Source organism: Psittacula echo, assembly GCF_963264785.1.
Source record: "Psittacula echo genome assembly, chromosome: 1".
NCBI classification, from domain to species: Eukaryota; Metazoa; Chordata; class Aves; order Psittaciformes; family Psittacidae; genus Psittacula; species Psittacula echo.
The window spans coordinates 121,159,051-121,735,766 of record NC_137735.1 but is presented as its reverse complement, the minus strand read 5'-3'; the positions used below and the strand labels follow the sequence as shown (position 1 = coordinate 121,735,766).

The 576,716-nt window shown below is 37.8% G+C and overlaps 3 protein-coding genes across 12 annotated transcripts; 2 read left to right on the top strand and 1 right to left on the bottom strand.

The window, feature by feature from the left end:
- Window positions 1-108,763: 108,763 nt before the first annotated feature.
- Window positions 108,764-127,826, bottom strand: CCDC59 (coiled-coil domain containing 59). Of its 5 annotated transcripts, XR_013958738.1 has the most exons (7): window positions 127,568-127,826; window positions 126,173-126,398; window positions 123,675-123,774; window positions 120,917-120,998; window positions 120,634-120,713; window positions 119,239-119,370; window positions 108,764-116,046 (listed from the first exon to the last, which is right to left on the bottom strand). XR_013958738.1 is itself a non-coding variant. In XM_080637581.1 (6 exons), the coding sequence occupies exons 1-5, from the start codon at window positions 127,689-127,691 to the stop codon at window positions 120,667-120,669; spliced, it is 579 nt and encodes a 192-aa protein (XP_080493707.1). In that variant the 5' UTR covers window positions 127,692-127,826; the 3' UTR covers window positions 118,481-119,370; window positions 120,634-120,666. The 5 variants fall into 5 exon arrangements, 4 of the variants coding, with proteins under 4 accessions (XP_080493707.1, XP_080493708.1, XP_080493706.1 ...); XM_080637581.1 differs by lacking the exon at window positions 108,764-116,046 and having other exon boundaries at window positions 118,481-119,370; XM_080637582.1 differs by lacking the exons at window positions 108,764-116,046; window positions 120,634-120,713 and having other exon boundaries at window positions 118,481-119,370.
- On the top strand, window positions 127,811-186,283 carry METTL25 (methyltransferase like 25; the record flags this gene model as incomplete). Of its 6 annotated transcripts, XM_080637527.1 has the most annotated exons (12): window positions 127,811-128,045; window positions 132,747-132,911; window positions 137,760-137,860; window positions 143,416-144,045; window positions 146,887-147,031; window positions 164,264-164,358; window positions 166,850-166,879; window positions 167,956-168,029; window positions 170,443-170,536; window positions 183,792-183,866; window positions 184,484-184,555; window positions 186,112-186,283. In XM_080637527.1, the coding sequence occupies 12 exons, from the start codon at window positions 127,811-127,813 to the stop codon at window positions 186,208-186,210; spliced, it is 1,815 nt and encodes a 604-aa protein (XP_080493653.1). In that variant the 3' UTR covers window positions 186,211-186,283. The 6 variants fall into 6 exon arrangements, 5 of the variants coding, with proteins under 5 accessions (XP_080493653.1, XP_080493654.1, XP_080493655.1 ...); XR_013958736.1 differs by lacking the exon at window positions 186,112-186,283 and having other exon boundaries at window positions 170,490-170,536; window positions 184,484-184,507; XM_080637528.1 differs by lacking the exon at window positions 183,792-183,866.
- A 67,241-nt stretch (window positions 186,284-253,524) lies between these two features.
- TMTC2 (transmembrane O-mannosyltransferase targeting cadherins 2) lies at window positions 253,525-509,822 on the top strand (the record flags this gene model as incomplete). The annotated part of the gene is made up of 12 exons (XM_080638943.1): window positions 253,525-253,607; window positions 360,931-361,501; window positions 405,194-406,022; window positions 426,454-426,568; window positions 439,058-439,143; window positions 439,998-440,182; window positions 441,845-441,923; window positions 452,524-452,645; window positions 467,176-467,257; window positions 479,502-479,616; window positions 486,670-486,733; window positions 509,643-509,822. 12 exons carry the CDS (start codon window positions 253,525-253,527, stop codon window positions 509,820-509,822), a joined length of 2,511 nt encoding a protein of 836 aa, XP_080495069.1.
- Between the last annotated feature and the right edge of the window lie 66,894 nt (window positions 509,823-576,716).

The following is a 576,716-nucleotide window of genomic DNA, read 5'->3' as shown; positions in this document are numbered from 1 at the left end:
CTCAGTGCGAAGAGCAAATTCATTTATTTCTTTAGAGTAGGCAACTATCATTCCTCTCCTAAACACTGATTTCAGGACTGATCTCTGTTCTAAGATGTTTCACAACTATGTTGCTGAGAAGGGTTTTCAATTACATTTAAATCAAAACCAAAACAAAGACCTGAAGGGTGATGCAATTGCAATTGAAATCACTGAGGCTTATCCCTTCACAATCACACAGTATCACAGTATGTTAGAGATTGGAAGGGACCTCAAAAGATCATCTAGTCCAATCCCCCTGCCACAGGAATGTGTCCAGGCGGGTTTTGAATGTCTCCAGAGAAGGAGACTCCACAACCTCCCTGGGCAGGCTGTTCCAGTGTTCTGTCACCCTCACTGAGAAGAAGTTTCTTCTCAAGTTTAAGTGGAACCTCTTGTGTTCCAGTTTATACCCATTACCCCTTGTCTTATCATTGTTTGCCACTGAGAAGAGCCTGGCTCCATCCTCATGACACTCCCCCTTTATATATTTATATACACTAATAAGGTCACCCCTCAGTCTCCTCTTCTCCAAACTATAGAGACCCAGCTCCCTCAGCCTTTCCTCATAAGGGAGATGCTCCACTCCCTTAATCATCTTAGTTGCCCTGCGCTGGACTCTCTCCAGCAGGTCCCTGTCCTTCTTGAACTGAGGGGCCCAGAACTGGACACAATATTCCAGATGCGGTCTCACCAGGGCAGAGTAGAGAGGAAGGAGGACCTCTCTCGACCTACTGACCACCCCCCTTCTAATACACCCCAGGATGCCATTGGCCTTCTTGGCCACAAGGGCACAGTGTTGGCTCATGGTCATCCTGCTGTCCACTAGGACCCCCAGGTCCCTCTCCCCTACACTACTCTCTAACAGGTCCTTTTATACTAACTTTACTTTCAGTCATGAAGAGAGATATGAGCCACGTCTTTAGCCTGTTCCTGAAGGAATACTCTGCTTTTACATATCTCATGGAATAAAGCTCTTTTAAGTTTCAACCTGAATTTGAAAGTAAAGTGCAGAAGCCAATTTCCAGCCTGTAATGCCTAGAGAGGTTAGTTGGTCCAGACTGCATCATCTCAATTCTAAGGCTGCTCACAAGAAGGCAAATTCTGGCTTTTTCCCACAAGGCTTCTACCAGGACACATTTACAGCTACTTCTTATGGTGCAGATTATTTTCTGCCTTTTTATCACTTACGTATGTTTCACATTGCTTGAAATGGAAAAATGAGTTTGCTATTCAATGAATACATCTGTATCCTCCAATACGGTATCTGGTGTCTGCACTGATACAGAGTTTTTCCTGATCCATACCAAAGGATAATTAGCTAGTCCTAAGACTGTTCCTTCCAAGAATGACTGGATAAGGACCAATATTTTATATAGTGTATTTCTGTGTTTGGTGGCTGAATGGAAAGCACAAGTTCTGCCGCTATACACATCTGAAACTTACTGGTTAAGAAGCCAAGACAGATTTTTTTAAAAGTGTGTAGGTATTTGGCAAATAAGGTATTATTTTGATTTGCCTACCTTCTTCTTTAGGTAGTAAAAGATCAAAGCACACAAAATGGAGCATTCGAAATTGTAGAACTTTTTCCACTTTTTGCTCACAGACTAGTTTTGAAGGGGGTTTAGAGATGGCCTTTAAAGGTATTGGAGACACTACTTGTAGTTGAAGACACTAAGTGTAGAAAAAGCAAAAGGCTTACTTTCTTTGATATTCTTCTGGAAGAGATCTTCAGTACTTCTACACGAAAGTTATTTTTGTATTATGTAATTTATTGAAGAGAGAGGTGGAACGACAGATCTCAATCATAGATTCTGAAATACTTATCTGCCTACTAACTTGTAGGGATACTTGCATGCTTTGCTTCCTTTCATAACATGAAGAATCCAGTGCCTGTACCAGTTCTACAGTTTTGCAAAATATTTTCTATGGGAGTGGATGCATAATTGCCTTTCTGCTTATTTTTTTTATGAAGCAAACAAAACCCCAATGTAATCTCCCTCACATAACCAGTATTTCCACTTATTTAATTTACTTCTGTTGTTTCTCTTTCTAAGCACATAAGGAGCAGACTGTGCAAACAATGAAGGTAGAACCTTTCCATTTTTAATAAATAGAATATTTTGGAGATAAACTGGAGGCACTGGAGGCACCAGTGGATAACAGGTCCTGGAAGTAAATGATTGAGTGGTATATTCTTACAAGGTATCTGTGGTCTTGCAGGTAAAACAGCTCAGAGAAATAAGGAGATTATACAGCTTCCTTTTATAGTGATTATGAACAAGAAATGTCTTCTTCCTGGTTCTTTCTGAATTTTCTGCAACTTGCCAGGACAGTGAAGAAGGATCTGAAAAAATATATCTTCGTTAGGATCTTTTTTGTACAGAAAATGGGGCTGTCTTTCACCATATATGTTCAGTTTTCTGTGAGGTTTACCCAGTGCTGTCTGAGAGTGAGATGCATGAAGTTTCTGTCTTCATTATCACTGAAGGAGGAGAAGCAGAAATCCTGTCCTTGCAGTGTCATTCAAATACACAAGAGATAAAGGTTTAGCAGATTTTAGATTAAAAATGTCAAAGGTAATTGGTGAAACTAAAGTATATTATATATATATATATAATAATATTATATCTGTTTCCAAATCCTGTGAAAATTCTGATTTATACTAGCTCAAAAGTTTGCTGCATGTGGAGACAGGTAACAGCAACGGATGGACCCAAAACTGGAAGTGTCCACAGCCACCATAGAGACAGGGCAATGCCCACAGTGAAAAGGTCTTACATGAAAAAGAACTTAATTTTGTGGGGTTGTTTTTTGCATTTTTTTATTTGGTGACATTTCATTGCATATTTAGTAAACTTTTTTATTGTAAAAAGAAAAGCTAACTAAACATTATGTTTTATTTCAAAACAATCACATTCTTATATTGAACATAATTCCATAATTTAGACTTGTATACAGAATAGTTTGTTTATAACTTCTTTAAACATTTTGTTTTTATTCAGGGTGCCACGGCCACTGGTATTTCTTTTCATGCAGTTGATCCCCTCTTACCTTCCACCCATTTCAGACATTCACATTTCAGTGTAGAGATGTCCTTCCTCCTAAGGGACCACACAATGGCATTAAGGAGAGATTCATTTCATCTAGCTAAAGATATCAACCAAGTCAACTTTTATATTTGAGTAATTTTTCTATGTTTCTAGAAGTACCTATGCTCAATAAGAACTTCTAAATCACTATCACACCTGCTTTAGATACCAAGGTGAGGTGGATCACACTTGGCAAGTGCTTTCAGTTTTGTTTTGAGTTTGTTTATTTATTGTAAATAGCTGAAGTACAGTTAAATAAGTGGAATAAATAATAAATAAAAAGTGAAATGTAAAGTGTATGCTAAATGTGATGAAAACGTAGTTTAAATGAGAAGGAGAAAAATAGATATTGAATAGCTACTTATTTAGCACCTAAACCACTAGGATTAAATTTGGTTGGGTATTATCTTTTCTTTAATTACAAAATATCTGTCCATCGTGTCTCCATTATTTTATTTTTACTCCGGCCTCCTGGAACTGCTCCTAGATTAAATTAATGACTGATTTTTAATTTCTTATTGTTTTTATTCAGAACAGTTGTATTGAACTGATACTTTTGCCTATCTTAATTCTTGTAAGAGGTGTCTTGTTTGTCTTGCAAATTAAAAGTCCTCCACCAATGTAATGAGTAATCCAAGTAATCATTTAAGCACGAGTAACTACAAGCACTACAGGACATTATTAGCATCAAAATGTGGCCTGTGTTTAATGCTTTGACATAGTTTGAGGCCTTAAAGAAAATACTGCAACATGCAAAATGTCAGTAAAGTATTTAACTATACTCACTTAAAAAGATATTTAAACATATCTGCTTAGTTTTACTAATTTTTAGTAGAGATGGACTTAAAAAGCTTCTATGTGCTTTGCAAATGTAACCAGATATGACCTTTTTATTAGGAAATAAAACAAGAAAAAATATTATGAAAGATACAAGCTTTCCTAGTTTTAGGAAAACTACATCCTAGTTTTAGGCTGACATAAAATCATAGAATCATAGAATAGTTAGGGTTGGAAAGGACCTTAAGATCATCTAGTTCCAACCCCCCTGCCATGGGCAGGGACACCTCTCACTAAACCATGTCAGCCAAGGGTCTGTCCAACCTGGCCTGGAACACCGCCAAGGATGGAGCATTCACAAATTCCTTGGGCAACCCATTCCAGTGCCTCACCACCCTCACAATAAAGTGAGACATATAGTTCAACAGCATATATTTCATACCCTAAATGATTTGAGAATTTCATGCATTAAATGATTTGAAAGTATTTCTTTTAAAAAAATCTCAGTGTGGAAAGATAAGTTTAGACATAGGTTTCTATCTGTTTGAACAAATATCTTGGTAAGAATTCAATGAATTTTATCTGTTTAAGAAAAAAAATCAGAAAAGATTTCTTTTTTTTCATTTTACATATAGAAAAAGGCATCTATGTTTTGACTGTGAGGTAGTTTTCATACTAATAGGATCTACCTGTTTACTTTCCATGTAAGATGGAAGACAAATTACTTAGAAAAATAAAACCAGAATATATGCCCATGTTTTTCAAAGTGGTGCAGTTTTATTATCGTGCATTGAGGACTGAATGATAACTTTAGAGTCTCTAAATTTAATAGGTTTGTAGAAATAAAAAGAAACTAAAAAAGGTTAAGTGCCACAGACCCTTGTTTGTGGAACTCATAAGCCATTATTAAACTTCTAATAACATTTACACAAGTTCTGTTCCTTTTATTCTCTGAGGACTTGGTACAATATTTATTACTAATTGTTTGTTGATAAGCATGGAGAAAATAGTTTTGTATGTGTTTGCAATCTGTTGGATGTGGGGATGGATGAAGTGTTGACAATGTATAATAACATATGGGATAACATATTTAAGAAACAGTAATTGAAACTGGGAGAGAGGAGTGAGAATATCTGAGAGCAACAGCTCTGCTGTTGAAGGTCAGGGCAGAAGGAGAGGAGGTGCTCCAGGTGCCAAAGCAGAGATTCCCCTGCACCCCCATGGTGCAGATCATGGTGAGGCAGGCTGTGCACCTTGTCCTGGGTTCAGCAGTAGCAGTCAGTTTTTCTCCTTCCTAGTAGCTGTTGCAGCACTGTGGTTTTGACTTTCGGCCTGGGAACAAAGCTGATAACACCGATGTTTACCCTGACCAAGGACTTTGTGAGTCTCATGCTCTGCCAGGGAGGAGGAGGGGCTGGGAGGAAGCAGGGACAGGACACCTGACCCAAACTAGCCAAAGAGGTATTCCATACCATAGCACGTCATGCCCAGGGGTGTAACTGGGAGCTACCCGGAAGGGCACGGCCTCTTTTCTGTCGGGCTATTTTCTGGCGGGCTGTATCGTATTCTCTTCCCTTGTTATTTCTCTTATCATTATTATTATTGGTGGCAGCAGTAGTGATTTGTGTTATACCTTAGTTACTGGACTGTTCTTATCTCAACCCGTGGGAGTTGCATTCTTTCGATTCTCCTCGCCATCCCTCTGGGGGAGGGGGTTGGGAAGTAGACTGCGTGGTTCTAATTTACGGCCTGGGCTTAAACCACGACAGTTCTTTTTATGGGGGTGGTGTAGCTGCTGTGCTCGGAGCTGGGGTAGCTGCACTGTCTGTTGCAGTCGAAGTTTGAGTAGTGGCTGTACTTGTCGCTGGGGGTGGTGTAGCTGCTGTGCTCGGAGCTGGAGTACCTGCGCTGTCTGTTGCTTCGCCCTCAGATCCAGGGACATTTTTTCCCTTTTGAAGGTGCTGGATAGTGTTGAACAAGGCCCGGTAAGCATAGGCCAAGCCCCAGCATGTTGACATGATTTGTCCCTCTCTGGTATGACCAGGATGACAACACACCTCATTCAAGTGTTTTACTAATTCTTCTGGATTTTGCTCTTGTTCGGTGGTGACCACACTGGGAACATAAACCAGATCAGTTTCATGATCAATTTTTCTATTGTATTACAAGTCATTACCATAAAATACAATGAGACAATAGCCTTAGCCCAAGCCCCACACTTGAAAAACACTAACACAGCAAATACTGGCTCTAAGTAAGCTACGGCATATTGAGACTGTGAGATCAAAACCAACAACTTTGAGAGCCAATAAATCAGCATTGTGATGAGTGACTATTAATCCAAAACACTGAATGCTTATCACAAATACGATTAGACACACTCCGGTCAGATCTGTCGTTATCTCAACCCTTCGTGCCCCATGTTGGGCGCCAAAATAGAACTGTCGTGGTTTAAGCCCAAGCTGTAAATCAGAACCACGCAGTCTACTGCCCCCCCCACCCCCCAGAGGGATGGGGAGGAGAATCGAAAGAATGCAACTCCCACGGGTTGAGATAAAAACAGTCCAGTGACTAAGGTATAACACAAATCACTACTGCTGCCACCAATAATAATAATGATAAGAGAAATAACAAGGGAAGAGAATACGATACCGCCCGCCAGAAAATAGCCCGACAGAAAAGAGGCCGTGCCCTTCCGGGTAGCTCCCAGTTACATCCCCGGGCATGACGTGCTGTGGTATGGAATACCTCTTTGGCTAGTTTGGGTCAGGTGTCCTGTCCCTGCTTCCTCCCGGCTTCTCCTCCTCCCTGGCAGAGCATGAGACTCACAAAGTCCTTGATCAGCCTAAACATCGGTGTTATCAGCTCTGTTCCCAGGCCAAAATTCAAAACCACAGTGCTGCAACAGCTACTAGGAAGGAGAAAAACTGACTGCTACTGCTGAACCCAGGACACACCTGCAGCCCATGGAGGACCCCACAAAGGAGCAGGGAGATGCCTGAAGGAGGCTGTGGCCCCATGGGAAGCCTGTGCTGGAGCAGGCTCCTGGCAGGACCTATGAAGAGACGAGCCTGCGCTGGAGCAGGTTTGCTGAAGGGTGCCCTCACAGGGGACCCAGACTGGAGCAGTCTGTGCCTGAAGGGCTGCACCCCATGGAAGGGACCCATGCTGGAGCAATGTGTGAAGAACTGCAGCCTGTGGGAAAGGTTCACATGGAGGGACCCCATAATGGATTAGCAGAAGAATGGGAGGAATCCTTACCTGAGGAGGAAGGAGCGGCAGAAACTGCATGTGATAGACTGACCATAATCCCCATTTCCCATCCACCTGTGCCACTGTCAGTGAAGAGGTAGAGAAATCACAAGTAAAGTTAAGCTCAAAAGAAGAGAAGGTTGGGGGGAGGTGTTTTAAACATTTGGTTTCATTTCTCATTATCCTACTCCAGTTTGATTGTAATAAATTAGACTAATTTCCCCAAGTCAAATCTGTTTTGCTCATGATGGTAATGAGTAAGTGATCTCTCTTTGTCCTTATCTTGACCCGTAAGACTTTTGTTGTATTTTTTCTTCTCTTTTGAACTGAGGAGGGGAGTGATAGAGTGGCTTTGGTGAGTACCTGCTGTCCAGCCAAGAGCAACCCACTGCATAGTGTTTTACTATATATAGCTATAAATCAGTGCTGTAAGAAGCAGCAAGCCAAGGACATCAACCCAACTTACAAAAGACAGCTATGCTAAACTGAATTAAGTTTAGGGTCAGGAATCATGGAATAGAATAAGGCAAACCAAGCTACTAGACCCTTCTGTTTCAGTTAATCTGTGAGGATAATGAGATATCACTGAATGCTAAATAAATAATATATGGAAATTTGGGGTTGGAAAGATAGCTCTTATGCTTTTTATAGCTTTGACAGAGACATCCAACAATTCCATGACCCATATGTTTACTACCACAGAAGACCTTCAGTAGCCCCTCAATCTCAAATTAAAGGTAAAAAGAGTTCTTTTTTAAAATTTGGTGTCACAATGAATCCTTTTCCAGTGCAATCATTGCTCATTGCTGAAAATAATTTTCCTGCACTCATTCTTACCATTCTTAGTTATTTCCTGAGTCTTAAAAAATCTGTTTTAAATTTAGCCTCATGAAGAACCATTTCAGAGCAATCACTGGATGTTGTTGAATATAATTTTCCTGCAGTCAGTCTAATTTGTGACCCTTCATAGCTATTCCTCAGTCCTTTCCAACAAATCCAGTCCCACTACTTTTTGTTCCACTACTCATAACTCAAAAAGTATTAGAAACACATTAGACTTCAAGCAATTTGCATTGCAAAATACATAAATTGTGGGGAAATAGATTTCTGAAGTACGTATTTCACAGAGGTTTAAAAGCTAAGTAATAATGTAAACGTCATGAAAAAAAGAAGCAATTGTTACTATATTTTGCAGTTTGTGTTAAGGTCTTTGTCTTCCTTCTTACTCCTACACTGATCTATAGTTACACAGTAGAACATTGCTAATCAGAACTTTGCTCATCCCTGTACACTGCAGATTGCAAACACACAGAGAAATGTTCTCTTCACGCTTTTCAGAAAAGCTATGGCAATGCATAAAAATTTAGTAATTTGGTGCAGGCAAAAATACGCTAAAAATATTTATATTCAAATTCTATTCACCAGGGGTTTATTGTTTCTTAATAGATAGCTATTTTTAAATTTTGATTTCTCTACACAAATATGCATCCTCCTATGTGTACCATCCTGCAGATAGAGCTGGTAGTCATGCACGCAGTTAAAATTAGTTGTCAGTTCTCACATTCCCTATGGCTTCAGGTCTCACACTTTCTCTAGTCATTGTATCTAACAACAGTCATAACAACAATCATAATAAGTTCAGCGATCCCATCAGCATATTGTTTCTCACAGATGACCTGTATTAGGGTTAAAATAACATTTTCAGTAATATTTCTGGTGAGGATTATCCTCACTGAACAGATCATACTGTCACAATAGAATATTTCAAGGCCTTCCAGCAGAATTTTAATAGGATTTTATTTTGGTGAAAAGAAAGTCTAGGAATCAAAGCAACACCTTTAAGCATCTAAAAAAACTCCCATAAAACTTATCAAATGAAGGTCAATAATTTAAAAGAAAAAGATTGAACTAAGGCTACTGGAAGCACTGCTTTTTTATTTTATAGTAGCTAGTCAAGCACCTGAGGTTGAAACTCAGGATTCATTCATTCTAAGGGACGGCCAAATAATAGAAATCAAAGTTGTATTTTCTCTTGAATTATGTGATTTTTCCATTACTTTGTGCCCCAGAGGCCAACTATCAGGGTTGTGGGTATTTTTCATATTCTCAGGCTTAGAGCCAGTCAGGGTGTTCTCCAGAAAGGTGAATAAAACCATTAAAAAGAAAAAAAAAAAGAAAAAAAGAAATGTTAAATATAAGGTGCATGCTAAATGGGCCATGAGAACGTAGGTCAAATAAGGAGGAGAAAAATAGATACTGAATAGCTACTAACTTTGCAAATGATGCAAGCAGCCATCCAAATCAAAATTATACAGCCTAGTAAAGACTGCATTATCCCATGTGTGTGCAAAAGAAGAGTCAGTTAATGATAGGAATTAATAAAATAATATTTTTCTAGTATTTGTCTGCCTACCATTTCCATCTGAAATGTATTCTTTTCAAATAAGGTCCTGCATGTAATATATATTTGAGAAAAATGAATAAAAATAGAGGTCTTCCCTCCTGAAGTGTCCCTTGCCTGTAAAATTTTGACCTCCCCTAGTGTGTATTAGGTTTATTCCAGTTGTTAACTGGTGACAGTCTGCCAGTCCTTGGCATGAAGCCCTGGGTTCTGAAGGCTATTGACTAAGAAGAAGCAAGCAGGGCAGTGCTGGGAGCAGAGGTGGGCGTCCACTGCCATGGGCACTGATCCTGTTCCCCCGTGAGGGTTCAGTGCAGGGTCTGGGGACACCCTCTGCTTGAGGGGCCGCCAGATCTTGGAGGAGAGACCTGAATCCTTCGGAGCCATTGACTGCAGTACAGGGCTGTTTTAATTACCCCATTGAGCATCTTCCACCTCCCTTAACCATGCTGAATGACCCAAATGGAAGCTTCATCATCCTAATGCTCCTGATAGTACTTAAGAATCAGAGACCTAAATTCAGGACAAATTGAATTTCATCCCATTTGCCAGCTGCTACATGCATTTTCCAAAGGCTCAAGTTTAAGCACAGCTCCTCAAAAAATTACTTCAGTTGGAAAAAATGGGGACCAAGTTGTTTTCTTTTGTTTTCTAGTTGCTCTTTTGTGCTGTGGCCTGTACTTAATCCTCTGTGACATGTGGCCCAGTTTATTCACTGCTAATGAGAGTGATACATGGCTGTGGATATGACTATGATACCTGAATTTCCAGAGTGGAGACTTAAAAGAAAACTATGCTCCATTTCACTATTGCTGCTCACTCCCCTGCAGCATTTAATTTCTATGTTTGCACTTACTGAGAAGCTCAGTTCTGAAAGTTTTCTCTCTTCAATGCAGCATTGCCAGAGTGTAAAATGGTGGCTGCATTGTCAATGTTTATGTATATGCACGTATGCACGCAAATACATTTTTATTATATTCATTATTATATTCAGAGTAAGTGGTTGGAGGTTAAAGGAGAGGAGGTGTGTGACTGTTATTCCCATATCTATTATAAAAATCAGCTGAAATAAATTCTTTCTGTGCACTGTTTCTGAGAGAAACTGATATAGCATTCCTCTAACCCTGCTTGTTACTATGCATCCTCAGGAATTATTACTAGCGCTGCTTACGTTTAAGAATCTGGACATAAATATTCATCAAAATCAAATAAAATATGGGGTATTTTAGATTATGTGGGTTTTAGCAATGAAAGCACTGGGAGCTGTCAGTTTTGACATGTTTGCTGTGAGGGTAAATGTAAAATATAATACATTTACCTATTTTACATGTAAGCATTTATTTTTTAATGTTGAGAGAATGGGTTACAATTATAAAACATAAGTCACAGCAGGAATATGGATTAAATTATTCTTATATTAAATGTCACAGTAGTAAAGCCAACAAAACATAATGCTTTTTTGTCAGGTTTCGTTCAACAAAGCTAAGGAAGGTTGCACAATAAAATTTGTTGTTGTAATTATTATGAGGGACAAGTTGCAATGTAGCATCTCTCATGGCCTCAGCTTGGGACTTAGAATTCCCTCTGCACCACATTAGCTACATTAAATCATACACTGGCAATGGCATGCAGACCTTCGTGTTTCTATTACAGCAATGCCTTTGACCAAGATAAGAAAGGCTAGTTACACTTGGGAACTGTTTAGATAGAAAAACAAGGAATAATTCTTGCTCCAAAGATCTTCCAATCTTCTCTCCCAGTTCAGAAGGGAGTTAATTTATGCAACTTCCATTAAAGCAAGTATTAGCCATCTGAAATAAAGCACTAAAAAGGATAATTAGTACTAATGAAAGTCAGTACTAGCGCAATGAAAGAAAATGAGAATCATCCAGGATTGCAGGTTTCTTTAAGACAAAGAAGTGTTTATAAACATTCCAAGAATGGTAGGTAGGAATCATTCCTTGGGGTCCTGATAGTGGCTGCTCTGAGTGACTTGAATGTTTCTGAAACGCATTTAATTTGCTTAGTTTTTAAAGATGCAACAGTAAAATTGTAAAATTAGCCCTTTGTGCTGTCCTATACTACATAACACATCTTTATTTTAGATTACTGCAGTCTTTTAAACATTGACTGTTCAAATAACTGCAGATTTTTCTCAGATTGGTGTCTTCTCATTTTCCCATTCACAGCCACTTATGCCAACTTGCAGTGAACCTGTCATGACAACAGGAATGCATAATGGAATTTTACACTGGAAAAGATGTTTTATCTTGTACATCAGAAAAAACCAGAAAGATATTTGGAAATCCTCTTTTTTAAATTTGGTCTCTTATCAAGGATTCAGTAGCCAACACAGAATGAAGCCATGACACATACTCAGTCACTTATCCTTTATGGCCAAGTAAAGGGTCGCTGAGTTATTTTTTCTATTCCTAAGGTGTTTTAGTAGAGATAAGGTTGAGCAATATATAACAACTTGAATAAGAGCTGAGAAGAATTTAAATGTGCCCAGGACAACCAGAGACTGTGGCATCCCCTAGACATGTCTCTAAGTGATGATATAGAATCATAGAATCATAGAATCATAGAATAGTTAGGATTGGAAAGGACCTTAAGATCATCTAGTTCCAACCCCCCTGCCATGGGCAGGGACACCCCACGCTAAACCATATCACCCAAGGCCTCATCCAACCTGGCCTTGAACACCGCCAGGGATGGAGCATTCACAACCTCCCTGGGCAACCCATTCCAGTGCCTCACCACCCTTACAGTAAAGAATTTCTTCCTTAGATCCAATCTAAACTTCCCCTGTTTAAGTTTGAACCCGTGACCCCTTGTCCTGTCACTACAGTCCCTGATGAAGAGTCCATCCCCAGCATCCTTGTAGGCCCCCTTCAGATACTGGAAGGCTGCTATGAGGTCTCCACGCAGCCTTCTCTTCTCCAGGCTGAACAGACCCAACTTTCTCAGCCTGCCTCCATACGGGAGGTGCTCCAGTCCCCTGATCATCCTCGTGGCCCTCCTCTGGACTTGTTCCAACAGTTCCATGTCCTTTTTATGTTGAGGACACCAGAACTGCACACAATACTCCAAGTGAGGTCTCACGAGAGCAGAGCAGAGGGGCAGGATCACCTCCTTCGACCTGCTGGTCACACTCCTTTTGATGCAGCCCAGGATATGGTTGGCTTTCTGGGCTGCAAGTGCACACTGAAGCAGGCTCATGTTCATTTTCTCATTGACCAACACCCCCAAGTCCTTCTCTGCAGGGCTGCTCTGAATCTCTTCTCTGCCCAACCTGCAGCCGTGCCTTGGATTGCTCTGACCCAGGTGTAGGACTTTGCACTTGTCATGGTTAGACTTCATAAGGTTGGCATCAGCCCACCTCACAAGCGTGTCCAGGTCCCTCTGGATGGCATCCCTTCCCTCCGGCGTATCAACCGAACCACACAGCTTGGTGTCATCGGCAAACTTGCTGAGGGCACACTCAATCCCACTGTCCATGTCGCCAACAAAGATGTTGAACAAGACCGGTCCCAACACCGATCCCTGAGGGACACCACTCGTTACCGGTCTCTAGCCGGACATTGAGCCATTGACCACAGCTCTTTGTGTGCGATAGTATCATGGCTCTCCTCTGCACCTGCTGGCACCACGCATGCCAGCACCTCAAAGCTCTGCTATTTGCTCACCAGAAATCTCCCTACATAAATGTACTATAAATCTGATAGTTTAGGTGTTGGTTTTGCAGGTTTATTTTTAGGTTGGGGGCTGAGTTTTTTTGCTTTGTTTTATTTTCAAAGTTTTTCTGTTTTTAGGAAAGGTTACCTTTGCAGTTGACAACACGTGTTGAACAAGAGATTTTCTAGGAAACACTTACATGAACAAGGGTTTAAATAATATAAAATTACATGTCTGTGTGTTACTGAAAATTAAGTTATTTAAAGGATTTACAAAGCCTAGTAGCTATAATACTCTACTGCTTTTTCAGGCCCTGAAAAGCTATGGTGACAACTGAATTTAAACTATTCCACTGCATGTGGAGACAATAGCTGTGAAGATAATACTTCAAGAAAGATCAAAAATATTTTGGAATGATAATAAAAACATATTCCTTTTCAGAGACATGTATACAGTGTTAAAATTACTCTAAGCAAAATGTATTCTCAGTGGTGTGAAGCCACACTACCAATATTTCAAGCTAAAATGTGTTTTTAACATACAACTAATGTTTTAAGACAAAGATACATTAGGTTTTAAAATGATGTTGCATTCCTTTCTTAATTAAGCAAGTTTATTGAGGTTGGTAAGAGAAGCTGAGTTAACATTCAGGCTAGTACTACATGATTAATGGTGCTTCCATGTCTTTCTGAAGTTTTGTAATACACTTGATGCAGTAATCATATAGGTAGCTGGAACATTGTAAATTATGTACTTAGCAATTTGTGGAACAACATAAGTAAGAATTGTGTCTGTGAATGCTTTAGAAGTCTTCATGGAGTAGAAGTTGTTTTCCGATTGGATAACAGTTCTACAAGAATATAAAATATTTCACAGTACTAAAGTGTTCTATAACTCAAAATTTTATCCTTGTTAAAATGCATATTTAGAGATAAAGCTGCACCCTTTTGGCAGTGGTTGTTGTGAGCAGACAGGGTTCAAATCCCTTCTTTGACTGATACAGAGAATCCTGGAGATGTCAGTGGCCTGATGACTGATCTGGGCATGTCTCCACTGTAAACCAGAGGGAAGTAACAACACACCAACCAAGCTGGCAAATACACGTGGTGATAATACAGCACCTGGCAAAGGCTGAATCATAGAATCTCAGAATTGACTTGGCTGGGAAAGATCTTTTAGATCATCAAATACAACCATTGCCCTAGGACTAGGACTGCTAAGTCCACCACTAAACCAGGTCACTGAGGGCCTTGTCTACATGGTTTTTGAACACTTCCAGGGACAGTGATTCCACCTGATAATCCTGTTCCAATACCTGATCACCCTTCTAGTGAAGAACTTTTTCCTAATATCCAACCTAAACCTCCCCTGGCACAGCTTGAGGGCATTACCTCTTGTCCTATCACTTGTTACTTTGGAAAAGACATTAGCCACTTCCTCTTTCCATCCTCTTTTCAGGTAATTGTAGAAAGTGATAAGGTCCAAAAGTGCTAACCCCAGCCCTTCACCTTGCTTGGCTGAAGCAACAGTGAGAAATCCCATTCATCATTTTTTGGAGATCCTACTGATAGGCAAACCATATCAGCAAGTTACTTATTTTGGTTGTTTTATTAATCAGTCTTCAGAAAAAAAGACGGAAATTAGAAAGGATGAAGATTGTGCCTATTGAGAAGGCATACACACAAAGATTATCTCCTGGAGAGAGGTGTTTTAAAGGAAAGAGGATCCAAAAGAAGGTGCATGACTTACTGACACAGTGGAGACAATGAGTTAAAAAAAGGACAGCTTTTGTATAGGAACAGTCTGCTCAGGCAACAGTGGACTCATCTCTGCGCTGAAAGAAGATATAGAGTAAAACTGTGACTTGCAGTAACCCTACAGACAGTTTACCAGGCAGCTCATTAACATAAGGTATGTCTGAGTGCTATTGCAAATGCCTCTTGCATAGTTATTAAAGAGAGAGTTATATCACGTTCCTGCAGTAAGGCCTCTACTAAAGCAAAAGGGCAAAAGGATTGCACTCTTTCTGTGCTCCATACAAGGCACCCCTGACATCTTTATTTCCTTTCAATACTTTGAAAAGTTTAGTGATAACTTTATTAATTGAATGCATTCCCCAGCTGGTTTTGCTCCTCCAAGTAATTGGGGTGACTTGGCAACTCTATGTAAGCAATGTCTTTGCAGCCTTGAGATTTTGTAGGCTTCTTCTGAACCTTTTTTATGGCCGTTTTCTGCTCTACTACAGATGCAATCTTTAATGTCAGCACAGTTAGGAGGAAGATGGCACCCGCATCCCTGCCCCTGCTTTCCTACTCCCTCCCACTGTCACAGTAGGTAATGGTACTTATATCATAACAGAGGGTCCACCCCTTACCTGCATCTCTAGGAAAAAATGACAAAACCTTCCAATGCTCTTAAATTCTGCTTTGGAAGGGGATGTAGCTCACCCCAGACTGGAACTGAAAAGGGATGATATAAACAAATTTGTGATATGCTTTTATGATATACTGTGCATATCTTAAGTCCTCGGTCTTTGCCCTCATCTCTAAGACAAATCCCATCTTTTCTGCTTTGCTCACTCAGCTTTTCTTCAGTTCAGCAATTTGCACATTAGTTGACATGAAGAAATGAACATTTTTACTGCTTGGTTTGAATTTAAGTAATGAAATGAGCAGAGAAGAGAAATTGCCTATATGCTCTCTGAAAGCCAGTACACATACAGTACAGCTGCCTGTTCAAACTAAACTTCTACTTGCATGGTCTTTTTAAACCAAAAATTATATAAAAGTGTTCATTTTTTAGATATAGTCTAGTCATCCACCAGTTATGTTTACTACTTGGATTACTTTAATTTTAAATAGCTGGGTCCTGTTCTGTACCAGTCTGTATGAATAAATAACAATTGTATTTTTATTTTTTTTTTTTTAGAGAAAATGCATATCATATTTTAAAGATGTGGTCTCACTTCATGCAAATTACAGTTGCAAATACTGTATTTTTCAAATAAATGAAAAGAATACACATTGAACATAAATTCCTGTTATGATCTGAGACATAAGATGGATTTATTTCTATTCATAAGTTAGGAATCCTACTTCATGATGCATAAAGGTTTTTTTTTTTCCAGACATACCCAGCTTCTGTTTCCACAACTTCCCAGTTTGTGCACTAACATGCACTAGTAGATTAGCTACAGTGGTATTCAGCAAAGGAATCTAAATGGAAGAACAAAGAAGAACATTATTTCAGGAGCAAACCAAATATAATACCTGTTAAAGAGTTATGCTATTTACTGAAGCTCTGCAGGCATCATAATGCATTTCTCTGTCTGTTAGAAAGCTGGTGTGAAATAAGGCTATAACCAGCTTGTTTCTCTGATCATTTCAGAAGACTGAATTATACAAAAAAACTACCACTATGACTTGAAAAGTAATTACTGAAGATCATATAGCTTGCATCCTTGCACGTAAACCCACTGATTTACCAGTAAATTATAACCAAGTGAGATCAGTTCTTTTGGTAGAAAAAAAACAAGCTTGGTGGGGAGAACACCAAACACTGTGGAGGAGTTAAGACTGATATTTTACTCAGTATGTAAACCATGAAAAGTGAAAAATGTCATTTATATAAGGTCAATTTATATAAGCACAGTGAGTTAGCAATGCTTACATAAATGTACACAAATTAGATAGTTTTCTTAGGCCTTTGTTTCCCTCTACAATTTATTCTGCAATTAAACCTTTAGGATTAAACTTGTTTTAAGCATGAGGATTTAAAAATCATTAACCAAATGAACACCTCAAGTATCTCCCCAACCATGACTTTCCTAAAACTCTACAGTTTTTACCATCAGTAATACTTTTAATAAAGATTTGGCAATCCTCATGTCCTTGCATCCACCAATATAATAGATCCTACACATTATAAATGAGGAAGGCAGTGCAAAAACTACAAACTACAACAAAAACAAACCACAGGGGCTTAGAATCTAAGAATCTGAATTATTATTTCACTTTGCCATTGCATTCAAAGTAATCATAATAACTATTCCTAAATGGAATAATAAATACATTAATGAGAATAGTACAATGTTAAATAGACTCTATGTATAATTTGTTGTCAACAGATTCAAAGCAAAATGTCAAGTGATTGTTTCTTTGTAAGCAAAATATTTTATGCATCAAGTAACGACATAAAAGTATAGCTTAAATACTAGAAGTTGCAATATTTATGTAAAAGCCAATTTTAAAAGTAAAATATTTGAATAGGTTTGAAAGCAACACGCGTGAACTTGGCTTCAACATTTCTTTCCTGATTATGCAAACATATTGTTTATTTTGCTTTGGTAGCTACTAAAGTCAGTTTTCAGAGGATTTAATTTACAGTCTGCTGTTTGTAAATTTTTTCTTCCAATAATATGAACTGATTTAGCGTAAAATTATGGTTTATCTTTCATTGTAAAATTATTATTTAAAGAAAGACTCTTGAAATAATTTAAAATCTATTTAAAATATTTATGATGTGGACACAACTCTTTTCAGGCTTTCTAGATAATCACGCCCTTATTTGAGTTTGCTGCAGGCTCCTTAATGCTGCATCTGGCACATATGTTGAGAAGAAAACAATTTTGAAACTGTTTGCTTATCTAGGATGATGAAGTAATTAAAAACAACACAACATACCTGCTACATTATAAAAGGTATTAAAGCCTTCTTTACATTTCTGAGAGTACACAGCTTACCTGTTTTTTGAAATGTCAACATTCTGCCCTATAGCAGAAGGTGTTTCAAAAGAAGCAGCACTTCAGAAAAAAAAAAAATTGTATTTTTATTATTCAGCATGAAAAATAAGAAAATAGATAATACTAATCTCATTCAAATATAAAGAGCAATTCATAAATATGGAGTCAAATACCTCTTCAGGAATTTGTGTTAAGTAAGCATAAAGCATTAGAAATTCTAAGCTTCCTCAGTAAGATGAGAAATTTCCTAGCCTGTGTGGCTATTGCCAGATAAGATGTACATCCAAGACTTCAAGACAAAGGGATTTCTGCCACTGAATTTTCACTGAAACCCAAAATACTATTGCCTTCGCAGTCTGCGACATTATATCATTATATAGGTTAATGTAGCACAAGGGTGACAGCAATTGTTGCCAGTTTCAGCAGCAAAGATACTCAAGGTTCACAGGATAGTGACCAGCCCACTGATAGCAGGGATGTCAGAATTTCCTAACAAAGATTTCTTCTGGAAAAGCCATGTTTTAGTGTATCACAGGATTGATAATTAGAAGTGGTAAGTGGAAATGTAATTTCAATGTTCAGAAGAAACTGAAATTAGAGAAAGGTAAAATTAAAATAGCATCTACCTAGCCATTAGAGCAGGAAATGCATTCCAAATGGTTTTAACATTAATTTAAATTATACTTTTGGGAAACAACCACTTAAAAAACTGCAAAAATTGTTGTTGCACTTTGCCAGATATTAAGAAGGAAGCAGTCTTAACAAAAATACAAACCCAATGAAATAGAATCATAGAATGTTTTGGGTTTGAAAGGCCCGTAAGATCACCTAGTTCCAACCCCTCTGCCATGGACAGGGATGCCTCCCCCCAGACCATGTTGTCCAAGGCTTGCAGGCTGGGTGCTTCTGCTCAGCAGGAATGCCCTTGCATGCTGCAGCAATCTGCACAATACAGTGTGTGACAAAATCTGGACAGAGGACTCCATTCATTAAAAAGTACTATAGAAACTAAGACTTGCAAGGATGACATGGTAGCACATGCAAACATTAATGTCTATCCAATTAAATTTAAATAAGCATACATCAAAACAATAAATATTCATTCCTCTCAGAAAACTAGAGTGAAAATATAAAAAAATGTCTCTCCAAAATAAAAAGATGCAAGATGTAAGACAGTATCATGAAAAAAATTCTTTTGGTCAATGGGCAAAATAGATCATAATGGATGTTAGCTATTGTTCTTGGACCAAAATAAATTGTTAATTAGGATTCTGTTTCTCCTCTTATATTTTTATTTCCTCACATTTTGTGTCAGTATTCCACATGAAAGTGATCTCTGCTTAGCTTTAGGCAAGGTGATACATAGTATTAAACGTCTGGTATGTCCTTTGGCACAGCCCCTAGCAAAATGTGGTGTGGAACTGTGTTGTCTTAGAAGTAGTTTCACACATGTAAAATTCAATTCTACTTTCTTCATTATTCCTTCAGGCTTGTGACTTCTAATTTCATTAATTATGATGCATTCCTTAGGTCATCTCTTCCATCCAGCACTCTGGAGACAGAGAAGATTGACACCATCCATTCCTCACCCTCCCTTTCCCACATATTTTGTTAAAAATGAATGGCTATGCAGCATGTGCCAACCATGACATGGTAAGATGCTTGCAGAGGGCCATAAGAGATCTCTTGCTTTTGTTTTTCTGCTTGTTCAGACTTGTCTGAGCTGCAATCTATTCCTAAATATTTTGGAATAATTTTAAAGTCCCATGTAATATTCCTGATTCTCAGCTGTTTTAGGCAAACCTTGAAACTCTTGGGGGATTTGCACAATGGTCAGATGTGCTCTATTCAGAATGTGTGGTTTTAAGATAATGAATATTCATACCTGGGCTTCCTTCCACTTTAGTGAAACAACAGAGAATTAAACTGGCAAGGTTTCCAGTTTCTGATGCTCCAGAGTGCTTGATAGTTTTCCATGTATTGGCAGTACCCATTAAAAAACAAACGAACAAACAAAAGCATAACGATTGAGGTGCTGATCTTTTGGTCAGTTGTAGTGAAGCCATAGCTTGGATATGCCGGATGGTTGCCTTCCCATATCTAAGTAGCTAGCATTTGATAACTGCTTCAAAGTCTGAAAAGTTATTTCAGGGTTGTTGATCAGGACTCACAAAAGTTGTTTCTGGGAAAAAGAAAAAAAACCCAAAAACCTACCCCCTCCCAAAAAAGAACCAAACAAACAAGCAAAAACAAACAAACAACCCCCTCCCCAAACACCAAACAACAACAACAACACCACCACAACCTAAAACAAAACAAAAAAACAACAAGGAAAAGATGCATTTCTAAGGTTGGAATTTATTTTGTACCTGTCAGCTTTGACAGTCTATGGTTAAAACAGAATGCAAAAGGAGAAAATGAATTCCCAACCCTTAAAATGACACTTGAGACAGAGCAGAAATAAGAAAGTCTGCATAGAGGTTGATAAGCTTCTTAAATCCTGCAGGGTTTCTTGTACATCGCTGTCTTTTTAAAAGGTTCATTTAAGCAAGTAATTTAGGGTTGTGAGCTTTTACTTTTTACCTCTCTAGATATACAGTCTAATGAGTTTAAACAGTACCGCAGTGCTTCATGACTTTAGCCACACCAGCTTAATACCCTCAACTCATAGACACACACAATTCATCCAATATTGTCTGTGTTAAAAAAAAGTGCTCAGAAAGAGTGAGAGGAATTCTGTTCCTATTAACCTCTCTTCATCTTCTCATTGACCTTTATGCTATTTTTTTTCTTTCTCCTTACTTCAAGTCATGTATGTTGGGAAATGTTTTGTTAATTTGCTCTGTATAGTAATTGGCACATAGGGGATTTGCTGCTAAATCTGGAATTGGCTGTTTAAGACTGTACTTACACGGTCCTGGCTAAGAGTCAAATTACACTGATGGCACTATCACAAGGTAGGCTGGAGGCTAAGCATGCTCCCTGTCTGGCCCTCGGGACTGTATGTAGACAAGGAAGGAAAGGGAAATGTTTGGTTCAGTGTCCTCCAAGGCATATTTATCTGCTACATGACCACACCTCTAGCCACCATATCTGTCTTATCACTAATGATGTCAGGCAGATGAGAGACGTCAGTTTTCCCTGTAGGAGCCCAGTGCCCTGAGGACAGTTGCAGGAAGAGCAACCAACATCTAAGCGACCTGAATGCAAGCTGAATTCAGGAGGTTTTTCATAACTGTGGAAGTGCCTCAGCTTTGCTCTCAGTATTTGCCAAGAATAGTTGCACCTGAGGGTACATTGCCTATTGCCAGTGTCAACATTACTATTGGTCGCAAATCAGATTCCCTTCTTAGGTGCTGGACAATCACCACTGCCTACGCCAATTCAAAACAAGCTGTAGGACTAGCTCAAACCTGCACTCATGCATCCCCACATGGGTGGATGATGACACTTATTATCAGCAAGGAAATAAGTGAAGGTAGTTGAGTGCACCCAGTATTGGGTGTCTAGGGCACAAGATATCAGCGAAATATTTGGTTTATTACATTATTACATTGAGGTAGGAGGACAGAGTCCTCCTGGACTGTAAGCATGGGCGTTTCCTACTTCTCTTTACTTAGATGACTCCTCCTGACATCACAATCCCCACTTCCCTCCTTCCTGAAGACCTCTTACTATGCAGTCAGTAGTCATGATAGAGATAAATGGTATCATATGGCACAGAGGTTCTGAATGTAACCATCGAATATCTCTAGGAAAGGTTCCCTCTTTAACCACAGCAAAAGGTCTAAGTGAGGCAGACAAGTCTATTTGCTCAATTTCTTATGAGCTGTGAGAAAACTCCAAATTCTTGCACTTATAAAAAAACACATTACTTGGTGTCTAAACCAATGGTCACCTAGATAAAACACAGTGGTAGCTAGAACTTAGAGCCTGCAAGCACTTATTTGTATCTTCTGAAAGTCACATCATACAAAATTGAATTTGAATCAGTCCAAGATTCAAAGATCAATACCAATTTATTATAATATGTGATGGTTTATTAACAACTAATTGATCTTCCTGATACCTTGTATGCTCTGAATTGGGCTTTACTTATCTGAGAATAGGACTCATTAACTGCCTTATTGTGTGAGCAGAATGTAATTTTCTGAGACTTTTCCAACTGCCCTACTTTCTGTTTTTTTCTGTATCTGGTTGATACAGAAAGTAAAATACATGCTAATGAAACACTGCTTTGGTATTTTTTATGGTGAACTAATATTTAAAAGTGTATCAATAATTTTATCATATTTGAAGGAGTAACACTTTGTTCCTCAAACATTTCAAAATTTTCTTATAGCTCATCTCATGGAAGATCTATCACCTGTCAAAAAAGAAGAGTCATTCTTGATTTAGTAGTGAGGCAGCATTAAATTTATACACAGAATAAGTCCATGAAGTGAGTATTATTGGCCCAGGCTCTATACAATCTGAATCCAAACATCTGGTAAAACTACTTTTACAAGAAAAAGGTTCAAATACTTTCCATGCCAGCTGGCAAAAGTATCAACCCATGACAATAAATGTAAAATCTTAGAAACCGTCATTCTGAAAAGTCATCGATTAATGCCATGTTCTCTTTTGATGCAGCAAAAATACATCCTTTTGATCCACTGCGTAAACATCATTATTACAGACTTTGAGTAGTTTATTCTTTGTCAGAAAAGATGTTTCAGGAGATGCTCACGATCCTCTAGAGGATGTCAAAACTATAAGCAAATCTAGGCTGCTAAAATAATATTGACTTTGAATGCGTACATCAGAAAAGTCCCCCCAGGCTATGTCCAGTCCAGTCCATTGTACCAGAAATTTTAACGTAGCTTTGTGCTGGGACAAGAAGCAGAAAAGAACAGCAGTCCTAGAGAGGACCTGAGCCATAAGATCTGCTGTCTTCTGCTCTCACCAGCATGCATCTGGGCGTTTAGCCTCATAACATGCTATAATATGCTGCTTTCCCATCATTACTCTGATAGCGTATCAGCCCACAGAGCAGCCCTTAGAAAAGGCCACATTTCCATTAATTAATTACACTTACAAAGATATACAAGAATTCTGGAAACTTATTATTAGTTCTACAGTACAAAGTATTTTGCCTTTGGGTAAAGAGCCATGCATGGACATGAGACTGACATCAAGGTTTTGATGCTATCAGTCACTTGATAGCTACTGACTTGGAAAAAGCAAGCTGGCAGAAAAAGACAAGACCCATATGGAGCTTAGCTTCTCTGTGTTACACATAAATCCCAGGGATTAGTGAGAGAGAGCTAGTCTTTCTGCCTAAGAACATTGGTGTTTTATATATACATATATATATATATAAAACAAAACATGTGTATACATGTTACCGTTCTGTGTTTCAAAGGGGGATGCTAATATTTAAGTAAATACTGGAAGGTATAAAGGCACTATATGTATGTTATATTTTATAAATAAAGTCACTATTACCATTTTGTTGGAAACCTGAGGAAATATTTTTCAATATTGTCCTTTTCCCTTTTACAAGATAAGCCCTTCAAGGCCACAATTTCTAAGTGGAATTACTTGCAGGGACACGTAGCTTGCTTTAAAAATATAATACAACATTTAAACTCATATTTTCCATGGGAGGAATAAACTGTCTTTCATGCACAATGAGAGACAACTCTGTAAAATTGCACTATAAATTTATTTAGACTAATGCAAAGATCTGTGAATATGATCAAACAGGAATTTGACCTCTCCATAGAAACATGTTTGCAATTTACAGAAGCTAAAAGCAATTAATGAAGAAAAAAAAAAAAACAAAAACAAAAAACCACCAAAGTGACTTATCTAAAATATATGCAAAGATTTAAAATATTCTAAAAAAATGGCACATGCAAAAGAGCTGAAAGCAACCAGGACTGATATTTATTGCCAAATTATATGAAAGTGCACAGATGTTCAATTATCAGCTATAAAATCCTATCCTGCTAAGCCTGAGAATGATTCTATAGTACTCACAGGTTTTTTAGGTCCTGACCTCTATAGCTATGACTGAATGCAACAGGATTCAGAAGCATTTAGGCATTCTGAAAAACCTTTCAAATTCTGTTTACAGAAAGAAAGAAGCATTTAATCCAACAGCAATAGATGAAAGTTGCATGTGTATTTTTATCAACAGAATTGAGTAAGGATTTCTTGACAAGTCATGGACTCACTTATGCTGCATAATCTCAATTAGTCTTAAAATTAATTTCCCTATATCATTAATTTTGTTTTCATGTGAAACTGAGATAAATTATTTCAATATGTAAAACCTACACACAGAATAATGCATGGAATAAAAATGCCTTTAGAAGCTGGAAGACAATATCTTAAAAATGAACAATACACACAAGATAGCCTGAGTCTTACATGACACTGTTATCTCAAGAAGATATGTATTTCCTCAATGATAGTTTCTTCAGAGCTGTCTGAGCTGTCTGATTAAGCTCTGAAGCTTGGAGCTTAAGACCCAGAGTTTGGATAGATAAGCCTAGCTGTCATTCAGACAGTGTTTCATTCCTACTGAGACTCTACACAACTTCCCAAACCTTCATTCAGTTCCTTCTTTCCTGTGTTCCAAAGGTGAGGCCAGCAGGTGAAAGGGACTCCCAACTCAGGGCAAGTGGTAAGTCACCCCGAGCCACCTGCTCTCTGTGCATCCTCCTCTTGAGCACTTATCACAAAGGCTACTTCAATCAGCTTCACAGCCAGTGAAAAGGAAAAAAATTGTATTTGCAAAAGCCACTGTGTTGTTGTCTCAGGAGTGTTAATAAGAGACATGCTACAGTTTTAGACAGATTTCCTGCTGATGCACACAGACTGACATTTTTTGTACCTTCTGTAAATGCTCACTCTTGGGACTTGTATGCGTTTCTGTGAAAGAGCAGTACAGGTGGCTCTATCAACTACTTTAACACTGCACTCTTGTCAGGAATTTAAACTTTCTGACTTGGTAGCATCAGAGCATAGTAATGGGAAGGTGATAAGATAGGGATGCTTCCTCAGCGTCTGCTCTTTTGATGCATAAGCCCATCAGCTCTTGGCAGGCATGCTCTAGCGCTGTCTGCAGCTCACTTACTGCCTTTGCTATGATCTTTGCTGGAGTTCCTGCAGATACCCATATGGCTTGGGCTGCTGCCGTATGTTACTCCTTTGTGTAGCTGTTGGATGATGGAGTGGGGAAATGTTCAGCTGTATTTAGCAGTGTCAGTTCTTACATGCCTTTGTTTTTGGCCGACTACCTGCTTAGCCTGGTGTACTCTTGGCTTCCTCCACATGTCACAGGATGATCCAGCCCTGTCTACCCTTTTTTTGGCTGTTTTTCTTAACAAATGTGTTCCAACACAGGGCTTCATAGAAAATTATTTTAGCTAGCATGTTGAATTTCAGTACTTTCAATTATTTTGGGGAATACAAAAATGTCACTGAAGGAAATGGAAAATAGTATTTAACAGAAAATTTCGTCACAGAAGAGAGAATGAAAAATAAGTGTATATCCCTGACAAATGCATGTGTTGTTAATTATTTGTCAAAGCAATGCACCTGAGGTAAGAAGATGAACAAACTGAGCGTACCTAGCATTGTAAATTTAGATACACTGAATACTGCTTTGGAAGCACATAAATAACACTTCATGCTACCCAGAAGGTTTAATATCTTGCCAATTTTTTGATTAATATAAAACTGTTGCATTTATTAATCATGAGGTTTGAACAAGTTCCACATCAAATTCAAGTAGCTGAAAGCCAAGAGCCATCGTAAGGCAAATTAGCATGAGTAAATTATGACTACTATATAGTGAGAGTTAGAATGAAAAAAACCTCACTGATATTTTAACAGCAGTAGGTTTCCCAGATAGTTCAGAATGACCCTACAGTACATCTAAAACTAGTAAATGATCTACCATATGGTTTTAGGTTAAATAACAAATCCCTGGAATCAGTTGTCTGTCAGATGCTCACCCTGCAACACACTTTCCCAGATGTCACCTTGGATCCTGGAAAACTTTCCCTGAAGAGATTTTTTTCCTAAAGAGGCTGACAAAATTTTAATGAAATTTTTTCTTTCTGACTATTTTTTTCTGGTAAAAAAGCCTCATCAGAAAATTCCTCTTTATTTCTATTTATAGTAGACATATAATTCAGAACACAAAGGCAAAAGCAATATGCAGAAGGTATCATAAGAAAAATACAACTTCTGCATATTTTTTCTTGGGAAGTCTATATTCATCTGAGAGAAGATAGAAGTATTCTAGCATGCTGAAGTTTTAATGTTCTGTTCAATATAATCATATTTAAATATATACATGTGTGTACATGAAATTAAAAATTTCTTAATTTATTTTCTTCTCTAAAGTTTGCTTCAAACTGTCATTCTTTGTGTCTGAGAATGACAGTTGCAGGAAGACTTCAAGACACCATATTGCCAGCAACTTTTTTTTAATAATTATTATTCTTTTATTTATTTAGAGATTATATGGTGCTATGTATATGCCCCTGAGACTGAAGGCAATAGCTGGAGTTCACAAGCAATTTTACAGTCGAAATATTTAGAAAAAGTGCAGGAACATGGCAACTCCTTTCTCATTTTGCATTTACATCTGAATAGCATTTCTACACTATAAAATAAACTACATATTAATCAACTATTATCAGAATATCTTGGCTGTGGGATTTTATTCTGTGTCCTATTGTAAAGATTAAATATTCATAGTATAAATATAGACATTCTATTTTCTTTCAAACATTCTCATCAAACATTTCTACATACAGTATAGTCTTAAGCTACTGAGAGATAAGGTAATTTGTCCCTATGGTGAAATGATAGCATTTTAATGTATGTCAGCCTCTAGGCTTAAACGGAATAAAACCAACAGCTTAGAATATCAGAGAATAAGAGAAACAACCCATAAACAAGAAATATACCTAAGAACTTATTTCCCAGAAATGGGAGAGAACAGTAAAAAAATACTACCTCTGGGTAGTTTAAAATCACTAGAAGAATGTGGACAAAAGAAAAAACAACACTCACGCACACACACAAAAGAACCCAACAAACCAGCCAAAGCTGGTTTTACCATTCTGTGCTTCAAAATAAACAACTCATTTTATGATAAGTTTCTTCAATATTGCTGTTTGCTTCACAACATGCAGCTGTTTAATGAGTGATAGCTTCCATAATGTTCCTTACTGTAATATAGTAATCTGACTGCAACAAAATGCTATGGAGAAGAAAAATAATGTCACAGAAAGATGAAAAACATGCATGTTTTGTGATGGAAGAATATTAAAAAAACACAAACAAACAAATCAGCAAAGAAATTTGCATATAGAAGATACCAATATGTGTCATGCTGTCCTTTTTCTTTCTTTGTTTTAATTACCCTGTCTAAATAAAAATTAATAAATCTATGTGTGTTTAAAATGATCTTAGAAAATGTATTAACTGCTGTGATTGTTAATTTCTTTAAATCCATTAGCACAAATGCAAAGTGAGGTCCTAACATATGTAACTTGGTATATTTCCATTGACTTTTCATTGTTGTTCTGTGAACAAACTGAACAATGACTTGTGATGAATTCTCAGGAAATGAGTTATTGAATGTGCATTCATGGTAAATTGTGAAATTATTTCATGTCTTCCCACCAAGCCCATATATACTTAAGTGTATCGTAGTATTATGAAAGTGTACATGACTTGCAGCTAGTTGGAAGGAATTGAGATATCTAAGCAAAGTGAACCTTCCTTTTGTGTGAATTTTCTTTCTGCTTGTAACACACAAAAGCACATATTCAATAAATGTGAATGTGAATGAGAAATTGGATTTTCTTCTTTTTATTCTGCTCATTCTTCCAGAAGGTTTTTGTTTTTTGTTTTTGTTTTTGTTTTTTTGAGATAAAAAACCACATTCAAACTCATACTTTGTAAAATAAAAGACAACTTCTGCAATAGTGGCAAATGTGCATGAGTGTGTAGACAGTAAGGCACAGATAATAAGTATCAAAAAGCAGATAGGGTGCGTATTGTTCCTTCTTTGTTCTTTTCTCAGGATAGCATTTATTAAACTTACATTTTCATCTTAAATGTTCTGTTCTGCCAGAGAATGACTTAAAAAAATTGGTTTATATGACTACTTGGCTATATTTTACCATAATTAAACAATCCGTCAACCAGATTTCAAGCTTCTCTCAGAAATTTGTTAGCAATATTTAATTGTTTGAACAATGCAAAATTTTCTTTGAAAAGAAAACAGAACAGAAATGGGAAAAGACTTAAGAATTGAGTAGAGTCCAGGTTTTTAAATTTTCTGCATTTTTTACCTGTGATTTTTTGTATCTGATAACAAAGATGCAACATTACTATGGAGACCAAATATCTTTGCAATTAATCTGCTTTTCTCAGAAATTTAGTCTTCATCCATTTTACCCACTGAACAGTGAAACTGAGAAGTGAAGATAGTGCAGTCTGGATCAAAGGAATAATGGGGAAAAAAATTATTCTGTCTTTCCTGAGGTATCCCTTGAAGTGTGCATGCTCATTGTAAAGCAAGATAAATTGGCAAAAAAGGGGAAAGTAAAAAACTAGCCTTAGGCAGCCTTATGATTTATATAGGTTTTATATATGGTTATGTTTTGTTCTGCTCAATGAAAGATAAAAAGAGTACAAAGCACATTTCAGTTGGTTGTTCTTTGTGTGATTGTTCCCCACCACCATTACCCACTCAAGGGAAAAGAGCAAAGGTTGGACTTTTGGAAGTATAATTCAGGATAAGAGACTCTGAAAGCTAATCTGAAGAGAAATTTGGACAGAATTATTTTAAAGAGTGCTCAATAGTACTTTTTCTATAAGCAGTTATGGCACAAAGGAATGAGAAAGAATCTTTCTCATTGTACCCAGGTACGTCACAGCCTCTTTGATCATTGTTATGCCAGGGCTCAAAAATCATAGGAAAAAATTAAAGCTGACAGTTACACAGTTTAACATACAGTCTTTATTTGACCAGGGTGGGGATTGAATACATTGAAACTGGACTTTTTTTTTTCTGAGAATGAATGAATGAATGAAACTAACGTTTCATTAGTACAGCAAATGAAAGAGCTGCAAAGAAATCTCTTTCCATTTTCCCAAATACAAGATTGAAGACCTTGACTTGCTTGTGCATGCCTCTAATTTTATTTTATTTTTTTCAGCTAAAATTATCCATTTGAAAATATCGAGCTAAAATTTAACTTATTTTCCTGATGTTTATTTTACAACTACTTAATGAGGCATTTTACCCCCAAAACTTTCAAACTGCTCCTTCGAAAGGGGATGTCTTGGCAAGCCTCTGTAAAATGAACAATGCAAGCTAGTACACACTCTGGTCAGGGAAAAGCCGTAATGGTATAATAGTGAGTGTAACTGATTCTGTTTGGGTACCAATGGAAACTACTATTAATTCTACTGCTGACTAGATCAAAAGACACAGGAAGCCTTTTCCCTTCATGTTTTCTTTTTGACTTCTGACTGTCTCACTCTTGAAAGCCAGCAGTCCTGCAGGGCTGGATCCCATGAGAACTTTTGCCTACAAGTCTGTTTTTCCAGCAACCGGGAACTGTTCAACGACAACAAGAATATAATCCAAGTCAGTATCATCCTGAACGGGAGTTGAGTTGACCAAATCAGTCCCAAGCAAAGTAAGCTTCAAGCAGGAACACTAAGCTTACTATAGCCTAGTGGTTACTATTATTTAAAACAGAACTACAAAACAGGTACTACTAAAATTCAGAATAACAGCATGAAGGAAAAAACATTTCTCTATATCACATCTTAACTTGCAACACAACTGTTAGGGTCACCTTAGAAACTCAGGCTGATAGAAAGTGAGAAATAAACTCCTTTGTGATAAAACTGAGACACAAAATTCTGGACAGAAAGAAGGCAACCAGTCTGTAATGCTACAGTCCACTTGCCCCAGGAGTAATACCAGTCCTTTCCTTCCAGGTACATTTTTAGAACATGTGCAAGTGTTAATCCATCTCCAAAGCTGATTCAGTTCCACTTGTTGAGCATGTGTGTCCTAGATGGATTTGATCAGCAGAGTTAAGTGGCACAGAAGAAAACAAGAAGAGACAGAAGGGATTACTGACAGGTTGGGATTTTTTTTTTTGAGGAGGAATTTATATAAGGTGAGATTCATGGTGACCTTATATCAGCCTTCCAATATCTGAGGGGGACCTACAGGAGTGCTGGAGAGCAACTCTTCATCAGGGACTGCAGAGATAGGACAAGATTCAAACTAAAACAGGGGAAGTTCAAGTTAGATATAAGGAAGAAGTTCTTTACTGTGAGGGTGGTAAGGCTCCAAAACAGGTTGCCCAAAGAAGTAGCATTGTTTAAGGGCAGGTTGGACAGAGCCTTGAGCAACATGGTTGAGTGTGAGGCATCCCTGCCTATGCCACTGGGGTTGGAACTAGATGATCTTAAGGTCCTTTCCAACCCAAACCATTTTATGATTCTATGATTGTATGTTCCTGAAGAAAAGCAATTTTTTATTTTCTAAAGAAAATCAAAAGAATAATTTATCCATGCACCTTCTTAAAAGAGAACTGGAGATCTGTACATCATGAGGAATAGGGCAGAATAGAACAGAGTGGAATAGAAAGGAATGTTTGGCCATTTCTCCTCCTGTACTAAGAACCTAAAAAAGGACTACATCAGCAGATTATCTTGCTGCTTCTCTGATGTTTGAGGATTGAAATCTCTTAGAGAAATTGAAAGGCTCGTAAGCTGTCTTCTTTAAGCTGTAACTAGGAAGAACGTAAGTCAAGAAATATTTTTTAAAAAAGGATTTAGTTGCTGACTAGCTTAGAAAAGTATAAAACTTGATAGTGGTTTGGGCTGATAAAGAGAAAATATAAGTAGAATATATATCCTCAGATTATATTTATCTATCTGTTTATCCTTTCAACCATCCATCTATTCATCCATACATATATATACACACATACATTTATATATAAAAATATGCACATAAACATACATATATATATGCACCTATGTGTCCTCAGTTGAAAAAAAAAGCTGTTGAGAGGCTGTGTCGAGAAGGAGCTGTTCAAACATTAATTTTATCTGAAATTCCTGTGATGTACCAACTTTGAAGTGAAAATCCCTTTACTTTTTACTAAAGAAAAATGAGTCTGAGCTAATTTGCACAGCTCAGATTAAACACCCTCCCTCTCCTCTCACCATGTCTGCTTCTGTATGGAAGGGATGCTGAAACAAGGACTGGATGGTTTTTGTCTCTGTGAGATGATCTGTAATGCCATCTTAAGCTATACCAAGACTTTTTAATTATGTGGATGTCCCAGATCTCTGCACTTTCAGGTCACAACAAATTTCACCTACCTGGCTTGTAATGAGTCTGGTAATATATTGAGGTGCCTCCCGGTTTGCAGACCCATGCCTGTGATGGCTTTTTTGTTTTGCTTTGAATAAAATATTGCTATCTCTGAACTGTAATGCCACTCGGATATGTCAGCCAGGATGAAATTGAGAAAATTAACATCTTTATATGACCATAAGCTAACAAACTAATAAATGTTGACTAAAAGAATGGCACCAGCACCTCATCATGATGTTAATACTCAGGAAAGTATAAAAAAATCAAAGTAAGGATGCTGCTATTAGTGGATGAACCTAGCTTTAAAAAACCCAGAATAAACAGAAAATCAACCAGGAACAGACATAGATATCTTGGTCTGATCTCCTTGTGACTTCTGTGATTGGTGCTGAGAGGCTTGACACACTGAAAGTAACACAGTAAGTACATAGAGAGGCCCAAGACCACTGTTGCATGTGCAGGATACCCGTGCTCCATGGTCGTTGGCAGCCATGCTGTCAGTGTGGATTTTCTTTCCAGATTCCCTTTTTAGTTCAGAAACTCCTTCTTTCCATGATCATTTCTTTTTGGCTTTCTCTTCTTGTCAGCACCTTGATTCCCCTGTTTTCCAAATCTTAATAGTCTGTGTTCAGAAGCACTATGGGCAATCAGTGTCCTAGCTGGTATTTCTGGCTTATATCTCTTTACATTGAAGGATTCAGGACATCCTACATGCTGTAAGTAAAGAGAGTCAATGCAAGAAGTATTCTGGTAGTGTCTAATGAATCGTTTCCTCCTAGCAAAATCAACTAAAGAATACTGCTAGTGAGTATCAGCTTTGTAGCTGGCTGTTTGTCAGCTTTATAATTGGGATGTTCAATGACATACCTAGATGCAGACCATTAACATCACAAACTTAGTCACCTCCAGAATTAGGTAGCAGTATATTTATGAAGATTTTCCTGAATTCTAGAAATAATTTTCTAGGGTTTGACTGTGGTGGGAATAATCAGCAGTATAGTGTGACAATTTAAATAGGAATAACAGAATCAGACTCTGGAAAAATGTAACAAACCATTGTATTTTTCAGCAGCATCATATTTTTGTATTTATATAAAGATTATTTACTTACCAAATCATATTTAAAAGTATGTTGTTATCCTTTCACATGCTCCTGAGCTAATCACAGTTGGGTGCAGTCTGAAACCTTGATTCAGGTTGACATCCTAAAACTTCAGTGAGCCATCTTATAAACTAAGACTTTATATCTACTAAATGACAAAAGCAGGCCTTTGTATGTATAACAAACATCTAAGTAGGCTGTTCTTCAGTTACTGTCAATACATATTGGTGAGCATATACAGAATAAGTTTGAACATGGAGTTGTCTTACAACTGTCTTTAATTCTGTATCTATATTTAAAATCATCATTGGTTCTTCATACAGTTGTTTAATATTCACTTACATTATGCATGAATCCCAGCTCTGCATTGCATAAGACCTTTTTTTTTTTTTTGTGTAGTAAGCTCCCATTTGACATGTAAAAGCTGCATTGCATATGGGTGATTTCATATTACAGTGGTTTAAGCAGTATTACTTGCTTCACGTACCAGATGTACATCTAATTTGTCTTGTAAACATAGAAGAGATAAAATCAAATGCAACTAATATCCAACACTTCTGTGCCCCTCCAGAGGATGGTCCCTGCAGAGACCTACCCTGGAATTTAAGGGCTTGTTGCTTAAGTATTTAATGCTGCTCTTTTGTGTTAATAAGCAAATGTGCATGCAAAATCACAGTAGTTAGGGTCCCTCTGCATCTAGTAGCATGTGCATTGGGAAAGACAGTTCTTGAGATCTACTAATTAACACAGAAGCCCTATATCATTACTTCTGGTTCCTATTCTTGTCTCTATTAGTGGCATGCTTTGTATGTAACCTTAGAGAATCTGTCTCTGTATCTTCTTTCTGTTTTACCTGTGTAAAACTACATGAAAATGTTCATTATTTCACTTTGTGGCACCAGAACATTCATATCCTTCTGAATCTCCATCTCTAATTAGGGAAAGTGCAAAGAGCCCTAATGCTTTCTAAATAACATGAAAATAACAAACCATTGCAGGGAGATGGCAATTGTAATGAATACTTCTTTTAATGATTGAGTCATCAGACAATGTACTCACCCTGTGATTAACTTCTTGACGATCACCTGAAAAAGAAATATTAACTTCCTCACCTTGGTTCATCAGAAGTATGATTATTTTTTCTTTTGTTCCTATTGAGTCCCTATTGAGTCATAGGCAATACCTTCAGATGCACAGATATATATATATAAATTAATATGGGGTTAATGCTGAGCCTCATTTGACCAAAGTATACGAAATGCCTTTTCCGGCCCATGTCCTCAACTTGTTTTCTGCACAATATTCTAATAATTATGGAAGATCTGACAGTTGTACCAAAGCACAGGAAATATTCCTGGTAATAGCATATAATTTATGGAAGTGTGTGTCGTTCATTTTGTATGTTTGCTTTCTGTTTCTAATTGGCAATATTGCCACTTAGGTACTCTAGATTTGCCATCCAGTGTGTCATGCATCAGCTGAGTGGGCTAGCAGAGCTTCTGTGGGATGTTTCAGACTGTCTTGAAACATCAGCACAACAGCAATTATCTTCTCTACACCCAAAAATATACCTTCTTTCTTTTTTACTTCCCCAAAACATTGCAATAGATCTCTTAAGTGTGCATAAGAATTTGAAAAGCCATCTTAAGTATATGGAAGTAACATTTTATAGCAGAGACAGGAATGGGGAATAGGTATCCTATTCCTGGGCTATTTTCTTAATTATTATACTCTCTTGGGCAATTAGCTGAAGGTACAGATTTGATATATCTGTTCTGAAAACTCAAACAGCTCATTACAGGTACAGGTACTTACTCTTGAACTGGATTGGATCCTAGCTCTATGTGCAAACCACAGCTATATTTCATTTTTTTCAATTGCAAACTTTGCAGATGCAAGTATTTTCTTTCCAAAAAAATCAGATTTCATTCTATTTAAATTTGTTTGCAAACTATGAAAATATTTAAGGCTATATTGTCAATCACTTTTTTAATAGGCTTATAGATTTCCTCTTTTCATAATAGTGAAATTAGCATATCAATGACCAATGACTCTTCATCATTCCCTTAATGACCTAGATTCTTAATTATGTTATTTTTTAAAGCCTTATTAATGAAATTTCTCTCCCTTTCCACACTGAGATATCTAAACTGGATTTTTTTTATATTATATTTGTACAGGATGTTAATATATAATTGAAAACAATGTTTTCAAGGTATTTATAGGGGAATGTGTGGGGAAGAGAGCAAGATTTGTATTTAAATATGTGATGAGCCCCTTCCTGGTTTTACTGACATGTTCTGAAGACTGGCATCCAGAGATGGAAAAGATGGAAATAGAACTAAAAAAAAAAAGGTAGTTTAAGGTCACCTTATCAGAATTAACCTTCAAATAGCTCAATTATATGTACAAAAATTATGTGTACATATAAAGATGTTTCAACATTAAATAAAGGGTCAAAACATCTAGGCATAATAAAGATATTCTGCTATTTAAAAAGATATAAATAACTTTTCAGAAGCATAAAGCAAAATATTTATGCATTATGATTTTAAGAGAAAAGGAGAATGCCAATGTATTATTCAGGTTGATTAGCAGAGATACAATCAATCTGGCAAATCAGTAGGAGACCTAGGAAAAAGTCTGTTCTATTTATAGCAAGGCCTCCAGAACAAGCTCTGCTTTTTTGTATGAAGCAGCAAAATTACAACTGCAGAACAAGCACTTTGTGGATCTATGGCATTCGGCAGGAGGTAGAAACTGGTTCAAGGCCAAAGAAATAACACCAAAGGTGCTGTTGTCGAGAGAAAAGAGAAAAAGCAAAAGATAGTGATATACTGAAATTGTAAAACCGTGGGTATCTTCTGAAACCTAATTTTAACCAAAGTATAGAGAGGACATTGTGATGAAAATAGAGTTAAAATGAACAGGCATGGGACAGGTTTTTGGGCAAAGCAACAGTCAGCCAAACAGGCATGCAGAATCTCTCCAGCAGCAAGCAAACAAATTTTTCCTGGGCAAGGAGTCATAGTATTTCCCACCAGCAGTGAATTGCTAATATTCTGAGTACAGATGAGGGATGCTGGTCTATAAAATTCTGTTTTCCAGGTGTTATTCTGCTTGAAATAGCATGCTAATGAAATGGGTGGCTGTTGGCTGAGCTGAAAGCAAGTCTGAAACTGTAGAGGTCACAGCCTATATACATACAGAAAAGATTATTCCCGATTCCACGAAACCTCAGAGGTTAAAAGTGGGGTAGAAAGTAGCATGAAATAAGTAGATGAAGAGGGTGCTACCCCAGTTTATAATGTTCTGATATGAAATTTTTTCACTTCAAAACCACATATATCTACCCTTCATCCTTCCCAAATGTGGTTAACAGATTTATTAATCAAAATGTAATTGGTTGGGGGAATCTGGAAATGCAGCTCAGATATGAGTGCACATATTGTTGTTGCCACAGCTCTTTTAGGGGTGGATCCCAAATACAAAGTGAATAAATTAAAATTGCAAGGGGAAAATATGCTCTGTTAGGCACAACTAGGAACAACTTCTTTTTCTGGATTTCTTTCTCATTTCCTGAAAAACAATTAGAATTCTTAGTAACATGGTTTCATATTTGGGTTCCCTAAAAAACAAAAATAGAATTCCTAAATTCCAGTGAACTAAAACCAGAAACAGTTAATTTTTGTCTGTAAGCCCAGAAAAACGTACGGATGATCATATGATGTCTGCTCTCATCAGCCAGATGAAATATGCACAGAATTTTGCAAATCTAGCTATCTCAAGCTGTTTCAACCTATCTGGCTTTATTTTATTTTATCCTTAGATAGCAAATTTGCATGGTGCTCGTGCTACAAACAATCAGAACTCTAACTCTGCTAGGAAATTCTAATCCTGACAAATCAGTTTCCATTACTCATACTTTTGTGAGAGTTTAATCTTTCATATACAAAAATGCAGAGACAAATTTACGTTGTACTAATATCAGAAAGGTAAATGACTTTCAAGTTTCATCATCAATAGTTAAGATAGAAAGTAGATCCCTGATTTGCTTCCCTCCAAGAGCTAGCCTTGGCTCCTCAGGTCACAATTTAAAACTCTGGATCACATGAAGAATTTTACTGGTGCTACCTAAGCCTCAAAAGGGAGCTAACATGTATTACTCCTCAGGTTTCAAGGAGGAATTGAATATCTCAAGCATGTATATCCTCTTTAAAGCTACACAGTGCTTTGCCTTAATGGCAGAAAATTGCATTTTTCCTTATTCTTTTTACTTTTTTTTTTTTTTAGATTAATGAATGCTTTTATTTCTTGTATACTTACTGTATTTGAACAGATGGGAAGTAAGTTCCCCAAGCTGAGAAATTTACTGCTCTTCCAATGCATGTGAACGTTACTAGTGTATGAATTACATGGATGCATGTTAGGTGATTCTGACTCTCAGCTGAGCACACACTGTGCAGCTTAGACGTATAACCCTATGCATCTTAGACATGTATTAGTCTGTTATAATCTTGGAACACAATGGAATGAAATCTGCATTCAAGAAATTAATTTTTGACAGGATTTGTAGCTCTGGTTTAAAAATATCCCTTAGGGTATGAGCTTCATTTAAAGATGACTTTGAAGTATTGACTTAGAAGAACTAAATACATGTCTAAATATATTAATTTGCTTTAAAGACTTGCTGAATTTATTTGTTTAAATAGTAAAAGACCTGATCATCTGTGAAGAAGTTATAAATTGCAAGTGTGGTGTGCAAGGAATGATAAAAGATGCTGTGAGGAAGATATGAAGTTGATTGTGCACTAGTGCAACAAAAAAGGTTACATGATCAATGAGATCATGTAATTTTGCAAGTCATTGATAGTAAATTCTGAATTTGTCACTGCATGAAGAACCACACTGCAGATTCAGTGTGAGTGATGTAGTCAGCTAACCTGATGATCGCGTGACTTGTTTTATGTGGGCTATGATTTGCTTCTGTGTCATCTAATGAGGCAGAGAACATAAAGCGGGCTCCACCATCATTGTCTATTCTAGGGCAATATTTGCAGCCTTCTGAACTAAACTGTGTAGGTTGTCTTTTGTGTCCTTCACGTACAGCACATTTCTGCCTTAGAGATTCTCATGATTTGCTTTTAAGATATGCCTAGCTAATTCTAACTTCAGAAAAAAATTAGAGGAAAAGGTATTATTTTGCTGAAAATTTATAATTTTTAAACACCCTGCTTTAACTATATAGTGCTTTCTGGTCTACCTATATTTTTGCATATCTTCAGTTTTTAATTTAAAGTAATTGCACTGAAGTTCATAGATTCTGGTTTTTTAGGTTGTACATTTTTGATGATCAACTGAAACTGCTGTTTTGACAATTCAGGCATTATTTTTCTTCGGCTTTTAGGGCAATTCACGTTACCAGTGAAGAAAGTGAATGGTCCAGTGCCATGTATCCTTTTGCCTTCTACCATAATACCTGGACTGAAAACTGTTTTGTTTTTTTGTAATTAATTATTAGTGCTGTTTGTGCAATTCTGAAAGAAAATATTCTCTGCCAGCATGACATGAGGTCTTGTTGCTTTTTAAAAGAACAAATACATACAATTTCCCCTTAAAGATTTCTTAAAGATTTCTTTTTAAATTCCTTCTTCAAGGAACTTCTTCAAGGAACAATTTCATTTAGAAAATATGAATCTAAAAATTGTTTTTAAATCAGGTGTTGCATGTGTTGTGTGAGTCTCTGCTTTTTATGATGCTGAAATCAAGGGCAATGCAAGCAGATGTAAAAGAATAAATTTTCACTCACATGCTTTTCTGTTACTACAGACTTGTGCAGTTTGACCTAAATCTTAATGTGAAGCCTTTTCAAAGCTGATTATTTCTGTTGGTAGACCTTAAACTTCAAGAGATTCCAAAGTGAATTGTGGTATGGAATGCCAAAGACTTCATTAAAATCTAAAAATTGAATATTAAAAGGTGGCTTTTTTAATCTGTCAGCCTTTGTGGTATCTCTGCTTATATTGAAAATCTGGTGAATGTGGGACCTTTTCATGTCAAAATCCCAAGCTTCTTTAGCCAGTTTCCTTTTTTTTGCTGGTTAACGCGGGCCTATGGTAAACCGGTTATCACCAAAAGAAATAAAATACCTCACTAACTATTGGAGTAATTTAAATCACTTAGTTCATAATGGCATCTTTTAGAGCACTTTTATTAGTCCCCTATTTTGTTAAAAAGATTAAATATTTTAGTGATAAGTTCATCACCACAAATTTCCCACTGGCTTAGATTTACCAACACATTTCCTTGGCTTCAGTTTATTTCTACATGTGTCATTTTATTGTGGTGTGAGAAAATGTTCTATGTAATTGTGAATGTTTAATGTCCATTATAGCTTAGTAGCTTCTTTAATGCTAATCTACAAATGGTTCTTGGAAATATTTTATTATACTTTTCCCTCTTTTTTTATCACTATAGTGAGGGTCTTTTTCTTTGTTTATTCTTTATAGACACTGTTATTGGTGTGAACCCACTACTTAGAAATGGGAATTGATGCAGTATTTCACTACCATTCCTTTTCTCACTTTCTTCATTACTGTTCTTTCCTACTGTTAACAATTTATTTAATTTTGTTTCCTTCCAAATTTGCCTTTGCATTTCTTTCATTTTTTTGTTTTCATATACTTTTGTTTCTTGAATGACACAGTGCATTAGGTCTGATGATCAGCCACTCTTATTTTAGCATCTGTGATACTATTGTGCCAAAAAGATTGTGTCGGTTTAATATTGGTCTTTTATGTTGAAACAAAGTTTATGCATTCTCCAATTTGACTAAAAATTGTTACTGTAAGTTCATATATATGCTAGCTTGTTGCTATCAATTTTCTTGATTTTTCTGGTGTTTGGCTTGCTTTTTTTTTCATAATTGATCTTCAGTTTAAACACATACAATTTATGCTAATCCAGATTTCATGTCTTCTGTACCCTGGGGAAAGAATGTGTATGACCTTCATAGACATATGTGGTCATTTCTTCTTTTTTTCAAGATGTTTTGAGGATTTTCGAATTATCTGAGGTATCTTTATGCAGGAATACCGGCTTAGCAGTTGTGCCATGATAAGAAACAGAAACTAGTGCTTCTTTCTCTACTGTGCTGGGTGAGAAAAGATCACTAAAATTGTGCATTCCTAAGCATATGCCAAACAGCAAAATACCGTTATATGAGGTTCATACATAATTATGAGTTTGATTGTAGAAGTCTCTTAGTTTGTAGATGTACATTACTAGAAATCTTGTTTGGAATTTTTGGCTGTTGTTTGTGTCATAGTCTATGGTTGTGTCTACACTGCTGAGAGCAACATGTGGTTGTGGGACTTCTATTGTCTTCAAACAAGGAAGATGGTGGGAATTGCCTAGGTATAGTAGCAGAGTGACAAGCACTGGCTCTGTCAGCTCGCTTAAAAGCAGAGCAGAAATGACAATGCAGAGGTAGGACTCTTCAGTGGCTGAAATAGTGTGATATTTCTATATCAGGCTACAGTCCACAGTAAGCAACAGCTTTTACCCTGATTTAGAAGCTTTCTTCTCCATGAGTTTTAATACTATATTTCAATTATTTTAATTTTTAATTGTTTTAAAGAGTTCTCAAATTCTGATGTTCCTTTATTCCAAGAGCTTCAAAGCTGCATGCATTCAGCATTTTTCCTTCACAACTTGTTACTATCACAGAAATGCATCTGCATTTGCACTTATTCTTTTCCTCCACCCCCTTCCTTTCTATCTACCAGAAATTCAAGCTCTGGTAGGGTCCCCAAGGCTTTCTTTCATGAAATAGTAATGGACTGCAGAAACAGAAGGGCTAAAGAGAAAAAAAAATGTTTATTATTATTTAGTATATCACTTTTCTTCTCAAAAAGCTCAAAAAACAATATAAAGTGTTTGCAATAGAAATGACCAAACAGTTGCCAAGGTAACAGCTAAAGTAGTCAACGTCCTGCACAGAAGAAAAGAACCAAGCAAAAAAATCTTTAAATTAGGAAACAACAAAGAGGGGTTTCTGGTAATGCTCTAGCCATTCAAGATGCTCACATTTTCTCTCTGAATTTTACCAGTGCTCCACAAAAATGTGCAATTATGATCAGGGAATTGACTGAGTGAAGTGCAGTAGAGGCAGTGTACATTCCCAGTGAAATTTATGAGTGTAAAGAATGAAGGACTGTATGTGTTTTTTAATCTAAAAAATTATGAATCTGTCATAAGTGTGTTTTGCCTAATTTGAATAATCTCTGACTAGTCAGGCAGTTAAAAGTAAATAATTTCAGAGGGTATTCCTCACATGGAATCTCATACATCCAGTGTTTACAAAATGCCATTCTCCTAGGAGATTTGAACCTATTCATTTTGAAAAAGCTGTTAGTGAAGTAGAGAAGATTATGATTATTTATTCAAGATACAATGCCTTGTTATTACTTACATTACTGTTTCATTTAGGAGCTGTTTTCGTAGATCACAACTTTGCTGTTTTGGAAGGACCATCACCACGGGAGCAACAGGATCCCAAGACCCTACTCTCTTTCTGCCTCTTTTTTTCAGCAGTGTGTATTTATATAGCCATACTTAAATCATAGGTGACAATATGAAGATCTATTTTGCAGCAGAAACTCAAGTTGAAGGTTGTTTATTGTTAAAATGTGCTTGAAAAATAAGTGCTTCTTTTGTATGCCTTGTTATATAAGCCCATTAGAGGCTACTTCTATTCATTGCTCTCAAAATCATAGGTTATCAGAACTTTCAATAATCCATATTATACTATTCTGAAATTTACTTTTTTTAGTTTATATGGTATGGCAACAGAATTGCAAGCACCAGAACCACACCTTTAGTTCTTTACTAGTAGGTTAGTTCTGCAAACCTGGTAAAAAATCTGTTGCTACGTAACATACATATTTGTTCTGGATGCACATGTAAATTTGAACTGATTCAAAGCCTAAAATATTGAGATTTCAGTTCCAGCATAGATTATGCACCAGTACTGAAGTTATGTGATTGATTGTTTCAAAGCCAATATAAATAAACCAATATATAGAGAAAAATAATACTACCTCCTTCAGCTGGTGTGTGACAAGCAGTTCAATATAAAAACTAAAGTGAGAATGGGTATATGTGAATTCATCCCAAACTATGGTGACACATATGCTCCTGGTTTAAAAAACGAAAGTATTTTTCTGAAGAATGCATTTAAATGAACTACACTTACAAGATGCCTGATAATACTGTTAAATGTGAACGGATCATTTGTTTCCTCCTCAAGAAGGAGACAGGTAACTGCGGATTCCCCCACTGAACACTCAGGAAGTTAGGGACACTAACTTTGATCCTGATCTGCAAACAAAGGATTGTCAGCTGGACAGTCAATGTTCCATTGTTTTAAAGTTTGTTGCAAGTAGAAATGCCTCAAAGTTAACCAAAGGAAAATATTTTATATACAGACAGAAAAATGGTCTGTGGCTAGTTTATAGTTGTACTTTAGCATTTCAATCTAGTCATTTGTCCTGGTTTAGCAGTAGCAGTCATTTTTTCTACTGGTGCAGTGCTGTGTTTTGACTTTTGGCCTGGGAATAATACTGATAAAGCCGATGTTTTCAGTTACTGGTCAGAATGTTTACCCTGAGCAAGGACTTTGTGAGTCTCATGCTCTGCCAGGGAGGAGGAGAAGCCGGGAGGAAGCAGGGACAGGACACATGACCCAAACTAGCCAAAGAGGTATTCCATACCATAGCACGTCATGCCCAGGAGGTAGAACTGAGAGTCCCCGGAAGGGCTGGATCATGGCAGGGTGGGGGTGAGGTACCGGTTGGTGAGCGGTTGTATTCTCTTGCTTGTTATTTCCTTTATCATTATTACTATTAGTGGTAGCAGTAGTGATTTGTGTTATACCTTAGTTATTAAACTGTTCTTATCTCAACCCGTGGGAGTTGCATTCTTTTGATTCTCCTCCCCGTCCCTCCAGAAGCGGAGGGAAGAAAGGTGGGGGGGGAAGTGGACTGCGTGGTTCTGATTTACGGCCTGGGCTTAAACAACAGTTCATTTTGGCGCCCAACGTGGGGCACGAAGGGTTGAGATAACGGCAGAACTGACTGAGGCACAATGCTGATTTATTGGCTCTCAAAGTTGTTCTTTTTGATATCACAGTTTCAGTATGCTGTAGCTTACTTAGAGCCGGTATTTGCTGTGTTAGTGTTTATCAAGTGTGGGCCTTGGGCTAAGGTTCTTGTTTCACTGTACTTTATGGTAATGGCTTGTAATACGGGGGGGCTCCGGCAGCAGGGTGGGATGGACGTGGCCGTGGACTTGTACCTGCCCGTCCCGCTGCTCTTCACCGTCCTGACCCTCGCCCTCGCGGCCGTCTTTGTGAGGCTGCGGGGAGCTGAGGGGGAGCGGCTCCGGGAGCCAGCGGCGGCCGAGGCGGCCCGGGAGAGCGGCCCCGGGGACCAAGCGGTGGCGGGAGCAGGGCCGGAGGCCGGGAAGGAGGCGGCTGCCGAGGAGGGGAAGGAGGCGGCGGAGGAGCCGAGCCCCACGGCCGAGCCCAGCCCCACGGAGGCCGAGAGCATTCCTCAGCAGCCGCCCACCGAGCCCCGTGAGCCTGAGCCGCAGGAGGATGCAGGAGACCCCGCAGCACTTTCCAGCAAGGCAGAGGAGGAAGATCTGGACTCAGAAAAAGAGAAGCTGGTGGTGAGAGACCCGGCAAGCATAGCAGCATCATTTGAGAGTTCTGAAGGTTTTGAATGGCTTTTGGGTACCCTTGGGACCTGCCTGCTGATTGTGATGGGGATCACCATGTTGGCACACACACAGAGGGTGTTTTACCCACAACCATTTTGTCTAATCCCGAGAGTTAAGCAGAGTCAGGTTTGGGTCTTGTCTGGGTTTAGACAATACAGGGGGACTGAGGTTTTCCCCAAGGCTGGACAGTCATGAGTGTCACGGTGTGTGGGACAGTATGGGGGAGTATCTAATCCACTGGGCCCCTCCAGTGCTTTGGAAGCATCGGAGATGGAAGGCAGCTGTGTGGAGTCCTCAACGACAAGTTGCAGAGACTACTGCAGGGGAGGGTGAATTATTTTGAGCCTGATGGGCCCATGACACTTCAGGCCATCAGGGCAGAGATGCAACATAGAGATGGACTCATGATCGAGGGGTGGACTTAGCAATGGGCCTCTCCTGCTCTGAAAGACTGTTACAAGAGATGGAGCCCAACATCAGGGACCGGATGGACTCAGCAGCTTTATAGGAATTGATCCATGCACTAAGATAACAGTGCACTGAGATGAGAGTGAGGGTATATTGAAAATGTGGGATCTGAGCATGACGTGAATGGTATGGAATAAGGGGTGGATACTGTCCTGGTTTAGCAGTAGCAGTCATTTTTTCTACTGGTGCAGTGCTGTGTTTTGACTTTTGGCCTGGGAATAATACTGATAAAGCCGATGTTTTCAGTTACTGGTCAGAATGTTTACCCTGAGCAAGGACTTTGTGAGTCTCATGCTCTGCCAGGGAGGAGGAGAAGCCGGGAAGAAGCAGGGACAGGACACCTGACCCAAACTAGCCAAAGAGGTATTCCATACCACAGCACGTCATGCCCAGGAGGTAGAACTGAGAGTCCCCGGAAGGGCTGGATCATGGCAGGGTGGGGGTGAGGTACCGGTTGGTGAGCGGTTGTATTCTCTTGCTTGTTATTTCCTTTATCATTATTACTATTAGTGGTAGCAGTAGTGATTTGTGTTATACCTTAGTTATTAAACTGTTCTTATCTCAACCCGTGGGAGCTGCATTCTTTTGATTCTCCTCCCCGTCCCTCCAGAAGCGGAGGGAAGAAAGGTGGGGGGGAAGTAGACTGCGTGGTTCTGATTTACGGCCTGGGCTTAAACCACGACATCATTAAAAATACTTGCTTTTGGAGTGAATTGTTATTTTTACTGACAGAATTAATATACCCAACCTTACAACTGAGAATTTCTCCAAGGCAATTTTACTGTACCTTGAATAAATAATATTTTGAGGTAATCTAGTTACTTAAAACTACCTAACTCAAGCAAAGCTAGTAAAATTAAAATACAATCACTTCTTCATAGCATTCAAAACATACTATGTTATCACAGAGGTATAGAAAAAGGCAAAGGGGAAAACAGACAGGCAGACAAATCCATTCACATAATCATCATTATTCACTGTGTTTAATCAACTTACAGTAGACATATTAAAAAGATCTTATTTCCCTAATTCAACTAACTTTCCATTTTCTTTTTAACAAGAATAGCCAGGGTTTCATTTCTTTTCAGAGCCAGTTTCCTCTTCTGGCTGACAACTGTAGCTGTTATAACCAATCTCCTCTTTCCCTTTTTAAAGTCCAAATCTGTCACCTTTGCCTTTGGCACTAATTGGGAACAGGAACGAGTGTTGCATTGGCCTGTATCTGCCAGGACAATAAATCAGACATGATGTGAACATGCAAATAGATAATTATCTGCTATGTATCATCATCTCTTGACAGACCTGACAACAGTGAAACGTTCTGGGATAGGGCCTCTAACCTCTTCACCTTTAGTAAACTCCAAGACCGATTCAATCACTTGAGAAGTTATACCAAACTTGAACAAAACAGTCAAACACAAATAAATCCCAATTATTCTTAACTTCTAGCCTGAAAATACTTATATGAAAGACAGCATAATAATTGTGCATTAACTTTTGATTCGATACCAGAATTGTTCCCATTTTGTGGATCATGGGTGTCTTAATACAGCTTGTTTTACATGGAGAAGGAAAGAGGTTCTGTTAGCCAAAGGAATGACTGAAATCAAACATGCATGTGGATGTTAAAAACAATGCCAGAATGGGCAGCAGTAAAAACTAATGGGTAAGAACGGCTTTTAATGGTGTGTTTTCTCCCTTTGTATAAATGTGCCAACTGTTTCTCCTAATCTGACAACTCGCCATTTGATGAAGTGACTGAAACTGTTCATTAAGTCTTACTTTATAGCAGCAAGCATAGTTATTTTTAACTATGAAGGTATGTGAGGTTTAAACACATATTTGGTTTAGTTGGAGAATACCAAGCACCTCAGACTAAATGTTTGCTAGAAACAAAAGTAAACAGTGCTGTCCCACTCCAGGTCAAATTTTTCATGGTACTTTCTTTGCTTATCAAAGACAAACAGTTTCCTTGCAACTGCTGCTTCCTGCTGTAAATTATCTAAGTTCCTGTTCAATCATTTGCATTCAGTAGAACTGTGATTTAAGTGCATATTCAGTTAAAACTTGTAATTAGTATAATAGGGACCAAAAAATCTGGTCTAAAAAGAGACTAAAACAAATCAGTGAAATGAGAACCTGCAGAGTTCAGCAATATATAGATGACAACCCAACAGCACGATTACTGAAGAAGGACCAGAAAAGGTACAAATTACATAATTCTGAACACACGTATCCCTTCTGAATCTAAGCATATTTCATACATCTCACATGGCCCAGGAAGTTATAGGTAAGAGCTGGCAGTTATAATGAATTTAAACTGGTAAAGCAACATTGCAGTTGAGATGGTTTATTATGGTCCGTAACAGCTAAGTTCTGCCTGAAACATGTTTCTATAAGATAGGCCCTTCCTTTTTAAGCTGGATCCTCTGATATGCTTTCTGCCTGGGGTGGGTGGTTTGTAAACACAGGACTGAAAGCGAGAAGTCAGAAACCTGACAGAGAAGTCCTCAAATGCGGTGTTGTGTGTGACAGTAACAATAGGAAGCGTTTAACATATAAGTCACATTCCCACTTGTTCAAAATCTAGTGAGTGGAATGTATAGAGGGGTATGTCAAAATCAACAATCCAATTTTGAGGCAAATATGAAAAGCTGAATATGTGAAAACATGCTGTCAACTGAAGTAAGTAATGGAAAGATTGGCACAAATTTGTTGTATGTTAAATCACATAGATCCTCTTTGCATTACAGCAAGCAATATTAGGCAACTGTAGAACAGACATACAAGCTTTGGGATTCTATCTATCATTCAACATATTTGTTTGAAACAGAATTGTTCTTTTTTTTTTTTTTTTTCCCCCTTATCTTGAGAAGCATTGGAAAAGGAGCTCTCTGCACGTTTCCTTTCATCAGTTTCAGATATGAAATTTGCCATTCCTGGTCTGTCATTTGGAAAAGTATCTGAGTGGTTAGCTGCTCTGTAAGTTTTACCATAAGACTTGGGTAAAACAATCGCAACATTTTCAATTCTCTTCCACTGAAAGAAAATGAACTAATGAGCAGTCTGTCAATGGCTTAATTACATTTACTTAGTTGCCTTTCCTTGTAAACATTTCCCAGGGGCACTAATAAATTTAAGTAAAACTTATTTGTTAAAAAAATTTTCTAAATGCAACATTGAATAATAATTACCAAGGAAGTATTTGGAAATACGTTTTGAGCAGAAAATGAGTAAAGTTCATTTAAATTCAGATTTTAATCACAGTTGTTAGAAGCTGAGGCCAATATGATGACAGTAGGATTTAGGAAGTGTACAGAATAGTGCAGCAGCAGCAGAAACTACTCATAAGTAATAAAGACTTGGCTTAGAGCGGCCTATAAGAATTAATTTCAATGCGCAGCTTAAGCCATTCCACTTATGTGCCCATCACACTGAAGTTTCCTCAGGTCCAGAAAGGACTTTCCAGCAATGTCAGACTTGCTGTACATGCAGTGTAAAATCCTCTGCACCTTTGCAAAAGTTTACACAATGGTCCCAGTAGTCCCCAAGGAAATAAGGTGATCCTGACCTGTATTTCTATTCCTACTTCCCCTTGATTTCTCAGCTTTGAGGTCACCCTTTCTGCTGTGCATTATTATGTTGAAGCAAGTCATTTATCAGCATAAATAAAGCAGAAAATAGTATTGGTCCAAGCAAGGATGATGTGCCAGTATTATCATGTTGTATAAACTGAATTTCATTATCACCTAGAACCATCAGAACTTCAAAAAAATTCTTGTTTTAAGGTTCCTCTGAAATTTAATTTCAATACAAATGTGGGCACAATCTCAGCAGTTTATATATTTGTTTTTTTAACAATGGACTGCATTTGTTACCCAGAAAATGAAATCCTGATTTAATATTTTGAGGGGTGTGAACTTTGCTGCTACAATTGTTGCTTCCCCTACTGTGAAATTTTTGTAGCAATTTATTCTGTTTTAGAAGAAACACAAGGTCATAAACTGCAGTTTCACTGCAACAAATTTGTTAAATGAAACTAATAGGAAAGAAGTACAATTAGCTAAAAGCTTTAAATCAAATTTCAAAACTTGGCAGGCTTCCCATTACCAAAAACCAAGTGCTGAACTGAGAAGAATTCATTACAAAATTTGACAAGGACCTCAAGATGATTGCTAGCACACAGCCAATAAATGATTTGGTATCAATTCCACAGTCACTCAAAGGAAAAAAGTATACTTACTACACATCACTGAAATTAAAATATAAGACATTGCTTTTTTGTAGCTGTGATGTTTTACTCTCTAATGCTCTAATAACTCACTTCTTGAGCAACTTCATGGGAATGCAGTGGCAACTGCTTTTGGTATCATTCTCTACTTTCTTTTGCTGGCTGTCTGTGTCTAAAGGATAGTTATATACAGCTTTGGTTTTATATATGTCTGGGTGTGTATACAGATAAGTATATAGTTATATGTGTTTATATATAAGGAGTATTTTTAAGTAAAAATTCTTCATAAAAATTTGATTAAAGTGTTCTAAACTAATTAAAACAAAAGAAACTGACATTTTCAAAGATGCAAGAGCTAAGGATGGAGAGATTTCTCCAAGTCCTCAGTGAAATAAATTAATGTGGCAGCTAGTGTGGGCTGGGCTTGGTTGACAGTAGCGTTAGCATGTGAGTTTTGGTTAATCCTGTCAGGTATCGAGCAGCCAAGTTAAAAGAGCAGAGAAGAAGCATGAAGGCAAACCATCAGCTGATGGCTGTAAGCCTATGAGCACATTGAAAAACTGGTGCTCGAGGCAGGCTGCAAGCGCCCGTGGTTGTGACAGCCCATGGCTGGGCACTGAATGAAGATTCATAACTGGGTATTTACTGTCTCAGCCCATCATGGACTGTGTCTGGTGTTACTTGTGAAAGCTGAGGGAAATGGAGGAGCCCAGAGCAGGTGCAATGGAAAACACAGAAGGGAAGGGAAGCCAGCTGCAAGAGGAGATAAAGAAGAAAACGTCAAAAAAAACCCACAAACTACTGAAAGTTGATTTGGAAGCAGAGGTGATTGTGCAGTAATACGGAAATGAAGGATGAAAGCCTTGAATTTATTACATGTGATAGAGAGGGAGTCAAAGAGCAAACTAGGTTTCAGTGTTGGGAGAGGAGGGGCAGGTCGTGCCAGAGGAGGATCCAACAGACACGTCCCCTATTTAAAAGTAATCAGCATGTGGTCCCTTGGCTAGTGATGATTACAGTGAGAAAAAAAAATATATTCTGAGGGAGAAAGATAGGACTTTAGAAATGGAACAGAAAAGGGAAAACATTGAGGAGCAGGCTGATTTTACAAATAAGACAAATGTGCTTGAGCTGTTGACAAATACATAGCAAACAGAAGATTGATGTCCTTCCTCCCAGCCATATCAATGAACATGATACACAGGTGAGGTGGCTGGAGTGATAAAAGACAAATCAAGGAAAGATGTTGGAAAGGCAGCTGGAAGTGTAATGCTTTATGAATTTAAATTGAGCATGTCTGAGAATGCAACATCACCAGAAAAGCCTGAAGAAAGAAGGAAATGAAAATAAACAGTACTAGATATCAGGGTCTTGATTGCACTAATAGGCTCTGCAGCCTTTCCTGTCTTCCATCCCGTTCCTCCTACATCCTCCCCTCCCTCCTGGAAGGTTTGGCTGCCTGTGCTCATGGTCTGCTTTGCTATATAGTGCAGTCACAGTCAGGCTGCAGGAAAAACAGGGTTTAGGAAGCTGTGTCAGGGCTTTTCTCCCATTTGTTCAGGGACTGGATAAGTAGACCATGGTTCTGTGTCCCTGCCTGTCAGGGCAGCTGGAGAGGGATGCTCCACAGCGGATGACAAGCTGGGTGCCAAGGGTGATGGCAAGGCAATGCCCTCAACAGGACTTGTACTAGCTCTTCCAGGCAGTCTGCTCTTCTCCTACACAGCAGTGCAACCTCCCAATTGCCCTACAACACAGGCAGCCACTAAAACCCTCACAAAAATGTTAGTGTTGTCTTCAGTCCCCCAGACCACAGGGCTAAGAGTGAAAAGGATGCAAAATGAAGCATGTTTCCTATGCAAAAACACTTAAATGAGACACTTTAAATGAAATTCAATGGGTTTTTTTCAGGTTGGATTTCACCTTGGCCAAAAAAGCACCAAATTTTCAATTTTGAAATCATGGCTGTTTAGCATATTGTTATACATGTAATCGAATACATACAGTGCCATTCACACTGGAACTCACAAAAGGGAACCAGAGCAGCAGCATTTGTTTCTGCTTCAATGCCAGCACACTAAGGACTCAGTTGATAGAATTAGAAAGCAATCTACCCTTAAATTAAGGTACTGTTTTACTAGGTTTTTAAAATGGTTTGTGGGCCATTACAATGCTAAAAATGCAAAAAAGGTAGAATAAATTCCACTGGCCATAAAGGTGGCTTGTATGTTAAGATCTTAAATGAAGTTAACAAACCAAACACCTCGGTGAGCTACTGGGAGCCTATGACAACAGCTCTCAGCCCTAGGGCTCAGCTGTCTGCAATCTAAGGCCTGGTCTGGAACAACACGGCTCTGATTTGGCTCTGTCCTACTAAGAAAGTTCCTGTGAAGGTAAAAGAAAGTATATGAGCTAAACCATGCAATATAAAGAAATGAAAACAAAGAGGGTGTTGGAAACAGAGACTGAAGACAGCAACAAGACAGCATGGAAGTGCAGTCCAAGGACTGGAGAGCAACCGTAGATAACCCTTTCCTTCTGACTGACAATAGTCTGGCCAGGGAAGGCTCTACTGCTCCTTCAGTGAAGTGAGAGTGAACATATCAATGCTTAGCCTAGTAGCTCATTAGGCTTTGTTTCCCTATTGTGTGCAGTAGATAATAAATAATTGCTTACTCTTAATTTGTGTATTTCCTGCTTCTCCCTACGCAAGATAAAAGTCCACTGAAAGTGACCCAGAGAGAAGGTTACATATTAATTGGTGTTTCAATAGGTGCTATATTCTAACAACAAGAATCAAGTATTGGATCTATGTTATCAGTGACTCAACTAGGAGACCAACATTGACTGGGATATGCTGAAAGAGATACAGAAACAGGAAATACAACTGTAACAAGAGACTTTAATTGCCACAGACAGACTAGACAAATGTCACATCCGGATGCAAAGCAGAGGGTTTTTAGATACTATCAGTGGCACAATATCTCCTGCAAGAAATAGAGATACAGCTGATTAAGGAGCCCACAATGGGAAATGCACAGGTTCTGTTTCAAAGTTCTCGAGACAATTAGGAACTAGGAATTGGAAATACCTATTATAATAATAAAGGCCAACAGTCCATTGAACTGGAGTGTTGAGCTTCAAAAAAGGAAACTGGTAAAAATGAGAGAAATTGTTAAAAAGAAAGTTGCCAAAAGGAGCAATTCAAGCAGTTAAATATTTACAAACAGTGAGAAGAAAATGCCTTACTATAAACACAGCAACTGCACATATGCTTATTAATGTCTTGAATAAGGTGAAAGCTGATGGCATATCCAAATGAGGAAAATATTTAAAAAAAAATTAAAAAAAGTTTTTTAAATTCTGGCAAAGTAGATTTAAAAATACAATAAGAAGAACAAATGAGGAATGAAGAATAAAAGAATCAAAATTTATATTAAACCCTTCTTCAAGCCCAGCCGGAGAATAAAACCTTCCAGAAAGTTCGAATGGCAAACTGGTAATCAGGATGTATAAAAGGAAGGCAGAAGGAAGACAAAGCCATTCAAGGGAACTGAAATAGAGAAGTACTGATCAGTGTTCACTGCTGAAGAAAGTGGAAGGTTCCTGTGACCTGACCCTTTCTTTTGTGAGGAAGGGGTAAATCAACATGTCTGTAATTTAACTGGCTCTCGATGTGGCTGTGAAAACTGTACCACAAGGAACACTAAGAAATCTTCAGATCAAACAATATTCACCCAAAAGTTTTAAGAGTGCTCAAGGAGAAAAGCTGAATTACTAACAGTGTACTTGGTGAATCAGAGGTCCTGTGTAACTCCTAACTGAAACATTTCTTCATATATGAGGAATAAAGGGTGGCAAACCTAATGCCATTTTTAAACACCTTTGGGGAAAAGTCACACTATAGTCCTTCAGTTCTGCTTCTGCTTTCCTTTGTCTTTTTTGTTTTTCAGCTACCTCTTTTCCCAACAGTGTCATAGGAACAGTATACAGAAGTACCAATGTAGTATTGAAGAATATTCTTGTGGGATGTTACTACAAAGAACAGTTTTCAACCATGTCCTAAAATAAAGAATTATCTTTAATTCTACTTCAGTTATTTACAGAAGAATTTGCAAGCTCAAAATGAGAATGTTAAAATGCAGTATAAAGTTCACCAATTTTAGATAGAGATTAACAGTTAAATGTCAGCCATTGAAATTAGGAACTTCATTTCTTCCTTAATTAGTTCAGAATTATGTACACATATCAATATTTTGAGTAATTTTAGAAGAAATATTTTTAAAGTGAAATATCTTGCATTCCACAAATAGTTTGATTTCAATGTACTGGAATAGTAACTACAATTTTCTAGAGTAAAGCACTAAACACACATCATCAGCTTAGTCCACATGATGGAATGACAGCAATAAGAAAGTTCTTTTACTTATATTATACAAGTGGTTGTATAGTTTCCCACTGTTCCTAATAATTTACTTCAGTTCCCCTTCTCTCTTTTTGTAAAAATGCTATCCTATTGTCCTGGATTCAGCAGCAGCAGTCATTTTTCTCCTTCTTAGTAGCTGGTGCAGTGCTGTGTTTTTGACTCTCAGCCTGAGAGCAACACTGATAACACCGATGTTTTTAGTTGATGCTCAGTAATGTTTACTCTGACCAAGGACTTTGTGAGTCTCATGCTCTGCCAGGGAGGAGGGGAAGCCAGGAGGAAGCAGGGACAGAACACCTGACCCAAACTAGCCAAAGAGGTATTCCATGCCACAGCATGTCATGCCCACTATATAAACTGTGGGCAGTTATCTGGAAGGGCTACCAGGTCGGGCTGGGTATTGGTCGGCGGGTGGTGAGCAGTTGTATTCTCTTCCCTTGTTATTTCTCTTATCATTATTATTATTGGAGATAGCAGTAGTGGTTTGTGTTATACCTTAGTTACTGGACTGTTTTTATCTCAACCCGTGGGAGTTACATTCTTTCAATTCTTCTCCCCATCCCTCTGGGAGCAGGGGGAGGAAGGGGGGGGGGGAGTTTTGGGTTGGTTCTGGGTTGTTCTTGTTCTGTGTGGTTTCCGGTTGCTGGCTGGGCTTAAACTATGACACCTCTTCTCTTTTAAATATTAGATATTTCTTGTGAAATACCTCATCGTGCTTCAAAAGTCACAGACTACAGAAGATACAGAGTTTGTGTTGTATATCCTAATGCTCCTACAGCAGCCTTCTCCCTGTTTAATGTCATGATATCAAACCACTGTGCAGCAGCCATCAAAGCCAATGCCCACTGACATCAGTGGGAATTGAATTCACCCCATAGGAGCTGTTTCTACTCTCACTGGCTTCTAAACTGAAAAGTCCTCCACTGGCTGAAGCTAGACTTGTGAGCACACAAGTCTCCAGGTCAGCAAAGGTCTTACTATGGGCTGGGCTGAAGGAGGGTTAGGTCCATGATTAGGGTTCCCTGTGTCTCAGGGAGTATATGGACTGTGGGACTTCTTGATTTTGGAAAATAGAATGCAGAAGAGGTAGTCAGTCTGATAGGAAATTTGACAAATAAGAGGAAAGGGAAAATCTGTTCATCCTTTATATTCAATGAAGGCATGTTGCCTAAAAAACCCTTGAAAAACAGAGGGTAATCTCTAAAAGAAAATTTTTTTAAAGATCCAGTGCAATTGTTCTCAGGCAGATTTTCATCATACCATTCTGTGTTACAGAAGAGAGCTAATGTTTCATTTCTGCTCTAAGGCAGTATCACTGGCTTCCTCTCTTTCATTTCTTTCCAGCCCTTGCTGGGAAGACACTGCACTGAGCACAAAGAGGCATTGCCTTGCTGAAGACAGCAGGCTTTGCCGTTGCTGCTGAACTGTGTGCTTGCAGAGATCCCACATTAGTTCTACCACTGCTTACCCCAGATTGGTGATGCCACTTCTCCACATGCAGCTGGTCTTCTCTTACAGTGTTACAGGGACAGCAGAAGGCAGAGGAAAAGAAGAAAGGAGAAAATATTGAAAGGCAGCTGAAGAGGTGTTAAAAAAAGACTTCAATGTCAGATTGTACTAATCCAAATATCTGTGAAAGCAGTTCTAATGTAGTGTGGGCTTAGGCATTCATTATTTGTTTTGCTGGATGGGTCTCACTGAATACAGTTTAATTTTATACGACGTCTTTCAGATCTCTAAATGGTTTCTAGAAATAAATAGGAGGGAAAAAGCAAAAAAACCCATAAGCATAGAAAAGGAAGAATTTGGGTGGGTGAGTAGGCAGGCAAAGAGGAGATAAATTTTTCAGATGAAATTTGAAAATTGAGTCAATGAGACGGATACAGAGAAATGCATTCTGCAGTGTATTTGTATTGCACAGAAGAGATATTTATACATAAAAAGAGGTTTTGCAATGTGACAGTTATCATGCTTTCTAGGCAGTCCCTTGCCTGACTGTGTTCACATGGGAAACTAGACCCCTGGGAAGCCGAAAAAAAAAAGGGCTGTGTGAAGTGGCAGAAAATTTCGCAGTATAATCTGTTCTGCATCATCTCTGCTTCACTTGTACTATTGTGTAACCTATATCATCACACACCACAGATACTTGTTTATGCTTAGATCATAATTATTTTTGATTACATAATTCCTTTTCCATTGGTTGACCACAAGTTGTTATATCACAAAACCAAGTAGAAAGGTTGTAGAGAAATTCTTGTCTGAAACGATACTAATATTACTCCAGTAATAACCATATATTCAATGCCATACGCTGGCAAAGATTACATGCTAATATTATCCATTTCCAATCACTTCATGCACAGCCACTCATTTATTCAGGAACTACTCGACAATTTTAAGCTCTTTTATGCTGTGTGTTTTACATCTGGGTAGCTGTGGCTGAATCCTGTATTCAGTTGCTTGAAAATGAGGCCAAGACTTTCTTTAGATTTATGCTCACTCTTATTTGAAGGCCTATCAAGTACTGTTAAAAAAAAACAAACCCTGGCTTTAAAGCTTCAGTTCTGAGCATACTCTATTGAACAAATATAGCATGATACATATATAATATAGTTTTACTGCGTAAGAAACCTCATGTATGTCTGAACTCTGATAAAGCCATAAAATGGAGGCAAGACATGGTGGTAGGCTGGAGCTGCCATACATACTCTCCTTGAATGTGAAACTGGCATAAGGCCTATTCCTTTGTGCAGGACAGTTGTAAAATCATTTTTTTGCTCTGCTACACCATGACAACCTGACCACCGGCTGGGAGGCAGGTGAGGGCAAACAGCAGTATCTCATATGGATGGAGGGAGAGGGAGATGGGCGCTGTGCTTTGAATTTAGAAGATCTTGGTGCAGAACATGGTGCACGCATACGAACATGGTGAAGCAGCCAGTGTGGGTATCTCACATGCAGAGCTGAGACCAAGCAGGCTTGTATTTAACTATGTTCTAAATATATACAGATTTATCTGATATTCAGGATTTCACTCTGAAGAGTCTTGCAATATTTTACACTGTCAACTCTTCATTAATACTTTTCTATTAAGTCTTGTGCATTTAACTTAGAGATAATCTTCTACAGTCAGAAGTGGGGCTGCAGCTCACCCAGACATGCAGGAGCAACTTCAAACCTTATTTTCCGTATTGATGTGCTGACTCCACATTCTGTGCAGATTAGCCAACAGAATATTTACTTAGGTCCCAGGTGGGGTTTGCATTTCATGCTGAGCTCTGTACTGTAGCAGCATTTCTGTACCTGGACCAGCTAGTTTTCATCTAGCATAGAAAAAATTACCTTGTAATTATTTTTTATTGTTATTTACAATGGAACATCCTTCATGATCATTCCTCTTAGTTTTTATTTCCTAGCTTTCAAGGCAGTTTGCAAAGGAAATGTAGTGTTGTCACTTCTACTTTATCTATAAAGAAACTGAGACCAAGAGCAAATGCCTGTAGTCATATGGCAAGCCACTAACTGAACCAGAAATTGCACCCAGAAATCATGCTTGCGGTCCAGATCCTGATCTTCTGAACCATGCTGCTAACCACACATAGATTAAGAACTGTACGTTTCCACAAAAATTAAAGGTTAAATAGTCAACAGTAGCACTAAATTTACATCCTAAATTTCACCTACCAATAAAATAAATGTATGGCATGCCCAAGCTGTAACTCACAAATTAATATTCTCTTTTAGTATACCAAAAAGGAAGGCAACAGATAAAAATAAGCAAACCTTTACCTTTATTGCAGAGAGGTTTAAAAAAATCTGAAGCACGAACACCGTTTCACACATAACTGATTATAAAATTCTGTAAATAGAATCTGTATTACAGAAAAAAATATACAGCATTTTATCACAATGAAAAACATATATCCTGAAAATGTATATGCCTCTGGTCCAACTTAGCCTTCAGGATAACATGCCTGAGGTACTATTGAAATCAGTGTTTGCTTGTAGCTCAAGAAAATAATATGTATTTGGAAAAAGAAGCAAATCTGTCTTACAGGATCTCAGTTCAAGTTTCAGTGTTTTTCCTACAGAAACTCACACACCTCAAGGCATTGCAAGGAGTTGCTTTTTCAGTAATACTTTTGATATAAAAAAATCGTAAGAATTTGAATACTGTTTCAATTTCACAGAAATTATTTAAGAGTAATTGTCATCTAAACACTGCATTTACATTGGAAGGAACCAACATTATAAAGCAGTATTATTCACTTGGGTTTTTTTCAAAAATATTTGTTGACTTTTAATGATTTTAAATGGAAAATAAAACCACTGAAATGTGCAGTTGTTTTGGTTTGGTTTGGGGTTTTTTTAATCAATATATGAAACCAGCCAGGATAGGCTATCCAGCATGTTATCCAGCTTTGGAGTAACAACTTTAGAGGAAGCAGCTGTCAACACACTGGATCATTTCTCCATACAGCACTTGTTTACACCTGCTCTTGTGGGGCGAAAAATGAAAAGTATTTCTTTCCCTTGCGGGAATATATGCATCTTGCCAAACAACCTTCAGTGAACAGAATACATGTAAATGTACAGAGAAACAGTTCCCATGATGAGCTATTATGATGAATCAAAAGAAACCGCAGAGGCAGTACAATGGCAATTGAAGGTTTTTCTGTGGTGTCTCATATATTTGCACTTCAGAACAGAAACTAAAATACATGAAGTGACGCACAGAAGTGCAGTGAAGTGTTTAAAATATGCACTGACGTTTTAAGAATATGCCTACAGAATATTAAATAATGGCCGGAGTTCATACTGCTGCTGACTAGAACCAACTTCTGTTCTGCTTTAGAAGTGATGAATGTCGTGAAGGTTTGCGGCCACCGAAGCACACACAGTAGTGTAAAGATGACTCCTGCAGAGTGCTATGCAATATTTTAAAACATGCCAGAAGTTCAGTTTTGGAAAATGGTGTCTAATTTTTAATAGCAGCCTTTCTTATCACCTAGAAAACCATATGCTGCAAAGAGGACAGGAATGCTGCTGGCAGATGAGTATCTGAAACTTCAAATCCTCTTGTGCTAAAGATGAGATCTTGATATTTAATCCCACCTTTCAAAAGAGAGGTGTTGATTGCTCCTTCCCAATTTCATTGTCATTCATCAATACAGTTGTGGAAGGAGGACTGTATTTGTGTTTGATTGCCACTGTCCGTTGCATCTCTTCATCAAACAGTCATCCCTTACAGTACTTTCAGAGTACTCTGATCTGTATGTTGGTAACAGAATGTTTCCTCAAGCAAGTATTTCCAGTCATACCAGCTGCTTTTAACTTATTTAGCTTCTCTTTTGTCGTATTGCACATCTTAATATATCCTTATTGCTATATTTCCCATGTCATCTACAATTAACTGTGAGTGCAAACAGAGAAATTGGAAACTTCAGAAGTAGGTAGATTTTCCTACCTTCTTTTCTATTCCTTACCATCTTTGCTTGCACCCTTTTCCTTCTTCCGTTTCTGAAGTTCATCTTTGTTTCATTTTCATTTCAGTCTTTCTCTGCTTTCCATTGTTTTGTTTACTTCTTTCTTATATCTCTTGCATCACTCTTTTTTTATCTCCCTTGTCTACTTTGCCTCCCCTGGTATTTTCATCCCACACTGTGGCTCTTTGGCCACAATATAATTTTCTCTTTCTATGGTGAAATCAACCTGTTCTAAGTAAGAGGGAACCTGGCTAGGAATATGCCTCATGATAGAGACCCACTTTTCTCCCCATTCTGTGCTAATTAAGATTTTGTTTGTCTTCCTCCCCATAACTGTCTTCTACCTACTCAATCATTGAGTTTCCATTTCCTTTAGGCCTTTTCCCTTTTATTAATTTCTTTTACTTTAACTGAAGTACTGTAGTAATATAGTTCCCTGCTTTATGTAGGTTTCTTCTTATAACTATTCTTCCTTCCCTCTCTTCTGTTATTCTGGATTTGCCATGAGTAGGATCTGCAAATGTCTGGGTGGGGTCATTACAAGCAGGTCCTGAAGCAGCTGGACTGACGACATTCACTTTGGCTGATGATCCGTCAGTTGCAGCCAGTGCCAGCCTTGGCCAGTACCTCATTTTAGCACTGAAAAGCTGGCAGGTAACTGAGCTACCGTAAGTGGCACTGAAAAAAAAACGCTGAATACGTATTTATGGTTTCAAATCTGTAAGGATTTTCCTGTAGTTAAAATATTTAGAGAGGCCAGAAAGGACTAGTAGATGATTTGTGGAAATCTGGTCTGTGCTTAAGGCTTATAGACCTTCCAGAAATGCCACTAAAGAAGGAAAAGAACATATTCTGGCTTCTACAACATGGATAAATACCCTTCTCTCATTTACCCTATATTGACCCTAATGCTTATGTTTGGTTACACTGTAGAAAGGCATCTGATACGGTTTTTGAAGACAAGACATAAGGATTTACCACTTCCCCAGTAGTTTGCTTCAGAGATTAATGATAGCTAATAGTTGCTCCGATGATTTAAGGTCAATTCAGTTTTCATGCCCTAGCTTTTCTGATATTTTCACCGGCTAGATGAAAGAGACTTAATATTTATCTTTTCATTTAGATATTTTTTCACTATATTCAAGTATACAGATGGCAGAAGGTCTTTCTGATCTGAAAAAAAACCCCAAATGTCTCATTAATCGCTTTTACCATCACATCACAATGAAAGCTGATTTTCAGTTGCCTGTCCAGCATAAATAACTCATGAATTATTTCCAGTCACTGAGTTCCAGAACACATATAATTTAGGATATTTTTTTAACTGACAAATAAAAAGTTAATTATAATAGTGGATACACAAAATCTTTTCAGTTTCTGAAGATCAGTAGAATTTTGTAGTAATGGTAAAGATGATAAGTAGTGAAATAAATGCACTTCTGGAAACAAGTATGCAGTTTGTTTGCTATGATCATGAGTCAAAGAGAAAAAGAGTATGATCTAAAGCACAGACTAAAACTATTAAAATTCTGGGTTTTTTTTTCCCAGCATCAGCTGATGCTCATAGCAGTTTTTTAAAAGCATTGGTTCTATATTCCAGTGTTTACAGAAATACATACCTAAAAATGAATAAAATTACATTTGAAAAAAGGGTATGTCACACCTGAGTGGCCAAAATTAGTAATTTGTAGCCATTTGATGCATTACACATGATTTTAGGCTAACCCTACAGGTAGTTCAGAACATATTATTTATAATTCTTAGATATGGAGAGGGTTATGAAGCTACTTTGAGAAATAAGAGTAAAGCCAGTTTAAAATTTATCTTTTAACTAAGACCTGTAGAATTCTAGGCACTTAAAAAATTCACAGTTAACACTGAGATCATTGAATACACAGTTTTATCTGACCAGAATTACCTGGCAATGAATGAAGAAAAAAGGCCTTAGAAGTCTCAGACTAGGTGGTCAAAATTACTGTGTGCATTTCCATCTGAAAATAGAAAATCAAACTTCCACCAGCTAACTCACTCGTGCATTATGTAGATTAACTGTTATTGTCATTTACTGTTGTGAATAACCAAAAGTGTTCACTAAATAGAAAAAGGCTACATGTTTAACAGTATCAATAAAACAAGACATCCGTTATTAGATACCAACACCCAGCTAGTTCTCCGAAAGCAAAGAGCATAGTATGACTTCATGTACTTTATTTCTAACAAATTCCGCAGGGATTCAGTACCATACCTATGAAAGATTAATTTCATAACCTGATCTTGTAATATAGATTTAAAATGGTAATGGGGTTGATTTTATTTAAAGGCAACTGCTATGTTAATAAGGCTATATGGACTGATTTTTACATCAACTAATAAATTTATTTTTGGAGCATATGGATATCACACAAAGCCTATTGTTTGCATCTGTGTAGCTGTGTTTTCATCAGTTTAATCAGATAGGTTCAATAACACCCTATATAGATACTAATAGAAGCTGTAGTCAGCTTGAAAAATAGTGCTCATCTGAAACCATATACACGTATATGTAGTGATATGTCAAAATTATACATGTATAAGCAAAATCTTTTTGAGGAAAACAACTAAGTTAAAGTAAAAACAGAACGATTTTTTTTTTAGCTCAATCCTACTGCCAAGAGCAACAATTAAGTGTAAATTTATAAGTATACACCTTTTGCAGAGGGATATTAAATGATAAATATTTAAATTATTTTTAGATGGTAATAACTTTTAAATAGCTCAAAACCCTATAGATTAAAATAGCGTTACTACCGATCTATCATAGACTTCTGAAGATCAGCTTGTAAAGATCTTTAACTCGTTTCATGGATATGTTTTGAGTAATCCAATGCAAATGGTTTGACAAAAATCAAAGTTCCACCTGAGTTTTGTTGGTCCACGTAGGGAAGGCTGTCTTGTAGCTACAGCTCATATGGCCTGTATCACATCTGTAACAGTTTCTGAGTATCTAAATGAAATTATCATGAACAAATTCCAGTTTAAGTAATTAGGTTTGGCCCATAACAGAAGTCAAGAGTGTGGCTCAAACTGAGGCCTCTGAAACCAGCGGAAGACTCTTTAAGAGTTCAGCCCATGTTATGCATTTACAGCTAGTATTAATAATTTAGTAACTCGTTATAAATTATGTATAAGTGTCCTCTTACTACAGAGTGTAATCTTTATGAATATCATAAATTTCATATATATTTTTGAATATTTGAGATTGGGCATTTAGCAAAATGTTGAAGTAAACAATAAAATGGCTATTGCCTGGCAGCATGCTCCGTGAGTACAGATTGCATTCCCAACGAGAGCGCCAGGGAATGTATTTCATTGCAATCCCATGACAGGGTGACTGCTGAAAAAGTCTGCATGTATTACATGCTCTGATGCTAGCAGTGCAGGGATGTCCCTGATCCGGATGTGTTCTGAAAACAAATGTTCCCAAATGGAACCAAGGGCCAAAGGTGTTTCCCTGTGACACAGTGCCACCGCCCGATCCTGCACATCACATCTGTGGTGAAAGCAGCAGTGATTTCACATGAGGATTTTTCTTTGAATATTTGACTATGATTGCTTAAGAGACAGAAGCAGTACATATTTTTAGTGTGGTTATCGAGATTTTAATTTCAAAATGGTTGTAAACTGAGCCAGTCATATTTCCTGGCAGCAAAGTTCTTCCCCTTGGGCTGTTTTAGCAGGACTGCAGCCAGGAGGTAAAGGGGAGCAGTCCTTCCTTTTTATTTGGCACTTTCGACACCCATGTGGACTGCTGCATATGGTTTGGGGCTCCCAGTACAAAAAAGAGACTGGCAGACTGCAGCAAATCCAGTGAAGGGCAGCCAGGGTGGTGAGGGGCTGGAGCACACAAAGTATGAGAGGCTGAGATGGCTGGGTGTCTTCAGCCTTAACAAAAGAAAGGTAAAGGGAAACCTTACTGCTGTCTTCCATTGCTTAATGGTAGAGCATAGAGAAGGCAGAATCAAATTCTTCTCAAAGGTAACACTGGTTGGATAGCAGGCAAAACACACAAGCTGCAATCTGTGGAATTCTTTTAAATGTAAGGAAAATATTTTACTATGAGAGTGAACAGACATTGGAAGAGGTTGCTGAGGGAGGTTGAGGAGGTTTACTCCTTGGAAATACTCAGTTTTGGCTGGACAAAGCACTGAGCAAGCTGATATGACTGGAGGTGCTTTGAGGAGAAGTCTGAAGAAGGCGACCTACCCTGATTCCTTACAGAATAAATAATGATTTCAAAAGAATACAAGTACATTCATGGGCTGCATCAAAAGAAGTCTGGCTACCTGGTCAAGGGAGGTGATTCCTTCTGTCTACTCCACTCTCATGAGATTCCACCTGGACTACTGCATTCAGCTCTGGGGCCCCCAACACAAGAAAGACACGGATCTGCTCAAGTGGGTCCAGAGGAGGGTCATGAAAATGATCAGAGGGCTGGAACACCTGCTATAAGAGGACAGGCTGAGAGGGTCAAGATAGTTCAGACTGGAGAAGGGAATGCTCTGGAGAAACCTTAGAGGAGCTTCCATTGCCCAAAGGGGGGCCTGCAAGAAATCTGGAGAGGGATATTTACAAGAGCTTGTGGAGCCAGGAAAAGGTGGAATGGCTTTAAACTGGCAGAAGGTAGATTTAGATCAGATATTAGGAAGAAATTCTTTACTGTGAGGGTGGTGAGACACTGGAACAGATTGTTCATAGAAGCTGAGGCTGCCCCATGCCCGCAAGGCATGCTCAAGGACAGGTTGGACAGGGCTTTGAGAAACCTGGTCTAGTGGAAGGTGTCCCTGCCTGTGGCAGGGGCTTGGAAGTAGGCGATTTTAAGGTTTCTTCCAACCCAAAGCATTCTATGATTCAAAGTAGTTGTTTCAAATACAGAGAAACAGTCTCAAAATTAAATACAATATCCACATATATGAACAAAAGGAATAAAACAGAAATAAAAGTTATGCCAATCATATGCCATAGGTAAAATATCTATTTTATTGCTTCATTCCTACTGAAAATAATATCACAGTTTGTCTAACATTTTATAGTATTAGCTCAATAGAATATAGAAAATAATATCAACATATAAATTACTAGTACCTAAAAAATATCTGGATTTCTGCTTTGAAGATTTTCTACAAAACTGAAAATTAGGGCAGTCTGTAAACTCCATGGCTAATTTAAAGTATTAGAATCTAAACCAAATTCTGCTTAATCGTCTTAAAATGTAGAACAAATAAGCATATTCTGAACATCTGTCATGTCATATCTGAGCCAGATGTATTATAAACTTGCAGTTGTTGAGGAATTTTTCCTCCACTAGTTATAAGATACAATACTGTGCTGACTGAATGTCTCAAATTTATATATATACGTGCGTATACATATATAAATGAACATTTACACTGCCAGAGACTAGAAAAGTTCTGAGCTGGAAAACAAATTACTTATGAGCTGTCAGTATGTCATATAGGGCTTGGAGCCACATGCAGGGGGAAAGTTTCTTACAAGAGACATAAGTTGTCTGCAATTTATTGGAGGTTCTGCAATTATGTGTATTTACTAAAAACATCATTCAGTGGATATCAATCAAGCAAAATCAGTGAGAAATTTGTTAGTGAGACACAGCTGTGTCTATTGATTTTCAGTTTTGCTCCTGGAAAGGTGGATAAGCACTCATACAGACTGCCCACTCCCCATCAGCAAGTCCAAGGGTGGAACCCCATTTTGCCCTGTGTAGCAACATATCAGAGGTTTCACTGTCAAAGCTGAAGCAGATTAATGCCAGTTTTCATTTATGCTCTTAGCCCCTGACTGTTTTGCATGTTAGCGTGAGCCCTTCCTGAATCAAGAGCCCCTGAGCTATTATAGGACAGCACTGAGAGGCTATCCAGTGATGAACAAGTCTCTCACATCTAGTCTGGCAGCTCATATTGTAACACCTTCCTAAATTATGACGTCCTTTATTGTGGGATTTGCAAGAGGAACATCAGGAAGGAAAATTACACTGCATCTCCAACCTAATAGGCTGTCTAACAGAATGAGTCCCAGTTACCACATTCAAAGGATGGAAGTAGAGAGTGGGAGTAAAATTAGTTTCTTTTCAGTCTTGTTATTTAAAGTTATTTTTCTTGTAATGCTTTCTGTTAAATATATAGACTGGACAAAGATATAGCTAATAGTTGAATGCAGAGATATCACTAGTTCAATCTGTGCTAAAAGGAAGCCTGTGTATACAAGTAGGAACATACCAGTAGCTGAAGCTCAAGAAATACTCAGATGTTTAAATGTCTAGAAAGAAATTACAGAAAACAAGTTGTGTAAAACAGAAACCATGAGGAGTAGATAAAAAGTGGCCTTTTTAGACCTTTCATTAGATTTACCATGTCTGTGATTTGTCCTGGAAAAGAAATGTCTTTTTTCTTTACCTTCAGTTTGCTGAAGGAGTATTATAAACTGTCATAAAGATTTCCAAAACCATCTTCTTAAGCTTTGTAATGGGGTAAATATGCCACATCCTTAGGGAAACAATGCTAGGATTAAATCCTCTACAAAATTACTCAGCTGCCTGACTTTATTACAGACATTTGCAAAAGAGTACAGCTGGACTTGCTGAAGGGACTTCAGACTGATAGTAGTGTTCTTTAATAGAATAAACATCCCTTAAATGGAAATGTGCACACAAATAAGTAAAAAATGAGTTCTGTGTCTTCCCTACTGTAATGCCGTGGTATGGTGAGTGCATCACTGATTATTATGACCTGATACAGACAAAAGAGAGAGTAGTGATCCATAAAACTGTAAAATGAAGATAGACATCAGTAGCAGGCTCAATACCAATGCTCAGCACGCTGAGACAGGACCTCCATCTTGCGGGCAAAGCTGTCCCAATAAGCTATCTGGGAAATGTGCGTGTTGTCAACATTTTTTTCCTGTTTAAAACTAAAGGCAATGAGAGCCAGCAGATGGATGTTTGTATAGCTGAAAATGTAAAACTAACACATGTGAAATTGGAAAATTGCATTTCTGTTTAGTAAAAGACAGGCTTGTACTGGCACAGCAGAATGTGGAAAAAACCAAAGCAGTTGTATGAGGCATACACTGTCCCAGGAAGCTAATTTAATCTTAATATGAGCCATAGACATCTGTCAAGCCAGTAACATTGGAAACAGATGCAAGCTCTATAAAAACCCACTGTAGGATGAACAGCTGATTTACGGGACATTGCTTCAAACACACAAAACGAAAAACAAAAGGTAACCAGATAAATGAAACTAATGGATTAGTAACAGGGAAAACTCTTACTTCCTGACAGCTGAGAGAAGCACAGGCTTGAGGCAAACAAGATAGATAAAATGGAAAATAAAATTCTGTGGGACGCAAGGCATTTCATTAACAAGGAGTAACACGAGCATTTCTCCTCCAGTGAAAATATTAAAGCAAGCCGCAGAGAAAAGTGTGTTTTTTAAAATGGGTGCTATGGTGAGATTCTGAATGGGTCTGTAAAACTTTCATTAAACAAAACACATACAATGTCCTTTAGCTACTTTCACATAGTCAGTTGAAAGAGCAGACAAAATATTGAATATAATAGGGTGGCTCAGGAACCAAATCCAAGGATTGTATTAAAAAATCACTGATTTGGAGCTCCACATGTCTAATTCAATAAATTTCCATCACATGCTGATTATGTCTACTTCCATGCATTCATACAAGCTGAGATTTTCCTGTTTTACAGTCTTTTAGAGAAAATGGAGTATTTGGCTCCATGCTTTAAAGGGACCATGAGATTTCTTTCAGTTGTTTTACAGTTTACTTCTAAATACATTATGGAGCAGACATACAAGCAAGTCCAGACACCAGGACATACTATTTGTTTAAAAAATAATGTTCAATTTCTACAAATTTGCTTCAAAAGCTAAGTCTGAAGCAAAAATTCGTATAACTCTGCTCAGTACTTAAAACTGCAAATTTAAGGGACATGCAAGTTGTATAATACACCCTCGTTTGTTTTCACCCTGACATTATGTTAACTCTTCATTCTTGTACAAGTTCCCCATTTTTTTACCTTGAGGTTGCCTGCTACTTTTTCAGTCATAAGCTTGTACACATAAAATCTTGTCTGTTGATTGCAGTTACTTCAGTAAAGCTAATAACAGGTTTTGTTTTAATCCATTACTAAATGTATCTGGCATTTGTAACTTTTGAGTGTTTTATTCTCTGCTTTAAATAATTTTCAAGATAGGGTTCCATGTGCAATAGTTATATTCATCAGCAGAAATCCATGTTAGCTGTTTAGGTAGCCATTATAGTACTACTGTAAAACAATAATTCTGTGGGTTGCAGGAGAATGTAATATAAAGGCAATAATGCCTTGCTTCTATCCCTGACTGCTCTTTAAAGATCTTATGATTGCATATTTACTTGGACATCTGCACTTGGATGTCACCCTATAGCATTACTCCCTAAAAAACAAAGGAGCTTTGGCAGACAAAATTGTCAATAGTTTTCTACATTGCTGTTTATAAAATGATAGCTAAAATAAAAGCAAAACTTTTCTCAGTAGATCTGAACTCTATACTGCAGTCTGCATCCCCTCTAAGGGTGCTTTCTGGGGGGTCTGCAGCTCAAAATTTTTGAAAGGCAAAACAAAAAATTATGCAACATACCACAGGGGAATACTCTTCTTTAAAAGTAAATTAGAATTGAAAGAATATCTTTATAATTAATAGGTTAAAGAATATGACAGATGTGTTGTAATTATGCAGAAGTTAACATTAGAAAACCCCAAATCTCAAAAGTAAAATTACTGTTAAGTAAGCAGTTGTTACTAACTCTGATATAGGTTAACATCATGATAGAGAAAATGCTTATAAACTGCATTATTTTTTAAAATTCATTTAATCTATTTCATAACTATCCACAACCAATATAAATAATTGATGAAAGATATTATATGTTGCCATTACATGGAAGATTTATGGAGCTCGGATGCTTTATCAAGCATTATTCATTCAATGCTTTATCAAACAATTTCTTCCTTGCATAAATTCTGTCTTTAGATTTACATTTTGTCTAGAAATATATTCATTGACAACTTGCAATAGCTTGTAACAGAATAGAGAACAGAAAGAATAAAGGGTGGTACCCAGGGCCAGAACCAGAGGTAATGGGCACAAACTAAAACATAGGAAGTTCCTTTTGAACAGCAGGAAACACTTTTTTACTGTGAGTGTGACAGGAGCACTGACACAGGCTGCCCAGTTTAGTCCTTGGAGACACTAAAAAGGCATCTGAACATGGTCCTGGACAACTGATTCTAGGTGGTTTGAGCAGGGAGGTTGAATCAGATGCCTCAACCACTCAGCAAATCTATGATTCTGTGAAATTACAGACAAGATAGCAATTCCTTGGATGCATTAAAAAAAAAAAAAAGAGAAAGAAAAAGAAAGTACCTAATGATTTTTTGTAATACTGTAAGTATTGTCTTTTGTAATTCAATTCCAGTCATTATAATTAAAAAATATAAATAAATTAAAAAGTAATGAAAAATAATAACAGTAATGGAGAAATTCTAGATGCAGTGGTCAGAAAGATTCTACTATTTAATCCTGAAAAAAAAGATATAAGAAAAAAATAATAAAAGGGCTGGTATTTATACTTTCATATACTACAGCACCAGAGTGCTCAGATTCTCAGGCAGCAATTTGTATCCTATAAAGGACATTGTTCCCTTAAATATAAATTCATGTGTAGGACATCTCGTACAACTATTGTCACTTTAAGTGAACTAAACAACATAAGGAGAATTAGATAACTACAAAAACCATGATCAATATTGCCATAATTAGAGGCGTGTTAAATTAAGAAAGAACAGTTAGATACTATACAAATATAGGTTGCTCTATAAGTGGTAAATGCTCCATCCCTGGCAGTGTTCAAATCAGGTTGGGCAGAGCCTTGGGCAACATGGTCTAGGGTGAAGCATCCCTGCCCATGGCAGGGGGGCTGAAACTAGATGATCTTAAGATCTTTTCCAACACTAACCATTCCTTGATTCTATGATTATATATATAGTATGCAGGTATGTATGTATTTTTATGTGTAAAATATATGTGTAAAATGCATACACAAGAGCAGATATATATATACTCCTGTATTATGGCTGTGTAAAGGAACTTTCCAGGGATCCTAGAAAATCTGAGAACCTTCGAATAAGAGCGTATTCGGGATAAAGAATAAAATAAAATTATCTTGAACCAGATAAAACCATGGGTAAAATACAATATATTCAAAGAATGTTAATATGCATCTGAAAAAAAGCATACTCTGATGGATAGTCCACAGATGACCAGATTATCTTAGAAAACAGAATGTGCAAGGTGAACAAATCATATAAGAAAATACATATTCATGGACAGTCTTCAGGATGTGTTAAGAAATTAAAGAGAAAATTTCAATGGGAAAACCTAGTTAATGTTTTATCATAGAATAATAGAATAGTTAGAGAGGGAATGGACCTTAAGATCATCTAGTTCCTACTCCCCTGCCGTGGGCAGGGACACCCCACACTAAACCCTGCCACCCAAGGCCTCGTCCAACCTGGCCTTGAACACTGCCAGGGATGAAGCATTCACAGCTTCCCTGGGAAACCCATTCCAGTGCCTCACCACCCTCTCAGTAAGGAACTTCTTCCTTATATACAACCTAAACTTTCCCTGTTTGAGTTTTAACCCATTACCCCTTGCCCTATCACTACAGTCCCTAATGAAGAGTCCCTCCCCAGAACCCTTAGAGGCCCCCTTCAGATACTGGAAGGCTGCTATGAGGTCTCCACGCAGCCTTCTCTTCTCCAGGCTCAACAGCCCCAACTTTCTCAGCCTATCTTCATACGGGAGGTGCTTCAGTCCCCGATCCTCCTCGTGGCCCTCCTCTGGACTTGTTCCAACAGTTCCATGTCCTTTTTATGTTGAGGACACCAGAACTGCACACAATACTCCAAGTGAGGTCTCAGGAGAGCAGAGTAGAGGGGCAGGATCACCTCCTGCCATTGGTCAGAATCACATAACTTCACCACCTGGGGAATTATCTGTGTAGTTCACACATCAACAGGTGAAGCTGTTTCTAGATTGGGTACAAGACAGCAACAAACCCAGATAAGTTGAGAGATGCTTCTTTTCTTTAGGTCACACTGATATCCTATACTATACTGCTGTTTATGTAAGTGTTGCCTTATGAGCATCAAAAGGAATTGTACCTTAGTATTTAGTCTAAAGTGGTGTCTAGATAAAACACCACTTTAGATCAAATTGTTCTAGTTACCTGCCCTTGCACTGTTAAATCAGAATAAAACACAGGAAGCAATAAGGATAACCCTGGTACTTTAGTCCTATGACATGTTTCCAAAGCCTCTGATGTTCTTGTGTTCATATTACAGCTGGTATACCAGAATATACCCATACTACCTGACTGCTGATTAATGTCAATCTTTATTACAGTTTAAAGATAGGCAGGGTACCCAAATACTCTGCTGAGAGTTAAATGCCACCTTAAGATTCCGTTTCATAATTATATTTCTTTAAGAAACCATGAAAAACATGTTTTTGATATGGGATATTCTACAGAAGAATAAACACGTACCATTTCCTCTTCAGAGTGAAGATGGAGCTGGGCTTGATTAAGACTTGGATGAAAGAGTATGCGGAATTCTCCATGAAATCATTGCAAGAGTACTTAGCAGACAAGAAAACTGAAAATCAAGTGAGTGGAATAGGCATGGTATACAAGGAAACATCCAGCAGCTGAAGTGAAAGGAAAACTCCACTGGAGAGGGTATCCATTACCACTATCCACTAGAAAATATCTTGTCATTCAAATAAGTAGAAGTAGAAAAATTATGAGATTAATTTTCTTATTCCACTAGCCTTTACAAATAGGGTAGGCATATTAAGCTGACTAGCTTTAAACAGACATCCTGAAAAAAAAAAAAATTAAACATGCATCAAATAAATTAGACTCTAATTCTTGTCTATTATTAATCAGATAGAAAATTTTAATTTATGTTAAAATTACATTAAAAATTGCATTTAAAATAAATGTAAATTTACTTTAAAATCAGAATAAATGAAATTTCATTTACAAATCAACTGAATGGTATATTCTATGCCTACATCTGACTGATATGATAATTTCACTTGGAAGTTAACAGAATAAAAGAAAATTTCCTTATTATCTACTGTACATATATAGCTTTCTTGAGATAAACATTTGGAACTGTTTGATAAAGGTATTTCTTCATTTAAAGTGTGCCTGTATGTTTTGACCTTTATCTGATTGATGCTTTAATCTTGAATTACAACATAAAAGGCAAAATTCTCTCAGCTCAATATCATGGACACAATTTTTATTTCTTTATTCATTTCCACATGCCAGAGTATGACTGAATATCACTGTTAAGATCCACTTCTGTTCTCAAAGAGAAAAGTTGTGCCTTTGGCTAAAAAGTTGTATATCGAATAATAAAATATTGGTAACTGACTATTTTTTTCCTTTCAAATTTTATTTTTAATATAAGTTTTATAATCTGCTTTGTGCAATCAGGTTTAAACCAGTGAGACTGAATTTGTGTACAGTTCAACTTTGTCACCCTTCCCAGTGCTCTGTAGGGACTCAGGTCTAGCAGCTCCTTAATGTAAAATGGATAGGTAGTCTTGAGAGCCAAACCCACAACTCTCTCCTGTTTGGGTTGAAGGAGCCATGCTCTTTCTCCTCTTCTGGCTTAATGAAGTTTTCTTTCCTTTAACATGAGACTTTCCACAGAAGCCTGAAACATCCTTACCCTGCCTCTTCCTTCACCTGGTAGTTACGGCATGTCATCAGAAATGGAAAAATATAGATTTAGATTCCTGAAGCTTAGAGGTTATAAAATACAAACTTACTATTAGTGCATGTTGCCACAGCCTCTAGAGCACAGTAATTATAGACAAGGAGTAAAAAGATGAACCCGTTTGCTTGTCTCTCCCACAGGAGTATTAAGTATGTATTAAGTATGTATTAAGAATTAAGAATTAAGTATTAAGAAATTAAGTACGCTACTTAATTTGCAGTACTGCAGTTTTGCTCTGACTCCCAGGCCTTATTAACCAGATTAACAGAGCCAGAGAAAAGCTGTGGAAGGGCTCTGGAGGTGTAAATGCAGCCATAATGTGGCAGGGAAGGGTAGGGAGGTGGAGGGGGTGGTGGTGGAAAGAGCACAGAAGACCACTACAAGAAGTGCCCCCTTTCCACCCACCAAAAACCAGCAATCTCCTGCAGTGTGCCCAGTGGGAACTGGGGAGGGAAGGAAAGGGAGAAAAGCAAGCTCAGCAGCCTCCTCCCCCCTTCTCCATTAATATCAGGATATTTTTGTGCCCACAGCTGTGTTACTATACTTGCGCTTTCTTGTGTTGAGTCTAAGGAGAGTCACATCTCCTGGGACATGGGGAATTTGTCATGTACAAATAGCAGGGGCATCAAAACCTAAAGTAAAGATTTCGAGAACCCCAAATTTTTGGCTACTCAGTTTTGAAACAGGAATGTGAATAAGATGTTATATATCTAATTTTTGGTAAACGTCCTCAGACTAGACCTCAGTTCTGAACATTACTCCTTTATACAAATATATCTTTGTAGTTAAAGAGAAAGGACATCTTCAATGTCCTTTATGCCTTCCAGAGTATTCTCCACTCACTCAGGAAGTCCATACTATGTTTTAAGCACTACATCAGTAAAGATGTAGTAAATAGCAGTATTTGCAGCATTAAGCAAAAAAACCATCTGTGAAAAAGCATATCAGTATATCCTAGTTTTCAGTACCACGAGGCACATGCCATTTTAAGTTGTGGATTCTCAGTCTGTTGTCCTAAATGTGCCATCATACTGGTTACAGATCATATATCAGTAGTTTAAGAATATAGTTTATTATGGTGAGAAGTAAATTAATAATTATTGTATGTATAATTCAATATTTTAAGCTTCATCCGCATGTGCACAAGTTATATGCTCGTCAAGTATGGAGCGCTCACACATGCTGATACTATTTGCTAAATTGAGGAACTACATAATTGTTTTCTTTCAACAAGCACCTGTGTGTACCTGCCACCAGGCTCCCTTCATAAATCTTTCTTGGACTATTTATAGCTTACCAGCTTTTAAATTATGCCATACTTTTAACAGTACTTTTCATACAGTTGTCAAGACTGTAGGTACTCAGAGAAATGAGTAATCTTTAAGAAAATTCCCCACAAAGCTTAACCATTCAAACCACTGGTTAGAAGATTTGAGATATGCAGAAAAAAAAAGCAGAAAAATAGAGTGGAATAAGAATTATACCCCATAGAAATTAATATAAATACAAAAAATTCAGATTATGCTCATGGATATATACTCATACATGTGTATATATAGATAGGTATGTATATATGTATGTACATGCATATGTTGTCACTTTCTGTGAGTTATATAGTTACTATTCATGCAAAAACAGCTAAATTAATGGTTTTGGTCATCATTGAACTGTTAGTATTGAGCATTCTTACATTTAACCATACAGAACCCATTTAACAGCAAAAAATGTGTGGAAGAGGGTGAAAACCATTACTACATTGAAACAACCACCCTGTGAAAGGAATATGTTGTTTTCTGTATGAGAACATCCTTTGTCTTCCTTTGAACCAACCTTCAGTTCATGCTTGACCCATTTTTGACAGAATTTCACATCACAGGAAATTTAAAATGGTTACAGCCCTTAAAGGTATTTTAACTGCAAATTCTGTATCACAAGACATTTCTACACTACTGTAAAAATAACGGAGAAAGTATGTAAACAACAAAAAGACTAAAGCTTGTCATTTATATCAAGACTTTTGCCTTATACAATTTGGCATCTTGTATTTTGAAGAACATTAAGGTTCTGTCAGAGCAAGCACTAGGTTTGCAACAGCTAGGACCACTTTTATCTTATACATGTAGACATGTGAAGATCAATTCATTACACTTAGATGCTGATGAGAGCTTAAAAATATCTCATTATGCATTTGTCAAGTTCAGTCTTTTGTTATCTTATAGAGAATGCTAAATTCAAGATGTTTCATGTCAAAGCTGTGTACTTCTGAATGTATCCCATTGTCTGCTTTACACAAATATTTTGCCAAGTGCAAGCAACCTGTCAAACAAAGAGCATTACACAGGAATAAGTAAGCCTTTCATTTTCTGCTTAGTCGTACTGCTTTTGTATCCTGCTTACCTGCATTCAGTTCAGCCCCCTTCCCTTTCAAGTAACTCTCTAAAGCAAATTGGTTCAATTCCAGGTTTTCTGTTAAGAATATTTTAAAATGAGGTAACACTACTTTTAACTGATTATTAAAACAAGAGCAGGCACTGGAGCATTTTATCATCTGTCTTCTATTTACAAATCTTTCAACTTCCGTTACCTCTTTCTGAAATACAAATAGAAAATGTAGACTCTTGATACTAATAAATATTTCACATCACTAGTAGCTTAATGTTAACAAAGCCTTTCTTTCTTTCTTTTTAAATGGATTACTAAACTAAAGTAAAAATGCCTTTGAAATGGGAATATAATATTGCTTCTTATTAGTTAAATAATTTTTGAAATATCATGACATGACTCAAGAATTAATCCTGTTCATTTCTGTGGAGGTTTAATGTGAGAAGTTGAAGTGTTTAATCCTTGTGAACCATACTGAGCAATTATCCAAAGCTTTGTTTGTACTCTGTGCATATCATAAGAATAGAACTCATATAGACATATAAACATGGAGCAAGTTCTGATTTTGCCTAGTAATTGTTCATTAAACTAACAAGAAACATTTAAGTAGCCCATCTCCTCCACCCCCTATCTTGAAAGTAAAGAAAAAATTGCTGCATTATAAATTATTTGAAGCCATGCTTGTAGTATTTGCTTCCCAAAATGAGGTGTGAATTGACAAGATTTGATTTCAAATGAGTCATTAATCAATCAGGCTTCCTTATAGCTGCCAGTAATATGAAATATGTTTTAACATGTAAGTAAACAAGGTTAGAGAAACACGTTGAGGTAAAGACTGAGATCAGAATAGTTGTGACTTAATAAGGTATTACTCTGCAAGTTTTCAGTCTGGAGGGAAAAAGAGTGAGACCCGGTTTTGTAAATATACTTTGCTATAGTTGCTCAAAGTGTATTTCGGTTTCATGAAGATGTTTTGGGGATCTTATTTTAAAATATGAATTCTACCTCTTGCAAAAGCCATTGTTTAGTCTAGGATTGTAAATTATAACTGTCTTTAACAAACTGCTCATGAGGAGTTTTCCTAAGTCATGTCAGTAGGCATTTTGGCAGACATGCTGGTGACAGCTGAGCACAGACTTCAGGTCAGATACAATCTAAAACTGAAGCTGCTATACAAATTTCTTAGCCTGTCCTGGGCTGTTGCCATTTGATGCATGTGCTCGTTTGCCAGTCTATCAGTACATCTGCCTAAAAAGCAAAGTCCTGGAAGAAAAAAGCCCTCATCCCTGAGCTTCCTAATGTAAAGTCTAAGGCCTTTTTATTTTTGTCTGGTGATTAAAAGAAGATTATACTTAAAAGGGTGAGACTAACAGTATCACCTTTGTTTATAATTTTTAAAATACGTATCGTTAGGAAAAAAAGCAAGAGCTATCTAGTCACTTAAAACAAATGTTGGCACTATTTTTGTGTCCATCCTGTGACTGATACTGCAGATGCAGGACAAAATGCAAAATATATACTGTCTATACATTAATTTCATAACTTTCTGAGTAAGCATTGAACTTTGGATGAGATTTGTTCCCATCTAACTTTATTGGACTCCTAAATTCCTTTCAACATGCTAGATGGTAATGATAGCCATCTGAAAGTTTAATTATAATTGAAAAAAGAAAAAAAGAAAGAAAAAAATGTTTTCTAGTCTCCTACACAGTAAAAGGAGAGGATAGGCTTTTCTGAAGGACAGTTGATCCTTTCCTAAGATATGTAAGGCACATTGCCCCATGGAGGTGTTTTTCTGCTTAACTGCAACATTTTTTAACTTTTTCAAACTACTGAAAATCTAATTGAAATCAGTTTGGGCTTGATGAAGCATGAACATCCTACAATATGTTTTGAAATTCTGTTTAATAATCATATACATCTTACTTGTATTAAATGCAATAAAATTTCAAATCATCTTGAGAGATCCATTGGTGGTGGCTTTGAAGCTATATAACAGAAACTTATCCTTGAAAAGTTTGCATTTTGCTGTATGCAACATTTTCATACAACATGAAGTTTCATCAGAGTAATGAAGAAGGTCCAATGGAAAATGCATTTAGCTAATCATAATTCAGGAATTTAATTGCCTATGGGCACATGCAGTCAAAGGGGAAGAGTCAGTAATGCAAATAGTCTTCTGATGACAAAATGACCGAACTAATGTTAAAAGACGGAAAATTTACCTTCTTACAGGTCAAGAGTAGGTTTTAGAAATATAGAAATTGAGGCATTAGTAGCTTTAAAATAATATTTATGACATAAGCCGTGTCCCTGCAGTCATTTAAACAGCAAAGCAGAAGAGTCAGGCAGTGAGGACACTTTCAGAGCTATTTCACCTGGAGAAGAGGCAATTTTTTTCCCCTAAACTATATACTGTAATTTCTTTTTCAGTGCAGTGCTTAATTGCAGCATGCCTGTCTGTATTTTCTTGTATCCGTAGAAGTTTGGCTAATCAGTGTACCCAGGGGGTACAAACACATAACACAAAGCTCTTTTTTTTTTTCAGTCAATCATTGTGTCATTCTGTAAGTCATTCAGTGTATTTAGTACAATTCTCATTTAAGTGTGGAAAGATGTAGATTTTTATAACATTAGGACTGAATGAGACTTGGCAAAGAGAATTGCAAAACCTAGCATGAATACAATAATTTATAATTAAGGAAAGATAATCAAAGCTTGTTTAACCTATTGTCACTGCTGCTAAGTAGGTAATTCAACAAAAATTGTTTTCTTGCTATTTAAGGGGGAGAAATTTTGGTTAAGGTAATAGATTAAATTATTAAAGCAATTATTAAAGCAATATAAGAAGGAAACTCATTTTAGTTTGTAAAGCTCTTACTGCATCTTCCAATCTATTCTGTTTCAGTTCTCAGAAAATTAAGGTGAGGTCTCATTGGTTTTTTATTTAGACTTCCGACTCACTAGTCATTACGCTGATAATTCTGCCTGGTCCCATTGGTCAGTTTGTGTAAAGACATAACTGGGTGCAGTGCATCACAGAACTAAAACATGAGACTGAAGAGAAGGAAAAATAACCTGCAGCCTGAGGGACTCCCAGAAACACGATTGCAGATGAACCACACTCTGAAAAGAAAATTAAAATAAAAATTAGAGAAGGTGTGATGAATCTGGTTTGTCCTTAGGTGTACAATAAAGAGGACAAGGTAACATTTTTTTTTCAGCTACAGCAGGTACCACATTTCTGAAAGCATGTGTAGCAATAACAACATGTCAGATTCCAATCACTCTTCTTTTGACGCAGGGAAACTGGTGTGCTTGGAATGAAGAAATAGGTTGATCCTTTATATAGGAATTTAAGATTCTAAGGTGACCCGTGCACAAGGTCATTGAGCTGGTTTGTTTTTAAATAAACTTATTTTAATCAATGCAATCCTCCTCTTAGACAAGTTAAGCAATTATATTCTAAGCACATAATTTTGGCTGTTCAGCTGGATAGTCAAAACAAAGCGATGTGAATCTCCCTCATATCTTTTTGATTTTAGGTTGTAGTAATTTTTTTAAAAAAACAGCTTCACAATAGGGTAAACTAGATGGTTTTTAAAGTGATTTTAATTATACAAAAAACAATTTTGTATGCAAATTTTTGTAAATAGTGGCCCTGCTATGGTAGCAGGTTACTCATACTAGTGAACTAGGTAGGGCTTTGATGCAGGTGTGAGTACTGGCCTGTTACCACCCATGTGGCTCTGTCCAGGTTGCTGCCAACCCAGCTGCCAACCCTGCTGCCAATCCTGAGCAACACCTGGACATGGTTTGGGTGGTGGCTCAGATTAGTGGGTAGGGTGAAGGAAGCTAACCCATTTCAGGGCAAAATCACAAATTTAACCATATTCATAAAAGTAGTGCCACACAACTTGTCCAGAGTGATGGAGTTATGACCTCTTTTTTTCACTAGTGCAGAACCGAGGTATTCCTGTCTCTTCCCACCTTTCCCCCTCTTCAGGTAATACCAAAGCAATTCCTAAGGTTCGTCTTTGTCTAAATATAATGGTGTTATACCATTTAACTACTGCAACTTTATGTTTACTTTTGTATATTTAATGTAGTTACATTAATAGAGCTTTATGCATTAGTATAGTGGTTCAGACCAGACAATAAACTGTAACAAGATAGTGATTTTAATATAAGAGAAATTGTAACTGTGATGAAAGCAAAGAGCACTGTATTTCTTTGTGTATATCATTTCGGTTAAAGCAATGCAAGACACTGTGTATATTACATTGAAAAACAACGAGGAGGCAGAGTGGTAAGTCTTGGAAGAGATGTAGAATGATATAAGCACAATAGTTCACAAATAGATGATGCTATTTACTCCCCTTGGGCAGTAAATCTCTATCTACCCGCATGCGTTTTTGTAACAATAACTCCTACATTTTTTAATTCTATTTACTTTTCAGCACCAGACATTGTGGTTTTATCAGACTGGAAATACTCGTCCTTCACATTCCATCAGAAGCTCACAAAATAAATTGTCGATAAACATTCTACTTCCTTAGTAGCTGTATGGTACAACCAGTATTACTATCCTGACAATAAAATTAATACGCAATTTCATTGAATTTAGATATACCTGAAGGCTCATCTTTGGCATGTTTTTAGCTGAATATATATCTTGCTGCATAAATGTTGTGAAGGCTAAGATGCAAAAATTTAAGAAGAAGTCTTCAAAAGAAAATGACTTTGTACCTATGTAGAAAACTTCTTGGAAAATTCAAAGGAAAAAAGAGGCTTATAAAAGGTGGAAGCAGGGACAGGTGGCCTGGGAAGAATACAGAGATGTTGTCCGGGAAGCTAGGGACCAGGTTAGGAAAGCTAAGGCCCAGTTAGAATTAAACTTGGCTAGGGATGTTAAGGGTAACAGGAAGGGATTCTATAGGTACGTAACAAATAAAAGACAAATTAGGGACAACGTAGGCCCCCTCCGGAAGCTATTGGGAGAACTGGCTACCCAGGATTTGGAGAAGGCTGAGGTTCTTCATGACTTCTTTGCCTTGGTCTTCACTGCAAAGGCTCTGACTGCACCACCCAAGTCTTGGAAGGCGAACGCAGGGACTGTGAGAATGAAGACCCTAGGCCCACTGTAGGAGAGGATCTGGTTCAAGACCATCTTAAAAACCTGAATGTGCACAACTCCATGGGACCTGATGAAATCCATCCGTGGGTCCTCAAGGAGCTGGCGAATGAAGTTGCTAAGCCACTGGCCATCATATTTGAAAAATCATGGCAGTCAGGTGAAGTTCCTGATGACTGGAAAAAGGGAAATATAACCCCCATTTTCAAGAAGGGGAAAATGGATGACCCGGGGAATTACAGACCAGTCAGTCTCACCTCTGTGCCTGGCAAACTCTTGGAGCAGACTCTCCTGGAGGGCATGCTAAGGCACATGAAAAACAAGGAGGGGCTTGGTGACAGCCAGCATGGCTTCACTAAGGGGAAATCCTGCCTGACCAATTTGGTGGCCTTCCGTGACAGGGCTACGCATCTGATTGACAGAAGAAGAGCGGCTGATGTCATCTACCTGGACTGGTGCGAAGTGTTCAACACTGTCCCACACGACATCCTTGTCTCTAAATTGGAGAGACATCAATTTGATGGGTGGACCAGTCAGTGGATAAAGAACTGGTTGGATGGCCGCACACCAAGAGTTGTGGTCAATGGCTCAATGTCCGGCTCGAGACCAGTAATGAGTGGTGTCCCTCAGGGATCGGTGTTGGGACCAGTCTTGTTCAACATCTTTGTCGGTGACATGGACAGTGGGATTGAGTGCGCCCTCAGCAAGTTTGCCAATGACACCAAGCTGTGTGGTTCGGTTGATACGCCGGAGGGAAGGGATGCCATCCAGAGGGACCTCGACACACTTGTGAGGTGGGCTGATGCCAGCCTTATGAAGTTTAACCATGAAAAGTGCAAGGTCCTACACCTGGGTCGGAGCAATCCAAGGCACAACTACAGGTTGGGCAGAGAAGAGATTCAGAGCAGCCCTGCAGAGAAGGACTTGGGGGTGTTGGTCGATGAAAAAATGAACATGAGCCAGCAGTGTGTGCTCGCAGCCCAGAAAGCCAACCGTATCCTGGGCTGCATCAAAAGGAGTGTGACCAGCAGGTCGAAGGAGGTGATCCTGTCCCTCTACTTTGCTCTCCTGAGACCTCACTTGGAGTATTGTGTGCAGTTCTGGTGTCCTCAACATAAAAAGGACATGGAACTGTTGGAGCAAGTCCAGAGGAGGGCCACGAGGATGATCAGGGGACTGGAGCACCTCCCGTATGGAGACAGGCTGAGAAAGTTGGGGCTGTTCAGCCTGGAGAAGAGAAGGCTGCGTGGAGACCTCATAGCAGCCTTCCAGTATCTAAAGGGGGGCTATAAGGATGCTGTGTAGGGGCTCTTCATTAGGGACTGTAGTGATAGGACAAGGGCTAACGGGTTAAAGCTTAAACAGGGAAAGTTTAGATTGGATATAAGGAAGAAATTCTTTACTGAGAGGTTGGTGAGGCACTGGAATGGGTTGCCTAGGGAAGTTGTGAATGCTTCATCCCTGGCAGTGTTCAAGGCCAGGTTGGACGAAGCCTTGGGTGGCATGGTTTAGTGTGGGGTGTCCCTGCCCATGGCAGCGGGGTTGGAACTAGATGATCTTAAGGTCCTTTCCAACCCTAACTATTCTACGATTCTATGGTTCTATGAACATCCTGGATTCAGCAGCAGCAGTCAGTTTTTCTCCTTCTTAGTAGCTGGTGCAGTGCTGTGGTTTTGACTTTCGGCCTGGGAATAATACTGATAGAGCCGATGTTTTCAGTTGCTGGTCAGAATGTTTAGCCTGACCAAGGACTTTGTAAGTCTCATGCTCTGCCAGGGAGGAGGAGAAGGCGGGAGGAAGCAGGGACAGGGCACCTGACCCAAACGAGCCAAAGAGGTATTCCATACCACAGCACATCATGCCAGGGGATGTAACTGGGAGTTACCTGGAAGGGCACGTCCTCTTTTCTGTCGGGCTCATTTCGGGCAGGTGGTATCGTATTCTCTTCCCTTGTTATTTCTCTTATCATTATTATTATTGGTGGCAGCAGTAGTGATTTGTGTTATACCTTAGTTACTGGACTGTTTTTATCTCAACTCGTGGGAGTTACATTCTTTCGATTCTCCTCCCCATCCCTCGGGGGGCGGGGGGGGGGAGTGGAAACTGAGTGGCTGACTTGCCAACTGGCTTAAACCACGACAATGAAAATAAAACTATACTCGTAAAATACTTAACTATCTATATCTGATGGAACCTGAAAACAGCTTTCCATTATATTACATATATTTTCCAATTTATCTTGTATAGCAGAATTCCAGGAATTATTAATGTAAGGAACAAATAAATTTTCTGGGGAAAACCCTATGAACTCAGGGTCTTCACATGTCATACAATCCATTAGGAGGCCATAAGGGGCCAGCATGGAGAGCAGCTGATGGTAAGACTAGTATGACAGAGCTTTTATTTTTCTGGTCTTCATAGGAAGGGTTGATTGTTTTCAAAGACAACTTTCCCATCCCATGGCAGATATCTGTGGGTCCCTTGGCTGACACAATGTACAGTTTAGGGTAGGCTCCTAGCAGCTTCATTGTCAGTGCTGTGTAGTCCCACTTTATAACTTCAGTCTGTTAGTGGGATTTCTAAGCTTCGAAAATGGGGGACATCTAGATACTGCAGTAATTCATTTGAGTTTTCCTTTAAGAGATACTACATATATTCGATATATGTAGATATTAAAAACTAATAGTCTACAATTTCATTTACATGTGTGTCCTGTACATATGCATGCATACATGCCCTATGCATGTATAAGGTATGCATGCATATAAGCTTGGCATGCCTTCAAACTTAAGAAGGAGTGGTGATGTAAATCACAGGAAGGATGCAAGCTCAGGAGCATATACAGAGATGTACATTTATAGTTCCTTGTACTAATGACAGTAAATTTATCCTCCAAACATGCTAAGTTAAAAGATTATTTTAAACCTTTTATTAATACAAGGTTTCTTTTCATGTCAATAGCATACACATTAGTATATACTTCAGAAAGAAATATTCAATTTATCTTCCAGTGTGCATGAAATATGTCTCTTCATCAAGAAATTAAGGCCTTGCTTGTGCTTGTACATACAACCATCTATTTGCTAGACTTACTGTTTTGCTTTACGATATGTAAAAATAGAAATAAAGACTTCAAAACTGCGCAATTTGGAAACACCTTACAACAGGAAATTAATTGGTTTAATTTTGTTAAATTAATGTAATTAATTTCGATTAACTACAGTATGATCATGAAATTGGACCATTTTAAAAGATGTAGAATCCATTATCTTCAACATACCAATAGGATTTCCCTCCGTCTTTAAGTCTTTTACATGGGAAAAGACTGGGGTACTAAAAAGGTAATTTCATTCATCAGGTCCTCAGGTTTTTTCACTTCTCAGTGGCACTATGAAACTTCACATTTCCTTAATGTCCTAACACCTCTACTATAAAGTTACCCAGGGTCTACCTGGAAATCCTGGAATAGCAGAAAACACTAAAATGCTCTGTCAATTTTTGCACTAATGAAAAGAAGTTTGCTGACTCCTCAAGTATTTAATAATATCTTCCCATGAAGGATTCCTTCTTCAGAATAATATTTCCTTTATTTTACTGAACATGTTTACAATGAAAAAAAGCTAAAATCATGTCAAATTGTATAATCCTTACGTATGCCATGTATAATGAGAAAATGAACATGAGCTGGCAGTGTGGCCTCGCAGCCCAGAAAGCCAACCATATCCTGGGCTGCATCAAAAGGAGCGTGACCAGCAGGTCGAAGGAGGTGATCCTACCCCTCTACACTGCTCTCATGAGACCTCACTTGGAGTATTGTGTGCAGTTCTGGTGTCCTCAACATAAAAAGGACATGGAACTGTTAGAACAAGTCCAGAGGAGGGCCACGAGGATGATCAGGGGACTGGAGCACCTCCCGTATGGAGACAGGCTGAGAAAGTTGGGTCTGTTCAGCCTGGAGAAGAGAAGGCTGCGTGGAGACCTCATAGCAGCCTTCCAGTATCTGAAGGGGGCCTACAAGGATGCTGGGGAGGGACTCTTCATCAGGGACTGTAGTGACAGGACAAGGGGTCACGGGTTCAAACTTAAACAGGGGAAGTTTAGATTGGATATAAGGAAGAAATTCTTCACTGAGAGGTTGGTGAGGCACTGGAATGGGTTGCCTAGGGAAGTTGTGAATGCTTCATCCCTGGCAGTGTTCAAGGCCAGGTTGGATGAGGCCTTGGGTGACATGGTTTAGTGTGAGATGTCCCTGCCCATGGCAGGGGGGTTGGAACTAGATGATCTTAAGGTCCTTTCCCACCTTAACTATTTTATGATTCTATATACTTGTTTTGATAAAAATGAGTAACAATATTGTTTCAGAAGTTGAATAAGAACGTATTAATGAGACTGCCACCAATGCAGCTTCATATTACTCTGTCAACTGTGTCATAACTTACTGAAGTGTTGTAGGGTTAATACAAAGAAAGAGTGGCTGGAACTGGTTAATTATCATAAGGTTGTATCTGCTCATGACTTCTAGATAGCTGCATTACCCTTCCAGATAATATTCTTTTGTTGTATTAATCAGGTCCTGGCTATTTCACCAGTGTTAATTAAAGCTCAATCTTTACCTGAAATTTTCAATGACTACTGAACTTACACGTAAATTACTTCAGATCTTTAGAGAAAGAAACTTAAGTAATTTTCATCAGTGTTCAATTCATCTGTGTTGCAATGTCCCCTTCATCTGTTCCTGCAGGAAAGGTAAGGCAATTTCATCATGCATAGGACTCAAAATACATTGAAACTAAATAACAGAATCTGCTCAGTATCTCAGAAGCTGCTCATTATGGTTTTCATTTTTTCACACTTCCTGGAATTGTTTAATCATACAGCATTAAAACAAACACCCATAATTTTTATTGTAACATCAGAAAAATTTGTCAGGGGGAAGATTTCATATTTTTTATTATATTGTCATGAGTTGTGGAAAAGTTTTATTCTGTGTGTAGACAAGTATAGCCAGATAAGAATTCATGTGATCCATGAACTGCAGTCTAAAGCTTACCAAAAATTGATGGCTTCGCTTGAAAATGAATATGAAGTAAATCCACAGATGCATCAGCACACACATATCTATCCACACCACAGACAAATACACTCAGTGAGGTGTCCATCTTCTGGTTTGCTCCCCGTGAGTAGGCATGGCTTCTGAGGCACTGGAGATCCCAGCAGCCCTCCAGGAGGCATGTCACAGACAAACGTGCTTGGTCAAGGATGGCTCAACGCAGCACAGGGTTGAAAGGAATGAGCCTGCCATCATTACAGCCATAAGATATAGCCTATGATCTGTGCAAAAATATGAATCCATGTAAAATAAAGCATGCTATCCGATGGGTGACATAAGTAATTGAGCTACTGTTAAGATGTCAAAAAAGCATCATACTTTTAGTCAGAAAAATTATTCTGGCTCTTATGTTTAGACAAGAATGTTTAATCATTAACTGTGTTTCTGTGTAGTCATCTATTACTGATGTAAAAAATTACTGCCTGCAGAAGCTGAACAATTCCTCCTTTTATTTGACACCTTTGAATTGCTTATTTTTTCTGCTTAAGAAGTTAAGAACAAATTCATCAGCATCTGTATATGCATTCTGTATTAATTACTCACTGGTAGTACTTCAGAAGCTTCTTCTGTTCATAGTGATACACTGAACAGATTGAATGCCGTGTTTTATGTTAGGCAGTTCTATTCTAAAAGCATCTTCATGATCTTCTGTAAGTTCAAGTGATTCCTGAATTTATGAAGTTTATAAGTTTGGAGCACTTTCAGAACTCTTAATCCACATATTTATCTACATATTCATTTCAAATGTTGTGAGGATCCAGATGCAGTTCTTGAAATCTTGATTTCTGGGCTCTGCAATGTTTGAAGAAAAATTTCTGTTGCCTCCACTGACTAGAAAAATTCTGACTTGTCAGAATTTGCAAAATATATCAGAGCACAGGGAATAAAAAGATTATTTTTATAAACAATTAGTTTTAAATCTTTGAATGTACCTTATGCTGGTGTTTGAATGAATACGCTTTCTTCCAGCTTCACTGTTTGGTATAGCATATGACCTGCAATACATTATTTATACATGTCAGTATATAATATATGTACAAACTCCTTTACATTTCTAATTTAAAACATTCAGTCACATGCAGATATAAAAAAATTCGTGATTGTTCCCAAAAGCTATTATGTCTTGTTTGGACAAAAACACACAAAAGCTTTTCAATGGCATTCTTCTATCTTTTTATTTTTGGATTGAAATTGGTTGTACAACATTGTTTTATATTTATCCTTATTCCTATCTCATATAATTTCAAAATACATTCCTTTGTGGTTAGGAATAGCATTGCAGTCATCATTTAAGAGCCAACAATGTAGATTTCCATGTCACAACATTCTTTCTTAATGGGTTTCAGAAGAAATACAATACAATAAATTAATTATGAGACATTACTTTTGGGAGTAGAACCCAAAGTTTCCTAGATAACTCCATTAGCTGGAGCCAGCAATGTGTCTTTGTTAGTATTCAATCAATGCAGACTTCCTTTCATTCTGTTTCCTCTTTTCAATCAGTATAATTGATAACCACTACAGTTTGTAGTTTGATATGCTCCTTCTTTGTTGTGCATTTTGCAGCATCCCTATGGTTCTTTTAAAGTCCAGAAGCAATTAAAAGCAGAAATAACTAAAAGTATGGGTAGTTCTTTGAATATTCACAAAAGTTTTCTTAGCATTTCAGACACAGTAGTCTGAAAAATCTCTCTTATCTGTGGTTCTTTCTTCTCCCTTGTTCTTTGTGGAGCAAATGATGTGCAGCTTTAGAGTCTCACCTGCACTTGCTCATCTAAGAGGGCTAAACTGCTTCATGGCGTTTGCTGTTGTGTTTCTGTAGCTTTCATCTGTAGAAAGTGCCTTGAACCACACATAGATGGATTTCTCTATGTGTCTTTTTACCTAGCAAGAGCTGAAGTTTAATTTATCAGCCACCAAATATTACCTTACTCTTCAATGCTTAAATTTCAGCTACCTTTTTCCTACTTGAACAAGAGAAAATTCTGCCTTTTCCAATCTACCAATAGCAATGTCTCACATTGGTGGAGTTTACTGTGGTTCTATATAACATATCTACAAGAAAGAGCATTTATTTCATTAAAAAGCACAAAACAAAACAATTAAGACAAATTATTCTCAAGGTTCACCAGATCCTAAGACTTCCTTAAAATTGTCAGATGATTATCAGGTGACAGTGTATTTCTGTCTTTCTTACAATAGAAAGAACATAGATATGCAATTTGGTCTGGAAACTTAACTTTTAAATAGCTGAAATTACATGCTGTCCTCTCTCCTTCTTTGAACAGAAGGTTCAAAAGTATAAATCCAAAGTGTACTGAAGCAATTGCAGCTTGTGTACTAAGCTTGTGTAATAATCTCTGTACTACGTGTACTAATGCAGTTGCAGCTGTGAAAAGTACCTATGCAGCAGGAGATTAGAAGGGAAAAAAAACCCAGGCCATCACTCCATAAGGTTCAGCACAGGCTCAGGAATCCATCTAAATGAGAAGTCTTGCAATACAACAGATTAAAATGACATTGGATCAACTAATATTTTATAGTTATGGATTGGGTAGACTTGATGTAGACTTCTGAGCTGTCAAAATAGGTTTAACCAAAGAACAAGGGTTTGGATGTCTGTTTCTCAGGGTTCAGTGCTGTTTTATTAGCTCTGCAAACTGCATTTTGAACCATCTTAGTTTTGAACAGGTTTTATTATATGTAATCTCTTTCTTTTTAACCAGAGGTTGACCCTTAGTAATTAACAGTAATTTTCTCCTAACTAGCACATCAGCTTCATTAACTCAGCTGGAATTAGTACAATCTCTTGGTTACTTAAGCTGGACCTTATCCTCCTAACATAAAGTAAAATCAGTTTCATTAACTGGGTTTGTTATATACCAAAAAGAGAAGACAAACTTTCCTTCATTTTACAATTATGCAAGCATAACAGAACCTCTTAAAAAGATATTAATACTGAATATTTATCACACAAAAGTGCAATACCATAGGTAATGGAAAACAGAAAAGGTGAGTTGAGTTCCAGTTTCCAGCAAGGTCTGCAAGCGAAAATGCATGAGGACTGAAGAAGATATAACAAAAGTACCCATTGCAAGTAATATATGGATTACATTTAAAAATTGGAATTAGAAATTAAAAATGTTTTAAGTGAGAGTTACTAGTTCAGCTTTCTTCAAAAGCAGTGTGTAAGGAGTAATGGTGCACATGGTTAAGACAAGTATCAGAACAAGCCATCTGGTGACTAGGTGAAAGGAAGAAGACACGCATGTCTTAGCCACTATTGTGAGCGTCAGTCTTTGTGGTTCAGGCCTATTCACTTCAAGTCACATTTGCTTTTTGGTAGATATTATATCAACCCAAAATTTACGTTTGTCTTTGCATTCTATATTTGTTCAACTACTGTATTTCTCACTGTCTTTCTTGATATTTTTCAAAGGATTCTAATTATATCCATATATCTCTAGTTTATTTCCTCTTTTTTTCACTGAAGTTGTTTCATCTCTTGCCAAAATAGTGCTTACATTGTACTCTATTTTGGTAGCTATTTCATGGAGACAGTTCTGATTCTTTCAAATAGTTCTGAAATGAATCCTCTGATCCTCCTGTCAGCTGGTGTATATGACCGTATTTCCACTGACTTTGACGGGTTATAGCAATTTTTGGCAACTGACAGCAGCAGCTTTTCTATATTGAAAAATACTGTTGATTTATAAGAGAATCACAGAGCTTACAAATTGAGTTATCCCTCTGAAACTAATACATTACTCATAAAAATAGTGTTGCAATTGTAAATCCTTTTTATCTACTTAAAAACAAGTAAGGACAAATAAAATGGCTAATTATAAGGCATAGTTTTCATCTGCTTTTAATGGTACAAAAAGTACTTTCAAAGTAAATGTAAATAACTTTTTAGAATACATTGTTTTATTTAACTTTTAACAATAGAATGTGATTAGAATTTTTGTCTAGCATGTTTAATAGTCGGATTTTGCCTAATCTGCTGCAATATATAATGATCAGATGCACTGATAATAGCAGCTTGCTGTAAATAAGATGAGCATCAGGCCTGAAAAATATCAGTCTATGAATTTTTTATTCTGACATCTTCCGTAAACCAGCATATGAAACATCACAAGTTAATTTGTTCATCAAATAAGATGGCTGTACTTAACTGTAGCTGATCCTTTTAATTTTTAAGGAAATTTTTGATAGCCATGTTAATTACACCAAATAAAACCAACAACAAAAAACAAAAATTAGAAAAACGTGGCTGGAAAATGGTATCTACTTTAAAAACAAAATGCAGAATTTCAGTAATATACTATGTCTAACTATGTATATAAACTTTGTCATACTAAACTATACAGGTTTGAGCACATATTGAGTTTGTGTGGCAAGGTGTTGACAGCAGTGAGTTATAGGGGTGGCTTTTGTGAGAAGCTGCAAGAAGCTTCCCTTCATCTGAGAGAGCCAATGGCAGCCATCTCCGTCTGGACCCACTGCTGGCCAAGGCTGAGCCCATCAGTGAGGGTGGTAGTGCATCTGGGATAACATAGTTAAGAAGGGGAAGAAACTGCTGCACAGCAGTAGCTGGGAGAGAGGAATGAGAAAATGTGAAAGAAACAACCCTGTAAACACCAAGAATGTGAGAGTCCTCCCCTGAGGAGGAACGAATAGCAAAGTCAACGTGTGATAGGCTGTAACTCCCATTCCCTGTTGCCCTGTGCTGGAGGGGTGGGGGGAAGGTTCTCCAAGAGCCATATAAATTCAGTCTCCTAACAAACCGTTCTGTTCCCAAGACATGGTTTTGATGCCTTCTCAAATGGCCAACTTGCATCTCAAACACCAATAATGTGATAGTGCCTCAAAGACAGACAGCAACCAGCTTACTCATAATGCCACTCACTCTGCTCACATACAGGTAGCTCTGTGTTTAGAGCTGTATGTGTCGCAAATTTTGTCCTCCTTTGCATCCTCTTCTTCCCCCCTTAATCAGAGGAACACAACATTCCTCCCTTAATCAGAGAAATGTCCCACTCTTAATCAGAGGAACACAAGCCAAGTTTTGGCACAAACGTAGACTGAAAAAAAATCAAAAGGCAGTTGAGATACCATTTATGTTAACTATCACTAGTTAAAATAGCATCTACCATAAATACATCTCATATCCTATACAGAATCAAAGAGTTATTTTAAGCAAAATCCTTAGTTAAATTGGAATTGAGTTTTACAATGACAGGTAATATATTATGGAATTTAACAAACCCGTAGTGAAAGTCCATACTTAAAGCCTGAACATTTAGGTTTAATTATGAGGTAGATAGGCTCTATTCTCTCTAGTTATGAGACATTTGCTGAAGAAAAGAGTAATCTAGGTCTTCCTCCTTTTCTTCTAATGGAAGCATTGTAAAGCAAGCTACATAAGAAAAATTGAGCTTCCTGCATATAAACAAAAAAATCTTTGTGGGTAATGATCTAAACCACAATAAATAAAAATATTTCATTGCATTTTTAGTATAAAAATTCTCACTACACACATTTGGCTTGACAGCCTCTTTTAACATACGTGATTTGATATTGTTAGCAAAGATACAAAGGCTAGGTATGGCCAACAGACAAATATTTTCTCTTTCAGCTGTTAAATAAATAGGTCTGTCTTTCCTTTGTGTCTCTTTTTAAGATAATTAAAATGGTAGGAGCCATTTATCCAGCTCCAATGTTTGTAGTTATGTGCATTATTGCTAATTAATAACATTAAGTGTCTGAGCAGTAGAATTGCTCCTCTAGTGCAAAGTAAACAGAACTCTAAAATCACTAAATCAGGGAATTGAACACATCCAGGCAGAATGAAAATAACAAGTAGAAGCAGTTGTTATTCTGTTGTGAAGATTATTTTTTTTTTTTCTGAAAAACAGATTTTTGAGTACTGGGAGCGCAAATTTGCAGGACTATGTTCCAATGTAATGGTCCCAGTGGTTTACTTAATGTGCTACATTAGTAGGAAGAGAGGAGTATGAGCTATCTTCAGGGAGGTGGAACTCAGTAGAATAGTCTCAGGTGGATCAGAGATAAACTACCAAAATCAGGGCCTTAGGACTAAATCAGATGTTGAAACACAAGGCATCAGTGAGACCTGTACTTACCAATCAAAACAAGAAGGAGCCACATCTGTTAGCTGTAGGTAATGATTATAGAAATAGATATTTTAGGGAAAAAATTGACAAGTGTTAAGTGCTGCAGAAAACCAACCCATTAAAAAGAATATAATTCGTTATTGAAGAGCTAATTTAAATTTTAGTTTTCACTCTAGAATTAAAGAATTATAACAAAACAGTCATCTTCAACCTCACACTTACCATTTAGCATATTTAGATTTATACAAATGTATCTTTGCAATTTCCTCAGCTTACATATTCAGAGGTGCACAGTTAATTTTATGTCTTCTGAGTACAGAAAAATAAAACCCCAAGGTTCTTATGACAACTAGGTCTCCTTCCTTCAAGCTACTTCCAAAAAAGTTCTGTGTTAAATGTTGGCATTGTCAACAACAGAGTTCTCAGCAAAAGGCACTGAGTATTCCTGGCGTTTTCACTATTAAATTTCGTGGATATTATCTCAAAGAAATTGATTGTGATTGCTTTGTCAGATCACGGATTTCAAAGAGCTGGTGATAAAAAATCATAGTACAACAAATATTCGAACAAGTTTAATGTACTTGCTTTGTGAAGTTTCAATTAGAACATTGCTTTCAATATTAAGTGGGCGTCCTGAGTTACGTTGCAGTTCAGATGCACAGACAAAAATTGCTTATTTGAAAACCTAGCTAAAATAACCTGAATTCTTTCTTGCTTTTTTACCTTTTTCTCTAAAATACTTTATTATCTCTTCCTCAAGTTCCCCAGCTAGGATATTTTACCAACTATTATCAGAGCTGTACACTTCAAGTGGCTCATCAGCTTCTCTTTTCAAAGTCGTCAGTATAACTTTTAAGAGAAAACCTGTGTATTTTAAGAACCAGCTAGTTCTAAAAGATAAAAAGCTTTAAAACCCATGCCAGACGTAATTATTGAAATGCCAGCTCCTTCCACAGAATGTACACTTAGCAGCAACGTAACCAAACCTGTCTCTCAAGAACATGTTGATTTTTGATTTCTGATTTCTGGAGCAATATATTCTCAAGTTAGGGCATAAGTACCACCTTTTATTTATTGTTAATTGTATATTTATCTATCAGAACCAGTTTCCCACAAAGAATATACAGTTTAGATTGTATCTATCACTTAGCAGGCATATTTCTTGTCTTTCATAAAGAACTGTTGAAACACACAAAAAACTTTCTGTGGCTTTCCCTGTGGACCAATGTCTATCACACAGCAACATCTGCTAAGGAATATGCTGCAAAGATATCATCATATTTTTCCTCTCCTCCTGGAAATAAATTTTTCTACTTCTGGGAGATGCATCCAACATCTTCGCAGTCACTGTAACACCCATAGTAAACATTTGAAAGCGTCACATTGCAAACAGGCAATTGGCAGGTATTTCATACAATACTAATATAATAGAAATGGAGATAGTATTGAATATAAATTCTCTATTATTTATGTGTACAGAATTTAGCAGGAACAACCTTAGAGAAGAATTCTTCGAAGCTCTATTCCTGCTAAATGCAACATTAAAAGAACAAGTTATTAATAACTTGGAAGAAAGTCTTTGGTATCTAGAAAATGTCATCACCTTGTAAAATATAGCAAAAAAAAAAAAAAAAAAAAGACTAAAAAGCAAAAGAGTGGAATTAAATTAATTTGGCTCCTTGTCGGTTTTTTTGCCTATTTAGCAGCCCTCAACACATTTGCAGTAGTGAAAGCTACACTTTCATCTTCCTTAAAGATAGCTTGTATCCCATTCCTTGAACATTCAGTATAGAATTACTCCTGGGAACTCAGTCCCTTTCTCCTGTTAACCAGTTGTGTAATCCCAGTGTCCTCAACGGAGTTCTTTTGTGGTAGGCACACATTTATGAGAGCAAATGCTTACAACCAAGACCGATTTGTTCGTAACTGGTTTTTGTACTTCAAACAAACACTTCTCTCCACATACTGAGAATTTGCTGTAGACAGGAAAAGAACCATTAGGTTGGGTTTGGCATTTATAGTGGGTATTTCAGAATTTTGAAACTTGTTGTCATCTACAGAATTATTTGAGTCATTAAATGAGCTTGCATTCAACATAGGAGACCTAATTATTTTACTGCAATATCTAATACCTGAATTAATACACTAATGTGTATATGCATTGTTTTCAGCACTTGTGAGCATCGAAGGAAGACACAAGCCATGAGCTAGAATATTCTTATATAAATCCATATTTTGCATTGTCATTTAACACCTTTACACCTCATAAAATGGGGAGTAATTAAAAATAGCTGTTAACAAAGCACTATAACCAAAATTGTTATATATTTTATAATTCCTGAATATATATTATATGTTTAAGCTTCTATCTTTAAAAGAAAATTAAGCTCAGCCTTATCTTACCATAGCCAGGTTATCCCTCACTAGATGTTTAAAGAACAATTAATAGTCCAAGAACCAGCTGTCTAAAGACCAGAGTTCAGTCTGTGAATTAGGGAGCCAGTTCTGCTCTGCTATGACACACATATGATCACAACTCCTATATGTTGGCTGGTAATAAAATGTTAATGACCAAGAGAATGAACTTAACCAAAGCACATCAAAACTGAAAATGTCCAGTGTACTTACATCACAGGTTCTGAAAAAAATATAGTTTGTGAGGTCTACTGAGTTTAACTGGAGTTTAACTGGAAAGCACAAAATGTTGAAGAGAGGGAAGAAAAATTATATGAGTCATTGACTTAATGCCTGATTTCAATTTTATGAAAGATACTAAAACAAATTATGAATGCAAGAAAAAATAATACCAGGAGAAAAATAAACCAACATGCAGCACAGGATATGCAGAATTAGGTTATGCCACATTAATCTGTGAGATAACTTATTTGAAAACAAAGGAAATGCAGTGAATCCCTTCTGTCTGAAGGAAACCACAGAAAAGACTTCATGTTACTTTTTAAATGTGAAATGTACATTTTATTGTAAAAGTCATGCATTAATTAAGAAAGTACCTGAAGAAGTGACTGCAAAGAGTGCTTAAAGGAGAATTTTCTTGGTAGATTGAATGTTAAGAAGATATAGCACTTTAAATTTGCAAGTACCACTGAGTATGATGTCCTTAGTTCCTAAATTTAGATTAAGGGAGAAACTTTTGAATTAAAGAAGGTGCACTGTGCTTTGCAGTATGAGATACAAAATCTTGCTTGACAGAGTTCTTAAAACACAGCAAGACATAAACTTTGCAACATGAACATCTTGTATGTGCTACCCACTAAATTTGAAAAACTAGCAATAAAAAGATAGAAAATTCGTCAAACTAAGCATGTAACCCTAATATAACAGCATATACCTTGAAAAAGAGGCAAACTGAAATACAAGTATGGAGCAAATACTGATAGAGCTATAGCAAACCAATTTGCAATGAGAGACACAGGCAAAATCTGGCAGCATAGAAAAGCAAAATGAATTTTAAAAATCCATTACTATTTGTAATTATCAGTTCTAAACGAGAAAGAGTAGAAAAAATCCTTTACATTCATTTTTGAAGGAAGAAACCACTCTTTCCTCTCCAGAATGACTGGAACAAGAAATGGATATTTTTCTACACTGTTCTACCATGGTTACAGTCAAATTGAAAAGTAATGAATGCAAGTTAAAAAAAAAAAAGATCTAAAACCTTGTCATTTTACCTTTTCCACCTCCACTAATAGCAGTAACCCTGCATAAAGGTTGAATAAAGCTTAATAATTTAGGACTGTCTACAGCATAGGAACATTCTGCTTATATGCATCTTTACTCCAGCCATATTCCCTTTCCCATGCTCTGATAGATGAAGCAATTAGTGTGTTTCAGTATTGGCTTTGAACTATCAAAATAGAACTGACTTGAAAGAGAGGTCTTTCTGTCAATGGTTCACTTTTGTCCCTGGCCAGAATCAAGAAGTAGCCGTAGTAGACCTTCTCTTCATGCATACAAAAGCACTTAACCTGCTATTAAACAGAGCTACACCACCTTCAGGAAGCCCCTGGAAGGAATTTTGCCTCTAGCAGTATTTCTTCAAAAATTACTATGAGCTTCCCTTGCCTGTATGGCAAGCTTGTCAGTGACAGCATGTCTTGCTGTCCCGCTTAAGGAAGTTATTGCGCTAACATATATATCTGCATGATAAAATGTGTACTAAAAATTACAGGGCTGTGCTAAACAAGTTGTAAAACAAGACAAATACAAAAAACTAAACACACAAATTGATCAGTCATTTTTTCATTATTTTCCTGGACTTTCACTCATTTTTTGAATAACATTAGTGTTTAAACTGTAATAATCAAGAACTCATCACTAAAAGTCTAAAACCCCATGACCAGAGAATATTAAACATGAAAAAACTTCAGCAAACTCTTAACTATGCAAGTGTAAAGAACCAAGATTTAAAAAATAGGTCCTAATAACTGTAAAAAAAACCCCACCAGCAGCAACACTCAACAATGAAAAACCAAAGCAAAATATCCTTTTGAGTGCTAAATATTTCCAAAGAACCACTCAAAATACAAGTGGGAAGAAACAGTGTCAGTATGGAAAAGGAGTTCACAGCCAAGGTAGATAGGATAAAATCACATTAGATGATCATACAGAAACTGACAGGGCTACTCACAACGAGAAGACTGCAGTGTGGTCCCTCAGCTGATTAAGGAATGCTTTGCATACATTCTACTTTATGTAGAAGCTATTACATTTCATTGCAGCATATGGCAGAGTACAACATATGGAAATCCAGTTAGGAGAAAAAATGTTAAAGAGGGATAGTACGTGTATGGTGGCATTGTGAATACATGCATATATCTGTATATAAGGGATCATTTTGAGTTGCTTGCTGTCCACACAAACCAGTACACTAGCAAGTTGACTCTGTTCTTATAGCTGACGGATTTTTTTGGACATCTGCCAAGTCCCAGTTTCTTGGGGCACTCAGCTCAGGCCTTTGATTATCACTGCTCTGAAGATGCTGCTATAAAGTTGCTTGATTGGGATATTTTGTTTTCCTTCCCTCTTCTCCCATCTTTTCTCTCTGCTGTCTCCCTCTTACTCTCCAATGGGAGAAGCTGTCTTTCCTATACTAGTCTCTTACCCAGTCCTTACCCTCACACTCACATGCGCGCTAAAGATTTGAGGCATTTTGAGCATATATATATCAGTGAATGCTTAATACATGTAATAATACCATGTTTCACTTTAAAGAATTTCAGTTTTAAAGTGAACTGGTTAGATATTTTGCAGGTCTTCCCTGCTCAGTGACTGTCCAAATGAAATTGGAGTTTATTTTAAAGTTACATCTGCAAATACTGAAGTCTCCACAGCCAAAACCCGCTGATGATTGAATACCTGTGGATATGGATTTTATTGATGAAAATGGCAGCATTTTAATTTATAACATTAAGAATGTTTACTAAGATATGTGATATAAAATGTATTTGGGTCCAGTTTTTGCAGCTGTCCTTACCAAAATGGAGCTATTGCATACAGCTACAAAACTCCAATTAGCAGACCCCTGTGTAAGGTAAAAGTTCTTTTCTCTGCAGCAGCATTCTCTGTTGAGTGCAGTGTAACACATAAATATATTATTCATATTATGATAGTGTTGAATAGCCAAAAGTCCATCCACAGCCAATAGCACTTCAGTTCCTCCTGACGGGTGGACTTCACATGAAGGGCGAAATATGGGAAAATGGCATAACATAACATGCAAGCAAAGTGTCAGTAGTGTCAAATGAAACGTATTTTCTTAATTCTCATATTTCTCCAATTCTTTAAATACAGTTTTAACAAGAAAACAAAGAAAAATAGGAATAATTAGAAAGTAAGAAAAAAAAAAGTTGAAAAAGAACAAGTTTGATAACTTCAACATGGAAAAATTTAACATAAAATAATCACAGTATCACAGTATCACAGTATGTTAGAGATTGGAAGGGACCTCAAAAGATCATCTAGTCAAATCCCCCTGCCAGAGCAGAATCAGATTATATATATCCTAATAAACCAAGAAAATGTGCTACTGGACTTATTTTGGCACTGAAAAATATTTTGGCACTGAAAAATATGTCCCTGGTTCATTAAAACATACAAAGGTTTGAGCAACAGAAATCATCCCATGATGTATGATAAAACAGAGAAACTTAAGTAATAGAGGATAGAACAGAGGGGAGAAATTGAGGGAATGAGGCAGAGGAGACAGGGAAGGAACAGGGAAGCGGATGGAAGCAGTAAAGAAAGGATAGGAGGAACTTACAAGAGCAAGGGAGGCAAACAGATAGCCAAGTAGGGATTATTGATCCTGATAAATACTTCTTTTAGATTTGACTTCTTTGGTAGCAAAACATCTACATGGGACAAATCTTGACCAGATTCTTTAGTCATAAAACTATCCATAGCTTGCACATATTTTTCCTATGTAAGAATTACAGGAACAAGATTTTAAAACCTATTTTGACAGCCCAACCTATTCATTTCATTTTGGAGGTAAGCCAATTCTGAAGATTGAGCACTATATGTAGGGATTATCTCACCCATGTTGACAAACAGCCAGCACTGTTGGTAAGAAACCACTTAATGATTGCAAAATATTTTTAAGATGGGAAAGGAGAGTAACCCTAAAACTGAAACTAGCAATTCCTTTTCTATATTGGCAGCACACAAATGCCTTGGTTTGAATTTTGGCCATGACATTTGTGGCTCAAAAGGAGAAATTTTTGTTGCTAGGTCCATACTAAAGAAATGAGGGGGAAAAATGTCCAGCATTTATCAGTTATTTCTGTACACATCTGGTTTTCCACAAGCATTCTAAGAGCTCTTTTTCAGGATCAGGGGAAAATATGTACACACAGCAGACACCAGTATGACTGCCACACATATATATAGGAAAGCTCTTTTTGAGTAGATGAAGCAATTGCACAGTTAGCAAGGACTTTACCATATCTAAAATTGTGAAATAAGAACTCAGGTTCTGTGATGGCTTCTTACTGCCCTCTCTTCAGAATTCTCATCTTTCATCTATTTCGGCTTACAAATTAGTTAGATCACAAGTAATCCAGTTGTGTAAAAAAAAAAAATAAGATCATGGTGTATGGGTAATTGGGGAATGGGAAGAAATGAGACAGTTACAGCCCAAGAGAACATTTATTTGCCCTCAAATCTCTGATGGGTTTCATTGGAGTCGAGGTAGCTTCCAAAGAGTGATTGCTCCTGGCTTTCTGAAGCTGGTGTATCAGCTTTGCCTGGCTGGATTCTGGCCAACCATCTGTCAACAGAGCTTGCCTTGCTTAGCCTAGCAAAACAAAAGCTGAGAGGGAATACAGTGACTCTGTATATAAACACTTTGGGGATAAACAAGGGCGACGAATAAGAACTGTTTAATCTAAGGGACAATGCTGACATAAAACCAAATAGAAACAAACTGGACATGAATAAATTCTGGTTAGAATTTAGAAGGACTCTCACAGAAGTACAGTTCCACTAGAGCATTCCTGCAGCTGTAATAGGAGTTAAAACAAATTCAGGATTTTCAAACTTGAAGTTTACTCCATTTACAAAGAGAAATTTACTATATTGTTTCCAAAGACAAAGGAAAATGCAGGCACTTCCTTCTAGTCTGTTCCCTCAATAAAATTGGTTATAACTGCAAGCTTAACAAAATAATGATGCCTCTGTACCAAAATATTCACCACTGATCACTACTTCCATTCATATTGCCACAAAACAGTTGGCTTTTCAAAGCCAAATGAATGTTAGTTTCATAAGACCATTGATTGGATGCACTTCTGAACATACACCTTCAAACTTTGCACAATCTATTTGTTTTAGCACAAATTCTGGGGAGCAGCTGAAGCAAAATAAAATTACTTTGGTGTAAAGTATGAGTTGTGTCAGGAAAGTGGCATTACAGTTCTCTTTGCACAATTGGTGATGCTGTCACAGGTAACTAAATACCACCTTTAATCAGATCCTGTGGGATTTTAGAGGAACTTCTATGACATATGACAAAGAAATATATGCAACATGATCCAAAATACTGACTATGAGGGACTGGAGGGAATATGTACATTCCATTAACTTTTTAGGTAAATCCTAACTCAACTACACGAAAACTTGATCTAACTCAGTAGGTAAATCCATGCTTGGATAAATCTGTAATTAAGACAACTCCAGTACTATTGTCACAGAAGTTGGTTTCAGCAAGGCTGCTGGCAGGTTCACATTGCAGAGCTGACTGAATGCATCTGTTAGTTTTGTGCTGTAACAGTAGTGTTGCTGTGGTAAAGTTTGCTGCTGATTCTCAGATTTGTCAGGCACCATTTGCCCTTAGTGAAGTGCAATTAGTGATGAACGTCTGAAACAGTTCAAAGATTTGGGGTGCTTTGATATATCCAAAGAAGATACATTTGTGCCCAGAGAGGGGCTGAGGAAGCCAGATGTACATAATTAACTTATTTGAGATAAGTTTGTGTGATTAGTCATATAGAAATCTTTTCCATGCATTAGCTGCATACGAGAAACTCTTTCATATCTTTTTTTATTTTTCAGTATGGAGGTATGAAAGAACTGAAGACTTGGAGCTTTCATGAAATTGAAAACTAAATTGTTCTTCATTTGTTTAAACACTGTCTGATACCAGTCCTTTGCAATCTCTTGTTCTGATCCTGAAAAGACATTTATGTAGAAAAACCTTTCAACTGACTAGATTTCTTCTCTTATTTTACTTACTGTGACAGTCATATAGTAAATTTACGTTTCATGTACGCAGAATACTATTCTTGAAGGAGACAGCAACCACCAGTTAGATACTGATGCAGAGAGCACTGAAAGTAGTAAAAAAAATGATAGCCAGCATTTCCTGGGCCAACCTTACCTCTTAACAGAAAACTGTAATGGCCCTTCAGAATTTAGGTTTAAGCCAGTATTAGATATACACTAGAAAAGTCTTCACCTGCTGTACTACTAGTAACTACTTTTTCAGCTAGTGGCGAAAAGTTACATTGCCAACACCATTTAGAACTGCTAGAATAAAAAAGATGAATTAAAGTTTGACCAAAATACTTTCAGATATGAGTAACTCAATCCAGCATGAGTATTTCTTATCACATTTAAAACATTTGCTGTTGATCTTCATTGCTGAGTTATGAAAATGCTCTAATTAAGCATGGTGGACCGCATAGGAGCTAAGGTTTCCCATTTGGAAATGAAAGGGGAATCACTTTTTGCTGTGTTAATTCACATGCAGCTATTGGAACTCATTATTAAAAGTTAAAATACCAGGTAGAAAACGGGTGCTTAATGGAGCTAAAGGTGCTGTGTGGAGTCAGTTGAAAACATCTGACATTTCAAAGTGACTGATGAAAAGGTCAAAATAATCTTTAGCACTGTCATGTGAATCCCACTTTTACCTATCTGTGAATCTCACAAAAACGCTCTTATTTTCCTGTGGTGGTGAGATGCTGCTGACAGTCGAACCTTTGCAGAACATGCTCATTGTTAATGAATACTAATTTTTTTGCTTGTACAGTTATTATGGAATAGAAAAAAAATGCAGACACTGCATAAAGTGGGGTAAATGTCTTTACCCTTTTTTTCCCAGAAATTCTGTATTATAAAATAATCCAGACATGGCAGTGAGAACATGTGACTCTCACTAAGGATGTTGATCAACACCACTCTCAGGGACCTGGGGGGACTGGGGCTCCCTCACCCTGCCCATGGCTCAGAACCTCATGTCAGACCCTTGGAACTCCACCTACCCTGCCTACAGCCCAGAGCTCCACATCATGTCCCCAGAGACATCAGCCCTTGCCCCAGAGACACCACAGCAGGGCCAGTCCTCCATCTCGCAACAGCCCTGCCCTGCCGTGGATCCTATCAAGCTGGGCCAACCCACAGGCCCATGTTCCAGCCTGGCCTCAAGCCCATCATCACTCCCATAGTCTTGCTCAGCCATCCCAGGGCCATGTCTGCCCTTGTCCTGATGTCCTGGCTGGACCTTGGACCCAGCCCATCACCATGATACTGTCTTATGCTATGGGACCTCGACTGGACCTGGCCATGATCTCTGGATCTGCTCCCTCACTTAGCTGTGCAGCTGAGCCCTGGCTTTGAGCTCCGGCTTTGAGCCGGATGTGCCAGGATGGCACAGGGACTCTTGGGGTTCTTGCTTCCCGTCCATGCTCTGGCTGCTCCCTGACAGCCATGTCCCCTCCCTAGCCAAAGCTATGTAAGAAAATCCACAAAATTTGCTGCTTGGCAGATTTTTTCAACAGAAGACATTTTACATGGTCATTAAATAGTTAAGATAGTTTTCATTCTACATTCAGTTTAAACCGTATGTACAAGCTATATACACACAGGAAACTGGAAGGGACAAATGCTGTTGCTCAGCAACAAGAAACTGGCAAAAGCTCAAATACTCCACATTTTCAGCAGACAATGGCTCTCGGAGCTCAGCAATCAATAGCATTTGATGCAAAAGAAATGCCCGGTTTATCACACTTGCTGTCTAATAACACCTCAAGTGTATTTGTGGCTGACATACATAAAAACCTATCTGAACTCCAGCTGTTTGAATAATGTATTGTAAATTTCACCCTTTTTTATTTGAAAGGCAGTTACAACATATGAGTTTGTTATTTGTAGGTATTCAGTGAATAATTTATGGAAACAAATGTCACCCTATAGGTTATTCAAGAGATTCAGTTTAACTATTCACATGCCAGGCTATTCAAAGATGATGCAAGTCCATCATAAAATGAAAATCTGAATTACGTTTCCTTCTTTGTTCAACAGCCTCTTCCTTCGAAGTTCTTTATATATCACCTTGGTTTTATGTATACACAAATAAGCCCCACATTCTATTTCTTCTGTTACAAATGTCCTTTTCCTCTCTCTCCATTTCCGTTCAGGCTTTTCCCTTCAACTTGTCTCTTGGTGCTTCCACTATTTCTTCTCTCCCCTTAGGGACAAGTGGTATCTGCTTAGAAACCGAATTTGTATTATCCCACCTCCATATAAAGCAAGCTGCTCCTTTGAGGCAGCAAGTTTCTCACTTGGTACCTGACAGAGGCTGGCATGGCCCCACAAGCTGCTGCAGAGGTGGAGCTAGGAGCTGCTGGTCCTCAGGGAGGAGAGAAGGTAGCAGCACCAGCAGACAGGAGCCATGGAGCTTGGGAAGGTTCTGCTGCCAGTGCCAGGGTACAGCACAGAAACACATCTTAGAGAATCTGAATTTCCTGGTGTTGAAGTACTATGGTGATGAGAATTTCTTTACAAATGAGGTTTATTGCCTTTCATTTTACTAATAAAAACTAAAGCATCATTTGCTTAATGCTTGTCATTCAGATAACACCAGAGTCAATCATGGGAGAGAGAGCGAGCCATCAACTAGAAATCACACTATCAGTGTCTTTCACCAGGAGGACCCAGTGTCTGGCACTACCTATTTTCTCCGTGGAACACAGAAGGATCCAAACAATTAACTGAGACCAGATGCCTAAATTTAAGAAAGTGAATGCCAGATAAGATTGATCCCCTCCAATTTTCAAAATTGCACTGACAGTCCGTAGGGTTTAATTGGTTTTTTCCTTGCTATCAGGATTGCAGGTATGGAAAAAACATTAGGCAGGGAGTTAAGAATTATTTTAGGCATCCTCCTGGAAATTTATAGTGTTGGAGAAAAAGCTTTTATTAAATGTTGCAGTGGTTAAATGTAGGTTCCACATCCAACGTGAAATATGCTGAGATTGACAATATATGTTTAAATGTATTGGTATATGTTTAATTTAATTTCACCCAAGAATAGTGAAAAAAGTAATGTCAATGAAAGAAGAAACACAGGAGAGTAAATTGGCCTTGTGGGGATTATATTTTACCATTGTGTGTAGAATGGTCCTAAGAAACATGTTAATATTTAAAAGCCCCTTTGTTCCTTTTATCTCTAAAATGTAACATTTCCAAGCCATTCAACTTTTGGTTATTAAAGTATCAAGATTGGTGATATTATTATCCTACTAAAAAAAAAATATGTGGTCTTAAATCAAGCACATTTTGGTTTGTGGATATACAGACTGCCTAAGACAAAATAATATCTTTTAGCTTTTCCTACCTTCATTTGTCCGGAAAGTGCAAATTACATGAAGGATATAATCTAAATTAGTGCTTCTCATGTCTTCATTCTTCCTAAGGCTAAACAAAAGTCTCATTTATTTGCTTTTATAATGAAAAAAAAAAAATCATATGCAAGACTCAGTGAACTTTTTGCTTCCTTTCACTGAAACAAAATTATATCTGTCTTGAAAAAACATTGTTTCCCACATGTCTTGAGATTTTACCTATATCACTGAAGGTATAACCTCAAAGAGGGCAGATCACAAAAAGCAGCTATAAAAAAACCAACCCTTTGAGGTTATTTTTATTTGTTTTCTGGATTGTGTGCCTTTATGGGCTTTTTAAGTCATATTTGCTAGTTTTTATCTGCTTCTATAAAGATGGGAAGCTTAAAGAGGAAGATACACAGAAAAAAACTTACAGCTGAAACTCTCACTGAACTACACAAACGCAGGAGATGACTCTAGAAAAACAGCACGATTAAACCAGGAGATTTGGCAAAAGTATGATTTAGGGAAAGCACTCAAACATGTCCTTCAAGTAATCCTGGCTTTAGGTTTCAATGACACAGTTAAAGTTGAACATGATTTGAATCAGGATGAATTACTGAATAAAGTCAAAGTGAAGTCAAAAAAGAAACTTACAAAGCAAAATCCTGGCTTCTCTTAGAGCAACACAAAATTCTTACTGATACTGAGTTTTCTTCTGCAATTGATATATTTTTATTAATTTCTAAATAACACATTCTACTTACAAAGTTTTAACAGAATGGTGGTTTTTTTCCCTGCACTGTTGTTACTGTATTTTATCTGCTAATATTACCATTTATATTTTCATATGGAATACTATGCATTGCATGAGAATACCTTTTAATGGATTTTTAGTTTATGGAAGTTATTTTGAAGATTTAGAAATTGCAATGATATATTTTATTGTATTATCTATTTTTATCTACTTTGTTTTTATGGCACTCATTAATTTAGTACCTGAGCAAGTCACAAGTTACAGGCTTTTTCTAACAGTATCTGTGAACAACAGTTCATACCATCACTTAATGGTGAAAAACTAAAGCAGAAAAAGAAAAAAAAAGGATCAGATTCAATAAAATATTTAGGTACATCCAACAAATGTTAAATACTATAGTACAAATTCTTTGATGTCTAAAAAAAAAATCCAAAACAAAAAACTTTGACTAAAGCACTTTGCTTACTGAGTTGATGGAACACACAATCAGCAGATAGCTCCCTGGACTTTTCAGAAGGCAGAAGGCAAAGAACCTAGCAGAGCAATCAAAACAGAGATGTGCCCTGTGGCTAGAGTCCTCCTCTCAGAAATGCTTTTGCCATGTATTCAAATTCTTTTTAATAAAAAGTACAACCACTCATAGGAGTAGAGGGTAAAAATCTTTGATTACTTATTCACATGGAAGCACCCAAACCATCATGGTACATCATGGTCATGCTGTCTATTCATCATTAAGAGAAGAATAAGTTAATTGCTGTAGAGTGCATGGGTTCAACTGAAAAACTGGAGGGTATTTTCACACAGTCTCTAAACAAGGAATTACATGGCTTGCACAGAATGTATCTTGGTTTAGATTTGAATCACTTTAAGAGGAAGTGGAGAATTAACCCAAGATGTTAGCTATATACCCAGTGCTCTCACAGCTAATTTTCTATATAGGAAGGGGTATGACATGTTGATATGTCATAAAAGGTGGGGTTCACCATGACTGATTTTTAAGTACTACTAACTGTATTGATTTGTAAGGTAGTGAAAACATGTAATATTGAATTTGTCAAAAGAGATGGTTGAAAGTACTGTCACTATCAACTTCAGAAAGCCACTGCTTATGCCTGGACTCCTATTCCTTCTCTTTCTTCTTCTATTTAATTTTTTGAGTTTCAGATATCTACTTAAGTCATAGTTTTTATAATAATTATAAGGAATCCCTGAAGAAATCCCAGATCCTTCAACATTATTAAAATAGCAATCATAATAAACTAGATTTTGCTGGTAGTCTTGGTGAGTATTCTGAGGGTTGGTGTCTGCTTTTTGTTAAAGGAACCAGAACTGGGATGTCCAATATTTGCTTACAAAGTTTCCTGTGACCAGCAAAAGAGAATAATTACTTGTCAGATCAACAAGAAAAGATAAGCCAGAGTTATAATTCAGGTTGATGCCCAATTATTTCACGTAAAAGTACCTCTGATTTGACTGCTTCTCTGATGATACAAGATATTTGCTTAATAAAGTTGGTCTAGATGATCACCAGAGTAAACTGCTCATGTACCCTAAAAGACAGGATTTTTTTCAGAAGACAGTTACAGATATAACTAAGATCATAGCTATAAACTGGCTAAACCAATTGACCCAGATGATTTTGATGAGCTAATCCCACAAGACAGCTCTTTTAAACCAAACACATGCTCTATTTTGTTCAGGTGTTTCTTGCTGTAGGAGACAGTGCACTAACCTTGTGGAAATAGCAGCTGAAGAATGGTTTAGTCCTAGAATAACTGTCAGTTAACCTTTAGAAAGAGATTCATTTCTAGTGGTGGAAACTTCCTAGGGTTTGTGGAACAATAATTTCTCATCACTTAAATCAAATTCTTTTCCAAATGCTTTCAGTGATAAATTCTGACTAACTTTGGTGGGATTATGATTTCTAATATTCTTCTGTAGGATATTGATTAACAAGCACTTGTACGCTCCAGCTATGCACATAAATATTCAGTTACTCTTCAAAAAACTTCATATTTTTCCATCCTTATCTCCAAAGTATTTACAAGTAATTATCTGTGTTAAAGAACATTAACAACTCCAAGAGTTATAGAAAAACTATGGGAGTCATCATCAGCTTCTTTAATTCAATTTTTCACAACTTTAGTTTCCATGACAACAAAGGAGGCAATTCCGCAAATCCAGCAGCTCATTACTTGAGACAGTTTGCTGTTTTCTCTGGAGAAGTGAGAAACTTCTTTTGAAGTCTCTTGTGAGAAATTCATAATTCAATGAATGAAATCTGAAGCAAAAATAATTAAAGTGAGGCCCCTCTTTGGAAACAGGGTGTATTTTGTAAGGAACACTTACTGAGCCTTATATTGGTTCTTTCTCCACTCTCAACAAACTGACTTGTTTTACTAGTCTTTCTTCTGCTGGTGACAAAATCTGACATAATTGGAACTCTCACTAAGAAAGAAATACTTGTAAGGTCAGGAAGAAAATGTTTTAAAACACAGGATCCAGAAGAACTATGCAGTTCCTGAGTCAGTGACTGAATTTACTGTCAATCTCAGCCATGTGTGTCCTGTTATTATGTTAGGAAATACAAGCTTTTAAAAATATAACTTTTTATTACTAAGCAAGATCCTGAGTTCTGCTATGAATTTTTTTAAGGAGTTGTTTATTCTTATGTGGTACATTTGAAGACTCCACATAAAAGCAAGCATTTTCCTGAAGAACTCCCAAATCTGGTTTGTTATGAAAATGCAGACAGTAAAATAAGGTTTCTTTGTCAATGATCTGGTTCTATCACTGGAAAAATATCCTTTTAGGAAGGATATTATTGCTGTGAAGAATATGGCATGTCTTCCATATTTTTCACTAGTTCCACATGCAGGCAACTAAGAGAAAATAAAACCCATCATTAACATTTGAATCATGAAATGTAAGCAGAAAATCCTCTAAGATGAAGCTTTTCTTGCTATTATCACCATTTAAAATGAAATACCATAATACATGAATATTCAATTTCAGGATTTGGTTCCAAACAAATTCTTCCATGGGTTTTAAAATGTCACACTAGCAGTGACCCAGATTTAATCAGATCTTGTAGGAAATTGTTATTTTCTTCACAGTCTTCATATATCATTACTGAAGAGTCCTTTTTATGGCTTGGAGATAGCCTTATTATGACAACTTTGGAAATGTGGAAAGCCTGATACCTCTGTTGAGCAGTAAATGTATTGCTTTCAATGTTGCCTGCATTTTCTTGTTTGGAATAAACCAGATTAGCTGCACAGAAGTTCAGGTCTGTTAAATCTGAATTTACCTACAGTTTGTGTTTCCTGATATTGTATGATATTCTTGGATCCTGGAAGTTTTAGCTAGATGCCAGAAAAAAAGAAAAACTTTGTCAAAAGAGAGGAAGTGTCAAGTATCATGTAGTGACACGGTGAGGTCTTTCAACAAAAAACACCCAGAACATTTAGTAAAGAAAAATGGCCCATGCAAATGGTAGAGGGGTTTCAAGCAAGGCAGAGGCAGAAGGATGTATGAGGGAACCAACTCTTCCTCTTCTTCAGCAATAAAAACACATAATCATAGAATGAAGTAGGTTGGAAAAGACCTTTTAAGGTCAAGTCCAACCTTTCCCCCAGGACTCCAAAGTCCATCACCAAACCATGTCACTAAGGGCTTCCGCTATACTTTTTTTGAACACTTCCAGGGACGATGATTCCACCACTTCCCTGGGAAGCCAAAGTTTCCCTGCAAGTGATTTCAAACTTCTCAGATTATTTTCTGATGTGATGAGCACATTCAGCTCTTCTTCCTTAGACTCTGTTCCCTATCGTTCTCATGTGACTTCCCATAAATAAAACCTTCAACACTCTTTGAGGGTGGGAGGGAGTGGACTGGTGGGATGGTATAACAAAATATCAGTGGTTCAACATTAATTGACTGCATTTTCCTTTGAGGTCATAAAAATCTGTGTGTTCTCTATCTCAGAGACAGCTAGGTCTTAACACACTGTGTTGGTGTTACATCTTCATACACTAGCAAGAAGAAATAAAATATGTTCATCTGGAGCTTGAAAGTTACTGACACATCAAATTAAGAGCTATGGTCCACCAGATCTATCAGGTCTTGTGATCAGATCTTTGAACTCTATCATTTCAAGAAATGAAAGACTGGAATGGGGGCAAAAAAGGTTAACAAAGAAACAGAAGGGAGAAAACTTGACACACTGAAAACACATGGTGAAAATCCAATTGCCTTCAATAGAACAAAATTTTACTCCAAGAATCAATTAAATACAACGAAGTTAATAAGCTGACTCAATTATGACTAATCATCACACTTAAGCATATGCCTATTTTTTAAATATTAAAGTGTCTGGATAATTTTACTACTGATACTATGTCTTTGTGACAGAAATTTAATTTTCTTTTAGCAAATAAATTTTTAAAAATATCCTATGTTTTCTCATTAGAATGGTTCTAGTGAGTTTAAAAGCAATTGAATTATTTTTTGTTACCTTATTTTCCAGGAGATATCATGATTGTTATGCTATGTTAGCATATAATGTGATAAAAAAGATGCTAACTCCATAGGGCACTCTATCTGGCATGAATTTTAACCTTGTTTGAAACCTACTGAGTAATGGCCTCATTTGACATTGAGATCTGCCACTCCCCACTTCTCTCTTGATCCATGTAACTACTTACAGATTTCACTTTGTTCCACATTGGAATAGAAGATTAATTACTTTATGGATCCAGGGTAAAATCAGAGAGTGGAAAGTATGTAACAATGCTGACTATGTCACATCTTCACATTTTAAATACGTACACACACATTTCCTTTATAGTGTTTCTCTCTCTCTGCAGGTCGAAACTGCAGAGATGTTGAAGACTGTAGACCGTGTAATGCTACAGATAATCCTAACAGATAATCCTAAACCACCCATATTGACTTTATGAAAGTACGCTGGGAGAAAAACAAAATCATTGTGACCTACTACTTACAAATCATTGGGTAGATCAGAATATATATATATATCAGTTGAATATAAATATATAGTATCAGCTTCAATTGCACCATGAGTGGATGAAGATGTGTGTAACATGCAGGCTGAACTGTGTTTCATAAAGCATTTGATAAACAGCGGTGAATAACTGATATAACAGAAAACAGGAGAATCCCTTATTATTTGCCCCTCTTTCTACTACTGCCCACTAATGGCCTGATTCTGCTGGATGCTGTTCAAAGACAAAAAGACTATCTACATCACACAGGAGAGAGCTGGGCCAAGCCAGCATCATTCCTACCTATTAGGTTTGCCTCTTAATACTAGCAGGTGGGTACTATCTTTCAGGGGGGAATTTACAGAAAGGAGCAGACTTGGTGACTACCTTAACCTCTCCACTATTCAAACTCAGATGACCCTTTGAGCTTCATATGACAGACACTACACTGCCATATTGGGTTGATCCTCCTCACCGTGCCTCACTCTAGGGCTGCATGAATTGCCACTTTACTTCCTCAGGTATGGCTGTAACCTACAGATTCTAACCACAAATAAGCATAATTGAGTGGGTGTCAAAGAAATTGTGATCCCTAGAATTCAAATTCAATGGTCTACAAGGATTGTATTTTCAAGAGTCATCTGAAACAAAACTTGACATTTAAAAAACTTTTGCTATTATAAAATGTTCCCTGTTGCACATACACTGTTGTTGTTAGAATACTGCTAGAGCTCTAGCAAACAAAATAATCCTTCAACTATAGTTTTCCTCATGAATTTTTCCATGGTATGTAAGTAATTGTACTGAGGAGTTTGTCAATCAAACCATGTAAACAAGCTCTTGGTTATGAGTTCACTTGGAAAACATCTATTTACTCTTAAAACTCCTGAGAAAAATCAAATTTGTAAGTTGCCACAGTTTATGTATACTATACATTTTTTCTCAGGAAAAGAATAGTCAGGAAAAAAAATCTTCATAAATGCATAACGGCACTTTTTCTTGTAATTTTCTGTATTGGCTTAGTTCATTGTGAATCTACAAGATAGAAGTTTCAGAAATCAGAAACAAGGTATCTAGCTATTTTACAACCTTATACTGTAATAACCTTATATTATTTTGCTAGAACTGAGATATCCCTGAATAGGCTGTCACGGTTTAGACCCAGACGGTAACTCAGTACCACACAGCCGTTCACTCACACACTGTCTTTCCCCCTCCCCAGGGCGGGATGGGGAGGAGAATTGAAAGAATGTAAACCACATAGGTTGACATAAGAACAGTTTAATAACTAAAAATAAAATACAATATAGTGATAATAGAAATAATATCAACAACAATAACAACAATATTAATATTAAACAACAAGAGAAGAAATGAAAGCTGAGGAAACACAGGTGATGCACAATATAATTGCTCACCACATGCCGACCAACACCCACCCCAACCCAAGCAGCAATACAGGCCTTCCAAGTATCTCCCCCCAGTTTATATACTGGATATGACATGCTGTGGTATGGAATACCCCTTTGGCTAGTCTGGATCAGGTGTCCTGTCTCTGCTTCCTCCCAGCTTCACATGCCTTTCCTCACTGACAGAGCATGAGACTGAAAAGCCCTTGATCAGAGTAAGCATTACTTAGCAACAAGTAAAACACTGGTGTGTTATCAGCATTGTTCTCAGGCTAAAGCCAAAACACAGCACTGCACCAGCTACTAGGAAGAAAAAATAACTGCTACAGCTGAAACCAGGACAGAAGTGTATGCCAGGGTAGTACTGTATCTTTTGAAGTATTACAAGCTTACCACTCCCAGCATGAATTTTGCACATCACAAGTACAATCAAGTTGTGATCACTGGAACTAAGCTACAAAAATTTGTAATTCTGTGATGTAACTCATCATCTGTCAGGATGAAGAATAAGACCTAATATTACTGTGCTGAATGAAATGATTTCCAAAATAATTATGTAAGTATTTTAGAATAATCTTGGTACAGAAGGCAACATTGGTTTTAAAATTTTCAGTGGAAAGGCCTCTTTTCTTCCAGCTACATACTATACATTTGGAGCTCTCCAGGGTAACATAGTGGGTTTTAGAAAACAGTACAAATTGCTCTTTAAAATATTCTTGTACTTCAGGATTGTTAGGTGTTACAAGCATAACAGCTATTACTATCTTTATGAGGAGTATCACTGCCTCTTTTACGATGCTGATTTGTTTTCAGTAATACTAAATGAGCTGAATTTATGCACATAAGTTAGTACTTCTACACTTTCAATTTTATTACATATATACATCACAGAGTTTTGCGGATAAATAAAAAAAATCCTCTTTATGTTCAGGAGAGTAGAAAAAGAGAAGGATAATGAAATGAATATCAATAAGAAATTGTAGAAAATCAATAGAGGAAATTAAAGGATAAAAAGGAAGCTCTATAGCTGGCAGTGAGGAAAATAAAGCTAATTTAAGGTCTACTTAGGACAAAAGGAATCCTAACAATGCTATTATAGGAAAAAGCTGATTTAAAAAATCATAAACAAATCTAATTTTAATAAATATATTTTCCACTACCTGGGGAAAATGCCAAATGAGATAAGCATTGCACATTTACTGTTTGAAAGATGATTACAAAGCAGACTATTAGATAGGTAAAAAGCTTCTAGATGACTGCACTCAGAGGATCATGGGATGCTACCTGGAGCCGGTGACAAGTGGAGTACCACAAGGATCTGTCCAGGGATCTGTGATGTCTAACATCTTTATAGTGACCTGGACAGCAAAGGGCAGATACCAATCAGGCTGCCATGAAAGTGCTGTGAGAAGGTAAAGAGACAGCAAAGATGAAAGTCTCAGCCAGGGTAGGATTGTTCAGACAGCACCATTAGTAGCTCAAAGATACAAGAGAGAAAACAGCAGCATGGAAAGGTTCAAAGTCCTAATGGGAAAAGAAAAAAAAAAAAAGAAAACGAGTAGGGAGGATCACCTAGCTGTGAAGCACTATGTCATCAACCCAGTGCCATCAGGGTTGATGTGGTGGCAGACAGCAACTTGAAGTCTGGATGATGTGTGGTGGCATCCAACCCTTCCCACTCCTGACTGATGCCAGCTTCTCAGCAAAGATCCATCATGCCAGAGGTGGTGAGCACACTGCTGCTTAGACTAACAGCTCATTAACTCTTAGACGTCAACTAATAAATTTTTGCTTTGATACTTTAAAGGTGCATATACTCTGACTGCAGAGTGTCTTTGTGCCTGGCTGAAGATGTCTGAGTGAACCAACCCAAGTAAGAGCCATAACAAAACTGCAGCAGCACAGCAGTCACTTCGGTTAACCTTGGGTCTCTGACTTGTCTCAACAATGGGTCAATAACTGCCAAGACTCCACTCTACTAACTGGAATTCCTCTGGAAACCTTTTCCAAGCATTTTCCAGGAAGAAGGAGCACAGAGCAGGCATTTGGAGACATAATTGCAAAGTCTGACCTTGTGACACTTGTCCCTCCATTAAATAAAGTTGAGGCTATCTGTCAAGCCTCTAGAGGACTTGTTCAACTTTGCTTTTTCCCCCCGAACATTTCCACAGAGAGGAGCTTATACGAAGTTGCTTTGAGATACATCAACAGAGGAACAGTCAATGGCAGATGTCACTACCGTCACAGCTGGGAGACAGAGGTCTGAAAATTTGTCCAAGGCTCAGGAAAGGAGATTAGGCAGAGATTAGCAAATCCCAGCACCTCACAGCACTCCATTAAAAATCACTTTATATATATCTGAAATGGACATCAATAGACAGCTTCTGAGCCACCATCCCCAGTTCTGTCTGCAAGGTCACCAGCCCTGTTGAAGCAACTCTTCCAGCTGAACCAGTGCAGGGAGATGCAAGCACACCCTCTGTGCCATTTCAGGTTTGTCCTCTGTAGCAGAGGCTCACCTGTCCAGAACCATTTGAGCTGCCTGTCACACTGCCACAGCTGGCAGCACATGTTGGAGAAAGCTGTAGAGAGAAGCAGCAGGGAAGCTGTGGAGTTGTAGTTAGCTTCTGCTACTCCTCTCAGTTTTTGTTACAGGTAGGGTTGTTTGTTGGTACTATTAGCTAGGCTAATCAAGTTCAGATGAGAAATTGAGGGGTTGTGGATAAGCCCCTTATTTAGCATGGGATAAGTATATAACGTGTGGAAAAAAACGTGTTGTGCAGCCTACAGTGGCTTGTGGAACAGTTGGCCTTGCTCAGCTTTCGTGCCCCTATTAAGAGAAAAATGTTGATAAACTGGCATTTAGACCTCAGAAGAGCCAAAAAATTACTGAATAGACTCTATACTGCAAGATTTCAGGGTTTCCTTCTATGTAGATTAGGAAGCATAAATACATATGTAACATATATAACGAACAGTATTGTTCATGTAACCAGCATAGCTAGAGCAGGATATGGCCAAGAGTGTAACTGAACAGCATAAAATTAAATATGAGATACATCTGAGCAGTTCAAAAAAGTTTTCCATAGATTCTCTAATGCCAGAAATAATTTCACATTATCATCAGTAGGTTTTAAGGAAGGTGTGCACAACTTCCAATAATGATCAAGTCCTACAGACTTTGTTAAGCAAGTCTACCTAGTTTTGATCTTAATGTCCCTCTTTTTATGTTTATTAATCTATAAATAACTGTGTCCTCATGAAATTCAGCTCCATGCCTCCACCCAGTGGGCTTTTCTTCACCAAGAACAAAAAGAGCCCCTGAAAGGTGCTTGTACATATGCAGTACCAGGGAAGCACAGGTGCTCAAATTATTTCTTTCCATCCTTTCTGTGGAGTGGCTCAGCTGAAAAGTAGACAGGTATTTGATATCACCTTCTGAAGCTAGATAACCACAAGCATGAGATCTTCAAAAAATGCTTTTAAATCATCTTCATAATATGTTTGCTGTTGCTATAGAAACAGCCATTGAGAAACATCCAAATCCAGTTGGCACCAGGGAAAACTTAAATTTCAGAGTGTTTGGTTGTGGGATTTTTGTCTCTTTTTTTTTGTTGTTGTTTGTTTTCTTGCTTGCTTGTTTACTATAAAAACCTGAAAGGAGCTTCAAGTTTTAAAATAAGTACAAACCAGATCATAGAATCATAGAATAGTTAGGATTGGAAAGGACCTTAAGATCATCTAGTTCCAACCTGCCTGCCATGGGCAGGGACACCTCACAACACTGGCTTTTGGTAATAAATAACCCTTTGCTTTGCAGTACTTATTTCCCACACTTAAAGTAGGGAAAATTATTTTCTACTTTTTTTTCCCCAAGCTGAGATTATTTAGCTACTTGCGTTGGCTTCCCTGTTTTAAACTCAAGGAAATAGCCTCAATGTATACCCTAAAAATCTTATAATAAAATAAGTTCTGTAAATGCAAACTTCTCTGTTAAATTACATGAGAGAGTTATTTCACTAAACATATGCACTGGTTTTGTAAAACACTAGTTTGTATGAACCTGTATGATGATTATTTTTATTGAGAAACAGACAGCTGTTACCAGTTCTCCCAACTTTTTGTGCCTTTCATCCCTTTCTTTTCTGTTGGTCCCTGAGCTTTAATGTTATGGGTCACTTTCCATTGAAAAAAATATAAGCTTATGAGGAAGTGGACTCTTAATGTGCCAAAGAAGAAAACACAGTTTAGGGAAACACTTTTGTCCCAACCCAGGAAGAATAAGATCTCTTTCTCCATGCTGGTTAGAGAAGTAAAAAATACACTTCTCTGATCTCTCATCACTTTAATGACCTTTCTCACATCTAATACCAAAACCGTTCCAGAATAAATCTCTCCTTTCACACACAACAGCCCTGCTACCGTCTGCAAAGAACTGTTTACGATTTAATACTACCGCAGAACTGAAACTAAAAGATAATGAAATTAAAGGACAATGAAAAGCTTTTCTGTGTGTAATCAATCCACAACTGTTAACAGATGCAAAAGTCTGCGGTCTTCAGTACAAATTAGGTTTTGGTGGAGTAGAAATAATGCCCCTGAACAGATAACAATTCAAATAGCAAATCATCATCGCTGATATTTTTTTTCATAGCACACATCAAAGAATCATTTCTGTATAAAGTTTACAATATTTAGACAACACCTCTTTGAGAGACACCCAATGAAAATGGACTGACAGAGATGCTTCTAGCTGTTCCTCATTTGTTTTGGGAGAGGGAGTTGTTGTTGTTTTGTGGTGGTGTGGGTTGTTTTACAGCTACCTAAGGACCAGGGTAGCTTAATTTCACACTTGCCAAATAACATTCTGAGGAAATAAGAGACTGTGACAGTCTGACCTACACATCAAATTTTCAGGTAAAGCTTACTTCTGATTACGTTTTTTCCTGGTTTTGCTGCTCATTACAAGTTTTTCCTTAAATAGTAAATATTCAATCTTTACCATACCCATGTTTTTGTTTGTCAAATCTAAAGCAGGTGATGACTTATCATGAAAGAGTTACTAATATACCAAAGTATCTTCAGAAAGTTAAAAATATTAGAAAATTAAGGGTGCTACTGTTAAAGTTGTGGCTATACGTTACTTTTGCAAAACACCTCTACCTTTCAGAACCAAGGAAGTCGGCAAACAACCTGCCTATCACCATGTAACTGCTCATTTGCTTTTATGGAGCAGTCAGGTGTGGTGTAAAACTCTGTACTCTTCCAGACAGAGTTACAAACCCATAAGACAAAGGTTCAAACTTTAAAAAACCCAACCAAACACCACAAGAGGTCAGAGGATGGATGAGGCAGCCTTTTCCTTTCCTTTTTTCAGCTTATCTTACTTTGTCTGATGAACTTTGTTCAAGCCCCACTGATTCAAGATGAAGCCCATTCCTAAGTGCTGCTCTGAGCAGGGACGGGAAGCAAGGGCATGGGTTGGAAAAGCTGTCTTTCCCCGTTTATGGAGCTGAAACTTTGACAACTTGCTCAACTATTAAGTATGATGCAGAAATGGAAAGTGTTCCTGTGTGTTGTAACTGTGTTTTGTCCTCTTTGTACACTCCCATAGAAAATATTTGTTAAATACAAAGTGTCATTTTTTGCATGATTTATTGCTCTTAGTGCGAAAGCAATTTATCAGTGTACCTCCACTGCCTTCAGAGCAGTATTCTGTAAAAAGGGATCGAGGAGCAACAGTTCACGTACTTGCAGATTCAGAAAGTGAAATTATCACAAAATGATGTATCTAATTGGCTTTAAAATAACACTGACAACAGCAATCACTGCCACCTGGACAACAGGACATAGTTTCAACATTAAAAATGGCCATCCTAATTACTTACCTGAAAATCAGTCAACTGTTTAGAGATATGTTTATGTGCGTATGGATGGGTATGTAATTTATATCCCCTTTCCTTTGTTTTAATCTTGAGCACAGTGAATATGAAATACTGTTTTGTATTTTCAAATCTGCAATGCAATCCAACATGTTGGTACCTATACAGCAATTATAAAAAACAAACTTTGAATACATTGATATTTTAATGTGTATTGATTTATCAACCACTAAGTGAATTTTAATACATACCAGATTATTTAAAAAGGAACACTGTTCACCTCATTAAACCCAAATCCCATTTTCAACCTAAGGTATCAGTTTTATTTATACTATTTCTAAGGGGAAAAAAAATCCTAAAATAAAATAAGTCGCAGGGAAAAAACCCCATAAATATCAGTAGAAATTATGATACTGCATGAGTTAATGCTTTTTATACCTATAATTTCCACAGACAGAGCGTTATTCGGAGAAATCAAAACAGCATTAAAAAAAACTTTCACTGCATTGTCTTTGGAGAATGAAATGTATGTGCTGTATTCAAAAGCAGAGACTATAGCATATATCTCTGAGATGAGAGATTATATTATAGCATCTATCTCTGAGATGACTAAAACACACATTAATGATTGCAGTGGAATATAAAATATCACATATTACAGCTTTATATATGAGAGGAGACATCCTATCTCCAGCAGATAAATGCTAAAGTACGTAAAGATCGTAAGTGCAGAATGTGGATTTTTTCAGCTAACATCAGAAAATAAGATACAAACTGAAAAAGGACACCAAAGCAAAAGGAACTGCACTTACAAGAAAATAAGCTTGACCTTAATTTATTAACAGGTAGGGTTGTGAAATATTTGGTGTTAGTGGACTTTCTGTATCCAGTAATGTCGTCTGATGAAGTTTGATGACCTAACATTTTCACATAACTTTAAAATATCTAGTAATGTGGATGCAGACTTGAATAGCGTGTTGCCAACAGTCAGGGATGCTGAGCAAGCTAGTTTTGTGCCATGTATGTAAACAGAAGCAAAATTTCTCGAAGCTTCAAATGCTCAGTATCTGTACAGATCAGCTGTAAAGCTTCCTGCCATAATTCCAATGAGTCTGGGCCAGATCAGACATACTGTGTGTGCGCTGAATGCAGAGCTTGTATGTGCACAGTAAATCCTAAATGCTCTAAATGCTGAGACCAGACGCATTTCCTACCAGTGAGACAGCCATCTGTGGAGGGCAGCTACTTCCATTCCTCCCTGGAAAATCCTCAACAAAAATACAGTAGTCCTATCATCCGGGAGCAAACCCAAAACTGGAGTAGGTAGGAAACATAAATTATATCAGCCTGAAGACTGTTTTAATTATAAGCGCTCAGTATATGTGGCTCTTGGGGAAAGAAGTTTAAATAGCACCAGCCTGACTAGTTGGGAGTATACTTCTACATCCAAAACTACAACCAGCTCTTGAAACTAAGAACAAATTTAAAAATTTATTGCTAAGTATTCAACTTAGGATTCTATTCTAAAGCAAGTCTATCTATTTATTTTGTCTAGCTTAATGCGACAATAAAAGAAATTGAACATAAACATTAAACAGCGATTGAATGAAACATCAAGGCCTTACCATAATTTAGCATTCTCTTGCTACTGTACATGTTTCATTACCTGGGTCTCCTTAATGACATCTAAGACACAATGTGTTAACTGATTTGAGTTGGCCATTTACCTAAAACATACTACCCCTTACAGTGCAGTTTTAACTTTTTAAAACATTAAATAGCTTCCCAAATTATTAGTGACGGCTACTTCATTTTGAAGTAGCCGTCACTAATTCTGCTGGTAGCTACAGAACCACTGCTCTTATTGGTCCATTCACAAAGCTGCTGTGTAACTTGACCTACAACATGCTGATTGCTCTGTCTATAGCTCTGTCATGAACTTTGCTGTTTTCTGTGTAGTTTTTAATTAATAGCAATTTGGATAATTATTTTCAAGTCTGGATTTATATATTTTCCCAAAACAGAGACATGACAGAGCTGTAGACAAAAGCTAGAGCAATCAGCGTGCTGTAGGTCAAGTTACACAGCAGCTTTGTGAATAGACCAACTACTTTACTGAGAGTTCAAACTGAACTACTTTACTTGTTTTTTTATTTTACATATCCCATAAAGGTTTTCTTCAGAGGGAAGTCAGCAAGCTTGCTGCATGGCTTTCAATTCATTAACTACTCCCCTCAGCAACTTCCAGGACGTATGCATGAGTTAATGAAATTATACGGCAAATTGATATTTCAGAGATTTGTCCTGTCCTCACAATTTTCTTATGCTCATACTTCTTCTGTTCATTAATACATTTCAAATTGCTTCTAAACTCTTTGATTAATGACTTAAAACATTACTTTATGAAAGCAGAAATAGACACTGAGAATAACATCAATTTTTTTACTTAATGTTCTTTTCCTAATTCTTAGCACAGGCATAATTTATCAGACTGTAAAGATTAAAAAGAAAAATCCAAGTCCACGTTGCCAAAACCTTAGTATCTTAACAGTGAAAGGGTTTTTTGTTCTTTTTTTTTCCTATCAGTAGCAAAAAAAAAAAAAAAAAAAAAAAAAAAAAAAAAAAAAAAAAAAATCTTTCTAGATGGGTATGGGGTGAGAAAGTCCCTGTTCTGTCAAAACCAGCTTACTGAGATGATCCATTGAAATTACTATTATGATTTCCCAAGAAGTTACCCTGCAAAAGGAGCAAGGGAAGCTTCACGTTCTCTTCCTCAGAACTGAAAAGAGAAAATTAATGTTTGTACCTGATGCTTTCTTCCCCCCTTTATTTCTGATTCACAGTTTCACTAGTCTATAGTGAAAGAAAATGAAAATAATAATAAAAAAAAATGTCTGAAGTTGCCTGCATTCACTGATCATCCAACTTGGAGAACAGAATTTCAAACTGTGCAGCCCTATCTATCACTTCCACTTCATCTTATTCAGAAGATGTACTGGAAAGAAGACATAACTACTTGAGATCTGCAGGCTTTCAGAGAATAGAAAACAAGCTGCTAGAGAGGTTGAGTGTGTGAAAACAGCCAATGAACTCAATTGTATGCTGTTGCCTGCTATAGCCCATCAACTAGAAGTCTGCAGGGCACCAGAGACTGGCCCTGACTTCCCTCCGACCATTATCCCAACAGAGAATGAACTTTGATAGAACCGGACGAGTTCTACAGTAAAGGAACGATCAGCATCAGCAGGCAATGATCCAACACTGCACACAGCCTCTCCTGCCCTGAAAGACTGTTATAAGAGATGGAGCCCAACATCAGGGACTGAATGGACTCAGTAGCTTTATAGGAATTGGTCCGTGCACTAAGATAACAGTGCACTGAGATGAGAGCGAGGGTATACGGAAAATGTGGGATCTGAGCATGACGTGAATGGTATGGAATAAGGGGTGGATACTGTCCTGGGTTCAGCAGCAGCACTCACTTTTTCTCCTTCTTAGTAGCTGGTGCAGTGCTGTGGTTTTGACTTTCGGCCTGGGAATAATACTGATAGAGCCGATGTTTTCAGTTGCTGGTCAGAATGTTTACCCTGACCAAGGACTTTGTGAGACTCATGCTCTGCCAGGGAGGAGGAGAAGCCGGGAGGAAGCAGGCACAGGACACCTGACCAAACTAGCCAAAGGGGTATTCCATACCACAGCACATCATGCCCAGGGATGTAACTGGGAGTTACCCGGAAGGGCACGTCCTCTTTTCTGTCGGGCTCTTTTCCGGCGGGCGGTATCGTATTCTCTTCCCTTGTTATTTCTCTTATCATTATTATTATTGGTGGCAGCAGTAGTGATTTGTGTTATACCTTAGTTACTGGACTGTTCTTATCTCAACCCGTGGGAGTTACATTCTTTCGATTCTCCTCCCTATCCCTTGGGGGGGGGGGGGGGGGGGGGGGGAAGTAGAAATTGCGTGGTTTTAATTTACGGCCTGGGCTTAAACCACGACACTAAGGAAAAAACCAAACCACCAAAAATACCATGAACAGTGTCCTGGGTTCAGCAGTAGCAGTCATTTTTCTTCTTAGTAGCTGGCACAACGCTGTGTTTTTGACTTTCAGCCTGGGAACAATGCTGATAACACCGATGTTTTTAGTTGCTGCCCAGTAATGTTTCCTCCAACCAACGACTTTTTTCAGTCTCATGCTCTGCCAGCGAGGAGGGGCACAAGAAGCAGGGAGGAAGCAGAGACAGGACACCTGACCCAAACTAGCCAAAGGGGTATTCCATACCACAGCACGTCATGCCCAGCATATAAACTGGGGGGTTACTTGGAAGGCCTAGATCGCTGCTTGGGTCAGACTGGGTATTGGTCGGCAGGTGGTGAGCAATTGTACTGTGCATCACTTATGTTTATTGTCTTGTTTCCTTTCCCCTTTTAGTTTTATATTCTCTCCCCTTGTTTTTCCCCTTATCATTATTATTATTGGTGACAGTAGTAGTAGTTTTGTATTATACCTTAGTTACTGGACTGTTCTTAACCCATGGTATTTACATTCGTTTGATTCTCCTCCCCATACCTCAGGAACAGCGCGGGAAGTAGTGGGGAAGTGAGTTAGCAGCTGCATGGTTCTGAGTTACCGGCTGGTCCTAAACCACAAAAAAAAGAAACAGGATTTAGGCTCCTCTTTTTCACATTTCAAAATCACTACATATTCATAGCAAGGTTTAATAAAAAAACAATACAAATTTAATATCCCATTGGACTAACTTCTCACACGTTTAAAATCAAAACACACAGTTGAAAGCAGGTTTGCTTTTACAGGCAGCCTCCATGAACTCATATTTGCTATTGGACTATTTTCCTAGTTGTCACATCAAAAAAAGCAATCAGGGCTTTATTCCCTTCCTTAAAAGATCCCTTCCCTTCATTCTTCACACTTTTCTCCATAAACACATGATGGGTCAACTGTTACAGTGCTACTCGGCAAATGAAAGCAAAGTTTCCATTTTCTTGGCTGCCTGTATGACCTTGAGCCAGTGCATTACCACTGCTGTGTTGCTTCCTTCCAGTGGTACCAAATTAATTTAAGTGGCTTGACAGTGCAGAATTGTAGGCTCATGAAGCAGCTGAGACACTGGACTGCACTGACTTCTCATGACTACTGTGCTGTGCTGCTACACCATAGTAATCAGCAAAGGACAGTATGAGGAAATACCCCATTTCAACATCTTCCTTTTAGAACTGGTACATAAAGAATTAACTTCCAGTGGAAAAAATGTCTCTCATATGAATGTCTGTGAGAAGCAAGGCTTAGCCACAACCCCTTTTTATCTCCAAATTAAATAAACCTATGAAAGAGGGAAAGTGATGGGAAAAAATGACAGAAACTTCTCCTCCTTGAAACCAGCAACGCTGGGCCAAGATCAGGTACTTCAGTGCTTTTTTTATTATGCACTCTGGCTGATCAGGTTATCTGAAGCACTGGAGAAGGAGGCATTTTCAGTGCTTCTTCGGAAAACTGTTTCATGTTAACCATCACCAAGAACATGGAATAAAAAGACTAAATATGTATCACCAAGCACAAAGTATATGTTAAGTCTAGGAGAATGACTAATAATAGCCCTCTGAGTATAATTTATGTTCTTTGCTTTCATATGCCACACCCTATACAACAGCACACAAAACATACTCTGAGCCTTGGCAATTCATGAGGTATCAATTACGTTGCATTTATCATTTTACTCCTCTCAAGTAAGGATAATTTTAGTAATCACAATTGCAGGAAGTGTTAGAGCTAGAAAACAAATGCTTTACAGTATGCAAATTCATATTCAAACAGCCCTAGGCTCTAATGATTTGGAATTCAGGATATTACTTAGCTAACAGAATTTAAATTTAGAAATACAGACCATTTATTTTCAAGGTCCAAATATCTCTCTCTTTCAGCACAGAATACCTATTTTCAGGACGAATATCCTCCAGTGTTGGACTGATGAGAGAAAACAAACCAACAGCAGAAGTCACAAAGAAGTAAAGATATCATTTATTAAAAGTAATTTAATAAAGTGTCCACGGGTAACTCAAAACCTGCAATTAAGATGTATGCAAAGGTTTATGCATTTTGTTGTATTTTCTGAAGAAGAAACTCCACTTGTAAGTTTAGATTTGGCTGTCCTCTTTTTGTTTTCTTACTCAATATTTTATAAGCTTCCATTTTCTTCTGCTTGTACAAACGCTGGGCTGCTTCTCTTTGTTGTTTCATTTTTTCTGCTTCCTAAAATTAAAGAAATAAATAAGATTAGGAAATAATTACACACATTACATAATTCATGTAGCTATGAAGCTATCTATAAACAAGATTTATTTTTGTAAAGATATTGGCAATTAGGTATTGTACTGACACTAGAAACACCATTAATCTTAAAGGGTTAATCAGGATGCTCTTCCAGCACATACTGCAATCAACACGCTATATTGCCTAAAGCTTAATGAGAAAAGCCAAGTTTTCCTCAGTAGAACATCCTACAATGATGTTTGTTGCTAAAATGCATTCTACCTCCTTTCTGTGAAATGAGCTCCTTGGCTTTTCTCCTTAAAGGACAAAGTGGAAAAATTTCCTACCTTCTCCTCTGGAGTGCAAGAAATAAAAAAAAAAAAAAAAAAAAAAAAGCCACCCACTGAGCCCCATGTAAATGTCTTGCCAATCCAGATGTGCTAGGATACTGGACACATCTGCATGGGACTGGCAGCTAGGCTATGGGGCATATCTGGAGCTAGAAGTTGAGCAGGTCTGTGATACTACAACAGCATCACAAGAAGCATTATCTAGGGCAACCTGATCAAGACCAAACTTAGCAACCTGTCCTCTTCAAAGCAAAACAGGTCTTTATTGAGAGAGAGAAGGTGGGGCAGGAGATAACAAAATTTTCAACTGTACAAACTTTCCATGTTGAGGGGACAGCACATATGCAAACAAAACACTTAATGGAGGCACTTAGACTACATGAATAATCACCATGGTAATATGTTCAGGTTTTTATCAAACAGCTTATGCCCCCTTCTATAGTGTTCTAATTTTAGCAAGTAATTTGGGCCAACATTTACAACAAGCAACTTAACTAGCTTCCTTCACATATATCATGCCCTCTAGCAAAATATGCAAGACCTCACAAATCAAACTGAAGGGCTGGATGCTTCATATCATCTAGATGACTTCTCCTCATAAAGCTTATTCTTTGAAATGCAATAGCTGCTGATCACAAAGGCATATGTTTCTGCAGAATGCCCAAATAGATGATAATTTATCAATTATCCAAATAAATGATAATTTATCAATTTATAAATTATGTTTTTGTTTTCCATGGCATAGTAGCTTCTGTGATGTACAAAAATTAGTAAGAATGCCCTACGACATAGAACATAAAATTAACTAGAAATAACCCAAGAAAATATTTCTAAATAGAAATCTAAGAGGCTACAGGTCAAAAAACAAAACAACAAAATTGCACAGATAACATCTCTCCATTCAGCACACTTCAGTTATTTTCCTGTAACGATGATTAATATAATAGATTCCTTTTTTTTTTTAAATCAGAGTAGCACCAACTGTAACTTGCCTGTAATTCACTTCCCATCTAATAATTTTACTGCTGTTCAGCATATTATTGTAAACAACATCCATTTAAGCTACCAATCAAATGCTTACTCAAAGCAAGAACATTCATCTTCCTTAGGTGGTTGTTACTTACATTCTGATCTCTACTAAATCCTAGCTTTTTTATATAGTGTGGAGGCTAAAAGTTGTACCTTTAAGCTTATTTCTTTTCCCAAAATACGTTAACAGCAAATCCAGAGTTTGCTAACGTATGTGAGGGTAAAGTATGTGATCATCACACAGGATTCCCCATAAGCGATTACTGTTACTGTGGCACTTGGCTACTGTTTGTTTTGCCTAAATATCTTGAAAAGACAAAAAATGCTAACACCTCTCCTCACATAACTCTTAAGTGCTGCTCAAAGAAAATTCCCTGCAGTCTTACTGGGTTTTTATTTATTCCCATTTCCTCTAAATAACCCGGTCATAAAAATTAATTTGTTTTAGCATGATCTGCATCTGATATTCAAAACAGCAACTCTCAGCTGAACAACCACATAACTCACCCAGAATCATGGACCAGTTGGCACAGAATTACTCTAGTTTTCAATCAGCTAAACTGGAGAAATAATATGTTTTATCCAGCTATATATTTCTATAGCATTTAAACAGCAGTTACTGAAATTTCGTTGGTTAGCAGTGAGTTACACAACTTCTACGATGTTAACGACGTGTGCCATTTTACAGTGCAACAAACAACATACTGGCAAAGAACAAAACTATTTAAATAAGGATGCCTCAAATGAGTAACTCAACAGACTAGTCAACAATGTTAAGATACGCCCTATAAAAATAAGTCTCACTAAATTGGAACGAGGGGACAAATAAGATTTTGGCCATGGACACCACTAAATTTAATAGTTTTGCTGTTGGTCAAAGAACATAAAAAGGTAAAATGAAGCCTGCATTATGGTAACACCTTAAGAAATAGGATGGACATTTCGTTTTTCATCACAAGATGATGGTCTTGTTATTACTTCCCCTTCTACAATATTTAAGCAGTCTAGTATAATTCACTGGGCTATGCAGATGAAGCTCTAGGTTTTTTCTTGATGTACCGACATAACAAAATCCTGCTAAAGGCAATTGCAAGACAAAAATAGTAGGAACAAAAACAATGGCAACTTTGAAGACCTGCATGCCTGACTATTACTGTCAAGTTGAAAAAGACTAAAAGAATACCAGTATCTGTGTTCCTCTCCTATGGCCCTATTTGGGTCCAGATGGACCCAAAATGGTAGAAATGGTAATCTAGTCTTTGTTTACAATCAAGAAATATATCTGTTTAAGATTTACCTCTTTCTTTCTAGCACGCTCAGCCTTTATTTTCTCATACTCTTCTTTTGCCTTCTGATTAGATGTTTTCTTCTTACATTTCCCTTCAGTCGTAACTGACCTGTAAGAAAAAAAGTCATGTACTTCAGGTATGGACTATCACCAAGTACACATAACCATGTATCCCATAGCCCCTACAGAATCAGAGCACACTCTTCCATGATTTTGTACATATTTGGGGAAGTTTATTAGAAATACAGGCTTCAGAAGGCCCATCCTTCCACACTGATGGGATACCTATTTGCACCACTCTTACATGATTACACGTCATGTAACGAGCAGCTCACATGAAAAGACAGCAAACTAAACTTCTTCAATGCCAAGTATACCAAAGACTGTATACACACAACTTTTAAGGACCCATATCCCTTATCTGCTGCATCTTCACATGGATGATGCTTCATGAAGTTTAAAGAGAGTCTAAAAATTTTCTTCCTCTATCATACAAGCTCTTCAGAGCTAGAAAAACTGAATGCACTAGCTTAGAACATATTATATCTTTATAGTTCTGACATATGGATGCACCTGCAGAAATATGAGGACAGCCAGTTGTTAGCAAACTGTCTGCCAGAGAAATCAGGCTAACATGGCAAGGAGAAAATGCCTCCTTGCAATGCTTTCCTAAAGTTTCTTCTTGAAGGAGATGGCATTATTATTGTCCTTAATGTTCTGAAATTAGGAACTAAAATTACATTCCCTCCAAATTTCAGTATTAAAAAACTGCCCAGGTACCTTTCACCAAAGAAAACAGTTCAAGAAAACCTGTTTTGTTTGTCTGGCATTTACTGACACACTACTTTGAGTGGATTTTTCTTGTTATTTAGTCCCAAATTATTTTTTCTTCTGATTCACAACACAGCCATTACATAAACAGTGTGGTAGCAAAGACATTTCACACTTGAAAAGTACATGCCTTGTTAGATATTAAAGCACTGCTCACAAAGTAAGTTTTTTATGACTCTATTACACTCAAAAATCTGAGAAGTCCCCATTGTCATCTAGGAGATTTCAGACAGACAATCAAAAAGGGAAAAGAAGGTGTTTGTTCATACTTTCGTTTAGAAATACCACTCTTTTGGAGAAAAATGGAAAAAAAAAAAAAAATCATCTTTGCCTTAGTCTCATCTCCATCTTGTGGCAATACTGTGTAATGACACTTCATCGTCTCAAGTACCAATCCACTTAAAGTAACAGTATGTGCTAAAAATAGAATTATCTAACCAAAGTCTTACTTTATATTCTCATTGAACACTGAAGTCTATCTAAGTCTCTACGCATCACACCACCTCAACGATTAGCAGTCACATTCATGCAGAAATATTAATTCTGGTTTACAACCACAATGATCATAGTTTAAGCAAAATTAATCCCCCTCTGGTCTAAAGAAAAACATCAGGCCTGTTTCAGACACCCCCACGAATTAACTGCCTGTTCCAGACAAAAACTCTACCTTTCTCTCCCTGGTGAGCTTAGATCTGACTGCCTTTACCCACCCCTGATTGTTCTTCTCAGGAAAGTTTAGATATAGATACACCTTGGAATTCAAAGACTTAGGACACTCCTTGTACTGAGGATGAAAAAGCATTACCTCAGTCACAGTACTTGAATGTTGTTTTAAAACACTGCCAAGACAATGTCAGACCTGAGTGACTACACTTTTCATTTTACTGACATACCTAACCAACATTTCAGGGGGAATTACTGCCACACAGGGAAAAAAAGGTTTAAGTTATCTGACATCTGTTAGATCACAAGTGAGAAGCTCCATTTGACTTTTCTCAATTATTGTAAGTAAATTAAAAACCAAACAATTAACCCCAACAAAACTCCTCACCAATGGCAAGCTATAATGACACTTCTGTTGTTTAAAATTATTACTTTGATAAACAACACTTTATTGCCTTAAGATTTTACTAAATCCTCCTTTTTTTTTTTTTTTAAAGTTCATAGTTATATTCCCCAAAAATTAGCCATACCATGAAAGGGTAACTGCACAAAATCTTGCTCATTCTAGCAGAAAAACAGTGCAATATAAAGAAGACAACTTATCAAACTGGGAACAACCTTTCTGGAAAGTGACATTAATTTTAAAATACTCAGAATCAATTCAAAGGAAAATTCTGCAAATTCAAAAGCACACTACCTGAAAAGCAGGCTCTCATCTCTGTATATATGGTAAGAAATTAGTCAAACATTTACTGCTCTTAGGCTGAACCCTGTCTTTAAAGTATAGTGGTAACTTTCTGTGGACTAAACATCATCCATATTGCTTTCCGATTCTGATGCAAACACAACAAAGCTGTAGGTTCATATTTCTAACAAATAAGAAAAACATTTAAGACCTAATGGCATTTTAAGCAAACCACTATACTGAAGTTCATGTAAAGTGTGAGATATAAAATATTTCTTTAACAATGGAAACAACTACTTGTTTTTAGAGACATATTTAAAAAACTTACTCTACTGCTTCATTAAGTTTTTCTTCTGCTAAAACTGAATTATCTGTAGCCCTGCGCCGCCGTTTCTTGAGCATTTCTTCCTCAGCTAGGTAAAGATGCTTCAAGTGCTCTGGATAAGTATCAGTAAATTGATTATCCTGTTGTGAATGAACCTTCTTTCCCTTTCTCAATAATTTCCTGTATTGTCTTTCGATCTTTTGTTTTCTCCGAAATGCAAATCCTCGTCCTAAAAACATAAGAAAAAGAGAGTGAAATACGGCTGCACTAAAGTAGTATCAAACCATTCAACTATTGTCAGGACCATTTCAACCCATTTACTTTACAAAACGAGAGAAACACACTACTTGTGCTAATTTTAATAAGGACCAGTCAAAAATTCAAGGAAAAAACACAGTTACAAATCTGTCTCCTACTGCAGCATTGCAGTTTGCACAAATTTACTGAAACTTACTGCCTAAAACCCTGGAGAGAACATGACATGGTAAGCATACTTCTTAATGCACACTCAACATGATATACCTTCAGCAATGCTTTTTGAACCTAGTGAAAAGGTGCATTAACATTTCACTTCCCTCTTCTTACAGCTTCACAAGCAATATCAACATAGAGTCCTAAAGATAATCTCAAGAAGGCACTTGACAATAGCAACACCAGATCCTTCAGTAGTCTGCAGCTGCAATGCCACAGGAAAAAAAAAACAGCCTCTAATTCATTGTATTACATTGAATTACATCATATTTTTCCATACCAACAGTATTTTTATTGCTGCTACTTTCTTTCTACACCTGTCCAGGAAGAGCTCTTCTACACTTCAAAAGTATGCTACATCATAGAATGATTTAGCCTGAAAGGAAACATCAGACAATGGTGGTTTCAGACTCAATCATTGTATAATGGCATTGAAGTCAGACATGTTCTTTTCCTAATACGTTAATATCTTATTTTTATTGCATCAGTCTTAAGAGTCACTGACTTTTATAATACTCATTTTAAAAAGTTTCCGAAGGCAGCAAGTTCAGATCAGTCCAGTCACTTCTTTTCCTTTGATTCTTTCTCCAACGTTGACATTTCAGAAAAGTGCTGCAAAAACCAATGCTCTGTTTCCTATTCGGTTTTTACACTTGCATAAGTACCGTTCAATAATCTGAACCTTTTTCCACATATGCTTCTATCTGAAATACGCAGCTCACACAGGACGTCTCCGCCAGCCTTGCAGCCACCGGTCCCCATCCGGTCCACCAGGGCCGAGCCAGCTCGGAGGCACGACAGGAGGCCTAGGGTTGAGACCAGCGGGTCCGGCAGAAGGAGGCTCCCTCGGCGCCGTCTCTTCCACCGTGACACCACCTCAGACCCGCCGGGGACCAGTCGCGGCTGCTCCCCCATCCCCAGACTCACCCTCCTGGACACTTCCCACGACATTGCGCATCAGGTCGGGCCTCCACAGCCGCTTGCTGCGGGGTCCTCGGGCAGCGGCACCAGCACTTTCAGCCGCTGGCGCCTCTCTCCGCGCCGCCTCCATCGCTCTCCGAGCGTCGCGCAACGAGATGGCGTCACCAATGTGCGCCGCCGCCGAAGCCACTCGGTACTCGATTCACCTGCCTGCGTAGCGGCAGCCCCGGCGAGCCGAGCGCAGACCCCATGTCACGGCCGGCCCTCGCGCTGCCGCCCCAGCTGCCACCGGCGGCGGCGGAGACCACGCTTGCGCGCGTGTCGCGGTTCCTGGCGCGCGCGCTGCCGCTGTGCCGCGCCCACACGGTGGAGTTCTACACGCGTGGGCTGTGGGACCGGCTGGTAGCGCCGCGCCCCGACGCCGTGCTCGAGGCGCTGCGGCGCCCCCTGGCGGAGGCCTCCGGCGCCGCGGCGGCGCGGTGGGGTGAGTCGGAGAGGGGCGGGGAGGGGCTGGGGCTTGGGATCGCGGGCCCAGAGGGAGGGGCACGTTCGGGGGCGCGACCCGGTGCCGGTCACGACGCCGTTGGCCGGGGAGGTGCCGCCATCCCCGGAGCTGTGGAGGCGGCAGAGCGGCCTGCTGCGGCGCGTGTGCTGCTGAGGCCGCCAGCGTAGCCCTCGTTGGCGGTGCCGCCATACCCGCCTCACGGTGACATGCCTCATGCCCCGCCTTGCCATCTCGTTCAGACCTCCTGTCGTGTTAAAAGCTATTTTCCCCGCTTGAATAAACACCACCCTGCCGAGCTGCTCTGTTTTTTTCTACCTTCCGCCTTCTTGCAGCCACCCCCTTGCTGATCCATTACTCTACCGTGTGCCGAAGCTGCTTCTGCCCTCTGGTGCCAGCGCTGTCGCCAGCACTGCTAAGTTGTCGTTCCCTTTTCCAGGGTAAAGGGCTGTATTTGGAACAGAGAAGGTATAGCTATGTTGGGAGGAGCTGCTCTTAGGAGCTGTCGGTAGTGACAGTTGTGCTGGTAGTCTCGTTTTATAAATTTCATCTTTTTCGTTCAGAAATGAAAACTCCTGTCAGGCCCTTTTGCTGTGACCAATTTCTGAAGAACAGAAATAAAATGAACCCCCACAAAAAGTCCCCCACATGAGTGCAAAGATGTAACAGTTAAAAGTCCTTCAACTGTTGAGGCTCTGGAAATGTGGAGGACAGCTGGAAAAGGCTTAAACACTGCTTATCTGTAATATTGAGTGTCTGGCAGAGGAAGAGAGAAAGCAGTTTTATTTCTGACAAGACCGATTTAAGAAGCACTTCATATTTTTAGTAATTTTCAAATCAGTCCAGAGGAAGCCAGCTATGAAACTGTGTGACTGAATTTACTGCAGTTCAAGCAGCAGGGAAACATACCACTAGTACACTTTCAGGCAGGGCACAGAAATGAAGATAAAGCATCTGAAAGGAATGGTATTTGGGGGGACTGAGCCCAGGCAAAGAGATCTATTTCAGAACTAAGGTAGTAAAATCTCTGACAAAGCACTTAGCTGAGAAAAACCTGTATCATGCCAAAGCTTATAGAGCACAGAGATAGCTCTCATGTAGCATTCGCTGTGAAATGCTGTGTTAAATGACATGTGAGACAGGAAAGCACGTTGAGTGCGAGAAAAAGGGTCCACAGAAAGCAACATGTGGAGCTGTGCACTTTTTGGCACAGAAGGCAGGCTAAGATAATGATTTGGATTTGGAAAGAGATTGAAGAACTGTGAATTGCTACATCACTTGCAATGTTTCTCTCTTGTATCTAAAGACCTTCAAAATATTAACTGTAAGACTCATTTTTAAAGGGTTGAGTTATCTGGAAAAAAAAAAAAAGAAAAACCCCAAAACAGTTTATTTGTGCATGAAAAAGATACTAGAGTATGAATTAACTTTGAGAGCCAGATGGAAACAAGACAGTGTTTCAGTCAGCAAGCAAAAGTGTTGGGAGGCAATGAGGAAAAACTACTAATGTTTTTGACAGGGAATGTCAGAGCTAGAATTGATTCAGAGCAGCGGGACATAAAATTAAATGTAAATAGAGGCTGGTTGCAAAACTAATTACTAGATGAAGTCATTAAAAAATAAAACACTGAAGGAAAATTACCCTGATTTTACCTGTTTCTGTGGGAAAGCACATTAAATTGTTCAGACACTGAAGTAGTGGCCGGTAGAGCAGGAAGACAACTGGGAAGGCAGAGCATTGTTCTGCAGATTTTTAAAATTGGAAAATCATTAAATGATTTTAAGATCAGTTAATGATCTGTATTCAAAATGCATGTTGCAGAATCTCATACAGAAATTACTGGAACAAAAGACACGATTTATATATCTTTAAAATGAAGTGTGTGTTTTAGAAAGGCATGAAACTTTCATGTTGTGACCAATATATAACATTTCTTTGTTGGTTTCTTCAGGAATTACTTCTGATTATTGAAAAAAAAAAAAAAAGAGACAGAATTGCTCTTTTTCCTAGCCTCAAAACTATTATGTGTTGTTTCACATTCAAAAGGTTTGAGACAATCTCCAAGTTCCCTTGGTATTATGACAAAATTGGAAGCACTGTAAATGAATGGGCATGTGCTTGCTGATTTGGGAATTTATGCCTGAGTTGTTTGCCTGCATGGTATCTGTCCACCCAGTCATATGGTGAAAGTACATCAGTATTCAGTGAATATAACCACAAACACCTATATGTGAAAACGAACGCTTGTTAGCCGTATGAAAAATAGGATTGATAAATTTACTATCGTTATTTGAGTGCCTCAGTACAACTTAATAACATCAGAGATCAGAAGCCAAGCATTAGAGATCTTGAAGCCCAACATAAAGAGAGTGACACTTCCTTATATTTCTCTTAAATATCAACTGTATGTGTGGTTGTTCTTCAAAATTATCAGATACATAAATGTTTGTTATTTATGTTTACCTTGAAATGGGTACTAAAAGGTTCTCGTAACATGCTATCATTCGTAGAACTACCTTTTTTTGGAGTGTGGCTATGAGCATAGATTTATTTTGCATTCCCAAATGGCACTGTGGTGGTGTACTCCAAACAGCTTACTCAAAATATGTGGTAAATGACATTTTGATTTCACATGGTAAACACTTTGCTTCCTAAGAGTTTGAGAAGTTTCACATTTATACATTTGCAATCCCCAAACTATTATGACAAGTTTTCTAGAATCTGTTCTATTACAGATCCCAAATTAAATTATAGGGAAACATAAGCTACATTTGACAGAATTGATGTGAAAATGTGAAGTTGTCAATTCGTGCTCGCACATCTCTGCAAACTAAAAGGTAACATTATTGCAGATTGGCACAAAACTGTTACTCTGATCGATATTTTATGTTACTATAGGGATTTTGACAAATATATGCTGAATTGTAGTTTTAGAAGCTAGCAAGCAAGAAATTACAATTCTGTTATACAGTATTACATGCAAGAAGATAGTCATGCTACAGAACGTTGTGTGTTCTTTAAACTAGTTTTAAAGAATATTTTCAGATACTCAGTAGATGATATTTCATTGTAATGACCATATAAAGGGTGGAACCCATGGAAAAATCTCAGATCCATTTTTAGGTAGAGAAAACACATGCCTACTCCCCCAAATCCAGACAATTCCGTACAATGTCCAAAAGCATTTTCTTATCCTATTACATTGGTTTCTTTCATTATTTGCTTAAATTGAAGGTATTGTCAGGAAGGAAATTTGCTTTTTTTCAGTCATTTCAAATGCACACATCTAATTTCTTCTTTTTCTGTAACGTATCTTACAGAGACATAGGAAAGCAAAATTACCCCTTCTCCCTGAAATCTGCAGTCTTTGTTCTGGTTTAGCATTCCTCTTTATTTATGTTCTCTAGTATCATGTTACACCTTTATCCTTCATGAAGGTTCACTAATTCAAAGTTACCAGATGTTCAGAAGTTCAGATAAATTGTTTATACAGAAAAGTTGCTTTCTTTTTGTATTTTGTAGTAGAAGTAAAGTAAGAAGCGCCATGCAGACACTGAAATAATATTGATTCTGGTCATAGCTTAGTATTCTTTTTTAGGCTCAAAGTTTGTTTGCCTGTCTCATGCCTTTATCATGTAATACAATGAAAACCTATATGTTGACACTGTTGGGACTGTTTTTAGTAAGTTCTAATAATATGCATGACCTTTAATTGTGGTCATGCAAGAAAATTAAGAGCATTAGAGGTGAGGTCAATCAAAACAGTTGTATCTGTTGTCATGCAGGTGGGTAGGCCAAATATAGGAAAAAAATATAGGCCAAAAAATAGGAAAGCTGCCTCCTGCTAGGTATGTACTTGCTCAACATCTACTCATGAGACAAAAGGCAAGCCAGGAGACATTTTCTAAGTCTTTGTAACAGTTTGTTTGCTGGACTGGTTAATTTTTATATCTTTGAAAAGAATTACAGATATTCAAAAATTATTCGCAAAGGCATGTGGAATTCACAAATAGTTTTAGCCACAGTAGATAGGAATTAGACAATAGGAAACAAACTCAGAATTAACAAACGATTTATACCAATATGTTTCACTTAAAAATAAATGTACATTTCAGATACTAAGAACTAAGTAATACTAAACTGAAGCATTTAATGATGAGTTAAACAAAATATGCATTGGAATCTAACTTTTGCTCACACCTGATCGGTAATAAAAATCAATTTATTTAACTCTCCCAGCAGAATCACCAGTTACAAAGCAGCTTGGAAAATGTGTAGTGATTATAAATCAAAATATTTAATATATTGAACAACTGCATTTCTTAAGCAATCTACTAGCATATATTGGCAGTTGGGGATGAAGAGGAAATGTATTATGAGCAAGTCTGTAAACAAAAGAGAAGCGATCATGTTGACTGAATTCTCTTTTTGATTATACTAAAGTTGCTCTGTTAAAAACAATAGATTTTTTCACATTTACACTGATTCAGCTAAGAACAAGATTTGATCTTGGTTCTGAAAGGAGAATATAGCTGAAGAAAACCTGAGTTTTCCCACTTATGGAAGCAAAGTAAATGGTTATTTCTGGCTGATACCAAGTATTTATTGCTTGTAGTTTTTTGTCAGCACTGTTACAAAAGATGTTACGCAATGTTCACTGACCTATTTCCTTGTCTGTACAGATGATGACACACTTTCCAATGTGTTTTGTGAAAACTCAGAGAAGCTTATCAATGTACATTTGTTTGCCCTGGCTGCTAAGTATTGTTCTTTGTCCAGCCTTGGAGTGTGTACCCCATTAGAAGACATACTTGAAGCACTGAGAGGAGACAATCAAGCAACAACAGGTATATTTACATCTGTGCTTACATTTTTACCTGTTCACTATAGGACCTGCTGAGTTTTGGGTTTGGGTGGTTTCTTGTTTTTGGTTGGTTGGTGTTTTTTTTTTTTGTCTTCCCTACATGCTTAACTTTTCATTTGTTCCTAATAAGTTTATTCATTGCCTTTGCTTAGAAAGTAGATTCTCATGCTAAAATTTGAGCAGAAGGGTCACAGCATTCAGTACCTATAGACCCTTCCTGAGGTTCAGTTTTAAAGGAGATGAGATAGACAGGCAGACACACCGTTATTTGAGATACCTTGTTCATTCCTTTTGTTTATCTTCTGCCTGAGCAGCAGGAATCATGATTACTATTCCTGTGTTTTTTGAAATTCTCACCGTAAAATCTGGCAAGTGGGTTTTCTTTTGTTTTATGTTAAATGTGTGTTCTGGTGTTTAGCTGAATGTGGCCCAATAAGTGTTTGATGACTCAAAAAAAAAAAGTTACTCATTCTGTATGTTTTGGACTGATACCAATTATATGTCAGAAAACTGGAGTAATTTAATTTTCTTTAGTGAAAGAAATTGAATTAAAACACTCTCAAGTTGGCATCAAGATAGATACTGGAAGGCTTACTCCTGATTATATTTTTTGTATATGATAAATTGGCATTTTTACTTACTTGGGCTGCTGTCACTTTCACTGAAAATGTGTTCTTCAGGGAGTCTTTGGTCTTTGTTGATCTGTCACTGTCTTTCAGTTTTCTCATTAGTTTTTCAGAGGTGGACTGGGCAGCTTTCTGACTTCTAGTGTGTTTTATCCCTATAATGCATTAAAACACTGACATTTCTTATCCTAAGTGATAACACCATTATATATACTGGGCATCTCTCCCATTTTCTTCAGCACTTTTTTCTTTCCAGTTTTGCCATTTTCTATGGTTGGCTCCCTAGTTTTTCATTTCTTCATAAATACTAAAATGCCAGTTTCAGTGGTAATTTTAATGGTTTGTTGTGGATTGATCTTACTTTCTGGCTTCTTTCCTTCTGCAATTTCTTCATCTGAAGCACTTTTTTCTTGTTTGCCAACTGTGTGCTGCTTTTCTTCTGCTTGCTTTTTAGCTCTTCATTTTCAATATGCTCTCATTCCCTGCATTCTGCTTAATCTTCCGTAATTCTCTAGTTTACCTTGTTATATTCATACCTGAGTTCATACCTGGGTTATCTTTCTTAGACAAAACTAGAAATATTCTTTCATCTTGTTGTCATGCAGAACTGAGCATCAGGAATAAGGCAGTTGCTCAATATTTTCTTCTGTGTGTTGCAGGAGTGCTGCTCAGTTGGGTAACTGGGGCCTGGGTTTGTGGTGCAGTCATTCTAAGTTCTAATTCATAGAAAAAATAAAATGTCTTCCAAATGTATACAATGGTATTATAATTCAAAACCTTTGTGTTGACTTGGCAGTAAGTATCAGTTAAATTAACTTGATTGAAGTTCCTGGTAAGCATTTGGCAGAAGCAAAATACCAAATTATGGATTCATAACATGCAAATCTCCAAATGAAAGTTGTGATCTTTTAACTTTAAGCTATTTTAGATATTTGGGATTTAATTCTGTATTTCAGAAAATACATTAATTTCCTGAAAGGTGGGGGGGGGAAGTGGACTTCGTGGTTCTGATTTACGGCCTGGGCTTAAACCACGACACATACCAAAGCTTGCAAGTCAAGAGAGGTTAAGTCTGAGAAAATGACTGTCAACTTTACGATGGCCTTGCTCATATTCTGAAAAGTATACAGCAGGATAATTCCATTTATGCTTCAGATGTTTTTAATACATTTTCTTGTTCTAAGACAAACATGCTTATGGGCCTATTCCCACAGTTTGTGTACTTGCATAGTTCTCTAACTTCCTCACCATCTTAATGCAGACATAGTGCTGTCCTCCCTTGGAATAATTGGTAAGCACAAACATCTTAAGCATATTGTGGACACATCTACTCAGAATGGAGTTGTGAGTCTAAAGGACTTTCTCCATTGCTTCTTAGTAAAGGACACTGTTGTTCTTACTGCACCATCGGTTTGCTTGCACTGAGTGCATGGGGTCCAAAAGAGCCTGGCCCAAGGGAAAGAGGCCAGCCAGGAGCATTTCTCTTGTTACAGGATTCATATCTGATACAAGAAGTTAGGGTTGCTAGAGTATTGGTTTAAAAGTGCTCTCTACCTTTGCAATGTGTTTATGGCCAAAGTAGTAGTCATGCAATGACTGTTAATGAATCTGTATTTAAATTGCATGTGCTGGAATATCACTCTGCCTCAGTGGTTTTTTTTTTTTAGTATATGGTTATCTCAGTCCCTCACTCTGGCTTGTGGAATTAAGTCATAGTGAGCTTCCGTATAGGTGGTGTTGTCTGGTGTGGACTCGGAATTTCTGTTTTTCTCTGCTGTATCTGAATTTACACAGGTAGCTGGGGTATAAAACCGCGGTGCTCTGCCATAGGAGATCTTAGGAAGATCTGCCTTAGGCCTGTATAAAAGATAGTCTCTCCTCAGTTTGTTCAGCTTCACAACTAGTGACGTAGTTGTAAATGGCATTACAGAGTTGAAGCAGTTTTTCAAATGGAAAACAGCTACCAGTGCTAGGGGTTCATAGTGGGAATAAGCAAATTTCAGTATGAACATTAGTGACATTACGCTTTCTGTTCCTTTCTTGTATCCGGGGTATTTCTCTGAAGGATTCCAACCCCACTTTCTTTTTTCATCGCAAAAAGAGATGGATCTCTACTTTTCTTACGGGTTTTGAAGTTAGTGTTTGTTCTGCTTGCATTAGTTGTACACATAATAAGGAAATCTGCATGCATGATTATTTGTTCCAAGAAAGTAATTTTATAAGAGCAGAATGAATTTACACAGTTTGTTTAAAAGCAGTATACGTATTTTTTTCAAATTTGCAGTTGGCAGTATAAAACTGTCACCACATTCTGTTTTCTATTAGATTGTAATATGTCTGGTTTTAAAAATAATGTAAAAAAAAACTATCAGAATTTTGCCGAAAATGCACCAACAATAAAATTGATTGAAAATCCATAATTTTCTTCAAACAGTATAATTTTCCTTGAGCTAAAATATAAACAGAGTGTTTGTTCTGCAAAAGTAGGAGAAGAAGTCTAAAAATGGCTAAGAAACTTCAGTAGCTAAACTGATAAAACCTTTGTATTTGTAGATATAAGCAAACTATGAATTTTCTGCCTGGAACCTCAGCTTTTTTAAGCCAGTTTTTGTTTCTGGATTTCTTACATGTTTGAAATACTTAATTTGGCTTAGATGCTCTCTGAAATGGTACTTCACACAGCGTTGCCCAATTCAGTCTTTTGAGTTCATGCTATAGCAAAGAGGAAAGGTGCAATATGTGATGATAGTTCAAAGTGACAGTGCTGCTTCGAACAACAAACAACTTTTATTTCTGTCAAGAACTTAAATATCTGTTTCTTCCTGTTCCCATTCTGCTGCTCCTGATGATGATCCAGACACAAAAATGTTCAAGTATCAACAAAAAAGAGACCTTTTTTTCTTTCTTTTAAATTTTTCCATGTCTTTTTTCCTTTCATTTCAAATGCTTACAAATTAAGAGTTTTTTAGGACACTGATCTTCACAGTTTTAATGTTAAGCAGAATCTTCAGTGAAATTACACTTGTTTCTGCTGTATATTTTGTTTAAAAGTATTAGTCTATTTTTCCTTTGTCAGTTCATAGAGTCTATATTAGATTTTAAGTATTGTCATAACAGTTTATTATAAAATAACAGATGTTTAAGAAATAGAGAGCTCCTATGGGCTTTGGGAAAAAAATAGAGAAAAGGCTAGGTTTCTCATGAGCTCAGTTCAATTACCCACTCTCTTTTAAAGAAATAACACTCCTGGCTCTGTTCCCAGCATGATCTGATCAAGGATTGAACATAGTTTTTGCCTAATGATCAGTTTCTGGACAGATGAACACATACTGTGCGAAAAGCTAGAATGGGAAAGTATATTAATCTGCCTAGTCATGTAGAAAAGTCTTGTTTTCTAGGAGCATGCTCATCAGTAATGGTTCAGTTTCTTCTGCCATCACTCAGACTTACAAAAATTTCCATCAATTTAACTGGAGCCAAATGTACTATAGCGTTGGGCCGCTGTGAGAAATGTGTGCGTTTCTCCCAAGGGAGTGACTTCTGAGATCCATCTTTGCTTGTAGAGATGTAGAAATTAGCAAGTGGGTGTTTGGTATTCTTCATGAGCAATAAATCTCTGGTAGAGAGTGACTCCAGCTGATTAACACATCCTCCAGCAACACTGAAATTAATGATTTTCTACCATAAAGGTATAACAGTTCTACAACCAATCCATAGGGTAAATAAAATAGAAGTGCATCTCCCTTTGAATTTCCCAAGCATCATTCAGCTTTCACTGAAGATGTCTCCTACTTGATATTGTGAGCAAATCTGCAGAATTAACAAGCCATACCATGTGATTATCAATTTTCCCTGCCCTTATATTTCATTTATGTAAAGGTAGGTGTGATGAACAACACAGAAATAAACATTTTTTTAATGAACAAGAAGTAATAGTACAGTTTTATAGAGGTAGCTATTGTCTAATATCTGGTCAGATGCTTGATATGCTGCGTCTTTTAAAAACTACACTAATAGTACTGAGTTTTAGAGTGTGTAAATCAGAAGTTTAGCCTTGTAACAATTTAGTGAGTTTTTAATTAAAAAATGCTATCCTTAAAATAGGAAAATACTATAGCATATTTTTAGGCTGGTATTTTTTCTAATTGATCACAAATCTTTATTAGTATGGGTTATGTTAATATGTATTTATTAATCTGATACAGGTATCAAAACTGATGAGTTTATGAATAATAAGAAATCACATGAAGTGCAGGTGATGTCAGAGCTGGTAGTCAACATAGCAAATTATTGTGATATAAAGCAGGTAAGAAAGCATTTCTTACTGTATGTTACCGTGTACCTTCCGAATTGTTCTCCTTACTGTGTTTGAAATCATCATTTTGATATTCTTTCGCTGCTGTTCTTATTTTGCCTGTAAATAATGGAGGCTAAAGAAGAGCCTTAGGGCCAAGGTGAAGGATAGTTCTGTTTACAAAAATTGTTTCTAAGGAGCTGCCTTTCAGTGAGTCATAATCATTTTATGGCACATGAAAAAAAAATAAAGAAATTTTAATCATCCTCTATCTGTTGAACAGCTAAAAATCGTACTTCTTTTTGCTATGAATGGGTACTGCCTTGTTTATCAGTATTATACTGCTGGCAATTTGCCATAAGCATCAGTAGGAGAGCAAAACATTTTTCTCGTTCTGTAAAACACACAGGAGTACCACAGAGAGACCAAAGGAGAAAAACTTGAGCAATTTTGAGAGCTCACCGTGTTCTGGCACAGAGAGTTTAATTGTTTTCCTATTGTTTATTGCTGTTCATCTTTACTTAACATGGATTGAAATCTATCACTGATGAATTTAGTTATGACTTTTTTAGATTGGAGATGAGATTAAACAGAGATTTATGTAGCAGAGTATGCATGACGTACATTTGGTAGAACATAGGTGAGATCTGGACACCCAACACCATTATCACCCAGCAATTACTCTATGAATTGGCTGTTTCTTACATCAGATGGCAAGTTCATCCTTAGATGGTGAAGAATTGCAGGTTTCCTTTCTCAAATTTGATTATAGCTAACTTACCCTTTTTTGGTTCTTAGGGGGTTTTTTTACATGTAATTATGACACCACAGTGTGTAGATCACTGTTGCATTAAAACCTTGTAGATGTTTGCTTATGGATCTGTTGACGATATACAAGCAGCACAACAATACTTGGCTTTTTGAGTACTGTATTTCACATTCCATTAGACAAAAGAACAATACCATTTCCTCAGTTTACATAGATGTAATTTTCCCATAAGCTCTTTCAATATTAAACTTTCTATTCGATTCCATGTCTTAGAACTTTGTTGAGGTAAGGTGAAATTTTTAATAATTTATTTAAGATGAGTTGGTTTAATAATTTTAATCTCTATAATGCTAGGAGCTGGTTAATGTAGCTTCACTCTCTCTTTAAGCTGTGGATGGCTCTGGGCATTGCATTTCATTCCTTTTTATACCCGAGCTGTACTTGCTTTCTGTGCAAGGAGGTGTAGGCATAAATGGAAACTAATTTCCTCAAGCCTAATGTTCATTCCCACAGAGATTTGTGGAGAACAAGCTGTATTTGTTTAAAACCGAAGATTAATAAAATATCCACCCAGATTTTATGCTGAGCATATTCCCTCTGAAACTTCTTTTTTCTGAAGTAAATGTGTCTGAGTATAGTTTAAAATTAGTATATTGGATGTGGGCAAGGAAGGAGAGGCAGCTCCAGTTGGGCAGGCCAAGTCTGTATTCATAGAATCATGGAATCATAGAGTACCAGGTTGTAAGGGACCTCAAGATTCATCTGATCCACCCTTTCTAGGCAAAGCATGACCTAGATGATCCAGCACCCTGTCCAGCCAGATCTTAAAAGTATCCAGTGTTGGGGAATCCACTTTCCTGGAGAGATTATTCTAATGGCTGAGTGTTCTCTTTGTGAAAAATTCTCCTCTTGTGTCCGGTTGGAATCTCCCCAGGAGTAACTTGTGCCCATTACCCCTTGTCTTTTCCATGTGTCTCCTTGTAAAAAGGGAGTCCCCATTTTCTTTGTAGCCATTCTTTAAATACTGGAACATGGTGTTAAGGTCTCTCCCAGGCCTTCTTTATGCTTAACAAACCCTATTACCATGGCCTCTCTACATCTTGTTCCCTATATTGTGCCTGGTGTTTGGAAAGTGCTAGTTGGCCTGCCTCATAGCTGCACCAGGGAGATTGCTAGAAATCAATGGTGTGGTCAGTCATATTGCCAGAGTACATGGCCATGCTCTGTTCGTTTCAACGGTAGAGGTTAACTGCAGTGTCCCAAGTTGCTGCTGCTGCTACTGCTGCTGTAGACTGAAGGGCAGGCCCCAAAACTTGACTTCATCTCTGAGTTGCTGAAGCTGAACTTTGATTAGGAAGTTATTTGGCTCGGACTAAGTTTAATTTAGGTAATGGAAATGATGCAGTACACTTGATATGTTTGGGTTAGGCCTGTGGATACAGAGATAAAACTCTGAATCCTGACCATCTGTTTTGTGAGGAATGACTGACGAAGGCAAAGTTTTAGGTGCTCTTCTCCTTACAACTGGGATTACAAAGTAAATAGCTGCAATTAAAGCCAAATATTACTGCATGAGATGCAATCAGTTTGTGAGCATCTGCAACTGCTTACAGCAATGCAAGGCTATCTGTCTGTCAGCTCTTTCAAAAGCCAGTGATGATAAGTGCGGGTGCCTCAACAGCCATAACGTGGGTGTGCTCTGTGAAGAACAGAGCTACAGTAGCAGCAGATTTGTAAAAGTAATTTATTCTATCTCTAGCATTTTTTTTTGCCTTGCATGCCTTCTGCTTCAGGCAAGCATTAGTTGTTCAAGTGTTGAAGACTTTCACATACTGAAAAAACTGTAGGAGAGTGTCGTTAGCTTATAATGCAATATTAAATGTCTGCATTCGCTGGAAAGTGGTGTTTCATATAGTATTTTCATTTAGATTTTAAATAGTTCCTGTGAGATTCAGAAATGAAAGGAAAAGAAAACCTGCGTTCAGAGATAAAAAAGTAGAGTCACCTTAATGACCTAACAAGTCCCAATGTAGCTAGTTACTAATAAAATCTCAATCCAATCATTATTAAGAATCTGTCAATATGCCACAATTTCATCCAGTGATTATGAACTTTTATGAGATGGCTTGGAGTGTCTTTATACAAAGGATTATTTACTGTTTTGTTTGGTTTTTTTTGTTTTAAAGTTAACATTTGATGAAAAATATTATTGCAATATATCACTGAATATGAAATGCTGACTGCTCTATATTAACTTTTTTCCATCTTAGTCATACACTGTAACAAAATTTATTTGTGCAAAGTTACAAATCCCTAATATATGAAAAGAGCTTTCCAGTTACATTAAAAAAAAAAAAAAAAAGAAGAAAGAAAAGCCTGCTCAGTTATTAAAAAGCAACTCCTTTTGTTTTGGTTACCTTTCAACTTAAAAAAATACAGGAATTGTAAAGTTTTAGGAGAGTTTTTTTCCTTATTGATTTTTTTCTTATCCTTCTCACAAAACAAAATATATGCAGCATTTAATTAAAAAATCTAGAGCTATGAAAGCACAACACATGTTTTACAACACCACGTATCCTTAGGGTGTTTCTTTCAGATATTACAGATCACTGACAGCTTGAAAAATGCCCTCCATTTCACCTTCATACCCATGATATATAATGGGTGGTAGAGGATATTGCTCTCTTGTGGTATTTTATAACATAGTATAATAAATAGTAAAATGAGAATGAAAGCAAAAAATTTATTGCTACTGTAATCACCTCTAGGTTATTGGTTTGAGTTAAAACATTAAAGGAAACTAGCTATAGGGTTTTTTCAAATGTTTACTGCCCCGTTTAAGTATCTTTCCTATCATGCAAGTGGAACTTTTATAAAGAAGTTCTTGATTAAACTATGAAAAGAAACCTGTGATGGTTCCTCTTTGCTTCAATGCACATTTATTTTCTTTAATGTATTTGTGAAAGTTTCCCTTGGAAATTGCAGCATGTGCAACAGAGTTGCAATGTGTAATGTTAAGTATGATATAGTTCTGCATTCAGCATCCATTAAATTTGTCATTTGGTGCTGGGAAATGTTGGAATGCTCCTGGAAACGGAGTTCTTGATTGCTCTGTGCCAGAAACTTTGTTTAAGCGTAGCACCCAACTCACCGTGGACAAGACCTTTGGCGTTCATTATATCATGGAAATTTCATTTTAAAAGCTTGTGCTTGGCAGATAAGCAGTGGGTTGCTGATTACCTTTCCTTATGTAATCAAGGGAAGGTAAAGCTGGGATTAATTCAATGCGGTCTATTTGTTTAGCACAAGATCCCTGCCTGCTTATTTTTAGTCAAACTTTCCTTTCGCTTTAAAACCATTCTCCCAGTGCTAATTTAACAATGTATTACTGTTTCCTTTTTACTCGGAACAACTGAAAAAACCTTACCCGAAGAGCAGTTTGTCTTTACAGCCACCAGAGGTCACACATAGGAGTTAGGAATAATTCACTAGCTGAATTGTGTCCAAGTGCTGCCTTTCACAGAAATATTTCAAAACCTTGTATTCTCCAGTGTTTTACATAGTTTTTAGTGACATTGCTTCAGATCTTTCTTTCTGATTTCATGGACATATAAATCTTTAAGTTTCTTAGAAAAAAGAATAAATCATTTCAGTAAGAGTATTGCTGCACAGTGTATTCTTACCTGTGCAGCTATGCAGCTGAGTTTAAGATGAATCCATGTAGTGTTTGTTGTTATTTAGACTTAAATATTAGTGTAAGCTTTCATATGAATGTGTGATAGACCAAGAACAAGGCATAGATGTTCTTGAATCAAACACTTTCAGGAACATTTACAAAGAAGTCATTATATCTGGTCAATATAATTTTTGGGAGATGCCTGAACAGAAGTGAACATTATCACTTTCTTTCCTTAGAGAAAAATCGCTGCCCATTCTTGTAAAATATTTTGTTATATATTTTTTACAAATTAAACCACACGTGATATAAAGCTGTTCTTAAGGGTCTCAGGTTAGTCTTATTTGTTTTCCTTCCTTGTTGTATCAATCACTGAACTAGCACGTGCTATCAGCTATGAGACAAACTAAACTGGCAGCTAGTTATCCCCTCTATTCCCTCCTTCCTCCAGAACAAGCAGTAGAAAGCACATGTGACATATGAGCCCCTTTGTTTTATTACAAAAGCATTCTCATGTTAACCAAAACTGTATGAATCATTTTCACAGAAAACGATTAGCAGTAAAAAGAAGCATTCTGACATTAAAGAGGATGTCAGTATCACCTGTCTTTAGGTCACATCTGAAGTGATTAAGTTAGGCACTGAATCTGAAGATGCTTATTTCCATACACCGAGTGGTAGTGTGCTGCTTAGTATGGGAGTTAGGAGCCTGAAGCTAAACACTGTGACCATTTTCTTTGCTAACTCTATAGCCTGACCCACTTTAACAAGGGCAGGTGGTGTTGTTGGTGGTTTATGGTTATTTTCTTTTGCAGAACGAAGTTCTGTGTCAAAAAATGTACAAAAGAGTCAAGGACATGTGCATTGCTTAGGCATTGCAGTGTCTGTTTTATGGAGCAAATCAGTTAAGTTCTGTATTTTAAAGTCAGAAGGTGGACCAACAAAGCAAAATAATTAAGTATACTAGGAGGGATGATTCTAATAAGGTAGCTATTAAATCTATGTTTAAATTCTTAGGGGATTATTTTGCATTTGATTGAAGTGTGTCTTGTTGCTCATTAATACATCAAATTTTGGTTTTGTTTTCATTTTTATTCCCTCCTTCTCCCTACCGTTGTCTAGGTGATTGACATAGGTTCTGGAAAAGGCTACCTGAGCTCATTTTTGTCCATGCAATATAACTTAAAAGTTTATGGAATTGACTCCTCAAACATCAACACTAACGGTGCTCATGAGAGGAACAGAAAATTGAAGAAACACTGGAGAGCATATTTGAGTCGAGGAAAAGCAAACCTGAAAAGCCAGAGGTTGGAAAAGGCAAATGACAAGCCAGTGGAAAGTGAAATTAAATGTAAAGCAATCAGTGAAAAGCCCTTAAATAATGACAGCAGTCTTCAAAGTCAGGACCAAATGGCTATCCAAGATTTAGTTCCTTCCTGTGGTTTCACAGGAATAGCTACATGTGAAATGAACAAACAAACTGAAGCTGATGTGGTGGCTTGGACACAATCTGATGAGAACAAACTTTCTGAAGAGGTTCTTGCTATTCTAAATATTCTGCCTGCTGGTGCTGTAGAAGTTTCTTCATCTCAATGTAACTGTGGGGAACTCTGTGAAGAGGAAAAGGCACGAAGAAAAATGGCATCTCTCAAGGCTAATGTGAACAAGTCAAGTGAATCAAACCTGTATTTTCCATTGACTTCTTGCGTCACTGCAGAAACAGAACTCAGTGATATCATCACAGATCTGGAGGTTGTTTTACTAATATTTAATTAGATTGTCTATTGTCTTTATATTGCCATTTTCATATCTACAGAATGTTTTCTGTGTACATGGAATACTATTAGTGGTGTAAATTAATATTCTGCCCCAGTAATGTTTTTCAGCCAGTTAGTGAAGTATGTCTAGCACATAGAGTTTTTTTAATATATGTTGGGATTATTTTGAATACATAAAGCAGCCTTTAGAATTTGTGGGGTGATAATCAGCTGTCAAAGTTAACAGTGTATGTATATTAGCACATTCATGTTTTTTACAATTGTGGTTATAGATAGCATCTAATTATTATGAAAAATACTCTATTTACAAGGTAGATGGATATATGAAACACTGAAATATCCCTGAATTTTATATTAAGTTTTATATTTTTGTCATTTCAGTTAAACTTTGAAGGCATAGGAGCATTTATTGTGTATAGTACTCAACATAAAGAGTTTGAAAAGAGCTCTGTTTGCAAATAATGTTTTTATTTTTTGACTTTTCAAAATCACTGTAAATATATTTAGTAATCTACTAGCTGGCAGGGATTGTGGCTACACAAACAAGCATAAAGCTCCGCTGCTCAAAGACAGTGACACAAATCTAGAAGCTGTATGGCTGTTTAGTTCCTGTGCCTGAGCTAACACATATTGATGGGGTAGATACAATCAGTCTTTTATGGAAAGATAAAAACCTGTCTGTATTCAGTGGTAACTGAACAATCATATTCAGGGGTGTAATTAATCTCTGTTTCAAGACTATAGGTTCAGGCTGATGGCCCTGTAACTGGAGCTAAGAAGTCCTATTGATTATCTAAGAACGTGCAGAGCAAGTTCTTGTCTGTCTGCAAAAGCCACCCTGAGCAGTAGGGTTTGTTGGTGAAACATATGCATTTACACTTGCACAGTTGCATTTTGTATACTCTTAGTATGTAATTTGTCTAAGGTAGAAGATATCACTGCCTTTATTAAAAAAAACAATACTGTCAGAAAAAGCAAAAGCTTCATTGTGTTAAAAAATAGTAATATCCAAACCACATTATGTGTGACGAAGGTGTGTAGTTAAAACCCTTTATAATGTGCAGTAATTTTCATGTTTTAAAATATTTTCACAAGTTTTAGAAATGAATTTTTTTAGAAATAATTTTACAAATATTTTCAATTTTTTATTAGAACCATAAATTGATGGGTTTTTTTTCTCAAGTTTTCCTAAGCTAAGGACAAATGAGGAATGGGTAAAATTAGTAATTACTGATGCATGCCATAAGTTCTGAAATAAATCTGCAGATGAAATATGGGTATAGGAATGCATGTTTGTATATAGCCCAGGACTAATATTAAGATATCAAATTTTGCTACATATAAGCCAACGATCCAGAAAGTACTTGCAGTTATATCCAGGCAACCTCACTGAAGTCAGTAATGGTCTCAAAGTGTACCTGACTCAGTCAGGCTGACCTCGGATTGTTCTGAAGTTCTGAGCACTGTTTCCTCTATCTTGCATGCAGTAGTCATCTTCCACTAACTTACTCCTGGAAACTTTTTTCTCTCTTTAACTTCCTTTTTTTCTCTCTAAACTTTTCTGGTCTGGGATTTAAATGCTGCCCTTGCAAGTGCACATCTTCCCTTAGCTTCCAGACTTTAGCGTTGAAAGATTTGTGGAATGGTGAGCTGAAGCTGAGGGAAAAAAATCTTTAAAAACTAAAATGGACTGAAACTGAACTTTTGCCGCCTAAAAATGTTGTACAAAGTGAGGACAAGCACAGAGAAGCAGAACAAAAGGTGTGAAGGGGGACAAGAAGAATTGAAAAAAAAAAAGGAAAAGGGAGGTTTACTGTTTCACATGTGCACCTTCTGTATGATACAGATGGGTGAATAAATAAGATACAGAGCAGGAAAAATCAATGTGCATATAAATTCAGAATTATTATAGACAGGTATCCCAGTTGAATTTCTCTGGGCTAACTTCCTGTTGATAACCTTCTTAATAAATAAGGCTGAAATTCAAAGCAATGCCATGTTGTTTTGATTAGATTCCAACAGATTCCAACTAATAATGCCAAAAGGGAAGTATCTTGATAAGAAGGGTGAGAAGAGGGATAATTTGGAAGGAGAAATAAAGGGAAAAGGGAAATTGAGAAAAAAAGGAAAGCAGGCAATAGAATACAGAGCATCTGAAGCTTAAGTTCTGTGTGTTATAAAAGAAAATGCTCATTTGTTGTTGAATAGTAGTAGGCATACTGCAAAACTGAGGCAGAACTACAGTTTTGGAAATAAACAAAGCTGCTTTTCACATGTCTATATTTAGGAAGCGGTTTTTATTTCAGCAGCTTAAAGTAGCAGAAATGCCATAGATAGGTGCAGCCAGATTTATAGCAGTAAATCCCAAGTAAAAGGAAATAGCAGTAATATTAGTAACAATGACAGAAAAGCTAGGAAGGACAAAAGAAATGGCCCGTGTCCAGTCAACTCATAGATGTTCCCTTCCATGCAAGTAAACCAGCTGCTATTTATCGTCTTGAATTTCTGCCTCCTCATGACTGGTGAAGGTAGAGTGTGTAGATGGGTTCCTTACTTGAACAAAGCAATGAGCAGTCTTTCTCTCCACAGAGGCAATGCACCATGTTTTCTTAGCAATGAAGAGCTTTTATTATGCATTGAAAAATTCTAGAACAGAACAGCAGGAGTCCCCATGGAGTTGAGTATTTAAACCTTACAGCTTAATAACCATTTGCAATATAATTGGGTTTTGAAATTTGTTGTTATTATTCGTGCTCTTTCAGTTGAAGAGGGAGATGCTTTATTGTTGCTTTGGTTTTTTTGTTTTTCTTCTTAGGACTGTATGATGGTGGGTCTACATACATGTGGTGATCTTGCTGCAAATACACTACGAATTTTCACTGCCAAGCCTGAAATCAAAGCAGTTTGCAGTGTAGGCTGCTGCTACCATCTGTTGTCAGAACAGTTTGAAAACCAAGAAGGTAATTCTTGAGCTTAACTTGTGGCTGCCAGTTTGTATGTTGAGAGTATTATAACTTCTAATTAATAACCTCCTTGTGTTTGTTCCTTTCCAGTGGCTTATTTAGTACTGGTTTTAATTACATTATGTGGGTCATTCACTCCCGGATGCTCTGTAGCTTTTCTGTTATGCCAATATTCCTAATAGTCTTACTGAAATTAGGGACATTAATGTGGAATGGTTTTTATGTGGTTATGAATACAGCTGGTTTTAGTCTATTACTTAACTTGTAAAATGTGGAGGCTTTTTTTAGTCCAGTATGTTTTCATCCATTTGAAATGTTTTGTACCAGATTTTGCCGTTGGCTGTCTGCATGCAACATCCATTTATGTTGAGTTGTACCTATACAACTATGAGCAGAATTAATGCTGCTCTTTAACAGTTAGCTGCTCAGGCAGCTAAGGCACAGCTCCAGTCTGACCACAACACATGCTAATCTTGCTTGCTTTAATGATCTTTTTATGTTGTTTTTATCTGGCTTCGCAACAATTTTAAGAGTTTTTGCAGTGTATTAGCTTCAGTTACTTCACAGTGCTTCTCATCCCAAAAACAAAGAAAAAGAAAATACAGTCGAAATTTCTAAGTTACAGAAATGTAATTAGTAAAAAATTTACAATTCCTTTTAGATAAGAGTTTTTAAAAATTATTAACTTTTCAGGTACTTGTCATTAAGTATGTGTGTCTGAAATATTTGGCTGTTTCTTATTAATGCAAAGAAGACACAACTTCCTGTCTGTAGCTGTAGGATTACTTTTTCCAGACCAGTGCATAAGGCTTTACTAAACTTGTTACTCAGACAATACCGAAGGATCAGGTGTGATAACCTATTCTAAGTTCAAACAAACAGATGTACATGCGTGGTGGTAAGAGATACTGCAGTTTCATAGCAGCATGGAAATGAAGACAAATTGTGTGTGGGAATTTCTAGCTATTTGATTTTTCTCAACTTGAATGATAAAGTCATTCTCTATGAAGAACCTTTAGACAGAAAAAAAAAATGTAGTATTCCTTTTTTTAGGTGGAGAACACATAAGTAGTTCCAGTGATACTAAAAAAATTGGTTGATTTTTTTTTTTACTATTGCTATGAAGGTGCATATTCTAAAATCTATAATGCTGTTGTATTCTACTGAAAAATCATCTACTATATGTTTTTTTTCATGAATGTATGGTGGAGGGGTAAGAGCACAAGGACCGACAGTATCTTAAAAGCTAATACTTCTTGAAAGAGAAAATGGGAAAGAATTTAGACTAGAGCTTGTATCTATGATTACTATGCATGGATTTCAAATTGACAAAGCATTGTAGAGGATGCTAGAGGACTCTGTAACTAATCAGATGGTATAGATCCAACAACTCACTTGTAAAAGAAGTAAACTAATTCATCTTGTAGCTGTCTGAGGTAAGTGGATTTTGGTACTGCTTCCAAAATAGACCAAACGATAGAATCAGGATTGAATAATTTAACTTGGAAGTGGCTTCTGGAGGTCAGCAGGTCCAGATCACAGTGCAAGACAGTGCCAGCTTAAATCAGGTTGTTCAGGGCCTTGTCCAGACATGTTTTGAATACCTCCAAGGACAGTGGTTCAGCAGCCCATTACAATGTTTGCCATCACCATGAAGTTTTTTTCCTCATATCTATTCACAAGTTTCAGCTCTCATGCACTATCTATTGTATTTTCATTGTGCACCTTCAAGAATAGTCAGCCTTAATCTTTTCTGTTCCCTTCCCTTTAGGTAGTTGAAGACAGCAGTTAGATATCTCCTTGACCTTCTTTACAAACTTGTAGTCCTCTTGCCGCCACTGAACTCCAGTATGTCAGTATGGTTTGTTGAAGAGCCCAAAGAAGCACTCTAGATATGCCCACAAGTGCTAAAAAGGGGAAATAGTCACATCCCTTAACCTGCAGGCTTCATCGTTAAGCTTCAGAGTCCTGTCGATTTTCTACTCATGAGTAGAAGATGTCATATCTTTCCAATCTGTCTATAAAGATCCTAAGATAACCTTGCTGAAAGCCTCAGTAAAATCAAGGCTCTCCCTTAGTTCGTAGAGAGAGGTACTGCATCACAGAAGGCAATAAAGTTTGTCAGTGCTTGATAGATTCCTGACAGTTATTCTTCTTGTTCATTATGGGCCTGGGCATGGTTTCCAGGAACATTTATTCCATAAGCTGATTGAGAACTGAGGTTAAACTGAAGATGGGTGTGATGTTTGCCTTTTTGCTGTCACCAGGAACTGCCCCTGATGGATGTGACTTTTCAAAGATGATAGAGCAAGGCCTTTGTGTGACACCAGTCAGTTGCCTCAACTTCCTGAAATGCGTCCCATCTGGTCACATGCACTTGTATTTTGAGTTTCCTTTTGTTGTCCCTGAGACAATATAATCTCTACTGTAGGTAGTCCTTCACTTGTCCAGGCTCTGACACTAAGCTCAGGGAAGCTACTGGCTAAGCTAGACAAAAACCAGAGATTGAAGAGACATGTAGAAGACCTACATGGAGAGAGTAGTTTCAGTATTAGGAAGCAGACTTAGAGCTAGATCTCTGCGGTAATGGATAAAAGTTCTTCCTAAGAAGCTGAGAGAACTGGGGAGAATTTGCTGCAACACAGGAAATCACTTATTTGTTTGAAATCAGTCCAAGCAAGGCAAGCAAGGGTTTGCCTGCAAGAACACAGTGGGAAGTTCTCTTATAAAGCATTTTATACTTATTTTATCTTGACTTTACAGCTTTGAGACTTTCGATTTTTTTAAAAATGTTTTTTTTAAAAATGCCATTGCTCTATTTTATATTTATATTAATTTTTTTGCCATGTTTAAAAGCTTCTTATTTTCTTGAGGTTTGTTCCCATAAGGACAAGGTTGAAGCAAGTCCACCTCAAAACTCCCCCAGAGTAGCACATTTTCCATCTTTGCTGCTTCTTTAATGTAAAAGTAGCTGGTTGTTCTCATAAGTCTAATTGAAGCAGATGTGCCAGCTCACAAGCTGCTGTGGACTGATGGCTGCCATAACTTGAGATGGCTGGGCTGTATGTTGTTTGGCAGTTAAGTTTTTTATAGTACTAAGATTAGTCTTGTTTGAGGCCAGTGAAAAATTGCTTTTTCACTTCATATAACTGGAATTAACTGATATTCGTGAGAAGAAATTTTACCTGTTTTGATGCCTAATGTAATCTTTATAAGTCTGAGGTGGTGAATTGACAAAATATCAACAAAATATTATTATGCTATTTTTAGCAGGCTATTCAATCACCTTGGCTGTCACAAGTTTTGGGTTTCTTGCTTCGGTGGAGTTGTCTACGGGGAATAATGCCTTAAATTTCTTATATATTCTGAAAATAGTAAGGATATTGCAAGACTGCCTGATTCAGTTTACCATGGGACCCACTGTGAATATGCTGGGAGCATTTCTAATGAAAGTAGTTCCCAGTAGTCAAAGCCTGGAATATTGCAATCGTTATACAGTGTCCTTCTATGTGTCTCTAAATAAGCTAAATTAATGAAGAAATTTTTGTAATGAGACTACATTTCAAATTATGCTGGGAATAATTTTAAACTCTTAAGATCATGAAGGCCTTTGTTTTGATTTATGAGTAACTACAACAGCTAAGAGGTGCTGTGTAATGTCAAATTCCGATTCAATATTAAAAAGCTGAAGCCAGTGACTTTTAACACCTGTCTTTAAATTTCACTGCTGTTACAAGCTGTATCAAATACTAAATTTCAGTTAATAAGGACTATTATGACAGCTCTTGGAAAATTCTAAGTAGTTTTTCTTTGGCTTTCTCTAAGGAGAATTGGCTGTTTTTACAGAGATTCTTCTATGGATAAAATGCACTTGGCCATTAATATAATTGATTCCTTTGGGTTTTTCTTCACTGTTACAGCATCGGATAGTCAGTTACATCAGCGTAGTAATGATTTTACTATTTGACACTTTTTACATAAACCTATTTACATAGTGAACCATTATGGCATTTTTTTCTGGAAACAATCCATTTGCTAGTGAATTTTAAGTTAAAACAAACTCCATGCCTCTGTTCAGGAGCTATTGTTAGGATTTTTGGGAGCTGTTTTATCTTACATTTAGGTAATACATTTCTGGGGCAGTGTACCAGCTGGACTATAATTATTCCTTAACAGACAGTAACTGCAGATTTAAGATATTTTCAAAAAAGACTTGACTTTCCTTAGAAAGGAATTGATTTTTTTCAGTATTCTAATTCTCTTCCTTCTATCCTCCAAATCACTAAACACATCAGTACCAGTATAGAAACCAATGAAATTTTTCAATATTGTATCCTCTGTTTTGAGGAAAAAACACATGAGCATTACTATTGCTAAGGAGCTACTTATTTATAAGTATTTCATAATTTGAAATAAGACATCAGTGTAGTTGTATAGGTAGCTTCAATGATAGCTGTCTGATAGAAACCTTTTTTGAGGTTAGCTTGAGTACTGCAAATCACGAACTCCAGCTTTTGTAAGGATTTCCAGGATCAGGTCACTGTCCTGGGAAGAAGAAGGTACATGCTGGGCAACAAAGGTCTAGAGCCGTCCTGGAAGCTGTGGAGAGTACCTTCTCAATAAGGCACTCTGCAACAAGTCAGCAAACTTTTCACAGAAGCGTAAAAGCCTTGGTCTCTCAAGTTACATAAATATAAACTTTTACTACATTTGTTAAGCTCTAACTTTTAAAAGCTAGTGAACATAATTAGGAGAACCAGAAAAGATGCACAGGGTTGGCAAAATTCACATATAGAATTTTAGCAGATTTGTGGAAACTGAAAAGGCCTTGAATAAGGTGCATTCAGCAGACAAAAACTTCAAAACTAAATTTCCTGAAGGATTCCTTACACAAACACAATGGCTGCATATCACTCAGTTCCACTGAAATATGGAAAGATTTGTCACTGTTTTAGAAACATTAGAGGACAGATGATTTATGTGTTGCCTAGGTGTATTTTCAAAGATATTCCACAGCCAATGTCTTAGAATAGCTATCAGTGATACCATGGCAACACAGCAAAACACTTTGAAGCAAAAGATCAAAATGCTTGATTTCCTTTCCAAGGCATCTGTAGATACTGCTGCACAGGGCACATTTCACGAATTTGTGACAGAGCTAACAAGTCACTAAAACCCAGATGGTCTCTATCAAAATTTATCCTGAAAAAAATATGAAAATATTAACTAGGTAAGTTTTACAGATGTTAAATAACAGCATTACCTATTTATGTTATTATTTTTCATTAATAAATGTAGAAAAAATATATCAAAACTGGAAACTATCTTCCGTTTATAGTTTTGCATGGGTATACACAGTAAGACATTATAATTGAGAAAGCCAAGGTTTCTAGTATCATAGAATGGTTTGGATTAGAAGGGACCTTAAAGATCTAGTTCAAACCCCCACCTGCAATGAGCAGGGACACCTTCTACTAGACCAGGTTGCTCAAAGGCCCATCCAACTTGATAGTCTTGAACACTTCCAGGGATGGGGCAGCCAAAACTTCTCTGGGCAACCTGTGCCAGTGCCTCGCTACCCTCATAGTGAAGATATTTTTTCACAATATCTAGTCTAAATCTACTCTCTGTCAGTTTAAGGCCATTTCCCCTTGACCTGTACCTACATGACTTTGTAAAAAAGTCACTCTCCAGCTTTCTTGTAGGCCCCCTTTAGGTACTGGTGTTTTCTGTGTTTTGTTTGTTTGGGGTTTTTTTACTTAATTCTAAATGACTGGGGTTTTTTCCTTTTCTTAGTGCCAGGTTGATGTTTTTATTGAACTGTCAGGTCTCAGTTCAGAGCCATTCATTGTATATTTAAAGTTAATATTTTTCCCAAAGTGAATAACTTTCAGCAACACTGAATTTTATATACCATTTCATGTCTAATTTTTACTAGAAATTGCTCTGGTTTTTCATTACCCTTAAGATCATCATAAAACTTTGTCGTGCTCTTCATTAACTGTCTCTGATTATTTGTGAATTTGATCAAGAACCTGTTCCAGCAGAAGTCTCTTTAGGCCTCTTCTGGTGATCTCTGTCCTCTGTGAACAAATGATACTTTATTCCTATCCATTGTTTCTGTCACTTACCCATAGGAATATTTTATCTTGTTCTGTGTTTTGGTAGTTTCTCTAATGGTCTTGTTGAATGTCATTTGAAAACCTACTCTATCTTTCTTGTATAAGTGTTACTTGAAGCCTTAAAAGAAAAACTTGCAATATGTTTATGAGATATGACTTTTTAAGAAAATCACATTGACTCCTTCCAAATATATTATAGTTCCTCAAATACCCAGTGACTCTATTCTTTAAAATACTTGCTGTCTATAAAAATATGAAGTTTCCAGTTTGGAAACTCCCTGTTTTCCCTTGAGCTCTTCATAAGAATTAAAATTACATTACCTGTTTTCAGATCTCTAGAATCAAAGAGTCTTAATCAAGAAGTTGCATACTGCAATTTGACAATTTCAACTTGGTTTTTGTTTTTGCATTAATGCTTTATGGTCTTAGCAATTTTTTGCTGTTTACAACTTATATTTTTTTATAACTTCTAGGCATCCTTTAGATATTATCCTTTTAGATATTTCATCTGATGAGTCCCTTCTCTGAAGCAGAACTGTGGCTTAAGAACTGTATTTAGCTTTTCTTCCATGCCCTGTTTCCTTGAGCAATTCTTTATAGTTTTATCAAAATTGTAGTCCTATAACTACTATAATTTTCTATTTATAAGAAATTCTGTAGACAGAGATATGCAAAAGGTTGAAGAGTTTTGAGATTAAAATTAAAGAAAAATTGAAGTCCATACAAATTATTTTCAAAGAACATACAGAATTATGTTTTACTTTTATAACCACTGAAAGAAAAATGTTTTTGCTTCCCTGTGCCAATTACACCGCTGACGTAAGACAGTTATTTGTTAATAACCTTTTTTCTTCTGTCACTGTGCAGAATGCAGTTAAATAGCTTGTGCTGTCTCAAGGAAAACCAGAATAATACTCTAACAGTTTCATACTCTGAAATGGAGTCAGAATATTTACAGCATAATAAAAATTACATAGCTGAGAAGGGAAAAAACTTCACATTCTTTATAATGATTGTTACTGAGATCTAGTGCAAAAAGACTAATTCTACTGAGAAGATAAGAATTACTAAAGCTATAAATCCTTGGTAAACAAGATTAATCTCCTGTTGGGATGGTAGTATTTATAAAACTGTTGAGGCACGTTGTCAGTTTATATTTTCTGCTGGTCTGAATAGGGTAATTCCTTTCCTAACTTCTGTAAGAATAATCTGTGCATAGTGATAGCCTTTGTATGTCAAGAACAAAGAGTTTATGGTATGTTAACTAATGCCTGTTTGTCCAGCACTTATTAAGAGCTCTGACAAGAATTCTCTGGGAACAAAATATGAAAGTGATGAACTACACATGTTCAATATACCATTTATTTCAGTAACATCTGCAGGAATGTAAAAATAGTCTTCTGAAAAAATAACATACCAAATAATTGTCTATTTACCTCTTTTCAAAACGAAAAAAAAATTTCTTTTAGGGCTTTTTATGTTTTGCATTTTATACCAAACTTAGCAAATAAACGCATTTGTCTATTTGAGAAGGGAGAGAAGCAGAAAAGATCTTTCAAACTGAAATAAGACAGGAAAAGCATTCTTTTAAAAGCAAAGGCCATTTTCAAATACAGAACTTCAGAAAACTTTCTTCTATCTTGAAATATAGTTTCTGTGAAGTCATTTAAGGTATCTTCCACAGTTTTAGTGACAATGATTGCTTTTTATAAGTATCAGGATATTTCCTTTTTATACATCTTTGTAGCATAATGTCAATGTAAATATACAATTGTGCATGTTCTAACCCTTCAGTCTACAGCATATAAGTAGGCTACATAATTTGTGGTATTTGAATGACTTCAGCAGGGTTCCTTTTAACCATAATATTCCCCACAGACTATTGCAATTTCAAGGCCTTTGTGAGAAAAATCTAATGTACAATGTGACCTTTGAGTGTTAATACAATGTGGATGTTACAGGGTTTGTCATGCAGAAGACTTCTGATGTATTATTAATAACAATAGTATAAACACTCCTACAGTTCTCGCATAGGCCTATCTCATGTTTGTTACAGAAGACCTATTTCCACTAAGATAATACATAAATTTGCCACTAATGACAACTGAGATGGGGAGAATTAGAAGTAGGAGGTATAAAATACAGTTCCGTTAGTGTTACTGGTTACATTAAAAGATATATAAAGATAACTACATATTGTGCCTGTGCATATATTATACTTCTTTCTCCTACTTTGCAAAGGGGATTTTTCTGATTTAGCATACAAATTCTTTTACTTTTTTAAATTTGTGTCACACCTTGCTAACTGAGTGCTATGAGAGGTGTTCGGTAGTATGAGAAGGTTGTAATTGGCTTCAGTAGGAGTTTCCTCCAAGTGAAAGAGGTAGGCAAGTCTAGTATATAAACCAGCCTTAGTCAGTGTTGAGAGTCATCTTCTTTTTGTTTGGAGTTTATTAAAAGCAACTGCAGAAAATTTCATTGTCCAGTCTAAGAAAATAAATTTTTATACATAAGAAAACTGAGAAAATTGTTGGAACACAGTAGAAAGAGTTTATATAAAAATACTCTTCCTTTAGCTTGCACATTCATAGGGCAGTTTATGGATTTTTGTATCCCATGATTCCATTTTATTTTTACACTAAAGAGAGCTTATACATTTGCCATGTTTACTGATAAAGATTAGATTTTTTTCCAGATAATTTAACTTAATAATTAGCGGTCATTTTCCTTTCCAATTAATACAGTTATAATTAGAAAAAAAAAAAATAACATTTTTAATATTATAGTTACAATTTTGAGTACCAGAATATAATATTCTTTTTACTAGTAAATATTTTGGTTTGTGCATATGGAAAATGACTACTGTCTCTTGAATGATCATATCAGTGGAAATAGCATAGCGTTTGAGATATATATATATATATATATGTGTGTCCAAATCAAGGGCCGTGTTTATTTCTTATTCATTGGGTGTTTGTGTTGGAGTGTCATGTTTCTGTTGTTGATTTTTAATATGACTAGTGCTAAGTTCCTAGAATTAAGTAACAGGTCTGGAAAGCAATATTTTAATACAATTTTAGCAAAGAATTTATTTTCATTTCCTGTCACAGCTACTTACCTCAACTTTTATGTCAGTTGCTGGGTTTTTCAGTAGAACTAGAATGAACTCTCTTTTCTTCTGGGAGACCAGGCTTCTTCTTCACTGAGCTACTTCTGAGCCTGAGCTTCTTGTCTCCCTCTTCACTCTGCTTCTCTGATTTGTCTAGGTTGTTGTAGGTCCTTCAAGGCCTTCCAAGTGGTAATCAGTCTAGAAGAATGGGGGTCCCTGCCTTCCTTACTGTGACCCTATTGAAATGCCAGTATTGACATAAAACTGTCATAAACCATTTCTTCATCTTTCACTTGCTGTTTCCCTTCAAAGTTTTCTTTTAGCTTTCAGTAATTTTTCTATTATTAATCATATGTTATTATGCTCAAAGTAACAGATACAAAATCTTTTTCCTTAGTCTTATGAATAGCAGCTGAAGGAACTTGAGTTGTTTAGTTTGGAGAAGAGAAGGCTCAGGGTGGAGCTTATCACTCTCTACAACTACCTGAAGGGAGGATGTAGTGAACTGGGGGTCAGTCTCTTCTCCTAGGTAACAGGTGATAGGACAAGAGGAAATTGCCTCAATCTGTGCCAGGGGAGGCTTAGATTGGATATTAGGAAAAAAATCTTCACCAAAAGGGTTGACAAGCGTTGGAACAGGTTGCCCAGGGAAGTGATAGAATCACCATCCCTGGAAGCATTTGAAAGAGGTGTAGGTGTGGTGCTTAGGGCCATGGCTTAATGCAGACTTGGCAGTGCTAATGGCTCATCTTGATTGTAAAGGTCTTTTCCAACCTAAATGATTCTATGATGAAACTGAGATCAAAAAATTGAAGAGAAGAAAGGAAATTAATTTACATTGCCATTTACAGTTCTCAAATGTGCCCTGCTGCTTCCTTCCCCCACCTCCCCCTTTTTTTTTTTTAATCAGTTTTACACTTCTAGAAATGTTTGCTATCTTCCTTGGAAGAAGGAAGACAGTAATTAGACAGAAGATTCTCCCAAGGATTTTTAGATCATAGCTTTTTATATGAGTTTAAGATGCAGTTTGGGCATTTACTCTTTAAGATACGTTGTCTAACAACTTCAAATGCAGAAATAGGGATGGTGGGATAGAGAATAATAAGGAACAAAGGGAAAGGAAATAATTTAGTCCTGTGTATTAAAGCTTTTTCTTTTACCTGACCATCAATATGTCAGGAACTACGCAAGCAAGGATATTAATCCTGTGGTTGTTATCTCTCAGATATTGCTCTTTGAATTAAATAGCTGAAGAGAAGATCTTAGTGCCAGCCTTGAGGATTCAGCCATACGTGTTATAGGTGCCATGTCATGTTACCTTTATCTGCTTGTCTTTGATGAGAATCCCAAGGCATTGTTGGCCAAGAAGTGTATGATTAATATAGAGATTTTTCAATGTGGTTGGCAGTCCTTGCACGATTACCTCACAGTGACAGCTGTGTCTGATCTCCAGTCAGTTGTGCTTTTTCTGTCCAGTTGGCACTCGTTTTATTTTTGGCTTGAGTATTCTCTAGCTTCCCAGGAGTAGTTCAAAATGGAGCCTTCCATAGTCCTGCATTTATTTTCATCTTTGTTTTTCAATTTTCATTCATGATCACAGAAAGAAGTCATAGATCCTCAAGTACACTAGGTGTGAAGTACAAATATGCGACTGAATTTAACTAATAAGTGTCTGAACCCCAGGTTTCTCATGCTTTGATACTGAGAAAATGAAAAAAAAAGCGAATAAAACCTTTGAAAAGCAGCTCCATGAATCAGTGGAAATTGCCATTATAAATATCTAAATCATACACTGAAGTAGAAAGGCAAGTTGGGGAATTGTAATTCATAACTGTAGGGGAATTTGGAAACTGGAGGTACAGGATGAATCAGCTGAAATAGATGGCAATATCAAATTAATAACAAATGGATAGAAGATGTGACTTTTAATGTAATTAAAAAAAAATAGGAATTTGAAGTTCTCTAAGGAGTACTTCTACATTAACTGATTAGATTGCTGCATGCAATATTTTACATTACTGATCACACTTCACAAATAAATGTAGATGTAGGGTGTTTTTATCCAATGCAGCTTTTAAGTGGTAAAAGACAAAGACGTAATTAAGCATTTAGAACTGACAAGATTATACTGCAGTAACTCAGTGGATGATATTATTAAGAACTACTCATATACACCATTTTGAAACATATTTCAAATTCTTAATATTAACATTTCAATAATATTTCAAATCATTAATACATTTCTGTATTAAATGGCAGAAACTGATAGATAAATTTCAATACAGAAACTGATTTCAGTCTTCATGGTAATTTTTAAAGGAAATTTGAGATTCTGTCACTAAAAACTACCATTACAGTGGTTTCATACAGCACTAGCTGGGGGTGTACTATCAACATAACTGTACTAAATTAGAATAAACTCTCTTTCTCTTGAAGTTATGTTCTCATGCTGATAAAAAATCAAGAGACTGGTGTTTCACAACATTTCAATAATAATTGCACAAGTAAAGATAAAATTTAGGACTGAAGTGAGCAATTGTTTTTTTTCTAAGGAGAATATGATTTCTTAAACAAAATACAGTGAGTGGGAACTTCAGCCTGTGCACTAAAAGGATATTTCTGCCTTCTCTTTGCCAGATGCTGTTTACAATCAGATGAACTTCATTACTAGAAAATAAATATCTTCTGTTCTCATTATGAATATTCTCGAAAAATCTTAAAAATCTTAGAATAGAAAGATAAAGTGCATTTCAAGAAAATCAGAATCCTCTACTTTATAGTACTTTGCCATTTTCATAACTTACTTGTATTACTGTGTTTTTAGAGAGAAGATGAAAAATTTCCAAACAGACATTATAATCACCTATGCCATACCACAAAGAGTGATTTTATGGTTTGTTGTTTCTTTGTTGGTTGTTTTTTTTTTTTTTTTTTAATAAATTGTCCATTAACCATTGGGATAGGCAGTATTTTGTGACAAAATTGGGATTGTTTCTGTTTAAAAAATAGTGTTCAATACATTATCTCAATAAAAATATCTCTTCTAGAAGATGAAGCAGTAAACACAGTAATTTAGTTGTTATATTGGGAACTGCAGTTCAGAATAGTTGGGAATGGCAAGAAATTAAAAAGATGAGAAGTGTAAATGCAAATACATTTTTATGAAATGTTACCGAAGAAAGGTAAAAAGGAAACTGAAAGACCACATGGTATCCTAGTTACGTTTATTTCTCTTGTAACAATGAAGTGTTTTGGTCCTGATATTTCATAGAAACTATATAGTGCCATAAAGCTGTGCAAAGTAAATTATAAATATTAAAACTCCAGAAGTTGTAGTTTCTTGCTTTGAGATGAACTATGGAAGGCCAAATATTAAAGATAGTGGAGAAGCTTGTCCTGTTCTCTTGAAATTCCTTGGAAACCTCTGTGCATATACAGAAGGATTAGCTAGTAAAATCATCTGACTTCTACTGACAGATATTTTTCCTGTAACTACCAAAAAATGAAACAAATAGAAAACATTCACTCTTCTGTATTTTGGAAAACCAGTGTCCTAGATACACAAATGGTTTAGTTAGTTAAACAACTCTTTTAAAAAAATGTGTTTGAAATAATGCTGAGCCAGTAAGAGTCTTACTGGATCGGTGAATAGGATGGTAGCAACTATAAGGCTCACCTAAAGCTTTTCTCTGCATCTAGGCAGAATTAAATAACTGAAGTTGTAGTTGAACTCACTATCAATATATACTTATTGTGATTTATACTTTTATTGTTACTCAGGGTAATGTTTTCAGTGTATCAGATGTCCATATGTATTGCCTTTTTTTTTTTTTTTCATTTTGAAGTTGAATAGAAAGAAAGAATATCCTTTACAAAGTTCAAAATAGTACAGGTGCTCCAGATAGTATATGCCGCTAGTATTGCAATATTATAAAATTTACACAAAATGGAAGTTCAGTTCCTCTACAAAACTTAAGAGAAATTTACTGATGGTCTTATAAAAAGTTCCAAATAATTAGGGGACAGGAAATAACATAAGACTTCCAGCACCAAGTTAAGAAATAAGACTTCCTTCTGACAAAATATTAAAACACAGTAGTAGTATTGGGTTCCCAGGAGAAGTGGGAAGGTAATCTGACATACTTTTTAGAAAATTTTATCTTGTTCAGTCGAGGATGAAGTATGAGACTTTGCCTTTATTTAAATTTAAAATGTTTTACAAATATAGACCTGAGGCTTTGTATTCCTCTTTGCTAGACAGCACTGAGGGAAAAAAAATCTTTGAATATTTTTCTGTTGTGGCTGGCATCTGGATGTATTTGCACTTGTTTCCCAAAGTGTTAATCTCCTCCACAGGATTTCAAGTTATGTAATAAACCAAAGACAGCTTCTCCATACAGTATATGGTATGAAGGAATGTGAGAAATTAGCTGCTGAAGGGTTAGTCGTGAGACATCTGTGTGATCACAGGAAGAGTAAGTAAATCCATTGAAGGATTGCTTAATGTGAATATTTAAAGGATTTTACCACCTATGTTTTAAGGTCCATAAAGTTCCTTTGTTTTTCAAAAGAGATAAAAAAAAAATGATAATGGAAAAAGCTGGTGAAAATTTTGAAAATAATCTATTAAAATCCCTTTCTAGGAGAGGAGATTTTATGCCTACCAGAAAAATGTTCTTTACTATTAAAAAAAGAATGGTAAGGACAGGATTAGTTTGGCTAAATATATAATATATATATTTGAACAACTCTTCCATGAAACTGTGAATGTTAGTAAGCTCAGTCAGAGGGCAATAATAGGACTTTTTTTCCTTGGTTAATGACTGGAATTGTTCTTTTCTGTTTTATTCAGCTTTATACATTTTGGTGTTATCTACACTTTGTTTATCCTGCTGTGTGTAACTGGGTGATTTTGATGAGAATGTTTTCTGACTTCTGCCAGATGTCTCCAATTTATCAGGACAGTGAGCAATAACAGCGAAGTATCTTCAAGCTACCTTAATCAGTGTTTTACTGTGTAGGTTTCCAAAGAACCATCCTATTCCACAAAGCTGAACTAGGATACAAGTTTGCATGTTGTTCATGATGCTGCTTTAACTCTAACATGTTTTCTGTGTTCTCTTCCTCTGTAAGTGATTTACTGTGAAATTATAGTTTGGTTTATAGATTTCGTTCTAGAACATAACTTTTTTTTTTTTGCAATTGTTTATTTTGTTGTAATATAAAAAATAGAAAATACACTGTTTTGTTAAACTGAAACCTGGTGCTCAAAAAAAGGTTGGTGGGTTTTTTTCCTTTTTTGAAAATAAAAATATGTTTTTCTTAGCTCTGGTGGCAATTCTGTATCATATAATCTGCCTGAGTCTGTAGAGTTGAAAATTTTACTCCTGCCACTGAGACATATTTCTGAAGAAAGGGGTGCAGAGTTTCAGCGGTGCCTGTGAAGGTGATCTACCCTGGCCCAAGCACATTGGTCTTGACTGAGCATTGGAATAGGTTGCCTAGATTGATTGTGAAGTCAGTTTCCTTCCCTGGAGATATTCAAGAGCTGTCTGCACACGATCCTGAGCAATGTGCTGTAGGTGACCCTGCTTGACCAGGGAGGTTGGAGTACATGACCTCTGCTGGTCTCTTCCAATCTCAACCATTCTGTGATTCTGTAATACTTGCAACAATTCATTTTACTAAATGTGAGATTTAGTCTTTTTTAAGAGGTTAGTTTAGAGAGAAAGTTATAGCTATTTAACTAATAGGTTCTAGGATTATACCCCAGCATAGCTTCAGTTCAGTTCATCAAATGATTACTTAGATTCCTCAATTTCTTAACTTTTAATTGAATGAATTCTGTCTGATTGGTTACTCTATATTGAATTATTAATGTGATTGCTTCATGCATTGTTGAATGTTAGAGCTCAAACTGAGCTTGAGCTGTTTGCTGTGAAATCTTCCATAAAATACCCATACTTAAAATGTTGCTTGAATGTTTTGGGAGATTTATACAGATTGGAACAGCTGCTGTCTTATCAGATAGGTGCACAATATGGTAATTAGCAAGCTATATAACATTAATTATATCTGAAAATAGTTGCAGGCATTAAAAGAATTTCCTGGGTTTTAAAATGTAGCTGATAAACTTTATGATTTTATAGCAATATATTCATCCTACAATTTTATTTTTTTTTTAATCAACAGTGTGCTTAAGAGTGGCCTGGATGTGGAAAACTAAATGGAACTCAAGGCAATACTGTGTATATGTGGTCAATTTTAGATATACACAAAAATTTCTAAGTTAGAGCATTAGTTTCCCTCTCTTTTTCTCCTATTTTACAGCTTCAGTAAATTAAATGAAGATGGTGCTTTGCCTGATTATCTTTTTCAAAGGTATCATAAATTCTTCAGAATCATGCATGAGTACAGTGCACTAATACTGAGATTGTAGCTCAGTGGGTGGCAACTTTAACTTTCATGAATGATTAGTTTGCCTAGAGGATAGGGTGTAAATTAAAAGGGTTTACTTGAAAAGATAATGATTTCATCTTTCTAGCTCAGTTTGCAAATTTTTTTTGAAATATTTTAGTGTATGTATTAGAAAGATTTATTAGTGTGAATCATACAATTGGAGCCATGGCAGTAATTGTTGTCTTTGCAAAAAAAATATATATTTGATAAGTGCTTCTTACAATCGCTGCAGTAGAAATACTCAGTTTTATTCCAGGTACTCAGTAATGAGACTTGAAATTAATAAATATTCTATAGCTTGTCATTAGGCACTTACAAAATAGAATTAAAATCCTATTTTTAAATCATGGTTCTCAAACCAGTGTTCATCCCCTAAGAGCCTCTGGTATTTCTCAGGGCAAAAAGGAGAACAAAGTGTGAGGTTGCCTGCAGAAGATTACCTTGTCACTCTCTAGAGATCAGGAAAGACTTGGGGACTACCACTAGAAAACAAAGGGCTTTTGCTGTGAGGAGGAGGGTTGTATCCTTTATAGCTTCCTATTTCCCTTTTTGTTTGCTTAACTTTCATGAAATGAATTCTACTTACACGTACGTTTCTCAGACTGGTGGTAAATCTGAAGAGTCGTATTTCTGCTGTCCTCTTTTTAACCTCTTTTTGTATGATTTATCTTCAAATATTCACTGGTCATCTTTCTATGCTAAAAGCCAGGATCCCAGCCAATTTGGGATTTTTAGTTGGTTTGTTGGGTTTTTTTAAAAAGTTGTAATTCTTATTTAGTATTCTAAAAAATCAGCTGACAAATGTGCTAATGAAAATTCAATACGTTGTAGATTTTGTCTACATTTAAAAGTGGGTATTATGAACATCTATAAAGTAATCCCTGTACTTTAGTTTTTCCACATTTGCATTAGCGTTAAACATGAAGAATTGTGTTGTTATTCAAAATATAAATGTTACTGAAACACACTGAGCACAGACTGTGATGCAAATGCCTCTCAGTGTTTTGAAGAAACAGCAAGAGCCTTTGCAGCTGCTCTTTTCTGGAAAACAAACAGTCTGCCTCACAACAGAAAGGGCTTTCAGAACTGAAATAAACAAGTACTGAAATAAACAAGTTTCTGTGTGATGTTTGGAAGATGTTTATGATAGAAGAAGAATCCAATGAGAGGGATACTGAAGTCCTGCTACATTAAATGACTGCCAAGCTTACATTTTGTGACTCATGGCATGGCATAGGTGCAATGAGTATTTGCAAACTCTTCTCTTGTCCCCTGGAATGTTTGGGGTTTTTTTCTAGATTTTTGCAAAAGCAAATAGTTTTTGAAAATCTGATGTTTTCAGGAATTCAGCAAGCTAAAAACATCTGGTGCACGGAAAATATGTTTTCTATAGCATGACCATGGGTTTTGGTACTATACTAGAACAGTTAAGTGTTTCTGCTACCATTAACTACTGTTCATTTTGCTCAATACTTTGTGTTCTGTAAGAGAAAAGTAGCCCATGAAAGCTGTGCCTTTTGGGTTTTTTCCATTTTGCAGAATGCCCCAATGAAGTGTGGGGATTTCCCATGTGTCAGTACTTGAAGGACAAAGGCTGGTGCTGTGGTCGCAATGCTAGAATGTCAGCATGCTTGGTATGGTTTCTCTTCTTTTCTTTTTCCTACTGAGAGCTTTGTACAGATGTTACAGGATTCATTGTTTTTGGCTTCTAATCCTAAAGCCATGAGTTTAATCCAAGACTCTACAGAATAACATCATTAATGTTGTAAGCATGGTGAATTAGATCTAAAAAAAAATAGTATTGACCTTCCAGCTTTATATATTTTATACTTGCTGAAGGTATGAAAAAAAGGAGAATTGACAGAAATGTTTTTTAAGAGTGGACAGAAGGGCCAGACCTTTGTTGAAACCTGAACAGGGTAACCCCTCAGGGTAAGAGTTCCTGGCCAAGGACTTAGGGGGAACAAGGTAGTTGTAGAAGGATTGCAATCAGTAACTCCCCCAACACCTTCATGATTCATAATATTGAATGTTCTGACTGTATAAAACCCGGACAAATTTGCCTATTCCAAAAACTAGAAGAGCTCTAAAATCCATGCGGCTTAAGAGACTGGAAACATCTTTTTAATATTGCACCAAGAGACAAAGTGCTTTTAAAGACATAACCTCATCAAACAGTATGGTAAACTGTTGTCTAATTTGAAAAAACAGATAAGTACTGAACATTTCAACCACTGTTTCATTTAGAAGAACACTATTCCTTTCTGCTATTAATTTTTAATTTCTGGTATCAAGATGAATCACATTAGGTCCTGGCTAGCCTCTGCTGCTAGCTCTGTGCCTCTGTTACAGAGAGCAGTGTAGAATAAAGACGATTTAGGCTAATGCATAAGGTTATGTAAACTTGAACTAACATGATAGTTAAATGCTATCAGGAAAAAGGATAGGAGGACAGTTGTTTAGTATTCATAAGGCTTAAATGTGTTACTCTTGGCAAGGTACAAGAAAAGAAATTGTTCATTTTAGAGATGTTACTGTAAAACTAATCATGAAAAGTACTTTGTAAAAGGGATTTACATTTTCTCTTTTTGTTGTCAGTGTCATACAATACCAATTCTTCCTCAGCTGACACATTAGCTATTTCCTTTCCCATTCCATTTATTTTGGAAACAAGTTTGGGCTGGTTTTCAACAATGGTAGGAAGATAAATTTTTTAAGAAAATGACCCCCAAGAGACAGTACCGATCGTGACATATATTTCTATTTTAGATTTCACAGAAATTTGGCAGTTTAAAACTTTTTTGTTTAAACATTCACAAAAGGCAAAGAGTTCTCGTGTGTCACTAGATACTTTTCCTATTATTATATTTGTAATTCTCTATGCATTTTTCATTAGGATTTCACTAGGATTTTCCTTGTCTTCTAGGAGGTACAAGGGAGACAGTGCAGTGCAGCTAGGCACTCATCTTCCTAGCAGTAATGGCTGGCTAGGAGAAAATGAGTCTGCTGTGCAATGATCATTATTGCTGATGCTCATTATTACATGTCATTCAAACTGGTTAAAGTGCCAAAGGCCAAAGGTTCTGGATGACAGTTTCAGTTTCAGACCCCTGCAGTACATATTAGAACCCACATCCATTTTCTAAGCAGCAGCAGATATATGCTGGCATGAAAGTTACAGCTTATACAGCAAAAGTTAGACCTGAGAGTCAGCCAAAGCCATGAACAGAGGAACTGCAACTATTTGGACCATGTTGAAGAACTGTCTGAAATACAAGATCAGTCCTAAAGCTAGAAAAAGTGGGTGATTCAGACACAGACTTATTTAGTGTAGTGGAGTTTGGGGACTAAAGGTGGCAATGACCTGTAAATTGTGAGTCAAATTTGGTTTACTATCTAATATGTTGTAGTGTCAGATAATTTACTGAATTTTTGTCCTCGTTTCTACTATGATCGTTAATACTCGATTGAATTTTTTATGAACACAGTGTCTTTTCAAGTGTGGAAAAGTCTTCCATGCTTTTAATTCTTTGTCATTCTTTGTCACTATGGATCATAAAAATCAAGTACTTTCACACCTCCATTAGAATTTATGGTACGAAGAACCTAGTGAAAGATAGTTCACAGTATTTTAAACAGCAGTCTCTCTGAAGTTTTCATTTTCTCTACATATGGGAGTTCAGAACTTATCTGAATACCATGACTAAAAGTATTTAAAGATTTTGTACATTGAACTAATATTTACTTTAAAATAGCTGAATATACAAAGTGAATTATTTGTATGTTGGTATGAACAGACTCAAGAAAAATGCATTTCTTTTTAGCAGTTCCACAGAAAGTAATCCTCTGAAACTCTTTTACAATACTAAGAAAAACAAACAAATTTTGCATGCATCTATTTCCATAGTTATTTGTCATTGTTTCTCCTATAAATAAACCAAAACAACAGGAGTGAGCTGATTATGAGTCCCTAAAGGTATTAACACGTTAAAGTGTGCAAGCTCGTGTTATGTCACACCATTAATCTTTTAAAATGTCATCTCCTCTGACTTTTACATGATGTGTTTATAAAATGTTCTGATAAAGAATAAACATATCAGCAATTTAATTCCTTTACTCTTAAAGGCTTTGGAGCGAGTTGCAGTTGGCCAAATGGTAAGTAATATTGTTTATTTTAGCCATTCTAAGATAAAATGTGTTTTTCCTCCTGGAACGCTCTTAATCCCTGGCCTTTTATTGAACTTCTGCATTTCTGGAATATAAAAGACTAGCATATACTACATCGAATCCTGATAGATAGCATGTGTCATTGTGAAATCGCATCTCAATTGCTGTGATTGTACTTAGTGAATCTGTTTTCTTTTGGCAAATAAGAGTTTAGAGAAAAAGCACAGCTTAAAACTTAAGGCATTAAACTACCCTTCCTACCTTCTTTCACTCTCTTTCAGCTCAGACATAAATTCACTATAAATGTCCTTCTGATATCCCTGGTTTGGATCACTCTGTCCCAGTGTTTTATCAACTAATGTAAAAATAGAAATTGTTATGACAAAAGCTTGAACCCATTAGAAACATCATCATTCTCATTTTTAATCCTTGTATGTTTTTTCCCAGTGAATACCTTGAATTATTGTTGTGCAAGTTATCCTTTTGGGGGTGGTGGACACCAGCAGTGCAGATATTTAAAAGCCAGGGCTGAGAGACCTCTTCTTTCCATATGTAAGCCCACTGACCCTAGTAAATGCACTTCACTGTGAATTTTTAATGGGCAAGCATTAACTGGTTTTATACAAATAGATCTCTCATACACAAAGATATTTAGTTTCCAGTGTAATCTCTTTTTTATGAGCATTGTACTTTCTGCATGGTTCAGACTACAGTGTATGGTGGTTCATCTAGGAGTTTACTCCTTTTGTCTTTAAAACAGCTTAGGTAAATTGTTATTTTCATTTTGCATAGTAGAATTTCGATCATGATCAGTACCTTTTCCCTCTGCCAACCTTTGAACTTTTACTTCAGAGTTTCAGGTTTTTTCTTGCATTCATGTTTTTGTTAGAATCTGACCCAAAACATAGTTTTAACTGGATGCAAGAACATTAGTAAATTATCCTCTTCAACCTTTTATGACTGATTATAAAGAATACAAGCCAGGGAAGTCAATACTGTTTTGTTACTGTGATCTTAATTTCAGTGCCAGTTTTAAATCCTCGCTGTGGTAAAATTTTTTGCAGCTGCCTACAGAATCATTGTTTTATCGAGCTGTTCTTCAGGTTATTATAGAAGAAATTTATGGTGTCACTAAAAGGTAAGAAGCTCTAAATTAACAGAATACGAACCAAAGATCTGATTCTTTTTTACCTCTATTATGTAGAGAAAGTATTTATTAGAAAGCTGAAGAGTGTAAGAACCAGTCTTAGAAGACTGTATATACATTGTGTTAGTAATATGCAGAATTGTTTCGTTCATCCTAAATCCGTAGCACAAATGTATTGCCCTTCTTTTAGCCATCTCTGAATTAGGTCCTCTTTCGTAATGGACATGTGAGTAAAAATTCACCAGAGAACTGACAGTAAATTCACTAAAAAGTCAATACAATCCTGGGCTACCCTTTTATGCAGAGGTTTTGGCAACTTTAATAATTCAGAAGACAAAAATGCATTTCCCTTAGTCCTGAGAAAAACTGCTTAAAGCTCAGTGGCCATCGTGGCTGTAGAGGGCTACTTACACTGTCTACACTGGCTAGTACTGTGCCCTTATAGGATGGGATTTGGAGAGCTGCTGCTGAGGGCCTGTCGTCTGAACTATACTCTTTTTCTGGAGTTGTAGTTAGATTAGATTTTATCTAATTCTGTGGAATGTATGCCCATTAGTACTTGGAGGACATTCAGAAGCACACCTTCCAGTTTAATTTAAATTGAAAATAACCTATTTTTCGGGCTTTGATCCTATTCCACAGTATGAATAAGGCATTAGAGGTGGGGAAAACCAGAAAATTCATTTCAGAATTATATTCCTGATCTGAAATAAGTGCTAATGCAGATACCCCCAAATCTTTTACTAAATGTAGAGCCAGACAGCTTACCTTTCAGAAGGTCAAGGTCCTGAAAGAAGAAATGCTTGTTAATTTTAAAATTATGTAAAATATCATACATAAAATCATGGCTACTAAACTGCAGTGAAAAGAAGTGTGAGGTAGATCATAATATGTTTCATTTGTTAAAGGAAGTATAACTTGGAAGAAGTAATTAAAATTATACTTTTGAAATAAAAGCAGTGACTACCTTGGGAAGACTCTCCCAGCTTTATTACTGAGCATAATGTTATATGGTGTAGAATATCCCTATGGTCCATTCAGGTCAGCTGTCCCGGCCATGTCCCCCCACATTTCTTGTGCACCCCCAGCCTACTTCCTGGGGGCAGAGGGAAAACCAGAGAAGTGTTTGATGCTGTGCAATCACTATTTGGCAGTAGCTGAAATATCGGTGTGTTACCAGTGCTGTTTTAGTCACAAATCCAACAGCACTATATGGGCTGTTGTGAAGTTAGCTCCATCCCAGACAGACCCAGTCAGCTTCTTTCTACCTAATCACAGTAGCTTGTGATTAGGAGGCATAAGCATATTCATAAACATAAATATAATGCATAAACAACATAATCATGAATTGATTTTCAGACTGCATCAGCCCAAATGTTTAGGTGCATCTGGATATTAAATATGACCACAGAAATTATTCTCAATGAGTGAGAGTCATTGCCAGCTAAGCAGCATTAGAAATACCGCTGAATGAAGTCTTTCTGTAGGCCTCTTTAAATAAGGAGAAAGGCAGTTTACTAAGAATAAAGAGGACAAAAAAGTTTTGAACTAAGATTTTTCTACTCAGTTTTTCACTGGGGGGAGGGGAGTGTATTTATTCCTAAGTAATTAGGTAGCTGAAAATTCTGTAGCTGAAAATTTAACTCCTGCACTGCATAGCTGGAAGAGGAATTACATTAGGACACAGACAAGAAAGAGAATTCAGACTAACAAAAACTTTGTGTGTTGTTTCTCAAAAATATTTTAAAAACAAAGAACAAATGTAAGTGTCCTGTTAGGATAAGGTCTTCCTTATTTATTTATTTATTTATTTATTAGTTTTCGTGCATTTTTTTAGTGTGCTTTCTGAAACAACCCTTATTTTTGGCTTCTTTCAAAAGCAGGCCATTGAGTTGTAAACAGGATAAAATTTTGGCATCATTTACCAAAATAATAATTGCAAGGGTAAGAACACAAGGTAACAAGCAGAAGTGAAATTATTCTCCAATTTAGCATTTGGTCTTTCCAGTGGATAATGGTAAATAAATGTCAGCATCATGATAGTAAATTACGAAAGTATTATAGTAGTATGAAAGGAAATACATGTCAGCAAAAATAAGAATTTTGTAATTCATGTAGGGAAATAAAAATATGAGGTGGGAAATTAAATGCAACTTTCAACTAGCTAATAATAACTATACTATAGCTATACTACAATTGCACAGTTGCTGTATTTAGAAATTTCTTCAAGTACTAGATAGCTTGTTTTGCTTTAAGTAGTAGGGATAAAAGAAAAATTGTTACTACCTTGGCAGTAGTAGCCATCCAACTGACTTATTTCTCCTGAATTAAAAATTAAGTTAAAAATGTGTCTGTATCTGTTATTGGATGTATAAAAGCCTGCATTTCAATGCTGTATTTGCAGTGATCGACATGTTGGAAAAACTTTCTCTAAATCATCTTCCTTCATAGATTATGTCAGAAAGTCTCTGAAAAAGCTGGAACTTGATGATTCAAAGGTGAGTCACTAAACGGAGACTGCATAAAATTCTTATATTCATATAAGTCAGCACCACAATGCAGTGTTTAAGCTGCTGAGTTGATTTCGTTTATATATTACTGTATAAATATAAAGTATTCTTTTTTTTATTAATAGTAATATAGCCAATCCATACTTATATATTAAAAAGAAACATATCAAAGTTGGGTATTTTTAATGTTGGGTTTGTTGGTTTTTTTAATAGACTGTCATGTACAAATTTTTTAAAAGATTTTGTTTTCAAATTGATATATTCTAATGTCGTTATATACAACCAATCCTTTTTTATACATGGTGCTCATGATCGGATTTTTTTTAAGCCTTTCTGGTATTTCTGAAGTTAATCCTACAAGTCTCCTTTGAGGCAAAAAAAATTAATACATGCTCTATTTTATACCTGCTGTCATTTAGAGGTAAATATACTTTTCAGATGCCAAGTGAAGGAGACATGAAGAACTTCTTGCCTGTGCTATTACTATACATCCTGATAAAAGTAATTCTTATACCCTTTTAAATCCAGCTGAAATACTATTCTGTACAAGCATATTGCTTTTGTGTCTGTACTTAAGTTTAAACTGAACGTGATCCAAAAAAAGATGAATAATGAATCACATAGTAAACACTTCGACCCCTTTTTATTTTCATTTTTTCTGCAGCAATATTTTCTTGAACCCTTTGGACACTTTGAAACTGAAAAAAGGAATGTTATAGCAAGATAGGCAATTCCATCCATGCAGTATGTTTCTCTTACAATTTAGTTCCCTAAGTATTTCCAATTTACTTTACCCTTTAGACAGTCTCCTTAAGTAGATCTCCTTTGAAGATCCTTGAAGACCCAATACTATTTTTTCCTTAGATTAATAGATGTTAAGGATAAATACCAAGATTTTTAAAAGCTTTCCTAGATAAAGAAGTACAAATCTGAGATTTAAACTTATATTTTAAATATTTTGTTATGTTCTTCTGTGTCTTAGTACTACAACTACTAAATTGGCCAACAGATGGCAACATCACATCAGGCATGGAATATGACTGTGTGAAGATCACAACATTGTGACAACAAGTTGTGCAATAGAGACACTAGAGAGTATTAGATTATTAACAAATTTAGTACAAGTCAAAGAAAAAATAGTAGTGGCAAGTATGTAAATTATTTAAGGTAAATGTTGTTGTCATCTTTGGTAAAGCGATGCTTAAAGTCTGTAGTCAAAAATGCCAGATCACTTAAAATTTTCCAGGCACATCAAACCGTGAACTAGGGGGAAAATGCAAAACCAAATAAGTAAGTAAATGCAAATGACATCATGCTTACAACGTTTAGAAAAATACTTATGCCTGATGTTTACTGGCTTTTAAAAAGATTATATTTAATTCTGCTTGCAAATTGAGTTACCTCTTTCCTTTTCTGTATAAACAGGACTAACATCATGCATTTACTCCAGCTGACAGTAAAATGGTGTCTTCCTCAGTATGCATACGATCGCCCAAAAGCTATAGTCGACTGTGCAATGATCAGTTTACTCAATCATTGATTAAACTCTGCTGGTAGAGAGCTATAAATTCTTTTCTTTAAAGCCAGTAAGCATTGAAACTTTGCCTCAACATGTCTGATTTTAGACATGCTGCCTTTTGCTAGAAAGGGTCTGGACAAATGCAAATTGCCCTTAGAGAAAGACGTCTGTCAACACTACTTCAAGCTGCACATGTTTGTGTGCTTGCTAAAGACCTGATTCAAGTAAATCCTCATTTTTACTTATATTTCTCCTCATTTTTGTGTACATCTGGCTGCATACTGAAGGCTGAATTTTATGCTGATGTAAACAATATTATTTTTTATTTCCCAGCTATGCTGAAATCTGCAGCAGCACAAAACCAGTGCTATTTTGATACTATTGAGAGGAAAGTTGTTACTGCTCCCTCAACAGTGGTTCTGACACTGCAGTTTTCATTTTCCAGCACTATATCTACACAATATTGGAGAATGCGTTAAATTCCTCTCTTCAGAAAAAAAATACTTACATGGCTAAAAATGTGATGAAGCCTAAACATTTGCTCTCATCGACAACAAAAATCAAAGACGAATTCATGCAGAATTTGTTTTCTAGCTCTGTTGTTAAAAATTAACAAAAAAGCAGCTGCACTGCATAGACCAAATGTCTACTTTGTCTCCAGCAATGGCCAAAAACCAATGCCTTGGGAAGAATATAAGACAAGAGTAAGTGTATATGAAGGATACTTCCAGAATTTTTTGTATTACACTATGTAATACAAGCAGAGAACAATGAGGAAATATTATTTGCATTTGAGTCTCTGTTTTACATGTTGAAAAATCATTTTCTAAAAACCAGAAGTCAGAAAACTGTGTCTCAGGTCTTTTACTATGCTTGTCAGAAAATTGAAGTGAGTTTAATCTCTGCATGATAATAAATGTACTGGGAAGTAGAGGGGCAACAGCACTAAGTTTCTAGGAGTCACTGCCAGGGTTGGTTTGGTAGCTTGGCGTGTATGGTAAAGTCATGGGCGTTTTTGATCACTGTGGCTGAATCTAGACTGTTGAGACATAAACATCCTTCCAAACTCATGGTTCATGAACATCACAGCTTCTTCCTTTTTATACACTAATGCCTCTGTTCTGATCAAGAGGTAGCCCTGGTGCAATCCAGTCATTTTCCAGTAAAGATATGTTCTTTAATCCTGCTGATTCTTCATATGAACAAGCTTCTCCACCTCTCTCACTTGTGAAATAGATGTGAAGATCTTTCTTTGCTTATTTGAAGTAAGACCCAGACCCTTTATGAAAAGGTTATCAATCGCAAGTGAGTTAGAGTGAGATAAAATAGTAAAATAGTTTTTCTACAAAAAAAACCCTAGCATTTTTCAGTCACCTAGAGCCATTCATTATTACAACTTACTGTTTAGGGACTGACGTTTCTCATTACTTTAGCCAAAATAATTTCCTCTATTGTGTTTGTTTTCAGTGTGGAAGAGTCTGTCAAGTCCAGATGAAACACTAAGATACAAATGAACTATTTTTTCTGCTTTTTGGTGCAGGGCCATCCCTCTCACATATCTCTCCACCTCAGTAGTAAAGCTGAGACATACACCATGACTACTGAATGTCTGACAAAATACTCACAGTTTGTGAGGGCAGAGAGAGGTCTTTTAGTATGAGCTTGATGCTTCACAGGTGTAGCTATATTGCTTCTAGCTTCAGAACAAATGGAATTTCTCTGTGGGCCATGAATTCCTGAACAGGGCTTCAGTAATTGGTCTGGATACACACTGAGACAGTATTTTATTCCTGGTTGTTTATTTTGTCATAGTTCATTCTGTTGCTATACACTCCATGTTGTCCGGGAAGAATGTTCAGTGTCACATCGATATGGGAGAATCTATAAGTAAAATTTCTTTTCCTTTTCATTTACTGTTTCACCTGATTTAACATGAATGTGGGACTTTCACATCCCTGCGCCTTCTCCTAGGGGAGCTGGCCACTCTTACACTTGCGTTGATTTTTTCAATCAGCAAGAGCAATTGCTCCTTCCTCTTCAGCAGAACATGTTTCAGGTGTTTGGCTTAAGTGCTACAAATGGTATTGCCACAGCAAAAAGTGCTTGTATGAGTATTTATGTATTTCTAAAGCATTTGAAGGGGGAAAAAAAAAAACCCGACAAAAAAACCCCAAAACTTTCTTAAGTTTCTTGTACTTGGGTAGATTAGCAAAAGGTCTTTTACAGGGCCTGGTTTTAAGGTGATTAAGCTGCTTACAAGGCTAAGGCATGGTTGTATGTCTGGGAGACTTAGTGATCTATGACCCAACTAGGATCCATTTCTGCTAGTAAGTGAGCCTCAGTGGGTGGAGCTGTTTAACAAAGAGAAGCTGGCCAGGATTCATGCAAAGTGCAATCTGGAAGTAAGGAGAGAATTCTATTTAATGCCATGTCTGATTGCAGGAAGATAAACAGGGGTGGAAACACTCCTGACACATCCACAAAGAAAAGTTATTAGGCACTTTGATTTCATCTCCTGCTATATTTGTACTATAGTTACTGCTATGGGATACTACCATATAAGATGGTTACTTTGTCTTGGTCAAAATGCTTCACAAATCACTTAGCCCTTTGAGATGTAGACAAATGCTAAAGAGATACAATAGTAATTTCAGAGGTAGGGTCACCTTAGCTTTCACACACAAAAAGAAGTTTATGTGCCTGTCAGCAAGTGGTTTTTTGCAGATTTACTTGGTTTTGCTCAACCAAGCTTCCAAGTCTGCTGTGACTGGTGTATTTTAGTTTTGAACAGTGTGGTGTCTGCACATAACTTGAAGTTGCTGGGGCTTTTCCCCAGGAAAAAATCAATGATTTGTCACGTGCCCCATCTAACAACCTGAGATAAGACCTGCAACAAGAAACAGATGCTCAGTTTCCACCATCCCTGTTTGCTCTAACCCTGACCAGACTTCTTACAAATATGCTGCCCATGTGTTTTTTCCTGATCTGTGCTTCAGGTAGAGCATCCCAAAAAGGCACAGCTGTCAGGTCTCAACTGGCTGTTTGGTGAAGGGCACTTTCCATGAGGCATTCTACCGATCACAGTAGTATTTACATTAATAGCATTAATAGCATAGTAGGAGAAACTCACATCCTGTAAAAAACTCATTTATCGTCTTAAGTAATTTAAACAGCTTTGATATTTGATACCTTATGCGTATCAATGTTAGACTCAAAATATTTCAAATCGTTGATGTAGCTATGTAGCTATGTAGCTAAATTTTTATGTCATATCATCCTGTATATTCTGGAAAGAATTTAGAACTATATTTAGTTGAATAAGCTTGTCAGTGCTTTCTTTCTCTGCAATAACCAAAACTTCTAGGTTTGTTTATAAATAAAAATTAATTTTATATAATTTTGTCTGACTTTTATAAGAATCTCTGAAAATATTGCATATCATTAGTTTATAAAGAAATCCTTTTCCTATATTAGTTATACTTGCATTTTAAGATAATTAAATAAATCCACAGATATCTAATATGCGTTGGGCTTACTAGTTCAGCTATACTAAAACTCCTAAATTGCTTCCTTTCACTACATTGACTTCGTGATTTTGCAAACTCCAGGCTATTTAGTTTTGAGTGATAAAACTGGTAAATAATACTGAAATCAGAACTTGTATGAAAATGTAGTTTCTTTTTCACTAATTATTTTGGTTTTTTGTTGGTTTTTTTTTTTTTTTTTTTTTTTTTTTGACATTTTTTTTCCCCTTAAGTCTTGGGAAACTTTTTATATACTTAGTGTAAATAGTTGCTATATGTTTCATTGCTGGGCCAAAGCCAATTGTATAAGGTTCAACACATCTCAGTGCCAGGTCCTGCACTTGGGTCACAACAACCCCATGGAGTGCTCCAGGCTTGGGGAAGAGTGGCTGGAAAGCTGCCTGGTGGAAAAGGACCTGGGGGTGTTGGTTGACAGCTGAACATGAGCCAGCTTGTGCCCCAGGTGACCAAGACGGCCAAGAGCATCCTGGCTTGTATCAGAAATAGTATGGCCACCAAGACTAGCAAAGTGCCTGTCCCTTTGTACTCAGCACTGGTGTGGTCTCACCTGGAATCCTGTGTTCAGTGCTGGGCCCCTCACTACAAGAAAGACATTGAGGTGCTGGAGCAGGTCCAGAGAAGGCAACAAAGCTGATGAAGGGTCTGGAACACAAGTCTTATGAGGAATGGCTGAGGGAACTGGGGGTGTTTAGTCTGGAGTAAAAGAGGCTCAGGGGGGACCTTACCGCTCTCTACAACTACCTGAAAGGAGGTTTCAGTGAGGTGGGGATTGGTCTCTTCTCCCAGGTGACAAGTGACAGGACAAGAGGAAACGGCCTCAAGTTGCACAAGGGGAGGTTTAGATTCGATAACTGGGAAATATTTCTTCACCAAAAGGATTGTTAAGCGCTGGAACAGGCTGCCCAGGGAAGTGGTGGAATCACCATCCATGGAGGTATTTAAAAAACATGTAGATGTGGCACTTCAGGACATGGTTTAGTGGTGGACTTGGTAGTGTTAGGTTAATGGTTGGTCTGGATGATCTTAAAGGTCTTTTGCAAGCTAAACAATTCTATGATTCTGTGATGCTATGTAGCAGTAGTGGGTTTTTTTTAAAACAGTGATACTTTTTAAGAAAATGCAAAAGCATTGATATGTGGCTTTTTGCTTTTATTTTGATGATCCAAATGCCTACAAATAGCAGTAGCATACATGTAAAGCCTGAAAACTATGTAGCTGAGTGGAATGATCTCAGTGCTGTAACTGTCAAGTGAAAAAACAGTCACAGGTCCAAGGTTTTTATGACAAAATAAATTATTCTGTTGATTTTTTTTTCTTATAAAACAAGGATCTGTTAATTTTAAAAATAACTGTGTTTACACTTGAAGCATATTAAAGATTTCAGTGATTTATTACTGGTTTAGAATTGCAGTTTTAGTGCATGTTTCCTTTTTATAGTTGCTCAGATGGCAGAGTGAAAATGTATTAAAGAGATGTCTTCTCTTATTTTAAGATTAGGCAGTTATTCGTGTTAGCGAAATCTTATTTAAGATATTTGGCTTATTATATTTAATGTATTCAGCAATTTATGCTGTGCTTGCTTTCATTTATTTATATGATATTAGTGCTTTTTCTAAAATCAATAGAAAAATAGTTCAAGTTTGCTTTATTCAGATTCCTATAATGTTAGGTGGAAACACTAGCTAAAGCTCTGCAAAGCCAAGAATTTGAAGAGAGTACGTTCAAAGACTACGGCTAGGAGACTCAGATGTCCTGATTCCGTAAATGCTTTGTGAAAATGCATAAGTGGTAAATTATTGCAGATAATTTCACAGTCAGTGGCTGGGAAAATATTTGGAAACACCTCCCGAGTCTCTTGGAATCTATCCCTAAGATCATTTTTTCCCCCTCTTCAGACCAAACCAGAAGCCATCTGACAAGCCTTTACAAACTTTGTAGTCTGTCTGAGGACCATGCAAGTGAAGGCCTGTCCCCCATCTTGGCTCTTAGTCCTACCTGTGTCATGACCTGTCCTGCCTTTAGTCCCTAATCATGTTCTACTCATGTAATGGTGAGTAGGCTTTAAGGCTATTCCTTTCTCTTTCCACATACATGCTTCTCATATGATACCATTTTCAATTTATCACATATATTTCCTAGTTTGGTCCTACACCAGCTGTGCTTCAGATGTTCAAATATTCTTCTGATTCATTGAACACAACTATGTCAAAATATGTTAAACAGAATGTTCTGCATGTTTTTTGTAATTTTAACCCGTATAATTAAGAAACACTGCTCTGTACACATCATTGGCAAGCAATGTTGTAATTAAATGAGCAGGTGAGCCTGGGACAAGATAAAGGCTGTCCTTATGTAGCTTGTCAGGATAAGTTGCATTACAGTTTTTCAAAAGCTGCACTTTTTTAAAATTAGGTGTTTGGGCAGTTCCATCCTTCCTAGAAAATGTTTAGTAAGGCTTCCATGGCCATGTGAGAACATTCTGAACTAATAGGCTGATCTTTACTTCATTCCTTACAGGCATGTTTAAGTTTTTGCAGGCAAAAGTAGTTTTCCATATGGATTTCTGCTTTACTGACCTTGCAAGATTTTGACCTAAAGAGTTTGGTATTAGTTAAACCTATCCTAAAGGATTAGTTGAGTGAAGAATTTCTAAGCTTACTTTTCAGCACTGATACGAACTCTTTAACCAAATGAATTTATTTTACTTCCTAAATTCAAGTGGCTGAATATGTTGTTCATTTCTCATCTGAAAATTGAGTCTTAACTACAGAACTACTACTGGCAAATTCGTAATTTAAGTTTTAGTGTGATGTACTATTTGCGATACCAATAGGCTTAACCAGTTTTGTTGTCAAATAGATTCCTTGGAAGAATGCTTAGTGCCTCCACAATATTTTCTGAGAACTTTGTGGGGTTTGTGATGGTCTTTTTTTTTTAATTTCTGTCAGCTACATTGCATTGAAAGAAGCTGCTTTCTTAGAAGTGAAATATTATTAAAGTTGTTGCTATATTATTATATTAGTTGTTGCTAAATATTAGTTTGATATATATTTATTATATATTTATTATAATATATTTATTACATATTTATTATGATATAATTATATTAGTTGTTGCTAAATATTATTAAAACTGTTGCTACTGTGAAAAGAGTGTGACTGAGGAACTGTCAGTAATGGAATTGTATAATACATTAAGACGTGAACTAACCTGAATATATACAACTATACAGGAAACTAAAAAGGAAAATTTTTGCAGAAACTGGAAAAGAGAGGACTTTCAATCTAAGAGTTCTTGCAATCTTAATGTCTGCCCCACACCAAATTCAGTGTTGATATCTTTAAATGACAGTGAATACCTCAAACTGGCTGACCTTTGCTAAGATTACTTCTAATTTTGATGTTTTTTATTGTGTACAGCCATAGGACAAACATGGAGTCAAAGCCAAAATAATACTCTCCACTTTCCCATGCATTCTAACATGGCAATTAACTGAGTCTAAACAGTCAAAAAATGAAGGCGCTAAATGAATTTACATACTCAATGCATTTTACAGTTGTTGAAGAGCTGACTTTCTCTACTGTTTTCTTGGACAGAAGGAACTTAAGCTCACAGATTTCGTAGTTCATTAGTTTGCTTAATACTGAATGAAAGCTCAGGTAACACTTGTATTCAGCTTATAAAATGTATGTGCATAATGCTGTTTTCAAGTATAATTGTTTTTTGAACAGACAAAATACTATCCCAGTTGTGGTAGCATAACATTTTAGTCTGACAAGGAATCTTAAGAGACGTGACTTTTATTTCAATTAGATATAAATAATATAGATTGCATTCATTTGAAATGCATTTTAGACAAAGTTTTAAATAAAATTGTTTCTCAGTAATTTCGTTATCTGTTTTACATTATTTTACACTATTTTACATTACATTATGCTATTTTTAACTATCTTTGTCATGGGAAAATTGAAAAAAGTTGCTGTATGGTATGCTTTCCCAATGTTTCAAGCTGATTTAAGATACTGCTTTGCTAAAAGTGTTGCCTGACTGGTTTCTTATACTCTTGCTAGTGTTCATGATAATGCTGGTACAAGAAGAGAGAGGAAATGGAAATGTGCAGTCAATGCAGGGGAAAGCAGTCTCTCTGAGGCAGCAAAGATGAATTGCATCTGTTTAAACAGACTGGAACAGCATCCTTTTTAGGCTGTCTTCCCTCTGTAGGGCATGTGCAGTGTCAGACAGTAAACCAGACTTTCATTCAGTCAAAATACTCAGTCTAGGGAGATGCACAACTCTGAAAGAATACTCTCTGGAAAAACGTTAAGTGTGGTATCACTATTTGTCACATACCTTGTGTATGAATATTTTCTTTTTAGCCCATGCTCAATCATGGGCTTAATGGTTGTGGGATTGCAGTCTAACCTGTGTATGCTCAGGCATGTGGTACCTACCATGCTCCCAGGGCTCTGTTCACAGTCTCCTAGTGGTCAGAAAAGATGGATCTGGCCTATGGTATAGTTTTAGTGCCACCACCAGTATATGGTATAGTTGTAGCTAGGTCAGTGGAGACCTTGCTGCTCACTAATTCTTTTGCATGGCCAACTTCAGTGTCTAAATGGGGCTTGCTTTGCATGTGTAAGTACAATTCTGTTCCTGAAAGTACAAACAATAATTTACTCCTACTTTGCCTTGAAAAGACAGCTGAAGATTATGTTGGGAACCTTTTCAAAGCTGAAACCAGGTGACAAGCTGTTGCAGTTTCAGACAAAGCCAGTGTTATCTGGGGTTTAGTGTTCTTCCAGTAAACTGACCATATAATATAGCTAGCTACCAGTTACCCTTTTCATACTTTTTTTCTGTCAATGCTTTTTGGTGGGTGCTTTCTCTCTTTTCCTGTTGGGCTGTTTCACTGAATTGGTTCACTCACCAAACTTTTAACTGAGGCATAGTTTGTAATAGTACCCAATCTATCTGTACCTAATCTAATAGTACCTAATCAATACACATCAGAATGTGTAGTAAGCAAGGTTGGAGTGGAAAAGCATTTGGGCTTAGTAGTTCAGTATGGCAACATCCAGGAGACATTTTTGACACAGCTTTTTATCTGGCAAATGTTTCACAGCTTGTTTTCTTTTAATTTGAATGCTTCATGTTAAAAAATGGAGAACATAAAGGAAACAAAAGCAGAAAGGTTTCATGGTAGCATTTTTACAATACAGAACTTTTTATTTTAATCCCAAATAGCCTGTAATTTCAAAAATCCATTATACTAAACCCATTTTAGTTCTCAGTTGAAATTAAAAGCTTATAGAGCAGAGGTTAAGTAAACTATTTTGTTTATCTCATGACTGATATGTTTTAGTTTGTTTGACTTTTTAGAGGAGGAGAGAAAAACAAATTAGATATTTACAGAGATTTGCTGAAAATGAAATACCAACAAGACCAAAGAAATCCTATTAGTCCACGTTAGTACTGTCAGAGCAGCTACTCAGCTTCACCTTCGTAGCTGGGAAAAAGTGCTTCATAAATGTAAAAAATATGGCTGAAAGACTACAAAAGTTTTTGTAACCATCCCCCTGTTTTAAGGCAGAGTTAGAATTTTGTGTCATTCCTGAAAAATATTGGTCAAACCTTAAAGTTTCATGTGATGGAGACTGACAACCTCAGTCCTTAATTAACCTCAAAGAGAGAAATTTTCTTCAAGTTTTTGGCTGAATTTTTTTTGCTGCAATGCGAGTCCATTAGGTCTTACCCTATTCACCGTAGACACAGTGAACAAACTGTTCCATGACTCTTGGTGATAGCCTTGTAAAAACTATTATTATGCCCACTTTCAATTTTCTCTTATTTAGCCAGATCAGTTCCAGTTCTCTCAGCCTTTCTTCATGGGTCATGTTTTCTAGATCTCTGATCTCTTTTCTCTCTGAGGGCTTTTTCAGTGTTTCTTTGAAATCTGATGCCCAAAAATGGATGCACTATTCCAGCTAGAGCTTTGCCACTGCCAAGCAGAGTTGAAGGATTACTTCCCGCACTTTACAGGCTGCTCTCTCATACGTGTTGCAGAATGGTGATTGGGGCTTTTTTCAGGAGCTCAGCTGTGACTTTCACTCAGCTTGTGAACTGCTGTATCTCCCAGACTGTCATTTGCTGTTCCTCATCCTGAACAGCTGATTATTTCTGCCTGAGTGTAGTCCCTTATGCTTTTCTGTACAGCGTTTCAAACTTCACTTCCAATCAGTGCTCAAATTTCTGAAAATTGTTTTAAGTTCCAGCAGTGCCTTCCTGTTGCATATTTGCAGATTTAGTTAATGTGGGTTTTGTTCATTTTTCTGAGTTCTTGATGGAAACACTGCATTTTGTAATGGACCTCCAGTCAGTAGGTCTTTTTAATTGTTCAAAGACTCATTAATAACTACTCTCTGGTTATGGTCATTCAAACAGATTTCATTCACATTATATTAATCCAAAACTTTTTTCTTAAATTTGCTAATGAAATGATGTGAAATGGTGTCCAAAATATCACTAAAATAAAAAAAAAAAAGTTGGGTTTTTGTTGTGTTGAATCCTTTAACCTTCCTTACAAGCAAAGGAGACTGACTTATGATTTACTCTGGACAAATTCATGTTGACTATAACTCATCTGCTTATCTTTCAGTGCTTTTAAATTCTTTATTTTTCAGGTTTTTTCAGTGTATTGAATTTGAGCTTACTGCTCTATAATAGAAGGCATACATCTGCTAGCCACCTGACATACCATCTTTGAGAACTTCTCAGTGACAATAAGTCATAAATAGTTTGAAGTGCCTTCATTCCCTTCTTTGTTGTCCTAGGATAAAGTTCATAATACATACCTGATTTGAAAACTTTTAATTCATAGAAATGTTCTCTATTTTTTTTTCTTATTTTATGCTGAGATTTTACTTCTTTGCAGCTGAATTAGCCACATGCTTTCAGATGACTCTTCTAATAAATGTGTGCAAAAATATATTAAATACTTCAGCTTCCCTAGTCTTTTGTTATAGAACCATAGAATCATTGAGAGTGGAAAAGACTTTTCAGATCACCATGTCCAACTGTAAATTTAAGAGTGCCAAGTTCATCATTAAACCATGTCCTTCAGTGCCACATATACATGTCTGTCATACCATTACTTTTCTGATGAGTTTTGGACTAGCTCTTTCCATAGCTGCGAGTAGCCACACTGCAAACTCCCAGTACTGAAGAAAAGCATCAGGCTCTTTCACTTCTGCTCTTTCCAGCAGCCTCCATCACCAGTAAGGCAGTAAACCTACTTCCCCTTCCTCTGACAGGTTACTAACTGTCTTGTTTAGCATCCAGGACTGTGGAGAGCAGAAGAGTAGATATCATGACTTTTAAAAACTGAAAGATGTTGTGATCTGGTTGCCCTGTAGAGAACAGGCTTCATGCCGGGCAGTTATGCTCATAGCTCTAGGTACCTCTGTGGTGCGCTCGCCACTAAGGGCTGAACTAAGGGAAGGGGTATTTGGGTTAGTCAAGTTCTTGAGCTGTCACATTCAGCTCCAAATTGTAGCATTTACAGTCATAGTGGCAGTGCTGGCAGTGTTGCAACAGGTGATTTGGAAAGAAAGAAAGGGAACTTGTAGTAATTCAAAGTAAATAGACGAAGTTTTATTTTAAAGATGGGTAACTTGAGGCATGTAGAAACAAAGTAATATTTCCAGATTCTGATAGTAGGTTTACTAATGTGAAATACCATCCAGGAGTCCTGACTGACACATGTTACTCTCACACCCAGAATCCGCTCAGCTATTTAAATAAATCTCTTCGGGATGGGGATGCAGAGGGGGTAAGATATATGGGAAAGGACATGAGAATCTTATCTCCACTTTACTGTATAATACTGATTTAAGAATGGCTAGAGCTTTCTGAATAATGAATGTATCTCAGTATTTCATGTCAGTGCAAAATGCTGTCTGAATAACAGTTGTTGTAAATGAGAACTGAGGAATTCCTATTGGAAAATTATTATAAGCCTTAGGGAAAGTGCTAATTTGAAAAACAAAACACAGATTTCATTTTGTAGTGAGACTTTCAATTAGGAAAAAATATTCAATTTTAAAGTTCTCTTGAGAAAGTAACCAGAATAACTCTGATATCTTTTTTTTGTTCTGTTTTGTTTTGTTTCAATCACTTGCAGCTCCCAGACAGCTGTATAATGGATTACTATGAAAAATACAAGCACAGAATGAATGAGCTCGAAGCATTTAATATGGTAAAAGTTATAGGATTAATACTATTACCTTGTATATTTGTGCTAGTCTAGAACAAAGCCCTGTTAAGTTTTATGTGGAGGTGGACTGTCTTACGCTGTGGTATGCAATCTTAAAAACAAAGCAGCTCCCTCTTCCAAACTCTGGAGCATATCCTAGTCCAAAACTATATTAGGTGTCAGTAAAATAATAAAGTGAACACATGGAAGATTCTTTCAAGAGGGACTATTACCCTGAAAAATGAAATGTCAGTTTCCTTTTAAACCTAGACTGGTCTCCATGCAGTTATTTCATAAAAAATCTTTTTATTAAAATTCATTATTTCCCTCTTTAAAATTGTTCTGCTTCATATAATGTCATTTTCTTGCTGGACAATGTCTCAAAACCAGCTAAATAACATAGTTTCCTGGCTTTACAGCATTCCATATATTTTTGATCTTTAATATAATCTGTTTTGAAGATGCCCATCCTAAAGGGAAAATTGGCAGGGTGGCATTTGTACAACAGAACCACTAGAAAATGATTGACCTTCCTGGAATTGTTCTGTGGAAGTGTAGCCATTTGGAAGTATGTTGTCTCTCATTCCCAAAATCATTATGGTATCTAATCTTTTTTTCAGTTGAAAGTTTTTCTGGCTCCCTGCATAGAAGTTTTGATACTTCTGGATCGTCTTTGCTACCTCAAGGAGCAGGTATTTTTGCATTATATTTTATGGTATCTAGAGGCTACATCAGTGAAATGAGACTATTTCAGCCAATTTATTACTCTGCAGACCAAAAGTCTCTGTTGCAGAATTATTATTCTCATCATATTTGCAAAAGTATAAGCATTCATTCCATTATGTATAAACATATGCCCAGCAGATGTTTTTATTTTCAGCAAAGCAGCAACATTAAAGTTTATGTTCTTTTAATTGTATGGTAATTACTAGTCAATAGACAGTAAAAAAGAAATTAATTAAATATGCAACAAATCTCATTTTATACAACATATTGAGATATTTAATAATTAAAAAGAATATTGGAAATGCTAAACAAACATTATACTGCAAATGCTAAAGCTTACAATTTAGAACATATAATTCAAGATATTTTGAATTAGGTCCAAAATATTTATGATTTCCATTTATTGTTTCTTAATTAAGATCAATGATGAAAGAGGGTGCACTTTTTCCAACTGTATGGGTCAACTGAGGTACATTTGACTAATGTACAGCCTGGATATATTTTACAAGTGTAGACCTGGGACATAATAAGGAAATGCTACTGCATTTACTCCGTAATGATTTATATTACAGTGTTTCTTCTAATACTAATTCTGAGTTTGGCCCGATTAACTCACAGGCAGCAGTCATACTTTCTGTGTGCCAGAAACATTTTCTGGACAAATAATAATTTGCTAGGAGGAAATGGTAGCATCTTCCAGCTTCTGCTCTGGGCCATGGTCAAAATACAATTTAAAAATAAAGTTTAAACCCATTCATATGAATAGCTCTGTTTTTCCACCATAAAACTTTGATTTTAACAGCTCCATTTTATCATAAGTAAAAACTCACTGTATTTTCTGCTACAGTGCACTTGGAATAACTGCATTGTGGTAAATATATGCTTTTATTCTAACTAGTATTTTGCAGAGAGAAAATTTGAAATATTTAAATAATGATGTATTTTCCCAACCAGTTCTAAATCACATAGAGATCTGCATGATTCTTAGATGGGAAATCAGACTTGCTGCATTTAGCGCTAATTTACCTTTTCTAAACGTAATATACATATTGATTTAATCTTGGACTGGTTGATTCACAAAATGTGTTTAGGAAGAAAATATAGAAATGATAAAAGCCATATGCAACAGGAAGACTGGATCCAGCTGGCCTGATTCATTTGAAAAGTCAGTTAATTTGCTTCAGTAGTAGAATGTGCTGCATAAAATGAGTATGACTTGGTCCTTAATTTTTTTTTGCCGTAGTTCAACCAAAAAAGAACTTAATTGGTGAAGGAGGTGGTAAGCTAACATTTGATAGTGCCAGAAATAATTTAGTGACTTGAAAATGTAGCCTGGTTTGGGTGTTCTTTTTTCACAACAAACTTCCTGTGATTTTCTTGTTAGATAAGTGCTTTTCCTGTTTCGCATCAAGGATTTATTTTTTCTTTTAATTTTTGTATTTCAAAATGTGGAGCTAATGCCATGCCTTAGCTTTTAAATCAAACACATTTTCATGTACTTCAACCATATATCATTTTACAGGAAAACATTGCCTGGTCTGGACTTGTGAAGTTATTTGATCCCGTGAAATCCCCCAGATGCTGTGCAGTTATTGCTCTGAAGAAACAGTCATGTTTTTAAGTGGAAGCAAAGTGCAGACAGTTTGAAATCTCTGAACTGATACTGCTCTTTCCTCATTTTATTCTGTTATTTTTAACTGATTCCTCAAGAAAAATGCTTTTCAGCTGCAAAAGGAAAAAGTGCAATGCCTCTTTGAATCATGAGAAATAAATATCTCCTTTATAAATACCTTTCCTTCCTTATGTCAGTTATTAAAGTGTTGCACATCTAGCTTTATTATAAAATTTATGACCCGTATTATGTGATTATTATTTTAAAGTATTTTTTTATGTTTCTTCTTTTTAAAGCATTATATTAAATATCAATACCCTTTCTCATGCTATTTCTAATCACAAGATCATACCTTCCTAATTTTTACCATGGGTTGGCACCAGAAATCTCAGAGTAGCCTCACCTTTCTCTTTTCTGAATTCAGATGGTGCATAGTAAAAACAGAAAAATAACTTGCACTGTAAACAAGAGATTCATACACTAAATAAGATCTTTGTACTTCCCTGTTCTCCACATCTTCAGGACCACCTTCTGATAGAGTGAACTAGAAGAGCCTAGACAGTAACTACCTGCAAAGAGCAGTTTTGTATTGACCTGTTTTTCCTTCAGGGATGTTACTGGCATGCACTTCTTTGCCTGTCACTCTGGAAGAAAAAAATGTGTGTGCTGTAAACCAGTGGGAGATTTCACAGTACTTAAGAATCAGCTGCCCTGCTGGGGTTCACTCTGTAGTCCTTGGGTTGTATCAGAAAGCTGTTATCTAGCCAAAATGTGTTGGGTAGAAATACTTTGGTACTTGAGTGAATTGAAACTTGCTAGGCAGTTTCTCATTCACTGTACTGCATTCATGTGTGGGAAATTTATTTGTTGATGCATTTATCTCAGCGGGTAACCTAATTAAACTTGCAGATTTTCCATCAATTAAAAAAGAGAAAAGTTTCTATTCTAAGTCCTAGTGCTTTTATTAGAATTTTCCAGCATACATAAAACATAATTAACTACCAGCGCTCATTAAGAAAGATAACAAATAAATAATAAAATACAACATTAAAAAGAAAAGGGGAGAATGCAACTTTGGTGGGCAGAAGATGAGAATAACAGAAAATATTTTTATGTTAGCTGTATAGTGACAGTAATAGTCATGGGAATCAAACTGAAATTCAGATGTGAGAAGGAACAAATCTTATTCTGTTTCAGTCTGCAAAATGTGAGAGCTTGTGAACATGGCCACTCAAGAACAGAGAAGTAAGGTATTTTCTAACAGGTGACATCTTTCTTGATGTATTCACTCTTAAGAAATACTGGGGTTTTTTGGTGGTGGAAGTTCACTGCTGTCTATTTTAGGACTTACAGTCCTTAGCTCCATGGATCCACTATGAGCTTCTCCCATTTGTTCGGTCCCAGTACATTCAATCCTTAAAGCTACTGAACACCTGCAATACCCAAGGAAATTAACAGAAATTGCAGGTTCTTACAGCATCTTTGGAGAAGAGGTAAGAAAAAAAAATGAGGCCTTCTATATATGCCACTTCTGTTATACAGGCAGTACTAGGGAAGCTAACAGGCTGGTAGATTCTTTTCCCAGGACAGGAATCAAAAGAAATAAAACCCTTTAATAACCTCTAAGTATCTGTAAGGAAAGAAACTCACTAATATCTGATTAGAAGAGGCAATCTAAAGTACATGATGTTAAAAAGAAAAAAGATTAACAAAAAATCTTGAAAAAAATAGATGTTATTATATTATGTTCTGCTAAGACATGATGAGTAATTATTAGTGAAGTGTTAGAGTGTTGTCATCCAAATCTCATGTGCTGTTGAAAAAACTTACTTGGTGATGAACTGGCCTTTTTGTGTGTTATGAATTGTTTATTCTGCTTTTTCAGACCAAATACTAAAACTTGGGCATATATGATGTCCAAACAAAGATAGCACAGTTTCTCACTGAAAACAAGTGCTTAAAAGCACTCTTTTATGGCCAAAAAATCTTAATTTCAGGGAGCCCCACCTGTTTTAATTTGACCACAGTTGAAATTGAATAGGGTATACAGACTGCTGCTATTTTCTTGTGATATTTTGATGTGTGTGATGCTATCTAAATTCAAAGTTAAATTCTTATTACTATTTTAAAAGGACATTTGAAAGAGTTTAGAATACCAAGCATATCTCTAGGATTAGTCAAAGTACTTTACCACTGATTCAAAAAAGTCTGAATAAATTTGCATGCCCCCCCAGCAACTTCTCAGGCTCTTTCAGTACCTTTAACACACTTTGTAGTCTATGCAGGCAAAGACAGAGGCATTGTGTTTCTTAGAATAATAACTATCAAGAGGTTTATATGACGAGTTTGCATTCAGCAAAGTCAGTTGCTGTCTGTTCTCAAAGCTATTTCGAAGCTTTGGATGCCTGAATTCCTATGAGCTGCTGTTTACGTAATTGAAGAATCCCTGGCAGTAATCACAATGAATAAAATTATTTTTCTTCATGGTTATTGCCAGAAGTTCTTCCATAACGTAAACCATATCCTAAATATGATTAAGTCTTTTGATAGAAAAGAATCTCCATTTTCTGTCAGTGTGACAAAGAGCTGTCTATCTTAATATGCTCCCTGAGGAATAGTGGATATACCTGCTTTCACTCAGGTGTTTGCCTGATTCTGTGTGTGGCACACCTATGAAGTCTGTAGAACATTTAGCACATTGTATTTATTTTTCTTAGGGCTGAAACCTGTTCTTGGGGGAAGGAACAAGAGTATACGTAAGGTATGTGTGCAAGCTTAACACCCAGGAGTTTGTTGTAGCCTTAAGATCTCCAAGCATGCTTTTATGACAATGAAATTTAATTCTGCAGTTCTGATCCATGCCTGAGAACATCACAACACCAAGAAAAACCCACCCAAACCCAAGAAACCCCCTCCCCAAAAAAGTGCTGCTTTAGTTTCAAGTTTTTTTCTGATTAAATACTAAGTAATTTTTATTACAAATTATCTTCTTCACTGACGTTCTTCATTAATTTACTGTTAACAACTGTCTGCTTCGAGTTAAAATGTGTCATGATGGAGTTAATCTTAAGACTCAAAATCTGTATATTTTATGATGAAATTAAATCTGCACAGGGAAACCAGGCTAAATGTATTGGCCTTGGTGGCAGCTATGTGTCTTTTTGATGATGGAGGTATTCTTTTCTATCAGTACTTATTGGTTCAGATTTACTTTTTTCCTAAAAATCATCCTAAGCTGTCATTATATTGCCAGATACCACTGATACTAAGAGCAAATGGTAAAACAGGACCAGCACCAAGAAAGTCTTCCCTGCTTATGTGTGAAATAGCCAACTTATTATGGTGCTTCAGACTTTATTTTCTCTGGGAAGTAATTGAATACCCAGTCTTTGTTAGCATCTTTAAATCTCTTTATCCCATGCATCTTATCATTCTTCTGATATATGTCCTTCTTGTTGCTGATATATATGCTAGTGCTCTGAAAGGAAAGGAATCCATGCTAGGTTGTGAGCCATGAGGAATTTTCAGTGTCCATGATCAAATCAGAACTGAAGTATGGTTGCCCAGACATCCAAATTGGCCAGCTAACCCTTAGAACTGTGACTTTAGCTTCATTAGTTTCTGAGATCCATTCAAATTTTGCAATTTCCAAACTACAAAGCCATACTTGCCATACTTCCTGCCAGATGGGAACATGGCTTAAATCTCTGGGATCCAGCTTCAGTTCCCTCCCCATGTGAAATAACCAACTCAGTTTGGTGGCTCTGTATTCTGTATCTCCAGGCAACTGCTGAGTAAGTCGGTTTCTTTGAATTTGCTTAGTGGTTGTTATCTTTGTCAATGTTGTATTTAAGTGTACTCTAAGAAAAGGACTAAAATCCTTCTGAGATTTAGGATCCCTCAAAGAAGTTGCACTGCAGTTATGCGTCTTGTTGCTTTCTTCCTTAAAGCCTTGAAATTAATTCCTGATGATCACACAGATTAATAAGCACCAGACAGTCTGATAGGCATAGGTTATAAAAAACACTATGACCATTATCTTCTCTTCAAGAGTCCTTTTCAAATCAAGAGCTCTGAGGCATATCCTTCACAGAAATTCCAGTGCACATTATCATTAACCTCAAACATCCAAGGAAACCTGTGGCATTTCACGACACAGACTCAAGTTTATGCAGAGACTCAAATCACAGAATCACAGAATCCCAAGGGTTGGAAGGGACCTCAAAAGATCATCTAGTCCAACCCCCTGGCAAGGGCAGGGTAACCTAGAGTACCTCACACAGGAACTTGTCCAGCCGGGCCTTGAATATCTCCAACGTAGGAGACTCCACAACCCCCCTGGGCAACCTGTTCCAGTGCTCCGTCACTCTCACAGTAAAGAAGTTTTTCCTGATGTTCACATGGAACCTCTTATGCTCCAGTTTACATCCATTACCCCTTGTCCTATCACTGGACATCACTGAGAAAAGCCTAGCTCCATCATCCTGACACTCACCCTTTACATATTTGTAAACATTGATGAGGTCACCCCCCAGTCTCCTCTTCTTCAAGCTAAAGAGACCCAGCTCCCTCAGCCTCTCCTCATAAGGGAGATGTTCCACTCCCTTAATCATCTTTGTGGCTCTGTGCTGAACTCTTTCAAGCAATTTCCTGTCCTTGAACTGAGGGGCCCAGAACTGGACACAATATTCCAGATGCGGCCTCACCAAGGCAGAGTAGAGGGGGAGGAGAACCTCTCTTGACCTACTAACCACAGCCTTTCTAATGCACCCTAGGATGCCATTGGCCTTCTTGGCCACAAGGGCACAGTGCTGGCTCATGGTCATCCTCAGATCCACCAGGACCCCTAGGTCCCTTTCCCCTTCACTACTTTCCAGCAGGTCATTCCCCAACCTATACTGGAACCTGGGGTTGTTCCTCCCCAGATGCAGGACTCTACACTTTCCCTTGTTATATTTCATCAAGTTTCTCCCCGCCCAACTCTCCAGCCTATCCAGGTCTTGCTGAATCCTCGTTTATTATCACCAAGCCCTTTTTATCCCCTTCTTCGGTACTTTCCCAGCCTGCACATACATACAACATTCAATCTCACTGGCCCCTGTGAAACTCTCCAGGTAAATAGTCCAATCACAATGTTGCAGACCCTCTCACAAACCCCACATCCTCTGGCCTCCAACCGAGATTCCCGCCACAGCTACATCCTGGCCCATCCTCCCAAAGCTTGCTTGTTTACCTTCCCTGTCCTTCAACATTCCAACTCATCGCTCCAGGGCTTGTCAAGCACCAAGGCCTCAGAGCTCATTCCCAAACTCTTTTTCATGCAAATCTTATCACCTTCACTCCCCACAGAAACCCACCAACTTAATGATTTCCCTCAAACTGTTAGAACATACTGTCGTACACTAATCTTCACAGTATATGCCTGCATCCTGTTCAAGGCTGTCTGCAGTGTCTGCATCAAACTGGAGGGTTTTGTCCTGTGGTTTATGTTTCACAGGTAGACCTTTCTCATGATATAGTTTTGTTACTCATCAAAACAGGAAATTAATTCAGTGAATTGCTGTAAGTGGGAACTACCTCTAGAATCATTTTTTGAATTTACAATAATTGTAAATTATTTTATGCAAGCGGAATCCTACAATATACCATCATTTCCTCAGAACTGAAGGAAATCAGAAAATGGTTTCTAGATTATCAATGCAATTTAGAAGAGATTGAAATTGCACTGTATAAGTGTGTTCTTGGGTAGGAAAGCACAGTATATGTACAGGTTACATCATGAGGCACACTGTTGACCAGAATTAGTTAAACTCACAAACAAATAACATATAGGTAAGATTATATGGACAAAATATCTTAAAGATTTGCAGTTACCATAAAGTATATTGCTATTCTTTATGAACTGTAGAGAGACATGCAATTATCTTATTCAGAGGAAATACAAGAGAGCATGACCTTTCATCAAGTAAACAGGAGATTCAGATTTTAAACTCTCCTAACATCTAGGAACTAGCTGCAAAAGTGAAAAAAAAAAAATTTAGGCAACAATCTGATGTACTGTTCACCCCAGGAAATCAAGCTATTTTCTGCACAACATTAATTTTACACCTGTTGTATAATCCATAGTTTTGGTCTATGGTTGCTTTATTATTTTTTGTTAATAGTTTATCATTACAATTATTTTTTGTTAATAGTTTATCATTACAATATCTCTTTTTAGTCTTTTGCAATTACAGTCACAGTAAGCAAAGCTTTCTCTTTCCTCTTGTATTTAACACATGCTAACGATACATTCATTTAACATCTGTTTAAGAAGAACAATGACTGTCCAAAGCAGATTATTACTTCTAAATTTAGCTACAGTTTATCTGTAGATTGAAAAATTCTGCATGTGAAAACTTTTTAACTTTTCATTACAAAATTCTCAGTTTTATGTAGTCTGTCTTTGCATCTGGACTAATATGAACTTACTCATGCAGATAAAGATGTTGTCAGAGCATCTGGTATTGGGTTTCACATGGAATTTATCAAGAAAATCAAGATGCAGTAAATCTACTGAGCCCACAAATCAGATTGTTAGACTGAAGCTCAGATTGCCTTAACACACTGTCAACTCTTTCATGAATCACTGATGAAAAGAACAAAGCTGTTTGCTTACTGAATAACCCAGTAATGTCTGGCACTAAAAGAGAAAATTCTAAACAAGACAGAGCAGTGATCACCTCTCCTGATTACATAAACCTTCAGAAACAATAATTAAAATGTACAGTTGTAAATCTGTGTTGTTTATTACACCTCCTATTATTAAGAGTAATGAGTAAAGACGGACAGCAGAATCAGCCATGTTGTTTCTCAACTATAAATCCTAAATTCACTTGTTAGTCTTAGAAAGGCTGAAGCAATCAAGAGGACACACAGATGTTAAAAAGGGTAGACTGAACTGTATATTACTTAGATAAATGTGCCATTTGCTAGCCTATTTATACTCTAAGGCATGAATATCAATTCAAAGAACCCAACTCACAAAACACTCTATGGACAGCATATAAATCAAGTTTTATCAATTTTAAGTCGTTCAGTGTTTATTTATTGGCAGACTACTGTTAGCTAGCAAGGGCTATAGGGGTGATTTCAGCTATGCTAATTTTTATGATTAAAAATTTTAAGTAAAAGCAAAAAAAAATATAAATCCTTACTTTCCCAGAAATTTTAGTTTTAATTTGAGAATATGAATAATGGTAGAGAGTCATGTAGTGAAAATGCATATCAGTAAGAATTCTCCTAGACATAATCTTAAGTAAAAATATCTGGCCAACAAGAGCTTTAGAGTATTTCTCATTTGGTTTCTCTTTTTTTTTTTTTTAATGTCACACTTCTTTTTAAAGCCACACTTATGTGGTGATGTTGAAATTTATTTATTTATTTTTTAAGTAAACAGAATTCATTTGGTTTATTTAGAAAAATAAGGTATTCAAAGAAAAAAACTTTGAGAAGCGTCACTTTGTTCCTGTCCTTATCCTCAAACAGTACTGCAGAAGTGAGAGAAAATGTAACAAGTGTATCTAAGAAGTGATTTTTTGGCTAACCATTCCATTTGCAGTAGTGAATTACATTGATCAAGTTTAATGTCATCTATCTAAATGCCAGTTATTAAAATCATGAGTTATGGAGAAAAGATAATTTCCTAAACCAGACATTTAAATAGCATTGAAACTGAAATAATCACTTTTCTGAAGACGTTCGTGTCCTTTGAATAACTGTGATTTGTCTATATTAAAAAAGAATATAGAAAAGAAGGACAATTCCAAACATTCAGCATTATACAAAAAGTCCATAGATAAAACATTAACATTAAGATGAAACAATCCGTTACATACACTTACACAGTGAAGACCTGGGTTGTCGTCACTTGAGTCAGTGGCAAATTTATGTTGATTTCCATGGGAGCAGGCTTGAGTACAAAAGCATCTACTGAAGACAAGCAGAGTGGATGATCAAATATCTTTTGTACAAAGACAGTTCCAAATTTACATTTGTGAAGGCAAAGAGATTGTGTACACTTTCTTTGTTGTACATATTGGAGTTGAACAGTATAGAAATTATTGTGGGTACTGGTTCAAAATTGAAACCTTCCTGATGTATAGTAAAGGAAGGTTCAAATGGACTTTTCTTATTTTTTTTTTTTTTTATTTCAGATAATGTGTTTTTAATGCATTTAAACTCTCAGGATTTTCTTTTCTCCACTTATTGGTCCTTTAACAATAAAAGCACTGATTACAGTAATACAGAGTTAAATAGCACTTACGGTTCCTAAGAATAACTCAAGTGTCACAGCTTGTACTTTTCACAGAAGCCAATGGGAAAAATCACATGAGGTCTGTTTTTATGAATAAAAAAAAGTAAGATTTAGTCTTAATTCTTCAAAAAGCAACATTTGTTACAGTACTTGGACAGAACCTCTTCATAGCAAGATTTCACTGTAAACCTATATTTCCCATCTTCTTCTGTGCAGAGGCTTTATAGAACGTTGTAAAACAAAGAACTGTATTCATATAAATGACATTGTTTCCTCAATTAGCCACCTCCATCAGCACTTTGCAGGCAGCACATCCTTTAGTCATGAACTATGTGGTAAAGACAGTAATGTTAATTAATAGCTCTTTCTGCATAGCGTATGAATTCAATACAGAACCTATAAATGTAGGCTGTGAGACATAAATTCCATTCAAGATGTATTTTCAGAATCCATTTCTATGGAAAACATTCTTTTAAATGTGATTTTATTGAAAAAAATTTCCAGCAGAGCTTGAAAATTTGGTAACTGAAGGTAGGATCTCAGAAAGAATGGAAATATTTCAGGTTTTCAGTGGGAATAACTATTTTTTAATTTCCTTTTTGTTATGATTTAGCATTTAGCTTTAAGACAACATAAATTAATTAAGCTTAAAATGTATCAGAATTATTCATTCACTTCTAGTGTAATATTGAAATATTGCAGTTTCATATGTTGCTAATTTATGTTTTCCTTGGCAAACCATACCTAAGTTTCTGGAAGAGCAAATCTAGGAACATTCATGGTTTTTTGCACTACTGTTTTACAATTTTATTGAATGAAATAGGAGTGTTGTGGTGTGGTATGTTAAATAATGCAGTGTTTCTCTATTAAAACAGCTGCCAAAACAAATCTGAATACATGCAAAAGAAGATTACAGTTCACAGTAAGCACTTAGTTTCTTTACCAGTTTGTCATCAGAAGTTAATGTCAGCTTAATTCACTGCTTTTTAATCAGTTATGCTTTGAGACCAGCTTTAAGTTCTCATTCTCCAGCTCAGGAAAGGAAAGACAGCTCTGCTTTGCACTATGTAAAACTGCAATATTGTTACCTTAGGTCCCAAAGGCCACATAAGCCTTATAGTAGCATATTACCCCAAATCAATTCTATGCTTTGCAGTGTCACCAGTTGACTGGTGGAGTGGTGCCCTGATATAAGTATTTCTGCTTAGTCCAGGGGAAGAGCAGGTATATCCTCTAAGCATCAAGCCTGAGTTTTTGAGACAAGAACATGGTCTAGGGGAATAAAGAAGGAAGAGATTTATTACTTCTGTTCTCCCATCCACTGCCTGTGTTATTCCTTCAAGCACTTTAGGCTAAGATTTTTCTCTTATATTCCAAGGGTAGCAAAGAACAACTTGCACAATGCTTGTGGCTGATGAGCAAGCAGATCAAGCGGCTCCTGTAGAGCTGTTTCATGTAATTAGTGTCTGGGACACACTGCCACAAAAGGCTGAGTAATTCCAGTTGTGGAAGTCAGCCTGATTGGTCCCTGATGTGTCCACTCATTGCAGTGAGTAGCCTTATTAATGCAGTGTCGTGGTCAGCCACTTAGGGAACTGTCCTCTTCTACAGTGAACTAATCCAAGCTATGCCTGTCCTCAGTTCATGTTGTGGATGGTTTAATTTTTGTATGCCTCAGCTTCAGGGAAGTTTTGGCATGCAGTTGTTAAGTTCCTTAAGATTGAGGACCTCACATACTCATCAGCTGATGTTTGGGATTTTTGCCTGTATATATTTTCTCTATTTTGTGTTTATGCACACAAGTGATTGGGTCCAGCTGGTGAGAAAACAGTTAAATCATTGTAGACAGAAACACAAATACACCATAATCAAAAAAGCTAGAAATCAAAAGGCTCCTTGTCTTACTCAAATACCTTCAATTAGAACACTTGTCTGGTCTGAATATCAGTTCTCTTTTGCATCACGAAAACTAAAACAAAGTATTATATCAGAAAAAAAAAATCTGTACTTGGAACAAGTGACTGAATGCACGTGCTTTGGTATTGCTTTGCTATTTGAAAATATGGGTCTAAGAACCCTTATTCCAGTTCTCATTAATTCTCCTCTTCTTGCTTCCTTCATATTTCTATTATTTACTTTCTTCTCATGCCTTTATAGAAGGCTGGAGAGAGATATGAGCACTGCTGTGTATTAGCAGTGACAGCCAGAGCTCAGTGTGCAAAATACAATGATGTTGTTTTCTTTCCCAAGAAAATCATTGCAGGGCTTACTTTCTCTTCTAGAAGAAGTGGCACTGCTTTGCAATAAGGTGTGATGTTGTCGTGGTTTAAGCCCGGCTGGTAACTCGGAACCACGCAGCTGCTCACTCACTCCCTACCTTGTTCCCCCTGGCTCCCAGAGGGATGGGGAGGAGAATTGAAAGAATGTAACTCCCACAGGTTGAGATAAGAACAGCCCAGTAACTAAGGTATAACACAAATCACTACTGCTACCACCAATAATAATAACAATAAGGGAAATAACAAGGGAAGAGAATATAAAACTAAAAAAGGTGAGGAAAAAACCCACCAATAAACAGAAGTGATGCATAATACAATTGCTCACCACATGCCGGCCGACACCCAGCCCGACCCGAGCAGCAATCTGGGCCTTCTGGATAACTCCCCCCAGTTTATATACTGGGCATGACGTGCTGTGGTATGGAATACCCCTTTGGCTAATTTGGGTCAGGTGTCCTGTCTCTGCTTCCTCCCTGCTTCCTGTGCCCCTCCTCACTGGCAGAGCATGAGAGGCTGAAAAGTCCTTGATTGGGATAAGCGCTACTTAGCAACAACTAAAACATCAGTGTGTTACCAGCATTGTTCTCAGAATAAAGCTGCAAACACAGCACTGCACCAGCTACTAAGAAGGAGAAAAAAATAACTGTTACAGCTGAACCCAGGACAGATGTATTATTCCAGGTTTTTCTGAGTGTTGTCTTATTGAACTAGAGTGCTTCCCTTGAACAGTGAATTCACAGGCTTGACACTGAACATTGCAATACATATTATTATTCCCAGGTTGCCTAGAGGACATCATTAGAAAGAACCAGAAAATAAGTAAACCTAATTTCTGTTAAGAAAGGTGAGCATTGCTATATGTGATAAATCGTGTAAACATCCCCCTTTGTTGCAGCAAAGCACCTTGGATGCACGCTCTGCATTATCAGTATATTTGCATTCTGACAGTCCTCTTCAAACCGAAAAGTTCTTTAAAATGCTTTTCAAAAATTGACCTTTACTCTTGAAACTATCTTGAAGTCTCCTCAGGGAAACTATCCTTTTTGTATTAAAAATGTAAATTTTTTCTTTAATATTTAATTTCAATGGGCTTTCACCTGTTCTTTTTGGTTTATTTTATTCAATTGTGTCATAATGGACTTTTGGAGAGAAGTACCATTTTCCAGTTGAAGTAAAAGTTTGCAGCATGTATTTTCAAGTAATCTAAATAAGCTTTCACATTGAGAAGAAATCTGAAATTTGTTTTGTAATATGTTTAGAATGTCTGTGCCTATTACAGTTTTAGATTTACAAAGTTCCAATGCCAATATATGTAATCACTTCCTTCAGTTTGTAATGCACTGAGCAACAGGAATCCCAGTGATCCACTCTCCCAAAGATTGAGGCGAATTATTCTAGACAGGCAGTTTTATGTAAGACACAACTGATCAATGAAAACCTGAAATCCCTAATGTTTGTTATGAAAATTAGCTACAGCCCTATTAATATTTTAAAATTCTTTCCATTCTTTTAGTGTCTAATCAATGTATCTTCTGTTTAAAGTGATCTTGGAAGTGTTTACATTCAGTTCCTGAAAAATTCTCTGTCTGTCTGTGGTCTTAAAAAGCCAGGGTTTTTACCTCTGCAATTTGTTGCTAAGAGGATGCCCTAAAATGCACATAGGTAATAAATTACTATCCATAACAAAACAAGCATGCTTCAGCAAAAACTATCAGAACAATACTACAAAGTGTTCTTTGCAAAAAGGATGTTTTTCATTGAGTGCTTATGTGCTACATAGAAGAACAGAAAAACATTGTGACAGATTAATAGATTAATTCTTTTTACTTGATTTATGTGAATTCTGCTCCTAGGTGTAAAATACCTGAACTAGTTAATTCTAATTTAAACCTTATTCGAAAAGCTAAAAAGCAGCCTGCAAGATGCCTATGTGATTCTGTGTCATTGCTTACTGCTGAATTCTGCCTGACATGAATTGTACCAGCAGATCGTATTTATCTCTCATATTTGTTGTCATGAAATATACATTAATTTCTTCAGAGAATAACTGTTGGCCTGCAGATGGTTCACAAATGGCATGGAATGATTATTTACATTTTCCACTGCTTTGTTTTCTGACTGGATAATTTCTGCAGCAAAGTAAGATCTGTTTCTGCAGGCATTGGTTCATCTGCTTAGCCTCACTACTCTAGTCCTGTTTAGGTCGTGAGGCACTTCATTGTAGTAAAAATAAGTGGGGAATATCTTAGAGGATTGTGAGCTAGAACATCAAGAATGGCAAATGGGGTGGGGGGGATTAATGATGCAGTATGAATTATGAACTATATTTCTGGCAACAGAGCATCTGATCAAAATTAGCAGTTGTAACTACTCATGTAATGAAGATCATTTACAAAAGTATTTATGTGACATGTATACAAAGTAGGCACAAACAAAGCCAAAGAAATATGTCTTAAAAATTAAATTGATAGTTTCACCCCAGACTTCTCTGCAGGACAAATTTAGTATGTGCAATATACACATCTAATATTTATATTCATATCATGATCAAATTAGTATGCCACGAACCAAGAACAGAGAGGCTAGGAAGGAAATTTAGACATTTGATGCCAGAAAGAACATTTCATGATGTGCAGACTGAACATTCAAAGCAAGCACACAAAAAAACAGCCAAATACATAGTGAATTGGACATACCACAGGATGTTTTGGAAACACAGCAACAGCAACAATGGAAACTTTTGAAACTTTGTTTAGCTAGAACAGAAAACAAAGGCAAGACCAATTGAATTAATTAATGAAAAAAACATGTTGGGCATTTAGAATGTAGCAAATGTAAACCAAAATAATTGAACAGAATGGAAAGGAGAATTGTTTCCAGTTAGTCTATCTATTTTTACACATTGAATGCTCAACACACACAAAGCTTTATAGATAATTATCTCTAATGGGAAAACTCTAAGCCAACTCAGTGGGCATTAAAAATGTGAGGCAACATGTTCGACTCAAATCTGCTTGCATATAACTATTTGATTTACAATAATTATTGTGTTTGTACTGTCATAGTGTATACATGCAACTTCCATGCACCAGGAAAGTTACCTTTAGTGATGTATGAAGCATTGTGTGTTAGCAAGTTGTAGACAAGAATATTTGTAGTAATATTTTATAACCACTTCTACCAAGGATGCAGGAAGGACACATAATGGTTTCACAGTTTTGACAAGGTTTTTAGTAATTTTTTGGGAAACAGAGATAAGTGGTTGAATTCCTCAGTTCAGGTTCTTCTTGCAGTCAACTAACTACTTAAGGGAGATTTTTCTGCACATTATAAAAGGTGTTTGTTTCATGTAGCCCTTCCATACTCTTCTTCAAGAACATGTTAGATCTTTCTTGAAACACTTTCATATTATTCTTTGTTAGTATGACGATTCATCACCAGCTGAATAATCAGCATTTCTACCTGTATTCCTACCAGTCCAGGATTTCTTGTACAGATTATGCAAAAGTGAGAAGTGAATTGATGAAGACACAATTCTTCTCTGTGTGACCTATAAACAAAGCCCCTTTTTCCTCCAGTGGAAAATATATGGAATTTTCCTGATCTTAACACCTTTTATATGGCACGTAGCAATGACACCAGTACCTTTTCTATTACAAAAAAGTATCAGTAATCTAGCCTAGTTCTCAAACATTTTTTCCAGGAACTTAAATTAAATATTTTATATGTATATACAAATGCTACTTTTATTGTAGTAATAAGCAGAAAAAAAAGTAGAAATTAACCCAATGGCACAGTATCTTTTTGACCATATAAAACAAATTTTAAATGTCAGATTATCAAGCCTTCAAGGCATCAACTTCTAAAGCCACCACCCCACATTAACTAAGGAATGTTACAGTTACCTTAAAAATTAAATCCTTACATCTGCCAAGAAAAGAAGCTTAGATTCTGTCTGCTGGGTTTCCCTGCTTAGAGACTTCACATCTGTGCCTATGTATGCATAATCATGGGTGGTATTATTACATATTTTTAAAATCCTACCTGGACTTTAAAAGTCCTAATGGAAAAGAAAACTATGAATTCAAAGTATTGAATTAGAAGTTGCTCTTTGTCTACTGGAATTTGTTCAGCTATGGTCTCAGGTTCCATTGAATCCTTTGTTAACCTCGTGACTTACTCTAGTTCAAAGCACTATCTACACAGTAGCTTCCCAAAAATGGAAGTGCTTGACAGAGGCTTATTGTACAAGCTCAGCATGGATTGTTTTCCCTTCAAGAAAACTTCAGTTATGTTATACCACACTAATTGCAGAATGGTGACGATGTCACCTTGCCAGGTTTCTGGCAATTTTCCCGTCTTCTAAGCTTTCAGACCTCAGAAATCCATTTAGTTCCCCACAGAATATAAATTTTAGCATTTGCACATGGATTTAGTTCACAACTGAAAGTTTCCTGCTCAAAATCCACCTATTCTCTCCCTGAAATCCAGACAGAATACCTATAAAGGTTCAGAGAAAATATGCAAAGCTCTACTCTGAGAGTGAAGAAGGGAGATGTTAAAAGACCATCTGACAAGGGATGGAAAGAATATTTTTAGTGTGATAAGTGCAGTAGATCACTGGTATCACAGATAATCAGCTTTTTCTATCCTATCCTCCCAGGCCTCCCTTGTCTCTCCATACAATCTGGCTCCACAGGCACAGGGTTCCATACCTCCCATCCTGTATTTTGTAAGATTGTCTTCCAGGCCTGTCCATAGTAAAACACAGTATACAGCCTTTCACTGAACACAGTAATAAGCACAAAGCCAGTCAGAAGATGAGTATTGATATGGGATGAGTTCAGCATCTTCTCTGCATGCTGCTTGCCACTTGACCTCAACGCATGAGTCTGACACTTCTTCATCCTCATTCTCCACAGGATACACTGCCTACGTATCTAAGAGCACTTAAGCTTCACTGCCGAAGGATGCTTTTATGCAAAAGTGATGGCACAGGTGGTAGGTTGGCACAGAGCCAACACAACTCTGGGAAAGCTTGGTATCCAATCTAATAGGTGACCTTCATTCACTAGATAAAAATGAGCTAAATGATCTCTTGAGAGTCTTTCCAAAACCATATTTTTATGTCTCTATCCCAGTGTATCATCTTCCATGACTTTCCTTCTCAAAGCTGGAAACGGCAATTTCCACAATGTCACATTTCAATTCTTCCCAATCCTTTAGTCAACCACTGAGGATTTTAGCAAATTATGAAATAACATTAGCACTGGAGTTCATAGTGACATAAAAAATATGTTCATAGGTGTTTCATACTGTCCTAGGTTCAGCTGTAACAGTTATTTTTCTCCTTCTTAGTAGCAGGTGCAGTGCTGAAGAAGCCCTACCATTACAATAAACTGTCAGAAAGTGAGAAGCAATATATCCTGTTTACTGAAGTTGTGGCCGCCCCATCCCTGGCAGTGTACAAGGCCAGGTTTAATGGGCTTTTGAGGAACCTGGTCTTAATGGAAGGTGTCCCTGCCCATGGCAGGTGGGTTGGAACTAGATGGTCTCTAAGGTCTCTTAGACTGGCTCAAGCCAGTCTATGATTCTATGACTCTGTGATTCTGTGATTCTATGTCAGGTTTCCGAAGTAAAATACACTTTGGTTAACCTGCAGCCTTCTCCCCATCTACAACAGTGACTTCATAGATTAAAACTACAATATAAATTAAAGGCACACTTCATAAAAAGTAAATTGGTAATTATTAGAAAAAGCATTTTAATTATTTGGGTTTGAAAGTCCATTTAAATATATTCTGATATTCATCAAGTGTATATTTAAATTGGCATTCAGACCTAAAGCTATTATGATGATGCAGTTCTGAACTCTGGAATACATAGGCAGGGAAACCACTGACAGACTAATGAGAAACATAGAACAAAATGCAAAAATTTTTAAAACATTTAAATTTAGTATCAAGAAGCCCTATATCATTGTATGGACAAAAATAAACTGTTATATGTCTTCATCTTTGACCATGGTTCCTTTGTGAAACTCACCTAAACTAGTGGGGAGTTACACACTCTAGATAACCATGCAAAAGCCACAGGGAATGCACTGTGTTCTGCTGAAGCTCACATTACACTGTGCTATTAGCTTACAAGTCAGACACTGAGGTCATGGTCTGACTACACATTAAAGTCAATTTTAGAGCCTATAGTGCAAGGTCAAAAATCCTGCAGTGTAAAGACAGCATTAACACCATGTTGTGTGCTCTTAACTTTACAAAACAATGTTTGTGTGACCATACCTGATCTGCACCAAAAATACATTACTGGGTGATCTGGAAATGCATTGATCAAGTGTTAATGACTGGGATATTACAGCCTAAATTAGATATTTGTCAAGCACTTTGATACTTATGATTCCTAACTGATGCAGGATTCCAGGAGGGAAGCAAATGGAAAATCAATTATTGAATCATAAATAAAAAGATTTTTAAATATCTGAAATCCTAGATGTGGAACTTTGAGCAGAACTTGACTGTCTTCACAAACATCAGGGTAAAGGCAGAAGCTACCACAGAAATGGAGGAATGCTCTTCTTTATGTTACGTGGAATAAAAGAGGAGTGTTCTCAATCACAGGGAAAAGACAAGTTACAAAGCTTTCTGACTTACAGAGGGCTGAAACACCTCAAGTCTTGTACACTAAGTTTCTGTATAACAAATCAGGTTTGAAATATGAATTAGAAGAATAGGATATCCCGTTTCAACTCTTCTTCGAAGAAGTGATTTTGACAGAAGATGCAGAAGAAGACGAATTACTGCAATAAGGAAGAAGGAAAGCATGTGGAGATGAAAATCAACATACATGAAACAGTTCCATGCGTTGCACTAAACAACACTGCCTGACCTTCAGAAGAAAATGCAGAAACTGTAAGTAATTACATCACTTTCTAAGAGCTTACCTCTGCCAGGAGAGTCTGAAGGGAGAATGAAGAAACAGGGATTTTTGGACACCATTGCAACAGAAGATGAATTAACCACAAGTCCAAAGGCAAATGAAACATCTATTTGTTTTAAGTTGGACACAAATGCACAAGCCTGTGTGCTGCCAGAAAACATGATATTATCACTGAAAGAAAAGCCACAGTTAGGTAAATGGTTAGATTTAGCGTATAATAGGAGTGATTTTTCCCCTATTGAGAAAAGAAGAAAACTAAGTGCACGGGTAAAAATAACTTGGAAACTTCACAATTTTAGTGAAAAAAAAAAAAAGTTTTTCGTTTTTTTAAATTATCTTCTCCAGAAGATGTGTTGTTGAGAGAAACAAGATATTGAGGGAGAGTTTAAGGATTCTTCCCAGGAGGTAACATATTTCTCAAAGGAGTACATGCCAGGCCTGACAGAACCGACAGTTCACACCTCCAGCAAAGTTCTGCTTACTGTTAGCAATTCACACAAGACATCCTAGCCAGCAGAAATAAACATGTGAGCAAGACCAGAAGTTTTGTATTGTTCCAGGCAGCACCACAGATATAGATCTAAAACCTCCCAGTTTAAATTGAGCGTAAGGAACAGAAGCAAGGAAGGAACAAAGTACAACACACGGCAGCCCTTTGCAAGGTCTTGTGAGGCACCATCACTCACCTGTAACTCCAGGCGCATGTGGAGAGCAGAGGGGGAGTCTGTGCCCACTCAGCCACTCAAAGCCACAACCTGAGGGTACAGCTATGCCATACTACTACCCAACGGCCAGATGGAAATGTGATCTCTAGAGCACCAGAGATTAAAAGTGGTTTGAGGTGGCTAAGAGGCACATCTAAGTAAGGACTGAGAAAAACTATAAAAGACCTCGGCCTAAGGTGCTATGACATTAAGGGCAAAAACCTTTGTATTGCTCATAGATGATTAACAGAAGATCATTCGTTCATGTGTGTGAAAGGCAAAAAAAGGCAACAGCTGTTGTCACGGAACGTGCCCTCATGGTATGTCAAACTATTCCTGTTTATTGTTCAATAGAAAAAAGGAGAGCTCAAGCCTGTGGAGAAGATTTGCAAAGCCTGTAGGCACAGGGCTAACTTCCTTTCTCCTCCAAAAGAAATGGCATGATGGATACTTGCCTATTAGGAATGGTCCATCGCTCTGACTCAGGTTCCTGAGGGCATCAGGGTCCTCAGGGTCCTGACTCCTGAAGGCATCAGGGTCCACAGGGTCCTGACCCCCTCCTCAACACTGCTCCACCCCTGACCACAGCTCAGGACCCCATGCCAGCCCCTGGGGCCATCAGTGACAGCACAGCAGTGTTGGTCTCCAGCTCCTCACAGCCCTGCCCAGCCGCTGGCCCAGCTGAGTCGGACCCATTTGCAGCCCATGTCTCAGCCTCAGCCCCTTCCCAGGGAGGTTCCCCCCAGCCATCTGGCCCCAGATGACCTGCTCTTGGCTGGGGTGGTGGGATGGGACCTGGCCAGGCCCTGCCCTGCTGCCCCTGGAAGCCCTGGACCCCTACCACATGCAGGTACCCTGAGCAGTATCTGAAACCATGAGAGCTGACTGTCCAACACTGCTCAGAGCTGTTTCAGTGAGAGTTTAGCTTGAACCTGTGTCCTCTTACCACAATTTATGAATACCAGTCTTAATTCCAGTTGCACTCTGCTGGTAGCTTAGAGATGGATTGAACAATAATTTTACATTTTCTACTGCTTTAACATGATTTTCAGTTGTTGATTTTCAGTTTAAATTCAGCTGAGGAAGAAGAGAGGAGAGGAATTAAAACTTCAAGAAGCTATTTTAAAGCCAGAGCCATAACCTCTGGGCATGAAGATTTTTTTTATGGCTTGCTGCTCAGCTCATAATGGGGCAGGAATGAAAGAATGCTTTTCCAGACTTCTCCAGTGCAAAATCAGAAAAGGACTTGCTGGATAATGGATCTCTGTGAGAAACTGAGCTGCCTGAGCTGGTACCAGAGCAGCTGAACTTGGAGTTCCCTTCCCCCAAAAGCAATCCTGTTGGTGTCACACCTGAATTTTAGGGTCTGAAATTTTGACTTGTGAATTTAGGAGGCCTGGGTGCCTAAGCAGTATCTGAGAAAATTAAGGGATGCCAGAATTGTACACCCATATGCACAGTGAGCCATCTACAGCTCACCAGTGCACAGACAGGATTTACTTTCCTTATTCATTTTTCTATGAATAAAGAAATATTCATCCTTGAATTCCCCAAATAGATCTACAGTATTTCTTGCAGCAGATTAGCAAGGACTAGTTTCAAAATGCAAGTAACAGATGATAGAGTCACATAGCAATTTAGTCTGGAAGGGACCTTGGGAGGCCAGCTAACTGGGCTAACTCCAAAGTTAGACAAAAGCTAAGATGAAGAAGATGCATCAGTCTCCACTTATAAAGGGAGACAATCAAGCCCTCCTTTCTCCTTGCCATATTCTGAAAGGGTTTACTGCTTCATCTGTGTGCTATATGGAGCGCAGGCATTTCAGATGTGCGCTGACCAGGCCCAGAGCTCAGGACTAGGGCTCTGAATCCCATCCTTCTAGTCCTAATTTATAGTATCAGGCACAGGCAGCCCTGCTCAACCCTGCCAACATGAAATACACGTGCACGTGCCAAGAATAAGACCTACAGATAAGGATGGAAAGTCTGTGTTGAAAACAAGAGTGCCTACAGAGCTTAAGCAAGTCCAAGGTCTGTTAGCAGCTGTGCAGAGATTTACAGGATTATATTTTTGTATATTGGCACTTACATGTGACCTAAATTTCATTTGAAACACTGCCTTTTTTTGGTGCCTGTGGTGCTGCATTATTACTGAATGTAAGAGCAGAGCCCTGCATCTGTGCAGGTTTGTCTCTGCAGGTCGTTAGCAACACTTGAACGCTGCCCTTGCCCTTCCAAATTCTCTTTTCGAAATATAATTTACAGAATATCTTTCTGCCCTAGTATATGTTGAAGCACTTCTGTGAATTACTACAAATACAGGCTGTGGTTTTTCTCATAATTGTCAAATTCCTTGAGGATGATTTTCTCTATTTCTCTTCATTATTTTATCATTGCAAAAAATTATGTCAGTCTTTATTGGAAAACCACTAGTTAAAATCTTCTAAATTGCTTCTGAGGAACTATCTACTGCTTTCTACACCTCTAGCACCTGATTTGTGTGCCCAGAACACATGCTTCATTAACCCCTTTCACAGCTAAATGTCTGCTGTTCCAAATGTAATGCAAATCACTTTTTAATGGTCACATTGACTAGATAGGAAATGCTTTTGTTGGAGCCATGACTTGTAGTTAATTAAGCCAATTAGCACGTGATATAAGCACTTCTGGAAAGATAAAGCCTAAGAATAGCCCTCAAGAGATGGTGGAAGTCTTTTATGCAAATAGAAATGTTACAGAAGGGACGTGGAATAAACCAAGAGGAAGTTTAAAAATAATTCCTAAATGCATTCAATACTTTTCTTAGTTCACAGTAGTTTCAGCTGAACCTCTGCGGGAAATCTCTTTGTGGTGGGGAGAATCTCCTTACTATGTCTTTGTGTAGGGAGATAAAACCGGACTTTTTACTCAGCAGAGAAGATTGGCAATAACATTTCTGCTGAGGTCCTGCTTATATCATGAAGTTATCTGATTTATCAAGTGCACATTTGACTTCCTTCAAAGAGATTTTTGACTGCTTAACACCAAAAAAGAGAGCAACACATTCCTTCTCAGCTGGGTTTCATGTTTTGCTGTGAGGGTGAGGACTGTCCTTTCAGCAAAGTAAAAACCAAATTGATTTCTGAGCCTTTAAGATGGAAATCTATCACACTCCTTCTAACACTGTTTCTCAAAGACATGAATAACACCACGGCATTTTACAATTTAACCATGTAAGTAGGGATGGCCCATGTACATGAAGTCTCAGGAAGAAGTTGTTTCAATATTTCAGAAATTCTACTAAATTGGCTCCAAACGTGGTTTAAAGCAGTTACTGACTGAGATGTGTAAGTTATGATGCATTTGTTTCAGTGCATGTTATACCTGGCATTCATTTGCTCAATGCTTTTGGGAAAACTGTCATTGCTCAATGTACAGTAACAAATCCTTTACAGTCTTAATACATTTTGAGCCTTAGTTTTTGCCACTTGCTTCTCCTGTTATATTCTGGAATGAAATGTTATTCTCAAACAAAAAAAACCCATCTCATTTTCTCAGATAAAGTATACTAAACTGTTCAAGTGCTATTGGTACTTTCATTTTCTTTTTCCTTCTAATTAAATTAATAAGAGAAAAGTGTCAAATCAGCTGGGAGGATTTTGAACAAAGGAAATGAGATTTTATGTCTACATTGCACTCATGCTTACACTGGAAATTTTCTAACCTCTGTTGCAAACTTCAGCTAGAAAATTGCTGCCTATGCATTATTCAACCCTGCAATTTTGTTGCAACTTTCCTCTTTTTGCATATTTGTACCCTCTCTCCCTCTCAACCTGAACACACAAATTACAGTGTAGCTTAATTATTCATAAGCTTGCAATTGGCTTTATGAAACTGGAGATGACAGAGCTACAGGATTTCATTACAAATACAAATGCTTATCTGTGTGACAGATATCTTTTGCAACAGGAAACCTTGAACAATCCTAGCCCTTCAGTCTTCATCTCAAAAGGAAATAGACTCTGCTGTGGTTCTTTCATGTGTGCAAAGATGCCTTTCAAGGAGATTTTTTTTTTGGTTCATGTATCACACCATGCCCCACAGTTGCTCCGCAGTTGTTTCTCTATTTCTTTACATAAGGATGCCTGAATGGCCATAATCTCTTGAACCATAATCTTGTAGTACTCAGTAGCAATGGCTAAAAGTGTTGCTGATCCTTACCGTTATTTTGGATTTAAGAAAGAGGTCTTTCTATTTTTCCAGCAGTAAATAAAGGGGGTTTTTTATCAGAATATGTCTTAATCACAGGGTGATCTGAGTCTTCTTGAAAAGACTCATGAGTATTAAACCACTGAGACTTCTATATGTTCATTATGCAACAGTTAATTTTCTTTCCTCATAGAATAATCCTTCCTCTTATCATTCAGCTCTGCAAAGTGCTAAATATCCTTGGTTTGTATTGGCTTGACTGAAAATGGAAGTGACTCACTGCATTACAGAATTGCGACCAATATTCAGTAATTCACAGCTGGTCTCAAACCTGGCCTATACACACAGTTAAATTGGATTTAACTTTAATACAAGTTAAACTCAGTAGCTGACAAGGTTCCATCCATCAGTGTGATTTACTGAAGTTCTAATGTACTTTCTATCACCAAGTCATCTACTAGATAAAGTCTTTTCATTTTTAGAAAGTCTACAAAATGCTGAGCTGAACCTCTATCACTCACAAAAGAATCACACAGGGCAAGTGAATTTGGAGTTTCTTCTCACGGTGCAATACTGTTTGCAAACCAGGGTGCTAAAAAGTATTGTACCTATAGCTGTTCTGTTAGCTATTGACAATGTTACTGTACTGGCAAAGATGTTTGAGAATACTAATGCACTGCATGAAATGACATTAAGGAAAAAAAACCCTTTATTTTAATATCAGCTTCAATTAGAAACAGATTTATATGATTAAGGAGCAAGACAGTCTGGAAGAAAATATTTCAACCTGCTGAGTGGGAAATTAAAATCAGCACAATGTAAACATCACCAGCAAAATAGCTCAAAACTACTCACTTTTTATATTAACACTATTGCATATCCACACTTGAATTTTTGCAGCGACCTATGCCAGCTATTGCTATAGTGCAGCAGCTGCACATCCAGATGAGATATGCTGTAGGATTTGTGTAGGAGCAGCGTGTAGATGCGGACCATCCCTACGGAATTGGTGCTGCTGGTTTCCTTTCTGCCCTTCTCCGGCCCTGCATTGCTGCAAGAGGCTGGGCAAGAAGGGGCTTATGCAGGTGACAAAGGTCATCAGCCAAGCAGAAGAGGTTCAAGGATTATGTGTGTAATGATGAGTGTTTGCCCTGGGAGCTGGATGCTCTGTCAGCTCAGCACACCCAGCACCTGCTGTTTTGTAGAGTTTGCAAACTAAATTGGATGGCTTTTCTGCACACAAGATCTTCCATAAACAAATGTGTGTCATTTAATCATTGGCTCTCTTTCCCTATTGACTGGCTTTAGAATCTAAAGGTTGAATTAAACAAATGTTTTATTCCACTGTGGCTTACACCACTATGATATCTTTACTTCCAGATGTCCGTGTTTTCTAAGGCTTCCTATTTCCCATTAATCTTTCTTTTACAGGCTTTCCAGAAGGGGAGGTTTGAGTCAATCTGAAATGTGGACATAGTGGAATAACTGGAGCCATTTGACTGTTCATAGCTTGTAGTTATGTCTAGCAAATAATCTGTATTTTGTATGTAGCAACACTTAAGGACCAGAAAAAGATGCAATGCTCCACTCAAGCCTACCTATCTTGTCTTTTGGACTATTTTCATACTGACTGAGAAGTCTGAATGTGACAATTTCTCAGATTAGGATGTAAGAATATGACAGATTAAATTTTTTATGGTGTTTGTCAGCACATTGACAACAGCCCTCATCCCAGAAAAGGACTGCTTCAGGTACCAGTTAAAGATTAATGCTCAATAAAGAATTCTCCTTCCAAAGAAACTGGATAGACTATTGGATATGCTGACTGCAGAATCACATATAATAACAAGAAAGACCATAATAACAGAAGGCCCAGTTTGGTTCATAAAAGTCAAACAAAAGAGTCACAGGAAGACTGCTTTTTATCTTATGGACAACCACTTGCAGTAAATTTCAAATAACTCGTGGAAGCCTTTTGGTGCAATGCAGACTACGTTTCATTCTACACAAGGAAGTGATAAAAAGTGTTTCATTTTTTTAAACCTCTGCCTTCTACCATCAGTATCTTATAACTCTGTACATTTCAGTTTCCATGAATCTTGAATTTGTAAGTTCTCTTTCACTTCTGAGCCAGGAAGATTACCAGCTGAGTGACTGACCTTTAATTACTGACTCACTTCACGTTAGCAATTGAACTGCTGAAAGCCAATAGACAAATTAGAGCTTCTGTTGAATTGCTGGGTGACTTACCTGTAAAGAGTTCTATATAGGGGAGGAACCTGAGACATACAGTTCACTCAGGACCAGTTTAACTTCCATTATGAAACTTGGGTGTTGCACAAATATGGAATTCTTTGCTTTCTATTATAGCCCAGAGAAGAAAAATTGGGAAGTGGTAAGTTGGAGGAAAAGAATTATCAAAATTACTTATGCTGTTACATGCCAACAGTGCAGAGAAACAAAGTGACCAGAGGGTAAGAGAGTGTGTTTAAGATACTTAGCAAGATGCGGTTCTGCTTTTCCAGACAGGTAGCTATACAGAACTCATCAGAAGACGAGATGTTCAGGTATGTTTATGCACACTTATGTTTGGGATGGACATTATTTAGCTGATTAAACTTTCTAAGAGTCTTAGCCAGGAACCAGATGCCCCAAAAGATACTGTGGTCAGATCAGAGGTGGTTGTTTTCCTAGTCTTTATTAGAGGTGTACTGAACACGCCTCACAGCATGAAGTGTTAAACCAGCCTTCCTAGGTATTGTTAACTAATTGGTTTAGATTAGATTAATACCTTGAGGAACTTTCAATTTAGATAAACTTTTACTTTAACTGAAAGTACTAATTTAAATCTGTGGGACCTGTCACCAAAGGGTAGGTGTTAATTTAAAATGGTGAATTAAGTGCACAATGTAAGAAGAACCAAAACAAGGAGTGGGAAGCTGAAATAATAGACTTCATAAAGGTTTCAAGTGATTGTTAAAGGAAGGATATTTCAAGTAAATCATAGAATCATAGAATAGTTAGGGTTGGAAAGGACCTTGAGATCATCTAGTTCCAATCCCCCTGCCATGGGCAGGGACACCCCACACTAAATCAGTGTGACTTTCTTATGTGATAAGCCCTGCCTCCTCATCTAACACAGCTGGGCTAACTGGAATAAAGAAATGCCATGTAGAAGAAGAATTTTAACTCAGAAGATGGGTTTTTGTATGTACTGACAAACCCAGATGCTGTCTAGTTTTTGCTTTTTGTTGGGTTTTTTGTTTAAAAGGAGTGAAGGCTGCAAAAGGGATTCACAGACTAAACTTTTATTTCTGTTTTCTGGCAAGGTAGAAGGGTTTGGCTGTGGGCTGAGGGACACTGCTTCCATTTCTGTTCCTGCAGAATCATATGATACACATTATAATTTTTTGAGGCCAGACTTTGGACTGTGAAATCATATCTGGAGAAGATCACAAGGGAAAGCTGCTCTTTTTGTATACATGTGTATATCCCAAACAAAGGAGTGTAAATGTCTTTCTAAGGCTCTACCACTGGTATACAGATGTTACGAATCATGTTTATGTTCATGAATATTCATTGCCTAAACAGTAGCAGGCATGAGAAAGTCTGAATGGGAAGCTTAACAGAAACAATCTTGCAACCTTTTTTTTTCCAATTGTTATTTTAAAAGTTATTTTATTTTAAAAGTGACTAAAAATTCTCATTAAGAAAATATCTTTGTTGAGTTCAACTATGGACGCTTGTATTATGGTTTTCTCTGTACTATTGGGGATTTTTTCCTGATTTAAGTGTAGACTTGTAGACTATTAATCAAAAATAACTGCAGTTACTTCTGCACTAACTTGTGCAGTGTTTCATGGAAAGCCTTGAAGAACTTTAACTTGTATTCTGAAAGACAGAGGCAATATCATACATAATTTTGCTTAGTATTCTCCTTAAACTATCTATCTTTTAGTAGTTATACTGTGCATTTGTAGTAGGTTTGACTAAAACAAGCTTTTTTTGATCAGCTTTTGTTTTCAGTTGTTGCTCAGGAAGTATCCAAATGTGAGCAGTTTCTCCCCAATTATACCTCTGTACCAGTGCAACATGCTTTTTTGCCCCCTGTACCTCTCACAGTGTAATATATCCCGCACATGCCCAACCTGTAAGCAGAAAGAAGTGCTGCAAAGCCGCTCCTTTCTTTCACTAAAGCCTCCTCAAAGGTTCTTTAAATGAAATATTCCCTTATCTCTCCCTTCTTGTGAACATTTTAGGAAATCAAACTAACCAACCAAACTCACTAGCAAACTCTGGGTATGTTACATATCTCAGAATTTTGTCTTTATGTGCTCTTCACTGGGTTGCTCAGTTGTGCCATAGTACACATAGTGTGAGCAGGCTATGCCATAGCATGCACAGGGCCAGGGCTCCTGGGCCAGTCTTTCTCATGAACCATTGTCATGGTTTAAGCCCAGTCAGTCACGCAGCTCGCTCGCTCACTCCCACCCCTTCCTCCCCCCTGCTCCCAAAGGGGTGGAGAGAAGAATAGAAAGAATGTAACTCCCACAGGTTGAGATAAGACCAGTCCGGTAACTAAGGTATAACACAAATCACTACTGCTACCACCAATAATAATAATGATAACGGAATTAACAAAGGAAGAGAATACAACCGCTCACCACCCACTGACCCATACCCAGCCTGACCGAGCAGTGAATTATCCCTTCCAGGTAACTGCCCCCAGTTTATATAGTGGGCATGACGTGCTATGGTATGGAATACCTCTTTGATCAGTTTGGGTCAGGTGTCCTGTCTTTGCTTCCTCCCAGCTTCCCCTCCTCCCTAGCATAGCATAAGACTCAGAAAGTCCTTGGTCAGAGTAAACATTACTGAGCAACAACTAAAAACATCGGTGTTATCAGAGCTGTTCCCAGGCTGAAAGTCAAAACCACAGCACTGCACCAGCTACTAAGAAGGAGAAAAAATGACTGCTACTGCTGAACTCAGGACAGCCATGGTGCAGCCTGGAATCGTGTGGGATGCAGCTTTGTCCCATACATCATTTATTAGCCCTTTAGAGACGCTGCACATTTGAAATTTCCTTTAGGAGTCTTGAGGTGCCCTTGTAATCCCTGAGGATTATTTTATACTGAATGAAACAGGACTGGAGTTAAAGCACAGACGAAAGACTAATCTGCAAAGAGTTGTGGAAACACTCAAGTACCTCCAGGTTTTAACCAGACTGTGAGTTTCAGGATTTAGAAATGTTCTTGGGTTTTTTCTGCTTCTTTTCCTGGCTCCCTTGATTTTCTGTTTTGTCACTTAGAAAGGGGAAAGGAACAGGTAGAAGAAGAAAACTGGCAAAGGTCAAAGCTGGGAATTTAAAGGCAACATCAATTATTCACAATATTTTGATCTGAACCAAATTTTATTGAATTCTTTTTATTCCTGGGGCTCTACCAAGACCAAATGACATTGTCCAGGCCTTGCATGACATAAAATGTGCCTAGAAGAGATATAACATGTGAAAAGATATTTTTAATCTTGAATCTATCAAAGTGTCCTAGACAAATGTCACAGTCCCAGCTACTGAATCTGGCTCGACATTTGGTGGTGTCATACCTTCTGGGAATGAACGTAAATAACTTCAATGGCTGGACAAGAAAAAAGAAAGGTAGCCTGGGAAAACTCTTTTGTTCCAGGAAGAGGGTGAAAATAGTAGCACTGTTTACACTGACTAGGGTACTCTCATCTTCTAATACAGCTGTCATTTCAGGTTTAAAGAAAAACAGTCTGAAAGTTGCAACAGGACATATATGAGAGCAAGACATAGATCTGGTAATTGTCAACTTACTTGATGTCAGACTTTGTATTAGTCCTTGTGTCCCAATTTTGTGCTGATGTAGTTTTCTTTCCATGGAAATATTGCAAAGTGAGAGTGAGGGTTGTTGTATGGAGGATATGTGGGTTGCTGTTAAGGTGTTGACAGTATTTTGCACAGAAAAAATACTTTCTAGCATGCTTCTATATCCTATTGCATACTAAGTCTTGACATTTATAATTTAGAAAATACTAATAAATGATTTTTTTTCCACAATATTAAATGACATGTATTATACTTCAATTAATATGCACAGTGTTTATCCTGGTAAACAGTAGATGCAGCCAAACATCTGCAGTTACAATAGCATTTCAGTTGAAATTATATACTGCTGTTATACATCTGTGAAAGAGACACACACCCTTTGATATACACTGTTTTTTCTAGACTCAAGCAACTTATTGTGCAGCTGGTTATCTGAGACTAGTCCAAGCTAGTATTGCATAAAAAATATTCTCTGTTTCCACAGTGAAACACACAAGTTGAGGTGTTCTGCTTTTGCTGAGCCTCCTACGACTGTAGCACTGCACAAGCAGCAGAGGTCACCATGCACCAAGCTCCACCAGCCCCCAACGCTTCAGACAGGAACAGGGCTGGGCATTGATTCCTGTAACATTGGCTCGAATTGATTCAAAAGTCAAGGAGTTCTAGACAGCAAATGGCCACATATGGTGGGAGAGACATTATACGTGCTGTAGCAAGAAGTGACTTCAGGAAAAAAAATACAAACATGAAAGCGATTGTAAGTAATAATAGTTTCAAGATGTTTGCCATTAATTTGAAACTTTATTGAAAACTACACTGCTTAACTAATCATCCTGTACTAGTCCCTGTACTTTGTACAGTGCCTCTGAAAGAAATTGTAAAATTACTGATCCATGCCCTTTAAAACTCATTAATAATAAAGTGAAATCCAAATGTGTCCATTTTAGCTCTAAAATAAAATTCAAAATCCATGATGAGCACAATTATAAATAATATATTAACTAGCATGATGCTAAATACAGTTGTCCAGCTGGTGAAGAAGAGGATTATCTATGTTTACTAGCACATATGCTCACAAAGTTTAAAATGTATGACTTCTCCTATTGTATCTTGCCTTCTGAACAGTGAACAACTTCCTGCTGATACCACAGTCTGTTCAGCTGTGTTTGGATATTTCCATGGATAGTCCGTAGAAGAAATGTTCTCATGAGAAGGACAACAGTAACTATTGCACTTTAATACATATACAAATTACAGGCCAAATTCATGCCTTCATACCTTTATTGTAAATTGTGCTTTGATGCTGTCACTTCCATGACAATGTCAGAAGCATGTAAGTTTATTTATAAAATAAATAGGATGGCATCTTGAAGTGCTCTGAAGTCAATAGAAGCTATATTGACTTAGCAGAACTGCAGTTTCAAACCTTATTCTTTTCATGGACAAAGCATTTGTGTTAAACTTTTATTACTCTCCTTTCAGAGTCATTATTGCAATATCAGAACATTTTTTGTGGTACCATGTAAATGGAACGAAACACATACTCAACAATTTCGAGTAACTCTGAGCCCAGTTTGATCATAGAAAGATTTTTTTTTTCCCCCTAAAATTAGGTAAAATGAGTTTGGCAATTTTAAGAAACAGTGAGTAGAAAAGGAAGGTTAGATCATTGTAGCTGTGCTTTATTTCCTTACCTTATATAATAATTCCTGATTTTGATATTTTGCCAGTTGTCAAGATATAATGTCCAATATACTGTTTTCATTATGTTTTGTTTATGGGGGGGGAACTCAATAATTTAAATGCAATAGCTATGAAAATGTTGTTAATACTAAGTTGTCTGGATGCATTTTGTACGTAATCTTTTCTAATTCTTTTGACAGAAGAGGGTTCTCCATTTGTTTTATAAACAAACATAAGATAAAAGAAGATCAGCCTTTAAACTGAAGTCGAGGTGTGACTTCATCTCATAAAGATGAGGAACTTGCAAAGTACAGCTGAAATTCTGTCCTTAGGTTACGCTGTGTTATGACACTGGCGCAGGAGCACAGCAGTCAGGCTGAAGAAGAGGGAGTGGCCAAGGGCGTGTTAGTGAGGAACCCTGAGGGAGTAGTTACAGAGAACAGAGATTAACTTTGAGATTTGTCGTCATGGGTTATTTATAAAAGTTATTTTAAAAAATGGTTTGTGAGTGAAGCATTTTAACAAAAACAGTGACCGCTTTGTATTTATTTTGTGGCTGAGATCAGAAGGATGCAAACCCAAATGGTAGGTAATAGTTTGGTTACACCGTCTCTGAACTCCTGTTTCCATTGTTTTTTGTTTAGACATTGCAGTATCCGCAGGTTGCACACCACTGAGATATTCCTTTAAATGAAGGTAAAGCTGGGATCAGTGCAAAGTCTGTTAACAATCAATTTAGACTTGTAGAAATTAGCTAGTGAGATCTCCCTTCTAGAAAAAAAGGGGGGAAACATATCTGTTTTTCCACTGAAAAACTTTGATTGGTTACCTACTGCATACACATAGGGTCTCCACATGGAGGTCTTCTGTAAGTGTTAGATTGCCCTACAGGGTCGACAGGAGGAGACATGGTTCCTAGATGGGGATTAAAGAAAGATAGGACAGGATTGGATGGGGTTTAGGGAAATGGCAAGCATCCATTCTAGCCCCAATTGCTTTAGGGTTCTGGTATTATTATTTCTGCTCTGCCTCTTTGGGCTTTTATTAGGGTCAGTCAGAGCCAGAGGAAATCCCATACAGCACAGGTACAGAAGAGCAACATTGCCAATAAGCCAGAAGTCTTGCCTGAGGCCAAGCAAGCAGGAATAGACAAAGTCAGCTGCTTAAGAATGTGAACAAATTAATAGTGCAAGTGCCCTTTTTGGACTGAGGAAAACCTGGGCCCCCCAGCGGGAGATCATGGATCTCTACAAAGAGGTGCTCATCAAGTCGTCTTCTTCTAGAAGAGGTCCTCATCAAGTCTCTTTTGAGGACTATAGTGAGGAAAGGGATGATGTGGTCCAGCTGTTGTAAAACATAATTAAGAAAAAATAATGGTAATGAATTGAATGCGACAAATGCAGTGGAATGCCATGGCAATTAAATTGCTCTTTTTGATAAAATTACTATTTTAAAATATTATAGAACTGATTTCTAAATCAGTCTAAAGAATTTAATGGAGAAATATGCCCATTCTGCTAAAAGTGTATGCTAATTCTGTACTGCCTGTAGCAGGACTTTTCTATAAATAAATAGGTTAATTCACATCTTAAATGATCCTTGATCCTTATGACAGTTCTTGTAGCTGCTTAAAATTTACTATAGTTTCATCTTTTCTCCCCAAACTAGACAACACTAATGCATTCTGCATTCATTTACTATACATTCCCTCTAGCCCACATATACATTATAATATTTGCAGGCAGAACATTCTATTTAACTCGCAATCTAAAGTCTCACAGCTCGCCAAGAAAATGAAAGTTTTTTGAGTAGGAGAGATTAAAAAGAAGAAGAAATCCCAGCACTGTAAATTGTAAAACTTTACACCTTACAGCTGCCAGCTGTAATCCACAAGGAGACAGTGTTCTTAGGCTCCTAGGAACATAGACTGGGCTATTTTTTAGCAAATACTCTTCATGTTCCTTCAGAAAAGAATGAAAGGGGAGGCAGAAGTCACAGACCCCAAGAGAACCCCTTATGTACAGGGTACATAACAACGATGAGGAGTTATTTTGTCCTTGAGTGTGGAAGGATTGTGGCAATTTGATAAGTTCTGTTAAGGTTACATTTTGCTTGTTATTACAGTTGAAAAACAACAGCTGAATGTTACACAGGATAAGTCAGACTAAGCCTGAGAGGATTTTCACAATGTAGCATTTACATAAGATAAGGACATGGTGATTTCTAGTTCTTTTTAACTGAAATACCTTCATCTTATTATCATATTATCTTTATCTTAAACTAGCTTTCTCTGGGAGATTAAATGTATTTGTTTTAAAGATATAACAAGGCTATTTTAATACCAAATTTCTTAATAATTTTAATAAGTTAGCATCAGACAGAAACTGCACTACAGTTAAGATTCTAAATTTACAGATAGCTTGCAGAAGTGAAGCAATATATTCAGCACTGAGGAATGCTGGGCAGCACATCACCATAAGACTTTCAGGAAGGGAAACCATGTTGTCTTCTGAGTAAATGGGGGGCCCAACAGCTGCCTCTTTTTACTTCTAACAAAAAAAGAAACAATTGAAAACTACATTGGGCAAGTCCAAGCAAACCTGAATTTAAGGAGTGTGGAAAGGGGAAGGAAAGAATAGAGAAACACAAGACAAATTGTGACTCTGTGTTTTTCTTTGTCATGTGTTCATCTAGCTTTATCTTTCTGATGAAAAAAAAAGGGAGAAAAGGAGCATAAAAAGTACTGAGGAATCAGTTGAAGGTCAAATCTGAAGAGGAAATAGGCTCAAGATCAGAGCTCTGAGGAAAAACTGGAAGAGGAGAGAGAAAAAAAGTACCTTTTGAGCAAGTGTGGGTAAAAGCATGTTCCTTGCTACTGGCTATCACTTCTAAGGAAGTATCTGGATGCATCGTAAGTTTATTTTCCTAGTGAAAATATCCCAGAGAAGACTCCATATGATCTAGATATCTAAGAGAAGCAGAATAACAGTTTGAACCTAGTTTTGTAACCCTTACAGTTTATTAGACCTTAAGGAAAAAAAAAACCCCTGTACTCTTGACAATGCTATATATGTGCATTAGAGAGGAAAGGGTTTTACTTATGTGTTCACTTGTTTAAAAACAGTGGCTATTTATTCAACTATTTCCTGATTGTTTCTTTTAATTGCACCCTTGTTGTCAATGGATTTTGATTTTGTTGGAGATTTCTTCCATGTCCATTTCTATGGGACATAGGTCATCTCGCCAGTCCTATATAGATAAATAGAATCACAAAGATAATAATTTATGTTTGCTGTGTTTGTGCTAAGTTTGCATGTATTACAGAGCTCCTCTGTTTCACACTTACTCTCTTTTTGATTGGTACTATAAGTCTCTTTTGCAAAATGAAATAGAAAACAAATCCTTTGCACTATGGAAGAACTCCATGAAGTCCCTGGACTTAGCATGCTTTCAGATTCATATAGATAGGTTTAGAGCTAGGCAAGTCTGTGAGTAGAATTAGAAGAGAGATACATCCTTAAACCACACTTTAAAAATTACAATCTCTTCATCTGTGGTTTTCAACATGACTGTCACTTTATGATGTTTTCTCCTAGTTACAAAAGGAAGGCAATGGTCATATGGAAATCTACTCTTACTCTGTGGTTCTTTAGGTCTGAAGCAAGCCACAGGAAAATGGAAGTAGCAAATATGAGAGAAATTGGAAGTTAGGCTTGTGTTAAGCTGCAGTTACTTGGTTTGACCGACAGATAAGCACATGAAATGTAAGATCTGAAGGCGACTTGACTAGAGAGTTCTGGAGTTTCCTTTTTGGCCTGAAATCCTATGAACCCAAGTCACCCGCAGTGCTTTGGAGACAGGTCATTAAAGAGAACAAACCTCTTCACTGGGCGCAGAAGGTGCGTTTTCCCTTTCAGCAGGCCATATGGTGTGGCTGACAAAAGGTGACTCTACCATCAGGAAGCTTAGTTAATCGTAGGGTCAGCATTTGGTAAAAAAATGTTTTCCTTGTAGATAGGGAACAAACCTGCCAGCAATGTTCTAATGCTGGAATGCAATACTTTCCAGAAGTCAGATTTTTATACTAATTTCCCATCAGTATCACTCTAAGAGAATGTACATTGCATTTTGTGTGCACCCTAAAAAGCATGAGCCAAAGTATCATTTGAATCCCATGTCAAAGCCAGCTACTCAGTGAGGAGGTATCTTCTGGCAATAGTAAAAAGAAATCTGAGAGAGACCCAGATTTCAAAAGACTTCAGGACAGTTATGCTTTTCACATTTTAACCTTTTCTGACACAACAGAACCACCCTCCTTGCCATCACATTTCATCATTGAGTTTCTATGGCAGAAAAACTGCATATAGAAGAGCTCTTACTCTCTAGCTGAAATCATGGGTAAAGGGGCTTAAGTTGGAATCTCTTAGTCTATAAGTATTTTTCTACATAGATATTGAGGAAAGCTCCAGAGAATGCATTCACATTAAAATTATTTTGATAAGGAGCTATAAGTGTTTTATAGAAAGCATTTTTAACAAGTTAACTAGATTTGTGAGGGTTTGGGAAAATATGTTTTTCTTAAAGTTTGCCAGGCTAGTGCAGCAAAAGCTGTTGAACATGTTGCTTTAATAAGTGACTACTCCTATTCAGCTCAGTAAAGAAGAAAGTAATTGTTTTTTTCTTTTTATCTTTAGTCTCTCAAATGCAAAATTCTATCCAAGTTTAAAAGATTAATTAATTTATAATAATTATTATTGTTCTTGCTTGTGACTGTTATTTACACTGGCTATATAGAGAACTTATACATTATTGAGGTTTATAGTGTGGAAAACTGCTGACAGTTGAGACACCTACAGTACTTCAAGTGAAGAGCTAGAAGAAAAGAGGTGTGACATATAAGCATGGTCAAAGGAAAGGAGACTGAGACACTTTCTGATTTATGCAGTTGGTAAGTAGAAGGCTCTGCGGAGACCTTAGAGCAGCCTTCCAGTCCTAAAGGGGGCCTACAAGAAATCTGGAAGGGACATTTTACAAGGGCATGCAGTAACAGAACAAGGGGCAATGGCTTTAAACTGAAAGAGGGTAGATTTAGATTGAGTATCAGGAAAAAAAACATACCTAGGGGGAGTAGTGTGGCACTGGCACAGGTTGCCCAGAGAAGCTGTGGCCGCCCTATCCCTGGCAGTGTTAAAGGCCAGGTTGGAGAGGGCTTGGAGGAACCTGGTCTAGTGGAAGGTGTCCCTGCCCATGCTTGATCCCACCAACTGGTACCATATAGCCACATTTTAGAAGTGATCCTGCTATCAGTTGTTCTTGTTTTCAATAAGAGGATATAAAAAATGCTATATATAAATTCTGGAGGAGTTCAGTGTGAAATGCCAAAAAGACAGATGACTGTGGAAAGAATAGCCTCACGGCTGTTAGAATTTCCAGTATTAGAATATCTCTTATTCGATTCAAATGAAGCACGCTGTCATGCTAATTTCTTTCAGGTTTTCATTGCTAAGATTCCTTCATTCAGTTTTTTGGGGTCATGTGCTTTCTCTTTTTTCTACAATTTTTATTAGTCACAAGATAAACAATATCTTACTTAGGATGTGCAAATGGTCCTGGTTTGTTCATTTTACCCACTTTTGCAAACTGAGCATAGGTAGCTTAGGAGTTGTCAGTATATCTTCTTTGAAAATTTTCTTCTTTCTTCAATTTCTTTTCCTCCTGCTCTCAACACTGTACTGATCTAGCACTGTCAGCTTTATAACCATTTTGAGCATTGATGCTTCTTCTTCCTTTCTATCTCATCATGTATCATTTCAAATGCTTTGGGAGTGCTCAGTAAAGCTGTACAATATCCTTTTTTTGAAGACTTATTGCATTCAGGTTCTCGAGCTGCACACATTTTCTGCGGATGCTTGAGTGCTTTATTACATCTCCCTCTCTTCCTTTTTCCTCCTTTGGTTCATCTGTGGCCAGAACTCTCTTATTTGATGCACTTTTGTTGGGCCTCATTACACTGATATTTGTATTTTCATGGATATTTTCCTTTGGTGTTGACTGTGAGGTGAGTAGGTTTCTAATTAAGGCAAATCAAAGTGTTTGTTCACTCTTTCACAGATGTTCTTTGGAGAGAGATAAAGGGGACACATCTTGAAAATTAAATTTATATTGTTCATGAAAAGGCTTAAGCTGCAGACTACTCATCTGAGTAAAACTTCTGGCCAATGCAAAAAGCCAGCTGGAAGAGAGAGCCAAGATCAGCCCATGCAAGTGGGAAGATGGAAGGGGTTAGTCAGGCCCTTCCACAGCCAAGAGCTTTAGTAGGAGATTTTTGCACCCACTGTCATCACTCTTCCCTCTCCAGACCTCTTCCAGCTAACCCGCCTTTTTCCTTGGGCTCTTTCCAGCCACTGCCACTTTTTTCTGGAGCGGCAGAAGCGAGCAAGCCTTAGCTCTGTTTGCCCCTTCTGGTTGTCCTTACTCTGTCTTGGCCCATGTGCACCATCACCTCTGTGGAGCACTGCCACCTCCCACAGCTCACCTTTGCTACCGGCTGCCCCTTTCTGCAGTTTCCCTTTCCTCCTATTCTGTTTACCCTGTGCTTCATTTTCACCAGAGATTTTCTTTTCATTGACACAAACTCTTCTTTATGTTTCCCCTGAAAAAATAAAGGATTCACTGTGGAATAAAAATGAATACCTGAATGCAGGTACATGAGAGAGAGAGGAGAAAAAGACAAAGAACAAGAAAAGACAGAACAAGGCACGATAGAACCAAAAATACCCCCTAAATCCCTTTTCTGACTTCACTAAGCTAGTGTGCAAAAGGCAGGAAGCACTAAAATAATTCAAACTGGGAAGCAATAGGAGAAAAACCGCAATATGAGGGGAAAATGCAGCACTTCATTGTCACAGACTGGTGTATAGTACTACATGGAGGACCGAATCAGGAATTTGTGTTGAGCGAACATAAATTTAAAGGAATATTATTAAGGGCATATGAATATGGGGAAAGGGAACATTATTCACTTGGAAGAATAATGCCTTTAATCTTTTGCCATTAGACTCTGACCTACTCTGTAAGACATTATGGAAAAATTATTTGCCTGAGAATATTTGTAGAGGAAGAGTTTCAATAGTATGTTTGAAACAATGTAAATATATCTTTCGAAAGAAAGTGAAGAAATGTGCAGGTGATTTAGATCCACTGCTTGTACTTTATAGATAATTGTATTGATACTCGATTGCAAGTGACATGCCTGGTAATTTTGTTATGTTAAACTGTAAGTGCTTCATAAATTTGGGGAGTGAATCATGGTAATGTCATTCTTCCAAAATCATAGACTGGGAGACTTCTTAAAAATCTGAAAAAGTTGCATTTTTGAGGATCTGCATCAAGTACTAAAAATCTTAATTTAATTAAATTAATGAATTATTAAATTAAAAATCAGTTGTATCATACATTGCAGCAAATTAGTTCAGTAAGAAATTAGTATTTAGAGGTGAACACTGTTATTTTTACATGTGGAAATTGAAGCTCTTCAATTTTAAATCTGCTTAAATTCAAGTGGGCAGTTCACAACATTGTTCCATATAACAGACTGGACAGTCAGGCTGTTCGTGGAGAAAGTCTCAGTGTGTAAAAGCCCTGGACAGAAAGGTCCAAATCTTGGGTCATGTTGACCATTGTGTGCTGTTCTATTTGCAGACAGTTGCCCCAACAGTGCTAACTACTGGTCTTGATAAGGTTATGCAACCGGTCCTGTCTGTACTTCTCTCCCTTGGATCATATCTGAGTGAGAGGTCTCCTGACTTTCACACAGACATTGATAGCCTTTATGAGACAGAGCTGTCACCGAGGAAGGGAACCAAACTGACACAGGCTGAGTTATGGTTCTGAAACAAAGAGGTTTTGTTGCTTCAGGATACTTATATGTGATAAAAGCCCCTTAACAGTCATGCATTTCTAGTGACAGCAGCATCAGAATAAAGAAAGAAATAACATGTAATGGAAATCTCAGGTCGTATACTGATCTACCTCACATCTGTAAAGGAATAGGCTTCTATGAAATGCAGGTGGCCCACAGAGAGGTGCATATAAAATGCCTAAATCAAAATACAAGCTTCAGATAATGGCTGAAGTAGGTCTCCAGAGGATCTCCTTTGCTATAACCAGCTCTGAATGTAACAGCCTGTAAAAGGGAAGAGAGAAACACTGATCAATTTTACAATGCCTGTTGTGAGCTGAGCATCACCAGTGGATGAGACTGATGAGGACCTACTGTTTTAGGAGAATCCAGCACTAAACAATGCTAGTAATGGCACAAATGAATCTTATAAAACACATTTTACTATTAAAGGCCCTGACACAAAGGTGAAGTAATTCCAGCTGTCCTGCTGGACCACATGAAAGTGATATGTGATAGCTAACTAAGATATTCATACCAGGTGCAGGTGACAGATGCAACCAGCATGATGACAGATCGAGAGCTCTTGTAAATCTCATCAGGAGGGTCCATTTATTAAGGGCTTCAGCACCTCCAGCTGTTTCATGTCAGCAGATCTGACTGAGTTGATACGTTAATAGACCTCATAAAGTTTCTATGATTATCTTAGTCTTTATTCTAAATTTTTGGTTGTCAGGTTGATGAGCTACAGGAAAGATAGTTAAAAAGTTCCTTGACATAGACCTGATTTCCACCCCCATTTTGGTTTCTTTTTGGCTGTATTCAGACATTTCCTGAGGCAAGCCTTTTCCAGCTGAGAAGCAGAACACAGCACAGGTATTTTGAATAATGGTAGGGAAGGAAAGTATATGTGGAACTGCATTTAGGACTGTGTCCCCCTTTCCGCATGCAGTAGCGATCCTGGGGAGCAAGGGGCCAAACTTAGATAAGCTGCATGAATCATCTTTTTCTGAACATGCAGAGTAGTCTGAGGCATTAATTCACATCTCCCCCAGTGAATTTATACTACAGTCTGTGGAAGCCGTGGTCTGCATTAGTTGCTAAGTGTGACTCTCATGTCTCTTTCTTTTAGTCTCTAGGAAACAAGTTTCCTCCAACTTGGGCCTGACCTAGGTCCGCTGCTGCGTCATTGCAGTCATCTTAAGATATTAAAAATTAATGATAATCCTAGCAAAATTTAGTAAAGCAACTGAACTAGTATAAAGTGCACAGCTGGGCTGAAAAAGTAGTTTCTCAAATGATATTCATGTTATTGTTATACCCATTATCTGATTACTGCATGTGACATTATTTACATATAATGAAATAAATGTGCTTTGTTCTCAGTGTTCAAGCCTGTTCTGTGTTCTCAGTTAAGTCTTAGTTATGGGAGTAACCATCAAGTGACAAGGGCTGACACTGCTCTGGACAATGCAGGCTGATCTGACATGGATGGCACGATACTGTGATACTTGGTACTGTTACTATAGTACCAGCCATGGCTGGGTTATGCCAGCCACAGACCACCAGATTTCCCTAGGCACAGGCCTGACGTGGTATCTCTCTAGGACAACAGAAAGCATCTTTAAGGTCCTGGTATGAATGCCATGGCAAAGAAGCAGGAAATGGGTCTCCAGAGGCAGTTGGGACAGCCCCATTGGTACCCCTTACAATCAGTCCTTCAGCTACCCTAAAGTAGCTCTACAGAGTGTTGAAAAATGAAGGCTGGAAAACTAGGTTGCATCTCTTATGAATATAAATTAGTTTTCTTATTTACTTGGAGTTTTTGAACAAAGAAGAGTAACAGTGAGCATGTTGGTTTATATACATAAGGCTTTAATATGGAAAAATAATTAAAGAAAGCAACTGAGATGCAGAAAAGCAATCCATTATTATTAAATTCCATTATGCTAATTTTATTCTAACCTCCTCTGAGTCTGGTGGTTCTTGACTAAGGATGTATTTGGGAGCTGGTGCTGCTTTGCTTTCAGGTCTACTACAGCATTTGAGCTACTTAATTTAAAGTTAACTTGCCTACTTCAACACTATTTTGCAGCCTCAACTGTGATGCCAATGTAGATGTATACATCTCAGGTATCCAACATTCATGGTCAGTTGTGGTTTGTCAAGAAACTGTTGTAAGAGAATCCACAGTGAAAGAACTGTCTTAAAAATTTCTTCTTTCATTTCTGTTTTTCCTTTCACAAACGGCACCCTTGTATTTTCAGTCTGCATAGCCTCAGGCAATTCACGCAATACAGAATAGTTTTCTATTGAGAAAAGAAATACAGTGAGAGGTATTGGAAAACTCTTCAACCTCAGAGAGCATCCGAAAGTCAGTGCTTCGCAAATGCATTGCTAAACTCTCCATTACCCAGGTACTGCAAAGCCATAGTTACACCTCTGTAGGGAAACTACCTTATTCACTGAACACTTGTCCAGGCTATTCAGGAAGGACACAGGCTTAGAATCATATCTGTGCTCAAATCTCAGAACTTGAGAATGTATTTAAGAGTATTAAGACCCATTACCTGCATGTTTTATCGCCTTATTAATAGCTGTAGCCCTGCTTCTGCTCCAGCTTAAAGTCTTTTTGCTGTTGGGGTACTTTTGCCCTCCTTACTTGTTTAGTGACTTGAACATTTTTGGCTGAGGGAAGGGGAGGGCAGGTGTGCAACTGCACTGCTAAGTACTGTCTTTGTGCGTCTACTGACCTTGGCCAGTTAGGGGCATGATCACCAGGGAAACAGCTGTGTAGTGAAGGCTTAATAGGCTTACTGATAAGGGGTGTTGATGCTGCCATCAAAACTAGCTCAAAACCAGCTTGGGAAAAAAAACCCAGTGTGACTACCTGCGACCACTGTAGACACTGTGTGGACTAATGGAGTGCTATTGCAGCCAGTTTCAATCACTAGAGGGAGGGCAGATAATTGTGCATAGCTCTCTTCCAGATGACTTGCAATACTTTGCTGTTCCTGTACCTGTCAGGTATGCCTTAGCCTTGATAAAGCTCTTTTAAGACAGGGGGTTTTATTTCTTATAATTAGACTCTAGAGCACACCATGAGATTGCAGATGATAATCCTGTTTCTTTTCCATTTGTCTTTTTCTCCTTGTCCCCAGTTCCCAAAGCCCTCTGATTAGCATCTTGGATGTATTCCTTTATATACCTTAGATTGGACATTACTGGCTTTAGGCTGTGTTTCTCACTTGCAGCCTTATGCACGCCAATAACACCTTATGCATTATATAATGAAATATAATAATAATTGATTGACAACTGTGTAGGTTAGCTTCATATAAATGCTTAATCTGGTAATAAAATACTTCTGACTAATTCATTATCCCTACCCCTGATATCCTCCATGAGTTTTAGTAGGGACTTCTACTTTGGTCCCTGACCTGTTAGAGCATTGTCCTTCTCCAGCTGCAGCAAACAGGGATTTTCTTCCTCTGTCACCACCTGCAGCCATTCTCTGTCAGGGCTACTAGCTCTGCGAGAATCTCACTAGAAGAACCAGTGACACTCTTCTCTTACTAGCCAGGATTGTCAATACCAGGAATTACCAGGAATACCTGGTAAGGGTTTTAATTTATTGTAGATTTTTTAAAGTATGTTTTTAGAATGACTTCTGACCAAACTGCTTTAGGGCTCCTTCTCTCAGAAGTTCTACTTCATCTTTCACTGACCTTGCTAGTGCCAGGTTTGAATGGCTGCAGGCAAGGCAGAAGTGATGTGCTGAAGGAGCTGCTTACACACTTTGGGTCTGTAATGCAGCCCTCAGCACTGATAGCAGTTCTGTGCTCTGCCCTCAGCACTAGTAACACTTGAACTTGCAGATGTTCATCCCCAGGCTCCAGGGCAGACTCTCGTACGTGTCCAGCAGCTTTGTTCCCTCACAGACCTATCCCAACTGGCTTCTTCCATGTCTCTTAGTCCATAGGATGGTTGCTCTGGTGGGACAGTGGTGCATAGAGGCTAGCATCTTTTGTGAGAAGCTGACAGCATAACTAAGGACAAAGTCCTTGCAAGGAGCTACCTAAAACTGACAGGAAGAGTCCTTACTGAGTACACAACTGCCCTAAAATGTCAGTTCCCATCATTGCTTCATGCTAATGCTGGAAGGGTCTTTTTTCTCCACCCTCCATTACAGAGCCCAAGAGCCCAACACCCTGATTGAACAGACTGTCTTTCACTGTCCAGATGTTCGCCCACTCCTGGGCAGGGACATAGGAAAATGTTTCGTATAGCAGGAACTTTAGCTGTTCCTGGACATTCCTTAAAGCTTGTAATGAGGCTTAGACTCATCAAAACACACCCAGCTTTCACACCATGGGAGCTAAAGTGAGGGCATAAAATGCCAGAGCAGTTTTACTGTGAACGAGGAGGGTACATGTCGTGGTTTAAGCCCAGGCTGTAAATCAGAACCATGAAGTCCACTCCCCCCCCCCCACCTTTCTTCCCTCCGCTCCTGGAGGGACGGGGAGGAGAATCAAAAGAATGCAGCTCCCACGGGTTGAGATAAGAACAGTTTAATAACTAAGGTATAACACAAATCACTACTGCTACCACTAATAGTAATAATGATAAACTACTGCTACCACCAATAATAATAATGATAAAGGAAATAACAAGGAAGAGAATACAACCGCTCACCAACCGGTACCTCACCCCCACCCTGCCATGATCCAGCCCTTCCGGGAACCCTCAGTTCTACATCCTGGGCATGACGTGCTATGGTATGGAATACCTCTTTGGCTAGTTTGGGTCAGGTGTCCTGTCCCTGCTTCCTCCCGGCTTCTCCTCCTCCCTGGCAGAACATGAGACTCTCAAAGTCCTTGGCCAGGATAAACATTCTGACCAGCAACTGAAAACATCGGCTTTATCAATATTTTCCCAGGCCGAAAGTCAAAACCACAGCACTGCACCAGCTATTAAGAAGAAGAAAAACTGACTGCTGCTGCTGAACCCAGGACAGTACACCAATCATGGTCTGGAAAAGCAGGTCCTGTAATCATTCTGGCACTATAAGAACTACAAAGTCTGGTGAAGTCCCACTTTGGCTGCACACTCTTGAGAGACAGAAGTATGATAGAGGCCATAAGCAGGCAGCAGTACACCAATGAGACAGCTTAGCTGTCTCTTCCTTATGGACAAAGCTCTATATTTCTTTAGTTCTCTGCCTTCCATCAATACCCACCAACACCTTCATCAAACGAGGTACTAAAATCTATAGCTCTTTCACTGTGGCCCAAGTCCATGTCCCGTCTTACCAGAACTGATCACTCTCCTTTTCTTGTTGAGTCAAAATGTGCAGGCATCAGGAGAGAAACTAAACGTTTCTTTTATATGCTGCTTCCTGCATGCATGTGTTTGGAATAGGGATAGTTCAGAATAGTTCACAGGTCTGTTCCAGAGGAAGGACTTCAAGGGAATTGGATAAACAGACTATACTCAATAAAAACTAGAAGGTTCAAAGAGTCTACAAATGTAGACCTGTGTTATTTATTTTCTTCTCAGAGTATGCTAGGTCCCCTGTTAGGCCTGCTCTGGACTTATGTCTGTGCCTCAGACAGGGGACCATGAGGAAGGACAGAAAATAACAGGTTCTGCAGTGAGGGAGAGCTCTGAGAGCTTTCGCCATGACATTTAGGCCCTCTCTGTGATGGAGATGCCAGGTTGGTGTACTGTGTATTTCACTGAGGATGACCACATGTTCCTGTCACAAGAGGTTAATGATCAACTAAAACTGTGAAATCTTTGTATCTTTACAACCACATTTTTCTGTCCTTCCTACAGTGCCTGCAACACCTCCTTCATGTGTTGGCAGGGTGCTCCTCAGCTGTCATCTTGTCTCCCTAGATTCTCACCATCCTGCACCTACAGACTGTGAGCGAGCAGCCATACATATTGCACTGCTGCAAGCATGTCTGAACTGGGGGGGCCACCCCACAGTGATGGGATAACTGTGGAAGTATCCATTGCTTGAAAATCTCAAGCTGAAGCCCTAGATCTTGAAGATTAAATTTTAGAGGGTGTACAGCCCTCATTCCTGAATTTTCGTTCCTGCCCTGGAGGACACAGTGGCCTAAAGACACTTACAAAGTCTTGTTTTGCTTCCAAACAAATCCTAGTGCTTTTAAGCACACTTTTTATTTGTCATATTTCTTTAAAGAGTAAGACGAAAGGCGCTGTCTTTATGTTCCCTGTATATCTTTCAGCATTTTGCCTAGCCCAGGCAGGAATGCTAGTATTTATATTCTCTATATTTCACAGTGTAATCTGTGGCCAGAGGGTCTATGTATTATTGTTATTTTTGGTATAGCTTTCAGGGCCTGCACATTGCCAACAGCTTTTTTTTTTTTTTGTAAGGAGACAGTAAAAACTTTGCATTTGACAACGTCTGTGTCTCTTGACTCAGTGCACTTTTGGAAAGCCCTCTCCTCCGGTATTCACACTATATCATCCTCCACCACAAGACAATTTAAAATAAGATATTCCCAGTCCTGCCAGTGTTCTCTAAACAAAGCCTGTGAGCTGAGACTGAGCTCAGTACATATGCATGATGTGTATTGGCACAGATATGCCAACGGCAGGGAGTGGTTAGAGTAATTTGGGATATCCTAGGACACTTTGGGGAAAGCTGTGGATCTCTCCCTGTCCTCCAGCTGGTCTCCTTTCAGGGGTCTTTCTTCCTTCTCTATTCATTCCAATAATATACCTTCACCCTCAGACCATCAACCTTAACAGACCCCAAATAAAACACTGAAGCAAAATACCCAGATGGCAAAATTTCCTATTCCTGCTGCTGCCACAGAGAAATGGGATGGGGAGGCAAAAGCAGATATTGATTCTTCATAAAGTGGTGGTTTGAGCTGCATCTGACTTTAGAACAGCTAATGCATGCACTCTAGCAAAGGTACAATAGGCATTCTGATGTAGTAGGGAGCTTTTTTGTTTATACCCAAAGCTATGTCTGAACCTGATAAGGGCAAATGTGACGTTCTTGCATCTTTAGAATGGATAAAATCTGTATTTACTGAAGGCATGAATCAGTTCATGTGAATAACATCTATGTGAGAATACACACCTTGGAGAAAATAACTAATCAGACATTGTTTTAAACATCACCTACATGAATAACAGAGGAACCTGAAATTCTTATTTGAAGGTGCCCAAGTAATATAATTTAAATGACATTTAAATATCACTAATACTCTTTGAATCCTATACAATATTTTAAAAGCATTCAGGTGCTTAGCTCCCTCTAACAACATAGACTATGAGACACACAAATATCTTTGTGATTTGTACATAAGGTCTCAGATTTATATTAGCTCTGAAAATAGAGCTTTGGCTTGTGGTTTAGTTGCTGTAAACTTTTATTAACAGGCTGTCTGTCTTTACCAAAAATTTGTCCACCAGTTGTTACCCTTTTTATGTTGAAGCATTGTGAATAGTTTTGTTTGTCCCCAGTGTAACTAATCTCACAGATGGATTATTAGGCTTGCAGAATCTGTTTACATTTACAAATGTTTTCTCTCATAGCTGAAACATTTTTTGAGGAAAGAAGAAAGTTTCTGCTAAATACTCACTTTCTTTATACCAGATGTAGTTCTACTTGTTAGAAGGCCATATGCCGTGGCCAGGCTGGCATGAATGAGTGTGTGGCTGCACATGCAGTACACAATGTACTTTTTTTTGGTAATTTTCTTAATCCCTCACAGTATCTGATCCCTTTATACCCACAAACTTTTAAGCTGGAAGAGAAATTCTGTGAAGGCTGGAACTTTCAAAACAAAAATGTAGTGCTTGAAATGAAATGGTATGATCTCATCCATCCCTAATTTTAAATGTCTTTTCTATGCCTAGTAGGCAGCTTTACTTTCATAAAATCTGAGTCCTTGTCAGCCTTGAAAATACTACTTATTGACTTTAAGTCACTTGTATTTACTTTAAGCAATTGCCTATTGTGTATGAACATACACAGTAACTTTCCAAACAAAATGGCAAGTGTTTTTATGTTCATCAAGAGATCTGATTTCAATGTCAAGCTATTCTCCAACTGTGCACAAGTGAAGGAAAAGTTTTTCAGTGTACTATGTCAGTGTACTATGTACAGTTTTGCACTCCTGTACATCTGACATTAGAACAACGCCCACTGGGCTTAATCCAACAGAGAGCAGCTTTTGTGATTATTGATCCCAGATAATTCAAGGGCCCCCCAGGCTCTACTCAAAAAGTCTACTTTTGATTCTGATGGGAGAAAAGTGCTTCCTTCTATGGCAGCAGATTGCCAAATTATGCATCCTATGTTGGGTGGTTTTTTCCTGACTGGCACTGCATAATAGCTGTGGCAAAGATTTTACTCTGTACCTCTAAAGCCAGTTTGGCATGAAAGACTGGTAAGTGGATGACTCAAAACCAAATGTAGTATTTCATAAAAGTACATATGCAGGAAGAGCTGCTGAGTGTTTTCCCCTTTTGCACAGTAAATAAGCTAACTAGCTAAATGCATTGTTAGGTATCTGTAAAAGGGCCTTTGTTTTCCCATAAATAACCCCTGCAAGTTTTGAAAATGAAATCAGCCATCACAAGCAGGCTTTTGGAAATGTCACAGGAGCTGAATGCAGTCAGCATGCTCAAGAAATCATTTGTCATGATTCAATCAATGGGCTAGAGAACAAATCTAAAAGGAAGACTGCAGTAGAATAAAACAGCTTCAGGTTCCATGCATAAAATCAATCCAAACCATGATTAGTCCAGCAACATTTACATACTTATAGTACCCTGGATAGTAAAAAAAAATAATAATTACTGAAGTAGGAAGAATATTATATTTATCAAAAGAAGTAAAACATAGCTGCAGTCAGATATGTAGGCAGTAATAGGAAATTAACAGGACTGCCTCTGTAGATACCTTCCACTGCTGTGGATCTAAAGCTGGAATAGGTCCCTGATTCATTGAAGTACTTAACCATGTGTTTCATTCCCAGTGAGTTCAAAGAGACTTAATCTTGTTCTTAAACTAAGCATCTGCTTAAATATTTAGCTGAATGAGGTCCTACTGCCTTGATCCCATTTTTATTGGAAACATCCACTGACTTCCATGACTGCAGAATTAGACTCTTAAATAGGTCTTGCAGAACTGTGGATTTGGGCCTTAGTTGTTCACCTATTTTGCTCCAAGCATCCTTCCTCAGTAGGAGATGTCCTGTCCATCAGCAATACACATTTATACAGCCTTGGCATAGTTAATGGATCAAGGAATATCCTTACTAGAAATCTTCTCAGATGATTAGGATGATAAAGACTGAATCAGCAGTGTTCTTGAGCATGACACTACAAGCTGGATAATAAATTGAGGTTGGTGTTGTTCTGGGAATGCTCTGAATAAATATCATGGTTCCCAGTTACTCCCAATCCATTTTCCCAAGCACCAGCTACAGCTACCAGGAGATGATTAGGTTGAAAAAGGTCACAAGGCTCATGGTCTGAAAGGTTCAGACCAAAGGCCATGCTGCAGGGGTGAGTGAGGTGGAAGCAGTTGTGAAAGTATCACATACAGCATGCGAGATTTGACAGGTCTCTGAGTAGCCCCATTAAAGTCAATGAGAATGAAACACACGCTTTGCTCTGCAAAGATGGGATTACTCATGCGCCTAAAATTAAACATGTGGTTAAGTGCTTTGCTGAATCAGGGCCAGAGAGATGGAAAATGAGTACTGCCAGTACTGATTCTCCCCATACTCCTTTCCACACAGCTGCCTGCTGACGCCTGCTGACTTTTTTGTAAATAAGTACCGTAGCTATAGTACTTTATTAATTACTAAACCAAACTGGGCCATATCCAAAGTCCTGGCCTCACTGGGATCCAACTTAGACAAAACTTCCATTAACACCAACTTAAGATTTGACTTGATGATCATAAAAATGGGATTCTGTAGCGTAAGAATACAGTGGTCCTAAAGCTATGCATGGAGATGAGATTTCCTATGGCAGAACCAAATTGGTGGGAAACTATAACCAGCAGGCCAGTCTAAAGGAAAGGTAACTCTACTGGGCAATACACAGTAGAAAGCTTCTTCCACACTCTTCTTTTGTGTGCACTTAATCAGTTAGCTTGTCACATCTTTCAGCAGGAATTTGCTTTCATTTTACCATTAATAACTCTCACAGTATCTGAGAAAATGACACGTTTGTGCACAGCAGATTTATTATTAACACATTTGTTCATTTAAAAGGTCTGGTAATAATTATTAATTTGATTCATTATATAAAAGTTTTGTGGTCACATTGTATTTTTTCTTTGATTTTAAAACCAAAAATGCAAGCTAGATTGTGGAATCTGTGATTGAAATAGGGAAAATGTCATGTGTGTGTGTGTGTGTATTCAACATAAAAGACTGCTCATATGACAAGCATCTGGAATTTATATTACATAAATTTGGTAAATCACCATATTCTTGCATTTCCTCACCACTTTCAGAATGATGTTACAAGAGTTACATTCAACCTTTTTTAGAATAAGCTGTATTTCTTCTGTTCATGTAAACATCCCACAAGAAAACAATTAAGATAAAGTATATCATATAAGAACATATGTGACACTACAGATATTACAGCTTAATAAACTGTGATTTATTTTTATCTAAATTATAAAGCTATAGATTTTCTGATAAACACCTGTGATAGGGCTTTGATGTACACTTTATGACCTTTGGAAATGTTTGCATTTGATCTTTCTTACTGAAATAAGCAGTGCAAAATGGACAAGATCTAGACTTTTAGAAAGTATTGTCTTCTCTTTTCACACTGCAACAAAGTTTAAAAGAAATTAACACTTTCTGTTTGTCCTATTAAATCAATATTAGAGTTAAGGCTGAGGGATTCTGAGAATTTTTGCACAAGTCTTTTAGCTTATCTGTTTCTCCACTCGTCAGTCTATCAAGCAGTGTATTACTAATAACTGCCTTTGAACCAATGCAGTAAAGTGGACTTTGAATTTTAAAAAGCTTGAAGATATTTAATGAAAAGTGTTTTGTAAGTTCAAATTATTATATCTGACATATACTAAATATATCATAGACAAAAAGAATAGTAATAATAATAATATACAATGCGCAAGAATCCTTGGAAAGCATGTCTTTCATTACTGCCAGTAGATCTGGTGTACAAAAGGAGATACTCCAACTATTTGCTTATTAATAGGGAAAGTGAGTTACCAGGCTGGACACTTATCAGTAAAGTTTTGCTAGATATGGACTAATCCCAGGACATGCAGAACTGGACACATACTTCTGCATGCTCCAGAGGTCCATAAAGTGATAGTTCAATGTTCAACTTCTTCTTTCTTGGCTCTTACCTAATTAAATGTCATGGAAAGAGCAACACTAGACAGTTGGTCTGGATTGGTTTTTGTCAATCCTAACCTATTAAGTACACAGATATTAGGTTTGTGGTGTTTTAGGTGTAAAGGGGATGTGCACATGCCATACACATCAGAAAAGCATTACTGGCTCTTCCCTAAAAAATGAGAGCCCAGCTCTTACAATGTCCACATCTCACAGGGTCCCCTTTTAAGTTGCCATTGCACCCATACTTACACTTACCCAGATGAAATCTGAACATAGAGAGAAACAGATCAGCGTCTTACCTCTAACTGATAGCTGAACAACTTGGTGGTTAAAACACAGAAGGGCTGCTGTCTATCAGACCTCCCTGTGGAAGAGCAGACCTGGGAACTGGTGTTTGCTTTTTTTGGCTGCCAGAAAATCACCTCAATCTGAGCTCAAGTAAAATGCATTTGAAAAAATTAACACACTTTTTTTGCTGCTGAGGGAATCAAGACTGTTCAGGTTGCTCAATCCAGGAGAGATGGCAGAAGCTTTTTTGTGAATATGTGTGACTAAACTAATATTAAAGTGACTATAACTTTCACATGACCAGCTCATTCTGGAAGAGAGAGGGTTTTGGATGAATCATCTAAAAGGCTTGGAAGGAGATAAAAAGGGGAACAATGCTGCACTGTGCGGAGCAGCAAGGGATGCCCAAGCATATCTCAGTGGAAGCACCCACCTCTGACAGTTTACATCTGGCACTGGAGTGTGTAATTTTTCTCTGCCTGCATCACCATCATCTTTTCCACCACATCCTCTAACCATTTTAAAGTTCTGGTGTGAGGATCTGAGAACAATTCTTGCAGTCCTGTGCAATGACATCTCAAACTGGGTAGAACAGGAACAGTGTGCAGTGGGACATGAGGAGTCACAGTAGGTGAAAACCTACTGTACAGGGGGCAGGAGTGAGAAGCCTATATGATTTACGCATCCCGACAAGGAAGACTGGAAGCTGGAGTATCCCTGTTTGTTGGTTCTTTGAGTGGTTTCAAAAAGATAAGGTCCCTCCATCTAGTGTAGCTGAAGAAGCCATTTAGCCCGCAAGTCAGACAAGATACATCAGGAACAAGTTTCACTGGACTAGACTGAGACTACGGGTATTCTCTGAACTATGCCAGAAAGCAACTACAAGTCATATGGCTCTGCTTGGGAAAACTGCCCTTGGAACAGAGATTACTTTTGGCCTGAAAAATTAATTTCTGACAGTTTATATTCCTATTGCACAGAGACAACCTAGTCTGTACCTGTGGCACCCTCAGCCTACACAGTAGCAGGTGCTGAGCTGAGGGGTCCCAAAGCTGGATTCAAGTAATAGAAATAAAGATAGCTTCATGGCTGGTCATTTTAGCTTCCTGGTGAAGGGAGAGCAGTACAAGAGCAGGAAGCATGAGGTAAGAACCATGAACAAAGCCTGGAGGGATGAATTGTTATGGTTTGGGATCATATGAGAAGACTTGAAAGAGTGTCAGCAAATTCTGGGTGTGGTAAAAAAGTGCATCCTAGCAGAAGGTCTCAAAACAGGCAACAAAACAATAGCAAGAGTTCATGTGGTCTAGACCAGTGTCCAAATATAGGAAACCACAATGTTTGCTTGCTTGAGCAGAAGTTGGCAGAGAGGAAGAAGTGCTTGGGAGTGGAAACTCATTGTGACAGCCAAGCGATATCCAGGAGGGACCCAGACGCTTCCTGACATAGCACCAGGAACTGTGTGGGTGACCCTGGCGCTGTGTGCTCAAGGATGGATCAGGAAAGATGCCAGCAGTGAAAGCAACATCCCTGGGGGAGTGCATGAGAGGGGTGAAAAGCAGAGTGGCAGGAGGGAAAGACAGACCTAGACACAAACATCCATTCTGCAGCTCCCATACACAAAATGGTCTGTAAGATCAATTGAGGACTGAAAACAGTTTGTCCTGCAAATGACCTTGTGGAGGAGAGCAGCTGGCTAAGGGCTTTCTGACAGTTAAGGAAAAACAGGAGTCCTTGGGATTATGGCAGAAAGTATTGGAGTCTGTAGAGGCTCACCCCTGGAGCACCTTCACTCAGTGATGAAAAGGAAAATCTGAGGGTCTCACTGGACATGAGTCATAACACAGTACCTGAGGAAAGAGCAACCCTTCCTAAGCTGTCCACAGACTGGAGCAGCCTAACAGCTACACAGGGCTGAATGGAAGGAGACATCGAATCCCAGAATCCTAGAAACATAGAATCAACTAGGTTGGAGAAGACTTTTAAGATCATCATGTCCAGCCATTACCCCAGGACTGCCAAGGTCACCTTTAAACCATATCACTAAGGGCCTCATTTACGTGGTTTTTGAGCACTTCCAGGGATTGTTATACCACCACCGCCCTGGGCAGCCTGTTCCAATGCCTGACCACTCTTCGGGTGAAGAAATTTTTCCCAGTATCCAATCTAAACCTCCTCTGGTGCAGCTTGAGGCTGTTACTTCTTGTCCTATCGCTTGTTACTTGGGAGAAGAGACCAACCCCCACATGACTCCATCCTCCTTTCAGGCAGTTGTAGAGAACAATAAGGTCTCACCTGAGCCTTCTTTTCTCCAGACTAAACATCTCAGTTCCCTCAGTCATTCCTCATTTTCCAGACCCTTCACCAGCTTCATTGCCCTTCTCTGGACCTGCTCCAACACCTCAATGTCTTTCTTGTAGTGAGGGTCCCAGAACTGAACACAGTATTCAAGGTGCAGCTTCACCAGTGCTGAGTACAGGGGAACAATCACTTCCCTGGCTCTGTTGGCTACACTATTTCAGATACAAGCCAGATGCTCTTGGCCGCCTTAGCCTCCTGGGCACAAGCTGGCTCATGTTCAGCCAGCTGAGAACCAACCCTCCTAGGTCATTTTCTGCCGAGCAGGTTTCCAGGTACTCTTCCCCAAGCCTGTAGTGTTGCATGGGGATGTTGTGCCTCATACGCAGGACCCGTCACTTTGCTTTGTTCAACCTCATACCAGTGGCCTCAGCCCATCGATCCAGCCTGTCCAGGTCCCTCTGCAGAGCCTCCCTATCCTTCAGCAGATCAATGCTCCTGCTAAACTTGGTGTCATCTGCAAACTGACTGAGGGTGCACTCAATCCCCTCGTTCAGATCATCAGTAAAGATACTAACAACACTGACCCCAATACTGATCCCTGGGGGACATCACTGGTGACCAGTTGCCAACTAGATGTGACACCATTTACCACCACTCTTTGGGCTTGGCTATCCAGCCAGTTTCCAACCCAGTGAAATATCTTCCTGTCCAGGCCATGAGCAGCCAATTTGTCCAGGAGAACACTGTGAGAGACAGTATCAAATGCTTCACTTAAGTCCAAATAGACAATGTCCACAGCCTTTTCCTCATCAACCAGGCAGGTCACCTTATAGCAGAAGGAGATCAGGTTGGTCAAGGACCTGCCCTTCATGAACACATGCTGACTGAGCCTGATCCTTCCATTTTCCCACACGTGCTTTATGACCTCACTTAGGATCATCTGCTCCATGACCTTCCCTGGCACTGGGGTCAGGCTGAAAGGCCTGCAGTTTACGGGGTCCTCCTTCCTGCCCTTTTTGTAAAGGCCAACCTCCAATCCTCTAGGACCTGCCCACTAGACCAGGACTGCTGGAGAGGATGGAGAGTGGCTTAGCAAGCTCCTCTGCCAGCAACTTCAGCACTCTTGGGTGTAACCCATCTGGCTGCATAGACTTGTATATGTGTAAGCGGAGCAGGAGGTCGCTAACCATTTCTTCCAGAATTATGGGGACTTCAATCAGCTCCCCATCTCTGCCATCCAACTCAGGGGACTGAGTACCCTGAAGACAGCTGGTATGACTATTGAAGGCTGGGGCAAAGGCAGGATTAAGTACCTCAGCCTTTTCCTCATCCTCAGTCACTAGGTTTCCCCTAGTATCCAATAGAGGATGGAGGTTCTGCTTGGCTCTCCTTTTAATGGTAATATATTTGAAAAAGTACTTTTTATTTTCTTTTATGGCAGTGGCCAGATTTAGTTCCATCTGTGCCTTCACCTTTCTAACTTTCTCTCTACATAACCTAACAACATCCTCGTACATTTCGTGGGGTGACAGTCCCTTCCACAGGTGATAAATTCTCTATTTCTTCTGCCTTCCAGCAATATTTCCCTGTTCAGCCAGGCTGGTTTCTTCCCCACTGGTTTGATTTTCAGCACGTGGGGACTGCCTGCTCCTGTGCTTTAAGGATTTAATTCTTGAAGAGTGTCCAGCCTTTCTGGACCCCTCTGTCCTTCAGTAATGCTTCCCAAGGAATTCTGCCAACCAGCATCTTAAACAGCTCAAAGTCAACCCTCTGGAAGTCTAAGGTGGAGGTTTTGCTGACCTTTTTCCTGAATTCTCTAAGGATTGAAAATTCAATCATTTTGTGATCGCTTTGCCCAAAATGGCCTCCAATCATCACAATACTCACCAGTCCTTCTCTGTCCGCAAACAGCAAATCTAGCCAGGCATGTCTCCTAGTTGACTCACTAACCAGCTGAGTTAGAAAGTTATCTTCCCCACCTTCCAAGAACCTCCTGGATTGTGTTTTTCTCTGCTGTGTTGTACATCCAGCAGACATCTGGTAGGTTGAAGTTCCCCACGAGGACAAGGACAAATGGTTGTGAAACTTCTCCCAGTTGTTTGAAGAACACTTCATCTGTAGCTTCCCTAAGTGGAACAGAAGATAAACTTATAGCGCATTTGAGTGCTGTATATTTTTTTTTTTTTGTAAAAACTGACATATTGCAGAATTGAGGAAAACATGAAGTATGTAACCTTGTTGTACAAGCCTTAGGTGATACCACTGTTCCTAGTATATGCAGTATATGCAGTTAATCTAATGGTATAACTTCTAGTCATCTTCTCTGCGTGGGCGGAGTGGCTGGAAGGCTGCGGTGTGGGACCTGTCAGAACATCCCTACAGAAAAGCAGTGCCTTTTTTTGATTGCCGCTAGCAACTTAGCCTTTCCTGAAACCATGTGCAGCAGAAGCATTTGGTATTTTGCCAAACCAAAAAGGAGCGGGTGTTATACCCAAACTGCTTGGAAGAAACTAACTCTCTTTGTGTTCCACGCATACCTCTACAGTGTACCCAGAGTGCCATGGAGGCAAAAGCAAAATCTGTATGCGAGTCAGAAAGGAGACTGACACTGAAAAGTAGTGGAAGCTGGCTGGATTTCACTGTAAAAACAGGGTGGAAATAGAGACAAGCACTAGTACCCAGTCTTGTGCCAGCCAGCAGTTATAAGGAAGGAGTGACAACCAAGAGGCAGCATTTTTCTAATAGTTTTGTCATATTGTGTCTAAGAACCGCTGCTTTACCATCATCCCTAATCAGCAATCAGACATCTGAAAGTGAAGTGGCAGTTGTGAAAACGATCCTGAGAGCCCGTAGATGACAGTCAACACGGGAGCTCTCAGTAATGGCCTCTTCTCTAGGGGTAGGACACAGTGGAGAGGTCACTGAGTCTGGAGAAGACATGTAAAGTGCCCCTACTAGCACTGTGAAATTTGAGCAATGGAGAGTACTGCTGATCAATATTTTATACTTAAATGTGATGAAGTGTAGAAGTGTGATTAATGGGGCAATTAAAGTCCCTTGCTTCCAGCAGAGACCTGGACCTGCATATTGGGGTTTTGTTTAGCTAGCTTAAAGGTATCCCTTAATTTCATTTTGAGCTTTTATCTCAATTTTACAGATGTATGGTGAAAAATTATGTCACATTGTCAGCAAAAACTATAAGTTTATGATTCTTTAATCACCCATATTGAGCATGTATGCATTTAAGTATGTGCTGAATTTTAATTATGTGTGAAGACCATTGTTATTCAGAGAAGTGTTTAGGCGTGTGCTTGTATGTTTTGCTGAACTGAAGCTTGAGAGCAATAAGAAGGCATCTGGCACTTACCTAAGAGCAATCAAGGGTGAGTCATAGTAGTGAAACCGAAGCTGTGACCACAGAGACTTATTACATAGAGCTGTCTCCCAACCCTGTACTTTAATAATCAGGGAAGGGAAAGATCTGCTTATCCCAGTCTTCAGACTCCTGAAGTGTCTTTTATGCACGTAGAAACCACATTATTTTTCCAGGTCCTTTCATTTCTTGTCAATCGAGGATGATGAATATGAGAACGGGTTTTTTGATTGTGCTTTCCATCAGACATATAATTCCTAGTATGCAATGGTGACTGTTGGACAAATTCCTGCTGTAAAACAAATTGAAAGGCTCTCACTGATTCTAAGGAAAGCTGCTTCAGGCCCTGGGTGAATCACTGCTTGGGCAGCTCGGAACTCAGCACTTCTTGTCTTGATTCTGTAATGCAGCAGCAGATCAAGGTCTCCTTGCCAGTGACTGACAAATGCTTAGATTGGAGAATCACTTCTCAACTCTAAAGTCTGCACACAGCAGGCTGCTGCCTCTTTATAGTGGTTTCTTTCTTTCTAGAGGTTGCAGTTATCAAAGTGAGCTACCCTGGCTACCCCCAGGCCGGCAGAACTGTCTCTAACATCACCTGGCACAGCCTCTGGGATGGACTTTTCTCTGGCAAGCACTGTACCTGGATGCAAGGCACCACTACTCCGCTTTCTTAAGCCATGATGCTAACAATGGAAGAATTTAACCCCCTGTCAACTGAGCGTAAGAAATAAGCCCCCAACTGATTATCAGCTATTTTACCTGCAATGCCAAGGATTGTTAACTCTTACTACAAATGATTAAAAAACATAATGGAAAATTGATTTTTTTTTTCCTGCTTTATAAGGGGAAAATCAATGCAGATTAAGAACAGGATAAACAGTGCAAGGAAAGAAATATGACTGCAAATTCTACTGGACCCAAAAGTAGAAACAAAAGTATATATTCTAAACTGCAGGAACACACAGTTTCTAAAGCCTCCTAAGTCTCTGCACTGGTAAAATAATCTCAAACTTCAAAAGAGATTGAAAATAGATGGGGTGTCTCTAAGTGAAAAGAGACAGTTATCCTCTGCACCTGCTAACAAACACGGTCCCTTTTTGTTATGAAATGTCTCTAACTTAAGACTGAAAATAAACTCCTTCATCAATTCATCACAAATTCTTCAAAGGCATTTTGGAAGTCTCTCTAAAGCACTGGCTTTATTGTGGCTTTATTTAGGATTTGAGGTGAGAGAATGCTGCAATCAGAAAGAAATAGAGACGGACAGACAGGAAATTATTACCTTTCAATCCCTGTGATTTAGAAAGAATAACATGCTTCTTTCTTGATCTGTTGTATTATATATTTAGAGAATAAGATTTGACAATGTGGCACTGAACTGTAAATCTCTACTGAATTGATATTATTCTGCATTGTATACCAGGGACTTCCAGACCTGCGACTTTTGTGCCCTTCCTAGAATGCCATCCTCCCACTACTTTTGGATTAATCACTCTATGCTCCACTATGTACCTTTCCAGCAGAAGTGATTAATGCAAAGGGTAGGCAGCCATGCCCTCACCTCTGTATAGCCACTTCTCTTCATTTTGAATAAAGGTTAGTTTTGACAGCAATACTAAGTTGTTATATACATATATAATTTTTCTATTTTTTTCTAATATTCTAATTTTATTATTTTTAAGTGCCTCAAGCTCTTTCAAACAAACCTAAGTAATCTTTTCTCCTTTCTGAAGGTGTGCAGCCATATATATTTATTCCTCATGTAAAGGAAAAAAAGGTTGTTGGTGCAGTGCAGTGGTCTGAGCGTTTAAGATCTTCTAAAAGTACAGCAGCAAGTAACTACTTTTTCTGGTGGTGGTGAGTGCGTATCTGTTAGGGGATGAACAGCTGAGCTTGCTGTTCAGCTTCTCAGACACTTCACCCCTTCACCTCATAAGGAAAGTAGGCTGGGGAAAATGCTAGGCACTAGTTGTGGCAAAGATCTTCCTGTCTCCATTTTGAAAATGGGATTAAGAAAACATGATTTCTAATGGCAAATTAGGGATGTTTGACATCTGTTTCTGTAATTCTGAGCTCCCTAAATGATCTCAAAACCATTCAGAAGCACCAGGTTCTGTGACAGTAACACCAGAAGTGCCCCAAGAGGAATATAACTGGGAAACTGGGTATAATGGGTACTGGCCTCATCCACAGATGCCTGCAGCTGGAGGACCCTGAGCTCAGCATCTCAGGATGCTGAGCACTTCAGCCCAGTGCTCCCTTTTTTTTCCATCATATCCTTGTTATGTGCATGTTTTTGTATACCCATTGCCAAACTTTGAACATTAGAAAACTTATAAACTCAAACAAAACCATTTGGCTTAAAAAGCTGCAATAAAAGGGATCACTGGAGAATATGAATCAGATAAATGTGTCACTGTGACAAGAGTTTATTTTTTCTACTGAAAAATAATTTATTATTCCATATGTTTTGCCACTGAAGGTTTGCTTTTAGAATGCATGTTATAAAGAGTATCAGAAATGTTCTCTGAAGCTGAGTTCAAATATATGCAAAAATGAGGCATTTCTCTTTTTTTGTGTAAACAGTGTTACAGCCATTTCCCATAGCGTGTATGGCAAAGATGGAAAAGATACATTTACAGACATCCTATGTGAGATGCTCAGCCAACCTAATTGCTGTCTCTGTACCAAAGCAATGCTGACTTCAGTGAACTAATGGTTTGACCCCTTGTTCACAAAATCAGGCTCATGACTAAGTTCCCTTTGGCTGATAAAGCTCTTGGGTTGCTATCAACATTTTTTGGAGTCTTGTTTGGTAGCTCTTTTGCCTGGCTGGTGCTGCTCTGTGTAGCCCTGGGGCAGTGCTTATCTGGCAGTATTCATGACTAACTTTTGTCAGGCCTTTTTCAAAGTTGAAGGGAAATTTTTGTTTAAGAAGGGTTGGAATTGCAAATAAAGAAACTTTTTCTTATCTGATTTCAGCTGTGACCAAGGGGGAAAAAAAAAATGTACTTTGTGGGTTGTTTGTGGGTTATTTGTACACATAGATGATTGTGTCACAGGAACATTTCGGCCAACTACTGTCTGCTGCTGCTAATGAAAACTGTCCAAATCGGTCCAAATTAGGCAAGTCAGTCTCTCAGAGCAAGCCAGATGAAGAATGAAGAATTTGCAGTCAGTTATATGTTCAAAATGGGTGGCTTTCTCCAAAGCTGCAACATACAACAGTAGAGTGTTGAGGGTGAGTCCAGGAAAAGGGGGTAACTCTGAGGTAATGGAAAAGGCAGTTTCCTGGAAACAGTTGGAATATGCCCTACACTTTCAACAGATCCATATGTTGTGGGTACTGGGAATGGGGTGGAGAGCCCAAAATCACTCAGGGGTATATATTTCAGCAATGGACTGATGAGGAATAGTAGGCCAGAACAGGGGTATTAGAGCCTTTAATAACACGAGATAACAAAGCAGACATGGGAACCCATCCCTTGCAAATGGCACTTTGCATGTGCATGTGATTAATAGCTGTGGTGAAGGGTTAGTGAATAAGTCTTATGCCAAATGGATATCAATGGGATTAGACCATGCGTTTGGCAGATATAGGAAGGGTATTCATTGTTGTACACAGAATAAAGGAGAATGCACAGCAACTCCCCAAACCCCCGGTAGAGCACTGGCACATGGACAAGAATCTGGCTGTAACCCTGTACAACAAGGACCACGCATGTACACATGTGCACACAATTACATGGCATGAACGTAACAAGAGAAAATTGAATATAAAATATTACAGAAAGCCAATAATTCTGGTTTATATCTTTCTTTCTCCTTGAGGCAGAAAAGAACCTGGCTATTTTAAAATCTGGGATCTATTTACATAGCCAAATGTAATGCTCTTTCTTGTGCAAAATAGGGTAGGAAGGAATTTTAAATGTCAACATTCCCTAGACCTGTTTATCTCTTTTCATGCCTCCCTCTGTATTAAGTATTGAGGAATAGACCTAAGATGATAGAAACTGTGACAGTTCTGCTGAAGCTATGACGAGCTATACCAGCTGCAAAGATGATCCAAAATCTTGGACAATGTACCTAGGCTAGAAAATATGGTTTTAACCACATGGTAGCTAGCATATGGGAAAATCCTTTTGCTGACAGAGCAGGCTGCATCTTTCACTTGTTAGCAGATTCAGGAAACCAAATGAAAGCTTCAACACAGAAAGTATTTTCCATGAGATGTATTCACTAGGATACCTTTGTTTTCCAAAAATTCCTAATGGAAATGGAAAGCACAACATGCTTTTTACCAGCTTTATCTATAAATTATAATGAAAAACAATCTCATGATGCAAAATTCTCCTAAAGGTTACTAGAGACTGATTAAAATTCAGGTTTGCTGTTACTAGTGCACAAGGACTAAATGGGCCAGCTTGGTGATGGCAAGGTTTATGGTACCTAGAGTTAGGCATATTTTCCCAAGCAAACAAAGTAAGCAAACACTACTAGGGAAAAAAATAAGGAAAGATTAAATAAATTCCAACGCTGCTACTTGGCAAAACACACAGAGTTGTCTGCCCTGTGCCAGTGTACATGCAAGAAAAAAGTGCCTGACTAGGGTCTCCAAAGAATTTTATTTTTGGTGTATACACTGGAGATTATAACCTTCACTTCATTGCATCCTATGGTATCAATGTAAATGGGATACAGCATCTGTTTGTAACATCCTGTAGCAAACCAGTTGACTCAGTGATGCCAGAAAGTATACAGTTCTGTATCTATCTGTGTGACACAGCAGGGGAGAAATCTGGGTCACCTGCATATCCCAAGTCACTTTTATGCAGTCAGATAAAAGCTGTGAATGCTCCACTGAACTGATTAAACTTCTGCTACAAATCTTGTGTACAAAAAACCCACTCAAACAGTTCATGTTTTGTATTTTTCTGTATTTGCAAATAAAAGAAGCAATTGCCTTAGCTCTAAATCAAAATAGTAATGTCTTTAAGCCATTCAAAATTAAGCTTAATGTGACTTTATTGCTGACATGTGTTAATTATATTTTAAAGTATGGAGACAGTGGCCATCTGAGATTTTCAGTCACAATTTCATGTATACAGAGAAGATATTTCTCAAACTAAGCAAGCAGAGGCAAAGAAACAATTTAGTTCCTGCTAATTTGGTTGCTCTTTCCACTTTATTGTTCATTAAGAACCTAGAACTCCTTGACTATCCTCTCTGGACTTGCCTACATTGCAGTACAAAAAGTCATTTAGTTCCAAAATTATAATAAAAAATTGAACTGACTCTGTTTAGTGGGATTCAAGGGTTTACTCCTTATAATAATTTTCCCTTGTTTATTTAACTCTTGAGAATTGTGTTTGTGCTGGTGCTAGATATGTTTTGGTAATGTTGACATGTTCTCTCTAAAATAAGAGTAATCGTAGTTTTCCTGGCTTTACTTCATGCTTGTGCAGCAGGAAGCCAAGATTATACTGAAGTAAAGAAGTAAATTAGGTTATTCTGTACAAAATCTGCAGGGAATGAGGTGGAAATTACACTCGCATCTTTGGCTGGTTTTGCTCTGCCATGGGACAAAGGTCTGATGCTGCTGCCATAGAGACGTATCATTTTTTTTGTCCAATTTTCACAGCCTATATCCCAGGTTGTACACTTGAAGGACAAATGAAGTAGAAGTAGACAGAGCTAGACTAAAAACCTGTCTTTTAACATCTGCATCAGAGAGGAAATGTCAGTGCCCTGAAAAGCAGAGGACTGACAGACAGCATGATGACTCGTTTCTTTCTATGGGAAGGAGATGACAAGAAACAGATTTTCAGCTGTTGATGAAGCTTTTCCATCTACTGGACAATGCTTCTGCCAAGAAATGATGAGAGGCAGGATATGATATACCACTCATACTCCCTATCCTCCACCTGCACAAAATCCAGGCTTCTTAGTTATGTTGCAGGCATCCATCTGTCAAGAAGGACTTTTCTCAGAATTAGCATTTTAGGCCAAATTAATCCCTGGGATAATTCCATTGTATTTTGTCTAAGGAAATATCAATTACTGTTAAAGGAAGGATGATCTCATGATGATAGCAAGTGAATGACTGGGAATCATGGCTGGGATCTCAGATAGATTTCTCTTCTGCTATAGAGTTCCTATATGACCTGCATAAACCAACACAAATGGCAGTTGACTTGATTTCCACTTGTGTAAAATGAGGTTAATTTTAATTTACAGAGCCATCTTTTAAGAATGTGTATTTCTTTGAGCTGTTTTGATAAAAGAAACTATATAAAAAAAACTTGTATATTGCTATTTTTGTGAAGTAGGAGAAAACAAGCAGTAAAGAGGCTCATGTTCTGGGAGATGACAAGTTGACATATCTGCAATTAGTAAGTTTACACTGTCAACTTATTCTGAACAAGAAGGATTAAAAACTCTTTTTGATCTTACTTTGAGCTATCTCAAAGGTCAAGGAAGATAAATATGTAAAGCAGACTAGGATTAGTTTAGAATGGAGTGACATAAAGAAAATAATCCTTGAAACTTTAGAAGAGACTAAAATGTACCTTTTGCTGTTCCACTGCTCTTTTACTTCAAGCAGTAATGAGCATACCACCAGAAATCAGTAAATGAGTCAACAGTATCCTGAAGCAAATTAATTAGCAATTGGTACAGTATGGAAAACTGGAGCACCCTTCCAGGATTTCAGATGCATCGTTTCCTGCTGCACATGAGTGAAGAGAACACAGTCACTTTAGTAGGCATTCCTAAATGGGAATGCTCAGGCATCTGAAGATGGAATTGAGAGGAGAGAGCAAGTCTACTGTGGACACAGCTGGAGTACTGGGTAAGAAAAAAAATCCCAGTTTTCCCATTTAATATCTGGAGGGTTTTTTTTAATCACAGGGGAGCAGAACTTTATCTGAACATTTTCTTCTTGACTATAACAGGACATTGAACCAATAACTTTGCAAAAAATGGTGGAAATATATGTTAGCTCTTAGTCAGGAATTTAGCTGCAAGGAGCTACCCCCTTTTCCTTACAATTTTTATCAGTGAACATACTTTGGAGGCAGATGACTATATAAATTACTTTGTTTTCATAAAAACAATCACCTGGGAGGCAGCTTCCTTAGCCCTCATTACAAATGCCTTATATTTTAAAGCTCTTTACCAGAGCTGTCCAGGTTCACAATCTGCCTTTTCCTTCCTGATTTGGAGCAGTCATCTGATTCCTGATTGCACGTACACTATGTCCTAATTGCCAGTGTAGGAGCAATTACTCTTGCATACAGTGAATAAATGAATATTGTATTTAAACAGAAAAATTTGGATGGGAAAGCATTCTGTCAGACTGCCTGATGTTGGTGCAGTAACTTCAGAGTTATGACACTGCAGCTCAAATCCATTCTCCAGATTAGGCAAAGGTATTCTGTGTCTTCTGAGTCCTTGGTTCAGGCTTCAGTTGAAAAAGAATCATCTATGTGTTGTTTTGCACACTCCTGTCTCAGGAGAGGCAAGAAAAGGCTTGTTTTGGCAATTATGACATAGCTTCAGGATATGTTAAAGCTTTAAGTGACACAACAGTGTCTTTTTTGGGTGGTTTTTTTTTTGAGTGGTCTTTTTTTGGGTGAAAACGTCAAGTGACAATCTAGATGCATAGGGACTTTTAACTCTGTAGAATCAGGTACTTTGAAACTTCAGGTTGTCTGATGTTAACTGAACACAAAAACTGCACTGACATCTTCCTCTAAGGCATAGAAGAATTTTGAGAAGAATGAGATGTTGAAGTCCCTCCACGGATTTAGGTTCTAGTCCTAAATTTTTCCAAAAAACGTGTTATCATTTTTAATCACAGCCACTTGGTGCAATCACCTTCCTTGAGATATGCTCACCTGTGAGTTGCACAGATACTCTTGCTCTTATGTTTCTTCTTCCTAAAGAGAGTCTGCGTAATTGCATAATTAGATAAGGTCAAGCTAAAACGTACTTTTTCTTTCTTTTCCTCCTTCCGTCTCTCTCTCCAGCTCTGCAACAATACTCTAGCTCCACTGACTGATCTAAACTAGGAACTGGTGCCTCTTGGAAATGTACTTCCTTAGGAAATGTGTTCAGCTAAAATCTCTTCCAAGTACTGAGCCAAGCCCTGTTTGTGCTTGGTTTTTCTGCATGTGTTTAGTTTTTACTGACCTATTTTATGCAGATTTCCATAAGATTTCACTGTTTCACAGTTGCACCTTATTTTTACTTCATTTGTCATTGCTGATGTTATTATAGCACTAGCAAAAGAAAAACAAAGAGCAATTTCTTAGAGAAAGCAGAAATACTGATCTCTTTGAGTATTAATATGATCTTGCTAGCATGATAGGAAAACTACAGCTTGGATGTTTGTCCGCAAAATCAAACAACTTTACGAATCAGTAATTCTGAACGAGCCACTTGGCCAAAACATTCTTTTCTTCCCACTTTCTCCACTTCTGATAAAGTGAGGTCACTGGTTCATGTTCAACTAACTTGATTTCCTTGTTAGATAACACCAGCTTATCCTTGACTGCTCACAACAGCAACAGCATGGGTGTGTTGAAATGCACCAAAGTTTACATTTCTGAGGCTCATCTACATCTTCGGTTGTTCAAAATTATGCACATTGTGTTACGACATTTATTTGATGGTTTCTGAGCATAAGTACTGGCAAAAAAAAAAAAAAAAAATCCCATTTGATTATTCCTATGGCAACATTTAATACCCAGTTACCTCATTTCAATAAAAAATTCCAGCAGCTTTCAGAGGGTCAGCTTTTCTCTTCTCAGATGCTTTGAGGAAGTTGGCACAAATATTTTCTACAAGCTCCAGAAAATGAACCCAGTGTATAGAAATTGAAGTGTCTAATCTAATCTGTTGAGGGATCTGCACCACATGCATTACCCTGACATTTAAGGTCTCATAGTCAGTGACCGGTTAACCAAATCTGTCACTGTGACAGACATGTATTTCTATGTGCTGTGCCACAACTTAATCTTTCAGATGCCGTTTAGGTGAAGTATATTGTAGCACAGTGACTCGGAGTCTATAATGTCTTTAATGAAGAAATTTCCAGATTGGTATTAAAACAGATTGCTTTTGATTGCCATATTTGCAATATAGTATGGGAATCTGTCTACTAAGCTATACACAGCAGATCAGCTGTTATGACTGCATTACGCTAGTTAACGTTACAATTACTGTTATTATTATGTGTTGTTACAACCCTCCACCTCTTCCCTTTTCCCTGATACCAGAGTCTGTGACAATGACTTTCTGGCAGCGAAGGTTATTTTGGAACTGTCTGCTTAGTGACACATCTGAACTTCTAAATTATCTTTTTTGATACCTTGTGATTACGATATATCACATTGTAAATCTATGACTTAGAATGTTATCTGATATCTCTGGATGAAATAGTGAGGTATAATGCTGTTCATAACTCCAGTGTATTTATTACTTTTAATTAGCTGAGGAAGAGAAGGAATTCCTCTACCATGCTTTGATTTTTTTACCCTCTTGTTTTCTCCTGAGGTGCTGTTTGCTTGACAAGGACAATCATTTTTATGTTAAACCTGTCTCCAGCTTTCTGTGTCAGCTCTTTTCACTTGCTGCTCCAGCTTGGCCTGGCATGTGGTGTCTCATATCTGACAGGTGGGGTGGTACATGCACACATTGCCATCTATAGCTTTCTACAAAGCAGGTTTTCTCCATCAGAGAAAGCTCTCAATGTTGGGTTAACACTTAACCTTTGGTTATATACAGAGAAATGTTTCTGTAAGATGCAGACTTTGTGGACTCTTCTGAGTGATTCTAAATCCACTTGGACAGGCTGGTGGAGCACTAATGCTACTTCCAGCCACTCTGTAGCACTGGGGATGTCCAGTGGATTAGGTGCTCTCCACATTTCATCCTTCCCTTTTTTGGCATTCGGTTTTACTAACCAGCATCAGGCTTTGTTAAACTGGTGGATTTGTTTTGCTTCTAAAAGCTTTTCTGCCAGCCTTCATCTCCCCTAGCCAGTAATCCTGCCCCTTTGAAGAAGAAACCCATATGCTTTTTATGGAGAAGATGGCACTTCTGCCACCGTGACTCAGCAGTAATTACACTGCTTTTTATGCAGAGTTTATTAGGATGTTCCAAGGAAGGAGCTGTGCAAATCTAGTGCTGTAAGCTCAGCAATCCCTCCGCAGCAAGAAGGACTAAGTCATGATGATTGGGATCTTGGCAGTAGGTCCAGAAACTCATTGAGAATTGGTGTTCAAAAGTGAGTTCTTCTGACAAAGCCTACCAGCCCTCTGAAATCTAGGTTACTGTGTTCTGCGCTTCAGGCTGGAAATTTTAATGCCAGATCAATGTGGTCTGCTAATGGAATCAATAAGGCCCCTCAAAGCTTTAATATTCTGAACAAAACACACCCTCCCCCCATGTCAGCAATTACTGCCACTGATGGTGATAACACCCTTCCTGAATCTAAGTAAAAGCAGCTGAGACATTTGTGACACTTGGGGCAGACTTCACAGGAGCACTTTAAGCATTGCTTGAAAGAGGTCTTAATGCACTTAAGATATTTTGAGGTTGCAAACAACAGCATTAAATAATCACATAGGGGAGAAAGAAAGCTTGTTAAAAGCTCCTCAATTTATCAGACACAGCTTGATGCACAGACTCCCATTCTTCTGGGACAGCATGGTGTGCCACTTGATGGAAATCATGAGGAAACAGTTATATAAAAGGCTGGCTAGCAGTAAATGGAGAAAACATTTATAAAACTCTCTTAAAAAAGGAAACAATCAGCTTGATGGACCCAAACCCTTTCCATAACTTCATGCCTTGGTATCCCATGAATTACTGAAGATGCCTTCAGTCCCTTATTTCCCATAGCTGAGTTGCTTGTCCCACTTACATCACCAGGCTTAGGCTGTGTCCCTCCCACCCTGTTGTGGGGCTGCCCTGAGGGAGCCCCAGTCTGCAGCGCTCCTTGCCGTAAGGTGTGTTTGTTTTCAGCCACTCCCCTGCAAAGCTTCTGTGGTTTTGCTTGACTGGAAGCTGAGCTAAGAGCTCCCCACTGATGTCCACACAGACAGTGAGAGAAGTGCCAGGCTCAGGAGAAGGGAGAGCATGGGGCTTTGGCATCCCGGACCCAGTAACCGGCCCTTTCTTTCCTACTAATGAGTTTCCATCTGGCATAATGCTGGGAAGCAGAGGAAAATGATGAAAAGGGGGGAAAACAGTAACAGGAAAAGAAGGAAAATAAAGATGGTAAAGGGAAGAAGAAGAAGAGGGAACAGACAAAAGAGGAAGAGGAAAAGGAAGAAAAACAAAAGTGAAAAGGAAGAAAAACTGCGAAAAAAAAAAGAGAAAGAAATTGAAAGAAAACCGACAGAAAGCAGACAGAAAGAAGTGAGGTTAAAAAAAAAAAAAAAAAGGAAAGAGGAAAACGGAGAGAGGGAAGAAAAGAAAGAAAAAAACCCTTGAAAAACAGGCCTGTGCCAAGCTAGCGGCAGCAGCGGGGCAAGCCCGATGCAGCGCACGGACCAGCCTGTGCCAGCGCCCCAGCCGGTACCGCTACCGTGCCAGCGTGAGTGACAGCGCGGGAGCGGGTACGGGCCCACCGCTTCACGGGGCGCGGGGCGGGGCGGCAGGCGGGCCGGGCCGGAGGGGCGGGCACGGGGCGGTCCTGCACGCAGGCGCGGTGGGAGCCCCGGGCGCCCCACGCGGGCGCTCCTAGAGCCTTGGCGGCGGCGCCTGGCTCGGTAGTGAAGGGGGCGCGGGCCGAGGCAGGAGGGAGCCGGAGCAGCAGTAGTGTCGAGGCGCCGAGGGAGAAGGGCGGCAGCTGCCGCTGCGCTCTGCTGACCCCAGCCGCGCTTAGCCCAGCCGCGTTGCGCTCTGTCCCCTGCCCGCCCCGCTGCCATGGGGTAGGGGGCGGTGGAGGCGCGGGGGGACGCCGTCAGGCTAAGGCCGCCGGTGGAGCGGCTCCCCGCTGTGCTGGGGGAGCGAGGGGCAGCCGCGGCGGGGCTGGCGCGGAAGGCCGGGCAGGGGGGCTGCCCCGGTGCAAGCGCGGCGGCGGCGGCGGCAGGCGGAGAGATGATCGCGGAGTTGTTGAGCAGCGCCCTGGGGCTCGCCCTGTACCTCAACACCCTGGGCGCCGACTTCTGCTACGATGACAGGTAGGGCGGGGAGCGGCGGGGCCGGACGGGGGGATGGGTACTGCCCACCTGCCGGGAGCGGGGAGGCAGCCGCCCCACTCGGGGCACCGAAGGCGACGCCGGAGGGTCCCGGCTGTTCCTCCGTTTCGGGTGGCCGCGGCGGCGCCGGGGCTGTGACAGCTCCTTCGCGGGTTCGGTTTCCTCCAGCCCTTCCTTCCCAGTGAGACGGGACCGGCCGCTTTAATTTAGCGTGTCCCGGGCTGCTTTCACATGGGCGGTGGCACCGGGGCGCTCGGCCGCCTCCCGGCACCCGCCCCGCCGGGACCGAGCCCCGAGCGGGAAGTTGCTGTTCGCTGTCGGGCTCCTCCGGACGGCCGCGGGGACCGGAGCTCCTCCGCCGGTGAGCAGGGGAGCAGCCGGACTGGGCTGGGGTGGGCTCCCTACCTGCTCCTTTCCTGGATGTACCTGCCTTCAGCAGCAGTCGGGGAAGAGTCCGATCTGTGCCTTTTCCGGTGACTTAATCTTATCACAATTAAAACAGATGCATAATTAAAATGTATTAGGGAGAGCAGCGCGCCTGGCTAAACTTATTAACCGTCCTGGAGTGACTCATGCTCCATTGGAATTAACCCATCCAAAAGTGAGCACGGATTGACTTTGACAGCTTTTTACCAGCCTCCCTTCTCCTTGGGCTTCACCGGCTGCCGAAACAACCCGGCTCGGATCCTTTCCGGTGGCGGCAATCGGCCGTCCCGCCGCTTGCGGGGCGGGGGGGGGATGGCGAGGGGGAGTGCTTGAGTCCCTCTGCATGTGAGCTGTGACGGGGGCCCACCTTCGCCGCTCCTGTCTGCGGTACCGGCTAACTCCCCGAGCGGCTGTCAAACGGGGTTGGTGCTTTGGAGCCTCGCTTGTGAGAGATGGAACGCGAGGAAGCACGGGGAAGGGAGGGAGGGAGGGAGTTTGGGGGGTTGTCAGGGGTGCGTCTGAGCGGAAAAATGTTGCTGGATGAGCTGAACTTCCCGGCGCGCTGGTGGGATGCGAAAGGGTCATTTATGCCTTTGATTAGGCATTTGCCTTGGGAAATAACCTGCCTGTCCTGGAGTCAATTAGTTACTAAACTTGGAATTTTCCTTCCTTAAGTTGTATTACGGTGCACCTGCCGTGTTTAAGGGTCTGTCACAGCTTTCAGAATGCCGTCACCCTCCAGGCCCCCTTTGTTTTCGAGGGTTGCTACTATTAAACCTATTACGCTGGAAGTAAATGCCAAGTGTTAGTCGTGCTCTAGATCTCCGGCTGAGAACAGTGTCGGCTGCAGAATGTGGCGATTCAGGCTTCAGGTCATTTACATGCGCTCGAAGACTTGTGAAGCAGTTAAGTGTTTTGAGGTTTTTGTGAGTCTTCCAATTATCTACAATGATTTTTCTTAAACCTATTTTGGCATTTCAAAGCTTCATTCACAAACAGTAAAAGAAAAAATATCTTCCATTATCCTGAAATGCGGGTTCTGAGCGGGATCAATAGCCGGTAGTGAATATTTTGACACACTGACACTATTTTAAATGCTTCTTGTAGTTAGGAACTGCAGGAGTTGTGGAATATTTACATAACCCTAAGTAGCCTATGCTGCAATATTTAGGCAAAACTGGGTTGTTTAAGGACGTGCTTATAAGCCTGTGCTGCAGGCCAGTTCGAACTACTTGGTGTTATTGGTGTGAAGGTCAAGGTTAATCTTGATCTCACCTGAGTGTGCTCCAGTGCAGGTAAAACCCAGTGATATCTGAGTGTCATCTCGGGAAGAGTGGAAAAGAACCATGCACTGTATTTGCTAATACTTATACCAGACTATAAGAGGTGTTCTAAAATACTGCTTTATGTGTTTACCTCCTAACTAAATAAAGTACTTATCATCGCAGCTCAGATTTAGGCATTCACTGGTGTTCTCTGAAAGCCAGTTAATGGCACTTCTGTACGCAGGGTCATCTAATTAGGATGTTTTTCAACTACAGCACTGGAAGGGGCAAAGCAGAAATAGCTGTTGCATGCTAGTAATTGTTGAACTAGAAAGGGTTATCTATTCAAAGAAGCAGACTCTCAGACCCAAAGTGTTCTTTCAGCTGTAATCACAGAATCTCACTGCCCTGCAGGAGCTGGCTTGAAACATAGCACTAGAAAAGGAGATTGACGCTGGAACTGTAGGACACAGCCCTCCATGTAGGAGATGGATCATGGTACTAACTTTTAAGTGAATCAAGATTGTGCATTTAAGCTAGGAACCTGCAATGTTTTGTTTCAGGAGGGCAGCACATTGCCATAGCTTTTCCTGCTTCCTTTGCCATTATATTGAAATTACATCAGACTGTTCTTTTTTTAATATAGTGATCAAGCTTACTATATAAAGGGTGTCTGTAATTGCTTTCTGTATTTTTTTTTTTTTTTTTTTTATGTAGGTTGGGTAAGATTAAGTGGCATCGTAAAAACTTCTTATAACAAAATCAATTTCCCAATGGTAAAACTTAATATTTTAGCAGCAGCACGGCACCAGACCAAGGACTGTATGGACAGTGATATAACAAACTTGCTTGTAGCCATGGCTTTATGACTCTATATCAAAGGATTCAATATTTTATTTCCCACCCTTCACTCAATTAAACTGAAATTGAATGAATTTAAAGCCTGCGGAAATTGAATAAGAAAATGTATACATTCTTACTTTTCATCATTAGTCTGTCTTGCTTGTTTCAGGCTAGACAGACACGTGGCATGCACATAATCAGTGCAAACGTGATCTTTTTGATCAATTGACTTATTGATTACTTTGAATAAAAGTGACAGCCTCTAAACCCAAGAGCCAGTGTAAAGAAGAGATGCTGCTTTATTATGTTGGTTTTCTTTTTCTCTAGACCTAGAAACCACAAGTTTTTGCCACTCTATTCCCTGCTACTGTAATTCTCAGACAGCTGTAGTATTTCCTTGATACATGTGAGGATTATTAGGTGGAAATTTCCCCCCCCAACTCATATCCTCCTTGTTCATCTAGGAACAATTAATATATTTATTCCCTATTTTTGCTTATTTGTTTTATTTGAAGCTGGATGGAGTAATCCAAAAGAAGAAATGAATGTGGAAAGGGGATGGGGAGGAATATTTAGATGTTGCTTTAATGTTGCAGAGAGCTCACAAGACTTGTTAATAAAGGTTTATTTATTGCTGAGTAAAATCATCTTGGAACTGATTACAGGGTGTAGGGAGAAGTAGAGTTTGCATTCCTGTGAATGTATTGAAGATTTTCCTTGTTGCACTGCATTAAATACAGCTTTTTCCCAGATTAAGGGGGGCTAATCTCTGCACACGCATTTTGTGTTTATGCTAATACCTACCAGCATTACAAGAGGGAAACCCATTGCTTCAATTAGGCTTACACATCTGCGTAATTATTTTTCCCTGCCACTTAATATCCCCCCCAAAAGTAGGCAATTTGACCTGTGGGTGCCATGCACTGAAGTTGTAGTCCTTTGTGTGACCTGTGCTAAATAAGATGGGTCACTGCCAGTTTGTAGCTGGAGTGTGGAAGATTTAGTGCTCTGTGTATCTGAGGTCATATGTTGCTACAGAGAATATGTCAAAAGCAACTAATCCATTGAGGTGTTCCTTTCTTTTCTCAAATGTCAGAAGCAAGGCATATTTTAAGGAGAGAATTGGTAGGAATCTTTAACCTTGAATGATGTATTTTCTCTGTGGCACATTGATGAAATTGGTGCTCTGGAAGATATAAACGTATTTGTCTAATCTCTGTAAGGACTGTTCTGTGAGATTTGCTAGCACTGTTCAACTTTCTCTAGCTTGTGCTGCATTTTATTTAGCAGGCCTGAATGGGGCAGCCTTGCTGATTGTAGAAAATCTCCAGCAGACTTGTTTCTAAGTTACAGGGTAATATTGCAAGCTGTGTTGAAGAAATCCTAATAAATGCCTTCACCCTGTAGTGTCAGACTTGCATCATTTAAAACCAGGCTGAGCCCATATGCATTCGACAGTACCTCTGTTGGGTCTGCCACATGAGATTTAATCTAGCAAGTGACCCAGATACGTGCACTAGAAGAACAAGTATAAGTACACTGGGGAAAATTACTTGCCATCTGTCTCCTTGTTGTGTGCATATATTTGATTATTAATTTATATCTGCAATTTTTTTTATGGCCGCTTTTTGTCATGTAGTTTCAATTCTTCAGCTCCAAGTACACCTCTCCAGTAGTTTTCAGTAGCTTCAGTTTGCAGTTGTCTGCAGTCATTTGAGTTACGGTAGCAAGGCTGGTGGTTGGAAAAAGTGGAGAGATGGGGACTTGTACGCTTTCTCTGTGGTGTCTTCCCTTTGTCACTCCTGTTTTTCCACTGAAAATAGTTTCTTCTGCATGCTAATTTCAAACTACCATAAGGATAATTTGTTTGTGAATCAGGGACTTTAACATGTTGATAAAGAACAGCATAACCCAGAGAAGATGCCTGAGTAACAGGGGCCATATAGTTTTCAGGTACTGTATTGTAGTATCAACAAAGTGAACCAATAACTGGTTATCTAATGGGGTGAACCTGGCATGGCAATGTTCTATTAATATGATACCAGTTCTGTTTTTAAATAATCTATAAATATATGTGGCTTTTGTTTCTGAAAGCGTTGCTGCATAAAATATTGTGCTGAAGGAAAGACTGTGATCAAAATGTGAAATCTTAGTTTCATCAGGATAGTGGTTTTGTTTCTTTTTTTTTTTTCTCAGTGGAGATGCTGTAGTATAGAATTTTTTGGAAGCAAAAGAGAAATTATGTCCCTGTAGGCTTTATTTTAAGATTCTTGTGCATATATAGCATTAAACCATGTCACTTCTGGTAACTGGTTCTGGGAATAAATTCATGACTGTTAGCAGACGGAGAGGCTCCCTGAGTCACCGACAGGATGCGCCTCATCTGCAGGAAGTTCATCCAGCATACAATGGAGTTACAAATTCATATGATCCACTTTCTTCAGCATCTCCCATATGTATTCCAGCTGCACTTCTGAATTCTCTCCGTTTGCCAGAGTGAAAGTTGCTCAAAAGGCTCAGAATTCTCTCATCTCAATTTAACCATCTGATAGCTGCAAGAGTGATGAATTAGGGCTCCTTTGCCTCTCTCATCTGGAAGTTTGCCCTTCCCTCGTTGTTGGCTTCTGGGATTTTTTTTTCTTTCTTTTTTTCTTTTCTTTTTTTTTTTTTTTTCTTTCTTTTAAAGTGGGAGATTGTTCTGTGAGCAGGTTGTTTAAATCGGGGTGGCAGTAGGATTTCATTTTACTTCTTCTAGATCAGGTTCTTGAGCTGTATTCCTGTAGTCTCAGGATAGTCTTCTAGACTTGAGATATTTGTGTTATTGCTTGCACAGGTGGTCCCTCTCCAGTAAGAGGGAGAAGGGTGTAAATCCTGTAATTTCTTTCCCAGTTTCACTCTCTGCAGAACTCCATACTAAACCATTTTTCCATGAAGGCTAGCCCATTGCTGGATAAAACTGAAAGAGCCAGAGGAAATTGGTTTTTGGAATTGCACCCTAAATATTCCTTAACGTGTTGACTCTACTGTTACTTCAGGACAGTTGAAATATCTTGCGGGCCTATGAATGTCTCGTAACAGTCATCTTCAAAGGCAGTGGTGTGCGCTTTGGCTCTGTCTTTGGAGGATGCTTCAGTCTAGCACAAGGTTGCTGCTCTTTGAATATGACAGCTCATTGTGAAACAAAGAAGCGTGCTGTATCACCAGAGCAGCAGATGAGGATCAAGTAATCTGTCAATCTCTCTTTCACTTCAAGGAAAAAGAAAATCAGTAAATCAAACCAAGTCAAGCTGATGAAACTTGGCCACCAAACCTCCATAAGCAGGGATGGCTAGTTGATATGCTCTGATGCTTTGCCACCCCTAGCTGTTCCTGGCTTTGTTAAGCTTCAAAAGGGTGAAAAAATAAAAGTGGCTTTCTCAAATAGTAGGAATACTTGAATACTTGCGTTCCTTACTATGAATTTCTGTGGTAGCCTTTTTTTTTCTGGCTTCATGAGAATTTTTGAGAATAGTGAAAGGTTTCAGTTGGAGGTAAATAATGTTTATTTGCTGTCTTCCTATCCCTTCTTTCCTTTGTCTCTTAATTCTTTTTAATTGCTGTTTTAAGAGAAAATTATACTTTCAGTGTAAGCCATTTTGTCTTTTATATCTTAATTCTTTTGATATTTTCTTTGAAGTGGTGTATTCAAATAGCTCATATCCATGCTTCAAAACCTGTTAAAATCAGGATAGCCTCTCAAAACACACATAGATGTCTATGCTATATACATCACTATAGTAAACAGAATAGTGGATTTTTTTGTTGTATGCCTAAAACTTGAGACCAAGTGTTTGTTTGGCATCTGTCTTGCAGCAGAGAGCAGAGCAGATTTCCCATTAGTCTGCCACAAAGGCTCCTTAATTTATTTGTGGAGGGTCACAGTTGACTGCCTCAGAGCACTTCCTTCTCTCTAGGAGTTAAGCACATTGGCCTTAGCAGCACTCTTGGTCCCAGCTGGCCCATGAAGCCAGAGACTGACAGGTAACTCAATGAGGATTTTCCACATGATGGTACAAAGCATTACTGCTCAATGACTGGACTAGTCTGTGGCATCCCCTATTATTCACCAGCCTGTCAGTAGACCGAAAAACCCCACCCTGACCTCTGACCTGTGGTTCAAAGAAGGACAGGTTTTTTTTCTGAATTTAGTATTCAGATGGCTTGGGTTTTTCTGAACTTAGCATTACTCTGGGCTATTTTGCTAATGAGGAATTGTATGATTTTAACTCCTATGTGCTTTAGTCAGCTAGTCCAGTATTGGTTCAGGGGAACAAGATAGCAATTGGTAGCAGAACTATTGTTGTAAAGACTTTGCCAGTGCCTTGTGTACTTAAATCCCCAAAAAAGTACTTGAACTCTTGAAGCAGGGTCACTTTTCAGTGACCAAAATTGTCATGGAAACAAACCCACCCAGCAGCAGCCTAAACTGTTCCTAGATCTCTGTCCTGTCGTCTTTTCCTACTGCTCTGGCTTTTTACATGTAACAATTAATAACTGATCCTGGGCCCAGGAATCATGCTCCAGTGTGCCATTTCCCCGTCACTGCTGCAGAATGACCTGTGCCCTATGCTTAGGGTACATTTCTGGTATGAAACTAGTCTTTGAACCCTCTCAAACACCTAAATAAAAGATATATATATATATATATATGCATATATATACTGCAAGTGTTTGTCTGCAGTCCCAACTTAGAGACAGCATTTAACTTCTGTACATAGCATTTCCAATTGCTTGGCTACTTGCTCTTGGTAAGTATGACTTCACTTCTTAATTGCTTTACTGAGAATTTTCTCTCCCTCTAATGCAAGGGAATGTAACTTGGAGTTGGATGCAGCAGTGCCTGGCTGATAAGTGCGTAGGCTTCTAACATCCTAGAGCAGCAGGAGTGCCTTTACAGCATTAGCCTCCAACTTCTATACGGGAATATTTCTCACTTGATGCTGTTTAAAATAGCTCTTAGGTTCTACCCAGTAACTGTTTGTCGTGGTTTAAGCCAGTCGGCAAGTCAGCCACGCAGTTTCTACTCCCCCTCACCCCCCACCTCAGAGGGATGGGGAGGAGAATCGAAAGAATGTAACTCCCACGGGTTGAGATAAAAACAGTCCAGTAACTAAGGTATAACACAAATCACTACTGCTGCCACCAATAATAATAATGATAAGGGAAATAACAAGGGAAGAGAATACGATACCGCCCGCTGAAAATGAGCCCGACAGAGGAGAGCGCGTGCCCTTCCGGGTAACTGGCCTTTACCTCCCCAGGCATGACATGCTGTGGTATGGAATACGTCTTTGGCTAGTTTGGGTCGGGTGTCCTGTCCCTGCTTCCTCCTGGCTTCCCCTCCTCCCTGGCAGAGCATGAGACTCACAAAGTCCTTGGTCAGGGTAAACATTCTGACCAGCAACTGAAAACATTGGCTTTATCAGTATTATTCCCAGGCGGAAAGTCAAAACCACAGCACTGCACCAGCTACTAAGAAGGAGAAAAAGTGAGTGCTGCTGCTGAACCCAGGACAGTATCCACCCCTTATTCCAGACCATTCACGTCATGCTCAGATCCCACACTTTCAATATACCCTCACTCTCATCTCAGTGCACTGTTATCTTAGTGCATGGATCAATTCCTATAAAGCTGCTGAGTCCATCCGGTCCCTGATGTTGGGCTCCATCTCTTGTAACAGTCTTTCAGGGCAGGAGAGGCTGTGTGCAGTGTTGGATCGTTGCCTGCTGATGCTGATTGTTCCTTTACTGCAAAACTCGTCTGGTTCTATCAAAGTTCATTCTCTGTTGAGATGATGGTTGGAGGGAAGTCAGGGCTGGTGCCCTGAAGACTTCTAGTTGATGGGCTATAAAAGTATTACATAGCAGGCAACAGCATACAATTGAGTTCATTGGCTGTTTTCCCCTAAAATCAAATCCCCTTGAGGTATGCATCAGACTACCCCATCTTCCCGCATTACCCACCAAGTATATCCGGGTCCCTGAGCAAAAGCAATCCCACGAGTGGGTTTGCCTTTACCTCCCAGTCAGGCTGATCTCAGCCTCCAGTACAGTCAACTCTTGGGATCCTCCTGTCACTCCAGAAATATAGATGGGTTCCACCCCTTGACAGCTTGACGGCATCAGGGTACACTGTGCACCGGTATCTACGAGAGCTTTATACTTCTGTGGGACTGATGTGCCAGGCCATCTGACCCACACAGTCCAGTAAATCCAATTGTCCCCTACCTCCACCTGGCTGGAGGCAGGGCCCCTCTAACAGTCATCACAACGTTGGACACCTAAGTCGTGTAGAAAGGGATTATTCTTCGTTATCACAGGAGCTGGAGTAAAATCAGCTCTTCCGCTCCATTTGGGAACCTGCTCACCAGAGACTGAAGCCGCAGCTCTCATGGGATGATCAGCCTTGACCCTTGTTCCTATTTTCAATTCACGCACCCGTTCCTCCAAAGCTGAAGTAGGTTTTCCATCCCACTTCGTCATGTCTTCTCCATGATCCCGCAGGTAAAACCATAGGGTGGCCCGTGGTGTATGCCTTCTATATCTTCTCTCTCGAACAATAGGACATCTTTTGTTAACAGCTGAGACGTGTGTTGGTACACGTGAGGAGCTGGATAAATCAGATAGATCGTCCCTCAATTGTCTGACATCCTGGGACAGTTTTTCCACAGCTGAGATGATGGAAGGGGTGAGATTGTCTTTGAACTCTCGGAGTTTATGAATCATTTCATCCACTGTTAGTGGCATTGTCATTCCAGGTTACTGTTGCCGATGAATGGGCATATGATGATGGTGCATTCCAGGTAAGTTTTCGCCACATGGGTCGTGTACATTCGACTTCATCTGGGTCTATGGGTATATCTCCGTTATTCGGTTTGGTGTGATAGATCATCTCTACGATGGCTGATGCCCCCAGAGACTGGATGCCTTTGTCTAAAGTAGTCCACTTGGCCGAACGACTCATAACATCATCCTTGTATGGAAGCCTTTCTTTCACAGCTGCCAGGAGCTGCCTCCAAAGACTGAGGGACTTTATTCAGGCCACGATAGTCTACTGTTAGTCTCCACTCTCCGTTAGGCTTTCGCACTGGCCATATGGGAAGCTGGTAATTGTTATTTACTTTGATGAAAAACCCAGGACTTATGAGTTCCTGTGTATGAGTAAAGCACTAAGAAATACTCTTCCACTGAAAATAGTTTCTGTAAGTTTGTTTGCAGTGCTTTTAGGGTGATGGAATTACTCTGTGGAAAAAATCCCCAAGGCATAGAATGTTGTCCATTATAATGATCCTGAAGAGCTAACAGTGGTACCAGGAAAATAAACCTGTATATACATAGGGGTCAGCCAAACCTCTTATTGTGGAGTATCACAAATAAAACCAAGCCCCATGACTTCATCCAAATTCCAACAGGAGATGAAAGACTTCATGATGAGACAAGCATCTGTGTACTGAAGCTGCCTCTAGAAGGTAGGCAGAGGTAGTCTGCCGCATTTTCATTTAACCACTAAATATTCAGTGTGTGGCTGGTCTCTGTTTTGGACCCATGTGTCTCATGGTGATTCCTGTGCTTGCCTTCCAGTCTGGAGTGTTTCCCTGAGGTGTGCTTTAGCACACTTGGAGTTCAAGCTGCTCTAAGTGCTGTAAGTGAGGATGTGAGTTGTGCAATTGAAGTTATTTATATATGCGTGTCTGTCTATTTGACAGGCTTTTAGTAGTCACTTTGAGAGATGCAGGTGACTGGATTAAAAAATAATAGGTTATCATCTTTGGAGTCAGCATGGGGAGACCTAGAACTCCTCATCCAGGATAAATTTATTTTCTGCAAATGACCGACTCGTTCCACATCACTACCGTGAAACCTTGAAATGATGAAACCCTCCAAAAATCAGTCACTTCTGGGACTTTGGTGTCTTCGAGTCTTTTGTGCGTGTATGATTTGATTTCATAATTTTCAGAATGTTTTTGATGGTGGCCTTTTGAGAAGGCACAGGAGGATCTCACTGTTTAATGTGCAAAGCAGCACATTAAGTGCTACACTTAAAAATCTGCTTTTTAAAGCACACAGTGTCTGTGCCTTCAAGGCAGTTTAGTACTATGTTGGTTCTCTTCTGCAGGTTGATCATGTTGGTGCTTTTAGCCTTTATGTGATATTGTAAGCACGATGCTAACATGGGAGTGTTCTTGATTTCGTTTTACACCCTGACAACATCCCTGGGTCAGGATCAGTTATATTTGGCTGGGTCGTTTATTTGAGTGGACTTGTCCTGGGCTACTACTGAGAAAGGGATTAGGTCCAGTTGGAAATTAAGTTGCCTCTGGCCATTAGAGTAGCTTTTCTAATCCCAAATAACACTGGGTATTTTTCTTACCAAAGTGGAAGGAGCCCACACTGACTTGAGTGTGACTCTGTGGGTGGAAGAATCCACTTGTAGCTGTTGTTCTGTAGGCTATGAGCCTTCTGGTATATACTCTTTTTTATGCTTCATATGCTTTTTAAAAATAGATTTTTTTTTTCTTTCAAATAAAAAGATATTTGAAGGAACATTTAGGCTTGTCATATCCTCTCATGTCCAACAGATTTGTGAAGATGAAGGTACTATCATGGCTCCTTTATTACTTGATACTGCATTTGATTTGACTGCTTAGTGTAGCAACAGTGTTGATTGTTTTAATCATTTTAATAAGAAGATAAAGAAATTAGGCTCAGAAGTGAGGCAGGATCTTCAGCCTTATTTTGTGTGTTGTACATCAGCCCTCTAGATAAATCTAAAATTTATATATTGGATTAAGCCTCTCTGCGCTGGCCTGGCTGTCCTTGTTGGTAGCATAATTTCATCAGTGAATCATCTTGGGCAACTCTGCAATAATTTGTGAAGCTTTGCTTGGAATTTTGGTTTGTGAATCTCTGGTAAAGTTGCTCCCGTTCTGCCACCCTTCCTTTTGCCTTCCATGCTTCCTCCCAACTCCTGAAAGTTCCTGGGAAGGTACTTCTAGGTGTGGTATGCATCTACCTGTGTATTTCCATGCTGCAAAACCTTGAATTATAACAAGAATTTTTTGGTAATAAATGCCATGAATCTTCAGTGTATGTGCTTCATTTTCTTCAAACAATTTCAGTTGTACTTGAGGAAACTTCAAAAGTTTTCTTTTTTCCTTTTTTTTTTTTTTTTATGAGGACAAGCAGTATTAGTCTTGCAAAATAATTGCTAGTTGCAGAAGAAAGTTTTCAGTTGTTTAATTAATTACTTGTAATTAAACTTCTGATCTTTTACATTTTTGTAATTAAAGCAGAAGAGAACTTGGGCTTTTTAAAAGCACTTTGATCTGGATTAAGCTTCCAGGTAAAAAAATCATGTTTTCCATAAAAAAAAAAAAATCTAAAAATTAAATGCTGTATGGCTGTATAAATAAAGCTTGCTGAAAGAAAAAGTACTAAAGAGAATGATAAAAAAATTTAATCAAATAAAATAGCAATTTTGTATATAGAAGCTTTCATTTTGTAGCACAAACAGTTCTTTATAGCTTTTTTGTAACACCAATATAGTGGAATAAATATTCTATTTGTGTGAAAAGACGTAGCTGCATGTTCTATTCCATTTCACAGTACATTACTCATCTCTTTTTATGTAAATAACTTGGCTTGTTAAAAATGTTAGTATTTCTCTTTAGTAAACATCACACTTCTGGAGATTTCTCAAGGTGCACATTTTTAGACGACAGAAGACTTAAGTATGAGGAAAGGCCACAATGAAGATGGTTCCTCATGTTGCTGGCCTCATGCTAAAAAAGCAAAACCCAAGCTGGATCACCCTGGAGTGCCATCTATGCTGCTGTTTGCTGCCGGTCATATTCATGCTCTTCCTGGCATCTGAAATGACAGCAGAAAGCAGCTCTGCACCAGTGCTGCGTAGCTTCAGCTAGTGTTACAGAGATGGTTGTGGGGATGTGGCACATGGAGCATCGCTGGCAGGTGGAGTCAGAGATGAAAGCTCTCTCCACCCGAGTGGACCTGGGACTGCATGTATGTGTGTGCCCCAAGCTACCCTGCAAGTCATTACATCTCTTACTGCTGCTGCTTCCTTTGTCGTTCCTGCCAGAAATGCAAACTCTTGGCAGCCAAAACAGCATCTTTAGTAGGTCTGTGGCAGCGTGGTGTTGGTGCAGCATGGCTCGAGCCTTGATAAAGGCATCTGGAGATTTTAAAATGATGGCTTTCTTTAAAATGATTTCCTTTCTTCTTAAAGAAAGGAAGTTTAATGGAAAATACTTTATATACTCACCCCTTTCCATAGAATTGCTAGATGCATAGATGCTGTTTAGCCAGGGCATGTTGGCCATGGTTTCTCTTGAGTCTTAGAATCATAGAATAGTTAGGGTTGGAAAGGACCTTAAGATCATCTAGTTCCAGCCCCCCTGCCATGGGCAGGGACACCTCACACTAAACCATGTCACCCAAGGCTCTGTCCAACCTGGCCTTGAACACCGCCAAGGATGGAGCATTCACAACCTCTCTGGGCAACTCATTCCAGTGCCTCACCAGCAGTCTTCTGCTGTAACAGTGTACTTCTTTATTTTAATAAAACAAAGACTCTCTAATTCTGTTTCAATTAATGTTGAATGAGCAGGTTTGTATGTGGTCAAAGCAGAACCCTGAATTACCCTGGTTTATCGTGGACTTTGGTACTTGAAGCTTTATGCCTGGCTGATACAGGGTTAAAAGCAAAAGGAAAGGATTGAATATCCAGGGAGCAGGAAGCTAGTGGGTCTTCTGGAATTTAGAGCTTCTAGTTCCTGACAAAGAAGCTAATGTAAGGATTTTATTAAAAAGTTGATGTTTATAAGTAAACAAAACTGATCTCTTGAGATACAGTTAAACCTGTGAGAGATTTTGCAGGAAACTTCTCTAGGGGACAGCTCACTCTTTCTTTTTGTTTTCCCCTAAATATTCCAATTGCAATCCATGTGTGCAATCCTTTCTGAAAACAATTAAAGACCGTCTTGTATAGGGGCTCTGAGAGTGCCTGATGAGATGAGGAAAGGATCCTAGAAAGAAGAAAGGCCTTAAGGAATATTGGCTTTCACTTGGTTGTGTGCTGCATATGTAATCTCTTAGCTTATAATAGTATTAATATTTGGAATTTTCTCTATTGAAAAAATTATAAAAATGACTGTATAGGCATACCTGTAGTGTAGTGGACCTGTATGTCCATCTGACACAAAGCTAAGTGCTCAATCTACTGTAATTCTGAGCTGTTAACTTGATATGTATGGAAATCAGCAGGTTTTGCAGGAAAAGAGAATGTTTGCTGCTCTTTACGCAGCTCTGGATCTCTGGGCTCCTTGGGGATAGTGTTGGAGAAAGAGTCTTATCTAAGCATGAAAATTGGATAGTACAGGACTGCAGGTACCATGGTGATGAGCGTGATGTACGTATCTTGAAAGGCTCTGATGCAGTAGCTTGAAGCTAGGATCCACCCTGTTATGCACAGTTTCCAGAGATCACATGCTGTGTGCAGTATTTAAATCTACCAGCTTGGTTCTGTGCTTGGCTTGTTCTGAACATCCTGCAGACTGAAATTCGTATATTTTGTTGAGACTCCCTGTTTTGTAGCTTATTGTAGGCAGGGAATTTCAGTTTATGTTCACACTGTGCTAATTGTTAATGATGTGAAAAACTCTATGAGCTTATTTTACAGCAAAAAGATTTAAAACTCATTTTCTTACTACTGAATCCTAACATTATGGTACTGTTTTCTGAATAAGTAAAATTACTTTAAAGCATGAAAATAAAGAACTAAGACACAGGTAAGTGTAAGTATGGAAAAGAATAAAAAGTATTAATGCCTATGCCTTGTTTTTTCTGTAAATATTTAAGGAAAAATATAAATGATGTAGATGAGAATTTTCAATAATGGATGGGATAAAAATCAGTTTGAAATTTAATTTCCTTCTGGTCTAGTGTAATTTAAACAATTCTTCTTGAAGGTATAAACTGCATGGGCTATTAGTGTGGGCAAGGGTGCAGGGACATCTGTTCATTGTGTAGCACAGTGGGAGTGATGGCTGAATGTTTTTGCTTCAGCAAGGGCACTAAGAGCACTTTATTTTGCATACCTCTTTCAAGATAAGAAATTGTGGGGAAACATCTGTGTGTGCACTGTGAAAATTAGCACTATATATGCTGCTATAAGTGGTTAGTGAGTGGAGAGTATTTGTTTTCCATCCTCATTTTTCGTGGACTAAAATCCTATATAAAATCTATGCGGTAGTAGAGCACAGCCCTGTTAAGGAAGATCAGATATGGTGGTAATTCTTGGCATGAACCTGAAATGATACCAGTTAGTGCTTTGCCAAGAGTAAATGAGCACACTTGTAGAATAAACTTCTCAAGGAATATTGCTTATCATGCTGTATTTTGTATTGTAATATGCAAAAGAACCCTGTTCATAACAAGGTGGTTGCATTTAATATGTATATTTAATTGCATATATAATAACAGACATAATTTTCCATCTTATCTATATTTGCATGTTGTCTTGTTTGTACCAGCAATGCAGGTCATGGAGGGAGTGAAGGGATGGACCCTGCAATCAGTGGATCTTCCAGCAGAGTGATTAAATTAGTATCAGATTATGCCCACAGGAGTTTCTAAGCTCATAAATACAGTAAGCAGTATGGTAATCAGAAAATTCAGGTTGTTTTTTGTATTAATTTGTCTAGTAGTTTTTCAGAATTTCTGTACAGCAGGAACTTCCACAGTTTTACTTTCTGTAGCAAAGGATCTCTGTTGACTTTCCAATTTCTGAGTTTTCTTTTTTTCTTCCTGCTGAAGGTTAGAAGTTAGGTGCTTGGGTCACCTTACACTAACCATGTTAAAACTAAATGAGGAAGCTAGCTCAGAGATTATATTTCAGCTATTGCTTCAGGAACTGACTAAACCTTGATTTAATTGAATTCAGTTTAGATTGGTTGAATATTGCTGCGGTTGTAATTAAGGAAAGAAAACTGTGGCTTACTAATCACTAATCTGTTTTTCTGTATGTCTTTTGTACCTAGATGAAATTTATTCTTTTTTGTAGTACAAATGAACTCTCCAGCTAAGCAAAATCAGTGTTTGTGCCTAGATGATGGAGCATCAACTATTTCATGCTTATTGGAATGGAAAAAACTAGCAGATTAGAGAGTATGAATAGCTTGGTTAGTAATATCCAAAAGGGAGGAAAAATATAACCTAATAATCTGCTTTATTGATGATCTGTTTATTGTGTCCTAACTTGGTCAAGATAAAAGCAAATCATTCTGTAGGTCGTGTAACATGCCGGTAAGAGATAAAATGGCAGTGTATGCCTTGGCTTTGCTGCTGAGACTTCATTTCACAAACACTTGGGCATGTGTTCAGCTTTTCAGATGTAAATAGTCCCATTAGATGAAATCTGGGTCCAAACGGAGTCAATGGTAAAACCTGTGGCAATTTAAATAAGGCTAGAATTTCATGAATGAGTTCAGTGAGACTACTTGTATACATAAAGTTAAACACATGGCTAAGTGTTTGCAGGATAGAGGGCCTGCAAGGATATGAAAATAAGACCCTTGCGGTGCAATTTGAAGTCTGTCCTGTCTTGCTGTTGCATGACAGAGAGCCACATTGAGGAAGTACATGAACCTTTTGGGCATAAACAAACACGGAGTATATAAAACATCATAAATAACTACAATTCTTAAAATGCTTGGTTGGTCCTAAATAATGAAGCAGTGAAAATCTTTATGGGCTGTGCTTGTTCTTGTAATATATTTTTATTTTATATATTTTGGCACAAATGCATAAAGGAATTAGTATCATTATTATGTTTCGATATTCAGAAGAACTTAGTAGCAGTAGATGCTTTCTTTTGGAAGGGGGAGGCAAAACAGAAGTTACAGGCTATCCCTCTCCCCTCAGTCACAGCAGTCCTGCAGTATTTGATAATTATGTCAACTGTTGTAATCATCATGTATATTAATCACTTAATTTCATACCACGCTTGGTAAAGAAACACCGTGGGTATTACCATAACTGTGACGGTTCTCACCATCTGAGGCTCCAGATGTTTCACTGGTTTGCAAATTTGGTTTGGAGCTGCATGTGCAGCAAAACAACTGTCATATACGCTAATAGATCTTTCTCTTTGTCCAGAACATCTTTGCAGAGCCTAGTTTCACATTTCTTGGCAAGAAATATTATTTGAATGACTGCCCTCTTAATCCTGTGAGATTTAGATAAGTGCAATTTTCCAGGTTTTTGAGGGAGTCCTAATTTACATTTCATAACACACACACATGCGCACGAGCAGTTAGCATGAAGTCTTATGGCAGCCTGACAGTCCTTTGTCCCTGTGGAAACAATTACACAAAAATGCATGTGCAAATAGCGATATGGGGTGTCCTTTGTGTGTGCTCACCTGTTTTACCTGTAGCATACTGAAAAGCTGCAGCCTTATTTAATTCTTACTTAAATTCTTATTTAAAATCGACCTGCTCTGTTGTACAATGAACTTGCTTAAAGAGAGAAACACTGAGGGCTTAAGCAAATAATAGCCACTATTCATTCTTTTAAATTACTTCATTTTGGCATACTGTTGAGGCTATTTTTTCCTCTGTGCATGGCTCTAAATAAAAGGAACATGACCCCCACGATGAGGTTAGACTTAGGCTGCAAACTTTCCTGTTATCTTTTGTCTCTCTCATTATATGTGGATGCAGAACCTTGTCTTTTCTCCAAGTTGGGGACTGATATTGCCGATGTGTTTGGAGAATACAGGAGAACATGCCAGCTCCATTATCCTGCTGATTGTGCGGTCCAGTTGTTGCTGGGGAAATAGACTGGGAAGACTTGGTGTAGTGAGCAAGCACAAAAAAATGTAAAGCTGCAAGGCAGTAGTAGGAGGTTCAGCACTGGTACAAAGCTCCTCTCCTCAGCTGTTGTGTGCACAGATGTCAGGGGCAAATACTTCTTCACTTACCAGTGTTTGTTTTTTTTTAAATGTTTTTGTCTGTTAAGATGCTGATGCAGTTCCATCCACTTCAGTTACATTATCCCACTGGGTTGGGAGTGGTACTTTAGGCTGCTTTCAGGAGCACTTGAGATTTTTTGCCCCAGGGAGCTTTTGGGCTGAAAGGTGCTAGCAGAGAATGCATGGAAAAGAGGCAGTGAATGGAAGAGGCATGGTATGCATAGTGGTCCTGTATGCTAGAGACTGTGTTGTGTTTGCAGGTGCAAGGACGATCTAAATGTTACGGTGACAGTGAAGGAAAGTCTGGAGAAAGAAGACAGAAGGCATAACAGGGCAGGGTGAAATGAGATGTAACCCTTAGTGACTCTTAGGTGCGTGTGATGCAGAAGATCCAAATCCAATACACAAACTGGGAGAAAAATTACTCTCAGCCTGTGAATGCTGCTACTGTGTTTTCTGAAAGAGAAATTATCCTTAGACTTTGGCAGTCCCAACTGTGTCTGTTGTGAGCCACGCTGGGTCAAACTGCTTAAGCCAAGGATGTGTGCCTCACGGAAATCTGAGATAGATGACACCAACATCAGCACAGCCAACAGCTCTGAAAGGGGTGACCATTAGTAGTGTAAATGGGGATAAGCAATCTGTGTTGATAATCTGGTCACAGGGTACCAGGGAAGCTTGTCTAGAGAGGTCTCGGTGGCTTTCACTCCTGTCTTTCACGAGTTTTCAGCTTGCTTTTCTAACCTGTTCTCTCTCCATCTCCCTGGGTGGTTTTCTTCTCTCATGTTTCCTACAGTGGAAAGCCAATAAAACATATACAGAAAACAGACACTGGAACCAAAGTAGGAAAAATGAGCAATGCCTTAGTTAATACAGTTAGGCCCATTCAAGGAGAAAGACACAATACGTACTAAAAAAGAGATAAATTGTTTGGGAAAGGAAAATGGATAAAACAATGTAGCTGAAGACAGAGGCTTAGCTGTTGCTGTGCAAAAACTAGATTGCTGCAGAAGCTACAGTTTTGTGGCTGCCTTGTTTGGCTGTTCCTCACACTAAGTCCTAGTTTGGGACAGACGGCGATGATGCGAAGCACTGCTGCTTTGAGCTGGTCCTTGCCAAGGCTGCTGTATGGCTAATGAAGCACGAGGTTTTAACTTAGTTTTGGCAGTAGTGGTTTGGATGGAAGGCCAAGCTGAACTATCAGCAGAGACAATACTATACTATTTTTAGGGCTATGTATATGAAGAAATAGTTGATGATATAAAGCTATAGAAACTCTTGGAAAGTGACACTGTGTCTTGTGCTTTGAATACTTTACTCCCAAGAAGTTTTCAAATCTCTGTCCGCATGAGAATTGACTGTGAGTTTCAAACATGGCATTGCACAGCATGTGGCATTATTTTATTACCCCATTATTAGGTTAAATGTTATGAATTAAACAAGTATTCTTCTCCCTGTGTTTGCTTAGGTTATTGTTATAGAAGACATACATCTTTAGGTCCAGGTAAATAGGCTTTTTTCTTTCTTTTTGGACTATATATTCTTTACTGCCATATCTTATTTTAAAGGACAAAGGGAAACTTAATTTTTACATTTAATAAAATAAATGATTTGTAAAGACACATTATACTCCCATGCCTCCAAGACTTGTGGTATGAAACTGGAAATGCAGCCACAACCAATGTATTCTCAGACCAGCTCAATGTGGAGTTTTACTGAAATGTTTGGTGGATGCTTTCAGGAATGTTGAATGAAGCTTTAAAAGATTTCCTACATTTCCCTAAATGTCGCCTGACTTTTGATGCTGGCATGAGCTTGGTATAAATGCATTATGTAATTAGACTGCTGTCAATTTATCATGAAAAACAGAATAGTGATACATCTCTCCATCCCCACTTGCTGGTTTATGTTTCTCCCTCTCTCATCCTAAAGCAGGAAGAAAATACTCAGATTTTTTATGCTAGCATTTTTTGTTTGTTTTTTAATATACTATTTTCTTAGATGGGGGAATGTTTTAGAAGTGCTAATGGCTATGCCTGTGTTCATATTTAGCTGATATGGCATTTCTTATTAGTATGTCTGTATGGCGAGATCAGGCTTTAAGCATAGTGCAGAACTGGTCTGCAAATGGAATGGGAGCAGCCTGCTTGCTCAGGTGAGCCAGTAACAGCTACCTGGAAAGTTGTCTTGGAAGTCTATTCAGTTAGTAAGTATGTAATAGCAATATTCAGAAGGCAATAAAAAGACCTATTATATATGAAAGTAAAAAAAAAAATAAATATTGTGAGCATTCAGAAAAGCTAATACTTTTCAAAGTGTGATTTAATCACTTGCTTTGTTGAACTGTCTTAAGTCCAAGTGTCAATAATACTGTTTCCAAGGAGATTTAACTAAAGTTTTGGAGACTCTGCAAATATGAGGGACAACTGCAATGTCTGTTCAGCCTAATAGAGGACTAAAAGCAGGAAATCATTAGTGGTTATAGCTGACATATGGTCAGTGCATACTCTTGGGTTCCTCTAAGGTCTAAATATACTTGCAGAATCTGAGCTGAAACATCATTGTATTTTTGTCTCAGTGTTAATCTCAGTTACTTGGATTTAGATATTTCTGGCATATGCTAGAGTTGTGGCGCTGTCTTCAGGGCAGATTCAGCCAGAAAGCTGAGATGGAGACCAGTACCAGAATTAGTCAATAAATAGCTTATCTGCAGTATGGGTGGTTCAAAAGTATAAACTATATCCTTTCTGATTTATTGTCATAACATGAGTTTTGAAACGGTCAAATCTTTCTAGAGTTGGGTCCTTGCTCTCTGAGAGACTGTACAAATGGAAACTGTCCCAGTCCTAAAGTGCTTGTCATTCAGACTCTTACTCTGGAACAAATACCCCACCCAAAACTAACATACTTATGTCTACCCCTGCCCATTTTTTATTTTACTTAGCAGCATTGTTTATATAAATCTGAACATTGGTATGGCTGTCTTATTTTTTTAGGAACATAAAAATCTTAGAGATTTTACTCATGGTTTATTTCTGATTACTTCATGCTGTGGGTATTGATGAGGTAATGGAAATCTGTATTTGGAACATTGGTGTGGGGAAAACAAATTGTGTGCAATGTTTTTCATCAACTGTAATTAAAGGAATGACTATTACAATCCAAATTTAATTGTACTTAATAAAGGATTGCTTTTTTTCATTCCTCTTTTTGTGATGTATCCAGATTGTGCCCTTACAGCTTTCCCTTTGTGTTTCAGAAAGCTGTTGGGAAACTATATTTTGGTTCTTCAATGTACCTGTCTCTAGGAGAAAAGGGGGTTCATTGCTTTTTTTTAAGGTAGTTACATTTCTTACGTCATTGAACCAAAGTGCCGCTGTTAATGTTCATAAATATTTACTGTGGTTTTAAGCTTGAAATGATCAGCAGTGCCACGACCTAGTCTGTGGATTTGCCTGAGGTGGTGATGTGGGGCTTTGGAGTGATACGTTTGAAGTTGTGCTCATCCATTGATTTACTGAATAAAATTTCAACCTTTAGCTAAAACCTGCCTGTAGTCTTAGCTTAGGTAAATAATTTTATACATATTTTTGAAGTGGTATTTTACAAATTCTTTCAATTTTTAATTGCTTTAACATTACTTTCTTCTGTGTGCTGGGTTTGGATTTTTTTTTTCCTCTTTTTTATCTTCCAGTCCTAATCATCTAGTGTTAGGAAAACTGTTGTTTTCAATATCACACAAAACCCAAGTCCTACCAGAAAAAAATGTTGGGAACAAAAGCAGCTTCGCATCATCATAGACCATGAACTGTGAAAGTGGTAAAAGCTCAACTAATCTTCTTTGCATGTCAATATTAAAGTTTTTGTCTCTTGTTTTTCTGGGTTTTTTTTCGATTTTATTTATTTAGTTTGTTTGCTTTGTCAGTATCTGCTTGTTAGAATCATAGAATCATAGAATAGTTAGGGTTGGAAAGGACCTTAAGATCATCTAGTTCCAACCCACGTGCCATGAGCAGGGACACCCCACACTAAACCATGTCACCCAAGGCGTCATCCAACCTGGCCTTGAACACCGCCAAGGATGGAGCATTCACAACCTCCCTGGGCAACCCATTCCAGTGCCTCACCATCCTCACAGTAAAGAATTTCTTCCTTATATCCAATCTAAACTTCCCCTGTTTAAGTTTGAACCCATTACCCCTTGTCCTGTCACTACAGTCCCTGATGAATAGTCCCTACACAGCATCCTTGTAGGCCCCTGTCCTGGTTTAGCAGTAGCAGTCATTTTTTCTACTGGTGCAGTGCTGTGTTTTTGACTTTCCGCCTGGGAACAGGGCTGATAACAGCGATGTTTAGACTGACCAAGGACTTTGAGAGTCTCATGCTCTGCCAGGGAGGAGGAGAAGCTGGGAGGAAGCAGGGACAGGACACCTGACCCAAACTAGCCAAAGAGGTATTCCATACCACAGCACGTCATGCCCAGGATGTAGAACTGAGAGTTCCCGGAAGGGCTGGATCATGGCAGGGTGGGGGTGAGGTACCGGGTGGTGAGCGGTTGTATTCTCTTCCTTGTTTTTTCCTTTATCATTATTACTATTAGTGGTAGCAGTAGTGATTTGTGTTATACCTTAGTTATTAAACTGTTCTTATCTCAACCCACGTGGGAGCTGCATTCTTTTGATTCTCCTCCCCGTCCCTCCAGGAGCGGAGGGAAGAAAGGTGGGGGGGGGAAGTGGACTTTGTGGTTCTGATTTACGGCCTGGGCTTAAACCACGACAGTTCCACCCCTTATTCCATACCATTCACGTCATGCTCAGATCCCACATTTTCAATATACCCTCACTCTCATCTCAGTGCACTGTTATCTTAGTGCACGGACCAATCCCTATAAAGCTGCTGAGTCCATTCGGTCCATGATGTTGGGCTCCATCTCTTGTAACAGTCTTTCAGAGAAGGAGAGGCCCATTGCAAAGTCCACCCCTCGATCATGAGTCCATCTCTATGTTGCATCTCTGCCCTGATGGCCTGAAGTGTCATGGGCCCATCAGGCTCAAAATAATTCACCCTCCCCTGCAGCAGTCTCTGCAACTTGTCGTCGGGGACTCCACACAGCTGCCTTCCATCTCCGATGCTTCCAAAGCACTGGAGGGGCCCAGTGGATTAGATACTCGCCCATACTGTCCCACACACCGTGACACTCATGACTGTCCAGCCTTGGGAAAAACCTCTCGGTCCCCCTGTATTGTCTAAACCCAGACAAGACCCAAACCTGACTCTGCTTAACTCTCGGGATCAGACAAAATGGCCGTGGGTAGAACACACTCTGTGTGTGTGCCAACATGGTGATCCCCATCACAATCAGCAGGCAGGTCCCAAGGGTACCCAAAGGCCATTCAAAACCTTCAGAACTCTCAAATGATGCTGCTATACTTGTCACTGAGGCTGGTGTAGCTGCTCTGCTTGCAGGCTCTCTCACCACCAGCTTCTCTTTTTCTGAGTCCAGATCTTCCTCCTCTGCCTTGCTGGAAAGTGCTGCGGGGTCTCCTGCATCCTCCTGCGGCTCAGGCTCACGGGGCTCGGCAGACGGCTGCTGGGGGATGCTCTCGGCCGCCGCGGGGCTGGGCTCGGCCGTGGGGCTCGGCTCCTCCGCCGCCTCCTTCCCCTCCTCGGCAGCCGCCTCCTTCCCGGCCTCCGGCCCCGCTCCCGCCGCCGCTTGGTCCCCGGGGCCGCTCTCCCGGGCCGCTTCGGCCGCCGCCGGCTCCCAGGGCCGCTCCCCCTCAGCTCCCCGCAGCCTCACAAAGACGGATGCGAGGACGAGGGCCAGGACAGTGAAGAGCAGCGGGACGGGCAGGTACAAGTCCACGGCCACGTCCATCCCGCCCTGCTGCCGGAGCCCGCCCATATTACAAGCCATTACCGTAAAATACAATGAAACAAGAACCTTAGCCCAAGGCCCACACTTGATAAACACTAACACAGCAAATACCGGCTCTAAGTAAGCTACCGCATACTGAAACTGTGGCATCAAGAGAAACAACTTTGAGAGCCAATAAATCAGCATTGTGCCTTGGTCAGATCTGTTGTTATCTCAACCCTTCGTGCCCCACGTTGGGCGCCAAAAAGAACTGTCGCGGTTTAAGCCCAGGCTGTAAATCAGAACCATGAAGTCCACTTCCCCCCCCCACCTTTCTTCCCTCCGCTCCTGGAGGGACGGGGAGGAGAATCAAAAGAATGCAGCTCCCACGGGTTGAGATAAGAACAGTTTAATAACTAAGGTATAACACAAATCACTACTGCTACCACTAATAGTAATAATGATAAAGGAAATAACAAGGAAGAGAATACAACCGCTCACCACCCGGTACCTCACCCCCACCCTGCCATGATCCAGCCCTTCCGGGAACTCTCAGTTCTACATCCTGGGCATGACGTGCTATGGTATGGAATACCTCTTTGGCTAGTTTGGGTCAGGTGTCCTGTCCCTGCTTCCTCCCGGCTTCTCCTTCTCCCTGGCAGAGCATGAGACTCTCAAAGTCCTTGGTCAGTCTAAACATCGCTGTTATCAGCCCTGTTCCCAGGCGGAAAGTCAAAAACACAGCACTGCACCAGTAGAAAAAATGACTGCTACTGCTAAACCAGGACAGCCCCCTTCAGATACTGGAAGGCTGCTATGAGGTCTCCACGCAGCCTTCTCTTCTCCAGGCTGAACAGCCCCAACTTTCTCAGCCTCTCTTCATACGGGAGGTGCTCCAGTCCCCTGATCATCCTCGTGGCCCTCCTCTGGACTTGTTCCAACAGTTCCATGTCCTTTGTATGTTGAGGACACCAGAACTGCACACAATACTCCAAGTGAGGTCTCAGGAGAGCAGAGTAGAGGGGCAGGATCACCTCCTTCGACCTGCTGGTCACACTCCACTTGATGCAGCCCAGGATATGGTTGGCTTTCTGGGCTGCGAGTGCACACTGAAGCCGGCTCATGTTCATTTTTTCATCAACCAACACCCCCAAGTCCTTCTCTGCAGGGCTGCTCTGAATCTCTTCTCTGCCCAACCTGTAGCAGTGCCTGGGATTGCTCCGACCCAGGTGCAGGACCTTGCACTTGTCATGGTTAAACTTCATAAGGTTGGCATCAGCCCACCTCTCAAGCATGTCCAGGTCCCTCTGGATGGCATCCCTTCCCTCCAGCGTATCAACCGAACCACATAGCTTGGTGTCATCGGCAAACTTGCTGAGGGCGCACTCAATCCCACTGTCCATGTCACCGACCAAGATGTTGAACAAGATGTTGTTCTTTCCTGCCTCACAATTAGATTACATCTCTTGTGGGCTGAGGACAAGCTTGGAGCTTGTACAGTGTCTTGCAGGAAGCTGGCTTTGCTGATGGATTGGATTCTTTAAATGTTGTTACTCTGTTCTCTGAACCTGATTTTTTTTTTGCTGATTCTTATAATTCATGTAACCTGCTGCCTCTTGCTTATGTAAGTATTTGGTAAAGAAGAGTGTCAGGATTTCATGTTGGTGAATACCTGTAACAGTGTCTCTTCTATATTGCATGAAATTCTTAAACACTTAAGGATAAAATATAAAAATAATAGGAAACAGTGGTGCTTATGTAAAAATGTGTGTCGTGGTTTAAGCCCAGGCCGTCAATTAGAACCACACAGTTTCTACTCCCCCCCCTCCCCCAGAGGGATGGGGAGGAGAATCGAAAGAATGTAACTCCCACGGGTTGAGATAAGAACAGTCCAGTAACTAAGGTATAACACAAATCACTACTGCTGCCACCAATAATAATAATGATAAGAGAAATAACAAGGGAAGAGAATATGATACTGCCCGCCGGAAAAGAGCCCGACAGAAAAGAGGATGTGCCCTTCCGGGTAGCTCCCAGTTACATCCCTGGGCATGACGTGCTGTGGTATGGAATACGTCTTTGGCTAGTTTGGGTCAGGTGTCCTGTCCCTGCTTCCTCCTGGCTTCCCCTCCTCCCTGGCAGAGCATGAGACTCACAAAGCCCTTGGTCAGGGTAAACATTCTGACCAGTAACTGAAAACGTTGGCTTTATCAGTATTACTCCCAGGCCGAAAGTCAAAACCACAGCACTGCACCAGCTACTAAGAAGGAGAAAAAGTGACTGCTGCTGCTGCACCCAGGACAATGTGGTACTCGTGCATTTTGCTCATGAGTTGCCATACACTCTCCAGGACATCTTTGCTAGCAAGGCAAATCTGTGAGGTTCTTCTTATTGTCAGGGTCACCTTTAGATTGGTAGCATCATCACAGCAGTCCTAAGGATACACTGGTTTCCCAAGAGCGGTTGCTGCGTCACAGCCTCCCTGATTGGCTTTTCGTCCCCTGCCTGCTCTGCTCAGATAATCCTGCAGCAGCTGTTGGTGTTGCCTTTTGATTTCTCTGTCTTCAGCAAAGCTGCAGGGGCTCTAGAAACCTGGCGCTGACCCCTGCTGAGCTGATAGAGATAAGAGCAACATCATCCCCTGTGAAATCTGCGTGCCATTGCCCTATTTCAGCTGAGTCCTTATTTCAGCTAAGTGAACGCTGGAGATTTGTTTTCCAAAGATGAGTGATAGATGCTCCCCCCCACAATGGCTGATCCCAGTGATGCCAGCTGTGTGTACCCTGTCCTCGGAGTTCCCGTGGGTGAGGTGTGGATTAGTGATATGCTGTCAGGAGTCTCCTGTGATTGCATTCCTCCTTGGGAGAGCTGGAAGGAAAAAGTGGGTGTTTGTAGGTCGGGTTATGCTCAAATTTGATTGGGACCTGCTGTCTGTGGTGATGTGATCTACTGCAAAAAGTGTCACCTGCAGAGGTCTGTGGGGAAGCTGGGGATTAGTCAGCAACAAGATCAGAAATACAGAGCTGCCAAGTTGGCCCTGTGTTACTGGGGGCTGTTTGCCAGGCTCAGTGGAAAAAGCATCCCTTTAGATGATGTCTCATTGTCCCTGAAGTAAACATGTCTCTTAAAAGCTTTCCTCTTATTTTTACCTTCAGCATGGGTTTGTGAGCTACCCATGCTTTGGAAGGGTACTCTGCAGTTGATTCACATCTTTTCCTACAAAGCATCCCCAATGAACTGATTTGCAAATGACTTAATCTGTAATCTGCAGTGTGAGGAGGCTGGCAGAGAGAAGGGTAGGGGTCATCTCAGGTGATTAAAATATTCCCTAAATACTGATAGACAGTTCGAACATACACTGCTTGGATTAACTGCCTCTACTTTATAAATGTACCTGGTTATCTGTTAAAATATTTTTTTTCCCTACAGGTAAAAAACTAATGTTCTGATTCTAAATTAATATGGATTAATTTTTATTAGTACAGTCTACTTTCTCTTTTAGTTTTGATTGAATACTCAGCTCTGCTAGGCAGATTCGGTAGTTTCTGGCATTGGAGCCTGGTATGTGAGAGCTTCTAAAGTGTATAGGTATTGCTCATTTGCCTTTTTGAGAGCTTCCATGCCTCTTTGTTTAATAATAGCATTTTTTAAAGCCTAGAAATGTAGAAGGATGATACAAAGGTTATCCCTTATTATTTTAACTTCTTCTTTGAGGAGATGAACTTTGCGTTAACCCTGCAATCCTACAGCCCCTTTAAACTGCTAACGTGCAACAATAATCCCAGCAAAACAATAATAATACCCTTCAGCAACAGTGCTGAAGGGTACATATAAAAGACTTACAAGTCTGTTTCTGCATAGATTTGGGAAGTCATGAGATTAAAAATGTATATTCCTCGCTAGGTTTTTGCCATTCGCAAAATGTCAAGATTGTGGCTTTGTTACTATGCAGCTGGTGTAAGCTGGGCGGTGACCCTTCCATGAGGCATCAGAAATTCCTTTCTGAAAATGCTTTAAGCTCTGCAGTCACTTGGTCTTGGAGTACTTCTGTTTGTCTTGGCGTTGGCGGTGCTGATCTGACAAGCTGCGGGTGAAGGCAGCAGCTGGATGGTCCCCATTCATGGTGCTGCTGGGCACCTCGGGCAGCCTAATCCAAACCCCACGCATGGCATGGGGACCTGCTTAGAGGCACTTGAGCTGCCGATGCACCCTGTAAGAATTAGTACTAAGTGCTTTTTGCACAGTGTTACGAGTGCCATCCTATCAGTGTTTAAAAAGCAGAGTGAAAAAGAGCCTGTTGTGATCGTTCACTCCTTTGTGTGCCTCATGGACTTCTAATCAAAAAACACCTTAATGCATCTATTTTTTTCCATTCTTTTAAAGCAGTCAGAAATGTGGATTTATATATTGGAAATGGGAGTCTGTCTTTTACCCCTTTTCATTTTCATATCAAAAAAATGATAGGAAAGAATGAGGCACAAATGCAGTGTTTGAGTTGATTTTCCCCTGTTATTGAAAAGGGCTTTTCACATATTGTGTGTGTCACTTCGAGCACGTTGCACTGTGACTGTGGAAGTGGTGGATGGAGGCTAAAATCAGATCCACCTCTGACCTTTCTTTGCTCAGCCTAGTCAAGATTTACTCTGCTGGGCCAGATGGGCTGCATCAAAAGCAGAGTGACCAGCAGGTCTAAGGAGGTGATCCTGCCCCTCTACTCTGCTCTTGTGAGACCTCACTTGGAGTATTGTGTGCAGTTCTGGTGTCCTCAACATAAAAAGGACATGGAACTATTGGAACCAGTCCAGAGGAGGGCCACGAGGATGATCAGGGGACTGGAGCACCTCCCCTATGAAGATAGGCTGAGAAAGTTGGGGCTGTTCAGCCTGGAGAAGAGAAGGCTGCGTGGAGACCTCAGAGCAGCCTTCCAGTATCTGAAGGGGGCCTACAAGAATGCTGTGTAGTGACTATTCATCAGGGACTGTAGTGACAGGAGAAGGGGTAATGGGTTCAAACTTAAACAGGGGAAGTTTAGATTGGATATAAGGAAGAAATTCTTTACTGTGAGGATGGTGAGGCACTGGAATGGGTTGCGCAGGGAGGTTGTGAATGCTCCATCCTTAGCGGTGTTCAAGGGCCGGTTGGATGAGGCCTTGGGTGGCATGGTTTAGTGTGAGGTGTCCCTGCCCATGGCAGGGGGGTTGGAACTAGATGATCTTAAGGTCCTTTCCAACCCTAACTTTTCTATGATTCTATGATTCTATGATCTGCAGCTCTTCCAGGTTTACAGCCTCTAATCCAGGGCAACTTTCAGGCATTCCAGTTTGTGGTATTCCCTATTTGCCCAAATGTTAAACTTTTATCTCCCTTTAAATTCTTCCTGTTTGAAGAGATAATGTACAGCTTTATGTTTATCCAGATTTTTCTATTGTGTTGCATTGTGTTTTTCTACCTTCCTCAGATTTTTCTCCCTTACTGTCAAAAACCTAACTGGTAATTCCCTCTTTTTTACTGCAGTTTTGAAAATGACCCTGGAACAAATAATGACACAAAAGTGCTGTTGGTCAGGCAGCTTTGCCTGAGTCTTTGCATTCAGAAGGCTGGGCACTGCTGGCTGTAATTGAGGCAAATCTACTGGCAAGTGCTTCAAGGGCAATATATGTTTTTTTCCCTCTTCTCCAGGTATTTTCTAGATTTGATATTTACTCAAGTATTTCTCCCTTGTAGTGGTTTTAGTTTTGGATTGCTGATCAGTATTACTGAGAACGCAACACATGAAGGGATCTGCTTAGTTTAAAATATTTTTGTGAATAGTTGACTATATATCTGCAAGATCAGTCTTTCGCAGCGTGCCTCCATTTATTTTAGTTTTTACCTACTAAAACAACAGGCTAAGCACAATTTCAGCTTTAAACTTGTGCCAGTTGTATGTACAGATGGACTAAACCTATTGCGTGCCTGTGCTTTAGAGTGGGTGTTCTCTCAGTACCGATGTGTGTAAGCAGAAGGAACATTTACATTTGCTTAGTGATGAGCTTTGTTTCAAATCTGGCTTCTAAGAACCTTATCTCTAACTCTGCGGTGTTTGCCTCCTGAATAGGTATGCAGAAGAACCAGGAGGTGAACTACTGCTTTCACAGTAATGTACTTTTAACTGAGTGGTGGTGTAAGCTCTTAAATTGTGTATGATCTGTTTGGTCTTTCAGATCCCTTTTAGAAGGGATACTCAGCAGATATATTGTAACTAGACTCTATTGGAAAAGGTTACAGTCTGGAGAGGAATGTCCACTCTGTTCTTTAAATCTCTTTGCGTTAAAAGTTTCCTTTGTTGCCAAGGAAATAAAGTGGTGATTATGGTATAGGGCTGACAGTTCTAACGATTCATATTCCCAGAACAAACCTAACCTTGTTAAACTGTTGAGGATGATGTAAAATTCAAGGACTCTTATTATTTTGATGGGACTAAATTACAAATTTTCCCCCAAATCTCTTTCTCAAGGGGGTAGGCAAAAGAACCCCATATTTTATGGATTTTGGTAATCGTAGCAAGTAATTAGGCATGCTCTGCCCCTCTGATGACATGAAGAGCTCCACAGACTTTAAGGTGGGCTGCCTTTACTGAGGATTAAATGTGCTGGGGTTCTCCCTACTGCGTTTCCTGCTGCTGCTTTTTACTGCTCCTTCGGCATTGTAGGTCTTCACTGGGAAGAGGAGGATCTGTTACCCATGCCCCATAACTGTCTTTTTCCTACTTTACCTCTTCATAGTGAGATATGTTGTTTCCATCCTCTTTTTTTTCCTTTGGTCCATGGGCTTAGGAAACAAGATAGACACTGTGGCTGGTCTCTCTGTTGCAGTTACTTATGATGCTTGCTTAAGGGTCATTTGACTTACAGTTTTACTATGTACACTGGGAAGGAGGAGGAAGCAAATGGATATCTGCAGTCATGGTAAAATGATGTTAATTCAAATAATGGTCACTTTTCCTCCCTATTCTAATTCAGAACATCAGTGTAAGACTCAGGAGTGAGCAATTTCCAGTGAGACCATGATGCTGCATCTTCATCCTCTAGCCACAGCTATTTTTAAGAAAGAGAGGAGAAGTGATATTTCCCTTACTTTTGAAGCTGGCAAACTGGATGATGGCTGTTCTATTGAATAAAGAAGAAACCTAAGTGGAGGCAGTCTTAATTCTATTCATTTTTTCCTGCTGTGCTTGTACTTGGTGCACTTTTAGGCAGGTGGTCCTGAGCGGTACCAAATACCAGGAGCATCTGAGATTCATGGAAAACATTCTATTGGTATGTAGTAGCATTAAAATGTCTCAGCAGAGCATATTACCTCTGACTTTGTGAGGCAAGAAGGACCCTTTGTTTCATTATGAACGATGCCAAGCTGCACCACAATGCTGCTTTTGAAGCTATCGGCAACTGCACTGTCTTGCTGTGTAGCCTGTATCTGAATGACACTGATAGTATGAGCAAGATTTATTTTGCCTAACTGTCATCTTCAAAGGAAGGTGGTTATCGGGGTGAGAACATTGCTCAGAGGGAACAAAGGTGGGCAGCTCCTGCAGGCTCAGTGAATTTTCTTATGAGACAGACTTCTTCCCTTCTCTGTCTCCACTCATGATGGTTAAGTATGTTAAATCAAATGTTTACTTCTTCTACATGTATGATATGGTTCTCTCCACTAACTTGAGCATAGCTGTTATAAATAACCTTTGGAAAAAATTATCATTTAGTAAGGAGTGAATACTGACTCCTTGGTTTAGATAATCAAGATATCAATGGTGGCCAAATAGCCTGGCTAAAATACACAGAATGTATCAAGTTAACCTTTGTTTTAAAAAAATATTCATTTGCCTATAATACTTCATTGGAAGATTATCATGTAGAAAGATAAGGTAGAGAGGCTAGTGTTATTTTGCTGATCTACTGTATATACAAATACCAGGATTACTAGAAAAAAAACATCATAACAAAATCAATGACATATCTTTTATCCTCCTTCCTTAGCTGTGGTTTTCGTGTTAAAAAAAACAAAACAAAACAACAAACCCCACTGCTATTAGCTCTGAGATAGAGTTTCAGCTGATGTAAATTAATATATAGCTAGTAAATGGAATTAGGCTGACTCACAGCAGAGAAAGATATTCCATATTTCAGCTTTCAGGTGCAGGAAGAAGGCAGACTGATTTTTAAACCCAGCTACAATTATGACAAATTAAAGAAAGAAAAATGTTCTGTAAACACATGGAGAATTCATGGGGTTGTCTTGTCCTAGGCGTGCAGGAGGAGAGAGACATGATGCAAGTGATGTAGTTAAATTAGGTCATGGCATGAGCTTTGGTGGGGATTGCTAGTGAATAATTTGCACAGTGGAGGAAAGCTTCCTTCCTTAATTGTTTCCACCTGGTAGCAGGCTATTGCCAGACCAGGGACCTCTCTGCCCCTTTGAACAGCACTCTGAATGAGAAACATACAATGTACTGTGAGCAAGTACTGTTTGGATAACAGCAAATTCTGCCTGGCTTTGTTTTACAAAGCTGTTTGGATATGTGATAAAGCAGCATTGTCCTTCAGGAATACATGCTTTCTCACTGTGGTCTCATCTGAGAAATGGTTTTCCTGGGTTTTTGTTTTTGTGTCACTGCTTCTGCTACTGCATGAGCTATGGTATGATTGCAAAGATCAGTATAAGAATATGAACTGTTACATCAACCTGTTAAAGCACTGTGACTTCTTTGTTTTAGAAAAATGCAGCACAAGTTGCTTAGGAATGTGCTTCCTTAATAGAAGACAAAAGAAATAGAGCATCCTTTCTTATGCTCTTAATTTAGTTACTAGGAAGGAGATGAATACATTGATTTTATGCATTTGCCTTGCCTAACATAAAGAGGAAAGAGGGCTTGCATGTAAAGTGAATCACTACCCTATCTTGAAAAAATCATAATGAATTCTAATGCTAGCACTCACACTTGGAAATCAGCTCATCTCATCTAATGCAGCTTGTGCAATTGCTCAGAAATTCAGTCCAGTTTTAGTAGCTGAAGGCTAGAGTGTGAAAGTCCTGCCATTTGTAATCTATGCTTCTTTAAAAGTGGACTTGATTTTTGCCTTCAAATACTGGAGGACTTAGAAGTGGAATGGGATAAGCTTTCATCAGAAATCAATTGAAATGTGTTTCAAGGCCAATATATAGGATTAGTGCAGACTGCCAGTTTATACCTATTGTAGTTTCACAGTTGCATTTAATTTCTCTGAAATGGTGGTTTTGTAGCCTAATTAATAGCTTGTTGTGTTTGTTGGTGGGCTTGGGAATGAAAAATTCAAACTTAAATTACAGTGATTAAAAATGTACCAGTAATGAGACTTTCGATTCCCTAGATATGTTATTAAATGTAATCACACCAGTTACAGACAGCCCATTGCTTGTGTTGGACAGGTAGCTTTGTCATGATTGAACATGCGCAGTTGCTGAACGCCTACCATCCCTGACACGAAGCAGAGGGCAGGCAAATGTGAACTGCTGGGGGAGCATCATCTGCTTGGGCTCCCCTGGCTTCCAGGAGTTGCTTGATATTAGTTGTAGAATATGAAGCAGGGGCGAATCTGCCTCAGTCTGTTGGAATGAGATTACGTATTTCATTAAAGTCTAATTTGTTTTTTATGGGGAAATATCAGAGGCTTTGGCAATGATCATACTTGTAAGACTGGGCGAAAGATGCTTGGATGGAATCTGGCTAATAAGATTGTCAGTGCTCATGATTGTGGAGGACCCAGAAAACCTTTTGCCACAATTATGCAGTGATGCCATTATATAATCAGTTGGAGATAATGGGTATGCTTTTTCCAAAGCTTTTTTCACAGCTTGGCTTCCTCTCCCTCCATTGGGGCATTCTGAGACAGCCCCAGGCACTGCCCCAGAGAAGATACACAAAGGATCAGTGGGTAGGCAGGAGAAGGGATGCCGGCCTTTTGACAGAAGGGTAAGATTCTAGTTTTTCAGACTTGCATTTCTTGAAATCGGCAATATTTTAAGGACCAAAATCTTGCCAGGTGTATAAGTGGAGTCTGGATTAAATGGAGTCTGGAGTCTGGAGTGCTCCTTAGATCTCAGGTTCATGATCAAATCTAGGAATTGAATTGAGCCTGTGTAACTTGCATGCTAAATTCTGAAATTCTTACCAGATGAAAAAAAAAAAGGAGGAAATTGGACAGTAAGAAGTGCCAAGTAACCTTTAAAGTGGCACCGCTTTTGTCTTTGAGTAGTGGAATAGGAATTCGAGCCTTAAGCTATAATTAAAAAGGAATTTGTGCCTCACAGTTAACATTGTTGGGAAAGTTATGGTTTTATAAATGACAGAGTTCAAGACTGACAAAAAAAAGTATCTTAAATTTGAAATAGCAGTACAGGCATCTTTAGGGGAGTGGGATGGGTGGTGGAAAGTGTGCAGGGAGCTCTGTGGGACAATGTGATTTCTGTTTCCAGCTTACCGAAGTGGTTAGCAGCTGCTTATTGCCCCTTAACTGTTTTTAATTGACAGGGTTCCCATCTTAAGAGTTCTCAATCGCATGCTTGTATCTCATTGGGCTTGGCTTTCCCTATACAGTATAAGAAGCCTGACATATCTCTTCTACCAGGGTGGCAGAAATCAAATTGCATCAGAACAATCAGAAATTGTGAAGTGAGTTGTTACTGAAGTCTCTTTGCCAGAGACGCAGCTGTTTCTCGGCATATGTTATCACAACAGCTACAAGCCTCAGTAATGCTACATGGGAAAGAATGAATTATCACTGAATTACTATTCGAAAGAGGAATAAAATCTAAGTGAACACTATCTTCAAAGAAGCTGAAGTAAAACTTGACTGGAGCTTAACTGCCTGTTGGGTGTATTCACTTCTTTTTCATTCTGCAACATGGCTGGCCTGAGGAAAAAATTCTTAAATATGCAAAGGCCACTTTCAAGGGTGGTGTTACTGGACCAGATAGTCTGTTCTATGCAAATGGAAATCCAGTGTGCCATTGCTGTGTTTGTGCTCATGCATATGTAAAATATCTTCATAAATTTAATGCAGTTCTTAGTCCACAGTTGCTATTGCAATCTCTTGATTTTTACTTCGTATCAAAGAAGTAGTTTTGTCTGTGTGCTTGCAATGCTAACTAAAGCACTCCTAGTGATGGTTTGCTTTGTTGTTTTTTTTTTAACAATTCAGAGATAATTTAATAATTTTTAAAGATATCGTCATTGCTATTTACAAGATGTGTTGTCTCAGCTAAAAGATAAGGGAAACATTAAAAATACTTTGGAAATATATATTTGAGAAATGTTTTAAGTGATGATAACTCTTCACGTGGAGTATATTGTTTTCCTGAATTTCTATAGCCTTTGATCTGATCCCTCCCAAACAGCTGAACGTCACTAGCATCAGAGAAGTCTTTTCAAATGCACTGCCATGCTGCACATGCATTCCTGTACTGTGATACTATTGCCTCCAGTAATGTTTCTAAAACCATACTCCATATCTAATATTCTTGGCTAGTAATTTAACCAATCTCCTCAGTAAATGTGATCTTTTTGTTTCCACTTCATTGCTGTTAGTGTAGCTATGCAATTGCATGGGCTACTTAATTTTATGGTTTATGGACAATCTCTCTTCAAAGGATTTGGGAATCCCTTTACCAATTAGATAACATCTATTTTGCCATTACTTTCATGTAATTGTGTATGATAACATGAAACTGAGGCTCCTAAAGCAATTTGATTATTCTTTCAAGATAAGAAGTCTTACCATAAATCCTTGTTGACAGTGGAATGGAAACAGAGTGGTTTTAACAGCTGAGGTGGGTGTACCACTGCTCCAGCATTCTCCAAGTGCACTATGAAATGGTTTCTTATAAGGAAATTACTATAGGATACTGTATGGCCATATGCTATTTGACCTTTTTTGTGGAAACGATTTCTTGTAGAGATGGTGGCTTTTATCTCTTACTAGGTAAAAGCATTTCTGTTCTCTCCTGAAGAGCAAAGATGTAATGAGGAAATTTTTTGGCGAGGCCTCTGCCTTCATGCTGTGGGAAGAGGAGGTGAGAATGTGTGCTGCAGAAGAGAGGGGGATGGGCAAAGTCCTTTCAATGCTCATGTACTATAGTGAGGGAAAAGAAAGTTTGCAGTGTATAGCATGAGGAGTGCACTTGACCTTAATGATGCTCATGTTGTTATAGAGTAAGACAAAGATGCCATTTTTAGTGTGAGTATCTTTAACCTTTAAGTTTCACAGTTGGTGTAAAGGGGAGGAAGCTGCATGTGGATAATTAATTAATTAGCAGAGAATATAATTGTGACTTCTATCCTTGATTTATCATTGAGCACTAATAGCGACAGCTGGAAGAATGCTCTTACAAACATATCCTGTCTGGAAATTCATGGCTGGGCTTCAGCTTAATCTTTAGCATCTATGTTATGTGTGCTGGGTGGATGCCCAGGTTGTCAGAAATGTTGGTGACTGCTCTCTGCATCTTCATCACATCATCAGGAAACCAAACTAGAGATCAGGAGGCCAGACCAGCTTTCCGGCTTTTCATCCTGCCTTGCCTTTGCTTTTGGTGACTGAAGGCATCCTTGATTATGGCTGCAATCTGTGCTCTCTGCTGTCAGAAGAGGTGTGCTTGCGTAGCAGGGAAGGTAGCAACCTGATTCCTACTTGCTGCCTCCTGTAAGTGACAGGGACCTCCAGAAGAGGTGGGACAAAAGAAAGTCAATAGAGGTGAAAAGCACTTTTAAAAATAAACTGAGTAGCTAAAACTCCCCAAAGAATTAAACTGTTTGTGGGACATGATGAAAGTTTCAACATTTGCATAATTACATTAACATGTGTAAATCAAATGCATTTCTTGCCTCACAGCGAAACTGGTTTTAAATATTCTATGAAATTTTTGTTTAATATTTGATAATGAAATTTTTTTTAGAGCATGTAATTGAGTTGGATTCATGGATAAACAAGTTAAAAGTGATAGAGATTTCCCATCTACGCTTCTTGTTCCACATAAATCCCCAATTTTCTGTACTCTCTTGAGTACTTTTGGCACTTTATAAGTAAAACCTTTGTACTACCTGACATCAGGACCCCTTTCTCAGCGAAAGCAGTTTCTACTATTGAAGAATCATTCCTTCTTCAGTAAGAACATTGCTTAATTGAAAATCTTGTCAGTAAATACTAATTCATACTTCCAGGTGACCTCCAGATATGCTTCTAATCTTGTCGGTGTAGAAGAGTGCTTAAAGGCCAAAAACAGAGGACATTTCTGGAGGGACTTGTTGCCAGCTTAGTTACCTGAAGATAATTTCTTTTTTATCACTTAAGACTCAGTGTCCTTGATACATGATAGTGGCATTTTCTTCCAATTTTGTTTTGTAAGACTGTTAATTGATGTATTCATGCTTTGTGAAATGCTAGGCATAGATCTGTTGCTTATTATGTTTTTACAGGCTTCTGCTATTTTGACAGTGTTGTCACCACCAGTAATATCAGATTGATATGAAATCGCATCTGTACTATGCCAGTGGGTAGCGCATCCAATTTGAACATGAGGAACTAATCCATTTTTGTTCAGAACTTAGGGAATACAGCCTTTTCGGAAAGAGGACATGATCTCTTAGAATGTTAATTACCTTCAAAATACCTTACAGAGCTGCGTGAACACAGCTTGATAATTATGCAGATTTAATCAGAAAAAAATGTGTTTGCCTCCTTGATACAGGAAGCCTTGCATAGTTCTTGAGCAAAGAGATTTATATCACACTGTCCATCAAGCTAGGCTTCCGTGGATTGTTCTGCGCTGCAAGCACAGGGATCAGCTTTGGAAATTATGGGTAGTTTCACAACTGCTTCAAAGGTAGCTTGCAAATGAAGTGGTAAATTTTAATTAAAGAAGGTATATCAAATGTTTATGTGCTTAAAGCAATCTTGGGATTGCTAAACTCTGATGTTTGGGGGTAAGTCCTTGAAAATGATAAAAAAGTTAATTCTTATCAGCAATTTGCATTGATAGGCAAGCCAGATCCTTGCCAGTATATCGTATTGCCACTGTTCAGTATGGAAGTATCTGAAAGTGCCTTGCTAGGAATTCATTGGTATGGTGTAGACTCTCAGTCATTCTTTGGAAATTGTACCTAAGTACAATAATGTTCTTGGTGAGGAGAAGCAACATGCTATCAGGAAATAACTGAAGAAAAGTGTATAGGATACCATATACAAATTGTAGGGGCAAGCAAATTCTTGGCAAGAAATTTAGGAATGTTGCCATTTAAGACTGTAAAGGTTCAAACACTTTCCGTTCCCTCCCTCCTTCCCCCTCCCCAAGAGGGAAAAGAAAAGCTTCTCAAAAATTGTTAAATGTTTTGTCCCATTTTGTGAAGTAATGACTTTTGCTGTTGACTCTCAACTGGTGAATGTAAGATCTCGCCTCTCGTGGATGTAGTACTTAAGATACTGTGTACTGTACATGTTAGTCACGGTTAGAAGTTCCTATCAAGGAAGCAAGCAAATGAGGAGATAAAGCTGTGCTTAAAACGTACAAAAATGATTGTAGACTCATTTATCTGACTGCTGCAGTATATACACTGCATTAAAGTACATAATGAATAACTACATCATGGTTCATGTAGGGTTTAACATTCTTAGGTGAGACTTTTATCAAAGGCATTAAAAGAATGAATAGCTATCGTATATATAAATCATGTGGATAAGTAGAACATAAAGCAGAAGTGAAACATGCTGCACTCCTTAGTGGCTAATCTGCAAAGGATAACAGTATACTTCCCATGGGGGATGATGTAGCTACCCCCTCGGTTTGCATAGGTCCTGTGCTGAATCTTCAAGCTTCGAATTCCATTTGTTTATGTAAACCATTTTATTTATTGTCTGAATTTAACATTATTACATGAAAATGTGGTGTTTTCTCTGTTAATGACCAATGCATATAAATAGTTAGGAAGAGTAGAGTACATTGCTGTCTCTGTATTTATTCTCTCTCTTCTCTGCCTTTTATTTCTTCTAATTTTATACTGGGTAAGAAAAGTTTTGATTAACTTGTCTGATGTGTGCTTGGAACATGACCAATTAATATGCTTCTCTGGTAGAGTTTGGGAATAAGAGAAAGCACATTAAAAGTATGTATGGATGGTTAACTGGTTTTCCAAGACACGCTGAGAACAACGAAGAGAAGTAGCTGTGTATTTCCATCTCATTTACTTTGGATTAGGGAGCTATGACCTTTATTTTTGACCAGAGAACTTTTAGCTGTGCTTCATGTTTTGGTCATGGAGTTTAATCAAGATTTAGATTTTGGTCTTGATTTGTATGTTACTGTACTGTTGTACTGAGTCACTTCTTAAATCTCTCGAAAGAATGAAGTTACTGCAAGGAAGGAGTGATGTATTTGTTAATGCTACTCCTTACCATTGCTAGGTGATCTCTATCACTATGTATGAGTGCAAAAATAGCTTGTGTTCGTCTGTAAAGTCTACAAGAGAGTCTGCAAATTGGTTCTCAGGAGCAGCTCTTCTGCTAGTTGTTAACATTGACCGTGTCTTCAGGTGAAGCACCCAGAAATTAATCTGCTTGGAAGGGGACTGGGCTGTTTGATTCAAAGCTTTTCATCACTTTGGAATTTACCAAGTTTCTTTTTCCCTTTGACTGGTGTGAAATAGTCCAAACTAGGATTAGCTCTGAAGCAGGCTGTGAAGTCCTCCTGTTTTCCCAGACTTTAAGAAGAGATGATTATGTTGACTTTACTCTCCTTAACCTCTCTTCTAACCCATGGTTAGTGTATTCTGTGGTTTTCTGGCAAGCAGTGCACCTTAAAGAAGAGAATTGATTTAGCAAGTAAACTTTTTCATGAAATTCTGAGCCTCTGGCTATGTATAAATATATATCCCTGTACTTTATCCTACCTGGGGCAATGCGTGTCTGGAAATTACCAAGGGGAAACAAAATGGTACTACTTGTTATGATGATAATAGAAAGGTGAATTATATTCAAGCAAAAAGAATGTAGAACTTTAAACTGTCAAATGAAATTAAAGTTTAATCAAGAGGAGTGTTATTCTTCCTGCATTATTATTCTGCTTTTAAGATCTAAGCATTAGCATGATAAGAAAGAGAAGACTTGAACCGTTTCCTCTTGTATTACCATTTTTTCCTGTTTCTGTTAAACAAGCAAAATGAAGAGTGACCAGGTCCATAATACTCCCCTCTGTAATTAGGTTCTGTATTCGAATTATTGCAAACTTGGTTAAGAGGCAGCTGTGACTGCACTGATATTTTGATAATATGGAGGTGCTTACAATCTGATTAACGCATGCTGTATTTTATTTCTCTCCTGGCGGGAATAAAAGTCTGGGGCTAATAAGATGTTTCCCAGCCTTGAATAGGAAGGTGTAGTGTTTTCTTTCTTGATAAAGACAAGAGTGTTGATTTTTGCTGATTTTGTTGCAATAAAATTTGAGAGGTGTAATAAAGAATACAGTTTTTGAGAAAATATGCATAATAAGTTTGACCCTGTATACCTTTTTTTATTCAAAATTGTCAGTTATTTGTTGCAGTAATTGTCCATAAAGGAATAAGTTTAAAAGAAAAAGTTTTTCCTTTTTACAGTATGGAACTAAGAAAATAGAAAGCTTGTTTTGGGTTAAAATAGTCTTTTATTCAACATTTGTACTTAAACCAGTGAATTAAAAAATGCTTGGCGTAATTGTTTTGTGTGTACAACAGCTGGGAATTCTACTTTGCAGCTTCTTAACACAGGTAGTAAATAAAAACCAGAAGAAAATTGAATGTATCTGGCTCTAGTTTGTTTAAAATGTATCTAAAAAATTTATGAAAACTGAAAACTGCCATTTTTTCTCCCCTGTTATGACTTCCCAGATACTTTTTAATTTAGTGGTGCTTCCAGCTCTTTCTGGCTGTTTTGAGTTAAAGTGTTTTTCTTTGGAGCTTGCAATGACAACATAATGAGGGTCTGGCTACAATGGAGATTGAATTAGGAAGTGTTGATTCACTTAGAGTCAGGAGAAATGCCCAGCTGAAAGCATTCAAGCTAGTAGATTTTTAGCTTTTCATAACAACTGATGGAGAAAAAAGAAGTCATGTTGTGTGATTCCCTCCTGGTTATGCAGTTGACATTCCTTAATGGCAGAGGTTATCCTGGTGTAGCTAACGTCCCCTCCTAAAGCAGCAGTCTTCTCAGCTGCAGGTGGTAGTGGATGGGGGTGGATGATGATACAGACACAACTTGAGCTGGGGAGCTGTTTGCCAATCACTCTGTCCCCAACTCCCTCCACTGGCATCCACTTCTTTGAAGAGCTGGCTTCAGATTTTGTCAGGTGTCCCATTTGGCCTTCATTCAATTCTGATCAAATAAAGAAGAGAGAGAAATTTATGTCTTTGCTATACCAGATATTCTCTTGCATGGGTTTGTGTTCAGTGGTTGACACACCATATTGGTCAGGAAACTGTCTTTGAAATAGTGTTTGGACTGAACACTTGACATTTTCTACTACCGTGTAACCTGAGTCTTTTGAACCTCTATGTGGAATGTGGGGACATCTTCCACATCTTGTGAAACAGTAGGTCCTTCCTAGCCCTTAAAAAAGGGATTAGTGCCATACGCACCATTTAAAACCAACAAAAATAATAGCTCACACAGCCTTATGGCAATCAGAACTAAGAGAGTGGTGATTGCTGATGTGTGAGTCTGAAAGGCATCTGGTTTTGTTCTGATGTGTAGGAAATGATAGCCTGTGGCCACCTTGGGCAGTGTTTACTTTCTGTGGGTTAAAGAGGGCAGGACAAGAGGAGGAGCTTCGGAAGGAGCCATCTGTTCCCAGAGTCTTCTGGCATTTAAGGTTATGGAGAGCACATCTACACCGGAGATGATAGCTGAGCAGGAACTGTGACTTTTTTGTTGTTAATTGTTTCCAGAGTTGGTGGAGGAAGAGAGGAGGGACGCTAGTAAAAGGTGTTTTCCTCCTAGGGAGGATGTTTTTCCCGTCTCAACCTGTGACTACAGCAGGAGGGAAATAGAGGCTGTAGAGTTTGCATGAGCCTCGTTTCTCCAGTAGAAAGAGCAGATAAAATTACACTAATATGCAACTGTCAGCTAAGGCAAGCTGCTAAAATGCTGTTGTTTCACCCTGATCTCTCTTATTCCCACCTATCAGCAGCTGGGCTGTCAGCTTCTGTCCGTAACTAACTGTAATTAGCTTGGTTCCTCTTTCTGGGGTGGGTGGGAGATGCAGATATGGCTGCAGCAGTGTTCTCCTCATGTTTAAATAAAGAGCTGAGTTTCTGACAAGGGAGGGCAACATTTACAAGGAAGTTCAGAAAGATTTTGCTAAGCGTCATCATCCTCCTATGCCTGGAAAGTGGAAGAAGGGATTATAGAATTTCCTATGGGTAATGCAAACTTGCAGTTCTGGCTGGTTTTGCTGGGATGAGAGTCAAAGGCTATTTCTGGATACATTTTGTGGGCTTTGAAGTGGTGGTATTATTTGAGTTGGTAAGTGTTGCCCATGTAAAGGTTATGAGTCTCCATCACATGACACGAGACTATGTAAATGAAATATGCATTATTTTATATAATTGCATTGTGTCTGGGCCACTCCTGCTCTACTCATTGAGAAATATTTGGTGGTGGTCTTGTAGCCTGTTCAGATAAGAAAAACAAATCTTTTCCTGCTTTTTCATGGCCTGATACAGTTCATCTGATTTCTACCGTGCTATTATTGTACAAAAAAAAAAAAAAAAAGTAAGTTAATTCATGTACTTAATGATATGTCTTTGCAAACAAACTTGTAATCGCTATTCAGGTCATCATTTATGGTTCTGAAGTTCTAATGTGCTGTTTATTAGAAAGCATTGTAATAGTTTGGTGCTCTTTCAAAATAGACGTATTTGGTTTTGCTTTGTGCCTTTCAAAGGTAGATTTTAGCAGATCAGTAGTTCTTGAAAATTGTAACCCTGATTTCTTGACTGAGATTAGTCCATGCTCACCTATTGCCTAAATTTCTGCTGTGTCTTTGAAGTGGTGGGATGGAAGTCGCTTTCTGCAAATGTAATATTTCTCGTAAAATCCTCAGAAATAGGTAGTTTAAAACATTGTGTTGAGGATTGTTTTTCTCATAAATACAGAACATCTAAGTAGCATTTTTTTTCTTTGTAATGTTCACAGAACAGTATCAAAGATTTCTATATATATCAAAACAAACATGCAGAAAAACAAAAATATAAAAGAAGGCTTTGATGGGCTTTTTTTTCCTGCACTAACAAGCGGAAAGGGCTCTGAGCCTTATCTTGTAGCGATTTACACCTTATAGGAAATCAGAGTGCATTTTGAAGGACAGAAGTACACTGTTGTCTTTGGAATAGCTACTAAGCCTAGTAACCGCATGATTGTTTACAGGGTATAATGCCTCCAGGCTTTAGGCAAAACAGTGTGGAGCATGTGAGAATAACTGGCCCTGGGAGACACCAGAGAAAGCCTGAGCCTGTTAGATAGGCTTCAGCATCCCAAGGTATCTGATCCACAGTGAAATCCAGCAGAAATGATGGTACTTTGTGACTCAGGTAGCAGGAATTTAGGATTCAGTGTTGCTGCTTAGGTCTTTCCTGAAGTGGCCTGTTGACATTTATGTTATTTCTTTTGTGTGCAGATGTGACTCTGGGGCTATGGGGAAGGCTAGTAGTAAGATATAAATGTATACTATTTGCTATGTCTTTGTCTCTGACATCTTACATGTTTCTTATTTAACCCTTTTGAACTCTTTTAATGGGATTTTTTCATGTGAAATATGTGCTTAATTTCGGAAATTCAACTATGCAATTGCATTAGGCTTATTAATGTTTGTGCAGTTGTAATGTGATCTTAACAATAATGGGATTTGCAGCTCTGGAATGCAGATTTTAGTTCTACAGTGCTACTTGGAAATAAAGCTACCAAAAATGATTAGTGAAATTATTTATCCACTAAGCATCATTCTAGAGCCAAGATTCCTGTCCTGTCGGTAAGCACCCAGCTCCTCAGGCATATGGCTCTCCCAAACAGCCCTCCTAGCTCTCTTCCTTCCTTTTCTTCCTCTCCTCTGACTCTGCATGTTTAGTATGTTTTGGCAATAGTTTCAACAGGAAAGAGCCTGTCCCCTGCTGACCCCTGGAAATGCTTTGAAGCTGATAGGGGATGCTTTGCTGAGAGGTACGAGATCATTTTTCAGAATTAGAAATAAAGGGGTTTGGCGTCCAGCTGTGATCTGGTAAAGGAACACTGGGAAGGAAACAGCGGCAGCCCTATGGCGTTGCGCCCTCCCTTTTGTTCTCCCTTGTGTGTCTCAGTGTATGTCCTAGGTAGCTGCTAGTTACTGGTGGTTCGCTGAAAGGATTACTTTTTGCGTGAGCTGAAGGAGTGAGGCACAGTATTTTATTTAGCCCCCAATTTGTATTTATCAAAAGTGTGAAGGAGGAATCCAGTTTATGCTGACCTACAATAAAATTGGAGGGGGAAAAATAATCTGTTCTTCATTTTCAGCATGTCTCTGCCATTGAACTTGAGGTATGATAGGGCCTCCATTGCCTCCTTTCAGCAAACTTGAGCTTCTTTGAAATAATAGGCTTTTCAAGTTGTTGATAGCTGTGGTATACTTGTAATTCTCTCAGTTTTCTGTTACCGTGAAGCCTCTTGCACAAAACGGAAGCAAGAAACAGGTCAGGTAAATATGTTGAAATAAAGTAACTAACAAAGAACTTTTTTCTGGGCAACCATTCTTCTCTGTTCAGGGGTGTGTGGTGTACGTGAGGTGATTCCACTTCCACCCTGTATTTCACATAATCCTCTGTGTGTGTGTGTATTGGTTCCCCTGCTTCTTCCTCTTCAACTCTGAACAAGTCAAAGTGACATTTCATTGATTTATCTCCGCAGGGAATCCTGTGCAGGTAACACGATAGTCCCTGTAGGCATGACAGCTAATATGTAAAATACATTCTGTCATACAAAAGTGACACTAATATGAGAGTAATATTAATAATTAAAGTCTCTCAGAAACACTGTTTAGAAATTGGTTTGAGCCCACACTCAATTAAGACAACTGGGCTGAGAAACTCTATGGTTTGATACAAAAATAGCTGTGCTAGTATTTCCTTAAAAGTAAACCAAAAATCTCATCCTCACCTACACAGAGAGAAGCAGGCAGGTGCTTCTGTAGCAATGCAAGTCAAATAAAGTAGAGCGTAGGGCTGGTTATGCTCTTGCAGTGGCATTAGTTCAGAACTGCATAGAAGTGGGAGTGTGTGGGAGCAGCCACACATTTGTATATTTGAAGTGGGAAAGGTAATTTGTGTAGGGATACTGCGTATATTTTAACATGGGGTTGCTAGTTAGCTGGTGATAGAAGGTCTGATTCTGATACTAAATTTCACTGCTGTAAATTAAGTTTATTTTGAGGGGTGGCAGGGTTGAATTTGCACTTGCGTTAGAAGGGGAAATGTCTGGCTCAGCATTTGCTTTTTAGTGCCAAAATCTAGCCCACAAAGGGAAAAGCTTCTGTCATTCTGTAAGTCCCCAGATGCTATTTTCTGGAAGAAGGTAATGCACAGATGCAAGAGAACTGTTCTTGGCGTACCAGCTGCAAAAGGTTGTATGTCAAAAAAATGTTATGGATAGCTAGTGTATGAAGAAAAGGAGAGGCAACTATGCAGTTGCCTTCATGTTCTGCTAGAAAATATTAAGCTGAAGCACTTTCAAAGCCAAGAAGGGCTATCTGAGTGAAATCAGAAAGCAGAATATATTTTTACATAAATTCACAGTGTAACACCAGAAAGAAATGTTAGGACGTCCTATGATCTGAAGTATATTAAACTTTTAACTTTCAATCAGTTATCCTTTTTGTAAGACATTAATTAAATTACTGGACAGAAATAGAATCTAGGTTTATACAACACTGCTGCCTGAGTACTTTGCTATCTTTTCAGATTTTATTTTTCAGTCAAGACTCGCAGTCTGTGCATTCATGGCTCCTAGAAAGCTGAAGACAGATAGTATTCACTACCTTGCCTAATGCATAATTTCTGCAGTTATGATCATTCCCACCCACCTCATTTTCCATCTTTCTTCCTACAGAGTATAGAAGTGAGTTTGTTTCTTGAATGTTTTTCTGAAAATCAAGTCCTGGGGTTTTGGATGAGATCTGCGTCCATGCTAAGGGGCACTGGTGGTTAGGGAGGTGTCTTGACAGGGTGTGAAGTGAGGTTAGGAGGTGGGTTGTACTTCTGAGGGCTCTCACTGCCTTTCTGTCCTCCACAGGAAGGTCAAATTTTGTTCCAGATTTTGTTCCAGAGAGAAGGACCAGCTTGTGCCATGGGAAGGGTTGAAGAGCCAGATTGCCTTCCCTTCACTTCTCTCAAAATGTTTGCTTCATCGGCTTTCTCAGGGGAGAGTGAGTAAGGGAGTTAGGTTGCCTTATAAGTACAGCAAATTTCTGTTTAGTTGACGTTAGATTTGGAGTATCTGTAGCACAAGTAATTAATTAACAGTAATAATTGAAGCCAAACATTAGAGTTGGAGAGCAAGATTTCACAATCTGTAAGGGAGAATTAGTGCATCAGGTTACAAACCAATCACACATTGCATCAGGCTATTAGAAGTCCTAATGATATTGACAGTTTTTTTATGGTCAAAACATAAATCCAACTGTAATGCTGGTTTCCATAGAAGAGAGCCAGGCTCTCAAAGCAGCACTTGTCTGTAGTTTTGTTGCCTCTGCACTTGTGCAGTGTCTTGGTGTCCTAGAAGTTTTTGACTTCAGACTATTTCTAGACTTCTGTGGTGATGCGAAATGTAGTAATCCTACTGAATACTGAAAAAAAAAAAGTAGTATTTTATTTGCATTTACTTCCTTTGGTTTTTTTGTCAACATACAGCCGTAAATTGGAAAGCTTAGTGGCCTTCTCCAGTGCTGCTCTGAAGACTGCTTCCAGGTTGACTATAGAGAATAAGGGTAGGTGACCTCCTGCGAGGGTTCCTGTCAGCTTTTGCTGAGGAAGGGCAGAGCAGTGTGTGCTTGGGGGAATCCCCTCATGCCCTGGGCACTCAGGTGCTTTGTAGACCTGCAGGATGTGTCCTGGCTGTGACAGGGCATGTGGTAGGTAGGTCTGGTCAGGAGACCTCTGATTAGCTTCCTCACTGAAGTGTTTCTCATGAATAAGGAATAAGAACCTTTGAAGAACTGGGAAAGTAGATGTGTGTCAAACTACACAAATTGTTGAAAGAAATCAAAGGCAGGTGTTACCAGCTGAACTGATTTCTATCTCATTTTCTTCTTTTTTAACTGGGTTTTAAGATCAGTATGTCTTTTTGGAAAACGAAGGGAATCTCTTAGTGATAAGAATCAGCATTGCTGCAAAAGCAGGCATGGGTTTTGTTTGCTTATTTTTATGAGTAGAGTGCATTTCTCTGGGGCTGCTGACGAGGCCTTCGAGTTTAATCACACAGGAATAGGGGCTCATCAAATACTATGCAATGGAAAAGAGAGGGGAAAAAAAAAGAATTAATGTTGGAGACACGATATATGCGAAGGAGGGAGCTTCCTATACAGTTTTACTGTATAATTTTATGTAGAGCTCTTTATTACAAGACATGTTTTTAGTTCTTGACAATGCAGGTTGTCAAAGACACTCAGCTGATACTGCCTCTGATCTGTATTCTGAAACAAGGGTCTGTTAAATCACTTATAATTTTAGGTGAGAATTAGAATATCTATTTTAGCAGCGCTTTCAGCCAGAAGCAGCCACAGATCAGAAACAGTGCTTGATGCTTCATGTTCCGTGGAAAAAAAATAAAAATTTGAGAAGTATTGAATGAGAAAATACAGATCTTTCAAAAAGTGGAAGGTAGCATTTGGAGCTATCATACACTCTAGTGTCTTATCTTCCCAAATGTCCAAAATCATTTACATGTGAGGGTTAGAAAAATTTTTTTTTTGTACAATGAGCGATACCCAGAAAGGGCTAGAAACCTTTTTTGTCAGAAAGACGTGGTAAATCTTTTTTGTCTGAGCTACTGAATAAATGTTGCTGCATCACAACACTCAGATTTTACAACACTTAGTTCCTACTGATAATGCTTAGAATATAAGTGTTATTGGATTGTGATTATGATTGTAGATAAACAAGTTTGTTGTGTTGTGCTGAGATTCCAGAAAATCACTGATGTGTTGCACTGTCTTTATCAAACCCCAAGTTAGTCCACTGGTACATACTCATGTGATTTGCAGATAAGTAAACAGACTGCTTTATTATCTTTCCAGATACTAATTTTCTATAAAACTGGCAGAAATGCTTTCTGATGCTTGCTAAAAGAACACTTTAAAGGATTTTTCCACGCCTCCTTTTCATCTTCTTTCTGTCCTGGGACAGTAATCTAAATGATGATCTTGACTTCTCATTGATGGTGATAAATGCATAATTTTTCACGAGTCATCCTGAGATTAACCATTTGCAAAATGCTGCTTCTACAACACCTAAGTGATATCCCTGTGATCTCATGCAATACTACCCTGTTTCATTTAATCTCATTGGGATTGATTTTTGAGTAAGCAGATGGTTGCTGCTTCTCTGAGTCCGTTAAGGACATACCTTGCCAGGAATATTTTGTCTCATTACATTTATATTGGCTGTGGTTTGAGGGTTTGTAAGAGTATATTCAGCTTTTTTTGTGACGTTCGTCAGGAGGGTTTCATTGCTGGTCCTCAGAATCATAAATGGAGACCACAGTCCCGTTGCCATATGCCTTTCAGAGCGAAACCTGTTTGGCTAACAGGATGCTGGTTCCAGGGATGCCATTGCTAAGGCTGGTTAGGCAGTTTCCTTGAAAGCTTAATCCTCTATCTGTTTTGAAGATGTGGATGTATCTAGTTCAGGACACAATGTGTTAGTCTAAATACAAGATTCTAAAATGTTATATTTTTTTTTATTGCCCAAATCATTACTTAAAAAAAAAAAAACAACAAAAAAACCAAAACAAAACACCTGACTGTAAAGCATGTTTCATTCTTTTTTGGGCTATAACTATTATGATATATTGAAGAGTGGCTATGTATGTATCTGTTCAGTATAAAATAAAGTTGTTGTTCTAATGTTTGCTTATGTACAAAACAGCAAATGACACTTCTAATTGCAATTTTTTCCTAAATTCTTTTATTAGCCTATCTTTTATCAGGCTGGTTTTGGTTAAATGTTATTGTGTTGCAGTATCTTGGGATATTATTGTGTTGTGTTCTTGAGGCAATAAAGGCCAAGCACATGCTGTTCTTTATTAGCAGTTAGAAGGTCAAAGAAAGCAGTGGCTCCACTCTGCTCAGCACCTGGGAGCTTGCATCTGGGGAACTGTGTCCAGTTTGGGACTTCCCAGTGCAGGAGAAGGATTTATGAAGAAGAGCAAGTCCAGCAGAGGAGTGTTGAGATAGTCTGGAAGCAAGAGCATAAGTACAGGGGGAGGCTGAGGAAGCTGGGTTTGCTCAACTGGAAGATGAGAAGACTAAGGGTGATCTGATTACTGACTTTAGCGATCTAAAGGAGGCATTTAGAGGAGATGGATCTTCTTGGAGGTGTTTAGTGAAAATGGACAACAACAGTCTTATAGTGAGGAAATTCTGATTAGATAAAAGGTAAAAAAATACCCACAGTGAGAGTGGTTGAGCACTGGAAGAGAGTTTCCCAGGTTTCTGTGTTCTTGGAGCCTTTAATAACTGAGTGATCAAGGTATGGAGCAAACTCGTTTTTCTTTGAGATTATTCCTGCCTAATGCAGGGGCTTGAACAAAATGACCTCCAAAGGTCCCTTCCAACCTAGAATATTTGATGAGTTGATGAGTGTTCATATGAGTGATGGAATATTTTTTTTTGAGTTCCAGTTGCTTTGCATATACTGAATAACTAATAAAAATCACATTTATAAGAACTTTCCCTCTAAAGTTTACTTACCAAAGGAAGTAGATCTAATTGATTTTGCTTACCCGTGTCCCTCCAGATTTGTTCATGGAATAGAAGAGATCACACTTTCATTTTACTGATGGGCTGGAAAATAAGCTCTCCTGTTTCTGCAACTCCCTGTGGGTTCATCAGTTTTGAATAAATTAGTAACTGAATGGAGCTATTTGTATGAACCAAGATAAAAAAATATATAGCCTTGCTGTATTCACAGAACATGCTATAGTGTCAAAGCTGGTTTTTCTCTTTAACGAAGTACACGTGCTTAGACAGACAAACATATTGTGTGGGTATTTAAGAGCAGACTATAAAGTTTGCAGTCTTGCATCATCATACAGAGAATGTTGTTTTTAAGAGTGGTAGTACATTTTTGCATGCATAAAAATTCATCTGTCTTGGTCTTCTCTCTTTGCCAGGCAGACCAGGTGCATTATGTATGTAGAAGTATGAAGAATATGTATTAGGAATAAAAAGGGTGAAAAGTACTCTCTAGAGGAAAAGGAGCTTAAAAAGACATGAATTCTGAACTTTTCTAGCAGCTAGTATAGCCAGACCTTTAAACTATTTAACTTCAGCTGTATTGCTGGATTTTATTATTATATATTCCCTCTCTTTGTGTTGTTCTTTGCTTTTGGGTTGAATGTTTGCTGAGATGGAGGCAGAGTTTTAAATGGATGCCATGAGTAAAGCTGTGCTTCAGCAACACGACCATTTTGTTTTTCATTTGACTGTGAACTAAATGTAGGGAAACAAAACTAGGGAATGTCCTTGATCACCACGTGTTCAGTGGTACATCATCTTTGAAAACCGATAAAGCTGATCATCAGCTCAACTGCTTGTAATTGGGATTGATTTGTCCCAAATACTACCTTTTTACAGCAACCCCCTGGCAGGACTACAAAATATTAAGGAAAGAAGTGGGACTCTTTTTTTATGTGTGTGTGGAGGAGGGTGAGGAATAGAACTGGAGGAAGAAAATGCTCATGAATTATTTTAGTATCGCCTTCCTTCCCCAGTATTCTCTTTGTCTCTTGCCTGGTAACCCTGTGCCTGTTGGTCTCTCTGACCCAAACCTGTGCTTATGTCCTTTCAGTTCCATCTTCTGCCTCCTTCCTGCTTCTCTTGGGTCTGAATCATTCTTTTTATCTGATAGGCTAATCAGAAACTATATACATAGCTCAGACTAGGGCTCAGAACATCCCTTCCTTATTACATGCAGTTTCCACAAATGGTGGGAGTTAGGAGGCATGTATGCTGAGAACTAGTTCATCAGGAGCAAGTATTCATTGGCTTTTGTTTCTTCCTTACTCCGTTTGCAGCTTGTGTTCTTCAGTGACTGAATCTGGCAGAGCTGATGCAAACAGCACTCCACAATGTGCTGGCTTTTTAAATGGACTAAGAGATGGCTCTTTAAAGCATAGGTGTGTACTTGGAAATGTAATGATAGAATCACTCCTTTCTATCTCGACTCAGGTAGAGAACACTGGGCAATATTGTAAAGCCCCATCTCATTTATTTCTAGTCAGACTGTTGCCATGTATACTCTTCAGCTATAGCACATTACTGGGGGAAAAAAACCCCAACCGCTGGAAAAACAACAAAACAAAACCTCAAACAAACACCACCAAGTCTTCTAGGAACTCCAAACGAAAAACCTGACACAAACCTCTGAGTAGTCATATTCTGAGTATCCTGAGGGTTCACATGTCTGTTGAGAAGAGTGTATAGGAAGGGGGGTGTTAATGTGTGTGGTCACACTCCTCCCAGCTATGTCTGTATACTGTGGGCTGTTTTCAGCACCACGTTTTGCGTGCTCGTCCTGCTCAGTGAGGACAGGCCAGTCATTTCACACAGAATTGCTTGAACAAGATCTTACATAGTGTTTCTGTTGTCTTAGACAATCTGTCCTTTCTATTCCTTATTAATATAATTAGGAATGGAGTTCTGTTTTACCTGCTTTTGAAATACATTAATGCTACTATTTTTTTTTTCTTGTGGACAAAAAGAAACTGCGTTTCCAGGGACAGATCAGACCACAGGCTTAGAAGCAATGCAATTTAGGTTATAAAGCATATAACCAATTTAATGTATTAGTAATAGCAGTCTTATTCCGGTATATAGCTTCGTGGCAGAATGGGAATTATCACAACTACAATTACGTATTTCAGATGCTTCAATGTTTGTCTTTTACAAGTGAAATCAAGCATTATATAGCAAGAAATGGGTGAGGCAGAAATAGGGTAGATACTGGCCTTTGGAGGCATCTGTGGGGTTTGAAGTTGAATTTATTGGCCTCGATTCTGGCTTTAGGGGTCGGCTTTGTTGCTGTGTGGTTTGTCTCTAGCTCCACTGTTAGTCCCTTTCTGTGTGCAGTGGTGATGGGGGTGGGGGATAATGTTGTAGCTGAAGGTCAAGTGAGAAAGATGCAATCTGCTGGAAATGTTAGCTTATTTGAAAAGCATTTTTATCCTGTAATGGCTAAAATGATGGCACCAGATGCAGAATAGTGGTTTTGAGATGATTTGTATTGATCATCTTTGCTGGTCTCCTGTTTTACCGCCTAATAAGTACTCCAGAGCTTTTTGTCCTAAGCTGACGATAATATACAAGAATTGTCAATAGCTTTCATTAGAAGCATTTTGAATTCACATATTAACACATACACATCATAATTGCCCTGTTCTTTGTGGCTGTTTGCTGTATGTACAAGGCAAGAGGAAATAACAAAAATCTGTATTTTTCATTTTGGTCTGTAAGTCTGGACAATAGTCTTGATGCAGTAGCATATAATAATTTGAAAGGGCTATAGACAGCAGTTTTAGAAACTTATCATTTTTTTTCCTTTGTTGTAATGTGTGACCTTTTCATCTCTTTGATCCTTTAAGCTGTGGACTGTGTAACCTTGAATTAGTAGAAACAAGAAATGCTGCACATCATCTAATGACATATTTCTTCTGGCTACACCAAAGAAGGTTAGATAAGATCTGTTGTAGGAAATCTTCTGTGTAGTCTACAGGAGTGAAGGTTGTAGCCAAAGATACTGTGACTTCTTTTTGCAGAGAAGGATAAAACTCAAATGGACTGCCTTGCTGGTTTATCATAAACAGCTTAGAGAAACCTTGAATATGTTTGAAATATTGACAGTACAAGAGAAAATCTTCTTAAGTAAAGCTTCTTTTTGTACATGCTGGCATTGGAAACAGTAGTAAGAAGTTACTGAGTTTTGACACAACTTGTAGCTAATTTTAGGTTATTGAGAAGCCCTGTTTAGTTCACTTGGTTTTGATACTGTTGTGTTCAGAATTCTGCCCAAGAAAAGGTGGTGAGCAGTATTTTTGTCTTTCATCTGAAACTGAAATAGTGGTAACATTACTTTTCAATATGTGTCGCTGTTGTTTAGCCCTGAGGTTAAACAGGTTTCATTATATCCTGTAATATAAATGGATGGCAAATTTGGCTTCATTCCAGCCTCATCTGTGAAATGGGAGTAATGTTTTTATGCTTTGGAGATGGTGCAAAACTGTCAACATAAGTTCAAAGATGCAGTCAGAGTGAGTCTTCTTTAACCATATATAGTGATCTTCATCTTTAAATAAAACTGCCTCCTCTTGAAAGCTTAAAACTGATTAAATTTTCTGCTGTAACCTTGCAGAACGGGAATGTCTAGGCGTTGTGCAGAAACATTTGGCATGTAATGAATTATTTACAAATAGTATGCACAGGGTCAGAACGGCCAGTCACTTCTTATGTAGAATTTCCAAGGTGCTTGTAGCTGGGTGAAGTTATTGTGTGTAGGTACAGCACAGGCAACATCTGCCTGTGATGTCAGGCTGCATCTTCTATTTTCTGTTTGCAGCTCTTTCCTCCTACCCCTGACAGAGGAAAAAGCGACCCTGCAACTGAGCAGATGTCCCAGGACTTCATGCAGCGTGACAAACTACCCCACAGAGAAATGCTTCCCTTTTGATGTTTTATATCAGTCATACGTTGGCCAATGACACTGGGTGCAACACATCTATGGTGGTGGTCACAGTTAATTGATGGCTCTTAATAAACCTGTGCAAAGGTGCATTTTTCAGCTCTAGTGAATATGTTCACGGCTGTAAGTGCTGTGAATGATCCTGGAGATGTTGCCTCTTAAAACGTGGGCTTGGTGAAATACAGAGGAAACATCAAGGTGATAAATCATTTAATGTTGGCCAAGGGAATTGATGATTTTTGAATATTTCCATTATTATAACTGAATGTAACAGGTATTTTCTTTCTCTTATAAGAGACTGTGTAATGATTGTAATGAGTAGCAATGAGATGATGTTATGAATGTTAAACTTCTTGTGTATAAAGTTGTTTGACAGCTGGGCTGGCCTGAATCAGCATTTACCTTTAATCTCTCAAAGTGTCCTAAAGGGACTCTGCTTCCCTCCTCCCTCCTCCCATTCCCAGTGACTAAGTGTCTTATCAGACATCAGTCTTCGTATCTATTAGGAAGAAAAATAACCAGTATGGAAAGGAAGTGAGTTTCCTATAGCTGGGCCTTAGGATAGGAAGAGACCAGAATAGCTTTTAGATGATGATATAGGTATCCTTCAGGATGTAGAGGAGAGAGGAAAAATAGACTCAGAAAAATTCAATCATGCAGCCTACAATTTTTGTAATAAATATTTCCAGAGGAAAGGTAGACAGGATAACAATTAAAGAATTCAGTTGGAAAGTGTTTTTGCAAAGCTCCTCGTGGGAGAAGTGAGGATGGACTGCTATTTTTGCTGTGGCATTTTAGCAAGTACATATCTTAGCTTTAGCATTTCTTATCTTGAAAATCTATTCTTAGATTAAAGCTAAATAACAAAACTCACATGCACGTGCTGAAGTCTTGGTTGTATATGGTAGCTAGTGTGTAAAAGTGCCTACAGTAACAAAGGATTTAGCATAAACAGTTCGAATTTTTTCTTGGCATTAGAACTCCTGTTACCTCAGAGCAATACCTTTTCATCTCTATTCATTGTGGATCAAAATGCTTCTGGTTCTTTGCAATTCAGTCCTGAAGTGGAAGCTCTCAGTAGCCAGACTGCATTCCAGGTATCTGTAGTGCATGATCAGAACTTCAAACAAAGTTTTTTGTGTACTTAGTAAACTTTAAAGTGTAAAGATGATGTAATCCTTTAAATTTTGGCTTTCATAGAATTAAATGTCAAATCGTATTCTGAAGTTCCTTTAAAGTCCAGTGTATACTATTTAGTAAATTTACGTAGAAGCTAATCACATTATGAAGTATTTCTAATCACTTAAGACATTTGGCTTCTTTGTGGTAGACATAAATGGTATTTTTAATACCCAAGCTAGATCACTGGGAAGAGCAAACCAAATACAATTAAGACTGTCTACATTTAATGCATCTTTCCACTGATATTGGTTGAAAGGTGCAAGTGGTTGCGTTGCAGTAGTTGCAAGTCAGTGCTAGTCATTTAGAGCAAGTTCTTAGTCGCTTTTGGCTGGTCAAGGAACTTACAGTTGTTCAGTGATTCTGACTGTAGGATTTTGATTTAGTACAGAATGGAATGAAAAATATTTTATTAAAATACATATACCAAGAAAGGAATTCAAGACAGCTAATAGCAACCAATCTCTGAACAGTTTTATGTAAACAGAAAAGAAAAAGCAAAGACTTAAGAATGGGTTTCTTAGGTATTTGTGAGATCACTTAGACAAGTTTTGTCTAATGTCTTGAAAGTATTTTTGGCGCTTCTGAGTTCACTAAGTTTGGAAGTCTGTGACACTTCACATGATAGGAACAGACCAACACTTTTGGTATAAAACCTTTTTAGCAAAAAAACTTTTTTTTTTAGAGTGAATAAACTTTTTATTCTTCCACTCCCTTTTTTCTGTCTATCTGTAGTACTGGAAAGCCTTCAAGTTAGAATGGAGTTACAATTTGATAATTTCCTTTCTGAGCTTCTACTGTTTGTTTAAACAGATGAAAAAAAGAAAAAGCAAATACAACTCCTTGCAGCTGATGACTCTAGCTGGTATGTTTAGAGGGAGCATAGTTAGCTGCTGGAGAGCTTTTCTGTTCAGTAGTGATTCGTTTTAGAACAATTCTACTGCAGCACTCGTAGTGCTTGCTGGATTTGGTTCCTGGAACTTAACTGGTTTCAAGTTTCTTTGTCTTGTTCTCTTGTAACCTTAACATGAGTTCTGTGACAACAAGAACCATAAGAAAATAGATGTTATATCTATACCCTGTCATCAGTAGGGTATAGAGACACTTTGGGTGGATGAGGCTGAATCAGTCAAGTCGTTATAGACAGTGGTCAGGGTCTTTGGGCTTGCAAATGTCTGCTCTTGTTACCCTCATAAAACTGAAGGAGTGGGATGTAGCCTGTGAGGATTTGCAGTATTCTGTGGGTATGTTGAAGTATGTGGTCACTTCAAGACTAGGCAGAAATTCCTGTTACCTTATTCTGTGATGTTCTGTTGGTCTAATTAGAGCTGCCCCTTCCCTGATCTTTGACTGGTGTGATTGATGTTTCTCATTGTGGAGGATGCTTGCTCAGAGCTAGTTTAGAAGCTTTGCTTTAAAGTGTGGTGTAGAAGTATTTGCCTTGCAAGCTGTGGCCCTCTGAAGGGTAGCACTTAGAAAAAGAAAGGATAAAGCCTATCTGTAGTCTGGGTGTAGAAACAACCTTTAGTGACCCAGATGAAAACAAGCATAGGAAACACTTCATTCTTCTAAAAAATGCACTGTAGCAAAACTCCTGTGTAATTGACTTCATTTTGGAGATTTCATGATAACAAACGGGAGCGAAGAACTCTCCTGAGTAAGTCAGATTGATGGAACGGGTTGTTACCACTTACTGTGTGGTTTGCTGACAGGGCTGAGTAAGATGCCATTCAACTATTAAGCATAATTTTCAATATCAGCAGTGTTACTGAAGGCTTTTTGACTGTTTTGCTGTCCTAAACAGCCTACCACATAATTTATATCTCCAGTCTTTGGACACCAGGAACATTGAAAAATATAATTAAAATAGCTTCAGGTTTCTGAGTAACACTCTAAAAAATGAAGTTCTAAAATGAGTTCCCATTTTTAATTCTTAATTAAGAAAATGTGCTTAAATATCATTTTTTTTCACCCGCATGACAATGAGTAAGTAGCTGCTGCCAGGTTTCCTTCTTGCTTCGTGGCTTGGTTGGATGAATCAATGCATGGCTACTGGCTACAGCAACTTGACGAGGACCTTCAGGATGCTTTAGTTATGGACTTACTTTTTTAGTCGACAGTAACTTTTAGTCCACGGCTGATTTATACCGTGAAGTTCTAATATGGCATAGAAACAGTCTGTGCCTCAAGGTCAACTGTCAGACAAAGCAAATGGTAAAAATGAAGCATTGACAGATGGCAGAAAAGTGGAAAGTTTGTATTCATAGCACCAGGTTATTGTCTGCCTCATGGTGAATGACATTGCTGTCATTGAATTCTATGAGTGTTGCACCTTACTGCTCCTGGCCTAAACTATTCCTGGCATATTATAATTTTGCAGATTTGCTCTCAGCGTAGACAGAAGGAAGAGTGATTAGAGCATTGGTTATTTTTTTTTTTCGTTTTCCTCTTTAACATCAGGATGGGGAGATTTAGTAGCATATATAATTTGATAAAATGAAATATAGATGGAAATAATTAAGAGTTCTTGTACGCCATCAGCCTTTTCCTGTTACTGTACAGAATCATAATGTTTAACTCCTTTTTTTTGTTCTTTTATCAAATGCTCTCACTATATGCTATTGGTTACTCTGGGCCACGACTGAATAATTTTTGTACTTGTGTGAAAATATCTGTTCTTGGGTTTTGATTTTCAGCATCTCCTTTTGAGAAAAATGGAATGCCATTGTGATTGTCAGTGTGTGTCAATACGGTCACTGATAAACATCAAGATTTGTAAATGACTCTGTTAGATAAATCAAGGAAAAGCCATGCGAGTTGAATGACTGCAGAAAACAAATATTAGGGATATTTAATGTTGCCATCTGATATTCATAGCAAGCTGATGCTACTGGTTCTTGGTATTCCGGATATGAGCAATAAAACAGGCATTTGACCAAAAGTCTAACGTTAGCTGGTGCAGGTTTTGGTTGAATCCAAGAGTCTATGAGATAATAGCACAATAGACCATAAAAATGGCCATTTCAAGCTGTGCATTTTATAAATTAATCTTCTATACTGCCAGGTATTTAATCAGAATAAGTGGACTAAGAAAAAACTCTTTGGAAGGTGCTTGAAGATTAAAACATTTCAGAATATAAATGTTGAGCTTCAGTGTATTGGAGCTTGGCAAGTCTTAGGCAGTTTTGAAAATCTGCTTTACTGAAAAGCTGATTTTTTTTTTTTTTTTCACTAATTAACTATTACTATGTAGTTAGGTAAGCAATGTATTGTATTTAGACATTTTTCAGTTAAAACCTCATTAGCGTGTCAGAAGGTAGGTACACAAAACATCGATTGGTCTGTTATTCAAAGGTGTTATTGCTACCCTGACAATCAGTTCCTGTCTTGTAGATGCTTCCATTTTCCCCTCTACTTGACTTGCCATCTTAGTTTAAGGTTTTTTCAATTGCAGTCACAAACATAGAATTTGGGTAGTATATACTCTGTCTTCTGAAATTTGGGAATATGCATTTTTAATTACCTCAGAATCATAGACTAGTTAGGGTTGGAAAGGAACTTAAGATCATCTAGTTCCAAACCTCCTGCCATTGGCAGGGACACCTCACGCTAGACCACGTTGCTCAAGAATACCAAGGGGTATTTTTATGTCAGAGGCGATGTACAGTATTTAAAAGAATTGCTATTCATAGAATCATAGAATCATAGAATAGTTAGGGTTGGAAAGGACCTTAAGATCATCTAGTTCCAACCCCCCTGCCATGGGCAGGGGCACCCCACACTAAACCATGTCACCCAAGGCCTCATCCAACCTGGCCTTGAACACCGCCAAGGATGGAGCATTCATAACCTCCCTGGGCAACCCATTCCAGTGCCTCACCACCCTAACAGTAAAGAATTTCTTCCTTAGATCCAATCTAAACTTCCCCTGTTTAAGTTTGAACCTGTTACCCCTTGTCCTGTCACTATAGTCCCTGATGAATAGTCCCTACACAGCATCCTTGTAGGCCCCCTTCAGATACTGGAAGGCTGCTCTGAGGTCTCCACGCAGCCTTCTCTTCTCCAGGCTGAACAGCCCCAACTTTCTCAGCCTGTCTCCATACGGGAGGTGCTCCAGTCCCCTGATCATCCTCGTGGCCCTCCTCTGGACTTGTTCCAACAGTTCCATGTCCTTTGTATGTTGAGGACACCAGAACTGCACACAATACTCCAAGTGAGGTCTCAGGAGAGCAGAGTAGAGGGGCAGGATCACCTCCTTCGACCTGCTGGTCACACTCCACTTGATGCAGCCCAGGATATGGTTGGCTTTCTGGGCTGTGAGCACACACTGAAGCCGGCTCATGTTCATTTTTTCATCGACCAACACCCCCAAGTCCTTCTCTGCAGGGCTGCTCTGAATCTCTTCTCTGCCCAACCTGTAGCTGTGCCTGGGATTGCCACAACCCAGGTGTAGGACCTTACACTTGGCATGGTTAAACTTCATGAGGTTGGCATCAGCCCACCTCACAAGCGTGTCGAGGTCCCTCTGGATGTCATGAATTTTTTTTCTTCCCAATAAGATGGTGGTGATTTGGTTACCCATTGAGGTAATTTTCTTCCCAAATAACTGACTTATGTAGTAGAAACTGTGCAAGACTTGCTGACTTCGTAATTCGGTAGCTTTTCATTTTTGCATGCTCAAGTAAGCAGATTAATGGCTAATCTCAATGCTTAAAAAAGTCAAATGTCCAGTCTTCAATTTCTAGAGGTCACAGAATCTGTTTAAAGATCTCATAAAATGTAGGTAGCCATGGATGGACTGAAGGCTGCTCTTCCTCCAGATCAAGCTAGTAGACTTTGCTATGACTTGTTATAGCAGGCTCCTGCAGCAGTATACCTGTAGTATTTTTGTTTGGTTGGTTTTTTTAATGCCAAAAATAGAAGCACATTGTTGATTGTTAGTTCTTAAAAAAATTCTGATTTGCTATCATGTGATATATTCTAATAATGTTTTGAACTAAGCAACGGTCTGAGCTTTCTGCAGTTCCTCTTAATTTTGCATGAATTGCTCAAACAGCTTTGCTAGGTAATTGCTTGAAAAGTTTGGGTATTCTAACTTTTCCTGAAAATATTGAATGGATTATTAATTGAATTGTTTCATTTTGACACAACTTGAATGATGAGTTGAGCTTTTGTGAGTATAAGCAGGTTTCCTTTGTCTGCAACAGCTTGTTCACAGTTTGTGTAAATTGATGTAGCTTTTGGAGTCTGCAAGAATAGTTGCCTATAGAGTTTCAAATGAAATTAGTTTTCTACAGCTGTTGGCCTGCTGATGCCAAGACTCCACAGATTAAACTGTTCCTTTCTGTTGTAAAGAAAGATCTGCAGGCATGCTTGTAAGCCCTTACTTGTGCTCCCCCAGAGTACCTCCACCCTTGATAATGGCCATATCTTGAGAACAAAAGTAAAATTTGTTAAATGAAAAAATATAAAAAAGTTAAGGTCCAAGTTAAAATATATTCTTGTTTCCCATCAGCTGTCTGTATTAAATCATGTGGCAGTTTTAGTTTTGCATTTAGGATGGGAAAAATAGTTCTGCCAAAACAATATCAGAATTGATTATGCAAATATCCGCTTAGCAGATGCTGAACTTTTGAGTCTTAAACTTAACTTGGTCAGCTTCTGATGTGCATTGTGTAAACAGGCTTTCAACAGGATTTTAGGATCTTGGAGTAAGAGGCTGGGAAAGTGTTCTTCTTCCAGAGACAGCTGGAGCATGCATGTGCAGACATTTTAGGCAGGTGGTTCAAGCACAACCCTTCTGAACTTTGCAAGCTTTATGGTCCTTTTCTCAAATTAGTGTGCAAATTAAAAGGTGTGTGCACATGCATGGACACATATACATTCCTTGTCCCCTCTGTGTACTTCTACAAAGACTTTTTGGCAACTAAAACCTATGTAGTATTTGCAGCAATTTGAATTTTATTGCTGCATCCAGGTATACAAACCTGCCTTATTAGCAGCTAGATTGGCTGAGAGAGATGATGCTAAATTTGTGTTGCAAAAGGAGAATCAAATTGTCTAGTTTCTAATTCCTGCTTCTTTCACTCTCTTTTATGCATTATTTTAATACTCTTCATTTAGCAAGTGAGGAAAACAGCTCACCCACACTAATGAAGTTGGCAACCAAAGAATTTGCATTCTATAATGAGGTGCTTGTGTACAGTAGGTATTAAAAGAGGAATATATAATGAATTGTAATAGGAAAAAAGGTATGGTGGGAGCAGATAATACAGTGAGCATGCAGTCTGTAAAGGCTGCATGAATGTTTTCCCTCTGAGGATGTACAGTTTCTTCAAAAATTTTAAATTTGCTTTTTTTGTAATCTCATTCAGACAAAAGAGTGCTCATTTCTTTGATGCTTGTCATGACTAAATACTAATCTGCATTGTATTATACTTTATTACAACAGATTAAACTCTCATGAAAGTCCAAGAAACAGGTTAAATGCCTATTGACTTAATGAATTACGTTAAATATCAGAAAAAATGGGTTAAATGTTGAATGTGCTTCAGGAAAAAAAACCTTGCAGGGTTCAGAGTTGATGCTAGAGTACTGTAAACATAGGGAGCAAGCAAGTTCCAGAGGAAGATTGCTCCAGCAGAGGTAGCTCATTCCAGGTTTAAGCTTGTTGCAGTAATGACCTGGAGTGAGTCCCAACCGCTATTCATTATAAATCTGAACAATTATGTTATGATAATGGGATGAAATGAAGAGTGATATCATATTGTCTGGGAAGATCTCTGCAGAGCTTGGGTGCAAGTCCAAAGGGTTTAAGTCTACATTACGTGTACTTTGCAGAGAGGGCAGAATGGGCTTTCTGAGCGGTGGATGTTCTCCAGGTGGGATGTTCTTTGAGCCAGGCTGCCTGAAAGGCTCCGGAATACTTGTGCTGTTACCTCCTCATGGCTTGAGTTTGAGTAGAGCAGAGAGAGAAGTAGCTTCAGTGTCTTGACAATATTTATAGAGCGAGTGGTAAACTTTTTCCTTTGATTTGTTGGTTAAAAAAACTCAAAACGAAAGGGCAGATGCTATTGGGAAGTATGACCTGGTTGTATTCACCCGGTACCGTTCTTTTTCTCTTCATCGATCTGTAAATTCCTGAGGACAACCTCATTAGAACTCTTAAAGTTAAAAGAAATGTTACATCTGGAAGCGGAGATAAAATTTAGAAATGCTGGTCATGTCTGGAGTAGGAGAAGTTTATAGCAATGACTTCAATGGTAGAGGAAATAAAAATTTTGAAGCCTCATGTTGAATTCCCTACGAGTTGGCACAGTCTCTCCTGTCTAGGGAAATAAATACAATTTATGCTGATAGTGAAATTTCAAAGTATATTGCATGGTACAGGGGTGGCTTTTGATCTGTATACAGAGTATCTGAAAGCGAATGCAATCGTTGCACTCCTTGCTGTTGCTAAATTAATAAGAAGCAATGAACATTAAAGCAATTATCATTTTCATGTCCTCAGTCTAAATTCAGCTATCCAGAGGCACTGCTTTGCATAAACAACGTGAGTCAAAACTTCTTCGTATGTGCAAAAAAACTGTCAGTTAAATCAAAAAACCTAACACTGAAGATACTGGTATAGAGGTTTTTTTTCCTTTCTTTGAGGATAATGTAGTGAAATATAAGCAGCTGCAAATACATTTGGGATTTTAGTGAAAGAAAATAAAATTCTTATTTGCCTACTTGCAAGAAAAAAAAAAGCAACAAAACAAATCTAGCAAAAAACAAAACCATAACCTTTTTATGTCTTACCTTGATACAGACAGCTTGTCAAAATATCTTGGGAATTCTGGATATGCTTTGTAATCTGGTCATGCAAATGTTTCTTGTCTTACAGCTTTATTATGGACCTGCTCCACCTGGATGCATAAGGAACTTGCCAATTAATTTTCCTTCTCAGGGTTGCAGTCTGTCTTTCAGATTTCCTTATGATCACACTCACCTAATCTGAATTGAATTTACAAGGACAAAGAATTGAAACTATTTACTTCCTCCCTAGAGACCTCCCATACCGTGAGGCTGATTTTGCTTAATCAAAATCAGGCCTCATGAATTTAAGGAAATACTGTGATTTCAAAAGTGGATGATACATTTCCCAGAAGAAAAAACATGAGTGAAAGACTAGACTCTGTTCAGCCTGTCTTTGGGCCATAAGATGCAAAATGAGTTCAGGAAAAGAGGCATGTGAGCAGTCACAAGGTCAAGTTAGTTAAATAAGTTAATTAAATTCTGCTTATGGGTGTTCTTTTCTAAGTCAGTTTCTTTAAGAAAGGAATGTGTTGAGAAAGCTGTACCAACCACAAGCAAAATCACTTGTCATTCAAAGAAGTAGAGAAGAACGTTTCCTTGCAGGTAGGGTGGAGGTAGAGCAGAGCTATGTTGCGTCTCCAAGGAAAATCCCTCACCACTCAACAAGTTGTCTATCTCAACTCCTAGTTCTGGAACTCTGGAAAAAATGAACTGTACCTTTTCTCCTGTTAAGTGGCTGAGTGGGACTAATATAGTATTTGTACTGTGAAAAGGAAAGACATTACTGAACCTCTGGAAATACCTCCTCCAGTATGGTATTCTGTGGTTCCAGGCAGTAATCTTTTCATGTTGGAGTGAATGTATAATCATACATAATAAAGCAAGACAACTTAGGGCCAAAATAAAGACATAACACTACCTAACAGTTGCTTACTGTAGCTGCCAGTATATAAATTGTTTCATTAATGATATATAAAGTACTTCAAAAATAGAAAGAGATTTTACAATACTGTGTTAATTGACCAGTTAATAAAATTCCCCATCTAAAGTCCAGCTGTAGCTTAACTTGAGTTCTAGGAAGCAGTGAAATGTCTTGCTTTTTGAACAGTGTAAAGTTATATTTCCAATAAAATATACAAAATTTTCCTTTTTTTAAATTTAAAAGTGGATTCGGTGTTCAGCCTGTCTTTTTTATGGATTTTATTTTTTTTTTTTCACTTGAGATGGATTTGACATGTATATTCATTGCATGAACAGCTATAGAAATACAGGACATTTGAACATACTCGGTTCTTAGTAGCTAAGTGGGCAGAACTGCATAATATTTAACAAGCAGTTGGAAAGGCTTCAGTGTGTTTGTTGCAAGGCATGCTTGCAGTGTGATGTGCTATGAACTCTTGCATGTGGGGATTGTGTGTATGTGTGCCTGCAGCGGAGCTGCGTCATTTACTAGGGGTACTTGAAGAGTAAGGGTAATTCATAACGTAAAGTAGAAACCACTGAAGGTAATGTTACACATCATGATCATCAGTATCCCTCATCTCTTTCCTTATTTATATGCTTTTACTGCACCTTCCCCTCCCAAAATAACTGATAACCTTGGTCTCCAACAAAGTGCCAGTGGCTTAACATTTGTCATCCATGTGATTTGTACTGGTGGGTCTTGTATGCTGTTGGTTTTTGCAGAAATGTGTGGTGGTTTTGTGGTGTGGAACATGTTTTATAGTGCCTGAGCAGTGGCCAACAGATTTGTTACAACTTTAACCAGAGCCTCATTCAAACCAATTACCCCAGAGAGCGAATCCTGGCACCTTGCATCAGTGCTGTTACTGTGAGAACGGATCCAGGCAGCTGTTTTCTTGTGCAGCAGTGCTACTGGTGTAGATGCATTCTTGTTGATTGTGCCTGCTGAATGGAAGAAAGGTGAGGAGTAACTACTTACCTGAGATTAAAGGAAACATTTTCAAGAGAAGCACTCAAAACGTGATTCACCTCCAGCTTGTTTGCCTCTCTTAGTTTTGAGTGTTCTTCATTAACTGAATGTTGTGTGCTATTTTTCCTGTGTAGACCTTTAGGGAAAATTTAATTTAACTAAGAGAAACATATTAATACAAATGAAATGCTTCTATATTTTTTTTCCCTAGATGACATGCTGTCTGTTGGTTGCACAGGGGCATTAGCTGCTTCAAAATTCCAGTTGTTGTTTCTTTATTTACTTTTAGCAGTAAAAGTCCTTTTCAGACTGTTCTCAAAAGTTGAGCCCCTGCCTTCTCTCCAGAGTAGGTTATACAATGGTGGCTTTAATTTTTAATCAGCTGATAGCTTGTTCTTGCTTTTTGCTCCGCCTCTGGCACTTAAGCACTTCCAAGTTTGACAGTGTTTTGGTGGGACTTCACTTACATATTAGTTCTGTGCAGTTAATAGTCTTTTAGCTGTATTAAGTTATCTACAATATTGCCAGCTTTCACAGTATCACAGTATCAAGTATTCCTTGCTGCCTTTTGCTTGCTTGCTCTCCCTAGGTCAGGTGATGTACAAGGTAAGAATTTGCTTGGAAAATATGAACCAAACTCCAAAGCTTATTAAGAAATCCATATTCCAGAAATAAAACATCTGTAGTCTTATGTCTCTGTCTCATGATGTACTAAGACATTTATCATTCTGGTTTGATAGTTACTACATCTTAGTTGCCTAGTGATGTCCCAAGCAACTAATGTTCTAATTTTGTTTGGTCAGAAGTGGCATTCTGGGGAATATGAGCTAATGAAAATTGATGCTAACATACTAAAAAACTTTGTAGGGACTTTTTTTAATGTCCAAATGCTTACTGATTTTTCTATTCTTTTGGATCAATCCATAGAAATTACAATTCTAAGTATAAAAAGCAACATAACATATGACTGAACCTATATATAGGATTTCCATTGTGTGCCACTTTATTATGGGAGCAAGGAGAGAATGTTTGCTTAAGTTTACTGAAGCTATGTTTTCACTTAAAGAAGGGAAAGTTGAAAATGATCAGTTCTCTCACTGCACTGACAGAGTTTGAGTAAAACGAGAGAGTGTTCTTCCTGGAACTACCCATGTAAGTGAAGTTCAAATGCTGTTGGTGCATGTGAGCCTCCTCTCTGTCAGATACAGAACAGCCTGCCAGAATGGCAGTATGAATTTTCAGTATTTCAGCTCTGGATCCATATTCCAGGTTTGGGGCATGAATCTCCCAGAAAACGAAAAAACTTTCTACTCTTTGTAAGATACCCATTAAAAAGTACACCTGTAGTGACAACATTTCCCAATGATTTGCCATTGCAATAGCCAGCCTCAGCCCTGTCCTGCCCATTGGAGGAAAGGCTGGAGTTTGAGCAAGGGTGAGTGTCATTCCTAAAGTCTCTTGTGCTCTTGGAAGCTGTTCTCATGCAGGCCAGAACAGGTGGTGTTATGAAACCCACCCTGAAGATTCATGGTAATGAAGAAAGGTGGTGTTGTTTCTGTCTGTTGTGTTAAACTGAGATTCAACCCAAGGTACCTGGGAAGACCCAAGAAGTAGAAGGGAAATATTTTATCTGGTCATGAGGATGCTGAGCAGAGTTTCCCTGGCATACCTTGGCATCTGGGACTCAAAGTAAAACTTTGTCTTTTCATGATTCCTCCTCAAGACGAAACAGAATTTCTTTTTCTCAAGAGCCTCAACAAGGGTTTTGCCTCACATACTTATTTTCTGTTTAAACCCAACTGAAGCTGTTGAGCAGCTGAAGTGCTTAAGACAGTGCTTATGTTGGAACTGCTCAAAAATGCAAAAAGTGCTTAAAGAAAAAAGCCGTGTGGGACCAGGATTGAAAAGGAGGGGAGTAATGTGTGTTTCTTGAGGTGTGTGTGAAAACAGTGGGATGCAGCATTTTCTGTGAGACACTAATCTCTTCTTGGGGGGACCGGTACAAAATACTGACAGCTGTTGGTGTGCCTGCTTATTCCCCATGTGATTATTTGAGACACCAGTTTGTAATATCCATAATCATATGTGACTCTGGGACTGGACTGTAATCCTTCCTCTGAAGCATAGGAGCTTTATTATTATTGTTTTATATTAATGGCTTGTGTTCTCTTTGAAGTGCAGATTTTGTACTTTTGACAATGTGTGGTTTAGGTTCTTGTACACTTACTGGCTAGAAGCTGTTTGGGTAGTTTAAAAAACAAGTGTGAGAAGAGGGAAGTCCTTTCTGCTCCCTCCAGTTTGGCTTCATTCTGGTTTCTGAAGCAGTGCAGAAGAGAAGGAAAAAAGAAATATTCTTGTTATTGTAGTTTTTAACATTGAGAAGCTGCCTTTTAAATTATTATTATTTATATGTGCATTCTGGCATGACTCGCAAGTGAGAGAGAGTTCATGGAATTCGTCCTATTCCCTCAGGGACATTTGACCGCATCAGAGAAACATCACACATTGTGACAACATTGTCAACCTGTCTTTCCGCTGAGACTCAGCGTTGGAACCGACGGGTCTATGGTTGTAGATCAGGAGAGAGGCATAGTGGCAAAGCTTTCTCATGCTTACGCAGCACCTGCGCTTACTGTGCCTTGATCTGTGCCAGACCCTAAGTCATAATAGCAGTATAGGAACCAAATTCGCACTCTGCTTGGCTTGAGGGAGAAAAGAATTAATTATTGCATAGTGTGTGTAAAATTCAGTTACAGAATTCCACTGGTGACTTCCAGAGTTAAATCTGTAAGCACCTAACATGCATTGTGAGAGCCCTAATGAAGACACCATAAGGATAGCTTGAAAAGCACAGTCAAGCAAATACTCTGAGTAAGATCTAAATGGCACCTGGATATCCATTTCTCCCTTACCTTAATACGTAAGCAAACTAGTAAAATAGTGTTGTAGAGGACAGTGCAGATACCTGTTACAGTATGTCACTTGCATGAAAGACCGGCTTGCCTTGCAGTAAGTGCTCATTTGAATTGTTTTTTGCAAACAGAGCTATGTTTCAGAAGAACTTATGATATTGGCAGCCAGCAAACTGGCAGGTGAGGGGTGAAGAAGTACTGCAATCAATATTCTGATATTCCACTTGCTTGTGCAAATCAGGCTTCTATCCAGGTTCATTAAGTCTTTTGGAAGTAAAGTCTCAAACTTCTGGAGGGTTTTCTGTCATTGCAAAATACTAAGCCTGTTTTTCCTTTTTAGAGAATCTTGCTAAAGGTTGTCTTCACTCTGGTTTGCAGCTTCATTCAATCACATTCTGGTTTTGCTCTTTTAAAGGTTTGGTTTCACTGCAGTATAACTTTCAGCATCTGTAAGAACTCTCTGTGGATTGCTGAACAATAGAGGGGAACGAAACCATTGCCAGCTCCGTACGAACTGAAGCCTGTACTTGAAAATCTTCTGGGCCTTAATGCATCCATCTAACTTCGAGGTTCTGATTGATCAGCGCTGGGAATAGCATCAAATTCCAGCTGGTTGTGATGTGCCAGGTCACGATTAAACTGTCTCGTTTGGGAAGGGGGAAGGAAAACGAGATGAATAAATCCATGTTTTGCAATTCTTTAAAAAGGCAGGAATCCTATAACTCTACAGGTGTGGAATAATTTTGGCCACTTACTCCTTGGTGCCTCAGAGCTTTTCTACACTGAAGCCAGTGAGCAATGACCTTATGGGATCAAGCTATTGTTAGAGAAGTTGGGGTATGGTGCTACCCATGATTTTTGTGTATGAAAACTGAAGTATTCAAAGATGGTTTCGCAGAATTCTAAACTCTTGTCCAAGCTTACAAACTGTGGTAATATTGCAAATAAGTTTTTTGTATGTAAATTAAAAAGCAGGAAGACTACATTTAAAAAATTTAAAGATTAAATTGTTTTGTGTAGTTAGATGAGGAAACCCTTAGATAGGGAAAAGGCCTGTCCTAAATGGATCCTTCTTAAATAAATTAATTTCATTAATATCTTGAGCGTGTTGGTTGAGTGTGTTATCTCAAAAATGTTTCTTCAACAAACACTTTTTTTTATAAAATACTGAAGTTTGGAATTAATAGGTAAGTGCAGGTGCTGTGTAGTTAAACTTTAGCTCAGCGCAAACTAATGCATTTGTTTGAATTTTCTCAAATGCATAAAACTTCTAAAGGTGCATCTGCAGATCAGAATTTGAATGTACTATAATGTATGGAGCTGAAGTGTAAGTGTAAGTGTGTGTAAGTGACTGAATTCATCAACAAAATAGAGTAAGCTCATAGGTTTCTGATTTATACTTAATTATAAAGATGGTCACTTGTTGTGTCAAGTAGTAGAAAATAGAAAAAGCTATTAGAAGGAAAATAAAGAAAAATTATTTTCCTTTGTGTAGACCAGCTTATTTCTAAAGTTAATTTAAAAATCTATGGTCTTCCTTTTCAGTTGTATCCCAAACTGTTGTTTTGAAAGATGCTATGAATTGCTGAAACTAGAGTGGATATTCTGCTGTTACAATATTTATTCCTTAATGTCTTTGACTGGAATATTTAACACAACTTGCTGCCTGCTTGTTATAGATAATGTTACAATTAATTGCCACCTCCGTTTTCTGCCTTTTACTTCACCTCAGCTTTGCCTAAGATTCTGGTATAAAGATTCATGAAGATAACTCTCCTGAAGCTTCAAAGTAGTGGGTATTTGATTTTAATGGTGGATCTTGAGAAAGGGACTTAGATGGGCTTTCCCAAAGTTTAAATTCTCCTTCATCCTTTACAGCAGAATAGTATGATGTTGCACATAAGCAACCAAAAAAACACATCTCTTTGCCCCATTACATTCGAAACTGCTCCTTAAGGAGAAGCTATTAAAAACAAATTGCATTTAAAAAAAAACCCCAACTTTGTTTTTCAAGAGAAAAGAATGTGCTCCAAAATCTGAACCATCAGTGACATTTATGTTTTTTCTTCATTCTTATCTGACTGAAATTAGAACTGAATGTATGTTTAAAATATTATACATATGGCATGTATTAGGCATATAGTACTGTGAGGGTAAGTTGGGGTTTTTCTTTGACTTGAGAGAAAATTTCCTGGAAAATTCAATGCACTGTATTAGTAATCACTGTTAGACTTACTATGAGGCATTTATTATATTCTTAACCCGAACCAGTAGGAATATAGATCTGCATTTAAATGTTGCGATCTCTTGAGCATTCATTGTAGTTAAGTTAAAATGAGTAGTGTATGAAATATGCCTGTTAATAAACGGTTAATGTACAGGTGTTATTTTAGAAGAGGCCCCATTGCATTGTTCTGTTTGGCAAGGTTATTCCCTTTCCAATTCATCTATCTGTAAACAACACTCAAATATGAAAGCACTGATTTATTTTAACATGCTGAACTGCTGTTCCTGACCTATATTATTCTGGAACATCTGTTGCCCTAAATTTTTAGGTTTTGAAGTAGTCTAAAGCCTACAATATTTAGTCAGCTTTTGTATTGACTTGGTCTGAAATTCCTCTTTGATGTTCATTTTGCTTGAATGATGACTTCAGATTTGACTCTTAAAACAAGTCTTTCTTTCATCATCCCAAGGTTTCAGCCCGTTTCCCACCTCCCCATGTGAATTCAGAGTTTTAGAATTATCTCAGTGTTTTGGCCCATTCCTCTCGGTCACTCAGCTCTGGCTCTGTTCATGTGTATCCTTCCACTGTCTTTGAACGGTGACCACCTGTTTACTCTCATGCTGTCATTATATTTTCAGGTGTCTCCTCATTTTTAGTCACTTGAATATTTTGAAAAACATGCTGAGCAATAATTCCTGAAGCTTCCAAAAATGTGGAAATCATTTTAAAACTATCCTTTTAATTCCTTTCAACCTAAAAACATGTTTTACCATTTGTTTTATAAGCATGTGGCTTACAGGGTTAGCAATGCAATGTATACCTCCTTAAATAAAATAATTCCTTGATGGCTTGCTATTTAGTAATTGTATTTTGACAAAGTTCCTTCACTGATAAGGAAGATTTGAGTCCTGGAAAGTGTTTCCTTCAGTTAACACATGGTTAATAATTTTTATTCTGATATGTTTTTATAATCAGCAATATAAAACACTGAATATGACAGGATTTATAATCCCTTTTGAATGTCATTTGGTTTCCCATCCACTTTTTTTTTCCTGTCTATTCCTCTGCCCTTCACTGGTCCAGCTCTTCCCTTACTCTTCTGCTGCCTCAGCTCTCTTCTCTTCCCCTGTGTGTAAACCTGAATTTTGCCCCCTAAATCTCCCCAGAATACATTCATTTCCCATTGCCATTTCCTGCCTGTGCTGTGCATTATATTGAGGTTTGGCTTGTCGGGCCTAAAGTAGTTTTGACTTAATGCCAGGGAAGCCATGAGAAGCGATAGTCTCAGTGGCTGCTGACAGCTCATTTCTGAGCAAAGCAGCTGCAGGTAAATTTGGTTCTCTGATGAAAGCAACCCTTTTTTTCCCTTTTTTTACATTGGGAAGTTTGACCTTTTTGAAAAAGGACTGACATAAAAGTTTTAAGGAAGATTTGAAGTTTTTGTAATGCACTGATTGCAACAGCTTAACAAAAACAGTAGTGTTTACCCCACTGTTAGATGAAATTTGAAAAGGAGAAAGAAATCCAACAACAGCAGTGGTCCAATTTATATGTTAACATCTGAGCTAGTGTTCTGGGCTCCCTTCAGAGCCATTGGAAAAAAAGAGGCACTCTGGGCATGACTCACTTAAATCCAGTGTCAAAAATGGTCAGACAAGTGCTTATTTCTCAAAGGTAGACATCTAAAGTTCGGAAGTTTGGAGTGCGTTATCTCACTGGAGAATCCCTTCAGGGTTGTGGAAGGTTTATTTGGGAGCAGCAATCAATACTAATTTTGTTGAGAAACAAACCTTCCCGGCTTTACTTACTGCCTACCCCTCCCCCCTCCTTTTTTTTTTTTTTTTTTTAAACACATCAATCCTTGTAATAAAATAAATCAGAGTGGCCGACTAGGTACAAGTGATTCTCTTCCAGAAATGTTTCTGTATATTTTCTGTTTTCTGAATGATGTGAAACTTTGTGAGGGACTGTTTGTACTTTCTTAATGCTTGGCTAATTGAGCCCTTATATACAGCATAAACGTTTTCCGCTGCAAGTGATGTAGACTTGGCCTCTGTTTATTTGTGTTTATTCAGAAAATTGTAACTGCTAATTAGTGATCATGTCACACTGACAACAGGTCCATTTAATTTTGTTCCACCCCTCCCCGCTTTGGAAAGGGGGGAGGGAGTGAGAGGGAGAAGGAGGGCTTAGAGATTTTAGCATGGCTTATTGTCTATGCAGATGAGAAGCTTTGCTGCCCTATAGTTTGTGTATTGTCCCATAGAGTTTTGGTAGCTTGACCCGCTCTTCAGGCTGTTGACCCACATCTTTCTGCTCAAGCTTGTGCCTGTCTGATGCTAATTAGAGAGCTGTTTTTAGCCGTGTCCTCCTGAAAGAAGGATCTTGTCCAAAGACCACATTGGTGGTCCCAAACAGAGTGATGCAACGCATTTTCCCAGTTGCCCTAACTGCCTGTACTTAGCATTTACCATCCGAGAAGCATTATGTTGTTATTAAGCAATGAGGTTAAGATACCAAGTGCTCGAACACTGTCGTGTTGGCATGCTCTCCAGCTAGCTAGATAACACATTCATAAAGAAGTATGCTGGTGTCCTGCCTGTCTGTGGTCAAATTCTGGTTTAGTTCTTTTAAATGTAACTGTTGATTCAAAACACTGAGAGCACTAGATAAAAGACTATTATATTGGAGATTCAAATAGTGCAAGACTTTTTGTGAGCTGGGCTGCCTTGGCATTCCTCCTTAAAGTAGTACAGGAGCATTTGATGTCAGGGCTTCACAGAATAACTCGAATATTTTGCAGCAGTTGGATGAATAGTGCCAAAACCAATGCATAGATTACCCTTGAATGGTCTGTTTCTATTCTTTCTTTGTCATGGAGGATGTGGGTAAAACTAGGAATCTTACCAAGAGATTTTTTTGTTTCTGAATAATTGCTATAATGTTATGTTGCACCAATGCACTAGATTATTCTGTAAAAATACATTGTTAAATACTTTGACGGAAAATGGACGTAGGCACTTCCGTCCTAGTAAGATAAGCATAGTCTTTAGAAATATGTCCTGAGATGGCTAGGATGGCTTGGAAAGCATATGAACTAAATCTTCTGTTTATAGTTTTCTGGCTTTTTTCATTGTGTCATGATTTCATAATAATTTGAGGAAGGTCAGCGATGGCTCTGGTCAGAAACTGCTTCTGTTTTCTTTTTTGTGTACGCTTTCTTTAATTTTTCATTATCATTGTTAGGAATGACATGATAAAGTTTGTTTACTAGTCAGTTATAAATTGAGATCCATTTTTTAAAATTTAAGCTATTTTTCAGTTAGGAAAGGCACATAAATTAGTTTCTGTTATCTTGAAGATTGCATTAGTTATTAATCAAATGAATAATCCTAGCATACTCAAAACCAGCTGAAACTGGGTTTTTATGTGCATGTTTACAGGTGTGTAATGTTTACTTGGTCAATGAAATACAGTCTACAAAAACTTGAAAAATGTTACAAGGTTTTCTTCAATTAAATGTAAGTTACTTACTTGTATGTAACTGAGACCTCAGTGCTTTTTGAGCAAAGGGGACTGTGCACAGTCCCTTTTTAATTGGGAGCTGTGGGCCTTATTATTTGAGACACTTGACAAAAGATCCAGTCAGCTGAGATGGGAAACTTATTTTCTTGCTGAATATTTTTTAAAATTACAAATAGCAACCTGGAATGCAGCAGGCTGAGGGTGATTATTGTTTTATTAAAAGTTTTTGGTCCATTTGAATATTTAGAGAAGTACTGTAATAAGTAGAATGCCAAGAGGATGGAGAAAAAACCTCCTGGTCTTGAATCATCTTATTTGGTCATCAGGTTGAAAAATTACTACATAAATGAAAAATTACAGGAGTAAAAGCTTTTTAGTGCATGTATCTGTGGTTTGTAGTGTAGGAATGTGGATTTCATGTGTGTGTGCATTGTTTTTTCTAGTATCTTTGCTGTGAGTGATTACTGCTGAGCTTTCTGTGATCCTATCGCAGCCCCATATTGCTCTTAAACAGGAAACTTTGTCCGATTGTTTTCAAAAAAGAGTGCTTTGGCTGATGTATTTGGCATGTACCTTGTCTGTGACTATAGTTACAAGATACCTTATTATTAAACGAACAAGAGGAAAAACTGTAATACAGAAAAATGTCATGACACATAAGGTCACTTCAGGTGTTTTTAATCACAGCGCTGCTTTCCTCTTAAAGCAGCGTGGAGCTTTTCACCCCTTCATCACTCTCTGGTTTACAGATACCTTCCTGAATGTTACTTTGCTTCCAAACAGCTTAATTTTTCCTCTGTTAAAGACAAAAAAGCAGAGCTAAACTCCTGTGCTTTAGAACCCTTGACTTTCTAAACTTGGTTTTGTTTTCTATTATGTGAACATTTTTTTAAAAAAATAAAATACTTTTTAATGTTGATTTCAAAACTAGTATGCTGATGCCATTGGATGTAAGAGCTAGCTTAATAGTTCATTTAAAAATTTCGCGTTCTGTTTCTGTGGGAATTATACTTAAATATTTTTCCTCTAAAAGTGAGCGAAGCTATGTAAAGACTGGTGTGAAAATGCCTGTTTTTATGAGCTAAATATAAAAAGAGACTACTTAAAGGTGATTTTAAAAACAACCTTGGAATTTCAGTACTGATAGCCCTTGTAATTTTATTTTATTTTACTGCAGCTGTGGCTGTGTTCTTGTCTGTGTTGTTAATGTTTTATAGTCTTACTAAACTATTTGAGTCAATATCCTCCAAGAGTTAATTCCACCTACTCCACTTTCTTGCTTCTACTAGGAAAACTGCCTTTTTTTCTTTCTTCTAAATTAGAGAGCTCTCTTCCCCCACTAGCTCTGTGTAAGAGCATTGTTTCATTATTCCTGCTGCATTCTGAATGTTTTATTTATTTATGTATTTCTCCAGTGGAGTGAGGTTAGAAAAGGTCATTAAATAATTGGGCATTTTCCATCCCCTTTTTCTCACAGTAAATCAGGTCTTAATGCTCAATTACTCTGCAGCTATTCAGGCTATTGCAGAGTAGGTATAAACCACTACGTTCTAATTTGGCAGTACTTTAGAATTTCTCTGTTGGCTTCTGCCGTTGGTATAAATGATTGCATGATGCAAGGCAAAGAAGAGTCAAACTCGAGGTATAAAAGAACCTTTTCGTTAATGCTAAATTTCTAGATGTGCATCTTTTGCTACAGTGCCTGTGTCTTCAAGGTGTTGTTTGTGATGCCTTTTGTATGGCTCCGTGTAAAATTATTAATAAGCCTTTCAAGTTAAGGAGAGCAAGTTCTGTGATGATAATTATCATCAACATTTGACTTTTAAACATTTCCCACACTGACACTGATTTTCATACTATAGCAATTAAAATAGAAAGGCTATTGTATGTGTCATTTTTATTGTTTTTTAGTGCTAGCTCATGCGAATTCTGACCCCCAAGCTGTCATTTCTGTAATAATTTCCCAGCATTCTTTGATCATGACCTTTTTTTCTCCCTAATAAGAATGTACAAATGGTCATACTAGGTCCAATTGCCTATACATCTAGCTTACTATTTCATTAACAGGAGTGAACAGCAGGTCAATAGAGGTGTATATGAGTGCAGAGGAAATACAGTGGTGCTTGCCTGGAACCAAAAAATACCAAAAAATCTGCATTTTAGTTCTGTGTACTTAATAACTGTTAGAGTGTGTGTTAAAAAAAAGTAAAGCAAAAACCTCACTTTGTATTTAACTTCCTATATAACATTGAGTATTTACACATCTCTGTCCAGTGGCTTTTTTGTGGTCTCAGTTGAAAAGATCTCAGTCTGTTTAGATGCTTCTTCAATGGAATATGTTCATCTTTTTCATAGAATCATAGAATAGTTACAGTTCAAAAGGACCTTAAGATCATCTAGTTCCAACCCCCCTGCCATGGGCAGGGACACCTCACACTAAACCATGCCACCCAAGGCCTCATCCAGCCTGGCCTTGAACACCACCAAGGATGGAGCATTCACAACTTCCTTTGGCAACCCATTCCAGTGCCTCACCACCCTAACAGTAAAGAATTTCTTCCTTATATCCAATCTAAACTTCCCCTGTTTAAGTTTGAACACATTACCCCTTGTCCTGTCACTACAGTTCCTGATGAATAGTCCCTCCCCAGCATCCTTGTAGGCCCCTTTCAGATACTGGAAGGCTGCTCTGAGGTCTCCACGCAGCCTTCTCTTCTCCAGGCTGAACAGCCCCAACTTTCTCAGCCTGTCTTCATATGGGAGGTGCTCCAGTAAGGTTTATGCATATGTTCTAGCTGCCATGTTTTAAACAAAAATTGTGTCTCAATTCTATCTTTATAATATCAGCATTGAGCTCTTGAGCTTTTTGTCAAAACCAGTGAAAGGCAGTGAAAATTCACTGGGTTTTTTTGAATCTTTTAGAATGAAAGCACACCTTTGATTTACTTAGTAGCACTATTATACATGTATTTTTCTATTTCAGTCTTCTATTGTGTTTAGCTCTATTTTAAAAGTATTAGAAGATCCGATTCTCCTTTGGTTGAATATTTATATTAGAATTCTCACCAACATAAATGGGTTCTTCCACTTTATACAAATTAAAATACGAAGACTCACCATCTGACTTGCACTAAACTTGGTAATGAACAGATTGTTGAGAGATAAATTATAAGCCTAGGAATGTACCCGCAGTTTGTCCTTCACAAATGTACATGTGCTTTATTTAAATATGTGGGAAGATTTACCTCCAACTTAGTTTTGCTACACTGCTTGGGAACTTCTCACCATGCTGTTTCATCTTGGCTAACCTACATAATTTCCTGCCATCAGCATTTTTTCCATCTCCCCTAGGTCATTAATAAATACATGGAACAGTGTAAGTCTCAGCACAGCTCCCCAGGGTGCGCTGCTGTTAACTTCTTTCTGTGCTGAGAGTTGGCCATTTGTTAATACTCCTTTGCTTCCTACCTATTGGCCAGCTTTGAGGCCATGACAGGACTTTACTACTCACTCTGTGGTTACTAAGGTTGTGTTTTGTTTTTTCTCATATTTTTTTACCAGCCTCTGATGTAGGACATGTAACCTACATTCACTGCTTCTTCCTTGTCTGCTGTTTCCTTAACTCTCCCAAAGAGTTCTAACAGCAGAGAGAGGCAATATTTCACTTTTAAGGGCTGTACTTCTTTTCATCCCTGTAATGCTCATCAAAATGCTTTATATCTCCATATAGATTCAACCTCATGGTCCTCAACATCCAGTTATTTTTCACCTATGCTACAGCTTACCCTTCAATGAAAGAGGGTAAAGAGAAAATTATAATTCATGTTGGTGGTGTGTGGTAGTAAATGATGCATTTATATGTTTTCCAGTGAATGTGTAGCACTGACATCACTTTATTGTGATGCCTACTAGCATTTATTTTCAGTTACCTTTTTTGTAAAGCGTATATATTTGCTTGCTTGAAGTAAAAGTGGAATTGCACCCTAGAGGTAATTTACAAGGTTTTATTCTTACTGAATAAAAGAGCTGCCTCCTTCATATATACCCTAATTAATTCAGCATATTAGAAACTGTAAAACAATTTAATTTTTAATTTGGTATTATTACAGTTTTTATGTGGCATTTCTCTTATATGGTATCATCCAGTTGGTTTTCAGTTTTCCTCCTTTGCTTTTCAATTCTTTCAACAGTTAACATAGTTGCTATTTTTTAATTTGGGTTCATTGCCCCATTTCACACTTGCTCCTGATTCTCTCAAATGTGAGAACTAAGTAAGCTGTTCGCTTGTTTTAGCTGAGTTGCAATGTATAAAAATAACAGCTTTTTCTTTTATTTAGCAGCAAGCATAGATGTAATCAGTTCCATAGCTGGTCTGCAGAAAAGTGAAGCTGGATTTTTATTTGTCTAAAACATTTCAGGGTATTGCCTTTGTCTCTTTCAATTTAAAGCCATCAAAATTCTGTCTTCTGTCTATTCTAATTTAATGTCATTGTATTTTTTTTTTTTCATGAAGTTTACATCTGCCATGTTGGTACTTCAGAGATCATGTACAAGAGCTCTGATATCACAGGATTTTTATGTATGCATACACTAAATGTTGCCATATGCAAACCCCTCACTTGTATAATATTTAGAAATTTGGATTATTTTGAGGCAGGCCATGGGTATTTTAAAGCATGCTGCATATGTTACATACTTTATTTTCTCAACTCATGTTATTTGGATTATAAACTTTTCGAAGTAACAAAAAAAATTATGTGGATGAAGGGAAGATTAGCTGCAGCAAGATGATATGCTCGTGTACTTGAGTATGTCCTTGTGTTTTGGTATTTTATTGCATTGTTGCACAAATTACATAGGTGTATATGGGGATACAAGTGTGTAGATCACTCAAAGCTTGCTTTTATTTACAAAACTACTTTAAAGGCAGAAGAAAATTTATTGTATGCTAAATATTACGATGGATTCCTTCCCAAAGAGTGTGTGTGGGGCAAATAGCTTTGAAGAGAGGGTGTCTAGTTCTGTTAATAACCTGATAATAAATTTCACTGTCAGAAGGCTATTGGAAAGCTCGTCTTTTGGCTTCATTTGTTTAATTCTTCATAGAGACTGTTCCTTTGGGAAATATTTAGGTAATACTGTTTATTTATAGTGTTGGAGGTGACAAACTAAGCAATTCATAGCAGACTGCTTTGATTAATAATGGGTGCTGCTTCTTTTCATCTTGGTTTGTGACTTGAGCGGTGAAATGGACAGAGATACATAACTGTTTTTTTACACAAGAACTGTTTTTTTAAAGCTTGAAGCTGTTTCTTGTATCTCTCCCTTGTCTTGTCCTGGGTGAGGTACCATGTTCCAGTTTAAAACATCCAACCTTTTTGCTATTTAGGAAGAAAATAGAGAAGGTAGTGGGTCTTTGTCACTTGTATGTGTCCTGGAGTTCTGAGGGGTTCCAGTTGAGAGCAGGCTTCATTGTGTAACATCTAGTGTGATCAGACAGGAAAGACCCTGTGCTGAAGGGATTTGTCTAAATAGATAAAGAGATAATTAGTGCAAACTAAATTCCTTCCTATTTTTCCGGAACATAATGCTGTTTGTCAGCATTCAGAGATGGCAGACTACCACCTTCATCCTGTGAAGGTAGTCAGGAAGGGGCCTTACCTTGTAGGAAAGCTGCCGTTTGGGGGATTTCTCAGTTAGGTACATGTGCATGGAGGATGTGTGTGTTAGGTGTAAGCATCGATGCTTTCAAATGCTCCATCGGAAGTCCCAAGAGATAAGCTAGGGAAGGGTGGTGAGTGGTGGTCTTTCCCGTTGTGATGAGAGCCTGACACCAGTGTTGAGAAGGCCTGTGAACACTGAGCTGCAACACGTGAATGAAAGACGGACATTTGCACTGCTTGAGACCTAAAAGCAATTTTAGCTCTTATTCTTCCTTCATCACAATTACAAACACAATCAATTTCTCTCACTTTCTCCTTTATTTAAGACTTGGTTCATGGTTCCTATTATTTTCCTTCCCTCACCTTTTGTGGCTTCTTGGTAGCAAGGAGAAGTGGCCATGCAGGTCCTTCCAATTTTCTGGGCAGTCCTAGTTGAAGGAAGATAATTGGGCACATGTGGGTCCAAGTAAATGGTTACTTACCTTGAGCTGGGGAGGGGAGTGTGTACGGTGGCACAGCACTTCATTTGTTCAGCTGTTAAAAGCTTCAAGGATGATGGGCATGCATTCTGCAAAGCCTTTGCCTGCTGTTGCTCACTTGCTGTAAAATTTGCTTCATGCTTTTGTTTCTGCTGAAAGTTCTCAATAGGCTGTGCTCATTCACACCTAAATCATCCCATCTTTCTGGCCAAAAAGTAATTTTGCATTCTCATAATAAAAAAAAAAGAAAAGCATATAATCCTTTGGGTCATTTGTTAAAGGATGACATCTTAGAGGTCAGGGCAGGAAAAGAGCTGCTGCTATATTGATTTGGAATGCCACAGAGTATTTCTTGAAGGCTGGAAGTCATTACATTTACAGACCTGTTATGTCTTATGTGCTCAGCATAAGCTTACTCTTTTGGCCGTCGCTGTATGCTCTCCTGCTGTGGTCCAAATGTTTCATACGCTGGCTACACAGCCTTGCTTCCGCCTCGCATCAAACACAGCTGATTCCCAGATCTGTGACCTTTCACTGATCTGCTGGTGTATAGACCAGAAATGTGGGAGGGACAGAAGAGCTTTGTTATGCTTTGGAAAATGTGTTATAAGAAACAGATTCTCAGCACCAGCTTTATAAAATAGGCATTCTCTTTCATGGAGTCTAATTTGCCTTTGGCAGAACAGCTTCACAACTCTCTGCATGGGTTGCGCTGTGAACCCATGCATAAGTGCATGTTTGTTGTGTGAATGGATGCCTTTTTCCCTGGATGCTGCTTCCATGGAATGATGTGCTAGACTTTTTATGTCAGACTTCTAAGAACTGGAGACATTTGCTTTTGTATAAAATCATTTGAGTAAAAGTCCTTTAGAGCTAATATAGGAAGGAATTGAACAGAGATGCCTTTGCGGTTTATTCAGATAGTACTGAGCTGCAACTTGTTTCGTAGCCTGAATAGAGAGGAAAGGAATAAACATCAGAGGAGGTTTAAAAAAACAAAGCAGGAATTTTCAGAAGAGTTACAGACATAATTTAAGCTGATAGCTAAAAAGATTGTGAGAAAGTAAGGGAGTTAGTACTGATAGATTCTGCTTACAAATGCAGATCATTAGGATAGGTAGTTATCTGCACACACTCTGTATTGCTTTCAGTACATTTAATTGTTGTAGCTGGAAAGCCTTTGCACTACTCCACCTGCTGCTTTTTACAGACAGTCTTTAAACATAATGAAAAATGCAGTCATCTTGTTTCATACTTGCAAAGATTTTTGTGTACCATCTTACTTGGGGCTGCCATAAAAACGTTTCAAGTGAGTGGTGAAACATGAGCATTTGAGGTAGTTGCCTTGGAAAGGGGCAAACAAGATTTCTTTTTCCGACAACAAGGGTAAAGTTTTGGTATTCTACGTAATGTAGTCCAATATTTACAAATAAGGTGTATATGTGTGAATAAAGAATCCTTCCGTAGATACAGGGCTTGTGTACTTACAGGCAGGCAGGGGGTATACTTGCTCAGTACCAACCACTTCCAAACTTATATCAAGTAAACCAGAGTTTAAAGACATTCGTGGTTTACACACTGACAGATACTTTGTTATTGTATTGGTCATAATCATAAGCACAGAGTAGCAACTCTTGCATTATATATGGTATTTTTAAAGCCTTTCACCTACTTTATGTGCTATGAAGATACAAGGAGTCTTTGAAAGGAGAATTTGGCATGAAACGTGATTGTTTGCAAAGCTAGCTGATTCATCACTGGTCTTTTTCATTCTGCTAGGCTATTCATAAATCCAGATCATTGTGAAGCTAATTAATTGTCAAAATCACATTTCCATCAGTGAAGCAAGATCCAGATATGCCTTTCCACTTAAAAATCTTAAAAGCTCTTTTACATATCTTGTCAGTTTTTCTGCCCTGAAAGGTTGTTCAATGCAAATATTAACACCTTTTTTTTTTTTTTGCGACTATTCTGTTTGCTTAGGTGATAAGTAGAATTTTATTCCCCTCCACCCACAACAGAAGAAAGAAAATTCCCAAGTGGGATCCTCTGTGGTGGTGAGTGCCTTCAGCACAGAGCTCAAGTGGAGATCCAAGCACTGAGCTGCTATTTTTCTTTTCAACTGGAGAAAAACGTATAATGTCTTAGCGATATTATTCGTACACTTCCCACTAGTGATGTAATCCCTCTCCATTCCATCAAACTAATGTCTTCTAAAGAAAACATATAAAGGAAAAAGGGAGGAGGTAGAACTATTTATAATTATTTTCATTTGTCAGGCAAGTTAGTGCTTGTTCTGCCTTGTGCTTGAAAATGAGTTCTCCCATTAACAGTGCACATATACCCACATCACAATAGTATTTGAGCTCCTCACTGTCTTTGTAATAATCACCTTTAGAGCAAGGTAAATAACTTTTTTTTTATTTTTTTTTTTTATTTTTTTATTATTGCTCTTCTACAGACAGGGAATTACGGGTCAAGAAGTTTTTTAAAGTTACATCCCCAAAGAATTTCTCTGTGTATTTTTGTGATTTCAGTAGGTGTTAAAATTCTGGTAATTGAGTCATGTGATGCCACCAAGGCTAGAGCTGCATTTCTTTTGCTTGAGGTGACCATGGCAAACGGTACTGACAGGTACTGATCCTTTGAGCTGTGTTTCATTAGACCATAGAGAGACATTTGGCAAAGGCAGCTCCAAAAGCTCCTCCAACCTGTGTGGCTTGTGTTGGTCTTTGGGATGCGGAGAGATAATTTCCTGCTTTTCCAGATAGTTCAGTGTGACCTGGAGCTGCAGCAATCAGCTGATATTAAGAGACAACCTTAGTGCTCGTCTCTATAACAAAAGGTACAGCATGTATTATTTAAGCAGTGAACCGGCAACAAATGAAATAGTTTTCTTGTTCGTCACAGAACCTTAATTAATAAAATCTGACTCAAAGTGAGCAAGCCTGCCCCTAGGCACGTCATTGTGATTAGATATTTGAAAGAACTGGTTTCATTATTTGTTGTTGTTGTTATAATCATCATATCTTTGGTCCTGGAATTACATTCTTGCTTTCAAGAATCCTAAAAGTCTGAAAACTTACAGAGGAAGGAAGGAATGCTGTACTGTTATTTGTTCATATTGTTCTTTATGTCTGTAACTCACAGAGGTTTTGTTTATTCCTTCTGGTTACTTGCTGCTTTATTCCATGCCTGTTGTTGATATCTTTAAGAGGAGACCAAGGATGAAGTAAGCATTGACTGGGGATAAACTGCTTCAATAAAAGGGTCTGAAGCTCTTTGATTGTCTTTTTGGGGCAGGCCTTACAAACAGCCTGAGGCAGATGCATTAAACTATTGCTTCTGTCAGAACAGTAACATTATTCAGTCAACTTAAAAATAAAATATTTGCATTAAAATGCAGGGACTCCATATAGATTTTAAAATGTGTTGGTTTTTATAAATGATGTTGCAAAGTGAACTTATTTTTAGCTTAATAACATGAAAGTCTTATCAGTGAACAGCTAGCTTTTTGGGTTCAAATATCTTCAATTTCAAGTATTTGTATTTTTTTAATTGTATGCATGTGTAATGACAGTGGAAAGCAATTGAGTAATGTAGTACTGAGGGGAGTATACTAGCTGTAGTATTTTAGGAATAGTCTAATTGCCATTATACTACGGTAATCACTCCACATTCTCAAATGACTTAGACTAACAATCTACTTTATTCATCCTTTTTTAAGGGGAATTTTACTCTGAAAATGAATCTGGCTGTGTTCAGTGCTGTTATTTGCCATTCTTGGACCTCTATTCTGGCTGTAGTTAACAGTGTTCCTTTTGACAGATGATGATTTAGACATAAATGTGAGAAGACCCTGGAGACTTGGAGGTGCCAATAACATGGGACCCATCAGAAGTAGTGGACTTACTTGGGCTGTAGAAATCAGGTGCATAAATAGTGTTGCTATTGGGAACAGGTAGCGGAGTTTATGGCTTGTCTGAGTAGTGACGGCAGGACTCCAGTGTGTATTCAGATGTCGTTTTAGTTTTGGGCCCCTAAACCAACATCTGACTGACCACTATTGCCTCTTAAGAATATAAAACTCACTGGTGGTGAAAGTTGCTACTAAAGTCTTAAGAACAGAAATGATGTTCTGAAATGAAGTCATGAATCTTTTAATGTTACTGTTGAAGCCAAGCATCTGGAACTACAGATTTAAGTGAAATGTGAATGCCAGGAACCCTTTTCTCATGCAACAGCATCAAACTTTGACATTACTGTAGTGTAGGACCAGACATTTGAACTCTGAAATGTATCAACCTCTGCAGAGTGTAAAAAGGCCTATTTGTGTAGCCTGGAAGTGGTAGCAGAGAGAATTGTGCTGATTTTCTACTGATCTTATGAGCACATATACACTATATGGTTTTTCTTCTTTTAATGCTAATTTGAATATGTGAACTGTTTAGCTTCAGACCAGCTTGTTCAGTGAAGCTCATTATTACACAGCTGTGAGAAGTTTAAATTTAGGTATGCTTCTGTGCAGACACCAGTACATTTACTGATCTCTGCAGGAAGTAACAATGGCGAAGATCATTAACACCTCTATCTTCTGTGTACGTATATGGAATAAAAGCCTTCACACCAGTATCTGCGTGAATCTTCTTGTTATTCCAGCAAAGTAGTTATGCTCAGATATCTAATCTTAAGTAAGTTCACCTGGTTTTAGTAGATCATATAAATTTTAATTGTATACTTGAATACTGTCATGGAATAAACTATCTTGAGAGAGGGTAAAAAAAAAACCAACAACCAAACCAACTTGTGTAAATGGTGCAGAGTGGAGCTGGTTTTTAACCTGTCTCTATTGAGAAGCATGGCCAGGTGGAAGGCCGTTGAAAAGAAGGTGGGGCAGTTTGTATAATACCTAGTGTTAGTCCTTTTCATGAAAATCATTTATTGTTCAAGAATTGGAAGTGCTGTCCAAAAGTGATGTTCTCTAACTGTACAGTTTAATGCAAGGTTGATAAACTTAATTCTGTTCTTGATTTAATTATGGATAAAGGAATCTTTTTCACATTGGCAGTGGTTATGTAGGTTCTGTGTAGTAGGGTCAGTGCAGCACCACATGTGCTTATTCCAGGTGGCCTTTCACACTTTAGAACTTAGAGATTTTTACAGCAGTGTGAAACCAAAACAACATCATGCTGTACAGAGACTGGGGGTACAGGGGAAGGAGATGTTACTGAGGAGCTGTTACAAGAACTGCTTTTTCTTTTGGAATGAATTTTTTTGGATGCTAGCTTTTTTTTTTTTTTTCCCCTTTTCCTTTTGTTACTCAGCTAATAATTGTTGACCTTTACAACATGAGTTAAAGTTCACAGTAGTTAAGGCAATCTCATTGCCCTCTATGGCTTTTTGGGTCATGGCAGCAGAAAAGGCACTCAGACTTCTTGCCCTTTCATTTGAGAGCTGTGATTTTATGTGGGCTTCCTGTTCCTGTGAGATGATCGTTTTGAGTTGGCTTCATTCAGAATCGATGTCAGAAACAACAAGCTGAGGCTACCCATGCTTTCATTGTGCTATTCAGTGTGTGTTAGGCTTTTTGTAGACAGTCTGTGAATTTTAAAAGTATAAAATGCTTACATTCAGTATGGTGAATGGGGGTTCAGCTAAGCTGCTTTTATTAACATTAACTGAATGCCTCTAGTATTTACATAGTATTTTACACTTTTGAAGTGCTCTACTAACATTAATTAATTTTCAAAACAACCCCGTAGGGTAATGTAGGTGAGGAACTTGGTGGCTAAATACCCATCAGCAGCACTGCGAATGTCCCCATGAGGGCTTAACAAAATGACTGAACAAGGACGTTCTAAATTAAATGCCAGTTTCATTTAGTTTAATTCACTAGCTCTAACTTTGGTTTGTGCAGAACAGTAGATGACTGTGCTTGCTTTTAAGACATCTGGCCCTCCTGGGCATGATGGGACAGTAGTATGAAAGAAACAGTTTCACATTTCTTTGCTTCCCCTCTCCCCTTTCCCCCTCACTCCCCCAATTGTTTATGGGGTTTGTGGTGCCTACAGAGGGACATTGGAAGGTGTGAAGTTCATACGTATGTTAAAAAAACATAAAATAATTATGTACTTGATAATAGAAAAAAAAGAAGGGTGCATACAGCTCACAATCAGATTTAAAAGTTGTCTCATCTGCATTTAGGAGCAAGATTTCAGAACTTGGCATGAAGAAATTCTTAGCTAGAGTATTAAAAGCTGACATCACCTAAAAGGGCAGATTATTAGAAATTTTGATCACTTGCTTAATAGAGTGTTTAAGTGGTAAGAGCCAGTGCTGCATAACGTAAATCAGCACTTGGTGAAAGGGGGCAGAACCTCAATCACTCTAACTCCAACTGTCAACAAGGAAAAAAACATCGTTTTTCTATAAATTGATTAATTTCTAAATTATTACAGCATCTATTAAAGCTCAATCAACCCTTACCCCACCTTCGTAAACTGACCAGTAGCACAAAGAAGGGTAAAAATTAAAAACTAAGAAAATTTAGAAAATTGCTATTCCTTTTATTTATGCTACAGTGTCTTTGCTTTTTAGCTATTAAGAAAAATATAAGGGGAAAAATCCTCTGTTCTAGAATGGAAAGTTAAAACTCTGTCCAGTGCTTAGTTTCAGCTAGTCAGGCCCTTACTTTTCTTAAACTGTGCTGTTTCTAAGATGAAGACTTTTTCCTATAAATATTAAAAAAGTTACTATAGCTGGTAATTCTCTGCAGAGCAAGAGAATATCAAAGGCAGTTACATACTGATACTTTTTGTTTAGATTTAAGACATCTTGGGCTGAGGAAGTCGCTGTGTAATTTATCAGGAAAAGGTTTTCCAACACACAATTTCTTTTCCTTTCAAGCTCTTCTGTGAATCTCACAGCCACTTTTTCCTCTTCTGTTTCTAAAGGTGCTCAGGAAAGCTATGAAGTGTAGCATCATTTTGTTGGCTAGAAAGAAGTTTTATATATAGTTATTTCTCAATGGTTTTGCAAGGGAGAAAAATGGCATAAAGGAGTCTTCCTGCACTTTATGTAATTTTGCCCATTTTCAGAGCGAGCTTTAGCTTCATGAGAGCTATCAGAACCTCAGGGCTTACTCAAAATGGCTAAATTGGGAAATTATGCTGAGGGAAAGAAATATGTGTGTTTGTGGCTGCATACATGTGTGTGGCTTTTCTTGTAGACCAGCCAATTTCACTCAGTGGGGTAATCAAGCCTGAAAAAGAGAGATGGAAACTTTCTTTTAAAAGTAATTAATTAAAAAAAATAAAGAAGTAAAAAAAAAAAATCAAGAACATTTATTGGATGGCACTGGTGATTTGATAAGGACCATCATGTATTTGGACAAATTAATGGATTTGTACTGATATTTCATTTCTTTAGTAGGGGGATAGTAACTGTGTTAATTACTGTGTGATTATTTATTTTTTTCTCCCAATAAAAACCCAATATGGTTTAGTAATCCTACATTCTTAGATGGAAATGGGAGAACACAGAAGCCGAGAGGAAAAAAAAAGCTGGAGGAGGGAGACATGTCTTCTAATGTGATTGGGAAATGTTAAAAGGTTTGGCTACTTAGAGCAGAGCAGATCTGAAACGTTACAGCAGCAAAATACTTGAGGCTCTGAAACTGTAATTCTCAAAATTACAGCGCTGAAAGCCAGTTTGTGCCATTATAGTATTTAATGGTTTTGTGCATGAAAGCATCACTTACAAGAAAAAAATGTTACCGAATATTGGATTCCTGCTGCTGCTGTAATTATCTTCCTTTAGATTATCTTTGTTTGTCTTGATGACTCTTAAAAAAAGAAGAAAATCAGCCAATAAAGCATCATTCGTATAAAACAGATTCTTTACAGGAATATTTGTCTTGGAATGCCTGAATTTTTATTTATACTTACCATTTCATCCTATGAGCTGAAGATCTCTCAGAAACCTAATCAGTTGGACTTTTTCTCCTGAATGCTAATTTCTAGTGGCTGTTCAGTTATTGTACCTTTCCCTGGAAATCATAACTAGGATACTGTGAATATTTCAGTTGTTTGGATTTTTTAAAAAAAAGTGTTCAAGTTATTTTTCTGTAAGACAAGATCTCTTTTACTGTTAAAGAGAAGTTGACAGATTACACAGTTTTAATGGCAAAATGAGGAGATGTGATCTTGCATCATAATATCGTCTTGGCAGTGAATATTGAAGTCCTAAAGATGATTTCTGTCATCTGACCATAACTATGCTTCCAAAAGGGCTAAGTGGTTGCTTAAAAAATAAACCATGTCGCTTTACTGAGGGTGTTGAAAAGTGGTGTTCTCTGTCTTTATGATTCTAGCTATTATGTCAGTTTTACTTCTGCTGGCCCTGTAGAACAGGTACAGTCATGGGAGGCTGAACTGGTTCATCCATTAGCTTGAGAATTGCTAATGAAGTTCCAGCTGCCAAATTCTGCCTGCAAATTAAAAGCATAGCACAGTTTCACCTTGTTAATGTGGCTGTTTAATATTCTGCTTTGCCTTTTAATTTCTAATGAATCTGCTTGTTGCTCCAAAGCCTTACTCTTATTTTTATGTTCAGCTCAAGATTGTTGTCCTGTACATTAATTTTGAGTGTTACTGTTTTGGTCACAGTTTTTCTGTGCATGTCTTCTTGAGGTCTGTAAATGTTATTATATAATTATATGCATTATATAAAATTTCATGGCAGTTGGAATTAGCCCACCAAACTTTTGCTTCTATGTCATGGCAATATAGGCTTCAAGGCAGATCTCTGATTGATTTTGTGGAGCTAAAGAGTGGTAACTTTTTTTTTTGTCTGAGCATGTTTGATCTGGATTAGAAGACTGTAAACCTAGAACCAGTCGTTTTCACATTTGCTTTTCCAAGATGAAATGCTTTTTAATTTCTGGTTAAATGGCACATAATTAAACAATAAGAGGTATGATTGCAGTCATCACTATGGACTAGAAATTCTGTTTCATAGTAGGAAACAGGCCGTGCCTGAGGACCTGAAAAATGAACATAAAGGAATTTGTCACCAATGGGTAGCTGTAAGTTTGTGGAACATGGATTGCTTGAGGCAGTCATTCTTTTTACCTAATTTCTGTCCCTATTAGGTCCAGCATAGGAAATCCTAATAAAAGGGTGAGAACGATGAAAGGTATGTTAGACTACTTTTAGAGAGAGATGCTGTCATAACACAGATGTTCTAGGACTGGAATCCAGTGGCTGTGTGAGAGAAGTAGGGGCAGCACCAATGACCAGCTTTCTTTGTCTTCTTTCCAGTCCTGGATATCCGTGAGTAAATACTGAGACCTGGTCTGAAAGGCAGGAATAAAAAAGGCTCTGCACTTACAAGCCCAATTTGTATGGAAGTTTGTACATCACACCAATGAAGTTCTTCATCTCCCACAATTGAAAAAAGGAAAAAAATCTATGCTTGTAATTTCCTACTAGAAAAAAGAAAAAAAACCCAGAAGCCTAGAACTAAAAAGCCTAATTATAATTAATTGAAAAGGTTTTCTGCAGAAGCTAGTGCCAGTGATTTGCATAAATTTTCATTAAGGTGAGTAATATATTTTCTTCAAGATCTATTAAACAAGCTTTAATCAGTTGAGCTTGAAAAACATCACCGTGAAACTTCAGTGTGAAAGTAATTACACAGCATCTAAAATAAGTTCTGAAAAATTACAAAAACGTATCCAAGAAACATCAGCATCCTTCAGACAGTAAGAAGCCATGTAATAAATACCAAGAGGAAGGGTGGATTGTTGTTGCTGGCTCTAAGTTCATTCCACAAAGATGAAACATGCCTGGTGGGAAGGAAGCCTTGCGCCGCCAGCACAGTGGGATGTCGTACTGGAGTGAGGTATCTGCAAACTAGTGTTTGTGCTAGTTTCAAGAAGAGAACACTATGAGCTGGCAGGTATGCTACAAGCTGCAGTATCTTCCACTTCTACCTTATGTAGTAGTGGATACCTTACATTGATTTATGTATGCAACTTAAACATTTTTGTGTATTTCTATCCACTTTTCAGGATTAATTCAGATGCAGTCTTTCAGATCACATGTTCTAACAGGTTGAATGTGTTGCCTTTACCCATTGTTTAATGAACAACTTTCCTTTCTGAGTTAGTCCATTTGGTGACAGGAGCTGTGTGAAATTCAGTTTAGAGTAACCATTAACTTGTTTTAGCAATCTTTCGAGTGCCAGGAAAGGTGGAGGGGCAGAACCTGGAATTTCTGCTATTCTTGGCAATGCTTTTCTCTTTGTTACTTTTTTTTTTTTTTTTTTTAAGGCTATAAAGAAATGAGCACTTAAAAAAAATCTACTAATAAATAATAATTCTCTTTCATTAATTGATTTTTACTATTGCTGAGAGGTGCACTGGGTTTCTTCCTAGGCATTTAGTGAGCAGTCATGCGTTGATACCCTTTTCTGTTGAATGAGCCAAATTTAAATCTTTCGATGTTAGCACTGAATCAACTTTCTACAGCAGCAGTTCCTAAATTGCAGTGTATGTATATACACACTTGTGTTATTTATGACTATTCAAAGTGGTAGTTGGCCAGGCAGGAACTGGTACTGCCGGAATTGGTACCTGGCAATCTTTATTGTGGTACCCAGTCAAAGAAAAAAAATCCAAATTTGGTTCCTGTTTTAGAGCTTTTTGCTTGCTACTTTCTTTTGTTTGATGTGTAGAATCTAAAATATAGAGATGAGGCCATGAATTCCAGGATGGATCAGGATGACTACTATTAGCATGTAGTCCTTGTGAATTTGTCTTATTGGTGAGAGCTCAGCTGTACAGGTAGAAATAGGGTAAGTTTGTAGCTTCTGAATGAAAATGCAATTCATGGTTACTTTTTGTGGCTCTGGAACCCAGATTGAGAAACTGTTTGCTTATTTAGTAGCAGGGTGTCCTTAAGACTACTGGCAAATGCCAGTTATTTCTGAATATTCAAATCAGAATTTGTTTCTAATGTCTCTACATCACTATGGTATTTCTGATTATGTCAGTCAGTTGTTAAGCTTCTTTTTGTGACCCTGGAGAAGAAAGGGAAAATAGGTTCTTTATTTTTAAAATTTATTTTACAGTATGGTGACCTGAGGTACTTTATTTGTTTTCTGATAATTGTCACCGTTATTTCTTATTTTATTATATTGGACAGTTTCTGGTTTACTGTATATTTCTTTTGGCTTTGTAACAGCATTTAGGTTCTTTATCTTATTATTATCTTACTATTGTAATTAAACTGCACCCAAAATGTTGCATGACTCATCTGTAGAGCAAAATACACATTAAAATATCTTCAGATAAACTGTGTTTTGATGTTTCTTCCCCTGTTACTTCATTTTTTGATGCTTTTACATCTTGTTTAAAGAGGTAGCATCCCAAGGCGGGTGGTGTATGCTAAGATTTGGCTGAATAGTTCCTTTAAATATTTTGGGAGGTCTAGAAGTGATGGGTGGCCCAAAACCCAAAGTCACCATTCTATTCAAATAAACACATAAAGAAAGTATGTGCAAGACCTTTAACTTTTACAGGAGCTTGGCTGTGTGCCATGCTTCTGACTTAATGGAATGTCTGATTTCAGGGTTGCCTTGGGCCACGACCATGAATAAGCATATATATCTCTGAGGTCGTTGAAACTAATTTTGTTATTTTCATAGCTATTGGAAATAAGTCACCTGGCTTGATTTGTGCGTAAAATCACAGAATATCAGTTCAGAGAAGTAGCCTTTAATTTAAAACTTTCATCTGTTTTGTTGGCCTGTAATATTAAAATAACAGGAGCCTGTGTCTCTAAAATAGTATTTTATCTTTCTCAGTAGTTGATGATTAAGCATTCACTGTAAGTTTGGGGTTCAAGGTGAACATCTTCATGTGAAATGAGCCTCACAATTGGCACTGATGCAGTTCCCAGTTACACTCAGTTCAGTTTCCAGGGTGGGACTTCCAACTCATGAGCCTCTCGTGAGCCAGGAGCTGCCTCTGTTCACGCTGATTTCTACAGGCTCTTATCTTACAACCTAGAGTTGAGAAGGAACTAAAGCGGGTGATGAAGTTGATTTGTATGAGGTACGTATGCATGGCTGATTGCATACACCATCTGGGTAAATACTGCTGAAATTGCTGTATAGCAATAACTTACTATCTGAGTATTTCTTCAGATTTCATTAAAAGCACCTGACAGTCTACCCTGAAATCTTCATATGCCTTGGGTGCTACATTGTCTTAGTGAATGGGATGTGTGGGTTAGATAGCTGTATTATATCTTGGCTGTGTGTCATAATTCATTTCTCAGTGTCTTTCTGTATACCACAACATGTTAGAAACCTGGGAAATTTATGATGCATACACAGCACTGTTTTATTCCAAACAACTAATTTCCTGTGGTGAGAAATGTCTTGAATTCATGATTACTTTGTAGCAAGATCAATGCAGAGCCCTAGAAAAAAAGAAGTAAGTCTTGTAGAACAGAAACAGCTTATTCCTTATGTTACTCTGGTTTTATTATGCAGAAATAAATGCATTCTGCTGTTTTATATGGTCTGTCAAACTATAATTTTTTTCATTAAACTTTCAGTGGCTTGTAATGCCACGGGGGACAGCAAAGAGGGAACCGGAAGAAGGAACCTTCCCCAGCTTTGTAGGTAATAGGTATGTGCTATGTTTTATGTAAATATTCAAATGGATAGTTGATTTAAAAAAAAAAAAAAAAAAGAAAAGAAAAGAGCATTACAATACTCTTCAATACTCTTTCTTAAATGACATTGTACAACACATGCAGATCTCTAGTAGAAAAGAGGCTTGGTTCAAGCTCAGGTGCATGAAGTTGAAACTTCTCTCCAAGGTGAAATTCTGTCACATCTTTCTTTATTTTTCACATCCTTTTGTGAGAATCTGGGACACTTGAAGAGAATACATTTGCCTTGTCAACAAATGCAACAACACAGTACCCACTATTTTTCTCTTTCTGAAGTCTGAAACTGCGTTCCAGGCAGTGTTTTCTGGTTCGTTTGAGTCACCTTCATTGCATTGAGCTGCATGTGTTTGTCTTAATCTACCCATGATTTTTTTCACCCATGTTTGATATGTCTTCTTATTGTGATCTCAACCAGTCCTTTTCTGAACAGAGAAGACAAAATTAATCACTGTCCATTAGCAGTGCTGGAATTTTGAGAGATGGCTGACAGTTTCTTAATAAAATAGTGCACATGAATTGTTTCCTGACAAACCATTTCTGTGTTTGATGTAGACTACAGAAAGAAGCAAACTGTTCACTTTTTAAGCTTTCATAAAACTTTGTGTTCCAGCAGCTTTCTCCTATAGGTCTTTTTAGGTTGAACTTACAGCTGTCATTGTTTAAAGGTCAGAGTTATGAAATGCCATAACCCTTTGTGGTGCTTGGGTTTCTTGGCTACAAGTAAAAATGCAGCCCTCTGTTGTGCTGCTGTCAAGGATAGTTGGACTTAAATGTTACTTTAAGGAAGTTAAGCCTAGTAGTTAAATACTGGTTTGATCTTCCAGTAGATCTTCAGACCTTTTAGAAGGATGCTTCTTAGGAAAGTTAAAGCTGCTTGAAAAAAGTAAAATACATAAAATGGCATGCAAATACCTAGTGGAAACAGTGCAGGTGGTTGGCTTGCATAGAAGTGGAGAGACTTGAAAATCTGGCACTGTTTCAGTTCAATGCTAGCTGCTTTTTGTAGTTCAGCTTGACTTGACTTAGCTGTAATGGTAGTGTCAGAAATGTTGATCAGGTGTGTGATTCTGGTAATGGCTTCCATTTACCTGAATTGCTGTCTGTGATCCTTTTAACTTACTGGCTGATTCTCAACAGCTGCTGTAAAATATAGAAAGACATGGTTTCTGGTTGTTTTGGTTTTATGCTTGGAAGTCTAAAAAGTCTACTGAAAGGCTATAACAGCTTATGCCAGTTGCAGTTACTTAGAAAAATGTGGATTAATGCTAATGTAACAGAAATCAGAATCTGATCCTATGTGACCTGATAACATAATTCAACTAATTTGTCATTTCCTGCCTTTTTAGCTCAGTCTTAGACAGCATCCAGTACAATCCTTGAGAATATCCTTAGTGTGGACTTGCATGTAACAGCAACTGTAAAGCCCATGTTTTCTTTTACATAATGTGAGTTAGCCTTTTCTGTGTCACTCCAAACTGTTACCTACTAACAAGGTGCTCTTAACCAAGGAATTAGGAAAAAAAAATATTTTAAACACTGCTATGGTTTCATTTTCTAGTGTTTCACAATTGCTATGACATGCCACAAAACTTGGTTTACACTAGTGGGTCCCTACATCTGGACAAGCTATTGAGGCACAGAGAGGAAACAAATCATTAAAACTCATTTCAACTCTTTTAAACTAGAAGAGGGTAGATTTGGATTAGATATTAGGAAGAAGTTCTTTACTGTTGTCCTGCGTTCAGCAGTAGCAGTCATTTTTTCTCCTTCTTAGTAGCTGGTGCAGTGCTGTGTTTTTGACTTTCTGCCTAAGAACAGCGCTGATAACACCGATGTTTTTAGTTGTTGCTCAGTAATGTTTACTCTGACCAAGGACTCTCTGACTCTCATGCTCTGCTGGGGAGGAGGGGAAGCTGGGAGGAAGCAGAGACAGGACACCTGACCCAAATTAGCCAAAGAGGTATTCCATACCACAGCACGTCATGCCCAGGATGTAACTGAGAGTTACCTGGAAGGGCTAGTTCACTGCTCGGTCGGGCTGGGTATCGGCGGGTGGTATTGTATTCTCTTCCCTTGTTATTTCCCTTATCATTATTATTATTGGTGGTAGCAGCAGTGATTTGTGTTATACCTTAGTTACTAAACTGTTCTTATCTCAACCCGTGGGAGTTACATTCTTTCGATTCTGCTTCCCATTCCTCTGGGAGCAGGGGGAAGAAAGTGTGTGTGTGGGAGTAGACTGTGTGGTTCTGATTGGTGGCCTGGGCTTAAACCATGACAACTGTGAAGGTGATGAGGCACGGGAACAGGCTGCTCAAAGAAATTGTGACTGCCCCATCCCTGGAGGTTTTCAAAGCCAGTTTGGATGGGGCTTTGAGGAACCTGGTCTAAGTGAAAGGTGCCCCTGCCCATGGCAGGGGGTTGGAACTAGATGACCTTTAAGGTCCCTTCCAACCCAAACCATTCTAGGATTCTACGACTTTAACCTTTTTCATTAAAATCAACATGTTCCAGATGGGTGGGTGCCGGTCTGCTCTATGGAAGCATGTTTATGAAGGGCATCCAACAGTGCTCCTGTAAAGAAGTTGGAGAGCTGGAAAAAGCAGCCAGGACTATGCTGAGCAGTCACTCTATTCACTAGAAGTCATTATACATCTTTGTCGGACCAAATATTGTTATTAATTATCTGGGTTGTTCTACTTTTTGAGAGAATTCAGTTTGAAAGAAAATTGGTTTTGACATATGTCTATGGCAAGTTCCATTTTTCCTGCTAAAAAACCCACCACAAACCAAACCCCATCCCCAGTGAAACAAAACAAGCAACAAAAAAACAACCACCGAAAACCCACCAAGCAAAAAAACCGCAACAAAACCACAAAAACAAAAAACAAAAGCTTCCAGGAATTTGTCTGACATATCTATGGCAAGGCCTGAGGATGAAGTCTCTGTATCACAGGTGCTTTCTAGCCAGAGTTTAGATTCTATATTCTGTAGCAATTTTGCTTAATAGGAATCTGAGAAGGAAAAGTGCTGCACTGTTTTTTAGCTTGGAATCCTCTGAGAAGGTACTTTAAATATTTTGGTTGATTCACTGGTGAGTAAACTGTCATCACAGAGAAAGATAAGCCTTGGGTTTTATCTCAAAGATATATTAACATTTCTTGCTGGTTTTGCCATGTAGTTAAGCTTGCTTTGTTTTGTGTGTTTCTTTAGAATATTTCACTGTAATGGCAGTGCATCATCTTTTGTTTGTTTTTGTGTGGATGGAATTTGGAGCTGACTCAAAATAAATTAGATTTTTTTTTTTTAATCCTCAGGAAGGATTCCCTTGCCCTCCTAATACTATTTTGTATCTGGCTATAAATAGATCTATGCCTATGATCATCTGTGACTGCATATCAGAGAAGTTCGTAAACTGGATACGCAGGAGTTCTAGTTTCTTGCCATAAAAAAAGTAGTCTTTTAGCATATTTGTAGGACACCAAAATATGTCTGGCCTACTGTCGTGGTTTAAGCCCAGGCCGTAAATTAGAACCACGCAGTCTACTTCCCCCCCCCACCTTTCTTCCCTCTGCTCCTGGAGAGACGGGGAGGAGAATCGAAAGAATGTAACTCCAACGGGTTGAGATAAGAACAGTCCAGTAACTAGGGTATAACACAAACCACTACTGCTACCACCAATAATAATAATGATAAAGGAAATAGCAAGGGAAGAAAAAACAACACCTCACCGACCGATATCTCGCCCCCACCCCGCAGCGTTCTAGGCCTTTCGGGTACTTTCAGTTACATCCTGGGCATGACGTGCTGTGATATGGAATACCTCTTTGGCTAGTTTGGGTTAGGTGTCCTGTCCCTGCTTCTTCCTGGCTTCCCCTCCTCCCTGGCAGAGCATGAGACTCACAAAGTCCTTGATCAGGCTAAACATCGGTGTTATCAGCTCTGTTCCCAGGCCGAAAGTCAAAAACACAGTGCTGCAACAGCTACTAAGAAGGAGAAAAAAATGACTGCTGCTGCTAAACCAGGACACCTACATGGAAAATCGTTATTCTGTACAATATTATTTCTTAAGAAACCTACCCCACAAATCTGCTAGCATGATAGCATTTGGGTAGGAAAAGCGATGGTGTGGAATTGGTGTGTGTCAGAACATTAGTTTTATGCATTTATGCTTCTTATGATGGGGCTGAAGGAAGGGAAAAAGAGACTTTTTGGAGACAGGAGAATTTTGGTAGGCATGAATTTCACAGCTGATAGTTTGTAGCATAGTGGGGTTTGTGCTTGGCAGTTCTGAGGATAATGAAAGGCAGGGTGGGTCTGAGTGCTCAGGAATCATTGGATTCTTACAGTGAAAAGCATGAACGTGACCAATGATAGCTGAGTCTAGGATTGTTTTCATTTTCCTCTCTTCCAATACATACATTTCTTCAATATGAGTTCTAAAGCCAGTATAAAGGTTAAGTTGACCTCTGCGGATATGCATACACCAAACTGTTTTCACTAAATTGATTTTGAATAACACCTTTCAGTTAAACCAAAAAAACTTTTAAGTTTAGACCAGACCTTAGTTAATGAAGGGTTTTTTTGGTGCTTAAATAAAAGGCTTAAAGAAAGGAACTTATACAAAATAACTTGATGCTTTTCCTTACCACTCCCACCCCCCAAAAAAAAGAAGTGAGAGTGTCTGTGTGTTATGTTTTGGTTCAGTAGTTTTCTCCTCTACTCATTATTTCTGTGTTTGTATGTGTACGTGTTCCTGGGTATTTTCTTCAGTGCTTCACTAAAAATGAAAGTCAGAGTGGTGTCTAAATATTCATTCAGGTTTTAAATTTAGAGTGCACCAGAGTTTATGCCATGGGTTTAGGCATAATTATGTATAATCTCCTCAAACTTTCTAAAAATGCTGTGTCAAAAAATAGATTGAATGGAGGAAAAAAAACCCCATAATTTTTCAAAAATTAAATTACGGAGTGCTTTTTCTCGGTATAGCCCAACCATGTGCTGAATAGAACAGAAAAGAGGATATTCGTGGAACTGATGTAGGACTGATAAACTCTATTCTGTAGTGGTACAGTATGTGTGCCTCCATTTTCAGATAATGGCTTAAAATGTATGTGTCTTGGGAAGGCTTTAGGTATATTCAGAAGGTAACTTGTCAGAAAAAGTAGTTTAATATCCATACTGTTAATCTGGTTAAGCAACTCAACATGTCTGTCTACTGTATTCTCAAGCTTTAAAATTTCTGTCCTTTTGCTGTTGTGTTGTTGTATGGTGATATGGCAAAAATTATGTTTTATTTTTTCAAAGGAAAGTGGGCAAGAGAAACAGCTCCATATTCTACTTCAGAACAGTAAATCTAATAAGGCCTGCTGGGCCCACTTTCATCATCTGCAATAGATTTGGTAAGGGCAGCAGAGGTTCCAGCTATGAATTCTGACCATGCTTCAGAAGCTGGTCATACATATCTATAACTATAAAATAAACAAATCTTGAGTTATTGCCAGGCAGTGGTTTGGCACTGAAGAATATTTTAAAGAAAAACTTTGAATGTGCATGTGAAAGAATACGTTATCAGGTAAGGGTGAAGTATCTTGAAGTCTTAGAGGAATAGAATTAGCAATTTTGTGTCGTATAATCAGGAGAGAAACTAGCTTATGAAACAGCTGTGAGAATAGGGGAAAGCATTTTCTGGTTTAGGAATTTAAGTATTTTTTCAATAAATGTTTTTTCGCAGACCTGCTGTACATGTTGTGGTGAAGAAACTCAGGGAGCAGACACAAGGACAGGAACCCTTCTTCTCCCTCTGTTTTTATTTGCTGCCTCCTGAGAGGAAACTGATGGTATCCCTTTGTTCAGCACCAGAAAATATTAATTACTTTTCTTGCTTCCCTCCAGCATGTGTTTTTTACCTGTGCATGAATAATCAGATAGTACTATCCCAGGCAGTTGGTATTAATTAGGGTTTCGAATTTCACATAGTCCATCTTTTAGCATTTGTTATGTCAGGCTAAAGCTTAAACTGAGAGGGAGTGAGGTGCACTTAGGGTTAATATTAAGGCTAGATTATTTCAGCATAAGAGAACATACTTAGAAATGAAAAGGCTTGTACTATGGAGAAAGATACAGAAAGATAGTTAGCTTTTGAAATATTTATCTTCCAGGTGGTAAAGATTTTTCAGGCCATCTCAACCTTCTTGTAACCAATATGGTTTGAACCTTTAGTTACTAAAAGTTTTCAAAGCTCTTTCAAGTCAATACAAAAATCAATACATGGAGCATACTTCAGTATAGTTAAGGCAGTGCTCAACAGCATTGAATGTTGTATGTAACTACTGCCACTGCTTCCTTGTTCCGAAAAACACCATGCATCTTGAGTCGCAAAAGTATAAAGTCTAGAAGTCTGCAGCTGATGGGCTGCTGAATCATAGCATACTGGTGGTGAAGTCAAGCCACAGCTGATAGTCATTCATGGAAATCAAGAAGGAATAAGTTACCTTGCTTAGATGTCTTCTCCCTCCCCCTAGCCCCACCCCCCTCCATTTGCCTTCTGAAAATTTATGTTGCTTATTTTAAGAGATCAATTCCTGTAGAAGACACTGTGCAACTTAGAAAATCTTAGGAAGTCTGTATGTCTTTATACTGTGGTACAAGACCATAACCTTTCTCTGTTATTTTGTTTGTTTACTGGAGGGATTTTTGTTTATTTCTCTGTGTCTTCATTTTTGGCAGGGTTTGCAATCATGTGAAGGTATGGTTATGGTTGTCTCATCTATCTTTCCGCTTTGCTTATATCTAAATCAGGGAAGTCTCACACAAGAAAGTTTTGGAAATAAAACACTAATGGTCTTGTTACTTGTAGTTCCTGTTTGTTCTGTTACAAGACTGATGCTGACTATAGGACACTAATACTGCTATAGGACACTAATAGTTCAAAATTGATAAATAATAATATTATAAAATTGATAAATAATAATATTATTTGTTAATATATTCTCCTGAGGCCCTGTACTAACAATGTATTAATAGCCTTCACTAACAGTTACATAGGATAGGAATATCATATTAAAAATATGTATTTTCTTCAGTGTTTGAGCTTTGAAATTCATGCATTCATACAGTTCTGTGCAACTAGAAAAGGAACATACAATTGGCAGAAATTAACTAGGCACTAGTTTATTAGAACTTTATTTCCCTTTTGTGATGTTAGCTTTTCCTTTAATTTAAAATATGATCGTTAATTTAAAATAGATGTTTCCTTCAATCTGTTTGGTATGTATAGTCTTGTTCTCAGAGCCTAGCCAGCAACTCAGAATCCTATATATTACTTAGCTGTTACCCAGTATTTCCCATTTGAAAATAGCTGAGTTATTAGCTGTTCATTGGAGATTCACTTAAGAAAATTTGTTCTTAAGAGAAACTGAAGGCTACAATTTGAAGCCCAGAGGATGCACAGTATTTTGTACCCTTGCAGGTGTCCCTAGTTGATACACAATATAGGGATCTGTTTTATTGAGAAGTGGGCATGGATAAAACTTTCCTGCCTGCTGGATTTGTAAATAAATTCCACTTTCACAACTATTGAGAGGGAATTAACTTTAATACAGAATGTGCAAGACATCATTGCCATCAGAAATATATTGGAATGGCAAATAATTCCCTTGACTCTATAATTAAACATTTCAATTAATGTTTTTTCATGTACTTCTGCTTAATACTTTATTAAGATATCTCTATGTACTAGATACTATTTTCTGATTTTTCTTTAGGCTGTCAATACAGACTACATATATATTGTATTCTGCAGGCAAATATGAGAATTGTCCAAACTATGACAAGCTTTAGTTGCCTACTTTCTGACCATGCACCTGCCTGACAGATAGCCTGTAAGTAGTTTGGAGGGTTGGCTCAGCTGTATATTTTGGGTATGTGAAACTATTTGTACTTCAAAAAGTAGGTTCTAGCTGTATTTTCAGGCTTGTTGTCTATACAAGTAGCATAAAATCTTGAAAGCATCCTTAGGATCTTTAAGATCCACTGAAAAAATAGTGTGCTTTCACTTTGCTATTTATCAAAAACGAGTAAATGAATAATATTCAGAAGTGATCTTGAGGAAAAACAATGAAGAACCTCCAAGTAGAGACTTGCAAGTCTATCACTGCCTATCTGTTTTATGTGGGAGAGGGCTGGTCAATGGCTTCCTTTGTGCACATTTGGGAGTTCTCCTTTTTCTTTAAAATATGCTCTCTACTTCAAATGCTGATGTTCATTTTCAGCATATGGGGACCATTAGCAATATTGAAGCTGGACATAAGGCTTAACGCGTTAAATCACTTTAGAATGTCGCATCTGGTTTTTTTGCCCTAGTGTTAACACCTGGATCAGTTTAGCACTAGCGCAGCAGTTTAGGACATATATAGCTGTTAATTTTAAAAACATCTGGGGCTTTTGTATGTATACATGTGTATGTGCATGTGTGAACTGCTGGATCTCTGGCATTTTTGAGTTTGATGAAAAAATCTCACTGAATTGTGCTTAAGGTGGGGGTCCATCTAGGCAAGTAAGTAGTTTGTGGCAGGAGGCAGAACGATTCTTTTGACTGGGTTACATGTTATGATTTTGCCTTTACAGCTTTTACCTATCTTCAGATTTCCATTTCTGAAGAATTGATTGCTGACCCTGATTCTTTCCTTCCCTCCTCAAACCTGTCCATTTGTTGTACATTGAAGAAGATATCCCACTCTCCTGGGATGAATGAAGTGGGCAGGCATTAAAAATTTAAGCAAGCAAGTTCCTCGACTGAGTCTGCAACCCTTATCTGAGGCTAGTTGAAAGTAAAAATGCCAGTTGTGTTGGAGCTTTGAAAAATGACTTTCCCATGTGACCTGCTGCCTTTTAGCAAGAACAGCGTTTACAGCTCTGTTTAAGAGTGATGAGTGCAGTTGGAGAGTTTCTCTTGTTATGCCCATTAGCAAGATTGGACTAATCTGCAGGATGTAACCTGAAGGTAAACTGTGACTGAAGGAGAAGACAAGGCTAATAAGGCGTTTTGTAGTTTCTTTCATCCCAGAGTCTTTCCCGGAGCCAGCAATTAATATTATTTTCTATCTGTGGAGAGCCCAGGTTGCTGCCAGCAAGGAAGGCTTTACAAAGGACACATCAGCACTACCTGCCAGGCCGTGAAGAGAGGCTGCTTTTAAAACTGCTGTTGAAATTGGCAACTAAGCATCAATACTGCAGCAGAGTTAACAGCTTGTTAATTTAGTAATTAAAGAAAAACAAGGCCTTGCCCCAGGCAGGAGCAAGGCAGCCGGGTGTGTGTGTTGGGGCACCAGATGTCGGGCACCTCCCTGGGGACAGGGACAGGCCAAGGTGTGGGCCTGGCTTAGGGGCACCCATGGCAGGGCAGGGCTGTGAGGAGCTGGAGACCGGCCCTGCTGTGGTGTCCCTGAGGCAGGGGCTGATGGCCTTGGGAGGCAGAAGTAGGGTGCTGGGCTGTGGGCAAGGTGGGGGAGCCCCAGGGAGGAGGGTCAGGGCTGTCAGGGCTTGTTAGTGCCCTCAGGGCCTTGATATGAACAATTTAGTACTATGTATTCGTTTATTTTATTAGATACAGAGCTTGTATTTCTCTCCCCTTCACAGAGATGAACGTTTCACCTCATGTTTATCTTGCCAGTGCTGTTAGACAGCCAGGCTGCGGATGCAGATGGGCATGGCCCCAGGTGGTTTTGCATGGACTCTATTAGTCCTGCAGTAATGGTGTCCAGGGTGTTGTCCTAGTGTTACTGAGACCTTGCTGACTTTTACTTTTGAGGGCAAAAAGACGAAGAGCTGCCTGGCTCTGATATCTCAAGTGCTCGTAATCTTGCATCCTCCTGCACAGTCAAGTCTGGTGCTGGCCAAGTTGTGTTTTTTCTTACATTTTATAATGTGAAACAGAGTAGTTGTTGACTATTATGTGAGCCTTCTTTGCTGTAGGATGTCTAGCTTTGCTCTTGTATTAGGCTTTTCTAATATTCCAAACCATTCGTCAGACTTTTGGGTTTTTTTTTTTTTTTTTTTTTTTAAACACTTAGCAAAAAAATAACCATATGGAAAGGGCTTTTAACTTTATTTAAAATTTTGACGCATAGAGAATACAACATTTGACCTGACCGAATCACTGAGTAAGCTGGAATTGTCAGCTGTATTTCTCATGCTGACTGGCAGGTACCAGAATCGGTTGCTTTTACACGTACGAGAAACTAGAAGTAATTCAGAATTGCTAGCTGAAATCCATACTCAAATACAGGGTGATCAATACTATATCTTCAAGGCTTCCTTTTGATTTTTTTTTTTTAATTTTATGTATTTTTAATAAAAACAGGACTGAACAGGAACTAATCAGGGTTGCATCAGATTTTTTGCTAAGTCTGTATATAAAATTTGACTGAATTAATGCCTTCAGAATGTAAAGTAGGTTTCTTGATGATTTGGAGAAAAGCAGTTTACTTTTGATGGGGAATATGAGTCCAATAGGAGTATGTGCTGCATGAAAATCATTGATTTAGAGAGAGAGGGCTGGTCTCTTAGCAAGTGTGGCAGCATAGTGTGGAAGCATTTTATACAGGGATTTTTTTTTTGTTTTGTTTGTTTTATTATTTAAGTGGTTGCATGGATTCACATATGGGAAACTGCCACATTTGTAAAAGATATAATAAGAGCTACCATTTCCTGGGAAAGAACTGGTGCACTATCTAGGCTTTTTGTAGCAGAATGCAGTTGGGGCAGTTGTGCTGGTAATATTACTGCCACTTATTTTTCTTAGTATTTCCCCAAGAAACAAATGCTTTTGCAGTTCAAGGTGTCAACTCTAAATCCTGACATCTGATTGCCATTCTTAGCGTTTGGGAATCTGTAGTCTAACATAATATGTTTCTCTCAGAGAAAGGACTCTTTCCAGCTCAACACCTGCTTTATTCTTGCTGAATTCCTAGTTTTCTGATAGTGGTTCTGGTAGTGATTCTACAAACTGAAATCACAAACAGAGGAATTAGATTTCAGGAAAGGCCTACACAGAAGGGTAAGATAAATATTGTGAAAACAAAGTTCTTGTTTTCTTCCAATATTATTTTGTGACTGGACTAAAATGAGAATCATAGAATCATAGAATAGTTAGGGTTGGAAAGGACCTTAAGATCATCTAGTTCCAAACCTCCTGCCAAGGGCAGAGACAGCTCACACTAAACCATGCCAACCAAGGCTTCGTCCAACCTGGCCTTGAACACCGCCAAGGATGGAGCATTCGCAGCCTCCCTGGACAACCCATTCCAGTGCCTCACCACCCTAACAGTAAAGAATTTCTTCCTTACATCCAATCTAAACTTCCCCTGTTTAAGTTTGAACCCGTTACCCCTTGTCCTGTCACTACAGTCCCTGATGAATAGTCCATCCCCAGCATCTTTGTCGGCCCCCTTCAGATACTGGAAGGCTGCTATGAGGTGTCCACGCAGCCTTCTCTTCTCCAGGCTGAACAGCCCCAACTTTCTCAGCCTATCTCCATATGAGAGGTGCTCCAATCCCCTGATCATCCTCATGGCCCTCCTCTGGACTTGTTCCAACAGCTCATGTCCTAATTATGTTGAGGACACCAGAACTGCACACAATACTCCAAATGAGGTCTCACAAGAGCAGAGTAGAAGGGCAGGATCACCTCCTTTGACCTGCTGGCCACGCTCCTCTTGATGCAGCCCAGGATATGGTTGGCTTTCTGGGCTGTGAGCACACACTGAAGCCGGCTCATGTTCATTTTTTCATCGACCAACACCCCCAAGTCCTTCTCTGCAGGGCTGCTCTGAATCTCTTCTTTGCCCAACCTGTAGCTGTGCCTGGGATTGCTCCGACCCAGGTGCAGGACCTTGCACTTGTCATGGTTAAACTTCATAAGGTTGGCATCAGCCCACCTCACAAGCGTGTCGAGGTCCCTCTGGATGGCATCCCTTCCCTCTAGCGTATCAACTGAACCACACAGCTTGGTGTCATCGGCAAACTTGCTGAGGGCGCACTCAATCCCACTGTCCATGTCACCGACAAAGATGTTGAACAAGACAGGTCCCAACACTGATCCCTGAGGGACATCACTCGTTACTGGTCTCCAGACGGACATTGAGCCATTGACCACAACTCTCTGCATGCGGCCATCCAGCCAGTTCTTTATCCATTGAGTGGTCCACCCATCAAATTGGTGTCTCTCTAATTTAGAGACAAGGATATCGTGTGGAACAGTGTCAAAGGCTTTGCACAAGTCCAGGTAGATGACGTCAACTGCTCTACCCCTGTCCATCAGTTTCGTAGCCCCATCATAGAAGGCCACCAAATTGGTCAGGCAGGATTTCCCCTTAATGAAGCCATGCTGACTGCCACTAAGCATCTTGTTGTTTTTCACGTGCCTTAGCATGCCTTGCAGGAGAATCTGCTCCAAGAGTTTGCCAGTCACAGAGGTGAGACTGACTGGTCTGTAATTCCCCGGGTCATCCATTTTCCCCTTCTTGAAAATGGGGGTTATATTTCCCTTCTTCCAGTCGTCAGGAACTTTACCCGACTGCCATAATTTTTCAAATATGATGGCCAGTGGCTTAGCAACTTCATTCGCCAGCTCCTTCAGGACCCGCTGATGGATTTCATCAGGTCCCATGGACTTGTGTACGTTTAGGTTTTTAAGATGGTCTTGAACCAGATGCTCTCCTACAGTGGGCCTAGGGTCTTCATTCTTACCATCCCCGCGTCTGCCTTCCAAGACTTGGGTGGTGCAGTCAGAGCCTTTGCCAGTGAAGACCAAGGCAAAGAAGTCATGAAGAACCTCAGCCTTCTCCAAATCCAGAGTAGCCAGTTCTCCCGATAGCTTCCGAAGGGGGTCTACGTTGTCCCTAGTCTGACTTTTCTTCGCTACGTACCTATAGAATCCTTTCCTGTTATCCTTCACATCCCTAGCCAAGTTTAATTCTACCTGGGCCTTAGCTTTCCTAACCTGGTCCCTAGCTTCCCGGACAACATCCCTGTATTCTTCCCAGGCTGCCTGCCCTTTCTTCCACCTTCTATAAGCCTCCTTTTTCCTTTGAATTTTCCTGAGCAGCTCCTTATCCATCCAAGGAGGTCTCCTGGCCCTCCTGCTGCACTTCCTTCTAGTTGGGATGCAACACTCCTGAGCTTATAGCAGGTGATCCTTGAATATCAACCAACATTCTTGGGCCCCCCTGCCCTCTAGGGCTGTGTCCCATGGAACCTTCCTAAGCAGGTTCCTGAAGAGACCAAAGTCTGCTCTCTTGAAGTCCAGGGCAGTGAGCTTGCTGCACGCTCTTCTCACTTTCCTGAGGATCTCGAATTCGACCATCTCGTGGTCACTACAACCAAGGCTGCCCTGGAGCGTCACATTTCCAACCAGTCCTTCCCTGTTGGTGAGCACGAGGTCAAGCATGGCACCTCCTTGTCGGCTTCTCTTTTCTTGCAGGAACAAGTTGTCTTCCACACAATCGAGGAACCTCCTGGATTGCTTGTGCCAGGCAGTACCGTTGCTCCAACAGATGTCAGGGTGGTTGAAGTCCCCCATGAGAACAAGGGCCTGTGAGCGTGAGGCTGTTCCTATCTGCCTATAGAGCACTTCATCCACAGATTCCTCTTGATCAGGCGGTCTGTAACAGATCCCCACAGTAATGTCCCCCATCGCTGCTCTCCCTTTAACTCTGACCTACAAACTCTCTGTCGACTGCTCACCTCACATGAAAATGTGTGTGCTCACACACACATGGAAATATGTGTGGGGTTGGGAAAACAAATGCAAGCAACCCAATCTGTGGCATGAGCAGAAGTCAAAATGAAAATTTTCAAGTATTCTAGAAATCATCATTAAATCTTTAAAGGATTTAATCTGACCTCTCCGTAACCTCCATATGCTCAGAGACAAAGGACATGCCGAGGGGAAGCGTGTCTGAAAGCATTACAGCAATGTTCTCTGGACAATGGAAATGCTGAGCTGCGTGGTATTTAGAGTATTTGTGTGGAGGTTCTGTGGCATAGTATATCAGTGTTTGAGCATTTTTCTTTATAGAACAAGACAACATGCCTGAAACTAATACTATAAAACAAAACAAAAAGGGATTTGGATACATGTTCCAGAGGAATGGAGAATATGAGGGGAGCCTTGGAGTATGAATGAGAGTAGTGCATTTCAAATGCAAGTTTGAGCTCTGTTTCACACAATTCTTTTTCTTTTCTCTCCCTTGTGTGAATTGAAAAATTGTTATTTATGGGAAGATATTTATTGGAAACACAGAAAGAGGGAATGAGTAAAGAATTTGATATAAATCATCTCTCATTTAGTATTTTTAATTGAGGGGACTTGAACTGTCTGGATTCTTAATTATCCTGGTAAAATAAATGCTAAATGAGTTAAGATCAGTGGTAATAACAATGCATCCTTAAGGAATTGCTTAAATATAACTTTACTTGTGAAGGCAAGTAGCTAATTAAATTCCAGTCGTCTTTTTGCACTAAGCAGGTCTCACACCTTCTCCCACAGCATAAATTTTAAATGCAAATGATTGGATTTGTACAAACACTATATGAGACAGATTTTTACAGTACTGAATTAGACATGGAGACTGCTAATGGCTGGCACCAGTCCTTGCCAGGGTGGTTGGAAACATAAATGCTGAAAGCTGTGGCACTTTTTTTCCCAATCAAGCTGACACAGACTGGAATTCATAAGCTACTACAACCTAAAAAATGTTTTCTTTTTCCTCATTTGTAAATACAAGAAATGTAAAGGAGGGTTTATTTTCATCTGTAAAATATTCTGCTGTCTGCCTCCAGCAAGGTGTTAACAGAAAATATTGTCAGTCAAAATATGTACAGACAGCTGTGGGAGTACCCTGTTCAGCACTAGAGATTTGCATGCTCCTACCAACTGCCGTATTTATTGTTCATCCATGTCAGTGAGATCCATTCCAACATCTAAATCAAAATTTCAGTATAAAAGGCGAGTTGGGGGGTTTAGTTCTGATTAGTGGAGAATCTGTTGTTTCAACAATAGTGTTTGTCAGTTTTTCATATTTCTTTTACATTTTAATTATAACTCATAAAATCTTAACCGGTTACTCCTGGGTTAGACTCAGAAGAATGTCACTGAAGGGTATTTTAATATAATGGAAGCATCATAACATCTGTTTTCAGTGTTTTAAAAGCCAATTTATATGGAAATTTTGCTTTAGTGGGAAGTCGATACGTATTTTTTTAACACCTCCTGTAAAAATTTAAAAAATTAAAGCAGCACCAAAGCAATACTATTCTTTCTTGTGGTAGCAATGTGATTACATTTTCACAGCCTTTCATTTGTACCCTTTTCCTTCTGTTGAAATTAAGTTTTTATTTGTCTTTTGTAGTCGAGCTATCAAGACAAACCAGGACCTTCTGCCTGAGACACCGTGGACCCATATCTTCTACAATGACTTCTGGGGGACACTGCTCACTCACAGTGGGAGCCACAAGTCCTACAGACCTCTCTGCACACTCTCCTTCCGTATTAACCATGCTGTTGGAGGGATGGACCCATGGGGCTACCACCTTGTAAATGTCTTGTTACATGCTGCAGTCACAGGCCTTTTCACAAACTTCTCCAGGATCCTGTTTGGGGATGGGTACTGGACCTTGATAGCAGGCCTGCTGTTTGCATCTCATCCGATCCACACAGAAGCTGTAGCAGGGATCGTAGGGAGGGCAGACATTGGAGCCTGTTTCTTCTTTCTGCTTTCTCTGATGTGTTACGTGAAGCACTGCTCAACCAGAGGTTCCTCACCAAGTGCATGGGGCTGGATCTTGGGAACGGGGCTGTGTGCAGGGTGCAGCATGCTATGGAAGGAGCAAGGAGTGACTGTTCTGGCCATTTCAGCAGTGTATGATATCTTTGTATTTAATCGACTGAAAATGCACCAGATCATTCCTGCTTTATACAAGGTAAGTAGTCTTTCTCCATAAGCTATTCATAAGCTCAATCACTGTTAAACAGGTGCTAAATGAGTTTTCAAGTGCACAATAATTCTTAGTAGTTTAGTCAACTCCCCAAAATAAGCACAGATGTCTAATGCCAAAAGAACATTTAAAGCAGTTTAGTATGGGGTTTTTACATTTTGTTTAAACAATGTGTTATTATCCATTGCTATTACTTGACTTTTTTTTCAGTTGCTTTCCTTTCTTCCAGCAGTTCCCTCCTCATTCTGTTTACTGTCGAGCACTGGATATCTGGCTGTCTTTTGCAAAGAATTCATTCATGCTCTTATCCTCTTGTATCTTGCAAACTCAGCTTAGTTTGGTGGGGCATACAAGTGCAGCAGCTCCCTGAGGCAAAGATAGAGGTCTTATTGTTCTAGTTTAACAGATGCATAAGACCTGGGCACATGCATTTGGCATGTATTTTTTCTCCCCCTAGTCGGAGCTATGACTCAGATGTATTATTGCCTTAATAAAATGACTGTTTCTCATTTTTTAACTTCTTGCCCAAGAGCAAACAAGTCGAATAAGCAAACAAACAAGCCCACCAAAATCACCTAACTTCTTTCTCCCAAAACTGCATGTATTTTACTGGCATCACGATACCCCAGTTGAAATCAAATCTCATTTACACTAGTTGCTGTACAAATGAGTAAGCTGAGTATATGTAATTTTAGTTTCAGTGAAATCGCTTTCTTTCAGAAAAATATTGATTTAACAAAAGGAAAATGTTTCATAGGGGTGCATGTTGTTGCATTTTTCAGTAAAATATAATCAAGAAAGGCAATAATAAAAAAAAAGGGATTTATAATCTATTTATGAGTACTTGTCTGTATAGGCTTTTGTCCTCCAACTTTGCATGGCCTCCACCGTTAGCATTGCAGTTTCCTGTTCCCAGGCACTCCATGTGAAGTAAAGGAACGAAATACAAGCCTTTTGTAAGGATAATCACTGTAAATTCAAAATAAATAAAGACAGGTGCATCAAAGAGGAACAAAAGTAGCACCCTGAAAGTTAATGTTTCAGCCTTCTGGAGAGCTTCACACTTTGATGCAAACATTCTAGGGCAATAAAAGCGTTATGATTTGCCTAAAAAAGAGACTGAAAATAATTATTTTAGTGCACTGCCTTCTTTTCAGCCAGTATTTGTGAAGTACTACCATGATGTTTATATTTCCTTTGGTCTTTTGAGTTTTAGCCTTTGACATAAAATAGTGTTTACAGAATGTTCAGGTTATTGAGACTGTTTTTGGCCCTCTGCATCCGAAGGCTGGCAGCTGTTTTCAGAGGATGCTATTTAGTTGGTATCAGTGGATAATTTGAGAATGGCCAATGAACTTGGAGTTAGGAAATTTGGAGTTTGATTGTAGTATGTCTGACGAATGTTTGACAAGTCTTCACCAGGAGGGCAAGTTAGGTGCTGTCCTGTTGATTTGAAATTACTTTTTTGATTTATTTTCAAATTATTTCAAGATGATTGCACTGTAAGATTGGCATTTTGAAATAATAACTTTTCTGAAGGCACTAGGAAGAACAGAGCAAACTTTTCTTACTGAAAGCTTTGTTTTCATTTCAGTTCTGTGTGTTTATGCATACTGTGATAAAGACAAGTGTTGGATTTTTTTGTTTGTTTGCTTTTTTAGTTTTGTATTTAATCAAAAGAAAACCCCAAAGTATGTAGCCCATGGTTTAATTTTTGCATTATGCAGAATTAAAGCACAGACTCAAACAAAAATGAAAAAGCTTTCAACTCTGCATCTCTTTTGGATCATTGGGTGTTGCCGTTTTCATGCTGCTGCTTTGACCGTAACTAAAATGTGTACCTAGTAGGAACTGATAAATCCTTTCTTCCTAAAACAAACTGTAAAATCTCCTTAAGCAAGCAACTTTTGGATTAACGGATTTATTTATGTATTTATTTTCTTTAATGTTGTTGCTTACACTTTTTCTTGCTTGAAAAGACATTCCTGCATTGCAAATTGTGTGAGACCAGAGCAGCCATATACAGATGACTCATTCTGTGTTATCCAACTGTCTTGAGCATTTTAAAAACTGCAGTACAGTTTCAACCAAAACAAAAAACCTCCCACCGCACCCAGAAAACAAAATCTCTGCTTGTGAGAGAACTCTTCATTAGAATGTCTAGGCAATTAGAAAGAATTGTGTCCATTTACCTATTCTGGAATTTGTGCTTTGTGTTTTCCCAATGTAAATACTGGGGGAGGACGACTGCAGGAGAAAGGGGGGATAAAAGACATCAAAAAGGACAGTCTAGAAAAAAGTTATGGTCTCTTGTAGTGCATTGGAGGGGAGAAGGGTAGAATGGAGCCAAGAAGAAAGGAAAATATTTTTAAGAGGTGGTTGGCTGAAATCTGTACTAAATAAGTAACCAGTATTTATATGAAACTGAATGCTTGGTAATGGAACCATAAAAAGGAGCTACCCCTTTTCAACCTACCTAACCTTGAGCTAAACCCTGCGCAGCTGACCTGACACAACTGTTTCATAGGCTGTGGTGCAAACTGGAATTGAGAGGAAATTAAGGTAAAAAACCCCCAACATTAAAAATATCCCCAACCCCAGATATACCCCAGATAGATCTTTCAGAGTTATTTTAAACCTTAATCCAGTTATATCCAGTCCTCACTACTACCCTACAAACAGCAATACTGCAAATACTGCTGGAGAAAAGCTGAGATGCAGGGGCAAAAACAAGGAATGGAGAGCAAGGGTTTTGGGAAGTGGGTAGTGAAGGACCTGTGCTGGCTTGCTGCCAGACTGTGGCTTTTGGTTTCTGTAAGATTTTTCAGAATATATCACTAGGGAAACTGAAGCATGATTAATTATGTTTAAAGAGTAGTAAAACCACTGACTCTTCTTCAGGATGGTCAGTGAAGGACAGGCTGCTAAAAGCAGCTTTAAAAATGCTCCAGCAGATGGTAGCTGTTGAAACTGGGGTGACAAGCCTTTTTTTTCCATTTTGTTTTTACCTGTGGGCTGAGTGTCCAATAAATATGAAACAGTGGCTACTACACAAGACCAGTAGCTGCTTACTGAGTTCACATTTATTGTCATGTGAGTTCTGATTTGTCACATCAAATACATGAGAGCATCCCAGTGCAATCTGAGTAGACTGGCAGGGCTTCTGAACAAGGCAGCTGCAGAGCAGGACCACCAGCAGAGCAGATGAATATGACCCCTTATTTAGAAGCTATTCTTAATGCATTTTTAAAATGTGTATCATAGCTACTTACTAAACTATCCAGCTCTTTTCCCTGTCATCTGCATATTGGTTATTCAGTAGAACTTGGCTGCTGACTTTTTTCCTTTGCCAAGACTTGTATTCCCGTCTGCCTGTGATGCTCTCACTCTGGCTGGCAAAGTTGTCAGTCTGGACCTCATTTCATTTGGTTAGCTCTATTTTGTTCTCTCTGAATGGCTAAAAAGAATGTATTTGCTGTCTTTAAGTCAGCAGATTTTGATGGAAGTATATGTATTGTGGTCATAAATGAATTGTCTGAAATGAGAACAATTAAAAAAAGTAGTGCTTTACTGGAGCAAAGCATTCTTTGTGGAAGAAAGTTAGGCTTTTGTTTGATTTTTCAGCATTTTAGACCTTCAGTCATTTGCAGTGTAAGTTCCATAGCAGGTATGCAGATTGATTGACTTGTCATTTATCATAGGTATCAGATGATTGTACCTGTCAGTAGCTAGACTTGTGCAAATTAAACTACCAAAAGTGTAGGAGTGAGAGGGGGGGAGAGCTGAATAAGGGAGAGATCTGTGATCAAGTTTATAATTATAGCAAATATGCAAATTCAGAGGCCTAATTCTTTTGTATTTGCAGTCTCCAGCTTGAGAGCAGAACCATTAATCAACATTGCAGTACAAAGTCTTCTGTCCAATTAATAGTACAAAGCTAATATAAACCTTTCTGTGCTGCCCTTTCCCCCCCTCTTTTTTTTTTTAAAGTGGAAATGGAGCTGGACAACATTAGGAGTTAAAAAGATGGGGCAAATGCATTTAAAGCTCATTTTTAATATAATTGTAATGATAAAATATTTATTGCTCTGTGGTTTATGTGTATAAACTGCCTTACAGAAATAACTAAACCAGATGTATGTTCTACTAATGTTCCACTGCTAAAGTACAGTAACATTTTACCGAATCAACATATAGTTAGTACAGGGAGTTATACTAAACCTCACTTTTACCATCACTTATTTGATTAAAATCTCCCTCTGGGAGGTCTGTCTCACATGTGGAATTAGTTATTGATATCTATAGCTTAACGTGAACCACAAATTGGATTGCAGGATGCATTATCTAACCTTCTGTGCTATTATAACAGTATTGGTTTTGTAAAAGGCAAGTTTATTGGAGGCCTATATTTTATCTAAGGTAGTGATGTAAACCTGGGGCCTCCATGGATGACATGGTGAACCACCAAACCAAATTTTATGAAACACTACTTTCTTTTATGGTCTTGGATCAGCCTTAGTTGTGAGGGATATGTATGATTCCTGCTGGGTATTAGATAAAGCTGCTGATTTTTCAAAACATTCTAAACTTGAAATAAGCCACTTTAGACATTCTTTACTCTTTGAAGTTGCTACTTTTAGAACTACTGTGCTTTGGAAAGCAATTTCAAAATAAAATGCTGCTCTCGATTTAAATTTACAGTTTTATCCTCATGTGAGGAGCTTGAAAGCCTTAATGTTGTGGTTTAAGCCCAGGCCGTAAATTAGAACCACGCAGTCTACTTCCCCCCCAACCTTTCTTCCCGCCGCTCCTGGAGGGACGGGAGGAGAATCAAAAGAATGTAACTCCCATGGGTTGAGATAAGAACAGTCCAGTAACTAAGGTATAACACAAATCACTACTGCTGCTACCAATAATAATAATGATAAGGGAAATAACAAGGGAAGAGAATACAACTACTCACCACCCACTGACGGATACCAATACCTCGCCCCCCATCCAGCAGAGTTCCAGCCCTTCTGGGAACTGTCAGTTCTACATCCTGGGCATGATGTGCTGTGGTATGGAATACCTCTTTGGCTAGTTTGGGTCAGGTGTCCTGTCTCTGCTTCCTCCCAGCTTCCCCTCCTCCCCAGCAGAGCATGAGACTCACAAAGTCCTTGGTCAGGGTAAACATTCTGACCAGCAACTGAAAACATCGGTTTTATCAGTATTATCCCCAGGCCGAAAGTCAAAACACAGCACTGCACCAGCTACTAAGAAGGAGAGAAAATGACTGCTACTGCTAAACCAAGACACTTAGCACCACAGTAGTTGGTCTTGCTGGTTTTTAACCTCTTCTCCATCTACAAGTTATGCCATTTTGCAAGTGTTTTATCACCATTTAAAATCTGGCTTGATGTTTTATTTTCTGTTTATTGTCTACAATCGAAAGGATTTTACTATGTTTGAACTTACCTGCAGGCCTGGGTATTTTGGCAGATCTGACCTGTAAGCATTCTTTTGTAAGTTATTTCTAACAAAAATTTGGGTGGGTATGGTCCAGCCTTAGTCCTGTGTATTTGAAATGCAGTTTTTAAACTGTTAGGGCAGCAGCTGCTCCCTCACAGGACAGATTAATTCCTAGAGTCAGATATTTAGTAAACAATCTTTTCCTTGAGACTACTTTTGTTGGAGTTAAAAATAATAAATAAATTGCAGCTTCAGAACATGCCCTGACCTCTCACAGGTTCATATTGTCTAACAAAAGCCGCATATTCAAGCTTGGTAAGTTGTTAAATGTTGCATTTGTGGGCTGGGTAACCTTTAGCACTTTAAGAGCTGTAGAAAAGGTTGGGAGCTACATTGCCAGCTGGGGCCCAGGTTGTTCCCTAGTTGTGACCTCTTATTCTGTGGTGGTCAGCTGGGGGTTAATTCTTCTGGCAGCTTTAAGGCTGTATGAGATTGTAGAAGTGCTGAGATGAATGTGCCTGCACATACATTGCTCCTGTTTGCGGATGAGCCAGCCTGGTGCTTTTCTCTTCACTCTGCTGGATGGCAGCAGCATGAGGCCTGTATAGTCTTGACCATCCCTCCTTTTCCCCCCAGCAGATATTTCCTAGACAAGAGAAGCTTTTTGCAATTTACTTCTTTCTTGACAATTTCAAGCAGCTAATACTGCTGTTTCCTGTAGTTCCCACAGCTCCTTGCTGCTTTTCTTTTTGATCCTGAAATAAGAAAAGCAAGATTAGCCTCTACTGTCTTTCTTCTCAGAGATGTGATCTCCTGCAGGTCCCTGTGATGTCAGTGGAGTGGTACTGAATTGGACATCAATACATATAAATAGCTGTTGTTTCCTGAAAATATTTTCATGGGGTTATTTAAACCACTGAAACAGATCACATATGACAGAAGTACAGCATCCTAAGGCTAATTTAGCAAATCAAATGAGGAATCATAAGCTATCTTGCTGAAGTCACTGGCTTAAAATGGATTATATTTTAATATTAAATCTTTAATGTCTTTTTGGAATTACTACTAAAATCTGCATTATGTTTGTCTGTCCAACTGAAGTCTACAATGATGTTCTGGAGCCTGTATTTGAGCATGCCTCTCCGGAAAGATGGAAAAGGCAAAGGGTTCTTTAATAATGAGTAAGTAAATAAAAAAAAAAAAAAGAGAGAAACTTCTCATATTCACTGAGATGGTGAGCACACATAGAACCTTCAATAATAGAGAGGTTAGTTTGCTAAAGGAAAGTTGTCACTGTCTTCAGTCTTGCATAAGCTTTATGCTGCATGGTAGCATGCAAATGATGCTGTGTTCTTCCATTCTTCCCTTTCATGGTTTAACCCCAACTTACAATAAAACCCCACACAGCCACTCACTCACTCCCCCTGAAGTGGGATAAGGGAGAGAATCAGAAGGGTAAAAGTAAGAAAACTCCTGTGTTGAGATAAAGACAGTTTAACAGGTAAAGCAAAAGCTGCACAAAGTAAGGAATTAATTCATCACTTCCTATGGGCAGGCAGGTATTTAGTCATCTCCAGGAATGCTGAGCTCCATCAGGCGTAACAGTTACTTGGGAAGACAAATGTCATCACTCCGAATGTCCCCCCCTTCCTTCGTCTTCCCCAGGCTTTATCTGCTGAGCATGATGTCATATGGTATGGAATATCCCTTTCTTCAGTTGGGGTCAGCTGTCCTGGCTGTGTCCCCTCCCAGCCTCTTGTGCACCCCCAGCATGCTCACTAATATGGTGGGGTGGGGTGAGGAGCAAAAGGGCCTTGATTCTGTGTGAGCAGTCCTCAGCAATGACTAAAGCATTCCTGAATTGTAAACACAGTTCCAGCACAAATCTGAAACATAGCCCCATACCAGCTACTATGAAGAGTATTAACTATATCCCGGCCAAACCCAGCACATTTTTCCCTGGGTTAAAAGGGATCTCTTTGAGGCACAGAGTAGAAAAGCTTCCAGGGGCTTTGCACAGTTGGTGTTAGCACTTATTTTTCATTCTGAGGTTACATGCCAATTACTAACATCAAGAACTATGACTTTTTCATGGTGCTGTTTAATTACAGGGCATTGGTGAGCTTGCTACTTTCCAGTTTACAAAACCTTTGCAAGTAATATCAATCTGACAATGTTTTTCTACTAGCTTTTAATGTTTTCAAAATATTTAAGGAATCAAATGAAAGCACCAAACTTACCCTAGGTGTAATAACTGTTTCAGAACATTAGGAACATTTGCAGGTGTTGTGTTTTTTTTTTTTTATCTTGGTGATTTCTTTCGCTCCCAAATTGAAGAAGCTTTGTAAAACTGTTTTTCTAACAGCTGGCAATTTTCTTTTTTAAAATATCAGTATCTTTGGAACAACAGATTATTTTAAGCTGAGATAAGGGGACCTGAGTACCTGTGAACTTTGAGTGATAAGAAATGTATGTAGCTCTGGCTATCTTCAATTTTCCATTTGTTCACCAGCTGGAAAACCATGACCCTTTCCCTTCTAGCTCTGCTTCTGCCATGAGTCAGTTGTAGCACTGGCTACAAAATGGGAAAAAAAACCATACAATGTTAAAGCTAAGTGTCACCGTAATGAGTTAGTTCAACATCTCCTGGTGTAATTCCTGTCATGTCGATTTGCTTTGGGAGTTACACCTTTCTACTTAAATCTGATTTGGTGTCTTGGTTAAAATGCACACATTCATGATTGTAATCATCAAATATATACTGGGTTTGTTAAATGCCACACAGAAAGTTTATGCTTGCACCTTGCATACAGATGTTCAGTCATGGGTACTTTGTTAGCCTCCTAATGTCTTGTTCGGGCACCTAAATGTCCTGATTTGATGCAGTGATGAATGCTTGTAGCTCCTAGTGAGTTTTACTGAATGAACCCATTCTGCTTTGTCAGTCACAGCTAAATAGCAAGCTAGACTGCTCCCAGCAGTCAGGGCACACTGCAGTAGTGTCAGAAAAGATAAACATATGTCCCCAGTCAGGATCATATAGTTTAGGGAGCATTTGCAGCTTCTGGATGCTCCGAGTTCTTACTCACAGCAGTGCATTACAGTGCCTTTGGGAAAGATAACGCTGCTGAGAGTATGTGAAGATCAGGCTCCTGATTTTTTGAATATCTTAACTGTAGTCACCTAAGTTTCAGAACTGTAGTGCTCAGAAAGCATTGCAGACTATTCAGTAGAACTGTATTTTCAGACAGTTGTCTTCCTGGAGTCCTACCCAAGAGGGAGCCATTCCTGGTTAGCATGAGCTCTGATTCCAAATGTGAAAGAACATCTTTTGAAGGAGCAGGAGCATACATAAACCCGGAGCCATGAGGGAGACTTTTCTCTTGGTATTGAGTTTAATTTTGAATTTCCTGGCTTATGCTTATTTTTATTTAAGTCATAATGATTTAATGATTACTTGCACACTCTTTCCAAGCTGAGTGATTCTAAACATTCAGCTATGTAGACAGTTACAGTATTAAAAAGGAGGAAAACACACAACTGTATGAGATTTACAGTGGAAACAGCTAGTTGTGATAGAAGGCAGCAAACATTTTCTGGCATATTTACTGGGGGAACTGAACAATATTTGGTACATATGCCTGTATTTCTTTTTCCATCTGCAATGTGGATTAGGAATGTGGAGGGAAGGAACCCAGGCTTGCAATCCTGTAGCTGACTTTATGGGTTAGTTGGTAGGAGGTAAATTTCTAGCCTCACTAACCTTGAATGTCTCTTAGAAAAGAGAAGAATCCCCTTATGCTGCAGATAGTCCATACTGGGAGGAGGGTGAAACAAAGTATTTTTGTTCCTGAGTTTCTAGGAAACTAATTGAAAATGCACATGAGGAAATTATGTTAAAATTATCCAGAAGCTTTTTGGGGGAAGGGAGAGAGTATTTGTGTAAGGTAGAACATATGTGCCTTTTTATGATCAGAATGGTAAGAGTTTCAGACACATACACAGATTACTTCTAAGGCTGTAGATTTGATTGGGTTGTGCAAAAGTCAAAGCTTCTGTGACATTTAATCACCAAAATCTTGTTTTTCTCCTTGACAATAAAATACGGAATTCCCATAGCAACAAAGTCTTTACAGTGAATGTAGGGGCATATTGACTTAATAAAGACAATGAGGGAACAGGAGAAAAGAGGGGCTAGAATTGTATCGAGTCTCTGTAAATTCTTTCTCTCCCAGAAAACAGGACTTTGGGGGTTATGGATAAATTTTTTGCATGTTTTAGTCTGCATGTTTTAAAAGTATCTTGGGCAGCTTGTACTGCTGTAGAGCACAATGAAGCTTGCACCAACAGCAGTGTTTATTTAGTAGGGATTGTGAGATTACAGTTTATTTTTAAAATGCACATTTATTGTAGCTCTATCTCTTACTTGGAGACTTTTCTACTTAAAAGACGCTATTAGAAGTGGCAAAACACCACCACAAAATAGCTCTCACGAGTTTTAAAATGGAAGCAGTGCCAATTTTTTTAACTTTAGGTCTTGTTTCTTTGGGCTACCTTGTATATAGGATTTTTGGCTTCTTGTAATTCGAAGTCTGTGGAAGTTAGCAATTTCGTAGTGATTCTTTTTGTTTGTTTTTTGGGTTTTTTTGTTTAAACCATTAAATATTTTTACCTCTTCTGACCTGAGCTGTTAACCCAGAACTTGATATGAAGAGTACTGTAAGACAAAACTTGTGAGCTGGCTGCACTTGTGGAAGACTACGTGATCTCTAAACAGTCCCACTTTTTAGCTGCAGTTACACTTTTGGTATTATATGTAATCCAAATTAAAAAAAAAAAACACAACAAAACAAAACCACAAAAGTGCAATCTGTCTCTGTTCATATTTTAATTATTGTTTTGGTAGTTCTGTGTTGTTATATTTTGAAGATAGGTAGTTTCTAAACACAACTTTAAAACCCACGCCTCTTGAGTCCATCAGTTTTCAATCTAGTACACTGTTTTCACTCCATCATAGACCATGATATATATAGTACTATATTAGCTCTAGATTCCTGCCAGTAAGTGTTTCTACCTTGGCACTGCCCTGCTCATGATACGGTGTTTTGTCAGCAATCTGTGATTGCACAGTAGCAAAAAGGTTGATGTGTCCTTGTGCTCTCAGGTTGGTCTCCAAGGCTCTGCAGTACCCAGATGGCTCCTCTGTGCTCTGATAATCTGATAATAACTCCTTCCATTGTCAGGTGAACTAATGAAGATATAGGTGTCAGTGCAGCTTCTATAATCATATCTGCTTATTCCTATTTGTGACTGCAAATCTGTATCCAGTAAGGAAGTGATATATTTATATAATAGCTACATGGCATATATCAGTTATAGCCTGGTTTCCTACTAAAAATAAATTCAGTCTGAAATGCTAATCTTATTCTGAAGTAGCAATGATTTCGTAGTCCTTGATGCTGAGTGTTTTTAGCTTCAGGTCTATACCAGTCCTAATTAAAGTGCTTCTTCCTCCCCCACCCCCCTACCGCCTATATTTGAATAGGATGCCTGCTTAAAAACAGTTCTTTGGACTGGCTGCCTGAAGTGTAAGGAAGAAGGGGAGGAAGAAGTAATGATGACAAAAATGAAGAACGGAATGAAAACCTGAATATGCAGTAGAGAAGCCCAAATTTTGGAATCTATGCAGGCTAGCTATTCTTATAGTAATCAGCAGAGCTGTTCTTATAAGCTGGAGGATGCAGCACCTGTCTGCTATCCTTATTGCGGGCAGTGTTTGTACGTTTTCTTAGTTTTGGAAGCCTAATGAAAAGTGAAATTTTATAAAATCTTACTTGATACGTGCTCTTGCATTCTGTGGCACTTGGTGGTTAGCAGCCAGCATCCTGCCTTATTGGGGTAATAAATTCATGTTTTAATACAGTTAATTATTTTACTTATAGTGTAGCAGACAGCTTCAAACCCTCAGGGAGAGTTTGTCTGTCAGATGGTCTGCTTTGCTCTGTCATCGTCTGGGCTTGGTTGCAGTATTTTGGTTAAATGTACGTTAGTGTGATACATGAATAATTTGAAATACTTAGATTTGTTTTTAGAAAGGGTATGCAAACCTCCAAACATATGTGTCTAGAAACTCACTGTAGACTTAACCTTTTTGTGAGTCCCAAAGCCATGAAGCCATGCTGCTTTGTGTCACCAGACTCCTTCCAGGCCTCTCAATACAAAGAGGCACAGCAAAATGGCTCAGAAATGTTTTTGTTAAAAATCCTAGAACTGCATTTTAAAATAATATGTATTTGCATCTTGAATTGTAGCATAGATTAAGTTTTTGTTGAATCCTTCTTAGAAACTCAATTTTCTGTGCATTAAAGGAGATAAGTAAATTGTTTTCAAGATCCCCTCCCCCCCCCCCCCCCGATGACAGTATTGGTTCCTGTGGAAATTTAAATACCTCGTGTTTTTCTGCATAGTTTTTTGGTAATCTGATATATTCTGCCATTAGCTGGCTGGTACACCTATGTGAATTGCATAGGCTCTTGCAGAAGTACAGACTCCTTGTGAAAGCTTAGTTAAATGTAAATGTCCAGTTCACGTTATTACAACTTCAGCAGTTCTGCACTTGAATGTTACATCCTCACTGTGTGTGCTGTCCTTAAGAGTAAAAGCCATGTATTTTTGACATGAGACTATTGGCTTTTTCTGGGTGCAGTGTCCTGTGAAGGTCTTACTGAACCATGAAGCTGGGCTGCATGATCCAAAGTTGCTGCTGCAGTTTGGTTTCTGTGTTTTGTTGGTTTTTTTTTTTTTTTTTTTTTTTTTTGTTTTGTTTTGTTTTGTTTGTTGTTGTTTTTTTTTTTTTTTTTAATTTATTTGTTGGCATAGTTGATGATCAACTAGAGCCGCCTTTATGATATGGTTAAGCCATTATGGGTGCAACTCTACTTGTATGTGGGTAATAGTGAGGTTCTTCCTCACCATGAAAATAGTTTGAAATCTAGTTCTGATGTAATTAATGCTAAACCTTTTTTTTATGAATGAACAAACTTGTTCTCAAGGTAATGCTAGTTCTTAGTCAAGACTTGTTTCACAAATTTTGCTCTGGTCACTATTTGACCATGTTTTCTTGATACGTAGGCCACAAATGACTAGGCCTGAAGGGATATCTAGAGATACTCCCCAAGAAGTGGGAGACTGGTTAAACAAGATCTACATTCTGACAGAATTAGTAAAAAAGCTTTTTGTTTTCTGACAAGATAATGCATGGTTTTCAAAGTCCACCTGCAACAAAGTTATCTTGATATTTTTCAAGTTATTGGAGAAATAGCAGAAAAGGGAAAGATTACTATGTTTTTTCTGTCATACAGAGAGAAAATCTTTCGTAGGAAACTATTGTGTCCTTTGGATGTTAAAAAATTAGGCAGCGAGTAATACACTTAAATAAATCTTCAATGTTTACCTACAGTGACTTCAAATAGGAAATGTTAGTGCAGCCATGGCTGCTACTGAAGCCTGGTTAGTAAATTTCCACATTAAGCATACTGTTTGGGACCCCACTTGGCACAAAGGACTTGCCATCTGAAGTTAACACCAGCAATGGACTTTAAAGGATTATTGTTCTCCTAGAAGATTTCTCCGATATCCAAGTGTGGGATTATTGTACATATACCTTAATCTGGACTTTAGGTTTGTTTTATAAGCTTTATCCCCATCTCTAAAAAGCTGTGATGTTTTTCCAAGCATGCACAAAAAATTATTTGAGTGAAGTTCACATTGAAACGCTTGATGCAAAGTTGGAATTTCTGAAAATTGCTGAATCACAGTTAATCTGCTTTAGCCTATTTGAACTGCCTGTCAGGGACATCCAGATTTGATACGTTGCAGAAAAGAATACAAGATTGTCATAGGGCTGCTTAAATATAAGATAAGGTAAGTGATTGGAAATACCAGGATCGTGAGACATGATTTTGTACCAAGAAGCATTTTCTCATGAGGTTAACAAGTGTTTTTAATAACAAACAACATAACTTCTGTAAAAGGAAAATAAAAGAATACATGGGCAGATAAGTGTTTCAGAGGAAACTCAAGGGCAGTGAAAACTAGAAAGATTTAATGGCTGCTAAAGAGAATTAAGTGAAAGAGACTGTTAGCAATGGAGAAGGGGAAGAACTTCATTACAGACAATGCAAAGGGTCTGAAAAAGACCCTCAAAACCCACCCACCCAAACCCAGGATGCAGACTTAGTTACTAAAATAATTTTCTAAGAATAGCAACCTAGTTCAAGCATCTGGGAAACAAGGAAGATCATACATGAATCTAATCCTATTTTTTTGTTTATAAGGATGGTAAAGTAAAACAAGATGATGGAGAGAATGGAATGTAATAAGAAAAAATATGGGTTCATAATGTCATTGAATCTTGAGTTCATTGTTTAAATTACAGCTCAGGGTTTAATGTTTTAGTTTCACACTCAGCAGAAGTCGTAGTATTCAGAGAGGAATGTGTATACATTCATATATTGGTATGCGTTCATTTAGTATGTAGATTGTACACTGTTCTAGTAGTAAGCGTCAGAAGGGATGGTGGTTCATCCTACCTAGAAATTCTGAATTTTTAAATGTAAATAATTAAAAATACACAAATTCTTTCTAGTAGTTTAAAAAATTGGTTGTCAAAAGTTCAAATCCTGTACTTTTAGTATGTTTCTTATCCATATCAATTTTGCTTTAAAAGTATGTATTGGTTAAGACTGTTACCATGTGGACCAAAACCTGGGTAGCTGACAGGCAAACCAGAGGGCTAAATTACTTTGTCTCAAATAACTGAGATGTTAGAGACTTATATTTCAGTCTGTTCTATTCTGTGTCTTTGTAAATATTTATAAGAGTCCCTGAAATGCATTAAGGAAATTTATAGAAGATTTTGAAATTAAAGGACTCAAGTATACCACAACTGAAAGGAGATTACACGAATGACAGCTCTGTAACAGAGGTAATCTTTTCGGGTCATCTGAAACATTTCCAGATGGCTCAGTGTTATTTTATCTATGTTACTGTTTTATTACAACGAAGCATCTGAAAAGGGTGCTTTTTTTCATTTTATTTTGGCCTACTGAACTCAACCCCTGTGCCTCTGTGCACCTTGCCCATCTGCTGTGATTTTTTAGGCGCTCTGTTATGCTGAAATATATGTTTGGAACTGGAATAGGGGACCTAAACTTAATGATGTGAAATTTCAAAGTGGCTTTAAGAGATTAGAGTGAATTTGCTTGCAAGAAATGATAATCTAAAACTAATGACCACAGATGTTCACTCAGGTAAAAGAAATAACTACCAGACCTGAAGTTAGGATACAGCTTTGCCCTTCCTACCATTCAAAGTGTGCTAACTTATGGTATTAACTATTACTTTAGAAGAGTGCCATTGGGATTGAATTAGAGAGGGTTTAGAGTCCTGTAATTTATGAGGATATATGTAACCATTTAGGAACTACTACCAAAAATGGATTAGAAATGTGGATATCAACATTTGTTTTAAAATATGCTAGTTAATGCAGTGGATTTGTTTGATAAAAGGCCAGCTGTGTAAAGAAATTTTGGATGGTGTTACAAAATACAAACCAGATGTTAGGAGACGAATAATCTGAAGATGCTAGTCGTGAAAGAGTGTCCTATGACATCTTCATCTAAAGATGAAGATCAGTGAATTCAAGCTGAATGTCTGTGTGCTGCAGCAGGAGAGACACCATCATTGAAATAAATTCTGCAGACTATGTCATTCTGCCATAATGCAGGAATGAAGTTATTCGTTGCTATATATTTTAATATTTGAAAGCTAGAACTTATTCAGAATTTTCTCTACATGAGATAATTATGGGTAAAAAATGTTAGAAACCAGACAAGAGCAGGAGAAGGTTGGGTGATAAATGCATTGATTTCATTTTATTTTTATTTTTTTAAATAAAGGAAGCCAAAAAATAGGTAAATTCAGCAAAATGAGGACTGGGAGTTGACTGTTAATTTTTAAATAAATGAATAATAAACATACAGTGCTTGAAATGACTTTTTCGTGTCCTGTAGCAAAGAATGAGCTTTCCTTGTAACAGATTGTGGGAATATTCCTTTAAGCTAAAGATGGAAGTCTATTATATGGTATGAACACAGCCAGATTAGAAAAGTTTATAATCAGGAGGTAAAAGGTAGATAAATTATGGAAATGGAATGTCTTACTAATTCACAGTGAATTGCCTGATATTTTAACATCTTCTCTTTACCTTCATGCTTTGCCCAAAGAAACACAACCTATAAAACTGTAAATCTTAAGAAGAGAGGAGAAAATGTAAGTTGGCTATATAAGCTCATTGGCAAGACAGGTCGGTCCAGACTCTGCCATAACAACACCAAGAACAAGAACTTCCATTCAACTTGTTTTTGCAAAATAGCCCTTTGCTTTAGCAGAACAGTGTCATACACACTAAATCTAAATACAATTAATTTATACATACCAAGACAGTAAATTTGATTTAGGAGACTTTCTTTTAGTAAAACCATAAAACACTTGCTCTCATATTAGCTCTGTACTGTCCCAAGGACACACCCATTTATTATTGTTTTAATGTGATCAGTGGTAGCCTAAAGGTGAAAATGTCAAAGTCGTAACTAAATATGTAATCTTTAATATTCTAGCAAGAGAATCAAGTAGCAAAAAAAGGTTGAACCTGAAGGACCTACTAATTGTCCGTGCATCTCCATCAACCATGTTAAAAAGATACTTTGCCAGTGGGATGGAGTGATCTGCGTGGCTCTAGGTCCACTAGAAATTTTTATTATGAAGAAGGATTTTAAAACGCATTTGACCAGTTTTTCTTTTTATTGTTAACTTTTGTTTAGATGAATGTTAAACAGCAACTGAATAAAAAGCTTAAACATCTGAGTGATAGCATATTTTTTGTGTTCATGGGATAAGCAGAAGAGCTTTTAGCATATATTAGTTTTTTACTGTCTATCACTGGAAAATGCCAGCCTCTCAGAAGGTTATGCTGTCATGTTTCTCCCCTGTCGAGTAAACTGTCATTAAAATATGTGTGTGAGGCACCAGGGAATCTTCACTTCACCCTTTAAACCTAAAAAGAAAAATATCTTTGTTTCAAGTTAGCAAATGTTATGATAATTTTTTACAGAAAGCTAGTGTCGCCTGCTTTCTGTTTATGAACTACTTTACATATGATGCCACTTACAACCAAACATGTCAGTCTGAAGATAAGTTTTAATGAAAGTTGATCAGCCAGTATATTTATAATGGAGTCTTCAGACCCCAGGGTGCTTCTCAGTTATTAAGCAAAAGTAAAGCTTGTTGAGATCCACATCACTGAGATGGCTTAGGCAAAAGCCAGTAGGAGAACATAAGTCTTAAGCTGACAGTGTTAAGCATATAATCTGTAACTGCACAGATGACTGCTACTAGCACATTCCAGGCATGAATCAGGGAAGTTCCACCTCATCAGCCCAACACTGTAGGGTGTACCAGAGCATCTGTCACAACCATGGCATAAGGGACTGCACGAAGCAAGGAAATGGGCTAGTTCAGCAGCATTGTCCCTTGTGAGGAGGGGCAAGGGGAAAACACATTTTGGTTACTTCACCAAAATCAGAAACAAAGACCTAATGTCAAGTACTAGAAGTAGATAGCTTGTTATGAATCAGAGAAATAGAAATATATTAAAATCTGTGTCTGTCAGTTACAGGTGGCTAGCACAGCCGTTATTCCTTCTGTGTGTATTCCTTTTATAATTCTTCAAGTTTTATTTTGTGCTCCAGATGGTATTTTGTATCAGCACTCTTCCTGATAATACTTGAACCTCTGCAGTTTTAGCCATCCTGGTGTTAACTTCTCCCCACCCCTTCAGCAAAATAACATTGTTGATACTTTCCTCTCAGTATCCTAAAGTGGCTTCAACAAGTAGATGCTACTTCCAAACTTATTTCTAGAGTTTATAATGCAGCTATAAAAATTGTCTAGGTCAAAATTTAGCACACAGCATAAAGTATGATTCTTTGGAAAGTGACAAAAAAACAGGTTTAGTATTCTTAAAGTATAGATACGAAATCAGCAAGTTTTAGGTCACAGAAGATTTTTTTTAGCAAGTTAACAGGCTATTATATTTAGCAAGTTTTATATATATATAATATGCTATATATATTTTTTATATATATATATATAATATTTATATTTTATATATATATAATATGCTATATATATTTAGCAAGTTAACAAGGCTTTGGCTGGTGGTGTATCAGAAACTACTAGTGGTGTTTTAGTGTAGGTTTATTTTAAAAGACACCCAGCTTATATTACCATGCTTGGTATTTCTGTCCACCTTACTACTCATTTACCTTTGTTTCTCTGTCAAATTCTCTCTCCTTGGCTGATGGATACTGTGTTCTCAAAGGTGGAACACTTACAATCTTCATTAAAATTGCACTCAGAATGGAGAAAAGGCATCAAGTTGCCCTGAGAGAAAAATAACTCAGGAGCACTTTGTTAGACACCAAAAATCCAAGTAGCAGCAACATGTTCTGAATTCTGAAAAATTGCATCATATTGTATTGAATCTTTCTTGAGAGGTGCATTCAGTGAATGAACAAAGCAGACTTCGTTAGTGCTAATGCTTGCAAACTAATTGTGTGTGGCTTAAAATAATTTTTTTTTGTCCTTTCTCACTCCTCCAGATATACATAAGCTTTTAACTTTTATGTAATATTGATATGTATTCCTCCTTCTAGGTGCTATCAGGAAGAAGTAGAAAGGTATTCTGTAGGAACATCTGAATTTGAAACATAATTTTCTTTCCATCGTCATCACTTACACTGCACTTTTACGGAATCATAAGATTATAGAGTCACTGAGGTTGGAAAGATCTTTAAGAATATCAAGTAAGCATTATGTAGCACTGTATCATCTGATATGAAAACCCTTCATCATTCAAAATATTCAGAAACAAATAATAGGATTTGTCAGAACGTGTGTCTTATATTTATCACAGAGCATAAAGTATGATTCTTTGGGAGGTGACAGAACCCCCAGTTTTGGTATTATTAAAGTATAGATACAGAATTACAAGTTTTAGTGCACAAAAGATTTTTAGCACATTAACAGCCTTCAGATGGTGTTTTATCAGAAGCTAGAGTTTTTAAGAACTCAGAATGTGTTGCTGCTACTTGGATTTTTGGTGTCTAACAAGGTGCTCCTGATTTATTTTTCTTTCAGGGCAACTTGATGTCTCTTCTCTATTCTGAATCCAATTTTAATGAAGCTTGTAAGTGCTTCACCTTTGAAAACAGTGTCCATCAGTCAAGGAGAGAGATTTCAGTCTGTTTTTTGTTGGTTGTGTTTTTTTTTTTTTGTTTTTTTTTTTTTTTTTTTTTTTTTTTTTTTTTTTTTTTTATTAAGGAAATGCTGGAAAAGAATAGTTACCAAACTAGTCCTCTCCCTATAGACGTGTGTCCACTGTGACCCACGACATGTTATCTTCTCTTCTCATTTTGCTTTCTCTTGCTTTTTGTGGTGGGAATTCCAAAACACTAGTCTGTGTACAGTTTTTAGGAGAGTCTGGGTGGTGTGCATGTACAAAAAAGTTCATTTTAATGCAGTCTGAAGACAAATGCTCGTCAGTTAGCTGAAAGATTCTCCAGTTTGTAGCCAAAGTTTTAATTTACAGTAGCTATTCAAAATGTTCTTTAGGTTTTCTAGTATTTATTAATTGCTATCAAGGAATGATACTTCATCTTTTGTTTGATACTGAATCACTTAATCTTTCAGTTTTGCCAATCTGCTTAAAAATGTTGCCATGAAGATAATTACAGTATCACAGTATGCTAGAGATTGGAAGAGACCTCATAAGATCATCTAGTCCAATCCCCCTGCCGGAGCAGGAACACCTAGATAAGGTTACACAGGAATGTGTCCAGGCGGGCTTTGAATGTCTCCAGAGAAGGAGACTCCACAACCCCCCTGGGCAGCCTGTTCCAGTGTTCCGTCACCCTCACTGAGAAGAAGTTTGCCAAATGATTTTTTCCCCTCTCTTTTTCTTCCCTCCTTATTTAAGATATAATGTTCTCTTTGGCTGCTTGATAAAAGTTCTCAGTCCCTTATAGGTTTTCTAAAGCTACTTCAGAGCTTTCAAAGAATATTTGTTTCTTTTTTTGCTTTAAAGATAAAATCAATAGTTGTAGTTGTAGAAAATGGTTTTATTGTGTATCCCTGGGAAATACCAGCCTCTCAGGTTGTGCTGTCATGTCTCTCCCCTGTTAAGTAAATTGTCATAAAAATGTGTTGAAAATTGTCTGCAACAATTTAAATGCTTTAATGTTTAAAACAATAAAAATATCTTCCCCTTCTATGTTAAATTTATCAGACTCTTATCAGTTCTGCCAAGTTGTTTGGTTAACAATGACTGTGAAGATAGCAGTGTAAAGATTTTAAATATCTCAGTCTTTAGAGAAATGCTGTGATTTGCATATAGATCTCATAGTTTATGGAGGAGATAAGTATGCTATTAAGTGGTGAATTTCTTCATTTGTGCATTATCTGCTGCACTGGCTACTGCAGAAGTATGAAAACCTGCTCTATTTCTGTATTTCTGTTAGCAGGTCTCGCAGTTCCTCATCAACAATTCACTGTTCACTGCAACTAAGTTAGTTTGTCACAATAGAGGTTTTCACTTGAAGAGGTGGTCGTTTTCCACCTGTGCAAGCTTCCTTGCCTGCCTGCAGATCTGTGGCCTTACACGGGTCATGTTTTCCCATTTTGCCAGATGTGCAATCCATTAGGAACTTGTACTGAACACTTCACACTTACTTAACAAAAGATTTCTATAAAACAGCATGACTGTTAGCCATCTGGGGCAGGACCAAATTATGAGGAGGTGCCCAAAGTGAAAGGTCAGATTCCATGGGCTTGCCCAGTGCCTCTCCTGCTGCTTCCCCCCTCCTGCTCTCTGGACAAGTGCTACACCTGATAAAGCACCACCCATTATTTCCCACCAGGGTCGTGAGTGCTGAAAGCCCATCAGGACATGATTGACAACTTGATGGAAGTGCCTCAGCTGGACCGTGATGGCCAAACCAGGCAGAATGCCCACTAGATGTATTTGTCTAGGAATTAATACAATTACTGTAATCCATTGGACAAGTTGTCTAATCTCATAGGTTTGCATAGCAGAGAAGAAGGTGTCTGTAAGAATGTCAGCACTGGCAGCATGATTAACACACACCAATGCTTTTCAGTCATTGCGGAAAAATTGTGTGGGGTCAGGAAATCACTTTCTGAACAATTTCTGAAAGTTAATTGTTAGTATTTTTAGGCTTTCACACAAGACTTTGTTTCATAAGTGCTTGTCACATGATGTAGAAACAAACATGTATTCCGTGGCTTTAAGTTGTTTGTGAAAGTATTTCCCTGAGAGCAGACTATTATGATAAAATTTTGGGAGGTAGCAAGTTTTTCTACAAGCTATTTCTAGTTTGCTTTGCAAAGTAGCATCCAAGATGGACGAGCAAAGGTAAGAAAAATGGAGGTGATTCCTAAAATAGGCTTTACATTCCCATAGATGTGTATGCTACACTTTGAGGCTCGTATTCCTATTTGAACTTTGTTTTCAGGGTAAAATACTATGTTAGTTGTCTGTGCACATTGCTCCGTGAACAAGCACAGTGTACACATCTCTAGGTATAAAGATGGACCCATCACTAGCCTGGAAATCTTGACCTGTAAGAACAGCTGACTGGTCATGGAGAAGAGAGGTGCTGTCTTAGAAAGTACAACTCTTGTAGATATTCAGTAACTCACAATGGCTGTGTATCAAATATGCATTAACTGTGCCCAGTTTGCTCTTTATCTTCTTCTGCATCCAGTTTCTTCAGTATGCAGTGGAGGAATATGGGGGAAATTTTAGATCCATTATATGTCTGGGTTAATGATTAAGACTACTATGACTTTTTTAGTTGCTCCTGTTCTCTAATATCTGTTTGTTATGGGTGAGACTGTTGAAAAGGCATGTGATTATGGCAGTGAAATCAGCAGTTAGGCATAGTCAGTAATACTTTTTATTTGTCTGTTTACAGTTCAGACACACAAACCAGTGAATGCTTAGGGGAAGTTTTTGACTTCAGATAACATAAAGGCAACTAGCCAAACACAGATATCTCCAAGTAGCTTACTTCATACTTCATTTGTTTATCCACTCCAAAAGCTAAGCTTGGATTTCTCAAAGCTGTTTTAACCCTCTTTAGACTCTGCTGGAAACTTTCAGGCTTATCCCTAATGTTAACGAAACAGTGAAGGTAGTTAATTCACAAGAGGACATAAGTTTGTGTAAGCTGGTAGTTATTGTCAGTTGGAAACTATCATGATTGTCTGAAGAACAGTTGGATTTATTCAGCCAAATAAATTTACCATTGCAATGGGAAAAAGAAAAACAAACAAAACCACTGAAAACCCCCAAATCTATGAAAACTTATGCAGTCTCTTTATGTGTTGTGGATATTGTCTATATGTCTAGCAGGATGGGAGAGTGCTTAAATAGTTATTTTAGCAGTGCATCCAGCCAAGTTCCTGCCAAGGAGTATGATTATGTATGAGCATGCTCTCTTTGCCTTCAGTATCTGAAATTTTTCTCCAGTCTGAACAAGGATAGTCTATCAAAAATGTCACTGCTTTAAACACCTCATCTTTAGTCTGCTTACCGGCTCATTTTTCTTCAGGCTTACCTCAGGCAGTGTTGTTTCATTGCCATACAGGTGCCTTCTAAAGCTCCTCCTGCCTTGTCTTGCTTACTGCAGCCCTGCCCTGCTCTTCACTTACTCCCTACCAATATGCAACCAAAAGTGGTGTCCCAGTCAGCTGCTGGAGAGGGAGTTTTCAGGTGGGACAGCTGGTGGGACTGGTGAGAAGAGGGGTCTGTATAGCACTGAATCAAGGTGGGCAGGGGAGGAAGAGCTGAGGCTGACATGGAAGGGCAGGGATGGAAAGTGGAGTTTGCTGGAGCAAGCTTTTAGCTACTGCTTCTGCTTAACTGCAGCAAGCACAACTGGTCTTGGGTGCATGTTCCTGAACCCTGTCTTAATCCCGTCCATGTTTCATTCAGTGACATTTCTTACTCTTCAGACTACCTTTCCTGAAGTGTTTTTCAATGCCGTTTAAGATTCCTATTAAACTGTTGGTAAAAGGTTTTATGAGGTATGTGGGGGGAAATTAGTTACACATTAGCAAAATAAGAACAGAGGGACAAGGGACTAAAAAGTGAAAGATTATGTAACAGGGGAAGTTAACGGAAATTTAACTGTAGATAATTATCTAGTAGCTACATTTGACCTGCCTTGGCACAATGTTCCAAGACCTTCTACTTTGTGCTTTTGCAACTTTTTTTTATTTCTTCACTTGACTAGCTGAGTTCTGGGGTTACTGTTGTTTTGTTGGTTTTTTTTGCTTAGGGTGTTTGGTTTGCATGCTCTCACAATCTGCAATCCAAAATGCAGTTACTGTGTAGGGGAAAACAAGCATGATTTTGGTTATTTATCCTTTTCTGAGATTTTCAATAGCATGACCTAGCAGGTATATGCTGGCTCTTCGGGTTGTTCTGTAGAGGCTGAATGATACACTTTTAAGCCAGAAGGATTTAAAGCTGGGCCATTATGTTTCAATTACAGTTTTTAGAGGGCGTGAAATCACATTGCTGAGTCAAAAGAAACCATTTTTCCTCCCATCTATTTTGCACTGGAGGGAGAAATGTTAGACTGACAAGTTATTTTAATTTGGAGAATTTTGATTAAAGTTCAGAAAGAGCTTGCACATTGTTAGTTGGTGTTAACACACTCACAATGATATGGTCAGGACTGCAAATATCTTTTATTATCTGGAAGCCCATTCTATGGAGGAGGCAAAATGAAGTTTTAGAGGATTTAAACCATAGTGTTCCACTCTTCAAAATATGTTCTTCACTTGCTTTTACAGATTTATTTTCTTTAGAAATCAGTACTCTTTCCACTTATTAAAATGAGCTGAAATGGTCTTCTTTCTTTTCTCTTCTTTTTTTGCATTTGTCTCAACCTGTCAAATAATGTATAGCACAAAAGAATTGAATAGAATGGTTGTGTAATGGCACCTAGTATGTTTATACTTGAAAAAAACAATATTTAAAGTACTAATTCATGTGGATCTGTCCAGATCAAGAACTCAGTCACAGCATAAAGGTTTTTTTTTAACATTTTTAATATTCCTCACATAAATGCATCAAAGCTCAACTATTTCAAGAGCAGCCCAAATTTCTTATGCTTCAGAACACTGATGGATCTGAAGCAAAAACAATGTGCCACTTCTCTGTTTGTTTTTTATTGAAGAAAGGATATTTGCAGGAAAAAGGGTCTCTGTGTGTTTGATGCAAGTTACCTTGAGCATTAGCTAGATGGCACTGAAATACGCTTGTGCTGCTGTATTAAAGTGACTTTTTTGGAGCACAGTCTTTGTTAAATGAAATTTCAGGAATAAAGTATCTCTTAGCTACTTCTTTTCCTTTTCTAAGTATATACATATCTCTAAGTTTTCATCTGTGTGTATTTTTCTATGCTATAATTCTTGCAAGTCGTACTACATTATTGCATTTTTATTTCTTTTCAGGATCTGAAAGTCCACATTTTAACATACAAAGGCTACCCTTTTCTTTCTCATTGATCTATAAAATAACCTTTTTGGAGGATAGCATACTTAGCATTAATGACATTTTAAAATACAAATTCTGCATGAATTGCAATTGTGGGGAAAAAAGAGAAAAATTCCTCTCTAAAAAGTTAGCAAATGTTCCAGCAGTGCTAGCTGCATAGTCAGAAAAGGTTAGATACTACCCGACTGGGGGTCCACTGCTGTCTGGCTTTGTAAATGGTTAGGAAATACTCAAAAGACAGGTGAATATTGGCATAATTTATTGCTTTCAGATAGTTTACAAAAATAGGTAAAAATGAACAAACTGCAGCATTCAAAAAGCAAAGCTCAAGCCCTTCTTTCTCACTGTCTTCCTTTTCAGGAAATAACTTTGTTACTGCAGTATTCTTAGACATCCTGTATTGTTCTGTACTCATCCACATTGACTTAAAGACCCCCTAGTGCACAGTTCTGCTGTCTCATCACCTACCTACATCAAGCTGTCAGTGTTGTCACTCACATTTTTAGAACTAATCCCCTGATATGCTGAACCCCTTGTAAAAAACCAGACATTTACTTAAAGATCTTTCTATTTTTACTTTTATTATTTTTGTATAGGTGAAGTTGGATTCTGCACAGACAGATTGGTCATTGGGTTCCTGTCCTCAAAGGAACAGATTAAAAGCAATAATTGAGTCTGGTGGGGAAATGGCAGGTCATGTGCATGTGTGCTTAACATCCTACCGACTCATGTTGCAGCCCTGGACTGGAGGAAACCCCTCTGGGACTGTACCCTAGCTGCGATCCCAGCAGACAGCCCAGCTATCTGGGCACACTTTTTGATTGCTTCTCTACTTGGTGTTGAGCCAAATTTCCTTCTAGGTTGGTTTTGCTCCTGATCTTAAAGAAATGCTAGATTTTTGCTGCTAGTTGCAGAATGCTGTGTGTTGGTTGGTCTTTTTCATTTGGAAAATCAGTTAATGCAAAGAGAAGATACCCTTTCACATTCAGTAAGGTTTCTTTCTGTCAGGGTCTGTGACAATTTTTAGAGCAAAGGTGAATCTTGCTAAGCAGAGTATACTTTATTGACAGTACTTTCAAGGAGGCCCCTGATGCAGTTTCAACTGTTGTGTCAGTTTTCTCAGCATTTTAAGCCTTAATTTTTAGGCCAGTGAAGCCATCTCAGAGCTCTGAGGTGTGTCCTCTCTGGACCTTTTTCTTAAAGAGAATACACCAATAATTTTCTTTTTTTAAATATAATTATTAAAATAAAGCAGAATTTCATAAAAGAGAACAGATTTACTGGGTGTTGTATACTCAGATACCCCTCTACTCTGCCCTGGTGAGACCGCATCTGGAATATTGTGTCCAGTTCTGGGCCCCTCAGTTCAAGAAGGACAGGGACCTGCTGGAGAGAGTCCAGCGCAGGGCAACTAAGATGATTAAGGGAGTGAAGCATCTCCCTTATGAGGAAAGGCTGAGGGAGCTGGGTCTCTATAGTTTGGAGAAGAGGAGACTGAGGGGTGACCTTATTAGTGTATATAAATATATAAAGGAGGAGTGTCATGAGGATGGAGCCAGGCTCTTCTCAGTGGCAAACAATGATAGGACAAGGGGTAATGGGTACAAACTGGAACACAAGAGGTTCCACTTAAACTTGAGAAGAAACTTCTTCTCAGTGAGGGTGACAGAACACTGGAACAGGCTGCCCAGGGAGGTTGTGGAGTCTCCTTCTCTGGAGACATTCAAAACCCGCCTGGACACATTCCTGTGTAACCTTATCTAGGTGTTCCTGCTCCGGCAGGGGGATTGGACTAGATGATCTTTTGAGGTCCCTTCCAATCTCTAGCATACTTTGATACTGTGATACTGTGATAGTTGTGTTTGAAAGCAGGTTTTGTCCTTGCAAGAATGAGGCGTCTTATTTTTCGCTTGTTTAGATGGATCATTGTGGTGTCCCATAGGTCTCTCAAAAAATCTGCCTCTTGTCTCTGTGACCTGGTTCCCTACTTTCCTCATGCCTCTTGTTCTCATCCTCATGGCTCATTGCTTCCCACAGATTTCCCTGTTTCTCCTGCACTGCAGCAGCATTTCTCAGTTTGGTGCTTTCCGAGAGCTGCTTCCTCCTTCCCAACATTCTGTTTGAACTAGTGCGTAGCTGCCTGGTAAGACAAGCAGTCAACTCAGTGCTTTTCTGACAAGCCACAGCCCTTTCACAAAACATATGCATACTGTAAACTGTGAGCAACGAATTATACACTTGTAACATCTGTCCCACTGAGAATCTCAGCTTTCACAGGAAAAAAACCCCAACCAAACCAATATACATAGTCCTTATGGTTTTGGCCAGTGCTTAAGAATGTAAACCTTTTTAATCTGGGATTCCAGAAAGCAAATAACAAAAATTAATATGAACTGGGTTTTCTATCCTTTGAGTTATTTCTGTGATAAGACTCAAAGGCTGTCTGTGGTTTTTACAGGAGTGAGGTTATCCCCAGCTGTTAATGTTCTTGTCTGAGCGAGGTCTGTTGCAGGAAGTAGGAGGTGTGCTTCATAATTTAGCTGTTGGTTTAAACCTCTCTTCATTTATACTTGTAGTATGTGGAAAGTATGTAAACCTTTCACACAAATGCTTGGGTCAAGATTCAGAGGAGGAGGTAGGGGCACAGCTGATTCTAAACCATCATATTGCCAAAGTCCAAAAGGTGGGTCTTCAGATTCATCTGTCTTCAGGTTTATCTGTCACCTTCAGTTGGGCAGGGTCCCTAGACACCATCTTTACGTCCTTAATAAGCAGCTGCTTTTAGGCATACACTGGCAAGTTTATGTACAGAGTGCTTTTAGAGCTTATCCAGATCTGCATATACCACCCACCTTTACTTTTGTGCTGTCAGGATTTCAGAGTGCTTTGTCCAATTTGTGTGCTAGCATGCTAAAACTACACACTGTGAGCTCTGAGCAATGAGTATATGCTCAAATAGATACTAAATTAAATACTTCCTCGATGAGATACCAGAGCTCAGGTCACCTCCAGAACAACAGACTCAAGTCGTACTTACTCATGCACATTGTTGTCAACTGAGAACTGAATCATTGCATTGCATGCAGAATCGCTCAACTCGGAGAAAATAAAATGTCAGTTTTAGGAAGAAGATATCTGTATAGTCTGGGATCTGTTACTCATAACAAATACAGATTGATTTGTGGAAATTCTAGTTTTCTCTTGAAAAGGAGAGCATTTCCATGGTTCTGGAAAGTCACTGAGCAAAAGAAAGGAAAAGACATTGTCTTCTAAAAAGAGGTCCAACTGCTTAATTCTTCCATTTATGAAACTGAGACTGAAGGAAGATTTCTAAGGAACTTGGAGACTAGCCTAGACATAACTTCACCCAGAGTTCTGGTTTCTGTGCAGTCCATGCTTTAAAGCATTTCACTTTCATTTAAGATTCTGATGCTTCCAAGCTGATAAGTGATTAAAAATGGAGTCACTGGAGTTTTCAGCATTGTGAAGTTTTTATCATTTTCATAGTTTTCATCATTTTAATATAAGAAACATTAATCTCAGAAATCACCTCAGACAAACAATGCAGCAATACTAAAAGTTTGTTTCAGAGAAGTACGAATGTCACTACAGGCTAGTCTTTACAGGTTAGTTCCTACTTAGGTATGTGAATTGTGGAAGATGTAATTTTTAATAACTGGAAAAATATCAAGGGCCTTTCAGATGGACTCCTGAAAAATTCAGCAGTTGTCATTTCTGTCCCTGCATGTATTTTAGTTAATGGTTTTTATGTTCTTGTGCAGATAAAAAGGAATTTTAATAAAACTTGGAGGTATGTAATTTAAAAATATTAGCCATTTCAGTCAAATTTTTCATTGCTGAAATGAATATTGCTAGCCAGATAAATCCATAATGTGTGAGTACTCCTGGTCTTTAAAGGTTATCCTCATTTTTTTCTCTAAGCAACGTGAAGAAATGTATTTGCTGCATTGATTGACAAAGTTGAGAAGTACGTAAATGATTAACAACTTCTGACTTCTTTGCAGCCTAGCTGCTGTCTTGAAAATCAATTGAGTGTGATTGGTCCCTTTCTGATGTCTCAGGATGCATAACTGTAAAAAATCCCAGTAGCCTGCCACAATGATTACTCCTGAGCCAGAATTCTGTGCGGAAAAGGAAGTTTGGAATTCATTTCATGGAAATTAGTCATGTACTCATTAGGCAATTGGAAAAAAAAGAACAGAATATAAACCCTTGACATGTCAAAGGATGTATGTGGCACAGCATCTGCCTCACCCACAGAGGGAGGTATATATAGAAATATAATTATATATGTGTGTGTATATATATATGCACTGTTGGCTAAGGATCTTGGCATTTTAGTATAAACTGTAGTAGTCTTCCTGAAGTATTACTTTTTATTATACCCCTGTATCTCCTATAGTCTCCTGTGAAACTACTTTTTTGTGACCGCACAGGTTTACAGCTTAGTAGGTAGAAAGGAGCTGGCTGCAGAGCTGGCACTAGAAGATTCTCATCACGTTAAGTATTGTTATACCCATGCAGGGTCGCACAGTATATGTATACTGTTGTACCCACCCAGGACAGGTAGAGTTTGTGTCTATTTAAAAGCCTGAGACCAAACCAAACTGCAATTGCTGATGAGCACTCTGATAGCAGATATTTGCAAATTCAAAGAGAGGGAGAATGAATAAAACAGAAGGAAGAGGGGTTACAGAAGAGGTTCTCAAACCAAGAAAGTTGTCTTTCTGGTTTTGTTCAAATGTTCAGATTTATTTCGGTTTGTTTTCCTTTATTTTCTGATTTATTTTGAGTTGTTCTGCTATTGAAGATCTTTGTGCATCCTTCCACTCCATCCCCCATTATTTTTAGATTCATACCAATCTCTTTGGGAAAGAATAAAATCTTGACTATCTTCTTATTTTAACCTTTTACTGTTCTCGTTTACGTCTGTGTTGTTGCTCCTTCCTTCTCTTAGTTTATGATCTTTGTTTCTTTTATTGATTTCTCTTGTAAGATTTCCTTCCATTCCCATGGTCTTTATAGCTTTTTACCCCATATCTCCCTCTCACTAATGGAAAGCCAGTTTTCGAAAATTTCCCTGTTTAACATTATTTTATTTTAAAGGAAAGGGAATTCTGGGATTTTTTTCCCCATTCCTGCAAGAATTTGTTAGAAGTGCTGTGTGTTAAGAAGAGAGCATATTATTCTTCTCTTTCAGTTGTATTGTATTAAAAGCCTCATTTCTGCTTTGCACACTAGAAACCTGTGGAATGATGAAGAGACTTTTTCATGGCTAAAATTGCCTTCACTTCTCTAGGCTTTTTTCTTTAATAGCAAGCAGAACATGTATAATTGTCATTGTGAGGATAAAAATATAACAAACTTTATTGGAAGGGGGTAGTATCTTTTATCAGACTAGCTGTCTGGTTTTGGACTGTTTTTTCCAATTTTAATATGTATGTTTTTCTAGCTAAGTGATTGGTCTAATGAAAGATGCTATCTCTCCCTTCATACCTCTCCTCACTCGTATGTAAGAACTGTAAGTTTTTTGTCTGTTTTCTCAATGAGATTCTGGTGAACAAGGTAACTGATGATGGTTCAAACCAGATTAATTCTTTCAAATAAATGTTTTTGTAGTAGAGTGGTAGCTGAAATTGTGGTCAGCTAAAGGCTACAACCCCAGTTTAGCTGGACTTGCTCTGTGTCTGCCTCAATATTTAAACAATAAAATTCTGGAAGAATAAGTGGTAGACAATATGGGATGAGATGCCATTCAGAGGGACCTGGGTAAGCTTGAGAAGTGGGCCCATGTGAGCCTCATGAAGTTCAACAAGGTCAAGTGCAAGGCCCTGCACCTCCATCTGGCAACCCTCAGTATCAATACAGGCAAGGGGGATGAAGGGCTTGAGAGCAGCCCTGCGGAGAAGGACTTGAGGGGTACTTGTGGATGAAAAGCTGGACATGGCTCAGCAATGTGCACTTGCAGCCCAGAAAGCCAACAGTATGCTGTGCTGCATCAGAAACAGTGTGATAGCAGGTTGAGGGAGGTTATTCTGTTCCTCTACTCCACTCTGGTGAGACCTCACCTGGTGTATTGCATCCAGCTCTGGAGTCTCAATATGGTAAAGACATGGACCTGTTGGAACAAGTCCAGAGGAGGGCAATGAAGAAGATCAGAAGGCTGGAGCACCTCTCCTGTGAGCAAAGGCTGAGAGAGTTGAGATTGTTCAGCCTGGAGAATTGAAGGCACCAGAGATAACTTATTGCAGCATTTCATTACCTACAGGGGACTAATAAGAAAGATGGGGAAAAAATTTTAGCAGGACCTGTTGTTATAGAACATGGGTAATGGTTTTAAACTGGAAGAGGGTAGATTCAGACTAGATATAAGGAAGAATTTTTTTAAGATGAGGGCAGTGAAACACTGTGTCGTGGTTTAAACCCTGTTGTCTAGTTAGCCACGCAGTCTCTCTCTCGCTCCCCCCCTTCTTTCCCTACCCCTACTCCCGGAGGGATGAGAAAGAGAATCGAAAAGAATGTTAACTCCCACGGGTTGAGATAAGAACAGTTTAATAACTAAGGTATAACACAAATCACTACTGCTACCACCAATAATAATAATAATGATAAAGGAAATAGCAAGGGAAGAGAATACAAAACCTCACCGACCGATACCTCGCCTCCACTCAGCAGTGAGCTAGCCCTTCCGGGTAACTCCCAATTACATCCTGGGCATGACGTGCTGTGGTATGGAATACCTTTTTGGCTAGTTTGGATCAGGTGTCCTGTCTCTGCTTCCTCCTGGCTTCCCCTCCTCCCTTCCAGAGCATAAGGCTCACAAAGTCCTTGGTCAGACCAAACATCAGTGTTATCAGCTCTGTTCCCAGGATGAAAGTCAAAAACACAGCGCTACACCAGCTACTAAGAAGGAAAAAAAATTACTGCTACTGCTGAACCCAGGACGCACTGGAACAAGTTACCCAGAGAGGGGGTAGATACCTGTGGATCCCTGGAAGCATTCAAGGCCAGGTTGGTTGGGGTTCTGAGCAACCTGATCTAGTTGAATATGTCCCTGCTCTTTGCAAGAGGCTTGAAATAAATGATCTTTAAGGTCCCATCCAACCCAAACTGTTCTGTAATTCTATGAATATTGTTCTTCCCAGGATGCAGTACTGGATAAGATTAGATTTTACAAGACTCTAGGGAAAAAGGTGGACACCACCATTTCTAAAGGCACTATTGTGTAATTCAATGTAATATGTGGCAGAAGCAAACAACAAAAGGAATTCAGGGTGAAGAAAGATGAAAATAAAGTCATTGAAAGCTGATACTTAGGTTGGATCTATGTGCAATAGAAGCATTTTTAGAAAAAAAAATTCCCAGATTGCATGGTGAAAGAGGTTACTGCTGTCTGTAGTGCTGTCTGTGGTGCGGCTCTCCTCGCAATACTCTTGAAGTCGTGGTTTGATAGGTGTCTTTGGTAGCTGTCATGGCTTAACAGAGTTGCACTGATTCCTTCAGCTTTCCACCCGCATACCTGTTCCTCTGGCTGACACAATGTCACTGTGCAAGGAACTGATCACCCTGGAAACAACAGAAAACAAACAAAAACTTTCTAAAGCATCATTGCTGTCTAGAGTCTCGTATTGTGAAGAAGCCACAGTCTAAATTTGCTAGTTGGAAAAATAAATATGATTTGCGTCAGTTGCACCTATGTTTTGATGTTAAGAATTCTAGCATACTCTGCTCCAGTGTTCACCTCACCTTCCCACTGCCATCCTTCATTGACAAACTCAATAATGTAATCTGAAGTTAGTTGATTAATTTCTAGCATGCAAAGCCCTTATGTCCCCATCTCGTGCATGCAGGTTATGTCATATGGGTTAGTGAGATGTATTTATTTTTAAATAATTATTGGGTGCTGGATGTAGCTTTGATCTGGACTTGGATTAAGGGGAGGACTCAGGTTTGTGTGTAATTGAATTTGAGTCACCAATGCTGCCACAGGCTTCTGCAGAATTTGTTGAGGAAAGTTATCACTCTGTTCTTTTGTTGTTGCAAGGCAGTGTCTTGCTTCAGGGCACAATTTTTTTCTTGTTTGCACTATGGAGTGCATGACCTTAGGCAACCTAGTTTAGTTCACTAAACCTTGCTAACATTTTAAACACTGAATTGTGTCTATCTACTAATCTCTGCAAATCTGTGTTTTACATTTGAAAGCTCAAAATAGGAATAACTTTGAGAATTTTTATTTTGATGGTTTTACTGTAGCAGAAATGTTCAGTGATGTGGGTGTCTGCATAATGTAACACATCCTCTTCCAAATCCTGCCTTTTTTGAATTCTTGAAGAAATCCCACACTCATTAAATAGCTTTCTATTATGATAACTTGGAGAGAGAACTGCTGTACTTCGGCCTTCCCACTGAGTGAAATCTCATTATAAATCCTCTCTTTATGGCTCCAAAATGCTGTGCTTCCGAACTTCACTCGTTAATGAGGCTGGAATGAATTTCATAATGTCTGGCTGTTTGCACTGTAGCCGTGCTAAGGAAAGATGGTTGCATTTACTTCCTTGATGCCCAAAACGTATTTGCAATGCATTGGACCTACAAACCAGCAATTGCTAAGGAAGGGTCTGTGTATATGTGTGTCTGAATATGGATGAGTACGCGCAGGCAAATGCTTTCATTTTTATTTCTGCTGCTTTTGCTTTGTCCAAAACCTGAGAAACTTACTTAAAACAAATGTTTTGATAATGGTACTGAATATATTTATCAACAAATAAATTTCTTTAGAGGAATACATAATTTTCCATTTCCTTCAGAGAAGCTGGATTTTCTTACAGCTAGGCTGATTTGACCACAGATCATTTCCTAGCTGGAATATTAAAGACTTATTTTAAGCTGAAAAAGATAACTGCACAGACTTTCAAGTAAGTTTAATGTAATCGGTTAAGGGGCTTCAGCATACCTTTTACAGTACCAGAAAAAAAAACCAAAAAAACAGCTTCTTTTAAGTCACTCCCTAATAGTTTGGTTGAGAATATCTTGCTGTTGTTTCACTGGAGATTGCAAACTGCCTCATTTCTTCACATTATCTTAATGAAGAGTAATAAAATCACATGACATGAAGTAAGTTTTGTCATCTCTATTCTGCTTCACCATTTTTCATCTCTTTTTATCTGGACTATTAAGGATTTGGTTTTGTATTACAGAGGTCAGTAATTGCTTTACCTTTAACTCTGTCTCTGAGTCAGACACTAGTAATGCAGTTCGTGTTTTGAAAAAGGCTGTGCTTCAATATCCTTTTGAGTACCCATTAAAAAGGTATGTAAACTAAGGTTAGAAAAAACAACACTGTTTTATTATTATTTTCTTCATATTTTATGTGTAGGAAATCAAGGTAGAGCACATCCTATTCAAGGTATTATATTCTATTTGTCAATATACTTTTGAGGAGCTTTTCTACTGAAATGAGATTTCTGTTATTAACTAAATATTTTTATACTTGTACATTTCTCTTCATTTCTGTGACATTTTTGCAACACTTTGCTATCATTGGGTAGTGATTACTTGCGTAACCAGCCAGTGCTATTTGCTGCAAAAAGTTTAATTTAGTGTCTCTATTAATTTTCTAACAGGTATTTGTACCCATTTGTATTTAGTATATTCAATAGGGAATTAATTCAAAAAACTTCTCCAGTAATTAATGTGGACATAGCAAACTCTCTTTTCTCCAAATTAGTCTTTGAGCATAACCACTTTTAAAAGAAACTAATGTGGTCTAATGGAAAAGAGGAACAAATGAAATTGTTATTAAAATGTTATTTTCCCAGTCTTGCTCCTCTGTGATTGCAATACTTGCTAGTCAGGTCTTACAAAATTTGTTAATTTAATTTCTTTGACAAGTTGTTTCCCACCTCTGCAGTGTCTTTCTCTTTAAGCATCCATGTATTTATCTCCAGAATTTCATTGCTAAGCCACTGGCCATCATATTTGAAAAATCATGGCAGTCAGGTAAAGTTCCTGATGACTGGAAAAAGGGAAATATAACCCCCATTTTCAAGAAGGGGAAAATGGATGACCTGGGGAATTACAGACCAGTCAGTCTCACCTCTGTGACTGGCAAACTCTTGGAGCAGATTCTCCTGCAAGGCATGCTAAGGCACGTGAAAAACAACAAGATGCTTAGTGGCAGTCAGCATGGCTTCATTAAGGGGAAATCCTGCCTGACCAATTTGGTGGCCTTCTATGATGGGGCTACGAAACTGATGGACAGGGGCAGAGCAGTTGATGTCATCTACCTGGATTTGTGCAAAGCCTTTGACACTGTCCAACATTACATCCTTGTCTCTAAATTGGAGAGACATGAATTTGATGGATGGACCAGTCGGTGGATAAAGAACTGGCTGGCTGGCCGCATGCAGAGAGTTGTGGTCAGTGGCTCAATGTCTGGCTGGAGACCGGTAACGAGTGGTGTACCTCAGGGATCGGTGTTGGGACCTGTCTTGTTCAACATCTTTGTCGGTGACATGGACAGTGGGATTGAGTGTGCCCTCAGCAAGTTTGCTGATGACACCCAAGCTGTGTGGTTCGGTTGATACGCTAGAGGGAAGGAATGCCATCCAGAGGGACCTCGACACGCTTGAGAGGTGGGCTGATGCCAACCTTATGAAGTTTAACCATGCCAAGTGCAAGGTCCTGCACCTGTGTCGGAGCAATCCCAGGCACAGCTATAGGTTGGGCAGAGAAGAGATTCAGAGCAGCCCTGCGGAGAAGGACTTGAGGGTGTTGGTCGATATAAAAATGAACATGAGCTGGCTTCAGTGTGCACTTGCAGCCCAGAAAGCCAACCATATCCTGGGCTGCATCAAGAGGAACGTGACCAGCAGGTCAAAGGAGGTGATCCTGCCCCTCTACTCTGCTCTTGTGAGACCTCACTTGAAGTATTGTGTGCAGTTCTGGTGTCCTCAACATAAAAAGGACATGGAACTGTTGGAGCAAGTCCAGAGGAGGGCCACGAGGATGATCAGGGGACTGGAGCACCTCCCGTATGGAGACAGGCTGAGAAAGTTGGGGCTGTTCAGCCTGGAGAAGAGAAGGCTGCGTGGAGACCTCATAGCAGCCTTCCAGTATCTGAAGGGGGCCTACAAGGATGCTGTGTAGGGACTATTCATCAGGGACTGTAGTGATAAGACAAGGGGTAATGGGTTCAAACTTAAACGGGAAGTTTAGATTGGATGTAAGGAAGAAATTCTTTACTGTTAGGGTGGTGAGGCACTGGAATGGGTTGCGCAGGGAAGTTGTGAATGCTCCATCCCTGGTGGTGTTCAAGGGCAGGTTGGATGAGGCCTTGGGTGGCATGGTTTAGTGTGGGGTGTCCCTGCCCATGGCAGGGGGGTTGGAACTAGATGATCTTAAGGTCCTTTCGAACTGTAACTATTCTATGATTCTATAATTCTATGACTATGCTTCGTAGCCCTCTGGTTAGCAACACGGAAGGCAAGGGTAGCCTAGATGATAGAGGAAAGTATAGAATCAATCATAGAATAGTTTGGGTTGGAACGTACCGTAATGATCATGTAGTTCCAATCCTCTACCATGGGCAGGGACACCTTCCACTAAACGAGATTGCTCCAAGCCTCATCCAACCTGGCCTTGAACACTGCCAGGGATGGGGCAGCCACAGCTTCTCTGGGCACCCTGTGCCAGTGTCTCACTCCTCTCACAGTAAAAAATTGTTTTCTTACTATGTAATCTAAATCTACCGTCTTTCAGTTTAAGGCCATTCCCCCTTGTCCTGTCACTACAGTCATGTTGGCTGTCACCAGTCACCTGCTTATTTTCTGTTAGCCTTAGCACAGAACATGCAGATGTGCTTCAGGCTGTTTGTTTTGACTAGGAGTATGAGAGCAATCCCTGTCAATATACTTTGAATCCAAGCTTTTCATCAATGGTGGTGATCTACTTTAAGCATTCTCTTTGAATTATCTTTTGTCTACTGTTGGCAGTGACTTTGAATCTCAGAGATGTGTAGTTCTCACTGTAAATCATTTTTTGTGAAGGCTGAGACTGATAGTAATTGCTGCATTGCCTTTAGCTTCTCCAACTCCTTGTGGTTCCCATTGTTTGAAACCTGATGCTAGTGCAGCATAGAATATGTAGACATTATACAGAGATTGCATTCAGACCACAGAAGGCATCCTTTAGGCTGTTACTTATAATAATCACTACATCGGAAATAAATGACTGGTAAGTGGTTGATATGATGAAATTTATTCTGACTTCTAAAGATACTGACTTCAAACATAACAGCTGCAGTACTTGTGCGTGTCTTTTGACCGTCCTTTTGTACTTCCTCGTAAATATATTTCATAGGTGGGTGTAGAAAGGGGGAGTCACTTTTTTTTGAATTTTTTTTTTAGTCACAACTTAGCTTGTGTTCAGTTTGCCATACAAATAGGTTCTGAGTAGAACCAGTAGATCTGAAAATAAAATACCTGCACCAAACCCAGCTTTAAATACTCTTTTTTTTTTTTTTCCCCAAGGTTAATAAATGACTATTTGTATGATCTTAAATGAATCTTTCTTGATAACTTACAGTGCCTTCTGAGTTTATGAGTATGTTCTGCGTTTCACAGGGACTTTCAATGTTATCTGTGTTTCTCTTTGAAAATGTAGGGTTTTAAGCTTTACTGGAAGAATTACAATCAAGGATTCAAATTTGTAATATATTTTCTTTATTATGAGTATAGTTTCAGTATAACTTTGCTGTTTGTTCTTTTGCTGTAGAGAGTTTAAAAGTTTAAAGTTTAAAGGCATAAATAAAATAAAATGCCTCTGTTTTGTAGTTGACAAAGGGAAAATGAAAAATAACCATACAAGATGCTGCTTGTTATTCGTTGTATAAACTGACTTTTGTAACTCAGTGAGCTTCCAGCTGATGTATTTCTATTACTCCTAGATAGGTTGTTCTGTCAAAACTAGAGGCAAGTTGCTATTTAACCCATGTACGGAAATTGATTATTGATTACTTCTTTCTACTGGATTGATAAAGTTGCTTAGTCATTGCCAGAGGCTTAATCTGGGATTAAATGGCATTTTTGCTGATAATATCCATTTCTATTTTCACTAGACAGTTAAAAAGTATGTGTCTATTTACATTCTTATAATAAATGTTTTTCTCCCACTGTATATTAAATCAGCTCTTCAGCTTTAATTTGCCTTTATTGCCATCTTATGGGTGTAGGAAACATGAAATGTACCATAATAATTTTGGTGGTAGGTTTTATTGGTAGGATTGCAGTATGTGCTTTTAAGTGTCATTTTTCGTCTTTTTTTCTCAACCATGCCCGTATGTTGTAGAGAAGAGCAGAACAAACTTCCTTTAGAAGAAAAAATGCATATCCATCAGTCCAAATGAGTAGGGCTTTAGTAAGTTGCCAACACTTTGTACAGGATGAGTAGTTCAAAAGCATTGGCAGGCCCGATTTACTTAATACAATGTAGGAGACATGATGGGCCTCAGCCTTGAGTACTCTTCAGGTATGTGTGCTAATCAAGAGGACGGCCTGTCTTTACAGCAAGTAAGCCTCATCTAGGAGACTGTCCTACTACCTAGACCATGCAGCAGAGGCAAACTGGTACTGTTTCACACATCTGGAATTTTCCCTTGGTTCTCTGTGAACATAATTAATTGATCTATCATTTTGTCTATCCAGTTCTTTAATTTATTTCTGCAAGTTCTGTGCTGGAACCAGACACTGTTAGGATTTATTAGTATTGAGAAGAGAGGAAGAATTACTTCATATATCTTGAATGGTGTGCTTTCATTTGTAGTCTCAGTATGGTGTTTGTTTATCTCTTTAGCAGTGGTTTAAAAGAGTTGATTGTGATCTATGATAATCCCTGATGCTTCTCTGAAGATAAGGCAACTGCTCATTCTATGTCTCATATTTGTGTAGCTTTAAGCAATGAGAGTTGCCCCTGCCTTTTAAAGGGGTTTATTTTACTGAACATTTCCTTGTTTTTTCAGTATAATTTTGAATTCCAATTCTGCCTTCCTACATACTTGCATATTCAGTGAGCTATCAGCATTTTAGCTGGTGCAGAAAGTGCAGCACCTTTCCTTCACTGCAAAACCTCTCAAATGAGATAGTACTTGTTAAATGAAATGCAGGTGTGACTGCTGGACCACGTATCTGCCTGTGCAGTGATATCAGTAGTGCTGGACAGAATTCCTGAGCAGTTTGGCAGTTCAGGAATATCTTTGGGTCCCACTGGGCTTTTAACCTCCTCTGTTAAATTCTTGCTCCTGCAGATAGATGGATTAACCCTGGGTAGATATCCCTAGCATCACCTGGCATTGTCACACTGCATTTGGCTGTGTAGACTTATTTTCAGAGAGAGCCTTCTCTGTTGCACTGATCATGCACACAGATTTATCAGGTTAATGTAGTCATTTCTGCTGTTCTACAGTTTCTACAGTCATTCGTACAGTTTCTGTTTTTCATGCAATTTATATTTCCCCCTATGGTCCTTCAAACTATTTTTTCAGCTGAGATGCTAAACGGATTTTTTGTCCGTTTTAGTGTTGATTTTTTTTGTTTGTTTGATTGATTGATTTTAAGATACATATTAAAGTATTAAGTATTTTAGAAGCAGACTTTGGGCAATTCTAAATGTCAGTATTTATAAATCAATTTAAATTTTAGTAAGTCAAGTCAACAGGAATAAGGACTGCTTAGCTTGTGGTACTTGCTAAATACGGTAAAAATATGTACACATAATCTTCATCTGTTTTATGAATGCATTGACTTCCTTGTTGAGGAGAATTCTGTGGGTTAATACCACTAGAAGTAAATGTCATTAAATATATACAGATGGTCACAATATTGGATAAGCTATAGACAGAGTTACAACTCAGAAGAAGGAAGAGCAGACCTTCAGGCCAGCTGTTGTATCACCAGTGTAAATAAGTGAATCTCGATTAGTGGGTCATGAGAGCAGGAGCAAACTGGGCAAGTGGAGAGGGAGTGGTAGAGGCCATTTCCAGCTCAGTACTAAACCCAGCAGGGGTTGTGCAAATAGGTTTGTCCCTGGTGGAGATATATTTTGAATTCTAGTTCAGCTCAAACTTAGCTGAGCTGTAATCCAGGATCATCTACCTACCATGGAAACAAGATACTGTCAGTCTAGTGATTTGGCAGCGTTTTACTGCTTTGGGAAGTCCCACTTTTCAAGCCAACTTATTTTCAAGGAGCTCTAAGTTGGAAAAGAAACTCATGTGGATAATGCCTACTTTCTTTTCTGCATTTCCTGAGTTCTAAAAATAACATTTTGTATGTGGTTAGCCCCAGAGATTTTGATATCTGAAGTGTCTTGGCCATGCACCGTATTTAATGCTGCTTTGTGAAATGGATGACATTAAGTTGAAAGAATAGTGTCTTGAAAATGCTTTGGATGCTGCTTAGGTGATGACTGAGCTTTGGCAGGGGCTGCCCAATCAAGAAATCTGCTGAAGTGCCTTATTTAAGAGCACTGTAATGGAGTGAGGAATTAGGATTTAATGCAAGGGAAATGTGCAGTGTGGGTGGGTCATGCAGATGGATTTTGGTAAAAAGATGAAAAAGGTTTCTGCAGTCACAAATACTAAGATTGCATTGGTGGTACTTTACTGTTAGCAGGCAGGAGAGATGTTAAATCTGATCTAAATCAGTGCTCATTTTTTTCCCCAGATGAAAATGACTACTTATGAAAGGTTAGAGGATTTATGGTGGTGTCAAAACATATGGCACATGGGCTGGATTAGGACTCATGAGTATAGTAATCCAAATCCTTTCTGCCAAGTATTACAGAGGATCTCTTCCTGCTGCTGGGCTACACTAAATGTACACAGTCAGAGGAGAACAGGCTGTCAGGAGGCTTAGAGGAAGAGTTGCTAGTGAAAGTGCTTGTCTGAGCAGTGTTCATTTTGAAAGCAGTTTCTTTGAAGGCAGAAGTCTACTGGGGAACTGTTACATTATTTAGCTTTAGTAAATTGCTGTAACCATTTTTCTTTTTCCTTTGGTTTGTTATACAAAGCCTGGAAGAAGGTAAACCCAAATTTGAACTAAACGTTTCTAAGTATCTCTGACTATATTACTACAGAGGGATAAAAGCTGTGCAAAAGTCATGAATGTTGAGAGAGAGAAAAAAGAGGAAAAAAAGCCATCTTACCTCAAATGTTTGTGACAGAAGTTTAAGTGTCAGGCCCAGTTTTAGTCTTGGTTTTAGATTGAGTTCAGAGGATCTCCTCTGAAATCCGAAACTTCACAATGGCATGTCAGTGTTACACAGGTTATCGGTAACTGCAGTTAATGGGTAGTTAATTTTAAGACAATGTGAAGCTACTGGCTTTTGAGGAGATCTATGTCTAAAATTGTTTCTGGGGAAGGATGCAAGCCATTTGTGTCTGAGGCAACAAGAGGATATTTGCACTCTGTCCCTTTAGTCAGTTATTTAAGCTAAAGAATCCACCAGAGCTCTTTTGTTAGTTAACTAGTATTTAAGTAGTTTACAGCATGATAAATCCATTTGCTGATGTAGAAAACGACCTACTTAAATATCTCTGAGCTCCATTAAGTGGATGCTTAGATACATCATTTGACACTTGTGTAAAATAAAAAAGCAACAAAAACAACAAAACCATAACCAAGAAACCAAAATCATAAAAAAGTTTTGTTAAAGCATGAAATGCAATACTGCATATTGATAAGTTGTGCTCTTTGTAGAGCCAAAGAAGTGTAAGGATCTGGACCTTACTGATCTCAAATTTAAGCTTAAAAGGGAGGCTGCAAATAGTTGCGCCAGCAATGAGGATGGATTAACGGTGAGATTATTTGCATTTCTAGGGCTGGGAGCAAAAGTCAAACTTTTCATTGTTATTGTTTTATGATGTATGAAGAAGATCTGAAAGCTTTTAGCAGGTTTTGCTATTATCCTTGAGGAATGGCATATTTGCTCTAGTATGGTCTTGTCAAAGAACTTTGTACCGTGAACTTTCTCAGCATTTAATTGAAAAGTTAAACCTTTAGGAAAGAGAGATTTTCCTCTATTGTTAAGTAAGTATTAACAAAATAACAAAGCAATCAAAACAATCCGTGAAAGCTCACTTCTTGTCTGTTGATAATCATAGTTTTCTTGTTAGTATTTGGGATGTCATAATCTTTCAAGCGGTGTATAGCTTTCCAGCAAAGACCTGCTCTGAATTTCTAATTAAAACAAACAAACAAACAAAAAGCCCCATCTTCCACTTCCCAGCCTCTTTCTGTATAAACAGCCTCCTCTTAAGAGACTGTAGAAGGGTGCATAAAAAGAGCAAAAAAAGGTCACATTTAAAATTTGTCAGTTGTTTATGTGCATGTTTGAAGGAAACGAGTTTGAATATAATTGAGCCAGAGGGGTGGGCAGAAAAATATCCGCATAGCAAAATCTGCTGGGAATGAAAGGACAAGTTGAACCAGGAACAGAGGTTTTATCGTGAACGTGTGCATGTAATTCCATAAACTCTGAGTAATCTTTTTGTTTCAAATATAAACTTAACTGGGATTTTAAGTGATAACTCATTTACACAATATCATATCATTAAAAGCATTTAAACTGTCCTGGCAGGTAGGGATGAAAAGTATCTGAGATGAGTTGTCAAGTGTTATCCAGCTTACAAATAAAAATAAGTTGTTACAGTAGGCTTTCCAGGGAATACATTCATTATAAATTGTAGATGTGGGTTTTGACTGATTTATTACCAGAAAATAGTTAATTTTTCAGGATATAGAAACACACAAAAGCTAATAAATCAAACCGGAATTAATATGGTAAATGAATTATGTGGACTTAGGCTTTTTTAGATGGTACTGGTACAAGTACATAAATATTCCTGTTATAAGTTTCTTGTTCCTTACTAATGCCTCCATTGAATTCTTCCGTATTGCATCAAAATTGAATTAATTAATCTAACTGACATTAAGTATTTTAAACTTCACAGAGAAACTCTACAGAAATTTCTTCATGAGATAAGTAGATAAATTATGATGAGGCCACATCTTGTTACTGGAACATCAGTAACCTGATGGTAGGAAACTATTAGTAATTGACCTAAAATGGAGAAGCACAAGCATCTCTATTTCATATCCAGGGAGAGTGCCCCCACAAAGGAGAAAATAGACTGAAAGAAATAAGATAATTCCAGTGTGAAGTCCTGCTTCTGAATGATTGAGGAACATGAATAACCATCCCATGAATGTGTAGTGTGACATGGAAAAAACAGACCTAATAAAATGAAAAATGATTGACAAATGATTCTTTGTAATAATGGGGAGAAAGATTATCAAAATGCCTATGTTGTATCTGGCACTATTTGGCAAATAGTTTCGTTACAAAAGGCATCTAAGAAATTAAAATACAAAAATGCACATATTTTAGCATTTACAGATTCTTCTGCAAAGAGAGAGTAATTCAAAACAGCTTTCATTTAGGGTGCCCATGTAACTGAGAGCAGAACTTGGGCTCATCAGTCATAGAAATAGGTGAGAAAATCTTGCTTCCTGATTCTCATTTAGGCAGAAGTGGTATATTTCTGAAAGCATTTGAATAATAAGTAAGTGCTTTCAGATGCAGCAGGGGGGAACCCAACAAGCAGTTCCAGATGGCAAATGTTAAGTTATTCCATAAATAAGGGGAGGTTCTTCAAGTTACTAGCATGATGACATGGGGAGGTGGAGGCAGCTGTATGCTTCACAGAATGTTATTTAGATGGGTATGAAGATGTGAAAGGTTTTAGAGCACTTACTTGGTATGGTGTGCCTGAAGAAAAAAAACCATATTGTTTGGCTGTGAGATGCAAAATTAAGTGAGGCTTTCAATAGGAGGCAGATCTGAAGGCTCCAAACAATCACTGTAGTTAGTAAGTAGGAGCTGGAAGACCTAAGTATAGAATCTGTGCCTGTTTTCCTCTCATGCAGTCTTGGAAAGTTTACTTAGTTTTCAGGTAGAATACGTTAGGATGCACTTTCTATAGAGAAAATGGAACTGGAACTTTCTTTAAATCTAGTTAAGGCAAACTGGTGTTTTGGTCACAGGCAGGAACAAAAAAAGGATTTGGGAGGGTTTGCTGGAGTCATTGTAATATTCCATAAATTCCTCTAAAATAAAGATTTTTCAAAGGGTTACACAACTAAATCTTAAGCAAGGACTGACAGCCCTAAGATCTCCAAAGGCTTGACTGGTACAGGCTTGATAGAGCTTAATTGAAAGGGCTTGTTCTTTTAGTCTGTGGTCAACAGCATATCCCAATATTTTGTTATCTAAATGTCAAGAGACTGAGATCTGTAGTGCTTGTTTCCATTAAAAATAAAAATAAATAAATAAAAAAGTTATATCCTACATTTTTCAGTTCCTTTTGTTCATAATTTACAGAATTGAACACCTGCTGTTGATTTATGTTGATGATTATATTTGCTTTTTTTGTTCCCCAGAGAAAGAATTTGACCTTCTTCTTCAGCGTCGGTTTATTGACCTCCTGGGGCACTGCACTGCTGGGTGTCCGTTTATACTGGATGGGCAACAAGCCCCCAAGTTTTTCCAATTCTGACAATCCAGCAGCTGACTCGGACAGTTTTCTCATACGTACGCTGACCTTCTTTTACCTGCCAACAAAGAACCTCTGGCTGTTGCTGTGCCCAGATACCCTCAGCTTTGACTGGTCTATGGATGCTGTGCCTCTTCTGAAAGCAGTCAGTGACTGGAGGAATCTACACACTGTGGCCTTCTATGCTGGACTCCTCCTCCTTGCCTACTTTAGCTTGAAGAGTTCCAGCAATGAGAAAGAATGCAATGGGAAAACTGTAATGAACGGCAAGCAGAACGCTAATGGGCATAGCTGCCACTCAGAGATGGAGTACAAGACACTGGAGGTGAAGTCAAGCTTTGCATCAAAAGAAGAGAATGGTATAAAAAAGCTTGAAATGCAGAAACTGCCACTTCCTTCAACTGAGAACATTGTCATTCTGTCTCTGTCTTTGTTAATAGTGCCCTTTGTTCCTGCCACAAACCTATTTTTCTATGTTGGCTTTGTAATAGCAGAGCGTGTGCTGTATGTTCCTAGTATGGGCTTCTGCCTGCTGGTTACAGTAGGTGTCAGGGCCCTTTATGTCAAAGCCCAAAAGCGCTTTCTGAAGAACTTGGTTTTTTGTTCCACTGCTGCATTAATTGTTTTCTATGGACTCAAGACTGTTGTCAGGAATGGGGACTGGCAGAATGAGGAGATGCTGTATAGGTCAGGGATAAAAGTAAACCCTGCTAAAGGTAAATTCTGCTTTTTATGGTCAATACTTTGTTTATTCCTGTCTTTGCCTTTGAATTGTCTGAATTTATCAGCTGTATCTAAAGAGGATACGTTAGGAAATGTCATTTTAAGTTGCAGTAGTACATACATTAGTAAAAATGAAGAAAAGCAGGAGTATGTTTTGATAGGGTGTTACAGGTTGGACATTAATGTGGAGAAAATGAGACCCTGAGGTAAGAGAATACTTTCTTTTTCATTATCTTAGTTCTGTGTTTTAGAATTAAAGATGCATCATTAGTATTAAAGATCCCACCCACCCTGCTAATTTTCCATCTGGAATCTGGTACCTATCATGCTGATGAAGTTTTTTTCATATGTTCACCAGATGTTCTGATCTCTATGACTAGGAAATATATAAAATAGTAAAGGACACCATCAGGGAGGTGATGGGTTTTTTTCTATTTCATATGATGCAAATGACATCAATACTACATAATAAAAATGAGGAAATGAGGGCATATTATTCACCCTAGGAAACTACTGTAGTTCTTCCTGCGTGCAGGTACTGTAAAGAGTTACTGTCAAATACTTAGGCCTTCCTGTTAATGTATAAATGTCAGCTATTTATAACATTTCCCAGCTACTTCTCTTAAAGGTTGTATCTATACCATAATGAAATGTGACTACAGCTAGTGTAAACACTTCCAAACACACAGTAAACCCTCTAGTTCAGGGATCAGTAACAATGTTTAGCTGTGGTTTCAGCATATATGGCAGATCCAGCTGGGATCCTGAACTACATGCTGCCTGTACTGCTCTTGGCACACAAACAGGTTTATATGAGAACGGCTAAAATACCACCTGTGAGTGCTATGTAGGCATTGACTAAGCTTTCATTATTCACAATTCATCAGAAGTGAGAAGGGATCACTTGATTGCTTTGTCTGTCTGTGAAAGAAAAATCTGACAGCCTTTGAACATATTGCACTTGAGTTTTTCAAGTTCTGTGCTCAGAAGCCCATTGTATAGTGCAAAGTCATCCACTGACAGAGATGTGTTTCTTGGTTAGACAGTTATATCATGCCATAGTCTAAAAGCTGTGTTAGTATGCGGCAAATGCAGGTGTTACTGAAAGCTGATAGAGAGTGAAAAACTAGATTTGACAGATAAGACGCCTTGCAAAGCAGCCTTATAGTGGCTTGTTAATTGTCAGTCTGCTTTTGTAACTCTTTATCATATACCTTGTCTCTCTAGATAAAATTATTAAACTTGTTGCTGCAGTGACTTTTTGTTAACTGTGAACAAGCACATCCCATTTCTTTTACTTTTTTTTTCAAAACTAGTGCAAGAGGGCAAGAATTGAAGGAAGTGAACAGCAAGACAGCACGCCAGAGTGGTGATATGATGCTGTGAGACTAGTTCAGTGACATTGTAAAGCTTGCATTAAAATGTTGGCTTTCCGTAGAAAGAAAAGAGTGTGTGCACATTTGATTAAATAGTTAAGGTATGTTCCATTTTTGGTGGGGATCCCAAGGTATCGCAGACTGTATTAATAGCTGTCTGTTTGCTTTAAGCCAGTTGTTGTGATAAAAAAAAATAAAATTCTAGGTTTTGTCCAATAGTAGGCTTGGCTGTGATGTTGTCTGGAAATTAAACTGCTGGGTATTATGCTCCCTGGAGACAAGGCGAGCTATTTTCATCATACATATCTCAGTATGCGCAGACTTATGTATATATAATTGCCTGGTTTCTCGCCATATAAGCTGACATTAAGTTTCTTGTAAGATATGCAAAAGCAAAGACAGCATGTCAGTGTGGTGATATAGACATGGCTGAGCTGGCTGTAAATCTCCTTAAAATATCCTGTTGAAGTTCTGCTGAATATTTACTAGCCCACACACGTTGTAACAAGGCTGGGTACCAGAAACTCCCAGCTAAAGTGACCTGTCACCCAACTCTATTCATTATTGTGAATACTTCCGAGATTATCCCTGGCTTTGACTATGGTAATTTTATTTCCTATTTTTTATACAATCAGGCAAGCCTGACTGGTCTAGACTGGCTGCCAATCCACTGAAGCATTAGGAGATGAACAATTCAAACCACTCTTCAATAATTAAATGAGGTTGACGTAGGAAAAACAATTTATTTTTGTTTGCCTCTTTTTTTCTTTAGTTTTATGAATGCTAGTGATAAATAGGCTATTCAAACAGTGAGACAATGGACTGCTCAGACAGCAGAGAGAAAGTGTTTTCCTTCCTTTTAGTCTGCTAATAAGAGGCTGCCACTCCTCATTTCTGTTTTCCTCAACTTGCAGCCGTTTCTCCTCATGAGTATTTTCTTACTTCTGATCATTTTTGAGTGGTGGGATCATTTTCCCTAACACTTTTCCTTTCTTCTGCAAAGAACTTCTGAACAAGAGCTTCTTTAGTCTTCAGCTAAAAAGCAAAGAGGGAATCTCTTCAAAAATTCCCCATGTGGGAACCAATAAAGAAGTGGATATCTGTGAAGACCAGCTTTGCTAAAGCAAGGAGCTGAGTGTTTCGTTCCAGATCCATCTGTATGCTGACCTAGCAGGATGAAAGCCACTCTGTGGCTGGATGCTGTGTGGTAACATTGAGCTGATGTGCTGTACTAATAAGGTCATTTGAGAGGCAAGCTATTAGCACAGGTGCATTTATGAACTAATGTGGCTGAACTGCTTTGGAAATGGAGTTGTCTCACATGGTGATGGTTTATAATCAGGTCCTCTGTGCTGTAGTAGGTGTATGAATATAATCTTTTTGGCTGCTGTGGTACTTTCAAGCAGATTTGTTCAGAGGCTTCTTCATCTTCAATCCTCAGTGAAGAGATGGGCAATAAGTACCTTGCCAGCTCTTCTGGCTCCCTCAAGGGCACCTTGTAGGCAGAGAAATAGTGTTTTGCCTGAAGTGATAAAGCCCCTAACCCCACAGGCAACCACAGCCTTTCTGCAATTTACATTTCTCCAGGCTGTTCTTGTCAATCACTGAAATTGGAAAAAATACTCAAAAGCATAATGCATGGCTCACCTTTCTCAAGACACCAGAATACACTGCAGGAGAGTCAAGTGAGAAAGAAGGTGGTGGTGCCACCTCCGAGCCACTGTGCACGTGCCAGCTTTCGTATCTGGCTTTCTGTGTGGCAGGAAGATAATGGCCCTTGTGAGGACCTAGGATGCCTTGGCTCCATCTCTTTCTGGGCTTGTTCTGGTCTTTTGGTTATGACTAGTATTTCAAATATCTTTAAAGTGATCTGAGCATTGCCTTGTTACAGTCTGTCAGCACTTGAAGGAAAAATAGGCAAGATTGATTAACATAGTTTATGGATCCTGAAGTGGCTGTATACATGTTTTGACACTAGGGAGGGAAAGGCACAAGTATTTCTCTGTGCTGCCTTCAACTTAATGAGCAGCCCAACTGATATAAACCAGCTCCCATTATTTGAGTGTTCTTTTATAGTGAAGAAAGCCTCCCAAAATGTAAAAACAAACGAAGTTAAAAATGGGTGGTAGCTGTCATGTCTTTTTCAATTTGACTGAGAGTCATTCTGTGGTGATGATTACGTCATGTTTAATATAAAATTACAATGACACACAAAATAATTGTTGTTATTATGCCTTTTTATCTCTAATTTTCTCTGTATTACCAAAAGCAGGCTTCAAAAAGCCTTATCTTTTTCTTCAAGGCCATTTTGTACCTTGCAGTCAACATCTGAACATCAAAGATATTCATTATGATGTATTATGATATATATTATGTTGTACTGTTAGAGACACTAATTAAAGAAGTAGAATACAGCAGAGCAAGGCATAGATTGTTGGAGTGCTGCAGAGGCATTAGTTGCTTGGTCATATTTACTGGTGAAATTTTAGTCTCCTGGTGTTTGCCGTGACAATTGTAAGTAAGCTTTGAAGATACTTGCTGGAGATAGTTGACCTGCTACACCAAGTGGTTGCTTATTTTTACTGTGCATTCAAATCTTGCTGAGTTTATGTATGTGGCTTTTGCAATGGATTGTACAGCAAGAAACAGATACTAGGCTGGTTCCAAAAGCAGTATTGCTACATTATTGTGGCACTACGCCTAGTCTGGTAAGCCCTGTCTCGCACATGGCACTGACTTAAGTTGGCCTTACAGCTTTTGACTTCAAAATCAGTTCTGCATGTTGCTCAGGTGTTTGTCCTTGTTCCGTCACAAATTAGTATTAATGAAATGTCATATGTTCACATCTTGGACAGGTCAATAGGACTGGAATATGTGCTTCAGATCTTTCCTGAAGTTAAAAATCCTGTTCTTAGTGTCTTGTTTCATATCTCAATTCCTATGTTGTTCTCAGTGGGCAGCAATAAGACCAAGACATGGTGTTGACAGAGAAGAATATGTAAGTTGTTCCATATGAATATTGAAAGTTGCTTTCCTTCTATCTTTCCACCCTTGCTCCTATTCCAGGTTCCTGTGGGTGTGAATAATTCAATTTTGCTTAATGTTTTTAGAAGATATTCTAACACTGAAATACTCTTCTGGACCACAATGTTGCTTTTCCCTGTTCGCGTCTTTTTTTTTTTTTTTTTTAGCTTTGCAACAGGGTTGTAAGATCTTGCTGCCTCATTCTGCAATGTTTGTGCCTGTAGAAGATTTAAAGAACAGTCTCCAGGGTTTTTTTTTTTGCATTTTTGGCATAGCATTTAGAGTTGATCAGTTTTATTCCCTGGAACTTCATGGAAAATTGCCTTTCTTTTTCTTTTCTTCATTTCTTTCTTTCTTTTTTTTCCCCCTGTCTGAACTGAAAAAAAATACTCTTTTTAAAAAAATATTTTTTAAGACACCAGATTTATTTTTTTTGCTCACGTTGAATACTTTGTAGTGTTAATTTCCTTTTACCATTACTCTGATGCAGCAAGCAAATGTATTTGCAATACAAATTGTTTAAATTGTAAGTGTAGGGCGAGGGGAAACAATCATGTGAGTTAATGTTGTTCCATTTGCATAATCTGTTATTGTTAAAAAAGCACCCAAGTTTGTCCTAACCCAAGAGCCGTTCTCTAGTTAAAAAAAAAACAAACAAAAAAACCCAAACAAAACGGAATTGTAGAGGTTGTATGCTCTAGTTCTGTACACTTGGGTAGAAGTAAATACTAGAAGCTGTTCCGATCTGATTTGACAGCTTTCTGCTGCTATTCTTATCTACTCTTAGAAAATGATTTTTTGCTAACAGCCACTGTCAGTAAGAGGTCCCTTCTTCAGCAGAAAATGTAAATAGCTACTAGTGCAGTGAGGAAAAGCAGTTATAATACCGTGTAGTAAACTAAGTAAAGAAGCCATATTTCCCTCAGAAAAAAAGGGTGCAATAGGCCAGTATTTTCCATGGTGATTAATATTTTCATATCACTAGTGATGACTGGAGACAAAAGGAGAAGAAATATTTGAAGGTACGGCATTCTTCAAATATGCTTGTCATTAAAAGCTTAGATTATGCTGACAAGAAGCTGGACTGTCTTGTAACGCCTTTAGAGCTTTGTATTCAATAACTGCTGCTCTGACACACAACTTGTTAATCACACTTTTTTTATGCCTCCTGAGTAGTGTGTCTTTTAACAAGCATCACACTGGCATTTAAAAATACTTGGTGTCTTTGGAATTGCATTTCAGTGATTGGTGCATAAATTCTTTTTCTTATATGGAACTTGACAGTAAAACTCCAACTCATCTTTTGGCCAATAGCCCAAAATATCACACTGCACAGTAATTATTTCTTGCTCCTTTGGTTCATGTCCCTTCAATAATAATAAAATCACTCTTAAAGTGGTAAAAGTCTGACTCAAATGACACTGCAGTGAATACAAAATGCTGGTTTTGAAAAATAAGACTGAAAAGGGAAAGTAATTTCAGTGCACAGATTGCCATAATCCAGCAAATTTTAGAAATATAAAACCTGCTAATAATCATGCATGAAAATTTTTCATATGATCACTGTTAAGAAATATCAGTGCTATGAGCATAGCATCTGTAATTGGGTATTCACGACTTTGTTTCTATCTTAGTAATGAACTCTTCTTTAGCCTTTGAACAAGCCACTTTAATCTCGATTTTTCCCTCTGCAGTAGGCTTTGGATCACTTCTTAAAAATTTTGGTGATTCATTATTTTATTGCAACCTCTCCACTCTTATGACAGTATAATATCCCTAATAAGCTAGTTGCTGAATAATATCTGGATACATAGCCATTATAGTGATTCTTGGCGTATTTTTTAGTCAACTCTTTTAGAAGTAATTGTCAGAGAAACATAGCACCAACCGTCAATTTTCCCAGCACGTTTACCAGAACTTTCTGGCATTTAATCCTTTGACTGTAGGTTGCATGGAAAATTTCCTTGACTTCTATTACTGTTTTCAGGTTTGATCAGTAACTTAAGTTTGGCTATGTTTTTAAGAAGAAATTACTGTAAAGGTAGTATACCTTCTGTCAGTGTTATAAAATGTTTCCATCTATCAGTAATAACCCTTATCACAGAGGAAACACACTCAATAATGAAATGATCCTATATAAATAAAAACTAAAAGGTTATAATTATAATAATGAAAGAATTTTATGGATAAATGTTGAACAGAATGCTTCAGAGTTCTTGAAATAAATAGGAAATACTTTCTATCTGCCTGCCGCTCATAAAAGCTTTCAAAGAGAAAGCTCAACTGGTAGGTGAACTGCATAGAATTGTTTGAAAGATAAATAAAAATACTACTTTTTGAAAGTAGTGTAGGGATCTCTAAATGGGTGTTATTGTTGCTCTGAATGATTAGAAAGTGTAAAAGGAATGGCCATTAGTAAGTTTGGGAAACGGCCATAGTTATCTAAAGCAGTTGAACATGCACAGTCATCCCAGCCTCAGGAACAGTCTGGCTATGCTAAATATGTTTGAGAGCTGAAGGAAAGTGGTTTGCACTTCAGTTCAAAATCTAAATTTATTCTCCAGTGACAGTGTTCTTTCTTTCAGTTCTTCAATAGTGCTGTAGTTTCCTCTGAAATCCAAGTCACTGTGGGATATCTGCTTCTCTTTCAGCAGGATACCAGAAAGCCTGATATGCTTCCTTTACATATATAAAGGACTGGAAACAAGAATACTAACTTTTTTTTCCTTGAGTGTTGTCCAACAGCATCTCTTATCTGTGAATACTAAATAGCAAGGGGATAGGAAAAGAATCTGTTATTAATGACTAGCTAGACTTTATTTTTCCCTTTGCATATACTACGAATTTAAAGAAATAAACAATTTTGAGACATGGACTCTATTACTCTGTTTTGAGACTTGGACTCATCAGACTGTTATTTCTTCTCTTGCCTCCACTGAGGTGCTCTGCAAAATCATTCAACAAACTCAATCTATGCTAAAAACTACAGTGCAAAAAAAACCCCCACCCTGGTCAAGGAGGGCTTAGCTTTGGCAAGATGGGGGTTTTGTAGCATATCAAGTGAAATGGATTAAATTTGGTATTTTCTTTGCCAGAAAATTATGTTTTATTGTCCAGTTTGATTAAAAGTCAGGCCTTCAGTCCATAGTCGTGGTTCTTTGAAACCAGCCTGTTTTTTTTCAGAGAGAAAGAGTTGCTATCAGTTAGAGGAAAATGAGATTACCTGGGTTGGTTCTCAAGCTGAGCATGCCTGTTTAAATGTATTAGTCAGTCATCCAGTTGTTTCATTATTTTACTTTCTTTTTTTTCAAAATATATCAGCTGCAAAAATTTTCCCTTTACATAATGATTTTCACCATGGGCTACATGTCTTCATTTTACTGTCTGTAATGGGTTTCATACTGGTACACACTGAGGTCCCATTACATAAATCTTGTACAGGAGCTAACCTTTAATGTGGACAGGACAGTAATTTATACACATGCCTCTTTATACTTCTTTTGGCATGGTAAAATCCCAGTGTAGATAGATAAATACAAGTATTTTATTAATATTTCCAATACCCTTCCTTTGTAACAGGGAGCTTTATTAACCCTTAAGCTTGGGCTGTCATCGTTGCCACCCCTCACACATGCAAAAATGAGATGATGGCTGATGCAATTATAGTATGTGCAAAAGGCTTGCATATAGTTTTGGTTTAAATTACAGAAAAGATCACAAAACAGTGAGACTGAGTGCTCAATGTAATTTCCTTCTCTTTGCTTGGACATTCTAGCACACTGAACTTTTCTTTCAGTTCTTCAAACACAGAAGACATTTAGAATATGGACTGTTAAAGATGGTAGTTAATAATAAAGTCTTTAATTAGTTTCATTATTGGCAAAAAATGAAGGAGGTCATTTCATGACCTACCTTCCTCCCTGTCACCTATATTTCCGTACCAGTGTGGATATGTATTGGCTGGCAAGGCTTCACAGGCTCTGTCTTGCCTTAATAAGTGCTTTAAAACAAAATAAACAAAACCATGCAACTTGAAGTATTACGAAAAGCCTGCTTCCTGGATATGCACTAATTTCCCTTTTCCAAGTCTGACATACATTGTTTGAGCACTCTCACGATTCTCCTGGTTTGACAACGTAGCACTGATTTTCCCCTTTCTGTGGCTCCTCTGGCACCTTTCCAGGACACTGTCCTCTCTATTTCCCTTTCCTGGAAAGGAGCCAACATAATCCATCTACTGTCAGCTTTGAGGACCATGGTTGTCATTTCAGTCAGTGACGTGCACTCTTACATTTCTGCAGGAGGCTGGCTTACAACTCACATAATTTTGAACATGGGACATAATTTTAAACTGTGTCATAGATAATTTTTCTTAGAACTATGCCTGCTGTTTAAAAAATTATGTAATTTGACAGATTTAGTACATGATCACCTCCTTGCCTGAGTCAGTTTGGTGCTCTGAAGAGTTTCTCAGGGTTAATCCTGAGTTTTCCAGTGTGCTCAGAGCACTCTTTGTCCACTTGTATTTTCTGCTCCTTTGGCCTCCTCTCCCTTTCTTGCATGATTTATCGCCTCAAGAAAACACAGTTCCTTATATCATGAGAGTTTCTGTTCACTGCTTTGTTCCTGACCCTTACAAAGTTTCATGAAATGGTAACTTTATGGCAGTAACAGCTTACAGTGTTCACACACAGTGCATAGCTAACGAAGCTGTGCAAACAAAGGTGTGATCAGTCTCTGCTGTGTACAGAGCAGTGACTAGATTAGATGTTAAAGGTGCTACGATCTGTCTTTTCAAACAAACCTGGATCAGTTTATTCATCTGATACATGCCATGAGCTTCCCAAAAATCATTTTCACAGGAGGGATGGGCCTGGAGGGTGATATGTGCAGGAATTCCTTACAATGGTAATTCCACCAGAACCCCTGTGTCATGAAACACATGAATCAATCATGAGTCTCCTTTAACATCAGGATTTGCATTTAAATAAAAGATAATCTATGTTTATCAGTCTTTTATTAGCTTTCTGACAGCTGAAAAGTTATTTCTTGATGCGTTGGGGTGTGCCAGCACAGCTTGGAAGGCAGAAAACCTGTATTTTCAACAAGTTGTGCAGTAGTTTTAGCTTAACCAGAATGTCTTCATAAGAGTTGAAACATTAAACAAAACTGAACTGTACAAAATTGGTAAATGGGATGACCTATCCAGAACAATGCGTGTGTTGGTGTCTTGTTTGCTTATTTATAAAGGACATCTACAAAGTTGCAATGAGGTTGTGGTTTCCAATTTGAATCATTTTAGAGGTTCTGCATTATGAATACTTGCATTATGGACTTAATCTCGTTTACAGGATAGCTTTGTCTGAAGTATTTTCTTTCTCTTGTGGGGAAAGTGGAAGGACTGTCTATGCAGCACACTGGCTGCACTGAGGCAGGTCCTGGGAGATGTGAGTTGATACCTCCATCTGAGAGATGAGTGGCTGGGAAGCATGCTTCTTCCTGAACTTGTCTATTGACTAATAGTGAGCAAGGGCTATTCAGTAGAAAGTTTCTGTAATGTTATCCTGAAAATATTTTACATTGTTGATACATAAGTAAGAATAGTAAGGACGTGCTATTTCATCCTGTTGTACCTTAAGCAAAAGTACTGGCAAGAATTTTTTCATACAGTAGTCTGTCACATGTAGTGCATCAGTATGCGAGTATACCTGTAATTTTTCTTTGATGGCTTGCTTTATTCTGGGTGTTGTCTAAAAACAACATTAATGTGATATTTACTATTCAGACAGTTTAGGGAGCCCTCACACATTTGAGATTAGGTTCATTAAAGCTAATTGGATTACCAAAATCTGCAAGTATGTCCTAGGCTGAATGAGGAGTCCATACTCTAGACTAAACAGAGTAAATGGTAGTGCCTAAGAACACTTGACCCGCTGCTTAGTCTCATCTCTCAAGTTCATTGAGCTGACAGAGCCACTGTGCTATCCTTTGAGGAGGAGAAATTTATTTTCTGTAACATAGCAAGTGGAGTGGGTATATCAGGTTGTGATGCTGAGCATGGTAGTGTTATGCATTCATACCATTTGCATCACGGTTTCAAACCTAAGAAACAAAACTGAAGCACTGCCTGCCAAAAGTTAGTTGGTTCAGTACCCATGCTGACATGGTGTTCGATAGCTTTCAGAGCTCTGCATAGTTTTAAATTATTTTTTTCTTTCACCTGCTGTCATTCCAAAAGCCCTGGAATTGATCAACAAAGTGTTGAACACATGATATAAATAACACTCTTAATAAAAAGGGGAATAATATGTAAAAGTTAGGAGGTGGTAAATCTCTAATACAGTCTGTCTCAACATTACCACATACCTACTGATATGTGTATAAAATTCAGTGTATAAAGTAGATTAAACTCATAAATTATGGGTATATAGAAACCATTTATCACTTTAGGAAACAAGAAACAGGGCAGTTTGACAATTTGGCTGTTGAGTTAGCAAAATGAGGTAACTTGATCAAAATGTTTCTATTAACAAGTGGAGTTTTGAGGGGAAAATAATTGCAAATGATATGAATGAATTTATGACATATTTAAAAAGATAGAAGGAAAAATATAATTAGCTGTATAAACCATACTGCAGAACTTATGCAAAATCTATTCCACTTTTAAGGTAATAATTTTTAGCATTTACATGAACTTTTCTGTTTGCAAACTACTTAACAGACATGGTCTAATCGATCTTCTGATATATCTTCGTGAGAGATAGTGGGTCTTTATTGTAGAAAAGCTATCTAAAACACTGGCTCTTTTCATTGCTTTTTTTTGAACATGCAACTGAGCTTTCAGAATTTTTAGTGGGGAAACCTGTCATGCCTCTGTTAATGAAACTCGTTCCCCTCTAGAACAAAGTGATTGCCTGATGAAATGTGAGTGCTAAGGCTGGAGCATCACTCTACTTTATCAACTATTACCCTTGAAAGGAAAAAGCTGTAAGCTGCTGATGAAATTAATCTTTCAAGAAGGAGGAAAAGGTTTTGTTCTTTATAGCTATGGTTCTAATCTTTCAGATGTGAATGATATAACTAGTGCTATGCTCTTCATGCATTACCCAACAAAGGTAATTTGGAATATTTGGATGTTGGAAATTGTTGACTTCTGTTGCAAATCCATTTTTATTCTTTTTTAGTAGGATGAATTTTCCATCTAGAAACATTGTTCTTAATGTTTCAACTTATTTCTCATGAAATAAACCACTCTTAGAATTCCTTAGAAGGCTCAAAGGAATGTCAGATTTTACAGGGTTTTAGTTTTTTGGGTTTGGTTGTTGTTTTTTTTTTTTTTTACAGCTTTGCTCTCAAATGTGTTTTAGGAAGGATGACCCTTTAAGAAAAGTTAAGCACATAGATCAAAATATGAAATACATACACATATGTCAATGTTCCCACAATGTTTAAACTGTAAGGAACTTAGTTTTCTTGGCCCTCATTTTGTGAGAACGCTAATTATATGGGGAAATGTTCATTACATCTTTCTTCTGTATTGCAAGAACACCTTCTCTTTCTCCTTTATTTCATTCCTCAAAAAGTTATCATGCATCTGTGCTCCATTAGTGTCTAGCTGCATTGCTGCAGTAGGCACTCTGCAAACCAACAGTGAGATATAATCCTTGGCAGAAAAATCTTGTAATTAATGGATGAGTAACAGATGTCAAGAATACTAATAGAAAGGCATCAGGAGATGAAGCCTCCTGAACAACAAATCTGAATAACAGGCCAGTGGCAGATCTGTGAACACAATACACTTCTTTTAATTCCCGGTTTAGCACCTGTAATTTCAGCAGGAGGAAGCAGTCTGGTAACAGAAATCTATCTGTTTTCAAGGTATAAACCTGAAGAAAAAGAAATTTTCTTTCTATGCAAGCTACATACTACATTATGTTTATTTTTACTGAGGCATTCCCTGCTGTTTCACAAAATTCTCTTTAATTTTTGAATAGTCTGTAACCTTAGCGATGGTCTAGTGCCTTATGGAGGGCAATATGTGGCTTTCAGCCTTTAATGTGGAACTTCAGATAGATGGTAAAGCAAACAATTTGGTTAATAAAATACCTCATCTAGAAATATTGAGTGTAGATGCTAAGAATGAATAGAAAAACACACTTAGGCAAAGTTCTAAGAATATTCAATATTCTGTATGATCCCTATTACCATAGAGATGAGAGAGATTCACAACATGCTGCTGCACTTGATGCTGCCTACATTCTGATGATATTGCCACAGGGTGAGGTGGCAAAGTGAATGCTTGGAATTCATGACTTTCATACTGATAGCTGTAAAGTAGTAATTTATAGTGCAGAATGAAAAAGTGTTAAGAACAGATGGTAAAAAAAAGTGCCCTAAACTGGAAACCTGGATTGTCATGCTCTAGTAATGAAGTCCACATAAAAGTTAATAGCAAAAGACAGGAGGTTATTTTTTTGTTTGTTTTTATGCTCCAAACTTGTAGAAGTTAATCCAGCATTCATGGTGACAGCCCCATAAAACCTGATGCATAGTGTGGTCCAGGCCACAGGCATATTCCCCATGCTATTTTTTGTCACTTTATCAGAAGCATCACCTGGAAAGTGATAAAACCTTATCATTTTCAGAAAAGTTATTTTAGTTCTTTCAGATTTGACTCCATTCTGCTAGTAACAACTGAAGTAACTAATTTCAGGAAAAAAACCCAACAACCCCCTGAAAATAATACTGTGATGTAATTCTTGGAAAACATCACATGTCAAAGTGGGAAATGTAATTAGTACCGTTACCTTCTTGTTTTAAATTTTGTCATACTGTTCTAACCTGTTTTCTGCTGATTTTCCAACTCAACAAGCTTGTAATGAATAAAAACATAAAACTTTGCACCAACAGTAATGCAAATTTCAAATATTGGTGCTGTGACCATGAGGAAGTTATTAGTGTGCTGTACTGAAGAACTGAGTTATATAAAATGTGCATATCTTACTTGTAATTGACTTTCAAGCCTTGGAAGGGAAAAAAAACAAATGGAAAATCCTTTTGGACAATATTTGAAACAGGAAAATGTGTTCAAGAAAAGTAAAATTAGAATTCTTCCCCTTCAGTCATCATCCAAATAAATGCCATGTCCCTCAGGGATTGGTGTTGGGATCGGTCTTGTTCAACGTCTTTGTCGGTGACATGGACAGTGGGATTGAGTGTGCCCTCAGCAAGTTTGCTGATGACACCAAGCTGTGGTGTTTGATTGATACACTGTGGTTCGGTTGATACACTGGAGGGAAGGGATGCCATCCAGAGGGACCTTGACATGCTTGTGAGGTGGGCTGATGCCAACCTGATGAAGTTTAACCATGCCAAGTGCAAGGTCCTACAGCTGGGTCGGAGCAATCCCAGGCACAGCTACAGGTTGGGCAGAGAAGAGATTCAGAGCAGCCCTGCAGAGAAGGACTTCAGGCATGTTGGTTGATGAGAAAATGAACATGAGCCGGCTTCAGTGTGCGCTCGCAGCCCAGAAAGCCAACCATATCCTGGGCTGCATCAAGAGGAGCGTGGCCAGCAGGTCAAAGGAGGTGATCCTGCCCCTCTACTCTGCTCTTGTGAGACCTCACTTGAAGTATTGTGTGCAGTTCTGGTGTCCTCAACATAAAAAGGGCATGGAACTGTTGGAGCAAGTCCAGAGGAGGGCCACGAGGATGATCAGGGGACTGGAGCACCTCCCGTATGGAGACAGGCTGAGAAAGTTGGGGCTGTTCAGCCTGGAGAAGAGAAGGCTGCGTGGAGACCTCATAGCAGCCTTCCAGTATCTGAAGGGGGCCTACAAGGATGCTGTGTAGGGGCTCTTCATTAGGGACTGTAGTGACAGGACAAGGGGTAATGTGTTCAAACTTAAACAGGGGAAGTTTAGATTGGATGTAAGGGAGAAGTTCTTTATTGTGAGTGTGGTGAGGCACTGGAATGGGTTGCGCAGGGAAGTTGTGAATGCTCCATCCCTGGTGGTGTTCAAGGGCAGGTTGGATGAAGCCTTGGGTGGCATGGTTTAGTGTGGGGTGTCCCTGCCCATGGCAGGGGGGTTGGAACTAGATGATCTTAAGGTCCTTTCCAACCCTAACGATTCTATGATTCTATGGTAATGGCTAGGAGTTTCAACAGGATGCTTCTTTGGAGTTTTACAGCATCTGTTGGGCTCACATGCTTAATAATCTTTGAGTCTTGAAATCTAATGTCTGCAAAGTAAATGGGGGAACAGAAATACCTTTTTCATGAAGTTCAGAGTACTGATGGTTCAGGTGTAAAATAGTAGGGAAATACGGAGGAGCTGCACTGTTTATCAACCTGATGATGGTTTTGATGCCAATCAACATTACTTTCACAAAGTAGAAGCACCTCTAAAGTGTTGATAACCATGTTGGTAACTGTATTGATAATTACCATAGTTTCCATTCCACTTTTGCCAGGGATGCAGTGTTACCTCCATCTTCCCATTCTTTCATGTGGAGCGAGAGGAAATAAAAAATACTATTCAAAACCTTGCCAGATAAAAGCCTATTTTTGTCGTCATTTCATGTAGTTTGCAATTGTAGAGTATTTTTCAAAATTGCACATCTTTGTTCTTTAAGGGGTTTTATGTAAGTTAAAGTGGGCTGGTTCATATGTTTTTGCTTCCCTCTCTTGTCTTTTGTCCAGTATGGCAGGTATGCTTTCTTTTCAGAAGGGAAGATGGAGATCAGTTTTACTCAGAATTAACAAAGAAAGGCAAATGGTGTTTGTCTACTGAAGTTTAAACAGATTTTTTTTTTTTTAATTACTTTTCCCGTCTCCCTCTGTAATGGGAGCATGCCAGTATTTATTTACATTGCTGAAGAAATTGTTACAGCTCTGAAATGGGTTATTTGTTCAAATATCAGAGTCAGGTTTTTTGCTGTGCTAGTGGGTTTTTTTGAAGTCAAGGGTTCAGTTTCTGAACTCCCCCTCTATTGAGATTCCTGTGTTAGGGTTCCTTGTCATAAATGTTGCCCAGGACCATATTTTTCATGCCTGCTACATGGGAGCATAAATGCAATTGTGATAACAGAGAACAACAGATCTCTGGTATAAAAATATATTGAAGGCTTTTTTATTTTTGGACCAGCATCTCTTCATCCCTAAACTTTGTTTATGAAAACCATAGAGATGGTAATTGTTACACATTTAATTATTTTTCATAGATGAGTCAGCAGAAATGCAGAAGGACTGTCAAGAGAGGGAATGCAGCCTGGAACTGCTGTTATTAATTTCACAAGCTAAAGAATAGTAAATAATGCACAAATATTTGTAAAGCTCCATAGAAGTTTTCTTGGCTTGATGTGCATTTTCTATGAACTGATGTTGCTAGTTGGAACTGCTGACAAGTTGTTTGCAAATGACTTTGCTGTTCCCTAAACAACTTCAGTCTTTGTTCAAGTTCACCCCACTCAAGTAATAAACATTTTTAACGCATTCATCAATTTGTGTTTTAACTTTTTATTTTGTGAATGTCTGATTGATAGTTTAAGGTGAAAACAATATTACAAAACTTCAGTAATTTGTTGATGTGAATTTTGAATGTTGTGTATCAATTTTTTAAGCTTTGAGTCCTACATTTTCTTTAATCCGTTTTCAAGTGTTTGCTTCTAGGAAGATTTACAAAAGGCAGTGTTTGCCCTCTGGCATAACATGACAGGAAAGAAAGCATTTTCCTTTCCATTTCTATATCTTTTTAGAAGTTTACCAGGTTGTATTTCACTGACTTAAGAAGGGATTTTAGTTGGATTTTTTTTTCTCTCCATGTTTCAGTAGAGGTGTTCAGATACGTTCAGTAGGTTTTGAGCTTCCAAATAGATTTTATTGTGTTATTTTTCATAGATTATATAAGGGTGACATGGGGAAAGGAGAATCCTCCTGTAATACTTTGGCTTATCTTTGTTAACAATTATTTATTTATTTATTTATTTAAATCAAACTATTGGATCAAGAAATCAGCATACGTGCTTTTACATCACCTGAATACTTTTCTCTGAAACTTTGTTCCTTGTTATTTCCATTTCACTGAATAGCATATCATGATCCTTTATTCAGTAGATAGGGAAAGTTTTATTTGAATTAAGATATTTGCATGCATTCATTTCCATTTGTCATTTGTCTTCATAACTCAATTGCAAACTGAAAGTTCAACTGTTCCTTTAGCAAGAGAAAAGCTTCATAGATCCAGGCAGATTAGAGTGGACAGTGTTGTTCCTGCTTCACTGTTATTTGTCTTGCTCTGTTGAAGAATGAAGGTTAGAGAAGGTTTTAGATGCCAACCTGGTATTTTTCAGGCTTGTTAAATGTCAATTCTCAGTTTCAATGAGGTAGTTAAGAAATTAATCATGTTAAATTTGAAGCTGAAATTTGTCAGATTCATTTTCATTTTGAAAGCAATTAAATGACTGAGAACTTGACCTACTCTCACTGCAAGGTGGCATAAATGTCATCTTTAAAGTTTAATAGAAATCTAGTTTGATATGACCAAAATGATAACTTTTAAACAATTGATTATTTTCCTACTTAGTGCTACAGAATTTCTTCTGATGTTTATTTAAAATCTTCAGCAGCAAAACCCTTTTAAAATTATCTGTTTTCCTGCAAAGAAATGTAACTAGCACAGGGATTCTCAAACATTAAGAGATTTTTCAGTTTATAATGGCTTAGGATGCAAGATGATGGAATGGATTTAATTTAAAATGTTCCCATTTATGTTGATTATGATCTTTGGAAAAGTAGACAATGAAGTAGAGTTTGAATAGATTGACTGTTTTGTAGGTGTGTGAGATATGTGAATGTTACCTTTCTTCCCGTGGTAGGATGGAGTATTATTTCTCAAAGACCTGGGACTGGTTTGGTCTCATTGTTGGTGCAGAGTTAATTAAGCAGCAGTCAAAAAGTAAATATTACAAAGCTGTTTCATTCACAGCTTGACGTGAATAGGGGCTCCAACAGGAGAAAAATTGGACTTATAATTAAAGATTAAGTTGTGGTGTGTATATATATATATATACACATATGCTTTAGCATCTTCTGAATATTCTTCTGAATATACTTAATATATTCTTCTGAATATACCCTTTTGCAATTTCAGGTATTACAGATTTTATATGAAAAATTTATATAAAAAATCAGTGGAATAAAAATCCATTTTAAATTCCAGAATTATTGACCTAATTTCTTTTTCTTTTGAGGATTTAATTTTTAATTTCTCATAATGCACAGATGAAAACCAGCTGAGTGCTGAAATTCAGCTGAAGTCATAGGGTATGTTTCTAATAGGGATGTGGCTTCATTCAGGTATTACTTTGTTTCTGATTTTGAATGCGCACGTAGCTGGACCAATGTTGTTAACAGTTTTGCAGAAGTTTGTTTTGAGAGTATGGATTGAGAAATCAGGTGCCAGAGATGTAGCTACTAACTGTTTTTTTTTTTTTTTCATAAGGTTAGTTGTGTTCCTTAAGACAAAAGAAGGAGTGAATATTCTCAAGTAGCTGATGTAGCCTCTTTTCCATGTAGATCATCCTCTTTTTCTTCCCGTCATATACTAACAACCAAGAGGATGTGGCTGATGCAGATAATAGCTGTTGATAACTTATAGGGCTATGAGTATGAGCTCTAAAAATATTCATTTATTCTACAAAATGTTCTATGTAGCTTCATCTCCAGCCAGAACTAGGTCATTCGTCTAATTCTGTATTTAAATAGATGTGAAGATTTATACTAGGCTTTTATAGTTTGAGGAAGTAAAATACTCTTGGTTTTCATGTTTCTTTCAATGATAAATTGTGAAATTACTGTGGTTTATGTTTGCTGTTTTCTGCTACTATCACTTCTTCTAGTATATTACATTGTTAAATTAATCATTCACAGTTTTACAAGTTTTGACAAAAGTCTAAATAGAATATATTTAAAATGAAACCAGATTAAATATTGATGGATATTAAAAAGCTGGTGCAGATTATTTCACAGAATCTAAAATAAAGTATTGCTTTAAAACTTAAGTTGGATAAAAAATGGAGCATATAGCAAGAAGTGTGGATGAGAAACTAATACATTTAACAGTGTTAATAGGGTTTTTTTCCAGTCTTAAAAGATGAACCGAATCATTCTTCTATATGTCCTTTCACTTACTGAGCTTCAAAGTGGTTGGGAGCAAGTAACTATATGGCAAGGAATTGTTAATAGTAGTCCAAATGGTCATTTGATGTAATGCTCTTTTATGGGAGATCAGACTGAAAACAAAAGTTGCTACAGATTATATGGAACATACAACTACAGGAAATTGGATGGTCATGTACTGCAGAAGCAACATCAGAGAGTGTTTTCACAAATTAGTTAAAAAAAATCTGGGTTGGTTTTTCTTTTCTTACAAGTGTTAATGCTTATAAGCTGGGTAGTCACCTTAATTGCTGCTTCTGAATTTTTTAGCAGCTTTATTTTATTAAATGGGAGAATAATGGAACATTTGTGACTTTTATCAATTTAGTGATAAATACCTTCTGAATTATTTCTCGTCTTACGAAATACTAGTCTAAAATGAAGTGACTCACAGAAGAGAGAGTTTATTTTCTTATGGAAATACTGCATTATTTTTTTTTATTTGCCTTTACAAAATTTGTTGTGCACAGTTGGATGACATTATTTTTGTGACTCCTAAAAGGACTCCATCAGTTTTTTCCCAGTAATGATTCATTTATTCTGCTCAGAGGAAAGTGCTGTTTGCTGCTTTTTCTTCCCTATGGCGGGATGCTTCTGCAGGAGACCACAGCAGATTGAAAGCAATGCACTTTCTGAGGAAAAAAACATGTATCTGGAATAATTCTGAACCTATTTAGCAGTGTTATGTTAAAACTACAATGAAAGTTTGTATTATTCAGGATTGATACAAATTCCTGTAAAAAGATCGACTTGAGTAATTGAAGCAGTAGACTTTAACTGCTACTTGAGCTAATGTTTATACTTAGTTCCTCTGGAGGGAAGAATGGTTTGCCATATATTGTGTGTGGTGGAAAGGACATGCATCATCTTTCCGTTGTTTTTGCTCATAGAAAGAATACTTATGAAAGTAGAACTGTTTTATGAAACAACTTTGATGTATTCATAAGTATAATGTGGAGTTTTTGTAATGCGTACACACAGACTATAATTATAATGCCAGTTAAATTAGCTTCCTAAGTTATGAATAGCATGGGCTGTGTTTTCCATAAAATGTTACTTCCAGTTTCTTTTTTAAGTACAGGTTTTGTGCCACTCAACACAACTGCAAAGGAAACACATGTGGAGCCTTAAATATTTTTTACCTCAAGTCCTTTATAGATGAGATGTAAAAGCACATTGTATAACATAATAAATTGTATGGAAAGAAACCATATGCTTTCCAAGTAGACAAAAACCGCATTTTAGTGATCTGAATAGTATGTTTATATCCATATGGCGTGCTTTAATCCTGGTTACTTACCTAACCATTCTTTCAATTCCTGCATCATTTGTCAAATTTTCATACCTCAGTGAGAGCTGTGCCTGCTCTGGGAAAATTTGTTGCTGTTTAGAGTAGATAGGCTTAAAAAAAAAAAAAAAAAGCTAAAGCTATGAAGATGCCCCAGTTCCACATTTCACTCTGTGGATTTTTATTTAGAGGTGATATAAAATAAAACGGTCCTTTCCTTTCGCTATTGTAGTTTCTAAATCATAGAGACATATTTTGTTTTTAAAGTTCTTTTTCCCACCTGAAATCTATATGTACACAGAATGTATGCAGATCACCCTCTTGGAAATGTGAATCTCACAGTAAGATGCAGAGATCCAAACAGCCAGGGAAAAAAAAAAAAACAACCTCCCCTCACCTTCCATAAAAATAGTTTCTTTGTGGGGTTTGTCTCCCTGAGGAACTTCCTGATACTTGGATAGTCTGTCATGTGTAATTGGATTGTAGCTCTTTCTGAATACCGTTTTCTCCTCTTGACAGCATGGGGTAACCTTGGAAATGTTCTCAAGAGCCAGAGCAAGATTTCTGAAGCTGAAAGCGCCTATAGAAATGCCTTGTACTACCGCAGCAACATGGCTGATATGCTGTATAATTTGTAAGTATGTGTGGCTTTCCTGGGCTTGAATCATCTGTGAAAACTGTTGTGAACGGAGCTATTGATTTACTTGCTGGAAATGGAGATGATGTTATAGCTGTTGCTTTGTATAGTCATTTCATTAATTGTGCTCCTTAAACAGTGGAGTGGACAGGACCTTTTCTTGGTCAACTTTATTGTATATTCATGTGATGGATACGGAGAAGGTAAACTTACAAATCTGTTTGCTTTAAAAGAATTAAAAATCCCCACACTGAACAAAGTACAGATACATGAGCTGGCAACTGTAGCCCTCCATCTGTTTCTGACTCAGCTAAAATGCAGAAGTGTTATTTAGACTTCTTTTTCAAGTCTGAATAATACTTTGTGGGTGGAGAGGGTGTAAGCACTTGCTAGCATAAACCAATACCCCTTGGTTAGCTCCAGAGGACTTACTTAAATGTTAAAATAGCAAATTGTTTTTCTCCTGTGACTGACTTGAGAGCATCATAGGCTCAAGAAAGTTAAATTACTAGAATGCTGTTGTAGCAGGTAAAAGAATAAATACCATGAGCATCAAAATAATTATAAAGATTTCCCAACTCATTAATATACCACACCATGAACACCAAAGCTAGTATCATGCTAACCTTCTCACTGAGGCAAGATAGTGCTGCATCCCCCAGCTGGGAGGAGGCTGGTTCTCTAGGTGTCTTGACTGAGCATCTCACTGTTCTCTGCTCAGCACTGCTACTCATTCTGGCACTCACCCTTCCTTCCCCTCCTGCCACCACCCACCCAGCCCAAGCCCCCATAGTGGGGCTGTGCTGCACAATGGGCTCATCACCTGCAATAGCTATGAGTTGTTGTTTCATGATGTGTGCAGAGAACAGAATCATAGAATCATAGAATAGTTAGGGTTGGAAAGGACCTTAAGATGATCTAGTTCCAGCCCCCCTGCCATGGACAGGGATGCCTCACACTAGACCATGTCACCCAAGGCTCTGTCCAACCTGCCCTTGAACACTGCCAGGGATGGAGCATTTACCACTTCTTTGAGCAATCTTTTCCAGTGCCTCACCATCCCCACAGTGAAGAACTTCTTTGTTATGTCTAACCTTATATCCAGGTGCCTGCTGTCCATTAGGTAGTAGCATGAAAACTATGTCCTGTGTGAAAAGTATCTGTGTACAAAAAGACACATGTACAAAACCTAAATGCAAATAATAAGCCCCTTTAAATACAAACAAAATACGTTCTGCCTGTAAGTCCAGTTTAAAATGGTCATTTATAATATCCAAAATGAAGTTTACCATAATAGACTTTTTCTACATTTTTCCATGTTTAACAAGGAATAATTTGCCATTTCATTAACCTGCTGTACAGTTAAACATACTGGAAGCTCAAAATAACTTAATAATAGAATTTCTGTTCCAAAATCAAACCACTATCTGAAAATAAATATATTTTTAATAAACATCAGTTACACACATATGTAATTTTTTTTGTCTGTTAAGCAGTGGAGAATGTGAAAAGCATATTTTTAAGAAGAAACTCCTTCTGCTCACATTTAAAGAGTATCTTCTGAACACAGCAGAAGATTGTAGGGAAAAAACTGACCAGATAGATTGATACTCTTAAATTTCTCATATGCCATTCATTTGGGGGATGAAAATTATAACTATTAAATTTTTTATATGCCTATACAGTACTTTAATTTCGTACTCTGTCATAGAGGGAAACTGAAGTTAATACTAGGGTAAGAAGAGGAAAGGGGTTTGGCGATAAACGTAGGGATATAAAAGAAAGCAGATTTCAGTAGTTCTGCTGGTCTCAGAACAAGCTGATAATATTCCAGCTTTCCAGTGATACACACCTACAAATTCTGATTTCTGTTGAATAGAACATTTCTTGGAATTATATTGAATTTGTATAAAAGGAATCTAACTGAAATACTGGTTACAATATGTAGGCCGTGAAGTTACCTTATATATACCTGTGAAAGTAACGGAAGTATATTCAGAGGAAAGTGTTTGCTATATAGCGTGTGTACACATATGAGACAGGTTAGTTTTACCCTACTGATGTTGTGTTGTTGCAATAGTAATCCTGCTCAGTACGAGAGGAACCGCAGGTTCAGACCCCTGGTGCGTGCGTTTGGCTGAGGAGCCACTGGCGCAAGGCTACCATCTGCGGGATTATGACTGAATGCCTCTAAGTCAGAATCCCACCTAGATACTTGATGTTGTGCTGTTGCATCATTGGTCACTTGAGATTGACCCAGGAGATGACAGTCTTGTTCAGAATGCAAGGGTAAAACCCTTTCCAGATCTTCGTTAACGAAGACATGCCATCCTCATAGGAGCCGGAAAACTCCTAACTTCAAACTGGGGCTGATGGAGCTCGTCTAGCCTTGTAAGGCCCTCTATCTAAGAGAAGGACACTTACAAAACCTACGACCTAAGGACTTTGCTGTCACCGTCCTAGCTATCTAGGCCATGGCAGACAAACCTCAGGTGTAAAGGGTGGGGCCAGTTCTGCGCCTGCTGCGCCTCACCTAAAACATCCATTGCGCAGGCTGGAAGGGTTTACTCACACTTGCAAAGCCCTGTAGCGGCAGGCGAGGGTTGAAACAGCAGGTGATAAGGTGCACTGGAAGCTGCAGGTCCAACCTTGCCCGCAAGCAGTTCAGGCCTCTGGTCGCTCGAGCTTGATCCGGGAGATGACAGAGCTGTTCGGAACCTTCCTGATTGCCTATGCAGCTTCTCTCCAATCAGTTTTGCCTATTCCACTTGCCCTTAGTCATTGTGCTTGTAGTGAGTGTGGGTAATGCCCTTCCCAAATCTTCGTTCGTGAAGCCAAGCCATCATCATTTCATATGCTTATGCAAAAAAGGATCTCTTATTCTTAAGCTATCACTGTATTAAATACAATAAAATTCTTTTCTTTTAAAATAAAAAGCTTCACACAACTGTTAGTTATTCAGCTGAAATTAAAAAATTTTGCTTTATTTTATTTTTTGGTTTTGTAGTCTTTGCATTTGTTGGATACTTCCATACCTAGCACGAAAACTAGGTGGTGAATGGAGTGTGTTTTGATATTACAAGACCCAAATGAAGCGATTATTTTAAGCATAAACTCTGAAGAGCTCCCTTGCAAATTCAGCCCAGCTTTCACACGCAGTTCTATGGGAGCCTTTTACAAAAAATTGTGTAATGGAAAAATGTGTCTTATATGTGCTTACAAGAGGCCAGTTACATTGGTTTTTTCTGGTTTTTAGTGTGTGCTTTTGAAATTGAAACAGTCACTTAGGAACTTTAGGAAAAAAAGCATTCTTACATTCATTTCTAATTACTGTATTTTGGCCATAAAATATCCACTGTGTGTTGTAGTCTCACATGCTCTTTATTGTTTTTTATCTTACATCTCAGTATTTGTTAGATTAATTGGCACATGCAGCCGAGTGTTCACAGAGAGCAATAACAAAGTGCTATCTGACTGAAGAAAAAAACCAAGGATTAACTCACAATTTATAATGGATAGTAAACAAAGAGAAACTACATAAACAGAAGCATTTGATGATCTCTCTTTCAAGAAACTAAAATGTGACATTGGCTTAGCAATTGCCTATGAATGTGTTTAAATATAGAGGATTTAACACATTGGATGAATGGCTGATTTCAGTGGTATATTTTTATTTTCTGATAGTTATACCTTATGGCTCTGAGTTACAGGTGCTTTTGCCATTTAGGACAATTTAAACCACATTAATTTAGACTGCATAATTACATAATTTCCATTTGAAGATTTGTCTTATTCATGTCATTTCCCATAGTGTTCAGATGTGTTAATTCTGTAACCTTAAATAAATTTGTTTTAGAGACCAACAGAAAAATGTTTATTTTTTTCATTTATAAAAACCAAAGAGGGGAAAAAAATGAGCGGGGGGGGGGGGGGGCGGGGAGAAGCCCCTGCTAACAATAATACTGGGTTGGTGGTTCATCACTGCTTTAGATAGGGGTAAAACCAGGTTTGTTCTGCTGACATTTTCTCAGGTCCAAATAAGTATAAGTGAAACGTATGCATAGGTTATACCTCAGGACAGTTGTAACCCAGTCTGTCTTGTAGATCTGTGGCTTAGAATTTGCAAAACCTGAGCTCAGACTAAGGACTTGAATTCTTGTCTGGAAGCTTGTTTTCTGAAACTCTCATGAAAAACTGAGGATAAATTCCTGGCAACTCTGAAAACATTTGAGATTTTCATAGCAATTTCAGTGCAGAAAGTATTTCAGTTGTTGTTTTATGTGTAAAATGGAGAATGTGTTACAATAGGACTTTAATAAGGTAGTTTGTACTTCAAAAATACATATACAGTGGCCTCCTATGAATAACTTCACTGACATCTTGGGAATGCACTGCAGGTAATTTTTGCAAATAAATCTCAAAGCCAGCATCTCAAAGCAATGTAGCACTGCTGACTTCAGCTAGGTTTCATAGGGTAGTAAATCAGCATAAACTCAGATTTCTTTCTCTGTTGTTTTTTTTTAACTGAGAAATCCATGTATTTTAATACTGTGAAGTACCAAGGACAGAGCTATAGAAAAACAGTAGTTTGTTCTTCCAAACTAGGCAGTGATTAAAACCAAACTACTTTTAGCTTTCTTTGGCTTTTCAGTCTTTGTTACTTTATGATTATTAGCTAAAGCTCTTGGGGTTTTTTGTATTGTTTCAAATTGCTTCTAATTAATGCCTAAAGTAACATGGCTTATCATGTAAAAGTTTTGTGTACACGATTTCACTTGTATTTAAGCTTAGCTGTGCTTAGAGTATTTTTTTATGATTTGTATTGGTAACCTACATTATCTTGAGTTTCTCAGTCGATTTCAAGGATGTTCACAATCTCACATAAATATTGAATTTTCCTTTAAAATTATACTGATTGCTTTAAATGTGTCTTGGAGTATACAATATAAATTAGTCTTGGAGTATACAATACCCTATAAATGATAAATTTCTACCAAACATCCATTCCTTGCTTCTCTCCCAAAATATCCCATTTTGCCTTTAGTGATACAGGGATGTGTGAACAAGTATGAATTTCCATAAACTTAACTTTGGGAAACTTAGGGTATTATGTCAATAAATGCGGATTTTTTTTTTTAGATTTCTGTTTGGTGAAGTCTTCAGTAGTAGCTGAAATTTTAATTCTGTAAAGTCTGAGATTGCAGAAGTGGTTTATAGTCAAAGCTTAACTCTGAATCCTCAGATAAAAATCAATATGAGCAAATTTCTTCCTTGTCTTTTGTTGTTAGCCTATACAACATTTGAAATTGTGTTCCCCTCTGTTCTGTGATTTTTGATACTTCTGTATCAAAAATCCCCTTTGCTGAGCTATCAGAGATAAAAAGCACTAAAAGCATGCTTACCTACGAATGTGTAGTTTTTGTGTTTGAACTATGTTTTGTGTTTGCTGCATCACTTCGTGTCATAGGAAATGAGTCAAAGTTATGGTTCCTCCTCCTTGATAACCCAGAAGTGGTTTTTTCAATGCAAAATGTTGAGATAAAAAGCCAAGAGGATTCATCATCTGCTGTCAAAATACCTATTTTTTTCTTAGCTGTGACTGCAGACTTGTTACAAACCTGTTTGGAATTAATCTCTGCTTTGCCAGCTAGTTCTTCCTTTCTCAAAGACAGTAGCTGAAGTGTGTAAAAGCTGCCTTAGGAACATCTTGCTATATTGTGAGACTGGCTCTTGAGGTAGCACTTATGTGACCAATGGTGTCCTGTGATGCAGAAATCTGCTCCAGGACTCTCTGTAGGACCTGTATGAAGTACAGATATGCAGTGTAGCATTTAGATAAATATAGTTCTTTGTAGATAATCCCACCTGAAATCAATGGGATAAATGTAGCTTGAGGCATGGATGAACTGCAGTCATGGCAAACTAATAGCTAACAGGCCCGGTATTAACTGTTATCAACCAGTAAACAAAATTGATTAAAATATTTCAATATTGTACCTGGCTTGAAAGTTTTGAAAATATTTTAGTCTCATACCTGTTTACCTTGGTGACGGTTATGTTGCTGTGTATTGTACTTGGTCAGTTTATGAAAGCTTTAGTCATTGAGGAGTTTGATTTGTAAGTAGATCCACTGGCTTTAATAAGACTTCAACAAGAAGAAATTAATATGTAACTTGATAAAAACGGTAGACTGTCTACTGCCTGTTTATATTACGTGACAGATTTCCAGTCCCCAAAGCCAGCTTTGTGCCATTAGTATTCAGTGACCTTAGGCCAAAACCAAGGTGGAGGACGAAGACAGGAAGATTTTTCAACTTGTTGGTCAAGCAAGATGGGTAAAAGATGGCAGCTTAAGGAATTCAGGATTGTTGCAAAGAACTGATTTTGGGGACATGTTTTCCTGCATGTGTTCAAATGAGCAATTCTATCTATAGAAGTGATGTGCATCATTTCTAGATAGCCACAATTTGCTTCTCACTTTTTCCAAGTAATTTCATCCTCATGTATTTCTGGAGAGAAACTTTATTCTCTTCCACTGCATTTGTCTTACTAGGTTTAAGGAGCCACTGATTTCTTCCCCACTCTCCTTCCATCTGATAGACTTCACATTTTCCCATGTTATGGAAAGTTATGTCAGTAAACTTTCTTTGAATGGAGGTTTCATGTTTCAATTAACATTTTAATTCATCTGCTTTACAACTGGGGGGTGGAGTACAGAGAAAATAAAAGTTTTGGAGCTGCGAACTTGAAGCAACTGCTCCTGTGTTTTGTTTTTTGGGGGGCCATTTTCATAGAATCATAGAATCAGAATAGTTAGGGTTGGAAAGGATCTTAAGATCATCTAGTTCCAACCCCCCTGCCATAGGCAGGGACACCCCACACTAAACCATGTCACCCAAGGCTCTATCCAACCTGGCCTTGAACACCACCAGGGATGGAGCTTTCACAACTTCCCTGGGCAACCCATTCCAGTGCCTCACCACCCTCACAATAAAGAACTTCGTCCTTAAATCCAATCTAAACTTCCTCTGTTTAAGTTTTAACCCGTTACCCCTTGTCCTGTCACTACAGTCCCTAATGAAGAGTCCATCCCCAGCATCCTTGTAGGCCCCCTTCAGATACCAGAAGACTGTTATGAGGTCTCCACGCAGCCTTCTCTTCTCCAGGCTGAACAGCCCCAGCTTTCTCAGCCTGTCTCCATACGGGAGGTGCTCCAGTCCCCTGATCATCCTCGTGGCCCTCCTCTGGACTTGTTCCAACAGTTCCATGTCCTTTTTATGTTGAGGACACCAGAACTGCACACAATACTTCAAGTGAGGTCTCAGGAGAGCAGAGCAGAGAGCCAGAATCACCTCCTTCGATATGCTGGTCAGGATCCTTTTGATGCAGCCCAGTATATGGTTGGCTTTCTGGGCTGCGAGCACACACTGAAGCTGGCTCATGTTCAGTTTCTCATGGACCAACACCCCCAAGTCCTTCTCTGCAGGGCTGCTCTGAATCTCTTCTCTGCCCAACCTGTAGCCGCGCCTGGGATTGCTCTGACGCAGGTGTAGGGCCTTGCACTTGGCATGCATTTTGGGGTTATGCTTTTTATTTATTTAGCTTGGTATTCTTAGCCCCTGTGGAAAGTTCATTAGAAAGTGTTAGAAGACTTTAAGCTCTTCATCCAAGTCTATCGCTTGAGCTTACTCTTCTATATCAAGCATCCTTATGTGAAGGACATGCTTTCCTTTGTTCATCCTTGCATAAGGAAGAGAGAAGGTGTTGTGTCTCTATAACCACAAAAGACAGGTACATACTCAGTGCGTGCCAGTTGCTATGCTTCTCCACTGGCTTATGTTCAATGCTTTGTACCACATCGCTGCTTTTGTGTTCTTTGTCTCTACTCCTTCTACCTTCTGCCAGCAATCTCTAAAGAGCAGTTATCATTTCAAAGTGTAAACAAAAAAGGGGGAAGGCATGTCCAGAACAGATCCACTCCTGGCTATACAAATAACTTTTTTACATATCCATCTGCCCTGCCCACTGAGGGGAGTGAGCTACTGGAGACTCAGCAGTCTGCCCACAGGGTGTGGGCACTTCCTCTGCTTCTAGAAATTGGTCATTCAGAACAACTTCCCCCACTCTTCCTGTATTTACTGTAGACGAAGGAAGTAGCAATATGAGATGAAAATCAATGGTCTCTTTTAAAAGGAAATGGAGTAGAACTGTATATTTGTCGAACCTTACAAATGCACCCTGAACCTTTTAAAGATGTCTTCAATGTAATGGCAAATAAATTTTACATTGATTGTGCAATCAGGTACATTTACTAGCCAAATTGGAAAATTTTGGCTAAACATTTAGTCTTCCTTTTTATTTTCATACACACATGTACACACACATGAAAAATGGAAATATTCACGCATCTAACCTTTTTCAGAGTTTGCTGTTTTTACAGACCTTTAATCTATTATCACTCCTTTCCAGGTGAGTGGAAAGGAACTACTTTTTGTTTAAAAGTTTTTGAGAGCCAGTAGATGAGGAAGCACAGACTCCACCTGCCTTTGCCAGCTTCTGACTGTAACCCTAGCAACCAGCTGTAGGATAATGGGTTGCATAAAGAAGGATGGAAATGGGATTATCAAAATGGGGCTGATGAAATGCCAAGAACTTCAAGGAGGTCATGGACTTTCATTGTTACAGCCTGTGAGTCTCACTTCATTGGCCTCTGTTGATGCTCCTCTATTATGTAGTGAGTCAGTTCTTTTCTTGCAAGCTTTGCTTACTATGTTAATTATGCATCAATTAGTTCAAAGCTTATGACACCACGTCTTTCTGTTCAACCATGGTCAGTTTGCTTGAAGAACACTTTGCAATTCTCTAGTTGAATTGGCATAGAAAAATTTTATTTTTAGTGATTTCTAAGTAATTTTTAGTATCTTTGATGAAAATTCTCTAGCTGGAAGATAGTAAAAGTGAAAATAAGACAAGAGGCATATTGAACTTTGCTTTCTTGGCTTTGGCCTCCATCTTGAAATGAAAGAGACTCTACAGTCAACTCCAATGAAAAAGGAAGCATTTCAGTGACAAAATAACCCATACTTCACCAATTTCTGGAGGAGAACGGTCAATGTATAATCAAACTTCCACTTGAAGCTTGTTGAAGCCTTGTTAATACAACTTAATATACTGCAAAGGTAATCGTTTCAGAGGCAACCCTGGGACTTGCTGCCTGAACACACCATTGCTGGAGCAACCAGCAGAGAGCCTTGAGTAGAGGAGATCCATCCTCCACTCCCAGGGTCTGTCCGTTGGGCTGCTCTTCCTTCACTGGCCCTGCTATCTCTGCTGATCAGGTTCACTGATGTAGCAATATGGTATCAAGAGTAAACTGCACTGTTCCTCAGAACCTTGTGTCTGCCTCTCAGATGTAACGCCTAGCAGAAAATGAACATGATTTTTGTCTTGGAAATGGCTTAGATGTTGTGAAATGCAGTAACAGAGAGAATATAGGACCTAAAGATGTGAAGATTTTCTTCAACTAGCTTTGAAAGAAGCAGGACTTTGTCATGTGATCCTTGGGCTTATTTGTATTTTGCTCAAAAGGTAAATATTTATAAGAAGGTGGTTATGTTTTACATGTCAAAACTGGAGACAGAAGCAAATATTGAACTTTTGCTCATTTATATTCCTTCTGTGTAGTGAATGAGGCAGTAGAACTGTGGAAGTAATAGTAAGTAATAATGTAGTTAAGAGATTGGGATTATAATACATGCCTTAGAAAGAGAAGCCAGACATTGCATAAGCAGTATTAATTTTGGCAGCAATTAAATTTGAAATGTTTGGGTTTAATTTTAGTCACATTTTATGAGTAATTACATAGAGATTTGTGAGCATATTTATATGCCTACATTTTGTTTGAGCTTAAAGCTAGAGACAATGTAATTTTTGTCATCTTGGAAGTGAAATATAACTACTTTTTAAACTCTTCTAATATTCACTGCAAATTCAAGAATGCTTTGCAAATTTAATGAAATGTTCATGATCTTAACTGATTATCTATTTAAATAACTAGTTGTCCCTTCATAGTGGACATTCAAGCCAGCTATCTCTCAGAAGTATGCTCCCCTAATTTTATTCAGCTGAAAATTTGTTTGATTTTCCTTTAAGCCTTTTCCTGACTTTGTTTAATCTGAAACTAGAACTAGAGACTCATAAATCTAACCATTTTTGCACTGTCAGAAGCACAGGGAAAACCAGCGATCAATCAAGACCAATTTCACAAGAAAAGGAGGCACTTTCATGCCTTGTCAAGGTTTTTAAAATTATATCATATGTTTTTTCTCTCCTTTTTCTTCTACCAAACCTTACAACATATACAAACAAAGAGTAATTATTTGCTGGAATACAGCATTCAGTCTCACATTTGAGCAGCTTAGTGTGTTTTTTATGTGTTTAGACATGCATATAAAAATAAGGTGGGGGGCAAGAGAGAGACAATGTCTGTTAATTGAATAACTTAAAAGGAAAAAAAGTCTTCAGGAAGAGGAGTAGAACAAAAAACCTTAAAGTATCAAGTATTCAATCAAGTGTGTCAGTACTAAAGCATGTAGTGAACACAGAAGATTAATTTGATAATAATTACAAATAAAAGTTCTTTAAATCCAAAAAGCACAAATGTCATACACTCACCAGAGTAATTTATTTTGTTCAAGTTGACCAGTTACTGTATTACCTCTCTTAATATGTGAAATTGTTTATTCCAGACATAAAATATAAATGGAACTTCTCTGATAAATTTGTCACAAAATTGTGTCTAAGAATGTTTAGGTTTTGGGTTTTTTTTTAAAAAGCAGCTTAAATGTCAGACAATGCAACTCATTTATTTTTATGTTAATTCTACTTCTATCCATAGGAAACTGGATCAAAATGCCATAATAATAACAACAACAACAACAACAACAATAATATCATCCCCTGGAATAATAACGGTCTATACAATATTTTAGAGTAAAGAAAATTCAGGTTCTAGAAAATTTGCAAAATGTCATTGCTATTCTGACAATCATACCTCTTGCCACCTGCAAGACGCTTGACAGTTAGTTAAAAACCTTGGTGCCATGCCAAAAAATATCCTGCTCACATTACTGCAAGTACCAACTAACTGTAAGTTCTGTTACTATTAGAAGTGATTTACTACCTAATTTGAAGTTAGTTGGGAGTTTCAGAAGCAGAGCTGTGTGGTGGTGATAGGCAGTACAGAAAAAAAGAGGATCCATTCCTCCATTCTGTTAAACCCTGACCCAATGATGGGAAGGAAACAATGTAGATGATGGTTACTTCTTTAGCAAAGTGCTGCCCTTCTCTTTTTGAGTCATGGAATGGTTTGGGTTAGATTTTTTTTCCCTTAAAGTCTACTGGTTTAATTCAAAAAGTTTTTGTGAGACTTGGAGGCAAAAAAATTCTCTGATTAGAGACTGGAGATGGAAAAAGTCCAGGATCTTTGCAATTCAAAAAGATATCAGCAGATAAAAGCATAGAGGAAGAAGAGAAAATTGCTGTAAGTTAGAGAAACTACAAATAGAGGTGATAACCCTTCCATCTAAAAGAAATAGCTGCATTTATTTTTTTCCTGGATATTTTGAGGTATGTGAAGAGAGACATCTACCCCGGATAATAAGGCCTAAGTCTCTACTCTGAAATGACTAATTTTCATGGATTTTTAGATCCTTGTGATTTAAATGCATTTGTGTATGCTTTTTTCGGTCTTCTAAAACTTCAGGGACACTGTAATGCTTTGAGCCTTTGTTTAAGCATATCAGTTATGTCCAGACCACTTATTTCTCAGAAATTTTTGGGTGGCTGGTGTAAATTGTAATTCACAAGTATGCTTGTCTTGAGAAGTTTAATTAAAGCCCTTGGATTATGAAACTAACTGAGAACTGGAAGTATTCAGTATCAATTTTGATACTCTTTGTTTATTAAATTTGTTCATAGCAGAAAGAAGACTGGGAAAAATTGGAGTGGTGTAGGTGCTCAGCTGTACAGTAAATAATGTAGTGAAATTGCTTAATAAGAGGTACTGCATGTGAAGTGTGTTAGTTTTATTGTGCATTTGGAAAAGAGTTGCTTATTGCAAGTCAAAGGAAAATGACAGGCTAAACATGAATGACTTAGAAATACCACCACCATACCTCATCCACTTTTAAAAGTCTCACAGTCTACCATTTTCTCAACTAAGTAAATGAATCTCCTGTTTCCAAGAAAGCCCAATTATTGCATTTAACCTCTGCTTTTTTAAAGCCATGTGGATGCACCTGATGTCTATGACTTAATCTTGTTTTCACAGAATTTTCCCATTTAATTGTTAATAACATGCAGAGTTGTTGTATTTCTGAAATACCAGTCAGCATGTGTTTGTTACCTTAGTTTTGTTCTCAATATTTATTTTGAAGTTACTTTTTGCAGTAACCTCCCCCTCTCTTTTTCCTTTTCCTTATGCAGAGGATTACTGCTTCAGGAGAACAGCAGGTTTTCAGAGGCATTGCATTACTATAAACTGGCAATTGGTAGCAGACCCACACTAGCCTGTAAGTATTTCAACCATACAAGCTTGCATAATATTGCCTATAGGGTTTGGGGTTTTTTTAAGGAAATCTTCCTAGTCTTTAATAACACTTTTTCTTATGAAGTTTTTAATTCAGAAAGCAAAAAGTGAAAATGTGCACTTTTTGTTTGAAAGCAAGTGTTTATTAGTCAACAGCTACATTTAATGTAGTGCACAGAAGAAGCAGTTGATGAGTTAACACTGGACAGCACTGCTTCTGATCTGGAGTGGTGAGCCATAAGTGCTATTGCCCAAATTTTCAGTCTCCTGTTTTCTGTTTCATGTAGCCAGTTCCTGATTTTTCAGGTATGTGATGTAACAGACGTATTTTTGAAGTCCTTTCACTTTTCCTTTCTTGCCTGGGGAAAAGGGAAATAATCAATAGGAGGTTGCTAGCAATCGATTCCAAAATTAAGTGGATACCTTTTAAGATTGCTGTCTTTTTTTCGTAGCTTCAGTATTCAATCTTCTATATATGTGTGTGTACACATACATGTATGTATGTATAAATATATGTATATATTTTTGTGACATTTCAAATAGTTATGTTGTATGCTTCATACAGTCCTAAATAGAGGAACAAAATGGAGAACCCTGCTTAACCAGTGTTCTGTTCCCTCCTTCTTCAGTTTTAATAGCCACTTTCTCTTTAGTTGTCTCTAAACTTTTACCTTTTCTGTGTTCCTCTTTACACCAGTGAGTGATCTATACTATACAAACCCCAGATTAGATAACCATGGGATCTCTTTCAGATATTACTTTGAAGTAATATCTTTCAAATATTACTTTGAAACATCGAAACCACATCAAAAGATAATATTTTTTCCCTCTTCGCAGCTGCCTATTTAAATACTGGTATCATCTTGATGAACCAAGGGAAGACAGAAGAAGCCAGGAGGACTTTCCTGAAGTGTTCAGAGATCCCTGATGAAAATTTGAAAGACCCTCATGCCCATAAAAGCTCTGTTACTAGCTGTCTTTATAACTTAGGAAAACTTTTTCATGAACAAGGACACTATGAGGTAAGACTCCAGATTTGTCTGCTATATAATGATAAAATTTTCATACATAAGTAATAGCTATTGCTTCCAGCCAGACTTTCAGAATATATCACAGTCACAAACTGATTGAATTTCACCAAATCAAGATTAGCATTCTCTACAGAGAATATTTATTCTCTATAGCCACAGGTGTGATGACTTTAATTAGCAGTGTGATGTTCTAATGTCAGAGTCAACATTAGCAATGGTCACATCTGTTGTGTGTTAATTCATTCTTTTTGGCTTTATCCCCATGGCTGGTATGCAAAGAATATAGCCTGATTACAGACCAGCCAATCTAAAGTGTACTGGCTTTTTACTCAAAACAGAGTAAGTCCATCTTTAGTTGAAAAAATGCAATTATGTTTGCTTTCTAGCCTGCAAAAACAAGACCTAGTTGGAACAATTCAAAACTTCAGTGATTAAAAACATCCCACTATGTGCTGTTTTCAGATAAGTGCTGATGTGGTTTGGATATCTTTAATATAACCCTATGCTGCACCCAACCCATCCCATTTCATTTACATGTGCAAATGTGGCTGTTGTGATTCTTCTCCATTCTCCCTGATGAAATCACTAAAACTGGACATTTGATTGACTTTTACCTTTAGCAGTATTTGAAAGAGTCGTTCTCTCTTTCCCTTGCTGAGCATACTTCAGACAGGAGTTATGCATGGTTTTGATCCATATAACTCTTCCTGACCATGACAGTTAATTCAGCTGTTTAAGATTAGGCATGCACAAGTTCTATGAATTCTTTGTCATCTGTCTGCTGAATCCAGCTTTGTCAGATGGCAGTTACTAATTGGTTAAAACACAGACAGCTAATACATCCTAAAAGATAAGAGAACAGCAGCATGTTGTCTGCACGACCAATAGATCGTAGAGTTGGAGTTTGATGCCTGGGAGGTGCAAGGGATTTTAAGAATATAAACCATCAGATTTCTGCTTGGTGGTCATTGCAGTCTGATCCAGCCTTGAGTTGATCATACACTTAGATTTTCTCAAGCATATTTCAGCCTTCACAGGTTGTGACTGATGGGATGATGCAGAATATTAGGCACAGCTAACAGACTGACCAGTAAGCATACTAAGTGTTGAATGAATCATAGGTGTGTGATCAGGTAACTCAAGGCATGGCACATTTGCAAGGGAATCCAATTTTGGCATTCTTGACACTATAATCTATCTCATTCTTTCTGTGGAGCAGACTTCGTTTGTATGGATTATGTTTTGTTATTACTTGGCAGTAGACAATTAATATTTTTAAGTCACTTACTGTAGCTTAGTCATCAGAAAGTCCTTTGTCTGCAGTTTGATATTATTCCATATTCTCTGACAGCCTATACAATTTATGTTTATAAACTTGTGAATCATTGTGAGATATTAAAACGTACACTTGTGCCTGGGAAAAGAGTTGCAATCTTGGAACTAATTTGATCTCTTATCAATAAGCTTCACTGACTTTGGAAAAATTTATATAAATGAGAAATTTTAACTTTCTCTGGTATTTATGATGTGTTTTCATTCTCTCTGCAACTTTTGTTTTGAAAGGAAGATAGTTTGGTTTTACTGTATATCTGAAAGACTGCTTTTGAAATTGGTTCTTTGCTAATGGTTTATCCCACTTGTACATGTTTTCAGGATGCCCTCATGGTTTACAAAGAAGCAATACAGAAAATGCCAAGGCAGTTTGCCCCCCAGAGCTTATACAACATGATGGGTAAGTGCATTGTTACTGCCTTAGAAAGGTATTTAAGGAGTTAGGCAGGGTGAAACAAAAAAGCTTAGCCAGGCAACTGGTGCTGAAATAAATTATCTAATAAAAACAAAATAATTGCTTTCAGTAGATACAAGCCAAATCAGGTTCAGAGCTTAAATGACAGCAACTGCAATGCTGCATAAGGCACACTAAATGATAAGACTGTTAGATACTTGATGTCTTTAGGAGTGTCCATACAGCACTTTTACGTTTAGAATGCATGGAGAATTAAGTGGAATTCTCTCTGAAAGGGCATTTGTTTCTTCTAAGCAACCTCAGTGTCTGGCCCAGTAAATTCTGTGAGCTCGTGTCTAGGATGGAAAAGAATGTAAGATGCTTTACTTTAAAGTAGTTCAAAGTAGAGCAATTAAAAATATATGTGGAAACAATTAGGATAAACAGGAAGCATGTGGGGTTTTGTGGTCATCCCTCCCTTTTCTCCCCTCCCAGTGCCTAATGTGTGAGGGAATATATTGGTTGATGTCATTTGGTTTGACACAGTTGTGGAAAGGAAGCACCATTCGCTTCTCTCTACTTATTCAGGAAGACATCTTTTATTAGCTCCTTACAAGTACTAGGGCGTAGGAAAAAAATATTCTGAAATTGTAGTTGTAACCAATGCTGTGTGTTTGTAAAACCTAAATTAATTTATGTCTCTGTAAATGCTAAATTAATTACTTTTCTTGTCATACTGACAAAGTATCTAATGTCAATAATACTATAAACACTTCCTTAACAGTTCATACAATTCAGTGGAGACTTGCTTTTCCCTGAGTGCTGAGCTTTGTCATATTAATACAAATGACTAAAATCTCTAGAACACACAAGTTGATTATTGCATGTACTTCACAGAGAGTCTTGGTGCAACTATTGTTTTATCAGTTTTATCAGGATTTGCTGGTAAATTCAGTTGGGTTATCAACAGTCACCACTGTGTGAATTAAACTTCTGCTTGCTATCAGTGTCCTGTAGTGACTGAAATAGTGCAGTGCTCCAGCGAATCCTCTGAAGTCTGACTGCCCTCTTTAGTGCAAATATATATTTCATAATTGTGATTAAAGTGCTCCTTGGAAGTACAGAAATTGGAAAAGTAGACCAGCGCTGTTTCTATCATGATGGCTGTTCCAATGCAAAGTGAGCCTGTGCCACTCTTAGTTTTCCCATTAGTAGATGCTCCCTTTAGGACCACCCTGACCTATAAGATTCTTTACTTTTTTACTTTATTTTTCCCATTCGTTACTTTTTTAGGTTCAGAATGTCTTTCTCAGCTCCCTTTATAAGCACAGTCCATGATGTACAAGTTCACTCTGTTCCTGGGATTTGCATTTATTAAGTCAAAGCGATAGTGAACACAAAGACCAGCTCAGTCCTTTGCCTGGGCTTGGCTGCTGCTACACTTCCTCCCTGCGCTGCTTAGCCCATACTTGGGCTTGTTTCCTTTAGTCAGCTGCCAGCACTTCACGGATGTCCTAGCGGCATAACAAGTTAAGGTCAGCTGAGCTTACCTTGCAAAGAGAAATAGGCTATTATGGAGCTTGGTAAAGTGAAACTAATCATTAACATAGCATTTATTTGTATTTTGTTTGCTGTTGTGATGGCAGCTGTTGCAGAGAAACCAGAACTTGCTTCACACTAGTTGCTGAGGTGTAGCTTGTTTACTATGCTGCAAAGGCAATCCAAGGGGCTAAGTAAAGGGTCAGGTAGTGACTTGAATTTAGCACAGTGCTGCTATATTAACAGCAATACTCAGACTGATTTGTTTAAAGCTGTCCTGGATGCGTCTACGTGAGCATACAGGGCTGGAGTGAGTTAGGTTAGTCTCTCTTACCTGTATTAGTGTAAAAATTAGATGACATGTCAAAGCTAGGTAGCTATACTCACTTTATAGGGTGGAAAGGAAAAGATAACCTCTGAGGAGTAATTAGGCCCATCTGATTTAGATATTTATTTTAGATTATACAAATAAACCCCTGCAAGCATACTTCTCCTGTAAAAGGAGCTGAGATAGCTAGCTTAGATTTACTAGCTCAAGTTGTGTGAGATAAATCCCAAGCACTCATTCAGTCATCTCTTTGCATCAGATGTGACAAGAGAACAAGGAAACTGCATCCATTATCAGGAGTACATCCACTATGCAGTTCATATCGTGTCACTGGGCATCAGAAGGCCAGCTGGATTGTTTATTTCTGTTTTGAAGTTCAAGATAAAATTGCAAACATGTTTGCTATAACACTTTCTTTGATAAACAGCTTTACATAAACTTGTCTGCATGCTTCTTGCCTTTAAAAGGGAGACTGAAGGACCTGAAATAAGCCAGTCCTGTCTTGTGCACCTGGAACTGCATGAATCTGACACTGAGCTGTGCCCACTCTCCATATGCTTATTGCTGAGGAGAAGGGGGAAAAACTGGGAAGTGCTCCCCATCTGCTTAGGAAGGAAGGGTCTTTCCCTGTTTTTTACATGTGGAAAAAGTCTTCATGGTTTATCATGAAGTCCAAGAATAGCTAGAGTTTGAGGATTATCTGCTGCAGTTGTTACTGTGATTAATGTATTCTGAGTCTCTGTCAATCAGTCTGCTTGGTTCAGTGACACGCATATTGCCGCATATTGGCATATGATCTAAGAAAACAGTGCTTTCTCTAATTTTTAATTATTATTCAATGATGTCATTGAAGCTTTTATGGAAGCTTTTTCCCCTGTATGGTGTATATGACATACTCAGAATAAACAGGAGACAAACTATTTAAACTGAATTAGGTTTGAACTGAGGCACTCTGAGTGCGGTAGCATTAACACTCTAGCAGTGTTAAGCCTTTACACCATCTGCTTTCCCTGTTTGTATTACACTTCTTTTCCTGTGCTTGCTTCTATTGGCCTTTTGCTCTGACAGGCCCAGTGACTCACTCCTCCCGTGTGCCAGCCTGCCTGGCTGACTCTCATTCTTTAAAACCCTAAGTAACTTGACTCTTAAAGGAAAAAGAAGTACTGGGGCTCAAGAAGCAAGCCGTCCGTTTGACTTTGCATTTATTCATGGTACAAAAGGCAGGGCCAGGATACCAGCGTTGGATGTTCTACATTTGTGCATATGAGAAGTTGCAGGGCAGATTTTGGTCTCCTGTTGCTGTGATTTATTTTGCCAGGTGTGCAACAACTCAGCTAAAGAAACCATATGTTTCTCTGGCTTTGTACCAAGAAAGTAAACTCCCCCCCCCCTTTTTTTTTTTGTTAGAAGAGTCCCAAACAGCTAAAAATTAAAACTCTAAAACTAGAATCAAAATAATTATTCAACAAGCTGTATAGGGTTGGCTTGGCATTTATTTTCTCTATGTCATATTTCTTTGATGTAAATTAAAAAGTACATGCTAAGGTTACACAGATTAATTTGCTTGGCATGGCAACATGCACTACAAAGGCCAGAGTCCAGCTCAGCTGCATTAAATAGGTAATATATTTTGTTTCAAGTTTCAATTAAAGCCTGGGGTCAAAAGATAAAATGGTCCCTGTGGGATCTTGAACACTTTAATGCCAATATTAGGATTGCTTAAGGATCAGACTCTGCTCTAGATGTCTTTTGTGTTTCTTGAAATCTGATATTGTACAGTTGATTGTATTACATTGCTTTTAAAACCACATTGGCTCACCTGCTACAGTAATTCATATTCCTGCCAGTTAAGTGGTGTGAGGTGGACCATGGAGGCTTTATTTTATTACTAAACAGTAACAAGAAAGATGTTAGGGTAGCATTGTTCAGATTTAGATGGGCAAGATACTGTCATAAGGACAAATGTCTTGATGGCACTTCGTCTGCCCTTTCCAGCTAACATTGGAGTGCAAAGCCTTACAGACATTGGTTAATAAGAAATGCAAGTTACAAGAGAACCTAACATTGAAGGAGTGAATACAGTTAATGATGCACAAATTAGAGTTTAGATTTCTCTTTGCTAATCTGCTACATTGCACATGGACAGAAAATAAATCATACACAAGCGGCAGCCAGGTACAGAGCAGGAAAGGGGAGCCAGATTTTACATCTGGTACAGAGGTTTACATCTTAAGTACAAAGTCTTAGCATGCAGCGGGACTTTCTGTGTTGATGATTATAACATAACTATTGCTTTATTTGATTATGCTTTTGGGTGGATGTGGTTGTTTGTACAAACCTGTTAATATTGTTAAGGCTCCTATCCCATTTGCCCCTTGCTCCCATTAAATGCTTTTTTATTGAATTACTTTTAAATATTGTTTGGAACTCCAAGAAACACTTCTGCTGGTATAGTTTTACAGTTCATGCTGTGCAAGACTTACTTTTTAAGAGCCAAAGTTGATTAAGCTGTGAAATGCATATCCCACATCATAACTTATGCAGAGCATGGTACCTGCCCTGGTCTGAGCTCCAGTTGTGCTTCCTATGCATCTCATGAAGCTTTACTGATAATTTACTACTAAACGTACATTGCAAGCTTTTGTTTTTTTCTTTTAAAACCATCTTGGTCAAAAAGAAATTTGTTTTTTCTCTTTTCTCTTTTATATGTATGTTTTATTACGTGTTCTAGGGAAATAAGAATGGACTTCAATGCTGAGGGGAGTAAAATTCTATGCTTCCTTCTCTCCCCTTCCCTGTCCTCATCCTGCTACTTTAAGCCTTCCTCCTCTGAGACTTTGCAGACTATGGTAGTTTATATCTGCTGGCCAAAGCTGTGTATAAATTTCCAGGCTGATTGCAGTGTATTCTGTTTTTTCACTTTGTTTTGTTTGAGAGTTTCAAGCTGAGTATGAAGGTTTCAGGAGTGGATTGCCGGGGAGGGTAATGGATGCACTGTTTGAGAACAGTGTTGTTTGTTGGGGTTTTTTTTTCCTGATTCTCAGGTCTTCTTGGTTTTATCTCTTTGGACTATTGATCCGTAATTTCATGTGAATTGCATGAGTTTTCTTAGGCAATATTCTGAAAAAGCTAAGGGTCTAAGCCTGAAATACATTTGTATTATAAACATACAGGGTTTATATGAAAATAAGTGTAATCATAACATTTGTAGACCAAAAATATGGTCTGATACTGAAATTGGACTACAGGGATGCCACTTAGATATGATTCTAATGGAAAATGCTTCTATTAAGATGGTCTCAAAGAAACCTAGACTGGCATAATGTCTGTTTTATGGACAAAATGAAATATTTTAAATGTGTGTAAATAAAGTAAAAGGCAAAAAAAGAGTAAACCCACTTTTTCAGTTAGGAATTCTTAGTTTGTTCCCTTCTGATATACTGCTGCACATCTGTTGGAAGATGAAATTATCTATCTCAGGTGAGCTCAATACCTCTATTTGTGTCAGCATACTTCTTTCACTGGAAGTGTTTGTACAACAGGAAGCAGCTGTGCGAAGTCCACACTGCAAGTGATTTTATTTTGCCCTTCATTTGTATCTGTTTTCCACTTTAGGTATTTTCCTTCCAAAGTAGCTTAATGGTCTAATTAAATAAGATCAAAGGCTTTGCTTTGGCTAATTGAAGCCTATAAAAAAACTGTTCAACCAAGGTAAATGTGAATTGACTCCCATCCATCAAAAGCCCTCTTAAAATACAATACATTCCTTGAAATCTTCAAGGAGATTGTTTTGCCAAAGGAAAAAAAAAAAAAAAAAACAAACAGAATATGCTTAGTCTGTGCAGAACTTGGTGCTCATTAAGCTTACATGCTTCAGCTGTTGCAGAGATATACATGCAGTGCATATTTATCACCAAGATAAATCACTCTTCTGCAATATATCTTAAACATCAGTATAGTATAATATAAAACTATGCCTCTAGATTTATTATGTTATTGTTGTTATTGTATGTGCTGGTACCTAAGGGATAAAAGAAGGAAGTTATGTATCCAGACAGGTGCATTTATGGTAAGTGCATCTGCAGCCTTGATTTGAGCAAGGAAGCTGCACAGTTGCATTATGAAAGATACAAAACCCCTTGTGGCATTGTGTAGTACGCAGGGATGCAGACCTCTCCATCATTTTCTAAGGCAACCTGTTTATGTGCCAAATTCAAATACGTGATGGAAAAATAAAATTTAAATCCTGACTGAATGTACGTGTTAGAAATTTTTGTTTTCAAAGTGCGTCTTCATGTTCATTTCTGTTTTGACATCTGCTTTTGTCGGTGCCAAATTATGTATTTTCTATATTACATTTTTAACATCCAGAAATGAGTGGCAGATAACTAACAGATACAAGGATAATTCAAGACAGGTTTATCCTGCATTGCCTTCTTTATGGAGATAATTTTTCAGTTGTCTTTTCAGCAATGTATTTTGGGGTCCTAAGAGGAAGATCATAAAGCAGCATATGTTCTTAATCTGAAAGTATGGGTGCCTGACACTTAAAGAGGCATAGTGCTATTACAGCCAATGTTCCATTGTACTTGCTGATTGATAAGTCTAACATGCTCCCTGTGAGGAAATGGCCTTTGCTTGGTATGACATCGTGCATCTGAAACAGAACAAATACAAAAGCAGATGAGGGGTTAATATAGAATCATGTAACATACATCCATGTAAATGGTACCTAAACTTGCTTTTTCACAACATGTAGTATGTATTAGAAAATTTAACTTGTGTCTTCTTTTTTTCTAGGATTTGTATTAAAATCAAATTCCCCTTCATTATCAAGTAAGAAGTTAGTCTTCCAGGGGAAATAGCTGCTAGCAAATTGATCCTTTATTAGCATTATTGTTTGATATACATAATTAATTCTTAATATGATTGATATTGTTTTCTAATTAGGAATAATTAATTTGTCCTGGGATTTTAGGGGGGATATTTTTGGTGTTGGTTTAGTTTGTTGGATGTTTTTTTGTTTGGTTTGTTTATTTTGAAAAATTAACTTTTTAATTCCAAGGATTCTGGGAAAATATGGGAAAATATTGTTTGGAGAATGGTAGCCTTGCAATTGATCTATTCCTATGGCAAAAAAAAAAAAAAAAAAAAGTTCACCTGATCCTGAGTACCAGGATCTTAGTTGTGCTGGTATAAGTCTAGTTAAAAGGTAGCTCTTCACTCACTTCTTTGTCATAAGTGTTAGCAGAGGTGTAATGAACTATGTCCTTTAGTGTTTCAGTTGCATATTAATGTTTTTCTTGCACTACATTGGTAAATGAGAGTTACAGTTTAATAATCTATGTTCTTCCTTGTAGAATAAGCTAAGAAATGGGTGCATAAAGCCCAGAAAATATATAGCTGAACGAACCCCTGGAAAAATGGAAACAGTTTTGAATTACTCATTTGTCCACTTTTACTCGAGTTGGCTATTGAATTTCTTACCACCACTCATTGTGCAGGCAGTGCTGCGAATGGTTGCATGTTGATATGGGTTAGGGAGCTGCAATTTATGTCAATTTATGTCCCAGAGTTTCCACTGCCATTAATTTCTTTCTCTGTTGTTCTCACCTCTGCTGAAGTTTATAGATCTGACTAGTTTCATTAAGAAATTTTGTGTGTGTGATCTTTCAGATTTTGAGCGTGAGTTTTGAAAGATTTTATAAATTAATTGTTAAAGTAAATATAGAAACCTGCTCATATATATCACTGATTTGCATATTTTCTACCAACAGACACTATTATTCTCCTAATGACTAAATCATTGATGTTGCAAGTTTATAAAAATACATGACTGTAAATGTCAAATACTATTTTTCTTATTTTAATCTCAGGCATACAGATGCATCCTGAATGACCCCTAAATGACAGAAGCCAATCTATACATGTTGTCTTCCGTTTTGTTTGAAAACTGTCTTAAGCTAGAATAGCTTTTATTAAAATTTTGTCAGTCTAACACATAAAATCACTTGACTGAATTAACACTTCAGATAACAGTTTCTTGGTTTTGTTCCAGTCTTTGAGTATGGCAGTAGTAGAGCCTTTGTCAGTTTTCAACTTACTTTCATTTTTCTTAGATAGGAGTGTCATTGTAAATCAGTTTGAAGATGAAATTAGTAACAGACTCCCTAACAGTACTTTGTTCTCTAGTAATGACATGTTCTGATTGCTTATAATATAGCAATTCTTGGTGATATGGGGTTCAGTAGCAGAAAACAGACTCCAGAAAAAAAATGTTTAGCTATAGAGAATTCCCTGTAAAGTCTTCAGGGGACTTTCCTTTCTCAAAAGTTTGACATTTAGATTGGTATATCGTTGCTTCATTTCTAGATGCACCGCTCAGAAATAGCCTCAAAGTCTTAGGAGGTTAGCCTGTAAAGTAGTTGAGCTGTTAAAACCTATTAAAAATTGAATTTGCCAGTACTCCTAAGATGTTAATCTTTTCTTATCTCAGAATCTATCATGGAAAATAGATGAGAACCTTGGATCTTTTTGAAATTTGGCAATGTTTTCAGCATACACTACTGGCAGATAATAGCTTCGTCTCTTATGGCTGCTTACATTACTTTTTAAAGGATCTTGTTGTTAATTGCTTGAAACTTTTCCAAGCTGTAACAGGTTGGGCTGGAATTTTCCACTTAAAGAAAAGTACAATATGGATTCCTCGTTTCCTGTATGCTAAATGTAGCAGGGGCCTGTTGGAAAAGTATGCAATCAAATAATTAAACAATATCTGCCACAAAGCGTACACCTAGGCAGAGGATTTGAGGGCAGCATATGGCTTGACTTCTGGCTTCTTCCATCCTTTCAACACTTGACTTGATGTCTTTGTTTTGTGCTCAAGAAGGTATCATGTTACGTCACTTATTTGTGAGTGCTGACATAGTGAAAAAAATGCATGTGACATTGATATCTTGAATGTGATTGTGGGTTTTGGAGGGTGCTCATGTTCTTTTGGGATTTATTTGCTGTTTGGATTTTTTTTTTTTTTTAATTTGGCCTCTCTTTTTGGAGGAATTGTTTTTTTAGTTCGGCTCTAACGAGCAGTAGAGTGACTTGAGTACTTACTTACTCAAGCCATTACTTGAGTGAGTACTTACTACTTACTTACTTGAGTATGTAATCAGATATCCAAGACCAGTGCAGGAGTACAGAACGCTCTGAAGATCCTTGAATTAGAAATCCTGGTCTGCTAGATTTACAGGGCTACACCCCTTTTTGGAAAAACTGTATTTGCTCATAAAAATCATGTTGCTTCCCTTAGCCTTGGCTCAGTGTGACTTCTGACTATGTCACACTAATTTTGTCTTTAGGCTGTGGTTTCATCATTTTGCATGCACTGCACCCTAAGTCCTGAAACTCAGACTTATGAGCCACGTTTTGCCTGGGATCCCCATTCGCTTGTGGCTTAGATAGAAAAAAAAAAAAAAAAAAAAAAAAAGGATAATAGAAAATCTAACTGGCCTTCTCCATTTTTCTTTCATCAAGAAAATCCTTCATAGCTCCTCCTGCTTTGATTTTTTTGGGGTGTGGTAGTTGGCTTCAAGCTTGAATAAAGAACACTCATCCTTCTATCTCTCCCTGATGCCTCCACAGCTATTAATTTCCAGGTAATGCAGAACCGGGGCCAATGACTCACCTGGAGTCAGCCTTAGCCAACCTCTACTTGGGTAGGTCCTCCAGGGGTGGCACTGGGTAAACTGTGACTTCATGATTTTGGGAAGATACTTAACTATTTATTTGGAATTAACTGGCTGGTTAGATGATGAAATCCTGACTCTTGTAGGCATTTTCAGTCTGTCATTGGCTTGGGCAAGGGCAAATTTATATTTAGAGCCCTTGTGAAAGAGCTGTGTAAATGCAGGGTATATGAATCTGAAAGTCACTGTTCTTCACCATTACATACTTGTTTGATGTTGCTTATTTTCAACCTTTGCTTCTTGGAGAAAGAGCCTGTCTTTCTCTGTATACCAAATTCTTTCTCAGAAACTTCAAGTCTACAATTATCTGTACCACAGTATGTGGCTTTCTGACATCTCATTCATCTGTTGTTCTTCAGCATTGCCAGCCTCAGCCTCTCACAGTAAAGCATTTCACTAAAAAATGTTCCGTTTCAGTCATTTCATATGCAACTTCTAAAGACTAGCAATTTTAAAATTATGGATGGTATATTCTAATTTAAACGAATTGTGACGGATGACCTAATTTGACTACATTCAGAGATTTTTAATCTTTTTTTAATATCTCTCCCTCCCCTATAGTTTCAGGACTGTTTTCTTAACCTTACCTAGTTTAAAAAAATCTAAGTTCTTAATGTATTATGATTAAATGCAACCATGTTCTGTACTCTCCCTGCCATTCCCTGCTGTGCAATGTAGATTGATGGAAAAGAAGTAACTTTTCTACAGTAGAGGTGATAAAACTTGTGTTGCTTTGAAACTTTTGACTGAAACTTAGCAGCTGGAGATCTCTTTTGCAATTCTTTTTCGACAAGACTTTCATCTCAGCTATGCTCTTTCAGCCCTAATAAGACAATTACTCAGTCTCCTTACTCAAGCCTCTGTAAGGCTTTTTCTTTCTCTGTGTGTGTCATTGTAGGTGTTCAAAGCACTTTACCCTTTTCAAATCAGAAATTATGGAAGCCTTGAGAAATTTTGGACATTCTCACTAGCATTCGGCATTTGTTTTACCCTCTAGGAGAAGCCTATATGAGAATGAGCCGTCTGCCAGAAGCAGAGCACTGGTACATGGAGTCACTGCGATCCAAGAGCGACCACATCCCAGCCCATCTCACCTACGGAAAACTGCTGGCCCTGACGGTGAGTTAATCAGCAGTTCCTGGGAGCTGGTCCCAGGCACTTCGAGTAGGTGAGGTAAAGGGATGGGAAGACTTCGGTCTGAGAATTGCTTATGGCCTATTTATCATGCCATTTCAGTTATTAGGGTTTTTGACAGCGTCATTTTTTTGTGAAACATTGCATCCATTCCTGAAGTATCACCACCTCTGTGCTGTAAGAAAACACTTATAATAAAGTAGGAACTTTATGACAGATAGTGAGTTGTTTGTTTGAAAAAGCCTTTATTGTAAGTAGTTTAGATCACAAGTTATGATATTAATACAAAAAGATACTTAGTGTTTTACCCAGGATTGTTATAGCAGCCTATGGCAGAGCTAGGGGTGTCGCTTATATTTTATGAATTACATGTCTCGTGCCTTGAATTTACTTACTTCTTTAGGACTATCTCTTTGAGCATGTGAAAAGAACTACTCAACTACTAAGGACTGGTTCTAAAAAAATCAGAATTGGACTTTTTCATTTCTTTAAAATTTACTTTGCCTTTTGAGTAACATAACGAGGCAGCATCTTGATGACAAAGTAATTAGAGTTGACAAAATTTTTCAGGTGATTCTTTCATTCATGAAGAAAAATGCTCTTTAGTCTTTGATCTGTTGAAATTTGGCATTTATTTCGTTTAGGTCTTTCAGCTACAGAGTCTGAAAAGACATTCAATGATAAAATGGATGATGAAGAAATTTGGCAGTAGAATATGGATTTTTGTCTCCATGTTGGGGATAGATGGGGTTTGAGCAACCTGATCTAATGAAGGTGTCCCTGCCCATGGCAGGTGGGTTGGAACTACATGATCTTTAAGGTCCCTTCCAACCCAAACCATTCTGTGATTCTATGTTGGTCACTTATTAATCATTTCTGCAACCTACTGCCTGCTCAGTGTTTCACATTAAATGAATTTTGTCTTGTTTGTAGTATACTGAACTGTACTAGTATTATTTCCCATTGCAAATATATGATTGCTGTAACTGACATGCTTCCTGGAAGTCTACATAGACTTCCTGGGATACGGTAGCATTAGAACTGCAACCTTTGGCATAGTTGATTCAGCCCATACCTAATTTGAGATACTGCTGTGATTTATTCTTCTGTTAAACTTTGCTACTAGGCTCATGATCATTTTCTCACAGCCTGCATATTTAGAAGAGAGAAAAGCCTACTTCAGTTAGGTTTCAGCTGTTAGAGGAGGGATGTTGTAGAGGCTTCTTTCGCCCCATCTGTTGAACCAAACCTTCATACTTGTTGCAATCCTGTTTCTGAATGTAAATGCTAAGACAAAACCAATGATAACACTTTTTTCCAAGAGAGATATGTGAGATGGATGATGAAGTGACAGGTGGAAGTTGGTGCTAATATAGATAGAAAAGTTTTCTCTGTCAGTGAAATTGTGGGGTGGGGAAGGAGAGGAGAAAGGTTTCAGACAAGTTCCTAAGTTCCAGCCAAAGGCAATTCTATTATAAACCCCCCTAGCAGAGAAGTCAAACCTGTAAAGTTCACAAATTCAGCTACATTTTACTTCCTGACTTAAATTCCAATGAAGTGTTTAATCTTAACCCCAGCTTTTCTGCCTCCTCAAATCTCTTGCCAGTATTAATGCTTACTGAAAGCAGCATGACATAGAATAATAGAATCATGGAGGTTGGAAAAGACCTGTAATATCATCAAGTCCAACCGTTAACCTAACACTTCCAAGTCCTCCACTAAACCATGTCCCTAAGCACCGTGTCTACACATCCTTTAAATACCTCCAGGGATGGTAACTCCACCACTTCCTTGGGCAGCCTGCTGCAATGCTTGACAACTCTTTCAGTGAAGAAATTTTTCCTAATATCTAATCTAAACCTCCCCTTGCACAACTTGAAGCCATTCCCTCTGATCCTATCACTTGTTACTTGGGAACCTACCAACACCTACCTCAATACAACACCCGTCTTGCTACAACCTCCTTTCTGGTATTTTTAGAAAGTGATAAGGTATCCCATGAGCCTCCTTTTCTCCAGGCTAAACAACCCCAGTTCCCTCAGCCTTATAAGACCTGTTCTGTAAATACTTCACCGGCTTCGTTGCCCTTCTTTGGACATGCTCCAGCACCTCAATGTCTGTCTTGTAGTGAGAGGCCCAGAACTGAGCACAGTGCCAAGTACAGGGGGACAATCACTGCCCCAGTCCTGCTGGTCTCACTAGTTCTGATACAAGCCAAGATGCTGTTGGCTTTCTTGGCCAGCTGGGCACAAGCTGGCTTATGTTCAGCCTGCCATCCATCAGCACCACCAGGTCTTTTTCCACAGAGCAGCTTTGCAACCACTCTTCCCCAAGCCTGTAGCACTGCATGGGGTTGTTGTGACCCAAGTGCAGGACCAGGCACTTTGCTTTGTTGAACCTGATACCATTAGCCACAGCTCATTGATCCAGCCTGTCCAGATTCCTTTGTAAAGCCTTCCTACCCTCAAGCAGATCAACGTTTCTGCCCAACCTGGTGTCATCTGCAAACTTACTGAAGGTGCACTCAATCCCCTCATTGAGATAATTGATAAAGATATTACTGATAAAGATAGTACTGAGCCCTGGGGAGCACCACTTGTGAGCGGGTGCCAACAGGATTTAACTCCTTTCACCAAATTTAATCCCTTCATGCCAGCCTGGATACCTGGACCACCTTATATCTTGCGTTTTCTTTGCTTTCTCATAAGGAACAGTGAGGGGAACCTATGCCCAGTGTGTAGATTAGAGATGTGCAAAATTGCTTGCTGGTTACAGCAAGCTGTCCTTTCCAACCTTTCAGCAAAAGCCTTTCAAAGGGCCCAGAACTGCACAGAATATTCAAGATAAGGCCACGCCAATGCTGAATAAAATACATTCAATAAAAGCAATTTCTAAGTTATTTCCTTCATAAGCTTCCATATATTCCCAAGAAAGTCTTCAAAGAAAACAAAGTTGTGTTATGTCTGTGCAATATCCTTAGTAAAGTTTGCTTCCTGTATAACTTTAAAGTTACATTTTCATAAAACTCAGAATATGATGTTCAGCTTGTAATAGCTGTAATTTGCATTGACACAAAACAACCAAACAAAAACCGGACTAAAAATAGCTGCTAATTTGTCATTGGTTCTTAAAATACATAAGTGGTATAGCTCTAATTTGCGTGCAATAAAACCTTTGGATTAAAAAATTACTTATTAGTATTAAAATTATTAATTTTTTATTGTTATTTTAATTAAAATATTTGTCTCAAAGGCTCATTAGCTCTGTTGGGACACAAGAAATGCCAGGTGGCTTTGGACATGCTGCTGTATATGCAGAATAAACCAGACCAAATTAAGAGCTCCAAAGGAATACCTAATGAATTTACAGTCATCTTACCTAATATCTTAAGTCACAAGTATTTCATATCCCCTATATTGGATAATGTTATACATTCATATCTAAAAATTATAGCTCACTAAGCTACAATTTTCCTGAGAATATATTAGAACAGCGTAATTCAGTGGTTGAAAAGCATGATTAGTAGCTCAGCTAGTAGAATAATTGGAAAATAGCCAGTTTACTGGGACTTCAGTTTGTGCTTTCTATATTTTTTTTTTAAAAAACAACATGTAGCTGTTTAGGGCTGCAGTGCTTTAGCATTATGTGTTTTTCATCTCTGTAACTTGTTAAGCAACATAAATTACTCAAGAAATTTACTTGTTAATGTGACATATTAGTTGACCTAGCCAATCTCCTGGCAACACAAGAATTTGATACCACAGCATCTGAGCCTCATCCCTTGCTTAGGTAATTTATTTCTATATCACAAAGAAAAGCATAATTTTTGTGAAAGGCTTTAAAATTGCATGGCTCCCAGTTCTAGGATAAAAATGAGTCTGTCAAAAATGACAGTGCCAGGTGAGGCCTTGAGCATGTGCTGTAATTCATTTTCCATTTTATGGCAGACCTTCTAGAAGAGAAAAGGTTGGCTTTCATGCTAAAAAGAATTAATTTCTAAGTAAGGCTTTTAGTTGTTTTTTTTATTCTCCTCTCACTTTAGTCTTAAAGAGAAGACTAAGAAACCCTCTCTCTTAATGGCTGGTCTCTCTTCCATGAGGCAGTGGACAGTTGTTATAGTAGCCCACTAGTCTGAAAAGCTTTATTTCAATTGCAAATAAATCTGGTTTGAAGTTTTGTTTTATCTGTCTTGAGTGAACTTGAGCCCACAAACCACCCCTCATAGCTTGCAGTAGTGGAAGCTATAATTGCTTAAGTACTTAAGGATAGCCCCATATTGTAACATTTAGTATGTTGCATCTAGGAATTATAGGCTTTGCTATATTTCTTTGGAAAAAATTGCACAGTGTTTTCTTGCATTTTACGCAGCACCACACAGTGCTGTTAATCTCCTATTTTTTACTGGCTTGGAAAATCACCCAAAGTGCTGTAAGAAAAATTTACTTTGCCTTGTAAAATTTTTATGTTACAGTTCCAAACCATATTAAATTCAGTAATAATCACCCTAGAAGATTCCTTAAAATGTAAAATGTTGGGGTTTTTTTTTGTGTTTTCTCCAAAGTGGGCTGGGGAGAACGCAGACGTAGACATGATAGAGACTTGAAGTGTTTTGGATTAAAATAAAAGAAACAGGATTGGGACATTCAAGTATCAACACTGAAGTTAAACACTTTTTTTAAGTTTTGAAATACTCCCTTCTCAGTGGGTGGCCATATTTTTGCCTGCAGTTGTTTGTTGCTTAAGTTCCCGACAAACAGAAGACCAGACTGGTATCCTGCCATTTTTGGAGAGTTGCAAAATTACTCAGACTGCCACTGTCAAACACCCTTCTGTATTCAGTAATTGATGTAGTCCTTGAAAATCATCTCAAAATAAATGTAAATAAATGACAACATAGAAATAAACGGAAGGTAGGAAGAAGAGAAAGAAATGGGACAGCAGGGGAAAAGGAGGACATAGTGCAATAATTAATAGACTAATTCAGCCTTTACTATTTCTCTAATTACTTGCTGCTGATGTTCCAGCACAGAAAGGAAATTTGCATTTCTGTTGAACAGTCCTGTCATATTGCCATTTTTTACGTCACTGGTTGATTGCTACACTTCTTCTGTCTCTCTAGATTTACACAACTTAGAAGAAAGCAGGGATGAGGTAGAACAGTCATGATGTCAAAAGAATCATGACTAGTTTTAGGCATAGCAATTGAAATGCTATATATTAAATTTAGGTATAATTTTTCCAGAGCAGTTTATCTCTTTTTTTAGTAATCAATTCCTTTAAAACAACAACAACAAAATACTTTTAGTAGTGCTTCTTTTGGGAATGATAAATAAATGCCTACACATACAGAAATCTTTAATTTATGAAAAGACATTTTCTGAATGAGTCAATTTAATTAGATCAACAAGTCTATTAGATATTTCATTTTCGAAGGCTGAATCCCTTGGCTATTAATACTGCTTCAAGGAAAAATATTTTAATGAAAATTGGTTATTTCAGTTAAACTCCCATCACAACAACTTATAAATGACATTGAATCTTTGAGAAAGCCCTTCCTAAGAAATCAAGTTAAGCCAAGCAATAGCCACTGCTACTTTTCAGTCATGTATTCAGTTTGTCTTTGGAGTCTGACGCAGACAGTTTTTCTTGCCATGTGAGATCCCTTGGGGGTTAAAACTGATCCAAGCATGAAGTTTGGATTTAGTTCTGAAATTTGCAAAATGTCAGAAGCTGTTTTCATTTTTGTTTCCAGTTTACAAGCAGTTTGCTTGTAGGGGGTAGGAGGGGTGAGTTTCCCTCTTCAATGGGAAAAGTCTATTGACTTCAGAACCGTAAGCCCTATTTTTTTTTAATGTTTGGTTATCTGGTGTATCTGGAGCATTAACACCTTCAGGCTGAATGTCAGGATTTCTGAACTGCAGAAATTTCAATAGCTAACATCTATTGAGCTTGTATTTCTTCTGAGATTGGCTGTGCGCCATAAGTATTGCATCCATAGATATACTTTTCTGTCCCCTTAGGACATACGTTTGGCTGCATGCCAAATGTTAACAGAATTAATTGTAAAACAGAGCATTTTAATTTAAATATAACATATCCGTCTAACTAGTTGGTAAATTACTCTGGAATAAGTACTTAGGCACATTGCCCCTCACTAACCTCCTTTAGGGATCTCATCTTCTGTATCTTGTTTCTGACTTCCTGTAGACAGGAAAAGGGGAGCCCTAAACTTCTCACTTTACTCAACATATATTTAAAGCTTGTTATAGAAAACATTACTGACACAGGATGAACTGCTTTCATGAAAGAAAGAGATCTTTCTGGTTTGCTACATCGTTGAATATAGCCGCCAGTCACCTGTAATTACTATGTGTGTAGTAATTTTGTCAGTAACCATAGAAAAATGCATGATACAAGCCAAATTTAACTTAGAAGAAATTCATAGGACTCAATGGAAACAGTATGTAGAGATAGTTGATTTATATTATACTGAATGGCCAGTGAAATATGAGTAGATATTAATACACTGCTTTATCAAAAAATATAGAATGTGCTTAAGACTGAATGGAAAAGCAAGGGCATCATGTGGAAATTTACTTAACATTGCATTACATATTCTTGATGTAAAATAAAAATGACTGAGGTGAACATTTCAATATGGCTCTAGACAATAGATAAATCACAAGGTATGAAATGAAATCTGTTGTTTAAAAGTTACTTGAGATTGTATACAATCTTTTTTGGTGTTAACAGTGATGTAATGTGAGGTAAATTCCTTTTAGACTTCATATTACCCCAAAAGAAAGACTAAAAGATAGGTATAAAACCAACCAAAAACCAAACCAACCAAAAAAAAAAACCAAAAACCACAACCAAATAAAACTTCAAGGGGGGAAAAAATCCTATGCCTATATTTCTTTCCTATATAATTTTGAATGCTTTAATAAAACAAGACTGCTTTTTGTGATATGAGACCCATAAACTAAGAAAATGGGTGTCAAATAGCTCTAATAAATTACTGATTAATCAGATATATGCTTTACTTGAAGAAAATATCACCTTAATAGCCACAGAATCATGCCTCAAGCCAATAAAGTTATGAGATGTGCTTTACATTCCTAAATCTGTGTATAAGCAGTGGTGTCACATTCAGAAATGCTTAAGCTCCAGTGGATTCCCACCAAAGTCCAGGGGTAGTGCTTAAATCTCAGCTGTCTGGTTATCACCATTAATTATCCCTGTACATGTAGACTCAAGAACCAAATTTATATTATTTACATGCTAAATAACCTTGGCTCATAGAAAAATTACACCAACTTTAGCAGAATCTCAGTCAGAGCAGGAGGTGGATTTTAGTCGACAAGTTGAAGGAGGACTAATATAATATATTTAGATGGAAGTGAACCACTTAAGGTACAAATGAAGGATTAAAATTAAACAGGACATTATATTTTATTGATCATACCAAGCTTATTTCTAAAAGTAACTCACTGGATTACACAAGCATAGTATGCATACACTTGTGTGCATGTGAGGACCCTGGTCCAGTGAAATGACTCGGAAGGAAAGCATCAGTCATGTGCTCAAAAACAAGGGTATGAGAACGTATCACACTGCACAATAATGAGAAGGTTGCCTCACATTTGTGTAAGGTAAAGATTACTATATGGTGAATTACTGTGTATCAGTAGATACAAATTTATATCCTAATTTCCTCCAGAGTCATCCAATCCTTGCTCCCACACACCAAGATTAACACATAACACTAAGCAGAAATGATATTCTCATGTTCTTGAAGTTATTAGAGAGCCAAAACTTGAGGATCAGTACTAGTCACAGTATTGTTTCTCACTATGATCATCTAAGGACATGAGATAAGAAAACTTGGCTTGAAAAGAGAGCATCTTTTACAAGCCCACTGATACTGAGTCCAGAGGAGGGCCATGGAGATGATCAGAGGACCAGAGCATCTCTGCTATGGAGACAGGCTGCGAGAGTCCAGCTTGTTCAGCCTGGAGAAAGAAAAGGCTCATGGGAGACCTTAGAGCTGCCTCTCTACCTAAATAGGGCCTAAAAGAAATCTGGAGAGGCACTTTCTACAAGGTCATGTAGTGAGAGTATAAAGGGGAATGCCTTTAAGCTGACAAAGGAGAGATTTGTATTAGACATAAGAAAAAAATTCTTCCCTATCAGGGTGGTGAAGATGGTGAGGCACCAGCACAGGTTGCCCAGAGAAGCTGTGGATGCAGCATCCCTGGCAATGTTCAAGGCCAGGTTGGATGGGGCTTTGAGCAACCTGGTCTAGTAGAACATGTCCCTGTCCATGACAGGAGGGTTGGAAGTATATGATCTATAATTATATGATTGTATGATGATCTTTAAGGTCCTTTCCAACCCTAACCATTCTATGATTCTACGATAACTTGGGAAACAAAGGGCTTTGCATGACTGTAAACTCCTTCCCCCACAACTATTTGGCTTTCTGATGAAATATGTAGCGCTTATCATTACAAATCACTTCTAGTTACAAATCTTGCCTTGTATATGTGTTTTTCTGGGCCAGATGTTAAACTTTAGGAGTCATTGTTTCTGTTCCATGTTCAGCTGTTTATATTTTATTATAATAAAGATGGGATGAAGGGGCAAGGTGTATCTCTGCTGCACAGGAACTATAGAGAGTGAGATAAATTTTGGACCTTTGATGTGAATAATGCAAGTCCCACATGTTTCACTGGTACTAGCATTTCAGTGCAAATTATGATGCAGGATGCTGACGTTGTAATTCAGGGTGAAGAAGAAAGAGTTATAGAAATAACAGCAAAATGTGGGGAAAAACTAAAATCCATTTAGCTACTAAATACTAGATATTAAAGCTTTTTCTTAAGTCTTAATATTTAGAGGAGGAATGGGGATTTTGCATATGTCAGTGACCTCATTGTAAGGTGCAGCTCTCTAGTTCCTGTTTCTTTAGTCCAGCTAAGTAAACTTTTGAGCACTTTATCACTAATCTGCACAGTATCACACCATTTAAATTGTGTTTTGCCTGTCCTGACGCAACTTTTGTAAGTAAGGCAAAGGAGCTGTTTATGAAACAGATGTGCTGGTATGCAGCGACTTAAAGAAACTTTAAATTGAGTCACAGGTTCAGTTCAGAGCTTTTTACTATCCTTGTGTGACTTTACTATCTCTCTGTGACTTTAAAATGTCCTAGAGAAGAAGAAGGAAATATGTAACATAATAATTCTTTTCTTTATTCAGTGTCCACAGTTTAATCAGTCTTCCATTAAGATATCTTTTCATAATTCAATTCTTTTTATTAAAAATACGAATGCTTGCCAAAAAAAAAAAAAATATAATTTAACAGGTTGTGGGAAATGACAGTCAACTGCATTTGTGACACAAATTGAGTTCCCTATGTAATTACATTATTATCAGTTAAATCGGGCAAAACTGTATTGAAGAGTGAAGTCTCTGCTCTGCCTGTTAAACCCTCACACCCTTTAAAGAATGATGAATATTTACAAAATATAATTTGTTTTAATTTGCAGAGACCACCTAGTTTGTTGAACCACCTTACTGGTTACCACTGTGTCATCATAGTTTCCACAAGAGGGTTATTCAGAGCTGCTTAGCTGTGTTAATCTTTCCCAATTTTACTAGCATCTCAGGGTCCTTGGGCCTCCAGTAGCCTGAAGTACAACAGCTGCCTCAACATGAATTTGGCACAGTTTACCAGCACAGTATGGAAAAATAATTGGGTGGATATAGAAGTGGTAGTTTTATCCTCAGTTTTTTAATATTTTGAGGATAAATACAGGCCTTCTACTAATGTATCAACTGCCCTTAGCTAGCTCTCTTTTGTTTGTCATGTTTGTCATAACAGTCTTTTGTAGGAAAGCCCTGTTAAGCAGTATGTCCGACCGTATTACCAAGATTGGATCCATTGTCTCGATCTCTAGGAAAAAAAGCAGCCCAACAAACATAAAACCACTTGCAGTCAACTGCAAAGATCTGTTCTTAAAAATCAAGCTCCTGAATTCATATTTGAACAATTAACTGCCTTCGAAACCTGCAAGCAACTAGCTGTTCTGATTGGAAGTCTCATGATTTGTGGGGTATTTGTGAAAGCCAGGACAACTAGTGTGCTAAATTATAAGGGTCATGTGTCAGTTACTTTCGCTTTTTTTCCTTTCAAATTTGATGGTGTTGCTGGAAGGTAGTAATCATGGGAAATTCATCTTTATTTAGACAGAGGGGGAATAAAGTTTTCCTTGTTAACAGAAAACTGTTGAATATTTGTCCTCATTATAGGCTTTAGAATAAAGTCCAGATCCAGTAAGGCGAATATCAGCACAGCCTTCCAAATCAATTGTCAAAGTGTCTTCATTATGTTACTGGCTTTTTCTCCCCAGCAATGAGATTACCATTCATTGTTTTATGATTCTGTCTTGTTGGTCTCTGCACTGAAAAGCCATAAATATGCCAGTGCGTCTTTGCAGAGGATCTCCATTAGAGCTTGGGCTAGGACCACCCACTCATTTCTCCTGAGAAAACCAGTAGCTGCTAGATAGCACCTTTTCATTAGCTACTGACCTGGACGGGATGTGAACTGGTGACCAACAGGTGAAAGGTATTTCATATCCCATTATTAATCCTTAGCGCCATCAAGTCCTTCCATTAAAATCTTATGAGTAACTTTTCTATCCTTCAAATAAGTCTGCTATCATGCAGTTGTAAATTTATTTTTTCTTTGTAAAATTGCCAAAGCATGTGGTTGCGCATATACAACTGCACACCCTGCTGCTAGAAATTGGGAGGTTTCCAGAGGCTCTCAATGCCTGCATTTGTATGGGTCACGTAACAGTGAACATGCACACAAAATGCCTTCCTGCCCCAAATCATTATTTTTCAGCTGTTTAAACAATTACTTGGATTTTCTTTAAAAGTTGAAATTTTATTCCCTTATGCAATGTGTCCAATACTGAAAACATACAGTGGGAAGGGAGGATGACAGGGATTGTAGTCTTTAACTACACAGTATGTATGTTCTGTTATAGTAGTTAAGGTGTACATTGAAGAGTTGAAAAAAGTTGATAAATGCTAAATTTTAATTGTAAAATAGCTTGATTATGACAAGCAGTTGGATTTTATATTGTTTGACACAAAAATAATGTTTATTAAATCTATGCCAAGGTATTGACATTTTAGCATCAGACAGATAGCACCAAAGAGGACATTTTAGATAATGTGATGCAAGGTTCCTCAAAATGCAGTTCTGCAATAAAATGTTTTTATTCTTTTTTTTTTTTTTTTTAATTTTTGACGAATGTGTATATATTAAAAAGATGGCCAACATGAACATATGGAACTGTGTTAATCCCCAAAACAGGTGAGATTTAGGTTAGACAAAAGGAAGAAGTTCTTTACTGTGATAGTGGTGAGACACTGGAACAGGCTGCCTAAGGAAGTTCTGAATGCCCCATCCCTGGCAGTGTTCATGGCCAGGTTGGACAGGGCTTAGAGCAACGTGGTCTAGTGGAAGGTGTCCCTGCCCATGGCAGGGGGTTGGAACTAGATGATCTTAAGGTCCTTTCCAACCCAAACCATTCTGTGATTCTATGATCTTCGTAGTCAGATCATCTTGTATCTTTGGTGATACAAGGTAAGATTTTTCTCCCCTGTCATGGAAGAATAACTGTTACAGCTGAACCCAGGACATCTCCTTTATCTGTTAATGAGTATTAGAGACTGTTAATAGCACAGTCATTCCTTTGATGCTATGTATGTTGGCACCTGTCTTCATTATGTACTCCAGGTCTCCTGACTGGCCTGAACTTATATGCAATATGCCAGTTGAAAAGTGCCAAAAAGAGTAGAGCAGTCATGTGGTTTTGGTGATCACAGTAAATGTAAATTAATCATGTTTGACAAACATTTGTGTACTTATAGGTTTGTAGGCAGGAGCTATGTATTCTGTGACTGCAATCAATGAACTGTCTTTTTATGTTCTAGAAATAGACACAAAGTGGAACCAGCTAAAACTAATGATGTTAGTCTGTTAAAGCAATGATACAAAACCTGTACATGTTAGTTCTGTCAGTATTAGTGGTACATATGCTTGGTGCTTTCATTTCAAAGCCTCAAGGCTGGACTACACAGATGTCAGGATAAATTTTGCCAGGCTATGAATGCCAACCTTGGACTTAAATGTGTAAATTTTAGTGTTTAATTATCACACACACAATTGTCCCTGCCATGGGCAGGTACACCTTCCACTAGACCAAGTTGCTCAAAGCCCCATCCAACCTGGCCTTGAGCACTGCCAGGGATGGTGCAGCCACAACTTCTCTGAGCAACCTGTGCCAGTGCCTCACTCCCCTGACAGTAAAGAACTTCCTAATACCTAGTCTAAATCTACCCTCTTTCGGTTTCAAGCCTCCTTATCTCTCCTTATCTTGTCACTATGTGATCTTGTAAAAGTGCCTCTCCAGATTTCTTGTATGCCCTATTTACGTACTGGGAGGCAGCTCTAAGGTCTCCCCTGAGCCTTTTCTTTAGGCTCAACAAGCCCAACTCTCTCAGCCTGTCTTCATAGGAGAGATGCTACAGCCCTCTGCTTGTGGTCCTCCTCTGGACTTTGTCCAACAGGTCATATGGATTTGGGAGGAGGTTGTTTGTTTTAAAAAACAAACAAGCAAAAACTAAACCAATCAGTCAAACCAGGGATGAGAGACGCTGCAATATCAAATAGTGTACTGTAAGTGCACCATTTTTTTTGTAAGAGCCTTTTGCCATGTGGATATGATTTTAAGGTATATAGTTTTACCAAAGAAAGTTTACTAAATAATAAAGCTAAACCCTTACCTCCAATGAACATTTATTTTGTGAAACTGAAATATTGTAAATTATAAACCTGCTTACATCTCTGCCAGGATGATCTCTTAGAAATATGGCCTCTGTGTTGTTTTTGACGGAACCTGGTCTTGATATAGTTCGTGGTGTACGCACAACTTCTTTCTCTGTCTTTATTTTATTGTCTCTAAAGCCCTTGAGGGAAATACTGAGAATCTGGAGCAGCTGTGATCACGAACAGACCTTGTTATTATTCCTATGTTAACTTGTGGGATAGTGCAGGATGTATGCAGTATCTGTTTCCAGACCACAAAACTTGAGAAAGATTATATGCTTATATCTGTGAAATAACACTCAAGGCAACCTTGAAAGGTGTAGACCACAATGCCTTTCTTGCACAGTGGTTAAGCTGAACTGTTCTTTATTCTGGAGGTCTTCTACTTTATAACACATACAGAAGCAAGTAATTTCATGGAAATAGAGATAAACAGGTTACAGATATCTTACTAAATAGCTGATGGTGATTTGTGTTTGATATCAAACTCTAGGCTAACCCAATATTGCTGATTTCTCCATGGGAAGAGTAACGACCATTAATGGACATGCTCTGGCACATACATACTATACTGCAATGTTAGTGGCTCGATGATTTCAGTGATAAGAAAATCTGTAGAACATATCTACTCTTTTCACTATCATTTGTGTTGGGATTTTGTTTTTTTTTCTGTCTGTTCTGTCATACCACTGATAATTGTCTTTAAAAGTTATCTTTTCAATTTCTGTTATGTTTTATGGTTGACAGAATTATTTTCTGATGAAATCTTACTTCCCACATTAAAATTACGAATATTTTCTATTTTTTTATATCCCATAGTGAAATCCAAAATATTTTCTTTATAATTACCTTTCTTTGTGGTGACTTTACTGTTGGCTATGTATATAGTGTTATTTAGGACACAATGAAATGGAATGAAGCTGCATCAGGAGAAGTTCAGATTGAATATTAGGAAAAGGTTCTTCACTGAGCTGGTTATCAGGCACTGGAACAGGCTCTCCAGGGTCATGGTCACCAAGCCTGTCAGAACTCAAGGAGCATCTGGATGACACTCTTAGCCATATGTTTTAGTTTTAGGTAGTCCTGCAAGAAGGAGGGAGTTGGATTTTATGAACTTTATGGGTCCTTTCCAAGTTGAGGTATTCTGTGATTTCATAGAATAGAAACATATTTTCCCCAAACTACACCCCCCCACCATTTTTTTTAAAAAAGCGTGACTAAAGCTCCTTCCTACCTTCCCTTCTGATTTTAGCTTGGGTCTGTAATGCTCATCTTGATGCCTGTCCAGAAAAGTAGTGTGGATCTTGATGTTCACCCAAAGCCCTTTACAATATATTCTGCAATACATTTCTACCACTTCCGTACTTCTTGGACCTTGACAATGTTGGACACATTTCTTCCTCAATCTGGAGAACAGCAACATCAAGTAGCTGACCACAAAACTTGCTGTAACACTTAAACATTCATATTTACTTAGGTTAAGTCTACTGGTAATAGAAGTTGTTTTTCTCTAGTGCCTGGAATTTGGAAATTGTAATTTGTATGTGATCGCTGCATGGTGACACACCATTAAAATAATGCCCCCCTCCCCTCTTCATTTTTTTTTAGGGACGCAAGAGTGAGGCAGAAAAGTACTTTGTGAAGGCTATTCAGCTGGATCCTACCAAAGGAAACTGCTACATGCATTATGGTACGTTTCAGATAGATAAGGTTTTCACACATATTGCAGGTTTGCTGTTAATCTCTCAGAAAGATTAAGGATTTGAAATGTGCTACTGGCAAAATATCTTCTTTAAAGGAAAAGAAACTAATCTGTCATGTATAACTTCATCTACCTGTTAATATAACTTCATCAATCTGTTAATCACTGCAGAGGCAAAAGTGAAGATTTTAATATTTTTCATAACTTTCCTCCTGTGAGAGGAATTTCAGTATTGCTGCCTCTCTGGGAAAGAAAAAAAGGTGACTGTTGCCATATCTCAAAATTTCATGAGCTGGGCTATTATTACTAACAGTTTTGGCCTAACTTTGCTGGTTGTTGCTGGGTGGGCAACTAGAAGTTATACTTTACTGTGCATGAGTTCTATGTATTGAAGTGTGTGCTTTGTGTTGAAGACTTAGATCTATCTCCTTCCTAGCATCTTCATGGTTGAAAAGGATAAGTATTACAAAAGTTTTTGACAAGTTGGCAGGTTTTTGTCGTACTGAGCCATGCACGTGCAGAAAGTACACAGATAATTTGAAGGTATCTTTATAAGTTTGGATTGTTTATGCTAGATGTGCAAAAAATAGTTCCAGATGTGATTAGTCCCAAGGAACCAAAAATATTTAACTTTATGGACTAATTCATACTGTATTTTAAAGCTGGTAATAGACGAATCTAAAAATGCTAGCTATGTAGTCCCAATTGGAAAATACAGAAAGAAGTAATAAATTTAATCTTAGTTAAGGAAGAAGGTAGGGAACCACAAGCATATTTTATATATATTTGTATATTGTTTTAATTTCCTCTTCTAATTCTAACTGATAAATGTAAAATAAATAAAAAAGAGTGGCCAAAAGGGAAAATTAATCTCACGTCATAACCTTGTTTTTACTTTGTGTGATATCTGAATTGCTCACGTTGTATTTCCCTTTGGTCCTATGCAGTGTAAAATTCTGTATGCTAGACTGCCAGAATCAATACATACATTGTTATTTAGAAAATGTTATGGTATTTAAATTAATGTAGGCCAGTGTTGCATTATTTTGCATTATGGATCATTGCAGTTAGTAACCTTGTCTTCTATTTATGCCTGTACAGGCAAATCTGATACGGGTATTTGTGCAGATAAGCTCTGTTATTTCAATTGAATATTAATACAGTTGATGTCTCAAAATAATCAGGAAAAGTTGCAGCAGATTGTATCTTGAAATCCTACTCAAGCCCCTTCTAGCCTGTGTTATTAAGAAATCTATCCTTACTTAGTATGAAAGGTCTTGATTATCTGTCCCAGCAATTGAAGTTGATTGTGTGCATTTTATTACAGGTCTAGACTTTTTCTTCTTTTTTCTCTCTCACTATTTCATCAACTAGCCTCTTTTCCTGCAATATTCCCTTTGTGTCATTTTCAAGTCCCCTATAATCTGAAAGCAAGGTTATTCAAATCATCATTCATCTCAGGAGTATTGACTTCTTCTTTACTGGACTAGTGTTAAAATGGTGTGTTGTTTCCTAATGAAGATTATTGCCTAAACACTTTAGCAGATTTTTCTTTTATTGTGTCACAGGTTCAAAATGTGGTTTCTGTGTCCTTGTGCAGAGGATATTGCAACATAAATGACATTCTGCAGATTAGGAGTGAAAGGCAAAATTTAGTCACTGGAATACAAGCATAGTAAAACGTGATGCAGAAAGGCTGTGGACACAGGAAGGTTCTCTATACCAGTCACTAGGTCTTTGTTGTGGAGTATTATACACAGAGAACTCTACTGTATGCCAGTGAAATCTTTTCTTTTAATGGCATAATTTCAGATCACCTCATAAAATTCAGTGATGTTACTCCATGTTTATATCAAAGTAGCTATGAGAGAGATGTGGTTTACTTCTGCTTGTCTTACATGTCTATGTAGTACAGTTGATCTCAAAACCTTGTCACTTCGGGCACAGGACTGTAAAATTTGAAATAAGTGATTCCTTCCTTCCTGCCTGTCTTCTTCCCTCCTTCCCTCTTTCTCTCCCTCTTTCCCCTTTCTTTCCTTTTTCACTTTCTTTCAATTTCACTTCCACCTATTTCTTGTATTGATAAGGATTCTTTAGTGTATGTTACCAGGGACATTCCAGATACTACACAGGAATCCATAGTGAATGTTTTAAGCTGTATCTCTATCAGTTCATTAGCTTATTTTAGCACCTTGTCACAGGTACAGTCTATGTCTTACACTCCAAGTGTTAAACTATGGGGAAATACATTTGTATTTTCCATGTAAATCTTAGAGATTACTTTTTTTCTCAGCATGAAGATGTTGGAGCAGAGAATAAATTAGTTGGCATCAGCCCTAAAGAAACCACATACCTCATGGAACAGCCAAATGAAAAGAATGGTCAGCTGGGACAAAAAAAGTGTGTTGATGGACTAGCAGAAATAAATGGATTGACGATTTTCTTCCAAGTGCACATGGATGCACACACTTATAATCTGTGCTCCCAGGATGTGCAGATGGTCTTTTTGACTTCTAACCTTCTGGATTTTTTTTTGGAGCTGTCAGGAAAAATTGTCAATATACTGTATCTTTCAAGAGGCTTACATGTGTGTTACATTGTGCTTCCATTCAAGACTTAATCCAAAGGCTTTCTTAGGCATGATTTGGTGCAGGAGTCAACTTATTTGATCACATGAAAATTTGAAGATGTGAACAGATTCATGGTTGCTCCTTGGATAATACCACCACAGCACACTTCTCTGCTTGAGGTAGTGTTAGAATTAGTTAGGTAATTTGCTGGTTTTGTATTTCAGTGGACTTAGGTTTAAAGCAGTGTTTCTCAAACTCATTGTGCTTGGAGATGTCTGAAAGGAGAACTAGTGGAAAAGCTGAACAGATAGAAATCCCTGCACACTCCTGACACGATGCCGCTTCATTGGACATAAGAGGGAGGAGCTTTTACTCTAGTGATGAGAGTGGCAATCCCCTCATAAGCTGAAATGCAGGCAGCTGCTCACCTCTCTTTCTTTTTTCCTAATTCTTATCTAGTTCTCCACTAATTCTCCCCTTCTCTTCCCCTTTTCTCCTTTTTCTTTCTCATATGCCAGTTATTTGAACATCTAGAATTTGTGTAAAACAGTTGTCTTATGAATATGTGAGTGTTGATGGTTGATCTGATACAAGCTACTCATGTACATGGTATGCTACCAGAAACACCTAACCGATTAGAGAAGCTGCATACCAATCAGGAAGAAGAAAAAAAAGTGGCAGTTGAAAGACTGCAGAAGCACCAGGTTTTGATTTTTTTTTATTTTTTTAATTCTCTGTCAATGAAAATGCTATATTTGGCACAACCTACAAGTTTTAAAATTAAAACACTGTCAGAAATTATTTCAGATGCTATATTTGACTGCTCCTTTAAAGTCTGGGGCTTTTAGTTAGATATATTTAATACATTTTTTTAAGAAGACTTAAAATGAGTAGTTTGGGCTAAACATTAATAAATGCTTATTTATTTTTGCATTTCCTTTCTCTCCCCCTCCCCCCACCTTTAAAGTTTTCTTCAAAAGGTCTTACCCACATCTGCTCATGGTATTGGCTCTTATGCATCCCATGTTACTTTGAACATTTAACTCAAATATGCCATTTTTGATCCTGCAAGACCTCGGTTGCTTCTGTCATCAACAAAATAATGACATAATTGAAATGGTCTCCATTGACCATTAAGAGGACTCTTTCTAACCCAGTTGCCTTGATTAAATACCTGTGGTTAGGAGGGATGAATCCAGGTGTGAAGCTGAGGAACCAGAGACACCTATGAATTAATCAAATCCAAAGGAATTTTTGAATATATATTTGAAGAACATGTTGGGATCTAAAGAGTCAGTAAGTTCAGTTTGTTAACAAATGTGCCAAACAGGAATATTCAGCCAGGTCAGACCAGTGCCATTATGGCCCAGGGGTTATTTGACCACTCACAAAGGAAGTAAAGATCTCCTATTTCTGTCTCCACTGAGCCTATCTCAGAAGTTGGAGAAAGATTCTATATAAAATTTGTTAATGCACAGAGATGAGATGAATTTTAAACAGTGAAACACTTAAGTGCTCATCTGTTTGAAAATAAAAAAAAACTAAATTCTTCAGTATCTTTTCATTGAGATGGCTACTAGGATATAGTGTAATTTAGGAGTTTGAAGTTGTTGAAAGCTTTGTTTACTAGGTTTCACTTAAACAAGCAAACAAACAAAAAAAAATAACCCCTTAAATCTACAGTGAAATTTAAGTCATCCGAACATTTTGCCTCCCAAACTTATTTCCTTTATAATTTGCTGTTTAAAAGAAAAATAATAATAATGAAAACCACACTAAAGCAAGTTTTGCTAAACCTGCCACTTTTGTTTAGCCAACAAGCTGCTAGCTTGTTTGCTAAAACCAGGGTTTGCTACCATACTCTTAAAGTGCATATAGTGGCCTCTCTTCAACATAATGAAAATGGAGTGGCAACAAAAAGAGAAAGTAGGTTTCAAGATAAATGTGTGTACAGAAGTCCCTTCTCCCTTACATTTGTAATGGCTTAATTGGAATGGGAAAGTCTAGAACCCAACAGGATGTTCATATTAAGTCTGTTTTATTAATCACCATTGAGACCCCTTTTAAAAATAGCTTCCTTTGAATAATACATTGTTTCTAATAACTCTAAATTGTTTAATGATTCCTTTTTCATTATAAAAATGGATTATTCTCATTAGATTAAGTATGCATTCACTTAATTAGGCAATTCACATTGTTCATCTGCCTTTTACAGTGCATTCTCAGTTACAGATATAAAACAAAATGAAAAATACAGTGTCAGATAAAATAAAACTGAAGCATATTAGCTATACGCTCATTGAAGGAGGAACATGTTAACATGTTCCCAAACATTCTAACATGGGGTTTTTTTTGCATTATCTTTCACTTCTGAATTTGTGATAATTTAGGAGTTGTTTTTATAGATTTTTTCATATTATCTGGTTTGGGTTTTGGTTGGGTTTTTTATTATTATTATTTTTTAACACAAGTTTAACTTCTTAGCTGCTCTTTTTTTTTTTTTTTTTTTTTTTCCACTTTCATCCTAAGTCTTTCTAATGATTGTTTCAGCACAGGGTTTTTAGCCCTTTCTGATGCCTAAATTTTCACCTGATCCTGTGAGTACTTTGTATGTGACTTGCATCCAAAGATGACTGCTTTATCACTCATAAGTCCCAGACTGAAAATTGATTGGAACTGCTGTATATTAAGCTTCAAAATAAATTTATTTGAAATATAATAGCAGTGGATTTTCGAGCACCATTTTTTTCAGTCTTTAAGTCATACACTTGCGTGTACTAGTAAGTGTGAGGATTAACATATGTTTACAGATGTGGATTCAGTTTTCTTCTTAGATGTGTTGTATTTATAATATTTCCATGCAGTCATATTGCTGGAGCTTTGTGTCTTTGTTCTTCATTGCCTGAAGAGCAGCCCTGGAAAGCTTTATCTTCCTGCCATATATTTAAGGAAAAGATTTTATGAAGAAAACAGTGTAATAATGAAAAATAAAATGTCAACAGGGTATTGATAAGAAAGACAAATACCAACCGTGGCCTAGTAACAAAGTCTTACTCATTTCTTCAAGAGACTTTTATGCCAATGGAAGAAATGTCACTCTAGTCCATGGGAAGGTCAATATTTATCTTTGTCAATGAAACAAATAAAATTTACTTCACAATGCATAATTCTAGTGAATGAATTGTCCATTTCTGACTGGCAGGTTAGATAAATGTGGTATATGCCAAATGATAAATAAAACAAAGTACATGGATCTGCTCCACGGGAAACACCAGATGCTACATTGTGATTATATATTGAGAAATTAAATTACTTGATGAGATGGTTCACAGCCAACCAGATGTAGTATGTCCATCACAGAGTGACTTAGCCAGCCTTCCAGTGTGCACTCAAGAACATCTCAGTAAATGAAAGGCTTTTTGCCATTTAAAATCTTTTGTAAATCCTAACACTAAACATATAGTGGTTTTGTGGGGAAACTGTAAAACAAGTTTATGATACTCAACACATGTTCATAGAACATAGGCACTCTTTAGAAGAAGGGTTTCCCTGTCTTGGACATGCAGTGGACTATGACTTGTACCTCCTCCTACGGTATGAATGAATGAATGAATGTAATTCCAGGAAAACAGGATTCCTAGACCGAAAATGGGAAGATAGACGTAACTCACTTGCAAAAAGACTTCATTAAGCTTACAACCTTTCTGCTCCCAGAACGCTCTCTAATAACTTTGATTTAAGAAAATCTTCAGCCTCTGTTAACACAGACAGTATTTCTTATCTCCAGACTGAAACTGAACAAGCAACTGAGCTATTCAAAAGAATATACTAACTTGAAGTCTTGTTTGCAGTTTTCTTGGCAGCTGTAAATGATGAGTGTACGAAGGCAATTTACTTGTAAATTGTCAAGTCCTTTTTGTTGTTCTCTAGGCTGTTGCTATCACACAACATTGAAAGCAGATTATTATAAACCACTCTAATAACTATTTATTCCAACCTTCTTTTAGAAACAATCACGTAAGTGGAATGCAGTGGAGTATTTCCAAACAAGCCAGGTTACTGACCCTAAACACTGTGGAATTTCCATGTTTCTGGTTCTTCCCTTAAGTTTATCTTTAAATCTCATCATTCCGACATCCCAAATACATGGTTGACTCTGCTTCCTCAGCACATTATACTAGACTGCTAGAGAGATGTGGTATAGAAATTACAGATCAGAGACTGTAGACTAGAAATGTGGCTTTATACTTATTTCATTTTGCAAAAATATGGGGTTTCTGCAGGAATCAAAAAAGCCTGTGCCATGAACAACCATGGAGACTTCTTTGTTAATGATTGTGCATTTTGACCTATGAGTGCCCCCTCATTATGAGGATTTTTGAAGAAATGGCATGGAGCCACTATAAAAGTGCAAATGGATAAGACTTTCCCATCTAAATTTCACTTTTCCAAACCTTATACATCATCAGGTACCTGGGGAATGACCTAGGGTCCAAAATCTTCCTTAGTATTTGTAAAAGATGAGGTCCTCTGAATTATATGTTTTCATCATTAATCTTTCATTTTAGTGAGAGCTTCCAGTAATCCAGATGTGGTCACAATTTCAGTCATCGAGTCCCAAAGGCTTGCAATTTAATTTTTTTCTCTCTTATCTCTGGTTATGCTCTGGATGTCATCCAATGGTATATTTAGCAGAAGTGTAATATAAGTTTTTCAGACAAAGTAAAAGGCTAGTTAAAAGACCTTTCCAAGCCAGTGTGTATATTGAAGTTGCAGCACCCACGGGCTTGTGTAGTCTTTCTTTATATGTTATTTGCATTAAATGATCTCCATGGGAACCAACTGAGGGGCGAACTCCCCAGAAGCCTTTCCAGCAAGAAAGGCAGAGAGCAGCTTTAGATAAAGATAGAATGGGCTATAAGGAGCAACGAAACATACCAGAATGCTGCTACCATCTAGGTAATCCTGATAAAAGTTCTCTTTGCTTCCCCTGTAAAATTATACGTTCAGCAAGAAATTTTCATCTAAACAGGCTTGCAAAACAGGATCTTTAAGCAAACATTTCCTTTCTCTGGGAACTGCTCATTCACAGGCAATGAATCTGGTTTGAAACTCTTGAAGGAGACAGTTACATTAGGTCATGTCTCTCAACTTGGCATCTTGCAACATTGATTCATCACCTGGCAAGCTTTGGAAATCAACTCAGAGGCAAGGTCTCTCCTCTCATTTCTTCCACAGAATGCTGTTGAAATTTTCCATTCAGAAATCTCTGGCTGCATATGCTCTTTTGCCCTGCATTACCACAAGGGAGTTGAAGTTGGTGGTAACTTCAGTGGCAGTTCTGCTGCCACTGGCATCATCTCACTGGTGCCAGTGAGAATGTAGTTCAGTTCTCAAGACATTATCTTGTAGCCTTACTGCGTGCTTCAAAGACGAGATGTGACGCTTTGGGTCAGCAAGAACCCAGTCTGTATTCTGGTTTCTGTTGAAACTGGAAATGCTTTGACAGCAACAACGAATATACACCTTCAAATCCTCAATGTTGAATGTGCTGCTGAAAGAACTTTCAGTGAAGTTTATTATAAACAGATTTGACAGTTGAATCTATGGTCTTGATATAGCCAGTTTTCATGTTAATATAGTTGTTTAAGTTGCTGCCATGGAAGGAGAAAACTCTTTTGAAGAAGATAAGGTGCAGAAGACCTGGTGACAAATGTATATTAAAAGAAGCAAATGTTAATTATTCCCTGTTATGGTGGGATTAGAGGATTTTTCCTTCTTATTCACAAGGTAGTTTACTCAGTTTTGCTTGGATTGCTAAAGATATCAGGACAAAAGTGTAAGTCATAGAAGTTTGAGTAAGTCCAGAAAGTCCAGACCTAAAGTGTTCTGAGACCATTCAAAATGGTTCTTTTCAAAAGCAGCAGTAGCAGGATGGGCTATTTCAAAAACCTACTCTGTTCTGGTACAAAGTACCTTTGAATGTTTGCCAGTGAGCACAAGAGAGAATATTTCAATTAAAGAAAGATTGGTGCAACTTGCACTTTTGTCTAATAAAAAAAGAGGCTTATAGTGCCTGTAAGGAATAGTTGAACCCATTCTAGAGGAAGGCACTAACACCTTTGTGCTCTGGCCATAAAAGATTGTTGCACACTGGCATATCCCAACCAATTAATACCTTTCATATTACAACAAAGCAGAACTATCAATTCAGATGTATGGCTTTTAAACCGGTGTTGGTGCATGTATTAACAAAATGTTTTACAAATGTTCATGCTCATTTTAGAAAGATAGTTATACCAGATAGAGAGCTGTATGCTTTCATCTCTGTGGATGAAGATTTGTTAAAAATTTTGACATAAGATGAAAATGAGTTGTTTTTCCTCAACTCTTAGGAACTGAAAATTCTTGGTTGTTGTTTAAATTGAATATATACTTTTATCTTACTTTTCAGTAGTTTGCATATATTGCCTCGATTCTTTCTTGTCAAATATAGACTCAAAACTGTTGTTGACAATCTGCAAGAAAAAGTAAGTTTAAACAAAGCTGACAGGATTTGTCAGCTTTTATACTATTTCTGATACTTAGATAGTTTAGGGGAGAATTATTATGTGGGTAGTGAAATACTGAATCAGTTCTTTGCTGTCAAAGGTCTTTCAAAACTCTTGACTACACATTTACCCTCAGCTCTGTGCTGTGTAGCAACAAAGGTGGAAAATTCTATTAAAAAGGTAACATTGTTCCAGGCCAAGAACAGTGTTTTTGAAGGTCACACCTGAACCTGGGCTGTGGATTTACCACTCCCATTTCAGAAAAATAGTAATGAGAAATATTCTTTCCTTGATAAAGGAAAATCAGGGATTCAGAGCTTCTAAAAAGCTGTTTTCTCTAAAGCTGGTTCTGATTCAAGAAAACAATCAGGCTACCATAATTTATGTTGTTGGCAAGAGTTGGAGTCATGACGCCTGCAATAAGAAAGCTTGGGATGTGATACTGGGCAGTCTCTCATAAATCATGCAGTTTGCCAGCTGCCTGTCAGAGGAGAAAATCCTGCATGCAAATTTAGACTCACACAAGTGGTTGCTGGATCCAGGGGCTTGTGGATCAAGCCTTCCAATCCACCTTCAACTCCTTGGCATTATTTTTCCCAGCTAGTGCTCTTCTCTTGAGAAACACACCTTTATGGCTTGGGCAGGAAAAGTTCATAAGTCTGATTTCTAAATAAGAAAGTGCAGCAGTAAAGTACCAATCCACTTTGTTGTCATATGAATTCAGTATATCATATTAAAATGAATGGCAGATAATGTTATCAAAACGGGACATCTCTTCTTAGATGCTTTAAATTAAATTTAGATGCGTCAATAAAATTAGTCTGCCTTTCAGGAGAACTTGGCAAATCAATTCTCAACAGAAAGTTTCCATCTTGTACTGGCTCTGACTGCAATAGATAGATAGCATACTAATGATAGCTCACTTTCTTCATAGCTGACTGCATGATGCTGTGTTTTGAATTTGTGGCTAAACCAGAGTTGATAACATGCCCATGTTTTGGCTGTTGCTGAACAGTGTTTTAGCAGAAAGGCACAGATTCTTGCAGATCTGAATAACTAAGATACAGGTGACTATCTGAGTGAATAATATTCTGTCTCTTGCTAAGTTGAAATGTATCCACAGAGAAAACAAAAACCTAGGAAAGCTGTCCTTCATCACTTTTTGTATTGAGAGAATTCCTTCTGTGAACAGGTTCATGATATCAAAGCATCACTGAATTCACTGTGCCCCTACACACCTTGCTAGCTCTGGTTAAGTTAATCTGCGTAAGCATGAAAGTAACAGGGAATGTATGAGGAAGGGAGGCAAGTTAAAAAAAGAAAATCCCTCACCAAGAGAGGAAGTAATTTGCTCATGGCAAAGTGTTCCTGAAGAGGCTTGTGGCCAGTGATTATCTGGTGGACTTTTGGTTGAGTGACCTTTAGAAAGATAAAAAAGGAAGGATGGGATACTGGAGTGTATAATCACATACTTTAAGATAGTTTTTCCAAATATAAAGTTATGTAGACACAGAGTCTGGATGGCTGAAACCCTTTGAAAAGTCCTTGATCCATAAAGAACACATTTTATAAATTAGGTGTGAAAAAATCATTAAAAGAAGAAGAAATAAGATGGTTTGAGTACCTTCCAAAATGTTTTTTCCCCTCTTCTTCAAAGGAAAACACATTCTTATTGAGTTCTACTAGTTGTTATGTTTTGTTTTGAGACTACTGTACTTTCATTAAAGTTTTGTTAATCCTAACTTATTCATTCTTTCTGGTATTAACTTGGTTTAATGATTATGATAACGTCATTTGTAAAAAATTCAGTCCCTTAATTTAAGCCATCTGTATTTTCATGTGAAAAGTAAGCATCATGTAGGGAACTTGTATAAACCTATCTGTTGTGATTTTCTTAGTGTTACTAAAATACATGATAAAATACCAGTCGATGAGAAAATGAACATGAGCCGGCAGTGTGCGCTTGCAGCCCAGAAAGCCAACTGTATCCTGGGCTGCATCAAGAGGAGCGTGGCCAGCAGGTCAAAGGAGGTGATCCTGCCCCTCTACTCTGCTCTCGTGAGACCTCACTTGGAGTATTGTGTGCAGTTCTGGTGTCCTCAACATACAAAGGACATGGAACTGTTGGAAAAAGTCCAGAGGAGGGCCACGAGGATGATCAGGGGACTGGAGCACCTCCTGTATGAAGATAGGCTGAGAAAGTTGGTGCTGTTCATCCTGGAGAAGAGAAGGCTGCGTGGAGACCTCATAGCAGCTTTCCAGTATCTGAAGGGGGCCTACAAGAATGCTGGGGATGAACTCTTCATCAGGAACTGTAGTGACAGGACAAGGGGTAATGGGTTCAAACTTAATCAGGGGAATTTTAGATTGGATCTAAGGAAGAAATTCTTTACTGTTAGGGTGGTGAGGCACTGGAATGGGTTGCCCAGGGAGGTGAGTGCTCCATCCCTGGCGGTGGTTCAAGGCCAGGTTGGATGAGGCCTTGGGTGGCATGGTTTAGTGTGAAGTGTCCCTTCCCATGGCAGGGGGGTTGGAACTAGATGATCTTAAGGTCCTTTCCAACCCTAACTATTCTATGATTCTATGATTTATATATTTAATAATTTTAGAGCAAAGTATCATTTATGATTCTAAAGCTGAAGAAATATGTTTGCATGTATTTATGTGAAAAATATTTTCATATGATTCTGAGATATACTTTTAAATTGGAATATATTTCACTGTAGATGATACTTGATTTTATTTCATTTTGTTTTGAGGAAGTGAATATCAGTGTATAGGTAGAAGGGCAAATTCTTAAATGGCAGGCTTTTCAGGGATGGGAGTATTGTTTCTTGATAGCTGAGTTGTGCTGTGTTGTCCTTATGCTTCATAAATATGTTCTGCAAATATTGCAGTTAGTTACTACTTTTCATATTTATTACTTTTTTTCCTATATTTATTACATTTTTAAAGATAGTGAAATACAGAGTAGATCAACCAATGACTAAACATTGAATCTTAGACATCTGAGATTTTTTTCTTTGTTTGTTTTGTTTTTTAAATTCCTTTTCCTAACCGTATTGTCCATCAGTTATTTTTGTGGGCTCACATTCATGCACTACATTGCAGGTCAGTTCCTCCTAGAAGAATCCCGCCTGATAGAAGCAGCTGAGATGGCAAAAAAAGCAGCTGAACTGGATAATACAGAATTTGATGTTGTTTTCAATGCAGCTCATATGCTCAGGTTAGTGCTTTTGCATCCACCTTACTTGATTTTCCTCCCCACTTTTAGAGGAAAAAAAAAAAGTCTTTACAGCTTTCGCTTACACAGGGTCCTTTTTAAAGCTCAGCAACTCTTGAATAATTCAGTATTGCGATTAAAATAAAAAGAGTTGGACTGAAACTGTTGCAGGATTTAGCACTTTCTGATTTTCTGTGCCTTCTCTTGTAATTTCTTACTTTTAAAATTTCTGTTCACAAGCAATTAATCCTTTTTGCTTGCACACAAGAAAAAGTGAGTTTTTTGTGAAGAACCATCTGCAGAATTTTCTTTCACCTGATTTTAAAAATTTAGATCGCATAGCAATTGAAAATAATAGAGTGGTCTGGGTGTAACTAGGGAATATTGAAAACACAAGATTTTATATTAATAACAATAGGGAACAGTACAATAATTAGAAATCTAAATATTGCCAGGCTAATTATGACTTTGAGACTCACAGGAGCACTTAGTGATGTTATCAGAATCTGTGATTTAATATTTAGTGTTACATTTAATCCTGTTGTCCTATTCAAGTAGAATAAAAATTTAGACTACTTTTTTTCCTTTTAAAGCTGTCAGACCCAGATATGTAGTAACATTAAGCTTCTACCTGAACATTATCATTAAACTCACATTACAATAATAGGTATCCTCCATGCTTATTTCTAGGATAACTATTTAATTATTGTCTATTGTCCGCTAAACAGCTATGAGGATACTTGGTTTCATTTAGATCATATCTATGCTTAGAAAATGCATAAAAAGGGAAACAAAGAAAACAATTCATCATTAACACAAGCCAGTTATTGAGATAATTTGTCTGATGAAGGTATCTCGCCTGGCTGTTTATACTTTTAATACTTAGGATATGAAATGAAAAGAAAATGGTATTAAAGAGCAGGTAGAATTGGCTTCAGCCAAGTGGCCTGTGTTTCAGAATGAAGGTTTCTATACCAGAATTTTGAAATAAGACCCAAAATACCCTTTGAGAAATAATTCTCACTGCTTGTAGATTAGAAAGAAAACCAAGACAGATGGTTAACTGGCAAACAACAGTTTGACCTCCCTCAGGTATATGAGCTATTTTAAAGATCCTTCCCTTCCCCCTGATTATTCTCTGAATTATATCTCTCAAGATAGAATTCAGTAGTTTGAAACATTTAGATTAATGAAACAAATTCACTGACAGAAGCTTAGCAAGTTAGGCGTGAAAACTGAATCCAAAACAGTATAAAGTCTGCCAGTCTCCTGATTTCAGTGAGAATGTTGTGGAAGGTGGTTTCATGGTATGATTGTGGGTATCTTAAAATGTGGTGGCATAGATCAATATTGTTTTGGGGATAAGTGTAATAAGTGTTTTACTTCCTCTGTGAGCACTGAGTGAGGCATCCCAGGTTTTGAAGGTATGTCTTTACATTGGGATATGAGTTTTTTTTTGACTCTCAGAGTAAGAGCTATATGGCTGTACTGTATACATCAGGTGTGGTTACCCTTCTTGGTCTGATTGGGAGTGGACACTTTTTGAGAGGCTTTGACCAGCATTGAGCTCAGTGACTCTAAACTGTAAGCAAAAAAACAAAAAAGAACCTTCTAAAAAAAAGAAAACCCATCAAACCAAACCACTTAAAAACAAAGCAAAATAAATTAAAAAAAAAAATGCCCAGTGGTTTTGTTTAGCTAGAAACCAACTGTGGTCTTTCAGGATATCCAGTTGGTCTAATTTTTCACTTAAATGCTCATCTTTCTTTATGAAAGATGATAATGCCTTCCTAATGCGCTTTGGGAGTCTAAAGTGGTCTGGAGGATTTAGCAAGAATTAGGGTGGCAAAGTGAAATCCAGTGCTGCCAAGTATTTGCTTAAAACCCCATGTGTTATGATCTATCTGATTTTAGCTAAAACATGATTCTGTTGTCTGCCTTTGTTCACTGCTTAGCAATTTATTCAATGTATTGCTTACATAATACCTGCTGGACAAGAGGAATGTATATTTATACATTAGGACAAAGCAGCTACAAATCCATCATGAGTCTGTGGGACTTCAGAAGCTGATTTTCAAAGTATTCAGAATGATGGAGAGCTGAGGTGATTCCAAGAGGAAAGCAGATATGAGGACACAACACAGGGAGGAAAGAAGGGAGTACTCAGGCTGGCATAGAGTGACACAACTCGAAACTGTGGGTGCTAACAGTCATAAATGAAAAGATAAAATTATTAAGTATAATAGTTTCATGTAGGTGACCAACTGCTCTTTAGGTACCTTAGAAAGCTATAAAAACTGACCAGTAAGTGAGTAAGAATTTTGAATGGACTGCAAAGCTGTGAGGTAGCAAATACATTACAGAAGTTTACAGGGCATGGAAGTGAACTCACTGTTATGAGAGGGATAAATTTTAAAATGTGTTGTAGAATAAGAGGTAGAAAATTATTTTAATGTGGATGGTGCAGGGTTTCCAAAACGACTGGGAAGTAATAACTAGTTGTAATAGCAATTTAGATTTGTGTGTAAATTCTAATTAATTTTTTTTTCAGACCAAGTACTCTATGCAGTGATGTTCTGCTGTAATAGAAAGGAACCATCTTTCCTCCCTGTCGTACTCCTGTTTCCACCATTAGCCCAAGGAGTGTCTCAGGATTCAGAAACATGTAGACATTTCTTCAGAATTGCAGGCAAATTCTTTCAAATTTGGGTTACAGCTGCTTTGAATAAAAACAATCACAACATGCCTTCCAAGTCAATTATTCTTCTACTAAAATGTTTTTCTTTTCCTTTCATTGAGAAAAATGTTTAAATTAAAATGCAACCTGAATAAAGAAATACCAGTTTTTGTAAATTTTTAACTGGCATGATGCAGGTTAGTTTTATTTGGTTTGTTGAAGGTGGGTTTTTTTTTGTTTTTTTTTTTTTAATTTGTAACAGAATTGTTAGCTGTGTCCAGATGCAGTAAGTGTATTTATAGATAGTCTGTTCTCAGTTTAGCAGTCACAGGAAAGACTTCTGTTCCTTCTGTCAGGTATTCTAACACTGTTTACTGCCTGTCTTTGTGACTAAATCTGAAACCGAAGTCAAGAAAAAACCATGTTAGATCTGTATGCATTATTAAGAACTCCCTGTTCCTAATTACACAAGCATAGTTATTAATTTTTTGCCAAGATGACTTCTGTTGGATCGTGATAATGCAGTGCCAGATGAATCAAGTCATCTGTAATAGGAGTGAGATATGGAATGAATGTAATTAATATCTTTGCAACAGTCTGGTAACTTATAACTTGCCTAATACTTGCCTGTAAAATTTGTTTTCTCAACAAATTTGTTTTCTACACAGCTTCATTCAAGGGTCATGTTTGGGTGGTTCTTCTTAAAACAGTAACTGGTCACGTGTTTTACTTTTGTAGTGTTTGCTATGCTCTTTTGCTTATAGCAGTTTGACGCCTTTTTGGCAAAGATACGTTTTATAGGAATGTAGGGAAGTATATATTTGTAATGCCATTTGGTGGCCATAGTTTGAGTGACTAAGTTATGTATTAACAGTGCTAAGTAAAGTTTCAGTTTGTATTTGTATACTGAGGTGAGCTGCCATGAGATAGGTTTCCTGTGATCTAGGGAATGATTACTTTTAGAATGAGGAATGGCAGTGTGATGATACCACTGTACTAATTAGAAACAGGAAAAGAGCTTCACATTGTCTCCAAATGCAAACAAGCATAGGAAAAAGAGCTTTGCTTACAAACATATTTTGTAGGAACAATTGGTTCTTTTGATGCTTCTTTAAGTGGGTTGTTCTGGGAAACACTTACATTACATGAAATTACAGCATACTTATTGGCTCTTTGAAAACAGAAGTCTAAATTAGAGCAATACTACATGACATTGTCTTTGGTTTTCAGTGTCATTGTCTAAACAGAATTTATTCATTCTTTAATTACTGCCCATGTGCTTAAATACATATATGCACCTATGCATGGCTAAGTTTATAGTCTATATAAATTTTGTAACTATAGGTCTATGTAAATTTTGTAAACAAAGAATTTGCATGAAGGTCTACATGTATAGAATATGATTATGATTTTATTGTGACACAAAAAGGTCCATTAAGAATGCTAAGTATCGACATTCATATTTTAAAATAGTAATCTCTTTGAAGATTGATTGTTATTGCTGGACTGACATCCATGATTTCACATAAAAAAAAAAAAACAAAACAGACTTAGGCCTTATACAAAGCAATAGGCAGGTTAAAATTCACTTGTTTATGCATCTAAACCAGTCAGCATTGGTGGTATTTTTCTCTTAAAGCAATATGTTTTCCAGTGATCAACATAAAGATTCAAAATAAATGCAAGCTGAATGTAACTGGGTATCAGGAGGCCCGAAGAGCGATGTGTTGTCAAGCATGTTTATGAGGTGTCACTGGCAGTCAGCTGGAACAAAAACTGGGGAACTGTTAGGTCTTGAAGGCTCAGGTTAAGAGATATGAGAGAATAAAAAGAAGAGACATTTTTGTCCCTTACAGTAAGAGTGAATGCTAGGTGTTAATGGATAAAATCAGATGTATTTTCAAGGTCAGTCCTCATGAAGAGATTTAGGATACAGGTCAAAATATAACTTGCAACTATGAAAAGGACTGTCTTCCAGGCTTGCCTTTGCTTCCTTTCTTCCATTCTGTGTAATTATCAACATTTTATCTAATGTTTTACTCTAATATGAATTATGATTCCTTTAGTAGTGTCCTTCCATTGTTTGACATTGATCCAGGACCCTTTACTGCTCAGTGGCGTAGGGTTACTGCAATTTTCTGCCTCTGTGCCTTTAATTTTTCTCAAGGGAAAGCCATTCCAAGGCTTAACATAATGAATTTCTAGTTTAGATTTCCAGTGAAAATGGGAACCAGAATTCTGCTGTATCTTAACTAACGGAGCTGTTGCTGAATGCCCTAGAAATGGAACTGGCATTTTCCTCACTGGTTTACTGTGGTGTGCATTCATTTCTATAAACCATTTTTAATGGAGAGCTGTAAGTTCAAACTGATTTCAACTTAGGAATTAATGATCCATGTTTCAAGATGTACATGTGGGGGGAAAGCAATCCATGTATTTCCACTGGGCTAAAAGGAGACAGGATTTTAATTTGTTCCATGTTCACATGCCAACACCACTTTTTGGAGGTGAAGTGTACCATCTGTATCTGCCTCCTGGGTAAGGCACCTTATTTTTTCAGAATTTAACCACGTTCAGAAATGTTTTGTTTCCTGACAGCTTTGTGAAAACAGGAAAAAGAAGGGAGAAAAAAAAAAAAAAGCTCTGTGACATCTTTCATTTTTTCATTTTATGTGCCGTGTAGTAAATCCTGAAATTTGGAAGTATGAGATTTCCCCCTGCCCCCCCCAAGTCATTTCAAGTACTACTAATGCTCAGCAGGAGTGATTCAGAAGCAGGTTAAATGACAGGTTAAATTTTTAGACATTCAGTCATTAGACATTCCTAACCACTGCAACCACTGAGTCAATGATACACGTGCAAAGTAATTTAAAACAGTTAACAGGTATAAACCAGGTTCTACTTAGCAAATTTTTAGTCAAGAAGTGGTTTCAGCTTGCACGTGAATTATGTGGGGAACTTCAAAGCGATTATCCTTCTTCCCTTTCTCCTCCCAAGACCAATAACTGTCAAAATGTGTTGATTGGGATTAATTACCTATCATGTAATATGTGGCTAATGTTTAAAATTTGGATGGATGGGAATATAAAATTGGAATACAATTTGATCACTGAATAACAAAGCATGTAAAATCTCCTGTAATGAGCAAGGTAAAATCTCCAGATACAAGTGCTCAGTTGATTGATTAATACACTGTGAAGTAGGAACTGTTCCTGGAAGCAGAAGAAAAAGAAAAAAATGAAAAAACAACCAACCCTACTCAGTGCTTAGTGTTATCTTTGTTTTCCATTTTTTCCATTATGTATCACAGAAATACATCTGTAGTTGCATAATAAACACAAATAGGTTGAAGATCTCCTGTCCTAACTCCCCTATGAAGGGAAATAACTATTCATATAAAAAAATAAAAAAAAGAGCAAATAAAAAGCAAATAACTTTAGCAGAAGATAGATAACCTGCCTGACAGTTCTGCTTGAATGTTCTTACATATTTAACATCTTTCTCATGATGTGTATGTGTTTGACTGATATTCATTGGACCGTAGCCAAAATGAATAGTTGGAGGGAAATTAAGAACAAGACAAAAGAAGAAGAAAGGAATTTGAGAGAAGAAAGGGGCCTGTTGAGACAAAAATGCGTTTGAATCTCTGTGGCAATATATTTCATTTTCATTTGAAGGCATTAAACTGAAAACTCAGGGGAATAAATAAAACTTAAACTACTATGAGAATATAGATGCCAGCTATACTGATAGTGCTTCCCATACCCAGAAACTCATTTTATTCCCCTGAAATATGAGATCTAAGCTTAAATCCCCTCTCAGACTGATGTGCGCAAATGTTGAAATCAAAACTCTATCTTCTGAATGAATTCCCTGCATCCTGAAAGCCCATTTTTGAAAAATCATTGTATTCTCTGATTTTCTTTTTTTTTTTTTTTTCTTTTTTCCCCTTTCTGGAATAATAGGGGAGGCACAGTGAAAGGGACTGCATTATTGTATAATCTACAGCTTCATAATTTACTGTGAAAGTATAGCTAATTATAAAAAACAAGCCAGATTTTCCTGTGGTGGGAACTGATATGTCTCTGGTTTTGTCTCATCTGAGGTTTTTTTGCCTTCTTCATTTCTCTCCTATATGTACTTACATAATTTTAGAACTGAAAAGGAAATAAGGTAGGCAAAGAGAAATCTTTGGACATTCTGAGCTATAAAAAATATCTTTCAGATTGACATACTTTTTGAATTTGTTATGGTAATATCCTTAAACAATGGGGAGTAGTTGCAGTATTTTGGTTTTAGCTATGCTTTATTAGGTATGTTTTCTTTTTTAACCCAAGGAAAATGAGGTGTAACTGTATTGGCTTTTTCTGTCCTGATAGACAAGCCAGTCTCAATGAAGAAGCTGAGAAGTATTATGAAATGGCAGCAGGATTAAGACCTAATGTAAGTACCTTCTTAATGATATCCATTGCGTAAATCGATGAACATGCCGCAATGCTGAACCCTTTGTGATTGAGGAGAAACTTCGGCCTATATTATTTTTGATCTTTTAATGGTTAATTATTAGATAGTCAGATAAAGCTGTTCATTTGTCAAACCAATCCCTATACTTTTAAGTTACCTCAGTGAACTGTTCTAGCAACAAGTATTACTGTGCTAACAGTTGGAAAAGATTTATTTATGTACCTTTAAGTGTATTAAGTTTGGAAAGCTCTCCTAATTCCATCTATTTTCGCTAGTAAAAGAGAATGAAGGGCAATTCTGTGGTCCACTGTTTATGGTATTTTCAACAATGCATTTATGCCTTTTCCTCTGTTGTGAACTTCTGGCAAACATTGTTATTCAACAGAGTTAAAGATGATTTTACTTCAGAGCTATTTACCTCTGAGATTGTTGTATATTGGCAAAGAAAAGCTTATTGCTTGAAGCAGAAATATGTGACAGACCCTTTTTAAAAAGAAAAGCTTATTTGCAATTTTATTGCATCAGGAACGAAAGAAACAAAATATTTTCTTTTTACAATTTTTTACTCAATGTTATATTTCTTTTCAATTACCTTCCATTTTGAGAAAAAACATTCATGAATATAAATGGGGCAGAATTTATTTCAAATACCTAATACTTTGTCTATGCAATAAATCAAATGTAGAACACATTTCTGTCTCAGAAATCTATAGTGCCAAATTTGAGGATACAAATTAACGATTTTAGTCAAGTCAAAAAGAAAAAAAGTTAAAAAATAACAGGCTTAAAATGAAAGAGTTTTCAGAGCTAAGAATTAAAAGCAATACCAGCCAAGACGCAAAACAAGTTAAAAAAATATAATCCCCATAACCCAAAATAAAAATAACTTGTTTGTATGAAATTACACAGTTTTACACCACCTCTTAAAAAAAACCAAAACCAAAACCAACTAACCAAAACCAAAACTCAGAAAATCTGGGTATTTCTTTAGTTCATACTTTGTGAGATAACAATTTGGACTTTGTGACTCCGTATGCTTTCAGATGCAAGAATTTTGGGTTTTTTTCTGCATGGATGCCCTAATGTTGAAAGAATTCCCTCAGTTGCCTGAAAGTTGGTACAGTTCCTCTTCTCTTTTTTATCGTTCATTGTACTCTCAAAATCTTTGACTGTATTTCTGAATTTCTGATGTTTGTATAAAGCCGTATATGATTATAAGTGTGAGGTTTCTCAGAGAGTTTTGGAAATAACTGATGGTTTCTAGCTGATGGCAGTGGTACAATTAAAGTTAGGTATTTCTAGGTGTTGCTGCCAAGTTTTACATGTTAAGACTAAAGTATCCTTTTTGCTGGATGGGATGATCAGAACAGTTTATTAGAGCAACTTGCATTTAATTTTGATTAGTTTAGGTAAAAATCTAATAAGTAAGTTCTGTTTCAGCTTTCTTTACAAATCACAGAATCATAGAATAGTTAGGGTTGGAAAGGACCTTAAGATCATCTATTTCCAACCCCCCTGCCATGAGCAGGGACACCTCACCATAGACTATGTTGCCCAAGGCTCTGTCCTACCTGGCCTTGAACACTGCAAGGGATGAAGCGTTTACCACTTGTTCCAGTGCCTCACCACCCGCACAGTAAAGAACTTCTTCCTTATATCTAACCTGAACTTCCTGTGTAAGTTTGAACCCAGTACCCCTTGTCCTGTCACTACAGTCCTTAATGAAGAGTCCCTCCCCAGCATCCTTATAGCCCCCCTTCAGATACTGGAAAGCTGCTCTGAGGTCTCCACGCAGCCTTCTCTTCTCCAGGCTGAACAGCCCCAGCTTTCTCAGCCTGTCTCCATACGGGAGGTGCTCCAGGCCCCTGATCATCCTCGTGGCCCTCCTCTGGACTTGTTCCAACAGTTTCATGTCCTTTTTATGTTGAGGACACCAGAACTACACACAGGACTCCAAGTGGGGCCTTATGAGAGATAATTTCACTTTTATGTTCAGGATGATAATGTTTCTAGCTAAGCATAGCATGCATATGGTTCATGACTATTTAAAAATACTTTAATGATGCAGAGTGGGAAAGGTATTAGTTTTCAGTGCCAGCATCAACCATCTGATGACAGTACAAGAGCAATATCTCAAGAATGAAAATAAAGCCAAAAGTAGTCATGCATATCTTTTCTCTTATTATTAGCTCTCAAATTTACCGTAATAGTTTCAAATTGGGAGGAAAAGAAGCCACTCATGGAAGTTTTCTAGGTAGTAAGCATTATGATGCAGGCATGGTTAAGACAGAATCTCCCGACCTTTCCAAAGGAGTGTAGAATGCAAATTAGTCAAATCCTGTGTGCTTCATTGCTACATCTGCACTGGTAAATTAAATGTGCACAGGACTATTCTCTAGTGTTGATCCAACTGGCTTCTTGGAGCGTTCTCAGGTACTGTCTGAGAGACTGCAAGTGGCACAGTCCAGAGCTGTGTAGAAGCCATCGTCACACCTTGAAAATGTCCACAGTTAAATTTTTTATTTTGGGTATAGCCTGTGTATCCTCTCACTGTTTTATGAACATGAAGGTTCAGCAAAATTAAGTGAGTCAAGATGCTAGAGAAATATCCTTAATCAAAATATAGTGCTGAAGGATTTAATGATATATTTTTTAATCCATTTTTAATGATCTAGAAACATTTCTTTGGAGATAATTCAAAATAATAGTGGTATGAATGTGACGTAATGTAATGATGTATGCATGCATACAGTTCCATATATGCACACGTATCTACATAGTGTGCATCTGTTTACTGTTAGTGGCTAAGAGGTGTGTTCCCAAATTCGCTCTCAGTGAGAATACTGTGGCAGCCCTGAAGTCTCATTCTGTGCAGTGGATCATCCTTGTTCCTAGAATAATTAAGTGCTAAAAGCATCTGTTTAACAAGAACCTTCCCTCTTCCAGTGCTTGGCAATAGGGAATTGTTGATCAGGATCCCAAATAAACTGGCTCTCTGCTTTTTTTCAGCATGATATTTTTTCATCCTGTGGTTCCCCAGTCACTCTTCCAGATTCCGTGTTGAAAATCCATTTTTCTGTTACCATCTCTTTTCTTATTCACTCTTTTCTTATACACTGTAGTAAGACAACTTAATTTTCAGTTATTCTAAAGAATTAGACCTGTGCCTGGCTCTTGAGAGATTTTCAGCTAGTGCAGCCTGAAATGAAACTCAGATTTCCATTCTCTTGCATTACTTTCTTTACAGTTATTACATCTTGTGCAATATCTCTAATATCACTACTGTAAAATACCATAGAATTATAGAATAGTTTGGATTGGAAGGGACCTTCAAAGGTCATCTAACCCAATCCCTTTGCAATGAGCAGGGACATCTTCAACTGATCAGGTTTCTTAGAACCACATCCATCCTTAGCAGCAATAAGAGATGTTAGTAATACTCAGGCCTTTACTGATTGTTAGCGAATTTGTGTGTTCATTGAGCTTTCATGACACAATTTTGTTCATAGCATCCTTGCTTTGTTTTCCTCTTGCATCCCTTTCTTTGGTTTCTCAACTGTTCCTTTTGTTTTCGGAATGAAGCAACACTTCATACACAATACTTCCTCCCCTGCTCCCAGATGTAGATCCCTTTAGATCCAGAAGCTGCTCTGTTGAGCTTTTCTACACCCAAGTCCAGTTTAAATGGCCAACTGGGTTATGGCTTTCGGAGCTACTTAGTTGTCTGTTTCAGTGTTTTGTTCCAAACAGCAGTCTTCACTCTTGCATTTGTCTCCTTAGCAAACCTTCTTTTCAGTATCTCAAGATTGGGGCATAACAGTAAGCAACCAGTATGCCTTTAAGTCTGAGTCACTCTCATTCGACTAATCCATTTTTATAAAAGTTGTGACTAAGAAGGCTAAAAACATCCCCAGAAAAATAGTATTTCCTTACAGGAGAAACCTCTCTGAAATGAACAAGTCATTGTTTTTAAGAAAGCAGATATAAAAAGATTTTATTTTTGTAGTATTGGGTGTGATTCATTCTTCAATGAACTAATTCTGAGAGGACTGACAGATACTGAAAATACAAATACCCTTTTCTCTGTGAAAAGCTTTATTACAATGAATGAAGTATTTGCAAAAAACAGTAAAAAATTATATCCAGTAGAAGAACAACTGAATACAGCGCAGGTGTGTTAAAATCTATGTCCACATCTTGAGCACCATCTTTGCTTTTGGATATGCCTTCCTTCTGCAGAGTATAAAAGAATTAAAACACTTTGTTACAATTGCAGCACCAGCTGAAATGCAGCTTGGGTGCAAAGAAAGATCAAATCTGACTAGTATTATTATTCCAGATTGAGACGTAGCTGTTCTCTTCATAAAGTTCATGATTGGCCTTATTTGCAGGAGGTGTGTATCTATCCTCTGTGAAAGTAATTTCCAGTCAAATTTCAAATCAACAGTATTTTCTGTAGAATATAGTGCTGCTGCAGAGATGGGGATCATTCTCAAGAATGATGGGAAACATTCTCAAGATTATGTCTATTTATTTCCAAATAGGCTTCAAAGAGTTGACATTCCCCTGGAGAGTCAAGGGGGAGAGAGGAATCCAGGAATCAGTTCGGAGAAGGAATCTACATTTATTTGCTATGGATCATTTCTTGCAGGACTCTCTTTTCCTCCTTCAACTCTATAGGTAACCTACAGAGATTAGCTTCCCATAGCCCCTGGATCTTTTTTAATACTTTCAAAAAAATGCATTCCTACATTGTGTTTTTACCTTGATCAAAACAAAATCATTTTAGAGCTTTCTCAGTGAGAAGCACATATGTGTTTGTTCTAACAGTGTTGGCTTGGATTTGCCTTAATCACATTAGTCTAATTTTAATAAATTCAGCTGCACGAAGGAATGATAGCGTGTTTTGGACAGCAAGACCTTTATGCAGTAATTATTCTGAGTGGGAGTATTGCTGGGGAAAATCTGTGTTCAGAGATGGTTTCTAGGTACCCTACAACTTGTAATGTTCACAAACCAGGAAATTGTTTTAACAGGTTGTTAGGCACCACCCTGTTGTGGAAAAATCAGTCATCCAGAAACTTTCTTTAAATTGGCATTCTTTACAAGAATGTGAGGTATTGACTTAAGCTTCAGCTTTGATTCAACTTTTAAGACATCATTTGTATAATAGAACTGCATTTCTAATTTTTTAAGTCAGAACTTGAAGCAACCAATGTTTAAAAAGCTGCTCTAGAACCCCCACATATGGCCAATGGCTTTTGAGAAGAAAGGGCACTTTGAAGTGTGACCTCAAGAGTATGAAATGAAAGAGAGCTCACCAGAGCCTTAAGACTTTGAGCCACCACCTTGAGCTGATTGGCTTAGAAGCATTCCTCAAGGAGGTGCCGTGACCTGCAAGTCACTACCATCCCAACCACATATTAGTGCTGCTTGCAGTCTGGAGCTCATGACAGCTTTAAACCCCATGTCAGCAGCACATTGTCAGAAACAGCTGTTTCCACTCTACCACTTCAAAAGGGCTTGATTAAATGTCTTACTGTAACAACATACATAAAGACACACACATAGAATGAGGGGGAAAGAGAAATGTACCTATAAGCAAAATAAATACAATTTCCACTAGATAGTTTAATCATGATGGGGGCTACTAAACCATTGCTTAACTTGAAGGGTTTATATAATCAGTTAACACAATATCATATTAAAAAGCAGTTTCTACAAGTGCTTCTTTTATTTATTTCCCACCCCACCCCCCCAGTGCTGGAATACAGATTTTATTGCAAAGGCTCTAATCTTACAGTAAGCTATACCTCAAGCTGTTTAACAGCTGAAATAAGAATTCTGGTGATTTCCAGATAATTGATTGTATTTTCATAGCCATCTTACAGATAACATGCTTTCAGTGCCTTCCTATGGAAAATGTTCACAATATATGGATTTTATTCATGTTAGGACCTCTGAAAATTAATATACTTCTGATAGTACATACATCTTTAAAAAATAAAGTAGATGTTGGATTTGGTCTTGAAACGTATATAACCAAGATCTGCTTTATTATATATATTTTTTGCTTAGGTGTTTCTATGCCAAATTTCTCCATTTCACTTTCTCCTCGTGTAGCTTTACCAGGCTAGGAATAATTGTGAGGGATACAGCTTTAATGCGTTTTGCCAACTTTTTTAAGGGCATGTCCTGTTATTGCCAGGGAGAATTTTCATAAAACTTTTAGGAATTCCTGCTATGTTAGTTCTGCTGCTGATGGCAGTAATGGATGGGTGAACAGCAATTCTTAAATTGTCTGCAGCTGATCCTCAATTGACAAAAACCTGGCACAGTTCCATGCTTCACTGGATCCAATGTCATCCTCACACTGTTGCAGGAATACTGCAGACGCCTCACAGCGATGAGTTTCTTGCTCCTGCAGCTCTTTTGGACAGGTCTACCTATTCTCTGTTACCCAAACCTAGCTGAGTGTCTTGCCATCTTACTCCTGGTTTGTGGAGCATAGTATGGATAAAGCGGACAAAATCCTCTAGAGAAAGTACATTATAGATTTTTATACCATGTATTATTGCCAGTAAAGCATGACACTTTCTGCTTGAGAATCCTTGTTTTAAAATGTTTTTCTTCCTGTTTACTTGTCTATTCAAAGTAGTGAATGTATGGCAATCTTTTATCTTTATTCATTAGTGCCATGGAATGACTGCAGAGCTGTATTTTTAAGTAGTTAGCATCCGGTAGATTCACTTCAGTTGTCTTCCATTGATTGTGTCTGCCTTTACAGAAAATACAAAAATGGGCATTGTGGGGCAGGTGGAGTTTTTGCTGATTGCCTGCCTGCCCTCTGAGCAGCTCCCAGCTTCTCCTGTCTTGTGTCAGGGCTGTCCAGCTTCCCACTACCAGCATGAGCTGCTGCTAAGCCTCACATTGTTCAAGGCTTCCTCTCAAGTGTGCCAAACTTTCCACCTCAATGATATGAACGGTAGTGGATTCCTTCCAGCCCAGCAACACTCTTGGCCTGCTGAAAATGCCTCCTTTCTTTTCTCCTGGTGAAGGTGTGAGGAATAAGAAAACTTCCCAGGATCCAGTTCTTCCTCTCCTCCTGCTCTATTACTTCCTAAAGATTAAACCAATTGTTATAGAGCATGCAGGACTTTTAGCGACTAAAAAGGGTACTGCAACTTCCTAATGAGAAGATAGGCATGACTGATGTGAACTGTATTTTCAGATGGCATACTTTTAATAGTTTGATTTCAGACAAATACAGGGGTGGGAGGCTTAGGCATGGTGCTGCTCCAATGGGAAAGGAGACAGTGAAATGCCCTTAGAGAAAAGAGTAGACCATTCTCTGATCTCAAAAGGATGAGAGAGCACTTTCTGGGTTACTGTAAATTGGATAGATTTTCCCCATTGACAGGTAATAAAAGACACTCTAAGATTTGATATCAGAATAGCTGTAACATTTTTCATCCTGCCTAGCAGAAGGCTGACCTATCTTAATGGTTGTGCAGAATGGAGAAATTCAAGAAAATTAATATTAACTGAATGCAAGCTGCCCTTCATTTCAGGTAGAAAGACTTTTCAGTGTTATCACAGAAATAGCAACACTTCCCCAAGTAAAGAGTTTGTCTATGCATGAACTCTCTTTGCCCTTCCTGAACAGGAAAGCTTTGTAAAACTACTTTGGGCTCTAGCTCAATTTTCTTTTGTTGCTGTTGTTGTTGATTCACCCCTTCTAGGTCCCTATAGGTTCATCCTTCTTATCTGGGGCTAAGTGCAAGGCAGATCTGTTTTCCCTCTCCAGCTAATTAGAGAAAGCCATGTTTATTCTTTTGAACAAAAAGCTATTTCTATATTTGCAATTATATTTGTTCGTGGTCCTCCATAATATTTTAAATATATATCTAGGTTTTTAGCCATATACAGTTGTCAACTTCAAGGCAGGCTTGTGTATAGGCTGTTGTTTTGAATCTTAAAGTATTTCTACTTCAGCAGAGATTAGCGCCTCCCGCCTTGAAAAAAACAACAGACAAAACAAACAAAAGAAACCATATAGCATTTCCCATCCCTGATCTCCAGCAGGGGACAAAGAAAGAACACAGGCTATTGGAATGGGGATATTTACCTGTAATACTGACGCATGGTATCAGGATGAGTTGTATAATTTGAAAACTGATTTATTCAGGGGTGGAGAACACTGAATTTCCTTTGGGAAATACATGTGAATATTTATAGCCTTACCCTGGAAAACTGTATGTGTGTTGTCTCATGCATTGTAGCAGTTCAGTAAAAGCAAAGACTGAACGTGCTTTTCGGTGATTATAGAATACTTAAATCTGGTTCTTGATACTGTAATCCATCTTTCTGTAAGATGCATAGGAGAAAGCTGGAAAGCATGTCATTACAGTTCTCAGCTTCAGTTTTGTGAAAGTTAGATTATGGGGAGTTGATTTGTACTCTTCTGATTATACAAGCATTTAACTATGCATATATGTGAGACCGATTGGCTCACGCAGTGTAATTTGTAAGCTTTGTCATAGAAATAAAAGTCCTTCATGTTGCTGTTTATTTCCATCTAAAATAATTGATTGCACATTGATATCCTAATCAATACATAAGTATTTTGTCTATGCAAGTCCTAAATGACTGAAATGAAAATACATTTGAGTTTCTTCTGCTAACTTAGCTATTGCATTGCAGTAGCATCGACTGTTTAGAGTTGCTTCTGTTTCTCCTGTATGTAGTTCCCGATTTCCTCCAGTGAAATTCTGTGAGCAGCTATAAGTGTTTCTTAGCATAAAGTTTTTCAGGCATAAGCTGCATACCCAGACATGCTTGGTAAAGTAAGCCACAAACTCGTTGTCATGGCAATTTGGAATGCTTTTCATTTCATTTTCAACTATGAAAATGTTTACAAATTTTCTGTAAATATTACTCCTTCTACAGTCTAATTATTGGCATAATGCATTTTCTGAGTCATCCATCTTCATGAACTGTAAAATGTATGGACTTGCTTTTTTTTAAGGGGGGAAACAAATGTTGGAAATAAGCAACTATATACTAACTCCTCTTCTAATTTAATTAACCTTTAGATCTGCATTAAATCATCAGTTACTCTTACCAAGGATTGTTGAACAAGTAATTTTTGCTTAACATGTCATATGAGAGAAAGAAACTGATTCATATGTTATTCACTTAGGACATAAGTCCTAAGTATGTCTGGTGGCAATCCCTTGTGCTGCTTCAAGCTGCTAATAAAGTCTTTTCTTCAGAAAAAAAAAAACCAACCCAGAGTATTTTGCTTTATGCACCCATTTTCCATTGTAGGCTCTGTTGCCCACAGTGTTAGAAATGTTTATGTGACTACATCTCCAAAAGGTAAAAGACTGTGCTTCCACAAAAACAATGCATGTTTCTTATTATTGCAGTGATGTTTCCTAAGAATTTAATCACCCAAGTGTTAAGTTACAGGTTCTGTTCTCTGTCCAGGCACCTACATAGAAACAGAACACTGTTCTTGCGATCCCATCAGATGACTGTAATTCTCGATAGGTCAGAAATCCTCTGAAGAGAAGAAAATCTCATACCAAATAATATTTGATCTACTTTATTGTCAAGACCTTGATTCAGAAATTTTGTAGGACTGCACTTCAGATAACTTGTCTAGAAGTCTTAATGTCTTCATATTTCTTTTTCTGATTTTAACATGTATTTTCATTACGCAGATCTGAAGTCTTTATCTGATATATAGGTATGATCAGTCCACCATCCAAATTTTTTGCAGAAATAAGAAAGAATGTGAGGTTATCTAGGCCTGTCTCTTAGTGCTGATTTGTTTCATCTAGCATTCCAGTGGTTTTCATCTGCATCTTAGTAAAAAATAACTTTTTTATTTTATTATTTTATATTATTTTTCAGTATGAAAACACCTGTGCAACAGTTTTGCTTGTACTAAATTATTATGTTTGTTTACTCAATAATTAAAGGAATAGGTTTACACAACTAATTAATAGGAAGTCACAGCCTAGGTTTGTACTATTAAGTTAAATAAAAGGAATCATTATGCTTTGAGATAATGGGAGGCAGTAGTTTGCAAAGATGCAGTCTCTTTGCTGAAATTGTGGAAGTGAGGATGATGTATCATGGGTAAACCTATGCACTTGATTGTGATTCACAGTCTGATTTGAATATTGCAGGGGGTACTATGCTGCCTGCATCAGTTCCTGGAGAGAGCAAGATTGGCTTTGCCTTGTAAAAGTAGCCCTCAGTGCCAATCAAAAATAAAGTGCCATGAAATATGGAATTCACAGCAGTAGATTAGCATTTCAGAAATTAAACCATCTGTTTGAACTCAATTAAAAGAGAATCCAGCAAGTTTTTTCCTAATAGAGCATTCTAGTGCTAACTCTGGAAACAATGCAAGGAATTTATTATGCAATTAGAAATGATAAGGAAGCGTTCTTAATAGTAATTAAATAAACACAGCAAAGTACATTCTCATTAGGATGTTTTACAATAAATAACTTACTATTTTTCTTCCAAATCTATAGTTCTGATGTATTTCTTATTCTCAGACTGATTTTCAGTTGTGGGTATTACATTTTTTCCCCCCATGACTTCTGAAGGACTTACACTTCTGTTTCACAAGATGGTTTTGATGCAGCTGGTATTCTCCCCCACCTCCCACACCTTTGGGTGTATATAGGTAATTAAATAGAGTAAAAACACCCCACAATAAGCCTGGTTTTGGTTTGAGATCTGCCTGAGAAGAATGATATGTTTGCAGACTGCTAGGAAGGGGATGGGTAGCAGGTGTCTGGCTGAAGTAATTTTCTTGGAATGTCTAAGAGTAACCTCAGTACCAGTTTGAATATATTTTTCCCTTGGGAAAGTTACAGTCTGGAGTTCAAATGTCTGCTAAAAAGAAGATGCTGTGAGGAGGGGATGGGTGGCTTTTCATTTCCCATAAGGACAGTCCCTTTCTGTTGAGGCATTCTGAACCACAGCATGTTGGTCAGCTTGTATATTGCATTTACATGATTCTATTTACCACAGTTAGTTTTCCTAGAGAGCAAATATACATTCAAGTGTATCTACCCTTCTGAAACATGTCTTCATTTACTGAACAGCTCTATTACTGAGCTGAGGCAGTTTTATTAATTTTTCAGGTGCTCCAGTAAAGATTGTCTTTCTCTATCAGTAAGTAACTTTAATCTGACATTATGGTTTGTAACAGTGACAGTTGCCTCAGCATCTGGCTGCTTCAAACTCACCGAAAACAGTTAGAGTGTGAAAGAAAATTGAAATTTTTTTCAATAAAACAACAACAGTAAAAATAAGAATCCACAATAAAATGCTAAATTAAATTCCACATAAAGGTTTGCTGTATGTCTTTTAGATTCCATGGGGTAAATGATTGATATATTCATGGTGGAGTTACTTGGAGTTTTATTGTAGCTCAGTAGTCCTACTTCATTTCTTCACATCCTGATTGAATTTAAATACACTTTAAATTATCAGACTCATTTTTTATCATTTTTGAAATATCGATTAGTGATCTTTCAGTAATTATATCTGAAAAATTCTGTTCTGATAGCTGCCTTGATGGAGTTTTTTGCTGATGAGTTGACAAATTGGATTTTTTTACCCATACTAGAGGGAAAAAAATGCTTTCTGAGCAGGGATTATGGAATGAAGGAGCTGGCGAATGAAGTTGCTAAGCCACTGGCCATCATATTTGAAAAATCATGGCAGTCAGGTGAAGTTCCTGACGACTGGAAAAAGGGAAATATAACCCCCATTTTCAAGAAAGAGAAACTCAATGACCCGGGGAATTACAGATCAGTCACTCTCACTTCTGTGCCTGGCAAAATCTTGGAGCAGATTCTGCTGCAAGGCATACTAAGGCACATGAAAAACAACAAGGTGCTTGGTGGCAGCCAGCATGGCTTCACTAAGGGGAAATCCTGCCTGACCAATTTGGTGGCCTTCTATGATGTGGCTACGGATCTGATGGACAGGGGCAGAGCAGTTGACGTCATCTACCTGGACTTGTGCAAAGCCTTTGACACTGTCCCACATGACATCCTTGTCTCTAAATTGGAGAGACATGAATTTGATGGGTGGACCACTCGATGGATAAAGAACTGGCTGGATGGCCGCACGCAAAGAGTTGTGATCAATCAACTCGATGTCTGGCTGGAGACCGGTAATGAGCGGAGTCCCTCAGGGATCAGTGTTGGGACCAGTCTTGTTCAACATCTTTGTCAGTGACATGGACAGTGGGATTGAGTGCGCCCTCAGCAAGTTTGCTGATGACACCCAAGCTGGTTGATACGCCGGAGGGAAGGGATGCCATCCAGAGGGACCTTGACACGCTTGTGAGGTGGGCTGATGCCAACCTGATGAAGTTTAACCATGACAAGTGCAAGGTCCTGCACCTGGGTCAGAGCAATCCCAGGCATGGCTACAGGTTGGGCAGAGAAGAGATTCAGAGCAGCCCTGCAGAGAAGGACTTGGGGGTGTTGGTCGATGTTAAAATGAACATGAGCCAGCAGTGTGCGCTCGCAGCTCAGGAAGCCAACCGTATCCTGGGCTGCATCAAAAGGAGCGTGACCAGCATATCGAAGGAGGTGATCCTGCCCCTCTACTCTGCTCTCCTGAGACCTCACTTGGAGTATTGTGTGCAGTTCTGGTGTCCTCAACATAATTAGGACATGAGCTGTTGGAACAAGTCCAGAGGAGGGCCACGAGGATGATGAGGGGACTGGAGCACCTCCCGTATGAAGATAGGGTGAGAAAGTTGGGGCTGTTGAGCCTGGAGAAGAGAAGGCTGCGTGGAGACCTCATAGCAGCCTTTCAGTAACTGAAGGCGGCCTATAAGGATGCTGGGGATGAACTCTTCATTAGGGACTGTAGTGACAGGACAAGGGGTAGTGGGTTCAAACTTAAACAGGGGAAGTTTAGACTGGATATAAGGAGGAAGTGCTTTACTGTAAGGGTGGTGAGGCACTGGAATGGGTTGCCCAAGGAAGTTGTGAATGCTCCATCCCTGGTGGTGTTCAGGGTCAGGTTGGACAGAGCCTTGGGTGACATGGTTTAGTGTGGGGTGTCCCTGCCCATGGCAGGGGGGTTGGAACTAGATGATCTTAAGGTCCTTTCCAACCCTGACTATTCTATGATTCTATGATTCTAAATTGCACAGGAGGCAAACCTTTTGATTTGAGGGAAAAAATGAGCTCTAACAAAAAGATTCCTGGTAGGTTGGACCCACAGTTAATTTCAGTAGGAGTCTGTGTTGTTCATATAGAATGGGTGGTATGTGTAATGAAAATATATAATGAGAAAGCAAATTAACCTGAGACGTCCACTGACCATGGAACTGCATAGCAGTTCTAGTTGACCCTGGATTGTAGTTTGCTCCAGTCAGGGAAGGTTTTTCTAGAGCAGTTTGGAGCAAGTGTCTGGTTTCACTGAGTAATTTCTGATGTCACATTTTGGAGACAGGAATTGAACTTCGATTTCTTGGTGCTAGTGCTGTAAATACTAGTTGTGCTCTTGTGCCTTCAGTAATAATTAATTAAAGCTTTTTAAAATGGGAAATATTGTTCACACTGTTGCTTTGTGTGTCCGTATCTTAAAGACACAGTTTGAAGAATACAGAAATCTTCTGTTTGATAAAGTCATCAGCATATTCAGTATGAAGTGCAGCCTTCCAGAGTGGGTTGTGTAGGTCTACCACTGAACTTGTCTTGCTGTTATTGATATTGATAGAAAGCAGTGTAAATATGTGTCACTTATCAGAGGTGGCAAATAAGGCTGCCCTAGCATAAAGTATTTTTTTTACAGCTCACAACCTTGTAAAAGCCTGGCAAGCAATTAGGGTCCAGTAGTCTTGCTATTAGAAGACCAAATTTTAGAATGACAGCCTTAAAATCTGTAAGCTACAAGAGTCAAAAATAAATCTTACTCTGGAAGTTGGTAATTTTAATATGTACTGTAGAATTAATTGCTAAATGCTGTATAGGGAACACCTGCAGGTTACTGGCTGCCAAAAAGTAGAGCATGAGTTCTTATGAATTACATGGAGTACTGTAATTCAGCATTTTGCAAAGGACCGATAGCATGTGCCTCTTTTCTCACTTGCTGTCATAATCTTGTGAGTAAAGCCAAAGACAGAGGGTAGGCATAACTTTTTTACAGTATGGAACAAGCATGGAAGTGATAGGAGGCAGATCAAAAAGGACAAAGGGGAAGGAAAAATTGATACATGAATATTTTAAGGTTTTATATGCAAAAATGTCAGAAAAGAAAATCTTAGTAGCAAGATTTTTTCAAGTGTTTTCGGTTGTGTCTACTCTAATTAAAATGTTTCCTTGAACGATACATGTTCTCAAAAGTTTTGTGATTTATTTAAGAAGTTATAGAGAGGTTTTATTTGCAAAATTGCCTTGGTAGCATTTCGACATGCTGAAGTTGCATTTTTTGGCCAATTTGAAAATACCTTCAGATATTGATAAACCATATTATTATGGAAATTTTATCACTTTGTTTGATAGACATCAGTTGTACTTCCCTACCAGTGAAATTATTATCAATAGAGGAATACTGATTGATTCTGTTGTCTAGGGCAAGGTAGGAAAAAGAAAGCATGTCAATGGAGAGGTAGAATGAAGGCTAAAATTCATCCTAAAACATTCTACAGTGCCTCATAATCTTCTAGTGTTTTCTGTCTTGTTTCTGTAATGCTCTAACATCACACTTTTTGTGTGAGCTGTCTTAATAGTGATTGTGCATGATATAAACCTTGAACAGATTAGCAAGATTCTCATTCTTTGTGCTCAGAGCAAGTATTTCAAATTGCATAATCATTTGTGCCATGTGTCTAACAGTTATACCTTGCAACTATAAATGCCTAAACAGTTTTGGAAAACATGCAGTAGTGTCAATATTAATCTGGTTCTCAAGCATTTGATTCAGCTGACTACACTTGTCAGCCAAAGGTGCAAAGCCCTGTTTGACACTTGGCATTCATCTGAACTTCTTGAGTCAAAAAGCTGGAAAACTTGTTATTTTGAAATTTCCTTAATTAGAATTTCACCAAATTATAAGGCCAGAAATGAGCGCTTCTTCATTCTGAAATTTCAGCAATTGGCTATTTTACTCAAAAAAAGGAAATTCTAATGCTTTATTTCATGTGTTTGTGACAAGCATTTTGAAAAGCTATACGACCTTTTCTGGGTACTGATCTATTTGATCAGTATCTGGGCCAAACCAGACAGATGATGATTTTTTGATTTTTCTCTCAGCAGGCATTTTTATTTTCCAATGACGTTTTATTTGATTAAAAAAATGAACCCTTTTTTTTAATACTAGTAGTATATAATGGGAGTATAATTCTGTGATTATAATCTCAGATAATCTTTGAATCAGAGTTTTCTAAGCAGATTAGGCAGTTTCGATTGTGTTAATATGGATAGCTATTCTTATCACCCTGCATGTGTGCTGCTGGGCAAAGTAGAACATATTCCTTTTTCTTTTAAGACTTTGCATTTCTTTTAAATTAAAGGTGGGGTTTATCTTTAGGCAGTAACACAAAGCCATTTATTTTTCTGGTTTCCAAAATTTAGAAAGTAAGTTCGTGCAAAAATACATTTACTCACAAATTGAATGTAATTTTTAAAAACTCTTTCTTAATAGGACAAAATTCTGTAAGTGAAAGATTCTGAGCAATTTCTGTTTGTATGGTAATACAGATGCCATTGATTTTCAGCAAGTTTCTCACTTGCTGGGAGTAGACTTCCTACTTAGCATGCAGCATGCCATTGTTAGATAAAGTAAAAAAGTTGTTAGATGTTTTATACCATAATCATTGCTATATAGTAAAATTATCAAATTGCAGACATCAGAGCACAATTGAATTTCTATAAACAAAAAATAAGTCATTTGAAGATTTTTTTAATGAAATCCTAAAGTGGTAGGAAAATTGGATAAGGTTATCCTGTCATATACTAATGACAACATTTGAGCTGGAAACCTAAGAAGCTTAATTAGAAACACTGACTCCTGGAAAATGTTTATTTTTTTTTTTTAAATATAGCCATAATATTAAATACTCATAACGTATGTTCCTGTTTAGCTTTTATTGTGGTAATACAAGCATGTTATCAAAAATGGCTATCGCGGTTTCTGTATAAACTGAGAGCAAATACTAAGAGGATTTTTAAGCATAAATCAAAGCAATTGATCCATGGCAATTGGAGAAAAACTCTAGAAACACAGAAATAACAAATGTATGTTCCCTATTTGTAGTGCATGCTTTTGTTTCTGATATATAAAACAATATACTCTGAATTTATATAAAGGCCAGCGGCAGGTTTTTAGCAGCAAGATGTAAGATGTATCTATATATGCCTGTTTGGTTATGGATAACCACGTTTTAAAACTCTGAGCAGTCTCTGAAGGTTAAGATGAAAAAGATGCTAAGGGAAAAAGTCTCCACTGACTAGACATTGATGCAAAAATGTCCCCTATTGATGTGATAATTTGAGAAGCAAAGTAGACTCTTGAAGCTTCCTTCCCATGCCAAGTCTAGAACTCTTCACTGATTCACAGCTGTGGGTTTCCTTAACCATGCTGATATCTAAATCTACAAGCAAACTGAGTAACTTCATGGTATGCTTATGAATGAAAACTCCCACATCTGCCAGCCATAAATAAAAAGGTAAAACCCCTTCCTTCAGCCTTAAATTTCTGGTTTTAAATGCACGTATCCTGTAATTTACAGTTTTAGACAGCATAGTCTCCAGCATTTGAAAGCACGTAAGATTAGATCCATGCAAATACTTTCTACGTCTATTCTTCCACCAGGCAAGTTAAAATGTCATCTGCTTTGAATGTCCAGGTGAGAGTGTCCAAATGTAAAATAATAATTTTAAAATATAAAAAAATGTACATGACCTAACATTCCTGTAGGGTAATCAGTTGTTAAGGTGGCCACATATTAACTTTTGCTGTTCTGCCTTATTAACTTGGTATATTATCTTAACTTGTTACTGAGCTTGAGAAACAGTATCCAAAAAAAAAAACAAAAAAAAAAAAAAAAAAACAAAAAAAAAAAACCTATTTTTTTTCCAATCTATTTTTATGTGGTTTCTTTTTTTATTTTTTCTTTTTTTTTTTTCTTCCTTTTTTTGTTGGGAGGGTGTTCATCTTCCCTGGATATGAATAATAGTTTGGTGAACAAAATATGAATAGAGTACTAAATGAAGTCTCTTTCTGTTTAATGACATGTTAGTAAATAATAATGAAGGTTGTTCTCTATCAGTGTTAACAATGTAGATCTCTTAAAGATGATGGCTGAATCCAAGAATCCATTCTCCCCTCGAGCCTAGACTTGTTAATTTGATTTATATAGCTAAGTATGTTAGTCAGTCTTAAGGAAATTAGATCATGACGCAGGCTCCCTTTGCAACAGACCAGGTCCATTTCTGACTAATACAACTGTGGAAACTGTGCTCTTCACAATGTTTATTCAAATTAGTACTTGAAAAGAGAATGTTTTTCTCTCGATTCCCCCTCCTCACTATTTAAGCTGAAAGCTGTCAACACAAAAACATGCTTATTGAAATTGTTCATGAGCAGACTTGCAATTTAAATAATGATGTCCTTAACTATCATAGAGGAAAAGATGCAGAGCATTCTTCCATTTTCAGAGTTTGCAAAGATGATGGGGTTTTTTTTTGTTGTTTTCCAGCAGCACTGAATGCTTTGCTCTCTGGGCTGATAACACAGGAAATCCCTCTCAGCTCTGAATTTTATACTTTTTTATTCTCCCTGATCCATACTATTTTGCCACACATCCTGTCATCTTGTTCCAGAATGCTTTTTGCATCAAGTTATCAGTTCCTAGACAATTTACTCCTGTCATCTTAGCCAACTTCATTGAGATCATTGTCTTAGTTGTGATTCATGTGCTGTTTGGAACAAAACATAATATATGCAAACTGAAGTCCTTAAGAGGCCTTATAACGTACAGGACCAACTAGAAACATGAGTCTCTGGAAAGAATAACTGATACTTGGCTTATCTGGCAACACTAGGTCGTTCACGTAAAAAGTCTGTGTGTCACTGCTGAACTTAGTGTTGGCAATGAATTGCACTGGAGAGTAATATCCAGTTGGCAGCAACCATCTTGCTGTATGTCCCTCCCCCTTCCTCTCCTTTTACCTTCACGGCCCACACCCATGCTTTAAAGTAGTATGCTTACATCTTGGTGCAACTCCTAGGTCATGTTTCTACTTGGATGTGAGGTCTCTTGAAAGCAAGTGCCACCCCTGAAATGATCGTGTTGTCCACAGTTATGTTGAGCGATAAAAAAGGAGCTGTTGACATTTTGATTGCTTCAGAAAATACTATGCTGTGCTACAGCAATAACACAAGTAATAAAAGTTCAAGTCAAAATTCTTGCTATCACTGTAGGAGGATAAAAAAGGAAAGACAGCACATTATCTTATGGTCACTGGTAAGATGAAGCAGCCCACCATGCTACAACTAATACTCTGTGGCTTCACTACTCAGTCACTGTACCTCCAATGTATCTCCAGTTATCAGAGAGAAATATCTGAATTCGTCATGCATATTTAACTAAAAATACTGGGATGAAATATTCACATGTGGATACATTTTCTGTCCATGTTTAAGTATGAACTGTTCAACAGGAACCCTTAAAAGCAGGAATGTCCTTAATTGCACTGTTTTAAAATAAAACACAGCCTCTGTGTTTTTAATGGTTTGGCCATGCTTATTACAGTATTCATTAAACAGTCCTGAGGTTGTTTTCAAACATCTACAAGATCATGAATTGCAGGAATTCATTAACAGCAAGATGAATACTGGCAACATCTCTTCAGTGACCTTTTAAAATGGCTAAGTGAGAAGTGGCTTGCACTTGTGATTCTACTGGAGTAAAAATTTGCATGTTTTTCCTTATAAGTACCCCAGCAGCAAAAATATGCACTTTCAGAATCTGCTGCCCTGCCTCTGTGGTGTTGAGCAGAGAAGTCATCTGTAAGCAAAACTTTGAGGAAAACAATTTCAGATTTCATTGCTTGTGTTTGGGATGTTGTTTGTTCATACTTATCTACCAAACATGGAAGAGGTGTTTTCAGCTAGGTTAAGTGTTTGTAATTTTTGATTTCTCCATAACTTCTTAGGCAGATGTAGGAGTAAACTTGTCTTCTGTTTGGGACTGTTCTTTTGATATGACATTTGCTACATGGGGAGCCAGTAATTTATCTTCTGTATCACTAAGATTCATTCTATTTATGGATTCAGTACTGTACTCATTTACACCAGTGTAATCTGGAAATACTACTCAGAATTATTTTGAATTATGTGGACATTCCGTAGTTCTGTAATTTTAGCGAGGACTTTAATTTAGATTAAATTTTTTGCATACCAAAGGCTCTCATTTAATTTTGGCAGGGATTTTATAAAGTCATTTTTAGAAAGTTTAGAAGAATTGTCATTGATGTAAACCAAAAACACCTCAGGCAGCTAAATGCATGCCTTTTGCTATTTTGTTATTCCTTAACTACTCTGTTATTCTTCTCCCCTCCTGTCTATCCACACCTCCCCCAAGCCTCCCTCAAAAACACTAAGGAAACATGCACACCATGGTAAAAATGCTAATAAAGGGAATAATTCCCAATAGACCGTAAAAGACAGCATTTATAACCCTGATAGAAATGCCAGTCAGCTTTTTTTGATGTAAAGCATCTGTCTCCAAAAGGAAATGAAGGCAGGCCTGTTTCTCCTTTCAAGTCTCTGAAATAGTAGGTGGTGTCATTTGTTATACAGTGCTACAAGTCCCATGGTATTGCACTGGTAGCTGCCTACTGCCTTTGTTAACATACTGAAAAGTTTTATCATCTGTCTTTAATAAAAGACAATATATGTGAAGAAAAACTGTAGCAAATGTCTCTTGCTGTCTTGTCCTCAGACCATCACTTATAGCTGTCAGGGAGCGATGGCAATGATGTGTAATCTAGCAGCCACCCAAAATTCTTGTGACTTTTACAATAAACCATAGATACTGGAGTGGCTGATACCCTAGGAACTTAGGGAGCAGTCTTTCTGAAATCATATGCATTTCCTTATTTAAAACATTCAGGACTTGGAATAAGCTTTCAGCTGTACCTGAAATGAGTTATCAGTTCCCCTTGTCCAAGGATACATTTGTTTAGAGTATTAACAGCCTAAAATTTGTTGTGTCTCCAGGAAATTGGGAATGATGTGTAGAAATTGGAAAATTTCAAGTTCATTCAAAAGGCGTGGATTTGGTTCTTTTTCTAGATGTATTTGTTGCATGGACTAGTGAAATTATATATTGTATTAAAGACATGATGACAGAAGAGTTTTCTTAGCTAGGCATATAGTCTTATGTGTATGACATTCTTTAGAGTATTTGATTAGTACCATACACATATCATATTTTCAGGGGGTTGTGGAGGAAATTGAGAGGAATTCTGGAAGCCATGTGAGACAGCTGTGTTACTTCCCACACAATAAGTTTGTGGATGTTGTAGAATTAGCCCTGAGCAGATTTGAACTTCTGTCTTATTTTTTTCTAGGTTTAAGGTTTTTTAACTTCCCTGTTGTAAGCTTTGTCTAGATGCAAACATATACAGAGTTATATAACAAGTGGGAAGACAAATTATTGTGCTCTTCAAAAAAGCTGTATGATTGGTAAACTCTAATGAGACAAATAAGGAGCACAATTAGTGGGAATGGACCATCCTACTCATGATTTGAGAAAATTCTCTCAAATAATCTAAGTCTACAAATAAATTAATAAATAAAATGTGTGGATATATAGGCAGTCATCCATATACACTGGAGCTGTTTTCCAGTCATTCTTCAATTACATCACTTCAATTAGCACCCAGAACATCTGTAATAAAGGAGTGTATTATTCCATTTATGAAATAGTATGTGAGGCTGGTATTGCAAAGATGGAGACAGTATGCAGTCCATAGCAAAGATTACATCCCATGGGCTTACTTTTAATTCCCTCTACAGAATATGACTGAAGAGGAAATCTTGGAGAGTATTTGATTGGGAAAACTGTATAAAATCCAGCAGGACTTTTTGTATCATTTTATTTTTAGTAGAACAAAGTAACTGACTTAGGGGTGGTGGAAATAATCTGTCAGGGCAAAGCAAAATAAATTAAATCTAAAAATAACAACTTCACATTCTGCTGTATTAGCATTATGATGTTTACAATAGGGAGGGCTGAACTCTTTTTTTTTTGCTTAAGTTTGAAACTCTGGAAGCCAGTTATTCTGAAAATATGGTGTGTTGCAGTTCTTTATGAATTTTTGTGATACTTGTATTAATAAGTGAAAAGAAGCAGGATGAAAGCTGAATAAAAAGAGAAATATTTGTAGGAAATAAAACTTATGAAACTAGAGAATTTTCTGAACGTTTCCACCACAAAATTTAGGTTTTGGACACAAAAATTCAAGAATTATGAGGGTTTGGGGCATTTGTTTGTTTGTTTGGAGGTTTTTGGTGGGTTGTTTTTTTTTTCCGGAAGGATAAGAGTAATGAGTTTAACTTGCTAGTGAAGAGGTTGGAACAAGTCTTACTTATCCTAATGACTTCCTATTACCTCATGAGTCTGGGAGACCAACTCTAGTGCATTTTTTATTGGTCTTCTACATACCATATTTTCCTGAAGTTATTTTCACTGAAGGGCCTCTAAAGCATAGCAACACCCACACACAGTAGTCAGAAGCTGAGTTTCCATGTGGGTTCACGTTTGAGCATTGTATTTTGATCGTTAGTGAGTGGTGCCTCGAAACACTTATCTTCTCAGGCAGAACTATGTGATTTCAAAAGTGAGCGTTCCTGAAGCTTATTGGAAACGATAGTGACCTGAGAGGGAAGACCGCAGTGAACTTTGTGTAGTTTTTTTCCCGTTTCTTTGAAATGAAAGGGACTGGTTTTGCAAATGCCTCTCCTGTGCTCTCACTAACATGTGAATACCTTAGGTAGTTGAAAAAAGGTGGGTTAGACTGTTCTCTTCAGCTTCATATATCTGCTGTTCTGCCCTTGTAATATTTGTTAACTCCAGTAATCAGGCATGTTTAATTATCATGAACATCCTATTATTTCATAATGGAATAATCTAAAGATGAAAATATAAAAACAAGAAATGTTTTGTCTTAGCTAAAGATGGAAAAATTGCTAGTAACATAAGAAGCTTTTTAATGGATTTGTTATGAATTTTTCACTTTTATTAAAGTAGCATATGTTTCTACCACGGTTCATTTTATTCAATCATTCATTAAGAAATAATTGCCACAGCCTGAATCTAAATGGATATCCTAGAACCCCTGAACATCCTTACAATCTGAGAACAGATTGTATCTTCAAATAGTTGTAATTAAGACAAAGAGAGAAAAGGGATGAGTTCCAATGTGTTAACTATTCCCAACGATTATAAACTCTTTATTGGCAATGGGTTGAATTAAAATTAAATTCCTGTCTTTAATCCACTCTTGGATCACTTTAATTTTCTCTTGGAAACTGTGCAATGCCTACATTACCACATGTAAAGCTTTATGAGTTCTGTGTTTCCTCATTAAAGAGAGAAGTCTATGCCTGTAGACACCAGAGCTTGACCTGTTTAAAGCACAAAGTATACAGCAGCTGTTCAGAAACTTTTCCTTGTTATCTCTATTTTTTTAAATTGCTAAACTGTTTCCATGAAAAGTCTGCAAACATAAGGGAGTAATTTGTTTAAGTGGAAGAAGATTGTATGAAAAGAAAAATTGAAAATATTCCTAATATTTCTCCATTCATTTTTTTGTACCAGTATCCAGCTGCCCTGATGAATCTTGGAGCCATTCTCCATCTGAATGGTAAACTGAAAGAGGCTGAAGAAAACTACCTCCATGCTCTTCAACTTAAACCTGATGATGTCATCACTCAGTCTAATCTTCGCAAATTGTGGAATATCATGGAGAAACAAGGTTTGAAGACATCCAAAACATGATGATGAAAATTCTGAACTTTTTTTATCTTAAACCGATTAAAACCACAAACTAGAACTTCCACGCAGTTGTTGGATCACAGAACTCATTGGACTTGACTGCAAGGATCAGAGGTCTTAATTGCTGCTAGGAGAAAAGCTATTCTGCTTTTTGGCATAAGTTTTTTTGCTAGATAAATAGGAAAAAGGAGCCTTTGAGATATTCATGAAGGACTTGCTACCCCACAAAAATATTTAGAACCGTAGCACTTGACAGAAGGTGTTTTGACATGTTTGATAAATCATTGCAAATCCCACATTGCTCACTTTTGGGTGGGTGCTTGAAATGTATACTGTCATAGAAGTATTAAGGGAAGATTGTACAGTATACACGAAGCCACATGGGAGTAAAAGTGGTAAGGGTAGGTTAAAGTGTTTTGCTGATACTGTAACTCATTAAAATGTATACTAAATCCAGTGTGTTTGCAGTTTGTCTTAATACTGCTGTATCTCACTTTAGAACCACTTGCTTACCAATTTCACAGCTCTTATGGTCATTTTTTTTCCGAACATGTCATTTGTGATTAGATGACAGCATTCAAAATTGTTTGCTGAGAATATGCATATTTCAGCTTGTTAAGTTTTAATGCAGTTTTCTTGAGATACACGGTCAAATGGCTGTGTGCTAGACAGAATGAGCAAGGAGCCACCCATATTCTACATTAGCTGTGTATGTAGAGGGGTAAAAATAAACTAACACAAAAGTCCAGAAGTGTGGTTCAGCAATACAAGCAAGACTGATGTTTGCCCTGATATCAGAAGAGTGTGTTCATGTTAAGGAAAAAAAAAAAGGTATTATAGAGCAATGTGTTTGACTCTCTCTACATTGCTGTCTGATAAGACCAACTTTAAACTGGATTGTCCTTACAGTATTTTTGCAGTAACTCAGCCAAGTGAGATTTGAAAATATTAGTGCTCAGATATGCTACAGTTGAGACTTCATGAGCAACTCTGAGAAAAGGGAATGTTATAAATTAGTGAGGCTAGCAAATAAGTGAAGGGACTGGATTAGATCATGCTTAAAACAGTGTAGCTCAAGAGAAAATTGTAAAGGTGGTTGCCAGTTATTTTTCACAGTGGTGGTGTTTTAAAAAAATATTACCTATTTAGATTCTAACCAAATATTAGTGTTCTGTTTATATTCTGACGTGTGCTAGCACCAGAGCTGTCTAATATCTAAATATGCTTTTGGTGAGGTTCAGTTTATTTCTGTTTCGGAATTATTTGGCCTAATTACTGGTTTAGTCTTCAGTTTTTAAATGTTAAAATAATTTATTTTAAATTGCAGTGTATTGAAGCTTTAGTTTTTTTTTTTTTCCAGGCCATTTGTTAACTGCTTTCTTTCTTTGGAATAAGTATTATTGCTTGTATGAAAATTTACTATTATTTCATTTAATTACCTGTTGGTATCTGCTTCAGTGTTCTTTTCATAATGGTAGAGATAATGTTAAAGTGGTAGAGCACCTTGAACTGAAGCTTCTCCAGGATCTTTTGTTAAAATCTCTTTATTACCAAGAAATGGTTTTGGGTTTTTTTGGTTTGCTTTTTAACTATTGAGCACCATTCCAACAAAACTGTAGAGAAGGATACTTTGCTGTATTTATTTATTTATTACTTGACTGCAGCAACGTTACCTGCCATTAACATAACAGTCTGTAAGTGTTGCTATTTCTTTTTTTTTTGCTTTTCCTTTCAACTTTTGTGGTTAGTGTGTGTACATAACAGGAAAGGGGACACTTGAGTTGCACTCTACCTTCTTAGTCATTCTCCCCATCATATACTTGGATCTTAAATCTGTATTGAAATAGATTGGGGAGTAGCTGTTTCAAAGTCAGTATAGTAAAAAATTGTAGTAGCATGTGTTTCCTTGCTCTCACTCACTGAAATACCATACATTGCTAAGTGTACAACTGGCCTACCAAAAGGGCCAGAGGGGCAAGATTGTTTGGTTTTGTGGAGTGTGTCAGGCTTTTCTCAAATAGTGTTATGGCTGGAAAAGCAAAATTGAAGGTTCAAGAGCTGAATTTCTACTTTATCACTGAAACCAGTGTCAGAATACAGTGGTAGCTTGAACTTATTCTCCTGCTTTACTCACTTTCTGGAAGAAGTATAGAAATAAATTAGATAGTTGCTATTGCTGAACTCAATATAAAACTGTGGTATCCTGCAGCTTCATTTGCTCAACAGTCATCGAACTTTGCTGGCTTGGTCTTAACCATTCACTATGTTATTTGTCTCCTTCAACTTGTACTCATTCTTGTTTAATAATTTTTATTCATTGCACAGAAGGGGGAAAGGGGGAGCACTCCTGTGATAACAGTGTCATGCTTACCTTGATAGCTGGTTTTGTTTGACTCTTAAAAAAAAAAAAAAACAAAAACAAAAGAAAAAAGGACTGGCGTAAATTCAACAAGAATGTCCCTGAAAATACATTTTTTTAATATAGGTCTGGGCTTGATAACTTTCTTCTTTTGGAATAAATTTAAAACATGTTTAAAATATGTCTCTCTGCTCAGGGATTTATGGTGGATTATTGCAGACAGTGCTAAAAAAAAGAAAAAAAGAGCACAAGACAAGTTTACTAAATTAAAATTTTATTTTTTGAGAAACTGTTCTTTGTATAAATTATCAGATTTGTAGGCTTTCCTTTTTGTAGAAATAATTGTTTATGTGCTAGATAAGAGAATTTCAATTTTGTTTTCAATAATAAAGCATTGATAACTAATACACTGTGCATTCCTTTATGTGTTACTGTAACAACCCTTGGTTTTGGTTTTAAATTATTCTAATTCAATGAGTTATATTGACTGGTTTATGTATGGGAGAACTATATAGTATAAGTAGAGCACAACCTGTTACAGCTGGCTTTCTTCTATATTCTATTGCGATTATACTTCAATTAATATTTTCAGAAAGGTTCTCTGGGAGCATTTTTTTATATTTCTACTTACTACATGTAGCCAAAGGGGTATGGCAACTATTATAGTTGATTATTGTTTCTAAACTCTTAAGGGAATAAAAGCTGATGAATAAGATATATTTATAAATTAGTTTTGAATTGACATGCAAACATGATGTCAGTTAAAATGGTTCTAAAATGTATAATTGGCTACAAAAGCTGGAAAGAAGACTTCTCTTACGTACATGGATTTTTTAGTGTCTGAGATCATTTTTCTCTCATGCTGCAATGTCATTTGATCCGTTTCAGATCTGCTGCCTTCCTGTGCATGAGGTGTTTTGAAGTGATGTGGTTTTTGACCTTTGCTTTTCTCTTAATCTTCTGTGGACAGAGCTTTCTTACCTCAGTGGTCCTAATGCTAATTTTCTCATACCTTTCTAGTTCTGTTGCCTTCAGTTCTTATGCACTGATTTGCTCTATGGTTGAAAAGTGTTGATAGGTATGAGTAGAGCACTATAGGGGTGTTGGGTCACTGACTTCCAAATTCAGCTGTTATGCCTTATTTTTAAGAAAAGGTCATGCCTCACCTTCAGATGTGGTCATTCCTTGCCTAAGGAGGCTTTGATGAAATGGCAGACAATGAACACGGAGTATGCAAACATTAATCTGATCTGTGTCACTCTTTTCGCATGGAAATAGAGTCTAAACATATCCTGTGGCATCTTATCGCGAAGCCCTTCTCTGTGAGATCCTGTTCTCTCTGCCTTGTGTTGTGCTTCTGATGTTTCTGTTCTTCCAAGCATCACACTTTTTGGGTAGCAGATACCCAATACATCTCCATTTCTGATGAAGGCACATGGCAGCTCTATGGTGGCTTTTTAGGCCTGCTATATTACACTGGCCTACCAGAACTTGCTTGCTGCAGCTGCCACGGATGGCTGTATTACTTCTGGGATTTGAACCAGTATAAAGGTAAGCACCAAATTATTCTGTGTAAATATACCAGCTCATCTGAACCTGGCTTGGGACTCTCAGTTGTAGGCATTCCCATATCAGCTTTGCCTGACAGGAGTAAATGCAGGTAGAATGAAAGATTCTGCCTTCAGTTCAAGTGTGAGAACAGTCACTGACAGCTGAATTGCTGTGTTTATTTTGCTGCATCCTTAAGGGTTGCAAAGGAGAGATTTTTGTGAGAGAAGCTAGAGATTAAAAAATAAATTGTGGGAAATCTAAAGAGAATCCCATATAACCAATTACCTTTTTGGAATTATTTCTGGTCCTTTGAAATAAAATAGAGGCCCCACTCAGGTGTCAGGTGGGCTCCCTCAGTTGGACCGACCCTGCAATTTGGAAACTCCCTGTCTTGCTTCACACAGATAGTGAGCATTTAGTCACTCTGAGATTCAGTATTGTGATATTGGAAGAATGTGTTTAAAAGAATAGAATAAATCAAATGTTATGCAGGTGATGGGGAAGGAGGTGTCAGGAAGGAGATACAGACATTTTTGTGGAAATGAGTAAGAATTTTAGAGGGACAGACTTTGTTCCAACAACAAAGAAGGAATCCCAAGATCTCCTATGGTAGGACAAACTATGGAAAAGGAAATGCATTGGTAAATTAAAAAAAAAAAAAACAACAAAAAAACAACAAACAACCCAAACATCTAACCAAACCAACCAACCAACCAAAAAAGCCATAAGCAATACTGACTTGAACAAGGTTAAGTTCTCTTGGTATAATAATATATCAAAACCAAACATGGCCAGCCAGAAATGCTGGCCTCGGAGGACAGTATAGTAGAGTTTGGTTAGAGAAGAGTATGTTCCCCATTGTGCTGGCTTCAGCTGGGATAAAGTTAATTTTCTTCCTCGTAGCTGGTACAGTGCTGTGTTTTGGATTTAGAGTGAGAATATTGTTGGTAACACACTGATGTGTTAGTGGTCGCTGAGCGATGTTAACAAGAGTCAAGGACTTTTCAGATTCTCATGCTGCCCTGCAGGAGCCTGGGGGTGCACAAGGAGCAGAGGAGGGACACAACTGGGATAATTGACCCCAACTGCTCAAAGGGATATTCCCTACCATAGGATGTCATGCTCAGGATATAAGCTGGGGAGAAAGGTGGCTGTGAGGTTGCTGCTTAGGAACAGGCTGGGCAGGGGTCAGTTGGTGATGAGCAATTGTTTCTGATTTGCATTACTTGTTTTTCTTGGGTTTTATTTCTCTTTATTTTTGTCATTTTCCTTTTCATTATAATATTTATTTTATTTTATTATTTTATTTTTTATTTTAGTTATTAACTGTTCTTATCTCAACCCGTCAGTTTTCTCACTTTTACCCTTCCAGTTCTCTCCCCCATCCCATGGAGTGCCTGTGTGGTGCTTATTGCCAGCTGGGATTAAACTGCAGCACCCAAGAAAGACTGAATGCATGCCTTGAGTTATGCCACTTGATTAGAAAACCTTTATGGCTGCATTTGTATTCAAATTTCAAACTGATGTTTCTGCCTTCCCTCTATATTCTTTGTGTTACATATTTACTGTAGTTGTGCACTGGCTCTTTTGTGGTGCCACAGTTCTAGAGTCCTACAGCTTTGAAGGTTACATATGAGGAAGCATTTCAAAAGGGTGGAAACATCAGTATGGGCCTTATAGAAAGGTATAAGATAAATTAAATTATGCATGCTTACTGAATACTCTTTGAGTATAGTTTCAGCGACAAAGTGCAATTACATTTACTTACTGAAATTATTGAGCTTACAGATACTTCTGTGCAAGGCTGGAAGATTAAATTGTTGTTTATATTTGCAAATTTGTGTCAGTTTATGTGTATTTGAGCACAAATTTATGTTTTAAAATAACCTTAGATTTCCTTTTAAAGAAATGGGTGTGGAAACCACGTATAGTGAGAGCAGTTGTGGAGTTGGGATTTTTTTTATTTGATAGAACCTGTGCATAAGTCTGTCTTTTCTTCCGTTGCTGGTCGTTTAGCTGCTGACACTCTACTGTTAACGTGGATATTTTTGTTTTTCTGAAACTCTGAACCTGGTTGTATGAAGCCGTGTCTCTGCAGGGTTTGAGTAACTTAAGCCAAACATTCAGTTGTGAGCAAAGCAGAAATGAAGCTCGGCTTTGATGGCTAAGCTTGAGTTCAGTTTTGATTTTAGTATTGATTTAACCCAGGTGAACAGATTTCTAAACCAATAGTATAGCTGTTTGCTGTACCAAGTAATCCAAGAAAGCAGAGAATAATTGAGAGGCTTTGTTTGTTTCTTCTCTAGTGTTTTGTTTCTTGTTGGGTTTTGGGGATTTCTTTTTTTCTGTCAGCAAAGCATATTTTGTCTTTTTCTGGAGAAATATATTTTATTTTGTCTCTAATTTTCTTTAAAACAGATGTTTCTGCACACCTGATATTTTTCTTTATTGCAATGAGAAATTAAGTTTACATAGAATGGATTTATTATTTTGTCATGTTTTTTGCAACCACAGCCATAAGTTTCTCTATGGTACATGAGTGTATAATAATGTGTATTGTTCCCTATATTAAATCAATTCCCTCTTCTGTTTTCTATCCAATATGCAAAGCTAGTCATTGCAATAGAGTCACTTTTGCACACCCACAGTTTCTGGAATCCAGCATTGTTTTTCTTATTGTGGAAGTGAATGGTTTTACATGACAACATGAAGATGTAAGTCGCTAGAAAATGTCTTATTCCTGCTTTAGAATAGGATCTTTTCTTTCTTCTCAGCTACCAGAGTTTCATAGCATATTTTGTCCTTTTCTACTCTTTAATTAAAATCTTTAACAATTGAACTGAAAACAGACAAACAATCATAAAAAAGTAAAACCAACCAGTGATACTGTTAATAACAACAGAACTCTATGAATGGCTCTTGTGCCTTAAAATTCATGGGTTGAGCATAGTGGCTCTGTCACAAAAATATCTATTATTTAATTACTACTCCTCCCTCTGAAATGCAGTTTCTCTGTGAAGTTTCAGTGACATTTAATCTTTTCACTATGTAACTATAAATATGTCTGTGTTTCTGGATTTTATTTCTTTTAATGGAATGTCTTCTGATTGTTCTGAGTAATTGAGAGTCTTTAGGATAGTCTCTACTGCTTTGTTAGTTTTATGAATGATTTAGACTAAAAGAGGAACTGTTTTCTGTGAAGCTAAAGGCAAAGAAGAGGTTGTGGTTTTTCACCTTCAAAATTAAAAAGTAGCCAGAACTTACTAACAGCTGTTAGTAAAGTTAGTAAAAAAAAAAAAAAAAGCAGGGAGGGAAATCTCCGTTTCAGTCCTAGCCCTGAGGGAAACAGAAAAAATAGTATTTCTTGAAGCAAGTCTATGAAATTCGGTGTGAGAACAGCCATTTTAGTGCCATTTAATTCAAGTTCTGATGAGAAACTGATTTAACTAGCAAAAGTGTTCTGATGGAGAAATGGGCCTTTTAAAACTGAATTCAACATAAGCTGTAGAAGAGAAGGCATTCAACGGCAAAACAAGGGGAAGGGCAGGCTTCTAATAAGTATACAGGAATTTATTTCTTTTTTTTCAAACATGGTTCCTGAACAAGTCTTACTGCTTCAGGCAGACAACGTTGGAAACTGCAACACAACTGATTGCTTTGTCTGGTTTTATTGCTTATTGTAAACACACCAACTGATATTTGAGCTTTCAGAAACTAGGGCTGAATGGGACTGCATCACAGGGGTGTTTTTTAGCAAATCCCAAATTGCCATACCCATCTTGACTGTTACCTGCTTAGAATCTATGGAAGTGGCAAGATGAAGAAATAATTTCTCAAACTTCCCTAACCCTAGTCTTCCCACAACCTCGCTCCTGTATTTGGTTCTTGCCTCTGTTTGCCTTGCTATATTCATTGCAGACAGCACTGTCCTGAGAACGGTGATTCTAATGGGACAGTACAATTAGTTTTTCTGCCTCTTTCAGTAAGTTAGAATAACAGGGTACACAAACCTAACTTCATATAAATTACTTATTTGCAGTGTTGATAAGCTTTTTATATGCAATCTTTGCCTCTTAAATGACAACAAAAGGCTATAATATTTCTTAAAACAAAATTCTTTAAGCATTTCATATCAGAGTCTCAGAAAACTGTCAAAATGATAGATTGACTTACACTGAATAAGCAGCATCACTTAGTGCTGGATTTATAATTTAATTCTACTCTGAGAATGGTCAACTCTGAGAATGGTGTAACCATACTCCATACGTCTTAGGAGGAATTGTACAGGTTCCAAACAGCTGTTAAATTAAACATTGATGATTACTATGAACATGTAGAGCAGGGCTGCTACAAGGGGGACAATAACTCTGTGCATATAGCTAAGTCCTAGGAGCCTACTTGATTCTCAGAGTTGGATAACAAATTAGAAGAACTGAAGGGTTTGGGGTTTGGCTTATTTAGTGCAGTCTCACTCACTGCAAAGTTCAGTGGCAACAATTTGCATGATTAAGAACATCAATACAGAAGCTGCGTTAAAGCACTAGTGCTAGCACAGAGATTGTACTGGTGGCTAGCAGCGAGTTCCTGTTTCACAGTGCAATGTCACATTAACAGTTTATAGCAGGGATTCTTTTTTTCTTGTATTTTTAGGAAAATGCAATTTGTTGGAAGATACATTCCCTCTGAATGCCTGGAGAGCTTCTGTTATGGTAACTAGAGTAACCAACTGAGAACTAAATCATGTTTCAGTTTGTCAAGTGCACAATTGCAATTGTTTCAGCACTGTACTGAATGAATATTGAAGCCTGATAAGAAGGTGAACTCTCTGACATTCCTGTGTATAACCCCTCCTCCTGATCTGCAAAAAGCATTATTTCTGGTGTGTTTCAGTTGGTTTTGGAAGACCCCTCTTCTGCCCTTCACAGTCCACTGAGCAAAGTTGTTTGAACACTGATTAAAATCTGTAACTATTTTAGCGTGAACATAACCATGATTGATAGGACAAAGCCAAGTAATGAAGGAGGGAGACAGGAACCTCAACCTAGAATTTAGTTTTGCTCTAGCAAAATGCAATTGAAATACAAAGCTGTAATTTCTGGAAATTAGGTGGATTTTTTTACTAGCATTTAACCACAAAAAAAAAAAGAAAAAAGGAAAAACTTAAAAATGCAACCAGCATTCGTAATAAATCCCAGGCCTCTTGAGATCGTGCTTGTTTCTGTTACCTTAATTTCATATTAAAAAGGGCAGATTCTAGTTTGATATAAACCAAATAATCTAGTTCTACATATGCTGTCTCATAAGGATGAGGTTAAAATGTACACTTGATCTGTGTTACCGTGTTTGTTTTGTAAAGTCCAGTTGTAGTAACTCTTGTATGTTAATAATTAGTTTTGTCTGACACAAAGTTGATGAATTTACTCTGAAGTTCTAATATTTTTATGCCTTGGATAATGTTAACTTTTATTGAAAAAAATTGTACCTCAGTTTATTTACCAAAGAAAATAAAAAAAAAAACCTCAGTAATGGATGTCTTGTTTTGTCCTAATTTATTTTTTTTTCAGTGGCTGGATTCTCACAGTTGTGTTCGGCTCCACCTCGAATGTCACAGCTGCAATTTATTGCACGCTCGCTTGGTTTTTCTGAAAGCATCATCTCCCTCCCTGATTCTTTAACAGCGTCGCCTTCTTCCTCTTGAATAGGTTCAGGGTTGTTTGCTAAGCACTTTTTGCCACAGTGCTAACCATTCAGCTGGCAGATTCCACTTTCACAGGCTAAGGCAAAGCAAACAGTTTGTCAGCTCAGTTGAAAGATTCAGTTGAGGAATGACTGAAGCATGAAACGTGCTTTTTAATAATCTGTGAGTCATGCTGCTTATGAGGTAGAGTTTTTATAAGGTATAAAATACAATCCCTTATTCTTGCTTCATCTTTAGTTTTAATATTGCTTCTACATTGGTGATGTCTACCTTTTCAGAGAAGTTTTGGAAGGGTTAATTGTTGTATTTCCATATAGATTACCTCTCAGCTTGTCAGAAGCTTAACTTGCACCTGATGCTCACAGTTCCATAGCTTTTCTTTCCCGCAGTACAGGCCAGTGCAGTGGCATGAGTGGACTTCTATGGAGCTTAAAGTACTGGGGCTTAACATTGTTGTGGCAGTATAAATGATTAAGTATTTATACCTGAAATGTAAAAGCTTCTCACTCCAAAGCTCAAACCCATTAACAATGACAGCACTTTTATTAGAAACTTGTTTGCTATACTTAGAATGACCATTTTGGTGCTCAAGGCTCCCAGTGGTCTCAACATTCAGGCCTACATTACAGGGAAAACAATGTCTCAATTTTTTTGATCTTCTCCTTAAAAAACATACCAAACACAGACCCAACAAAACCCCAAAAATAGTGCAGTTAATTGCAAGATCCGAATGTGCCTTCAACTGTTGTGGCTACTGCAGATATTTGTCAGCTGAAGCTCAGTCACTGTCAGTAGTCACTGCAAATGTGCAAAGTTAATTTAATTAAGCAAGAATGCAGGAAGCTTACTTGAAGGCTGGTCGCCTCACATTTGATATGACTAAACATTTTTTCACGGATGTTTACTGTATGTCAGCTGGCCTACAGTAATTTGTGTAATACTATCCATGTGGAAAGCAGGAATCCAATTTTCTATGAAGGATAAGTTGACATGAATAGCAGTGATACAGCCTGATCCTAGACTGACCTAGAATAATATTTTTTTCATAAGTTCATTTTGTCTAAGCCACTTCTATAATCACACCAGATGATGTGTTTCGTGCTTACAGCACACAAATGATAACAGTAACTCCGAGAAGCCAGAATGATCAGATCTATTGATAGGCACTTCATGGTCCTTAATGTGATTGATCACAGTACTAGCTCCAGAAAATGTAATCTTTAATCCTTTAAAAACATTATATTTAGGAGAGAAGCACTAAAAATATGTTTACATAAAGCAGAGGACTGAGAAAACCAAATTTGAATGTAAACTTCCCTATTTTAGATGAACTTAATGAAATCCAGTGAGATCACATAGGACATATGTGAAGTTAATTTGGGAAAGGCAAGAGGGTAGCTGGACACTAATTGAAATATACAGTTCATTTGGGGCTGGTCAAAGAACAGGTAGTGGTGGCTAAAGCAATTTCATCATTAGGAGGAATAGGATGCATCAAGGAAAGAGAATGTCACATGAGAATGTATTCAAGAAACATAACAAAAATGACCCCTCTACCGTATCTGTTTTTCAGCCCAGTGCTGTAATAAGGATTAGATGTGTAAGCTTTTCTGTTACAGGAAAGAATAACCCCCACAGCTATTGCATCCTGTTAAAATATCTACATATTACACCTTCATAACTGGAAAAATTGTAGGGCCCCGCTACAAGCTCAGGCATGTTGGTGTAATTCCACCAAAGCAAAAAAGAGTTGCATAGGCATATGCAAAAAGTGATCCCAGAGTTTTTCTTGTTATTTATCATGTTGTTTATTCTTCACTAAAAGAAATAACTATGAAGAGCTAAAATAATTTTTGTTACAGTAAGCTTGAAAAGGAAAGTGTGCTAAAGAATGAGTACTAGTAAATAGACTATGGTTTTATTCCCAGATTCATTACAAATCAATCAGTGATGACAAATACATGCCAAATTGTTTGAATAGCTACCAGCTCTATGTTTGATTCTGTAGTTGCTAATCCTTGTTTCATAGTTCCTGCATAGAGATTAAAAAGTCAATTATTAGCTTTAATTAGCTCTGACAGTGGTTTAGAGACACTAATTTTACTAGTCACTGCATCTTGCAACACTCTTAGGTTGCAAGAGAGGGTTCCTGTTTTCCTTATGTTTGAACTCAAGGTTGTTTTGGCTGGAGCTGGACATTCAGACTACAAGGCAGGAGTGCTCACTGTTTGGTTCTAGCTAAATGCATTCTAGAACTGGAGCTTTATGACAAAGGTGAGCCTGCCAAAGTTACCCTTAAGGGAAAGTGCTTATTTCACAGTGAGAGCAGATCTGATTTCACTCATAGGTCTACTCCTCTTGTGCGGTTTAATGGTACCTAACTTCAACTCTGATGTAAACAAACATAACTACACACTGTTCAGTGGAGTAACATTGGATTTAATTCTTTTTAAGTTGTTTGTACGTAGGACTTTCCACATAATCATTTCAGATTTGGGGTAATGCAAAACATTATTTCTAAAGTGAGCATGGATTTCTTTTTCCTCCCTTCAGGGTTGTGTCTCAGGTCTAGCACTGATGCTCATCACATTGACTTATGTTTTCAACTTGGAGGACATCATGCAGGCAATTTTTAATAGTAAGCTGAGATGAAGCACTGCTTCGTGACATGCGTGCTACAACATCTCAGTGTTTTCTAATACAGACAGGACTTGTTTTCAAAAGAGTTAAATATTCTAGATTTCTTCTGATCCCAGTTGTCCAAGATTTTCCAGATGGGTTTTGGCACATATGAGATACTGAAGCTTCATTTTTTAATGTTTAATTTAGTATGTAACTAGAAATTCTGTTATGCTACCTGTTCAGTGTATTATTAAACTGTTCTTGCTCACTTGATAGATTTTTTTTCCAAGTGCTCTTGACTTTGACTGAATTATTCAATTGATTGAGAGGCAATCCATTTCTAAGATACTACGTTTTGAAAATATTCTCAATTTAAAATTGCTCAATAAATATGTTTCTTTAGAAAGTTTATGTTTTTTCTATTACCTTTAAGTATCAAGATTACTAATCATTATGCTGTTCCATTTCATTAACGTCAATTGATTTCAAACATTTGAGAAAACTATTTACTCCTACTAATACTTCAGAAGCCTCTAACAGCAGAGACTAAATCATGATTTTGACAGAGTAGATCTTTTTTTCTGTCTTTGTGGTTAAGCTGTTTTTGAGCTTCCACATTTAACAGTTTGATTACATCTTTCATTTTTTTGCTACCTTGTTTTTAAAGCGATAGAGAAATCTGAAAGAATTGCATTTCCTCAGAACAAGTGAGTTTACCCAAACAAAGACTTTCAAGCACTGACAGAAATATAAAGTGAGGAACAGAGAGAAGGAAAAAATACCTAATGTACAAATATGTTATTGTGCTTTTCCCCTTATCCAGTCCTTCTGGGAGAGAAATGCTGAAAACAAATCCAGATTGGAGAGTGGGAACCTCAATGTGGGAAAACAGGAGCTTACACCTTTTTATAGACATCAGGGGATCTGATCATTAGACACTTCCCATAGGGAACCAGGCCTCATTAGTTCTGCAGCCCACAGGACTGTTTTTCTAATGGAAAGAGATTCAGCTGTGCAAGCAATTTTTTTTCTGATACTTTCAATCTGGGTGCCTATTTCTGAGGTATCTGACACAAGGTATTTCAGACCTGATTTCCAGCAGTGAAGAAAAATTCCAGAGTTAAATTGTTGTGCATTTGATATTCAAAACCTCCCATTCCTTGTATGACAAGCTGGAAAATACTGGCAGTCTGCTCATGCAGTGTTGTTCCATAGATCTCAATGTCACATTACAAGCTCTGATGTAAAGAGAGATTTAAAACCCCACTCACTATTAATACTGGTGTATTCCTTAATACCTTTTCCTGGAGCTATCAGAATATTTTAATGTCCCATCACTCCTGCAACATACAGAAGGGCCATAGAGTGATAATTTTCCCACGGCAGAAATGTCTTTGAAGGAAAACAAAGCAGTATTTAACACTTCACAGCAACTCTCAAAGGCAGTTTATGGTAGTGAGAAACAGTACTGAACCCAATTGCATCTGCCAGAGGAATGTAGGCTAGGAAGATGCAATTATCTGGCTAGAAATTTTAAAAGATAATGAGATTAGCATCCTATTCTTGTGCCAAAGATCCACAAAGCTTTTAGAGACCACAGCTGAGGAGATCCTGTGTCTTATCTCCTCTTGGAAACAGAGTCCCTTTGAAGTTTACTGATTGATGGTGTTATGCTCAAGGTGCTCTGTGGTATTTGCTTGCTCAGTGTTACTCACTTCCAATTGTAATATGGGATTCCTGGAGATCAAGGGAGATCATGAGATCAGTGTAAAGTATTATAACAAAAATCTTCCAGTAAATGAAACTGTATTTTAAAGCTGACATCAAGGAACAAAATGTCAACAGCAGTGAAGTGGGAACTGGCCACCCAGTAATACAGTATCTTGACATTACATCTTTCATCTAAATGTATCCTAAACTATTTAAAATGATAACAAATGGGGATCTCCTTATTTCATGCAGCTGCTTGGAAGCTGCAGAAGTATGGAAGCACTGGGAGCATGCACCCTTGTTGTTTAATATTATGTTTATTATGTCTAACTTTAAGTATTGGCAATACTACTCTGTTATCTGTGATTTTTTTATATTACTTGGTTCACAATAGTATCTGAGTATGTTCTGGTAGTTCATAAACTGCAGGCTAAAAAGCTGACCTTTAGTTCATTTTTGTTTTTTTCCTGAGGGAAAATAGAGTATGAATATACATGAATAACTTAAATTTATAGTTAAAGTCTGCTTTGTAATTATTGTTCCAATAGTTTTTTTAATATTATTATTAACCAATATATTCTGTTCTGTGCTTAAGCTGGACATATTTGGCACAAAAAGATGTAAAAAAGCATCTTTTACTGAGGGTGGAAGCCAGGGAGAGCTCTGGACCTTAGTTCATAAGGAAGTCTGTTAAAGAGTTTCAGACTAGCCTGTAGAAAAATAGTATCTATTGGTTGGCCAAGATTTATCCTTATTTTCAAGTGCTCTTTTGTGCAAAGCTATATACCATGATTTTTACCAAGTGATTTATGTAAACGTTTTATATGCTAGTCATAGATATCTGAAAAATTGTGAAAATTGGCTTCTTTGATGTGAAACTTGACTCTGTCCACTGAAAAGGATATAGAAAGCAAAGGACAATTTTGATATGCTTTTGCTGGTCTAGAGTTCTTAGAAGATGACTCATGCTTAGTATTAATAAACGTTTCCATAAGGGATGGTGATTCCACAACAAAAGAACAAAGAAACATCATGTTGCTGTTCAGAAGTGGCATGACAGCAGCATGTGGCAATGAACTTTTTTGATAAAATAAAGATCATTGACTTTTCCTGCAGTTTGGGAACTGGAAAAATGCACTGCTTTTATTAGGTTGGGTGTCTCAATAATGGGTTTAATTTGTGGGATGCGCAGTTCTGACTACTGTTTCCTGATCAGACCTGAGCTATGATGGTCTGTGTGTATAGCGAGTTAAAAAGTATAGTTAATTGTATTCGTAAGTGAAATTCAGTAAGATAAGCTGGTCTTTAGTAAAGCTAATACTGAGTCTTTATTAGCTTCTCGTATCTTTTTGTGTGTGTGCTATGTAGCTGATTGAGCATTAAGCTTTTGGTCTGAATACTTAGCAGAACCTTTCCAACAATAAAAGTGATGGAAGGCCTGTTGACCACCAGCACTTAGCTTTTGGGGCCTTAGGAGAGCATGCATAAATACTTTAATGGCTTTAGTGTGTTTTCATTGGGGAGCATCAAAACCAGCCTAAGCAGGATGAGCCAGAGAAAGCAGCCGAGGCTTTGTCTGCACAGACGGGTGCAGACAGTCATGCGTTTGATCTGTTTGCACACTGAGCTGTCTGAATGGAAGCCAGCTCTGGCCTGGAAGCCATAAAGACATGTTAATACATTGCTGTGCCGGAGCTCATAAGACTTACCAGTGCTAGGGCTACTTTTGTTTCAATAACCTCTCTATAACTGTTTTTTTTTTTTTTTTAATGAAGTTGCTCCCATGGTTTGTTGCAACTACTATATGAAATACCCTATTTTAACAGGACCACAAATCACATTCTCAAAGACACAAAAGCATGAAATGTTTATATTCTGTTGGACCTGCAAAGTGATCAGCAGTTATTATTTCGTAAGTTTTATCAGCTTCTGGTTCTGCAGGTGAAAAAAAAAAAAAAGAAGTAAAGCATAACACAAGATGTTGATCTAGTAGGAGCGTACAAAAATGACATAAACCTAGCAACCATGACAGTCGTTCCAGTAAACAGCTGGTGATAATAGATAGTTTTCTGCTTGAAGTATCTGGAGAGATTGAAGCACTGTGTGACATGGATCCAGTGTCTAATTTAGCATTCTGGGTTAATAGCAGACGAAATGCAGAGCAGCAACCCAGCATCCAAAAATTCTGTACCCTGCCACAGTAATTCCTGTGCATATCCCTGTGCAAAGGGTAGGAATGGCTGGGAGGAAAAGACTGAGCAGAGAAGACTGAAAGTTCTTTATATGGAGGCAATGTTAAGTTAAAAAGGAAAAAAAATCACATAAAAAGGCAAAGGGGATGACAGAGTAAGTGTGATAAAAACAGAGAGAAAAAACCCTAAAAGTATAAAATTATATTGTCATAACACCCACAGGCCTCCCTTCTGGAAAGGACAGGGAGTAATCGTCAGTAGCTGAAGTCAGTGTGCTGCAAACTCAGTCTCATACTATCATTAATAATCTCGAGAAATGAATCTGGAGGATAGAAATGAAGCTGGCAGTATTTCAGAGGCAGAGTCAACGTCAGCTGTCATCCCATTGAGAGACATACCCTGTTAGGGCCTGTTAATGTGGCGCTCCTGTCAGAGTAACATACAACATTACATGTTAAACAAGTGGCAGACAAGATAGCACAGAAGCAAATTGTTCAGCAGATGGCACAGCCTGCTTACTATCTGAAGTTAGAAAATAGAGCAAATAACATTTTTTGCATTCTCTTTCTCATTCTTTCCAAATACTAGTCCGGGTACTGCTCAGCAACTTCCTTTGTTGTGGCTGTTGAGACGAGGAACTTCACAGTGTGATTATAATATGAGGTATTTCATGCAGAACACTAATCCTGTGTCTATATACATACAGACATCTTGAGTTGAAATTGCAGCAGGGTTGAATATGTTTCTGAGAAATAGTGAGTGAATACTTTGAGAGTATTACATCTCCAGATACCAGTTTTGAGCTATGAATCACCTGTGGCTCATTGTGTCGCCTTTCTTTTTAAACCCTCACAGTTTGCAGACACACTAGACTTACCTATACCATCCACCCACATTCTTAATCCTTGAAGGAGAAATATTTTCTTTGGGAGCTGGAAAAAAGCAGCTAAACAGCATGATAACTGTTTTTTCTCTCAAAGTTCAATTCCCATCCTTCTGAAGAAAATGGTGGTGTTTTGAAGAAAATGATGTCTCATTGCCTCTAGTGTTTTTGGAGTGTGCTTTTACAAACCAATCAAATGAGCTGTTAGGAAAAAAAAAAAGAGAGCCATCAGCCCTCAGTTTGGGACAATCTTAATTGAGTAACAGTTGGAATCTAAACAAATCTTCATACTGATCGGATACTCCTTGTTCAGATTCCTAGCTACATTGGCTTTCTTCCTCTAGCCCAAGAAAAGGATGGTGAAAGAAAGGCTATTGCTATGCAACACGACAGACAAGGGAAAAATCCATCATCTGTTACTTACTAAAGGCAGTATCTTGGTGCTCTTCACACACAAAGATATAGTCTCTTCTCTAAGGTGTGTAACAGGCTAACTGTTCAAGTACCTCTTGGTCCCAGAGAGGAAATCCCAGTCTGAAGTCTCAGTCATTGGTTTGAGAAGCCTTAGTAAGGAAAGTGGAACTAGTAGCAAATTCTAGTCCTGTAAAGTATTTTATGTTCTGTACAAGGAGATGAAAAAAGGAAAACCTCGCCTTCATAGGCAGAATATTCAAATTCACACTGGACAAACAAAAAGTATCCTGCCATACATAATTTTCTTGAGTAGAGCTTATGAATTTGTAGGATTACCCTTCAGCAGGATCCAACTATATGTGTTACAATACACATGCAATAGCTTAAGTTGTGCTTATCCAAAACTTCACAACTTGTATTATGGATGATTTCTTTTCTTTAGAAGACTTAGTAATATACATATCAAATCAGGATTAAACAAGCATAGGCAGAAAACACAGTTCTTTAATAAGCCTCATTTTAGTATTTTCTTGAAGGGTCATGTAATACTTTTTCATTGAGACATTTATAGCTGACCACAAAATAAAATTATTTCTTGTCACACTTGGAAACGTAGCTGTTGAGAGATGACCGTAATGTCATAATGTCCTCCCCTTTTTTATGTTCAAAATACAGGAGGTCCCTTTTGTGTGATATAGTGAATATTTTGTGATTCAGCTTGTATTTACAGCTTATTACAAACAGCGTCTGTTGCGGAAAAAAAAATAAACACAAAAATTGAAAAGCAATAACAATTGCTACTTGAATTAATGTAATTTTTATAATTTTGCTTGTGTTTGGCAGATGGCTTCTCTTTGACAGTCTGATCTGTTGCGTACTCCAACTTGCAGACCTAGTGTGTTTCAGATGTAAGTTTTTGTTTGTTGCCCAAAATATGTGCTACATTTTTATAAAAATCTGAAGCTATTTTCTTTGCACCTGCTGCAATTTATGGAGTTGGAAAATTCTTATCCCTTTGTTGTTTTACTGTGATTAAAAGAGTGTGTTTGTGCATGTGTGTGTGAGAAGAAAACACAAATGTGAAAATCCTTTATGGTAGAAATGGGCTTAGTTTCAGACACACACCTTTCAAAAATTTTTCTTAAAACAGGAACCTTCTTCCATATCATTCATGGCTCATAAAGCATAGGTATGAAATACTGTATTTCATTTTTTGCAGGAATGTAGTATACCATTAAAAAAATAGGTTGATTTTCAATGGTGACATAATGTTTTTAATGCATAGTTAACAACACTGTTATGAATTTCAGTTATTCCCAGGAGTCCACAAATTCCTTGGGTATTTCATGTACAGAAATTTAATTTGAAACATGATGATGATTACTCTGCTTTATTCCCTGGTGCTAATAATCAGGAATGAAAGTGAATGCAGATATATTTCAGAGATTTTTAAGATACTGGACCAAATATTGCTCTCATCTTACCAAATTAACATAGATACTTATGTTAAAGTCAAGGGACCCCTCAAAGATGGGAGCTTTCAATGTGCAGTTGTTATAAAAGTACGTATCAATGTAAACAAAATTTCCATTTCCTTCTACCATCAGGAAAATTCACACACTAATTTGACAAGTATGTTTTAATGAAAGTTGTAACACAACTACTTTCTACATATGAATGCTGATAGAGCCATAATTTCTATCTATTCCTCTTTACTAGTCTTGACTTTGGTTTGTTATAACTAACTCAGTACAATCCAAATCATTATAAAGCTGTTTATTCAGCTCTGCAACGCCTGTTAATAATCAGCTGCTGTTGTGCTGCTAATATGTTTCCGAATAACATGAAATATATGAAAAGAAAGACAAATGGCAGTTGAAATTATTTTACAATTTATGGAAAAGAGCCTGAAATTGTTACAGTCATTTTTACATGGGAAAATTTTGAAGAAGGATATTCACAAAGGGTGATATAAAACTCCCTATACTTTTGCTACAATTTCATTGGGAAAGACATAACTGATGTAGGTCTTCTAAATGACCCTCTGCCTTTTTTAAATTAATACAGAGGGAGAGATTAGCCTTTTTAGGATAATGGCCTTTATGAATAACCGTCACAGAGTTTAATAGGTATAAAACAGAAATGGAGCACTAATAAAAGTGTAAGCCTCTTCAGAAGAGGTCTTAAGTAGGTGTCTAAAACAGGTCTTGTTTTTCTAAAATATTACAAAAACCTTTATGTCCAGCAAGGCAAGCTCAAAGGCAGATGCTCAGTTGCCCCAAATGAGGTCATATAGAATATAATAGGGATGATATTTATCCCTGGGTATTTTAAGTCATTCTGTGTCATTTTCATTAATTAAGTAGAGCAATTAAAATAATCCCATGAAGTTAAATTTCACTTCAGCTCCAATTTCCTTAACGTGTTCTATACTTTCCAAAACCCACCACTATTCTTTTGGATACTTGACAGTAGATGTTTGGTTATTGTCATAAAGAATACTGAGACTATTGGATCTGCACTGAGACTACTGGATCAGCATAGCAGACCTTTGAAATAGAGAGGTCAAAATATGGCTGTTCTCAGGATCCAACTTAGGAGTTTAACACAAGAAAAAAACCACGTGGCTGATGTGGAGCCACTACTTACAGGAAAACCTTTGGTGAATGGCAGAAACAGAGTGAAAAGGTGCTCAACACCTTGACCTGAATTTTAGTGGCAAAATACATTGAAAAGTTGAGAATACACCTATAGATAAAGCTAAGTCCAAATACTCAAACAGACAGATGATAAAGAAGGCAAATAATTTTAATAACTGCTTTCAGATAAGGGATCAAGGAAAGCAATCAAAAAGAAAGAAGATTAATTGTTTTATCTCAAGATTATCTGTAATCAGTTGTTGACAAAATCACAAAGGGTGTTTCAAAGCTGTGGTTTAATTAAGAGATAATCCAGAATTATCACATTTAATTAATTTGCAAAGGTCATTATGTCTTCAGTCTTTTTAAAAAATATAATCACAATGAAATAGGTTTTTAGAATAGAAGATAAAAAACTTGTTACTTCAGTGGATAAGACAACACTGAACAACGAACTGATGTATATGAACAGCTGATATTCTTCATTAGATGTTTATTCTTCATTTACAAACTAAGTTGTCACGTTCTTGAAGAGACAAAAGTACAAGTAATTAAACTGTATGATTCTGGATTAAGTAATTCAGAGTTTAAGAATGGTAGTTAATGCAGAATCAGTCTGATCTTCGATAATCTCTAGACTAGGCAATTAGTCATCTTACCTCACATGCTACTTTTAAGCAGGATTCATTTTCAGTACAACTCCTGTCCCCTCTCCCCTTTTCCCCCTGGGAGTTACTTTAAAATTTTTCAAATAAAGAATCAGAATATCTTGTAAAACAACTATAGTGAGATTTGTGCTTTTATTTTTCTTCCTAAATGTTGGCTTTCAGCATCTCTTGGGAAATCCCAAACCAGTTATAACATTTATTTCTACATTCTCTTCTTGACATCTGTCAATATCACAACGTATTTTTCTACTGAATATTAAAAACCAACATTAATTATTCAACAGTAAGGAGAAGAGATTCAGATGGTATAAACAGGCTTCACTGACTTCAACAGAGCTATGATAATTTATGACATAAGAAGATCATGCAGTAAATAGCCTATAAAATCTAAATGAAATGTACATTTAATTGTATATAGCATGTGATTTGTATCACTGTTCTAGGAACTTCTTGACATGATATCATTACTGTTTAGTGAAAGATCTGAAATTTGTTGGAAGTTTGGCTTAATTTTAACCATAGCCAGTGGATGTCCAAATAGAGTAAGTGGTAGTAGGAAATCTGTTAAGTTTGTTGCTTAATCTGTGTTAAACATAAAGTACTTGTGTTAAATAATAATGAAGCACAATTTATTAAGAAATACTTTCAAATTTCTTCTTGATTTAAATTTAGTTTAAATGAACTGCTAATGCTTTGTTCACCTTGATAGATCCATTTAGTATCGGAAGCCTGATTCCTCAGAAAACCAGACGTAAGTGGTAGCTTTAACTCTAATTTGCTTGTGTAATACCTAAAGTTGCATTGCAACATATTCTGAACATTTGCATAGTTTTTTGTTGTAATTGGATGCCAAATTTCATTTCTAAAATCAGGACTCTGGTACCAGTATCTAAAATACAGTCATTAGAAACAAACTGCTATTTGTAAAGCAAGAAACAACAGCCAGATTGTTTCTTCTTCACTTACTGTGCACAGTGTGTGTTGGCACTACATTGCAGTAGCTCGGAAATCTCAAACTGTCAGGAAAAACAAACCATGCCCCACAGACAGAATAGAAGGGTAAAGAAAACACACAAAAAGGAAATCAGGAATTCATCTTCATTTAATAAAAGCATGCCATATTTGGCAACAGTGTGGTGGAACCTACTTCTCATTGATGAGTCACCATTCCCAGTTTGTCCTTTTTATGCTGCTCTTCTCTCGTGTTTCTTCTTATAGTACTAGGTTTTATTTAATTGATAGTGAAACAAAAAGAGAGGCACATCATTCACATTGATTCATTGTAGTCTGTTTGTTTTAAAATTGATGTTCATATTAGGAAATGAAAAGGTATCCTGATTATCCAACAATCCAGCATATATATGTATGATATAATAAGTATATTATTTGCATGTCTGTTCTGCATATTTTTAGGATTTTTTTTTCTTTGCTCTCAATTTTCATGAGTTACATATTCTTCATTAGACTACCTTGCTTTTATTGAATTCCCAGCAAAATTGGTGTTATTGGAATATCACCACTTTGGAGGTCTGAATCATGTAATGCCATCACTGACAGGCTTGCACCTCAGCATTATTCTATCACTTAAGGCAGGCCAATTTTTCATTGCTGTGTTTTTTTCCTTGGGAATTTTGTGCTCTGGATAAACTTTTCGGTTTTCCTCTGCTCTTTATGTCTATGTATAATCATTCATATTTACAGCTATACCTAGACCTAGCACTGTGAAAAAACAACTGATTGACCAACACAACAGATTACAGAACTCCATTTCATGTGTCCAGTCTTTATAAGGAACATACAGGAATAGTCAATTTCTTCAGTATGTCATCCAAAACAACATGGCCTCTGGGAAACTGCCAAATACAAGAAATGTGACACAGAGGAATGCAGAGAACAACCTACACCTGGAGTTAAGCATCTGTTCCATGGTACTATGGGGAAGTTGAGCAGCAGCAGCATGAAGTTTAGTCTTGTGTCCGTTCTTACAAGAAGCTACGTGGTGCTCACGCATTTCAGGTAAAGGAAGATGAGGACATGATGCTGGTGCTAAGCCTTTAAAACTGATTCCTTTCCTGGGAGAGAATTCTGTGGGCAGCGGCAATACTGGGCACTGCTCAATTGCAGGCTCTTAAGCAACATCAGACCCAAAATGAAGTTGCTGAAGAAGTTTTGGGGTTTTTTTTATTTTTTTGAGCAGGAGTTTCAACCCTCACTTAAAATTTCATCTGTTCTTTGTTGTTTGTTTCTTCTTTTTTGTTTTTCTTAACAGTAATTTCAACGTTTTAAGTCAGCAACATGGATGATGAAAGACCCTGGTAAAGCCAACACATTCCTGTTGTATATTCAAGACATACAGCTCATCAACAGCCTTAACGCTTTTTTGCCTGGTGCGGCTCCCTTCCTGCCCCCAGCATCCAGACTGCTCTCCTGCACATCTCCAGCAGCACCAGGCTTCATGATGGCAGTCTGCCACCACACTCAGCACAGCAGGGAATTGATACTTGGAGATTCAGGGGGCTTTAAAGTTCAGGTGAGAATGGACCCCATCATCTTCTATCCCTGCTAACAAATCTGAATCTCTAAATCTTGTTTAAGGACAAGGACGATTTTCTTCCAAAGCTGTGCTGTAGCCCCAGGCAAATGTAATGTTTTCCAGAGGAGTACTGACAAGGTTTTAAACAGCAAACAAAAGAAGCACATGTATAAGATGAAAATTAAAACAACAGTGGTTGGATTTCTGTCTGCTAAACTCTTCCTCAGTCTGCTTTTCCAGCCAGTCACCATAGTCCCACAACTGATCAGTAAATCTGTGTGTTACATGCCGTTTCTGTATACAATCTCTTTTGTAAGTATAACATACTCTACATGAAGTCTTTGGCTTTTTTTGACTCTGCAAAAGCTGAGGGAAAAAAAACACAACAAACAAATATTACCATCTAATGTAATTTTTTAGCCCGTCTTATTGTGTACATAATTATGTTTTTCATCCACCCTCTCTATGATCCATAGTACTTAATTTAATTTTTTTTTGTTTGTTTTCCATGGGATGAAAACAATTTTCCTTTGAAGCAAATATTTCCCATCACCTGCAGCTGGCTTCTTTTCTCATCCATTCTCTCCCCATATTGCTCTCAGGATAGCCAAATACTTAGTTGTAGGTTTGGAGTGCCAAAATTTATGCAGACTTCCATCTGGTAGTGGGATGAACCCTGGCTGGACTGACCCTCTCCTGCTCATCCCCAGCTACAGAATGGGAGGGTTCAGACAGGAAGGATCAGCCCTTGGCTCTGCTGTTGCCATGGTGTCTCTGAATCTCACCAGTGAGACCTCTAGGATAAGGAGATGCTCTCATGGCGCTTATGATTGACCAGTAAGCAACCATTCATCCTGGCAGACCAAACATCTGCCAATCCAGTTGCCTGCCTTATTAAGTCTTGAATCCCTCACACTTGTAGTGTCATTTAAGTGAATTATTTTCTAGACTGTCATCAAAGAGGCACAGCTTCTGGCTTTTCTAAATTATTGTTTCACAATATGTATGTGTGATTGATGAAAGCAAATGCAAATAATGGCACTGAAGGTTTGCAGAAAGTTTCTAAATGAACCACTCAATCATTTTGATGTTGACTGAGATCTGGAAAACTACAAATGGTCAACAAAGACCATCAAGAGTATGAAATGGCTTCTGTGTGAGGAACTACAAAGTTGGCAGTCATCAATATGGTAAAGACATACTTGGTGGAGGGGAGGGGAAATAATACAGATTTATAGACTCCTTAGTAGCATGCAGGGGCTTAACTGATATTTAATCTTTTACCACAAAATCAAAGTGCAAATTAAATAAAACTGATGACAGTGGGTTCAAAACCAAAGGACTCTTACCAAGTATAACGTGAATGCTTAAGGTTTACCTGGTGCTCAAACAAAGACCTGCTAAGTTCAAAAGAACAAAATATTGAGAGTTGCTGTGTACACAGGAACAGCTAGATCAGTATGTCCCTGACCTGAAGATGATAGGAGTTTGTGAGTGTTATGGGGAAGTACTATTTTCATTTGCTTTTATAATCTTCTCTAGATAATCATACATGGCTACTGTTGAGAGCAGAGTACCAGCATAGATGGCAGTTCAATTTAACCTGGTGCACTATTCTTATTTTCTTATTTTCTATAGCTTTTTTCATTTAAAGGATAAAATAAAAGAGATTACAGAGCTGTAAAATACAGAAAAAGACCTAAAGTTTGGTTCAGCATAAAATAATATATATATATAGTAAATATATAAATTATTAAAAAAATTTTATATATATATATATATATATATATATAAATCCCTTAGTAACTCCTGAATATTTGCTGTGTTCTTGAGAATTTACCGTTCTGGCTTTATGAAAACAGTCCAATAAAGAAAATGTAACTACTCTGCCTTCTTATATATTCACAAATTCAGGAGGCTAGTCTGACTGTAGCATATGATTTCAGATGGATTATGCATTTTACAGTTCATAGTAATGAGATTAAATAAGAAATATCTTTGGTGTCAGGAGCAACCTGGAGTTTGAATAATGATGGTGCTGAAGTGGAAAAAAAGGTGGTACAGAAAAAAGCAAAAATAGCAAAAAAGTCTGGCCAAGAAATGACAACATTGCTTGAATTAAATGGAGACAAGAGGTTTCATGTTAATTCTGTGTAACAGTTTATCCTTCTTTCCTCTTTTATTTTTGAAATATATCCAAATTTCCTCCTGTTGTTCATTGTCATCTCACTGCAGGACTGTGTTTGAGTGTCACAACAGTCTTCTTTCTGTTATCCCTCCTGAACTAGACATAAAATTTACATAGAAAAAAATTATTGTTTATTTTTTGTCTGAGTTTTTAATCTACTGCTTTCTGAATATGTAGCAAAAAATACTGTGTGGATGCTCCCCCATGGTGTAACTATATTGGTATTTTTTTTAATTACCTTTAAATTGTTTTTATGTACTTCTCACAATCAAACTTTTCATTCTGAAGAATAACTACAAAGATTTAGAAAAAAATGTAATTAGCAGCATAAATGTAACTAAATCAAAAATGAATAAAAGCTTTGATAAAAGTCAAATGTATTTTTAGTATTGTACTGCTCTTTCTTAGATAGTAAATGTGCATTTTAATGAAAGAAAATGTTTGAAACAATTAGGCAAATTGCTAAATGAGACAACCCTTTCCAGAAAATCTTTGGTCTAAAACTTTTAAATAATTAAATTAAATCACAACATATTAAATTAAATTATACTGGGTGTCCAATATGATTATGGTTCACACGTAGGAACTAATACTCTGTGTATCATATGTGAATAAAGAAAATATATATACATATAAACTTATAGTTTCAGCTCTGCTTTTCACCAGAAATGTTGCATATTACTAATTCGTGAATCCTGAAAATGTCATTGTCAGATGGGATGGCTGAGGTTTTCCCCAGAATGGAGGTAAGCAGAACTGGCAGTTACTGAGCTGATCCTGCAACTCCTACAGCCTCTGAAGGGGTGTTCTCTGAAGGAATAATCATTTAGTGAACAGACATTTTAAGGAACTAGACTAGTACAGATTAGCCCCACATGGGCCCTTTATGCTTACTTCCACATCTGTAACTCAACTGCAGGCCGAAGAAAGCATTGTATAAATCCAATTACTGTTTGAGGTATACAATTCGACAAAACAGTTCAGACACTTATGAAGTATTAATTGTTGCAGTCTAAAACAAGTAGGACCAGCTACCTTCCTGTGCTTGTCAGAAGGCTGTGAGTAATGGTTCTAGCCAGAAATAAGGAGTTTTAAGATCGTTGAATCATTGAGTGCTCCAGCCCTCTAATCGTCTTCGTGGCTCTCTTCTGGACTTGCCCAACAGGTCCACATCCCTCTTATGTTGAGGGCCCCAGAGCTGAACAGATTGTTGCAGGTGAGGTCTCGTGAGAGTGGAGTGGTGGGAGAGAATCACTTCCCTCAACCTGCTGTTCACGCTTCTCTTGATGCAGCCCAAAATACCATTGGCTTTCTGGGCTAGAAGCACCTACTTGCTACTAGAAGTTTTTCTCCTCACGGCTGTTTTCAATGCTGCTCTCAATCTGCTCTCAGATGCTGAGCTGTTAATTGCTGAAGTGAGAATAAGCCAGCGTGCTGCTCTGTGATTACAGTTTTATTTTCACAAGCTAATTGTTGGGGCAAATGTCAGCATTTGTATGTTTAACAGCACTGAAAATGTGTATATGTAATTAGTACTTAAAATTATTGCAAGTGCAGAATAGTGCCCATAAAACTAGAGTTCTTCTAAAACACATAGTTCAGCAAGACATTTGTTACATGAAACAAAATAAAGAACCTTAACGCATTTCAGATCTTATCGTAGAAAGCACAGTTTAAGTTTTCCTAGCAGGTATTTTATCAGAATAATGCTTAAATATTTGGTATTGGATCCTAAATGGTGCATCAGAAGGTGACCCAAGTTTCAGGAAGTTTAAAAGCTAAAGGCTTATCATATTTAAGGTGAATTATTGTTTCTTTCAATAGGAAGAAGAATTACTCACATTTTTCCTACAAATGGCTGGACACTTAAGTTTTGCATAGTATTTTCTAACAAAAAATAGCTATTGAGTTTACCTATGGACAGGTACTCTGCTAGGTATGTGAATGACTAAGTAGATGTTGAAAGGAAAAAACTTAGAATTTACGCTTAATCTGATGAATCATATTAATAAAAAACAAATAGCACCCACCCCCCCCAATATAACAAATAACAATATTTCATTTTGTCAGTTCAAAAATGAATTGTTTTTGGCATTTGCCTCAAAATCAATTTTTGCTTCAGGATGGTATTTCAAGATTAAATGACCCTATGTTTGTTTTAAAACTAATAGTGAAAAGGGAGAGCTAGCAAACTTCCAGACCCAAACGTGTTCCTTCTTATGTAAAATAAAAAGTGTTGTTAAATTCAAACCAGTATGTTGCTTGTTTACAACCCCGATGCTTCCCCATGGGGCACTAAGGGAGATGTTCTCAGACTGGGGCTGCCAGCAAAGGCTTCTGCCACCACAGGCAGTCCCTTGTCCCATGATACTGTTTGGGACAGGACTTAGGTCTGAAAACCAGCAAATAATGGATGCTGAAGGAAGTCACCTTTCTGAGAGAAGCTGGTCAGGAATCTGTGAGCAAAAGCTTTGTCTCAAAAAAATGATAATTTGTCAAGACTAATATTTTCACTGGAATTGTATGCTCAAAAATAAAGCTCAATCTGTCTGGAGTTTCTTGTCAAGGAAAATTCCTGAATAGACCAGTGGCTAAGCAGGATGTGGGAGACCTAGAGTAAAATCCTTGCTTTAGTCCTGCTCTTTGTGCTCTGAAGAAGATTCCATTATTTATAGAAAGCGGGACAGTTCAAACAAATGAATTAGGGTTCCTGAATTAAGACTGAGGACTAGCACCTAGATTCCATACAAGGCAGTCTACTGCCTATTTATGAGTGGTGAAAAAGGGCTTCAGTGGAGATCAGGAATTTCTGAAATATCCTAGCCCTTACAAGAAGCAAATCCAGCTCTGTTTTTTTTTTATCTGGCAGAGATCCACATCTAAGTGGAACTATGCTGGAATAAATGTTGATCTCAGAGCTTTCATTGTGGTATTAGCAGAATGAAACCTTTTTACTGCATCCAAAAAGTGGGATGTAACAGGGCAGAAAGGAGAACCTTGTCAGGGAAGAGAGTATCATCAGTCATTTATTTTGAAATTACTTTGCTTCACAGGTTAATACTGTGGCTAAGACAGAGTTAAAAGTACTTTTGTAAACTTTCAGTTGGGCAAGGAATACATCTGTTAGTGCAGCCAGATGGTATTTCTTTTTTCCAATACTGTTGTATCTTATTTCAGCTTAAATCAATACTCCTCTTGGAAAATAAATGATCTATTTCCACTATGTAAAGTTTATTTACGTAGAATAGAAAATAATATTTTTTTTTACTTTGGAGGCCCCTGTGACGATTCTAAAGATATAATTCATGTATTGTATTCATTATATTGTCTTCTACCTGGAAAAAAAAAAGGGTAGGGAAAGCTGGGAGGGAAGGGAGAGAGGAAAACAGGAGAAATATATACACTGAAATGTGTGGAATAAATACTGAAAAGGACATTAAAAATACCAGCAATCAGCACAATTTCAGGTTAGTCTTGGAAGATTTAACAATAGCAGGAGAATGAGAAAATAAATGACCCAGGAAAATCATGGGAGAGAAAATGCTGGATTCAGCAGCTGCAGCTTTTTAAGTCATGTAAGCCCTTCTTTTACAGCCCTAGGGTTGCAGTGGTGAAGTTTGCAATAGTAACAGAAAAATGATTTTTGGTTTATTTTTGTAATAAATAACTTGCAAAATGAGGATTAAATGTATTTAGAAAAGATGGCACTACAAACCCCGGTAGGTAAGCCAAAAGAGAGCAGGAGTAGTAAAAACAATCCCACATCCCCCAGTATCGAACGCCAGGGGAAAAGGAAGGGGGTACATTCTTCCATGCCATTATATGGCCAGTGGTCATGTTCAGCTGCACACTAATCATCTTTTTTGGCTGATCTCACAAGCTTGCCACAAAATTGCTAAGTAAATAACTGCAACTTTAGATTTTTACTCAGCATAGAAAGCAGGCAGGCATTTGATTGGAATCCTTCAGTCAAACCTCTCTGCTATGATAAATGAGCTATGAGTAAAGTCAAAGCTCTGAAACACATTATTGTTTGTGAGAATTTACTAGTTAAGAGGAAATTTTGATTCAGTGGAAAGCAACCTAGCATGAAGCAGCCCACATAGACAACATAGCCTTAAACCCCCCGCTTTGTCTGGATAGTCTTGGCCAAGGAGAAAATTTGAGGCACTAAGAGACATTTTTTCTTTACTAATATAGGCTTTTTTAAAGCACTCTGTATTTTGCTGGTTACGTTAGCACACTGCATTGGCCAGAGAAGTATTACTCAGGACCCTGCCTGCTTTCTTTCCTGTACTATGCACTGCTTTATTTGTATTGCAAGAATTAGTGTTAACCTAGGCAACACTGTGATGTCAGAAGTGACACCAGTATTCTTCAGTTTCTTTTACCATGTTTTCTAAGGTTACATTTACCTGGCCAAATAAATGCTGCTTCACCACATCATAGAATCACAAAATCATAGAATAGTTAGGGTTGGAAAAGACCTTAAGATCATCTAGTTCCAACCCCCTGCCATGGGCAGGGACACCTCACACTAAACACATTTGACTTACTTTTATTAACCTTAATATTAAGCTTCTGGGTGCAGGAAATTATTATTCCATGCAATATCTTGAAAAGCTGACAGGGACCAGTATGTTCTGCTCACTCATACCTTGATCATCCTCACCTCCCCTTCTCCTCTGTCTTTCTGCTAACATTTTTCTTGTCCCTTAACTGAACTAATATACTTCATGTAATAATGTACAGATTTTATTTGCAGGGAGGAGAGGTTATTTCTGTTCACTTTCACAGTTCACATTACAGAAAGAGTATGAGTGACTGAGCTTTGTTTGTGTGTTTGTGTGCCATTAAAAGTGTTTGAAACTTAATATGAGTGTGAACATTTCTGGAAACTGGTGAAAATTCAAATTCTGCTATGCATTCCTCATCTATTTCCTATTGTTCTGAAACCAGTACAAGTGCAGGAGGTGCAGTATATGCTCATATGCACAAAGATCTATACTTCTGTCAATCAAAGCAATGATGTGATAAGCATCTACTCTCAGTAGATGCTTATCTATTGAACCTGATCCTAAGAAGGTTGTTACATCAGCACTGAGATTTTTCTCACTGCTTATGTGAAATGTACTAAATTATATTGATCTAATGCAATTTGTCACATAGAAACTGCTTTTCCTAAGTGCTTTTAGGTGTTAGAAAGTAAGCAATATCAGGACCTTTAGGGCTTTGTTCTCATCAGGCAGAAAAATTGATTTGGAAACATCAAGATACAAAACCCTATACCTATGTGAAATGGAAAATGCCTTGTGTCTTTCTGCCTGTTTGTTTATAACTTGATTCACCAAAATTATCAGAGGTGTGAATAAGTAACTTGCTTGTACCTCACACTGCGTTTCTTATGAATGCATTTTTATTTTTATTTTTTTAGCAACCTGTCAGATGTGGTGTTGATCTTAATAATCTATGGTGTTTTCTCAGGAAATCAGAGTTAATACAGTCATGCTATTTTCTTTGTCTATTTAGGAAGGTGATTAATGAGTGTGACATTTACCTAGATTGTTATTCACTTCTTAATCTTCTTAATAATGAACTTAATTTTCAGAGACTCCAGCTGGAACTAGCAGTACTAGAGAGCAAATTAAGTAAACTCTGGTTTTCCTGAGAGGTTTCTGAACTGTCCTGTCACTATTGATATTATCAAGGTCAAAAAGAAGTTACAAACATGTTTTTAAGCACACTAGCTCCCTGGGTGCTGAAAGCTGTATGACTATTTCTGAGTTCATTGAAGATGCTAATGTTCAGCCCCAAATTAAAGTCAAATTATTTGAAACATTCTAGGAAGCCACTGCTGGAGCAGCTTCAGCACTTGAAATGTGTCTAACGTTAGGCAGATATGAATTTCCGAAGGCAAACAGGCTCATCTAATCCACAAAGATGTCTACTGCACCATTTTTCAAAACAGCATGTGCTACCTGGAAAGACTTTTCTCCAAAGGAATTTGGCAGTGGGAAAGGCGATGTTGCTCTTAAGCCACTTTGCCATTCAACAAAACTGAAAGCTGGATTATGGCTGAGCTACCATCATTTATACTGTTGGTTAATACTGCACATTTTAAGAGCAATTCTAGGAAGTCACAACAGTCTTTTTCAACAAGTGTTCCTTGAGGTGTTCAAGCTTGAGAATTTTCACTTTTAAAAAATAATTATGTCCTGGTTTCCATTGAGTATAAGCATTACAGAAGCTAAGAAAGAAGTGGGTGCTCCTGCACATGCTTCCTTGATGTCCTTCTCAGGTGTGGAAATGAGGTTAATTAAATTTGATTAACCTCACTTTCTTTCCTAACCCTTCAGGTCAGCAACCGACTGATATGTTCAAAATGCCCTCAAAATGATTTCATTAGGACTTCACAATAGTGTTTTTAGGTTAATTTTTTTATAAAGGAGAAAGGATGAGAGTCAAAGAATTTGTTCTTTTGTTCTTAATATTCATATCAGATTAGGAAAAAACTCCACTGAAATCAGTTTAGCTAACGGTCACATGAAAACAAGACATATCAGGCTATAACAGAGTATGTGTTTAAGCTGCTCAGCCATGACTGTAGGTGCCAGATTACTTAGCCTGGTGCTGGGGATTCATTTTGTATTGCTGAAGCATTGCAAAGGAGATTGGCGGTGGTACCTCTGAAATTCCTTAACTAACCACTGGAAAAATCCCCTCAAACATTCATAGTAGGTTTAGAATCTCAAACTTTTTGTTCAGTCTGTTTTCCTGTTTTGAGATTAACAAGTGTAGGTTCCCAGAAATGATAGATGCATGCAAGCTACTTCCAAGTAACATATTACCTAGTTTGCAAAAAATAGCACCAACAGGAAGGATGAAACCCTGAATTTTTGGAATTTATTGTATTTCTAATAATTTAAGTTAGGTGGCTGCTAAACAGTGCTGGTGTATTGGTAAAGGTGTGGGAAGCCTTTCAAACTATGTAGGTGGTGCAGGGCAGGAAGCTGCTGGCAGTTTCTTGCTGCTGATGATGTTTACCATAAAGTCTGCAATCCCCTTTATACTCTACTGACTGCAACCAAAATAATAAGAGTTTTTATGCACAAAAGACTTATATTCCAAGTGGTCCAGATGTTAAAAAATTACTGTATATTTTATGCTCTATATTAGCCATGATGATGGGATTTTTTTTGTAGCCTTTTATTTCTATGAAAACCAGCAAAAGTTGTCCATAACTACCCATACTTTGATGACTGCCTATGCTGGTTTTGGATGGTGTAAAGTTAATTTTCTTCATAGTACCTTGTATAGGGCTATGTCTTGGATTTGTGCTAGAAACAGTATTGATAATACAGAGATGTTTTAGTTATTGCTAAGCAGTGCTCACACAGAGTCTGCTCCTCACACCACCCCACCAGCAAGTAGGCCGGGGGTGCACAAGAATTTTGAAGGAACACAGCCAGGACAACTGACCAAAGGGATATTCCATACCATATGATGTCATGGGCTCAGCATATAAATCTGTGGGAAGAAGAAGGAAGGGAGGGACGTTCAGCAATGGAGATTTTTCTTCCCAAATCACTGTTAGGCGTGCTGGATCGCGGCTTTCCTGGAGATAACTGAGCACATGTCTGCCAATGGGAAATGGTGAGTGATGTCTTTATTTTGCTTTGCTTGTATGTGCGGCTTTTGCTTTACCTATTAAACTGTCTTTATGTCAACTCATGCGTTTTCTTACTTTTACCATTACATTTCTTTCACCCATCCCACTGTAGCGGGGAGTGAGTGAGTAGCTGCCTGGTGCTAGTTGCCAGCTGGGGTTGAACATCTACCCATGTAAATATTTTGGATGCAGCATTAACTGTGACAGGATCCCACTTTTATTTACCTCTCTCCTCCAGTCATTTGGACAGTTTCTAGAGTCTCCTCCACCCAAGAATTCAGCTTTTTCTGAGGTGTTTGGAGACAATGACAAACCTACTGTATAAGAATTTTCAGTGTTAATATTTCAAATGTATTCATTACTTAGAGTAAATGAAAAAGAAATATGAACTCATACTGTTAAAATATGCTAAAACAGCTGTCAAAAGCAGATGATATAATTTTCCCTGTTTTGTTTCTATTCTCTATCTTTTCTTATTAACAGGCAGTAAAACTGACAGACTGAATTTTAGATATAAACCAATAAATGACTGTATATGAATGCAGAGCTTACTTTTCATGTATTTAGTACACCTGAACAAGCATTTGCAATTGTCCTGAATGTGACAACACAAAAATCTTTATTCTCTTTTCCCTATACATCTCATCACAGAAATAAAAAGATGATGAGACAAGGCAATTTATAAAAATAAGGGGAATATAGTTTTTCAGTAACTATGTAATTCCAATTACAGGGATAAATATCAGCTCCAGTCGTTTTAACTTGCAAGAGTAATAGTTTTTAATGTAGTTAAAAACATGGATTAGTAGCTAAAACAGTTAAAAAGACATGCAGTGTAGGCTCTAGACATGCATAAAAGAAACAGTCAGTGCAAACGGATGTAACAGAAGCCACTTTTTGACACAGTGGCTTTTTCTGTTTTGGTTTGGGGTTTTTCTCAGCTGAAGATGTTTTTACTTGTTCTATCTTCTCTTTAGTTGCTTTTGAGACAGAAGGATATAAAAGAGTACAAAAACATTAGACAGCTGTTAAGTAACTGAATACATTTGGGTAGAGAGAAGCTGCACGCATTATTAGCTTTCAGATGAAAGAGCCAAATGGTCAAGGAAAGTTTATCATTCTATAAAAGAAAATGACTTATTCCGGTGTCAACAGTCTACACCCACTTATCATGCTTCTTTTGGAAAGTCATGGAGTTTTATTAGGAACACTTCTATTTCTGATGACTTAATTTGCCAGCTGGAAAATAATTCTATCAGTTTGTACGGTCCAAAAAATGTTTCCCTGATCAGGGACAGTAGAGTTTATACAATAAGTAGTACAACAAAGACTCTAGCTAAACCTATTAAACTTCATAAAATGGTAAAGACTATGTCTTCACATGTAATCTGTTGTCTTGCTAAAGTTATTTATATTTTCCACATTTTGGAGAGCTGTTTCTTAACTGAGAACTCTGTCACTAGCAAGTGTTCATGATTCCTTCAATCGATGTCAGTGCTGCCATCCATCTCACAGTGCTAAGCACCAAGTAAAGACAGACATGCAGAAACCTTTGGATTTCCCTAATTGTAAAAATAAGATCTTTTAGGGAAAAAGAACCCCACAAACAAACCAAAAATCCCACCAAATTCACAAACCCAATTTTTAGGTGAATTTTAAGTGGACAGAACTATTGCTTTTTTTTCAAAAGGAAAGCAATCAAGGCCATGATGTCTGTGAACAGCAGCAACTTTTGTCCTTGCTAATCTGTCTTCAGGAGCAACCAGGAGTAAGATTTTTGTGTGATTCTTATTTGCAAACAGTTGTATCATCATCTGTGGAAGTCTTCTCAATGAGCAGTCTCTTGTAAATGTTACTGTGAAATGATAAAATTTAGAGTAAAATCTGTGCCTGCTGGGGATGTAAAATGCTTCTACATCTTGTTCTTCATGCTAAATGTAAATATATAGATATTTACATACCCTGAGAAAAATAGATTTAATTGGATCCAAGAAAAGCCTTTCTCAGCATTCCCATGTGTCTAAATGACAAAAACATTCCTTAATCTTAGGAGTACTCTTAGGAGTAATCCTAATCTTAGGAGTAGTTTTCAAATGGAAGTAATATCGCCTAAAGCTGAATTTTAATTTTCTTGATTTTTTCCTTATAGGGAGTCTCCAGTATAGGTAAGACCAATCATTAGATGAAAAGTCTTTTTCAAATAAGAATCAGAAGCTACTATACATGATAAAAGAAATGGGGCTGGTGCTTTCACTGGCATATGCAATTTTCAGGAGTACTTATCATTTTTCAAATTATTCCTCGACATTAGACCTCCAAATGTGTATATTCTATTTTCATTACACTTCTAGTACCCAACGGTTTTGCTGTGGGATCTTTTTTTATGTCCTGTCTTGCCTTATTACATCAGATACATGTGAGGGTGAACAATTTGCAGTCCTTTTGAGCTGGCAGGAGTATCTCTCCAGGGAAAGTGGGCTCTTGTAAACTGCAGTGACCTGTCTGCTCAAAAGAATGGATTTGGCAAAGAGTGGAGGGATGTTTCACAATGCGCATGCAAAGTGGTTAGATCTAAGTGTACAGGCACTTCGAAAGTGCTCTTCTAAAAACAGTGGTGTTTCATTTGTGTATGAGAAATGTGAATATAAAGATTTAAGGTGGCGTTGGTATTCTATTTCTTGTAATTACCATTTGAATACAGAAGGGCCATTAGTTTCTCTGAGTTCTGCCATACAATCACTGGCTGTGACCTGACAAATATAACCTCTTAAGAGTCTGATATTGAAATTGGGGGATTTAGTCTCTGGAATTAGTTATTTACATTCTGTGTGACTGCTACAGTAGTTGCTGCATTTAAATTATTTATGTAAAGAAAGAATACTGTTGTGTTTTTTATTACCGATCACACTGACAGTATGCCGAGCAAGGGTAGAGTTTTCTCTCTGAAATTCTGCTCCATTTTCAAGAGTATATCTTTATCTTGTCACTGGCTGTTTACTGCTATGAAAACAAATTGAGATCACACAGCACTGCACCTTTCATTGACTCTGGAAACAGTATCAGCTTTGTGCAGAGATAAGAGAATCTACCAGCAGCAGTGAATTCCACTTCAGTCAGTGATTAGTACTTAGACCAAAGAACCAAATCCTTCAGGGAATGAAACCAAGTTCAGAGCATTATGTGTTCCTGGCAATACAAATCTGCTTTTAAAAGGAAGAGAAGTTCAGAAGAGGAATCTTTGTAGTTTCCCGTGGAAAAAGGAAAAAACATAACAACACTGACAGCCCTTTAAGAACAAGTTGAATAGAAGTAATATGTGTGGAAGTAGGCAAATAACAAACAGATTCTCAATTTTCCAGAATGGTTACTCGGTTTGGCATGTTAAATTCTTCAAGCAGAGAAAATTCACTGCCATCTGTAGATCAGTCACTCCCACGGTTTCATACGTATCCACTTACAATTCTATTTATTTCTAAAAGACTTAATACAATTCTTCCTGGATAAATGGCATCAACCATATATAAATAAGAACAGAATTTCTCCCACGAAAGCACAGCTTCTTTATACATTTTCCCACAGTCTGTGCTCTAGGCTCATCAGTTAGTGATGATCTGCATTATTTTTAGACATACGGTTTTGGATAAAATGTAAGTAAAATTTTTGCCTACATGGTTGGTTTGATTTTTCGTGCAGGGTCTGACATAAAATTAGCTTTTATACTTCGCTAGTTTGAAATTAGCCCTTAAATTTGCACAAGTTGGTGGCTGTCTGTCACCTCTTTTGTACAGTCTTTTTGGAAAAGCTTCCTCCCTCTTTAGAAAAATGTACCTTTTTCTTCCAAAAAAATGCGTCTAATCCCTGATTAAAGCACAAGTGAATGTCTGCACAGTTGTAAGTACTACCCATTTGGTACCTGATGCTCCACTACTGCTCCTCATAGCATGGATCTAGTTACACTGGTAAATTTATTTGTGTCGTGTAAATCTTTTTCCTCAATATTTTTTTTTTTCCATTCTATTGCCCTTATCAAAGTTTTATCTATATGACTGGAAATCTCAAGCTGTAATAGTCCCTGTTGGTAAAGCTTTATTACCAGCCTCTGAATCAAAATATGCAAGGGGAGGAGGGGAAGAATTGGAGTGCTCGCTGGTAAGTGAGATCAGGGAGGCCACAAAAATCTAACAAGACTAAAAACAGGGAACTTCAGCTAGCCACTTGTACCACCTACAAACGTACTGTGTTTGTGAAAACTATTTCTTGACACTCTAAGTGGCTGCTGCTTAGAATAGATACATGCAGAGAATGGCAACAGCAGCTATTCTTGCTTAGTCTGAAGTAACTCACCAGAAAGCTCATTCCAGTCACAGCAGTAACTAAACACCAAAATAAAATTTAATTTCTGAAGGACAGCAATGTCGCAAGCAGAAAATATGTTTTAAAGGAATTCAGTAAAAACAAACCAACCCCATGTGTTTCAGTAAACCAAGTAAAGTCTTTAGCAGTTGCTACAATATTAGAAAGAAAAATAACAACCATTTATGGAGAACATAAATAGCATGAATCACTGCTTGTGGTAGCAGTCATGTCAAGGTTGTGTTTTGTCCAGCCTGAGGAGTGGGGCTTACTGGCTAGGTGTAGTTATGTCACCAGTGCAGTTGCACTGTTTCTAGAAGTGACCCAGTACACTAGTCTGCTCAGGCTAAGCTCAAGTGCTTTTACATAAGACACAAATTTAACATAGTTTAGACAGGCCAGGAAAAGATATGGAAAGTCCTGGGTCTATAGGGAGATAAATTAAAAAATAAGGGTTATTTACCTTCAAGAACAGGTAAATAAGATGGGATGTGACAAAGTGCACAGATGTTTGATTATACTTCCTTTTGAAGATTACAGCTAAGTGTCAACAGCTAGCTTCATTCTCTCTAATGGAGAAAATGAATCCTGAGATTATTTGACAATGTTTCTGATGTATTCTTTTGCAGTCCTCTGTAAAAAAAACTGAGAGAAGTATAATATGGTCCTGGTTAGCAGGATCATATATCTTGTACAGCAGTTTCTATGTTCCTGTACCAATACTGTCTAATTAGGTAAGCCTCTGGGTGGCATAACAGTGGTATTACTGAATGTAGGCCACTTACTCCCAGCCCTTTGGTGTAGAAGATTTGCCAGGTCAGAAGGGAAGAGAAATGCTCCGGGGTCTTAAGCCAGGACAATGTCCCAAAGGGACTATTATGACTGGTGCTAGAAAGAATAGAACAAATCAAATGCAACTTAAGGGGAAAACAGCATCCTGGAATAGTAAAGAGGCAAAACAAAATTTTGTTTTTCCTTTTTTGTTCTGTCTTTACCGGAATTTTGAAGAGCTGGCCAAGAGAAGTGGAAATGTTGCCAAAATGCAATAGAGCCAAAAAGGAAGCTAAGTTTTAGGCAGATCTCTTGTGACACTTCTATATTCTCAGCCTTAGGGAAAAGCCTGGCCAGTGGAAGCCAAAAGGATAACTACTACTGTTTTCCTGTGAACAAAAAAAACCCTACTCATAGCATGATCAGAATTCATGTCTTCAGAGGTGAAAAGTTAGACCACTAATAGCTGATGCCAAAAACTATCTTCAGCCCCTCAGTTCCCCAGTATTAATTATATAATCAGTGACTCCACTCACATTTTGTATTATATACCAGTCATGTAATACAATCTCAAGGCAAACATGAACACCATGTCCATCTTCTCTGCGGTATGAGCTGCAAAGGATTCATTCCCACAGTATGTGCAAATCTTGCCATTTGTACAGAGAGGGAAATTAATGTTTGTGTGCATGTACTGCTGCTCTGCAACTAATAGAGATACTTCATTATATTTTCACATCCATTCTCTTTTCAGAAGGGAGAAATAAGCCTTAATGAGGCTTCTTTTCTCAAGGCCAGATTTTTTACTCGTTATTCAGCCATCAAATTGTTTAATGATATCAGCAATCTCAATGATCACAAATGGATTTTATTATGCAAATTCCATATTTTAGTCCCAGTTTTAAATAATCTGAAGTTTAGGAGCTAGCGTTCTGCATGGTGCCAATGGAACTGCTGTAGCATCCACTGCAATAGAGGTGCTGACATTGCTCAAGTACACTGAATAATTGTTCTCTGAAGAAAGAGGACACATGCATCTATATCTAGTTGAAAGTACAAGCACAAGAAAAACTGTAACATTAATAGGGTTTAAGAACTTTTGGTAATTTTCAGAAATTTGGATTAAGGATTTGTTCAGTTATGAAAAGAAAATAGGTATTAAATTTTTAATCCTAATTAGAGATTAGAATGTAATAATGTTTTGTTCTAATACTGTTATTCATTTAAAGTAAATATCTTAGTTTATTCTAGTATTCATTGACCTAGGTTAACCTGTAGTTGTGTGTGTTGCTATTTATTTAATATACTACTGCAGCCTGTTAAGTTGAAAGTATTTGCAATGCGTTTGTTAATAATTTATGAGTATTTTTTGTATGTGGATAAGATTAATAAAAAAAAGAAGACACATAATATTGTTTTAAAGGAATAAGCACAGGTGAGAAGCTATTTGCCCTATGGCATAGATATGATATGATTATTTTTTATATAGTAAAAATATGTAGCTACATCTGTTAGCAGCTATTGTTAACAAGGCTTTGTTGTCTCAGAAATGTGTATGACTGGGATTGCCTATCCAAATAAGAATCTTTACGCTTTGTTGGCTTTTCTGTTTATAAGCAACAATTATTTATAAAATCACCAATAAATAAATCTGATAGGATTTATTTTGATCTAAGCATCTGACAATTTTCTACAGATAGAAAATCTTTTAATTTCAACTACACGCACTTGTTTGTTTCAGTGCTTGTGGAGGACTATACATGTATGAGGAAGAAAAATGGGATAGGTCATGAGCATCTGGAGGTCTAATTCAAGTCATGTCAATAACTTTGTTTTCCCTTGACATCTTGCTTCACGTTCACTAGCTGTGCAAAGGTGATAATAATTCCTGCATTTTATAGGAGCTGTGAAACTTAACCAGAGCTAGATAACACAAGAAATTAGCTATTCCTGAATAATTCCATGTGAGAACACTTTATAAGGTTAATTATGTTGAAATTGAAATGTGTTTCAGAGTGGAATAGCTATTGCATGCATTTAAAAACCACTCTAATCCAAATAAATTTTTGACTGGGCCAACACATTCATTCATTAATTTAAATTGTTGGAAATCAAGTTCAGGATATCATAGAAGCACATATTTTTCTTGTCTGTTCAAAATACCACATAAGATTGCTCAACTGATGCCTACAGGATCTTGTAAAAGGGTGTACATGAATATTGTCTTAACTAGTGGTGTTCTGCTGAAGCAAGACGTGTATTTGACAGGTATTATTATTCAATTTCTAACAAAGAAGTTTTATGACAACTTTAAAAGGAATTTTGTCATGTTAATTAATATTCCTGTGACATTACCTTAGTAATTTTAAAATAATTCTCTATTAGCATTATGATGGAACTTCTGATGGGAAAACAACATCATGTCAATTCTGTGGAGATAGCCTTGAGAAAAATGCAAATATTGCCAGCAGTTATACTGCAATAAAGTCAATGACATTATAAGGGTTTATTTGAATTGCAATTCTGACAAAGCTTAAAAAAGCAAAGCTCTTTCCCAAAGAGGCTTTTGAAACCTCGGCTAATTCAAGGTGCTACCACTTTGGTGTTACTTTGCTAGAAAAGTATCTATTAAATCCATGGGAGCTAAGCTTGCAGCTCAACAAAAGGATTTTCAATATTTTCTACTTTCAATTTAAAAATAAGATGACCCAATGACATACAGTAGCAAATCACCAGATGTACAACATATCTGGACTCTTCAACAGACTTTTATTTTCAGATTTCTATTGTTACTGCAAGACAACACAGATTTAGAGGGCCCTTGGCCATGGGAAGCTGCTCTGTGTGGGAGTTAATGTGGATTTGACTTGTACAGATTTAAAGCGCAACGGCTCTTCTGAAGTAATTACTCATAAAGAGTCTGAAATTAAAGCTTTTGTCCAGTTAATGTTATTGAGATGCATAAGAAATTGGAGTTTTAATCCAGAATAGTTGCATGCAGGGACCTGAGTGCCGGAGTGAGAAGTATTAGGTGAAAGATCAACATTCTTCTTATACTTAGCGGTGGCAAGGAAGTCACTATCAATTCAAGACTCCTGAATTCCCCAGGTTTTGTCATTGGCACAAAATATTGTTCTACATAGTTCCACAGTAAATACCTATCCAATGTTATTTGGCAAACAGTGACTAATTGAGCTGGAAATGGTCCTTGAAACTGCTGGTATCGAGGCAGGGCTCTGAGCCATTGGTACACCTGAGGGTGTGGTGCCTGGGTTGGTCCCTGGGCTAGTGGTACTAGACCCACAGGTTTAATGGGTCACATTTCCACTCACTAGAAAATGTGGCTGGAGTAGCTGGGCCAAACTTCTGCCCCACGATGGAGTCTCCTCTCATGGCTATTAGAGCATGTGTGTAAAAATGGTGGGTATTTACGTTTCCCCCTGCAGCAAGCAGCTGGAAAATATTATTGGATCTTGTAAAGGTGCAGGACTGTTTGTTTGAAAGCCGCTAGTATCTGTGGCCTGAAATCACTCAGGTTTTTTGTGAAAACCTACCAGCTTCCCTCTGTTTCAGTGTGTGAGACAGTCTACCCTGAATCAGACCTCACCATCACCTGCCCCTGCCCACCAGGTCACAGCGAACAAAGCAGCAGGGGGTTGTGCATTAGACTGCATGCCAAGAGTGTCTGCTGCAATAAGGAGCACAGCTTCTCATGGCTGTGCAGTGTCGTGGCCTCTCTCCCTGCTGGAGTCCACAGGTCATGTGCAAATAATTGGCAGTTTGAGCAGGGCAAAAAAACCCCTGTCCAGTCTGTGATTTTCAGGTACTGCAACGGGCATTTAAAATGGAAACAAAATTGATAGGTCAGATGTAAATCAAGAGACTTCTCACAGCTGCAATTACCTGGAGCCTGTTTCCCATGTTACTGGAAGAGAAGAGAAAGCCCTATGACTTGAGTCTGTGGACTTGCATTCTAGTATCTAATTTCTTCCCTAGTGACTAAGCAGACAAAATAGGACTGTTACAGGTTTTTGGTTTTTTTTTTTTAGCTGTATTCTTTACAGTCCTTTCCCTTTTATGGAGTTTTTATATCTGGACTTTTTCAGTTCCCTTGGAGTCACAGGGTTGGCAACTTTAATTCTAGGTGAACAGTTTGGGTAGAATAGGTATTTAGTGAACATTAACCTCTGTAGGAATGGTTCAAGAGGCTTAAGAGGATTTTGAACCAAATGGAAGATTTGGTGGGTGACAGATTTGTTTGGCATTCACACTTTTGATTAGGGGATTCAGTGTTGTGACAGACAGAATTTGAAGGAAACTAGTAAGAAATTACACCTGGCTGCTTGAGCACGTTCCTTGAAACAAAGGGCTCAGGACTGCACTTAATTTTAGGTGGTTTGTATAAGGCTGTAGATAACCTTATGTCTGGAAAAAGAAACTTTAAGAGGAAATGAGAAAGGAGACAAGGATTATTTGGTGGACTGCTGATAGAGAAAAATAGGGAGCCATGGCAGAGTGAGGGATCTTCAGCCCTGGCATTCGTGGTGGGATGGATGTTTGGAGACGTGAGGGCATGGTTATCTTTGCTATGTCAGGGATCCAGTGATGTCTGAGTTGACACTGAAGATGTAGAGTTTTTCTAGAGTAATTCTAAATCACTTGGGTAAGGAGTGATCCATGGGGGAAAAGAGGCAGGGTCTTGGATCGTTTGTAAGAATTGAGAAACCAGGAACAGTGGGTGGGCTCATGGCAAAGAAAAATGGGGATAGAAGGTAGAGGAAAATCTTCATGTTTTCACAACAGGAGACTGTCCCAAAGACCTTCAAGTTCCATCTGTCCTTCCCTACCAGCTTTTTCTTTAGACAGCTACTAGAAAGAATTTAGCAAGAATATCAAAACCTGGAATGGAATTTTAATTGCAGGGAAATAAAGTTCAGGGTTAAGAGCTTCTGCAGAAGGGTTCTGCGATTTGGAGGTGTGCTGATTTGACCTTCCCTGACCAGGAATCCATACAGCATTTAGTCTGCGTGTGGACAGAGAAAGTGTGACTGATACCCTTTGCAGTTCCTCTCTCTGCTCTCTGAAACACAGCAGCCTCAAACGGTTTTGCAGAAAACTTGTTCCCTTTGCAGGCTCTAATTTATAGCTTGAAAAGCAAACAGATGGAATACAAACCAAACATCCTCCAGCATCCGTCTGTTTCTCTAGGTCAATATTTAAATAAGAAATGCCTTGAAACTTTGCAACTCTACTTTGATCTGTAATTTGCATGCCTTAGACTTCATACCTCTTTGATTCCAGGGGCTCAGAGGTCAGACTGGACTCACTGGATCTCCTGCTGCTGAATCTATGTACTGAAGTGCTGCCTCAGAGGAATTTATTGCATTTACTAGTGCTGGTTTAAGATTAGATATTCAGCAATTTGGTGAATGGGCTGTGCTGTAAATGTGTTCAGCATCCTTTGCTCTACACTTGAGAGAAATGAGCAAGAGTTAAGTGTGTAGCTCTTCGTTGCTAATATTGATATTGGACTCCATCTTGACATTTTAAATACCAGCACACAAACCACAGAAGTGATTCTCCCTCTGCCCCACAACCACCCACATGCACATATTGCCTCCACTACTAAAATATTACAAGGGCAGAATCCCAGTCAGAAGCCCTGACTGTGGAAACACTGAAGTTGCACAAATTAAACAGCCGCTTGTTAGCATCAACAGAGTTGGTACTTGAAAAAACACACCATGAGAGTTAAAGTGCAATCTTATCTGTTACCATAGGTGCTTTGATAGTTCTTTCTGTTGTGCAGAAGGACTTTTTTTAAGGCACTTAATACGTTCACAAAATGTTTGGACAATGAGCTTCCAGAAACTGAAGAGTAGAATGCACTTTGTTTATACAGAAACCTGATTAGTATTCTTTGGACACCGTCCATCCCACTGGATCTTATTGCAGAGCTGTTGACAGAATGTGTTCCTGTGATCATGCAGGTCTAAAGTGATTTTTTTTTTTTTCTTTGAAAGGAATAACTTGTTTTGGAAACTATTCTGATTTGAATGAAATGAATCAACAGTAGATGAAAAGGGCAATTTATTGGTTAGGGGAGCAGCAAGATAGTCCTCAAGAATCAGTTGCACAAAACATACTTGGATAAAATAGGGTATTTCTGTATTTTAAAACAAGTAGTGGTGGTATTTTAATAGATTATATCCTTCACTGTGAGTCAATATTAATTAAATTAATGTTCCTGCATAATGACCCATGATGTTGGAGTTGAATTTTTTGGCAGAAGAGTATAGTCAAGATATTAATCATTTGCAGTGATTAAAAATAGTCTTGATATTTTCAAGAGGAAGAGGGATAGCTCCATTGTTCTCTCCAAATTCCAGCTCTGCTGATTGCATTATGCTTATGTGAATACATAGATTGACTGTTAGCAACTGATATGTTCCATCTTCTACATTTTCAGGTATTGCCAAATTGGTGTCTAAATGCCAAAGTATATTCTTGGGTCTAGTCCCCCTCATTTTGTTATTCAGGAAATGGCACGTGGCTTCACCCCTGCAGAAACTATTTCTATGGCTAACAAGAGACAGAGCAAGGTAAGAGTTATTCATGTACACATTAAATCACTAAAGTTACACAAGGTAACTTGTAGCAGCAGAGGAAAACAAAACAAAAAACACTCTCAGCCCAGCAACTTAGTCAAGGGGAAAAAAAAAACCCCAAACCTGTGATAAACAGATATGAAACTTGTGAAATATAAAGGCTAAGAAATATCAAAAGTAAAATTATACCTTCAACATTAATTCTTTCCTTTAACCAACTGCTTTTAGTTCTTTGGTACTTTTTGCATGAAGAGTGAGAAATAACTAAAATGGCAAAAGCCAGGAAAGTAAAAAGATTTATGTCAAGTCTAAGGCTATTGGATATTGGAAAGGTTGTTTGCATTTTCCAGAGTGTTCATATATAAATATACATCAGTAAAAGTGGTGCATGTTTTCTCATCACAGGACCTGTTTTCAGTGAAGCAGTTATGTCTGTTTAGCTAGGTGTATTGGACAGAATTTTCTAGAAATTTCCCTCTGTATAGGGAAATTTAGGCTTGGAACCTTAACTCTTTCTAAATTTTTAAAGCATATTTTCCCTACTTCAATATAAACTTTTAATAATATACCTGTACTTGTAATAAAAATGTAAACATTTTTCCTAGCTAACTAAAAGTGTTCATGCTGACTAGAACTCTCAGTAAGAGAAAAATATTAGATTGATAGATTCACAGTCACCTGCATATCACCTCTGTAATCACATTTCATAATGAGAAACTTCAAACAGGTATCTTAAACTAGCTGAACTGTTTCTGCAACGTTGTCTACTTCAAAAGTAGTAGCCATATGGTTTAAAGCTACTGCTACAATAAGGACACCTTTGCAAAAAGTTTCAGTATTCAGGAAATTTTGCGCAACCTTCCCATATTTTTCTATGTACCCTAGAGAATATGCCAAAACAAAACTGCAAAAGCTTCTGGGGAATATACTTCAAATGTACAATATCCCCCAGTGGAAATATATAGCTATGTGCATCTTTAAAAGAAACCCCAACACTTTCTCCTGTTTATATTTAGTTTCCAATATTCCGATTAATTTCCAATAATTAAGCATAAACCAAACCTAAGAGTTATACTGGTATTGAGAAAATATAAGTAAACTATTTTAACTCCCTAAAGATCTCTATAAAAATTTTAAGCCCTAAAAAATTACGAGCAAAAATGAGGCTGATGTGGCTTCCAGGCATTATTTTTCTGAAACGATAAATTAAAAAAAAACCTCACAAAATCTGCATTTCCTGGAAATCATGCCCTTGTTATTAAGCATAACATTAACATTACCTGGTCGACAGGATAAAAATGAAAACAGATCAGGTATAACACCCGGCAATATCATTTTTTCAATATGTGAGCTAACCTTGTTTTTAAAGAAAGAACACTGTGAGGTTGCTAAATAATTTCATCAGGTTTTGTGTTCTGTTGTATTAAATCTTGTATTGCCTTTGGGTGCCATTTAATAATCACTAAATGTACCAAACAATTTATGAAAGAATGACACATGCACACATGCACATTGTCAACACTATAACTGCCCAAGAAAATTCTAATTATTTCGCTGATTTTTCTTAAGCACCTGGCTATCAACTGCTTCCTTTTGCAGGCACTGACATTTCCTTCTGATATGTTCCATGAGGAAAAAACAAAATCACAAAGTGGCTTCTTCCCATGCAACTCGCTGCCTTACCTTTGTGAAGTCCTGTCAAACAGAAGAAATTCTAGCTCAAGGCTTCTGAAGGTCGTTCTGAGTCATGCCCAAAACTTTCTCCTTTCTCCACTGCAGATGGTGCAAGAAAAACAGTAAAAGATTTTTACTTGTCCAAAAGAAGAAAATATCTCAAAACCTGAATGATTGTGACACCCATGTTCTTTGCCCGTCTCCAAATTTCCATATACCTTAATACCTTAAAATCTCCTCAAAATTTTAAGTAATCTGAAATTTCTGACTCTTTTCCAGAAATTGCTGGGTTTAGGTAACTAAAGATGGAAGTTGGTGTGTGTTTCTAGTGGACTTCTTCAATGGAAGGGCCTGGATAAACAAACTGAAAAAAGAAGCAAAAAAGTCACAGGATAAGGCCAGTGTCCCTGCAGTTCAATCTTCCACTGGTTCTGGACTGGGGATTAATGTATTTCTTCTAACTAGTTAGCTACTGTTTGATAATGGCTCATCCTTAAAGCATTGGCTTAAGACAGGGGACTGAATGAAAGTGTATATACTCCTCCCTGCCCTCTGGTCACAGTGTTGGCTCATGCAGAGGGTAAAAATACTTATAAGTTTTGGTCCCAAAGTGCCAGGCAGTAAGTTACAGTGCTTGGAAATGACACAGTTTACACTACTGAAATCAAAGTAGAAACAACTATATTGCAGATGCCTTCCTTTTAATGGTTTCTTATTTTAAAATTATATTTTATACAGTTTTTAAGACATTTTATACAGTATTTGAGAAAAAAGTTTAATTACTTTGCAGTCGTGAAAGAAACAGAAATGAAAATAAGGACTTAACATTAAGATCTAGAAAGCAATAAATACACTGTTTGTTACTTGATCTCACATGGAAGAAAGTTTAACTTACTTGGTTAAAGGCATGTCTGTAGGACATAATTACCATTTCTGACAGGGCTTTTAAAGCTGTTTTCTCAGCTAAAACATCAGTAGATCAGCTTCTAAGAGTTTGTTCTAATGAGCCGAAACTGAAAAACAATCCAGGACTTCATGTTAACTCTAAATTGTGAATTTCAGCTTTCATCTATATTCATACTTCAGTACAATGACCAATTGTTTCTCTAGAATTAGTCCTTTTTGTAAAAACTCTTACCTACTAGGCTTTTTCTGCATGACGTTATTTACCACTACCAAAAATACACCTCCATGTGTGGAAGTCTGCAGCAAAGACGTATTTTGGAGGTATAGACAAATGCCTTAATGTAACTAAACGAGAGCTATTGAACAAACAAAACAGACTGCTTGTCCATCATTCTCTTATTAGGCCTTAGCTCTGAGGAGGAGATAAAAAATACATTTTATCTCTCAGTTATAGAATCATAGAATTATAGGGTTGGAAAGGACCTTAAGATCATCTTTTTTTAAATCTAAATCAAGAAGGAATGTGCATCTTTCAGCCCATTATCTTGATGCATGTCTTCCTGGTAGCTTCAACAAGCAGCTGTATTTGCTAAATACTTTAAGAATAATAATAACCTTTGCCACAATGTCTGAGGTTCTATTGTAAAGATCAAGGTCTAGAAAACAAAACCCTACAGTAAAACCCGCCACTGCCTGGAATCTCCTCTGAGGGTCTGATCTTGTTACTCAGAAAGTTTACTTTACTGACAGTGATTTAAAGCCAGACACTACAGTGTATTAAAATATAAATGTTTTGATGGAATAAATACAAATCAGGTGTGAAAGCATAGCTGGCACTTCTGAGTATAAAACATTATGTTGCTGTTAAACTGGCTATAGATATTAGAATAAACCATGTTTGACAGTGAAAAAAGTCCTTAGGCAATGCAGATAGCATCATGTCAAAGGGAGAATGAAACCATCTTTCTGTTACATATGGTTATTGATCAATGAGGTAAAATTTCTGTAAACAAAATACATTGACTGTGTCAGCCTCTCCTGCCTTATCATGTACAAGCAGGCCACTGACATCTCTTGAGAGCATGTAGTTTGGCACTTGAAAGCTATGTAAGCCTTCAAAGGAAATGTTGCACTGGAAAAGAGTCTTGGGAAACATTATTAGAAAAAATCTGAAAATCAAAATGTCCATTTTCTAGAGCAGTAAGGCAGACACTGCTTAGCTTTTACCTTCAATTTTGATGATTGGGCCGTTCTATTTTAAATTAGACAGGATGCTATGTCCTTGAACAAAGAAGCAAATTTAACTTTAATCCTGGCTTTATAATATGACTCAAGAAGATAGTGAATATCTTATTGACTACTTGGTGCCTTGCTATAAAAAACTCTTTTTCATAGCATTTAATTATTGTTTTATTAGATTTCTTGCTCTTTATAGGATGTTAGAAGAAGAACTAGTTATAAATATGTATCCAGCTTGCATATAAATATGGTGCACAGGAAGAATGAATTAATAAATATTAAGAGAGGGAATAGCTGTGGAGGAAGCGGGGAAGTGTGTGAGGAGAGGGTGAGTGAACCTGAGGCAGACAGAGATTGCTTTAGGGGACCAGAACCAGCAGGGTTCCAGATCAGGAGAGAGAGCAGCTTCTTGGGACTGGGAAGGACCTTCTGCTCTCAAGAGGATAAAATGAAAGCAAATAAAGCCCCTGAAAGGCAATCTCAGCCCCCTAAACTAAGGATGTGGCTTTAACACATTTATTTTTTGATGTTTAGCTTTTAACAGACCTCTGAAAGTCACACTGAGTTAAACCATGTTTCACTGTCAAACAATCAAATGGAATTTTTGTGGTTAATTAGCTGGTAAATTCCAAGAGGGAAGATTTTAGACATCTCTTTTTATGCTAAGCAAGACAGAGATGTTGACACAAGGTATCTTTTATGCTTTTTCTACCAGATACTTAAAAAAATTTTTGTATGTTATTTAAAAAATAATTTAAAGAACATGCATGTTTTATTTGCTTTAAATAAATAAAATTCACAATACAGTTCTAAGATAAATAATTAAAAAAATTAAATGCTTTCTATTTCTTAATTTTAATATACTCACCACATGAACTGAAAAAAATTGTTTCCTATAGCTCATTAGCTACTGTTTCATCCATACTTTTCAAACTATAAAGCAATCTGTTTTCCATGTTGTTCATGAACACTACTGTAAAAATCCCTACAAGTTAAATCAATCATTAAGAAAGAAATTTAAGTTGAATTTAAATAACAGTTGTTAAATTTTCTTATTTTGAAATATCTTTCTAACAATTTAAATTGTACATATTAATCATTCAGTCAGACTCTCCAAAATGACTAACATTATATGAGTTAAAAATTTTCAGGAAACACTTCTTACCTCATCTTACTTCTCCTTCTTCTCTTGTATTACGAAAAGAATACACATAGCTTCTGGCTAATGCTCTGCCTGACAAGTTTTCTATTGAAATAAATGTGAGATTTTTCCCAAAGAAGGAATTCCTTAAAAGGCGGGTTAAATGGGCCAGGTTTTCAGGTGCTACAAATTGGTGTTTCCAAAAGACTGAGTTTGATTTCAAAACTACCTTACATTCGAATAATATGGCATATTTGTACATATATAGGCAGCTTTTCCGGTTGTACCTTCCTAGTACAATAAGAAATTACTGCCACCTGATGCCTATTTACCTGTACTGACCAAAAGGACAGTTTGAAATATAATTGTACCTTATCAGTGTACAAATGGTCATACCATCATAACTGGAATTAAGAGGAATTTTTGATAACCAACTCACAAGGAAGATTATAGGCAGGAAAAAACACCCCACAAAATTAAATTATACTGTTTTAATTGTGTTAGTTTGTTCCTTTGGGATAAAGTTAAAGACATAGGTATGGTAGCAGTGAGCAAAACTTTTACAGTTTCTATTCTGCACTCATTTCTGTGAATAAATCTAAATCTATTGCTCAGGGTCTTCAGTTTGATGTATTTGGGAGGTGTTGGAATTGAGCATATAAGTGAAAGATTACATTACTTTAATAAGTTGTCTTTGTATTTCATCTCAACAGCAGTATTAGTATCTTTGTTAGCACTGATCACCTTTTGGGAAAAAGGAAAGAGCTTTTTAGAAGATTAGGTAAATATAGTTATTTTAAATAGATTATTCTCAGATAATGTAAAGACAACAAAACAAGGCATACAAGGAGATGGTAAAATGATTTACCAAAGTTTGATCATATTTTACAAAATTAGTAAATTTTTTTGATAATTCATTTCCTAAGCAAAGGAAACGTCATATATACATAAAGAGGATTGCATAGTGTGATTTACTTGAAAAGGAAGAATGTGTGTTTGATAATAATGGGTGGTTCCTTCAGGTTGTTGTTATTAACACCTATGAGGAACTTAGCATTTCTGGAGTTATGTATCCGAAATAACTACTCCCCATCAAATTGCTTATGACCTCAATAATTAAACTCTGGCTTTCCAGGCAATTAATGACAGTATGTTTTCCTGAAGTTGACAGGAAGTCAGCATGTTTGCAATCTACCTAGGCTGATAGGAGAAACTCAGCAAGAAAACCACTTACCTTCTGTGGTACCTTCTTTGCAAGTCATCAACTTTAATTTAGAACCATATTTGCATCTGTAATGTTTCTAAAATAACACATTGATAATTTTATGTTCATCATTTAATGAATACTTCTTCAAAGACAAGGATTAGCTTGGGGAATAATAAGAAAATACCATGCAAACTGTGTTTGTACATACATGTTTTATATTTCTATTTTGTGCTTTGCTTAAGCAGCATAGTTTTCATGTGCAGATATAAGTTTATGCTTGTGCAATACTAGAGAGGTTATTAAATACAAATTTGTGACTTTCTTATCCTCACATCCACTTAAAAATTTAACTTCTATAGATTTCTTTACTTAATTGACCTACATTACAATACTTGAGAGGATTAGAGGATTTTTGATTATGCATATTATCCAAAAGGAAATGTATGCATACAGTAATGCCTTCTGGGGCAAAGGATGTTTTACCCTGCAAGGTGAAATTCTCTTGATGTTTTAGAGAGTAGAATCTTTACTTTAGATGATGTGCTAACTTAACTGTCAGCTATAGAATTTAGTTGACCTCTTTGGATGTATCTGTAACAAACAGAAAGTCAAAAGACTTTTAAATTCCTTCATCCTCACCTTTTTGAATACAGCGCCAAGTGAACAGTTCTTTAGTGATGCTATTTAAAAAATATTTAAAGGTCTCTTAAATCAGCTCTTCTATCTGATTCAATAAAGTGATTTTCATCATTCTCAAAAGTAGCCTATATTTTTCTCTCATGGAGAAGTGTGCCATAACACCTCAATACTCCACCTTAATTCATATTTCATTTCAATTATTTCAGTGTAAAACATTTATAGCATCTATCCTACTTCACTCTAGGCTCAAAAGAATTGAAACACCTAAGTAAATAAAACAAAAAAAGAAAAATCTTTAGCAAGACATTAGTGACACTAATATTTAGTTTATACATTGCAATCAGATTGAAATTACTGTAGTAGATCTTTTTAAAAGCATAATCTAGCTGTACTAAAGCAAACACTGAGTAAAAAGGAAAGTATTTACAGATTCATGGTCAGCACTAATGTTATCAGTTCTTTAATCTTGCAGATTGCAGCTACTGTGAACCCCATCAAATCACATAATTACCTTCCCAGGGTCCAAGGTCTTCAAAATCCATTTCTTACACAAATATTCTAGTGTCATAAGCATACCTCTTTGTTCCCAAATATTGTATTTATGCTAGGCTGTGTACAAGGGTTTTATGGTTATTTATTGTCTTAAACAGTGTGACCAGCAGAGTGGGATGTGAAAACAAGATGCATTTCCCATATGTGCTAAAACTAAAAGCAAATTATATTTGTTGAATTTCAGTAGATGACATATAAATTAGTATGTTATGACAAAATAATGTAGGATGAGTCTTCTAATAGAAATGATTTCATGGTCCCGATGAGTTATAAAACACCCTTGAAAAATGTGTAAGATTAATCAGACATCCAGCAGTAATTCATGATTGTGTTTGTCAGAAGACTATAAGCAGAGTAAAAAGCAAAGCCCAACATCACCAAACTGTACCTACATTATCAAAAGTGTGAAAATAAGTTACAAAGAGTATGCTGACTTGTTTTTATGAATTGAACTTTGATTGATGAAAGAGCACAGAAAATACTAGAAAGATATGAAATTGTTCGGGTTAAATTTCAGCTCAAATGTTTATCATTAGGGACCAAGCTTTGAACAAGGATGCCACCTGAACACATTCAGAAGTAATCTTCTCTGAATGCCTGTGTATACTGAAGGCATAGCCAGGGAAAATTCTAGATAATCAGGGAAAGCCTCCCCAGAAACTTGTGTTAAATACTTTGGTCTTAATCTATTATGGACAATTTGAACTCACTACCTCTTTGAATTTCTTAGTCCATAACTGTGGGAAAATGATCTGTTGCATACGGGTGCTACTGGAACACAAATTATTTGGAAAGTTCCTCAGAATGCTTAGGCAAACTTCCTTGTCAGTCTTCTTCAGCTGTGCTGTCTTATTATCATTGTGAGGTTTTATTTCTGCCCCAATTTAGCCTTCTTTAAAAAAGGAGTCTACATGTTCTTAATACCAATTGAATGATTTAAGTAAAGGAGTCTGAGCCCAAATGTGAAAACTTAGGAAAAAAAAAAAAAATTATATTCCCTAACAGAAAATAGGAATTATAGCTGTTTTCTTTTCTATGAGACACTTTCTCTTCAGTTCTGATTTGGCAGAATACGTATCTCATGCGTTATTTTAAGTAAAGAAGCAGTTCTAATTGACTTCAATGGGACTACTCCTGTGTTAAGGAATCATGTAGGTTTAAATATCTTACTGGATCAGACTTTCAAGTTTTGGAATTTTCACTGGCTGGATGGGGACTTGCCATTGGGTCATTCATTTTACTACCATAGCAATAAAATTTGAAACCTCTCTAAACAAAGTGAGATGGGGAGTTTCAGACTAAAAATGGAAACGTGTGAGATTCAGTTATTGTTCATGTATTTTCCTCACATTCACAGCTCAAGTCTAGCAAGCAGTTATGCAGGCATTTACCCATGACACGCTTTTGACCATGTATAAGCATTTATATGCCTGGTCCCAAGCCATCACCATTTTAAATCTATAAGCTAAGAATAAAAAAATTCTACTGAAAGAAAAAAGCAACTGGAAACTCTGGACACGTTTTGGTGGTATGGTATATTTCGATGAGTCAGTTACTCAGCATAAATTTCATTAGACACTTCTTCCAGTGGCAGTAGGTACTGGGTTTCCTTTATCTCTATTTTGGCTCAGAGATGTAGCTACACACACTGGTGAGGATCAATTGAGCATTTGCTACTAACTGTGCATGTATTCCAGCTTGAGCTATAACATGTTAGCTTAAACCTCTCTCCTTGAGGTTCTTTTGACATGCTTGGCATTGTGTTGGGGCTATACAGTTAACCACTGTTATTCAGTTGATGCAGAATAAACACCAAAGACGTAATAATACAGTGATGTGCAATAGTCCTTTGTTTAAAATAGATATTTGGTACTCTTCTTAATGAAATTGATTGGTTATGAAGTTCAATAAGGACATGAAAGAACAACGTCTTTTAACTTTGTTTTTTATCATAGTGTAACAGCTTAGGTGAAGCTGAATACATATGCTTGTATCCATCTGAAAAGCATTTTCACAATGTCCTCTTTTTGCAAGACTTTTTAATGGCAGGGGATCCTTTCGGTTTGCTTTGAGCAGAGTGGTTGAACTACACAATCTCCAGAGGTCTTTTCCAACGTCAACAGTTCCCTGAGTCTATGAATTAAAACTTATGTTTCAGTCACCTTGAAAGTGGGGGTATGGATCATCTTCAGGCATTAATTTTTATTGTTTTCAGAAGACTACGGGTTGCCTTTACTGGATGATGAGGACTAAAGTGACTGTTATGCACTGTGTTTTCTCTTATTGGTTTTATTTAGCCCAGTGTGTTCACTAATGCAGCGCAGGGAAGATACTAGCCATCTAACTCTGGCAGTAGCAAAATACAAGCATAGGCTAATAATCTCAATATCCAGGTCAACATACAGCATTCACAAATAGTAACTGAATAATATGTAATCCATCACACTCAGGCTAAAGAACTAAATTTAATAGAGTAGTTAATTTTTATAAACACTTGAAATAGTAGTTGGTTAATAAAACTCTATAAAACTGAGGTTTTATAGTGATACAATATATATGTATCTATTACACAGCTAATCATGTCTGAATTTGTTTTTAACAATCAGTTAGTATTTCCTGATTGTAGTGCCCAATAACTGCCTAGTTAAATCATAACTGGAAACCTTAATTTGAGATGACACTTGAAGTTTCTTACTCAATGTATCTCTCAATCAAAAGCCTAGCATAACCAAAAAAAAAAAAAAAAGCGCAATATGCATAAGATGTATATGATGTATATTTTACAAAAAAAAAAAAAGACAAACCAAAGCCACTGAAGCACATTTATTAATGAAGTTTTTCAGTTTCATTCCAGTTATTATTCTCAGTGAGACAACACAAAGCATTTCTTACAATTTAGAGCAGGAGCCACAACTTACAGATTGTCGGTTCATTGAATTGCATTGAAATTCATGTTCATTGCATAGAATCATAGAATCATAGAATAGTTAGGGTTGGAAAGGACCCCAAGATCATCCAGTTCCAACCCCCCTGCCATGGGGAAGGACACCCCACACCAAACCATGCCACCCAAGGCCCCATCCAACCTGGCCTTGAACAGCACCAGGGATGGAACACTCACACCCTCCCTGGGCAACCCATTCCAGTGCCTCACCAGCCTAACAGTAAAGAATTTCTTCCTTATATCCAATCTAAACTTCCCATTTAAGTTTGAACCCGTTACCCCTTGTCCTGTCACTACAGTTCGTGATGAATAGTCCATCCCCAGCATCCTTGTAAGCCCCCTTCAGATACTGGAAGGCTGCTATGAGGTCTCCACACAGCCTTCTCTTCTCCAGACTGAACAGCCCCAAATTTCTTAGCCTGTCTTCATACAGGAGGTGCTCCTCCCCTGGAGGGGGCCTACATTGTCCCTAGTCTGTCTTTTATTCGTTACGTACCTATAGAATCCCTTCCTGTTATCCTTAACATCCCTAGCCAAGTTCAATTCTAACTGGGCCTTAGCTTTCCTCACCTGGTCCCTAGCTTCCCGGACAACATCCCTGTATTCTTCCCAGGCCACCTGTCCTTGCTTCCACCTTCTATAAGCCTCCTTTTTCCTTTGAATTTTCCTGAGCAGCTCCTTATCCATCCATGGAGGTCTCATGGCCCTCCTGCCGCACTTCCCTCTAGTTGGGATGCAACACTCCTGAGCTTGCAGCAGGTGATCCTTGAATAACAACCAACATTCTTGGGCCCCCCTGCCCTCTAGGGCTATATCCCATGGAACCTTACTAAGCAGGTTCCTGAAGAGACCAAAGTCTGATCTCTTGAAGTCCAGGGCAGTGAGCTTGCTGCACGGTCTTCTCACTGTCCTGAGGATCTTGAATTCGATCATCTCGTGATCACTGCATCCAAGGCTGCCCTGGAGCGTCACATTTCCAACCAGCCTTTCCCTGTTGGTGAGCACGAGGTCAAGCATGGCACCTCTCCTTGTTGGCTCCTCTATTACTTGCCGAAGGAAGTTGTCTTCCACACGGTCAAGGAACCTCCTTGGTTGTGCACCTTGATGGTGCCGGTCGGTACCATCTCTCCAACTGATGTCAGGGTGGTTGAAGTCCCCCATGAGAACAGGGGCCTGTGAGCGTGAGTCTTTTCCTATCTGTCTGTAGAGTGCTTCATCCACAGATTCCTCTTGATCAGGTGGTCTGTAACAGATCCCCACAGTAATGTCTCCCATCACTGTTCTCCCTTTAACCCTGTCCCACAAACTCTCTGTTGACTGCTCACCTGTCCCCAAACAGAGTTCTATAGTCTCCAGCATGTATGGAGAAGAAAGAAATATCAGTGCAAAGAATGACTGGGTAATGTACTCACACAAAACATCATGACTACAGTATCCCTTCCTACCAGTTTCTTTTGTCAAAGCTTTATGACATTTGAATGGTGGAGAGTAAGGAGACATAAAGTTTCTACATAAAGTTTTTTTCTAAATGGACTAAGTCAACTACATGCAACTCAGCTGTATATGTACGCAATTGTTGAAGGGAGTGCAGAGGGAGTATTCTTCCAATACTTGCACCTTTGTTTTCAGCAGTTTTCATGGGAAAAATTACTAATCAGTAACTGCTAGTAGAATTGTTTTGCTGTGTGGTGCCAGAGATTGGGGTCTTTCTGAATGCTGTGTAGAAGTGAACGGCAAAGGGATCTTGCCATCTCCTGAATGAAAAAGAAGGCTTCACATAATTTAGATGGTGAATACAGATTACAATATGGACCATTTGTGTTCAGCGGATAATATAAAATATATTTGGCTTTGTTAACGACTTAGAATCCAGGAATTTAATGAAGTACTTAGAAAACGGCAGGACTGGACTTTAATTTAGACTGTATTTTTTGTTGCAATTTAAATGTAGCTATTTAGATGCCATTCAGGAACAGATTTCAGTTGCAGAAAATTTAGAGAGCTGAAACATAAATGATATTGACTGGCTATTATCTTGTTTTTTTCCTAGAGCATGATGTTTCCAGTGTATAAAAAATCTTTTCACTGTGAGAATATTGTTTGATTAATGAAGCTGTAGTGGAGGGAAGCAGTCAGTTTATGAATGAAAAGAAACATACAGCTTGACTGACCAAATACATGTCCAAATGTATGTAGTCACTCAATTACTGAACTTGAATTCCATACACTAATGTATATATAACAAATGTGTTATGTGTCATGTTGTAGTGAATCCAATTGTTCCATTAAAATCTTTGAAGAAGAAATAGTTGTTAAAATAAGCTCTTTTCAATGTTTTTGCACATGATTTTAATGCAATAGCTAATAGAATTTTCTCATTACAAGGAACATGATTAATACTCTGTGAGATTAGGACTACTTGCCTGGTGAGTTTAGTTGCTGTTTCATTTTTTACATTTCTCTCCAGTCTCTGCAGCCTAAAGAGAGTTCAATTAAACTTCCTTCTCTTCAATTTAAAATAGATTTACTTGTACTTTAATGCTTCATCTGGAAGCCTTATGTTTCTAGAAGATCTGATTTTTGGCATTTAAATATTCATGAAAAAATAAACTGCCAGAACACCTGTAAAGTTAAACTGTATTTGGAAAAAGAAATTCCAGTCTACAATCAGATTTGTCATTAATATGTACCTGTCCAAGACTGCACTGCTTCAAACATCTGTTTTATACAACAAATTATAACAGTTTGTATGTTAATCAGAGCTTGAGTGCTCTAAATACTTCTTCTGAGGACTTAAACTTATATTGCTCTTACCTGTAATTATATTTTCTTTTTCTTATGTGCATATCTGATATATAAGGAACTTTCCCAAGAGACAGGTGAACTTCTTAAAACTAATACCTAAAGAAGGGTAAATAGAAGAAAATATTCCAGCTTCGGTATAATTATAAATGCCTAAATAATGAAAAATAGTGAATGAAAACTGGATTTGTTGTTCTTCTGGGAACTGGAAAAAAGAGATGGAAATGTTGAAAATCATTATTTTTTAGAATTAAAATGACATTTTGTAAATTAGGGCAAAATGATATAAAATATGTAATACAGATCTACTGAATATTTTTTTCATTTTGACCTATATTTCAACTCTTTTTTATATAATAAGATGTACTAACGTATGTCATATAGGAAGAGAAAGTAAGGCCATAAACCTTGTACTTCAGTGCTTAAAATTAGACTTAGGTAGAGCAGAAGCACCTAAACTGAAGAAAACAATCCAGGACATTATGCTGTGATGCCTGTCAGGTCCTAAAAGCACAATGAGTACCTGTCTTTGGGCTTATCTGCTCAAGAACCCAGCCCACTAGAGGTACCTTTTAGTCTTACAGCTAAATCCATTAAAAAACTTGATATGTTAGAGAAATGCTGTAATTCCTGATTTAAAAAGCTTGCTATAAAGATCTTTAATTGGCTAATGAAGCAGTGTGAAACCTGTCTCCCACTGGTTCTTTCAAAGAATCTTTGCATTTTTATTGTCAAAACATGATGTTGCTGGCCATGTGTCTTTTTTCTGGACTGCAGGTTAACTCTCTTAGAGCAACAGTGAACCAACTAACTATGATGAATGCTATAGCTATAATATATAATGTATTATAGACATAGTATTCATAGATGAATACTGACTGCCAATCTGAACACTGATTATTAACTGAAGTATGTAATTTGTATTCTATTTCTCCTTTTTGCAGAAATTGCTTACAGGTAGTTCTTGAAAGAGATTTCTCCATCAAGAAATCATTTCCTGAGTATTAATAATGTAAGAAAATCTGCAGAACACTAGAGAAGTTATATGGCAAGTTTAATAACCACTTTAAAAATGTAATCTTTACTTAATTGTTTTAAGTATAGGCCTGCCAATCAAGATACAAAAATATGCATAACTGCTAAGAAAGCCACTGTAGGAATTTTAGCTTGATGTTTTCACAATATGAAATTAAATCCGAGTTGATACTGTGAAAAATCATAGACAATTTAAATTTTCCTATTTGAGTATGATTTTAAAGCTAATATCTATTTTCATACCCACACAACAATGGCGAAATTCAGAGAAAATACAGGAAATATTTTAAGTAGATACTCCATCTACTGTGCTACTCTTTGTGGTTGTCAGTGTGGGAGAGTTGTAGGCCTAGTGCTGAGAAATTCCACTAAAGAAGGTTTTTTTTTATTGTAAGGTTATTATTTAGTGGATCCTATGATGAATTTATAATTTATTCATCTTTTATGTAATCTTTTTTCTTAGAGGTTTTTCAATGTAGATAACCTTTGCCTGAAATCTAGAAGTGATGGTTCCCAGAGAGCCAGTGAAAGCAGGTGGCAGAAACTGAGTTCATGAGCATCTTGATATATAGGTACCTCTTAAAAATACCTATATTCTTTCAGCAGTTACGAAAAAGTGTGTGCCCTCCAAAGGAAAATCATTATTCTTGTAATGTGGAAATGTCATCTTCTTTATCTGCTCTTCTTGCACTCTCTTACTGTTTTTTCACTTTTCCTTAAAAAGTTACCAGAATTCTAGGGAACGTATAGACCAAATGTTCTTGTTATTCTTTTCCAGCACCCACCCACGTTTGAACTGCATTTCAGTTTACATTTGACATGAAAGTATTGAGAGATGCAAGAATGAGATCTTTTAAGAAATTTTGGAGGGGAAGTCCATGATTTAGAAGTAAATCAAACCCAAAATCTTAGAAATAAACACTTGCAAAATTAGGAATTGAAGATATGGAAAGCTGAAGCTGAATTGTATTATAAATAAGAGATGGGTTCACCTTTGCTGGTGTCTGACATACTGATAAATGCCATGTAGGAGCTGCTAGTATCTGTTATTTATAGTGCTTGTATGCACTCATTTTCAGATTTGTTCCAGTATACTTTCATGCTTATGGAAAAAAGTGAATTAGGGATAGATCTACTGTGAACGTAAGTATTCCCAGAGTGAACTACTCTGATCACTGCTTCTCTAGGCATTTACCTGATATATGCACTTGGAATATGCTAACATGAATTGTTAGCTGCTGGAATTTTGCACCATTAGAACACACAAAGTTAAAAAATCCCACTTGTGCATAAATAAGACAGACATTCCATATAAGTAACTCAAAGGTAGAGTATAATTTGACTGATTTAATAAATGAGAATATTTTAGTTTAGCACTTTGCCAAAAATTAATTATAAACCTATTCTTTACCACCTATCAGCAAAGAGCTGGTAGATACCTCCACTAAAGTGGTATTGGCCAAGGACAAAATATAACTCCCTAACCAAATCATTTGACACTTGTCAACATCAAAGTTTCTGGACACCTTATTTTTCACTGTGTCGCAGTCACCAATTATATGACTAGAAATATTTCAGTTTTCATGGTACAAATGATGTTCTGAGATCTGAAAATGACTAAAAGCCCCAGGTTTTTTCATATTTCTGAGGAGGTGCAATTCAGAGGACATTCAAGGAGCTTGCTCTTTACTGCTTTCTCTTGAAGTTATAGCAGTTGGTGATGCTGTTACTATGTAAGAGCCTGGTGTTCAGAGACCTCTATCAGAATGCAAATTATGATATCTGGCTATTTCTGCCCATTTTTCCCACTTTGATCCACTATCAGAAAGACCATCCTCTGATTATAATAATCTTTTTTTCCACTGAAATAGGCCAGTAAAATGCATATGTCTTACTGAAGGCATGCACTGGAAGACAAGCTATACGTGGAAGCAGTCACAGCAAGGGATATCATCTGAGGACATGAACATTATATATAGGTTTTTGCTGCTTTTCTCTTTAGTACAAAATACAATAAACAGAAATTAGAGCATAAGAACAGGTTTCTGAGTTCCTAGAGAAACACTTTAATGCTCTATGCCACATAGTCAAATTTTGTCTTAATCTTCTCCATCCAGTGATGAATCCTTCATCTACTGTCTTTTTGGGTTTTTTTTTCTGCTGTGATGTGTGCTTCAGAAAGGCCCTCCCTGACACCGCTGGGGCATCCATGGGGCATTTGGTATCTCTTTAAGTTAATCTGCTGGTGTTTCACCATGCGTCTTCAATTCTGAGAAACATTTCTTTATCCATGAAGTGCCTACTTCTTTCCATCTGTAAAAGTGTCCATCACAGTTAGATGGCACACCAGGCCTATAAAATAGGTAATTTCAGATTTCAGAATGATAACTGCTGTATGACAGTCCCTCCTATCCCTTCATCCCTCCATGGAAATGGGATTAAAACCAGACAAGAAATACAATTTTGACATAATTGACAACATAACCTCAATGAGGAGTTCAAGAAAAGGGCCAGATTTAGACACAGAATTCAAGTTAGTAACCTTTTTTCTTTCTTATTAAAGAAATATGTTCTGTCACCTTGAAACTATCGATAACCTTCCTTTTATAACATAGTGATAGAATTTGATTTTTTTTTCTCCTTTTTAAAGATCATTTTAAATTATCATTTAAATGACCTTTAAATAATTTCTGAAATTTAATTTGAATTGAGTTTAATGAAGACTTATTTTTAGTCTAAAGAAATCTTCAGTTTTCTGGTAAAACATGTGATTTGTAAGAAATAAAAGTTATGTATGTTAATCAGGCAAACAAATTTCATATGCTGAGCTTTTGCATATACACTTCAGTTTACATAATCTTCAGCACCATTATGAATGAGATGCGTGCAGCAGATAAATGATCTGCAGTAACTCTTTTCAGTTCTTCATTATGTCTTACTCCTCCTAATAACACTTCCAATGATAAATTTCAACAAGCTCCTCTTTTAATCTCTTTTAAATGTAATAATTTTCTCTTAGAATTTGACCTTGAAAGAACCTTTCAGCTGGATTCAACATTTCTTCACCTGCTTACAGGAAAGTAGGTGCACTCTTGCTTCACCTGAACACATTAAATGTGGTTTTTTTTTTTTTATTTATAAAAATTTGGAACAATTGTAAGTCTATCCTACAGTTAAACTGTTAGATGATATTTATACCTGAAATATTTTCATGACTCATGATGTGCCTAAGCTTAGCATACTATCAAAATTAATGTGTTTTAAAGTACTTAGTCTGACACATTTACTAAAACTAAATCAGACCATGCTGTTTAAGTTATGCATAGACTTTCCTCTCTGTTCAGCTATAAACCTGTAGTTCATCAGTTTTTTCCCAGCTTCCTTTCTACTCTCTGATCTTTAACATAATCCTTTAATTTTTCAACTGTGCTTTTTAATAACATCTGAATACTTATACCAGAAAATGTCTTTTAATTAATGCATATACACACTTTTCTTTAAAAATAATTTTTTTCTTGTTATTATTTGTATTGTCCTAAATAGTTTTTGAGAGTATTGATTTTTATGCTAAAATGTTTTCCAAAGTTAGCTGATGTTAATATTGGAACACTATTCTTTTTTCTTGTAAAAAATATAGTGTCTAATTATAATTTTTCCAATACAGTAAGATTTTTTTTATTATTCTTGAAAATGTTTTCCCATTATTACCTTGTATTGCACAAACTAGAATATGCTACAGTGGATTTTAGTGTGTATGTTTCATCATCTTATTTAGCACAATAACTTGAGCATTAGAACAATAAAGCAGTAATACTTCTGAGATTCCTCTGAGGTTTTAAATTGTTAGTACTGTAGAAATAGTGCTGTGAGCTGATGCCAACATACGTTCCTGGAAGCATTTATAGTAATATAGCTTCAGCAGAGACAGTAATGGTATAAACAGGGCAAAAGGAAATACCAGAAATGCAGCAGATGCTATTGATTATATGCCTTGGAGAATATTCCACTTACGTATTTTAAGTCCTGTCAATGTAAATCAAAAGGAGGTGATGTTGTCAGTAAGATATATCACAGTCAAAATAATGTACAGTGACTGCAATTGCCATGCTGATGGAACAGACCATGATTTTGGAAATGCAGAAGACATCATACCACAGCTAACGTGTTATAAACTTGAAGAAAATAATCTGACTTAAGCATCTGAATCATTGTGAGCTATGATCAGATTTATGTTGAAAGTTTATATGGCTGATAGGGCCATATCAATTTTATGTTAAGCTCATATGACTGCTTTATGTTGAGTTGACTAGTGTGTTTGAGCTTCATCTGAGTCTTACTCCTGCTCTAAAGGTTTGCAGCTTTCATTATTTCTCAGGCTTGTAAATCTAGAAGCCATAGCACTATTTTGTAGGAGCTGCAATGAATATCAACAAAAGCAAGCATAAAAATACTGATTTAGAAGACAATGCTCGGTGTTTCTGTGGTGGTTAAGTATGACGTAGACCTAAAGAAAAGCTTGTTCTTTTCTGAAGTCAGATCTACAGTGATCTTTTTCTTTGTCAAGTCAGATCTACAAGTTAACAGTTTAAACACACAAGTAAAATACCACCTGTTTTTTAAAGCTTACTAATTTTTCATAATGAATAAATCTAGGAATGAATGTTAATATTGTGTTGTATGAAATTCTGTGCTAAGAATGGGAGCTGTTTGAAACAAGTATTTGCCTTTTGTAATATGGAAATTCTAGCGCTACCTGAAAATTTTCCCTTGAGAGTAGATTAGCCGTACAAATTTGTATAAAAATGAGAAGAGTAGAAAATTTTTGGTTTTTTATAATTAAAGCATATTTAATGTTCATTTGCATCTCAATTTCTTTGAAATTATATACTACATGGTCATTTATGCAAAAAGATTTTTATTTCTTTGAATAAACAGAAAGACAATTAGTTATTTCTAATTTGACAGTCCTTGCTGTCACATCTTTCTGTTGCAAAACAGATTTATTTTTGAATTGACTAGTGGATATCAAGATACCCATTTATCACTTTTTCTTTTTTTTTAATATAATGAACAGTTTCTTAAAAATAGTAGCAAGGGACACATAACATCCTGATGTTGTATAGCTAAAACAAAGTCCTGCTGCTTGTCTTTTAACTCTGAAAACTCAAAAAGTACTTGTGGTCAGATAGCAGTGGGGATGGTTGTGCAATCTTCTTTGTCACTTGGTGGAAAATACCATAGCTCCCTAGGTTTTAAGTGGGCTTTGCATTTCTGAGTAGCTGACATGACAATAACGTGTTGATCAGTAATTAATGGATAGTTTTTTATAACTCATCTACAGTAACTTATTGAGTTTCCTTTAGGTAACCTCAATGCTTTTAAAAGGTTGTGCTGAATGGAATGTAAAAGAACATGAATACAATAGAAAATGCCATTTTAAAAATCATAAGAAGGAAGTGCACTTTCTGATTCAGAAGGAAATTTTCTTGGAAAAAGAGGCAAAAAGAGGTGTTAAGAGGTGGATAGCTTTCCCATCTGAGCATGCATACTTTGTGAATCTGAGGCCAAATTCTGGTGTCAATTGTATCACAAAGAGCTGTACTATCTATTGAGCAGATTTACAGTGCCTGTCACTTCATTTCATTTCCTCTTAACAGACTGTAGGATCCTGGCAGGATTTATTTCAGGATACACAAAACTTTGATTTATACAGATTTTTCAAGACTTTTACCCAATCGTCCTTCTTTCTTTTCTCATGGAATTGCTTACATTGTATGCAGAGTGCTGAAGTTACATCCTAATAATATCACATATTTTGTACCAGGAATAGAACTAATAAAGATTCAGACAATTTACAGACGAGAGAGCCAGGTCTGTTTTCATAGATTTTCTGTAGCGATTTAATTTCAATATGTAAACTAACCTTGCTAAAAAAAAATAATCTTGTTTTTATTATTGAATCATAAGATTGAGTTCTGAGGATTTAAAAGTCTCTCAGCTAACCCATGTCCAAATGATTTTTTGTACCTTTATTTTATTTCCCCTGCACACCTTGGAATGCTATTCCCAGATATATTCGCATCATGGAGTACAGGTTTCAGAGTGAAGTCATACTGTAGGTGTTGATTTACATGGAGTTGCTTTAAGTTACTTCAGCATTTGCAAAGCAACCATATGCAACAATGTCATGCTGTATAACAAATTCAGCATGGTGGTTGTTTTTCCTATCAGTACTAGACATGGTTCCAGTTACATAGCTCCAGAGTTCCCTCTATTACTGTGTGGTTTTCATTAATGAACAGCTGACGTATTAATTTCTTGCTTAACACTGACACTGACCAAAAAGGGCTGCAGCAATTCATTTATCCATTCCCCTTAGGCTGAATTAACTAATAGGATACTCAGATCTTCCTGCTGCTGCCAGTCATTTCTATCTGGTAACTTTCTGGATGTGTTACTCTCTTCACAGAGGAAATGCCACTGCTGCTCATAAGATTTAAATTAATTAATTTTTTTTTTTTGACCTTCCCAAAATTCCAGGTTATGAAAGCAGTGGTTTTAGTATGGAGTGAACTGTTATTCTGTAGTGATAACCAAAATAAACCCCAAAGTAGTAATTCTTTTCCTAAATCTTAGAATGATATTTTCTTTCAAAAATGTAAAAACCCACAGTTATCATTTACTTACTGTGGATTCATTTTTGCCACTTTATAACTTTTACTCTGTTGCACTACCTAAGGACTTATCTACTTTCATGATATAGACTAGAAGAGAACTGTTTTAGGTGTGAAATCTGTCTGTTCTCTCATGCCTACTGAGGAAATTAGAGGACATGAACTGAATTTCTTTTTGATGACATTACACTGGAAGATATGTTCCAGGTGTGCACTATTTCAGCAGCTAATTTTCTTCAGTTATGGGACAATCAATCCCACAATGTAAAACCCCTGAAATATTTACAAACCTCATTATTAAATATTTCAATGTACAGGTCTCTTCCTATCAAGCTGCTTCTTGTTAATCCTAGTATAATTTAATTCCTGAGCCTTAAGGGGGCGGATGGATGGATGGATGGATGGATGGATGGATGGATGGATGGATGGACGGCCAGATGGGAATTCTACTTTTAGCAGCAAAAGATCAGATTTTGAGTCTTGAATGAAAAGGTTCACTAGCCCTTCTATACTATTATCTCCTTGGTAATTATGATAGCTTTGGGAACTGATATTCATATAAAATCAGTAGGGGTCAATTTTTCTCACAAAAGAACAAAATTTGGCCTTTTTCCATCTCAAAGTTGGGTCCTATCTTTTCCAATCTTATAAATCTCTGGGAATTAAACAAGTTTTTTATGTGCTTTGAAGTATAGGCTTTGGTTCTAAGCTCTAGTTTTTGAAGTATGTGACGCAGTAACTGAATTTGTGGCCTTCAAAGATGACTTTGAGCCATTTGGATGCAGTTTTTAATCCTAGGATCATTGTACAGTGAGCTAGGCTCTTTGCAGAAGTTACAACCAGCCTGATCCCAGCTTTAGTGGATACACATCCCTTCTTCACGACGCTGAGCAAAAAGGTATAAGCTGAAATCATGTGCAATCATGTTGTGTTGGAACCATGGTTTTGACTGGCTCAGTGGACTTGAGGGTAACCAAATTGAGAATAGCAATGAAATATTTCTTAATGGGAAACACTGATATTCTTATCTTTCTTAAAAGCAAAGACTTGATGAGCCATATGTCTGTTTGCTAATAGTATATATAATTATATAAGGTATATTCCAGATTCTTATGCATATTTGGTCTATGTGGACAGCTTTTTGAATTATGATATGAAATTGTAGTGTTTAAAGTTGTTTGTCCTACTAGCAATATATCAGAATTTCAGCAGAAAAGTTCATGAGA

Coding starts and splice junctions, on each gene's coding strand:
- CCDC59 (XM_080637580.1), bottom strand. CDS start 127,691: ATGGAGGCGGCGCGGAGAGAGGCGCCAGCGGCTGAAAGTGCTGGTGCC. Junction 123,775..126,172: donor AAACTTAATGAAGCAGTAGA/GTAAGTTTTTTA, acceptor TTTTTCTTACAG/GTCAGTTACGACTGAAGGGA. Junction 120,999..123,674: donor AGCGTGCTAGAAAGAAAGAG/GTAAATCTTAAA, acceptor CTTTAATTTTAG/GAAGCAGAAAAAATGAAACA.